General features: G+C 43.7%; 1 protein-coding gene across 3 annotated transcripts; it reads left to right on the forward strand.

Annotated features, from left to right (window-relative positions):
- Positions 1 to 99,507: 99,507 nt before the first annotated feature.
- RPRD1A (regulation of nuclear pre-mRNA domain containing 1A) lies at positions 99,508 to 413,346 on the forward strand. Of its 3 annotated transcripts, none has more exons than XM_029589844.1 (7): positions 99,508 to 99,966; positions 176,874 to 177,003; positions 184,073 to 184,179; positions 184,264 to 184,361; positions 253,132 to 253,258; positions 260,133 to 260,308; positions 371,510 to 372,014. In XM_029589844.1, exons 1-7 carry the CDS (start codon positions 99,816 to 99,818, stop codon positions 371,555 to 371,557), a joined length of 837 nt encoding a protein of 278 aa, XP_029445704.1. In that variant the 5' UTR covers positions 99,508 to 99,815; the 3' UTR covers positions 371,558 to 372,014. The 3 variants fall into 3 exon arrangements, with proteins under 3 accessions (XP_029445704.1, XP_029445703.1, XP_029445705.1); XM_029589843.1 differs by lacking the exon at positions 371,510 to 372,014 and adding an exon at positions 412,850 to 413,346 and having other exon boundaries at positions 99,509 to 99,966; XM_029589845.1 differs by lacking the exon at positions 371,510 to 372,014 and adding an exon at positions 261,961 to 262,085 and having other exon boundaries at positions 99,509 to 99,966.
- Positions 413,347 to 490,973: the final 77,627 nt, after the last annotated feature.

The raw sequence follows: 490,973 nt of genomic DNA on the forward strand, positions 1-490,973 counted from the left end.
ACTAGACACTCATAATGTCAATTGCGGGTGTTAAAGGAAGTCTGCCACTCGTTGCCTTCACAGATTTGGATCAAATAGTATGCTCCTCGAAGGACCAACTTCATAAATACATGTATACCCCAGAGATCAGATGAAATGGGTATCGATTTTTTTTTTTGTAATTGAGTTGAGACCACGATTGTCAATGCATGGATGTAATGACCTGTCCTTCTTCCCTACAAAAAAGAATCCAGCTCCTGCTGGTAATGACAATGGACAAATAAAGCTTTGGTCCAGATTCTCTTTTATGTATTTAGACATTGCTTCTGTTTCAGGAGCGGAGAGTGGATAAATGCACCCTCAATGGGGAACCTTGTCTTGGAAGAGATCTATGGCACAATCATAGAGGCAATGAGGTGGTAGGATCTCTGCCTACTTCTTACTGAAAACATCAGTGAATTCACTATACTGTAATGGTAGGCCTGAAAGTTTAGAGGTAACAGTAGTCAGTACTACATAAGAAACTCTGGTAATACATTGTTCATGACACATAGGGCCCCATCTAGCAATTTGCATTGTTGCCCAGTCAATGTGGGGCTGGTGACTCAGGAACCACGGTAAGCCCAGAATGATTGCATTGATTGCCTTGAATAACATGTACAGACTGATTTTTTCTTCATGTAAGATCTCAGTCTGTAAGATCAGTGGTACTGTAGTCTTAGTAATCTGTCCTGGCAAAGGATCTCAGTAAATAAAGGATATCGAAAGTAGGGAATTCAAGGGTACTGTTGGTATGCTATAGTGTTGGACCAGAGCCTCATGGATAAAGCTCCCTCCAGCGCCTGTGTCCAGGAAGGCAAGATCATTGAGAAGGACATCTCTGTGAGATAGGCGTACTGGAACCAGTAATGGTGGAGAGGGGCAAGGATGTTCTAGGGTGGCCTCTCCCTCCAGGCCTAGGTCCTTGGGTTTCCCAGTTTGTTAGGGCAACACTTTCAAGATGACAGGGTGTAGCGCAGTAGAAGCATAGATTGAGAGTCTGATGCCTCTGTCTCTCATTATCTGAAATTCAGAAATGATCCATTAGCATAGGCTCTGCTATTGGTAAACCAGAGTCAGGAGGGGAACGGTTAGTCACTAGGTACTGAAAAGTTGAAGCAAGGTGAGTGGAGCAACAGGTCAAACTTCTTTCTTTGGCCCATTCCTGGAACCTCAGGTCTATACGTATGGCTAGACTGATCAGCCCATCCAGGCTAGGTGGTAGGTCTCAGGCAGCCAGCTTATCCTTAATGCATTCCAAAGGTCCATGTTGGAAAATTGCCAACAAGCTGTTGCTACCCTACTGGGGTTCAGAAGCCAAGGTGCAAACGTTTACTGTGTACTCCCCCACCGAGCAGGAGCCTTGTCTGATCTGCAGGAGCTCAGAAGACTTAGATGTGGTGCAACCAGACTCATCAAATACTTGCCAGAACTCTTGCAAAAAGTGGGTCAGATCAACCTAGGAGTGGGGCATCCCATTCCCAGAGAGGGGATGCTCAAGCCAAGGTGGTGCCTCCTAACAGAGAAAGAATGTAGGCTACTTTGACTCAGTCGGTAGGAAACAATGGTGCCTGCAGGTAAAATTGCATCTGACACTAGTTAAGGAAGCCTCTACAGCTACTTGGATCACCATCATATTTCGGAGGCGGAAGCAAATAGAGCGTAGGTGTGGCAGATCTGATGACTGGTGCTGGAGCAGGCGTAGGAACAGACCGGGCCACAATGCCCTTGTTATTAAAGCTCTGCTGTTAAAGCTGGGAATTAGCAATCTGTTATTAGAGCTCTGTTGTTAAAGCTGAGAGATAGCAATCTGTTATTATCAGAGTTGCTGGATATAGTAATCTGTTATTATTTAGAATAGTTGTGGGTGGATCCTTGGACCAGTGTCAGGTGACCATGCCCTCGGGAGAGCTCCCGAGAGGGACCACTGGCCAGGCTTAGTGTAGGAGACAGACACACACTAGTTCTTTTATTAGACAATATATTAAACCACCAGAGGTGGCAGTAGTGAGCTGGAAGCACCCGGCTGGGCTGTACTCCCTCAGGTATTGGAACAGCGATCCCAAGGTGGCTGAGCTGTAGAGAAACTAAGAAAGTGAGTAGATAGGATATACAGAGTTCTGGAACAAGTCCTTGATGATAACACTCACACCATAGTCTCTTGAGGCAGCCCAGGAGTTGGAATGCAGTAGGCCCTCGAGGAGTGAGTAACTGTTCCCAGGGAAAGCTCTGAGAGATAGATGGAAACTCACTAATGTTGTAAGCAGCGATGACTTCTTAGCAGAAGTGGTATTCAGGAGCTGGTCCAGGACGTGGGCCCTCGAGAAGCGAGTACCAGTTCTGGACTGCGACCTGAAAAGAAAAAGAGAGAGTGAGGCCCCCGAGGAGCGGGTATCTCTAGTGAAGTCTGAGGAGGCAGAGTAGCTAGGATTGCGGAGAGCGAATCCCATTCGCAGCGACCTAGAGGAAGCTAGGTAAACCTGTCCCTTGCTAACTCGTCTTGTTAGCGAAAACTGAGACGTTAAATATCTGGAGCTGATGACGTCATCTCAGGGGGACGCCCCTGAGGTACGCGCCAACGCTGGTACATCAGTCGGGCCGCGCGCGCCCTTAGGCACCTGGTCAACATGGCGGCTTGCAGCGTCGAGCCGGTCCGGGGACGCCGGAGGAGGACAATGTGTAGATGCAGCAGCAGCTAGCCTTCCATCAATCCCGGAGGGAGTCGCCAACAAGGTAAGGTGGGCGGAGCAGAGACGTCGGGCAGCTATGGACACAACAGCCCTGAAGATAGCCAGACATGGTATTCAAATGATTGTGCTGCTATTGGCGCTGATGCGCTAGACCAGCAATGGCAGAGGTAGGAGGCGAGTCCACCAAGCTCAAGGATTTAGCAATCTGTAATGGATACATTGTGTGTGAGCCCTTAGTGCTGCAACGCAGTTGATACAGGCTTGAGGGGAAGCCCCTGAGGCCCACACTGGCAGCTGGCGAAAATGCCTTGTAATGGGACAGTCTAGAACTTCATCAGCTGCATCCTCCGCAGGTTGGGCCCTTGGATCCTGGCAGCCAGCAGAACTTAGGTGGGACTCTAGGGCAGCGGTGGTGGCTAGAGTCCAGAGACACACCAGAGACAAGGTAGACAGCAGGCGTATGGAAGTACGAGAAAAGCCAAGGCTGGGGCAGGCAGTGAGCAAGAGTAGTCGGGTCCAGGCTATTGATCAGGTCCAGGCAGCAAGTAAACGTGGTCAGGTCCAGGCAAGAGATCAGGTCCAGAGCAGCAAGCCAAGGGAGATGTGGATACACAGGAGACACTGAAAACGGGAACAAGGAAGACAGGCAGTATAAGGCTGGACCAGGTGACGAGGCTGGGCCAGAAGACAAGGAGAGGCTGGAATATGATGCAAGGCAATGCTAGACTAGGCAAGGCAAGGCTGAAAGAAGGAACAAAGAACAGGAAGGCTGGCAACATGCACTGCAGGGAATATAGGAGTCCCGCTGCTGAGGTGAGATCTGGATATCTGAAAGACCCCTTTTAAGAGCTGAAGCCTATGATGTCATCCAAGGGCTCAGTGGCCTGTTTTCCACTGCTGGCCCTTTAAGTCTGTGTTGCCGGTTCACACGTGAGCCTAAGGAGAGCAGGGCCAATGTAAGAATGGTGCCGTCTGTGCCACGCAAGTGAGGCCTGCTGTTGCGGCGTTCAGGGTGGGAGAGGAGGGAGGGGAGGGAGTTTTCTCCTTTGTTGCATCCCTGTCTTTCCTCCATCTCTCTTCTACATCTTCTTTTTCTTTTCTCCTTCCTCCTTTATCTTCCCTCTTTCATATTCTCCCCTCCCTCTCCTTTCTCCTACCATCCTCCATCCTCTGTTTATTCTCTTCCCCCTTCTTCTTCCTATCACCTTTCTCATTTCCTTTCCTTTCCTCCTTACCTCCAATTCCTTTCTTTTCTCCCTCTCAGGCTCCATATCTGCTTCCCACCTCCTCCTGTCAAATTTGAGGGCAGAAGAAAGCTGCAGCAGTAGTCTGTGGGAATAATAATGAGAGCATTCCACTCTGTGTCCCTGCTTTCATGTGCTTTCACTTGAAATAGGAAATGAAAGAGTAGAATAGAAGGGATGGCTACAGTGACAAGGAATGTAGAGTTCTCTTTCTGTCTCTCCCTCCAGCTCCCCCCCCCCTCCCCTGGACTGTGCTACCATTACAACATCTTGTTGCCAAGACGGCAGAAAGTGAATGAGGGCAGGCACCATGGAGCAAGGGCACCAGATTAGGAGCCTGTTGGAGAACAAAGGCAAGTCTAGCTCAATTGCTCTTTTTTTACATTTCCTTCATTATGAATGTTACCCCCACCAGGTAGTAGGGCCTAGGGGGTCAACTGGGAGTTCTGGGGCCATGTTCTGACCTATGCTCCCTGGTTCCCTGACTGGAGAAAAAGGTATGGTTTTTCAAGGTCCTTAGGCTGTCTGGAGGTTTTCTGCCAAAAAGACAAAAGACACAACAGTTGAGGTTGTTCCAAGAAATAACAGATACAGTCAGTCACTAGTAAATCTGCAATGCTTGGCAAGCAGTAGGTATGCTTTAAAAAGGACCCTCTCTGAGCATTTCCCTGTATGCAGATGCAGGATGTAAACTTCTTCTCAGTAGGAAACTAGAGATTTCTCCTTATAAACTTCAGAAGTCTCTGCCTATAGATTCTTACAAAAGCAACTCTGCAAATAGATTTCCCAGTCTATCAGTACTCAAGGTGACTCCCACCAGAAATCCACTCTTCAGAAGTTTTTGGTAAACTCCCATGGAGTATTAGGAATACTCCATTAGTAGATGAGTAAAAGTATTAGGGATGAATTTAATTAGCTCTCTTTCTATGTCAAAGCAGATCTCTGGATTAACTAAATTTGTTTTTTATTATATTCCTATTATCAGGAGATTAAAATCTTTAATGAGGAAATCAGATCGTACTATCCCTACTTGTGCTCCTGTGTCTTCACATATACATTATTGCAATGCCTTGTATACTGGGATTTCTGAGGTCTCTTTGAGAAGACTGCAATTATTGCAAAATACTGTGGCAGGGCAGTTTGTGAAGCTTTTAAATGTGACCATGTTACATCTTTATTTCAGGTACTGCACTGGTTGTTGGTAAAATGCAGAATTCAGTTTAAAATTCTCTGTCTCACTTATAGGGCACTTTATAGAGGGTTTGCCTTTATACCTGTCCAATCTATTGTTCCCATATAGACCAGTAAGAACCCTGAGATCCTCTCAACATGAATTGTTCAGTTTGAGAAGACTGCAATTATTTGTTTTATTTATTATACTAATGAAAAGTGCCCGGTGTCACTTGGATAGTCTGGTCTATAACAGCCTATGTGTGTGTGTGCCAGTGTGTGTGTCTACCTCTGCCTGTGTATGTCTGCCTCAGTGTATGTTTGTGCATGTGTTTTGGGGGAAGCCTGTGTGTGTGTGTGTGTGTCACCCTGCGCTTGTTGTGTCTATGTGTGTCTGCCTGTGCCTTTGTGTGTGTGTGCCTGTGTGCGTGCCTCTGTATGTGAGGGCCTGTGCCTGTGTGCGTGTAGGTGCCTCTGCCTGTATGTATGTGTTGGCCTATACCTGTGTGTATATGTCTACTTGTGTTTGAGAGTGTGTATGTGTTTGGCATGCCTGTATGTGTGGATGCCTATGTCTGCCTGTGCCCACCAGTGTGTGTGTGTGCATGTGTGTGTATGTGCATATGCATGTGTGAGCCAGTGTACATGTTTGTGTGAGCTTGTTTGTGCTCCTTGTGTGTGCCTATGCCAGCCTATCCCTGTGTGTGAGATTGTGAGAGACAGGGCTTCACAGTACTCAGCATTGCTCAAGTTGTCTGGTTAATAACAGCCCGTGTGTGTGGTGTATGTGTGAATGCTTGTGCCTGAAGGTGTGGGGACCTGTTCCTGCCTGCCTGTGTGTGTATGGGGGGGCCCACGTGTATGTGCGTGTGTTTGGAGAAGTTTGTGTGCGTGTGCCTGTGTCTGTGTGTGTCCGTGCCTGTATATGTGCCTGTGGATACTTCTTTGCAGACAGAGCGTATTCTCTTTGCTATTCCAGGCGCCATCTGGTGGCCACAATGGTGGCTTTACTCAGAGAGTAAAGCCACCATCCCCGGACTACCTCCCCAGACCACCCCCGCAAGGAAAGAGCGTGGCACGCCGCGTGCTTAAGGTATAAATAGTGCAGCAGTATCAGGAATAGCGTCACAGAGCACTGAATGAGAGCGGCGATTGGCTGCATTAGAAAAATGCTTAGCTCTGATAGGTTGCATTCTCATCTCCTTGCCAACCTGTCTGACCCAATCTATGAAAGGGCTGTGAGGTCACTTATGACTCACAGGAAAGGGCTGGTTTTTCTTATGGATACTCCCACATGGCCTTCTCCTATTTCAAATGGCCGCTAAGAAATCACTGCGAACCAAAAGAATGAAACTATTATGATATGTTTTATTCGTGGGGGATCACCATGCATTTTGCAAACCCACGAATACAATGAATAGGGACTTATTCATTGCAGATTGCACATTTGTTGAAAACAAATGCACATCCCTAATACTTCTGTTACTGTTCTTCTCCCAAAATCTCCAGTAGATTGGGCACTATAGGGGGTTTATCCCAACTCCTTTCTCCCTTCAATTCCTTCTTCTCCTCTGGATGGCTATAAGTAATCACTCCTCTGGATATTGATTCATCCTCAGGTCTCTTCTCAGTGAAGCAATCTCTCCAGTTGATGTTAAAGCAGCAAAGAAAATAACTTGACTGAATCCCTGGTTAATGGGTACTCAGAACTCACATAATCAATTGAAAAATAGCAAAAAAGAGGAAACAGAGGATGGAAAGAAACTCTAGGGAGGTATTAAAAATTAAGCAACAGAAAAATCAGGGGACAGTCATGGCATGCTGCCCCTGGGAGGGAAAAAAAAAATCCACACCTAGAAAATGGAGGTCTGATTTTTTATAGCAGAGAATCTTACCATTTCATATGTCCCACATGATGCAGCTAACCATTCACACTATTGTTTTTATGTTTCCTCCCAGAATAAAAAGTAGTTTAATCCTATGCTGGTAGAGAAGCAATGGGGTCTCTACATATAAAACAGTAACTCATCAGGAGTTCTGGAAGCTGGGTCAAAAGGGAAAGCCTGGCTGAAAAGCTATGCTTTAACTTCTTTCCTGAACTTAAGGTAGCATGACTCCAGGTGCGGGAGTCAGTGGTATTTTTTTTTTCCGAATTTTTGGTGCATAAAAGCTGAAAGCTTGGATTCTTGTGCAGGACAATCTGATTTATTTAGCATTTTTTTTATATACCGAGGTATAGCAGAGTTGCCTTCACTCCGGTTTACATACAGAAACAACATGTTACATTGAACGATGTATGAAGTTAACAATTTAAAATTAGCGATAAATAAAGACATAACAAGAGTGAATAACAAGATAGCATAGAATAGAACCCTGAATAGATGAACATAGAACTCGTAAAGCATTGAAGCATCTGATGGCAAGTAGTGGAGAAAAGGAGCTCTTTTAGTGGACTGGAGTTCCCTTGAGGGCATGTATTGGGAGAGAAGTTGAAAGAGGTATTCAGGCGCCTGTTTATTCAAGTATTTGAAGACAAAGCAGAGAGTTTTAAATTTTATTCTGCTTTCTACTGGGAGTCAGTAAAGTAGATGTAGAATAGGTTTAATATGATCACTTGCTTTAGCACCTACCAAAATTATTGAGGCAGTACTTTGTAGGCGCTAGAGGCACTTCACACTGTATTGTGAGAAGCCATTATATAGGGATTTACAGTAATTATTTGGCTAGTGATTAATGCATGGATTACAGTAACAAGATTATGTTTACCAAGGAAATTGCATAGTTGGGAGACCTGTCGCAAATACAACAAGGATTACCACTTTCGAGATGTGGGGTTCCATTGTGACATTTTGTTTGAGTTGAATCCCTAGGCTTCATACTGACTCCTTAAGATGTATGATGGTATCTGTTAATAAGGGAAGTGTTTGTAAAGGGTGACCTTGGCGGTTGAGCCAGAGCAGATCTGATTTAGATGGGTTTAGTTTATCAGGCCGATACACTACAGTGCGCTCCAGTGGAGCGCAGTGTTATCCCGCATTTGGACGCGCGTTTGACGCGCTAGCTTTACCCCTTATTCAGTAAGGGGTAATAGCGCGTCGAAAACGCGCGACCAACCCCCCCGAGACTAATGGCGCCCGCAGCATGCAAATGCATGTTGATGGCCCTATTAGTCATTCCTGTGCGATACATAAGTAAAATGTGCAGCCAAGCCGCACATTTTACTTTAAGAAATTAGCGCCTACCCAAAGGTAGGTGTTAATTTCTGCCGGTGCCGGGGAAGTGCACAGAAAAGCAGTAAAAACCCTCATATCATGGTGATATTAAGTCGGAGGCCCCAAAAGTTAAAAAAAGATAAAAATTAAAAAAAAATTTTTAATGGGCCCGTAGCTCACGGGTTGAAAACCGGATGCTCAATTATGCCAGCATCTGATTTCCGAACCCGTGGCTGTCAGCGGGTTTGAGAACCGACGCCGGCAAAATTGAGTGTCAGCTGTCAAACTCGCTGACAGCCACCGCTTCCATCTAAAAAGAGGCGCTAGGGACGCGCTAGTGTCCCTAGCGCCTCTTTTTACCACGGGCCCTAATTTAAATAGATTAAGTTACTGAATCGCACGCACAGGAGAGCGGGTGCTCGCCCGCTCTCCCGCGTGGTTTACTGTATCGGCCCGTGTGTTTGTTAAACTATTGGGCTACTGCTGTAAGACAGTTATTGAGATTGTGTTTGTGATTGTTTTCCTATAAGCGTTGAATATTCTAGACCCTTGCAGGCCTTTAAAGTCTGTTGCTGTTAACTTTTTAAACATAATGGGACCGATGCAAAACAGCCGAGCACGCTGTTTAACGCATGTCCACAGCCCCTTATGCAATAAGGGGATTATTTATTTATTTTATTTAACTCTTTTTTTTATACTGACATTCATGGAGCATATCATATCGGTTCACTTAGAACAGGGGTATTATAATGTTAGAAAGAAGGTTAAATTACATTGAACAGGGGTCATGAGAACTTGGTTAACTGAAAGAAAATGAAAGGCTTAGAAGGTCAAGGTGAGAAATCAGTAATTAACAATGTAGAATGATGTACTGCATTGCAGATCTAGAAATAATTGATATAGCCAATAATATAAACTTAAACTTAAACTTAAAATTATAACATAAAACATAACATAACTGGCTACTAGCTATAAGGGAGCTACTTAATTAATTAATAGGGGTAAGGGAGGGGAAAGGAGAGGAAAAGAGGGGAGGGGTGGGTGGAAGAGAGGAGGCTTAGGTGAGAATTATATGAATGGTAGAAGGCGACAGATAGGTAACAAAGGTAGCATATTAAGTGGTTTCAATAGTAACTAAATGTTAGCAATATATAGGTGACATGTTTATAACGTACAAATTTCAATGCACGTCCAACCCCCGGCAAAACTAATAGAGCTCATCATATGCTATTTGTTATTCACCCCTGATCTAAAAGAAAATGTGCACCTGACCTGCACATTTTTAAGCTCAGAAATTAATGCCTGTCCAGAGCAGGTGTTAATTTCTGAGCAGCCCAAAAGGTTGCACAGAAAAGCAGAAAATACTGCTTTTCTGTACATCCTCCAATTTAATATCATGGAGATATTAAGTTGGAGGAACCAAAAAGTTTAAAAGGTTTAAAAAAGAAATTAAAAAAAAAAGTGCTGGCGGTCAGGTTAGGGAAACAGATGCTCAATTAACGAGCGTCCATTTTCCTAACCCATGGCTGTGCACCAGTTAGGAAAACGGACAGTCACCTCTCCTGGGCGCCCGCTGTCATGAAGGTGCAAGGGGCACACATTTGTCCCTAGCACCTCCTTGGCAGTGCGACCCCTCATTTACATATTGCATCTCACACCCAGGAGAGGTACCTGGGCACGCGTTAGGAAAGCTGGCGCTCAACACTGAGCCACACCCATTTATTGCATTGGCCCCAATGGGCCTGATATTCATTGCGTCTTCAGCACTATTTAGCCAGTTAAGCAAGACTTATGTGGCTAAGTAGTGGCTCTTGTGTATGCGTCTATGTTCAGCAGTCAGTCACGGCTTAGCCGTATAAGTCCCTTATACAGTTAAAAGATACACGCACAAAAAGTAGGCGTGTACTGGCCGGATCAGAGGTGGAGTATGTTAGCCATATGACTTAAATGGCTTTCTATTCAGAGTTAGCTGGATAAGTATACATGTAAGTTTAGATGCCCCATAGAGCAAGTCTAATCCTAGCCAAGTAGACTTATATGCGTATATTCAAGAGCGTTGCTATGCTGAAGAATATACATTGTAACTTAGCCAGATAAGTTACTTACATGACCAGCTTTGACGATCTACCCCCTTATCGCACACTGTTTTGATCATTTGGAAAATTAGTATATTAAAAATAAATTTTACCTTTACCTTTCCACTTTCAAGATCCTCCTTAAATCCCAAGAAAATTGTCCTTGTTCTAGGTCTGGGCACCCCATCCTTGGGTCCCAGCCATATTCTCAGGACAGGAGACTGAAAGAACAGGAGGCTTGTGAATTTTGTTAGTCTCATACTCCCTGCAAGTCACCTCCAATTGGGGAATGTTAGGGAAACACAACCACTTCTATTCTCTATGACCTCATACCCTCAGAGTCCGTGCAGACTCTGATTCATATAGCAGGGGATACTTTGGTGACACCATTAAACAAATAAATATACTTAAATGTGTATTTGAAAAACTAAAAGAATCTTCATAGGTAATGTTGCAACCTTCATTACATTTTATCCTAGTCCACTGGACTCAATAACCAGCTCTTATGCATATTTTGCATTTGGCCATAGCATCAAGGTAAGGTACTAGAAGCACAGGAAATCTTAGTAGCTAAATTTTCATTGTCTAGTCTAAGAAGATACTTAAGTGAGAGGCACAGATCCTATACTGTAAGTTCTCCGACAAGGTAGGATAAATATGCTTAGCAGGAAAATACATAACAACCACACAAATAGAGATAAATAAAATAAAAGCAATATCAAACATGGCAGGGTTAATCCATAAATATTATTTAACCACCTATATATCATGGTGTATATTAAAAACAGAAAATTCTAACAATGCTGTACCTGACATAATGAGTGCTAGCACCCTTCCTCATCATGATCTTATTATATTGATTGACCTGTACTTTCTTTGAAAAATAATAAAATGTTGCCACTGGATGAGAGCATGCTAAAGTTGCAGCTCAAATCAGGTATCATTTTTTCCATGTGTAGAATCAGCCAAGTCCATGTCTGGAATTCAAACCCAAATATGTCTGAATCTCTGCTGAGGATTTTATCTGGAGAGACAGAAAAATAGAAAGAGAGAGAGAGAAAAAAAAACATGAAATCTGCAATATGCAAGTGGGAGGTGTGAAAAGTAAAAATGAATTCCTTTTGTTTCCAGGATCCATGTTGGCTCATTCACTACTCTCATGGATCCAATGCCATGAATAAAATATACCAGTTCTCGTATATAAGGAAAAAGGAGAGAAATTTTACTTAAAAACCAAATGCTCTAGGTTGATCTTGCTGCTTGGCAAGCAAGCTACAAGATGAGGACTGTATCAGAATTAAAAAAATACATGCGACAAGCACAGACAATCTCTGAGGGATAGGAAGCAGAATAGGAGATGTGGCTGGGCAGACTGCATGGCAGGGATGTGCAAAGATGAAAATGTTCATTTTGGCTCATTAATTTGCTTCATTTGCTTCAAATGGGGGAAAAAAATGTTTATTTATAGTTATTCATTCATTCATTTTTCATTAAGGTCAAAGAGGGGAAAAATGCATCCTAATTTCAGCTCCACAATTGAAGTTTTCTATTCAAGTTGTATTTATTTATTTATTTATTTGTTCATTTATTTATTTATTTAAAAGTATTTATATACCGTCTTTACAAACAATGTTTAATCAAAACGGTTTACATAACTAAATAAAATAAGCGTAAACACAAAGAAATTAAAAAACATAGAATTATAAAAAGCATAAAATTACAAAATATGATCAATAAAAATAAAATATTGAAACTAACAGGCAGACAGCAGGAGAGGGCAGGGTTATTCAAAGATACCAAGAGTGGGGTAAAATTGCACCAAGAATTGCATGATTAATCCAAAGCACCGTGACAGGGCAAAGTAGCCCAAACAGAGGCATCAACAGCCCCAAGGCACCATGAGAGGAGCAAAGCAGCACTAAGAATGGCAAGAACATCCGAAGGCTGCATAAGAAGGGCTAAGGGAACTAACAACAGTGGCATGAAGATCCAAAGAGATCATGGGAAGTGCAGCAAATATGTAAAGTAAAAAACTGGCATGGCAAGAGCAATAGTCAGTGAGGGAATTTGAAAAGAACTTTGAAGACAACAGCGGCACCCAAGGCACTAAGAAAGACTCAGAGCAGAAGGAGGGCTGGTATTTAAAACCACAAAGCATAGGTGCAGAGCAATGCAGCGAGAAGAGCAGCATCAGACCCAAGGATCTGTAAGGGAGCAACACCCCAAGGCATCAAATGAAGAGCAAATGGCACAAACAACAGTGACATGAAGGCACAGTAAGAGGGGTGAAGCATCAGCAATGGCATGAACACCAGAAAGTACCTACAGAGTAGCCAAGAGCACCAACAATAATGGCATGAACACTACAAGGTACCTAAAGAACAATGAAACAGCAGCAACAGTGAAAGGGCATCATCAAGGCACAGTGAGAGGGGTGAAGCAACAGTAATAGTAGTATGAACTGCCCAAGGCTTGGAGTGTGGGATATGACCAACAGTGAAGTGGCATCAAACTGAACTCCCCAAGAGATAGAGTGAAGGGTAAGGAAAACAGCACAGTGGTATCCAAACCGCCAAGAGGAAGGGTGTGGGATATGCTAACAGTATAGCGGCATCAAAATCCTCAAAGCATAGTGTGCAGGGTATGACAAACAGCACAGTGGCATCAAAATCCCAAAAGCATAGAGTGCAGGGTATGACAAACAGCACAGTGGCATCAAAATCCCCAAAGCATAGAGTGCAGGGTATGACAAACAGCATAGTGGCATCAAATTCCCAAGGTATACTGAGAGGGGCAAAAGGCATCTCAACAACAGTGGCATGAACAGCCCAAGGCACAAAAAGAACAGCAAAACAACAACAACAGTAGTATAAATACCCTAAGTCACTGTAAAGGGGGCAAAACAGTACCAGCAGTGGTAGGAGTTCTCCATAGCACCAGGAGAGAGCCAACTGGAAGACAAACACAGCAATGTGCAGAACTAGGAAAAAGATGGGGTGGGAGGAAAAATATGTATTTTTTTTCCTTTTCTAAAACCTTTTTTTGGGGGGGGGGGGGGGCGGGGGCAAAAGCACCCCAGTATAACCAACAGAGAAGCAGGGTGGTAAAACCAGGCCGAGATCCGAAAATGGTACAAGATGATAGCAAGATACATGTAAGGGAGCTTCAAATTCTGTCCTTTACTACATAGCAGTGACTGTTCCTTAAATGTATAGAATCAGTGGTCTCAAGAGGTTTGCTTGCCAGCAGTGTGATTCAGAGGTCTCAAAAGATTCTGCCCCTCTGTGTGAGGTTAGTGTAGTGAGGTGTGTTAGTGTAGTAGTGTTCTACTCCCCATTGGAAGGGGTTTGCGAGTTAACAAAACTCCTGTGCCCATGTGATACAGGGGGAATTGAGAATCAGCCTTAGCATAGGGTTGAATGGTGTATCTCTCCTTGCAGAAGACATTTGGAGGCCTTAGCTCTCCACAGGGAAGATCTAGAGAGAAGAAAAGAAAAAACTGCTCATGCTCACAGAAAGTGGCTGAGATCTGAAGGAGAGGTTTGCTGGGTCTTTTGAAAGGAAGGAGCCCAGGAAGAAGAAGTTCTGGGAGTCCAGCGAGTGTTGGAAGAAGGGTTCCTGAGGAAATTGATAATCTGAGGAGCCTGTTAAAGAAGAATTCCACAGAAACTGTAGGATGAGTGTACTGGGAGGTTTCAGAGAGAGTAAGCCTGCCTGGGAAAATTCACAGAGTTAAGACTGATCAAGTTCTTTAGCGAGAGGCTCTCAAGATACTGTACATAGAATTGAGTAAACAGAAAGGAGATGAAGATTCATCCACCCAACAGGTACTGGGAGGGCCCAGGGAGGAAGAGTGCTTGCCCCTATAAGCTTGCCTGTTTGGGGATGTATATGAGAATGTGAAAGAGAATGAGCTGTATTTTTGGTATTTTTGGACTAGATTACTATTGGTACATTACTCGCCAATGTACTGCATTGGATTTTATTTTTTCCTGACACCTGTTTGAGCAAAGACTTTTATTTTGAGCAATAGTTTGAAATGGGTTATTGGTATAATTGCACTGATATGCAGAAGAGCCCCAATTAAAGAAAAGCATTTAGGGCCTTAGAAAGTCATTCTTTTCCTCTGAGTGGGAACGCCGGGAGATCATGGGGCCTTGAATGGTCCATGACCCTCACGCCCAAGAGCTGACCGAATTAGGGGCTATGTGCAGAACCAGGAGAGAAGCATAGCACGAAGACTGGGAAAGCCTGCACAGCAGCAGTGACAAGAACAACATCTGGTAAAACCAAGCTGTTATGCCCATCAGTCGCAGATGGCTGCGACCACGTATACTTACTTCCTGCACTGCTCTCCTGCCCTCCCCGGGGCTGCTCGCAGCTTGGGCCAGCTTTCACCGCCGCGTTCGCCGGGACTTTTCATGACGGTCTGGATGCCGCCGCCATCTTCCTTGACTTCGGGCCTTCCTAGGGACACGCGCACGCTGCTGGGCCCTCCTTTGAAGCCTCATAAGCAGGAACCTCTGGGGCATCTCCAGTTGATGACATCATCAGACCAGTGTATTTAAACTCCACCGTCGCCCTCAGCTAGCGACTTGTCAAAATGTTCCGTACATCTTTGACTTCCTGAGACTATGCTTCATACCTTGGACTTGGACCCTGTCTGGTACCCACTCCTCAGGGGCTAGTGCACGCATTGGGGACTCGCTCTCCTCACCTACCCTGCTCCTCGGCCTGGCTCTGTGTCTCCTGGGTTCTAACTTGCAAGGCGTCTCATTCCTCGGGACTACCTCTGGGATATCTCAGCTATCCGTGAGTTCTACAGGGGGGCTTCCCCACTTCTTGGGGTTGCGTCTGCCACCTGAACAAGACTGTCCACACCTCCCGCTCCTCGGGACCGCGCTTACATTCTACAGTGACTACCACAGCTACCCCACTCCTCAGAATAGCACGCTCCGGCATCTCTGGGGCCTTGCACGTTACCCCGCTCCTCGGGGTTGCGCCTACGTACTGTATCGAGACTGCCAACATTTCACTGCTCCTCGGGAAGGTGCTACATCATCACCAGATGCTCAGCTCGGGCTTCCCTGTCCTGTGGGTTGGCTTACGGCGTTACATCATCATCCTACGCTGTGCAGCTCCTCCCCTCAGGGTTGCCCTCCGGAGTACCTCCTGATTGGCCAAGCCTCTCGCCCCCCACTCTGTGATCTGGCACTCCTCCCCTCGGGGTCCCTGCCCAGATATTGCTTCCAGTCTACTCTTCCCGGGGGTCCTTTCCTGGTACCACGGGACCTCCACATTACCTCATCCAGAGCTCTCTGCTTTCTCTGACCTTGCCTCTAGACGGTGCAGACCTGTGGGGGTCCTTCCCACAGATAGTAACAACTTGCATCTCGGGCCAAGGGCCCACATACTCACAAATCATAACAGATTGCGAAGTCCATGGACCCAGCAGAGGTCTCGGCCCTGCAGGCCATCCCTGGCCTGGCGCAAAGGCTCAGCAAACAGCAAAAGTTCTTAGAGTCTCTGGCCGCTGCCATAGACAACCTGAACTCTCGTCTAGATGCTACTGTGACTGCCACTACCACGTCTATCAAGCTCAATAACTCTACCTCTATGCTGGCTCCTTGGCTGACTGTGCCCTTGCCAGCACCACCGTGCTTTTCTGGGGACCCTCTCCTGTGCAGGGGTTTCCTGAACCAATGCAATATGCATTTCTGTCTGCAACCTGATTTCTTCCCAGATGTGATCACCAAGACCACATACATCCTGGCCCTTCTGGATGGTAAGGCCTTGGCATGGGAGTCACCTCTCTGGGATTGAGCAGACCTGGTCCTCCGGGACCTTCCAGGGTTCCTGGCCCTGTTTTGGTCCGTCTTTGAAGACCCTGGTCGATGAGCCATGTCTGGTTCATCCCTTTTGCATCTTCAGCAAGGCTCTCGCCCTTTAACGGACTACATAATTGAATTCTGCACCCTTGCATTGGAATTACATTGGGATGCCGACTGCTTGCTTTCCATATTCCTCGAAGGGCTGAGTCCTCGGATTAAGGATGAGCTGGTGGCTCGCGAATTGCACTCCTCCTTGGACTCTTTGATTGACCATACTGGGCACATCGACCGTTGATTACAAGCATGCTCTCTGGAGCCCAGAACATCCTGGAAGACTGCACCAGGACCACCCCGAGTCAGATGTTTGTCCTCTCCTAGACTGAACCCACCGCAGAATCCAGCAGAGGAGGAACCCATGCAGATGGGTAGGAGTAGACTTTGACCTAAAGAACGTCAACGTCGAAAGCAGTCTGGCCTCCACTAACCGTTCCAGTATCAATAAAGATAGACAATCAAGAGTTCCACACCTTGGCACTGATGGACTCTGGAGCCGGTGGGAACTTCATTCTAAAGCAGCTCACGGAACATCTACAGATCCCTACCATCCGGTCTCCTGTACCCCTACTTCTTTCCTCGATTCATTCGGAACCTCTTCCTGGTGAAGTTACCCGCACTACAGCTCCCATCCAACTACGCACCAGAACCTTGAATGTGGAGACCATTTCGTTCCACGTCTTAGACAAGGCCATCCATCCCGTAGTATTGGGACTACCCTGGCTTCAGCAGCACACTCCACACTTCGACTGGGCTATCCTAAAGCTCTCTCGTTGGGGCCCTGCTTATCAACAGAATTGTCTGAAACCCGTTTCGCCATTGCCTTGTATGGCAACCACAACTGTTCCTTCCAGCCTTCCGCCGCAATATGCATCCTTCTCCGATGTGTTCTCTAAGAAGGCCGTGGATACGTTACCTTCACATCGCTCATATGACTGTGCGATCAACATACTTCCTAATACAGAGCCCCCATGGGGCAGAATCTATCCTCTCTCACAAATGGAGATCCAAGCCATGTCAGAATACATTCGAAAAAACCTGGCCAAGGGATTCATTCAGCCCTCCAAGTCCCCTGCAGGTGCAGGGTTCTTCATAGGGGAAAAGAGATGGCTCCCAGTGCCCTTGCATCAACTACCGAGGCCTAAATGAAATAACCATCAAGGACCGCTACCCACTGCCTCTTATCTCTGAGCTCTTCAACAAACTTTAAGGAGCAAAGATCTTCTCAAAGTTAGACCTCCACAGGTCCTATAACTTGGTCTGGATCTGCGAGGGCGATGAGTGGAAAACTGCCTTTAACACCCGTGATGGACATTTCGAATACCTCGTAATGCTGTTTGGGTTGTGCAATGCACCCGCAGTATTTCAAAACGATGAACGAGGTTTTCAGAGATATGCTATACCAGTGGGTAGTCGTATATCTTGATGATATACTAGTTTTTTCACAAGACCTCGAAAGCCATCGCCGGGACGTTTCTCGAGTTCTACAGCGGCTGCAGTAGAATCAACTATTCGCCAAGCTTGAAAAGTGTTTATTCGAACAGGAGATTGTCCCTTTCCTGGGCTATGTGGTATCTACCCAGGGGTTTTGTATGGATTCTCAGAAATTGAAGAGCATCCATGATTGGCCTCAACCTACAGGCCTCAAAGCCCTCCAGAGATTCCTTGGCTTTACCAATTACTAGCGCTCTTTTATCCCATTATTCCACTCTGACTCCTCCATTCACAGCCATGACTCGTAAAGGGGCCAATCCCTCTCAATGGATACCCGAAGCTATGACGGCTTTTCAGGATCTCAAGGCCACCTTCCTTAAGGAACCTTGTCTCTGTCACCCAAGATGGTTGAGGTCGATGCCTCCGACGTCGGCGTTGGAGCCGTATTAAGTCAGTACTCCCCTACTCATACGCTGCACCCCTGTTCTTTCTTCTCTCGACAATTTTCGCCAGCGGAATGCAATTACGCCATCAGGGATAAAGAACTGCTGGCCATCAAGTTGGCGTTTGAGGAATGGCGACCCTGGCTTGAAGAGGCACAGCACCAGATTACCGAATATACAGACCATAAAAATTTGGAGTATCTACAACAGGCCCAGCATCTAAACCACCTCCAGGCCTGCTGGTCCCTCTCCTTCACATGATTCAATTTCTTTTACGTTATCGTCCTGGCAATAAAAATGGTCGTGCTGACGCCCTCTCGCGGTCATTCGTCACTGAGGATGTACCTGTTTCACCACAGCACATCATAGATCCTGCTAGGGTCATTCTGTCGGCCACTTATCCAGTGCCTCCAGGGCAGACTGTGGTTCCTTGCCAGCTATGGCAGAAGGTGCTGCAGTGGGCCCACGACTCTCTGACCTCCGGACACCTGGGTCAGTCCAGGATTCTTTCCACCCTTCTACGCTATTACTGGTGGCCTACTATTCAAAAGGACACCCAAGCCTACGTCAGATCCTGTCCTACATGCGCTCGTCATAAGCCTCCAGCTGAGAAGCCCTGGGGGTTCTTGCAGCCATTTCCTGTTCCAAGCAAACCTTGGACCCATATCGCCACTGATTTTATAATGGACCTGCCTGTCTCCAGTGGGAAGAACACTATGTGGGTCATTGTTGATCGCTTCTCTACGATGGTGCACTTTGTGGTTCTATCTGGCCTCCCAACAGCGCCCCAGTTGGCCAAACTGTTTTTTCAGCATGTGTTTTGTCTCCATGGTCTCCCCAAACATATTATCTCTGACTGTGGTGTCCAATTTACTGCACATTCCTGGAGATTTCTTTGGAAGAAGTTGGATATTTTCTTAGACTTCACGTCAGCCTACAACTCTCAAGCCAACGGCCAAACTGAGAGCACCAGTAGGACTCTAAAACAATTCCTGCAAGTCTATGTTAATCTGCGGCAGGACGACTGGGCCAACCTTCTGCCTTGGGTGGAGTTTGCTTTAAATTCTCATGTGTCCACATCCACCAGTTCGTCTCCATTCCAGCTGGTCTGGGGCGCCAACCTTTGCCACTGCTTCCTCTCCCGCTGTCCGTGGCATCTCTGGCAGCACAGGCAACTGCTCAAGAATTACACCAACTGTGGTACAGTACCCAACGGCTGCTCGAACAGGTGACCCAGAGATCAAAGAAGGCCTCTGATGCTCACCATCGTTCAGCACCCCAGTTTCAACCTGGAGATAAGGTGTGGCTTAGCACTAAGTTCATTCACCTCAAACTGCCTTCAACACGCTCTGCTCCTAGGTATATTGGCCCCTTTCCTGTAGTAAGCTGCCTGGATCCTGTTACCTACCAACTTCAGTTGCCCTCCTAACTCAAAATTCACAATGCATTTCATGTTTCCCTGCTGAAGCCTCTGATTCTCTCTGGATTTTCGAAGAAACTGCCGGATCCCATACCATTATCCTCTGAGGATGATGTCACCTACCAAGTCCGAGACGTCTTGGACATCAGGAAACATGGCAGGAGATGGGAGTACCTCCTGTCGTGGGATGGCTTTGGACCTGAAGAAAACAGCTGGGAGCCCATGGCCAATATCCTGGACAAGGATCTCATTCGACAGTTCCATGCCAAGCATCCTCACAAACCCAAACCTCTGGGGAGAAGCCTTAAGAAGGGGGGTACTGTTATGTCCATCGGTCACAGACAGCTGCGACCACGTGTACTTACTTCCTGCACTGCTCTCCTGCCCTCCCTGGGGCTGCTCGTGGCTCGGCCCAGCTTTCACCGCCACGTTCCCCGGGACTCCTCATAGCAGTCTGGACGCCATCACCACCCTCCTCGACTTCGGGCCTTCCTAGGCACATGTGCGCACCACCGGGCCCTCCTTTGAAGCATCATCGGCGAGAACCTCGGGGGCATCTCCGGTTGATAACATCATCAGATCGGTGTATTTAAACTCCAACTTCGCCCTCAGCTAGCGACTTGGCAACAAGTTCCATACATCTTCGACTTCTGCCTACGTGTTCCTGAGACTATGCTTCGGGCCTTGGACTTGGACCCTGTCTGGTATCCATTCCTCAGGGGTCATTGCACTACACGCATTGGGGACTTGCTCTCCTCACCTACCCCGCTCCTCGAGCTCACTCTGCATCTCCTGGATTCTAACCTGCAAGGCCTCCCGTTCCTCGAGACTACCTCTGGGACATCTCAGCTAAACCTGAGTTCTACAGGGGGGCTTCCCTACTTCTCGGGGTTGTGCCCGCAAGCTGAACAAGACTGTCCACGCCTCCCACTCCTCGGGACTGTGCTTACGTTCTACAGTGCCTACCAGAACTACCCCGCTCCTCGGAGTAGCGCCTTCCGGCTTCTCTGGGACCTTGCACGCTTCCCTGCTCCTCGGGGTTGCGCCTACATACTGTATCGAGATTGCCAACATTTTCCCGCTCCTCGGTGCAGTGCTACATTATCAACAGAGGCTCAGCTCGGGCTTCTCTGTCCTGTGGGTTGGCCTACGGCGTTACATCATCATCCTATGCTGTGCAGCTCTTTCCCTCAGGGTTGCCCTCTCGAATACCTCCTGATTGGCAAAGCCTCACGCCCCCCGCTCTGTGGTCTGTCTGGCACTCCTCCCCTCGGGGGTCCCTGCCCAGGTATTGCCTTCATGGGGATCTTCTCCTGGTACTGCGGGACCTCTCCATTACCTCACCCAGAGCTCTCCGCTGTCTCTGACCTCACCTCCTGATGGTGCAGACATGTGGGGGTCCTTCCCACAGGTAGTAACAGCTTGCATCTTGGGCCAAGGGCCCACATACCCACAAATCATAACACCAGCAAAATGCTGAGGGACAAAATTTGGTTCTCTGTGGCTGTACATTCAGTCCTTTTTCCACTCACATGGAAATTCTGGAAAACCCAACAGAGGGAAGTTTATGAAAGGCAATAAGAATATAAGATATGTCATACTGGGCCATCATGGATACATCAAGCCCAGTGTCCTGTTTCCAACAGTGGCCAATCCAAGTCATAAGTACCTGGTTAGTACCCAAAACATTAAAAAAATCCCAAGCTACTAATGGTGGTAACAAGCTGTGGATATTCCTTATTGATTATTAATAGCAGTTTATGGACTTCTCCAGGAATATATCCAAATCTTTTTTAAACCCAGCAACAATAACTGCCTTAGTCACATCCTCTGGCAATGAATTCCCGAGCTTGACTGTGCACTAAGTGAAAAAGAATTTTCTCCAATTTGTTTTAAATGTGCTACTTGCAAACTTCATGTAGTGCACCCTAGTCCTTCTGTTATCTGAAAGAGTAAATAAATGATTCACATTTATCCGTTCAAGTCCTTTCATGACTTTGTAGACCTCTATCATATCCCTCTCAGCTGTCTCTTCTCCAGGCTGAACAGCCCTAACCTCTTTAGCCTTTAATCATAGGAGAGCCATTATATGCCCGTTATCATTTTGGTCGCCCTTCTCTATAGTTTCTCCAGTGCAACTATATCTTTTTTGAGATGTGGTGACCAGAATTGAACACAGTATTCAAGGTGTGGACTCACCATGGAGTGATACAGAGGAATTATGACATCCACAGTTTTATTCGCCATTCCCTTCCTAATAATTCCTAACATTCTGTTTGCTTTTTTGACTGCCACAGCACACTCAGCTGATGATTTCAATGTATGATCCACTAGATCTATTTCCTGGGTGGTAGCTCCTAATATGTACACCCCGGAGTAAAGGAGGAGCAGAGGTGATATGATACAGACTTTCAGATACTTGAAAGGTTTTAATGATCCAAAGACAACAACAAACCTTTTCCATTGCAAAAAATTCAGCAAAACCAGGGGTCACAATTTAAAACTCCAGGGAGGAAGACTCAGAACCAATGTCAGGAAGTATTTCTTCATGGAGAGGGTGGTGGATGCCTGGAATGCCCTTCCGGAGGAAGTGGTGAAGACCAAAACTGTGAAGGATTTCAAAGAGGCGTAGGATAAACACTGTGGATCCATAAAGTATAGAGGATGTGAATAAAGTGAAGAGGCATGGGGGCGGCTTGCGGGAATGATGGCTACTACCTGGAGATTAATATACTAATTAAATAAACATACACACGGTTAATGTGACTCCAACATTGCTCTATGCTTCAACGGCAAGAGGAAATGGAAAAAAAAGGATTTGCATCCACAAAAAAACAGGGGAGTAGCTTGCTTGATACGGCGGTTACTACCCCAAACCAAATTAGCCTGATACTTCTCTTTCAATGATATCCAGCATAGTTTTCTGCTTCAACGGCAGGGGGAATGATGAAAAGATCTCTGCTTCAATAGCAGGGGGAATGATGAAAAGATGATTTATATTCAGACAACAACCAACAAGGACTGAGTTGCACAGGCTGGATAAACATGCATGGGAGTAGCTTGCTATGACGGTGGTTACTACCCCTAAACAATTAGCTAGATACTTCACTTAGATGCAGCTCCAGCACTGCTAACTACATCGATGGTGGGGGTGGAAAGGAAATAGATCGATGGCGGGGGTGGAAGGGATGGCGGGGTGGAAGGGAAATAGAACAAAAAGTCAAGGGTCAAGAGAAAAAGACAAGTATGGGAAAAAAATAAAAAAATAAAAATAAATAATAATAAAGTGAAAGCTTGCTGGGCAGACTGGATGGACCGTTTGGTCTTCTTCTGGATGTATCTATCATCGTGTAACTACAGCAAGGGTTATTTTTCCCTATATGCATCACCTTGCACTTGTCCACATTAAATGTATCTGCCATTTGGACATCCCAATATTCCAGTCTCACAAGGTCCTCCTGCAATTTATCACATTCCACTAGTGATTTAATTACTCTGAATAATTTTGTGTCATCTGCAAATTTGATCACCTCACTCAGCATACCCCTTTCCAGATCATTTAAAAGATATTGAAAAGCACAGGTCCAAGTACAGATCTCTGAGGCACTCCACTGTATACCCTTTTTCACTGAGAAAATTCACCATTTAATCCTACTCTGTTTCCTGTCTTTTAACCAGATTGTAATCCACAATAAGACATTGTCTCCTATTCCATGAATTTTAGTTTTCTTAGAAGCCTCTCATGAGGGACTTTGTCAAACGCCTTCTGAAAATCCAAATGCACTGCATCTACTGGTTCACCTTTAGCCACATGTTTATTAACCCCTTCAAAAAAATGAAGCAGATTTGTGAGGCAAGACTTCCCTTGGGTTAATCCATGCTGACTGTGTTTCATTAAACCATGCCTTTCTATATGTTTTGATCTTTAGAATGGTTCCCACTATTTTTCCAGGCACTGAAGTCAGGCTCCCTGCTCAATAGTTTCCCAGATTGCCCCTGGAGCCCTTTCTAAGTATTGGCAGGCCCCCAATTTGAAAAGAATTTGGCGCAGAGGCAAAAACTCATAATAAAATCTTTTCTTCCCAGTTATTTCTTTATTAAGTTTAAATCATATTTACAAGGGAGCATGAGATAAAACAGGAATAAGAAAACATACCAGTACACCTATTAGTACAAGTACATCAAAGAAAAGGAAAAAAGAAACTACATTTGTCTAGAATAGTCCACACTATATTGGAACTGCCATTAAGAAGGAAAAAAAACCAACAGTACTAATCTCTCTCCCTATAACCAGTATCTAACATTATCAAGTAGATTTATCTAACAAAAAAGTTTACAAGTGTATTGGATCCACAAAAAGAAACTTATTTCTCTGATAAGTAACTATGCACTTACATGGAAATTTTAAGTAGAATAAAGCACCTAAAAGACAAAACACGAGGTTTTAATTGAAGAAATTGCTTCCTCCTAATCTGTGTCTCCCTGGAAAAACTTGTACTTTTTGTCCACAAAATAAAGTCTAGTTATATTTAAAATATTGCTTAAAGAACATTTCTTTATCAACAGTCAATGCAAAGGAGACAACAAAAGTGGATCTAGTAGAGATATTATCATCATCCACGCACCAAGGATGTGTCTCCCAGGACTACTGCCCAGGAGGAAAGGGTTAGGTTGGCCATCATAGTTGGAGATTCAATTATTAGGAATATATATCTGGGTGGCTGGTGGGTGTGAGGATTGCCTGGTAATATGCCTACCTGGTGCAAAGGTGGCAGACCTCATGCTTCACCTAGATTGGATTTTAGACAATGCTGGGGAGGAGCCAGCTGTTGTGGTACATGCGGGCACCAACGACATAGGAAAATGTGGGAGGGAGGTTCTGGAAGCCAAATTTAGGCTCTTAGGTAGAAGGCTGAACTCCAGAACCCTCAGGGTAGCATTCTGTGAAATGTTCCCTGTTCCACGCGCAGGTCTCCAGAGGCAGGCAGAGCTCTGGAATCTCAATGTGTGGATGAGACAATGCTACAAAGAAGAGGGATTCAATTTTGTAAGGAACTGGGGAACCTTTTGGGGAATGGGGAGTATTTTCTGAAGGTATGGGCTCCACTTTAACCAGAGTGGAACCAAACTGCTGTTGCTAACCTTTAAAAAAGAGAGAGAGCAGCTTATAAACTAGAACAAAGGGGAAAGTTGACAGTTGTTCAGCAGCTCATGATTCGGAGGGAGGTATCTTCAAAGAATACTAATGACTCATTAGAATTAGAGCATCCCAACAGTGAGGTTCCATTAATAAGAAAAGTAATCCAAGTGCCTTTAATTAAAAACTCACCTGAGCTAAAAGATTCCAATTTATCCCTATCAATTAGAAAGCAGAATGAAAATACAAACAAAAAATACACTTTGGAATGTTTGTATGCTAATGCCAGAAGTCTAAGAAGTAAGATGGGAGAAATAGAATGTATAGCAGTGAATGATGACATAGACTTAATTGGCATCTCAGAGACATGGTGGAAGGAGGATAGCCAATGGGACAGTGCTATACCGGGGTACAAATTATATCGCAATGACAGAGGGGAGCATCTGGGAGGTGAGGTGGTGCTTTATGTCTGGGATGGCATAGAGTCCAACAGGATAAACATCCTGCATGAGACTAAATGCACAATCGAATCTTTATGGGTAGAAAAATCCCTTGTGTGTTGGGGAAATGTATAGTGATAAGAGTATACTACCGTCCATCTGGCCAAGATGGTAAGATGGGCAGTGAATTGCTAAGAGAAATTAGAGAAGCTAACCAAATTGGTAGTGCAGTAATAATGGGAAATTTCAATTACTCCAATAATGACTGAGTAAATATATCATCGGGACATGCTGGAGACATAAAGTTCCTGGATGGAATAAATGACAGCTTTATGGAGCAATTGGTTCTGGAACCAATGAGAGAGTGAGCAATCTTAGATCTAATTCTTAGTGGAGCACAGGATTTGGTGAGAGAGGTAATGGTGGTGGGGCCGCTTGGCAAAAAATGATCATAATATGATTAAATTTGAATTAATGACAGGAAGGGGGACAGTAAGTAAATCTATGGCTCTAGTGCTAAACTTTCAAAAGGGAAACTTTGATAAAATGAGAAAAATAGAAAAAACTGAAAGGAGAAGCTACAAAGGTAAAAAGTGTGCAAGAGGCATGGACATTGATAAAAATACCATCCTAGAAGCACAGTCCAGATATATTACACACATTAAGAAAGGTGGAAGGAAGGTAAAACGATTACCGGCATGGTAAAAAGGTGAGGTGAAAGAGGCTATTTTAGCCAAAAGAGCTTCATTCAAAAATTGGAAGAAGGATCCAACAGAAGAAAATAGGATAAAGCATAAATGCTGGCAAGTTAAATGTAAGACATCGATAAGACAGGCTAAGAGAAAATTTTGAAAAGAATTTAGCCATAGAGGCAAAAACTCACAGTAAAAACATTTTTAAATATATCCAAAGCAGAAAGCCTGCGAGGGAGTCATTTGGACCATTAGATGATCGAGGGGTGAAAGGGGCACTTAGAGAAGATAAGGCCATCGTGGAAAGATTAAATGATTTCTTTGCTGTTATGCATCATGAGTGAAACTTTATAATATTTTAACAATTATTTCAAATGCTTACCAACATTAAAAATGCTTTATTAATCTGTATTAATTTTATATTTATTGTAGTTTATAAATACACAAGAATATCATGTAAAAAGCAAGAACACAAACATCAGATCCAATCAGTCATGTAAAAAAATAAATATCAATGTATTCTTTCATAAATCCTCTTTCTGTTGCTCTCAGGGGTGGACCCTTGTCTTGGACCAACGGAGAACGGCTCCCTGGTAGGGACCAGGAAGCACCTGCCCCCAAGGGGTAGAGCACTGGAGGAGACAGAGGCTAGGATGAGTTTCACCACTGGAAGCCCGAGGTCCCCCTGGGAGGAGCCCATAGGGACCCAGGCTGCTTGGACTTAGGTGGGCCTCGCAGGGTCTCCTGGCGAGATGGTAGACAGGCGTGCCCACAGACAGGAGAGGAGCGCGGTCAGGTTTGAGACTGGAGGTCAGATGGAGCAAGGAGTACCAGAACAGCGTAGGTGATGACAAGGCTAGGAACAGAGTCAAGCAGGCAGAGGTCAGAATCCGGGGGTCAGTCTGAGGACTGGTCAACAAGGCAGGGGTCAGGTTCCAGAGGTCAGACAAGGTCACAGGCAGGCCGAGGTCAGAAGGGAGGCAGCAGGCAGACGGGTCTAGGAGCAGGCTGAGGACAGAAGGCAGGCAGGTCACGGAGCAGGCTGAAGTCAGAAGGCAGGCAGGTCAAGGAGCAAGCTGAGGTCAGTACCAGTGAAACAGTCCAGAGGTACTACCTGGGGAGACGGACAGACGAACACAGGAACAGAAGGACGCTGGAATACTAGGATGCAGGAACAAGGCTAGAACAAGACTGGAACAGAAGGATCCTGGAACGAGACTGGAACAAGACTGGAACAAGGTTCATATGCAGTGACAATCTAGCAAAGAACAAACCCAAGGTAAGGAAGTACAGGCAGGGACTTCCTTATATCAGGGAATCAATCAGGATGCGCCACGGAGCTAGGACCCGCCCCTGGCCCTACAAGAGGCTGGGCGGTCCACGTGCGCACGCGCGTAGGGGCATGGCCAATGCCACCGAGGACGCCGAGCTCCGGCATGAGGCCTGGTGCATAGTGGAAGGCCCGGCAACCGACGCCGCAGGACGCCAAGGCCTGGAATAGCTCGCAGCTACCACTAGGGAGACCAACCCGGGACCTGCCGAGAAACCAGAGAGGTGAGCAGGACGGGACCTGCCGAGAAACCAGAGAGGTGAGCAGGACGGGATGCGTAACAGTACCCTCCCTTCTAGGCCTCCCCCTACGCAGCCGTGGCTTGTCAGGGTGAGTCCTATGAAAGGTTTTTAGGAGTTCCTTATCAAGGATGTTGTGGGAAGGTTCCCACAAATTCTCCTTGGCCCCATAACCCTCCCAGGCTAGGAGGTACTCCCATTTCCCTCGACGCCAACGGACATTGAGGACCTCTCTTACCTGGAGGGATGAATCAGGTTCTGTAGAGACCCGTGGAGGAGAGGGAACTCTACATGAGGGCCAGAAGAGGACCAACGGCTTCAATAAGGACACATGGAACCTGTTATGGATACCCATGGCACGAGGTAGCTGGAGTTGATATGATACAGCTCCTACTCTTCGGATTACAGGGAATGGTCCAATGTATTTAGGAGACAAGCAATGAGAGGGAAGTCTCAGTTTTATGTGTCGAGTGCTTAGCCACACTTTCTGGCTAGGGCGGAAGAGTGGAGCAGGACGTCTATGGGCATCCGAAGTACGCTTGAAGCCTTCAGCGGCCTGGGAAAGGCGCTCTTTTACTTGGTTTCACACTTGATGAATGGTGTGACCCATGGATTGCGCCACCGGAGAAGGAACGGTCAGAGGAACTGGAAGAGGCAGCCAAAGTTGCTGTCCGAATACTAAGGAGAATGGAGATACATCAGTGGCTGCAGCAACATGGGTATGGGCAACAGCTCAGCCCAGGGAATAAGATTGGCTATTCTCTAAGTGAACTTAATAGCAGGTAATGGACTTCTCCTCCAAGAACTTATCCAATCCTTTTTTAAACACAGCTATACTAACTTCACTAACCACATCCTCTGGCAACAAATTCCAGAGTTTAATTGTGCGTTGAGTAAAAAAAACTTTCTCCGATTAGTTTTAAATGTGCCCCCATGCTAACTTCATGGAGTGACCCCTAGTCTTTCTACTATCCGAAAGAGTAAATAACCGATTCACATCTACCCATTCTAGACCTCTCATGATTTTAAACATCTCTATCATATCCCCCCTCAGTCGTCTCTTCTCCAAGCTGAAAAGTCCTAACCTCTTTAGTCTTTCCTCATAGGGGAGCTGTTCCATTCCCCTTATCATTTTGGTAGCCCTTCTCTGTACCTTCTCCATCGCAATTATATCTTTTTTGAGATGCATAAGAGCATATCTTTTTTGAGATACATAGGAGCGGAGGAATGTCTTCAAGGTCCGATTTGTCCTTTCAGCTTGACCATTGGCCTGTGGATGATAGGCTGATGTGAAACTAAGGGCAATATTAAACTTCTTACGTAGGGAACGCCAATACTTGGCAGCAAACTGTGGTCCCCGGTCGGATATAATCTCCTTGGGGAGTCCATGGAGGTGAAAAATGTTTTTCAAAAACAACTTAGCTAATTCTGAGGCTGAAGGAAGACCCGGCAAGGGAATAAAGTGACACATCTTCGAAAAATGGTCGATGATGACCCAAATTATGGTATTGTTCTGGGATGGAGGCAGGTCTGTAATAGTCTGTCGAGATGCTGGACCATGGCTCGGTAGGTGTTGGAAGTGGTTGAAGTAAGCCCCAAGGCTTCCCAGTAGGCAGTTTCTATTGGGCGCAGACGGGACACGAGTCCACATAGTTTCGAGAGTCTTGCACCATGTTGGGCCACCAATAGTGTCTTCGCAACATCTCTAAGGTCCTGGCACGACCCGGGTGTCCTGCCAACTTGGAATCATGATCCCATTTCAGAACTTGTTCACGTAATCTACGTGGAACGACGGTCTTTCCAGTAGGGACTGTAGTGGTCACAGCAAGGGATATGTAGGCGGGATCTATGATGAAGCTAGGGACTTCAGGGTCATCTTCACGTTCAAATGATCTTGATAGTGCGTCAGCACGGAGGTTCTTAGAACCTGGGCAGAAACAGAGAACGAAGTTGAATCGTTCAAAGAAGGGCACCCATCAGGCTTGTCGGGGATTCAGGAGTTGAGCCTCTTTAAGGTGCTCAAGGTTCTTATGGTCAATGAAGATGGTAAACTTGTGTTGTGCCCCTTCCAACCAGGGGTGCCACGCTTAGAGTGCCAACTTGACTGCAAGGAGTTCTCGGTCACCAACGGTATAATGTTGTTCCATAGGAGAGAATGTGAGTACAATGAACAGGGTATCAGTTTACCCTTGGGAGAAAACTGGCTCAAGACAGCTCCTGCGCCAATTGCAGAGGCATCAACTTCTACGACGAATGGACAATTCACATTAGAACCCAACATTCAAAAATAAAAATATTCAAATTCTGGTATCACCTCAGCAAAACAAAATCATTCCATTGCTAAACACTTTGTAATGTAATACACACCCCGCAAAAAATAAAAGATATCTAGAACCTTGCCATTTCATACAATCACAGCACTAACTCTCAATACTCAAGCAGCAGCAACCTAATCTATGAAAAGGCAGCAATACAAATATTAAACCAGGCCCTAGAACACTCTCACAGGTTCCCAAACACACACATAATCTCTCGCTCTCTCAAGACCAGTAACCTGTTTCCAACAGTAGCTAATTCAGGTCACAAGTACCTAGCAAGATTGCAAACAGTAAATAGATTCCATGCTACTATTGTGCCGTGATAAGTAGTGGCTATTTCTTAAATCTACTTGGTTAATTAACAGTGTATGGACTTCTCCAGAAATTTGTCCAAACCTTTTTTAAACCCAGCTATGCTAACTGCCTTAACCACGTCCTCTGGTAATCAATTCCACAGCTTAAATTATGCATTGAACGAAAAAGAATTTTCTCCAATTTGTTTTAAGTTGCTACTTACTAACTTCATGGAGTGCCCCCTCTTGCACCAGGAGGTGGACCCTTGGCCTAGTGCAGGATTGGTAGGATCCCTGGTAGGATCCAGAGAGCACCTGCCACCAGGAGGCGGAGCACAGGATGAGACAGAGGCTAGCTGGAGCTTCGCCACTAGCAACCCGGGGTTCCCTTGGGTTGAGCCTTTGGTTACCCAGGCCGCCTGGTCTTAGGTCGGCTTCATAGGATCTCCTTGAGAGAAGGTTCAGGGGTGTGCCTACCATGATCAAGGGTGCGCGGTCGATGTTCAGGCTTGGAGTCTGAGGTGCAAGGGCAGGCCAGAAAAGAGTATGGCAAGGATCAAGGCCAGAGTCAAGGTAACGTAGTCAGCCAAAGCAAGGGTCAATACCTGCGGTCAGTCCGTGGATAGTCAGCCAAAGCAGAGGTCAGGTTCCTGGTAGCAGTCAGACGTGGTCAGTGTTCAGGCAGAGGTCGGTTCCAGGTAACATGCAGATGTGGTCGAGGAAACAGGCAAAGGTCAAATCTAGGCGGCAATCAAACATAGTGAAGAACAGGCAGAGGTCAGTACCGAGAAGACAGTCCAAGAGGTACTAACTGGGGAGACGCAGGAACAGAAGGACGCAGAAACAGAAGGACGCTGGAACAGGAGGACGCTGGAACAGGACTGAATGAGACTGGAACAGGACTGGAACAAGGCTGGAACAAAGCTGGAATGAGACTGGAACAAAGACTAGAAACGCAGAGGCAAACTTGATATCACAACGTGATCAACCCGATTGCAAGGCAAGGAAGTGCAGGCACTTCCTTTTGTACAGCGTTCAATCAGGGAGCGCTGCAGAGCTGGGATCTGCCTCTGGCCCTTTAAGAGACCGAGTGGTCCACGCACGCGCGCCTAGGGGTGGGGCCAACGCCATGGAGGACGCTGAAACCCACCGTGAGGCCTGGCTGGAGGTGGAAGGCCCGGTGACCACCGCCGCGGGATGCTGAGGCCTGGCCTTACTCGTTGCTGCAGCTGGGGAGGACGACCCAGGACCCATGAAGGACTTAGTGAGGTGAGCAGGCCCGGACGCGGGCCGAGTGTGGACGGGATGCGCAACACCCCCTTGTCTTGGTATTTTTTGAAAGAGTAAATAACCATTTTATATTTACCTATGCTATTCCATTTATAATTATATAGACCTCTATCCTATCCCTCCTCAGATGTCTTTTCTCAAACTGAACAGACCCAACCTCTTTAGCCTTTCCTCACAGGGGAGCCATTTTATCATTTTGGTTGCCCTTCTCTGTACCTTTTGCAATACAACATTTTTGAGATGTGGTGGACCAGAAATGCACACAATACTTTAACAGGGTAATTTTCAAAAGTCTTTACACACTTAAAATTACGTTTTACACATATAAATGCACATGTAAATGGATTTTGAAAATTGCTATAGTAATGTTACATTTACTCATGTAACTTCTTTGAAAATTACCTCTTTAGTGCATCCTCACCATGGAGCGATAAAGAGGCATTATGACATTCACCATTTCATTCTCCTTTCCTAATAATTCCTAAAAATCTCTTTGCTTTTATGACCAGCACCACATACTGAACAGAGAAATTCAAAGTATTTCCTGGGTGGCAACTCATAATATGGAACCTAACATCTCCCTCTGTCTCTCACAAACACACACACACACACACACACACACATTCTCCACTCTCACATGCTTTTCCTCATACACACAGGTTCTTGCTTTAGGCTCCCACAGTCACACGCCCCACCCAAAGCTCTCTCTCACACATACACACACACAACTATGCTCTCTTACACATGCACACGAGAACTGAGTCTCACACTCACCCCTCACTGCCCCTGGTTCCCAGCATTTCACACTTACCCCTCATTGCTCCTCGTCCTTAGCAATCTCTCACTCATGTCCCCCCCATTCCCAGCAGTCTCACAGTAATTCTCTCACTGCTAACCTTGTTCCTGCTCCTTCCCTCTCACTCATGCCCCTTCCATTTCCTCCTTCCCCCTCACTCAATCCCCTTCTCTCTCACTCATCCCATTCCCTTTTACTCACTCCCCTTCCTCTCACTACTCCTCTTCCCTTTCCTCTCACCACTTTCCCTCTCATTCACTCCCCCTACCTTTCAATTCCTTCCCTCCCCTCTCACATCTTCTCTCTCACTTCTCTTCCATTTCCTTCCCTTCCCTTCCATCTCACTAATCCCCTTCCCTTCCTCCCTCTCACTCACCCCTTTCCCTTCCCCTAACTCATTCACCAACTTTTCTTCCCTCTCACTAGTCCTCCCTTTCCACTCTTATTGCTTTCCTTCCCACTCCTCCTTCCCTTCATTCTTCCCTCTCCTCTTAGTCACTCCTCTTCCATTCCCTTCCCTCTCACTCACACCTCCTCTCATTCACAACCCCATCCCTTTCCTTCCACTTATTTAGCTCAGTTCCCTCTTCCTCCCCTCCCTTCTCAGTAAGAAGGAAGAGGAGAGAAGGAAAGGGAAGCTGAACGAGTGAGGCAGATGGAAGGAAAATGATGGGGAGAGGAGGTGAGAGAGTGAGACATTCAATCCTCCTCCCTTCCCTTTCACAGCCTGCCTCTCTCACCTCCTGTGGACTGTCACATCACCATGGTCATCTTCAGTCTGCTGGAGGTGGTACTCTCGCTGGCCAGTCTTCGCCAGGTCATTGTGGTTCTCTTTAGGCTGCAGGGAGTGAAACCCTTGTGGGCAGATATTCAACAAGCCTCCATAGTACTGCTCATATGCCTGCGAGGGCTGGGATCCCCACAGGCACATCATCATCGCGCTGTTGCGTCGGAGGTGGACCCTTGGGCTGAGGCGGGATTGACACGACCCGTAGGTGAGAACCTACTTGTCCCCACCATAGGCAGGTGGAGTGGGCTGAAGGTAGAGGCCGCTGGAGCTTCACCTATACCAGCCCTCATTCTCTGCAGGTTGAGCCTTTGGGTGCCGGGACCGGCAGGACTTAGGTGGGCCTCGACGTTGGTTTGCAAGAGAAGTTGGTTCAGCCGAGAGACAGCAGTCAATAGATGGCGTAGTCCTACCCTGGACTGGGTATGGTACTGTAACTTGGGCGCCAATGGAACGGAGAGTAGCTGGAGGCGCTCGAGGAAAGATAGGCCGAAGTCTGATAAGTCCTCGTCCAGGGAATAGGCTAGGAGAAGCGTCAATGACAGGCTTGGATCAGGGCAGGCGGCAAGCGGAGGTCATGGCAAGCAAAGTAGAATTCTGAAAACGGAGAAGTCTATAGTGTAGTCAATCAAGGCGATGGTCTGATCACGGAGAAGTCAGGCGTAGTCAGGCGTAGCAGAGGTCTAGGTCTGGAGATAGGCAATAGAGTAGTCAGGCGTAGCGGAGGTCTGGGTCTGGAGATAGGCTGTAGTGTAGTCAGGCTGTTGCATCCGTCAGTCCTCGACGGCTTCGCCCCATTTGCCTCACCTTATTCACAGCTCCTCCCGCTTACCTTGGAAAGATGGCTACCGCAATATAGTCAAGCCGAACTCTCTGGCGTCCCCAGAACGGCTATGGTGCTGCCTCCTGCCATTGCTCCTCCCAGGTATCTACTAGGGTGTGTGCGCGCAACCCACATCTTTGTACCACCCTTGGCGTGAACCTCGAGGGCGTTCCCTCATGCTGACATCACGCCATCCGGGTATATTACCTTCATTCATTTGCTAGCTCCCTGAGTTAGCAAGGACTCTAATCCGTTCCTGTCTACTCTACTCTGCCGCTTCCGTGATGCCGCAGGAAGCTCTCTCTCTCTCTGCCCTTCGGGGTATATGCTAACCTGAGTACCCGCTCCTTGGGGGCCCTCTGCTTTATTTCAGGTGCCTTACAGGGAACAGGTACTCACTCCTTGAAGGTCTGCTCTCCCTGCCTCGGTGCCTGTACCTTCTACAACAGACCTGGTGGAATCGCATACCAACAGCTAACACCTAATGAGTACTCTAACTCTCAGTCTATCTCATCCACAGTATCTCCTCACTGGGAAACCTGCTGCGGAACCTCCTGACGTCATCAAGGAGAGAAGGGCTCCCTCTGCCGAGGTCCCTGAAACTACAACTACAGCTTCAATACTGCCACCTCTGTTGGAGATCTTCAAGCTATTTAAATAAAGATTCTCTGTGTTTTGAGTATACGAGTCTAGCCCAGTGCTATGGCTCCTCACGGGGCTCCTCCCCGTGGGCGTGGTCATCTCCACAGCACCCAAGGATCCACAAAACATACGTTATCATAACACAGGTGTAGCAAAGGTCTGGGTCTGGAGCTAGGCTGTAGCGTAGTTAGGCGTAGCGGAGGTCTGGGTCTGGAGAAAGGCTGTAGCGTAGTCAAACAAAGCAAAGTCGAAATCCGTAGAGTCAGTCCAAAACATAGACAGGGCAGGAACAATGAAGACAGGACCCGGGAACAAAGAAGGTCGGGAACAAGGAATAGAGAGGATTCTCTATCAGCAACGAGTACTCAGACTATGAGAAGACCTGTTGCAAAGGCAACGCTATGGAGCGAGGCGTGAGCTTAAATACACTGGAGAGTCTGACGTTATCATCCAGGGCCGCGGCCAGATTCCCGCCGTGGGCTCTTCAAAAGGATTAGCAATGTGCGCGCGCATGCCCAGGGAGGGGTGCGGTGTGGGTGGCGGCATCTCACCATGGACCACGCGGAGGGGCCCGACGAGCAATGGCATCTTGACTGGCAACACTAGGGACCAGGGCAGAGCCGGAGGCACCGGAGGCGGCCCGAGGTCAGAGCCGGCGGACCACCGCCGCTAGCAAGGAAGAACCAGGAGCTGAAGTCCGTAAGAAGGTGAGGGGGCTGCGCTGTGGGTCTGCCGAGGATGGCACGCATAACACGCGCCACCACTGTTCAACTCATGTGCCTGTGAGTGGTGGAACCCTTGCGGGCAGATCTTCAACGCACTGCCATAGTTCTGCTCATATGCCCGCAGTGATGGGGGGGGGGGGGAGAATCCCTGCGGGCACGTCATTATTGTACCCCCATTGTTGTACTCATGTGCCCGCAGGAGGGTAGAATCCCTGTGGACAGATAATCACCGCACTGCTGTGGTGTCTGGCAGCTCTGTTGGGTGGGCTTAAGTCCAAAGTGGATGGGCCACGGCCCACCCAGGTCCACCCATGGCTACACCACTGCTCTCACATACACACGCACACTCTCACATGCTCTACCACACACACAAGCTCACTCTCTCGCTCACACACCCAGGCTCCCATTGTCACACACACAAAACATTTAGGCTCCCATTGTCACACACACACACAGGCTCCCATTCTCACATACAAACACCCAGGCTCCCATTCTCACACACACACACACACAAAACACCCAGGCTCCCATTCTCACACACAAATATCCAGGTGCCCATTCTCACACACACACACAAAACACCTAGGCTCCCATTCTCATACACAGCCATGCACTCAGGCTCCCATTCTCACACACACATGTACCGAGTCTCAGCCATGCACTCAGGCTCCCATTCTCACACATATGTACGGAGCCTCACTGCCAAAACCCTTCTTCCGCCTCTGTGGGTATGGGCTCCCGTGGTGGCCTTGCTTCGGCAGGGCCTTCTTCACCACCATGGGGATGGGCTCCCATAGCAGCCTTGCTTTGGCAGGGCCTTCTTCGCTGCCACGGGGATGGGCTCCTGTTATGACCTTTCTTCAGCATACTTTCTTCTTCAGTCCACAGTGGCCATTCTTCAGGCCTCGTTTGCTAAGGGCAGCCCTGATTGGCTGGACCTGAGCCCAAAGTAGGTGGGCCACAGCTCACCCAGGCCCACCCGTTGCTACGCCACTGCAGTTGATGCAGACTTAGTCAGTACTGATGTGATCTTCTCAAAGAAATGATCAGGCACTATATAAACATTAGGACACAAATGATTTGTGAATCTCAGATTAAGTACTACAATCCTGTCATCAGGAGTCTGGCATGACATGTAATGTGATGTCAAGATGAAACTGATCCAAGGGTACAACTACAACCGAGTGGCATCATATTGAAGCTATATTCAGGAGAACTCATGATGCCCTTGCAATTTCGATAAATGCTGTGCAGCATAAGTGGATGTACTCATGAGCCTGAGTTTGAGATAGTGAAAGCCAATCAGAAATCATTGCTGTCTGTTTTGACATGTCAATGTTTAAAGCAGTGGTTCTCAACCGGTGTGTCGCGACACACCAGTGTGTCGCCAAGAACACGCAGGTGTGTCGCCTCACTTCCCGATCCCCCGCTGCTCCCCGGTCCTCCTCCACCCGGGCTTAAAATGTTGTCAGCCCAGGCGGAACGTGGCAGAACAGCTGGAGTCAGTGGCACCAGCATGGTCTCTTGTTCCTGCCCCCCGCGGCCAGAAAGAGGAAGTGGTGAGCGGCGGGTGCGTGCACGGGAAGAAGAGACCATGCTAGTGTGGTCAGCATTGGCCTGAAGAACAGAAGAGAGGCGCGGCCGGAGGAATGAGCAGCGCTGCTCAGAGAAAAATGAAGAAGAACGTCAACCCCCACAGCTGATGGGACTCCTTTCTCCGCGCGAGGGCTGAAAATGAAGGAGGTTAGGGTTGGGAGGAGGCTGCTGCTGAAGCTAGTTCCGGGGAGGGAGAGAAGGAGAGAGAGTGAATGAGCAAGCATGTGTGTTTGAGATCCTGTGTGTGTATGTGTGTGAGTGAGATAGCATGTTTGTGAATGGTTGAGAGCCTGTATATGTGAAAGAGAGTATGTCTGTGATTGAGAACCTGCCTGTGAGAGAGAGAGCATGAATGTAAGTTTACGACTGGGAACCTGTATGTGTAAATTTGTGATTGAAAACTTGTTTGTGTGAAAGAGTATGTGTGTATGATTGAGATCCTGTGTGTATAAGTAAGAGAGAGAGCATGTGTGTCTGTGTGTGATTGAGAGCTGGTTTAGGTGAGAGAGCATGTGAGTATGTGATTGAGAGCCTGTGTGTAAATGAGAGAAAGAGAGAGCATGTGTGTGATTGAGAGCTGGTTTAGGTGAGGGAGCATGTGAGTGATTGAGAGCCTGTGTGTAAATGAGAGAAAGAGAGAGCATGTGTGTCTGTGTGTGATTGAGAGCTGGTTTAGGTGAAAGAGCATGTTGGTATGTGATTGAGAGCCTGTGTGTAAATGAGAGAAAGAGAGAGCAAGTGTGTCTGTGTCTGATTAAAGCTGGTTTAGGTGAGGGAGCATGTGAGTATGTGATTGAGAGCCTGTGTGTAAATGAGATAAAAAGAGAGCATGTTTGTAAGCATGTGAATGAGAGTCTGTGTGTGAGAGAAAGAGAGAGCATGTATGTCTGTGATTGAAAGCCTGTGTGTGAAGCGTGAAAAGATAGCATGTGTGTAAATGTGTAATTAAGACCCTAAATAAGTGAGAGAAAAAGCATATGTATATGTAACTGAGAGCATGTGTGTATAGGTGTGTAATTGAGAGCCAGTGTGAGAGCGCTCATATGTAACTGAGAGAGAGGAGAAAGTTCCAAGCAAACCACCCCTCCTGTTGTTAATTCAAAACAATCTCAGGAGACCTGGATATCAAACATTCCCAGGTATGCAGAGCAAAAACATTTTTGTATCCTTATTTTTCATTACTTGGTCTTTGTGACTGCTATTTTGAAATATTTTATTGGTATCTAGAAATTTTTTATATGAGTTTTTAATTATTGGATATTCCACTCATCAGCTGTTTCGAAATAATCTGTTCTTTTTGTTAGTATGGTTTTACTGCTACTGATTTTATATTTCTTGATTTATTTTATAAGGATGGGTGATGTTTCTTTTTTCTTTTATTACACTGCATACAGAGACTCTGGCTTATTGCAGTTTCCAATTCAGTTTTGTCTGCATGCTTCTAGTTATGCATTTTGGTCTCTTTCTTCTTTGTTAGGTGAGGGTCAGCACATGTGATTTAGGTGAGGTTTTCTGCTGGCGTGTAGTTTCTGTGTAGGGCTCTATAGCAGCCTGACTTGGTCCATTTTCCTAATAGGAGGTGTATTGGTGTCTTAAGGCCTGGTGTAATATTTTCAGTGTTGCCTTTTCTTAGGTAAGTGCTGGAAATTGGTGCTGTTTTGGTGTGGGATGTTTACTATTTATGCAATTTCTGTTCAGACAGAATATGTATCTTTTCCTTGTGTCATTTTAAACAATAAAAATAATTACCGAACCTTTACTTTTTATTCCGCCGTGAATTGAAATGAGCAGTGTGTCACACATATGAGTGAGGCCTGTCAGGTTTGTCACGATGGGAAAAAGGTTGAGAACCACTGGTTTAAAGCTTATCCAGTTCATCACTCCTGCCAAGCTAAACCACATAGAACATCAGTGCATCAGACTGCATATGATGATGTGTTTCATGGACCAGTAGAGTCTGTTTCAGAAGAAGTCCATTTTGAACACTATCCCAGTATTTCACCAATCTAATGTGCTCCATGCAATATACCTGTAGCCATAAAACCAGAGGTAAAAGCATAGTTGGACAGACATAATGGCCATCTCACACTGGTGATTAAACCAACTGACTGGATATGCAAAATGGTTATAGGAAGGAAGTCAGAGAAGCTGAGAATTTGCATGATCCAAAGTTTCTAAACCTAGCAATAAGGAGATTTCAGTACATCTTGTCAAAGCTTGAAGATGACTTGTACAAGCTGCCTAAAGCTCTGGTATTTACACTTGTTGATACACAGGATGCATTTCTGTAAGTTAAGTTAGATGAGAAAAGCAGTCTCATGATAACATTCTGGATGCCCTGGGGCAAAAAAACAGATGGCTCAAACTACCAATGGAAAGTTAGTAGCATCAGAAATGTATCAGTGGGGCTCAATGTATCAATTCAATAGGGGATGACATCCTCGTTGTGGGCTGTGGTGACTCTGAGGATGCGAAGCACAATGATGACAAGCTCTTGGTCCTAATGAATTGATTCAGGCAGGTGAAGTTAAGGCTTAGTGTGAAGAAACTGCAATTAAAGGTGAAGAAAGTCCGCGTCCATGGTAACATCCTGTCCTCACAGAGACTGAAAGGGGAACAAGATAAGTTTAGAGTCATACAGGGTATGTACATTTTGAAGTGCCAAAAAGCGGAAAATAAAAATCTAGAATCTAAATAAATAAAATAAATATGGGATGTAAAATTAGTTGTAGTGCTTCATTGGATTTGAAACCTACTTAGCAAAATTCATGCCACATCTGTCAGTGGTATGTGAGCCCTTGAAAAGACTTTTTAATAAAGATTCCATTTGGTACTGGCTTTCAAACCATGACCAGACAATGCAGGAAATAAAGTGCTAGTTTGTAGATGTACCTGCGTTGAAGTACTACAATGTCACCAAGCTTGTAACAGTACAGAGCGATGCTAGTAAAATGGCCTTGGATGTTGTTTATGCAAGAAGATCAGTGGATGGTTTTTACGATATGCATTTATTGATTATATGCGTTTTACTTATTTTATTTTATTATATGCTTAATGTATTAGCTCATTGTTTCATGTTCTATGTAAGGCCTAGGGCACCCATGTAAAGCCTATAGAGTTTTTCTGTTAAATGTAAACTGAAGTGATTTGTATCTTATACAGGAACTCCGGTATATAAAAATAAATAAATAAATAAATGGTCTTTACTTCTAGGGCACTTACCCCCAACTGAGCAGAATTATGCACAAACTGAAAAGGAATATTTAACGTTGTGTTTGCCTGCCAACATTTTCATCCTCACTTATATGACCACAATATAATTGCAGCAGAAACTATCCATAACCCACTGACAGGCCTGGATTTGACAACAGGCACACTAGGCCTGGGCCCACTGCCTAGAAAGGCAAAAATCTGTTTGGTGGTGGAGGTGCAGATGGCAGGAGGGGAAGGTTGAGGTTGGAAGGGACAAAGAAAAAAACCTGTTCTATTCCCTATTCCAGTCCTTCCATTCCTATCCTGTGCAAGGGCCAGAGGCCAGAGCACACAGCAGGAAGCAGAGAAAAACCGCTCTGCTTCCTAAATCATTCTCTCTCTTTCTGTTATACAGGGACATGAGGAGAGGAGGTAAGCCTGGAGTAGACAGCAGAGCAAAGAAGACTGCCGTACTGCCGTAGACTTTCTCTGCTGTCCTTTGTTGGGGCTGGGGGAGGGGGGGGGGGGACGGGACAACACCAATAGTGTCAGAAGAGGCAAACTCTTAAATCTGTCACTGGCCACTAATAGCAATTTTCAAGAAGCCCCTATTGCAGGGCTTCCCAAATTGTGGGTTAGGACTCCAAACGGGGTCACAAGGGCCTCAAATGGCACTGCTCACCAGGCCCTTGCAGCAGCATTAGTATTGGAAGTCAGCATGGGGTCTTTGAGCCAGCACACACTCACAGCTCCCACTATGGTACCGCCCTCACATGAGTTTCTGTAGTAACAGAAAGCCCTGAAAAAATAAGAAAAATTTAGAAAAATGGTTGCATAACATTTTGAATGACTGATGATTAAACTACTAGCACAAAGAGGGCTATTGAGTAGTCCCTTAGCAGTACTCAATAGCCTAAGAGGGATTTCAAATCTGTCCCCTATGTGCTTACACTAGTGCTAAAAATATGATGGTCATTCATATTCTTTTTGATATGAGATCTGTATCACACATCTGCTATTGTTAAAGTGAGATCTTTTCTTTGTGGTAACAGGAAGCCCTGCATGAGGAGGAATTGGGTCTGCTGCAGGGCCTGGGAGCTTTCATTCGCTCACAGGCCCCGTGCTGACTTTCATTACTAAAGTTGCTGCTGCTGCTTGCAGATCACAATTGGGCTCAGGACCAGCCATGAAGGGAGGAGAAAGCTGAATGTACACAAGTCAGCTGAGATTGCCACCTCTTCTCTCTCATCATCTAGCACTGAAGCTAACCAAGCAAAAAATATTGCCCTTGTCATCAACCTGCCCTGTCGTCCCACTAGTAGTCATTTACCTTTGGCCAGGAACCCAAAAGAAAACGCTGCTGCTATTTGGAGGAGGAGCTGATTGAAAAGAGGGATCAGATAGAGAAGGAGTTTGAGGGTTGGATCAGGTGGAGGATTGGCTTTGGAGGGTAAAAGAGGGGAAATGACATAAAATCAAATGGGAGATGTATGAGAGGAGCTTGGGGTAGAGTGAGGATGGAATGGGGTATCGTTCGAGATAGAAGGGGCAACAAAGGATCAGTTAGGGATTAAGGAAGAGCATGGGAGTGAGGGAGGATTAGCTTGGGAATGCAAAAAGGGCTGGAGAGGGTGAAAGAGAGGGGCTAGGGAGGTGAGAGAAGCTGGGGAATGTATGAGGGGATACATTGGTAGGAGGTTAAGAGAGAAGGTCCTCAGGAAGGGGGTGGAGGATTCAAGAAAAGATCAATTAGAGAGGATGGAGGTTGAAAGAAGGGATCAGCTGGAGTACAGGGAGTGTGAGAGTAGAGTGATTGTTGGAGGGAAATCACACCTCTGCTATTAATTTTGGTTGTCCTCTGGGGCCTTTTGAATTTTAAAGTGCTAAAATTGAGTCATATTGGTTGGAAGTTTGGGGAGCTCTACTTTATTGTGTGTTCTGAGGCATCTTCAGAGCATGCTGCTTGCTTACATTGTAGCAATATAACCTCAATTTTGTTTATAAGCCAGGCACTGAGAGGAATATCAGTGAAACTTCATAGAGCTATACCAGGAACAGAACCAACAATTCATTATGGGTCCTGAACACATCAGGGTTTGCTGGGTGCAACAGGAATAAACACACATCACACAAATCAATATGACCAGAGACTGTATCAGATTATACAACACACTTCAAGAGATGAAACCTTGCAGACAGTTAAATCTGTGATCCTGAATGATTGGCCAGAGAAGGAGGCAGAAGAACCAGCTAGGAATACTGGTCATGCAGAGATAAAAGTAACATACAGAATGGCATTCTTTATAAAGATCAAGGGTCATTATATTGAAATTGCGGCATTCAGAGATAGAAACATAGACATGAGATGGCAGAAAAAGACTGTATTGCCTAACTGGTTTGCCATCCACACCAACTAATTCAGCTTACTATTCCTGTCACTCCCTCAGAGATCCCTTGTGTTTATTCCATGCTTTCTTGAAATCAGATGTTATCTCTGTCTCCACCACCTACATGAAGAAGCCATTACATTCAACCACAACCCTTTCTGCAAACAAATATTTCCTTAGATTTCTCCTGAGTCTAATCCCCTTCACTCTCATCCCATCATCCTCTTTCCAGAGCCTCATTTCCTTTGAAAGAAGCTCACCTCCTATACATGGAAACCTTGAAGGTATTTAAATGTCTCTGTTATATCTCCCTATCCTCCTTTTCCTCTAGGGTATACATATTTAGATCTTTAAGTCTGTCCCCATATGTTTTAGAATGAAGATTACTAATCATTTTAATAGCTACCCCTGAACAGACTCCAATGAGTTTATATCCTTTAGAACAGCGGTTCTCAACCTTTTTCCCATCATGACACACCTGAAAAACCACGCTCACATGTGTGACACACTGCTCATTACAATTCACGGTGGAAATAAAAAATAAAGGCCCATTATTAGTTTTATTCTTAAGAATGACACAAGGGCAGTCTGCTTTGAACTGGAAGGAGACAGCCAGAAGTACAAATTCTTGGGGAGAGCTAAGGAATAAGTTTAATTTATCCTTATTTTAGAGGGCTTGTTATATTTTTCTGTTTTTTGTGTAGTGCTTGTTGCGCTGGAGGTGGACCCTTAGCCCAGTGCAGGATTGGTACGGCCCTCTGATCGGACCCAGAGAGCTCCTGCCACCAGGAGGCAGAGCACAGGAGGAGACAGAGGCTAGCTGGAGCTTCCCCAATAGCAACCCGGGGTTCCCTTAGGTTGAGCCCTTGGTTACCCGGGCCGCCTGGTCTTAGGTGGGCCTCGCAGGATCTCCTAGAGAGGAAGTGTAGAGGAGTGTCCATCACAGGAGGCCAGAACATAGAGTCCAAATGAATAGCAAGGATCAAGGCCAAAGTAGAAGATCAGAATGGTCAGCCAAAGCAGGGGTCAGTACCTGAGGTCAATCTGGAAGTAGTCAGTGTCAAGGCAGAGGTAAGTTCCAGGCAGTGGTCAAGAATGGTCAGTGTTCAGGCAGAGGTCAGTTCCAGGCAGTGATCAAGAATAGTCAGGAGCAAACAATGGACAGTACCGTGAGATCAGTCTGAAGGGTACTACCAAGGATGGAGGGATGAAGAAACAGGAGATGCTGGAACAGGAGACACAAGAGACACTGGAACAGGAGACGCTGGAACAGGTGACACAGGAGACATTGGAACAGGACACACTGGAACAAGAGACACTGTTACAGGAAACGCTGGAAGGCAAACTAGACACACCGGAGTGTTCGACCCGATTGCCAAGGCAATGAGCTAGGGCTAGAGCCGCTGGTTATATACCCTGCTCATGTGACATGAGACTCAGGTGCTGCCCGAGGTTTTCCCGCGCTGGGCCCTTTAAGTGGAGGAGAGCTCCACGCGCACGCATGCTAGGGGGAGGGGCCAATGCCGAGGAGGACTCAGAGCCCTGGCACGAGGAGGGCAGCGAGGAAGAAGGCCTTGAGGGAGCCGGGGATGCCCGTGAATGCCGCGGCCGAACAGAGCAGGGACTCATGGCAGAGCTGGTAGACGGTCGGGCCAGGTGAGCAGGACTGGCTGTGGAACGGACGCGCCAGGGAAGCGCAACAGTGCTAGTCTTATCTGTATATTTTTTTAGATATTGATATTGCTGCATTAAATTGCTGTGTGTTTGTTTAAGCAAATATATATATATATACAAAAAGGGGTTGGCTAAAAAGCTTTGTGCAGCTGACACAGTGCATTGCAGGGGCAATCAAGTCCTCAGTCTGCTTTGAACTTGAAGGAGACAGCTAGAAGTACAAATTTTTGGGGAGAGCTAAGGAAAAAGCTTAAATTATCTAGCCAAATCTGGGGGAGGGTCTGTTCAAAATCAATAGCAGATACAGTGTCCAGTGAACAGCCCTGGCCAAGTGTTAACTGTTTAACTCCCTCCCACCCTCCCATCCTGCCCCTCTACCCACCTACCCCTAGGTTTGTTTTTCTGATTTAGTTGGCCTAAATACATAATTTACAACAAGATAAATTAGAAATTTGGTATTTCCTTAGGTGTTATCCATCACATAAATTTATCAAAATTAGGACTATCCAATGTAACTATTGTGGAGCCTTTATTCTGAGGGAAATCATCTGGAAACTTAGGGCTTGCCCCATTTGTTCAGAACTCTCTTCCTTAAAAAAGGAGCTGGCTGAAGTTAAAGCTGAATTAGCTGCAATAAAGAAAGTTTCATCCACTTTACATTATTCAGGAATTAATTCCCCATTACCACAGAAAAACCAAAAGTCAATGAAAAAGGGGTTTACATTGGGCTCAGGTAGGATAAGACCCAGAAACCCGTTCTTGACAGCTGTGCAGCCCACAAGTCTACCCCCCCCCCACCCCCCCCCCCACTCACACAGGGCATTAAGGAACTCAAAAAACAACAGGATTACAGTGGGCTCTGGTAGAATTAGACCTGTGATGCGAAGACACACACTGTATCAAGTGACACAAGTACAAAACGCCTTCTCTGTATTAGATAATGAAGAAGCTCTTGCGAAAGAGATTGACGTGTTATCTGAAAAGAAAGAAGAAACTCAATGCATACAGAAATTCCATAATACAATCAGTAACCAAAGGAAAAAGCTCATTGTGCTGGGTGACTGTCATCAGAGGCACTAATCTGGGAACTCTTAGCGAGGGAAACACTACAGTTAAAAGCCTCTCAGGATCATCGGCCAGCAGAAATGCTATTCAAATAGTCAAAGTGATCAAAGAAGAAAGCAAAGACTCTAAAGTTGCTATTATCATCCATCTGGGAACCAACGACCTTACTAGAAACAGCATCCAAGTGGTACAGAGAGATTTCCAGTCTTTAGCGAAGCAGATTAGTCACTCGGAAACAACCATTGCCTTTTCAGAAGTATTACCTGTTCATGGAAAGGGGAAGGAGAGGCTAAGCCATATGAATAACTTCAATGTATGTCTCAAATCCTGGTGTAAGGAACAAAGTTTTGGATTTATTGGGGGCTGGGGCCATGTATGGAACAGTAAAAAGCTCTTTGTCAAAGATGGCTTACATTTGGCTATGGCAGGAAAAAGGATCCTAAGAGATAAATTCAAATCCTATGTCATAAGGCATTTAAACTAGATGCCAGGGGTGGCAGAAAGAAATTAGAATGTCACCCCCCCCCCCCAAATACAAATTCAATGGAAAAGGGTGAAGTGGATAACAAAACTCAACTAAATAAGTCACAAAAGGAGTCCAAGAAAAGTAGTAACCTGAAAAAGAAAAGCTGGAAAGCTATGAGCACAAATGCTCGTAGTTTGGGCAATAAAATCCCAGAACTTGGACGTTGTTGCTGTCACAGAGACGTGGTTCACGGAATCTCATGATTGGGATACGGCAATACTGGGCTATAACTTGTTAAGGGGGAGGAGTGGCTCTTTATGTCAGAAACAATATCCAAGCATCTGAGCTGCAAGGAAGATGGGGCAAAGAAGAAGCACTATAGGCCGACCAAAAAAAAGATGATGGAGCATCCATTTTTATTGGAGTGGTTTACAGGCCTCTAAATCAAATGGAAGAGCTTGACAGAGACATCCAAAAGATGGGTTAGAAGGGAGAAGTGGTGATTGTTGGAGATATTAATCTGATAGATATAGACTGGAGAATCCCTTCTGCAGAATCTAACAGTAGTAGAGAGATAGTGGATGCCCTGCAAGGGGCTCTGTTCAAACAAATGGTAATGGAACCCACGAGGGAGGGAGCTATACTCGATTTAGTGCTCACTAATGGAGATAATGTCTCTAATGTCCAGGTGGGTGCCCACCTCAGCACCAGTGATCATCAAATGGTATGGTTTCATATCACAAATAGGATATGGAGAAGAAGCACGAAGACCCGAGTTTTGTAGTTCAAAAACACAGACTTTGATGAAATGGGGAAGTACCTGGAGGAAGAACTAGAAGGCTGGAAGAACAAGAGAGATGTGGAACAACAATGGACCAAACTAAAAGGAGCAATTAGCAAGGCAACTAATCTATGTTAGAAAAGTAAAGAAAAGCAAGAGAAAAATGAAACCTATCTGGTTCTCAAAGGAGGTGGCTGACAAAATAAAAGCTAAAAGAACAGTGTTCAAGAAATATAAAGGATCCCAAAGGGAGGAGCATACGGAAGAAAATCTGGTGGAACTGAGGGAGACAAAGAAAGTAATCAAGACAGCAAAAAGTCAAGCGGAAGAAAGGATTGCCAAAGAAGTAAAGTGAGGTGACAAAACATTTTTCAGAAAAATGAGAGAAAGGAGAAAAGTTCAAAGTGGTATAGTGAAATTGAAAGGTGAAAAGGATCAATGTGTGGAGAGAGACGAAGAAATGGCAGAAATATTAAACGAATACTTCAGTTCCGTGTTCACTAAAGAGGACCCTGGAGAAGGACCGTCTCTAGTTAACAAGAAACTGGAGGGGAGTGGAGTAGATGTAACTCCGTTTACAGAAGAGAATGTATGGGAAGAGCTAGGATGAATTTTATCCCAGGATACTGAGGGAGCTCAGAGACGTGCTGGCAGGTCCACTGCGTGACCTGTTCAAGAGATCCCTAGAAACAGGAGTGGTACCGAGTGATTGGAGAAGTGTGGTGGTGGTCCCGCTTCACAAGAGTGGGAGCAGAGAGGAGGCAGGAAACTTCAGGCCAGTTAGCCTCACCTCGGTGGTAGGAAAAGTAATGGGAGTCACTGCTGAAAGAAAGAATAGTGAACTATCTACAGTCAGAAGAATTGCTGGACCAGAGGCAGCATGGATTCACCAGCGGAAGGTCCTTTCAGACAAATCTGATTGATGTTTTTGATTGGGTGACTAGGGAATTAGAACGAGGAAGAGTGCTCGATGTCATCTACTTGGATTTCAGCAAAGCTTTTGATACGGTCCCGCACAGGAGGCTTGTGAATAAAATGAGACGCTTAGGAGTGAGTGCCAAGGTGGTGGCCTGGATTGCAAACTGGTTGACGGACAGAAGACAATGTGTGATGGTAAATGGAACTTACTCTGAAGAGAGAGTGGTATTAAGCAGAGAGCCGCAAGGATCGGTGTTGGGATCGGTTCTTTCAATATCTTTGTGAGCGACATTGCAGATGGGATAGAAGGTAAGGTTTGTCTTTTTGCAGATCTTCAACAGAGTGGACACACCGGAAGGAATGGAGAGAATGAAACAGGATTTAAGGAAGCTGGAAGAGTGGTCGAAGATATGGCAGCTGAGATTCAATACCAAGAAGTGCAGAGTCATGCATTTGAGGTGTGGAAATCCAAAAGAACTGTCTTTGATGGGAGGTGAAAGGCTGATGTGCACAGAGCAGGAGAGAGACCTTGGGGTGATAGTGTCTAATGATCTAAAGTCGACGAAACAATGTGACAAGGCGATAGCTAAAGCCAGAAGAATGCTGGGCTGCATAGAGAGAGGAATATCTAGTAAGAGAAAGGAAGTGATGATCCCCTTGTACAGGGCCTTTGTGAGGCCTCACCTGGAGTACTGTGTTCAGTTCTGGAGACCGTATCTTCAAAGGGATAGAGACAGGATGGAGGCGGTCCAAAGAAGCGTGACCAAAAAGATGGATGGTCTTCATAAAATGACTTATGAGGAGAGATTGAAGAACCTAAATATGTATACCCTGGAGGAGAGGAGAAGCAGGGATGATATGATACAGTCTTTCAGATACATGAAAGGTTTTAATGATCCATGGTCAACAACAAACCAAAAAATAAGTAGAATTAGGGTTCATGATTTGAAGCTCCAGGGAGGAAGACTCAGAACCAATGTCAGAAAGTATTTCTTCATGGAGAGGGTGGTGGATGCCTGGAATGCTCTTCCGGAGGAAGTGGTGAAGACTAAAACTGTGAAGGATTTCAAAGGGGCGTGGGATAAACACTGTGGATCCATAAAGGCTAGACGACGGGAATGAAGAGAAGAGCCATGGAGTCGATTACTGGAGTGGAGGCTACTAACTAGTGATTACTAACCTTACTCAATAAGCCTTCGCACGGTTAATGCAACTCCAACATTGCTCTCTGCTTCAACGGCAAGGGGAAATATGGAAAAGAGGATTTACATTCAGATAACAACCAACAAGGACTGAACTTCACAATCCGGGTAAACAAATAAGTGTGGGGGTAGCTTGCTTATTACGGCGGTACATCACTTTGAATGCATATACAGCGTTGCTCTCTGCTTCAACGGCAGGGGGAAATGTGGAAAAAAGGATTTGCATTCAGACAACAACCAAAAAGGACTGAACTTCACAATCTGGGTAAACAAATAAGTTTGGGGGTAGCTTGCTTATTACGGCGGTTACTACCCTAAACCAGTTTAAGCCTGATACATCACTTTGAATGCATAGACAGCGTTGATCTCTGCTTCAACGGCAGGGGGAAATGTGAAAAACAGGATTTACATTCAGACAACATCCAACAAGGCATTGATCTGTGCAGTCTGGGTAAACAAGCATCAGGGTAACTTGCTTGATGCGGCGATTACTACCCTTAACTATTAAGCCTTATGCTCAGCTTTGATGCATGTTATGGTTTAGCGGTGTTTGGGTGGATTCCTGAGTACTGTGGCAGATGACCATACCCATGGGGAGGAGCCCCATGCGAAGCTACAGTTCTGGGCTAGACTCAGGACGCACAAACACAGAGTTAGATCTTTTATTATACAGCTTGTAGTATACAACCAGAGGTGGCAGTTGTGAAGTGATCCAGAGGTAGCAGTCCAGGGACCCTCAGCAGAGGGAACCCGTCTCTCCAAGTTGGTATAGGGAGATTCCGGTGTAGGTTTCCCAGCACGGCAAAGCTGTGGGTTAGATTACTCACTAGATGTTAGCTGTAAGGTTGGTGATTCCACCAGGTTGAAGTAGATGATAACAGGCACCGATGCAGGGAGAGCAGGCCCTTGAGGAGCGAGTACCTGATCCCAGTAAGGCACTTGAAAAGAAAGTAGAGGAGCCGGTACTTAGGTTAGACAATACCCCGAAGGGTAAGGTAGAGCTTCCAGCGGCAGCAGGAAGCAGCAGAGTAGCGTAGACCGGATGAATCCAATCCTTTCTAACTCAACGAGCTAGCAAACAAGTGAAGGCTAAATACCCGGATGTTGTGACGTCACTCGAGGGGGACGCCCCTGAGGTTCGCGCCACAGCTGGAATAAAGACGTGGGTAGCGCACGTGCGCGCACCCTAGGAGGCCCTTGGGAGGAACATGGCGGGAGGCAATGCCATAGCCGTTCCGGGGACGCCGGAGAGAGTGGCTTGCAGACGAGGCGGTAGCCATATTCCCAAGGCTAGCGGGGAGAGCAGAGAAAAAGGTGAGGCACAAGGGTCGAAGCCATCTGAGACTGACGGACGCAACAATGCAACTCCAACATTACTCTCTGCATCAATGGCAGGGGATGACAGGAAATTTGAATCAAACAGTTATCAACAAGGGCCCTGAACTTGGTGGTTGATGAAACAGATAAGTAAGGGAAAATAAGTGTGGGAGCTTGCTGGACAGACTGGATGGCCGATTGGTCTTTTTCTGCTGTTATTTCTATGTATGTTTCTATGTAAGGGAAAGATACATATACTGTCTGAACAGAAATTGCATAAATAGTAAACATCCCACACCAAAACAGCACCAATTTCCAGTACTCAAACAGTAAACACCTTACTTAAGAAAAGGCAACACTGGAAATATTACACCAGGCCTTAAGACACCAATACATCTCCTATTAGGAAAACGGACCAAGTCAGGCTGTTATAGAGCCTTACACAGAAACTACACGCCAGCAGAATACCTCACGTGAATCACATGTGCAGACCCTCACCTAACAAAGAAGAGAGACCATAAAGCACAAATAGAAACATGCAGACAGAAACTGAACTGGAAACCACAAGCCAGAGAGACTGTATGCAGTGTAACAAAGGAAAAAGAGAAACTTCACCAGTCCTTCTAAAACAAATCAAGAAATATAAAATCAATAGCAGCAAAATCATACTAACAAAAAGAACAGATTATTTCACTTTGTAAGTTATTTGTAAGTTATTTATAAGTTATACAAGTTATATGTAATCCGATATGAAGTTATACGTAAACCAATGTGATATGCAAATCGAACACCGGTATATAAAAACAAACATAAATAAATTTCAAAACAGCTGATGAGTGGAATATCCAATAATTAAAAACTCGTATCAAAAATTTCTAGATACCAATAAAATATTTCAAAATAGCAGACACAAATGCCCAATAATAAAAAATAGTAAGGATACAAAAAATGTTTTGCTCTGCATACCTGGGAACATTTGATATCCAGGTGCCCTGAGATTGTTTTGAATTAGCAGGAGGAGGGATGGTTTGCTTGCAACTTTCTCCTCTCTCTCTCTCTCACACTGGCTCTCAATCACTCACATATACCCATGCTTTTTCTCTCTCACTTATATAGGCTCTTAATTACACATTTACACACATGCTGTCTGTCTTTTCACGCTTACACATACAGGCTTTCAATCACACACATACATGCTGTCTTTTTCTCTCGCACACAGATCTCATTCACATGCTTCACACATGCTCTCTCTCTTTCTCTCATTTACACACAGGATCTCAATCACATACTCACATGCTCCCTCACCTAAACCAGCTCTCAATCACACACAGACACACATGGTCTCTCTTTTACTTACAAAACCAAAAACAATTGTTACACTGGTAATTAATTCATATGAATTAATCTCGCCAAATATATGTAGGCCCCTCACTCTAAGGGTCTGTCACAGTCATACAGACTCCTAATTAGGTATAGGGCCACCTTGCTTTAATTGTAAACTATTTAAATTTTTGAACTTTTTTGCAGTTTTTTCTTTTTTTAAAATGTCAAGCAAAATGATCACTACTGGGCATTAAATCACCGCTGTTCATAGCACAAAAGTATCAAAAGATACGAGAGGAACCGCAATACTCATCTGTTGCCAAATTTTGGCTGGTCTCCCTCTCCCCGACACGCGCGTGTTTCGAACCCGAAGTTCTGCCTCAGGGGGATGTCCTTCTGTATCTGGTACTCAAAGAATTACCCGGCTTTCAAATCGCGATTTGCCTCCTTCACTCAATTTCTTGGCTTCTTTAGAGCTATCTTCATTTTCCAGCGGCCGCATCTCGCCGCTCTTGTATTTTAAATGGCGTCCCATTGAAGTGAAACTTTTATACCCTGGACCGGAACTAACGTCACCGTGCACGGTTTTCCTTCACGTCGGAAGTCCCTGGTACGTCCCTATCATATCCAGACAATGATGTCGTTTAAACCACGATTTCACAATACTCAGAGGTTTCACAGTGTTCAAAGAAGCATATGCTTATATATCCAAACGGGCATTTCTAGGCTTCACAGTCCGCGTCTGCCATAACTCAACAATAGGTCTACCCAGAACGGGGGAGTCCTCTATCACGTCCGCTTTTGACGTCACCGGAGGTGTGTGAGTCCAAGACAATCAATGTCAGTAACTGATCAGAGATTTCTGCAAACAATTGAATCTTATATTGTAGTATACTATTTTGATAGTCATCTCGCATTCGGGAGCTTGATACCAAGGCTCTCTTTATGCAAAATTCTTGAGGAAAAACGCAAGCATAAGATTCACTATATTTTATCGGTAACAAGCATACCAGTAGAAAAGAGAACAGCGGGAACTAGATCAAAGAGTACCAGTTTATCTTTTCATTCAGACCCGCCGGGTCTATTGTATTGAGCCAATAGATCCAGAACTGTTCCCGCATGTTTAGACGGGCTTGGATATCTCCACCCCGTGGGCCACAATACACCTGTTCCACAACTAGCCACTTCAAATCAACAAACTTGTGTTGGGCATTGATACAGTGTTGTACCAATGGTGCCGTAATCTTTCCCGTCTTGATACAGCTTCTATGCTCGATGAGCCTGGTTCTGATCTTCCGTTTTGTGCGGCCAATATATAGCAAATTGCATGGACACTGAATAGCATATATGACTTTCTCAGAATCACAATCTGTAAGTGTGTTCAATTTCAGAACCCTGTCTGAATTTGGTACTTTCCACTGACTACCTTTCCAAGCCAGACTGCACAGACTCTCTTTTACTTATACACACAGGCTCTTAATCATACATACACATGATCTCTCTCACACATGCAGACTTTCACACAAACAGGTTTTCAATCACAAACTTACACATACAGGTTCTGAGTCATATACTTCCATTCATGCTATCTCTCACACACAGGCTCTCAATCACACACATACTCTCTTTCACATATATAGGTCTCAATCATTCACACACATGCTGTCTCACTCACACACACACACACACACACAGAGCACCTCAAACACATATGCTTGCTCATTCACTCACCCCCCCCCCCCCCCGAACTAGTGACAGCATCACCCTTCTCCATTTCCAACCCTAAAGGCAGCAGCAACCTCCTTCACTTTCAGCAGTCGCGGAGAAGGAGTCCCATCGGCTGTGGGGGTTGACGTTGTTCTTCGTTTTTCTCCAAGCTGCGCTGCTCATTTCTCAGGCTGCACCTCTCTTCTTTTCTTCAGGCCGACGCTGCTCGCACTAGCATGGTCTCTTCCCACGCATGGACCTGCTGCTCACCACTTCCTCTTCTGGGCCGTAGGGGGGTGGGGGGTGGGAAGAAGAGAACATGCCGGTGCCGCTGACTCCAGCTGTCCTGCTGCATTCCACCCGGGCTATCAGCATTTTAAGCCAGGGCGGAGGACCTATTTTACTCAGGTAGGGAGAGCAGCTGGGTTAACGGGGGACCGGGAAGTGTGGTGACACACCTACATGTACTTGGCAACACACTGGTGTGTCGCAATACACCGGTTGAGAACCACTGCTTTAGAAGGTGCAGTCTCCAGAAATCGCACCAGGGACTTATACAGTGTAAATATCACCTCCCTTTGTCTGCTGATCATTCATTTCCCTATGCAGCAAAGCATCTTTCTGGCTTTTTCAGTTTCTTTATTCAACTGTTTGGCCACCTTAAGTTCATCAGACACAATCACCCCCAGATCCCACTCTTCTTTCATACTTAGAAGAATTTCACCCCATACTGTACTTCTCCCTTAGGTTTTTGCAGCCTAAATGCATAACTCTCCACTTTTTAGCATTAATTCTTAGCTGCCAGACACTAAATAATGTGTAAGTGCACTTTGCACGTGTAAATGCATTTTTTTAATTGTTAATATAGTATGTTACATTTATATGTATATCTCCTTTTAAAATTCACCTGATGGGAGTTATTTTCAAAAGAATTTACATGTGTAAATGTAACTACTATTGTAGCAATTTTCAAAAGCCATTTACTCACATAAAGTGCACCATACGGGTAAATCCTATGGACAATTCAATGACATATATTTTAGCAATTTTCAAAAACCCACTTACACAAGTAAGTGCAGTTACACATGTAAAACATATTTTTAAGCGTGCAAATGCTTTTGAAAATGAGGTCCATACTTTCCGTTTTCAAACGTGTGTGTGTACTCGCAAAAAAGCAGGTGTAACTTCCTGTATGTATGTTCACGAGCGTGCCAGCACAACTTGGGAATTGTCACAGCAGACTTACGCACACAAGACCGCATTGAATGTTCGCGGTACTTTAGACTGCAGACTTTAGCCCTACACAGGCTGCTAAAAATTATCTTCCCTAGCTATAAAAGACATTACAACAAAAGTTCGTATGTGGACCCCGGATATTAAGATTGATGACAATGAAGGGAAGAGTTATGTTTCAGATTTATGATCATATCACATGTGATGAACAGGCTGGTAAAATTAATTCAAATTATTTAAATTTGCCAGGCTAGATTAAAGTATCAAACTCATGATTGAAATACTGTCTGGTGATGTTCAATTGGTTCACATCAGCATGCATTTTAATTTTCTTTTAGTAGAGATACTGAGAATTTACTGCTCACAGCTGTATGCATCTGATTGCTGAAGGAATGATGACTCTGAAGTTTTAGAGAGGAACATCTGCGAGCAGTTTCCTCAACCCAGCTGCATGAGCTGCAGCTCATACTAGACCGTGTACTGGATTTGATATGCAAATCTATTTAAATCTTATTGATGAACAAATGTTAATTGATTTTTATGATATGTGGTTTTAATTGTGACTGTTATTGATGAATCACTTTATTCAGTATTGACCTATTAACTTTAGGTATTAATGCAGATGCTTTGATTTCTGTTTTATATGACTTTTGAGGTAAAATTTCAATAGGACACTGCATGGCACAATTGAATAGTTTTGTCTCTGGAGGTCCACTTGCACTCTCACTCTCTTGCTCCCTTCCCCCATTTTCCTGCCACACATCTTTCCTACAATATACCCCAAGAAGGGTAATGATTCTTGCTCAAATTGGCATTTTTCAAGTTTCACATAGAGCCAATTCTCTCGCAACTTCTGCAGTACTAGGCGGACATCTTGACGGTGCGTTCCTAAGTCCCTGGAATATATTAACACATCGTCCAGGCAGACAATAACAGAAGTATGTAACATCTCTCTCAGGACCTCATTCATGAGGTTCTGAAAGACTGCTGGGGCATTGCAAAGGCCGAAGGGCATGACCAGGTATTCGTAGTGGCTGTCCCTTGTGTTAAAAGTGGTCTTCCATTCATCTCCTGGACGAATGTGGACTAGGTTGTATGCCCCACGAAGATCCAGCTTGGTAAATACCTTGGCTCCCTGCAGGCGGCCGAGGAGTTCAGGAATCAAGGGTAATGGATACCGATCCCACCGCGTGATGTTGTTCAAGCCCCGGTAATCTATGCAGGGTCAGAGGGACCCATCTTTCTTCGCTCTGAAGAAGAACCTGGCTCCAGCCGGTACTTGGAGGGACGAATGAATCCTCGGTCCAAGTTCTCCCGGATATAGGCGGACATAGCTTGTGTCTCCGGAAGGGACAATGGGTATACCCAACCCCGGGGCGGTGTGGTACCCGGGAGCAGATTGATTGCACAGTCGAAGGGGCGATGCTCTGGAAGGATCTCGGCCTTCTCCTTAGAAAAGACATTGTGGAAATCCTGGTAGTGCGAAGGCAGGGCCAAGGGAGCCGTCAGGAGAGGTATCGGAGGCTGAGGAACCGTAGCCAGGCAGGAGTTAAAGCACGTGGGCCCCCAGGATGCCACCTGGAGGGAGTCCCACGAGATTACAGGCGAGTGCTTCCGAAGCCAAGGTAAACTCAGGATGACCAGATGCATGGACTTCTCTAGGATGAGGAAGGAGATCTCCTCCTGATGCAGAATACCTGTGCGTAGGATGAGAGGCTTGGTGCAGGTAGCGATGGTGCCAGGAAGGAGTTTCCCCTGAATGGAGGACACGCGGAGAGGGGGCCTTTGGGGCTGAACTCCAATCTGAAGTTGCTGAACTAAGTCCTTAAGTATAAAGTTCCCCCGGCTCCCGAGTCGATCAGGGCTTGCGTGTTGAACTCCTCCTCGGGGAGGAGTAAGGTCACCAGCACGATGCATGGGGAGTCGGAAGTGGTGTGACCTAGGGTTAGCTCCCCAACTGTCCCTAGGTCCAGAATTCCAGCCGGGCCAGAAAGTTTGGCTAAGTACCTGCTACATCCAGTTCAAGCTCCCTTCGCAACAGTTCGCTCCGAGATACATGCATCCTCAACTTCATCACCAGGTACCACATGGTTCCTTTATACTTAGGCAAACATACCCTCAAAGAAGCAACTGCAGAAAACTGGTACATATAAACAAAGAAAATAACGTGCCAGACATAAAATGACACGCTATGCATAAAATGATGTGTGACACGCTAATGTGTTGCACAACACGATACTGCATTGTGTGACATGATAAAGTATTGCAAGTTGCGCAACTGACCTACACAATGTGGTAGATAAGAAATTTCCCTAACCACACCCATTTTTTTTATCACGGATGCTATTGCGCCATAATTCTGCTTTATTTATAGCATTTTGATGAATCTAGGCATCAGTTAGGGGTGTTGCAGAGGCATACCTGGAAGGATTTTCTTGCATAGGAGGTGGATCCTTGGGCTGAGGTGGGGTTGATGCAACCCGTAGGCAAGGGCCTACGGGTCCCCACTGTCAGCAGGCAGAGTGGGCTGAAGCTAGAGGCCACTGGAGCTTCACCTATGCCAGCCCACATTCCCCTCGGGTTGAGCCTTCGGGTGCCAGGGCCAGCAGGACTTAGGCAGGCCTCAAGGATGAGTACAGGTAGGCAATGGTTCAGTCCAGAGACAGCAGCCAGCAGATGGCGTGGTCCTATCCTGGACAGGATGAAGAACAGGAACTCAAGCACCAAGGGACGAGAAGGAACTGCTTTTCTGTGCACCCTCCGACTTAATATCATGGCGATATTAAGTCGGAGGCCCCAAAAGTTAAAAAATGTTTAAAAAAAAAAATTTAAAATGGGCCCGTGGCTCGCGGGTTGAAAGCCGGACGCTCAATTTGCCGGTTTCCGAACCCGTGGCGGTCAGCAGGTTTGAGAACCGACGCCGGCAAAATTGAGTGTCGGCTGTCAAACTCACTGACAGCCGCCACTTCCGTCAAAAAAGAGGTGCTAGGGATGTAGACCCTAATTTAAATAAATTAAGTTACTGAATCACGCGCACTGAATCGCGTGGTTTACTGTATCAGCCCGTGTGTCAGCAATTATTCTACCTGCAACGAATACACATCTAAGCAGCAGAAGGAAATTTATGACTTTGTACAACATAACAACAAGGTCTTGACAAATTGTCAGCATGGACTTATTCAGTTTTGCAGGAAACAATTCCTATTAATAGTTGATCACTATTCAAATTTCTGAGAAACTGAACTGCTTCTACACAACTGCAGAAACCATGATCAAGTGTTGCAAGATGCACATTATGGTCGACTGGATCAAGAGATTTCAGATAATGGGCCTCAATGTTTATGTGTGCAATTTAAATGATTTGCTACTGACTGGGAGTTTGAGTATGTCACTGTAATATCACCATAGCACTCACAAGTCAATGGCAAAATTGAATCAGCTGTGAAGATAGTGAAAACCTATGCAAGAAAGCAGAAAGGGATGGCAAAGACCTGTGGAAAGCTGTACTCCATCGGAGAAACATACTAACAGAAAACATGGATGGCAATCCAACACAGAGCCTGATGTCAAAAAGACTGAAGACATCATTGTCAGTAGCCAGTAAACTATTTGAGCCCTATGTGATACAAAAAGCATTGGAAAGGCTGCGGCACAAGAATCAATTATTTAAATCAAGCTATCTTGTATCTACTAGGGATCTGCCTGAGCTGAATATTGGTGAGCCAATCCACCTAACAGTGAGCTTAGTAAGTATGTCTGAGGTAGTCCACAGACCAAGAGCAATATCGTTGGAAGAAGACATATACCGTAGTTGTGACCTATTCAGTTGCTCCAGCTTCAACATTTGTGGAGAAGCCCAGCAGGCCCTGAAAAGGCAGAGAATAGAGAACAGCCCCTCTCACAATTCCAGGGTTTTGCAGCAGGAGGAGGCAGCTGGCATCACAGAATACAATGGAGTGGATACTGTTAGTTCCTGCTGCAGGAGCAAGACTTAGCCAGGAGCAGGAGCCCAATCTGAGCCACTGCCACCCAGGGGCAGTATAACTGCTCACCTTCTCAGTTCTCTTAGCCCCCACCTCCACCACTCATATCCACTAACTTCTGTGGCTCATTCACTACTGGCTCCCAGAACTCAGTGCCACCAGCTCTCACTCTCCCTATAGCACATGTGGCATGTTCACCATTGCGGCTGCCAACCCGGGTGGTAGAATCAAGTCTACTAAAAGTCTTGTTATGCGTGCTATTCCGTGACAGACCCGTGGCACGGCCCCCTCACTTTTCTACAGTGACTGGCCCCTGGTTCCTCCTCACTGGCGGCAGTGGGCCGTCAGCTCCTTCCTCGGGCCTCCCCCGGTGCCTCCGGCTCAGCTGCGGTCCCTGGCATTATTTCCTGGTCCAGCCACCATGTCCATTGCTTCTCATCGGGCCTCTCCGCGTGGCCCGCAGAGAGACACTCCTTCTCGGCGCCGCGCGAGCATCATTGATGTTTAAGTAGGGACCGTGGCGGGAACCTAGCCGCGGCCCCGGATGATGATGTCAGCGGAGCTTCTGTATTTAAGTGCAGGCTCCGCTCCCTAGCTTTGCCTCTGCAATAGGTCTCCTCGTTGGTCGAGTACTTGTTGCCTCCTAGAGATTAATGTCACTCCTACGTTCCTGATCCTTGTTTGTTCCTGGTTCCTGTCTCCTTGTTCCTGTCTTGCTCCATACCTCAAATTGCCTACACGGACATCAACTCTGCTTCATCTGACCACACCATTGATTCTCTCCAAGCCCGGACCTCTGCTTCATCTGATCTCGCCATTGACTCTCTCCAAGCCCGGACCTTTGCTTTCCTGACTACACTATTGCCTATCTCCATACCCAGACTTCCACTTCACCTGACTACGCTATTGCCTATCTCCAGACCCAGAACTCCGCTTCGCCTGACTACGCTATTGCCTATCTCCAGACCCAGACCTCTGCTTCACCTGACTTCGCTACTGCCTATCTCCACACTCAGACCTCCGCATCATTTGACTACATTTGACTATCTCTGTGATCAGACCTCAGCCTTGCTTGCCACTGCCTCTGGATTGCCACCAGCCCTGACTCAAGCCTGTTCCTCAACGCTTCTCCAGCTCCTGGACTTGGTCTATTCAGGCTTAGGCCTGCTCTTGCTTGGGCGCTCCCTGTCTGCCTCCGTTCCTTTGGCACCCGAGTCTCCAGGACACTACCTTGACCAGTGTAAGACTGTACCATCTCTCACCTACTGTTTCTGGGCTGAACTGATCTCTACATTGACTACATAGAGAGGCCCACCTAAGTCCAGCCGGCCCCAGCACCCAAAGGCTCAACCCACGGGGAACGAGGGCTGGTATTGGTGAAGCTCCAGCTGGCCTCTGTCCATCAGCCCACTCCGCCTGCTGACGGTGGGGACCCATAGGTCCCTAACTACGGGTTGCGTCAACCCCACTTCGGCTCAAGGGTCCACCTCCGGTGCAACAAGTCTAAGTCGTTACAGGAAGAGAATCCTGAGGAAAACTGCAACTGAATAAAATGGCAACTTAAAAACAAATCTTTTAATTTCAGCATTGAATATTACCACTTACCAGGTGCCTTTCAGGAATATTGCATACTGCAACTGGGTACAGTTATGCTATTGTTTTTTTTTATTCGGCAGTGGTTTAAATTTTTGCCTTATGAATTCTATTTTATATTTTAAATGTTATGTAGGATGATTTTATGTATTAAGATGCCTTTTTAAATTATGAATGTATGATTTGTTTCTATGGAAAACCGCTTTGGTGTTTATGGAAAAAGCTGTATAGCAAATCAATGAACTAAACTAATTCTGTTAAAGCAATATAATACTATGCCAAAATATACTTAAAAAGGAAACAAACTATTTAATAGATTATGAAGATCAGCAAAAATTAGAAAGACAATTTGCCTTGGTCCGATTATTTCATCATCACTTTTCTGTTACTTTTTCTGAACTAGCTTCACTGACTTATTCATGATCTTCTACCAGCAGCCTGCACCAAACTATTCATCTAGTTATAGCACAGACACACTCTGCTCCACCAGGCACTGAGGAAATGTGAACGCCGGAGGCAAGCATCCCATTCCAGGAAGAACTCTATTCATGACTTGCACCCCTAGAAAGGTATCCATTTCAGAGCACTGGTTGCAGTCATTGACTGTACAACTTCTCTCAAATTCCTGTCATACATGGCACTGATGCATTACTGCCAAGAGTCAAGCTAAAGATTACTGAGTTTGCCTTGGATTTTATGCAGTTTGTCACAGTATCGTTTCTAAATATTGTAGATTAAATTTAGAGCTCTAGCACCACAGAGTGGCAGCACTGCAAAATTAACATTAACAAAAGTAGCATAGGACAATAATGCCATGCTTTTTGGAGGATAAAGGGTTGTGAGACAGCAACAGATAACATAAGAAAAGTTCCAGACTGGCAAACAATTGTGTATCCATTTCAGTAACATGATGTGCACCAGCTGTAGTTAGTGATTTTCTCCACAGTCTGGAGGTCTTTGTTCTAAAGACTTTTTCACTAGCCTTTTCACTGAACAGGAGACAAGAACATTTCTGCTCTCTTTAGAAATGTATTTACTGTGCATAACTCCTATGATTAAAGATTTTTTGGGACCAAATCACCTGGGGCAGTAGAATGCCATTTTGGTGGGAGAGGGGCAAACAATCCAAGTTCCTTCCCCAGCTCTGCTCCCCCTGACCCCTCCATGTCACTTCTCTCTTCTCAGATCCCTCTCTCCACCTAGTATCCCTCTGACTCTCTCTCTCTTGCGCCCTCCCTATCCAGCATCTTCCTGCTCCCCTTTCTCTTCCTTCCCTGCTCTGAATGCTCTTGATCCTCCTATCTTCCCCCTCCCTGCCCAGCATCCCCCTGCTCATCTCTCTCTCTCTTTTCCTTCAATCCCCCCTTCCTGTCTAGGATCCCCTGACTCTTTCTCTCCCCAACTACCTGTCTAGTAGCATCTCACTGCTCCCTCCTCCTATCCTGACTCCCAGTCAGCAGAAAAGCTTTGCTCCAGTCCAGCTGCTCCTTCCTCCTTATCAACTGCAGACTTTGAGCGCAGCATTGTGTCTGCGCATATGCGCACATAGATCATGCAGCAACATTGCCAGAGAGCCGGTGCCTGATCCAGTGACCTGCAGTACCAGCAGGGAAATACAGGCCCTGGGGCGAGAAGATCCAGCATGAATAAGCAAGGAGCCCGGGTCTAGATGGCCAAAGTTGACCTCGTGCATAAAGGACTGTAACATCAGACAAGGAAAAGCATCAGGTGACATGACAGAGGGAGGTGAAGGAGAAGTGAAGTGGGGCAGCAGAGTTAAACAGGGAGGAAGCAATGGAGGGCGAAAGTGGCATTTCTTCGGCCTCTCAGCGGATGCGATTGGGGTGGTGGGAGGAGGCAGCGTCATTTATGCACATATATAGCATGTGCCTCTCTCACACATTCTATGCTGTGACTGCGGCTGTCAGTGCAGAGATGATGTCTGAGCTATGGGGCCTCCAAAATGCTGCCAGCCAAAAGTTGATCAGAGCTTGGCCATGGTGGCCCATCACCTTCCACTGGCTAAGCAAATCACATCATGTCAGGGTGTAAAAACCTCTGTCTAGTATATATGATTGCTACTGACAAGTTATTGTATGTGAGTCAAATCTAGCTCTAATAAAATTAACTGTACAGATAGAGTCATAGGTTTTTTTATTCACCCTTGCTAGGACTTAAAAAAAATTGGGGCAGAAGGAGATTTAGCTATAAAGCCATATCATGGATGTAAATTGCATTATGTCCTTTCAGCAGTTATGGAATAAATTTGGATTGCTTTCTTCCCAGATGCTTAAGTGATTTCAATTAAAACATTATGTGCAGGCAGACCTTCTACAAGAACAGACCCAGTTCAAAGCCAGCTCTGGCTCTTTTGTTCCCCTTACAAGCCTAAAGCAAATGACTTCAGACTCAGAGCACCCTGTGTGCCCAGAGCTAACCATGCCCCTGCCTTCACACTGCTCACACTCTACCTCCTTTCCATTCTTCCTGGCTTATTCATCACTTCTCTCCCCTAAATCACCTTCTGATGCACTTTCTGTCCTCCAGCAGTTCTGTATAATCTTCCCTCCTCTCCACCAAGTCTAGTTGGCAGGACAGCAGTGCTGCTTGAATACACAAATTCTTCTCTAATGTGCAGTTTCCACCTTAACCTGGTCAATCCAAAGGGTTCCACTACATGCCTGAAATCTCATTTTGTTCCACTACCTGCATGAAAATATATTCCTACTCTTTAGAAAATCAGAAATGCAACTTTGCACATGCAGTTGGACAGAACCAGTACTGAATCAGCCTAGGCAAGATGGCAATCCTATTAGTGCAGGAGAATGTACTTGACAAAATGCCAGTACCTGGATAGTCCATCTAAAACATTATGTTCAGAAGGAACTTGCTTACTGTAGATACCATCAGTTTGAGACATTCGACTGGAACAATAGGGGTGCGCATTTATTTGCAACGTATTGGCAATCCGCAACATATATGTCCATATTCGTTATATTCGTGGGGTCGTGAAACATATCACGATTCCCCACGAATATAACATATCATCCGTTCCATATTTTTGGCGCCGTGCGCTCGCGGTGATTTCTTAGCAGCCATTTGAAATAGTAGAATGCCACTTGGGTGTATCCATAGCCAAAAACCAGCCCTTTCCTGTGAGTCGTCAGTGACCTCACAGCCCTGTCAGAGTGGGCCGGACAGGTTGGCAAGGAGACCAGAATGCAACGTATCAGCGATAAGAATTTTTGCAATGCAGCCATAAGAACATAAGAAAATGCCATACTGGGTCAGACCAAGGGTCCATCAAGCCCAGCATCCTGTTTCCAACAGTGGCCAATCCAGGCCATAAGAACCTGGCAAGTACCCAAAAACTAAGTCTATTCCATGTAACCATTGCTAATGGCAGTGGCTATCTCTAAGTGAACTTAATAGCAGGTAATGGACTTCTCCTCCAAGAACTTATCCAATCCTTTTTTAAACACAGCTATACTAACTGCACGAACCACATTCTCTGGCAACAAATTCCAGAGTTTAATTGTGCGTTGAGTAAAAAAGAACTTTCTCCGATTAGTTTTAAATGTGCCCCATGCTAACTTCATGGAGTGCCCCCTAGTCTTTCTACTATCCGAAAGAGTAAATAACCGATTCACATCTACCCATTCTAGACCTCTCATGATTTTAAACACCTCTATCATATCCCCCCTCAGTCGTCTCTTCTCCAAGTTGAAAAGTCCTAACCTCTTTAGTCTTTCCTCATAGGGGAGTTGTTCCATTCCCTTTATCATTTTGGTAGCCCTTTCACTCAGTGGTCAGTGACGCTTTTGCTGATGACCCAGCACTATATATACTTAAGCACACGGCGTGCCACGTACTTTCTTTGCAGGGGTGGTGTGGGGAGGTGATCTCTGCAGAAGGTGGCTGTACTCAGAGCTAATCTGAGTTCTCAAATCTGTATTCAATTGCTCGCTAGGCTAGCTACTTCGATAGAAAAAGATATTTGTTCTGCATTTGGCTGCAGTGCCAGCTAGCCCTGGTTTTTTTTAAGCACTTTTTTTAGTTGATCTGAGACGGAGAGAAGCTGCTAGCAGTGGCATTTTGCTGCTTAATTCACCCCTGGGGTAGGTTGCAAGCACCATTTGGGTGTTGTGGGTGGGAGAGATATATTCAATTTCTAGCTAGTTCGCTAGAATTTCCATTGAAAAATATATTTCATCGATTTTCCTGCTGTGCCAATTCCAGCTTTTTTGTTAACTGCATTTTTTTAATTGAACTCACTCAGTCTCTCTGTGCACTGGGCATCAGTGCCAGTGGGCACTGGGTAGTTTTGCAGACTCAAGTATATTGGGACAGTGGGTGTCTGTGAAGACAAATCCCCAGTGGGCCTCTTTTGGAAATAATTCTTTTAATTGAAATCCCTAGTAGGCAGTGGCATTAAATCCATAAAGTTAGATGTGGTCGAGTGATCGGGACTGCAGAGGAGGCACGTCAAAAGGCACTAGTGCCAGTCCCCCATTAAAGTTAAAAAGGGACGTGTTGCAATCTAAACTCTTTGGAGGGGCAGGCAGTTCCATCCAGGAAAAAATGAAATTTAAACATGATGCATCGCCACCACCTGTTTCTGACCCTGTAGTTTTGGAGGTGAGGGAAGGGGAGGCTGAGTCATGCAAGACAAAATGTCAATACCCAAAAGCAGCAGTGGGACAGCAGTCTTGACTTAGCATTGACAATGTAGCACAGCACTGTTTGCTTCTGATTCCGATGAAAAATCATCTTGTGTGGGATTCTCATCAGAAACGGAAGAAGTAACAGCTGACGAAGTTTTAGGAGGATTCGTTAGTCCTGTCTTAGCCTCCACTTCAGTGCAGCAGGGGAGAGATGAAACTGATGATGAGGAGGAGGAAGAGCAGCCAGTGCAGGCACAGAGTATGACTGATGCCCCTGGCATTGCTTCTCAGGGTGCACCCACTACTTCAGCTCCAGTGCCAGCATCCACCCCAAGGCTATACAGAAGGGAGAATCAAGAAAGACATCTGCAATCTGGAGCCACTTTAAAGTGATGGAGGACCCGCGTTTTGCTCGGTGTAATTACTATGGCAGGGCTATTAGCAGAGGCAAGCAAATGGGACATCTATCTAATTTTGGCATGATGCATCATATGAAGGGGCAACACCTAACAACAGTACTGCCGGGGGGAGTGGCCAAGATGGTGCCCGTGAGAGACGTGGGTGTGTGAGGCTCCTGAAGCATTGTTCTTTTTCATGGTATTTTTTCCTGTTTGAGGCCTCCGAGCAATGCCACATACGAAGCACAAAGGCCAGGTGAGAGAGGGTGCTCCGACCCCTTCAAGACCCACGCTAATTCAAACAGCATTGACGGGCTTCCAACCTCTGTTGGAGGTAATAGCCCCGGAGGATCCCACTGAACAGTCAGGCGGAGAGCAAGCACCTCTGCCCCAGGGAGATGTCACACTTAGTCCCGGGGCTCCAACAACCCCCACTCGACCAGGAGACGCTGATACCGCTGTGGACCCAGGCTCTAGACGAGGATGGATGGCATCTTTAGAAATGAGCCCAATCAGGGAGGGAGCAGCTGGAGGAACGGCGCCATTAGAGAGAACAGGAGGTTTTTTCATCTCCTCCCCACAAGTGGAGTATAATGTCGGTTTGGCCTGAGCTGGATCCAGCGAAAAGGAAGCTGGAACAGTTGTGAAGATTGCTCAGCTCCCAAGGAACTCAAAGACTCAAGGTATTTCACTATCTCAAGCTATAAATTTAACACCTTTTCTACCGGTTGAGAAACCTAAAGTTGTGACGATGGATCTGATATGGCAGGCGATAATGACAATGCAAAATGCCTTGCTAAATTTATCATCATATATAAAAGATATGCAAACAACGTTCCACAAATTAACCCCAGAAATAAATCAACATACTGTTAATTTGATAAAGGTGGAAGAAGAAATAAACCAGATAAAGAATGTACAGCTCTCAATAATAAAAGGAGAAACTATGCTTGAAAAGAAAGTGGAAAGCATAGACAATTCTATAAGATATAATAACTTAAGGATAATAAACTTTCCTAAATGTTAAAATGACTTCCCCCAAAAGAGCAGTTAAAGAATTACTTTCAAGAAACACTGTTACTACCATCTGATAAGCTACCAGTGATTTTGAAGGCTTATTTTTACTGAAAAAAAAAGAAGAACAGCAGGAGGAAATATACCAGCAGAGGGAATGTCATTGAATGTTACTGAATTAATTGAAACATCTTACAGCTCTCAAGTTGAAATGTGAGGAACTTTACTGGTAAATTTTAAGTATTCAGAGGACAGAGATAATGTAATAAAATTATTTCTAAGTAAAAGGTCTTTTTTATATCTGGGCCAAAAGCTGTGGATCTATCCTGATGTCTCCAAGGAGACGCAAATAAGACGCAAGAAATTCTTAATATTGGCAAACCAAGCTAGAACATTTGGGATTCAATTAAATATCAGGTTCCCTTGTAAATGTGTAATGAAAATTGATGGTACTAAATTTGTTTATCATGAACCTGAACAGTTAGCGAAATACCTGGAAAATCAAAGGAACCAGGAGGTAGAGCATGAAACAGCATCTTCTTTATAGTTGTAGGAAAGAAAGTATATACTCCACAGTCTCTCAATGTTTTGTTCTAAGAAATGCTAATTCTTCTCTTTTTTTGTGTACTTTCTTAAAGATTGGTACTCCTCCTTCTTGTTTGGTAACAGGAAGTTAAAGAAAATTATATTGCGATTTTGCTTTGATTAGATTATATTGTCTTTGGGATAATATATGTAATGATACTATCTGTACTCCTGAATTATGACTTTCAGAATTTGAATGTATCAAATCTGAAATTTGCAAAATAATAATTAAAAAAAAACAGTACTACCATCTGGGGATGTTGGCAGTTCCAGTCAGAGGACCCCTTCCAAGCAGCGTAAAGTGGTTGAAAAGGAGCAGAATCACCCTCATGCCCTCAACCCCTTCTAGCAATCAGGTGGCAGGCCAGAAACCCCTTGACATGTGGCAGAAGCGACAACCCACCATGGAGGAAATGGGATGGAGTGCAGTAACGCTATCCTGGGTAGGAGGCAGGCAGCCTCAAAAGTTGTAACCAGGAGCATTGGGGAAATGATTGCCCTTGATGACCAGCACTTGCAGATAATGGAGAATGTGGGTTTCAAGCATTTTCTGAAGGTCTTACATCCAAATTACAAAGTCCACTCCAGAACCACATTTAGCAAAAAGGTAATCCCCAGCCTGTACAACCAGTGTCGCAGTCGCATCTAAGCGCTGCTAGCTAAGGCAGAGGGGAGTGTGCATTTCACCTGCGATATCTGGACCACCATGAATGCTGCACACTCTTACCTCTCCCTGACAGCACACTGGTGGGACCTGGCTGAGGCAGGTGAAGGCAGCAGCTCTATTAGTGAACAAGTATCAGGGTGGAGTTGCGCTTTACTGCACACCCACCTGTCGGACCAGGCCCATACCGCAGCCAATATTCTAGCATGCATCAGAGAGATGCTGGAGGGCTGGCAACTACACCAGCGAGACTGTAATCCTCAACCAGAGTTCTTTGTCACAGACAATGGTGCAAACATGGTAAAGGCAATAACCGACGGGGGGCTTTCAGAACATCCGATGTTTTGCACACACTCTGCACCTGGTAGTGAAGTCAGCTCTGGGGTTGGTGTCCAAGCACCAAGAGAATGGATACCTGCAGGACTTATACACAAGTGCAGGGACATAGCAGGGCACTTCCATAGAAGTGTGAAGGCGGGGCAGGTTCTCCGAGAAAAGCAGACTGATTTGGAGATGCCTCAAAAGCATCTCATTCAAGACATTGCTACCCGGTGGAATTCCACCTATATGATGCTGCAGAGGTTAATGGAGCTGCAAACACCCCTTCATGAATTTCTGGTTCAATGGACATAGGTGTGCATAATCCCCCTAGGGCATTATGATTGGTTAGTCATGAGTCAGCTGGTAAAAATCCTGCATCCCTTCAAGGATGCCATGGAGGAGCTGAGTTCCAGAAGTGCCCACCTTGGCTGACATCATCCCTATTGTTAATTTCCTGGATGAAAATTTGGAGGCCTTTAAACAGAAGAGGGAATGAAGTTGAGGTGCTGCATTGTCTAGACGTTTTGCAGCAGCAGGTGCAAGAGAGAGTAAAGCCTTTAACAGAAGAGAACACATACATGCTCGCCACAGTCTGTGATCCCTGTGTGAAAGGGAAACTCGGCCCACAGTACGATTGTCTCCTATTGGTGAAGGACCTGCTGTTAGCAAAAGTCCGTGAACAGGAGCGCCATAGGCAGAGACGATTAGGCGTGAAGCAGAGGAGGAAACAGCGGGCACTTCAGAGAGTTGTGCTAGCCCAAGCAGGAGCAGCACTCTGTCAGCGACTGTTAGTACCTCCTCCTCCTACACTTCAGTACGTCAAAGGCATGTTGCCCATAAAGATTCATCTTTTGTGCTATGGGCTAGAGAGAAAGCAGCTGGCATTAGTTACTCTCAGCCCACCCAAGCAAAGGAGACACCAGCACAACTGTCAGTGACACGGTATCTCTCAGAGCCCACAGAGGACATGCAGACAGATCCACTGGCATATTGGGCACACAAGTCCACTGTCTGGCTACACCTAGCCAAAGTGGCTCAGCGATATCTTGCATGTCCACCAACCAGAGTGCCCAGTGAATGTGTATTTTCAATGACAGGGGATATCATGAGCCCTCACCGCTCAAGGCTGGAACCAGAGTTGATGGAAATGCTAGTGTTTTTGAAAGTAACCTGCCTTTGCTTGGGTTTCCAAATTTTCCCTGTGAATGGCAAGATGAATAAAAGCAATTGAAAGCCTTGCAGCAGCTCCAACTGCCTCCTATGCTCCAGATAATATCAGCACATGTACCTGACCTGAAACGCTGTGCCTGTCCATCCACTGCTAGGCCGTATGTCCCTACAAGGGCCTGACCTGAAACGTTGTGCCTGTCCGTCCACTGTCCAGGCCATACGTCCCTACAAGGGCCTGACCTGAAACGCCGTGCCTGTCCTTTCACTGTCCAGGCCGTACATCCCTACAAGGGCCTGACCTCTAATGCTGTGCCGGTCTGAGTTTTGTTCTGGTATTTCTAATTTCAATGCTGAAGTGCATAAGTACAGTTAATAGCTTCTGGGTATTCACAAATAATCTCTAGCTCAGTTCTTGCTTCACAAATGACAGTCTCTATTGCTCTAAAAGCATCCTCTGGTGAATTATCTTTCAGAAATGAAAAAGATACCATTTTCTTCTGGCAGTGAACCAGTTCAAGAAGAAGTGACAGATCAAACCACAACATACCTGCACAAAGGAAATTCTTATGTTCTTATGTTCTCTAATGCTGTGCCTGTTCGTCCAGGCCTTATGTCCCTATAAGGGCCTGACCTGTATCCTCTAATGCTGTGTCTGACCGTCCAGGATTACGTCCCTATGAGGGCCTGATCTCTATCCTCTAATGCTGTGTCTGCCCATCCAGGCTGTACGTCTCTACAAGGGTTTGACCTCGAATGCTGTGCCTGTCCGTCCAGGCCTTATGTCCCTACAAGGGCTTGACCTGTATCCTCTAATGCTATGCTTGGTCGTCCAGGCCTTACGTCCCTACAAGGGCCTGACCTCTATCCTCGAATGCTATGCCTGTCCATCCAGGATTTATGTCCCTATGAGGGCCTGACCTGTATCCTCTAATGCTATGCCTGTTCATCCAGGCTCTACGTCTCTACAAGGGTTTGACCTCGAATGCTGTGCCTGTCCATCCAGGCCTTATGTCCCTACAAGGGCTTGACCTCTATCCTCGAATACTGTGACTGGTTTTCCAGGATTTACACCCCTATGAGGGCCTGACCTCTATCCTCGAATGCTGTGCCTGCCTGTCCAGGCCTTATGTCCCTACAAGGACTTGACCTCTATCCTCGAATGCTGTGCCTGTTTGTCCAGGCCTTACGTTCCTACAAGGGCCTGACCTCTATCCTCAAATGCTGTGCCTGCCCCTCCAGGATGTACGTCTCTACAAAGGTTTGACCTCAAATGCTGTGCCTGTATGTCCAGGCCTTATGTCCCTAAAAGTGCTTGACCTTTATCCTCGATTGCTGTGCCTGTCCGTCCACATTTGGAATGTACAAACATAAAAAGCTGACTTAAGATGTTTGGAGCTTGTGAATGCGTATTTCATATGCTCAATAGTTTTCATGACCTTCATAATATGGGGGCCATGTTCCCTAAATCTTTCTTAGGTGCCAACATTAATGTTTCTTCTAGTACTAAAGAAAAGGTGGCAGTTGCACTCTAGTTCATCCTCTGTCCCATAGTTTACAGAGGCACTATAGGTTACAAAATCAACATAGGTCGATATTGTAGATTTGGGCGGGAGATGACATCAGCGCTTCTTTTGGTCCTAACGGCTGAACCCTCATTGCAAAGGGAAACCTCAGTCTCCAGCAATTCGACATACTAATCCTTCACAGCATGGATCCTTAAATAAAACAAACAATTTTCTTTTAGTTTCAGGGCAGAGCAGAGAACCTCCTCCATCTTGCTCATGAAGTCATGATCTGTTTGCACATGCTTAAATCCTAACAATTTGTACCATTATACACTCTAGGGGCCAACCCATTCCGGGGAGCCGTTCCCTGCTCAAAGGAAAGAGTGTAGCAGCCTATCTCTTAACACCGGTTGACCCATGTTGAACTGCTGTTCACATGGCACCCTGCTCCACGTCGCCATGCTTTGAAGGCTCGTGCTCCACTCTAGGGGCCAACCCATTCCAAGGGAGCCCTTTCCTGCTCAAAGGAAAGGAAACTATCCCCGGGTGTATCAGCCTATCTCTTAGCACCGGTTGACCCATGTTGAACCACTGTTCGCATGGCACCCTGCTCCACGTCGCCACGCTTTGAAGGCTCGTGCTCCACTCTAGGGGCCAACCCATTCCGGGGAGCCCTTCCCTGCTCAAAGGAAAGGGAACTCTCCCCGGGTGTATCAGCCTATCTCTTAGCACCGGTTGACCCATGTTGAACCACTGTTCGCATGGCACCCTGCTCCACGTCGCCACACTTTGAAGGCTCATGCTCCAATCTAGGGGCCAACCCATTCCGGGGAGCCCTTCCCTGCTCAAAGGGAACTCTCCCCGGGTGTAGCCAGCCTGTATCTACCCTCTGACCCAAGTTGAACTGCTGTTCACATGCACTCTCCTCCGCCTCGGCCTTGAAAATTCTCATTTGTATATCTGCTACATCCAGCAAATTTTAAAAGACCAGTGAGAGCTCACTAGATGCCAACGGAAACACCCAACTCTAGGGGCAAACCCATTCTAGGGAGCCCTTTCCTGTAGAAAGGAAAGGGAACGCTCCCAGGGTGTAGCCAGCCTGTATCTACCTACCCTTTGCCTCTGTGCTTTGCTGCCATACACCAAATGACTCACTCAACTCCTTGTGGTGTTCTGGCCACTATCATGGTTCCTCAGTGTGTTGGTGCTAGTCTTTCTGCTTGCTATGTTCCCCCTTCATTGTGCTGTAGGATGTTGATGCCACTTGTCTTGCTGCTTTGCCTGTCGTGCTGCCTTTGAGGGTTCATGCATCTGTTATCGGTGCTCTCTTTTGAAGCTGTGGTGTGTTTTTGACACTCTCGCTACTGCTTTGCACCTCTGTTAAAGCACTCTTGCCACTCCTGGTACCCCTTTGCCTCTTTAAAGTGTCTTAGGCTATTCATGCCACTTTGGTGCCACTTTGCCACAGTCTAAGTACCTTGGAGCTCTTTTCTCATTCTGATGATTGCTCCCCAGAAGTTTCATCAGAATTGATAAGAAAACCCCAATTCTGCAGCCAAAAAGGCTGCAAATACTTCCCCCATTGACTTTAATGGGAATCGGAAAACGAATAAAACGTATCAACGGATAGGGTCCCCCATTGAACGAATGCAACGTATTTGGGACCCGACAAATACGAATACCAAATCAGACGAATCCGTCCCTTCTGCACATCCCTATGGAACAAACCCAGAGTAGAGCTTTTACCTATGTGGCTGTCATGGCATGAAATAATTTGCCAGTTAAGACAAAGGAGGAGTGAGAAATAAAGCATTTCAGAAAACAGATAAAACCACTATTTTTTTCAAGATGCATATCGATGAGGAACTGTTTTATTGTCCACATAGTTTTATTATTATTTTAATGTAAAGAATAATGTTTTAAAGCATTTTGTTATTATGTTATATGCTAGGGTAGTGATCAAGTATAAAGTGTTCATGTAGTTATATACTTCACAAAACAGACTAACTTAAATTCAATTAAGCAAATTTTGAACTTAACATTCAAAAAACTTTTTATTACAAAAAACAGTTGTTATGCTACAGCACATTGCAAGAAATATTAAAAGCCTAATGTATCCTTTATTATTGATTGTTACAACATTTTTTAAACAAACAAATCTTTATATCTAAACCATCACCAGATCACAAAATCATAGTCCTTCAACCAATCAATGGCCCGCTGCAGGACTGAAAACTTCTTGATGTTGCTTATGTCCACACAAGTAGTGTTGTCCTATCAGAGCTGAAGATTATGAGTAGCAACTCTTCATAAATAATGAATGCTTGAGTTCTTGAATGCCATAACAGCACAGATTTAAATGATTCCTGTCAACAAAGGGCCCTTTATTTCACCCAAAGGGCTTCTTCAGGAGACAGAGTTTCAAAAAAGCACAAATTGGACCCTTTATACTGCTTTACAGCAAACTAAATAATTCAGATGTGAATCTGTGCTGCAGACTACAGCTATCATGAGTCTTTAACTTTTTCCCTGGTAGTAGCCTTCTTTCTGACGGTGTTTCTGCTGTGAAAATTGAAACCAAGGCTCAATTGTGATATGTCAGTTTAGATATAAATAAAGATTTGCTTGTTTAAAAAATATTTTAATAATCAATAAAGGCTTTTAATATTTTTTGCATTGTGCTATAGCACAACGACTGTTTTTTTTAATTAAATGTTTTTTATATGTTAAGTTCAAAATGTGCTTAATTTAATTTGTTTAAGTTAAAGTCTGTACATAAGTGTTCTTGTTTTTTATGAAATATATATATATAGATATATAAAATGTACAAAATGGAACCTTAATGATAAAGCAAGTAACAAAAAATTATTTTTTAATTAAATATCTCAGATAATAAAAAAAAATACAAAACTCATATACAAATACAGAAACTAAATAAAAAATAATACAATTTAAAGAGCAGCATAGTAAGAGAACATTAAAGCAACAAACTCAAAATGGGATATAATAAACCCTAACACAAGCCAGGAGAGAAAATATCAGAGGTACAAAAAGTTATTCTAATAATGTAGTCTATAAATTAATGATAAATGCATGAAATAGTATAACCACATTCTTGTCAAAATAATTCCTTAGTTATAGAGCTGTATGCAGAAATGAGTACACTTGCCTCAACAAAAGGCCATTATTTTCACCAAAAAAGCGGCTTCCTCAGGGGGAAGTTTGTTATATATCAAGGACCCGACAAAGGCATCAAGTGTTGCAGTCCTGGCCGCGAGCACCGCGGCCAGGCCCTTACCTCTTGATTCCCAGGTCTGCTCCCGCCTCCGGAGTCCTGGCTTGCGGCCTGTTTGGTGGCATTCCCACTGGGGCAGCGCCGCCATGAAGGTTCCAGTGGACGCCCTGTTCCTAGGCGCGTGTGCGCGCCACTTGGGCGCCTTTGTAGCCAGTTTCCCGCCAGTGCCGACTCCGCCCAATTCCTGACGTCAGACGCCGCGGCCTTGATAAGCCGGCTGCGGCCATCCAACTTTTGCCTTGCAACGGGGTTAGCATTCTGGTTTCCTGTTGCGTTGCGCCCCGGAGTGACCTGCTTGGCTACGTCACTCCGTTCCTGCTACCGTACCTGCTTGGTTCCTGCCTGCCTGCTACAGTACCAGCTTGGTTCCTGCCTGCTCGCTGCAGTACCTGCTTGGTTCCTGCCTGGTTCCAGTACCTGAGTCTTGCTATAGTTCCTGCCTGGTTCCAGTACTCGAGTCCTGCTACAGTTCCTGCCTGGTTCCAGAACCCGTACCCAGTTACAGTATCACTACTGTCCTAGTCTGGTTCCAATTACCTGTCCTGATCCACAACCCGCCTGAGTCCCAGCGGCCGGGCCCCTATGGGCCCGGCCGCTGGGAGCACCTGCTTCCAGGGTGAAGAGCATCTACGTCCCGCCTGAACATCTGCCTCCCAGCCCGCTGTTCATCAGAGACATTGTCCATCTTTTCCTAGTCTCCAGCAGGTCGGCCCAAGGGTCCACTAAACTGAGACTCCCACAACAGATTGCAAGGCCATGGACTCGGCGGATGCACCCGCTCCCTCGGATCTGTCCGGGATGGCCCGGCAGATGCCACAGCACCAGAGCTGCATTGATAATTTGGCAGCCACGGTGGAACGGCTATCCTCGCGCCTGGAGTCCTTGCCTTCCACTGGCAGGGCCCCCGAGGGTCACAGCTCTTCTGTGACTCAGTTACCAGCACCATCCCGCTACGCTGGCGATTTAAGGACATTCTGCGGCTTCCTGAACCAATGTTTTGTACGGTTCTGCTTGTTGCCTCGGCAGTTTCCCTCAGATGCGGTGAAAGTGGCATACATCCTGTCCTTGCTCGATGGGAAAGCCTTGATATGGGCTTCTCCCCTTTGGGAAAACAATGATTCTTCACTAACGGATTTACAATTGTTCATCATGAACTTTCGCCAGGCCTTTGATGAGCCCGCCCGAGTAGCTACGGCTACGTCTGATCTGCTGCAACTTTGTCAGGGGGCTCGCTCCTTGGCAGACTAAGCAATGGAGTTTCAGACTTTAGCCCAGGAAGTAGGTTGGCAGGATGGTAGTCTTAAGGCCATCTTCCTGGAAGGCCTTTCCGGACGCATTAAGGATGAGATTGCGGCTTGAGATTTGCCGGAAGACATCAACTTCTTGATCGAGATGGCTGCCCGCATAGACCGCCGCCTACAACAACGGGCCAAGGAACAGCGCTCTTCTCGCCATAGTCTGGCTCGTGGGCCGAGACCTGCACCCTCTCCTAAGAGCTCTGGTCCAGACGTCCCCACCAGCGAACCCATGCAGCTGGGACGGGCCCCACTTTCTTTTGAAGAAAGACAACATCGCCTTTCATTGAAGTTGTGTTTATATTGTGGCCAGAAGGGCCACTTCTTGGCACGCTGCCAGGAGCGTGCGGAAAACGCCAAAGCCTAGGAGGTCAGGAGGAGCTCCTCCTAGGCTGTGCTACAGCTCCTCAATGCACTGTTCCTGTTACTCTGGAATACCCCGGAGGTTCCTTTGAGACGATGGCGTTCCTGGACTCTGGAGCCGGAGGTAATTTCATCCTGCATGACTTTGTCTCCCAGTTGCAAATCCCTACGCATAGACGGGAGGTCCCGTTATGAATTACCTCGATCCAGGGGACGCTCCTTCCTGTTCCCATCCAGCTGTCCACGGCACCCATTACGGTCCGCACCGGGGCGATCCATTCGGAGGAGATAGCCTTCCTAGTACTAGATAAGGCTGTCCACCCTGTGGTGCTAGGGTTGCCGTGGTTACAGAAACACTCGCCCACGATTCAGTGGGATATGCTCCAGATTATTAAATGGAGTCCCTTCTGCCTAGCTAATTGTATAAAGGTGCCCTAGGACCCCCGCACTTCCGTTGATGCACTCTGCTGTGGGTCCCCCTGCACCTTATGAGGACTTCACCGATGTATTCTTCAAGATCAAGGCAGAGATCCTTCCGCAGCACCGTCCGTATAACTGTGCTATTGACTTGCTAGCTGGTACCATGCCCCCTCGAGGAAGGGTTTATCCCTTATCCATACCTGAGACCCGGGCCATGTCCGAGTACATTGCAGAGAATTTAGCCAAGGGGTTTATCCGCCCGTCCAAGTCGCCTGCAGGGGCGGGCAAGAAAGACGGCTCACCGAGGCCGTGTATAGACTATTGAGGCCTAAATTTGATTACCAAGCGAGACCGCTACCCGTTCCCATTAATCCTGGAGCTCCTTGATCGGCTTCAAGGAGCGAAGATTTTCACAAAGTTGGACTTACGAGGAGCCTATAATTTGGTCAGAATCCGTCACGGTGATGAGTGGAAAACCGCGTTTAATACCCGAGACGGGCATTACGAGTACCTCGTGATGCCTTTCGGCTTATGTAATGCCCGGCGGTGTTCCAGCACCTGATGAATGAGGTGTTGTGGGACCTTCTGAACACCTGTGTAATTGTTTACCTCGATGACGTGTTAGTCTACTCCCAGGACCTGCCGTCACATCGTCAACATGTCCGCCAAGTGCTCCAGATACTTAGGGAGCATGGTCTATACGCGAAACTGGAAAAGTGCAGTTTTGAGAAGACCTCTCTGCCGTTCCTAGGCTACATAGTCTCTGCAGCAGGCTTTCTAATGGATCCTGAGAAAGTGGCGGCTATTAAGAATTGGCCCTGGCCCAGGGGTCTTAAAGCATTGCAACGCTTCCTCGGCTTTTCTAATTACTACCGTCACTTTATCCCCAACTACTCCCGTATTGTGGCTCCATTAACTGCCCTCACCTGAAAGGGGGCCAACGCGGTGTATTGGCCTCCTTCTGCCTGCCAAGCTTTTAAGGCCCTCAAGGAAGCCTTCTTACTAGATACCTGCCTTCGACATCCGGATCACAGCCGGCCCTTCGTGGTGGAGGTTGATGCCTCCAATGTGGCCGTGGGGGCCGTACTGAGCCAGTACTTTGATTCTGGACAGCTGTTGCCCTGTTCATATTTCTCAAAGAAATTCTCCCCGGCTGAGAGCAACTACTGTGTAGGTGACAAAGAGTTGCTAGCCGTGAAACTTGCCCTGGAAGAATGGAGACAGTGGTTGGAGGGAGCCAAGCACCAGGTCACGATTTACACCGATCACAAAAACCTAGCATTCTTGAAGCAAGCCCAACGCCTGAATCCAAGACAAGCCCAATGGTCGCTGTTTTTTGATCGATTTGACTTTACATTACGCTACCGACCCGGCTCTAAGAATGTTTGAGCTGACGCGCTCTCACGCTCTTCTGAGGTTGAAGAGACCCCTGATACACATCAGTATATCTTGGACCCTGAAAAGGTCAGCCTTGCTGCAACCTTGGTGTCCTCCCAAGGGAAGACTGTCGTTCCGCGTCGCTCCAGGAAAGCAGTCCTCGCTTGGGCCCATGATTCCCTCACTGGGGGCCATGCTGGTTGGAAAGGGACGTTATATTTGTTAAACAGTTTCTACTGGTGGCCAACGGTGAGACAAGACGTCCAAGCTTTTGTGGGCTCATGCCCTACTTGTGCGGTTCAAAAACCGCTCCTCGGGAAACCCAGGGGCTTGGTGCAACCATTGCCCATCCCGGTGGAGCCTTGGACACATATCTCCACTGATTTCGTCGTGGATCTTGGTCTGACCCAGTATGGCATTTTCTTATGTTCTTTTCTTATCTTCCTGTCTCAGGAGGAAATTCGGTCATCTGGGTAACCGTGGACCGATTTTCCAAGATGGTGCACTTCGTTCCCTTTCCAGAACTTCCTTCTGCCCCTGACTTAGCTGGTCTATTTGCTCAGCACATCTTTAGACTTCACGGTCTTCCGCAGGATATCATCTCCGATCGAGGACCACAGTTTACAGCCTGCTATTGGAAAGCCCTATGTAAGAGCTTTAATGTGCAGCTTAGTCTTTCGTCTGCATTCCATCCTCAGAGCAATGGGCAAACGGAACGAACCAAACGAACCCTGAAGACGTTTCTCCGTGCCTTTGTGAATGAACAACAAGATAATTGGGCCAAGCTACTCTGTTGGGCGGAGTTCTCGTATAACAATCACACGCATGCTGCTACGGGAAGTTCCCCGTTCCTCATTGTTTATGGGAAGCAACTTCGTCTGCCTCTACCTTCGCCTGAACCTAGTGCACTTCCGGCAGTGCAACTCTCAGCTTGCCAGCTCCGTGCCTTATAGAACTCTACCCAAGAAAAGATCCGTAAAGCCGCCCTGTCCGCCAAGAAGTGGGCGGATAGGCATTGTCAACCAGCACCTATCTTCCTCCCAGGAGACCGTGTCTGGCTTAGCACCAGAAATCTACAGATATGTATTCCCTCTCAAAGACTAGTCCCGAAATTCTGTGGGCCTTTTCGAATCGCCGAACAAGTGGGAGCGGTCTCATACCGTCTACGCCCACCCCCCTCCATGCGCATACATGATGTGTTCCACATGTCATTGTTAAAGCCTCTTGTGTTGTCCAGATACCATTCCAGGGCTCCTGAACCCTCGGACCCTTCAGTACTGAACGAGGTTACGTATCAAGTACGTGAAGTTTTGGATGTCCGGTTCCATCAACGCCGATGGGAATACTTGCATGCATGGGAGGGTTGCGGACCCGAGGACAACTCTTGGGAGCCGGCCCGTAATATCCTCGACAAGGACTTATTACGGCAGTTTCATTTGGACCACCCCAGTAAACCCGGACCGGCTAAGAGGGGGCGTAAGAGGGGAGGTACTGTTGCGGTCCTGGCTGCGAGCACTGCGGCCAGGCCCTTACCTCTTGATTCCCGGGTCTGCTCCCGCCTCTAGAGTCCTGGCTTGCGGCCTGTTTGGTGGCGTTCCCTCTGGGGCAGCGCCGCCGTGAAAGTTCTGGTGGACGCCCTGTTCCTAGGCGCGCGCGCGTGCACCACTTGGGCGCCTTTGTAGCCAGTTTCCCACCAGCGCCGACTCCGTCCAATTCCTGATGTCAGACGCCGCGGCCTTGATAAGCCGGCTGCGGCCATCCAACTTTTGCCTTGCAACGGGTTAGCATTCTGGTTTCCTGTTGCATTGCGCCCCGGAGTGACCTGCTTGGCTACGTCGCTCCGTTCCTGCTACAGTACCTGCTTGGTTCCTGCCTGCTTGCTACAGTACCTGCTTGGTTCCTGCCTGCCTGCTACAGTATCTGCTTGGTTCCTGCCTGGTTCCAGTACCCGAGCCTGCTATAGTTCCTGCCTGGTTCCAGTACCCGAGCCTGCTACAGTTCTTGCCTGGTTCCAGTACCCGAGCCTGCTACAGTTCTTGCCTGGTTCCAGTACCCGAGTCTTGCTACAGTTCCTGCCTGGTTCCAGTACTTGAGTCCTGCTACAGTTCCTGCCTGGTTCCAGAACCCGTACCCAGTTACAGTATCACTACTGTCCTAGTTTGGTTCCAGTTACCTGTCCTGATCCACAACCCACCTAAGTTCCAGCGGCCGGGCCCCTACGGGCTCCTCCCGGGGGGGCTTCGGCTTCCAAGGGGTGAAGCCACCTAAGTCCCAGCAGTTGGGCTCCTACGGGCTCCTCCTGGGGGAGCACCAGCTTCCAGGGTGAAGAGCATCTACGTCCCGCCTGAACATCTGCCTCCCGGCCCGCTGTTCATCAGAGACATTGTCCATCTTTTCCTAGTCTCCAGCAGGTCGGCCCAAGGATCCACTAAACTGAGACTCCCACAACATCAAGATTGTCAAAGAGATGTGATATATTCACATGCTGCAAACATGAATGCTGATACACAATATCAAGTTTCTGTTTTTGAAGATCGGCAGAGAAGAGAGCTCAGACAATATTTAAAACATCCAGTGAAGATTTAACAGAAACTTGATATTGTGTATCAGCAAGTGGACTCATCTCTGCATACAGCTCTAAAACCAAGGAATTATTTTGACAAGAAAGTGTAGAGCTATTACTTAAAAAAACAACTCAATTCCCACCAGCTGAAGAGTAAACTACTCGATGATTAAGATGCACAGAATTGCTTGTCCAAAATTACTGTCTCCTTGGGACATGCTGTCCAGACAGTAGTGGGATGTGAAGATGTGCACAGATAATCATGTATCAGCTTTATATATGTCTTCAAAGGAAATGGCCGTGAGATGAGCAATACTGAAGTTGCCATGGCTCTCACTTCATGAGCCTTGACAGAGTCTGTAATCTATAAGCCAGCCAGCGCATAACAGTGCATGATACAGTCCACTAGCCAATTAGAAAAAGTTTATTTGACAAATGCCCTTTCCAATCTATTGGGATCAAAGGACACAAACAGATGAGAAGCTTGATGGTGAGGTTGAGTCCTCTCTAGGTAATATGCCATGGCTCTTTCAGTCCAAGGAGTGAAGAGCCTGCATTCCTTTGTATACATGTGGTCTTGGAAAAATGTTGGTAGCACAATAGCTTGGGTGATGTGGAATGCAGATACCACTTGTTGAAGGATCTTTAGGTCAGTTTCTAGAGCTGTTGTGAAAAAACTGTAAGTATAATGAATATGAAACCAGAGCCTGTAATTTGCTTAATTTTTGTACCAAAGTGATGGCAACAAGGAATAACACTTTCCAGGTGAGAAAACTTCAAGTCCACTAACTCAAGATATTTGAAGGGAGGTTTCATGAGTTGAGCCAGGACTACATTGAGGTCATATAGCTATAATTACGTTTCCTAATCAGAGGTTTAGAATGCCACATACATTTCAGGAACTTTTGATACTAAAGAGTGGAGAACATTGGAGCCCCTTCCACTCCCTGGGGATTTGCCATAGTGGAGCTGAGATTATCCTTAACTGAAGAGGTGCTGAGACCTGAGGACAAGAGAAAGAATAGAAATTGAAGCAAGACCCTTGAATCACAGTGTTGCGGACATGGACTCTTAGGCCGAGGCGGGAATGATGCAACTTGCAGGGAGGAGCCCTGCAGGTCCCCGCTGTCAGCAGGCAGACCTAGATGATGCAGAAGCCCAACTGGAGCTTTGCTTGTACCAGCCCACGCTCCCCTCGGGTTGAGTCTTTGGTTGCTGAGGCCGTCAGGTCTTAGGTGAGGGCCTCTGCTGGTGGAGAGATCTGTCGATGCAACTAGGTTGGTGCAGGAGAGATGAGGAGAATCCGATAGCAGGCTATGGTCATTGGCAGGCAAGAATGTCCAGGAGTCAGGCCAAAGTCAATACTGGGTTTCTGTCTGTAGAGCAAGAGGGGTGGATAGGCAGGGCAAGGAGCAGAACAAGCAGGTGAGGAACATGAAGAAAAACTGAAGGTGAATACTAGGACCACTGGAACTGAAGACTAAGATAAGGACCACTGGAACTGAAGACATGGAATGCAGGAACTGGAGGACAAGGAACGTTGAGTCAACTCACACTACAGAAACATAGGGAAATTTGTTACCGAGGCAAGGAAGTCAAGGTCTAGAGGCCTTTCATGGACCTAGCTGCATGATGTCATCAGCCTGTGCCACAGGCTTTTTCCTGCCATGGGCCCTTTAAATTGTCAGCATTGGGGGGAGTCAAAATGGCCGCGGCTTGAGGATGCCGAGTCGAGCTGCTCCGCCATCCGCTTGTTTTTTACCTCTAATTTTTGCTGCTAAATCAACGAATTTTCCTTGAAATGACTCACAAGTGGAAGGGTAAGGTAAGGGTCTACCCCCCGGACCCACCTAGCCCAGCAGGACAGAGGTATATCACCGACTTCGCGACTGTCTCTCCAATTGTGGGTACTCCGAGCGCTGCTACGGGTGAGCCGAGAGAAGCAGCAATCTCGCCTGGCGAAATCACCTTGAGCCCACCAGGACCCCGAGGTCCGCTGAGTAGCTCTCCCCTCTGCTTTATCAATGGAGTTGGACTCACCGATGCAAAGTTAGGCGGGGGAGATCAGCATGGAGGGTCTGCTGACCAGGCTGGAGTTGGGCCTTCCCTTTCTCCCCGGTTGGAGGCTCAAGAAATTCCTGCGAGAAGTCTGGAGAACGCGGGAAATGAACCTCTGGAAACAACAAGAGAGAGGCCACATGGGGAAGTAGGAGAAAATATACTAGATCCCCTGGAGTTTGAAAAACCAGCGGAAATAACATTAGAAGCCATATGAGATCTGTTATGACCGGCGGCGGCGGCAAGCCGCGACCGGGACCCGCTACCTACCGGCGCGGCAGACAGCGCCGCTAAGAATGGACTGCCTTCGGGGTTTCTTCGTTTCAGCTCCTGCTCTTCAGGCATGGCTGTGGCGTCGGCCATCCTCGATGCTCGTGGCTGACTCCGCCCCCGATCAGCTTCCTGGGTCGCGCGTGCGCGGCAATAGTCCTTTCTTAAGGGGCCATGACAGGAAGTGGTGGAACACTTCCTGTGAACTGCTTTAGGATGTGGACTATTTAAAGGCTGGCTGGGCAGACAGATCTTGCCTTGACTTCATCTGGGCTCCTGTTGGTGTATTCCTGTGCTTGTTCCTGTTCCTGTACTTGACTCCCGGACTGGTTGCTGTGTTCTCTGGCTTCTGACTCCTGGACTGGCTGCGGAACTTTCTCTGGCTTCTGACCCCTGGACCGACTGCGGATCTTTCTCTGGCTTCTGACCCCTGGACCGGCTGCGGATCCCTCTCTGGCCTCTGACCCCTGTACCGGCTGCGGATCCCTCTCTGGCCTCTGACCCCTGTACCGGCTGCGGATCCCTCTCTGGCTTCTGACCCCTGGACCAGCTGCGGATCCCTCTTTGGCTCCTGACCCCTGGACTGGCTGCGGAACATTCTCTGGCTTCTGACCCCTGGACCGACTGCGGATCTTCCGCTGGCTTCTGACCCTTGGACCGGCAGTGGGACTCACTTTGAACCGTATGACCTGCTGGAGGCGCCAGCCACCTGCACCTTACAACCTGCTAGAGACGCTAGCCACCGGTGCCATACGACCTGCTGGAGGCGACAGCTATCTGGATTACACGACCTGCAGGAGGCACCTGCATCCAGACTCTCTTCATCAAACAATACAAGTCCTACTGAGTGTGCCTCGCCTTCCGACGGTGTAACACTGGTTCACCTCGGGTTAAGGGTCCACGTTCCAGTGCATAACAGGATCTTATGGCTGTAACGGCCCGTACCCTGAAGATACAGTCTCAACAGTTGGGCAAATTTGAGAATAAATTGGACACCGTGGACAAAGAATATTGGCAGAAATTTCAAGACCATTCCAGCAGTATACAGGATTTGACTATGAAGTTAAATCAAACACAGTCTCTTAATTCATTTATTATGAAGGATTGTATTATATCTCAGAGAAGATTGGAGTCTGTAGAAAACTATCTTCGTTGTTTAAATGTTAGACTGGTCAATTTTCCTAAAGTATTGGGAGAGCCAGTTCTTGTGACTTTTAAACGTTTTTCAATTGAATCCCTAAAGATTGAACCTGAAAAGGTGCCGCCTGTGAAGAAACTATTCTTTCTAACAACAAGAAGGAATAGTTTACAGATTACCTCTGGAGGAGAGAGGGATGACCTCAATAACTTAACACAGTATTTGGAAAATTCTGATATGGAAGTCACAGAAAGGGCAACTCTTTTTGTCCAATTCTTCACGGAAGCAGAGAAAGGACAGCTGATGAAAGCGTACTTTCAAAATATTAATAATGTGTTTATGGGAGGTGCAGTGAGGGTCTATCCAGATCTCTCGCGTCCTACTCAACAGCGTAGGAAAATGTTTATAGCTATGTGTCCCGAGGTTTTGGCTAAGGGTGCTAGCTTTCTCCTCCGATTTCCTTGTAGATGTATTGTGAAATCAGCTGGTAACGTATATATTTTCTTCATGCCTGAACAGTTGAGACAGTTTCTAGATGGGAGGACATAAGTTTGAGTTAATTGGGGGCAATATGATAGAGAGTCACAAGCTTGTATTTAGCGAATTATTATTTCATTGAGTACTTCTCTGATTTTCCTTGTCTTCCTCCCCCCTAATTTCCAATGATAAAACAGTTGATTATATATTGTTTTCATTCTATTATATATATATATATATGGGAATGTATGTAAATTTCCTGATATTTCTTTTTCTGTAATTTCCATGCAAGGTTATCTTCCTTGTATATTTTTGAAAACTCATAAATAAGAATTAAAAAAAAAAAAATTTGTCAGCATTGGCCGCATGCACGCCTAAGGGAAGTGCGTTGGCAGGCAGATAGCGGCATCCAGTCACAAGAGAAGCCTGTGGTGTCTCACCGTGTGTTGCGTTCGTGGCTGCTCTACGTCCTCACTCCTCCCTCTCTACCTCTGTGGCGACTCCCTCAGGGTCTGATGGATGGCTTGCTGCTGCGGCGTCTCCATGCCGCTTCTCCCTGGCGTCCCCGGACTGGCTCGACGCTGCGGATCCACCATGTTCCTGATGATGTAGGGCACGCGCTCCGAAATATGTGCCAGCAAGGGCGCGAACCTCAGGGGTGTCCCCCTGTATTGACGTCATCCGCTTCCAACATAAAAGGTCTTCACTTTTGCTTACGATTTGAGTTAGCAAGGGATTCGTTCCAAGCTACTCTGCCTCCTCGGACTTACCAGTGGTACCCGCTCCTTGGGGGCCTCGCTCTCTTTTCTTTATTTCAGATTGTTGATAGGAACCGGTACTCACTCCTCGAGGGCCCATGTTCCTAAACACTCTGAAGATTCTCTACTGTCGGGAAGCTATCGCAGATACAGACATTGTGAGTTACTATTTCAGATTGCAGACAGGAACCGGTACTCGCTCCTCGAGGACCCATGTTCCTAAACACTCTGAAGATTCTCTACTGTCGGGAAGCTATCGCAGATACAGACATTGTGAGTTACTATTTCAGATTGCAGACAGGAACCGGTACTCGCTCTTCGAGGGCCCATCTTCCTAAACACTCTGAAGATTCTCTACTGCCTGGAAGCTATCGCAGATACAGACATTCGTGAGTTACCAGTACTCTCTCAGAGCTTTCCCTGGAACCAGTTAAGAATCTATGTGAGATTGTCATCTACTATTGGCTATGTATATAGCATACTCTGTCTACTCACTATCTATAGTCTCTTTACAGCTCAGCAACCCTGGGATCGCAGTTCCAGTATCTGAGGGACTTCAGCCCTGCCGGGCATATCAGCTCACTACTGCCACCTCTGGTGGTTCTACTAACCTGTCTAATAAAAAAAACTATCTGTGTCTGTCTCCATACCCAAGCCTAGCCGGTGGTCCCTCTCAGGATACCCTCCTGGGGGCGCTGTCATCTGCCATCGGCCCAAGGATTCACCTATTTATATTCCTTTCCAGCTGAGTAGCCTCTCTAGCCCTCTGCTGGTACAGATTGCCAGTTCAGCAGTCTATTTCATAACAAGATTGTTAGTTCCGCCTATGGAGCATGTCAGATTGCTAAACTCCTCCTTCCACAGGAGCCAGTCCCTAACTGATTGCTAACACTGCAAGGTGACTCATAATAGATTGTTGACTCCTTCTCCAACAGGTGTATCTAGCAGCAGATTTACATCAGATTGCTCACTCCTCCCATTTCAGGAACTGAGCACAACAGATTGTTAACTCCTCCCACTCCAGGAGCTAAATCCTAAGAGATCGCTAACTCCCATCTGACCCGCCAGACCGGACCCATGCCGACCGACTTGCGCCGCCATGCCGCTGCGCCAGCAAGGGAACCCATCGAGGGACGCCATCGTGAGACCCGAGGCCTGCTGACCCAAGGGACCCCACCGATGCCTCAGCCCCACGCAGAAGGACAGCGACCCAGGCCCTGAGTGACCCGAGGCCTGCCGGCGAGGGACCCCAACCGAGGCCTACCTCTTTCCTGCCATCGCGCCCTCTGAAGCCGCCGCCGCCCACGACCGCCGACGTCATCAAGGGCTCCATCAACGACAGACGGATCGACGATGAAGTACCACAAAAGGCCCTGCGGTGAACCGTAGGCGCCGCGCGTCGCAGAAGTGTGACTAAGGGGCCTGCCCCTTAGTGTGCCCCTTCGTGCTGCCCCTTCTTCTTACTTTACTTTTCCCGTACTCTAAGAACCCCTTATCCCTTCCCCCCCCACTCCGGCCACAGTAACCTCCTGCAGTGGCCCATTCCTCCCTACACCTCTCTACACCCTCCCCACACCCTCTCCCCCAACACTCTAACACATACATACAGGCCACCCCCAACTGCCCTTCGCTGACCAATTCGCCTGCCTCAGAACTTGCAATTTGCACCGGCGCTCATGTTTGACCTTTTTGCCCGCTCGGCTAAATGTGCTCTGAGCTGACATGTCTGGGTTCTTCCTGCCTGCTTCTTTGCCCACAACTGACACCTTCAACTTCATTAAAGCAAACAAGAGATTGCACACACGACTCACTGTGAGTGCCATCCTCGGCAACCACCTTCGCAGCTCAACTCCCGACGAAGAATCTTCACAAAGGGGGTTTCCCCTTTGGTGCTCCTCTTTCTAGCATCGCCCACCCAGCAGATATATCCCACCGCCCCCTTCCCCTCCTATTGCCCCTCATCAGCCTCCTCTCAACCAAAATGTTCCTCTTTCCTATTCCCTGTTTACACTGTCCCACAATGCGAAAGACTCTCCCAATACACACACACCCCTCCAACCCTCGCAAATCTCTAGTGCCCATTATGATTTCACCCCTCACATAATTTCTGGGCCTACTACACTAGCCATCTCCCTATTCAATGCACAATCCATCCTAAAAAAAAGCCCCAATCCTCCATGACCTACTCACTGACTCCAATCCCGACATTTGTGCCATCACTGAGACCTGGCTAAAGAACACAGACTAAGTATTCATTATCCAGCTCCCCCTACAGACCTACGATATATTCTCCATCCCGAGACCTAAAAAAAGAGGTGAAGGGCTACTCCTGGCTGCAAGAAAATACCTCAATTTAAAACTCCAAACAACTCACCCCCCATCCAGACTTGAAATACGGCTGTTTAAATCCAAAACCCTACAGATCTGCCTCATTTATGCCCCCCCCTGGCTTACTAGAACATGATCCTTCCCCCATCATCGAATACATTTCAGACAACATCAATTCAGACACCCTGGCAGTTATACTAGGAGATTTTAATCTCCATGTGGATGTCCTCTCTGCCACACCTGCTTGCGAGATCTTACTCGACACCCTCCAGGCCTTAGGCTATAGACAACTCATCTCTGCGCCTACACATAAAGCGTGTTAACTCCCACATAACATCGTCCAACACACCCGTAGCTACCCTAGTCCCATGGTCAGACCACTCCCTTATTAATGTCCTACTCACCACAAGCATTCCCTCTCCAACATCTCATACACATAAAAAGACAATCTCTTTCCGAAAACCATGTTAATCAGAGGACCTTACTTTAGCGTTTGACAAAGTAGCTAAGAACCTCAACCTCACCAACCCAGAATCTGCGCTACTCTCTTGGAACAATCTTACATCCATAGTAGCCAATGAAACCTGCCCCTTGGTCCACAAAGAAATACCCCCAACTCAAACAGAAAGAAAACCTTGGTACACTGATGAACTAAAAAGGGTAAAAAAGGATCTTAGATCCAAAGATCGTACATGGCGTAAACAACCAACCCTTACCCACAAAGCAGTTTATAAAAATACATTGCACACATACAGACAAATCACCCACCAAGCTAAATGAGATTTCTACTCCGCTAGAATTCACGACTATCAATTCAATGCAAATGCCCTATTCTTATACGTCACGGAGCTTACAAACTCCACCCCCCCACACTAATACTGAAGAAAATGCCAGTGGTGAATGTGAAGAACTAGCATTGTATTTTAAAAACAAAATTGCCAATATCCTACTACGTTTCCCCACCAAACCTTCCCCCATCACATCTCTCTCTAATGACAACAAGGTCATCCTTGGGTCCCTTGACCCCACGACAGCCAAGGAGATTGAATCCATTTTAAAAAGATTAAACCAGCTACACACATCTCTGACACTATCCCCACGAAAGCACGCCTGAATATCCCCTCTGCCATCACTAAACTTCTAGCCGATTTAATTAATTGCTCACTCACATTCAGCAAAGTCCCAGACCCCCTCAAACTTGCTGTCGTCAAATCCCTCCTTAAAAAACCTACCCTCGACCCCATCGACCCAGCAAACTACCGACCCATCTCCAACCTGCCCTTCATATCCAAAATACTGGAAAAGGTAGTTAATACACAACTTACGGACTTCCTAGAAGACCATAATATCCTACACCCATCACAATTCGGGTTCCGTAAAGCCCATAGTACCGAACATCTCCTACTAGCAATCACTGACACCATCCTCAAAGGCATGGACCATGGTAAATCATATCTACTCGCCCTCCTAGACATCTTGGCAGCCCTCGATACTGTCAACTACGAAATTCTAATTTCCTGCTTAGCAGAGATAGGTACCTCTGACACAGCCCTGTTATGGTTTTCATCATATCTCAACCACAGAGAATACATAGTAAAAATTGATAACTTTGAATCCTCTCATATTCCTCTTACTCAAGGTGTCCCCCAAGGATCCTCCCTTTCCTCCACTCTTTTTTCAATATTTATCTTTTGCCACTCTGCCGCCTCCTCTCTGACCTAGGCCTACAGTTTTCCTATACGCAGATGACGTGCAAATCCTTATCGCCATCCAAAAATCCCTCAACGAATCCCTGCAATTCTGGGAATCTTATCTTGACTCTATGAAATCCTTACTATCCAACCTCCATCTCGCCCTAAATACATCGAAAACAGAAATCCTCATAATCTCAAATCAACCCATTATATCCCAATCCACCTCTCATGACTCTACTCTTACCCATGCTCCCCTGCAGTCCCTAAGAGATTTAGGTGTCAACATTTAAATTTCAAACCCCACATCAACACTCTTCTAAAGGGGGGTTTCTTCAAACTCCACATCCTTAAAAAACTCAAACCCCTCCTACACGCTCAGGATTTCCGTCTAGTACTCCAGACGACCATCCTATCTAAACTGGACTACTGCAACTCCCTACTTCTGGGCCTTCCCTGTGCCACCATTAAACCCCTACCATTCCTACAGAACGCCATGGCCAGGATCATAACTAATACCCGTAAAAGGGACCACATCACCCCTATTTTAAAGGACCTGCACTGGCTGCCCATCCCCTACCGCATTCAATACAAAACCCTTACCATCTTACACAACACGCTGTAAAAACACAACCACTCCTGGCTCGAGGAAATACCACGTTTCCGTACTTCCAACCGACCCTCCAGAACCGCCCTTGCGGGTACCCTCCATACCCCATCCCTCAAAACTGCCCACCATGCCCTTACCAGACAAAGAGCCTTCATCACTGGCCCATCCCTCTGGAATTCCTTACCTTCCAATCTCTGTCTAGAGCCTTCCCTACATAATTTCAAAAAAGGCATCAAGACATGGTTTTTCAAACAGGCCTATCCCGATTCGAACCAAACCTAGCCAAATATGCAATTTTTACCCCTTATGCTTCCTGTTATTTCCCCCTGCCTTTCCCACTTCCCTTTAGTAAAGTACCCTCCCCCCCCACTAGTACAGTACCCGCCCCCCTCACTAGATCTCAGCAATCCTACTTTTGAGATTGAATAGGGTTAATTGTGTTTTATGTACATAACCTGTGTTGTTATTATAGTCACATATTAAGGTTATGCTCCGTCTTCTCCATATCTCTGTTCCTTTTAATTTCCATTGCTAGCTCTTCATTCCCTCCCTGCCTCTTCCATCTTCTCCTTCTAGCCTGCTCCCCCTTCCCCCCTCCCTGTTCATTGTAATTTTCCATCCTTTAATTGTAAACCGGCATGATGTTTCCTACGAATGTCGGTGTATATATAAATAAATAAATAAATAAATAAACTAATGTGTTTCTGTCTCCATACTCAAGCCTAGCCGGTGGTCCCTCTCAGGATATCCTCCCGGGGGCGTGGTCATCTGCCACCGTCTAGGGGGCATTCCATGAAGTTAGCAAGTAGCACATTTAAGACTAATCGGAGAAAATTCTTTTTCACTCAACGCACAATAAAGCTCTGGAATTTGTTGCCAGAAGATGTGGTTAGTGCAGTTAGTGTAGCTGGGTTCAAAAAAGGTTTGGATAAGTTCTTGGAGGAGAAGTCCATTAATGGCTATTAATCAATTTTACTTAGGGAATAGCCACTGCTATTAATTGCATCAGTAGCATGGGATCTTCTTAGTGTTTGGGTAATTGCCAGGTTCTTGTGGCCTGGTTTTGGCCTCTGTTGGAAACAAGATGCTGGGCTTGATGGACCCTTGGTATGACCCAGCATGGCAATTTCTTATGTTCTTATGTCCCAGGGATCCACCCACAACTATATCAGATTCATTATAGATTGCTACTCCTTAGCAAGACGATATCTGATACACTACAAGATTGCTGACTTCTCCTCCTTTAGGAGCCATTAATAACAGATTGCTACTTCACAGTCTAACAGCAAATTTACATCAGATTGCTAACTCCCTAGCAGACTGCTAACTCCGAATACAACAGTCAATACCCTGAAGGGCAGAGAGAGAGCTTCCAGCGGCAGCACGGAAGCTGCAGAGTAGCTAAGACCGGCCGAGACCAATCTTTTGCTAACTCAATTAGCTAGCAATAGAATACAGGCTATATACCCGGATGGCGTGACGCCACTTGAGGGGGATGCCCCCAAGGTACGTGCCAATGCTGGAATAAAGACGTGGGTAGCACGCGTGCGCACACCCTAGTAGGGCCTTGGGAGGAGCATGGCGGGAGGCAGCACCATAGCCGTTCCAGGGACGCCGGAGAGGGCAGCTTCTAGACGCGGCGGTAGCCATTTTCCCAAGGTAAGCGGGAGGAGCCGTGAACAAGGTGAGGCAAACGGGGTGAAGCCATCTAAGACCGAAGGACGCAACACTTCCCGGCAAGGGAGGTCAAGTCTTTTAGAGACGTGGGAATCTCACGGACAGAGAACTCATATTTCAGAGCACAGGAGAGTCCATCTAGGAAGATGGCTTGCAGACAATCTTCTTGCCACCCAAGTTCTATGGCCAAAGTCCGAAATTCCACTGTGTATTCGGAAAGGGTCCTTGACCCTTGACGGAGGTGGAGTAAGCTATGGCTGGTGATAGCCATACGACCTGGGTCTCCGAAGGTCTGCTTGAAGAGGGCAATGAAGTCAGATAGCTTGGAGAGGATGGGATCAGAACATTCCCATAAGGGAGAGACCCATGCCAGAGCCTTCCCTTCCAAACGAGACAGAATGAAGGTGACTTTAGTGATTTCCCTTTAAAAACAACAAGAGTTGCAGCACAAACTGCATAAGCACTGATTAAGGGAAGCCACGACAGGAGCGTGGATCCCCATTATACCTGGGGGGTGCAGGAAGTTGCTTTGGGAAGCATAGTGGCCCGAGAGGCCCACCGGGTTGGCCATTGCTGTTCCTTGTAGCTGAGAGTGCAGCTCTTCAACCGAAGAGGCCAGCGTCTCTAAAGCTTGATGATGTTGTTTCACTGTGGCGGCCAGTCCTGGTAGGGCCCTGGAGGCAGAAGACTCCGCCGAGTCCATGGACTTGGCAACCTGTAGCGCTCGGGGGTGGGACCCTTGTCCTGGGGCAGAGGTGGAAGGCCTCCTGAAAGGGAACAGGAGGTAACTGCCCCCAGGGGGCGGAGCACTGGAGGAGACAGAGGCTGGGAGGAGCTTCACCACTGGAAGCCCGAGGTCCCCCCGGGAGGAGCCCGTAGGGACCCGGGCCGCTTGGACGTAGGTGGGCCTCACAGAGTCTCCTAAGAGAGTGAATGTCTAAGCGTGCCCTCGGAGACAGGGGAGTGTGATCGGGTTCAAAGGTGGCTGCTGGTTGGAACAGGGGAGAACCAGAACAGAGTAGGTGATGACAAGGCGAGGAACAGAGCCAGAATCTGGAGACGAGGTCAGGCAGGCAAAGGTCATTGTTCAGATGGTCAGTCCGAGGAATGGTCAGTAATGCAGAGGTCAGGTACCAGAGGTCAGACGAGGTCAAAGGCAGGCTGAAGTCTAGAGGCAGGCGCAGGCAGGCAGGTCAGGAACAAGCTGTGGTCTTTGATGCAGGCGGCAGGCAGGCAGGCAAGTCAGGAACAAGCTGTGGTCTTTACGGCAGGCGGCAGGCAGGCACGTCAGGAACGAGCTGTGGTCTTTGTGGCAGGTGGCAGGCAGGTCAAGAGCAAGCTGAAGTCAGTACCAGTAAGACAGTCTGAGGGTACTACCTGGGTAGACAGACAGATGAACACAGGAACGAGCAGTACTCAGGAACTAGGATGCAGGAACGAGGCAGGAACAGAACTGGAACAGAAGGATCCTGGAACGAGACTAGGTACAAGCAGGAACAAGTACTAGCGCAGAGGCAATCTCAGAACAAACCGACCGATTGCCAAGGCCACGGACCCGGATGCTGACATCAGATCCTTCAGCATATAATGTTCAGGCCTCGCACCATAGCGTTGCCTTTGTACAGGTCTCCTCGGTTCCCTGTTTGGTTCTGAGTGCTCGTTGCCCTCCGTGCTTCCTTGTTCTGTATTGTCTCCAAGTTCCTGATTCCTCGTTCGTCTCGTCTATATTCTGATCGACCTCCTGGTGCCTTCTGCTATGTCTGACCTTGCCAGCCTTCTCCAAGCCTGACCTCTGCTACATCCAACCTTGCCTGCTTTCTCCAAGCCTGACCTCTGCTACGTCCAACCTTGCCTGCCTTCCCCAAGCCTGACCTCTGCTACGTCTGACCTTGCCTGCCTTCTCCAAGCCTGAACATTGCTATGGCCTGACCACGCCTGCCCTCTTCGTACCTTAACCATTGCTACAACCTGACCACGCCTGCCCTCTCCATGCCTTGACCATTGCTACGTCTAACCACGCCTGCCTTCTCCGTGCCTTGACCATTGCTACGGATGACCACGCTGACTCCTTTGTGTCGATTTCTACGTTGCTTGTTACATTCTCCAATTGCAGCCAGCTCTCATCTAAGTTCAACAATGATGCTTCCATCCCTATCCTATGGACGTGGACTCTTAAGGTTCCGGCCTTTCTTTGCTCAAGCACCTTCAGTCAATCCTCGTTCTCTAATGCTAGGTTCCTGTACTGGGACCAGTCCTGATAGAACTACGCCACCTGCTGGCTGCTGTCTCTGGGTTGATCTACCTGCCTTCGACATCTAACCTTGAGGCCCGCCTAAGTCCTGCCGGCTCCGGCACCCAAAGGCTCAATCCGAGGGGAAAGTGGGCTGGTATAGGTGAAGCTCCAGTGGCCTCTAGCTTCAGCCCACTCTGCCTACTGATGGTGGGGACCAGTAGGCCCTTGCCCGCGGGTTGCATCAACCCCACCTCAGCCCAAGAATCCACCTCCTTCGCAACACCATGGGGTGTATACCATCCGGTCCAGGTGATTTACTACTCTTCAGTTTGTCAATCAGGTCTACCACATCTTCTAGGTTCACTGTCATTTGGTTCAGTCCATCTGAATCATTACCCAAGAAAACCTTTTCTGGTACGGATATCTCCCCAACATCCACTTCAGTAAACACCGAAGCAAAGAAATCATTTAATCTTTCCTCGATGGCCTTATCTTCTCCAAGTGCCCCTTTAACCCCTCGATCATTCAACGGTCCAACGGACTCCCTCACAGGCTTTCTGCTTCGGATATATTTTAAAAGGTTTTTAATGTGAGTTTTTACCTCTATAGCCAACTTCTTTTCAAATTCTCTTTTAGCCTGTCTTATCAATGTCTTACATTTAACTTGCCAATGCTTATGCTTTATCTTATTTTCTTCTGTTGGATCCTTTTTCCAATTTTTGAATGAAGATCTTTTGGCTAAAATAGCTTCTTTCACTTCCCCTTTTAACCATGCTGGTAATCGTTTTGCCATCTTTCCACTTTTCTTAATGTGTGGAATACATCTGGACTGTGCTTCTAGGAAGGTATTTTTTAACAATGACCACGCCTCTTGCACACTTTTTACCTTTGTAACTGCTTCTTTCAGTTTTTTTCTAAGTATTTTACTCATTTTATCAAGGTTTCCCTTTTGAAAGTTTAGCACGAGAGCCGTGGATTTGCTTACTGTCCCCCTCCAGACATTAATTCAAATTTGATCATATTATGATGACTATTGCCAAGTGGCCCCACCACCGTTACCTCTCTCACCAAATCCTGTGCTCCACTGAGAATTAGATCTAAAATTGCTCCCTCTCTCATCATTTCCTGAACCAATTGCTCCATAAAACTGTCATTTATTCTATCCAGGAACTTTATCTCTAGCATGTCTCGAAGTTACATTTACCCAGTCAATATTGGGGTAATTGAAATCTCTGATTATTACTGCACTACCCATTTAGTTAGCTTCTTTAATTTCTCTTAGCATTTCACTGTCCGCCTCACCATCTTGGCCAGGTGGACGGTAGTATACTCCTACCACTATAGTCTTCCCCAACACACAAGGGATTTCTACCCATAAAGATTTGATTGTGCATTTAGTCTCATGCAGGATGTTTATCCTGTTGGACTCTATGCCATCCCCGACATAAAGCGCCACACCTCCTCCCGACTACTCCTCTCTGTCATTGCGATATAATTTGTACCCCGGTATAGCACTGTCCCATTGGTTATCCTCTTTCCACCATGTCTCTGAGATGCCAATTAAGTCTATGTCATCATTCACTGCTATACATTCTAATTCTCCCATCTTACTTCTTAGACTTCTGGCATTAGCATACAAACATTTCAAAGTTTGTTTTTTGTTTGTATTTTCATTCTGCTTTTTAATTGATAGGGATAAGTTAGAATTTTTTAGCTCAGGTGAGTTTTTACTTACAGGCACTTGGTCTATTTTTCTTAATATTGGAACTTCACTGTCGGGATGCCCTAATTGTAATGCATCATTAGTATCCTTTGAAGATACCTCCCTCCGAACCATGTGCTGCTGACCGACTGTCGGCTTTCCCCTTTGTTCTAGTTTAAAAGCTGCTCTATCTCCTTTTTAAAGGTTAGCACCAGCAGTCTGGTTCCACCCTGGTTAAGGTGGAGCCCATCCCTTTGGAAGAGACTCTCCCTTCCCCAAAAGGTTCCCCAGTTCCTTACAAAACCGAATCCCTCTTCCTTGTACCATTTTCTCATCCACGCATTGAGACTCCGGAGCTCTGCCTGCCTCTGGGGACCTGCGCATGGAACAGGGAGCATTTCAGAGAATGCTACCCTGGAGGTTCTGGATTTAAGCTTTCTACCTAAGAGCCTAAATTTGGCTTCCAGAATCTCCCTCCCACCAACTGACGGCCGACCTAACCTTTCCCTCCTGGGCAGTAGGCCTTGGAGACACATCCTTGGTGTGAGAGGACAATGCGTCACCTGGAGAGCAGGTCCTTGCTACAGGATCCTTTCCTGCTGCACCAGGTTGATGCTCTCCAATCATAAGACCTTCTTCCTCCAAGGCAGCACCAGGGCTGCCAGTCTGATGTTGGGACTTGGCTACTATGTCCCTGAAGGTCTCATCTATATACCTCTTTGTTTGCCTCAGCTCCTCCGGGTCTTCCACTCTAGCCTCCTGAGATCGGACTTGTTCTCTGAGAGACAGGAGCTCTTTGCATCGGATGCACACATACAACTTCTCACCGGCAGGTAAAAAATCATACATGTGACACTCGATGCAAAAGACTGGGAGGCAACCCACTTGCTGCTCGACTACTGTTTTCATCTCATATTTGTTCAGTTCCTAGTTAAGTTTTAGGTTGCTATGGGAGTAGGAATGTGTCTAATTAATGTCCTTTAAATGTATTAGTGTATTCACTATATATCTGGTAGTATACAAATAAACAAATCCTTCTTGGAAGGAAGGAGAGTGAACACAAGATTCAGTGAAACAATATAAATCTTTATTTCACAAACTTGCAAGTACGAGTGTCTTACAGAAGTAGGCACACCCCCACAGGGTTAAGCAATACGCTTTATACACTTTTTCGTCTATGCAAGCCCCCTTTCCCCTCCCCTATTCCCTTGTATCAATTCCCTTACCCAATAAAATATTGTTTAACGCCTTTATGCATTTTCTAAGTAGCGGTTTTCTTGTTATTTCTGCGGACATGCAAAAGTCTTTGCTAAAGCCAGGTGCAGGGAGGGATACAGTCTTATCTCTATTTGCCAACTGTTGAAGAAGCAATTTTTTCTCCTCGACTGTTTGTTGTTCACATACTTGCAGTTTCTGTCATTAACTCTCTATAAACAGTAAAATAAAATGCAAAATAAAAAGGGAAACGGTACAGTTCTATCCCAGTTTTAACCACTGACATAGCAACATTAGTAAGCCTTTGCTCACAGTAGTGCCCTACAAGGGAATGATCAAATTATCATTAATGTGTGGGGAATTCGTGAAGTTATAGGGCTGTTTTTATTTTTTTGTATATGTGTGTGTGAAAGTGGGAGGTTGGGAAAACAAACACACTAACTTGTTTATTAGCTGCTTTACTGACTAAAATAAAACCCCAAACACTATTTAAAAAACAAACACTAACTTCAGTTTATAAGCTATCTTACTATTTAAAAAAGAAACACACTAATTTATATACCCCAATAGTTTACTTCTCCCCGCTTCCCCAGGATAGCAGCTAATGGCTGCTATCCCGGCTGGCCTCCGTCCTGCCCTACCCAGACCCCACCCCCAGCCCGCCCCTTTGAAGAGACCTGTCACTTGTGCACGTTCCAGGGTTTACACGCGTGGCCGGGCCACTTTCAAAATTTACTTGGCATGCGTAAGGCCCGGCCATGTGCGTAACCCCGGGATTTACGCTTGCAGGCATTTTAAAATCCACCCCAAAATGTTTAGCAGAGTCTTTGTTTTTTTACAGAGGTGACTCCAGAATTTGATTATAGATTTTTATGTGAACGGTCATAGTTTTGCTGTGCATTTGGTGTTGCGCTTCCCGGCCGCGTTTGCTCCGCGGCCGGACTTGCTCATCTGGCCCATCTACCACCTCCGCCTTGAGTCCCTGCACAGCTCAGCCACGGCCTCAACGGGGTTCCCGGCTCCCTCGCGGCCTTCCTCATCGCAGCTGTCCTTGTGTCGGGAGTTGGTGCCCTACTCGGCGTCGGCCCCGCCCCCTAGCGCACGCGCAGGGAGCTCTCCCAGAGTTAAAGGGACAAGCGTGGGAAAACCTTGGGTGGCGCCCGAGTCTGATGTCACTTGAGCTGGGTATTTAAACCTCAATGCAGCCCTTAGCTCATTGCCTTGGCAATCGGGTCGTACAATCCAGTGTGTCTAGTTTGCCTTCCAGTGTTTCCTGCTCGTGTCTCTTGTTCCAGCGTCTCCTGTTCCTTCGTCTCTCCATCCCTAGTAGTACCCTCCAGACCGATCTCACAGTACTGACCATTGCTTGCTCCTATTCTTGACCACTGCCTAGAACAGACCTCTGCCTGAACATTGACCATTCTTGACTGCTGCCTGAAACCGACCTCTGCCTGGACACTGACTACTTCTGGATAGACTACAGGTACTGACCCCTGGTTCGACTGACCATTCTGATCTACTACTCTGGCCTTGATTCTCGCTATCCATTTGGACTCTCTGGTCTGGCCTTCTATGACCACTAGACATTCTGGTTTGGACCTCGACCGCGCACCCTTGTTCGTGGTGGGCACGCCTCTATACTTCCTCTCCAGGAGATCCTGCGAGGCCCACCTAATCAAGGGTTCAACTTGAGGGAACCCCAGGTTGCTATTGGTGAAGCTCCAGCTAGCCTCTGTCTCCTCCTGTGCTCCACCTCCTGGTGACAGGCGCTCTCTGAGTCCGACCGGAGGGCCATACCAATCCTGCACCGGGCCAAGGGTCCACTTCCAGCGCAACATTCAGTGCCAGGAAAAATAGTGGAAAGTGTTCTAAACATCAAAATCACAGAACATATAGAAAGACATGGTTTAATGGAACAAAGTCAGCATGGCTTTACCCAGGGCAAGTCTTGCCTCACAAATCTGCTTCACTTTTTTGAAGGAGTTAATAAACATGTGGATAAAGGTGAACCAGTAGATATAGTATACTTGGATTTTCAGAAGGCGTTTGACAAAGTTCCTCATGAGAGGCTTCTAGGAAAAGTAAAAAGTCATGGGATAGGTGGCAATGTCCTTTCGTGGATTGCAAACTGGCTAAAAGACAGGAAACAGAGAGTAGGATTAAATGGGCAATTTTCTCAGTGGAAGGGAGTGGACAGTGGAGTGCCTCAGGGATCTGTATTGGGACCCTTACTGTTCAATATATTTATAAATGATCTGGAAAGAAATACGACGAGTGAGATAATCAAATTTGCAGATGACACAAAATTGTGCAGAGTAGTTAAATCACAAGCAGATTGTGATAAATTGCAGGAAGACCTTGTGAGACTGGAAAATTGGGCATCCAAATGGCAGATGAAATTTAATGTGGATAAGTGCAAGGTGATGCACATAGGGAAAAATAACCCATGCTATAATTACACGATGTTGGGTTCCATATTAGGTGCTACAACCCAAGAAAGAGATCTAGGTGTCATAGTGGATAACACATTGAAATCGTCGGTTCAGTGTGCTGCGGCAGTCAAAAAAGCAAACAGAATGTTGGGAATTATTAGAAAAGGAATGATGAATAAAACGGAAAATGTCATAATGCCTCTGTATCGCTCCATGGTGAGACCGCACCTTGAATACTGTGTACAATTCTGGTCGCCGCATCTCAAAAAAGATATAATTGCGATGGAGAAGGTACAGAGAAGGGCTACCAAAATGATAAGGGGAATGGAACAACTCCCCTATGAGGAAAGACTAAAGAGGTTAGGACTTTTCAGCTTGGAGAAGAGACGACTGAGGGGGGATATGATAGAGGTGTTTAAAATCATGAGAGGTCTAGAACGGGTAGATGTGAATCGGTTATTTACTCTTTCGGATAGTAGAAGGACTAGGGGACACTCCATGAAGTTAGCATGGGGCACATTTAAAACTAATCGGAGAAAGTTCTTTTTACTCAACGCACAATTAAACTCTGGAATTTGTTGCCAGAGAATGTGGTTCGTGCAGTTAGTATAGCTGTGTTTAAAAAAGGATTGGATAAGTTCTTGGAGGAGAAGTCCATTACCTGCTATTAAGTTCACTTAGAGAATAGCCACTGCCATTAGCAATGGTTACATGGAATAGACTTAGTTTTTGGGTACTTGCCAGGTTCTTATGGCCTGGATTGGCCACTGTTGGAAACAGGATGCTGGGCTTGATGGACCCTTGGTCTGACCCAGTATGGCATTTTCTTATGTTCATAATTATTGCTATTTTATTGTATTTATGGTAATCTTTGCCTTTCTGGAAACAAGTTAGAAAAATAATACATTGATATTTGTTTTATGACATAATTGATTGGATCTGAAGTTTTTGTGTTCTTTGCTTTTTATCAGATATTGTTTAATTACAATGAATATAGAATAAATTAATACAGATTGATAAGGAATTTTTAATGTTGGTAAGTGCTCTAAATAATAGTTAAAATATTCTAAAAAATTTCATTCATAATGCATATGGGCTGCTCTAGACTACTTAGGAACCTATTTTAAGATGCATGCCAAAGCATTATCAGGGTTCAGACCTGTATGCTTCCTGCCCACACAAAAACTCAGCCTTAAAACAAACATGCATTAGAGACAGTCCATGTTCTAAAGACCAGCACTGTGCGATTTTAGATATACCTGGAACATTTGGAGAAGGCGATGGAGTTGAGGGATCGGTTAAAGTATATGTGGGGAGCAGCTAATGTTGACTTATATATGGAAATAGGTATGCTCATCTACCTGCATAAATGCTTTACCGCAAAGCTCATGTACATAAAATGCAAACGCGCCATGTATGGACTATGCACGTTTATAGGCGATTTTCAATTTTTTTTTTCTACTGTGTATGTTACTCTGTTCGGCAGGTCCAAGATTCCAAGCGCTTTACCTAGACTGATCTGCAAATGGGCGCCTTATGCGGGAACAACCAGAAAAGCGCCGTTTCTATAACTCCGCCCTGCAGCAAACAAAGCCACATGATTTCGGTTAAAAAGCGGAGACTCGTGGGTGACGACACAGGACGTGACATCCCCCCCCCTTTTTTTTTTTTTTTTATTCCGGCAGTGACGCGCGGAACAGGAAGCAAAGGTGGAGAGGAGAGATGTATTGCGTCTTGGTCGAGCTCTTTGGAATGCTGGGAATGGAGTGGGGAGGCATAGCAGCAACCAAGGCGTGACACTACACCGCCCCCCCTCCCCTCTCCCTCTCTGTTGTAGCGCACCCAGCCAGTATACGCGCAGAACGGCGCCGGGCTGAGCTGATTGGCCGTTGCTGCAGATGCTCGTGCGCATGCGCACTAGTGGAGGGCGGGTCGGGGGCGTGGCTGCGCCGGGCCGTGGGTGCCTGGGACCGTTGCCTGTGCATTGCGAGGAGGGAGATTAGCGGCCAGACCCTGCCTTCCTTCCACCCACTTACCCTCCAGGTGTCGGGGATGTCGGCCTTTTCCGAAGCGGCGCTGGAGAAGAAGCTGTCGGAGCTCAGTAACTCGCAGCAGAGCGTGCAGACACTCTCCCTGTGGCTTATCCACCACCGCAAGCACTCGCGGGTCATCGTCGCCGTCTGGGAGCGGGAGCTGCGGCGAGGTAAGAAGCCATCCGGGGTTGGGAGGTCAGCGGCCTCGGGTGAACCGGAAGAGTCTGAGCTGGTCGTGTTCCTGCTCGGGTGAATCCGACGTAACTGCTCACCTTGTGAGAGATCCTTCTTCAGGAATGGTGCGTGCAGAATGAGGCCTAGGGGCACGCGCCGGCTCCTATCCAGCCTGCGTTTATAGTTGGCTGTTGTCGCCCCTTTGGCTCCTCTCCCGGGTGATAGGGACCAGGCTATGCAGTAGCTTTTTATTTGCGGCTTTTCCCGTTTGCCTCAATTTATTTCATGAACAAAAACCACGTGAAGCAAGTGTTCGCCGTGCTCGAAGCCCCTTTCCAATAAACCAGGGGAGCTAGAGCATAATCAGATTGACCGTTTAACAAATTTCATTTTTATTTTCTCTCGTTCCTGGAAAATGTTTCTGAAAATTGCAGGTGAGTCTCAAATTAACACTACCTGGATCCGTAGATACAGCAAAAACGATTCAACAGCGCGTGTTTGTGTGCACAAAGAGTGGACACAACTTTCTCTTTTAAAAGGATGTGACCACGTACAAAGTTGGTGGTAAGGCAGAAGGTGAGGGTGTCGGTCATTACACCAGTATCTGAGTTTGGAGGGAAGCTACAGTGCGTGGTCTTCCGGTGAAGGGTTTTCCCTGTGATAGCTAGACTAGATGGGAAGAGGGTAAAAATGGGGCCCCTCCAGGTTGATACTGAGAGCTTATGGTAAGTTTCTAGTGCACCATACAAGTCGGCCCCCCACCCCATATGTAGTTTACCATACTGTCCAAATCAGGGCCCTTGTTTGCTGAGTCCAATTCTACATTACCTCCTGCCCTTAAAGCAGAGAGCAATGTTGTAGTTTCATCAACTCCTCTTTTGTAGTTGCACCCTCCTCTTTTAAAAGTTTGATCGATTGCATATCCTGTAACACCCTTAAGCTTGTAACACTCTTATGCCTTCCCAGTTACTCAATCATACTATGGACTGCTTATCCTGTAACACTCTTATGCCTGTAACACGCCTATGCCTTCCCAGTTACTCAATCATACTATGGACTGCTTCTCTAACCAAATTATGGTCTATATACCATTGAATATTGTAAATAGTTTCTCAGTTACTCAGTTTATCTTGTTATTGTAAGTTACTGTACACTTTGTTCCTGTTCTATGTAAGGGCATTCCCAACTAGTTATAAGTTACATGTGAACCGATACGATGTGCAAACGGCTGTCGGTATATAAAATTCTCTAAATAAATAAAGAGTTTCAGGCTTATTGGTTATGGGTAGCAATAGCTACATCAGCAATTTACCCCTATGCTTATTTGTTTCCCGGGACCGCAAAATTCAGGCAGCAACCAACAAGGCCAATGAATCTAATTCCCCTTTTCCTCTCTTCCCCCTTGCCGTCAAAGCGGAGAGCAATGATGGAGTTGCATCAACAACAGTATGAAGGCTTATTGGTTAAGAGTAGTAACCACCACACCAACAAGTTGCTGCCCCCATGCACTCATTTCATTTCCAGCCTCTAGCCTTTAGGGATCCACAGTGTTTATCCCATGCCCCTTTGAAATCTTTCACTGTTTTTGGCTTCACCATCTCCTCCTGAAGGGCATTCCAGGCACCCGCCACCCTCTTCTTGAAGAAATATTTCCTGACTTTGGTTCTGAGTCGTTCTCCCTGGAGTTTAATTTCGTGACTCCTCGTTCTACTGATTTCTTTCCAACGAAAAGGTTTGTTGATTGTGCATCATTTAAAACCTTTCAAGTATCTGAAGATCTGTATCATAACCCCTGCACCTCTTTTTCAGGGTATACATATTTAGCGCCTTCAACCTCTCCTCATGACATTTGATGGCGACCACCCACCATTTTGGTCACACTTCTCTGGACTCCCTCCATTCTGTCTCTTTCCCTTTCGTGATACGGTCTCCAGATGAGGCCTCACAAAGGACTTGTACAAGGGGAAGCCAAAAGCAGGAGAAAACTGCTAAAATACTAGACATGAATCCTTCCCCACCCACCCACCCCAAAAAAAAAAATAAAAGGAGACCTAGAAATAAAAATCAAGGGTAGCTAATAGAAGTCGAGTGTGAACTTGGAGACCAAAACTGGTCTCTCACAGTTGGTGGAGTTGGTGTTGGGTTGCTCTTGGAAATTTTTCATACACATCTACAAGATGACTCTTGGCATTTTGGTCTTTATCTGTCATCATTTTGATCTTTATCTGTCATCATTTACTATTTTACTGTGAGTAGTGTAGAGGTGGTCTCGTTTTATCTTAAAAAAAGATTAGATGGTAAATTGTGTGGCTTAATTTAATTGGTTCTATATTTTTCAGTTAATTGAATAATTGCCTAATGTTCCTCAAATTGTAGAATATTAGGTATGTTCTAGTACCTGATCTGAAATCTCAACAGTCAAAATTGTTAGGTTTTTCTTTAAAATAACTTTCAGGGTAAGTTATTTAGAAACATAAATCTATATAGCAGTACTACTTAACCTTTGTCACAATGGGAATCAGATCAGTGAGCTGAGTTGTGGTGTTGGTAGATGGAAAAACATTTTGAATTCTGGAAACAAACAGCACTCCGCAATCTCTATGGTTAAAGATTCCATGCGTGATGTGCATGAGCATAGCAGTAGGTGAAACAGAAATGTTAGTAGAAATTAAACAGGCTAGTAAAAATGGAAGCAATGATCATGTGAGATTTCATTTACTCACATATATATAATAATGTCTCGGGGTATGCCAGGAAGTTTACGTTTTTAGATGTAGTAAATGATTACTTCTGATGCTTGAACTGATGAGATGGGGAGCTACTTTGTATTTAGTTCATTGGTGTGAGAGGGAATGATGGTTGAGTTGCTTGACAATCATAGTGCAATCAAATTTGACTGCATTGGAGGTAATATAATAAAACTATAATTAGCATTTAACTTTAAAAGGGGAGACTATGATAAAATGAGGAAATCTGAGGATAAAAGATTGCTTGAGAAGTGGGGACTGTTCTTAAAAGTGCTATCTTGGAAGTCCAGATAAACCGTATTCCTTAAAATAAAGAATGAAAGAAGACCAAATGTCTGCTTCCATGGCTAAATGGTGCTTTGAAAGAGGCTATTAAATCCAAAAAGGCATTCTTTAAAAAAAAAAAAAAAAAAAAGGATAGCAAGACCTAATGAGGACAATTAGAAGAGAGCATTAATACTGGCTAATTAGATGTAAAACAAGTCAGACTGAGAATTTGAGATTGCAAAACTAAAAAAATAAAAAGTGCATCAAAAGCGAGAAACCTGGGAGGGAGTAGCTAGACTATTAGATGATTGGAGTCAAAGGGGTGCTCAGGAAGACTTTGCAGAAAAACTAAACAAATTTGCTTCTGTCTTTACTGCAGAGAATATGTGGGCGATATCCATGCCAAAACTATCCTTTTCTTGGTGGTGATTCAGAGGAAATGAAACAGATCGGTGTGAATTTGGAAGAGGTGTTAAATCACCAGGATCTGATTATACATTTGAGTTCTAAATGAACTCAAATATGAAATTGCAGGTCTGCTACTGGTAATCTGTACTTATCATTGGTATTTGCCACTGTGCCTGAGCACTGGAAAATAACCAATATGAGTTTGGCTCTGGGGTGACCCAAATAAAACTCGATTGTGCATACTTGTCAACACCAATTAATTTTTCCTTTTTTTTTTCCTGCTAGACCAGCCATCAGGTATGGGATTTCCCTCCTCCACAGCTGTCAGAGGACACACCTCTTTTATGATCTTGCTCTGGGCTATAAGAAAGGTGTAGTCCTGGTCCAGTTCCAGTAGTCTGTCTCCAGCATCTGCAGCCATATAAAGATAACTCTCAGAGCCTGGCTGGGCCCCCAGCCTGTTTGAGTCCTTGTTGCTCCTGGGACAACCACCTACTAGTCAAAGCAATTCTCCCAGGATCTTCCTTGGATGAGCTCTGGGTGGATATCCCTTACCCCCCCAGGGGTCTGTGGATCCTCTAGAGCAGTGTTTCCCAACCCTCTCCTGGAGGCACACCTAGCCGGTCAGGTTTTCAGGATTGCCGCAATAAATATGCATGAGATTGATTTGCATACCCTGGGTCTCCAATGTATGCAAATCTCTCATGCATATTCATTATGGATATTCTGAAAACCTGACTGGTTAGGTGTGCCTCCAGGAGAGGGTTGGGAAACACTGCTCTAGAGAACAGGTCCTGTATCCTTCAGAAAACTTGCAGCCCTTAAACTAAGAAAAAGAAAAAATGGGCCAGCAGGACTGCTCCCTTGCTCTCATTTTCTCTTCTCCCACGCCTCCTTTCTCTGCTTGCTGGAGGCTCTCAAAAAGGAAAAAAAAAAGACCCTAGCTAGCTCAATGCGCAGAAGTGAGAGGAAACTGGGACTGCATTATCAGCTGGCAGAGGCATCCCCAGAGGTGATGAGTAGTGACTGCAGTTTGTTGCTTGGGGGAAGGAAGCCTGTTGCTGGGGATATTGTTTCAGTGAAAAGGCTAAGAATTGAAAGCATACTCTGTTTGCTGCAGTACAGCTAAGAGAAGGCAGGAGCAAGGATTGCTTATTTACTGCAGGAGAGGGGAGGTTTACTCACCGCAATAGCATTTGCTTTCTTTCTGGTGGGCTCCCTGGGGGTGTACAGGGCCAAGCAAGTCATGAGTGTTGCAGGCTCCTGCCCGGTCTGTGAAGGAAAGCCAGGTAGAAAGATGCAGGAAGGCAATGCTGCCTGGGTATGTCACTATAGAAATTCTAAGTAGAAGACAAACAGGCCAATAAGGTACAGTGCGCCCCGCAGAGCACACTGTTAACCCGCGATTGGACGCGCGTTTTCGACGAGCTAGCTTTATTCCTTATTCAATAAGGGGTAATTGCGTGTCGAAAACGCGTGGCATAGCGCCCGCAACATGCACATTTTACTTTCAGAAATTAGCGCCTACCCAAAGGTAGGCGTTAATTTCTCCAGGCACCAGGAAAGTGCACAGAAAAGCAGTAGAAACTGCTTTTCTGTGCACCCTCCGACTTAATATCATGGTGAGGTCCCGAAAGTTTAAAAAAAAAAAAAGAGAGAAAATTTGAAATTGGCTGGCAGCTCGCAGGTTGAAAACCGGACGCTCAGTTTTGGGTTCAACATTTTCAAGAATGGCAAAAGTGCAAAACTGCTCTCTTCAAATGCTCGGGGAGAGCAAGAAAGTTGAAAGCAGAGCTGCTTGCAGTTGCAGGTGGCAACAGCACAATGACTTCTAGCTGGTTCCCCTGGAGGTAGTCCCAGTAGGAGATGAGTGGGTCCTGGACATTTTATGAAGGTGTTATGCCCCTGAGTGCCCAAAACCTGTCCCCCAGAGGCCTTTGAAATCTCCCTGGGCCTACCCTCCCAAAAAAGAGGTGGTCAAAGGGTCATTAATTAAATTACAGCACCTATAAGCACTCATACCAGTGCCTCTGCAGGAGAGGTATTGCAGCACTTGTGGTTGCAGAAAAAGATGGATCCTTCCCAGTGTTCTAATGTCAAGTCCATAGGCAAAGCACATCAAGCAGCACTCTGAATTTTAAAGAATGCTGTTCACCTAGTAAAAGAGAACATGGGTGTAACCTGCACAGCGCAGTAGATACTACTATAAGCTTGCTAGGTGGACTGGATGGACCATTTTGGTCCTTTTCTGCCAGAATTACTATCAGGTCGAGTGTACTGCTAGCCCCGTTTGGCCACGTGTTTTTGACTTGCTATTACCCCATATACAGTAAGAGGTAATAGCGCGTGGAAAACGTGCGGCCAACCCCCTCAAGCCACACATTTTACTTTCAGAAATTTAACACAAAAAAGCAGAAAAAACTGCTTTTCTGTACACCCTCTGACTTAATATCATAGCGATATTAAGTTGGAGGCCCCCAAAATAAAAAAAATCTTCAAAAAAAAAGAAATTCTGCCCGCGGGTTGGAAAATGGATGCTCAATTTTGCTGGCGTCCGTTTTCCGAACCCATGGCTGTCAGCTGGTTCGACAACAGACGCTGGTAAAATTAAGCGTTGGCTGTCAGACCTGCTGACAGCCGCCGCTTCCGTCAATAAGGAGGCACTAGGGACGTGCTAGTGTCCATAGCGCCTCCTTATTAGCGCGGGCCCTAATTTACATACTGAATCACGCGCCCAGGAGAGGGGCCTGGGCGTCCGGGAAAGCGGGCGCTTGCCTTGGCAAGCCGGCTCTCCCACGCAGTTTACTGTATTGACCTGTATGTTACTGTGTTGGACATCAGTGGCATCAGCAGATATTACTCCATTTTTGGATGGAAACTCTGCCATCAGTGATAACATCACTAAGGCCAGGAGAATATTTTGTATCACTGGAACTAGTGACAGCTTCCACATTGCCATCTGGCAGTCTCAGCAGAATCTAAGGTTCTGTGTATTGGGTGAACATATTCAGTTTCAAGCTTTGCCCTTCAGTCTGGCAACAGCTCCCAGGACTTTTACCATGGTCGTGGTGGTGGTGGCAGTTCTACGAGTGTAGGGCATTTTAGTGCACCTGTATTTGGATGATTGGCTTATTAAGCGCCAAGTCTGCTCATGAGGACAGATGCCTCTAAAGCAATGCACATCTTTCAGCTATTAGGCTGGGGATAAACTTCTCAAAGAGCAGTCTAGACTCCTCGCAAACACTAGAGTTTCTAGGGCATAGGAACGTCATAGGAGCGAGTGTTCTGGAATTCGTTGCCAATGCATGTGGTAAAAACTATTAGTGTAGCAGCTTTTAAAAAAATGTTTTGGACAAGTTCCTGGAGGAAAAGTCCATTAACCATTGTTAAGTTCGAGTTGCAGAAATCCACTTCTTATTCTCGGGATAAGCAGCTTGGAATCTATGTACCTCTTGGGATCCTGCCAGGTGCTTGTGACCTGGCTTGGCCACTGTTGGAAACAGCATACTGGGCTTGATGGACCTTTGATCTGACCCAGTATAGCAAGTCTTATGTTCTTATGACTTCCACCAGGATGCCCATACTAATAGACCAGGTGATAGTTTCAGGCGCAGTGGGCTCCCAGAGCATGGGATTACTGCCATCTTCTAGGTTTTATGGCATCAATGCTGGACCTAGTTCCATGGGCCAGAGCCCATTTGCAGCCTTTCCAAAAGGCCCTGCTTGTGTGTTGATCACCCCGCCTCCTAGCATAGACTACCGGTCCCCTCAAGGGTCAAGAGCAACCTGGATTGGTGGGTCCAAACAAAACTCCAGAAGAGACTAGCCCTGGAACGCTCTGAATGGTCACAATGGATGCTGGCCTGAGGGTGTGGGGTGCCTATTGCCAGGGACAGCTGGCTCAAGGGCACTGGACATGGTGGGAAGTGACTTACTAAACAGGTTGGAACCAGAACCGTCAGGCTGACTCTGCCTTCCATCTTACAAGGGGACAGAAGTGCTACAATCAGGGTTCAGTCAGACAGTGCTATGATAGCAGCTTATATCAACAGACAAGGGCAGCTGCAGCCCCTCATTAGCACAGGAGGCAACTGATCTACTCGATTGGGCAGAGAAGCATCTTCATCAGCTCTCAGCAGCCTACATAGCAGAAAAGAAGAACTTGCAAGCTACCTACCTCAGCAGGAACAGGTTGGAGCCGGGAGGATGGACACTGGGGCCAGAGACCTTTCAAAGAATGGATAAGGCCACTGGAATCCCAAATGGACAGACCTAATGGCAACATGTGCAAACAGAGGCAAATGTATTTTTCAGCTGCAGGGTGGTGCTGGGATCCAGGGGAAAAGATGCACTCATATGCCCATGGTCGACTCAGCTCGCTATGTGTCTTCCCACCATGGCCACTAATAGGCAGGATAATAAAGAAGGTGAAATACCAGTCATTCTTTGTCATCCTAATAACTTCAGATTGGCCAAGGAGACCTGGTATGCGGATTTGGTGAGGCTATTGGACAGAGCCCCACTGGCTCTACCCAAGGAGCAGGGTGTTCTCTGGTAAGGTCCTGTGCCAATGGAAGACCGGTCTCCATTCTCTCCTATGGCTTTCCCCTTGAGAGGGCATGCCTGTGCAAGACAGGGTAGTCTGCCTCTGCAATATCAACTTCGTTAAAAGGTGCAGAAAATTTTCACCTTCCTGGTCTATGTCAAGGTTGGGCAACTGTTTGAGAACTTTTGAATCAATGAGGACTCCGCCTTGGAGAGGAGATATCTTGCAAATATTACATTTCCTGCAACCGGGTCTGGACAGAAGTCTCACACTCGGGACATTGAAGGTTCGGATCACAGCCATTGCAGGTTAAAGGGACTAAATTAAAGGCTCCTCAGTAGCAGTGCAGCCAGACATAAGGTATTTTCTTAAAGGGGTAAAATGCTTCAGGCTATCATTCTGCCTAGTGTCCTCAAGCTGGTGCTAAGAGCCTTAGTTAAACTGCCCTTCAAACTGCCAGAGAAGGCATCTATTAAGGACTTGTCACTAAAGGCTTCCTTCTTTGTGGCTATCTGCTCAACCAGTTGTATTTCAGAGCTGCAGGACCTATCCTGCAGAGATCCTTACGTAGTATTTTTGCAGGATTTGGTCACTTTTTGGCTTGTTCTGTCATTCCTACCCAAGGTGATCTTGGTGTTTTTATATAAATCAGGTGGTATTCCTTCCAGCCTTCAATAGTGGGGACTGTTAAGGGAAGGATAGGAGTCTACGCCTATTAGGCGTATGTCGGATTTTGAAGGTGACACATTTCTTTAGGAAAATGAACATGCTTCTTGTCTTTTGTGACACCTGGAAGGGGGAGGCAGTCTCTAAGGCCACCATAGCCAGGTGGATTAGGGAAGCGATAGTGTCGACTTACTATCAGATAAAGATTCCAGTAGCCCTCCAGGCTCATTCTACAAGGGTGCAAACATCATCCTGGGCAGGGGCAGCCTCAGCCATTCCAGAGGAAATGGTCATCCTTGCATTGTTTCATTAAGCATTATGATTGGACATGCAGGCCGAGGCAAATGCCTTTGGAGCAGGAATTATCAAGGAAGCCATGTCTTTCTCCTGCCTCTGCAAGGAATAGCTTTTGTAACTCTCATGTGATGACTGGTCTAGCAAGAAGAAAAGGAAGGTTAAATTATTCTTACCTGATAATTTTGTTTCCTTGAGTCCTGCTAGACCAGTCCAGAACCTACACAGGGATGGGGGAACCAATCATGAGGCACAATTCCTATATTCAAAAAGGTGCTTGTTCTCTGTTTTGATACTTGCTCACTCAGAACAGTCGTGTAGGCCCTGTGATTTTATTGGCAATAAGAGGGGAATTGGTCACAGTGCTCTTGTAATAGGTTACTGGGATTGTACCAGGACCACACCTCCCTTATAGCCCAGTGTGAGGTCTTCTGTTAGTGTGTCCTCCGACTGTCAGTTGTGGGGGAGATTGGTCTAGCAGGACTTGAGGAAAAGAAATTCAGGTAAGAATTTCACCTTATGTCTCTTAAACTCAGTGTGATTGTTGGTAAACTGCTAAAAAAGCAAGCAGTTATACTACCAATTTACTTTTATTATAAGTAAAGTGCCCAATATTTTAGTTTTCTAATGCAAAAAATAGGAACTCATTTCATGTCACAGATTGAAAAAGCCAGGAATGCACACTTTATCTGTGACTGTCCAGAGTTTTTGATTTTCCCAGACAAATGGCTTGGTAGATGTCTCAAACTTGGCAGATAACTGGTTGATGAAACTGCAAGCTAATGGCTTTAACGAGACCTTTTTTAATTTTCTTGTGTGTTGGGACCCAAATAACTACATATTAGTGACCTTGACATTGGTGCTGGATTAATAGTGGAAGCTATTGTTAAAATCAACATTGTTAAACATATGAATGGAGAAGAACCAGCACTGATGTAGAAAAGGGATGTCATGCCTTTTTAATCTATTAAATTCTTTGAAGGTATAAATAAGCATGTGGATAAGGGTGAGCCAGTCAGTTATAGTGGATCTGGATTTTGTGAAGGCATTTTGACAGTCCCTCATTAGACTTGTGAGAAAATTAAAACTCAGAATGAGAGTTTTCTACTGTGGATTGGTGACTGGTTAAAATAAGAAACAGAATGGGACTGACTTATCAGTTTTTTCCAATGAAGAGAAGCTAGCTGTGGATTACGCCAGGAGTTGGTACTGGGACAGTATTAACATTCATCACCAATCTGAAAAAGGGAGCAATGTGATCGAATCTGCAGATGACACAAAATTATTCAAAGTAGTTAAAACAGGAGGACCTTGCCAGGATGAGAAACTAGGCATTTCAGTGTTAGCTGAAATTTAATATGGACAAGTACAAAGTATGCATATAAGGAAAAATTATCCAAACTGTCGGGCCGATTCAGTAAAGTCCGCGGGCGAACACCCGCTCTCCCGGCACGCGCACAGGCCACTCTCCTGTGCGCGCGATTCAGTATGCTAATTAGGCCCGGTTGTAAAACCAGGTAAAAGGAGCGGCGGCTGTCAGCGGGTTTGACAGCTGACGCTCAATTTTGCTGGCGTCGGTTCTCGAGCCTGCTGACAGCCACGGGCTCGGAAACCGGACGCCGGCAAAATTGAGCGTCCGGTTTTCGACGCAACAGCCGCGGGCCGAATTCAAATTTTTTTTAAACTTTTGGAAAGTTTCTGGACCTCCGACTTAATATCGCCATGATATTAAGTCGGAGGGTGCACAGAAAAGCAGTTTTTACTGCTTTTCTGTGCACTTTCCCTGTGCCCGAAGAAATTAGCGCCTACCTTTTGGGTAGGCGCTAATTTCTGAAAGCAAAATGTGCGGCTTGGCTGCACATTTTTTCTGAATCACGTGGGAATACCTAATAGGGCCATCAAATGCATTTGCATGTTGCGGGAGCTATTAGGTTCGGGGGATTAGATGCGCATTTTCGGCCCCTTACTGAATAAGGGGTAAGGGAAAACGCGCGTCCAATGGCGGGTTAACAGTGCGCTCCGTTGGAGCGCACTGTACTGTATCGGCCCATGTATGTTCACAGTACTAGATTTAATATTAAGAGTTACCATTCAGGAAAAAGTTGGGAGTCATTGTGAACAATTTGAAATTCTCAACTTGATATGCAGTGGTGGTCAATAAAGGCAATATAGTATGTTAGGAATTTAGAAAGGAAAGGAGAAAATTAGGAATATGCCTGGTACTGATCCAGGATGCAACTGTATCTGGAGCATTTTGTGCAGTTCTAAGTGTGCATCTCAGGAAAGATATCTCACAACTAGAAAAGATGCCGAGAAGGGCTGGAAATGCTTTCTGTTGAAGAAAAGCTATATCGGTTAGGGCTTTTTCAGCTTGGGGATGTGATAGTTTAACTTACTGAACCTATTCATGATTTTATAATGGAGCACATGACATGTAAAGTGCCCCACTTCTCCACCTTACTCTTCTTGCACACAAGAATATCATCAGGCTTGTCCCTAACATAATGGCAAGGTCTTGTGGCCCCCAGTCTCTTCCCCCCCCACCCCCTCCAGCAGGCTTTCCCCTATTTATCTGCTTGTTAACATTTTTAGGCACTTTACAGAAAACTGCCCAGAGCATCTTTTTACATTGATACTTAATTTAAAACTAAATATAGCAACAAATACATAACATAAACAATATCAAAGCAACTATCCTACCTCTCTTGATGGGGAACAAACTTTTCTCCTCTCAGCCAACTTAAAAAAAAAAAAAAAAAAAAAAAAGTGGCACTGGCTGACCTCTAATTTCATTCCGTTTGTGCTCTGTCCCCCACTTCTGCCAAGGATCCCTCCCCCTCCCTCTGCCCTGCATTCCTCCTGATCTGTGTAACCATATCTGTCACCTGTCTCCATGCTTGCCTGCTTTGTGTTTTCTCTTTCTTACCTCTGCCCAGCATTCCCCTTCTTTCCTCCTGCCCAGCTGATCCCAATCTCTTTACCTAATGCTTTCCTTTTTCTTTAACCGGAAAGTCACTGCATCTCCACTCCAGCACAGGCACACATTTCTTTCCGACACCTTCCTTGGGGGGGCCAATGCAATAAATGTTGCGGAAAGCAGGCGTTGACTTTTCAGAGTCTGCCTTCTCAGCACACGCTTGGCAGCCCTGCAAGGGGGGGTGCCATGCAATATGTAAATTAGGGGGTCGAGCTAGGAAGGAGGCGCTGGGGTCGCTTGCGCGACCTTAGCGCCTCCTCGCTAACGTGACCCGCCGCAGCTGCCGGTTACAAAGACAGACGCCGGTAAACTCGGCCTCTGTTTTCATAACTATTGCATTGTCCTCCCTGTGCTGCTGCCTATCTCTTAACAAAGGTTTTGGGGGAGGGGAAGACAAATTCTGCCAGCACATGCAGGCTGACATCTTATTTTGGTGTCTGCTCACTCAGGCTGTGAAAGAACTAGGAAGATATGTTGTAACACCAGCAGTTTGGCACTTACAGCCAACAGTTACTTTTCTTTTCAAATAGTACTAGGATTGGAGGACAGGCCATGAAATGAACTGGTAGCAGATTTAAAACCATTTTAAGAAAACATTTTTCAGTCAAGTTAAACTGTGAATTTGTTGCAGAGGACATGGTCAAGATTAATAGTATAGCTGGGTTTAAAAATGGTTTAGGTAAGTGTTTGGAAGACCAGTCAGTTAACACTAATTAATCAGGCAAACATGAGGATCCACTACCTAATGAGTAACAGGAAAGGAATGGTCCATGAAGATCTGGATATTTCCAAGTGACGTGGATTGGCTACAGTCTGAGACTCTGGGTTTCATTTGACCCAGCCAGGCACTTGTGTTCTTATTCATGCTTTTTACATAGCAGTGACTGCTACACAAGAAGAATTTTGTGTAGCTGTGGGTCAGTGTTATAGCAAAAATTGAATAACAAAAGAGATTTTCTTAACTTGTATATGGATTTTTTTTGTCCTTTTCAACTTAGCTCTATCCAAAGCCTCTAGTTTCCTGAGGCAGCTCATGGGTAAATTCTGGGGCAAAGTTTCTCAAATTGTGGGGTGGTTATGTGACATGTTTTGCATAAATTTGAACTGCTTTACATCTTTTTAAATTTGATTTTTATAAAAATAAAGTTTTCTAACTTCTGTCTGGTTTATTTGGTTCTATTTGGAGCGGCCATTGGAACATAATGACCAGTGCGGGGAAGAGGCAAAGGTCATAGAGAATAGGGGGCTAGAGTAGGGTAAAGGATCTGGGGAATGGGGAAGAAATGGGGACCTTGGGGAGGAAGGGAACAGAGGCACAGAATGATGAAGAGAAGGGGAATTGAAGAACAAAGGATTGAAAGGACTGGGAAGGAGATCAGGAGAGGGAAAGAGGGAAGATCACTTATTTTTGACGCAAGTCCTTCTCTCACACAGCCTGCGTCTCTGATCCTCAAACCCAACCCAGCCTCTGCTCTCCCTCACTATCTCCCTCACGTTCTCAATGGCACGCTATCACATCCCCTCACCCACACCCTAGCGTGCAGTTCTGATCTTGGAAGGGCATATGAAGACCTTAATGTTAAGGCTATGCCTGCGATGATAGCCCATCTAAGGCTGACCTCTAGAAGAGATTTGCAAAGGCTGTGACTTGGGCTTTAATCCACACATTCACGTTCTATTATTACATCAAGACTGTATCTACTGTATTTTTCGCTCCATAAGACGCACCTAGGGTTCAGAGGGGGGGAAATTAAAGAAAAAAAATGGTGTGCTAAACTGGCTCTGTTCTCGGGTGTCTGTGCGTCTTATGGAGCAAATTAGGGGAGTGCATAACATTTTTTTTTGTCCCCCCCCCATTTCGTTTTCGGGTCTGGGGAGGGCCATTTCGGACCACTCCCCAGATCAGAAAACTTTTATCTTCCTCTTTCTGTGGGGAAAAAAACCAAACACATCCCAACCCTTTAGAATTAACTACAAACCCCCGCCCCCCCCCAAGACCTGCCAAAAGTCCCTGCTGGTCCAGCGGGGGTCTGGGAGCGATCTGCATTTGGGCTGTCTGTTGCCAGTAATCAAAAAAAAAAGTAAAAACTGCTGTTCTGTGCACCCTCCGACTTAATATCATAGCGATATTAAGCCTGAGGTCCTGAAGAGTAAAAAAAAAAAAATTTGAATTCGGCCCGCAGCTGTCGGGCCGAAAACCGGATGCTCAATTTTGCTAGCGTCCGGTTTCCGAGCCCGTGGCTGTCAGCCGCCGCTCCGGGTCAAAAGGAGGTGCTAGGGACGCGCTAGTGTCCCTAGTGCCTCCTTTTCCCAGTTTCTATCGCGCCACCTAATTTGAATAATGCATCGCGAGCACCGGCGAGGGGCTGGTGCGCGCGCTGGGAGAGCGGGCGTTCGTCCGCTCTCCCGCGGACCTTACTGAATCGGCCTGAAAGTAAGGGCAAAGGGCCGTCGGCGCCATTTTGATTAATGGCAACCGACAGCCCAAGTGCAGGAGATCGCTCCCGGACCCCCACTGGACCACCAGGGAATTTTGGCAGGTTTTGGGGGGGGGGGGGTGTTTTTTTTTTTTTTTTTTAAATATTCGCTCCATAAGATGCACAGACATTTTCTCCCCACTTTTGGGGAGGGGGGGGAAGTGCATCTTATGGAGCGAAAAATAGTGTAATCTAAATGACAGTTTTTTGAGCTGACCATCTTTTTAGGGTTTTTTTTTGAGGTGACACTCTACCTCAGTCCCTCTTGGTCCATTTTCTTTATTAGGGTTTTACATAAAAAGGAAAATAAAAAATTAAGGATTCTAACATGCCAAAAAAAGTGACTTATCTGCAAAGTTAATTTTTTTTTTTTCATTTTCCCTTATTTTCCTGAGGATAGCTCTTATCTAAAGTCTTCTTATCTGTGTGATTGGTGATTCACTTTATCTTTGGAGAAAGCAAAATTGCTGACCTGTAACAGGACCAAGCTGGACTCCTTTTATAGGTCCTCCAGCTGTAATTTCCTGTGGCAGTGGCTAATGGCATCAGTATATAAGGAAGTCCTTTGAAACCAGTCAGCACCTCAGCTGCAGGTCATCCTGCAGTGCTTTTTGCTTCAGATTCTGTCATTGCTATGCCTTGGCTTGTTCCAGTCCATGCTTTTGCTTTATCTTCTTCCTGCCTTGTTCTTGTCCTTGCTCCAGTCCTTCCCTGCCTTCTGCTCTCGTTGCCTGATTGCTACCTTCTCCGACCTGTTCTCCTGGACTCCTCTGATTGTTGCATTCCCTGATCTGTGTTCCACTTCCGGGCTGTGGACACTTGCCTAAGTCCTGCTGGCCTCAGAACCCAAGAGTTCAACCTGCAGAAGAGACTGGTATATGTGACATCTTAATCTTTGTCCCAGCCCAGTTTACGTCTGCCTGAAGTTGGCATGGGCCCAGCTGCATCTGTGTATTGGGCAGTATCAACTATGCCATAGCCTAAAGGGCCACACACCATGACATTGCTGAAGCCATGGGTCCAGTCAACTTGCTCCATGACTGACTCATGGTGCTGATTCAGCAAGACCAGTTATTACTCCAAGGTATGACCATTCACCTGGAGGCTCTGCAGGACCAGGTGCCACTGAGAACACCTCCCACACCACTTCCTCCAGTACGCATGCCAGTCTCAGTTCCACACCTTGCACTGCCACCCAGGTACAGTGGTGACCCCAAGGCTTTCCAGTGCTTGATGCATTTTGAGCTACAAGTGGAGTGCTTCCCTAACGATCGGACCAAGGTGACCTTTATCCTGTCCCTGTTTTCTGGACCATTCCTGAACTGGGCTTTCCCTCTGTGGGAATGAAATGGACCTTATCATGGGGAATATTGTGACATTCCTAGATCACTTCCGTAAAGTCTTCAATGAGCTGGGATGCTTATCCTTTGCAGCTACATACCTTATTCGCATTTGCAAGGGCAGCAAGTCTGAGGGTGACCATGCCATCCGTTTCTGGATCCTGGCTTCGGAAGTTAAGTGGAATCAGGAAACTCTGGTGGCCATTTTTTGGCAAGGCCTTGCTGTCCAGATTAAGGACAAGTTAGCTGTTAGAGACATCCCCCACAGGACTGATGTTCTCATTACCGTATGTCTTAAAATCGATGCGGGGTTCCAGGAACATGCTCAAGAGAAGGGTTCCTATTGCACCTGAAACTCGCTCCTTGGTTTTAACTACCGCCCATACCTCCTTCCAGGGAGCATGTGTGGCTTGGTAGAGCTAAAATCTCAAAAGAGAAACAGACACCAACAGTATAACCTCTGCCTATACTATGCTGGCATGGGTCACTATGCCACGCAGTGCCCACAGAGGTTGGGAAACTCCCCATAACTAGGCCTGGTAGGGAAGGCAGCCTTATGTTGCTCTGGTCCACCCTGCTTTCCACAACTATTGCTTCCACTCCTCCTGCAGACTGAAACTGAGGAGATTTTCATGAAGGCATTTGTAGATTCCAGAGCCACCTAGAATTTAATTGAAGAAGACCTGGTGCAGAAATGTAATCTTCCCCCCCCCCCCCCCCCCCCCCCAGTTACCATCTCCTCCATCTACAGGGAGCCCCTACCCTGGAGGTTGGAGATGACTACTGCTCCTCTGCACAAATGAGAGCCTTGCATAAAGAACAGATCTCCTTCACCCTACCCAAGTCTGTGAGCTCTTATTTTGGACCATGGCTTTGGGAACATAACACAACAGTTGATTGGAGATCGCCTAGTGTGGTTCCATGTGCTTCTGGAGATGGCTACGACCTGTTTACCCGCAGATAAGCAGGCTGAATTAGCCATGCTGTCTGGGAGCGCCCCTTAGCAGCTTGAGGCGGGAACTTCTCATGGTACAAGCAGAGCTTTGCTCCAGTACACCTGTGTGGTGCCTTCCAGTGTGATTACCGACATTTCAGTTTTTCGCTTTCCCGTGCAGCAACGGGCATGGGTTCTTCTGTCCTGACTTTTTTGTAGTGTCATCTCTTTTCTTCACATTTGTGAACCCCCCAACAGCAGTTTTAAGTGCTACCATGACTCCAAAAGCCTCAGGATTTAAATTTTGTCAGTGCGGTAAAACTATGTCTGTCACTGGCGGACATAATTACTGCTATTTATGCCTGGGGCCCTACCACGATACGACAGCCTGCCGGGACTGCGGGAGGATGTCCCCTAGGGCCCTGTGGCAGAGGGCCACGAAGATCGCCAGGCTCCATGAGGGAGAAAATGCCGCTTCAAGCTCCTATGCCCCCCACTGTTCAGCCCAGTCTTCGCCAGGCTGAAAGCCCAAGTGCCCCAAAGGTGTAAAACGGGCCTCCTACCTGCATCCCTCCTCCAAACTGAAGCCTGTGGAAGACAAAGGTAAGGCTGGAAGAGACCTTCCTCGACCGGCCCGAAGTGAGTCTAGCTCCGACCTGGGAGGGGTCAGGGTGTCGAATGCGTGTTCTGTGCCCGAGACTAAGATCGAGCGACACAGGCACGGGCTCAATGCATACGGAAGAGAGTCATATGTCGGCCGACACACAACACTGCTCAATGCACTCAAAGTGAAACGCCACTGCTTTGGTGCTGTCAATGCACATGATAGAATTGCCAGTAGGAGCACTGAGAGGAGAGGATCACATTGCTGGTGGCTGGAAAGAATCAGTAAGTACTGCTTGAAGAAATTTTTAAAACATAAAATCTTGGAGAAGTAAATTATTGGGGTATATTAGTGAGTTTTGTTTTAAATAGGTAGTCAGAAAGTCAGGCAATAAATAGAAGTTTGTGTGTTTTGTATTTCCCAACCCTCCCACGTACCCCTATTTTATCCTTTAATCTATAGGCAGGTGTCACTTTCACACTTTAAAAAAAAAAAATCTGCCTTTTAACTTAAACCCAAAAATTCCCCACACATTATCAAGAGTTTGATCATTCCCTTGTAGGTTACTACCAGATATATAGGGAATGCACTAATACATTTTAAAGACCCTAATTGTACACAATCCTACACCTATAGCAACTTGAACTGAACAAATTTAAGATAGGGGCAGCAGTCCAGCAGCAAGAGGGGGGGCTTCCCAGTCTTTTGCATCGAGTGTCATATGTATGATTTTTTACCCGCTGGTAAGAAAATTCTGTGCATCTGATGCAAAGAGCACCTGTTTCTCAGAACAAGTCCAATCTGGAGGCTAGAGTGGCAGACCTGGAGGATCTGAGGCAGAGTGCTATGTAGATGAGACCTTCAGGGACTTTGTAGCCAAGTCCCAACTCCAGTCTGGCATCCGTGGTGCTGCCTTGGAGGAGGAATGTCTCATGATCGGAGAGCATGAACCTGGTGCAGCAAGAAATGATCCTGTAGCAAGGACCAGCTCTCCAGGTGGTGCATTGTCCTCTCGCACCGAGGATGTCTCCCAGGGCTACTGCCCAGGACGGAAGGATTAGGTAGGCTGTCATAGTAGGTGATTCAGTTATTAGGAATGTAGACAGCTGGGTGGCTGGTGAGCACAAGGATCGCCTGACAAGATGCCTACCTGGTGTTAAGGTGGCGACCTCACGAGTCACCTAGATAGGATTTTAGACAGTGCTGGGGAGGAGCTGGCTGTTGTGATACATGTGGGCACCAGTGACATAGGAAAATGTGGGAGGGAGGTTCTGGAAGCCAAATTTTGGCTCTTCGGTAGAATGCTGAAATCCAGAACCTCCAGGGTAGCATTCTCTGAAATGCTTCCTGTTCCTTGCGCAGGTCCCCAGAGGCAGGCAGAGCTCCGGAGTCGCAATGCATGAATGAAACTATGGTGCAAGGAAGAGGGATTCAGTTTTGTAAGGAACTGGGGAACATTTTGGCGAAGGGTGGAGTCTTTTCCGAAGGGAAGGACTCCACCTTAACTAGGGTAGAACCAGGCTACTGGCGCTAACCTTTAAAAAGGAGATAGAGCAGCTTTTAAATTAGAAAAAAGGAGAAAGCCGACAGTCGCTCAGCAGCGCATGGTTCCACTAATAATAAAAGTAGTCCAAGTGCCTATAATTAAAAACTCACCTGAGCTAAAAGATTCCAGTTTGACTAGAGAGAAAACAAGATGGCGCCCTGAGAGGGTGTACCTTCGTGTGCTCTGGTTCCAGTTTCCCGTTGAATTTTTTTTTTCATTGATTTTTTTCTCCATGCCTCATAAAAGGAAAGGTAAAGTTCGGGTCTTTCCACCTGACCCGAACTCTGCTGCCGGACAGCGATTGATATCAGACTTCACCCTCCAACCACCGCAATCGAGGGCGTCAGTCCCCATTGGAGAGCAGGCGAGAGGAGAGCCATACTCTCCTGGGGAACTTTCACTGAGCCCTCCTGAGCCCAGAACACCGGTGAGAACTTTGCCCCCAACAGTCGACTGAGGAGTTGAGTCGCAGCCTGATGACACCATCGGACGAAACACACTGGGTGGCCCAGACGCCGACCGAACGGGTGGAGAGGAGGGAGCCACTCTGGAACCTCGAGGGTTCGAAGCGCCGAGAGGAGGAGGAGGAGAAACTGCAGCGGTTACTCCCAGGACATCGGGAGAACTTGGCGAAATCGCCGGGCTCAGGGTAAGAAACCTCTCCCAGCAAGTGAACAAACCGGCAGTAATAACCCTAGATAACATCTGAGAACTCATGGCAGGAATGTCTTCTAAACTAGATAACCAAACCCAAAAACTGGATGAGATAGCTGCTAAGGTTGGAGTACTCGAAAGGGACACAAGACTTAAATTTAAGGAGCAAGGTAATTCTATAAAGAAAATTAATGAAGATATAAAAAGCCTCCAAAATGCAAATGCTGCAATGGTCTTAGAAAAAATTTCATCTTTAAGAAGGCTTGAGTCCATTGAAAATTGAGACATCTTAATCTAAGACTTTTAAATTTCCCTATTGTATCGAGGGAAATACCCTTGTTCTCCTTTAAAAAGTATGCAATGGATGTATTAAAGATTCCATGTGAAGAGATACCAGCTATAAAAAAACTTTTCTTTTTGCCTAAGAGAAGCAGCACACCATTACCATTTCCTTCACGGCCAGATCTTCAGAATCTGACAGATTACTTAGAAAACTCAAGTGATGAAATTATAGATCATGCGGTGCTTTTTGTTTCTTTTTTTGATGAAGCGGCTGTCTCATTGATTATGAAGTTATTTTAAAAATATTAATGTTTTATTTCATGGGGGTCTAATTAGAGTATATCCAGACCTAGCTAAGTCTACGCAGCAGCGTAGAAAAGAATTTCTACTCATGAGAGCTGAGACCATAGCATTAGGGGGCAGCTTTAAATTACGCTATCCCTGTAAATGCATTATTCAACTGGCCAGAAATACTTATGTTTTCTTTCTACCAGACAAGTTAAGGGGTTTTTTTTAGCTGGCAGGAGACCTCCCGAGGAGGATTAATGGGAAAATTAAAATAAAGGTGGTGGTCAGGGCACCTATATTTGAAAACGCTTTGTGTTATATACTCCTCGTAAGAGTTTCTTTTTCTTTCCTGATTTCCTATGTAATTAAGAGATTGAAATATAGATGTTTGGATTTTATGATTTATAGGGCTTAGTTGAGCCTTAGATTATGTGAGTATTATATCTCTGTATTTCCAATACAAATGTTTGTTTGTATATTTGTTAAAAGATGATAAATAAAAAATTAAAAAAAAAAAGATTCCAATTTATTCCTGACAACTGAAAAGCAGAATGTAAATACAACCGAAAAACACACTTTGAAATGTTTGTATGCTAATGCCAGACGTTTAAGAAATAAGATGGGAAAGTTAGAATGTATAGCAGTGAATGATGATGTAGACTTAATTGACATCTCAGAGACATGGTGAAAGGAGGATAACCAATGGAATAGTTCTATACCAGGGTACAGATTATATCGCAGCTATAGAGAGGAACAAATTGGTGGCGGGTTGGCGCTTTATATCCGGGATGACATAAGAGTTCAACAGGATAAAGATTCTGCAAGAGACTAAATGCATAATCGAATCTTTGAGTAGAAATGCCTTGTGTGTTGGGGAAGAGTATAGTGATTGGAGTACACTACCGTCCACCTGGCCAAAATAATGAAAGACAATGGTGCCAGGGAATCGTCCGTGAAGTGAATATCAATTCGAAGAGATGAGTAAGCCGGCGCCCAATCCCTAGATCAGGGCATCTCTATTCTTGCTGGGATTCAGCGTTTGGTTGAGTACAGTTAGGGTTATTCGCTTTTAATCAAGTTTTTTCAATAGTATGTCCACAATGGCTTTTGAAGAGAATACCGAAGGGCTGAGTTCACCCGCAGGAGTGTATCTAAGGTGATGTCAGCTTTGAAACCTGACTCAGTCTCCATCTGCAGAAGGGGAGCATGTAACCTATTCATCCTGAGTCTCTTCTGTTTGCACTAAGCTAAATGAAATTATCAGGTAAGTAATTTCTCCATTATGATCTATCAAATGTTTGGGTATTTATCAGGTACTTGTGACTTGGATTGGCCACTGTTAGAAACAGGATACTGGGCTTGATGGAACCTTGGTCTGACCCAGTATGGCATTTCTTATGATATGTTCTTATGTGCTAGCGTCTGCAACGATGCATCCAACACAGCATTCCCTGTACGTACCTGGATCCGTCCAGACAGTGGGTTATATCCCCCGACCAGCAGATGGAGTCAGAACAGAGTTTGAGAGCGTCAGCATATAGAGTGGTGCACCCTCTGCTGGAGCTCAGTATTCTTCTGACTCCAGCAGATGCGAGTGGGGGGATCCACTAGCTCCCCCAGATTGACAGGGTTTCTTCGTTTTTAGTTATTTCTTTCTTTTTCTCCACAGTATTTCCCTGTCTTATGTTTCTCTTCATTTTGGATCCTTAAAGTTAAAAAAAAAAAAAAAAATTTCAATTTTTGAGGAGGCGTGTGTCTGTGGCTTTGCCTTCTCTATTCTGTACTCCTTTCCTCTTCCGTTGGGGTAAGTGGAAGTTTTTTTGAGTTTTTTTTCTCCACAGGTTTGCTTCTTTTTGGTGGTGCCCCATGGATGCCGGTGGTTCCGGCCGCTCCACGCGTCGTTGGGGGTCCCGCTGTTCGCAAGCTCCGCCCGTGGGTGTGTGCTCAACTAAAACGGGGGTTTTCCCCCGCAGTTACTGGACCCCTTCGGCGGGTTGTTAGGGCCATTTCCAGGCCCCCCCCGAGGCTTTTCTTTTTCCCGGTGCTGACATGCCGCGGTCCTCGAGGTGTGAGGCCTGCGGCGAGCCGGGAAATCAATTTCTGAGGGAGGGACTTTGTGAGCGGTGCTTCCCCGACGGGGAAGGCACCCTGCAGTCCTCCGGTGCGATTTCGGACCTGCCTCCTCAGCCCGGGTGGCGCGGGCCGGCCACGACTACGCCTTTGGCGGGAACGGCGGCCATTTTAGGGGGTCAGCGTGAGACGGACTCGCTCTCAGATGCAGACAGGATTGGTTGCACTGGCTCTCAACAGGCTTTGTCCCCGGCGGGAGGTTTGCCTGACCGGGGCTCCCAGGACTGTCCCCCCCCAGGGATTCCAATCAGCTCTCCGTTTTTCTCACCTGACTTTATTCTGGCAATGCACATGGCTTATTTGCAGGGTATGGGAGCACAGGCGCCTAATCCCCTGGGGGCCCCTCCCCCCAAGGTTCCTAAACTTGCTGTTGGTCTCACCGCCTCGTCCGTTACGCCTGGATCCCTGCCGGGTCCCTCTCCCGTGCCACCCCGGCGTACCACGGGGGCGGCTTCGCCGGTGAGAGACGTCTCCCCGGAACCCCCGGAGGCGCATCCGGATGGACATACGGAGGGGGACGACCCTCGAGCCCTACGGATTTTTCAAAAAGAAGAGCTGGATGAACTCATCCACCACATTATTCAGGAGCTGGAACTCGACCCACCTCCAGATCCGCCGATCCCTGTTGCTCCTGCCGTCGCCACCTCGTCTCGCAAAGGAGATCCAGTACTTGCCGCCCTCCATCCTAGAGCAAGGGCTTTCCCTATTCATGAGTCCTTCCTACAGCTTCTCACCAGGGAGTGGGACACTGCCGAGGCATCCTTGAAAGTCACACGTGCCATGGAAAAGCTATACCCGCTCCCTGAGGAATTTTTGGATCTTATCAAGGTTCCCAAGGTGGACTCAGCGGTGTCGGCAGTGACCAAGAGGGCAACCATCCCGGTCATGGGGGGAACGGCCCTGCGGGATACGCAGGACCGTAAACTAGAGACCTTCCTCAAGAGGGTCTTCGAAGTCTCCACCCTGGGTATGCGGGCCGTGATGTGCAGTTCGCTCGCGCAAAGGGCCAGCTTACTCTGGGTACAGCAGCTTCTCACCCCAGGAATTGCCCCCCGAAGAGGCCGCCCAGGCGGACCGGCTGGAATCTGCCATAGCATATGGGGCGGACGCCCTGTATGATCTCTTTTGCGTAATGGCGAGGTCCATGGTTTCGGTTGTAGCAGCCCGACGGCTCTTGTGGCTTCGCAACTGGGCAGAGGATGCTTCCTCCAAGTCGAGCCTTGGCTCCCTCCCCTTTCGGGGGAAGTTCTTATTTGGAGAGGACCTGGATCAGATCATCAAGTCACTGGGGGAAAATTCGGTGCATCGGCTGCCGGAGGATAGACAGCGTTCCTTCAGATCATTTTCTTCCGGTAGAACCAGGGCCAGGGCACAGCGACGTTATAGGTCTTATCGACAGTCCGCTTCCTGGACACAGCAGACAAGACCCCAGCCTTGGTCTCGTTCCTTTCGTGGGCGGAGGCCCGCGAGAGAGGGTCCAGGGCAGGGAATTCCGCCCACAAAGTCATCCCAATGATGCCAAAGGAGCCCACTTCTCACCTCCCCGGATCGGAGGCCGCCTCATGGACTTCTACGAGGAGTGGGCAGTTATCTCCACGGACCAGTGGGTGCTGGACACCATAAGAGACGGTTACGCCTTGGAATTTGTCCGCCCCCTGAGGGACCGGTTCATCTTCTCCCCCTGCGGTTCGGATCTCAAGAGGATAGCGGTTCAACAAACACTAGACCGACTGCAGGAAATAGGGGCCATCATTCTCGTCCCCTTCGAGGTGGGCTTGGGCCACTATTCCATTTACTTCATCGTTCCCAAAAAGGACGGTTCCTTTCGCCCCATCCTGGACTTGAAGGAGGTAAACAAGGCCCTCAGGATCACCCGGTTCCGCATGGAGACTCTCAGATCAGTGATTGCCGCAGTGCACAAGGGAGAATTCTTCGCTTCACTGGACCTCTCGGAAGCGTACTTGCACATTCCCATCCTGCCGGCTCACCGGCGGTATCTTCGCTTCAAGATTCTCGCTCAACATTTTCAGTTCAAGGCGCTTCCCTTCGGTTTGGCGATCGCACCTCGGACCTTCACAAAGATCATGGTAGTGGTGGCGGCGGCCCTCCGCAAGGAGGGTATCCTAGTACATCCGTACCTAGACGACTGGCTGATTCGAGCGAAGTCCTTCTCACATGGTCAGACCTCAGTGGCCAGAGTAGTACAATTCCTACGCTCTCTGGGCTGGGTGGTGAACCTTCCAAAGAGTTCCCTTGTGCCCTCGCAACACCTGGATTTCTTAGGGGCGAGCTTCGATACCCGGCGGGGGATGGTGTTCCTGCGCCAGGACAAGGCGCAAGCCCTGAGAGAGCACGTGTCTCGGTTTTCGGCTCTGGAAGAACCAACCGCCTGGAATTATCTGCAGCTCCTGGGAGTAATGGCCTCCACCATCGACATGGTACCCTGGGCGTTTGCACATCTGCGTCCACTGCAGGCGTCCCTACTATCCCGCTGGAAACCAGTCTCCCAGGAGTATCAGGTGATCCTGCCGCTTTCACCATTAGCCAGGAAAAGCCTGGATTGGTGGCTTGTCCCCTCGCATCTGGCTCGGGGAGTCTCTCTTGAGGTTCCCAATTGGGTGGTGGTGACCACCGATGCCAGCCTCGCGGGATGGGGCTCCGTCTGCGAAAGAAGCGCCACTCAAGGGATTTGGACGCCAGAGGAGGCAAAGTGGCCGATCAATCGCCTAGAAACGAGAGCCGTGCGTTTCGCTCTCCAGCGTTTTCTTCCCCTGGTGCGACACAGGGAGGTGAGGATCCTCTCGGACAACGCCACCACAGTGGCCTACATCAATCGGCAAGGGGGGACAAGAAGCAAGCATGTCTCCCTCGAGTCTACTCCCCTGATGGAGTGGGCGGAGAGCAATCTCGTCCGGATAGCGGCCTCTCACATCGCCGGGGTGGACAACGTTCAGGCAGACTTCCTGAGTCGTCAACAGCTAGACCCCGGCGAGTGGGCTCTCTCCGAGGCAATGCATCTCGTTATCCGTCGTTGGGGGACTCCACGCCTCGATCTAATGGCGACCTTTCTCAACGCCAAGGCTCCACGCTGCTTCAGCCGCAGAAGAGAGTGCGGCGCGGAGGGGGTGGATGCCCTCGCCCTTCCGTGGCCGTTGGATCAACTGCTCTATGTGTTTCCTCCTTGGCCTCTGGTCGGCAAGGTTCTCCGCAGGTTAGAACATCATCGAGGGACTGTAATTCTGGTCGCCCCGGAATGGCCCCGTCGGCCATGGTTCGCAGATCTACTTCAGATGACGGTGGACGGCCCACTTCGCCTGTCCCATCTTCCTCATCTTCTGCGCCAGGGTCCGGTATTTTTCGAGCAGGCAGAACTCTTCTGTCTTGCGGCCTGGCTTTTGAACGGCGCCGTCTCCGCCACAGAGGCTACCCGGAGACAGTGATCTCAACGATGCTTCGTTCCCGCAAGCCTTCGACCTCCGTCGCTTACGTTCGAGTTTGGAAGGTCTTCGAAGCATGGTGTTCCGACCCCGGAGTCCAAACCATGGAGGCGACTGTCCCGCTGATCCTTCATTTCCTACAGGATGGTCTGGATAAGGGTCTCGCTCCGGGTTCAGGTGGCAGCCTTGAATGTCTTGGTACAGAAGGACTGCTCTCTACCCCTTCAGCCGGATATCGCACGTTTTCTGAAGGGTGCCAAACACCTGCGGCCACCGGTCAGGGATCCTTTCCCTTCTTGGAGCCTCAACTTGGTGCTGCGCACGCTGTCGGGCCCTCCTTTTGAACCCCTGAGGGGGTCCTCCCTCAAGGACCTGACCCTCAAGACGGTTTTCCTGGTAGCCATCTCTTCTGCTCGCCGGATTTCAGAACTTCAAGCCTTGTCCTGCCGAGACCCTTATCTGTGTTTCTCCGACTCCGGGGTTTCCCTTCGTACGGTGCCATCCTTCCTACCAAAGGTGGTCTCGGCCTTCCACGTCAATCAAACGGTGGAGCTTCCAGCGTTTGCTCCAGAGGAACCCCGGTCTCTCCGGCTCCCGGACGTCAAGCGTGTACTGCTCCGCTACCTGGAGGTTACTAATGACTTCCGGGTATCTGATCATTTGTTTGTCCTCTGGTCAGGACCGAGGAGAGGTTCTCAGGCATCCAAGACGACTATTGCTCGCTGGATAAAGGACGCCATCTCTTCCGCTTACATTGCGGCGGGGCGGGTGCCGCCTCGCAGCGTCTCGGCTCATTCCACGCGATCCCAAGCGGCGTCCTGGGCGGAATCTCGCTCTGTTTCCTCCCAGGAAATCTGCTGTGCGGCGACATGGAAGTCGTTGCACACTTTTTCCAGACATTACAGACTACACCTGGCGCCTCAGGGCACGGGTTCTTTTGGCGATCAGGTTCTCCGAGCAGGTCTCTCAGGACCCCACCCGGTTTAGGGAAGCTTGGATACATCCCACTGTCTGGACTGATCCAGGTACGTATAGGGAAAAGAAAATTATTCCTTACTTGCTAATTTTCGTTCCTGTAGTACCATGGATCAGTCCAGACGCCCGCCACTAGGGGTTTCATTAGGTCCTGCTCGGATTCTTCCAGGTATCTTTCATTCTGTTTGTGTCTGATTATTGTTACTGTTCACAGCTCCTCACAAGTTGACTGTTGCTGGTCCCGTTGACCGTTTGTTTACTTATATCTTTCTCTGTTCCTCTTTGGGAACGGTTCTGGATCCAAAATGTTGTGTTTTTTGCTTTTGGGCTTTGCTATGCGTAATACTGAGCTCCAGCAGAGGGTGCACTACTCTATATGCTGACGCTCTCAAACTCTGTTCTGACTCCATCTGCTGGTTGGGGGATATAACCCACTGTCTGGACTGATCCATGGTACTACAGGAACGAAAATTAGCAGGTAAGGAATAATTTTCTTTTGGACAAGCCATTGATGCACCTGATGCAAACAACTTCAAACATGGGAAATCCAAGGAAAAGACACCATATTGAGCATCGCTCGTTGATGCACAGGTGTATACTATCTTGGGGCTCTGCTGGAAAGAGTCCCCAGCGTTCAAAACCTCCGCAGCCACTCCTCCTGTTGGAAATCCAGTGCTCTGGGAAATCCGAGGAGGATGTTCCCTGTCCTTTGGGCAGTTCCTCTTCATCCACTTCTGACCGTAATGGTGAGCGAAGGATACTTACAGAAAGGAAGTAGTCTACATCCAGGCATTCCTCATAGGGAGAGCTCCCAAGTGCTTCCTCGCCTATTAAAAAGAGAAAAGATTCCAGGCCTGCCCCATGGGTACTGAAAGGAGCAGCTTCTCAGACAATGTCACAGATCAGAGGGCTTTTACAGGCCGCCTTTGACTTTATTGTGTCTATCCACCAGCCGCATTCCCCCTCAAGTCCCTCTAGGAAGGGTTCCGAACATTCCACCCCTTCTTCCCCCCCCCTTCCCACGGAGTCTCTTGGAAGATGAAATTTAGACATAATGGCTAGTTCGCAAGTGTCCGAGCGAGGGAAGGTGCTGGATTGCTCCACTCCTCCACTGGCATTCCTTCTGAACCATCATCACCCCCAGAGGATCTTTCCTACTCCAGATTTATTGAGAAAGGAGGGCTGGGTCTTAAATCTGGAGACCAAGAAACTACCTGATCCTAGGGCGGAGGTCCATGACCTTTTGAAGATCTTTGACGTCCTGGCTGAACTGACAGCTTTACCTTCCCACTCGGTCTTGGATGCTGTTATGGATAAAGTGTGGGAAGCACAGTTCTCCGTGCCCACCACATCCAGGAAGACTGAACTAAAATTCAGAATGTGATAGTCTGTACGTTGTGTCTCTGTGCAACTACCACATGCCTTGGTGGTAGTGGAAACTGTTATGAAGAAAGCCAGGAAAACCAGACTCTACTCCAATACCGCGCCCCCCCCCCCCCTCCCCCGGGCAAACACAACCACTACCTGGACGATTTCAGCAAAAAGGTGTTCCAAGGTTCTATGCTCAACGTCAAGGTACAACACCACCAATTTTATATCACTCAGTATCTATATGAGTGCCTCCAGAATTTGAAGTCCGATGAAGGACAATCTTTGAGGTCCACTCAACGTAGACAAAACATGGCTGACCTAGAAGAGGACTTGAGATGACATCTTCGCATTGTGAAGGGTTTGAGCTTTCAGCCCATACTTCAGTAGCCTCTATAGCTGCCTGGCTGAGAGCAAGTGCCATTCGCTAATATGTACATAACAAACTTGCAGACCTGCCATGCAAGGAAGATAATTTATTTGGTGACAAACTTCATAAGACAGTCTCCCAACTCAAGGAGCAAAGTGTGGCAGTGTCATTGCTCACGTTAACCACCAGATCAGACAGCTGCAAAGCGGTTCTATCCTGGCTACAGGAAGCCCTTTTATCCCTGGCGCTCATACAGATCCTATCCGCAGTATTGACCTCCCTTTTATCCAACACAGAGAGCCCAACCCCAACTGCCGCAGCCGTGGGGCCAGGGCTGATCCCAGTGCACCCACAAACCAACACCAAGTGCTGCCGCCAAACCCAATCATCTTTTTGATTCTACCTCTGCCACAGCTACAGGAAGCAGTAAGTGGATGCCTCGCTTTATTTGCACTGGCGTGGGACCGGATCTCATCCGATTGTTGGGTTCTCAGCATCGTCCAAAACATTTACCGCCTAAATTTCAGAAGACCCTCCTACCTTACCACATCTAGTCTCCCCCTCGTATAGAGGCGATGTTCTTCACCCTTCTGCAGGAAGTCATATCCCTCCTGCAACAAAGGGCAATACAGTTGGTGCCCCCTTCTCACCAATCTCAGGGATTTTACTCTTAATACTTCCTCATCCCCAAGAAAAGCAGAGAGCTTCAACCGATACTGGATTTCAGAGCACTCAACAAATTTATTGTGCGGGAGAAGTTCAAGAATATTTTTGCCTTACCTATAACCCAACAACTGACTGTGCTCCTTAGACCTCAAGGATGCTTATGCTCACATACCTATGCACCCCTTCTCCTGGTGCTACCTGTGCTTCCAGTTCACAATCAACATTATCAATGCAGGGTTCTATCCTTCGGCCTATGCAGCACCCAGGGTATTCACCAAATGTCTAATGGTAGCTGTGGCCCACCTTCGAAGAAAGGGCATAAGACTTTTTCCGTATCTCGACGATTGGTTGCTAGTAGCCCCAAGCCGGGAATTGATTCGCAGCTATCAAGTTAGTTCTAACTTGCTTGGAAAGCCTTGATTTCCTTGTGAACTATGAGAAATCTCACCTCGACCCTTCTCAGACACTGCAATTTATAGGTGCACTCATCATCCCATGTCTCTGTAAAGCTTTTCTTCCAGAAGACAGGATCTCTACTTTTCAAACCCTGGCCACCACACTTACATAGAACCATAGAACCATAGAAATGACGGCAGAAGAAGACCAAACGGCCCATCCAGTCTGCCCAGCAAGCTACGCACTTTATCCTTTTTTTTTTTTTTTTCCTTTTTCTCTCTCCCACCTGTTACTATTGGCTTCCAGTACCCTCCACCCCTAATTCCCCTCCACCCCACCACCAATGTAGAGAACAGCGCCGGATCTGCATCCAAGTGAACATCCAGCTCAATTAGGGGTAGCAACCGCTGCAACAAGCAGGCCACACCCCTGCCCCATACTCTTACCCACCCCTGTTTTTTATTTTTTTTATTTTTTGGTGATGGCAGCCCTCTCATCCTTCCGCTCCGTGAAGGTGGAATAACAACCACTGGCATCCGGCTCCGTGAATGCCTCTGTGGCTACTGCCGCTCCTTGCAGTGTTTTGCTGCCTCCTCTTTATTCACGTCCTCTAGACTTGATGGATCCACAGTGTTTATCCCACGCCCCTTTGAAGTCCTTCACAGTTTTAGACTTCACCACTTCCTCCGCAAGGGCATTCCAGGCATCCATCACCCTTTCCGTGAAGAAATACTTCCTGACATTGGTTCTTAGTCTTCCTCCCTGGAGCCTCAGCTCGTGACCTCTGGTTCTGCTGATTTTTTTCTGACGGAAAAGGTTTGTCGTCGTCTTTGGATCATTAAAGTTTTTCAAGAATCTGAAAGTCTGAATCATATTACCCCTGCTCCTCCTTTCCTCCAGGGAGTACATATTTAGATTCTTCAATCTCTCCTCGTATGTCATCCGATGAAGACCCTCCACCTTCCTGGTCGCCCTTCTCTGTACCGCTTCCATCTTGTCCTTGTCTCTTTGTAGATACGGTCTCCAGAACTGAACACAGTACTCCAGGTGAGGCCTCACCAAGGACCTGTACAAGGGGATAATCACTTCCCTTTTCTTACTCGATATTCCTCTCTCTATGCAGCCCAGCATTCTTCTGGCTTTTGCTATCGCCTTGTTGCATTGTTTCGCAGACTTCATGTCATTAGACACTATCACCCCAAGGTCTCTCTCCTGTTCCGTGCACATCAGCCTTTCCCCCCCATCGAATACAGTTCATTCGGATTTCCACTCCCCATATGCATGACTTTGCATTTCTTGGCATTGAATCTCAGCTGCCATATCTTCGACCACTCTTCCAGTTTCCCTAAATCCCGTCTCATTCTCTCCACTCCTTCCGGTATGTCCACTCTGTTGCAGATCTTAGTGTCATCCGCAAAAAGACAAACCTTACCTTCTATCCCGTCCGCAATGTCGCTCACAAAGATATTGAACACAGATCCTTGCGGTACACCACTTAAAACCACTCTCTCTTCAGAGAAAGTTCCATTTACCATCACACATTGTCTTCTGTCCGTCAACCAGTTTGCAATCCAGGTCACCACCTCTGCGCTCACTCCTAAGCTTCTCGTTTTATTCACCAGTCTCCTGTGCTGAACCGTATCACAAGCTTTGCTGAAATCCAAGTAGATGACATCGAGCGCTCTTCCTTGATCCAATTCCTTGGTTACCCAGTCAAAAAAGTCAATCAGATTTGTCTGACAGGATCTTCCCCTGGTGAATCCATGCTGCCTCTGGTCTATCAATTCTCCGGACTGTAGATAATTCACTATTCTCTCTTTCAACAGTGACTCCATTACTTTTCCCACCACCGAAGTGAGGCTAACCGGTCTGCAGTTGCTCAAGTACCTACACTTACTCTTCAGATCTGGATTGGTGATCTCATCTATAAGAGTTCACCTCAGTGCCATTGCGGTGTACCATTCATCTATCTAAGGCATGTCCATCTCCCTGCACCCACTAATATCTCTCTCTTCATTAGGGGCGCTCTGCGGATCTGGCCTCTAATCTTAAGGCCGGCTGTTTCTTGGGACTTGAATGTAGTCCTAGAAGCATTAATGCTTTCCTCCTTCGAGCCTATGCAAACAGCTTCGTTGAAGTTCCTCACATGGAAAGTGCTTTTTCTAATGGCCATCACGTCGGCATGACAAGTGGGCAAATTGCAAGCTCTGGTACACTACTCCACCTATCTGCAATTCTATTACGACAAAGTAACCTTATGGATTCATCTATCATTCCTCCCTAAGGTCATCTCGGCTTCCATCTAAGTCAGACACACTACCAACTTTTTTTTCTGAAAAGTCATGCCTCAGGACGGGAGGCATTGCTACATACACTGGATTGCAAGAGGGCACTGAACTACTACAAGCAGAGCACTCACTTGCTATAGAGTCCTTCATAGCTCTTCTCTCCTTTAATCCAAATGCTCCAGGACTACCGGTGTCTAAATGCACACTTGCTAATTGGTTAACCCAATGCATCCACTTCTGCTATTCAAATAGATTAGAATGTCTGACATCAAAAGTGAAAGCGCATCGAGCTATGGCTGCTTCAATCGCACACCTTAGTCAGGTGCCTGATCAAGACATATGCAAAGTAGCTACCTGGTCGCCATTACATACTTTCACCTCCCACTACTGCCTCCAGCAAAATGCCAGATTGGATGTGCTCATGGGGTGGGAAATATTGCAACATGTGACTAACTCTTAAGTCTGTCCACCAAACTAGTGGATTCTCTGCACTGCCGAGCCTGAACAGAATCTGAAAAGGCCATTTCTGTTCTGTATGATACACACTGAGCTGTGCTTCGAATCCTTGGGCCGGGGACTCCCAGACAGCATGGTTATTCAGCCTGCTTAGCTGCGGAAAAAAGCAAGTTTGCTTTACCTTAAACGGTTTTTCCGTAGATAGAATGACTTAGCCATGCATTCCCTCCTTCCTCCCTGGACAGTCTGTACCTTTTCCTACTGTACCTTATTTTCCTGCACTTAGTTTCTGTGCTTTAAGACCAACTGAAATGTCAAAAATCGTGCGGGAAGGTACTACACAGGCGTGCAGGAGCAAAGCTCTGCTTGTGCTAGAAGTTCCTGCCTCGAGCCACCAGGGGCGCTTCAGACAGCATGGCTAATTCATGTTTACGGTAAGCAAACTTGATTTCTACCACCATTGAGCATTGCCCTGGCTACACTTCCCATGCCACCTGGACTTCTCCAAGCCTATGCTGTGTATATTGATGTATTCAGTAAAAAGCAAGCCAAGATGCTCCCACCCCATAGATCTTATGGTTGTACCATTGATCTCCTTCTTAGCAGGGTCTCTTCTCGAGGCCGGGTCTATCCCTTGTTGGTCCCAGTAATGCAGGCCATGTCTGACTACATCAAGGAGAACCTGAGCATTTTGGCCAGGTGGATGGTAGTATACTCCCATAACTATACTTTTCCCCATCACACGTGTGATTTCTACCCATACAAATTCTACTATGCATTTAGTCTCCTGCAGTTTCTTTATCCTGTTGGACTCTCTGCATCTGTAACATAAAGCACTATCCTAATTTGATTTACCCTATCATGCAATATAATTTGTATCCTAATTTATCACTGTCCCATTGGTTACCCTCCTTCTACCTGCTCTCGGAGATGCCAATTATGTCTACCTCTTTATTCAGTACTATACAATCTAACTCTTCCATTTTACTTCTTAGATTTCTGGCATTGAGATACAGACATTTCATAGTATTAACAACTTGCTTATCAGTTGACAGGGATAGTTTGGAAGCTTTTAACTTAGCAAAAGTACTCCATGTACTTATAAGAGCCACCTTTTATTGGAACTTCTCTGTTGGGATGTTCTAATTCTCCTGTTTCATTAGTATCTTTCAGATACTAATGCGCTGCTGAGCGACTGTTAGTTTTCTTTTTTATTTTAGTTTAAAAACTGCTCGATCTTTTTAAAAGTTAGGGCCATTAGCCTGGTTCTACCCTTGTTAAGATGGAACCAGGCTTTCCCAAAAGCTTGCCCAGTTCCTTACGAAACTAAAATCCTCTTTCCTGCACCATCGTCTCATCCACTCATTGAGACTCTGGAGCTCTGCCTGCCTTCCTTTGGGGCCTGCATGTGGAACAGGGAGCATTTCAGAGAATGCTACCCTAAGGTTCTAGATTATAACTTTTATATCTAAAATCCTAAATTTGGCTTCCAGAACCTCCTCCCCACATTGTCTTATGTCGTTGGTGCTCGCATGTACCATGACAGCTGGCTCCTCCCTAGCACCATCCAAAATCCTATCTAGGTGACATATCAGTTGAAGTCTCCTGAAGATTCATAAATGTTTAGGACAGTAAAACAAACCAGATGTTCTGTCTCGCAGGACCTTGTAGAATTTTGACAGCATAAGATGGCTTTATGAGCACACAATAGACAATCATAACTAGAAATCAAAATCATTTAGAAAAATTATGAAGTCAAGATTTAGGAATATTTTACTTATTTAATGGGCCCTTTAACCATGACTGGGCATTTTTAAGGTGTACTGTCTTATACTAGCAATAACGTCATCACTATGACAGGGCTACATGAGCTGTCATCTTTCCAAAAACGGGATATATGATGTGATTCATTTTTTATTTTTAAATGTTTTGTTTGGCTGGGTCTTGGCAGGGTATAATACACTAGTTTGAAGGCACAACTGTTGGGTTTCTAGCCACATGATGTGAAGCACAGGGATTCTTTTCATTCAGTGCAAAGCTTATTCATAACATAAATGGTAACTGGTTCTATTTACCTTCATTAACTTGGACGTAGTATATAACAGTGAATTCCTGTACTTGCAGTCTAGTCCTGGTCAGAATAGTCCAGTTAGCTTTCACATATATACAGATTCAGACAGGACACTTCAGATATTCTGGTTCAAACAAGATTACTTCACAAGTTAAAAAAAGATAGATCTTCTTGGCCCAGGATTCACAGCACAGAGTATAACTCAAGCACTTGAAATTCTTTATGAACCCCTGAGGACCAGTTTGAGTCCTTGGGGATAATCTGGGCTGAAAGCAGGTATGTAAGCTGCTTCAGCTTGCTTGGCTGCAAATAGAGATCCATTCTTTGGCTCATGGGTGGAACACGAGCTCTCCAACATGGCAGTCCCTGACTCAAGACCAAGTTTTACTTTTTTTCTCCTCATTTCATGTTATTTCCTGCTGCTCAATGTTAGATGTCTCTCTCTTGGGCAGCAGTAAGGTGAAGTGTGTCTCTGGTATATGTATGAAGGCATTTTTTTCTGTTTTTTTTAATGTCTCATCCCCTTCCTCAGTCTGGCTGTCACAGCAAATGACTTCAGTTTCTAAGATCCTTTGGAGCATAAGTGTTTTGTGGATTGGCTACTAGGTGTTCCCAGTTTCATGTGGCCTAAGAATCGGGAGCTACTCAACTCTCAGTAGAGCTTGCAATTTGAAGATTCTCAGAGGGCAAGCAGAATAGTGAGTGACGTCAACAGAACCTGGGATGAAACTCTTTATAGAAGCTTCTGGCGTTTCTTCATGCTTTTGTTGACCTGTCACATTGTCTTAAGGTGTCCTCTCATTACATTATTTTTACACGATTTTTGATAGACTTGTTCTCTGTTCTTCAGTGATTTTCACTAGTGTTTTTTGACTTTTTACAGGTTTCTGTCACTTTTTAACCTTCCTTAGTTGTGTTTTTTCTTGACTGTTTTTGGCCCCATTAGTCTTAGGTTTTTTTTTTTTTTGTCTGTCTTGTACATTTTCTATCTTTTTTGCACACTGCAAGCCTGAGTTTAGGCTTTTGTGTTCTGTGGCATGCATCTGGGTTTTTTATCATGTCATTTAATTTTGCATTAATCATTTTTACAATGATGTCTGAAGTGTGCTAACATCTTCAAAAATTGACTGCTGTAGTTGTGTAGATCTTCATGATGACTGTGTGAATTTCCTTGGCATACATCATGATATCCCTGGTTGTGGCACCTGCCAGAAGAGGTCTCCCAGGTCCTTGAGGCTCTGAAGAGAATAGCATGATTATGTCTTTAACTTGGCCTTGAAATTTTCACCTGCCTCCTTTTGTTGATAATAGACCCAGGAGCTGCATTATCCACTGGTAATGCATCTGTAATGGGGGATTATTGTTCTTCCTCAGGATCCAGCATTAGTCGGAGGCATAGGAGTAGGGATTTTTCCAACATCTCCCACCTGATGCATGCAAAGAGTTCTGCATCATTGATTCTTGCATTGAGGGGGGGTCACTGATGTTAAGCCTTGAGTGAAGATCATTGATAACGCTACCCAATGCGTGATACTGGGAGCTGGCAGCTGCCATATATCCTCCCAAGCAGCCATTCTCTAGGGATAGTACTAGGCTCCACTAGTCTCCATGGGTAATGGAGCCTAGTACTGATACTAGGCGCCACTACCCACTGATACTTTCCTGATCTGCCTTCTTGTACTGGGGCCCATTCAGTTTCCTCATTAGTGGCCTTTGAGGAATTGATCAGAATAATTCACTGCATTGTCAGCAAGGTAGATGTTGGTAGAACTGGTTTTCAAAACTTTTAAAGCACTAGCACTGACTCTTCAGTAAGGGGATGATCCCTCCCTCCCTTGACTTGACCACCTCCCGAAGCCCATCCAACAGCAGCACCGACAAACAATTTAACAGCAGCAAAGTGCTGGAAAAGTAGGTAGGGAGGCCTGCATGGCTGCCACAATCAACGGCTCGGAGGTCTGTGTCTGGTGTGAGTTGGCACTAGCCCCCCCCCCCCCCCCCCGCATTAAACCAGGAGGAGAAGAGTGAGAGGGCCGGCACTAAGGGGAAGATCCCTCCCTCGATCTGCCCACCTCCCAAAGTCCACCCAACAGTAGCACCGACAAACAATTTAAACAGCAGTGAAGTGCCGGAGGTGCGTGTGCCAGTTGACGCTTCACTAAAGTGCAGCCTGAAGCCTGAACAAATCCTCAAAAAATCTATACAAATTCAACAACCTTAAACGCAATAAAATAAAAAACCTAAAAAATGGAGACATCTTCATCCATTGGAAAAAAAAATTGCAGAAACCTGAAGAAAAAACAAAAAAAATTTAAATGACAATCTGATTTATCCAACATGTAACAACAATCCTACTGAAAACTTTCCAATCCTTATACTAACATTCCTACTACTAAATGTACAATCCCTAGCAAAAAAAAAAAAATATACCACTTATAAATGACCTATTAGAAGATCTAAACTCCTCCATATTCTGCATAATTGAAATATAGCTAAAAGACTTTGACAATGTTCTTCTAAACCAAATCAAATCGAATGTCTGAACCATGAAATGTTTCATTTTCCAAGACCTAAAAGAAAAGGAGGGGAGACCTCTTAATAATTTGCAAAAAAGAACTCAAACCATACAAAATTGAAATAAATCCACCACATGAAGTGGCAATACTTAAATCACAAAAATAAATATTGGTCTAATATACAGCCCACCAAGAACACTCCTAAAAGATTGTTCACCTTTGTGAAGATTTCAATTAATCATTCCCTAACCCTGAAACGACCATAATTGCAGGAGACTTTAACTTACATATAGATAACACATGTAAAATATTCATAGACCAATGAAAGCAATGGGATGGACCCAATTTGTAACTAAATCAACACACAAAGCAAGCCATATCCTTGACCTTGTTTTTGCCAATCAAAATAACTGCCAGATCAATATATTCCAAAACATTATTCTATGGTCAGACCATCAACTAACTGAAGGGAATATTATACTTTAAACCTCACAAAAATAAAAACCAAATATAATCAAACTATGAAATATAGAAAAAAGTAGAACCTGAAATTTTAGAAGAACATATCAAACAAAAATTTTTGGACTCTGATATAAACAATACGCCATCTCACCTTTTGATGTCTGGCAAAAAAACCCATCAATGAAATAGCTGATGTATGTCCTGAACATAAAAAAAAAAATCTCTACAAAAAAGAAAATTATTCAAAACAAAACAAACCGTGGTACAACGAGGACTTACAACATACCAAACAAACCCTAAGAAAATATGAAAAGCAATGGAGAAAAAAAAAGATCAACAGAAAACTTTGAAAATACAAATTACAACTATCTAAATACAGAGAACTAATAAATTAAACAAAAAAACAATACTATGCTAATCAAATTCATGGAGTAATCTACAACTCTAAACTACTCTATGAAACAGTAAGAAACCTTATCAAAGATCCAATATCCCCTGCTTCAAACAATTATGACTTCACAAAAACCTCTTGTAATGATTATGCAAACTATCTCCTACATAAAATACCCTCAAGTCACAATTCTCCAACGACCACCAAGTAGATAACTCAGAAACTCACCCTACCAAACCAAAATTGACTTTGTTTATATCCATAACAAACATACTAAAAGGATTCGATCATAATGAATCATATTTCCTGGTTCTACTAGACTTAAAAAGAAGTATTTGACACTATGGACCATCATCTACTATGTCAACAACTAAAAAAAAATTGAAATTGACAGAAAAGTTCACAAATGGTTTTCCTCCTTCCTTAAGAATAGAACTTTTTCAAGTAAAATTAAACCAGTTCCACAAGATTCAGCACTCTCAGCAACTATATTCGACATCTACCTCCTTCCAATATGCACTCTTAGAAAATCTGAACATGAAATTTTTCATATATGCTGATGATATTCCATTTGATTAGACTTTTGAAAGAACTACAGCAACCTTAACAACATATATGAGATCTATTCAACAAGAATTTTCTCTTCTAAAACTTACACTTAACACAAATAAAACCGAAATATGGTTAAGAAGAGACAACAAAAATCTCAAACAATCCACCCTCAACCTTGGAATAGCCAACATTACACCCTCAGATGAAGTCTGTGACCTTGAAATACAGATAGATGAGCACTCAACATGAAAAAACATAAGCAAAATAGTCTGGGTATTGAAAATTCAGAATCTTACACAGTCTGAAACCTTTACTTACCTTCCAAGATTTCTGCACAGTCCTGCAAACCTTAATATTTTCAAACTTGGAATATTGCAACTCACTTCTGTTGGGCCTTCCCGCAAGCACAATTAAACAACTACAACTTCTCCAAAATGCTTCAGCAAGACTTCTTATAGGAAGTAGAAAATTTGATCACATTATCCCTTCTTTAATCGACCTTCACTGGCTTCCAATAAAATTTAGAATACATTACAAAGTATTATTCCTCATCTTTAATATCATAAACAGCTATGATCCACCTCCAGGAATAACAATAAAAAGCTACAGCCCGCAAAGAGATCTCAGATCTCAAAACAAAAATCTTCTTACAATTCCTTCAAATCTGAACACTCATCTAACCCAAATAAGAGAACAAATGTTCACAATAGCAGGACCCAAACTATGGAACTATCTACCCGGATCAATAAGACTGTTAACAGAAAAAAAGAAATTCAAACAAGAACTTAAAACCTGGCTCTTCAGAAAAGCCTATGAACTAATGTAAAGAGATATCATATAAGCCACTTAATGAACATTATTACATTACACCAGAAATATTACTTCTCAGCACATCAAATAATATTTGAATAAAATCTAATCCAAACTAAACAGTAATAATCAATATTAGATTGTTAACTTTGAATGTTTTGATTAATCAATAGTATTACAATAGATACCATTACTCTAAGAACCTGTTAATAAAATATTTTACAGTGTAATCAAATGCAATTTATGTAAACCATTGCCATTGATGGTATATAAAAAGCATAAAATAAATTTCCTTAAGCCAGACAAGTAGTCTCTGTCTATCAGTCCCTTTGAGATGTATAGTTGAGAATGTGGGAGAACCTTCCTTCTGTCCATCCAGTTAAGAAGAAGGTGAACGCAGCCTGGGCAGAAGATTTTGACCGGGTTCAGAATGAATAACGATTATCCCTGTTTCCATTCTGAAAAACTTCTCTTTCGTAAGGCTAAGATTTTTCTTTAGTGTTGGGCCAGTCCAGAACCTTAGACCTGGATTCTTGGACTTGTACAGAATGGCTATAAACTGTTTATTGGGAATCCCTCCAACTTGCCCACCGAAAGCATCCTGGAGCACACCTCTTCATCAGAGTATACTACTGGAGCTCTCCTCCCTTTTTCAGACCAGGGTGATCGAAACTGTACTATTGCAAGAGAGGGCAGGAATTTTACTGATCCCTAGAAAGACGGGGGAACATTTTCCCATCCTATACCTAAGGGCCTTGAACAAATTTCCTTTGAAAGAAAAGTTGAAGATTTCCCTAGGCACCTTGATCCTAATTCTTTCAAAGGGAGGTTGGCCATGCTCTTGATCTCAGGGATGCTTATACTCCGACATATTTCCTGGTCAGACATTTCAGATTTTATTATAGGGAAATACCACATCCAGTACTGGGTACTGCCATTCAATCTAGCATCAATATCATGTGTGTTTACCAGATGTCGAGCTGGGAGTGCAAATGCTTCCTTATTTGGACATTTGGCTGGTCAAGAGCATATCGGGGTGGGGGGGGGGAGGAATGTGCAGACAAATCCAGGTGCAAAACCATTCAGGTGCTGAAGTGCTAGGGTTTCTTTTTAAATTATCTAAAATCCCATTTTTGCCAAATACCTCAAGCAAAATGTTTGGGAACTCTGCTAGATATGCAAGAGATTTTCTTCTCTCAGAAAACGTCAACAACTTGATGTCCACAATGAAGGGAGTAATGAAGAGCAAGTAGACATTAGCTTGAGGTATGTTGAGTGTTCAGCCTTATGGTCTCAATATTTCATAACACGGACACATCTTCATATGAATAAACCAAAAATACAAAGAGGCCAAACCTAATCTTTCAAATCAAATAACAGAAATAAAAAATGGATCCAAATAAAGTATACATTTTATGATATATACAGTATGCTCAGATGCCTAAACATTCCTTTCTAGGGCAGCATATACTGTTATAATCATATACTATAAATCACTGAAAGTCATTTGGATTTTGCAATATTTGTTCTTTTATATTCAGTTTAAAATACTTGAGTCTCTGCAAGTTTTAACTTGCCACACTATGAAGATCATTCAACACACAAATCCCAGCCTTGATGCTCTTTCATTGCAGTCCATCAAAACACTGCTGATGAACCCAATATTGATGTAAACGTCTGACTCTGGTGTCTTATTAGCATTCTTATGAAATGAGGTCAAAAAAAGGCTTCAGAGACGATCACTGCATAGACAAAAGCTCTTTTAAAATTATCTTTAACAAAATGAACAACTTGATAATAGAACACAAACTTTGTTGCATCCTCAGATTGTGGTTGGATAGATCATCTCTAAGGGAGTGATGGGAATTGTAAAGGCTAAATAAATTAGACAGATGGGGCAGACTAGTTGGGCCATATGGTCTTTTTCTGCCATCGTATTTCTGTGTTTACAAGGTCATTCAAATCTGATCAGGGGTGTCACCTTCAAATTCCTTCTCATCAAATTACTGTAATGGTCACCTCCATCTGGAGTTGAGGAACCCACACAGAGAGGCTTCACACTTGAGGTCCCTGTTTCTGCGCAGGAAAATTACCATTCATTTCCTTGAGTTTTGGGCAGTACTGAAAATACTAAAGGATTTTGGAGATCAGTTACCTGACAGAATTTTCCTACTTCAGATAATCATTATAATCCATATTTTACCTGATCAAGCAGTTCCCTCAGTCAGAAAACTATCAGAATCTGAAAATGGGCCATCTCACATTGGATGGCCTTAAGAATTAGGTATTTGGCAGAAAGAGAGAATGGACAGACTCAATTCCTAGACCCCAACCTAGACCAAATGGTGGACAGGAAAGTGGCAGACTTATTTCACAAATGGGAGTCACCTGTGACATATCTGTTTGCAACTTCTCTGAACAGAAAGGTTCCATAAGTAGGCCAGAGTGCAATCTAGTTAGTATCCTATCCTTTTTCCTACATTGTATACTCTACATTTCCTCTAGTTGTGAAGGCATTTCTCAAACTCAGAAGGGATTGGTATTCTACAATTCTCATAGCTTCCTTTTGGCTGAGGCTGATTTGCTCCCCACTCTTTCAGGTGATGCACATCAGAAAATCATTTTGGTTGGGGAATTCTGCAACATAGAAACTGGTAATGTTGCTTCATCCCAACATCTGGTCCCCTGTACCTCATGGCTTGGAAGCTAAGAATAAAGTAATACATTCATTTGGTTTCTCTCAGTGAGTGTTTCAAATACTTCTCACATCTAGAAAAGACTTCACTAGGACATCTTATGATTTTAAAGGGGGGTGGTTTGGTATTTAGTTATGAGGGCAAGGCCTTGGACATTTCTCCTGCTGTGCTCCAATCTGGTCTAATGACAAACTCTGTTAAGGTTCATCTCAGTGCAAGTAGCACTTACCATAACCATGTAGAAGGTAAACTTGTTTTTGTATGCCCTTTTGTTAAGTTTGAGAGGCTTGCTTCAAATGAAGCCTTCTATCATGTCATGAGATCTCAACATGGTACTAACCGAGCTCATGATAGCTCTTTTTGAGCCTCTGCACTCTTGCATGATTATGTAACCTGGAAGTTTGTATTTTTGGTAATAGTCATGTGACCAGTAACATCAGTGAGCTCCAGGTCTTAGTGATTTATGCACCTTAAATAATATTTCATTATAATGTGTTTCTGTACACACATTCCAATTTCCTGCCTAAGAAGGTGATGGATTTCCACCTTACCCAATTGCCTTTCCAACAGTTTTCTATGGTTCATATGTCCACAAGGATGAAGAAGCGCACTGCTTGGTTTGAACTGGAAAAGAACCATAGCCTTCTATCTGAAGCCCAAAGAAAATCCAAACAACTTTTTGGTTCTTTTGACCCAAGCAGGCCTGAGATCACTGTAGCCAAATGCACACTATCTAATCGGATAGCAGATTGCTGCATCTCCGGTCATACCCAGGCAGGTTTATCTCTGGAAATTCATATCAAGACTGAGATCAGTTTCTATGGAGATTTGCAAGGCTGTGACATGGATGTCCATGCATTTACATAGAATTGTTTGGACACTGACTTCTGATGCAATAGTAGATTTGGTAAATCTGTCCTGCGAGATTCCTTTGAAAGGTAGAACTCAACTCCAACCCCCCCCCCCCCCCAAAACTCATTTTTATTAGTCCAGATTGCCTTAAAAACAATTCATAAAATACAGATTGGGATGCACTCAGTAAAATGTGGTGTTCATCTGTTGGCATGTTCTGTTTTTACCCATTTTTTGTTCAGACAACTTGTAGTTAGGGACTCCCATTTGTGAGAACTGCTATCCTGCTTGTCCTTGGAGAAAGCAGAGCTGCTTACCTGTAAGAGGTGTTCTCCAAAGAAAGCAGGATAGCAGTCTACACAATCCCACCCGTCTTTCCTGGTAGTTGGTTTCTACCAAATATCTTTAAATAAGACCGAGGGGAACCTTTCGTGACTACTGATGTTGGCTGTCCAATACATCCTCTGTAAGTGCATGGAAAAAGTTTGAGGTGTTGTCTAAGAAATAAGTTCTGTCCCTGGACTCTATCGATAACATCACTCACTTGTGTGCACTAGTATGCTGCTGTTTTCAGAGAACACCTATTAAAGGTAAGCAACCTTGCTTTCTGGTTGGCTGACTTGCTGGCATATTTCTTAAAAGTTATACATCTTTGTCAGGGTTGTTTTGCAAGTATTTTATGGTGATTTTTGTGAAAATTAAACATTGCAGTGACACACATTGTAGTTTTGTATATCCTATCACTTACATTTGTGCTGGAAACCAAACATAAAACCTTTTAATAAAAATTGCAGAAAGTTTCCTCTGTTTTTTCTTTGAAACTGATGAAAATTTTAAACTAGATGATGGAGGAAAGCTGATAGTCACTCAGAAGCGTATGGTGCAGAGCGTTGTATCTTTGAAGGATATTAAGAGAACAGGGAAAATAGGGCATCCAAGTAGACAGGTTGCAATAAATGCCAAAGGGGACCCAGCTGCCTTTAAGTAAAGTGCAGAAAGATTCCAAATTACCCCTTTCAACTGATGAGCAGGTTTTTAATAAAAACAAGCATACATTGAATATCCAGTCCCGTGGTCAGATCATCATCTGATTTCTTTCTCAGTTTCTATTCAACAGAAAACTTTAAATACGAATGCAAAACCAACTAAACAGCGGAAAAAGATAACGACAGAAACCTTTTTAGATATATTTGCTAATAACAGGCCTTTCGAACTAGCCGAAAATGTTGATAAATCTATGGAAGACTGGTATCTAGCCATTACGACCACTTTAGATGTGGTTGCTCCTTTTAGAGTAACAGTCGGAAAAAACCCCACTAACAAACCAAGCCTCCCCTGGTATAATAACAAATTACGGGAGCTGAAAACCTCTTTAACGAAAAAAGAACGAATCTGGTTAAAACAAAGGAGTGCTGAGGTAAAAACAGACTTCCAGGTTACTTTAAGAAGTTATAAAAAGGAAGTTAATCTAGCGAGGAAACATCATTATGCGGACCAATAGCTCTTGCCAATAATAACCCTTCAACTCTGTTTAATATAGTAAAATCTCTAACCGCTGATCATTCAATAGTACATCCTGACATAACAAACGATACATGCGATCAAATATCTAAATTTTCTCAACGTAAAATTGAAACTATATCCCAAGAATTTGTTTATTTACCTTATCCAAATTACAATCTACAAGCAGTAAACGCAGAATGGTTAGAGTTTGACTCTACTTCCTGCCTAGTGATCCAGAAAATCATCAGTAAACAAAAAATATCAAACTCTCCGTTAAACCCATGCTCTGGCTCTTTTTTACTAAAATCAATTGTTGAACAATATCCAGATCACTTATGCTCAATAATCAACCAATCTTTAAAGTCTGGGCAATGTCCCGATTTGTTAAAACAGACCTCAGTCTTACCCATCTTAAAGAATAAATCATCCTCATTCTTAGATTTCTTTACTCTAAGACCTATCGCCTCATTGTGCACCGTAGCAAAAGTCTTGGAATCTGTGGTTCTCTACCAACTCAAAGACTATCTTGCAGAACATGATATACTAAGCCCAAACCAACACGGATTTAGAAAAGGTCACTCGACGGAGACTCTCTTGCTATCATCATTTGACACTTTCCTTAGAGGATTCGATTCCTACACAGACTATATTATTATTTTTTTAGACATTTCCGCAGTGTTCGATACGCTAGATCATAAAATATTATTATCGGACCTTCAACTCATAGGTATAAAATCCATCGTTCTGAAGTGGTTTGAGAGCTTTCTCTCCAATCGCATATGCCAAATTAATATAGGTTCCTGTTCTTCCCAAAAATATATGCAGTCTACAGGTGTCCCACAAGGTTCATCATTGTCTCCCATATTATTTAACATTTATCTCCTTCCGTTGTGTAAAATTTTGGCTTCTTTGAATGTCCAATTCAAACTCTTCGCCAATGACATTCAATTGTTCATACCCTACAATTCTTCTTGGTCAGACACATTTTCATTAATTCAACTGTATATGACTACAATAGAGCAATGGATGGCCCATAATCGACTGAAGTTAAACAGGAAGAAAACAGAACTCCTCTATCTCAGCTTTATATCCGACTCTATAAATGCTCCTCCCACTAGTATCAAATTAGGCACTGACGAAATACCGATCACTAAATTAGCACGATATTTAGGTGTTTGGTTGGACACCAATTTATCTTTATCCCAACATATTTCAAAAACAGTGAAAAATTCATTTTTCAAACTTCATATTTTGAAACGTTTACGACCACTTTTGTTCTTTCATGATTATCGATCTGTCCTGCAAGCTTTGATACTTTCAGGTCTAGACTATTGTAATGGTTTATATATTGGTTTACCCGATAACACCATTAAACCTTTGCAATTAATCCTGAATTCAGCATCCAGGCTTCTCACAGGCACACCTTTAATACAACCTATCACTCCAGTTTTGTATAAGTTACACTGGCTGCCCATTAAATACCGAATTCAGTACAAAATTATGTCACTTATACATTCTTTACTACACAGTAAAGATTCCACCTGGTTGTGCTCTATGCTGAGAGTTTACAAACCCCAGAGAGAACTTAGGTCAGCAGGACAAAACCTGCTGGAAGTCCCATCAGTAAAAAATGCAGCATTAAACGTGACCAGAAATCGAGCTTTCTCAGTTGTTGGACCCACTTTGTGGAACGCATTGCCGAACCCTTTAAGGCAAATTTCGAGCGCGAAGGAGTTTAAAAGAGCACTGAAAACTCATCTGTTTCAAATAGCTTTTAAAGATATGGAAACTTATTAGTTTGGAGTAATTACACTAGATGGGCTGTTTTTCTTTAATTATGCTTTCATTAACGTTTAATACCTCTTATATGATTTTCTGACTTTTAAATTTATAATAAGGTAGCGGCCAATTCTTTCCTTATACCATCCTAATTTTATGTTGTTGATAATTATTATGCTGTATTTTTATTCTTACCTTTACTGGTTTTTTTCTGTTTTTATTTGTTTATTTTACTTTGGTTTATTTTTAACCATTTTATTTTACTCTTATTTTTATCATTGTAAACCGCTTTGAACAGTACTATTACTGGTAAAACGGTATAGAAATGTCCTAAATAAATAAATATAGAAATGGTAGAAGTCTAAAAAATAAGATGGGAGAGTTAGTGTATAGCACTGGATGAAGAGGTAGATATAATAACCAATGGACCACTGTGATACCAGCGTACAAATTATATCGATAGAATGGATCAAGTTGGTGGAAGGTGGCGCACTATATGTTCAAGAGAGCATGGAGTCAAACAGGATAAAAGTTCTATAGGAAACAAAATGCAATGTTGAATCTTTATGGATAGAAATTCCAGGTGAAAAAGGGAATAATATAATAATGGGGGTGTATTACCATCCATCTGGCTAGAATAAGCTAACAGACAATGAAATGCTAAAAGAAATTAGGGAAGCTAATAAAATCAGCAGTACAGTAGTAATGGGTGATTTCAGTTACCCCACTGTTGACTGGGTGAATGTTACATCAGGACATTCGAGAGAAGTAAAGTTCCTAGATGAAATGACTGCTTCATGGAGCAGCTGATACAAGAACCAATAAGAGGGGAAACTATTTTAGACCTAGTCCTTAGTGGAACATAGGATTTGGTGCAAGAGGTTACAGTTTTGGAGCCACTTGGCAATAGTGATCACAACGTTATCAAATTTGACTTAATAACTGGAAGGCGAGCAAAAAAGAAATATACTACGACAGCATTTAACTTTCATAAAGGCAACTGATGAAAATGGTTAGGAAAAAACAAAGGAGCAATTGCAAAGGTTGAGTTTAGCTCGGGCATGGATGTTTAAAAATGCCATCTGGGAAGCCCAGAATAGATGTATTCCACACAATACAAAAGGTGGCATGGTTGAAAGCTGAGGTGAGAGAGGCTGTAATATCTAAAAACATCTTTCAAAAAATGGAAAAGAGATCTGAATGAAAACAGGAAACAGCATAAGCACTGGTAAGTCAGATGCATAGCATTGATGAGGAAGGCAAAGAGAGTTTTTGAAAGAAGCTTGCTGTGGCAGCAAAAACTTTTTCAGGTACGTTTGAGGTAAAAAAGCTTGCAAGGGAGTCAGTTGGACCATTAGATGATCAAGGGGTAAAAGGAGCACTTAAGGATGATAAAGCCATAACGGAGAATAAATTAATTCTTTGCCTCAGTATTCACTGAGGAAGATGTAAGAGATATACCCATGCCAGAAATGATATTCCAAAGTGGTGATTCAGAGCAACTGAAACAAATCTGTGAACCTGGAAGATGTACTAGGGCAAATTGACAAACTAAAGAATAGCAAATCACCTGGACCATATGGTATACATTCCAGAGTGCTGAAAGAACTGAGAAATGAAATGCGGACCTGCTATTAGAAATCTGTAAACTATCAATAACATCTGTGGTACCTGAAGAGTGGAGAGTTGCCAATGTTAACGCCAACTTTTAAAAAGGGATCAAGGGGTGATCCAGGAAATTTCTGACCAGTGGGTCTGACATCTGTGCCAGGCAAAATGGTAGAAACTATCATAAAGAATTAAATTGCTGAACATATAAGCATAATTTAATGGGACAAAGCCAAAATGGATTTAGCCAAGGGAAGTCTTGCCTCACTAATTTGTTAGATTTTTTTTGAGAGCATAAATAAACATTTGGATAAAGGTGAGACCGTTGAAACAGTGTATCTAGATTTCCAGAAATCATTTGACAAAGTGCCTCATGAGACTTCTTAGGAAATTGGAAAGTCATGGTATAGGTGGCAGTGTCTTTGTGGATTGCCAACTGGTTAAAAGATAAAAAACAGAGAGTTAGGGCTAAATGGTAAATTTTCCCAATGGGAAAAGGTGCATAGTGGACTGCCTCAGGGACCGCTACTGGGACCCTGCCTTTTAATATATTTATAAGAGACGTGACACCATGGTCCAAATTTGACGAAGTATCCCAAATCCTCTTATGATTTGACAACTGATTTGACAAGTGGAATCCATGATAAAAAATTTGAACCCCACCCCTCAAAATTGACACCATTCCCACCATGGATATAAACAACTAGCTGACATAATCTCCCCTACTATAGCAAAAATAATTAACCTATCGCTTAATGAAGGACTTATGCCAGACTCTCTTAAAGGGGCTATAATTAAACCAATACTGAAGAAAAAAACAGCAACCCAAACATCTTGAGTAACTATAGACCTGTTTCAAACCTACCCATGCTCGCTAAATTAATAGATAAAACGATACAAAAACAACTAGCCGAACACTTAGACAACAACAGCATACTTTACCCCTCACAACACGGCTTTAGAAAACACTATAGTACTGAAACATTACTTATCTCTCTAACAGACAATGTATTACGTGGGTTTGACACTGATTGGTTAATCACTGCATTAAGACTACTTGTTCCCCAAAGAAATCTCAGATCAGCAAATAAAGCCTTACTAACCATACCCTCTGTAAAGACAGCTAAACTGACACAAGTAAGGGAGAGAGTACTGTCATTAGTCGGCCCTATATTATGGAACTCAATGCCACCCGAAATAAGACTAACGAGGGATCAAAAACTTTTCAAAAAAGCTTAAAAACATGGCTTTTCAAAAAGGCCTTTCAAAGTGAGAATGGGAAATAGGTAGTACTAAGAAACAAGAAAAGGACTTATATACACAAGCAAAAGTCACCTGAGAACATATGTGTGTGTTTATTTTTATTTTATCACACTTAAGTATTAAGTTAAAGAATTACAGTATACCGCATCTATGGTTAGTCCATAAAGGGAATTTTAATACACTTTACATATAGCTTATAATATTGAATCATGTATCTGAACAACTGTGGCACCCTCTGGTTAAAGTACAATCCATCTCGAATTTATTTATGTGCCTATTTGTAAACCATTGTGATGGTATATCACTAAACGACGGTATAGAAAATTTTTTAAATAAATAATCTGGAAATAGGAACAACAAGTGAGATGATCAAATTTGCAGATGACACACAATTATTTAAAGTTGTCAAATCATAAGAGGATTGTGAGAAATTGCAAGAGGACATTGTAAAACTGGGAGACTGATCATGCAAATGGAAAATGAAATTTAATGTAGACAAGTGCAAAGTGATGCACTTAGGGAAGAGTAACCCAAATTATAACTACAAAATGCAAGGTTCCACATTAGGAATTACCACTTAGGAAGAGGACCTAGGTGTCATCGTTGAAAATATGTTGAATTCTGCTTAGTGTGTAGCAGAAGCCAAGAAAGCAAATAGAATGCTAGGGATTATTAGGAAAGGAATGGAGAATAAAATAGAGAATACCATAATGCCTCTGTATTGTTCCATGGTGCGACCTCATCTTGAGTATTGTGGTCACCACATCTCAAGAAAGATATAGCAGAATTAGAAAAGGTATAGAGAAGGGCATCCAAGATGATAAAGGGAATGGAACAATTCCTCTATGCAGAAAGGTTAAAGAACTTGTAGAAGAGATGGTTGAGGTCTATAACATAATGAGTGGAATGGAATGGGTAAATGTTAATCAGTTGTTTATTCTTTCGAAAGGTAATACATTTAAAACTAATAAGGGAATTTTTTTTCTCAACACATAATTAAGCTCTGGAATTCGTTGCCACAGGATGTGTGAAAGCTATTAGTATAGCTGCATTTAAAAAGGGTTTGGGCAAGTTCCTGGAGGAAAAGTCCATTAACCATTATTAAGATAGAGTTGCAGAAATCCACTGCTTATTCTTGGGATAAGAAGCTTGGAATCTATCCCCTTGAGATCCAGCTTGACCGCTGTTGGAAACAGGATACTGGGTTTGCTGGACCTTTGGTCTGACCCAGTATGGCAAACTTTGTTCTTAAAATTTCACTCCTTTACAGTGTTTGGTTCTTTTCTTCATAATGTTACATGCCCCCATGAAAGGAAAAGATTTGCACAAAATGTGGTCTTCACTAAAACTGCACACATTACAGCAGTGTTGGTTTTTGATCAAATTTTATTAAACGTTAAATCCGCCTGAAACCTTTAGTATGAAACATTGTTGAACAGCTTTAGCGAGATGATAAACGAAGTTAGTGTTGACATTTATATTTCTTTTGAGTGCTGTTCTACAGTTTGTCATTCCTGATTTATGTAACATTTTTCCTCTCCTGTTCTATCTTTTTTCTCCTCATTTGTCTGCTCACAGCTGCTGCTGCTTACCTAAATCTCTCTATTTGTCAACTTCAGTGAACAGCAGCTTGAAACCTGATCAATTTTCCAAAGAAAATTGCCAACAATTTTAAAAGCAAGTAAATTGTGGAAAACTTCATAAATTGCAAAGAAACTTGAAAATTGTCTAATTTCTTTTATTTGGTACAGTTTTCTAATGACCCTGTTTATACCTATGTAAAGAATTTTATAATTATACACGTGTCCACGGATGTCTGGCTTAGTGGTGGTTTTAATAGGAAACTTTCACTTTTGTGCATATAGAATGCAGATCTTGATTTATGTGCACATTTTCCCCATATATTTATATATGTTATTATTTTTGTGGAAGAAAAAATTCCAGGTGCCTCTGGAGCTAGAAGAAAATTCATTAACTTTACATCCAGTGTTATAGTTATGCTTTGAGCAATTTTTGCCCCTGAATATTTTTTTCTTCAGTAGGCTGTATTTAATTGTGATATGCTGTTCTTAACATGGTTGGGAGACTGTGATGATAGTTTAATTAGCAGCTGGATCTGTTTACCTGGTTGCAAGTTCAGTAATAACTGGGGAGCCGATGCAGTATCGTGTGCTCAGGCTAACGTACAGGTTTTTTTGGACATGCTAGGCTAATGCCTAATGTAGAAATGGGATTAGCGCATCCAAAACGTGCATCCAAACTCGCTCGTAGCTAGTAGAACTCATCACATATAAATGCTATGTAGATGAGGCTATTAGCTACTACTTGTGATGCAAAAAATCCACGCTTTCCCAACGCACCTTGTTAACACCGCAAATTTAACACCAGCCTGGGAGCTGGAGTTAAGCCTTACATCGCATATCAGGCTGAATGAAAATACAAAAAAATCTAGCTTTCTGCGGTTCCTCCTACTTAGTATCAGGCAAGCATTTTAAATTTAGCATGATACTTGGCATTTTAAATTTAGCATGATACTTAGTATCATCACGATACTAAGTAGGAGGAACCGCAGAAAGCAGCACCATGCTAAATTTAAAATGCTTGCCTGAAAAAAAAATAATTTCTGGGCGCACAATATACATGTTCCCAGGCTGTATATATTGTGCATGAATCTTGTGCTGGTTGGCTGCCACGGGATAAAACGGATGCTTGTAAATTGAGCGTACATTTTGGTAACCTGCACACACGTCTCCTGGGTGCCAGAGGCCAAGGACGCACAATTTATCCCTAGCATGTCTGTTTTAATGCAGCGATTCATTTACACATTGCATCAGGTGCCCAAGAGAGGTAAATGCGGACACATTAAAATGGGCGCCCAGTTTGGACACGTTTTTTACGTGCACTTTATTGCATTGACCTTTGGAAGTCCTAGTAGAAACACAGGCACTGATAAATCTGGGTCTGTGTGGTAGATTGTGTACTCGTTTTGGCTGATTCAGTGTGATGGGGAGCCGTCTGGAAAGCCTATGGATCCTGCAAGTGTGGATGTTCCGATAACAACTATGCTAGTGTTAGTGGTTGTTTGGGTGATTTTGGTACTTTGTAGTTGGAAATGGGAGAGGAGGGATGCTAGATTTGACTTATAAAGGGGATCTTCTATTCTCAACTTCTCAGGATGGTAGCATACAATGAAGGAAGAGTAGAAAAAATTTCTGATTAACAAGTGATATGCTCTGTAAATAGCAGTTGATATATATCGCAGACAGTGTGGACAGGAACAATTGGGAAAATTTAGATAGGAAAAAAAAAAAAAAAAAGCATCCCATCAGTTTTAGCCCATGTTTCATGGTAGAGGGCCAGGATTGCTAGTAGAGTATGATTAATTACAGTAAAAGCTCCATTTTTGGCACTTTACCATCTGAAATGTTCTGTTAACTAGCAACTCTTCCAGGTAGCATCTTTGGTGGTGTGTGAGGGAGGAAATAAAAGGAGGGCATGCTCGTGTCCTAATCACCACACTGTTACAATCCCTCCAGTGGTGGGTGAACCCCTCAAATCTTGAGCGGGGAATCCCCTTTTGGAGCCCACAACCCCAGGCTACCCTCATCACAGACGCATCTTGGACGGGGTGCGAAGCACATGTTGCGGGCCTCCACACCCAGGGGCTTTGGTCTGCGTAGGAATCGCGGTCCCAGATCAACTTCTTGGAATTGCGTGCAATTCAATACACCCTACGGGTGTTCCCAGAGCAGGGAGGGGGGGGTAGAGAGGATGTAGGGTGGAATCGAAGTCAGTTGATGGGGGGGAGAGTAAGAAGCATAACAGGTCAACTATTCGGGTGCCTGTTAGGTATTTTTCGGGGGGGGGAGGGGAAAGGGGGTAGGCTTGATGGAACAACCAGGTTTTCAGTTTTCTTTTGAATTTAGGAGTAGAGGTCTCAGTGCGTAGATCAGGAGGCAGGGAATTCCATAGGGTGGGGCCAGCAAGGGAAAATGCTGTGCTCATAGTGGAGGAGAGTTTGATAGATTTGATTGATGGTGTGCGGAGGGTTCCTTGAAGGGCAGGGCGAGTAGGTCTAGTGGAAGTGCGAGGGAGGAGAGGGGGGTTGATCCAGTTGAGGTTTGCATTTAACAGACTTTTATGGATGAGGGAGAGTGCTTTGTAAAGTATTCGTGATGGTATTGGGAGCCAATGGAATTTGATAAGCGTAGGAGTAATGTGGGCCCTTTTTTTAGAGTTTGCAAGAATACGTGCAGCGGCGTTTTGTAATAGTTGTAACGGTTTGGTGTGCGTTGAAGGGACACCAAGGAGGAGGGCGTTACAGTAGTCTATTTTAGAAAAGATAATAGACTGAAGAACTCTCCGAAAATCAGAAAAGTGTAGCAATGGTCTGAGTTTTTTTTATCGTTTGTAGCTTAAAATAGCAGTCCCTTATGATAGTTAATAAAGGGTTTGAAAGTGAGATGGTTATCAATGTGGACACCTAGGTTGCGAGTGTGTGAGGAGAAAGATGTAGATGCATGTGAGAGGGGGATAGCTGGAAGAGGCTGTTTGTTAGAGATGATTAAGAGTTCAGTTTTGTTAGGATTGAGAGCCAGGTGCATGTCTGTGAGGAGTTGGTTAATGGAGGAAAGGCAAGATTCCCAGTTTTGTAGGGCAGTTTGGAGGGAGTCAGAAAAGGGGAAGAGATTAGAACATAAGAAATTGCCATGCTGGGTCAGACCAAGGGTCCATCAAGTTCGGCATCCTGCCTCCAACACAGGCCAAACGAGGCTACAAGAACCCGGCAAGCATCAAAACACCAAGAAGATCCCATGCTACTGATGCAATTAATAACAGTGGCTATTCCCTAAGTAAACTTGATTAATAGCAGTTAATGGACTTCTCCAAGAACTTCTCCAAACCTTATCTATTGTTAACATAAAGACTTGCTTGTGGTCTGTAATAGAGAGACATCCAGTTTCTTGTCCCCATTGAAGACAATATTGAAAAAACTTTTAAGATTGTGGTATACTTAAACGCTATAAAACAACTTCTTTTACACATGAAATTAATTTTAAACATGGACAAAACCGAAATAATACTTTTGGAAAGGAATGTAGAAACGAAGATATTCCCCCACTTGTTTTCGAGAATAACATCAAGTTAAAACTCAATTTTTCTGAAAGATCTTGGAATTATCTTAGATTCTGAACTTAGCTTGAAAAAATAAATATCTACTAAATTGAGACGGTTATTTTAAACCTCTTTTGCTGTGAAGGTTAAAACCATTACTTGAAATGAATGATTTTAGGACAGTTCTTCAAGCTCTGATTTTCTCTAACACCGATTACTGCAATTCCCTGTTTCTAGGACTCCCTCAATCTACAACCTGTCCCCTTCAGGACACATTAAGTGTCATCTGCCATTTGGATGCCCAATTTTCCAGTCTCACAACCTCTTTCTGCAATTTATCACAATCTGCTTGTGATTTTAACTGTTCTGAATAATTTTGTATCATCTGCAAATTTGATTACCTCACTCATCAAATTCCTGTCCAGATCATTTATAAATATATTGAGAAGCACGGGTCCCAGTACAGATCCCTGAGGCATTCCATTGCCCCCCCTCTCTACTGAGAAAATTATCTATTTAATCCTGCTCTCTGTTTCCTGTCTTTTAACCAGTTTGTAATCCACAAAAGAACATTTTCACTTATCTCATGACATTTTACTTTTCTTAGAAGCCTCTCATGAAGCTTCTAAGAAAATCCTTCTGAAAATCCAAATATACCACATCTACGGGTTCACCTTTATTTACATGTGTATTAACCCCTTCAAAAAAGTGAAGCAGATTTGAGAGGCAAGACTTGCCTTGGGTAAAGCCATGCTGACTTTGTTCCTTTAAACCATGTCTGTCTATACATTTTGTAATTTTGATCTTTAGAACACTTTCCATTATTTTTCCTGGCACTGAAGTCAGGCTAACTGGTCTGTAGTTTCCCAAATCGCCCCTGGAGCCCTTTTTAAATATTGGGGTTAATTAGCCACCTTCCAGTCGTCAGGTACAATGGATGATTTTAATGATAGGTTAAAAATTTTAACTAATAGGTCTGAAATTTCATTTTTTAGTTCCTTCAGAACCCTGGGGTGTATACCATACCATACTCTTCAGTTTGTCAGTCAAGCCTACCACATCTTCTAGGTTCACAATGATTTGGTTCAGTCCATCTGAATCATTACCCATGAAAACCTTCTCCAGAATTGGGATCTCCCCAATTCCAGAGAAGGATGTCTTATTTTCTTTGAACCTTCCCAGTTGGCCCTGTTCTTTAGTGATAATGTATTACAAGGTCAGGACGTGCTGTCAGTTTCAGTTCTGTAATTGGTTTGCATTCTTTGATTTTGTATTGTGCTGACTAGTTTTAAATTCCTTTTATATTTTTTACCCTTAGGGTTGTGCAATTGGATCCATTCATAATGTAGTGATCTTAAATGATATTCCTTATAGACATAATGGCTGTATAATTTTTTGATTTGAATAGGTATATTGTATGCAGTGAAATATCTGGTTTTCCTCAGGTTTGAACTGAAGCAATTAAAATGGTATAAATAAAATAAAGGCAGAACAGGAGAGAGACCTGAAGTCGATGAAGCAGTGTGACACCACTATAGCCAAAGCCAGAAGAATGCTGGGCTGCATAGAGAGAGGAATATCTAGTAAGAAAAGGGAAGTGATAATCCCCTTGTACAGGTCCGTGGTGAGGCCTCACCTAGAGTACTGTGTTCAGTTCTGGAGACCATATCTCAAAGGCGACAGAGACAGGATGGAGGCAGTTCAGAGAAGGGTGACTAAAATGGTGGGTGGTCTCCATCGAATGACTTATGAGGAGAGGATGAAGAACCTGAATATGTATACCCTGGAGGAGAGGAGGGGCAGGGGGGTTATGATACAGACCTTCAGATACTTGAAATGTTTTAATGATCCATGGCCATCAACAAACCTTTTCCATTGGAAACATTTAGTAGAACTAGGGGTCACGATTTGAAACTCCAGGGAGGAAGACTTAGAACAATGTCAGGAAATATTTCTTTCACTGAGAGGGTGGTGGATGCCTGGAATGCCCTTCCGGAGGAAGTAGTGAAGACTAAAACTGTGTAGGATTTCAAAGGGGCATGGGATAAACACTGTGGATCCCTAAAAGGCTAGAGGATGGGAATAATTAAAAAAGCTAAATCTGAGAAGCACAGGGGTTAACCTGCACGGAGCGGCAGTTACTACCTTTGGGAAGCTTGCTAGGCAGACTAGATGGACCATTTTGGTCTTTTTCTGCCGTCATTACTATGTTACTATGTAATTGTCAGTATTGTATAACCTGACTTGCCAGAGCATTCATGTCGACCAGAAGACCTCTCCTACTCCAGATTCCTGGACACGCTGTGTACGGCTATTGAAGTAAGTGTCCATAGGGACAAGGATTCCCACATCAAGGTCTTTGGACTACTTTTGATTCTCGAATTGAACCTCAAATACAGAGTTCAACAAGCTCCTGGTTTTGGCGTAGTCCAGCTACCGTACCACTTTGTGATGTGGGATTTTTTCCCAACACCACTCGTGAGCAGGGACCCCAAGTTATTGGCCGGTTTTGTGAAGGAAGTCTTCCAGAGTTTGATTCTCCAGAGTTTGATTCTCAATGCCATCATTCCAGCTCATCAATTTTATATGGTGCAATACTTACATGACTGAATTGACAAGCGAATGCCTTTGCTAAAGTCTTTGGGCAGGGAGCATATGGTTGTCTGTGGGCTCTTTTGGATGCGGAAGAGTATGAGCACCATCTCACCTGGTCAGTGTACGAATCATTTTTCACTGCAGCAAGATTCTCTGCAGCAGCCATTGGAGACATGTTGGATGGCCTGGTTGAAAGCAAGCAGCCTACATAAGGATATTCATGATAAGTTGGTCAGTGCCTCTTGTTGCAGGGTAAGTTTCTTCAGGGATAAGGTCAGGGAAACCATTGCCCAGATTAAGAAGCAACATGTGGTCATTAAGTCTTTGTCAGTGGGAGCCAAACAGCCTTCTTCCTCCAGACTTCCTTATGTCACTTTTAAGTGCTCCTTCTTTCAGAGTCATCCCTTCCACCAATTTCAGCGGTATTACATTCCACCTACAATGCTGCAGCAATAGCTTCTGGCATACAGCCTAAGATGTAAGTAGTACCGATTCTTAAATATATTCATGGGTCCATGAATATATTTAAGAATCGGTACTACTTAGGTTATTAAAATGTTTTCAATATATGTAAGTAGTACCGATTCTTAAATATATTCATGGGTCCATGAATATATTTAAGAATCGGTACTACTTACATATATTGAAAACATTTTAATAACCTAACGTATTTAGATATATTTCATATTGGACTCGTTGGTTATCGATTGAGTTAGTTGATATATATTATACAGCCTAAGATGCCACAACACTTGGGCCTAGTTTTTGGTGAGACTTGACCCTCATGCTTCGGCCCCTCTGGTAGTGGGGAGGATTCATCTGTTCCCTGAAGAGTGGTGGAAGATCACCATGGTCCTCAAAATTTTGAAATCTGGTTACTGTTTGCACTTCTCCTGCCCCCCAGCATAGCATCAGTGTTTTCGCTTCAATGCGGGTCCAGGGACCACTTGTGGGGATCAAAAATCAATTTGTTTATGACAAAAGGTAATAGGAAGTTTGACAAATTTTGCTCCATTCTTCACAGCAAGTTCAGATCCACTTCATATGCTTTTCTGCACAAGTGGGATACTTTTCTTCCACTTCCATTGGAGGTAGTATTGCAGTTGAAGAAATGTCTGCAGCCATCAGTATGGGCAGTTATTTGAGAAATTTGAGGAACATGGCCTCATCTGCACATGTCCAAGAAAGCACTGGAGCACAAGTGCACTCTGCACAGGCAATTGTAAACACCAAAAGCGCACACAAAACTTTACTTGGTCAAAGTTTTATCACTTTAGACATTTTTATTTCACCACGGTGACTCCTTTCAATGAAACACAGTATTCAACCGCAGTCCCCGACACGGACCTGTGTTTCGCCAGTCCGGCTGCTTCGGGGGGATATTTTAACAACAAAATCTGTAAACAGAAAAGATTTCATAACTGATCCATTTTTGCTCCCTTTTAATGAGGATTGTAGAAAAATCACCTCCTCTAACTGGAGGCGATATCACATCTATAACAAAAAATTGTAATTCAGCCATTGAGTGCGGTGTTTGTATCCAATGAGCCACCAACGGAGCTTTATCTCTTCCCATCTTGATGTTGGATTTATGCTCTATAATTCGTGTTTTCATTTTTCGTGATGTTTTCCCAACATATAATTTTTTGCATGGACAGATTATGACATATACAACTCCTTGAGAATCACAATCTGAATTACCATACAGAACAAAGGTTTTCCCAGTGATTGGATGTATAAACTCGGACAGTACAAAAGTGTGTTTACATACTGAACAATGATCACATGGTTTATGTAAACCTCTTGTGTATAGTGTCCTGCTGCATGAAACAAGTGTACTATCCTATCTCGCATATTAGTGCCTCGGCGGTATGTGAACCGAAGAGCACTCTATAGTTGTGTCTCAAGTGCCAAAGCTCCCCAATGTCTCCGAATAATTTTAGACATGTCATTGCTAATGGTAGAAAATGGAAAAATACAGTTAACCGTGGGAGTTGTGTCCCGGTTATGTGGTAGAAAAAGTAAATCCCTGTTAACGTATAGGGCACATTTATATGCCTTTTTCAATACTCTAAGGTAATACTCACTGAGGGTAAACTATACAATAGGTTCCATATATCTATACAATATTCACTACTTAAGCGAACCCACAGAGCTTATATCACATCAAACATAAATCTGTGTAAACATTTTTTATTATTAATGAGACCACACAATAAAAATTCTAACTAGACAGAAAATACAATCCTCATTAAAAGGGAGCAAAAATGGATCTACATTTTGGATACAGTAGTACCAAAAGGGCTTAATGCTGAGCTTGAATGGCATTATTTTATTTCAGTCCAAGTGTGACGTCAGGGGTAGTGATTGGGTAATGGGTTGTGTCTGTGACCGGTGCGGTTTCGCGCCAAAACATCCTGTTTGGGTTTAAATTCTGTTACTTGGGACCGCACTTAGTGCTCCTGAATACCATATAAGATTTCTCATGACACAGGTATGTGGCGGATTGTATTGTAGTCTGTCCTCGTTTGGCCTAGAGGTTCTGTATTGGTCAGATATGAAATATTTTCTGTTTACAGATTTTGTTGTTAAAATATCCCCCCGAAGCAGCCGGACTGGCGAAACACGCGTCCGTGTCGGGGACTGCTGTTGAATACTGTGTTTCGTTGAAAAGAGTCACCGTGGTGAAATAAAAAATTCTAAAGTGATATAACTTTGACCAAATAAAGTTTTGTGTGCACTTTTGGTGTTTACACTCATCTGCACATGTAACATCCTTGTTATTTCTCCACATGAGACAAGCCTAGTGGACCTTGTGATTACAGTGGATTTGTCACTCAGGATTTTCAAGACAGTATTCACGTGACTCACCAACTCAAGAACTCTGTCCTGGTGGCTGATTTAATCATTCTGGCCAAAGGAATCGCCTTCCAAATTTCTACTGTTCAAATTGTCCTAACCATGGATGTGTCCAACCTGGGCTGAGGGGTTCATGCAGATATGTTCCACACCCAGGGCATACGGCCTATCTAGTGTTCTCATCCACACCAACTTCCTAGCTTTGTAATCCCTACCACTCCTCCGTGATCCTCTATGGTCACCCCATGCTTTCTTGAATTCAGATACTGTCTTTGTTTCCACCACCTCCACAGGGAGATGCCTGCACCATCCTTTCTGTAGAAAAATATTTCTGTAGATTACAATTCCTAAGTCATTTCACTGTCACTTTCATCCCATGACCCCTTGTTCTAGAGCCTCCTTTGCATGGAAACCTTGAAGGAATTTAAATGTTTCTATCATATCTCCTATATCTTGTCTTTTCCTGTAGGGGATATATATGCTTAGATTTTTGTCCCTAAATTCTTTACAGCGAAGACCACTGACTATTTTAGTCAGTGGTCAGACGGAATCCATTTGGCTTATATTCTTTTGAAGATGTCTCCAGAATTGTATGCAGTATTCCAAATGCGAATTCACCTGGGGACCTATACAGGGTCAATATTACCTTCTTTCTTCTGTTGTCCACCCTATGCACCCAAGATCTTTCAGGCTTTTGCCATTGCTTTATTCATCTGTTTGGCCACTGTAAGATCATTAGATATGATCACCCCCTAGATCCTGTTCTTCTTTCATGCTTAGAAGAATTTCACCCTCTATACCGTGCCACTCCCCTGGGTTTTTATATCCCAAATGCATAACTTTTGCATTTTTTTAGCATTAAATCTTAGCTGCCAGACTCTAGATCATTCCTCGGGCTTTGCTAGCTCCCTCCTTGTTTTCCACATCTTCCTGGCTGTCTACCTTGTTGTAGGTTTTGGTGGAATCTGCTGAGGTTATATTTATGGCCGTTGAGCACTGAGGCTGAGTCCACTTTAACAAGGTTTGCTTTCATTGACGATTGCATACCTGCATGCAATATCGACATGAGCTATGTACATCTTTGATTGATATTTTGAATAATGAAACCACTTCTTGATTTTTGAATATTTTATTTGCAAGAAAAAGACTAAATATAATGGAATTAATGGACCTTTAAACACATGCTACTGCATGATTATAACTAGTGCTTGTAGCCACTTTTTGCTCTATGAAGTCTAGTAGCTGATTTTTGCTCCTTTATGATACTAGAAGGATAGTGATTACGGTAATATCGACATCTCTTGTACTTTTGTTACTATTGTTGTGTTTTGTGTCCTTGGCTTCTTGTTTTTTGTTCAGATCAACTGCAAAAAGACACATTTCCTGACAATCCTTCTACAATATTGTTTACAAAAATGTTGACAAGAACCAGTGTAAGGACTCATACTTGTGGCACAGCACTATTAATGCTCCTCTCCTCTAAGTGAACTCCATTTATATTTACCTCTACCCTTTGTTACCTTCAGTTCAACCAGTTTCTAAACTAGCTATTTTAGGGCCTATACCAAAGGTTTTCAATTTATTTATAAGTTGCCTATGCAGAAACATGTCAAAGGCCTTACTGAAATCAAAATACACTACATCTAGCGTTCTCCCCTGATCCAACTCCCTGCTGTTTCAGTCAAAGAAATTGATCAGATTTGTCTGCTGGTAAAACACAGTTGTCCTCATTCAGGCAGTCAGGTAGCAATGTTCAGCATGAACAAATAGGGAGGTATAGGATCATACCTCCTGTGTCAGGAAGCTGTCCACATGTGGGCCTGGTCCATCTTTCAATGGATGGTGACATATTTGGCAAGCAAGCAGAATGTCATAGCTGACCATTTGGAATTGTATCCTAGAATCTCGCAAATGGTCGCTGGACAGATGAGTAGCAAATCAGATATTTTGTGACTGGGGAACACCCATGGTGGATCTGTTTGCATCTTCTTTAAACAGAAAGGTCCCAAACTTTTTCTGTAGAAGAGGGACTCAAAGCAGATTACCTTGAATGCCTTCTCCTATATTGGGTAAAGGGTCTTCTTTATGCTTATCTAGTTCCTCCAGGGGCAAAAACGTTTACTAAAACAGAGGATTCAGGGGACCACGATTCTCATAGCTGAAGCAGGTTTGGTTTTCTCTCCAGGAATTAGCTATCAAGGAATCAATCAGGTTAAGGACTTCTCAGTCACTCCGAACGAGGGAATACTCCATCATCGGGTCCTTGTCCCTCCCAGCCTGGATGTTAAGACGATAGTATTGAATTCCATTAATTTGAGGATGCCTCAGATTTTTCTGGCCTTTAGAAAGTATTCCAAAAGGAATACTTGCCTTCTGTTATGAGTGATAGGCCCTAGGTGCTTCCTCCTATTCCATACAGAAACTGCTTGAATACATTCCTTGTTTTTCAGAGTCTGGTCTGAAGACTAAGTTTATGGTTCATTTTATTGCAGTTGGCACTTATTACCACTGTGTAGAAAGGAAACCCATCTCTATGCAGCCTTTAGTTGTCAGATTCATGTGTGGCTTGCTTCATTTGAAGTCTCCCACTAAACCTCTCGCTGTGCTTTGGGACTTCATCGTGGTATTTGCCTAGTTGATGGAAGCTCTCTTTGAGCAATTAGATTCCTGTTACCACCTGACCTGCAAGATCATGTTTTTGGTGCCAGTCACTTTGGCATGCGGAGTCTGCGAGCTTCATGATCTAGTGACTTATCAATTTTACACTGTATTTTTTTTTCATAATAGGGTGGTTCTGCACATGTATTCTATATTCCCGCCTTAAGATAGTGTTGCACTTCCACCTTAACGAGTCAGTCGTCATCCTCCCAATATTCTTTCTCAAGAGACATGTCCACAAAGGTGAGCAAGCAGAGGTTGGATTGTAAAAGAGCCTTAGTCTTATATCTGGAGTGGACTGAATACTTGAAAATGTCCACCCAGCTTTTTGTTTCTTTTGATCCCAACAAGTCTGGAACTGCTGCTGCCAAACATGCCCTATCTAATTGGAAATTGCATCTCTCTATTATGGTCTGCAGGTCTGACCTGAATGGATTTAGCATAGCTTATAATGTAAGACCCATGCTGGCATCAGTGGCTGATGTGAGGTCTGTGAAGAGATTTGCAGGGCTTCAGTGTGAAGCTTAATCTATACATTGACATCCCTTATTCTTTGGATCAGTGTTTTCTAACCAGTGTACCATGGCACACCAGTGTACATTCAGACTTAATCAGATTTGCCATGGAAAAGTCACTATTGCCTGATGCTTAGATCCAGACCTGCACCTAGTTCTGCTTTCAGCACCTCACAGCAACAGAAGACACTAGCAGTGGCTCTTGTAAGAATTCATTTTTTTGAGAAAATGTGTAATCATATATGTCTTTTCCTAGCCTACAGCATGAGTTCTGGAGTGTGGTACAAAGCAAAGCATGGATAACTGGGCCCTGCTTTGTTTGGCATATACAATTACACAGCACTTCCTCATCTTCTCCCTCCTGAGATTCTTCCTTTTTGAGTCCTTCCAGCCTTGGTCTTATCCCTTGGCTGGGTGGGATGGGGAGCATGCACTGAATACTAGATGCCACTCTTTCTGAATATCAGGAGCAGCAGCAGTCGAGCTTGGCAGCCAAATGCAACAGCCAAGCTAAGTAATCGAGCTGGCCATATGCATCATATTGACTTCTCTCTTCTCCTACACTTGAGAGAACTGGCCCATTGTAATGAGTTCATGTATGTTTGCCCCCTCTGTCCCTTTAAAATTTGGAAGAGACTGGTTGGGCTTACCTGTAACTGATATATTCTGAAGACAGCAGGATGCAAGTCCTCACAGAAGCCACCTACCTTCTCTTGGAGTTGATTCTTTTATATTACTTATTTTAAGAATTGAAGGGACCTCACTCATTGCCCATGACAAGGAGTGGCATGCACATGCTCAGTAGAGCATGTCAAAAACTTCTAGAAGCTTTGGAGTAATCTTGGTTGGCTGAACTCTGTTGTCGCCCACCTGTGAGCCTATGAGGACTTGTACCTTGCTGTCTTCTGAGAACCCCCTGTTACAGGTAAGCAACTTTAGCTTTCAGCTTAAATATCTTGGATAATTAGAGACTGTCTTCAGTATATTCAGCTTGTTTCCAACAGGAACTGCAGCATGTGATCCAGTCTTGTCTCCAGTTTCAGGACCGGGTGAAGAGCCAGCTCAGCTCCGGGGATGGATCACCATTGATCCATCCCCGGCCCTTAATCACAATTCACGAACTCTGGAACTAGGAACCTCTACGCAGCCAATATGTACAAACTACTAATTTGTAAGCTTATTTTGTTCTTGGTTATCTGCCTCCTTCTACTCTTTTTTTTTTCCAGCTACCTTTGCTTCCAAGTTTATCCACCTTGTTGATTGTAACTTTGCTCCTTCTGTTAAATGATTGTTTATTGTTAAAGTTCTTACCCCGTTCTATGTAAACCGATCTGATACAGTTATTACCATGAAGGTCGGTATAGAAAAGTGTTAAATAAATAAAATTGAAGGGACAAAATAAAGGAGTCGCCCCTTTTGGCATTCACTTTGGAAATGACTTGTATCTCTTGTGGGGATTAACTGGAATTTGTTTTTTGTTTCTGGTGAGAGAAGGGGGTTTGATTAGGGATTGTATCAGTGTTATTTATATTGAAATAGAAACATAAATGTGACAGAAAAAAAATATCAAATGGCCTATTCACTCAGATTCCTTGGAGCTCCCCTGTAATTATCCCATACTTTCTTGAATTCAGATACTGCTTTCATCTCTAACACTTCCACTGGGAGGCTGTTCCATGCATCTGCTTTCTCTCTGTAAAGAAATATTTCCTTAGATTACTCCTGAGTCTGAACCCTTTCACCCTTGTTTTAGAGCCTCTATTCCTTTAAAAAGACCCGCCTCTTGTGCAATGAAACCTTTGAGGTATTTGTCTACCATATCTACCCTACATAAGAACATAAGAACATGCCATACTGGGTCAGACCAAGGGTCCATCAAGCCCAGCATCCTGTTTCCAACAGTGGCCAAACCAGGCCATAACAACCTGGCAAGAACCCAAAACTAAACCTGTCCCATGCTACTGATACTAATAGTAGTAGTGGCTATTTTTTAAGTCAACTTAATTAATAGCAGGTAATGGACTTCTCCAGCAAGAACTTATCCAATCTTTTTTTTAAACCCAGCTACACTAACTGCAATATCCCATCCCCTGGCAACAAATTCCAGAGTTTAATTGTGCGTTGAGTGAAAAAGAACTTTCTCAGATTAGTTTTAAATGTGCTACATCCTAACTTCATGGAGTGCCCCCTAGTCCTTCTATTATTCAAAAGAGTAAATACCGATTCACATTTACCTGTTCTAGACAAGCACCTTTAGATACACACAATCCTATCTTATCTTTGCTCTTTATCTGTCCACCATATGCTTTAGAACAAAGATCACTGACCATTTTAGTAACCAGTTCCCTGTACGTACCTGGATCAGTCCAGACTCCTGGGTTTTGCCTCCCCTCCAGCAGATGGAGACAGAAGTTTTGACTGAGCTGCCCTATATCCTGAGGTGCGACTAGCAGTCCATCAGTATTTCTCTGTCTCCAGCAGATGGTGGAGGTGCAAAACCTGCAGCCTGGAAGATTGTTAGAATTTAGACAAAAAAAAAAGATTTTTCTTCAGAAGATCAGAAGAGGATTCTCCTCTACTACCTCCCAGGGGGTAGTCAGGTCCCGGGCGGACTATCCACCTGGTACCTGAGGCAGAAGGGCTCAAGGTCGGAGACCTTACTTAGCCCTCCCCTTTGGAGCTTAACAGGATTAATACCGGGGGTCCCGGCTCACTCATCCTGCGGAGGACGGACAGAGCCTGCTGCCTTATACAGGGAAGTGCTGAACTTTTTTGTTTTATTCTCTGATAGTTATTATCCAAAAAAAAGTAAAGTATAAAGAACTAAATAAACAGCACGGAACCAGCGGTGCTTCTGTGTGCAGCAGCGCGTGTTCAGGCGCACTCGCGCTTTGGCGCAGCTCAGCGACTCTTCAGCTCCCCGTCTCCCCTGCGGCTTCTTTTTGCTCTGCTCCGCCGGTTTTGTCTGCCATGCCGAGTGATGTGGCCTGCAAGTCCTGTGGAGATGTGTGGTGGTTTATGCTCCACTTGCCTCCTGGCGGGGAGGGATCCTCAGAGAGTGAAAAGGCACAAATTTTAAGTGGATGCCGGGACCCTGGAAGGGTTTCCCTGGCACGGCATCCTCCCAATGATCCCTTCCCACTCAGCGCGGGAACGGAGACCATTTTGGTGGCATTCAGGTCTCCCGCGGGTGCTGTGGGGAGGAGGGTGATTCCCCTCTACCGTTGTCACCGCAGGCTGATTCCTCCGGGGGGGGGGGGGGGGGCGCTGTTCTCGTCAGGGGGCCGCGTGTTCTGAACTTGGAGGAGTCTGAGGAGGGTTCAGACACCTCCTATTTTTCATTGGAATTCGTGCTTTTAATGCACAAGACCTTTAAGGCCAAAACGTCAGGAAAGCGCCATGTGGACAAGGAGGCTCCCCCCAGGGCTGCAAAGAGACTCAGCCCCGGGAAAGGTAGGGGGCCTGAAGGCCCAACGACTTCTGTGTGCCACCCTGCCTCCACCTGGCACAGACAGTTCCTCCGAGGACTTAGCTCAGGACACCCTGCCTGAGCAGGACTCCCCAGGGGCTGCCCTTGAGTTTGGGGACCCAGACATGGAGCGCTCGGCAGTTCAGGGGTCAATCGTTGAGGGTGATGATCCCAAGGTGGTGCAACTCTTCTGCAGGAAGGAGTTGGTCCCCCTTATTCCTGCTGTGTTGGACGAGCTCGGGATTTATACTCCCCAGGAGAACTCTGGGTTGGGGGCAGTGGATCCCATTATAGTGGGCCTCAGGGGTTCTACCAGCTCTTTTCCGTTTCACAAGTCTGTGACAGACTTGCTCTTCAGGGACTGGGACACTCCAGGTACTGGATTGAAGGTCAGTCGGACCATGGACAAGTTGTATCCACTGTCAGAAGAGGCTCTGGATCTTCTCAAGATGCCCAGGGTGGACGCTGTTTTGGCGGTTACTAAAAAGACTACCATCCCGGTCACTGGAGTAACCACCCTCAAGGATCTTCAGGATAGAAAATTGGAGCTGCATCTCAAGAAGATCTGAGGTTTTGGCCCTAGGGGCACAAACTGCTATGTGCAGCAATTTTATGTTGAGAGCTAGCTTTCACTGGGTTCAGCAACTTCAGTCGGATAAGTCTTTTTCCCCCTTCGAGTCAGCGCAGGCCGGCCGGTTGGAGGCAACAGTGGCCTACAGTGCGGATGCGCTTTATGACCTTCTCCGCACTTCTCCCAGGGCCATGGTGGCAGCAGTTTCCGCTCGCAGACTACTCTGGCTGAGGAATTGGTCGGTGGACATTTCCTCGCAGCTCAGCTCTCTCCCCTTTCAAGGAGGCTTGCTCTTTGGAAAGGAGCTGGAGGATATGATCGAATCCCTTGGAGAGAATAAGTTCCATAGGCTGCCTGAGCACAAGCTGAAGACCAGGCCCTCCTTTCCTGCTTGCTCTCGTTTCCGAGGGAATCGGAAATTCAGGGCATCTCGCGGGGTCCTCCGTGAGACAAGGCGCAGGGCGTCAGCGGTCATGGAATCAGTCTTTTTGCAGGTGCCAATCGAGCACAGAAGGCCCGTCTCAAGGATCGGGGGGAATTAAATCCTCCCAATGATGTGAAGCCAGTTCAATCCTTGGTTCCTGTGATATTTATTTATTTATTTAAAAGTTTTTATATACCGCACTAGGGGTAGTAGTCTATCCATCTTAGCGGTTTACATATTAAAAACATACATAATATCAAAAGACATACAGTAAGATACATACTTTACAGTTACTTTACAACTGGTTATCAGTAATGTCAAGCATTATAGAAAGCAGAGGTGAGATGTTCATTCAGATATGTTGTAAGCGCAAGTGAATAAGTACGTTTTTAATGCTTTTTTGAAGTCATTACGGTTTTCTGTTAATCGAATATACTCAGAAATTGAGTTCCATAAAGTAGGACCTGCAATAGAAAAGGCTCGTTTTCCGGTTAACATCAGACCTGCAGATTTTATAGTAGGAATTTCCAACATACATTTATTCATGGATCTAAGTTGTCTATTTGGTTTATATAATCTCAAAAGTGAACATAGCCAGATTGAATTGGGGTTGTATAATAAGTTATGAATCATAGTCAGAATTTTGTAGGAAATGCGGAATGGAATTGGAAGCCAATGTAAATGATATAGTAATGGTGTAATATGGTCCCTACGTGAAGCATTGCATAGCATTCTGGCTGTTGTATTCTGGACAAGTTGTAAAGGTTGTAATGACAATTGAGGCAGACCGAGGTATAATGCGTTACAGTAATCTAAGGTAGTTAATATCAAAGCTTGGGTTACAAGATGGAAGTCATGTGGTAGCAAGAGTGGTTTGATTTTTTTCAACATATGTATTTTGAAAAATGATTTTTTTACTACTTCAGAGATATTTTTGGATAATGATAGGCAAGAATCTATGATCATTCCCAGATTTTTTGCATGTGGTTTGATAGGAATATTTTGATTTTCAAATGTGAAAAACGGAGGCGGTTGATAAAGTGAATCGGGTATTGTTGATAAGTAAATCAATTCTGTTTTATTAGTATTTAGTTTTAATCTGTTATGTGATAGCCATATTTTTATTGTAGATAGATATAGTTGTAACATTGAAAAGGTTTTTGACCAAGATTAAGTGAATGGAATTATGAATTGAATGTCATCTGCGTAAATTTTGAAGTATAAGTTTAGGCCTGTTAAAAGGCGACATAACGGTAAAAGATAGATATTAAATAGTAAGGCAGAAAGGGACAAACCTTGCAGTACACCTGTTTTGGTTGTGTACCAATCGGATTTGTATTTACCCATAGAGATTCTTTGTGGGCGGTTTGAAATAAATGAGGAAAACCAATGTATACCTGAACCAGTTATGCCTATTTGAAGTAAGTTATCTATCAGAATATCGTGGTTGAGAGTATCGAATGCTGCTGATATATCAAGTAATACTAGTATGTAATTTGTATTTGAATCAAAACCTCTTAAGATCGTGTCGAATGATGAAATTAGTAAAGACTCTGTGTTATGTCCTTTCCTGAATCCGTGTTGATTATTGTGCAGTATATTATTTTCTTCAATGTACTCAGAAATTTGATGTAGTGCTACTGATTCTAATATTTTTGCAATAGAGGTTAGTGTAGCAATGGGGCAATAGTTAGATCTAAAGGATCGTGATGTTTCTTCTTTGGTATGGGTAGAACTGATGTCTTTTTAAGGTCTTCTGGAACAAAACCTTGAGCAAAGGAAGCATTTACTATATTTGATATAGAAGGAGCAATCTGATCTTTCATGTTTCTGAGAGTGTAGCCAGGACAGGCATTAAACGGACTGTTCAAAGGTTTTGATTTAGTTAGTATTTTAATAATCGTATCGTGATTAATTGAGTGAAATTCTGAAAATGAACAAGCTAATTGTGGTGATTTTGATTTTGGTAGTGGTAAGGATTCCAATTCTGATAGGGGGTTGGCTGGCTCTTTTCTACTAGGAGTGGGCCAAAATCACGTCAGACTAGCAGTTGGCGGTGCGAGACATGGATGCCGTCTCACCAACCTAGGGGCCATTGTTCCGGTGCCTTCCAGCGAGAGGGGAACAGGTCGATTTGAAGAAGATGAGCAAGGTATTGAAAGTTCCACGCTTCCGCATGGAGGCTCTTCGGTCTGTTATCGCTTCCGTATGCAAGGGGGAATTCCTAGCATCTCTGGACTTAATGGAAGCATACTTAAACATCGGGATCCGGCATGATCACCAACAGTATCTGTGGTTCATGATTCTGGGGCAGCATTTCCGGTTCCGTGCTCTGTCCTTTGGACTAGTGACTGCACCCAGAACCTTTACCAAGATCATGGTGGTGGTGGCGGCAGTTCTTCTGGACAACTGGCTCATTCAAGAGAAGTCAGCGCCTCTGTGCCAAGTGGCCATGGATTCCGTTCTTCATCGCCTGAGGTCTTTGGGATGGATAGTCAATCTTGCTAAGAGTCACCTGTTCCCTTACCAGAGGCTGGAGTTTCTGGGAGCCTTGTTCAACACTGCGGGGGGTGGGGGGGGAGTTGTTTCCTACTTAGCAGAGAATTTCCAAGTTGTAATCTCAGGTCTGAGCGCTTCTAGTCAAGTGGTTGCTGAAGGTATGGGATTTCTTGCAGGTGCTCAGCTCTATGGCTTCCACCCTGGAGTTGGTCCCCTGGGTGTTTGCGCATATGCAACCTCTTCAGTCAGCCTTGTTGGGATCTGAAGTTCGAACTTTTCCATCTCTCTGCCCTTTACAGAACCGGCTCTGGCCAGTCTCTCATGGTGACTCCTCCCCGGCAAATTACGTCGAGGAGTGGATTTGGAGATCCCATCTTGGATTATAGTGACCACGGATGCCAGCCTCTCCGGTTGGGGGTAGACTGTCAGGAGAGTTCAGCACAGGGCTGGTGGTCTGCGAAGGAGGCCTCCTGGTCAATCAACTATCTGGAAACCAGAGTGATGAGGTTAGCCCTACGGGCCTTCCTTCCACTAGTCCGAGGGAAGTCAGTGCTGTCAGACAATGCGACAACAGTGGCATATATAAATCACCAAGGTGGCACCTAGAGCGGAGCTGTGGCCCAGGAGGCATAGGAGCTCATCACCTGAGCGTAGCTGCACTTGGAGAGGATAGCGGCTTCTCACATAGCGGACACTAGCAATGTTCAGGCAGGTTATCCCAGCAGAAACCAACTGGATCCAGGAGAGTGGGAACTGTCCGACGAAGCCTTCCGGCTTCTTTGCCACATGTGAAGCAACGTCTCTTTTGGACCTCATGGTGACATTCCGCAACATCAAGACCCTGCCATTTTTTCAGCAGGCGATGGGAGACGGGTGCAGAAGGAGTGGATGCCCTAGTTCTCCCTTGGCCATTGGACATTCTCTGTGTTTCCATCCTAGCCTCTGAACGGCAAAGTTCTCCGTCGTATAGAACTTCATCCCTGTGACATCATCCTTGTGGCCCCGGAGTGGCCCAGGCGTCCATGGCTCACGGATCCGGTCAACCTAGCAGTGGAAGGTCCTTTGCGCCTGGCTCACCTTCCCCATCTGCGACAAGGCCCCGTGTTTTTAGATCGCTTTTGTCTAGCAGCTTGGCTTTTCAGAGGGAGTGTTTAAAGGATAAGGGTTATTCAGATGGTGTGATTGCTACCCTCTTGCAGTCCAGGAAAACTTCCACCTCTATCACGTATGTCAGGATGAGCAGAATTTTCTTTGAGGCTTGGTGCTTGGATCATGAGATACAACCTAGTCCTGGCTTCTGAGGGAAATGTGTTAACGTTTCTGCAGGAAGGTCTTGTTAAAGGTTTATCCGTTTAAACTGGACCGCAGACAGCCTCCTCCTCTATTCGGTAGTAGCTTGGGTACATCCCACTGGTTCTGGATTCATCTGTCTGAGCGCTAAGAAATGAAAATTACTACTTACCTGATAATTTCCTTTTCTTTAGACCAGACAGAGTGAATTCAGGCTTCCCACCCTTGGCTGCCGAATGATTATGCTATGTTCCACCTGCATGGCCATATGTTTCCAGGGGTTACTAGTAACTTTAATCCAGTCCCGAGATTAGTGTTAATACATTTTGTCTGTGCTCAGTGTTCCTGATGGCTGAGTACTGGCATGATTATCTATTATTAATCAAGTTTTTGTTAGTCTGTTCACAGTTGGCTTTGGAGAGAATACTGGCAGGCTGATTTCACTGCAGGGGTATATATACTGTGGTGTCAGCTTTGCTTCATTGCCATCTGCTGGTAGAGGTGCATAACCCACTAGTTCTGGATTTCTGTGTGGTCTAAAGAAAGGAAATTATCAGGTTAGTAGTAATTTCTAATTTTACAACATCCAATATTTAAAAATGCTATAAATTTCCCAAAACAGAAACATCAAATAACACCCAATAATTCAAACTAATAACTATTAAAAAATGTCTTGCTCTCCATACCTGGGATCTTTGATTTCCAGTCACCCTGAGATTGTTGAGGATTGTGGGAGGTGGAGCCACACAAACTCTTGCTTTCACACACACAGACTTGTTCATTCTGTCACACACTCCCTTTCTCATAACCATGCCCATGCTCTCTCATACACTCCCTCTCTCACATATACTGTTAGGGTGCTTTGAAAAGGTTTTCCTATGAAGCTATTAATACTTCATTGTGAAATTACATTGATCAGATTTGTAAAACTTTTCAAGATTGCTGACATGCCCAGAATAAGCTACAATGCTAGAAGGTAGGCTAGAAATTAAAAGTTGTCAGAGTTTATCGTTAAGTTTTGTTCCTGCCTTCTGGGCTCAATTTACAAATCACATGACTTACAAGAATCCCCAGCCCTATTAACATATGAGATAATATAATGCCAGCCAATTAGTAAAATGTTATGCATACCAAGTAGCTCATTGGTGTGTAAATTGGGGATGGTAATACAATTAATGTCAACAATTGCTCTGAGAGTGCTTCTGAATGCCTTGCATATGAATATTTGTATATCACATTTTCTGTAAACTGCCAAGACTGTTCACATACAAATAAATAAACTTCATACATTTTTTTTTTATTGCAGTTCAATATTCAAAAAACAGAAAATTGGATATTATGGTCCCAAATCATGTTCCAAGAAAATTTTCAAACTTAATACAATATTATTTATCATATTATCCATTATATTTCTACGTCTCAACTGTGTTGTACGTACAACATCTGGGAATATTCTTATGGGTTGCCCATAAAAGTCTTGTTTTTGCTGTTTAAAATGCAGTTTTAACACTGCATCTCTCTCTAAAAGAGATGAAAACTGGACTAATAGGGTAGCCCTTGTATTAATTTTTGTAGAAAATCTATTAAATTCAGGTTTTCTATAGCTTTCTGATTTTTTTCATCTTGTGGTTGTTTTAAGTAATAAATCTTAGATAATTTGGGTAAAGAGGATTCCGAATACTTTAAAATATTCTTCAAGTGACTATTAAATAGATCTGTTGGGTTACTAAATTAATTTTTGGAAATTCAACAATCTAAGATTTAATTTCCTATTTTGATTCTCTAATAATTCAATTTTCCCTTCATATTCTTCTGCTGATTTATCAAGTTAATTTGAATTTTTTGAATTTCTCCCAATTTCACATCAAATATATTAGTGTTTTTCTCCAAATTATCTATTTTTTCCTGTATACATGTATTCCTTTTTAATGCTTCCTGAACAGTCATAGTAAGATTATTTATTGATTTTTGCATGCTAACTATCATTGAACCTAATTCCTCAATAGAAAATTTTTTAGGAATAATAATAGGAATATCCTTAATACCAGGAATTTGTACAACATCTCTTGACTGTTGTAATGTCCCACTAATTCCTTCTGCTGACAGTAAAGACCAGTCCTTAAGTTCCCCGGGACTTTGTTCTTCAATGTCCTCTGAGACTTTCGTCAAATTCCCGACATCTCTTTGGGAACTAAAGGAATCTTTTGAAGATAAATTAATTTCTACAGACTTTGCAGATGGAGGGGCTGGTTTCTCTGGGGCCACCGGGGGTGAGAGATGTTCACTGGCCAAGTAGATTATCTCCTGCTCCTGAGTAGATCTACTAGCGGCCCCCTCCGGTGTGGATGTGGAAACAATATGAAAGCAGTCCGCAATGCTTGGTTGAAGCATTTTAGTTGGCGTAGAAATTGAGGAAAATTCTCTTAATTTTGCTTTCCTCTTGGTGTGAGGCATAGCAACTGGGTAATAATATTTTAAGCAACTTTTCAATCCAAAGAATTATCCAAGCGGGAATGCAATCAAATTAGACAAATCATATACTTAACTTGCTGCTGTTCTCTAAGGCTGCAGACATAGAATCTCCGTTCCAATCCGGGCAAAGCCGCGCGCGCCCCTTAGCCATTGCACCGGCATAGGCAAGGTTTGAATGCCTACCCGGCTCCTCCTTCCAATGTCACCGGCTCAGGAACCCGATGCAGGTAAGGTTTTCGGGCCTCACACCAGCTGGGACCCACAGAAGGCAAGAAATCTGGCGGCAACATCGTGCCAGCGAAGGCAAGGTTGAATGCCTACCCGGCTGCTCCTTCCAACGTCACCGGTTCAGGAACCCGGGTGCAGGTAAGGTTTTCGGGCCTCACACCATGCTAGGACCACAGAAGGCAAGAACTCTGGCGGCCAAACTTCATACATTAAAATAATACTTATAATACAAAATTAAAATAAACTTAACAATTAAAATTTTTTTTCCTGCTACCCTTTTTCTGTCTGCGGAAATAAATAAAGATCTTTCTTGAGCTGCTGGTGTTACATGTGTATTTTGGTTACCCATAAGAACATAAGCTCTCTGCCTCTCATAAACACATGTATACAGGCTCTCTCACATTCACATGCACCCTCTTTTACACACACACTGACACACATTCTCTCACACAGGCTTTGATTTCTCATGTATACACAAGCTCGCTCTCACACACACACACATTGTATGAGACCCTGTGATGTGAGGGAGAAAGAGTTCACTCTCACGCATACACACTTTTACCCATGTTCATTCTCATACACTTCTTCTCTTACTTACACCCATGCTCTCTCTCATATTTTTCCCCTCATGTTCAAAAACAAGCATGCAGGCTATTTCTCTCTCACATGCACTCAGTCTCTCGCTCAGACTCACGCGCACACATACGTACAGAGGCTATCACTCGCTGTCCTTAAACACACACACACACACACGTGCTCTCTCTCAAATATTCCCCCTTTCTTTGGCTGTGGCAGAATGGGGTTGGCTGTGGCCGTACTGGGCCCCTCTTCACGGTGGGATGGAGTCTTCAGGCTTTGGCAGCAAAGGCTGCGTCTGGGCCTCTCTTTGGGTCTCTGCAGCATGGGATTTGCTGTGGACCTGCTGAACCTCTCTTTGCCACCGCGGGATGGGTGATGCTGGTGGTGTCCAGGGTGCACCTCAGCTTATGTTGTACAGAGGGCTGAGGGCCTTCCCTAACGAGAAGCCAGCTCTGCTGCCATCCCTATGGGTGTGCCACTCTGTGCGGTTGCACAGTATGCACACCTGCTTGTGCTGGGCCTAGCTCCCTCTGAACTTTACTTTCATGTTCTGATTTCACAAGTGACTAAATTTATCTAAATTACTTCCCTGTGTTTCTCTGCCAACCATTGTCAAGTTATTCTGTGTAGTCCAACCTCCTAATTAGTGGGTTAGTCTATAAAGTTAGAATGGGTGGGTGGGAGTTGGGGTGGGGTGAAGGAATCCTCTTGTTTCTAAACCTAAGCAGTGAAAATACCCAATAAAAAAGCATTGCAGAATATCCCTTTTATCAAAAATAAAATGAAAGCAAAAGCAATGAAGAAAAAAAAAAATCCCCCTTCAAATAAGGTCTTTGCAGTTGAATTCAAGCAAGAAAAATGATCTCTGTTTGTAGTTCAGCTCCTCCAAGAATGTCCAGAAGAAAGGCATGTATGTGCCGGGTGAGGTCCTTTTCTTTAATTGTATGCTATAATTTTGTTTTAAACTTCGAGTTGTTTTTGACAAAAGTAGGGTATAATTGTGAAATGTAAATGTAAGGTTTTACCTGTAGCACAGAATAAATACTTGCTGAATTGATTCACATACAAATAGTGACATTTTTATGATCACCTGAACGTTGAATGCATGATGCATGCATGGAACAGTGGAAATGGTGGGGCAAAAATGGCATCGGAACTCAATGTGTTGGATAGGAGCAGCATATCCTTAAGTGTTGAAATGAGATTAAAGCTGGTGATCAGGTAGGTTCCATTGTAGTGGAGTAGGTAGGGAAATTGCAAAGGCTGTTTCTAAATAAAAGCTCGGATAGTGGAGATTTGTACAAGAAAAATAGACAGGGCTAGAGAAAATAATTCAATGCTACCTTATCTGCATTTTATAGTGAGTGGGTAGGGTGCTGCTTTTGCAAGTCGTTGTCCAGTGATATAAATTGTATGGGGAGAATCTCTAAATACATTTGTGGTGTTAAATTTGGGTGGAAAAGCTCAGAAACTAATAATGATGAAAAATAGGTTCTTTTCTGTAGTAGTTTCTGCCTCTGTGATTGCCCACATTGCTGAAGTAAGATGACTCAAGATCTAAGGGGGAGGGCAATTCATGGTTAGAACAACCAGACACAAGGATCTAAGGCTACCATCACAGAGTAATCTTTTGTCGGAGATGTGTGGACCACATTTCCCGTTTTACTCCAGCACAAATCCATAAATGCCTCTGAGCAATGGCTGGGACTCTTTTCCTCAAGGAACTGTGAGCACTGCCTTTTCTGTACCCCCAACATCTTTAGGCCTATGGAATAGAATCTGTGCCTACGACTTAAAAATGCCATTGGACCAGCTCATACCTTTTCCATTTTCTAAACGCAATTTACTGGTTTGGAAAGCTTGTTGTAAATTTTTTACATTCCCTGATGAAGTGGTAGTTAATTGCATGTCAGGATACTTAGCATGACCTTTTTACTGGCAGCCTCCTGTTTTTTTGTTCTGTTTACACATTTCTGCTGAATGTTAACTGAAACTAGTTTGCACCTTCAAGTATGTTAGTTTATCAGCAGAATTAATTTGGCACACATAAATTTATAGGAAGTTGCTGTTGTAAAGTACATTGTATATATTGTCATATACATTTCCAAATGGCTGGAGTCATTTCACAGGGTTTTCAGACAGACAAACCAAAGCATACTGTGTAAGACATATTTTAAAACTTTCTTCTACAGGTTCTCACGTCCCTGCTCATTTCTTTTTGCCAGGTTAAATGTTTTTTTTTCCCCTGCACTTCAAACTCAGAAGAAAGAATGTTTGTTTCAGACGATAAAGCAGTAAAGTGTTCCTGCTTACCTGGCTCCTAACAACCTAGGAAGAGGCTCAGACTCACATTATTCGAAGGGGTATAATTTCAAAATATACCTTTCAACTATCACCAGTCCTTCAGGGACACTTAGTTAGTCCTAGTTTTTCAGTTTGCATTCTGCTTCTTTAATCCACAATTCAAGAATTCTTTGTGCTTTTTTTTGATGCTTATTTTCAACAGTCCTGGTTTAGTATCCTTAGTGGATTGGAGTTAGTTGAATTTTCTTCCAATGGGCTGATGCATTCCAGTGCATAACTGTCATATTTTACAGTATAAAGAAGGATGCTCCCTGGAGAGAAATAAAGTAGCTTCTTTTCAACTCATGGGTGGGTGGCACCATCCACCAAGCAAATATTTATTGTGTAAAGCAGTATTTTATTATATTGCCTTTCTTCAGAAACTCCAAGCATAGTGAATCAACATACCAAAATGTGGCTTTTCATACTAAAAGGTGTCTGGATCAGTCACTGAATTGTGGGACTTATATCAGTTTGCATACAGTGCCTTTTTGGTGGCATTTGGTAGTCTGTGAACAGACGACGTATCCTTTCCTCATGCAGGCATAGATGAATGTGTACTTTTTGTTCAAAATTTTCTGCTTGCTGTTCAAATTTATGCTTGCTTTTATTTCAAGTGAACTTTCTAAATGTTTGTGTTTCGTTTTTTTTTCTTTTTTTTTAATAGCAAAACCAAATAGGAAGCTTACGTTCCTGTATTTAGCGAATGATGTCATTCAGAACAGCAAACGGAAAGGCCCTGAGTTCACCAATGATTTTGCACCAGTGATAGTGGATGCTTTTAAGCATGTTTCCAGGTATAGTAAGCTGTTTTGTGATCAGTATTTTCATTGATTGGCTTGAAAATGTATGCGTTATAAACCAAAGAAGAATTTATTACTAGATTTGATCTGAGTTGATGTTAAAAATATGAGAAATGCCATATTGGGTCAGACCAAGGTCCCTAGAGCACCTAAATCCTTGTTTAGTACGGTGGCCAGTTTAGATCATAAGTACCCAGCAGATCCCAAAAAGTAGATCTGTTTGCTGTTACTCAGCACTAGGGATAGCATTCACTTTCTCTAGTCTATCTGGCTATTATTATTTTATGGACTTTTTTCCTCCAGTACCTTGTCTAAACCTTTAAAACCACTATGCTAGTCACCTTGACCACAGCCCCTGGCAACAGATTCTACAGCTTGATTGTGCAATGACTGGAAAAAGTACCTTCTACAGTTTGTCTTAAATCTCAGTTCATTTCATGTAGTTTCCCCTTGTTCTAGTATTTGGAAAAGGAAAATAACTGTCCTTTATTTGCCTGTTCACCCCACTCATTTTATAAACTGTATCATATTCCTCTCTTTCTCCAAGCTGAAGAGCCCTAACCTGCATAACCTCTCATCATAGGGGAGCAGTCTTATCCCCTTTATCATTTTTGTTGCTCTCTTCTGCACCTTTTGTAATACTGCTGTGTTTTGTTTTTTTGTTTTTTTTTTTAGATGGGGCTGACCAGAACCGTATGCAATAATCAGGGTACCGCTACACCATGGATTGATAAGAGGCAATATAATTTACTTTTTGTGCTTCGCCTGGCATATTTGTTTTAGGCGGCTAATAAATATTTTATTAAAAATATGATCTGTTTATTCTCCATTCCTTTTCTAATCATTGCTAAAATTGTATTTGTTTTTTTGACTGCTGGCACACTAAGTGAGAATTTTAAATGTATGTTCACAAGGACTCCAAGGTTGTTTTCATGAGTGGTGACTCCCCAGTAAGAAACCCAACATTGTGTACTGTAATTGGGATTATTTTTCTTTGTGATCATTTGCACTTTTCCACATTAAATTCACTGCTATTCAGATGCCCCAGTCTCCTACTCACAAGATCCTTCATGCAGTTTCTTCCCATCTGCTCTTGGTTTTTAACAACTTTTGAATAATTTTCTGTTGTCATCTGCAAATTTGATCACTTAAATTAGTCTCCTGGAATGATCTGGAAATAGGACACATCCCAGTATTGATCCTTGTGGTACTCCCACTAATGACCTATCTCTATTTGGAAAAACTGACCCATTTAGTCCTACCTCTGGTTCCAGTCTTTTAACCAGTTACCCAATCCCACAGTAGGACATTAACCACCCATCCCATGACTTAATTTCTTGAGGCATCTCTCATAGGGACTTGGATTTTCAAAATACTTGACAAATACACTATATCAAATCGGCTCACCTTTATCCTACATGTTGGTTACACATTCAAAATGTCTCAAAGATTGGTAAGGTAAGACTTCCCGTTATGAAAAACCATGTAGACTATTCCCCATTAAGCCGTGTCTGTATGACCAGTGATTTTCTTAAAAACTAGATTCTACCATTTTCCCTGGCACTGATGTCAGACTCCCTGGTCTATAGTTTCCCAGAGCATCCTGGAGCCTTTTTAAAAATTGGTGTCATGTTGGCCACCTTTCCAGTCTTCAGGTATTGTGGCTGTTTTAATTGCTAGGTTACCGATTTGTAGTAACAGGTTTGCAACTTCATGTTTCATTTTTTTAGGATTCTTGGGTGCATACCATCCGATCCTGTTGATTTGTTACTCTTTAGTTTGTCATTTTAATCCATTATATCCTCCATTATTGCAGATTTGTTTTAGTTGCTCAGAAACCATCGCCAACAAAAGTTTCAGATTTGGGTATGTTCCCAGTATCCTCAATAAGGGTCAAGGCAAGGAATAGATTCAGTTTTTCTGCTGTTTCTGTGTCCTCCCTGAGTGCTCTGTATACCCTTGGTCATTTATCAGCCCAATTGATTCCTTCACAGGCTTATTGCTTTTAATGTACTTGAAAAAGGGTTATTAGTTTTTGACTTTTCTGGCAAGCTGCTTCTTAAATTCAGTCTAGTCTTGTCTTGCTACTGTTTTTTCATCTATACTTGAGCCTGGTTTCTTAATTTGGGTCTGCTTTCCTTTTATAAATGACGTCCTTTTGGTTTTAACTTTCTTTCACTTCACCATAAACCACACTGGTAGTCGTTTTGGTCTTTGACCTTATTATAATGCATGGAATACATTTTATCTGGCTTCCAAGATGGTATTTTTAATCACTGTCCATACCTCATGCAAATTGTTTAAATCTTTGCAGCTGTTCCTTTTTAGTTTTTTTACTATCTCCTCATTCTATCATAGTTCTCCCTTTCATGCTCCTGGAGTATTTTACTTAATGTCTTTTCTCCAGTTGATTGGCAAATCTTGATTGCATTATGATAGTTGGTATTCAGTGGCTTCATTACAGTATCGCTTACACCAGATTGTGTGTTCTATTGAAGACTGAAGTAGCTGTCCCTCTTGTCCTTTTAAGGCATCTAAAACTTAACCTCTCTAAAATTTTGAACAGCAAACTCTTGTTGCCTTGCCCATAGTGCATTTCTAGTAGTAAAATGATGGTGGTGTATTGGTGGGAGTTGGAGTGAAAGTGGGAGACATGCACAGTTGAGCTTTACAAGGGCTGTTTAGAAGACCAGTTTTAAACAATAGTAAGTATCTGTAGACAGGAAGATATTATCTACCAAAGTTTTAGAAGCCAGGGTCCCCTATGAAGAAAGGCTCTTCAGGTTAGGGCTCTTCGCCTGTAGAAGAGATAAGCAGGAAATATGTTAGAGGTCTACAAAATCATGAGTGGGTTTGTAGAGATAAATAGCCAGTTATTTACCCTTTCAAATAATACTAGGACATACTGATAGAAAGCAAATTTAAAACATTTTTTCATTCTGTAAACAACTGTGGAATTTGTTGCCAGAGGGATGTGGTGAAAGCAGCATAGCTGGATTTAAAAAGGTTTTAGACCAGTTTCCTGGAGGGAAAAGTCCAAAATCCATTATTAGCTATTTAGACGTGGGAAAGCTCTATCTATCCCTGGTTGTGAGCAAGATGGATTAGACTTATTGTTTGGGATCCTGCTTCACTTTTTTGAAGGAGTTAATAAACATGTGGATAAAGGTGAACCGGTATAGATGGTAATTATTACTTGGATTTTCAGAAGGCGTTTGACAAAGTTCTCATGAGAGGCTTCTAGGGAAAAGTAAAAAGTCATGGGATAGGTGGCGATGTCCTTTTGTGGATTGCAACTGGCTAAAAGACAGGAAACAGAGAGTAAGGTTAAATGGACAATTTTCTCAGTGGAGTGCCTCAGGGATCTGTATTAGGACCCTTACTTTTCAATATATTTTATAAATGATCTGGAAAGAAAATGACGAGTGAGATAATCAAATTGCAGATGATACAAAATTGTTCAGAGTAGTTAAATCACAAGCAGATTGTGATAAGATGCAGGAAGACCTTGTGAGACTGGAAAATTGGGCATCAAAATGGCAGATGAAATTTAATGTGGATAAGTGCAAGGTGTTGGCATATAGGGAAAAATAACCCATGCTATAGTTACACAATGTTAGGTTCCATATTAGGTGCTACAACGCAAGAAAGAGATCTAGGCGTCATCGTGGCTAACACATTGAAATTATCGGTTCAGTGTGCTGCGGCAGTCAAAAAAGCAAACAGAAATGTTGGGAATTATTAGAAAGGGAATGGTGAATAAAACGGAAAATGTCATAATGCCTCTGTATCGTTCCATGGTGAGACCGCAACCTTGAATACTGTGTACAATTCTGGTCGCCGCATCTCAAAAAAGATATAGTTGCGATGGAGAAGGTACAGAGAAGGGCTACCAAAATGATTAGGGGAATGGAACAGCTCCCTTATGAGGAGAGACTAAAGAGGTTAGGACTTTTCAGCTTGGAGAAGAGACGGCTTGAGGGGGGGTTTATGATAGAGGTGTTTTAAAATCATGAGAGGTCTAGAATGGGTAGATGTGAATCGGTTATTTACTCTTTCGGATAATAGAAGACTAGGGGTCACTCCATGAGTTAGCATGTGGCACATTTAAAACTAATCGGAGAAAGTTCTTTTTTACTCACGCGCACAATTAAACTCTGGAATTTGTTTGCCAGAGGATGTGGTTAGTGCAAGTAGTATAGCTGTGTTTAAAAAAAGGATTGGATAAGTTCTTGGAGGAGAAGTCCATTACCTGCTATTAATTGTTGACTTAGAAAATAGCCACCGCTATTACTAGCAACGGTAACATGGAATAGGCTTAGCTTTTGGGTACTTGCCAGGTTCTATATGGCTGGATTGGCCACTGTTGGAAACAGGATGCTGGGCTTGATGGACCCTTGGTCTGACCCAGTATGGCATGTTCTTATGTTCTTACTTGTGATCTGGATTGGCTACTTTCAGAGACAGGATACTGGCCTTGATGGACCTTTGGTCTGACCCAGCAGGCATTTATGTACAATTTGTTTAGCTTTTTTTTTAAAAAAAAACTTTCCTGTTTAAATTTTTACTTTATTTTTTGTTTCTTTGCTCTCCGTTAACTACAGCTTCTTTTCTATGCCCTCTTTCCTCCCTTCCCTTAAGCCTCTCTTATGTGGTATCCAGGAGCCATGTGGTTGCTCTAGAGCACTCAGCAGTGATGGCTCCTTTTGTGGTCCAGCAGGCTCCCAGGTGACAAAATGTTGATACTGGCATCCAAGATGTTTTCACCCTTAAAAGGGTGGGGTTTTTTATGTAACGAGGGTCAGATGCGGAGGAGGTTTTAAAGTAAAAATACAGGTCCTAGACTGCATATTTTTCTCTAAGGCAAGCATAGCAGGGTTTTAAAAGACATTTGGAAATGTTCCTACAGGAAAAGTCCATATCACATTATTAGCCTGGTAGGCTAAAGAAAGTGTCAGGGGTCTCAGGAAGTAAGAGGTAAATACTACATTCCTGGAAATGCTTGATGGTGGTGACTAAAATCGGGAGAGCTTTCTACAGCTCCCTTTTGTCTGTTTCTTGAAGCAAGGGGGATGACAGCTGAAAAGTTACCTTTGTCTCAGCTCCTGGGGTATGAGAACCCCATTTGAACTATCATTGAGATCTGGGAGATTGAGAGAATGAAGGATTTCTGCAGAAGCAGAGGGACAGTGGCTCATTAATAAGCAAGAGACATTGGAGCTGGGATGGAAGGCATTTGTGGGGCCAAAAGTGGTCTGTGGATTGTAGTTTGCCAATGCTCATTGTACTAGTTTCAAGAGGTCCAATATTGAGCATTTGGAAAATAAATCTGTTCACAATAGATCAGAACAGACAGGTGCCAGTCTTCTGCTTCAAAAGAATATCTAAAATTAGACTAGTTTCAGATGCCTTTTCCCTTCAGTGGGGAAGAAGACTATATGTTTGCTCTCTAATACTTCTAGTAGCAAAATCTTGATAAAATTCAGAAGAGACTGTGGGTACTGATTGTCATAGCTCTTCTTTCTGAGACAGTTTCCAATTCTCAAGGGTTATCCATCAGCAAACCCATCAAGTTGGAGATTTTTCCATCCTTAATATCACAGAACCAGGGTTCATTGCTTCATCTCACTATAGTCTTTCACTCTCATGGCCTGGATGTTGAAAGTGAAGCAAGATGTTCTTTGATCGCTCTGTTTCAGTGTATGTACTTGTGGCTTCTAGAAATAATCCACTAGAAGGTGGCGTGGATTACAGATGGAAACATTTTGCTGATTGGTGTATGACAAGGCCCTAGATACTTTCCTGGTTGAATACCTTCTACATATCTGAGTCGGGACTCAAAACAACTGAATGCAATTGGTGCATACTATCATTATGCAGAAAATTTATAAATTTCTGTATAGCTCTTAGTTCATTTTAAGATTCTTGTAGGTCTTGCTTCATTTTGTCTCCCATCAAACTGCCTGCATTGTTATGGGACCTTGGTGTGGTGTTCACACAACTGATAAAAACCCCTCTCAAGCCTGGTGGTAATTGAATTCAAAACATCATGGGATAAATTCGGAGGATCCTAGTGGCTAGAGGATGGAAATGAAGAAATGGGGTAACCTGTATTAACTTAAGGTTGTAACATTTTGTATAGGAGTAACCTGCACGAAGTGGCAATTACCACCATAAACAACCTTGCTAGGCAGACTGGATGGAACAGTTGGGTCTTTATCTCCTGTCATATGCTATGTTACTTCAAGCCCTAGTAACTTATCCACCTTATACTAGTTTTATCATAACAGGGAGCACTGTGCATGCTACCTAAGCTTTATCCTAAAGTTGTGTCAAATTTCCACCTTAATCAGTCAGTCATCCTGCCAAATTTCCCAAGGCCTTATGCTGGTAAAAGTGAACAAGCCCTATGCACCTTGGATTTTAAAACAACCATGGCCTTCTACTGAAGCGACTCAAAGCCCATGTAATGTTCACCAGCTTTTGTTTTTTCATCCCAACAAACCTGAGCTACTTGTTTCTAAGAAAACTTTCTTTCATTGGTTCGTGAACTGCATATCCTTCGTTTACACCCAAGCAGGTTTGGCCTTGGAAGGGCATGTCAAGCTTATGGTAATGTCTGTGGCCCATTTAAGGTTAGCCTCTGTTGAAAGAGATATGCAGTACAGCAATAATGGACTTCAGCAAACACGTGTAAATCAGACTATTAAAATGGTCGTAGGTTTGGACAGTCTTTTTGAGAGTCAGATGCTAACTTCTATCCCTTGAAGTCCCATTTTTATTATTTTGGAGTGTTTTTGAGTTTAAAAAAAAATAAATTTGCACCAGAACTGAGGCATGCTACATAGCCATAGGTTCACAGGACCTGCTTGCTGTGCATGCTCAGAGGGGTTTTCTAGTCTTCACTGGAAAACTCTAGAAAAAGTTCTGTCTTTCACTGTCAGGTGATGTTACCCATCTGTGTGACTTGTGACTTGTTGCCTTCAGAGAACATCTGATACAAGTAAGCAACTTTGAATGGTTTCATGTTGGGATTCTTGTATCCATCTTAATTTTCTTACAGTGAGACTGATGAGAATTGTAAGAAACACCTTGGCCGAGTACTTTCCATATGGGAAGAAAGGGCAGTCTATGAAAATGACGTGTTGGAACAGCTGAAGCAAGCTCTATGTAAGTATTTTGTGATTTTCTGTTAGTATTGACTTGTACATGATTCTTATTCTTGATTTCTTTACCTTTCCTTTATTACTGAAGTTGGTGATAAAAGAGCAAAAAAGCGCACATATGAACAAAGCAAGGTGGAGGAAGATGACAGCTCTTCAGCACGAAGCTCTCCAAGTGAACCTCCCCAGGTATTCAGTCTGGCTCTCTGGACAGAGCCCCATATATGTATTGATAGATTAGCTGGGGTGTATATGTTGGTAGAGCTGCAGTTATTCATAGATACATGCAGGCACATGTAGACTTTCGGATAAAGAGTTTTCTCCCCTATCCCCCACCTCTACACTTCCTGCCTTTTTTGTTCCGACTCCTGTCCTCAAGGCTGTTCATGCCATATTACTTTCATGTACAGGTCATGCGTTCTCCAACAACAAGTAGGGCCGAATTAGCCATGATATGTGGGTCACGTCATCAGACGGCCCCAAACAAACCTTTCTTTCCTAGTTCATAAATCTTTTGCATTACTGAGAATGTATAGGAGTTATCCTGTGCCCCCATAAGTCGTCTTTAATCTTCTGAGCTTCTGTACGGACATGTATCCTCTCTCTTAAGTTTTGGTATTTCCAGTATTTTATCTTAATTTATCTGACACAACTGTATGCTCCATCAACACATTCAGCATCTGATCCTTCACAGTCCCAATGCCATTGAAGCATTGATACCCAGCTCTGCCAATGAACTCAGTGCATTTAAAGTGAGAACGATCAGCAAGAGTCCCCAAAGGGGATTCATTACGTCTATCTCCCACCATTTCGACGGCTTATCTCCATCTAGGCTCCTTCAACAGGAACTTCCCCTGTAGTTGCCACATGCAGTATGCTTTGTGGTGCCTTTTGTTTCCATGTTCATCAATTCAGTTGACTCAGGAAGTAGGGCCCCCACTCCACCAAAATGAGTGGTAGCTTCTCAAGAAGATGAACCTGTACTGGTCTCAGAAGTAGTAGTCCTTTCCCCCAAATTCTGGTTACAGGACACAGCAGCCCATTGACTAGGTGGTGGAATTGGTGAAAGCTTTCTTTGCCTTTCTGGCAGCTAGTGACAAAGAGAGGCACTTTTGAACCTCTCCTTGTCTAGAGTATCAAAGGAGGAGTCCTTATCACCTCCACGCTATGGGAGCTTCAGTCAGGGCAGGATCTAGTCCATGACCATCCCTTGCTGTGAATTTAGCCAGTCTGAATGGGGGAGCTCAAGATACCAGTGTATGGAGCATGCCACAGAAATATTCCCCTCTGAGATGACCCCATTGCACTCATTATCATTGGGGGTCCTGGGTTAGTGTTTCTTTATCTCCACGTTCAGATGAAGGGTCTACAGTAATTCTCTCTGTCCCTGTACCTGATTTGCTGGAGCATTCTTTGCCACCAGAAGACCACTCTTACCCCAAATTATTGGACAAGTTGGGTAAGGCATTGAGAATCAACATCTACAAGGACAAAGACCCCTGCTCCGAAGTTCAGTTTTCTCTGGATCCTGGAAACTTTGAGCTTGCAGCAACCCAGGGTACTCAATCCTACAGGATTTGCAAACAAGAATGTGATAGAATCTGACATCCTCCCACCAGTAGCTAGAAAACTAGACCTTAAATATAGAGTTCAGCAAATCCCGAAATATGAGGTAGTCTAGTTACCATACCAGTCAGTGGTAGTGAAATCACTTCTGAATCAGGTAAAGGTTAGGAATTTCTCCAGCACTCCACTGGATGAGAACCCTAGACTATTGGGTAACTTTCAAAAAGGTTTTTCAGAACTTGATTCGCCATGCTGCATCGCAACCCATCCATTCTTCATGGTGCAATACTTAAATGATTGCATTAAGAAGCTGAAACCCTGGCTAGAGTCAATGGACAAAGAGCAGGTGGACTACTGGCAGGCTCTTCTGGATGCAGAGGAGTACAAGCATAGTCATCCCTGCTCCATATACAAATCATTTGATACTGCAGTCAGATCTTTGACATAGGACATTGGAGCATAATGCAATGGTGGAAAGAGCAATTTGCATGAGGCAATTCTTCATATGACATGATGCTTTTTTTTTAAGACACCTAAGCATTTTTCTTTCATTCTGTCCACCCACATTAATGCGATCAAATATCTTTCCTTTTCTGGAGCAACTAATTGCTTCAAAGGCCAATTTGAATAATTTAATTATTCTTTGTGATTTCAATTTACAAGTTGGTATCCTTCCACCATCAAAGCAAGTTTGCTTACTGTAAACAGTGTTTCCGTAGATAGGATGAATTAGCCATGCTGTCATGGGATCTGTCAATCAGGTCCGGGAGGCAGAGCTTGTCAAAGCAGAGATCAGAGCTTTGCTCTCTGCGGCTGCACGTGTGTTCCCGTGCAGGAAAGTAACGGAATCTCCTCATTCTGTGATTAAGCCTTCGTGTAGTCGAAGACTTGGTGACTGCCAGGGAGGAGGGTGGGTCAGCATGGCTAATTCATCCTGCTATCTACGGAAACACCGTTTATGGTAAGCAAACTTGCTTTTTCCCATCGATAGCAGGGCTGAATTAGCCATGCTGTCATGGGAGTCCCAAGCTCCCGATGACGTTGTTTTGATATATATGGCTGTACATGATCTTTGACAGTGTGGCAGTCACCGTGGACAGGAGGATAGAGATTGCAGGATTGCTTGCCCTATCTTTGCATCCGTGGCTACTTGTTGATCAAGGCAGTAGTGAGATGTGAAGGTATGGAGCGATGACCATGTTGCTACCTTACAAATGTCTATGGGTTGTACATTCTTAAGGTGTGCCAAGGAGGCCGCCACTGCTCTGACTTGGTGAGCTCTAGGATGAGAGTGCAGCTGTAAATTCTGTTTAACGTAACAGAATTTGATGCACTGTGCTGTCCAGCTAGTGCGTTTAGCTACTAGTAGTCCAGGTGCCTTTGGGTCAAAAGAGACAAAGAGTTGGGAAACACGGGAGTCCAAGTTTGTCCTTTCTTTGTAGTATGCTAAAGCTCTTTTGCAACCTAGGTTTTTCCCTAAACCTCATGCAACCTAGGTTGCATGAGGTTTAGGGAAAAAGGTGGGTAATTCCATAGTCTGATTGAGGTGGAATTGGGAAACCACTTTTGGTAGGAAGGATGGGTGAGTTCGGAGAACTACCTTTTGGTGATAAAATTGTAAATATGGAGAATAATGGACCAAGGCCTGTAATTCACTAACTCTTCGTGCTGATGTTACTGCAACCAGGAATACAAATTTCCATGTGAAGTATTTAATATGTGCCGAGTCCATGGGTTCAAATGGGGAAAGCATGAGCTGTTCCAGAACTATGTTGAGGTTCCATGGAACTGGAGGCTTAGAGATCGGAGGACGAATGTGAGTTAGACCTTTGATGAAACGAGATAGTAAGGGGTGATTGGATATAGGAATATTGTTAACTGGTCTATGATATGCCCCTATGGCACTGAGATGAACTCTGATGGATGATGTTGCTAGACCAGCTGCATATAGTGTATGAAGATAATTAATGAGCAATGCAGGTGAGCAGTCCAATGGTGGTACACCTTTGGAAGTGCACCAGGTAGAGTAACGTTTCCATTTATAGCTGTAATTTTTCCTTGTGGAGAGTTCCCTGGATTCTAACAAGCAGGCCGATACAGTACAGTGCGCTCCGATGGAGGTCACTGTTAGCCTGCTCTTGGACGCGCGTTTTCCCTTACCCCTTATTCAGTAAGGGGAGGAAAACGCCCGTCCAACCCGCGGCACCTAATAGCGCCCTCAACATGCAAATGCATGTTGAAGGCCCTATTAGGTATGTACGCGGGATACAGAAAGTAAAATGTGCAGCCAAGCCGCACATTTTACTTTCAGAAATTAGCGCCGACCTTTGGGTCGGCGCTAATTTCTTCTGGCACCGGGAAAGTGCACAGAAAAGCAGTAAAAACTGCTTTTCTGTGCACCCTCTGACTTAATATCATAGCGATATTAAGTTGGAGGTCCCAAAAAGTAAAAAAAAAAAAAAAAAAAAAAAAAAAATTTGGCCTGCGGCTGTCGGGCCGAAAACCGGATGCTCAATTTTGCCGGCGTCCGGTTTCCGAGCCCATGGCTGTCAGTGGGCTCCAGAACCGACGCCGGCAAAATTGAGCGTCGGCTGTCAAACCCACTGACAGCCGCCTCTCCTGTCAAAAAGGAGGCGCTAGGGACGCGCTAGTGTCCCTAGCGCCTCCTTTTCCCCGTTTTTACCGCGTCACCTAATTTAAATACAGAATCGCGCGCACCGGCGAAGGGCCGGTGTGCGTACCGGGAGAGCGGGTGTTCATCCGCTCTCCCGCGGACTTTACTGTATCGGCCCGAAGATGAATTGTGCCAAGGTGGAAACTCCCTGTTCTGTTAGGAGTCTCTCAATCTCCACGCTGTCAAGTGGAGAGATGAGTGTAGCGGGTGTAGAAGCATCCCTTGATCTTGGCAGAGAAGATCCTGGCGATTCGGTAATCGAATTGGATCCATGATGGATAGTCGGAGAAGGAAACTACCACGATTGCCTCGGCCAAGCCGGGGCTATGAGTATCAGTTGAGCTTTGTCTGCTATGCATTTCTGAATTGTCCTTGTTATGAGTAGTATGGGAGGAAAGGCGTATAGGAGGCCTGTCGTCCACGGGATGAGGAATGCATCTTGAGCAATCCTGAATTGGCTTGGTCTTATCGAGCAGAATTTGGGAACTTGAGCATTGATCTCTGTTGCAAAGAGATCTATTGAAGGTGTCTCCCACTGCATGAATATGTCTTGGGCTATTTCTGTATTGAGTGCCCATTCATGAGGATGAAAGATGCGGCTTAGCGTGTCCACTCTTGTGTTTGCAACTCCTGGTAGGTAAGTTGCCTGGAGATGTATGCAATTTCAGTGAGCATGTTCGAAGATTGTCAAGGTCTCCTTGCAAAGGAACCATGAACCGGACCCTCCTTATTTGTTGATGTAAAACATCGTGACTTGGTTGTCCGTGTAGATCATGACCCTGCGTCCTTTCAGATGGTCTTGGAACACTCGTAATGCATTGCGAATCGCTCTGAGTTCCAATAAATTTATTTGCAGGTTCTGTTCCGAGATTGTCCATAACCCTTGTGTTTCGTAAATCTCGAGGTGTGCACCCCAGCCCTTGCGAGACGCATCTGTGGTTAATACTGCGTTGTGAGGAGGGGAACTGAACAATGCTCCCTTGGATAGGGTGAGTTTAGGAGCCACCATGTTAAATATTTCCTCATTTTGGCGGTCAGCGATACCTTCTGTGTCAGTGGTTGCGAGTGTTGTTTCCATTGACGTTTCAAGCCCCATTGCAGGCGTCTCATGTGTAGCCTGGTGTTGGGAACCATGAAATTTGCCGCTGCCATGTGGCCGAGGACTACTAAAACCTGTCTCGCTGAAGGTCTCAGAGTATGGTTCAAGGTATGTAACAGAAGACGGAATTGTGATATTCTGTCATTTGGTAGGTATGCCCTGTTGCACGTAGTGTCCAGGCATGCTCCTATGAACTGTAACTGTTGTGCTGGTTGTAGGTGTGATTTCTGAAAATTGATCACCAATCCTAATTCTTGCAAGCATTGTATCACTCGATGGAGGTGTTTGATTAAGATGTTTGGAGTTGGGCCGATTATGAGCCAATCATCCAGATATGGAAAGATGGGTGTACCTTGTTTTCTGAGATGAGCCACCACCACTACCATGCATTTGGTGAACACCCTGGGTGTAGCCGATAATCCAAAGGGGAGAACTTTGTACTGGTAGTGTTGATGCCTGTAGCGAAAGCCTAGGTAACGCCACGAGGATGGATGGATTGGAATGTGTATGTAAGCATCCTTCAGGTCGATGGAACACATCCAGTCGTTGGTTTGGATCAGAGGAAGGATTGATTTCAACGATGCCATTTTGAATTTCTCTTTGGCGAGAAATTTGTTCATTTCCCTTAGGTCTAGGATGGGGCGAAGGCCACCCGACTTCTTGGGTATGAGGAAGTATGGGGAATAAAATCCTACTGATTGGGTCCCTGGGTAAATTTGTCGAATTTATTTATTTATTTATTTTGGGTTTTTAGATACCGACCTTCCTGTAAAAAAAATTACAAATCAGACCGGTTTACAATGATCAAAAACTATGCATAAGAGCGTTACATGGAACATTGCGAGAGAACAAATAATTAAATAGGAAACCGGGGCTACGAACTTGCCCATTGTAACAGAAACAATACTCTACAAAGTTAAAACATAAATAAATAAATAATTAGCTACATCCGAACAGACATTGATCAGTACTTAATAATCTGAAGTTAACAGGAATCTAAGTAAGATAAATACTTAATAAATCTGTTTAAAAGTTTTTAAAAAGTTTTTTTAAAGTTTTTTTTTTGTTTGTTTTTTTAATTCGGCTGGTCTAGGATATGGCTGGAGGGTAAGCTGGATGGTGAACAGAGTTATGATTCTGGGAATGCTAGTTTGAAGAACCATGTCTTAAGTTTTTTCTTGAATGACAGAGGACATGGATCTTGTCGGAGGTCTGGCGGAAAAGCATTCCATTGTGAGGGGCCTGCTATGGAGAGGGTTCATTTTCTAAAGGATGTTTTTGCTGGGGGAACATGAAGCCTGCCTTTATAGGCTCCTCTGATTGGTCTGATGGGGTTGTGAGGATGAAGCTGGATGGCAAGCTCGATGGGAGAGAGGTGGTTTAAGGATTTGTGGATTATAGTAAGGACTTTATAGAGAATTCTGTATTTGATGGGAAGCCAGTGTAGGTTGTAATGGATAGGAGAGATGTGATCTCTTTTTTTTGTGTTTGTCAAAATCCTGGCCGCTGAGTTCTGCAGCATCTGTAGAGGTTTGATGGTGTTTGCCGGAAGGCCGAGGAGCAGAGAGTTGCAGTAATCGATTTTTGAGAAGAGTATAGATTGAAATACCAGACGGAAATCGTGGAAATGTAAAAGGGGTTTCAGTTTTTTTAGAACTTGCAGTTTGAAAAAGCATTCCTTGGTGGTGGTGTTAACTTTTTTTGAGGTTAAGTCGGTTATCCAAGAGAACGCCTAGATCTCTTACGTGGGGTGAGTGATTAAGGTTAGGAGGAGGCGACAATACTGGAGCATTGAGTAGAGGGTTGTTGTCATCTTGGGAGATTATGAGGATTTCAGTTTTATTTGAGTTGAGGACAAGATTGAGGCTGGAGAGGAGAGTGTTAATTGATTGGAGGCAGCTATTCCAGAAGCTTAGGGTTTGCTGTAGAGAATCGGTAGGAGAATTTGTATATCGTCCGCATAGAGGATAGTGTGTAAGCTCTAGCTTAGAGAGAAGGTGGTAGAGAGGTAGGAGGTAAATGTTGGAAGAGGGTTGGCGAAAGGGAAGATCCTTGTGGGACTCCGTAGTTAGAGATAACCGGGTGAGATTCTTTATTGTTAATTCTGACCTTGAAGGCTCTGTTGCAAAGGAAGTATTTGAACCAGTTGAGAGCCGTGCCAGAGATGCCTAAATCTGCAAGACGGTCAAGGATAATTGTATGGTTGTCGGTGTCGAAAGCCGCGGACAGATCTAGAAGAGCCAGTAGATAGGGTTGTCTTTTATCCATGTTCATGATGATGGAGTCTGTGAGGGAAGTCAGAAGGGATTCTGTGTTAAGAGATTTATGGAATCCAAACTGGGAAGGAGCTAGAATCTTGTGTTCCTCCAAGTATTCCGAGAGTTGTTTATTGACAATTTTCTCCATAATTTTGGCAATGAGAGGTAAGTTGGCATAATTTTGGCAATGAGAGGTAAGTTGGCAGAATTGCTTGCTGTTTGCGAAGCAGCACACTTTCCTCCCCCAGTTGTGGTTGGAAGTTGTGAATCTTGAAAGTGGAAAGATGAGGTAATATGGGTTTCGTGACAAATTGGAGTTGGTAGCTGTGATGTACTATCTCCAAAACCCATTGATCAGATGTTATCCTCTCCCAGGCTGTCAGGCAGGAATGAATCCTGCCGGGTGGTGCTTGATGTGGTGGTGGCTGGGTAACTAAAAAGATGAAGTTGCTTTCACTGCAGTAGCCGGTTGTTGTGCCTGCTGTCTCTGATTACGTGGTTTACCTCTACGTTGGTTTGAGGTATTCTGTTGTGAAGCAGGACGCTGGTACGCAGGGTAAGTCTGTGTACGAAAGGACTGGTAAGATCTGTAGGGTCTCCTGGCATAGGATTGCCTACGAGTAGATCCAATATAACGACGTGTGGTCGAATAATTAGGATGTGATGTTAATGATTGTACTGCTAGAGCTTCTTCCTTTAGTTTACCCACTGTGTCCTGAAATCGTTCTCCGAACAGGTTATCTCCTGTACATGGGAGGTTCGTTAGTTTCTCGTGTAAATCTTCACGTATGGAATTGAGCGTAACCATGCTAGTCTGCAGGTTGCAATGGCTGTTGCCGATGCTCTAGATTGCTGTAGTTACACGATGTTAGGTTCCATATTAGGAGCTACCACCCAGGAAAAAGATCTAGGCATCATAGTGGATAATACTTTAAAATCGTCAGCTCAGTGTGCTGCAGCAGTCAAAAAAGCAAATAGAATGTTAGGAATTATTAGGAAGGGAATGGTTAATAGAACGGAAAACGTCATAATGCCTCTATATCGCTCCATGGTGAGACCACACCTTGAATACTGTGTTCAATTCTGGTCGCCGCATCTCAAAAAAGATATAGTTGCGATGGAGAAGGTATAGAGAAGGGCAACCAAAATGATAAAGGGGATGGAACAGCTTCCCTATGAGGAAAGGCTGAAGAGGTTAGGGCTGTTCAGCTTGGAGAAGAGACGGCTTAGGGGGGATATGATAGAGGTCTTTAAGATCATGAGAGGTCTTGAACGAGTAGATGTGACTCGGTTATTTTCACTTTCGAATAATAGAAGGATTAGGGGGCATTCCATGAAGTTAGCAAGTAGCACATTTAAGACCAATCGGAGAAAATTCTTTTTCACTCAACGCACAATAAAGCTCTGGAATTTGTTGTCAGAGGATGTGGTTAGTGCAGTTAGTGTAGCTGGGTTCAAAAAAGGTTTGGATAAGTTCTTGGAGGAGAAGTCCATTAATGGCTATTAATCAATTTTACTTAGGGAATAGCCACTGCTATTAATTGCATCAGTAGCATGGGATCTTCTTAGAGTTTGGGTACCGTATTTTTCGCTCCAGAAGACGCACTTTTTTTCCCCCAAAGGTGGGGGGAAAATGTATGTGCGTCTTATGGAGCGAATATAAAAAAAAACCAAACAAAAATCTAACAAACCCCCCCCCCCCCCCCCCGACTCCCCCAAGACCTGCCGACTTAATTTCCTACACCCCCCCACCCTCCTGACCCCCCCCCAAGACCTGACAAATTAATTTCCTGCAACCCCCCACCCTCCTGACCCCCACAAGACCTGCCAAACGTCCCTGGTGGTCCAGCGGGGGTCCGGGAATGATCTCCTGGGTGTGGGCCGTCGGCTGCCAGTGAACAAAATGGCGCCGAAGGCCCTATGCCCTCACTATGTCACTGAGACCGACCGCTGCTATTGGTCGGTCTCAGTGACATAGTGAGGGCATAGGGCCGTCGGCTGCCAGTAAACAAAATGGCGCCGACGGCCCTATGCCCTCACTATGTCACTGAGACCGACCAATAGCAGCGGTCGGTCTCAGTGACATAGTGAGGGCATAGGGCCGTCGGCGCCATTTTGTTTACTGGCAGCCGACGGCTCACGCCCAGGAGATCGTTCCCGGACCGCTCCTGGACCCCCGCTGGACCACCAGGGACGTTTGGCAGGTCTTGGGGGGGTCAGGAGGGTGGGGGGTTGCAGGAAATTAATTCGGCAGGTCTTGGGGGGTCAGGGGGGTGGAGGTTGTTAATTTAAAGGGTTGGGATTGGGGGGGGGGGGGTTTGGGGGTTCCCAGAGAAAGAAAAGTTTTCTGATCTGGGGAGTGGACCGAAATGGCCCTCCCCAGACCCGAAAACAAAATGGGGAGAAAAAAAAAAAGCTATGCACTCCCCTAATTTGCTCCATAAGACGCCCAGACGCAGAGCCGGTTTAGCACAATTTTTTTTTTTTTAAATTTTCCCCCTCTGAATCCTAGGTGCGTCTTATGGTCAGGTGCGTCTTATGGAGCGAAAAATACGGTAATTGCCAGGTTCTTGTGGCCTGGTTTTGGCCTCTGTTGGAAACAGGATGCTGGGCTTGATGGACCCTTGGTCTGACCCAGCATGGCAATTTCTTATGTTCTTATGCTTCGTAGATTGACCTCAAAAGGTGACGAGAACACTCTTCCATGTCATGAAGAGGTGGAGGTATCTGATCTGCAGTCGAGGAAAGCATACCTTTTATAGCTTGTATGCACTCATACAGGTATTGTACCATGTAGAATTGATGGTGCATAATCCGGGCATTCAACATTGAGTTATGGTATATTTTCCTTCCAAACTCATCCAAATATTTGTTGTCTTTGCCTGGTAAGTATGAGGAATGTGACTTTGTTTTCTTAAATCTTTGCATCGCCGACTCTACTACAATTGAAGCATGAGGTAATTGTGGTACAAAGTACGGTGATGTTTTCCTCATAAGGAATTTTATGTCCGTTTTTCTGGAAACTGCTGCGATTGCGTAAGGTGTTTCCCAGGATTTCTGTAAGACTGAATGCAGGAGCTCTTGTGGTGGAAGAGATGTTGGTTCCCTGGAATGTCAAAAATTTTTAGGAGACCAAGGGTTTCTGACCTAGGGTCTGTCTCTTTTTGGACCTCTAGATGCAGTATTGTACCCAATTTTTCCAGACATTTTGGGTATGTAAGGTCTTCTGGAGGGGAATACGGCTCCTGAGGTTGTTCCTGCGGATCCAATGGGAATCCCGTAGATGATGATGGGGATGTTTGCGGTGAAGGAGAATCAAATGATATATCCTGTTTATAATTTGGGGAAGCTGGTCGGTTTGCTATGGGAGATGTCTGAGGCTCCACCGACGGTTCCCTATTCGTCTGCGTCTTATGTTCTGGAGAACTGTCAGCAGCAATATTAGTCATTTTGAATGATGACTGAAGAGTTTCATAAAAACCTGCTAAGGATTGGGGACAATTGGTACAATGCCTCTTTTGTATGAGGGGGCATTATTGTACGATCATCTGGTTCTTGTGATCCACATGCTTTAGGGTGCATTGGTGTGTGCTGAGGTAAAGTAGTGTATACTTTATGGTCCTTCTGTTTTTCGTCGCATATGATATCCCTCAAATCCTCTGAAGCTGTAGAAGCGGTAGAGGAAGCAACCTGTATTATCTCTCTGTGAGAGAAGGTATTTGAAGTTGGTATATAAGATGATTTTGAAGTCGAAGGGCTTACTTCCCTTGTAGCACTCCTCTTTGCCGACTTTTTGTGGTGAGAGTGTTGTGAGTGCTTATGATAATAGTGTGACGACGAGTCTGTATGACTTTTCTGTGAAGACGGTGATAGTTTTCTACATTTTATTGTAAACTCTGTCGAATTATCTCTCGAAGAAAGGGAAGTACCCGAACGAGGTGAGGTTATTGATGGAGAGGCTGAAGAAGACCTGTGTGAGGTTCCACGTCTTCGTTTCAACTCATTTTGTAATTCATGAGATAGGTGCTCATGTGTCTTATGCGCGGATTTGGATTTATGCGCGGATCTAGACTTGTGCGCATATCTTTCTGTACGCGCAAGAGTGATCGGCACCAATGTCTCCGGCGCCGTGCGCATAGATATGGTTGGCGACGGACGCACAGGTGGTGTCGGCGCCGTGCACGCCATTGTAGACTGCGCCGTGTGCGTAGAGTTTCCTTTAGTTGTGCGTTTAGACGTCTTCGGCGCCTTGCGCGCTGATGTCTTCGGCACCCTGCACGCAGAAATTTTCTGCGCCGTGCACACAGGGTCCTTCAGCGTCGCTCGCACAAGTGTCTTCGGCGTCATGCGCATAGAAATGTTGTACGCCGATACTTCTTCAAGCGCCGAAGTGCTATGCGCCGATCCTTTTGTGTGCGCATAATGCGCCTTAGGTGCAGAAGTTTTAGGCGCCGAGATTTTTGGCGCCAATGTGTCCTGCGCCGGCAATTCTGGCTCTTTGGATTTTTGAAAATCTGATGGCCTTTGTCGGCTTGCCACCTCCTTACCTCCAAGATTGGAGGACTGAGGATCCCACGATGATGCCCTCTTTTTTGAGGGAGCCGATAAAATCGCAGGGCCAAGCGACGAATGAGCCTCCCATGGCTCCATTGAGGCAAAAAGTTCCTGAAGCCTGTAGGCCCTTTTGCTTCAGTGCTCTAGGTGACATCCTTGAGCAATATTCACAATCTTCCCAGTTGTGATCTGGTCCTAGGCATCGGTAACATCGGTCATGGCCATCCGTTACCGACATTACCTTGCCGCAATTACAGGGCTTAAACCCCGATTTTGACATGTTTTGTTCTATTAATGCTGAGGAGAAGAATAGCTCCGCGTGCGATCCCGCGCGCGGAAAGAACAGACTGAGGAGATTCCGTTACTTTCCTGCGCGGGAACACACGCGCAGCCGCAGAGAGCAAAGCTCTGATCTCTGCTTTGACAAGCTCCGCCTCCTGGACCTGATTGACAGATCCCATGACAGCATGGCTAATTCAGCCCTGCTATCGACGGGAAACCATTTTGTTCCATGTTTCTTGATATTTTATTTTCCATGGGCTGGTCTCAGATTGTGCAACAACCAACTCTCAGACTGGGCCATATGTCGCTACTAAAATCCTCTCCAATCATTCCTGTTATTGATGTTCCATGGTCAGATCATGCCTTAATTCAGTTTGCTTTATTAATAGCCAAAGATGACAACACAAAAAAAACCTTAAAATGTATTCTGAAAAGAAGATACATTGAATCAGAGCAATTTATTAATCTTATTCAAAGTAAGCTAGTTTCCTTTAAGCTTAGTAATGTTGAATCCGTTATAGATGAATGGGACCACATCTTTACTTCTACTGCTGACACTTTGGCCCCACTTAAATCTGACTCCCCATCATTAAGAGCTTTAGATGTCAGCTTTGTAACAGTGAGAGAAGATGGCGTAAATATAGAACCATTACGCTGCTTAAAGCATTCAAACAGTTGGCCCTTGAATACAAAACTAAGATTAATGAATCCAAAAAGATGTTTTTCCAAATGTATACATGCCATTGACTATAATTCATGTGAGTCATTTTGCATAGCCAAAAAACTGACTTCTCCTCCTGATATGTCTGCTGATCACATCCAGGGAAATCTCTGGTTCCTCCATGTGATGAGGTCTTGCAATACTTTTCCACTGAAACTTCAAATTTAACTCAATCTTTTATGGCTGTCCCAAAGTGGTATATTACCCCCTTCTTTTTGCTCTACTTCAAAATGGCATTATTCTCAAGAAGTAGGAGTTTCAACTTCAGTCAGGCCTTTACTCAAGAAGCCTGTCAATTATAGACTGATAATGAATCCTGTCAATTATAGACAGCTATCATCAATTTCTTTTCTGGCAAAACTTGTTGAAACTCTTGCACTACAGCAACTAACGGATTATGTAGAAAAGCACCAAATTACATAAGAACATAAGATATGCCATACTGGGTCAGACCAAAGGTCCATCAAGCCCAGTATCCTGTTTCCAATAGTGGCCAATCCAAGTCACAAGTACCTGGCAAGTACCCAAACATTAGATAGATCACAAGCTACTATTGCTTATTAATTACCATAATGGTTTATGGATTTAACCTCTAGGAACTTATCCAAACCCCTTTTTAAACCCAGTTACACTAACTGCTGTAACCACATCTTCTGACAATAAATTCCAGAGCTTAACTATGTGCTGAGTGAAAAAGAATTTTCTTTGATTTGTTTTAAATGAGCTACTTGCTAACTTCATGGAGTGCCCCCTGGTCCTTCTATTATCTGAGAGAGTAAATAACCAATTTACATTAACTTGTTCGTCCTTTCGTGATTTTATAGACTTCTATCATATCCCCCCTCAGTCGTCTCTTTTTCAAACTGAACAGCCCTAACTTCTTTAGCCTTTTCTCATAGGGCAGCCATTCCATGCTCCTTATCATTTTGGTCGGCCTTCTCTGCACTTTCACCAGTGCAGCTATATCCTTTTTGAGATGTGGTGACCAGAACTGCACACAGTATTCAAGGTTCAGTCTTACCATGGAATGATACAGAGGCATTATGACATCCTCCGTTTTATTTTCCATTCCCTTCTTAATAATTCCTAACATTCTGTTTGCTTTTTTGATCGCCACAGCATACTGGGCTGACTATTTCAATGTATTATCCACTGTGACATCTAGATCTTTCCTGGATGGTAACTCCTAAGATAGAACCTAACATTGTGAACTACAGCAAGGGTTATTTTTCCCTATATGCATCACTTTGCACTTGTCCACATTAAATTTCATTTGCCATTTGGAAGCCCAATCTTCCAGTTTGGCAAGGTCCTCCTGCAATTCATCACAATCCGCTTGAGATTTAATTACTCTGCATAATTTTGTGTCATTCACAAATTTGATCACCTCACTCATTGTACCCCTTTCCAGATCATTTATAAATATATTAAAAAGCACCGGTCCAAGTACCCTGAGGTACTCCACTGATTACCTTTTTCCACTGTGAAAACTGACCATTTAATCCTACTTTGTTTCCTGTCTTTTAACCAACTTGAAATACACAAAAGGACATCACCTCCTATCCCATGACTTTTTATGACTTTTTAGTTATGACATCAATTCAGTTTCACTCAGTCTTTAAACACTGAAACCCTCATGGTCTTTCTCATTGGTAAGCTTAGAAGAGAACTTGATAGTGGAATAAGGTATATACTTATATCACTTGACATTACTTCAGCCTTTGATACAGTTGACCATGATATTCTCTTGTACTGTCTCAGAGGAAATTGTATTAAAGATCAGGTATTACCTATCTGTTCATTTCAGATTAAAATATTCAACAAATCATCAAATTGGTCTGTTGTACCTCAAGGTTCTGCATTATGTAAATCAGTATCTTCCATGCTCTTTAATTTTTACTTGGCTCTGATTTGCAAAGTTGTAGGTCCCTTATCTGATGGTTATAAAATATACGTAGACAGCATCCAGCTCTTCATCTGCATCCAACCACTATGGCATGATACAAACAAAATGATTGGTATCTGTCTATTGTCTATTAAGTGTTGGTTATTTCACAATAAATTGGCTTTAAATACCATAAAATCAGAATTCATTTTGATTCAGCGGCCCAATACCAAACATGTTCTAACCCATGTAACTTTTGATAATTATTTCTTTTCATTACTATATGTAATGAAGAGTCTTGGAGTATGGATAGACTCCAATCTGTCTTTTAGACATCACATTAAAATGGTCACTAGTTCTGGGTTTTTTAAATGGAGTGCTTTGTGGACTGAAGAATTTGTTAGAGCATTCAGATTTTTGCCTAATTATGCAAGCTTCAAGTTTACCTTTACTGGATTATTGCAATGCTATATATATTGATCTCCCTAATATATCACTCAGACCCTTACAATTGTTGTGAAATTCCGCAGCATGACTGATTGTGGGTGTCAAGCATTTTTAACACATTACCCCAGTGCTTTTTGATCTACACTGGATAACTGTTTGCTATAGAATTCAGTATAAAATTTCCTTGATGTGCATAAACTGATTAATACCAATTCTGTACCTTGGGCCCACACTTTAAGTCTTTTATCAGCTTACATGCCTGCTGAGGTCATCTCAAAGGCATCTATTAGATGTTCCATCTATTCAACAGGCTTGGCTTTCAGTTACTAGAGATTGTGCATTTTCCATAGCTGCGCCAAACTTGTTGTGCCTGAGACTGTTCAGCAGTTAGTACAAAAACTTTTAAAACAGAGCTGAAAACCACACTTTTCCTAGTGTGTAGCCAGATGGACTCAGAACCAGTGGGTTATGTGCTCTTCTGCTAGCAGATGGGAGACTGAGTCAGATTTCAAAGCTGACGTCACCCTAGATATACCCCTGCAGTGACCTCAGCTCCTCAGTATCTCTCAGTCTCCTAGCAGATGCGGTCACTATCCCACACACTAGCACAGTGTTAGGAAAATTACTGCAAGAAGACAAAATTACCTTAAAGAAGATCGAGCCCCACTCTTCTGCGGTGATACCTAAGGGTCCCTCCCCCAGTTGAGAATTCCTGAGGTGATTTCTGATATCCCTCAGGTGTGCCTTGGTCTGGTAGCTGTTTTCTGGCGTGGACTTAGTCCCCAGAGTGGCTGAAAGGCAGCGGGTGCATAACCGAGCGCGTTGGTGAAGGTAAAACTCTCTCCCCCCATAGCTGGAGACCGTCCGGAACACGATCGGTAAGCACCGAGACCAGGTAAGCAGGAAACTTTAAATTCAGGTCTCCGGTCTCCAGAGGTCGGATTGCCGTACCGATTCCTCCTTTCTTCCGGCGAGGTAAAAAGGGAGTACCGATCGGGTTGAGCAGCCTTGGTTGGGCTAGGCCCCGATCCAGTGCAAGGGTCCACACACGTGGAGACCCTTGCGGGATGCCATCTTACGCTTGGGGGGCGTCGGCGCCATTTTCCCTTCTCGACCGACCGGTACACGCAGGGCAGGCCAGATGGCCGATGTGCCTAACTTGTGCGCATCCAATACAGACGCACACGTAACCGCGTGCACAACTGAGCCACGCACACATCTGCGCGCACACCGCACACACAACTGGGCGCACTCCGTGCGCATAACTACACACACAGCCGCACTTACAACTACACGCGCGCATTGAAGCTCATTACTTGTGCACCTAGACATAGAGGCAATGGCACTGGTGTCCAAGAAGGCCAGAAGGCACTCTTTGCACAGCCTGCCACATAAGAGCCGCGCAGCCTGGAGTCCTGCCTGTGTCAGCATTGCGAAGAAGCCCAGGGGGGACAAAAGCCTGGTCCCCCTCACTGTGTGAAGATGGGTCCAGAACTACTACATACGATAGCTCCCCGGATCTATGCAACTCCGAGATGGCTTCTCCACAAGAGGGCACCTCAGGGGCCCCTATTCCGACTCCTCCTGAGATTAATATGAACCCAGGGACCTTCTCCTGGTTAGAATTTTTCCAAGGGCTGCAAGCCTTCGTTCAGGCAAAATCAGCCCCGGTTGTGTCCTGGGCTCAACCCCTGCTGGAAGCACCAGATCCTTCCGGCCCTACTCGGATGCCTCGAGACATGCCTCGCCTAACCAAGAATTTCCCTGACAGGGACCCGGACACCTCAGATGTTGATGGCGGCTCCCTGGAAGAAGGAGAAATCCTCTAGGCCTGGAACCATAATGAACCATGCTTCACTTCTTTCACAGGGATGAATTACCAGCCCTTGTTTCCCAGACTCTGAAGACTCTGGGTATTCCAGGCACGGGTCTTTGGCGGAACCTAAGAAGAACTCCATCTGGGTGTCCCTTCGTAAAGCCTCATGCTACTTCCCAATGATGGAAGCCATCCAGGAACTGAATGACCTGGAGTGGGATGCCCCAGAGGCCAGCTTTAAAGGAGGTCGGGCCTTGGAAGCTTTATACCCTCTGGAACCAGCGACCAAGGAACGCCTCTGTTTTCCGAAAGTGGAAGCCATGGTCTGTGCCGTCTCAAAGCGAACAACCATTTCTATTGAGGGAGGGGCTGCAATGAAGGATACTCAAAATAGACGATTGGAATCCATTCTTAAGCAGGCCTTCTACACAACAGCAATGACACTGCAGATTACTTCCTGCTGCACACTGGTGGCACATTGCTACTTGCTCCTTGAGAGAGAGGCAAATAACTCCGGAACGTATACTGGTGAGATGATAGAACATGCAGCAGCCTTCCTGACGGATGCAAGCTTAGATCTGGTGCGTACCTCAGCCAGAGGAGTAGCCTCGGTAGTGGCAGCCAGAAGACAACTATGGCTACGGAATTGGTCTGCTGACGCGACCTCTAAAGCAAATCTCACAAGAATGCCCTTTAAAGGATCTCTCTTATTTGGAAGCGAATTATAGAAATTAGCCAGCAAGTGGGGCAAATCTCCAGTGCTTCAGCTACCGGAAGGGGCAAAAGATCCCAGAAGAACCAGGGGCAGAAGCTCACAACGCTTTAGACCCTACAGGAACTCGCAGTTCCAGGCACCTTGGCCCTCCGGAAGGTCCCAGCCCTTTCAGAATCGACAGACCAAGAGAGGAACAGGCCTGGGGGCAGGCTCCAGCTATGCTCCCCAATGAGAATAGGCCGACCCATCCACAGGAAGAGGAAATAAGGGATCGACTTTCCCTCTTCTAACAAAGATGGGTCGAGATCACGTCAGACAAATGGGTACTAAACATCATTTGAGAAGGTTACTCTCTGGAGTTCCGCAGCATCCCTCGGGACAAATTTATGATGTCACCCTGCCACTCCCACACCAAGAGACTGGCGGTGGAAGCCACTCAAGACTACTCAGTCTGAAGGCAATAACTCTGGTTCCTTAGCCCAAACAAAATACAGTGCACGATTCCATCTATTTTATCGTTCCCAAGAAAGAAGGATCATTCCGACCCATCTTGGATCTCAAGAATGTCAACCGTCATCTGCGGATACTACACTTTTGCATGGAGACTCTTCGCTTCATTATAATGGCAGTACAACCAGGAGAGTTCATAACCTCCCTGGACCTCTCCGAAGCCTACCTTCACATTCCAGTCCATCAACATCACCAGCATTTTCTACGCTTTGCAATACTGGGTCATCATTACCAGTTCAGAGCACTACCCTTCGGCCTAGCAACTGCGCCCAGAACATTCTTCAAAATTATGGTGGTCATGGCGGCAGTGCTGAGGAAGGAAGGGATCTTGGTACACCCTTACCTGGGCAACTGGCTGATCAGGGCAAAGTCTTCAAAAGTGAGCAGGCAGGTGACCAGCAGAGTCCAGAACCTACTGCAGGAGCTCAGTTGGGTCATGAATACGGGCAAGAGCAGTCTGCAGCCCTCTGTCCCTAGAGTACCTAGGGGGCCTGTTTCGACAACAAACAGAGCAGTCTTCCTCCCTCCCCTGAGGAGAAGGAAGCTGATGGAACAATTACGACGATTGTTGCCCAATATACGCCCCAAGGTATGGGACTATCTTCAAGTCCTAGGCCTCATGGCATCAACCGTGGAGGTCGACTTTGGGCAAGGGCCCACATGTGACCGCTCCAGTGCTCCTTACTGTCACACTGGAACCCACTGTCCCAGGACTACTCAATTCGCCTCCAACTACCAGCAGAAATACGTTCTCAGCTGCATTGGTGGCTACAGGAAGACCACCTAAGCAGAGGAGTAAGCCTATCCACACCGAACTGGATTTTGCTCACCACGGATGCGAGCCTGCGAGGGTGGGGAGCCCACTGTCAGGAACTAACAGCCCAGGGACAATGGAACAAGGAAGAGGCGGGATGGAATATATATCGCCTGGAAGCTTGAGCAGTCAGACTAGCGTGCTTGCGATTTAGCCACAGACTCTGAGGCAAAGCGATTCCAGTAATGTCAGACAATGCTACAACGGTTGCGTACATCAACCGCCAGGGAGGAACCAGGAGCCAGCAGGTGTCTCTGGAGATAGATCCTCTCATGGCATGGGCGGAGATAAACCTACAAGAGATCTCTGCCTCCTACATCGCAGGAAAAGAGAATGTCTCAGCAGACTTCCTCAGCAGAAAGAGCTTGGACCTGGGGGAATGGACGCTGTCAACCATAGCCTTCCAACTAATAGTAAATCGCTGGGGCCTCCCAGCCATGGACCTACTGGCCACCTATCTCAGTGCCCAAGTCCCCAGGTTCTTCAGCCGCAGACGAGAGCCACACCCCCAAGGGATCGACGCTCTCGTCCAGACCTGGCCAGAGGAGGACTTACTGTACGCCTTCCCCCCGATGGCTACTACTGAGCAAGGTCATCCACAAGATAGAACACCACAGGGGACTGGTTCTACTAGTGGCCCAGATTGGCCAAGATGCCCATGGTATGCAGACATGCAAAGACTCCTTGCAGGGAGCCCTCTGTGCCTATCTCCACACAGGGACCTTCTCCAGCAGGGCCCAATTCTTCACAAAGATCCATTTGGATTCTCTCTTACGATCTGGCCCTTGAGAGGACTCGCCTGAAGAAGCTCGGTTACTCGAAGGCCGTGATTGACACACTGCTCCGAGCGCACAAGTTCTCAACATCCCTGGCATACATACGGATCTGGAGAATATTCGAAGACTGGTGCGAAGACTGCTAGATACTTCCGCGGATGGCCAAGATCCCTATGATTCTGGAGTTTCTATAGGACAGTATGAAGAAGGGGTTGTCACTCAACTCCCTCAAGGTACAAGTAGCCGCCCTCTCCTGCTTCAGACCCGAAATGAACAGTATCCGTCTATCAGCTCATCCATCCGGATTTGACCCATTTCCTAAAAGGGGTTAAGCAACTTCGGCCACCCCTAAAGTGGCTGGTGCCCCTATGGAACATCAATCTGGTATGAGACTTTCTAGCGGGGGCTTCCTTCAGACCAACGCGCGGTCTATCACTATGCCTCTTAACATTGAAGACTGTATTCCTGGTGGCAATATGTTCAGCTCGTCGCATCTCTGAACTATAGGCACTATCCTGTCAGGAACCATTCATTAGGTTCACCCCTGGAACCATACAGCTGCGCACCGTCCCCTCCTTCCTACCGGAAGTGATTTCTGAGTTTCATTTGAACTAGGCCATCTCCCTACCATCTCCGGATGAACATAAGGACTCTGAAGACTCCTGCCTTCTTCGCCATCTAAACATCGGCAGACTCCTGGTGCGATACCTGTAAAGATCGGAACCGGTGCACAGAACGGATTGCCTGTTCATTCTTCACAGCGGGAAGAAATAAGGAGAAGCAGACTTGCGGGCAACCATAGCCCGCTGGATCAAGGAAGTAGTCAAGGCAGCCTACATAGAGGAGGTGGATTACTAGTAATAGTAAAATCCTCTCTCTCCCCCCATAAGAAAACTCTTACTTTTAACGATCCAAATATAGAAACTCTATTGATCAGCACAAAGATAACAAACCTTTGTTTAATATACAGCCCCCCTGGGAACCTTGCCAATAACCTTTCCAACCTCCTTGAAATAATCACTACCCTACCCTGCAACTTAGAACAGACGGTAATTGCAGGAGACTTTAATCTGCATTTTAACAATCAACAATATCAGTCTTCAACTACTAATCTTATAGAAGCTATGTCAGGCTTAAACTTCACCCCTCTTATAGACGTTCCAACACACAGACAAGGCAACACCTTAGATCAAATTTTCATTAATCCTTCTTTTCTTAATCCAAAACTTGATATCACCCCAATACCATGGTCAGATCATTACTTAATAAAAGTTACAGGGAAAATAAAACCTTTAAATACACACATAAATGATCAAAAGACCCACTCAGAATTACGACGAAAGAAACTAAATACAGAAGCTTTCATAAACACATTGATTCCAAAAATCAATCAAAATCCTCACACACAAATTAATAACATGATAAACTACTGGAATGACTGCATAACAGAAATTCTGGACATTATTGCTCCTCTAGAGATGGTTAACAATACCAACAAGAAAACATCATCATGGTATACCGAATCCCTCAAAACAATAAAACGCAAGCTACGGAACCTGGAACGAAGATGGAGAAAGAACCCTCGTCCGGAAAGAAAACAAGAATATTTTACATTGCTTCAAAAATACAAAAAAGAAATAATAAAAACCAAAAAAACCTACTACGCGACCCAACTGAAAAAAGCATACGGAAACCCAAAAATTCTATTCACCATAGTACGAGAATTAACAACTATATCAGAACCACCTGCTATGATAACAAATGATCTCTGTAATAAAATAGCACAATTCTTTACAAAGAAAATTGAGACAATCTCTTCAGAATTTAAACACCTCCCACTGCCAAAATCACTCATCCCAATCTGTGCCTGTAACTTCTCAGAATTCACAAACATAAATGATGCCACAATCATAAATATACTTACCAAATCTAAACCATCAAAAAGTCCTTTTAACCCATGTTCAGGATCCATACTCAAATCAAGTAAAGAACACATTGCCCCTTTCATATCTCAAATAGTAAATGCATCTTTATCCCAAGGAATCTTTCCCGACTCCCTGAAAAAAACATCAGTCACCCCTATACCAAAAAAGAAAAATCAAGATCCTTTAAACTTATCAAATTACCGTCCAATTGCCACATTAACATCCATCGCAAAAAATAATTGAATCCGTTGTACTTCACCAAATTTCATCGTACATTGAAGAAAATAACATTCTTCATCAAAACCAACACGGTTTCAGGAAAGGACATAGTACTGAATCCCTTCTCATATCTGTCTTTGACACCATCATCAGAGGATTCGATGCAAACGTAAATTACATACTGGTAATGATAGATATATCCGCTGCCTTCGATACTTTAAATCATACCATACTCCTGTCTAACCTACAGCAAATTGGGATCACAAATACAGCTTTACAATGGTTTACATCATTTCTACAAAACCGTCCACAGAGAATATCCTTAGGAAAATCAAAATCTGACTGGTACACAACTAATACGGGTGTCCCACAAGGCTCATCCTTATCTGCACTACTTTTAATATCTATCTCTTACCTCTTTGTCGACTTCTAGATGGTTTAAACTTAAATTTCAAACTATACGCAGACGATATCCAATTTATCCTACCTTTCACTGAAACATGGCCCAAAACACTTTCACTACTTCAAATTTATCTAGAAACAATAAAAACCTGGTTAGCTCACAATCGACTCAAACTGAACGCAGCGAAAACAGAACTAATTTACTTATCTACTATTCCTGATTCCACTCAACGCCCTCCAAAAACATTCACTTTTGATGGACAATCTATATCAATAACTAACCATGCTAGAAACCTTGGCATAACAGTAGATTCTAAGTTATCTCTATCAAAACACATATCAGAAACAGTCAAAAAATCATTTTTCAAGATACACATGTTAAAAAAACTAAAGCCACTTCTGCTGTCATCAGACTTCCGAACCGTAGCACAAGCTTTAATATTATCAAATCTGGATTATTGTAATGCACTATACATTGGACTCCCACTATCATCTTTACGCCCACTTCAGCTTATCCAGAATGCTACTGCTAGACTGATTTTCAACCTTCCTAAAAGAGAACATATCTCCCCAGTACTCCAACATTTACACTGGCTTCCCATTACTCACCGCATAAAATACAAAATCTTAACCACTATCCACAACCTACTTTATAACCCCAATTCTATATGGCTCTGCTCTATGCTACACATATATAAACCAACAAGACAGCTCCGTTCCACAGACAAATGTTTACTGGAAATTCCGTCAGTCAGATCTACTAGCTTAGCCCTAACAAGAAACAGAGCTTTCTCAGTTTTTGGTCCTTCCTTGTGGAACTCTATACCAGACAGTATCCGAATGACATCTAATCGAAATGAATTCAAAAAGATGGTTAAAACCTTTCTATTTAATGAAGCATACAATCTCAGTACCACTATTTAAATGTTTACTCTGAATTACCCATATCTGCTTGATACTTGTAAAGAAAGAACTATTTCTGTTTTTATTGTGTCTTATGTTCAAATTGTTTTTATTGTGCATGTAAATTGTAAACCGCCTAGACGGACACGTAAGTGACCCCATGTGCGGTATATAAAAAACTTTTAAATAAATAAATAAATACATAGAGGCAAGAAAGCCTTTACTACTGCAGGTTAAGGCTCATTCTACTAGGGCTCAGGCAGTATCTTGGGCAGAAACCAAGCTGCTGTCGCCTGCTGAGATGTGTTGGGTGGCGACGTGGTCCTCCCTACACACCTTCTCCAGGTTCTACCGCCTGGATGTTCGGGCCCGAGAAGACGCAGCCTTCGCAAGGGCAGTACTAAGTGGACAGCTTCCCGCCCTGTCCGGGAGTAGCTTTTATACATCCCACTGGTTCTGAGTCCATCTGGCTACACGCTAGGAAATGGAGAAATTACTTACCTGATAATTTCGTTTTCCTTAGTGTAGGTAGATGGACTCAGCATCTCGCCCACGGCTGCCCCAGAGATGGAGGACCCGGGATAGTGAACCTTGAGACTAAAAAAAATTCGGGTAAGCCGTTGCCTATCCCTAGTTCAAGACACCCGCAGTTAGTCTGGTGTCGGCGTTAACTTGGTTGAGTGCACTGGCGGTCTCCAGTTTTTGAAACCAGTTGAATCAGTTTAATCAAGTTTAAGAAGTTCAATCAAGTTGTTTATGCAAGATATATATCCACAATGGCTTTTTGAGGAGGATACTGAGGAGCTGAGGTCACTGCAGGGGTATATCTAGAGTGACGTCAGCTTTGAAATCTGACTCCGTCTTCCATCTGCTAGCAGAAGAGCACATAACCCACTGGTCCTGAGTCCATCTGTCTACATTATGGAAAACAAAATTATCAGGTAAGTAATTTCTCCAATTCAGGTTGGCATTCAGCTTACAACTGACAGGGTATTTTTCAGAACCTACCTCTTGTCTGTGAAAGGATGTGCTTGCTTTTATTTTAATGCATTATGTATGTTTTAATTATGTATATTGCCTAGTGAAACAACTTAGATGAATAAGAAATGTTTAATAAAGTAAACGTAAAGACATTTATGATAAGTTGACCTTGCCCTGGTGAGAACCTCTTCGGAGCCAAGCTCAGAGTAACAGTTGCCCGAACTTTAAGGAGCAGCATGCTTGCATCAAGTCCTTCTCAACAGGATCTGATCACCAATCTTCTAGGCATCCTTTCTTTGTTTTTAAGCGCTCCTGCCACCAGCGTGGCCCCTTCTGTTAATTTCAGCAATATTGTGCACCACCTGTGCTTCCACAAGAACAGCTTCCGGCTCATGGATGTCAATATAAGAGCCATCAGCAGAAGATGCAGCAACAAGCCTAACTCGAGCCTGAGCCTAGTTTTTGACAGGACTCAACTTTCAAGCCTCAACCCCTACAGTAATAGGGAGGCTTCACTTTTACGTGGAGGCATGATGGAAGATCACCAAGAACCATTTGGACCTCAGACTTATGGAGTCTGGTTACTCTTTGCACTTCCTCTTCTCTCCAGTACTGCACCTTTATTTGGCCTTCGACCCAGCTCCGTCTCAAGATGAATTTGCTTCTCAGCCAATGGGTGATGAACCTGTCTATCCCAGTCACCATGACGGGGCTTTCTATTTCTGCTATTTGTTTATCCCCAAGAAGACTGGTGGATTGAGACCCATCCTGGATTTGCAAAGTCTGAACAAGAGTCTGTTATGGGAGTTCAAAATGAAACCATTACAACTACTACAAAACGCCTCAGCATGATTCTTGTAGGAAATTTGATCACATCACACCCTTGCTGATTTCACTGCACTGGCTACCAATACAAGCTCCAATCTATTTTAAGGTATTAACACTAATATTCAAAATCATTCACTCCAATAACATCTGTATGATAGTGACTTTACAACCATACACACCTTAGCAACCACTAAGATCTCAAAATAAAGGACTTCTGACTGTACCCACAATATGGAGCACACATCTGTTGCAAATAAGAGATCTTGTGTTCTCCATAGTGGGCCCAAAACTCTGGAATTCACTACCTGAGATGTTACGTTTGATACTAGATAACTAAACATGGCTATTCAAAAATGCATATAACCTAAAAAACAAAAACAGAAAGTAAAGTAATAAGTAATGACAAAAGATACGAATGGAAAAATGAAGAATAAATCTAACAAATATGCAAGAACTCTATACAACATAACTGTGACATCTGTAATATTAATTGATGTATCTACTTCACACCTACGATCTAGATACTTAGTTAATATGGAATGAACATTTCATTTAATGCCTCCTTATGAATATGAACCAATAATCCATCTTTAATTGTTAACTTTGTAAACTATTAACGAACAAAAAACGATCGGCAGAACACTCTGGCACACTAGCCCAAACTACACGAGTACATACTCTACTTTTACTTTTAAATATGATTGGACACACCCTAAAATACGAGACAATAAAGAATGGATATGAGTGAACATAACAATCACAATTACAAATAATTATAAACAAGCTATGTTACCGTAAAATCCTGGCACTTGTTTAGTGATAGAATCTTCCTAATTACCTTTATTAATATTTGTGCCTTCCTGTAAACCGTTATGATGGTACTTAACTTAATGACGGTATAGAAAAGTTTTTAAATAAATAAATAAATATTATGATTTTTATATGGAACAATTGTATATAAAATGTTTAAATAAATAAACTCCCTCCCTATCATCCTACTCTTCATTCTGGCAGAAACTGGATTTGAAACATGTGTATGCTTACATACGCATACATCACTTCCATTGGCAATATCTTTGTTTCTTAGTATATTCATCTCACATATAAGGTCCTTCCTTTCAGGGTCTTGATGGTCCTGAAGGACTTCACAAATGCCTAATGATAGTAGCAGCACACCTTCATTAGAAGGTCTGTCTCTTCCCCTACAGAAAATGATCTAGCTTCTTCAGTCACAGGGGTTTATTGTAAATTTCACCAAAATTGAACCTTGTCCCTACCCAAAGAACCAAGTTCATTGGAGCATGAACAGACTTTTGAAGAGAGAGCATAGCTTCTCTCAAAGCAAGCATGCTGCCTTTAAATCCTGATTTGATTTATATTCCACTTTTCAGGTACTTCAAAGCAGATTACATTCAGATACTCTAGGTATTTCTCTGTCCCCAGAGGTCTCACAAGAAGTTTGCACCTGAGACAATGGAGAGTGTAGTGACTTGCCCAAGGTCAAACAGAGCAGCATTGGGATTTGAACCCTGGATTCCCTGATTTGCAGGCCATCGCTCTAATCACTAGGCTGCTACTACATTCCTTCAGTGATCTAGAGCCTTCTACAGAAGGGTCAAGCCCTGGCCAGGGGCGTGTTGATTGTCCTGGGTCACATGGTGGTAGCAGTACATGTGGTTCCTATGACCAGTCTCAACATGTAGATTTTCCAGTAGTACCTCCATGCTTAGTGGGCTCATAGTTTCAGCTCTCTTCGTCCCAGTGAGGGTCACAGTAGAAAGTCTCTCCATTGGTGGTTAGACCCAGATGTTCTGGAAGTGGGAGCTCACCTTCAACTTCTACCTTATCATATGACGCTGACAACAAATGCATCCACCAGGGAATGGGGTGCATACACAGGAACTGTCTAAACCCAAGGAACCTGGTCATCAACAAAACATTTTTCAAATCAATTTCTGGAGCTGCGAGCAATCAGACGTGCAATTAAGAGCCTTTTCACATCTCCTTCAGGAAAAGAGAATTCTGATCCAAACTGAAAACCAGGTAGAGACGTACTATATCATCAAGCAAGTGGGCACAGGGTAATGGACCCCCTGCCAGGATCTCTGTAAATTTGGGAGTGAATATAATCTGCTTTGAAGCGCTGCAAGCAATCTGTCTTTCCTGGATTTCCAGCATGTTGGCAGATCACCTCAGCAGAGTGTGTTGTCCTCACCAGTGGTCTCTAAATCAAACAGTGACAGGTTGTTCGATCTCTGGGATCACCTGTTGATTGACTTGTTTGCATCAGAGAACAGTAGGAAAGTGGAAAGATTCTACTCCATTCTTTTGAAGGAAGTGCATGTCTCTTCTGGATGCTTTTTTGCTCAAATGGGATACAGATCTGCTGTATACTTTGCTACCACTTTCGTTGCAGCAAGAACAATGCAGAAAACACTCAAGGATCAGACATGCTTGATTCTTATGACTCTGGTGTGCCCCAGACAAGTGTACCTTGTCCAATTGTCTGTAGGCCTACTAATCCCTCTAGGGATCCATTCAGATTTTAACTCAGGAGGAGGGTCGTCTGTGGTAGGGATGAGCAAACTGGGGGCATGATTGAACCTGAAGGGTGGGCACTGCCTGCCCAATCAGGGAAGTAAAATGGCTATGCTGTCAAATCTTGGAACCAGGGAATGAGCTGCAAGAGGGTAGTGATGACAAATCAACACACAAAGCCGGCTCACTCACTGGACCTCACCTTCATCAACCACAACTGTTTAGAACACCGTAAAACGGACTACACACAAATTCCCTGGTCAGACCACTTCCTTATTCACTCCAATGTAAAATTCCTTAAACCTCAAATCAAATAAATTCATAAATCCATAGAATTTAAATATCGACCACCTTTTAATCTTGAACAACTAAATGACAAACTAGAGGAAAAACTAACTAATATTGACTACAACAACTGCAGTTCTTCCACGGAAACATGGTTAGACACAACCAAAAAAATAGCTGACGAAATAAACCCTATCAAATCAATACGGAAAAGAGAAGCAATACAAAATAACGCTTGGCATAATGAAAAAGTAAAAGATGCAAAAAGGACTCTCAGATCAATGGAAAAAAGATGGAGAAAACACAAAACAACCAATTCCCTAACCAAATACAGAAAACATCTAGCTTATTACAAACAACTAATTCTCAATGTTAAGAAAGAATACTTCAGCAATAAAATTGGAAAATTTGCTAACAATCCAAGAACCCTATTCTTAATAGTATCAAACCTATCCAATGACAAACAAGAATCACCACAAAATCTACCGGAATCAAAATTCAACAAAATCGCCAAATTCTTTAGTGACAAAATTACTAACTTATGAAACAAACTTCCAAAATCTACCAACCAAGAAATTAAAATGCAAAAAATAGATGTCAACCAATGGTCATCATTTACTGAGATATCCGAGCTGGAGGTGGAACACATGATAAAAAACATAAACCCAGCCCCACACATAATCGACCCACTACCAACTTTCGAACTTAAGAAAGCAGCTAACACAGTCTCCCGTACATTAGCTAAGATCATAAACCTATCCCTAGAAGAAGGATCTATGCCAGATATACTGAAAGGAGCAATTATAAAACCAATAATAAAGAAAAAAAAGTGACCCCCTGATCCTGAACAACTACCGCCCAGTATCAAATCTTCCCTTAATAGTTAAACTAATAGAAAAAACAGTATAGAAACAACTGGCTGAACACCTGGATGACAATAACATACTATATCCATCTCAACATGGTTTTCGAAAGCAGTACAGCACTGAGACACTACTTCTCTTGCTAACAGATAACATTCTAAGAGGTTTTGATAGCAGTAAACACTACATTCTAATAATGCTAGACTTATCAGCAGCCTTCAACACAGTAAACTATAAAATACTACTAAATAGACTAAAAGAAATCGGATTACATGGCAAAACAATCAACTGGTTCAGTTCATACCTAAATAACAGGTTTTTCCAAGTTCAGATCAACACATTATCAGAAAAAGATCAATCTCAAAACAGGAGTACCGCAGGGATCAGCCCTGTCTGCAACCCTCTTTAACATATACATGCTGCCCTTATGCCATCTGCTTGCAGGACTAGGAATCACACATTACATTTATGCTGACGATATTCAACTAATTCTACCTATAGAAGACACATTAGAGAAAACACTAAACCTGGCTAACATGTACCTAGACATTATAAGACAACTACTAAACCAAATGGAACTTGTGATTAATATTGATAAAACAGAATTTCTACACTTAGAATGGAAAAATACCGAAATCAGCCAAACGCCTATAACTCTCAATAACAACCAGACAATTGAACTAGCTGAAAAAGTACGAAACCTTGGAATAATAATGGACCCTGAAATCAATCTAAAACAGCACATATCACTGAAAGTAAAGGAAGGCTATGCTAAACTCATGGTACTCAGAAAACTAAACTACTACTAACACTAACTAATTTCCGAACAGTTCTACAGGCACTACTTTTCTCCAGCACAGACTACTGTAATGCCCTTCTACTAGGACTCCCAAACACAACATGAAGACCACTTCAAATACTTCAAAACACAGCAGCTAGAATACTAACCAGAAAAAGGAGGAGGGACCAAATAACTGAAACCCTGGCAGAATTACATTGGTTACCTATCAAACACAGAATTAAATACAAAACCCTATGTACCATACATAAACTAATACATGATGAGAAATCGGATTGGCTAAACACAGCATTAAGAGTACACGTCTCACACAGAAACCTTCAATCTGCAAATAAAGCACTCCTAACCATTCCTTCAGTAAAAACGGCAAGACTAACCCAAGTGAGGGGAAGGGCCTTATCACTAGCAGGCCCCATACTTTGGAACACAATGCCTCTAGAGATCAGATTGCAAAGGGATCTCAAAACATTTAAGAAAAGTTTAAAAACATGGCTTTTCAAACAAGCATATTATAAAGAGATGGGAGAATAGAAAATATTTAGAAACAGGCAGAAGAACGCCGGCGCACAGCACTTAGGAGTGTACAGTAGAATGGTCCACGAACTCTACATCATTATAAACATAATTGTAACACTATGAATAGTGAATTTTACCCGTGAATAGTACCTTACTGGTACAATTGGTCATGACCTACTCCACTAAACAACTGATTATCTTTAATGATATATTGTAACCGAACCTTTAGCGGCACCTATTAGAATGTACTATTGTACGCCCTCACCTACATAAATTTATGTGCCTACATGTAAACCGTTGCGATGGTATATGACTTAGCGACGGTATAGAAAAGATTTTAAATAAATAAATAAATGTCATGCCTGGGAACTTTTGATTTCCAGTTATCCTGAGGTTGTCGCGGATGGGGGGGGGGGCAGGGATAGCGCCCGCATGCGTACAAACTCTCACATATACACATTAACACTCAAATGACGCAGATGATGTTCAGATCCTGATCCCCATAACGGAATCCATTACCAAATCACTCTCGATCTGGAACAACTGCCTACAATCTATCACTAGTCTCCTCAACAGTTTAAATTTGGTCCTCAATGCCAATAAGACTGAACTCCTCCTCATTTCCGCCAACCAAGACAACTTCCCGTCACAGACTCACCATAACCACGTCCTCACTCATACTCAGGTTAGAGATCTTGGGGTAATACTCGATAACCGCCTTAATATAATTGCGATGGAGAAGGTACAGAGAAGGGCTACCAAAATGATAAGGGGAATGGAACAACTCCCCTATGAGGAAAGACTAAAGAGGTTAGGACTTTTCAGCTTGGAGAAGAGACGACTGAGGGGGGATAGGATAGAGGTGTTTAAAATCATGAGAGGTCTAGAACGGGTAGATGTGAATTGGTTATTTACTCTTTCGGATAGTAGAAAGACTAGGGGGCACTCCATGAAGTTAGCATGGGGCACATTTAAAACTAATCGGAGAAAGTTCCTTTTTTACTCAACGCACAATTAAACTCTGGAATTTGTTGCCAGAGAATGTGGTTCGTGCAGTTGGTATAGCTGTGTTTAAAAAAGGATTGGATAAGTTCTTGGAGGAGAAGTCCATTACCTGCTATTAAGTTCACTTAGAGAATAGCCACTGCCATTAGCAATGGTAACATGGAATAGACTTAGTTTGTGGGTACTTGCCAGGTTCTTATGGCCTGGATTGGCCACTGTTGGAAACAGGATGCTGGGCTTGATGGACCCTTGGTCTGACCCAGTATGGCATTTTCTTATGTTCTTATGTTCTTATGTTAATCTAAAGAGTATGATTAACACCATAACCAAAGACTGCTTCTACAGACTACAGGTATTAAAAAGACTCAAACCTCTCTTATATTTCCATGACTTTAGGACAGTTCTTCAATCCTTGATATTTGCCAAAATAGACTACTGCAGCGCTCTTCTCACAGGACTTCCCAGCTCAACCACCAAGCCACTACAGATGATACAAAATGCCGCGGCCAGAATCTTGACCAGCACCAACCGGAGAGATCATATTACACCCATCCTCCGAAACCTACACTGGCTACCAGTCAACCACAGAATCCTACACAAATCTTTAACTTTAATACACAAATCCATCCACAATCTCCTTTATCTCGACCTTGAAATCCCTCTCAAACTCCATACCTCCAACAGACCAATGAGAGAAATATACAAAGGAGCGCTACAAGCCCCTCCAACCAAAGCCACGCGACTCATCTCATCCAGGGACCGATCATTTTCACAGCAGGCCCAGCCATCTGGAACAACCTTGCCTGCTAACATTTAAGAAAAAACTCAAAACTTGGCTGTTCCGCCAAGCCTTCCCAGATCCCTGGGACACACATTAGGTGTTTAATCTACTCACGAACAAGGGAACCTCCCTCCTCCCCTGATTACCTGATCTGCATGGATACTTCCTCTAATAGGTGGACTAACACTAGACTGGAATTTGTTATGTCTCTCTTTAACTTAATCTAAGTTGATGCCCTCTTCTGGCCTTTTTCTTCCAGCTACCTAAGCTTCCAAGTTCACGGTCCTCTTCAAATGTAACTTTTGTTTCCTTTATCTCAGTTATATACCCCTGTTCGATGTAAACCGATCTGATATGGTATTTAACCATGAAGGTCGGTATAGCAAAATGTTAAATAAATAAATGTTCACTTTCATACTCTTTCACATGCATATACATACTCATTCTCATACACTCACTCTCATACCTCTCATTCACCCACAGACTCACATACACACTCAATTCTCCCCCTCTTCAATACACAAACTCACTTCAGTAACAGCAAACCGAACAGCCTCCACTGCGAAATACTTTATGAATTAACAAACAGAAAAAAAGGAACCTAGAATCTTGCCATGTCGTACCAGCAGTAAATCTCAGGATTCAAACAGCAGCAACTTTGTCTATTAAAAGGCAGGAATGCAAATATTATAACAGGCTCTAGAACAGTAATACAATATCTATGGGGAAACAGACCAAGCCATACTGCTACAAATCCCTACAGAAAAGCTACATGCTAACAGAAATACTGCACTTCAGTCACATACGCAGACTACATATTGACCCTTTCCTAATACAGAATAAAGGACTACAAATTAGAAACAGAAACATGCAAGCAAAACTGAAACGGAAAGGCTGAGAAACCAGACTGAACAATGGAATTCTGAAGAAAGAGCAAAATATGCAAATCCCTAAAAAATAAAATCAAAATGGGTTAGTTTTTGTTTTTTTTTGTCAATTTATTTTTGGCTGATCTTATTTTTCTAACTGCCTGGTCCTTGCCTCTTTTTTCATATTCCTTTTCTCGTACTTTTCTCAATTCCTTTTTTTGGATCTGTTTTGCTTTTTCTTCTTCCATTTCTCCCTCAAACATACACAGGCTCTCACTCTCACGCAAACATTACACACAAACAGGCTGTCACGCTCATATGCTGTCTCCATCTCAAGACACACACACCGCTCTCATTCTCACATACTGTCTTTTTTTTTCTCATGTACGTACAGGCTGTCACCCTTACATTCTTGCTGGCTCACACACACAAGCATTCTCTTTCACACACACTACAATCAGGCCCCAGCCTTGTTTCTAGGCCACCTCCTTGGGCCACCACGGGATGAGGTCCGTGGTGAGCCCTGGAGTTGAGCCTTCTCTTCTGGGATGCCAAGGTATGGGATCCATGACAGCATTGCTACATGGCGATTTCTTTGGACACAGTAAAGGGCTGATTGAACCATAGCCCACCGCATGGCCTCACAGTCGCTGTCCAACCTTCTCAGTATGAGGACAAAGTGCCTCCTACTTCCTACCCATGAGGGGTCAATACGCCTTCTACTTCCTGCCCGTGCAGCTCCTGTACTCATTTTCCGGATCCTCTTCTACAGGAAGGAGCACCCGGAGTTTTCGGCATTTTCTTCAGAATTGGAGTCTCTGGGCCAAATCTGGAGAGAGAGATGATCATTGTAAGCATGCTACGACTTAACCATGCATCTCTCTTGGTGCGCTGGAAAGAAGCAGCTAGCTGTGGCGGGCCCAGGCAGGGAGCTGCTTTACTCTGTGGCAGAAGTGGACATGGGAGGAACCACTATGGTGTTCAACAATGCAGGAAGAGCTGCCACTCTCAGACCTCAACCCGGGAGAAATTCCTTCTGCTGCCGGGTTCGTATTCAGGGAGAAAGATCACAGCTGTTGCCCACCCAGGGGGAAAGTGGTAAGTTAGGGGAGGGGAATGGATAAGGAGGCCATAGAATAAGGAGATAAGAAAATAAAGGCAAAAAGTGTAAAGTTAAATAAATCAAATCATGAGAAAATAAATATGAGCTAACTAAAGAAAATACAAAAATAGAGAGAAAATAGGAAAAATGAATGAAAACAGAAAAGCCCCCCAAAAAAGTTGGGCACTGTGGGACAGTGTTTTTCAGCTCCTAAAAGGTTTGGCTGGCACCTAAGTATTTTGAAACATTTTCCAGCCCTTACCATGATGGTGTGGCCTGTCTGGGTATGGTCCATCTCTCTCTGGGTGTGGGTCTGTCTGGGAAGTGAAGAATGTGTCTCTGTGTTTTTGTCAGGTTTGCTGTGCTCTGTTTGTGTTTTGTCTGTGTGCCTGGGGGTGATTTGTCTGCTTCTCTTTGTGTCTAGTGGTGATGTCAATGTCCATCTGGGTCTCGTTACATTGTTTCTGTTGTTTTGGGTGTGAGGCGTCTGCCTCTCTGTGTCTGTGTATTCTTGTTCCTTTCAGAAACAAAAGGGAGGCAGTGAGCCATTGGGTGGCAGTGTAGATGCCTAGTAGATATATATATCATATATCTATATGTATATAAAACGTGTGTGTGTGTGTGTGTATATATATACACATAGTAACCCATCTTGGGTAGCCTGCAACCAGTTTGTATGAATGTAAGGGGGACTATGGCTGAAAAATGTTTGCTCACCCCTGGTCTGTCATCCAAACCTTTCCTCATGCAGTCTGATGGCATGGATGTTGAATGCTTGCTAATCTCATCACTGTCATTATCCAAGGAAGTTGAGGAAATTATAACCTCCACCAGGAAACCTTCAAAAGAAGAGCTTATAGTTTTAAAGGGAAAATATTTTCATCTTGGTGCCAAGCAAGTTCCTTGGACTCATTTGCTTGTGAGCCAGAGGAGTTGCTTCAGTACTTATTCTGCCTCTCCTACTCGGGTCTTAGTATGTCAAAGTGTGTATCTGTGCCATTATGGCTTACTTTGTTCAAATGGATGGCAAACCAATCTCTATATATCCTTTAGTGTTGAAGTTCATGAACTTCCCCTGTTATTTCCCCTGTTATTTGTAACTGCTTACTTCCTCACCAATAAGTTACTCAATTGTTCATTGTACACCCCTTGTTTTATGTAAACCGGCATGATGTGATTGTATCACGAATGCCGGTATATAAAAATCTTAAATAAATAAATAAATAAAATAAATGAAAGGCTTATGGCATATAGGACCTCCAGTCACCAAGCCACCAGTACCATGGGACCTTAAAGGTCATACTGTCACAATTAATGAAACCACCTTACAAACCATTAGATGCAGATTCCTTAAAGTTGCTCACTGAGAAAGTGGTATCCTTAGTCACCATCACTTCAGTTAGGAGAATCAGTGACCTTTATGCATTTGTTAGTCAACAACAGAGTGGTGGTCCGTACTTGCTCCAAGTTTCTTTCAAAAGTGGTTTTGGCTTTTCATCTGACTCAAGCCATTGTGTTGCCCCCCATTATTTCCCAGGCCTCATTCACATGAAGGAGAGAAGGCCTCCATTCTCTGGACTGCAAAAGGGCTTTAGCTTATTAACTCTTGTCTTTTATAGTCCTAACAGACTAGAAATAGCGGTTGCCAGCCGCACATTGTCCAGCTGGTTAGCGGACATAGCACAAGTTGCTAAGCTCTAGCCAGCTGCCTGATCAGACTGTCAAGGCTGATCATGTCTCGAGCTGTGCCTGTTGAAGACATTTGCAAAGCTGTAACTTGTTCATCAGTTTAAACTTCAAGTCCAACTACTGTCTGTATGGACAATCTTTCAAGAAGTGACTGTAATTTTGGACAAGCAGTTATGTGCAGCCTGTTCACCCAGTAATCCACCCTTCAATTGCTTTTCAGTAAGTGCACCACTGCAGCCCTCAGCTTGGGACTCCCCCAACATGTCATGGCTAATTCAATCCTGCTTGTCAGCAAAAAAAGCAACTTTGCATATTATAAATGAGGTACTCTGTAGACAACAGGATTAATTACCGGTAGCTGTGCTTTATACTGCCTGCCTTCCTGGAGAGTCATCTACTGAGCTAAGGCTAAGATCTGCATCAACTGAGGGGCTCACAAGGCAGTGCCTGTGTAGGAACTCTCATGTATATTCAGTAGAGCAAAAGTTCTATAAGCTAGGAAAGAAGTGTCCGGTGTCATTGGATGTCACCCACATGTTGTGGCTAATTCATCCTGCTATTTATGGAGAACACTGTTTATGGTAAGCAAACTTGCTCTACAGTAACCACCTATGGCTAGATGGGTAGGATACAATTGCTTTAAGAACTGCTTCCAGTGCTACTCTCATTATTCCTGTTAGTAAGCATTGGTAAACAATATTGTTTCCAAATCAAATTATAAGGAGACTGGTGATTTTGGTTTGATCAGGAGCCAGATTTATCAGTGTGCCACTTCCTTCAGGTCACCAGCTTTTGAGCTGAGTCAGTGAAAACTGAAGTTTTAGTGGTCAGATTAGTCATTAGGACTTTCAGGATAAGGCAGTAACACTGAGGCTAGGGAAAGGGGCAGAATACTGTTACGGGCAAGATATTGAGCAATCTCGGAGGTGGTAGTTATTATATTTAATGAAATCGTGGACAGGACTGCATCAATATAGAGGAGGTAGAAGAGGTATAGTTGAGAAATGTATTCGTGACCTTTTAGTATGGGTAAGAACTGAGGAAAAAAAACGCTTTGTTCTTGGTTAATTGAATATGCAATTGTACACATTTTAATTTTTTCTATGTTTTGAGCATTAATTTTCTTTGCTGTTTGGTGACATTTGTTTCTCTGACAAGCGGATGAAACAGAACCACATAAGTCATGTGACTCCATCTTGTGCTAGTGTAGATGGTCTTTCCAAAGCTTTCTAGGCATGCATGGTGGCTTGTCATGTGACATCAGATCTTCAACTGCTTGTTTTTAGACATGTCTGGCAAGGAAGCAAGCCTGCCTGTTGACGATGTGTATATCTGAGCATGTACAACTACATGTCAAACAGAGGAGTGGGAGAAATAGCCACCTCCTTTGCTTTTCTGCTATACCAGTCTTGAATGATTGGGGTTAGCCCCTTATCTAGTTAATGGAGGCAGAGAACATTTTTTTTTTCCATCCTGAGACATCGCCACTGCATACGTATGTTTCGATGACAGTTAAACAAAACAATTTAAGAAGTTACCATACTGGATGAGATCAAGGGTCCATGAAGCCCAACATCCTGTTTCTAAAAGGGGTTAATCCAGGAAATAAGTACCTGACAAGTACCTAAACATTAAGTAGATCCCATGCTACTAATGCCGGTAATGAGCAGTGACTATTCTCTAAGTCAACTTGACTAATAGCAATTTATGGACTTCTTCTCCAGGAACTTGTCCAAACCTTTTTTTTTAAACCCAGCTAAGTTAACTGCCTTAACCACATCTTCAGACAACAAATTCCAGGGCTTAATCGCGCATTGAGTGAGAATTTTCTCCAATTTGTTTTAAATGTGCTACTTGTTAACTTCATAGCATGCCTCCTAGTCCTATTATTTATTTATTTAGTGATTTTTGTGTACCGGCATTCATGTTGATACATATCACGTCGGTTTACAACATAAATCAAATGTTAGTTACTACATTTGCATATAAAAGAAGGGTAACTTTTAAAACGGTTCATCTAAAATATAAAATCTGTCTCAACATAAGCTAAAATACAATAACAATGGATCCAAGTACATCTTAAAAATACAAATAAAACTATAGATCAAAACACATCTTAAAATACAAAATGTAACATTAAAAGTATATCACTAAAAATTATAAATAAAAGAATTCAATCCTTGTTGTTAAAGTCTTTGTTAAAAAGCCAGGTTTTGATTCCTTTTTTAAAAAGTCTGTTTCCTCAGCTGTGGTGGTAAAGAGTTCCAAAGATTGGCAATAGATAAAGCTCTTTCTCGTACAGTGTTCATATGAGCAGATTTTATTGTCGGAATTGGTAATAGCCCAGTGTTCGCAGATCTGGTTATTTGTGCTGGTACATGAAAATGTAGTGCTGCATTTAACCAGACGACCTTCTCGTTGTACAGTGATTTGTGTATTAATGTAAGTGTTTTCTATTGTGACCTGTACCCATAGGGAGCCAATGAAGCTCTTTCAGAACAGGGGTGATGTGCTCAAATTTCTTAGTTTTAGTCAATACCCTTGCGGCAGAATTCTGCAAGAGCTGCAGTGGTCACATAGAGCTAGCAGGAAGGCCCAGTAAAAGGGTGTTGCAATAGTCTAATTTAGTAAAAATCAATGCTTGTAAGATTGTCCTAAAATCGTTGGGGTATTGTTACTCTCTTTAAAATATTCAACTTAAAAAATCCATCTTTAACTGTTTTACTTAACCATTTCTTCAGGTTAATTTCACAATCTAATATTATTCCCAGATCTCGAACATCCAGCGTAATAGGATAACCTTTTGCAGCTTCCAGTATTTCGAATTCCTTCAAAGGGCTTAATTTTGGGCAGATGTACAAGATTTCTGTTTTTTTGTCATTCAGTTAAATTCATTTCAGATAAAACTTTTTTAATGGTGACTAAATAAATATCCCATATTTTTAAAGTAGAACTAGTAGAATTTTCAGTGGGGATTAAAATCTGCACATCATCAGCATAAATAAAATAAGTGATATTAAGACCAGATAAAAGTTTACAGAGAGGGAATATATAAATATTAAAAAGTGTAGCAGAGAGTGAAGATCCTTGGGGGGGACACCGTAAGGAAGATTAAAACTATCGGATTCGGTGTTATTAATCTTAATTTTAAATGCTCTATTTTCCAAATAGGATTTAAACCAGGCTAATGTAATTTCTTGTAATCCAATTTCATTCAGTCTATCTAGCAGGGTAGAATGGTTTACAGTATCGAATGCTGAAGAAATGTCCAGCATCATCAAAAAATGTCTGGCCATTGTCCGTTCCTCTTAAAATGGTATCATGTAATGCCCCTAGTAAGGTTTCAGTACTATAAAATCTTCTGAAGCCGTGTTGCGATGGAAAAAGCAGGTTATTCATTTCTAGATGTTCTGAAAGTTGATTATTCACCACTTTTTCAAGAATTTTAGCTAAGCATAGTAAATTAGATATTGGCCTGAGGTTAGAAAAATCAGAAGGATCCAAATTAGGTTTCTTTAACACTGGTTTCACAATTGCGCACTTAAGTTGGTTTGGGACTAAGCCTTCTCTATCTCTTTCGGATAGTAGAAAGACTAGGGGGCACTCCATGAAGTTAGCATGGGGCACATTTAAAACTAATCGGAGAAAGTTCTTTTTTACTCAACGCACAATTAGACTCTGGAATTTGTTGCCGGAGGATGTGGTTAGTGCAGTTAGTATAGCTGTGTTTAAAAAAGGATTGGATAAGTTCTTGGAGGAGAGAAGTCCATTACCTGCTATTAAGTTCACTTAGAGAATAGCCACTGTCATTAGCAATGGTTACATGGAATAGACTTAGTTTTTGGGTACTTGCCAGGTTCTTATGGCCTGGATTGGCCACTGTTGGAAACAGGATGCTGGGCTTGATGGACCCTTGGTCTGACCCAGTATGGCATTTTCTTATGTTCTTATGTTCTGTTAAAGAAAGGTTAACAATATCAGCAATGGGTTTTGAAATAATACTAAATTATTAAAAACAATTCCTAGTAGGAACTGCATCAATGGGATGTATCAAAATTTATTTAAAGATATCACACAGATGAACCTATATAGACAATAAAACTAAGCTAGCACACTCACACATTCATACCCACAAGTTAAAAAATATGTTGTTTTGAGATACAGCATATAACTCTAGTTGTATTACCAATTAATTTTACAAATGCTCATAGAGTATCAATTGATAATTAATAAATTACTACAAACTTTTAATTAGAATTATGTGCTATTTGTGTCCGACAAAAGCAGATGCAAGATCTCTTCGTTTCACCCCTATCATTTGGGGCTTCCTCAGGGACTGATGTAAATGAACACTTACAAGTGTATTGCCACACTGAAAAGCACATATAAACAATTAATCACACGACTAAAAAAACATATATTGTCTTATTACTATTACACTTAGAAAATATGTATCAACCCTGTTTTCTTAAAGCCTATAACAGCTGATAAACCACAGTTCACTACTCCACTACTCCCTTCATGAGTCACAACATAACTATTTTACCCACCACACATAAAACCCAACACTTTTCTAAGTATAATGCCTCACTTTCTTTTTCCTTTATTTTAATCCTAAAATCTAATGAACTTATAATCACAACAAAAACTCTATCTTCTCTTCCTATACCAAACCCCGAATTTATTTTATAAAGGCCATATCTACCTGAATTGCAAAGATTTATCCAACCTATAACACTCCAAACATCTTACAAGGTTCCTCCAACACAGCGTTCCCTTTCGTTCATTAATCACGTCTTTCAACCAACTGTGTTACGCGGCGTTTCCTTTGGCCCTTATGAATTTTTATACATCCTTCCTTTTTACGTATTATTGATGAAATACGCCGACCTACGATCTCAAACCAAACATATTCTGCAACAATATAACCAAAAGATTACCATTGGAGATGAACAGCTTTACCGCAACCCGCCGAGCTCCTAGATTTACAAATGAAAAAACTTTCAACACTCACGTCTGATCGGAAGTGACGTAACGCGCCGTCACCCGCTGAAATGTGAAATGCTAGCCTCCCCAAAAACTTTATATAAGGGAAACAATAACCATTTGAATAATCAATTCAATTATGCTCTAACCAACATCAATACACCTACCACTTATCACCAGAATCATTCCAAAACCAATGTATTTCAGAGAATACTTCACTCAATTAATCCTTATAGTCTTACACGGACCTTAGTCAATCAGCCATGAATGAAGTGCTGTTCTAAAAGCAATTACACGAATATGCTAATAAAATGCGCTCCACTCTATCGGTCCATTCAACCCCGACGGGGCAATTGTGCGCCAACTATAGATAAATTGCTGTTCAATTTTTCTTAACATTAGAGACAAATCTCCCCCATGTTGAAGTGTCACTTGTTTAATCACGAAAAACCGAATTTCTGCAACAGTGTGATTACTCTCAACCCAATGTTTTACTAGAGGTGCGTTTTCACGTAACGCTTTAATCCGGCTCCTATGCTCAATAATCCTACACCGAATAGGACGCGTTGTTTGCCCTACATAAATTAAATTGCAAGGACAGATAATAGCGTATACAACGCCACTAGTGTTACAATCAAACAACCTGGGGATTAGATAAGGATATCTTAAGTTAGGATGACTAAACGATTGGCACTGAAGTGTCAGAGGGCAAACTGAACACGATCCGCAAGGTATTTGTCCCTGGAGAAGAACTGGATCCTCAGATTCTCTACCACCCTTAAGTTTGTTGTATAGAGATTGGCGTTTTTTGATGGCAAAAATAGGGTTTTCTACAAAACATGGCATAGCAGACAAAACATGCCAATGAGTCAAAATAATTTCCTTAATTTGAGTGGTTTTTGGAGAGAATGGAATTGTGCAAATCGTGCGATTTAAAGTTTCCTTTGGATTATGGATCAATAAATTCTCCCTATTGGAGTATAACGCCCGTTTGTAAGCTTTTTTGTACAACAGATTTGGAATACCCTCTAGCTATAATCCCCAGGTTGTTTGATTGTAACACTAGTGGCGTTGTATACGCTATTATCTGTCCTTGCAATTTAATTTATGTAGGGCAAACAACGCGTCCTATTCGGTGTAGGATTATTGAGCATAGGAGCCGGATTAAAGCGTTACGTGAAAACGCACCTCTAGTAAAACATTGGGTTGAGAGTAATCACACTGTTGCAGAAATTCGGTTTTTCGTGATTAAACAAGTGACACTTCAACATGGGGGAGATTTGTCTCTAATGTTAAGAAAAATTGAACAGCAATTTATCTATAGTTGGTGCACAATTGCCCCGTCGGGGTTGAATGGACCGATAGAGTGGAGCGCATTTTATTAGCATATTCGTGTAATTGCTTTTAGAACAGCACTTCATTCATGGCTGATTGACTAAGGTCCGTGTAAGACTATAAGGATTAATTGAGTGAAGTATTCTCTGAAATACATTGGTTTTGGAATGATTCTGGTGATAAGTGGTAGGTGTATTGATGTTGGTTAGAGCATAATTGAATTGATTATTCAAATGGTTATTGTTTCCCTTATATAAAGTTTTTGGGGAGGCTAGCATTTCACATTTCAGCGGGTGACGGCGCGTTACGTCACTTCCGATCAGACGTGAGTGTTGAAAGTTTTTTCATTTGTAAATCTAGGAGCTCGGCGGGTTGCGGTAAAGCTGTTCATCTCCAATGGTAATCTTTTGGTTATATTGTTGCAGAATATGTTTGGTTTGAGATCGTAGGTCGGCGTATTTCATCAATAATACGTAAAAAAGGAAGGATGTATAAAAATTCATAAGGGCCAAAGGAAACGCCGCGTAACACAGTTGGTTGAAAGACGTGATTAATGAACGAAAGGGAACGCTGTGTTGGAGGAACCTTGTAAGATGTTTGGAGTGTTATAGGTTGGATAAATCTTTGCAATTCAGGTAGATATGGCCTTTATAAAATAAATTCGGGGTTTGGTATAGGAAGAGAAGATAGAGTTTTTGTTGTGATTATAAGTTCATTAGATTTTAGGATTAAAATAAAGGAAAAAGAAAGTGAGGCATTATACTTAGAAAAGTGTTGGGTTTTTATGTGTGGTGGGTAAAATAGTTATGTTGTGACTCATGAAGGGAGTAGTGGAGTAGTGAACTGTGGTTTATCAGCTGTTATAGGCTTTAAGAAAACAGGGTTGATACATATTTTCTAAGTGTAATAGTAATAAGACAATATATGTTTTTTTAGTCGTGTGATTAATTGTTTATATGTGCTTTTCAGTGTGGCAATACACTTGTAAGTGTTCATTTACATCAGTCCCTGAGGAAGCCCCAAATGATAGGGGTGAAACGAAGAGATCTTGCATCTGCTTTTGTGGACACAAATAGCACATAATTCTAATTAAAAGTTTGTAGTAATTTAATAATTATCAATTGATACTCTATGAGCATTTGTAAAATTAATTGGTAATACAACTAGAGTTATATGCTGTATCTCAAAACAACATATTTTTTAACTTGTGGGTATGAATGTGTGAGTGTGCTAGCTTAGTTTTATTGTCTATATAGGTACATCTGTGTGATATCTTTAAATAAATTTTGTATGTCTCATATATTACTGTTTGGCTCTCTCTATTGTGTGTAATTTTATGACAAGTGGACAGAGAGTTGTAGTTATTTACCCTTTGTGTACATTTATCAATGGGATGTATGGCAGGATTTAGTGTTTTGAGGATTTTATCTGGAAGAGTAAACAACTGATTCACATTTTACCTCAGTCCATAGGTCCATCAAGCTCAGTAACCTGTTTCCAACAGTGGCTAAGCCAGGTCATAAGTACCTGACAGGATCCCAAGGGGTAGATAGATTCCAAGCTGCTTATCCCAATAATGAGGAGTGGATTTCTGCAACTCTACCTTTAATAATGGTTAATGGACTTTTCCTCTAGGAACTTGTCCAAACCTTTTTTAAATGAGCTACGCTAATAGCTTCCAGTACATCCTCTGGCAACGAATTCTGGAGCTTAATTATGTGTTGAGTTAAAAAAAATATTTTCTTATTAGTTTTAAATGTATTACCTAGTAACTTCATTGTGTATCTCTTGGTCTTTGTACTTTTCAAAAGAGTAAACAATTGATTAACGTTTACTCGTTCCATTCCACTCATTATTTTATAGATCTCTATCATATCTCCCCTCAGCCATCCTCTCATGATTTTCTGGACTTCCATCAAATCATCCCTCAGCTGTCTCTTCTCCAGGCTGAACAGTCCTAACCTCTTTAGCCTTTCCTCATTGGCAAGCCATTCCACTCCATTGTCATTTTGGTCACTCTTCTCTGTACCTTTTCCAGTGCATCTATATCTTTTTTGAGAAGATGTGATTAGAATTGAATGTAATACTCAAGATGCAGTCTCACCATGGAGCGATACAGAGACATTATGACATTCTGTTTTATCAATCATTCCCTTCTAATAATGCCTAACTTTGTTTGCTTTTTTTTTTTTTTTTACCTCTGCAGCACACGAAGCTGACTATTTGAATGTATTGTCCACTATGATTCTAAATTTTTTTTTCTCTGTGGTAACTCCTAACATGAAATCTAACATTGTGTAACTAAAGCATGGCTTATTTTTCCCTATATGGCATCAACTTGAACTTGTCCACATTAAATTTCATCTGCCGTTTGGATGCTCAATCTTCCAGTCTCACAAGGTCCTCCTGCAATTTCACTATCTGCTTGTGATTTAGCTACTCTGAATAATTTTGTATCATCTGCAATTTTGATTGCCTCCCTCATCGTTCCTTTTTTCAGATCATTTATAAATATATTTAAAAGCACCAGTTCAAGAACAGAACCCTGAGGCACTTCACTGTTTACCTCTCTCAACTGAGAAAACTTGACTATTTAATTCTATTCTTTTTCTGTCTTTTACCCAGTTTGCAATCCACAAAAGTAGATTGCCTCCTATTCCATGACTTTTTAATTTTCTTAGAAGGGCACTTTGTCAAATGCCTTCTGAAAATCCAAATAAACCTCACCTACTGGCTCACTTTTACCAACATGTTTATTAACCCCTTTAAAAAATATAGCAGATTTGTGAGGTAAGACTTCTCTTTGGTAAATCCATGCTGGCTGTGTCCCATTATATCATATCTATATATTCTGTGGTTTTGCTCTTTAGAATAGTTTCCATGATTTTTCCCAGCACTGAAGTCAGGCTCACCGGTCTATAGTTTCCCGGATCGCCCCTGGAGCCCTTTTTAAATATTGGGATTAGATTGGCCGTCTTCAGGTACAATGGATGATTTTAACGATAGGTTACAAATTACTAGTAATAAATTTCATTTTTGAGTCCTTTCAGAGCCCTGGGGTGTATACCTTCTGGTCCGGGTAATTTGTTACTCTTCAGTTTGTCTATCTGGCCTACTACATCTTCCAGGTTCACTGTGATTTGTTTCAGTTCATCTAAATCATCACCCTCGAAAACCATTTCTGCAATGGATATCTCCCCAACATCTCCATTTAAAAGCACTGAAGCAAAGAATTAATTTAGTCTTTCCACGATGGCTTTATCTTCCCTAAGTATCCTTTTCATCCCTTGATCATCTAAAGGTCCAACTGACACCCTCACAGGCTTCCTGCTTTGGTAAATGTAAATATATTTTGATTATGAATTTTTGCCTCTATGACCAATTTCTTTTCAAATTTAGCACAGCTTATCAATGTTTTACATGTAACTTGCCAATGCTTACACTTTTTCCTACTTTCTTCAGATGGATCCTTCTTTCAGTTTTTGAATGAAGATTTTTTGGCTACAATAACCTCTTTCACTTTTAACCAAGCTGGAAGTTGTTTGGTTCTCCTTCCTCCTTAATGTGTGGAATACATCTGGACTGTGCTTCTAAGATGGTATTTTTAAACGTCACCCTTTGTTGCTGTACTTTTCAGTTTTCTCTCTCATTTTATCAAAGGCTCACGGTAGTGTCTGCCGCTAGTTGATGGAAGAGTTACTGATTGAGCAGCAGTATTATATATCTTATTGGTCTGTCCGTTTTATCTAAAGACGTTCAATTTGATTGGGCCATGTGCCTGTAGTGTTTAGAGAGTGGTGAGCCAGAATTTGATTATGCTACCATTCCCATCAGAAGGTTCATGGTTGAGCAATTTAAGAGCATATATCTAAGGCATCAGTTTTGTTTTGGGCCATTCACCTGTAATTTTTACAGAGTAGCGAGCCAAAATATGGATATGCCCGCATTCCCATCAAAAGGTTTTATGGTTGAGTCAGTATATTGCACATGCATGTATTTTAAAGAAAGGAAGAGGATCCTCTAAGAAACTTTAAATCTTCTCTAATTTTCATTTCTTAGTGGTAAGAGGAACAAATAGCTCCTTGAATGCCGAAAGGTAAGGCTAAAGGGTTTTCAACTAGCGAGCTTCCAGTCGCTTTACATAAGAACATAAGAAATTGCCATACTAGGTCAGACCAAGGGTCCATCAAGCCAAGCATCCTGTTTCCAACAGTGGCCAATCCAGGCTTACAAGTACCTGGCAAGTACCAAAACATTAAGTAGATCCCATGCTACTGATGCCAGTAAAGCAGTAGCTATTCTCTAAGACAAGTTGATTAATAACAGTTAATGGACTTCTTCTCCAAGAACTTATCCAAACCTTTTTAAACCCAGCTACATTAATTGCACTAACCACATCCTCTGGCAACAAATTCCGGAGCTTAATTGTGTGTTGAGTGATAATTTTCTACAATTAGTTTTAAATGTGCTAATTGCTAACTTCATGGAGTGCTCCCTAGTTCTATTATCCGAAAGAGTAAATAACCGATTCACATTTACACTTTCTAGACCTCTCATGATTTTAAAGACTTCTATCATATCCCCCCTCAGCCGTCTCTTCTCCAAGCTGAACAGCCATAATCTCTTTAGCCTTTCCTCATAGGGAAGCTGTTCCATCCCCTTTATCATTTTGGTCACCGTTCTCGTACCTTTTTCATAGCAACTATATCTTTTATTTAGATGCAGCGACCAGATTTGTATACAGTACTCAAGATGCGGTCTCTGCATGGAGCGATCCAGAGGCATTATGACATTTTCTGTTTTATTCACCATTCCCTTCCTAATAATTCCTAACATTCTGTGTGCTTTTTTGACTGCCACAGCACACTGAGCCAACAATTTATTTCTTTAAATATTTTAGTCTTCATCTTAGAGTTCATGGGGTCATTTTAAGCTCTTCATAGGCCAGTACTTTGTTATCAATATGCTCCTTGTGGCAGCAATAGAACAACCATGGCAGACAGAACAGTATATACTACAACAGAAAAACCTGCACTGCATTAAATCACGACAAACCAGAGTATGTAAAAATAAGGTTTTTATGGCCTTGAACAAGTTCTGTAGTGATTAAAAGAACAGTTATATGTTTACCCTGAGTTATTAGAATCAGCAGTTTCATCCATTATATGTAGAATTGAAGCTATTTTGAAAACAGCTCACGTAGAGCACTGCACAGCCCCATATAAGCAAAACTCACAGCTTGTTTGTTTTTTAAACCAGACTTTGTCTTATAAGACAGCATCCTTTCCACTAATGTTTGCTTAAGTAAGTTTTCAGATTCCTTAATTAGCTGTGTTTTTTAAGTAGGATGAAGGATTAGATCCTTTATCTCCTACAATAAAAAAAAAAATCCTTAGGAGCATTTAGAATGGAGTTTTAAAGTCTCAAATGGGAAATTATTAAAAAAAAACAACCCCAAAAACCCCCTGCTATTTATACAATAGATCTTTCTATTACAGACATTGAGGAGAAATATGAGGACAACAGTTTTGTGTTCCTAGTAGAAATAGGACATTTTTATGCGCAGAAACGTTTTTTTCTGTAATGGATAAAGAAGTGCTTACAGCATTCTTCCTTAAGACTGGCAGAATATAAATTAGCAGAGAACTATGACCGTGAGTATAAATGATATACCAATGCTGCAACAGCCTTTTCCACTACATTGTGAATTAGCCATGGTTTTAATGCAATGGTCCCTACAGTGAACATTAAATCAGTTATCCCTATGGGAGTAAACATCTGTCATGAAGACTGGATAAGGGAGTAAATTATTAAAGTATGATTTCTCTCTATTTGTTTTAGTAGAGCAAGTGGCAATCTATTCGAACTGTCTTAAAATCTCTTCTGCTTCAAAAGTAAGCTTTTAACTGATCCAGCAGAAAATGGTAGCTGCATGCCTGTCGGACGGTCTAAATGAACTTTTAAGGGTTGCTTCAGTTTTAAAGCTTTTTGAGGAAGAGCTAAAAGTCTTTTATGGATGTGACACTTGCTGTTAGTCTTAATTGATACTTTTAAATTGCCTTTCAGAGGAAGGCAAATTTTTTAAATAACTAAAATAAAAGACCAAACAAAGCCAAAAGTTAGTCCTAGGGCCAGTTTTTTTTTCTCTTAGAGTATTCATGGTCAATTCTGTGATTCTAGAAGTTAGTCCAAGTATTCATTATACTTCTCAATCCTTAAGATGCAAAGGTCAAAAGATGATTCCAGGAACATCTGGGCCATTCACTATATCTTTCATATCTCCTTTTTGTAGAAGCCAGTAGGTGGCTGCCGTTAAGAATATGACAGAAAATGATTCCATTTAACCACATACCTACAGTGTTGAATGTAATCTGCTTTGAAGTGCCAAAAGGAAAATATAAATCAAATAAATCAACCTTGTATCAGTGGGTCTTGGGTTTCTTACAGTATATCTATGCCGTAGAGCTAGTCTCTCCATTATAAAATGTTACAAGGTATCACCATGTTTTAAAAAAAGCAGCAATGCCAACTACCATAAACAAATTGCTATGTTGAAAGCATTATGTTGAGTTCCATTCAAGAAATAAACATAGGTTAATTTTCAAAGAGTTACACATGTAAATGTAACATAACATCGTAGCAATTTTCAAAAGACATTTAACGCAAGTAAAACCTACTGACAATTCAATCACATATTTTAGCAATTTTCAAAAGCCCACTTACATGTGTAAAATGCATTTACACGTGTAAAATAGTTTTAAGCATGTAAATACTTTTGAAAATCAGGCCTTTGACTCCAACAAAAGACAAAACCTGCAGACTAAATTATGACGTTCACCAAAGTAATGGTGGTTTTAGCAGCACAAAAATGAATTGATAATGGTTTACTAAGATTCCTTCACTAAGGAATCTTAGTATCAACAAAGTGTGGCTTCCTAAAAAAAATAAATTATATATATATATAATTCAATTCATTATGAAGTAAAATGCTTATGTATCCTCAAACAATTGATAATTATTGCCAAGGATTAAAAACAAACAAACAAAAAAAAGGAATTACTGATCCTGTAGGTTTGGTACCTAAATTCAGAGCTCACATTATGTTTCCAGAGCTCTCTCCTGTCCACAGGAACCTTTGTTCTTAGAATCACAAGTATTATCTCACCTTTACTTTGTCTTTGAAGTCAAGGCTATTAATGGGTTAAAAAAAAGAGTAATCATGCTAATGGATTTCAGTAACCAACAGATGTAATCTTGCCAGGCTGCGAAGCTCTCTGTGAAGATCACTGTGTAAATTCAATGATCTGACATAAAAGCATCATATTAAATTATCAGAACTGAGAATATAGCAACGAGTTTATTATATCACTTTTTTCTGCATCTGAAGAGTAAAGTGAAGAGGTTCTGTGACTATGCTACTGCAGAGGCAAATAAAATCAAGCCGAGTAGAACTGCTGCAATAGTTTCATTACTGGTAGGCGGTATATACATTTATTATGTAGACAAATAAAACCTACAGTCAGGAGATATCCATTATTACAAAACAATTCCTGCCCTTCATAATGAGTGAGGATAGAATTTTCAACTTGCTTTCCAAAGCCAAAATCTTCTCTATACAGGTGAGTAGGAGTTCCTTTAGAAAATGTATTGGTCCTAATCCAAATTAACAAGATATAAAGGTGATACATTTTTTCCTGCAGAAGCAAGGCATGATGCATCCAGGGGATAGTTGCACTATTACAGACTTGGCCAAAAGGGAACTTGAAGTATGTGTTTCCCTCCATTGCCTCTTAATGGGATCTATTTTAACATTAAAATAAATAAATAAAACCAAGGGGTACTAGTAGCATCGATTTGGTTGAGGTAGTCTTATTGTGCACATCTAATGGAATTGAGGGTTGATCAACCTATAAAATGTCTAGAAGCCAGAGATCTTCTAATACAGGACACATTATCATCGAAGGACCAATTTCAAATTTTATCTTAAACATGATTCTAGATAGGTGAAGTTTAGTTAATAAAGGCTTTTTGTCCTTTCTTTCATCCCTATTATAAGCTAAATGTTAAAATATAAAAATAAAAGATCATTTCCCTGTACGTACCAGGATCAGTCCAGACGGGTTATGTCCCCCGTCCAGCAGATGGAGTCAGAACAGACATCGAGGGGCATTACCATATAGACCAGTACGCCCTCTGCAGGAGCTCAGTATCTTTCTGACTCCAGCAGATGAGAGTTGGGGAACCAGCGGCTTCCCCAGGGTGGCAGGGACTTAGTTCTTCTGCTCTTTTCTTCTTACCTGTCACTCCCTAACAATTTGGATCAAGTTTTAGACAAAAAAAAAAAAAGGTGTTCAATTTTTGGGGAGGCGTGGTTCAGTTCTGTTCTGCCTCCTTCTCTCTTGCTCTCTCCTCCTTCCCTGGCCGGGGTAAGTGACGGTGTCTCCTTCTTCTTTGAATTTTAGGTTTTTGAGCGCTGGTGCCTCGTGGAAGCCGGTGGTGCCGGCCTCTCTGCGCTGTCTTTCTCCGTCTCGCGGCCCCGAGACGAGTCTTCCCCGGGACCGCCGCTGCAGGGAGGGGGCGATTCTGCTGCACCTCGGGAGGTCCTTGGGCGGGTAGCGCAGGCCGTTCGGGCCCCCCCCCCCCCCCCCCCGCGGCACTTTCTCGCTCTCTGGCCCCCCCCCCCCCCCCCCGCGGCGTTTCCTTTTTCTCCCCCGGTGATCTCGATGCCGCGGCCGTCCCGGTGTGCGGCCTGCGGCACACCGGGACGGGAGGGGACGGGGCGGGAGGGGATCTGTGCTCGATGCCTCCCCGGTGGGGAAGGCACCTCGCAGCCCCCTCAGCACATTCTCTTTCCTCCCCTCCCCGCGGCCCGGGCGGCGCGGGCCGGCCACTTCGCTGCCTTTGGCAGGAACGGCGGCCATTTTGAATTTTCAGCGTGATGCTGCCACGAACTCAGCGCAGGACAACAGGAATTTGGGAGGTGTCCCCACCGAATTTATCCCCGGAGGAGGTTTTGCCCGACCAGGGGCCCGTGGAGGGCCCCTCCCCAGGGCCCCCCTCCGAGCATGCCGAGGTTTTCACCAAAGTTTATACTCTTAATGCATAGTGCTTATTTACAGTGCCTGGAGGCCCCCCGTGGGCTGCCCACGGGCCCCCCCTCCGGCCAAAACCCCTCGTCTTTCGACTGCTCCACAGGGCCCCCCCCTGACCTGGTGGGATCGGTGTCGGGGGCCCCCGGATTACCCCCCCGGATACGTACTGCCCCGGGAGGGGCGGGAGCGACTGCAGCCTTGGGGGGAGATCCCCCGGGCCCCCCGGATCCTGCGCAGCCGGACGCTCAGTCGGAGGGGGACGACCCGCGAGCGCTCCGTATCTTCCAGAGAGAAGAGTTGGATGACCTCATACCTCAGATACTCCTAGAGCTGGATCTTGATCCACCGCTGGACCCACCAGCTCCAGTTGCTCCCGCCGTTGCCACGTCTTCCAAGAAGGGGGACCCAGTCCTCGCCGCCCTCCGGCCGAGGGCTCGGGCCTTTCCCACCCACGATTCCTTTTTGCAGCTCCTCACCAGGGAGTGGGACACCCCTGAGGCATCTTTAAAGGTCACTCGTGCCATGGAAAAATTGTATCCACTTCCTGAGGATTTCTTGGAGCTCATTAAGGTTCCCAAGTGTACCCCTGGTCTCTTGACACTTAATGCAAAGCTCAGAGTCAAGACACCCTACTCTGTACAGCCATGAGGGTAGTAAGTAATCCCTACATAAGAATTTATATTGTAGCTCCCTAAGATTCGCATCCTCCAACAATTGTAAGGCTTGAGATAGCTGAAGAGTTTTCAATCTGCAATTCGGATTGTCATTTGCTCAGCAGAATGGGTAAATTAACCTTGGGCCCCAGCAACACCAGAGCTTTTCGAATATGGGATATCCCCATCTTTCTTCTTTCATCTATTTAAAAAAATTCTTCAAGTTTCTCCAGGAAAGCTTCCTTTAAGTTAACTCTCTGAAGAGTTTTGAGGTAATGCTGCAATTGGAGATAGGTAAAAAATATTTAGGGTGCAATGCAAAGTTAGTCTGTAATTCCAAGTAAGGTAACATTTTCCCCTGACCATCTACCACCTGAGATATCCAATGTAAACCCTTTTCTGCCCAATGAGCAAAGGCTTCAGAATGGACTCCTGGGGTAAAATCTAAATTACCTTGGATTGGTAGATATCCCAATTCTTTTGAATCATGCTCCAACTTACAACAAAGAGACATCCAAGCCCTACGTAAGAGAAGTATTAAAAGATTGTCACAAATCTCTTGGTAAATTCTTGGCATGAAGAATATACCTAGGCTGTTAGGGAGCCATCGTACTTTTTTTCAAAATCTAAAGGTGTAAAGTGAGAAGTATTAACACTCCATTCTCTTATATGATGTAACAAACATGCCAGGTTGTAATCCTCAATATTTGGGATACCCAAACCTCCGTCCTTCCAACCTCCCACTGTCTTGTCTATAGAAATTCAAGCTTTTTTTTCCCCCACCATAAGAACTTAGAAAGCGTAGCATAGATGAGATTAACATCACGTTTTTGCAACAACAAGGGAACAGTTTGAAAGAAGTAAAGCCATTGGGGCCAGATAATCATTTTAAAGAGATTCACTCTACCAGTGATGGAGAGCAGTAGTCCACGCCATGTTAAAAGCTTTGTTTTCAAGTTTTTAAACAGGGGTAGTATGTTTAAATCATAAAGCATATCTAGATCCATTGGAAGGCTCACTCCCAAATAAGTAAAATAGCCTTCTGCCCAAAGTAACGGAAATTCATCTCTCCAATGTGATTTAAGAGAAGCATGTGACACCATTGCTTCCGATTTATTCACATTTTTTAAGCCACTGAAAGACCCAAAAAGGGAGAATTCTTCCATTAATGCAGGTAATAACTTGTTAGGTTGACCCGGATGTACTGGAAGGTCATCTGCAAAGGCCACTACTTTTAAACACTTTGGGGCGGATTTTAAAAGCCCTGCTCGCGTAAATCCGCCCAGATTTACGCGAGCAGGGCCTTGCGTGCTGGCGCGCCTATTTTCGATAGGCCGCCGGCGCGCGCAGATCCCCGGGGGGATCTGCGCGGGCGGTGTCGGGGGCGGGGCCGATCGGCGCGGCGTTTCGGGGGCGGGCCCGGGGGCGTGGTTTCGGGTCGGGGCGGTTCGGGGGCATGGCCGCGCCCTCCGGAACCGCCCCGGATCGTGTCTCGGCGCGCCAGCAGCCCGCTGGCGCGCATGGATTTACGTCTCCCTCCGGGAGGCGTAAATCCACGGATAAAGGTAGGGGGGGTTTAGATAGGGCCGGGGGGGTGGGTTAGGTAGAGGAAGGGAGGGGAAGGTGAGGGGAGGGCAAAAGAAAGTTCCCTCCGAGGCTGCTCCGATTTCGGAGCGGCCTCGGAGGGAATGGAGGCAGGCTGCGCAGCTCGGCGCGCGCCAGCTGCCCAAAATCGGCAGCCTTGTGCGCGCGCCGATCCTGGATTTTAGAAGATACGTGCGGCTACGCGCGTATCTACTAAAATCCAGCGTACTTTTGTTTGCGCCTGGAGCGCGAACAAAAGTACGCAAACGCGCCGTTTTTAAAAATCTACCCCTTTATTACTCATCTTAATTCCTTCAATATTATCATTTAGGTATATAGTTCATAATAAAGGTTCCAAAGACAAAATGAAAAGGAGTGGGGAATGGGAACCAACATGGCATGTATCTCTGTATAGTCTGAACTCTTTTGTGGGACTGCCATTCACTAAGATCTGTGCCCTGGATTGCATGTATAGCAGCCATACTACTTTCAGCCACAAGCCTGTAAAGCCAAACATTCAAGCACATAAAAACGCCACCATGGATGGAATACCATGATACTCCAATATAAGGAAGACAAAACTTTCCTTATGTTGTGCCTTCCCTGAACAAACCCAACTTCCTGTACTGTTAGTAAATCTGGTTAAAAAAAAAAGGGCTAAGCGATCCGCAAAGATTTTAGCCAAAAGCTTAAGAACAAAATTTAACAATGACATAGGCCAATATGAGTCAGGCAAGAAAGGGTCTTTATCTGTCTTAGGCAAAATAGTAATCAAGGCTTTATTGGTTAAATAAGGAAAACTTTGGCTCTCCATCACATATTCAGACATGGCATGTAAGGGCAGTGTTATCAATCATTATTTTATAAAATTTCCTGCTGAACCCATCTGGACCCGGGGCTTTATAGTAGTGTGCCCCTTGGATTCCCAGTTGAACGTCTTGCACGCTAATTGGGGCATTCAGCCTAGTAAGCTGTGAATCTGTAAGCTGCGGAAGTGAATCTCTGAAAGAAATCTTCTCTTACTTCGACATCCTCTACCTGCCTCAAGTAGAGCTGTTGAAAATAATCTAAAAATAGGTCTTGCATCTCTTCAGTGAATTTGACAATTTTATTTCCTTTGTCTCACATGGCAGTGAGACAAAAGAAATAAGACCTTGTGAGACTGGAAAATTGGCCATCCAAATGGCAGATGAAATTTAATGTGGATAAGTGCAAGGTGATGCATATAGGGAAAAATAACCCATGCTATAATTACACAATGTTGGGTTCCATATTAGGTGCTACAACCCAAGAAAGAGATCTAGGTGTCATAGTGGATAACACATTGAAATCGTCGGTTCAGTGTGCTGCGCAGTCAAAAAAGCAAACAGAATGTTGGGAATTATTAGAAAGGGAATGGTGAATAAAGCGGAAAATGTCATAATGCCTCTGTATCGCTCCATGGTGAGACCGCACCTTGAATACTGTGTACAATTCTGGTCGCCGCATCTCAAAAAAGATATAATTGCGATGGAGAAGGTACAGAGAAGGGCTACCAAAATGATAAGGGGAATGGAACAACTCCCCTATGAGGGAAGACTAAAGAGGTTAGGACTTTTCAGCTTGGAGAAGAGACGACTGAGGGGGGATATGATAGAGGTGTTTAAAATCATGAGAGGTCTAGAATGGGTAGATGTGAATCGGTTATTTACTCTTTCGGATAGTAGAAAGACTAGGGGGCACTCCATGAAGTTAGCATGGGGCACATTTAAAACTAATCAGAGAAAGTTCTTTTTTACTCAACGCACAATTAAACTCTGGAATTTGTTGCCAGAGGATGTGGTTAGTGCAGTTAGTATAGCTGTGTTTAAAAAAAGGATTGGATAAGTTCTTGGAGGAGAAGTCCATTACCTGCTATTAAGTTCACTTAGAGAATAGCCACTGCCATTAGCAATGGTAACATGGAATAGACTTAGTTTTTGGGTACTTGCCAGGTTCTTTTGGCCTGGATTGGCCACTGTTGGAAACAGGATGCTGGGCTTGATGGACCCTTGGTCTGACCCAGATTGGCATTTTCTTATGTTCTTATGGCAGCAGCATATTTTGCTTCTATCTTACATTTGATCAGGGAAGCTAAGTTTCCCTGCTTTGTTACCATATTGATATAGTTGATACTTATAATAAATCATTGACTTCTTCACTCTTTGATGAAGTAACGAGTTGAGAGCTGTCAATGAGAAAATATTTGTTTTTGATTCCTTTGTGCGGCATTTGGCCAAATATAATCTATCCTTACGGACTTGCTGCTTCAGCCTTGAGATTTTGGTTTCCAGGGCTTTACGCCTATGTTTCAAATAAGAAATTATTTCCCCCCGTAAGACCACTTTCACAGTCTCCCAAAACAGTGCAGGTTCCTCAGTATGATTTTTATTATTTTCTTGAAATTCAAGCCACTTTTTGCCTAAAACCTTTTGGAAATTTGACCCGGTCTAGATAAGCAGGAAACTACCATTGCCGACGTCCCAAATAAGATCCCAAACAACTAAGCTCCACTAGAGACCGCGCATTCTCCATAGCTGGTATCAATATCTGGAACAATATGCCTTTGGACCTGCGTCTTGAATCCTGCCACAAAACTTTCAAACAAAACCTGAAAACATGGTTTTTTGAACAAGCCTTCTCACAATGATCAATAACTAATCTGAAATGCAGCTATTCCATATTTTTACTTACCTGCACCATGTTCTTATTCCATTCATATGTTTATCTCATACTGCCAATTACCAATGTTTATCTCATACTGCCAATACCACTGTTCCGCTATTACCCCCATCCATTATTTAATTTCTGTTTATTGACTTTAAAGGAACATTGGATTTTGCTTTTGACAGTCAATTATTCCTGCGTAACATTTGAAAATTAATATATTTTGGTTATCATAGTTAATGAAGTTAGCATATTACCCTTGAAACCCGTTATTTTTGTAAAGCCTGTAGCTGTTAAATGTTATTCTGTTTAACCTGTTATATGTAAAGCCTGTTGCTAATTTACTGTTTCACTGTAAACCGAGGTGATGTATAACTATATGTACCGCGGTATATAAGAATCTATAAATAAATAAATAAATAAGCTCTACTCAGATAAGAGCATGATCAGACATCTCTATTGTAATTTATCTAGTAAAGTTAAAAGAAACTGATGATCTTAGTTTTTTGGAGCATATACATTACACAAAGTGAGAGATTTTCCCATCAAATGACCTTGAATAATATATCTACTGCCTGAGTCTTTCATAATAGATGCAGGTTGAAATGAAATGAAAGTCCTTAATTTAAAATAGCTACTCCAGCGTTATGTGCCAGAAGAGGCCCAATGGGCTTCACCTACCCACCATTTACATAGCTTACTGTGCTCTATATTATGTCTCCTAGAGCATTGCTATATCCACCTTGTGCCTTTTTAAAAGCTGCAATATCTTTAGTCGTTTAATTGGAGACCCCATTCCATGAAATTATTCTCATAATTTGCTTATTTGATATAACAGTATGCTAAAGAAATTGAAATAACCAGCTTCAGTGTCTCTAGTAAAGGGACGCTCCCCCCAGCCCAGGGCGATCCTCCTGATTTTACAATATTTTCATCCTTGAGACAAGACCTAGAAAAGTAAAACACAGTAAATTATTATGAATATTTCCCCTTCACTAAGTTTAGCCACAATCCAGAGTCTCCCTGACCATTCATCTATTTGCCCAATTATCCTCCTTCCCCTATCCCACCCCCCTTTCCTCCCATTCCATCTTTGATAGAGATCACAGATTTGTTGCTAAGGGACTCCCAGAACAGTACTGAAAACTCAGTTTGGGGAAATCATTGAATCATTGTCAAGAAAACAAAAAAAAGTTAGCAAGTTACATCTGGGAGGCTATCAAATAGATTATAAATTCTCCACTGGGAGAAAGAAATCAGAACAGGTTTGTATCAACCGACATAGTCTGTTTCATATTCTTACTGGTTTTCTAAAAAAAAACCCAAACAAAACAAAAGTGGAACAGAGTAAACTGTGAAGCGCAATGATCACAATCAAATATTAGTCTTACATTCAGTCTGAAAATATACTGAATGCCACTATAAATGTTATAATAAAACTATTATTATTAAGGAACAACCCACACATGCCTGTTTCCTTTTCCAAGAACCACACAGAAGTAGCAAAACAAATCACATGGATACCCACTATGTGAGTAAGGAAGGTCATTCAAAATAGATATATTTAAACCAGGAATCATTCCTCTCCCAATGATTGTAAAAACCGAGGTGCCTCTTCAGATGTTGAGAACACAGTAATACTGCCTGTTGAGAACACAGTAATACTGCCAACATGTGTTACCCTCAGTTTCGCTGGATATGGAAGGGAAAAGCACACTTCTTTTGCAAAAAGAATGCTGCAGATCGGGGAGAAGACTCTGCACAACCCTAACAATTTGACAGAATAGTCCTGAAAAATCAAAATCTTCCTTTCACCCATGGCCAGCTGAAGTCCTCTACGTAAAGCCTGTAACACTGCAGCATTGTACATGAAGTTCAAAAAGCGTGCAATGACTACACGCAACTTGTCTCGATTTTCAGTTCTGGGGCCGATATCTGTGAGTGCGCTTAATGTGTATGGAGCATAGAGCCTAGAGACTCTGGAAGCTGAAGCGTTGCTGGCAGCCATTTTTCTAAGAATTTGCACAATTTGTCATCTAACAGATTCAGGGAGCCCTATAAAATGAAGTTTATTGCGGTGTGCACAATTTTCCATAACCTCGACTTTGGCTTCTTATTGCTCAAGTTTCTCCACGGATCTGTTTGCTGCTGTATCTGTGACACGGGTGCCATCTTCCAAATTGGACACCTGCTGCTTCACTGCATCCAGTCACTGAGAAGCCGTTTCGAGGTCTCTTGTCAGCTCGTCAAATTTAGCAAAAATTGCTTCAAACTTTCCATCAAGTTTGACATCTAGCGCTTTCTCCACTGCTCCTGTGACTGCTGCTGTTAATGCACCCATGTCCACAGCTGCTGGTGTGGCCCCATCTTTACTTGCATCAGCCATCTTAGGGTCTGCCAATTTTTACTTTTTCTTTTTCCTTCTTTGCAAGTCTACTGGACATGATTTGCCTGAAAAAAAACCTCAGGCACTCACTGACAGCGACTATCAACCACGTCAGGCTCAAATTAAAGTCCTGACAGGCAGGATGCATGCTGTTCAGGGAAGTCCCAGGAGCAGGACAGCATCAAGTGACCTAAGCTTTTTATATTTTTAACCTCTGTTTCAAGTCTAGAGATTTTGTTTTGTGCCGCTACAATTTGATCTTCATGCTTTTTCTACATGGACTCCAACTTGATAGCCAGAGAATCAACTTTGGCAGAGCAGTTTTGAATAGCTTTCCAAAACCTGGCTGTCAACTCCCACAGCGAGTCTAAAATAACCATCGACGGTTTAGATGGCTTTCAAGATAGATTCACCAGGTAAAACCAGCAGTTCCATGCCAATAGAGGAGGCAGAGAAAACTCCCGGAACTTCCATGGCTCCTTTAACGACCATCCCTGGTGAACAAGACTATAAGGCTGCACCAGGGCCTGCTCCCTCTTCCAGGGGTGAAGAAACGACCTGGAACTCTGGACCAGTCTTTCGAGGAACTCCCTTGCCAAAATTGTGGTGTTGGCATCATCAGTCTACAACTCTGTGAACTGACAAAAGGCACTGTCTCTCACAGCCAGCAGTGGACACTGATCCTGGAGGCTGAGGGAAGCCCTGTCCCCTGGCAACACCAGCACTCCTTCATCCTGAGTCACAATGGGGACCCTTACCCCCCCCCCTCCCCCCCGGTCAGAGCTGTTCCTCAGGACATGAAGTTTGTAATAGGCTGCTGTCTCGGCAAGTGTGAAGAATCTGGGGAAACATTTGAACCTTGACTTTCCTTTTAGACAGCATGTCCAGGAAATGGTAGGAAGAAAAAAACATCTTGGAAGCAGCTTAACATGCTAATGCTCATCCTGCCATCTTGCCTTTCCCCCCATGACATGTACTTTTTAACGTGTTTATTCTGTTGTTGGAGCAGAATGTTTGGACTGGTTTGCCGCTGGTATTTGCCTCGGGTCTTCTTTTACGGTTCACATGTGGGTTCCTCCACCCATCCTCCTCCAGTTAAGCTCCCATTTTTCCCAGTAGAATTCTGTAGTTTCAGCTTGCTTGTTTCATTTTTTTTCTTTACCTCTCACTATCGCTACCAAGTAGTGGTTCTTTCTCACGACTACACATTCAATATCAGCAAAGTTGAGAACACCTTTTCTACTCAGCATATCTTTCTACATCTAGTTTAATGTCTTGAACTGAGAATAGGCATGAGAGTTGAGACAAATCCTATTTTGTCAACTCAGATCCTTACAAGGGCTCAAAAGACTTAGCTTCTGGGTGAGTGCTTCAACAGGTGAGTGCAGGCATTCGGTGGAGGCTCTGACACACCTCATTGAAACACAACTCTTGAGGGCTTGGATGTGGTTATACTCTGAAGTGGCTACATTTGGAGGATACCCATCAAAGGTCTTCACCAAGCTCCACATGGTCTTTGAGAACATGCAGTCCATTACAAGGCCTATACCAATCCTGACTCTAATGATGTTTATTTAAAGTTAGAAAAGATGATCTCGGAGATTTTCAGTTGGTGCATTGAGAAATCCACCTTCAGTGATGATATTTCAAGGGCCAATGAGCCAGAGTTTACGCAGATTCGGGCATTGGCACAGACTACAAAGAAAGTGAAATTGGTCTCTTTGGTGCATGTGGTCATGCTCATGACCTTCGCTGACTCAATTCTAAGTAAGGTTTGTATCAAACTTGTGCTAATTGCTCCTGCTATACTCAGGGACTCAAATGACCACATATTTAGGCATCCTCTGAAAAAGAAGAGAAAAAGAGCCTTATGGTTACATTGCATCTGTCTGTGACCCCTTTTTTGTAATACTGCAGTGTATACCAGATGGGGGTGCCATACTGGATAGTAGAACAAACTGCAACCAGACAGATGAAATTTATGGCCACAGCTCATGGCAGCTTAGATGCTGGACCACTGAAACATAGTGAACAAGAGAACAATGAAGGGAGAGGAGTTAAAATGAAAACCAACTATAACTGTAGTGAGAAAAGGCCATCTACTTCTTGATGAGACCAGAGCACTGAGATATGCAAGACTTAACATTGAATAAAGCACTATTTGGACAGACATGCCCGAAAGTGGAATAAGAGAACAGAGATGAAAAATGAAAGAACAGTATTGAGCAGCAATGTGTAGGGGAGTGCAGGAGAGATGGCAAGTAAATTATACCATCCGCAGACAGAACTGTGCTCCCTGACCAGCAATGGAAAACTACAGATGTGCAAAGAGGGAAGATAAACGTGACTGCTGGCACGCAAAGAAACTTCCCCAAAACTTGGACAGATCAGATGGCCACAGATAGTAGAGGTTGTGGGTGGGAAGGGGAAGAGGTCTGGCTATATATAGATATGGGAAAAACGCAGCACTAGCAGAATTAAAACAGCTGCTGAAACGCAATTCCTGCAGACCCTATAATTTACGAAGAATACAAGTATCGAGAAGCTGAGCACAGAGCTGCTGCTCCAGTGTCCACACTATTACTACTGCTATTTATCATTTCTAAAGCGCTTCTCGAGATCATTGCACAGATAAATATGACAGTCCCTGCTCCATTGCGCTTACAGTCTCATCAAGACAAATAGAAATGACATAAACAAGAGTTTGCGGTAAATGTATATATTGTTGAAAATTGCTTAGGATTAAAATTTGTCCCCAAAAAGGTGATATTTTTGACCAGATTTGAATATGGCCAGAGAAGGAAAATGATGTATCGACTTAAGTCTATTCAAGGCTTTGCAGCACAGCAAAGTGAAAAGTGTGGAGTTGGGGGTTGGGGGTTGGAGGAGAAGGGCACAGATATGAGTGACTTACTCAATGAACAGAGTTCATGAGGAAGGATGAAGGGAATGAGGAACTATAGAGCGAATGCATTTGTAGGCGAGTAAGAGAAGCTTCAAATATATCAAAGCAGATAGGGGGAGCCAGTGTAGTGACTTGAGAAGAACATAAGAAATTGCATGCTGGGTCAGACCAAGGGTCCATCAAGCCCAGCATCCTGTTTCCAACAGAGGCCAAACCAGGTCACAAGAACCTGGCAAGTGCCCAACACCAAGAAGATCCCATGCTATTGATGCAATTAATAGCAGTGGCTATTAGCTAAGTAAACTTGATTAATAGCAGTTAATGGACTTCTCCTGAAAGAACTTATCCAAACCTTTTTTGAACCCAGCTACATTAACTGCACTAACCACGTCCTCTGGCAACAAATTCCAGAGCTTAATTGTGCGTTGAGTGAAAAAGAATTTTCTCCGATTAGTCTTAAATGTGCTACTTGCTAATTTCATGGAATGCCCCCTGGTCCTTCTATTATCTGAAAGTGTAAATAACTGATTCACATCTACTCGTTCAAGACCTCTCATGATCTTAAAGACCTCTATCATATCCCCCCTTTAGCCATCTACGATTTTGATCTTTAGAAGAGGATCTGCATGATCATAGTGATGTTGAAGGAAGTTGGCAGCTAAATTTTGAATAGATTGCAGTGGACACAGATGGTTCAGTGGGAGGCTTATGAAGAGCAAGTTGCAGGGGTCCAAAATGGGAGCTGGTAAGAATAGATGAGTGTTTTGGGTGCATGCTCAGAAAGAAATGGATTTTAGCATGTTTATAGACATGCTGTATCAGTGTTGGGATGTGTGTAGAGGAGGAGAGAGAGAGAGAGGCATCAAAAATGACTCCCAATGTTATGGGCCAAGGCAATCAGGAGGGCGAGAGTGCCATCCACAGAGAGAAAAACAAGGCAGATCTGAAGTGGGGGGAAAGATAAGGCATTCTGTCTTGGCCATATTAATTTTTTAAGGTGGCGGAAGGACATCTAGGCAGTGATTTTAGACAAAAGGGCTGAGATTGGGGATTGGATTATTAGTGAAATTTGTGGTATAGAAAAGTAGCTCCTCTCACAGCTTTCAGTACTGCTTTTATGCTCATGATTGCCAGATCTAAATCTCTATTCCAAAAGTGGTAATGAATGATGTGGGAGGAGATAAGAGCACTGAGGAATGAAGTGTAGAGAGAGAAAAGAGAAGAGGGCTCAGGACAGAGCCATGAGACACGTGGAATAGCAGTGGAGAAGAAATCACCAGAGGATACAGCAAAACTTAAATGGGAAAGATAAGAAAAACAGAATAGAACAGAGTCCTGAAATCCAGTGAAGTTCAGTATCAATAAGTTGATGGTGATCTTTGGTGTCAAAAGTAGTGGATAGATCAAAGAGGGTGAGGACTGAGTAAAGACCCTTCGCCATCAATAGGTCACTGAAGACTTTGGCAAGAGGATTTCTGTGGTATTTAGAGAGTAAAAGCTGGACTAAAGTTGATTTTGAATAGCTGAGCTGAAAAGGTCCAGACAGTAAAAGTGAATGGCATATGCAACCAGTTAGATTTGAAAGGGAGGAGGGAAATGGAACAGTAGCAGGACAAGTAAGGCTGGTGAAGGTTTTTGAGGAGCAGTGTTATCACAACAATTTTGAAGGAAGAGGGAACAATCATAGTGGTAAGTGATTCATTAAGGATTTGACAGATGGAGGGTATGATTGCAGGGAAATAAAACTGAAGGAATGGGGTTGGAATGGTGTCACAGGAGCAAGTAGCAAGTTTATTTTTATTTTAAAATATTTCCCTCTTACCTACCATTCTGGGCAGGATAAGAACTATATTCATAGAAATTAACATACAACAATCATTACTAATATGGTAGTTATTATAGATTATAACTACATTATAGATATATAATACTAATAACATAACCTTTACCAGTGTGGCAGGTTACAAATTTTATTATGAAATCAACATAAAACTGGTCACAGCAACATTACAGCAAAACAAAAATACTTAGCTTGACTGCCATTCAAGCCCAGTCTGGTCAAAGTTGACAGAGCCAGCCTACAAAAACGACACTAAGTCCCAAAGGCTTGAGAAAACAAAAACAAAAAAAAAAAAAGATTTTTTTTCTAAAGGACTTTACCAATGGCTCAGTCCTTAAGTTTGTTCTCCATCCCCACTGAAAAGGACATTTCTTTTCCCAATTTTGTACAGTGCATGGTGAAGACTGTACCTTTTTGATTTGGAGGTCTCAGGAGAATCCATGGACTCTTGACTTGGTTTTTGAAGTACCTGTATGTATCTATAGGGTTAATGGTAGTAACCAGCCACACTCCTTTTAAGACATTCAATATAGAATATGGACACGCCCACGCTCACTACTTTGTTAATAAGACGAACATGAACTGTGACCAGGCAACCTTGGGATTTTATATGATCCAGCCACCTCACTAGAATGTGAGTCTAATATGTTTTGAAAAGATCCAGGAAGCCTAAGATGCATGTCTGTCCCACCAGGCTGTGCGCCTAAGACTCTGGATCTTTTTGGGAAGCATTTTCAGCATACTATGCTCTTCCTACTTGCTCTTCCAGATCTGTATGATTGTTTTCTTTTATATATATTTATTGACTTTTAATCATTTTGCAAAATAAAAACAAAAGAAATTGTGAAATTATATACACAACATATGGAAAAAGAAAGCATCTTACACTTAAAATACTCCATAATTGCAGGGGGGGGGGTGAGAGGAAATATCTATAGGAAGAAAAATAAATCATAACTTACATTCCAGTGCCACCAATATCTTTCAAACCAAAGTCTGCCCCCATTTATTCAGTCTGATTTGTGTTATCTACAGGAAATGTTTCTAAATGAATGGAAGAATAGCTTAGTGGCTAGAGCAGTGGGCTGCAAACCAAGAAAGCCAGCATTCAAATTCCATTGCCATTCCTTACGATCTTGGGCAAGTCACTTCACCTTCCATTGCCTCAGGTGCAAACTTAGGCCTGGATTTATCAAAATGCGGTAAATATCGAATGCGATGGGAAAAGGGGCTTGTTTTATGGTAATAGGGAGTTTATCGCAATTTGCATAATACCTATGCGAAGAGCTAAGTTACCACAAATTGCGATAACTTTTTTGCACTTTGAAATAAGTGCCAGAATGTGATATTTCCTACATACAACCTCTGGGGGGATCATGTTTACTACCAGGGAGAGAGAGAGAGAGATAGTGAGCCTAGCCGTAATTTCATCACCCTAGATACGTATTTATATCTCTATGGGAGACCCACCTAGTAACTCGAGGTGAGGTTTAGGTATTAGTGTAGGGTGTTAGGGGCCACATGCTGCTTATGTGAACTAACTGCATCTCTAAAATTCTACTTAACCCCTGATCTAATGAACAACACATACCATCACATTAATCTGTTTCAACCATTTAATACAGGCTTATAAATTGTTGTATAGTGTTTCCTGGGTCTGATGTAAAATCCCGAACAAGGCTTTTGTTTCGCCGAAATGGCTTCATAAGAACATGCCATACTGGGTCAGACCAAGGGTCCATCAAGCCCAGCAACCTGTTTCCAACAGTGGCCAATCCAGGCCATAAGAACCTGGCAAGTACCAAAAAACTAAGTCTATTCCATGTTACTGTTGCTAGTAATAGCAGTGGCTATTTTGTAAGTCAACTTAATTAATAGCAGGGAGAAACCCCTAGCATGGAGAACAATTTATAATCTATAAATAAAACAAAAATGATTTAAATAAACTACTTAGGGATAAGAACAAGGCATGGAAACATTAACTAAAACAAGTCACACAAAAACAATGTAACTTACAGACTGCCTTCTCAAAGACTACTCCCGGCACGAGAGACCGGGTGAAGCCTCCCTAGCCTTTTAAACATGGAAAAAGTCCAATATGGGATCCAAAAAAGTGGAAGCTTGAAAAGAAAAGCATCGCTGTGTTAAAACTCAACCACTTAACAAACGCTATTTAATTTTAGAAATAACAAATTGCCGTTATACTGCAATGTAGCGTAACTTCAAGTCTAGACAAAAAATACCCTAAACACCACTCCCCCCCCCCTCCCCATCGAGGTATATAATTCCTCATAACTCGTAAAAAAAAATAAAAAAATGTAAGTTTCTCTGACGCGCACACCATCAGGTGTTATTGGTGCAACCTGAGAGAAAATATAGAACATAATGGTATATAATCTACTAAGAAACAAACTTCCCAGATCTTACTTGTCAATAATGCATATCACATGTGGCTGTCACCAAACACATTTATTTCCACAATGTGTCCGCAGTGCAAGTGTGAGTCACCTGGCTGACCCTGTGTATGTAAAAACATTGCAGAACAAAAAAAGGTTAATTGAAAAAGTATCAAGAAAGAAAAACAGATTGCATAGCACATAACTAGTGAACTGAGAATTTACCTGTATGTGCGTGTTATCTCAGCCACCAAGTCAAAAACTGACGTTATTAAATGAGAGCCGTTCAAACAAGCACAGCGTTGACACACTCGCATCTAAGGAAAACAGGTTAAAAGCCGAAAGATGCACTCTCTATTCCTTGTATATCTAAGCTTCAAATCTGTTGAAATAAAACGGTGGTACACATCGTTAAAAGAACTCAAGGGGCTCGCACTTACTGAAATGCCACGATGTCACAACCCAATGAATACGTTCAAAACTACTTAACCAAGTACACGACCTTCCTCCTGCTGTCACAGAGAGAAACCGCAGGAACCAGAGTGAGGTAAAATCCCACCTAATTCTGTTTATATCCGTATGAAAACGGAGCTGCATGTCAAGAGACGTGACCAATCAGAAGAAGGAAATCTATATCCTTCAATAAAATCAGTCAGGCTAGAATGCACCTCTCTGCATGTTTTAGAGATGGACTGGTGCTTCAGCAGAGGTCCAAGATGTAGAAAACGTGAGGGAGAAGGAGGAAGAAACACTCCTACGCGAAGACACTTACAAATGGTGCTGGCAACTAAACCAACCTGAGCTTCTATACAAATGCCTCCCACTCAATCATTGAATTTAATCCATCCAGGGCCATAGGATGCCATGAGTAGATGTACTTTTGTTCACAACGCAAGAGCTGCAGAGAAATGTGTCCACCTCTGACTACATAGCCGCTGAATAACAAAGAATGGGAATGACCTAAGTAAATCCAGTATTTCACTAGGGGAGTTTCCACCTTCTGAGTTCTAGCGCAATTCTTATGTTATATAATTTGTGTATGGACAGGGAACTTGGTGTGACCTATTTATAATTTATCACAAGGGCAAAGGATACAAACTGAACAGTGATTGCGCATGAATTGGCCCATCTTATCTGTAGTGGGACTAACATAGGAAAAGGGCTAACCAGTCTGTCGTGCAAGTTGCAACCTCTAGTTCGAGCAAACTGTGTAGAGGAGAAGTCAATAAGTGTATAGGCATATTTTAGTGAGTACTTGTACATATGCAATCTTGTCCTTGCAATTCACTTTCAAGATTGTGTTAAAATGTGTATATCTAACTAAAGACATTTGTTAGATGAGTTTTAGATTTAAAGGTGCTCACCTATTCAGTTTTGCTAATTAATAAAACTTTGGTTTTTAGATGTGAACATTCAACATTAATGCTCTTTTTTCCTTTTTGGAGTTTTTTCAAGTTTATCAAAGGAAAAGTATCAGCTAATTTAAGGTCACGGCATTGAAACCTTCAGCGAGTGTCAGCAGGGCTGTCAAAACTGTTTGTTTAATTAACCAAATGACACTGAGCTAGCACTGCTCAGGCTGTTACAATATAGCAATAAAACATGTCTGTACAGTGTTTGACAGCATTCCCTCCTGAGGAAGCCAGCATTGGCAAAACATTTGAAGGCCTGTTTGTTGGGGTATGTTCAGTGGTGAACTACCAGTGCATATATGAATACTTTACACTCTTTTTAATATAACCTATGCAGTGAACCGTTGATTTCACATGGGTTTATAATGGAACAGTTTCCTTAAGCAATATTTGAGCTACATGTATTTTCCATCTTCAGGTTCTCCTACAATTTGGAGTAGATCCCTGCCCCCTCAGGATTTATAAAGACTTTGTATTTGTATCACCAACATCTCTGCATAAAGATATTTTTGGGCTTTTACCCTTTTCATCATCTGGTGCTAGCCAATCCTTTTCTCTATTGTATTATTTTATATAATTGTGAAAAATTAAGGGTTTTTTGTGTGCCAATCCCTAAGGTGTTCCTATTCTATATTTACTGTATGTGTGTGTGTGTGTATGTGTGTCTTACTAGCTGTTAGGGCTCTTGGTCATTTTTAGTGCCATATCTGTTCCTTTTAGTTATCTCAGGCAAATATGCTTTTTCCTAATGGGCAATTTCTTTGTCCTCACAAAAAGCCTTTAGTTTTCTCTGAAGTAAATAATTTTTCTACTGATGTTGCCAAGGATTACTTTTATTGTATTTGTGCATGGACGAGCATGTCTCAGAAATGACTTCTGAACAATTGCTCAGGCCTGGGTCTATGTATGCTAACGGGACTTGCAACACTACTTTGTCAGATACTGACAACTATTACCTTTAATTGATTCACAGATTGTATTTCTCACTACTATACCCTGGCAGGAATAACTTTGGAAGAGCATGTCAAGACCCATGCTGTAAGCGCCATGGCATCAGTTGACACAGCCTGATGAGACATTAAGTTTGAAATGTTCATCCTTCAAAGTCTTTTTGCAGGGTAGAGGTCTGTTCCCTTGCTTCATGGCCTGTTTTTATGATTTCCACTTGGCTTCCTTATTATGCATTTGTTGTATTGTGAAAAAAAGAAGCAGGGAGAATAAGGAGTAAAAATAAAACTAGAGTTTTCTCTACAGGTTTTTTGCCTGTTGGCATGCATACATCTATTTTCTCTTTTTATTTGAAGGCAGCCCTTGGCTGTGGTGTTCCTTGTGTGACTACATTGCATCTTTCTCATGAGAGAAAGTAAAATAGCTTAACTAATACAGGCATTCTCTGGCTGCAGCGATGCAATGAGCTACACAATACACCTGTCACCCCTTGGAGTTCTGTACCTAGTTTTTTTTTTAACTGATATATCGAGTGGTTGTGCATCTGCAGAAAACCATCATGCATACTTGAGAAGCTTGCCTAGAAAGCAGTGGAAAGATCCTCCTTTTTGGCATGGGATGACATCATGTTTGAATGTCATTACACTACTGCTGTCAGAGAACACCTTATACAGATAAGCCATTTCACTTTTTCCGAGGAGCATTTAGTGCAGTTGAATGGCAAGAAAGATGACAAGGCGGAATATAACTCAAATAAAAATAAATTATTGGCACATGCTTTGTGTTTAATTAAATTTACTTAGGCAGAAAAAAGGTAAGATTTGCACTGAATGTGTGCTGTGTGTTTTGAAATGAGCCTTGGGTAAGTGAATCAGTTCTGAAGGTAAGTACATGTATGTGTGTGTGCTTTTTCAGACCACAGATGTCATCAGAGCCCTGCAGGAGCTAGAGAATGCTGCCTCAGGAGATGCAGCTGTTCATCAGAGGATAGCATCGTTACCTGTAGAGGTACAAGATGTCGCACTTCTAGATAAAATAACAGGTAAGATTAGGAAAGATCTTCAAGGCTTGATAGATTAAAAGGGAAAAAAAGTAAACACCTTTTAAATGCACTTCTATTTTTAACATTTAGGTGTCCTGGGCCTTTACTGCAGTTTTGCGGGGTTTTTTTTCTGGACACAGCTTTTTTCCTTCTCACACATCCATTTACCAGTTCCTTTTCTTCATACTGCTGCAGCATTTGTCATAATACAGACCACCAAATTGTACAGTGCTGTTGCTAAGGCTTGTTTGGATTTTCTTATACTCTGCTAAAGAATTAATGAGGAAAGAACTCTAGTTATCTTCAGTGCATGAATAGCACAAACTGCCAAAGAGATCTAAAGACAAGGTGAAAACATGTGCAATGATCAACATAGCTGATTTGAGAAAGCAAAGCGTAAAAGGGAAAAATAGAAAATATTTCCTCTCTCAATTTTTCAAAGCCTTTTACCTGGATATAGCACCTTACCCAGGCAAATCGGTAGGCTGGGTAAGGTAATCAGGGTTGTTGTGTTTCTCACAGGACAAGCAGGATGGTAGTCCTCACAAATGGGTGATATCACAGGATGGAGCCCTGTACGGAAAACTTTTCTGTCAAAGTTTCCACAAAGCTTTGACTGACACTGGCACACTGAGTGCACTGAGCACGCTCAGCCTGCAATTATCCCTGTGAGCCAAGGTGTCTCCCTCAGTCTTCTTTTTTCTGCTCTGCAGTAAGCATAGCAGTTGGAGCTCTGTGAGGAAATTTTAACTTTTTTCCTCATGGAAACACTTTACTTTTTACTTCAACAGACACTTTTCCCTGCACGGGTCGCCCTCCGCGTTTTTACGATGCTCGGTGAGTACTTTGACTTATTTTTTCGGTCGGTTCCTGTCACCTTCTGGCCTGCTAACCGACTGAGGCCTTCCCTCTCCCTATTTTTTCAGTTAGCTACACATAGCCTGCGAGTGTCTCTCTGTGACACTCTGCTTGGTTATTAGCGCCAGTGGGACAGGGACTTCAATGGTCTCCGTTGCCACCAGGGCCCCTTTAGTTTTGGGTCCTTTGTTCCCCGGTACCCTCGCGTAGTCGATGCCCCATCGCTACCGTAGGTACCCCTCCTCAGACCGCCCTGGATTTTTTCGGTGCCATCAGTACCCCTCTCCCGCAGTACTCTGATGCCATCCTCCCTGCATCGTTTTTATCAGTGCTGCCAGGTTTTTTTTACTCCTTTGCGCTGTTTTTTCCTTGGGCTCCTTCGGTGCCGCCTTACCCGGGTGAATGCCCTCGACACACACCTTGTCTCGTCGCTGCCATCCATACTCGGGTCGATGCCACCGTTGCCCGGGACACTCCATCGATGCCAGGGTCACTTTCCTCGATGCCGTCCCTTAAATTATGGATGCCGTCTATGTCCAGAGCCTTTCCATCGAGGTTCAGAACCTTTCCATCGATGGACATCGATGCCAGGGCCCATTCCATCGATGGTCATCGATGCCAGGTCGATCCCCAGGTCGATTCCATCGATGGGCATCCATGCCTATACCTTTTCCATGGATGCCATCCATGCCTATACCTTTTCCATGGATGACATCCATGCCAATGCCAATTTCATGGCTGGCATCGATGGATCCATTTTGGCATCGATGTCAATGTCTCTTCCATCCATGGGGTCCATGCCAACATCAATTCCATCGGTGCCCAGGTCAGTGCCATCGACACCCCTGTCCGTGGCGCCAATTCCACGCACACATTTGCTACCCCAGTCGGTCCAATCGATACCGTCAACGTCCGTGGCCATACTGTTGATGCCTGTGCCTATGCCACTGAGGACGTCGGCGCCCGCCCCCATACATCGATGCCCTCGACACCCACGTCGTTCCCATCGGTGTCTTCGTTCTTATCGATGCGGTCACCGACTCCGTCGATGCCGGTATCTCTTTTCGATAATGACTATGTTTTTCTTGACTATTCGATGCCACACCGTTTCCATAGATACCTGTGCCGATGCTGTCAGTGCTCCATCATTGGCATCATTACTCTGGCCGAGTCAACGTTTTTTCATATCCAATTTTGACGATGCCCTCGAGGCCGCTTCAGTTGCCATCGATACCGTCAATACCGACATAGCACCGCCACGTAATGCCCTTGCCTGCATACAATGCTCCACGCTTTGGGTTCTTTTTCAAGCCCCTTATTAGCAGAGCAGGCGTGCTGACAATCTGTCATCGATCGCCATCCAGGACAGCGAGGGCTTCCATCTCAGCGCTGGGGAAAGACCGGGCCTAGCACCATGGCACCCATCGTTGCCGACACAGTGATCGTCCGCCGCTGACGCCATCCAGCACATCGGTGCTATCCTTCTTGATGCTGGACAATGCTCGGGAGAGCAACATCACCACTGCCATCAGCACTGATCCGTACAGTTTTGGCAGCCCTGGGTGATCCAGAAACACCGGATCGAAGTCCGACGGATTCTGCATTGGCGTCACGACACATCGAGCCGCTGCGACGAGGGAGGGGATCATGAGCTCATTAATCTGCTCCCCTGTTCCCGGTGTGCCCCACCGTCAAGTGGTGCGGGATTCTGGCCCTCTGTTTTCAATAGCAGTCAAAATGCCAATCACGACCAGCCTGTCTCCTCTGTACCTGTGCCACCATACCAGGTTTCAGAGTGAGGCGGACGTTTACGTCCATGGCCTACCCCTCGAGGACTCCTGAGATCGGAGCCAGCAATCTTCACCGGCTCGTCCTGCAGCGATCCACGTCAGATGGTAAAGTACCCGCTTCTACGGCATTCCCTTTGAGATGTGTTCTCTAATTCGGACCACATGGTTCGAAAAGTTCTGGGTCATGTGCCTTTCAAGAAATGTATTAGTGTCACATATCACTATGCTAGCTATGTTAGCCACAATACCAAGAGAACCCCTCTATTATTTCTTTGGGATTGCGTCAGGGCTTCCTCCCCTTTCCAGCAATGAGGCTCTGTACTGATTAATGCTCTGTCCTCTGGTTCCTGCTTCAAAATCAAGGTTCAGGTGCATTCGCTGATCTGCTAAACACTAGCTTCAGCAAATATTGCCTCAAGTACAAGTCCACCTTGAAGCCTGACGTCAGGTCTTAGTGTCGTCTTGTACAGCACACAGAAATGTGGGTACGACTTTACCGCTCACACTCCTGTGGGAGCTTACATGATATCCAGATTACTTCAGCCTCTCCACTGGGACACCCCCCGGTCTCCCATCTGACCGGATATCAGAGCAGCCACCCCACCTTGTACCAAAGTCCCGGTACATTCCCCCAAGCGCTTCGTAGCGCATAGGGGGGAAGGGAGGGGGGTCGGGGAGTTTTAATTACACTATTCTTTCTTTCAACAGAAAGTAGTTACTCTCCGCACATCCTGGACCTCAGAAGTACCAACTTCCTTCAGAAGTCACAGGTAAAATGGTAACTCTCGTTTCCATGCTTCCAGATTGCAGTAAGTACATTACTCTAATCTTTCTAAGTGCTTTATGGTGAGTCAACAACTCTGCCGCTTGTCATCAGCTTCGGCAGCCAAAGTATTTCATTGAATCACTATTGGTGAATGCTGTTTCTCTACGGACTGCAACATTATTCACTCTTTTCCTTGCATGGACAACTGCACAACCACAGTCAGTCCATGCAAGGAGCTCTAACTTCTTCATGACTCACTATACATTTCCTAACTGGGATTACTGTCACTGCCATAAATCCCTTCTACAACACTTCTGGACACCACAGTCTTAAAACCCTTCCTGTCCAGCATACACGCAGACATTCTAATAAATTTTTACATGTCCCTGCGTGCATCTTCTATTACCTCAGGCCCTCAATTCTTCATTGTCGGGCCATGGGGTTTTTTCACTATGCACTTTCCTCATAGAAAACTGCTATGGGTTACATTCAGTGAAATTCCAATATTAGTGGGTCTAAGTTGTGCAACCGCTTTCATCCCTCATCCATATTCCAGATCTAGAACCAAGTCTGATCTAGAACCTAGTCTGATTCTGCTCAGGCTCTCATTTACTCAGGGTTGTAAAGTTTGGCCTAAAAGCTTCCCAACCCTATACGCGTCTATCCACTCCAGGCACAGTTTTCTCATAAACTTCCTGAAGCTTGTAGTCATGAGTTATACCCTTATGCCTTCCCATACTGCCTCTGCAACAAACCTTTGTGCATACAGACAGACAGCATAGGGACAATGTGCTTTCTAACACACAAGCACGTATTACCTTAGCTGCCCTGCTGAGAAGCTGCGCAGCTCTAACCTTGGCCCTTGCTCACTTCATGCATCCTCGGGCCACTCATCTAAGAGATTTTCTGAACGCACTAGCAGACCTTCTCCATGTAGGTTTCTATCCCCTCGAATGGTCTCCAACTACATGTGTAAAGAGAAAAATCTTCTAACGCTGAGGTCAACCGAACTTGCCCTCTGCGTCTGAATCGAACCATACGGTGCACAGATTCTACTCCCTACACATGTTTCCAATGCGTTCCCATAGATGCCTTTCTTCCATCAAGGGCCTCTTTAAATATATCTCTTCTGCTGCCTCTCATAGCCAGCACTCTTTTAATGTTGAACCGGGACGGGGTTCACTATTCCTCTAACCCTCGCCCTGACCGAGACCAGTATGCTTCCCATACTTCTCAATCTATCACACCAGTAACCAATCTACCTTCTCACCAGTCTGTCACAAATCGTAGACTCACTGATGTTCTCATTACTGGTAGCATCACAAAACCTTCCACACATAAATCCTACCATTCAAAATGGCAAGATTTACCACATGAAGCATACAAAAGGGTATTACCCTTTTTTCTTTTTCTACACCACTCTTTCTCTTGCTCCCTCGGATTCTGCTCCACAGACATCCTCCACATACGTACACCTCTGTTCCAATTGGTGTATCATTTGGGATTGGGGATACCCGATTTACGGTACATCCCTTCTGAGTCAGCTTACCATGGATTTTCCACTGATCAAGCCGCCTCTATTTTCACTAGTCACGGAATGGAACATATATTTCATGCTTATAAGTCTCATACGTTCTCCGAGCCTTTCCATTCCTCTCATTTCACAGTTTGGCATGGGAAATTCTTCCCTCATAAATGTCATTTCTGCCAGCAGTGTCAATGAGTTACACACTTCTAGTCACAGACTCATCTGACCCTGCGTTCCTCCGTCACTGAGTGGTTTTCACGTGTTCAACTTTCTATCTTTCTTAAGGTAGACGTTGCATCTCACCTTACTCAGGATATACTCTGCCCATTTTTTCCAACAACTCTCTCTCACAGAGCGAGAGGATTCTTTCCATTCTTGGACAGAAAGGCTGCGCTTGCATTCTACCTAGCTTGCCTACATTCTATAGGAATTCCACCTAACTCTTTCCTTCTGTGGCAAGAGCCAAGCTGTGAGTTCCAGTTGGCAAGCAGACCTATTCCTCCTAATAAACGGTCTGTATCTCTTTTCTTACCAACCAGCAGGCATCTCACTACAACACTGTGTGTAACCACACTCTGTTGCATCCGCCTCAGCCTTAATAGCTTCCCTTCGGCCGCTGCTGCTTGTACACATATTATCAGGCTGCAACTTGGAGTTCTCTCCATACCTTCGCAGCCCATTATTGCTTACATACGACTAGCCAGCATGCTCCATGTTTGGCCAGTCCGTCTACTCCTATTCCTTTCGGGTTAACTACCCAACATCCTTCCACCAACCCTTTAAGGATTTCAGGATGCCCTCCTTTCCAAACTCCACCCGCGTCATCGCACCCTTCGCGTGTCTTGGGTGCATTTGGTGCACTCTCGGGCATCCTCAGCTCGGTACTCACCCATTTGTGAGGACTACCATCCTGCTTGTCCTGTGAGAAAGCAAATGATGCTTACCTGTAACAGGTGTTCTCACAGGACAGCAGGATGTTAGTCCTCACGAAACCCACCCGCCACCCCGTGGAGTTGGGTCTCTATACGTTTTCACGTTTATTTTAGTTTCGCTTGCGCTTTTAGCTATAAGACGAGACTGAGGGAGACACCTGTGGCTCACAGGGATAATTGCAGGCTGAGCATGCTCAGTGCACTCAGTGTGCCAGTGTCAGTCAAAGCTTTGTGGAAACTTTGAAAGAAAAGTTTTCCGTACAGGGCTCCATCCTGTGATGTCACCCATTTGTGAGGACTAACATCCTGCTGTCCTGTGAAAACACCTGTTACAGGTAAGCAACATTTGCTATACCTCTGCACACACAAGTAATCAGGGTTGTCGTGCATACCTCTGCACACATGACATTTTCAAATGTACTTACACTATTTTCCCTCTTAGCTGTATGCACAAAAGAGCAGACACAAAATATGCATGGTATTGTAGGCAGAATTTCAAAGGGAAAGTACCTGCCTGGTTTCCTTTTGAAAATTTGGTTAAAATATGTGCGCTAAAACTGCCTGCATAGTTTGCAACTGCATAGGCTGCTTGAAGAATGCCTTCTATGAGGACAATTTTCAGATTAGCCCTAGTTGAAAATTGTCCCCGTCAAAGAGGTTCAAGGCACACGTGGGCTTTCACAACATGCTTACTTCCAGCAAATTTACAAAAGGTGTTCCTGGGGATATGTTTAGGTCAGGGGTATCAACCCACATATGCTTGGATTTTCAAATGTGCTCGTGGTGTGTTGCCCCTCTGCCTCTAACTTGCAAATAAAGTAGATGCAGTTTTCAAAGTAAAACTACCTGCTCTTTTCCTCTGAAAAAGTCAGCACGTACAAAAATATCTGTATAATTTTGCAGCAGTGTGGATCAATGAAGATTGCCCTTGACTTAGTTTGTTCTGCCTAAAACTGCTTAATAGGGACTATATGTTTTGTCCTTCCGGTTTCTTTTTCAGATAAAGAATCAGGCAACCAGCTTTCTAAGACAGTAGATGATGCCTGCATGTTGCTTGCGGATTACAACGGCAGGTTGGCAGCAGAAATAGATGATAGAAAACAACTAACGCGAATGCTGTCGGACTTTCTGCGGTGTCAAAATGAGGTTCTGACAGAGAAAGAGCATAAGCTGGAAGTGCGTAGCTTTTTTTTTTCGTACCCCCATATTCATGGCATATATAACACATTTTTCTATAAATCCAAATCTAAGAAAGGAAAGAGAGAGCTCAATTGTGGTCTATGGCATGCAAAAAGAACTAAACTGGGCAGACTAGATGGGCCTTACAGCTCTTACCTGCTGTCATATTCTATGTTTAAATCATTTGTTGATATTAAGTCCAACTTTAAGAGCAATAATAGTAAATTCTAAATGTCTTTGATAAGTTGAATGGCAGTTTTGTTGTGATGGACAGACATTTTAATAAGCTTTCTGCCAATTTACCTGTCCCTTTCTTGATTAGTTTCCCCTTTCGAGTTAGAGATCAGACGTTTTCTGTTAAAACATGGATTGTGGAATAGTTTCATTTTTTGACAGGTACAGTATATAAGTGAGATCAGTGTCTGGCACCTGGTACATTAGTTCCCTGGAAATACTCTTTTTGTCATGCTTGCTTAGAATATTCAACACTTTTTTATAAAAAATTCAAATAATCCAAATAACAGTCACATTGATTTTGGGGTTTAACTGCTATCTAATGACTTTTCTGGTTATAGTTTCTGTAGCATTGTTTAGAATGGATTATTAATTACAATCCATGCCTAACCTGCCCCTTCTTGGCAACCTGGTTTGAAATATTTGGCCCATGATTAAAAATAAAAATGGGGAGTACTCCTGATAGAGTAGCATGTAAAAGATACAAATCAGTACACATTAATACAAACATTTCTTTATCAGATTCTGCCAATTTGTCTATTAAGACTGAGGAACATCTTTGTACATTGTGATTTTGAAAAACCAAAACAAAGCTAATTATATATATACTGGGAAATGCATTCTCAAAGTTGCTTGCACAACAGGCCCCCTCTGGTCATAGTTTTTGCTAAATGAATGTTCAGACAATGATATGAATATTTTATTTTCTTCCATTGCTTACTTCCTAGATTAGAATGCTTTTCTGTCCAAGTGAAACATGTTAACTTTCAGTAGACTGTTTCATTTAGACTTTGATGATTTTTTTTCCCCATTTGGTAAGCCTGTAATTCATTTTCAACAGTATCTATTGTGTGCACCGTATAAATGGGATACAATATTTTTCTCAATATAAAAATATTTTTGTGCAAGTGGCATTTGCTCTTAGCAACATCTTACAAGCATACTGGCAAAGATGAAGCTAAAATTATGTTCAACTAATGTGCATTGCTGCATTAAATGAAGTATAGAGAAGAAAATAAATGCTCTAGGACAGAGGAGGACAACTCCAATCCTTGAATGCCAGAAATAGGTCTCTTTTCAGGATATCATAATTAATATTGAGAGATTTTCATGCATTGCCTATATTGTATGCAAATCTACCTCATACATATTTGTTGTAGCTATCCTGAAAACTAGACTTGTTTCTGGCACTTGAGAACCAGTGTTGTCCACCTCTGATCTAGGACCATCCTTAATGATGATAGCTTATATTAAATCATGTGGATAGTATTGAAGAGCGAACCAGGCATCTCTCAGCTCCAGATACTGCTGGTTTTTCATACTTTATTGAACACTATTGTGGTAAGTAAGATCACATTCTATAGCTTTGATCTATTGGTATGTTGTCTTTAATATCTGTTGAGCTTCTGTTGCAGGTTGTGAACATGGACATATCTTCCAATGATGTCTTCATCCATTAGTGCATCAGTCAGCCTACAAAACAAAATAAACATCCAAGACACAATTCTGTATTGTCGTCTGTTTTTGGACACTAAATATATATGTAATGTTCCCTTTATTGCTGTTGTTTTAAATGCCTGTATCAGCTTGTGGTGGTAACTTTGACAGCTATTTTCATCCTTCCAGAAATTTTCATTTCTAAAACTATTTATCAGACTTAACCTGCCCTGTGGGGGCTGTGCTGCTCTGGAGTACCAAACATTAGTTTTCTGATGTCAAATGCTGGCCACTGAACTATATGTCATGGAATCTTGCATTTTGCTATGGGATTGCAAAAACCCCTGTCACTGTCCTCTTATCTCCAGTCCATTCTTTCCTTCTGCTTCCCTTCCTGTCCATCCCCACAGCTGCCACTCTCTTCTATCTGCCTTACACCTGTTGTCCCCAGCTGATCTGCAATTATTTTTCTCCACACATTGTTGCAACTAGTTTGCCTTCTCCACTTCTGCTGCCAACTCAGTTCTGTTTAGTAATTTAGAGTCATGATGCTCTGCTAGTAAAGAGAGCCACACATCTGGCAACTTCAGCAGCACCTACAATGACAGTGATTGGAAGAGTTGGGCAACTATGGTTGGGGAGGAGGAGGAGATGATACATGGTGGGCGAGAGTGATGGGAGGAGATATCGGGAGGGAAAGGAGGACACAGGGTAAGTATATCATATAAAAAGGGGAGAAGAGAAGCTGGGGAGGTAAAAGTAGATAAGCACTGCTTTGAAGAATAGATTGGTGGGCGGTCATAAAAAATGAAAAGTAAAACAGGGAGAAAAATTAATGAAGAAAAGGAAAACATCTAAGTCAAACAAATGTTGGAATTACAAATGTTTAAAAATTACAGTTTTCTATAAATTGCACTTTTGTGCATATGAAGCACATACCAGTGTATGCAAATTTGCTGCTGGAGTTTCTGATCTTTGGTGCAGAAGCTATCCTGAGCTGCTGCTGGAAACGGGGGAGCTTTGCACATAGTGGGTGATGTTCTAGCTGTAAAGTTGGCATAGATATATTTTCAAAGTCGAATTGTTTTGGGGGTGGGGCTATTCTCTAAAATGTCCCAATACACAAAACTTAAAAAATAATGTATTTTACTTTAGAGCATTGCAGTAAAATCATAATTCTGTATACTGTGTGCTTGTAAGTAGATGTCAGTGCTAAAGTTTATTTATGCATTTTCCTATTTCATTTTTTGCTCGGGCATTTTTTCTTTCTTTCTAAATATGTGGACCTAATCAGATCCTTGCATGTTTTCTCATGGTGCCATAAGATCCAAGGAACAGGGTGTTGAGAGAGAGATTCCTATGGCAGCATCATAATCAGCCTTAGTATTTTTCGTCCCATAGGCAAAAAAACATTCTTAGCATAATGTTTTGCCCATTGATCTAATTGGTAAAAACTGATTCCCTACAAAAAGCTTCATTCAAGCACTGCACACATGAACCTAAGGCTTCATAGAAAATGTGGGTTAAATTGCTTATGCCGATGTCCAGTACGTAGTGATGTAGTAGAGTGACATAAGAGGCACCCTTATGTCGTTATTGCCAGGGCTGGCTTTTGTAGTCTGATCAGGTTCTCTGCTGCAGCAGTTTGAAATGATACCACCAGTGATGTATGGAAAGTTTTATAGAAAAGTTTCCATTTCTAAAAATCCATTATTTCATAAAGTGCATTTGTCACAATGAATTTGGGAAAGATGATGTATGTAAAATATAGCATACAATCAACTTCTTGGTTTGAGAAGACACCATTATTTTGTTCATTTGTGGTAGTCAACTCCAAAGAAATCTACAAAATCAAAATACTAATCATCATTTCTGCCACAAACTTTGGATCTTTTTCCAGGAAACTGTTTCAAAATATCATTTTATGGTGCAGTATGGCACTCTATTATGGAGAAGATTCATAAAATCTCAGACTTCCTCCCTACCAGGAGAATTTTCTCAGTCAGATTTCAAATTAGTAATAAACATCTTGTAAGATCTGGTTATGACAGTTTTGATATAGTGGCAAGAGAATCAGCACTATCTATAGGGACAGATAGAATGGCCATGCTCTGGATGTCAAACCTTAGAGAAGATGTTCATGACAGATTAGCGAATGCTATTTGTACAAGAGAAAACCAGTTTGAAAGTAAAGCAAACAATGGATCTTATTAAGGAACATTACACATAGCAGACATTACTTAGTGCAACGGCAGACCCTCCACCAGCTATGTGGAAGTTCCAAGTGTCCCTTGAAAAAGTTCAGTTTTTCTTTTACCTTAAAAGATAGTATGTTCTATAGTCATGATCTTGTCTACCTCAACAACAGAGACCATAAAACAACAAAACTATACTTCTCAGTGAAAGCCAACTTTTTGATTCCGCTTCAGTCTCCAAGCAGAAATAAATCCCTTTTTGGGAGAAGACTAACCCTTTTTGTAGTTCATTGGCCCTAAATAACACTCATGGGTCTGTTGCATTATCAGAGGGTTTCAAGTTACAAATTCTTGAAAATTCCTCCAAATCCCCACTCCTTCTCCAAGAAAATATTCTTTTCAAATCCAAGATTGTCGTTATGTTGGAGAGGGAAATCTCTTCCCTACTTGAAGCAAGAGCTTTTATTTATCTTTTTTATTTATCTTCTACCTTCTGGCCATTTCAAAGCAAATTATTTTCAGGTTCTATAGGTATCTAGTATGTTCCAGTTCAGGGAAAGGAAGGAAGTTCTTCCAAATTCTGAATAAAATAGGGGGGTCTTTGTCCCATCTTGGACCTCAGAACCCTTAACACATTTCTTCCCAAAGACAGAAATTCAGGATGGCCATATTGCCCATGTTCTTACCTCTGTTGGATGAGGAAGACTGACTCTACTTTTTAGACCTGGAAGATGTAGATACATCTGTACCACAGACTTCCTCAAATTCGTAGTGGAATTCCCATTGTTGTCCATACAGGGTATTGCCCTTCAGCCTGTCATCTCTTCACTGTGTTTTTATGACGTGCCTAGCGGTAGTTGCAGCACACCTCAGAAGATGTGGTATTCATCTGCTTAAGTTAAGAACCCTTAGGCTCACTGATATAGTGACCTAGATGTTCAAGTATTATCCATGTATCCCCACACCATTTATGTATTTTCATAAAGCGCCAGTAAAAAGAATTGAAAAATACTCAAGATAATTATTTTCAAAACTCTATTCTGGTTTACCAGAATAGCAAATTGAATTCAGTGCAGCAAAGAATTTGTAGAAAAAAAGAAAATATAGTTTAATAGATGGGTGCTGCGGTTTTGAAGCAACCAGAATATGAAAGAGGATTTCTCTTGATATTTGATATTGCAACACATTTAGGGGCAGATTTTTAAAAGTTGCGCGAGCGCGTACAAAAGTACGCCTGATTTTATAAGATACGCGCGTAGCCGCGCATATCTTAAAATCTGGGGTCGGTGTGCGCAAGGCTGCGCAAAATCGGCAGCCTGCGCGCGCCGAGCCGCGCAGGCTGCCTCCATTCCCTCCGAGGCCGCTCCGATTTCGGAGCGGCCTCGGAGGGAACTTTCCTTCGCCCTCCCCGCACCTTCCCCTCCCTTCCCCTACCTAACCCACCCCCCTGGCCCTATCTAACCCCCCCCCTTACCTTTGTCGGCAAAGTTACGCCTGCTGGCCGGCAGCCCTGCTCCATCCTCCGGTCCCGGGGGCTGGTCCGGAGGCCTCGACCACGCCCCCGGGCTGGCGCCACGCCCCCGGGCCCGTCCCCAAAACGCTGCGTCAGTAGGCCCCGCCCCCGACACGCCCCCTTACAAAAGCCCCGGGACTTACGCGTGTCCCGGGGCTTTACGCGCGCCGCGGCCTATGCAAAATAGGCCGCGGCGCACGCGGGCCTTTGAAAATTCGCCCCTTAATCTGCATGCAACCAATTTTGGGACTTAATTTTGATTGCCATCATTTTTGAAAACTCTGCTTCACACAGGTAAGTTGTGGTGAATGAGATGAGAAATATTGAACACCAGAATTCTGGAGCCTATTTTTCACTACTTCCTTGGCTCACAAGTCATTCAAATCATCCTTTGCCATATCAACACTGAAAGTCAATGAGGAATGGATTTCCAATATTTACATTAAACTTTAGATCTTCAGAGCCAAAATTAATTTTGGAATTAATATTTTAGGTTTGTCAAGCGAATCAAAATTTCATCTCTGTGTGGGACCCAAGCGGTGATTCCTTAGGCCTGGAGGCACAAACTTAGTCAGACTCCAGCCTGTTAAAAGCACTTCTGTCTTTATTTGGTAGTTACAGCAAACAAACATTAGTAGACTGTTTTCTTCAGAACAGTGTACTCTCATTACTCACAATTTTGAACCACTTTCCTCAGAACTCACAGGTTCATTACAGCTCAGTGTTTGGACAGCAATATTCTACAGGAGCTGTCTTTATCCTGGAGACCTGGGCCTGGTCTTACTATCCCCACCTGGGTCTAAATTCTTATTCCTCCCCTGCTGGGCCCTGCCCACAGAGCTCTCTCAAGCGGAATTAAGGTGGACCAGGCATCTAGCCTGGTCCTGCACAGGTTTAAGGGGGGAAACGGGCACTCTGTCACACCCTGGAATAATTTTGCAATATTTTTTCAGCCTCTTCGCTTTCCAGAAGCCCTTTTCGAAGGGGCAATTTGTCCAGAAATGTTTTCAACTTCTCCCCAGCATTTATTATCATCAAGCCCTTGAATCCAATGATTCCATTCATACAATGAGAAAAGATGTCCATCAAATAAGCCAGACCCAGGACATAATCTGCATTCTCAGGTTTTCCCACAGAAGTTGCTCTCTATTGGAGAAACATGGCAACCTTTGAATTTCCATAAGCAGAGTGAAAGATTTACCTTGTAAGAGCAAGCTAATTTCCATTTCATCCTGCTACACCAGTCCAGGCATCCATACAAGTGGACTTTGGCTCCCTACAAGGAGATAGAGGCAGAGCACACTGAATTATTCTGTGACATCATTGCTACTACTTAAGAAGTGGTGCAGGACAGAGAAATCCAGTATTCTCTTTCTCTTGTAGATAGTAGAACTCATTGGTGGTGCAGCAGGATTTTGGAAGACACTATCACAGACTGGGAGCCAGGCTCTGTAAGGAAAGATTTCCTTAATTTTTTTTGAAAGTCTGAAGAACACTTTACTACTCTCTGGAGTTCAACCTAGATCCCCAGTAGAGTGACCCCTAACCGGCTCACTCTACTGGGCGCCGCAGAAGGTATAAATGCTCTGGTTCTGCCTTGGCCAAGGGGGATAGATATTTTGTCTCTCTCCCCCCCCCCCCCCCCCCCCAAAGCCTTGGGCCATGCATCAGGATTTTATGCTGGATCAAAATGGAGAGCAATCTGTTGATTCTGATCACCCAGGATTGCTTATGCAGACTGATATACAGGTCTGATAAGACAATATCAATGGTCCCCTGCATCAGCCGGGGACAATCTCCATTCTCTCTTAGTTTGGTTCTCAGGGTGACATTCTTAAAAAAGTTATCCTGTTTGTTATTTTTACCTTAGACTTCTACTTTACTGGCATATATTTGAGTTTTTCTGCTCAGATTGGTGGGTTCTCCCTGATGTGCTGATATTCCTTGTATCTTGGCCTTTCTCCAGAAGGGTTTGAAAAAGGAATTGACCATAAATTCCCTTAAGGTTCAGGTGGCAGCGATTTTCTTGCTACCGGAGCAAGCTTCATGGTGTTTCAATAACAGCTTATCCAGATGTGTCCCATTTTCTTTGGGAGCTTGAGGTTATGATCTCCGTTTTGACTTTTGGTTGCACAATGAGATCTCAATCTGATTCTGTTGGCCTTGGTCTTACCTTCCATTTGAGCCTTTGAAGCAAGCCTTACTCAATGATCTGTCCTTGAAGAAGTGTTCCTGGTAGCCATCTGTTCAGCTCACTACATTACTGAGTTGCAGGCTCTTTCAGGAAGGGAACCCTTTCTGGTCATCGTGTCTGATTCAGTGTCTTTTTGCCCTGGCCTTTCCTTCTTACTGAAGGTCATGTCAGCTGTTCAATCAGCTGCCTGTTTTTTTCTGAGGAGGTGTGCCAAGGCGCTGTCAGGCCTTTGTGGTTCCTGGATGCTTGTTGGGGTAGTCATCAGGTATCTTATAGAAATGAAATGACGGCAGAAGAAGACCAAACGGCCCATCCAGTCTGCCCAGCAAGTTTCGCACTTTTTTTTTCTCTCATACTTATCTGTTACTCTTGGCTCTTAGTAACCTTTTGGTTCTATTTCCCTTCCACCCCCACCATTAATGTAGAGAGCAGTGTTGGAACTGCATTTAAGTGAAATATCTAGCTTAATTAGTTAGGGGTAGTAACCACCACAATAAGCAAGCTACACCCATGCTTATTTGTTTACCCAGACTATGTAATTCAATCCTTGTTGGTTGTTGTCTGTATATAGATCCACTTTTCTTCATTCCCCCTGCCGTTGAAGCAGAGAGTTATGTTGGATATGCATTGAAAGTGAAGTATCAGACTTTCTCCCCTGCCGTTGAAGCAGAGAGCTATGCTGGATATGCATGAAGTATCAGTCTTTCTCCCCTGCCGTTGAAGCAGAGAGCTATGCTGGATATGCATTGAAAGTGAAGTACCAGGATTATTTGGTTTGAGGTAGTAACCACCATAACAAGCAAGCTACTCCCCGCTTTTTTGTGAATGCAAATCCTTTTTTCCACATTTCCTCTTGCCGTTGAAGCTTAGAGGCAATGTTGGAGTCGCATTAACCGTGTGTATGTTTATTGAATAAGGGTATTATCTCCAGGTAGTAGCCGTCATTCCCACGAGCCACCCACTCTTCATTCACGTCCTCTAGACTTTATGGATCCGCAGTGTTTATCCCACGCCCCTTTGAAGTCCTTCACAGTTCTGGTCTTCACCACTTCCTCCGGAAGGGCATTCCAGGCATTTACCACCCTCTCCGTGAAGAAATACTTCCTCACATTGGTTCTCAGTCTTCCTCCCTGGAGCTTCAAATCGTGACCCCTGGTTCTGCTGATATTTTTCTGATGGAAAAGGTTTGTCATTGTCTTTGGAGGTTTGTCATTGTCTTGAAGTCACTAATTCTTTCTGCAAAACAGGGTATTTTTTTGTGTTTAGAGGGTCACATAAAGAGGAAGCAGCCTCAAAGGTGACTCTGGCTAGGTAGGCTGATACAATGTTGTCCTTAGTCTCTCTCCTCAAGGGCCAGTGAATCACAGAGCTTATTTGTGCTCATTATACTCTGGCGAAGTCGTCGTCGTCTTGGGCGGAAGCGGTTGCTGTTGTGCTTGTGGACATTTGCAAATTGGTGGTTTGGACGTCTTTGCATTCGTTTTCTAAACATTATGGTTTGGATGTTTTGGCTAAGGAGGACACAGCTTATGGAGCTGAGGTTCTCAGAGCAGTCATCACTTCTTTCCTCTCTAGGTAGTTTGGCTTTGATACTTCCCACTTGTATGGACTTCCTGGACCGGGGTAGCAGGATGAAACGGAAGGCAAAATGTTTACCTGTTAATTTCTTTTCCATGAGTCCTGTTTCAACAGTCCAGGATCTTCCCGGGAAGTAGGGTCTTCAATTTTGCAGACGTGCATCTCTGCCTTGCTATTATGTACATATTTTACAGAGGAAGTAGGCTTCTTTCAGCCTGTAGTGTTTCTTGTTCTTTGTTTCTTTCCTTTGTTAGTGTTTTATACAGATGTTTAGTAGGAGGATTTCTCCCTTACCATGTTGAAAGTTTTTATTTTCACTAGATTTCTTATAGTCTGTTTTATAGTGCTTTGTTCTGCATCACCTCTAAGTAGTTGTGATGATGTCACAGAATATTTCAGTGTGCTCTGCCTCCATTTGCTGATAGGAGGACAAAATCTACTTATATAGGCTGCCTGGACTAGTAGGGCAGGACTCATGGAAAGGAAATTAGGTAAAAATTTCTTCATGATACAGGAGGTCAACATGCTCTGAGCCAAATTCCTGGCAGAAAGTTGAGGCATCAATGGATTAGTGGCACGAGATTGTATGAAGTTCATGACCTGCACAACATTGGTTATGATGTACTTCAAAATTTGGGTCTTTTTTTTTTTGGTAAGGCAAACTCAAGTTGATGTAGTGAGTGACAGCAATATGAGGATATTCTGCTGTCACTAGACCTGCATGTTCTGATTTCTTTCAAAGCATCAATGTGACCCACTAGCAAAGTCGTGGTTTACAGAACATTCCTTGGCAAGGTTGAATATATCCACTCTTTGATTGCTCCAAGTGATTTGAGAAAAGGATTTCTTCCTTATTACACAACCCCCCCCCCCCCCCCCCCCCCCCAATATCTGACTGTACTGATCCACCAGTAATTTTATCCAATTTCATGCTGAATGGGAGAAGGCTGGCAGTTCCCCCATCTCTTATTGAAGAAAATCAAAAGATATACCTTGAATTGGAGAATGAATCTTTTTATTTGCAGCAGTATTTTGTTTTCTTTGATGCTGTTTGCCATGCATCAGCTCATCCATTTCTAGAGTACATGGCTTGATTGAGATTTCTCCACTCGTGTGATGTCTTGTTTTCGGCAGTCAGGTAGACCACTTTTTATGATGTTTCTAAAGCAGGTTTTTGGCTTGGATAATATTTTAAGTTTGGATAAATTGCCAGATGAATCAAATTGAACTGCCTTCTACAGTTAAATATCCAATCCATCTTCACCATTTTCAGAACCAATTTTTTTCCTGATGCTCTCATGGCTTTGCAAGCTTTATGTCCTGATCATAGAGAACATTTCTCAGATGATGTATTGAGATTTCTGAGTTCCATCACAATCTGGAATGAAGGTAAAACCAAATCTGATGTAGCAGTAAGCATATATGTTTTTTGCTGGACAAGTTCAACATGTTGAGCAATTAATTTAACAAAGGATATAATTTATTCTAATTTTACCTTCTTTACTGCTGAGATGCATTGGCACCAGGATCCCAGGCATCTTGTAGCTCTATAAATGAGAACTTGTTACAGTAGTATCAAATGGTGATAGAGAAGCTATGTGAATAGATAAGTGAGAGTGATGTTGGAGCAAATGTTGGAAATAGAATGGAAAGAGACAGCATTAGTTAGGACTAGCTGCACTTGTCTAAAGCAAAATATGGAAGAGTTGAGGTTGATTCCACTAGGTGGTGGTAACGGTGAAGATATTAAAATTCAAGAAAAATAAAGGATATAATATATTGGATTTTTAAATGTTTTTGGGAACCATTTTTAATTGTTTCATTTTCCATGGATTGCACGTTAAGAACCCCTTTTCTAATAGCTCATTTTATGAATGGATGCTTTCATCTAAAGCCTTCTGTTAAACCACCTGCACTGTCCCATTGAATTGTGTGAGATCGGAGGGGGGTGGTTGGCGATTGCCCATTTATAAAGGTGTGCACTGCTTGCAACATTTTTTCTTCCCCTGCTGATCCTCTTATCTCTTTCCCCCATCTGGCAGGAGAACAGGCTGTGCTATCCTCTGCTGCGCAGGACTGGGCTTGAGTTTGAACCACATGGTGCTATGATTTTCCTGAGTCTAGTTTGTGTTCACCTCCAGATTGCTAGAGAAAGAAGTGGCCCAACCACTGCTGCTCTTTTGCCAGCTGATAAGCATGGGGTGAAGTGGAAGAGTGGCGCAGGGAGGAGAAAAGGCTAGGGTATCAGCAGCATAAGAGAGGGCACCTGGGATGGAATGAAAGATAGGGGGAAGTGTGGCGGAGCAGAACTGGAATGGTGAGGGATGCAGATCTCTACCACAGAGCTCAGAGTATTATTTTGTTTTCATTCCCATCCCCTGTCACAGTCTCCACAATTTCATTGTCTATTAAACCCCTAAAACAAAATTATACTGGCACAGAAGCAAGATCTTAAGCTTATTATGTAAAATAAATTAATGGTATTTAATATACAAATATGCCACAATGCAAAATTTCTAAACCTTTGCCACAGAATTTTCTAACTTTTGCTACAGAACCTACTGAGCTGCTGCAGGAAGCTGGTGGCTGTGAATACAAGATTGAAACATTGCTGAGTAGCATCCATTTATGAAGAGAATTGAAGTTAATATACTAATTTAAAAAGCAAATAGAATGAGGTGGAATTTTACATTTTAGCTGTGATACACTTGTGTGGACATAAAGTGCCACTGAGTAGTGGTAAATATTAAAAGATTGGGTTGGGGAGATTAACAAAAAAATAGTATTCTGGCAGTTTAATTTTTGCCAGTTCAGATTCCTAGTGGCAAAACAGACCATATGACTAAAGTAGAAGGCAGCAATGGGCAAGGAGATGTTCGTTAGTAATTTGGCTGCCTGGACAGTTGATTTGTAGTGCAAAAACATTGCTTAGATTTTGTGACATTTGTTAGGGTTAGAATTTCTGTTTATGAACCATACTCAGAAGCCTTACTTCCTATTAGGAGGCAATGCTGAACATAGCAATACAGAATTAATAACATATTTAAGATGGAGAAATGCTTTAAAGTAAAGGAGAAATCCTCAATGTCAGATTTGTTTCCATATACCTGCTGGTAGCTAATACCAAGCAATTCCAATTAGATAACACATTATATATGCTATATAAATGACAGCATTTTGCCAGGTAAGAGAGAAATGTCTGAGCGAGAATACCAACTGTGTGTAGCATGTTGGTATTCATATCATTTTGAGAAAGCATACCCTAATGTTTGGACATTTAGAGCAGTGTTCTAAACGCAGTCCTCTGGGTATACCTAGCCAGTCAGGTTTTCAGGATATCTGTAATGAATATACATGAGATAATTTTGCATACACTGCCTCCACTGTATGAAAATTATTTCACGCATATTCATTTTGGATATCCTAAAAATCCGACTGGTTAGGAGTACCCCGAGGACTGGGTTGAAAACCACTGGTTTAGAGAGTGGTTGGATCCTCGACTTTTTATTTTATGCTATAGGCTAAAACTCCACTAAGTTTAGTAGTTGATAAAAAGATGCCTTCTGTGTTTTGGTAATACTCTTTAATAGTAAATCTGATTTTTGAAAACTAAAGGAGCTACAGTATTGGCCTTAGTGATCATTTTGTTATGGTAATACAGATAACTGTAAAATTAAGGGGTTTTTTTGTTTTCAGGATGGGGAGTAGTCTTTCTAAGACATTTGCAAAATGTATGTTTGTTTGAATAATTGTACCCCTTTACCAGAATAGGTGCCTCATAAGGATTCTGGAATGTTAAGGATGAAACAAAACTGAAACATTCTGTTAGACACTTCAGGAGACATTGACATTTGAGCTGTTCCTTCTGATGATGAAATATACTTATTGGTTAAAAGTTAACACACAGTAAAGCGAAACTGGAAAATATAGTTAAGGGAGTGTAGAGTTGCTTTGTGAGTAATTTGAGATGTTTAGAATGATGATGTAAAAAAAAAAACTGTTCTAAATAAAAATACTTAAATATTCATCCAGCTAACTATGTAAATATTTTGTAGTGGTAACAAATTTTAAGACATAAATAGGTTTTATAACCCATTGCTTGTAAAGGTGGCCCAATCCTTGTTGCTTGTTTTAAACTTGACATCTGATGATTATATTGGTTGCCCATAGTTTTTGTATGGTCAGATCCATTGAATAATAGTTACCTATTTATTCTTGCCACTCAGTTGTCATTTCCAAACTGATCAGTTTTAGTCTCTTGAATCCATATGGAAACTGTTTAGAATCCCTGATCGTCTTTGACCATTCCTGATGCTACAATGGCAGTTTTCAGATGGTATGACCATAACAAAACGTAGTATTCAAACTGAGAATATCATGGATTTATATAATGCTATGTGTTTGATTTCAGTTTTCTGTATAATTTCTACCAATAGCAGTGTTTTAATCTTTTATATTTTCCTGATAAGTCACTTGCAAATTCCTTTCCCTTTTCCCCACACTAGTAGTAAAAATCTAAATGGATGTATCAATATCCATTTCCCAACAAGCTTATAAAATGTTAGAAATGAGTTAAGCTTTCCCTTTTACATAGTGCAAGTTCTCAAGAGGCTTACATTATCATTTTAAGCATATGATATTTACACCATGAAACAAATAAGGAATTCTTCCCCACTTCCCCTAATTAGGATCAGATGGGTTTAAATAAAGAAGACATTCAAAAAAAATGCTTAAAGATACTAGATAAAGTAGATTTCTCACCTGTAAAAGGTGTTCTGTGATGATAGCAGAGTAACAAGCCACATAGATGAGTCATGCTACTTCAGTTTCATGTTGACATAGAAAATGTTCCAGACGTTTTAGGGAAATTTTGTGGGCATGTGTCAGAGCAGTAGTATCTTAGTTTATAGGTTAGCGAAGCTTTAGAAGAATGGTGTAGAGAACTGCTAATAAGGAAGCAGGCATGTTTGTGCAATTCATTGCTCTGTTGTCATCAGCGAACCCCTATTAAAGGTGGGGTTTTTGTTTTTTGTGATAAGTAGCTAGACAAATGGTACCTTCCTTACCTACCTAGCTTAAGGGTTGCTTTCCAATAAAAGGGAAACGTTGACAGTTGCCAATGACATAGAAACATAGAAATGACGGCAGAAGAAGACCAAACGGCCCATCCAGTCTGCCCAGCAAGCTTCACACTTCTTTTTTTTCTCATACTTATCTGTTTCTCTTGGCTCTTAGTAACCTTTGGTTCTGTTTCCCTTCCACCCCCACCATTAATGTAGAGAGCAGTGATGGAGCTGCATCCAAGTGAACTATCAAGCTTGATTAGTTAGGGGGTAGTAACCGCTGCAATAAGCAAGCTACACCCATACTTATATGTTTACCCAGACTATGTTATTCAGCCCTTATTGGGTTTTTTTCTTCTCCCTGCCGTTGAAGCAGAGAGCTATGCTGGATATGCGTGAAGTATCAGTTTTTCTTCTCCCCTGCTGTTGAAGCAGAGAGCTATGCTGGATATGCATGAAGTATCAGTTTTTCTTCTCCCCTGCCGTTGAAGCAGAGAGCTATGCTGGATATGCATGAAGTATTAGTTTTACTTCTCCCCTGCCATTGAAGCAGAGAGCTATGCTGGATAAGCGTGAAGTATTAGTTTTACTTCTCCCCTGCCGTTGAAGCAGAGAGCTATGCTGGATATGCATTGAAAGTGAAGTATGCATTGAAAGCCGCATTAACTATCAACAAATATTGAACAAGCCTAATAATTGGTAATACCTATAGCCTATGAACTCACCGTTAATTTTACATACTCTTACCCACCCCTGTTTTTTTGGGGTTTTTTTTTTTTTTTATAATTTGGAGATGGCAGCCCTCCATCCTTCCGCTCTGTGAAAGTGGAACACCAACCACTGGCCACCGGCATCCCGCTCCGTGAATGCCTCTGTGACGAAATTAGTGTGTATGTAGAGGAAAATTCAATTTTTCTTAAATATACTAGTTTTGTTTTCAAATACCACAAAGTAAGGAAAATAGCTGGAGTCCATTTTATGAGTTTGGGCTAAGAGGATGTTGGGTTTGGAGGAAGAACAGGCTGTGTCCACACAATACCTTGTAAATATGTGGAATGAACTCAATGGCGACCTTGCTATTCTCCTTTAGGGAAGTAGAACATAAATTGATAACTGTTAGCAGTGGCCTTGACATGCCTTTCTAATGTCAAACCTGTCACCCAATTTAAAATCATGATCTGTCATTGTGGAGCACAGCCTCTTGGGCTAGAAAGTCATCCAAGCATTTTTTTTTTTTATAGGGCTTTAATTTGCTTCAGATAGAAATTGACACATCTCTTGAAATCCAGTGGATAAAGTCCAGCCTCTAATTTATGAGCATGCAGTCAATAAAAAAGTTGGAAGAATGATGAACGGAGGTGGAAGCCCAACACCATCTTAGGCAGGAACTTGGCATGGGGAAGGATTCCACCCTGTTCTGGTAGAATTCACTGAGAGGTGGGTAAGTCACTAACATAGGGAGCTCACTATGTTGAAGTGACTGCTTCTAAAAATACAACCTTCCAGACCAAGTACTAAAGCTCATAAAATTGAGATGCTAGACGGGGTTCTGATCAGAAGGGTTAGAATTGCCTTAATAACACATACTATGGGAGGCTGGGGGGGGGGGGGGGGGGGCCTTCAGTTGAACCAAGCTGTGCATAAACCTGACAACCAAAAACAGACTGTATTTCAGCAGTTTTTGTGTGGATTAACAGGATATATATATTTGTCATCACACCAGATGGGAAAAAAATTATTTTAAAAAACATTTGATCTGGGTAAACTCCCTTTGTAGAAGGACTTTAGCCACCTTTTCAGAAAAGCCAAGGAGCCATATTACGTTCCTTTCAACATCCAATCCAAGAAGGTTAGAGCCTGAATGTTGGATGAATCAGTGAGCCTTCATTCTAAATGATGAGGTTTGGAAAAGATCACAGCTTGCTGGGTTTGTTGATGGATACCTCAAGGAGAAGAGGAAACTACATTTGTCTCAGCCAAAAAGAAACAAAGGACCATAGTTCTTCAGTGTAATCTTTTGCTAAGGTTTTGCCCACAAGAGCTATTACGTATTAGTATACAGGTAACAGTGAAGGAAGAAGGTGACTTCTGCTAGCCTGCCTTTAGATCTCCTAGAACAGAAGACTGGCAACTTCTTCTTCAGAGCTGTTGCAAACAGATCCATCTCAGGCAAAATCTAAATGAGAGAGATCCTGTCTGTCCTGATTCAAAAACCACTGGGGTTATAGAGTGGGGAGAAAGTCTAGAAGGTGATAACTGAATCTGTCAGGGCTGTCTTTTCCTGTCCGATTAATGGCTTTTAGAGTTACACCATGAGAAGGCACCTAGTTTCACTTGTCGACAGCTTCAAGGCGCAGGAGGTGAAATCCTGTTTCTCTCTGCTTATGTGGTTAGACATGATTACCTCATCCACTAGGATAGCTTTATTAGTCACCTGATTTCTGAGTACTTTTAGAATGCTAAAACCTGCCCTTATATCCAAGAAATTGATATGTAATAATTTTTTATGACTGGGCCAGAGGCCTTAGATATGCAACCCCTTTAGGTGAGCCTCCCATGTTGATGTGGAGGAATTTGTCTTTGCTCTCCCCTGCCAATTTGACCCAAGGCCCTTCTGCCCCAGTCTATAGCTTTGTTATAATACTGATGCAGTCTTATATATCTGTGTGGCTTGATTTCTACTGTATCTTCAAGATTCATTGGGCTTGTCTCCTAGAGAGATATGCCGTGGGAGTTACATGAACACTTTGTAACCATGAGGCTTAATATTATCAACATAGAGCAATCTGATATCTGCCTGTTTTGAATTATCTCCTTTTCTATTGCCACAATGTCATGTGCCCTGTTAGAGAAATAGGCCTTAACCTGATTGGCAGACCTGGAGGAGCTGAGGCAGACAGAGAGGTATATAGATGAGACCTTCAGGGACATAGTAGTCAAGTCCCAACTTCAGACTGGCAGCCCTGGTGCTGCCTTGGAGGAAGAAGGTCTCATGATGGGAGAGCACCAACCAGGTGCAGCAGGAAAGGATCCTGTAGCAAGGACCTGCTCTCCAGGTGATGCATTGTCCTTTCGCACTGAGGATATCTCCCCAAGGTCTACTGCCCAGGAGGGAAGGGTTAGGTCGGCCGTCATAGTTGGTGATTCGATTATTAGGAATGTAGATAACTGGGTGGCTGGTGGGCGTGAGGATCGCCTGGTAACATGCCTACCTGGTGCGAAGGTGGCGGACCTCACGCGTCACCTAGATAGGATTTTAGACAGTGCTGGGGAGGAGCCGGCTGTCATGGTACATGTGGGCACCAACGACATAGGAAAATGTGGGAGGGATGTTCTGGAAGTCAAATTTAGGCTCTTAGGTAGAAAGCTTAAATCCAGAACATCCAAGGTAGCATTCTCTGAAATGCTCCCTGTTCCACGCGCAGGTCACCAGAGGCAAGCAGAGCTCCGGAGTCTCAATGCGTGGATGAGACGATGGTGCAAGGAAGAGGGGATTCAGTTTTGTTAGGAACTGGGGAACCTTTTGGGGAAGGGGGAGTCTCTTCCGAAGGGATGGGCTCCACCTTAACCAGGATGGAACCAGACTGCTGGCGCTAACCTTTAAAAAGGAGATAGAGCAGCTTTTAAACTAGAACAAAGGGGAAAGCCGACAGTCGCTCAGCAGCGCATGGTTCGGAGAGAGGTATCTTTAAAGGATACTAATGATGCATTAGAATTAGGGCATCCCGACAGTGAGGTTCCAATAATTAGAAAAGCAGTCCAAGTGCCTGTAACTCACCTGAGCTAAAAAAAAATTCAAACTTATCCCTATCAATTAAAAAGAATGATAATACAAACAAAAACCAAACTTTGAAATGTTTGTATGCTAATGCCAGAAGTCTAAGAAGTAAGATGGGAGAATTAGAATGTATAGCAGTGAATGATGACATAGACTTAATTGGCATCTCAGAGACATGGTGGAAAGAGGATAACCAATGGGACAGTGCTATACTGGGGTACAAATTATATCGCAATGACAGAGAGGAGCACTGGGGAGGAGATGTGGCGCTTTATGTCCGGGATGGCATAGAGTCCAACAGGATAAACATCCTGCATGAGACTAAATACAAAATTGAATCTTTATGGGTAGAAATCCCTTGTGTGTCAGGGAAGACTATAGTGATAGGGGTATACTACCGTCCACCTGGTCAAGATGGTGAGACGGACAGTGAAATGCTAAGAGAAATTAGGGAAGCTAACCAAATTGTTAGTGCAGTAATAATGGGAGACTTCAATTACCCCAATATTGACTGGGTAAATGTATCATCGGGTCACGCTAGAGAAGAACGTTCCTGGATGGAATAAATGATAGCTTTATGGAGCAATTGGTTCAGGAACCGACGAGAGAGGGAGCAATTTTAGATCTAATTCTCAGTGGAGCACAGGACTTGGTGAGAGAGGTAACGGTGGTGGGGCCGCTTGGCAATAGTGATCATAATATGATCAAATTTGATTTAATGACTGGAAGAGGAACAGTGTGAAAATCCACAACTCTCGTGCTAAACTTTCAAAAGGGAAACTTTGATAAAATGAGAAAAATTGTTAGAAAAAAACTAAAAGGAGCAGCTACAAAAGTAAAAAATGTCCAAGAGGCGTGGTCATTGTTAAAAAATACCATCCTAGAAGCACAGTCCAGATGTATTCCACACATTAAGAAAGGTGGAAAGAAGGCAAAACGATTACCGGCACGGTTAAAAGGGGAGGTGAAAGTAGCTATTTTAGCCAAAAGATCTTCATTCAAAAATTGGAAGAAGGATCCAACAGAAGTAAATAGGATAAAGCATAAACATTGGCAAGTTAAATGTAAAACATTGATAAGACAGGCTAAGAGAGAATTTGAAAAGAAGTTGGCTGTAGAGGCAAAAACTCACAGTAAAAACTTTTTAAAATATATCCAAAGCAGAAAGCCTGTGAGGGAGTCAGTTGGACCGTTAGATGATCGAGGGGTTAAAGGGGCACTTAGAGAAGATAAGGCCATCGCGGAAAGATTAAATGATTTCTTTGCTTCGGTGTTTACTGAAGAGGATGTTGGGGAGGTACCCGTAATGGAGAAGGTTTTCATGGGTAAAGATTCAGATGGACTGAATCAAATCACGGTGAACCTAGAAGATGTGGTAGGTCTGATTGACAAACTGAAGAGTAGTAAATCACCCGGACCGGATGGTATACACCCCAGAGTTCTGAAGGAACTAAAAAATGAAATTTCAGACCTATTAGTAAAAATGTGTAACTTAGCATTAAAATCATCCATTGTACCTGAAGACTGGAGGATAGTGAATGTAACCCCAATATTTAAAAAGGGCTCCAGGGGTGATCCGGGAAACTACAGACCGGTTAGCCTGACTTCAGTGCCAGGAAAAATAGTGGAAAGTGTTCTAAACATCAAAATCATAGAACATATAGAAAGACATGGTCTAATGGAACAAAGTCAGCATGGCTTTACCCAGGGCAAGACTTGCCTCACAAATCTGCTTCACTTTTTTGAAGGAGTCAATAAACATGTGGATAAAGGTGAACCGGTAGATATAGTATACTTGGATTTTCAGAAGGTGTTTGACAAAGTTCCTCATGAGAGGCTTCTAGGAAAAGTAAAAAGTCATGGGATAGGTGGCGATGTCCTTTGCAAACTGGCTAAAAGACAGGAAACAGAGTAGGATTAAATGGACAATTTTCTCAGTGGAAGGGAGTGGACAGTGGAGTGCCTCAGGGATCTGTATTGGGACCCTTACTTTTCAATATATTTATAAATGATCTGGAAAGAAATACGATGAGTGAGATAATCAGATTTGCAGATGACACAAAATTGTTCAGAGTAGTTAAATCACAAGCAGATTGTGATAAATTGCAGGAAGACCTTGTGAGACTGGAAAATTGGGCATCCAAATGGCAGATGAAATTTAATGTGGATAAGTGCAAGGTGATGCATATAGGGAAAAATAACCCATGCTATAATTACACAATGTTGGGTTCCATATTAGGTGCTACAACCCAAGAAAGAGATCTAGGTGTCATAGTAGATAACACATTGAAATCGTCGGTTCAGTGTGCTGCGGCAGTCAAAAAAGCAAACAGAATGTTGGGAATTATTAGAAAGGGAATGGTGAATAAAACTGAAAATGTCATAATGCCTCTGTATCGCTCCATGGTGAGACCGCACCTTGAATACTGTGTACAATTCTGGTCGCCGCATCTCAAAAAAGATATAATTGCGATGGAGAAGGTACAGAGAAGGGCTACCAAAATGATAAGGGGAATGGAACAACTTCCCTACGAGGAAAGACTAAAGAGGTTAGGACTTTTCAGCTTGGAGAAGAGACGACTGAGGGGGGATATGATAGAGGTGTTTAAAATCATGAGAGGTCTAGAACGGGTAGATGTGAATCGGTTATTTACTCTTTCGGATAGTAGAAAGACTAGGGGGCACTCCATGAAGTTAGTATGGGGCACATTTAAAACTAATCGGAGAAAGTTCTTTTTTACTCAACGCACAATTAAAGTCTGGAATTTGTTACCAGAGGATGTGGTCAGTGCAGTTAGTATAGCTTTATTTAAAAAAGGATTGGATAAGTTCTTGGAGGAGAAGTCCATTACCTGCTATTAAGTTCACTTAGAGAATAGCCATTGACATTAGCAATGGTAACATGGAATAGACTTAGTGTTTGGGTACTTGCCAGGTTCTTATGGCCTGGATTGGTCACTGTTGGAAACAGGATGCTGGGCTTGATGGACCCTTGGTCTGACCCAGTATGGCATTTTCTTATGTTCTTATGTTATGAGTCAGGTCTAGCCCCTATGAATTTGAATTGAGGTAAGAGACTTTGATAGGATTTGAGAAAGTTGATCACAAACCCTAGTGTTTGCAACATCTGCAGTGTTCTCTTGATCAGCCAGTTGTCCAGGTAGAGAAACTTGCACACTCAACTTGTGTAAAACTGCATTGCTTTCCAGACGTTTGGGGGTAGATTTTCAAAGGCTGTGCGCATAACCCGAGAAAATCGGCCCCTGTGCGCACTGAGCCTATTTTGCATAGGCTTGGCGGCGCGCATGTCTCGGGGCTTCGAAAAGGGGGTGGGAAGGGGGCGGGTCTGGGGGCATTGCAGCGGTCTGGGGGTGGTCCCAAGTCCGGCACAGTGGCCTGTGCCGGTGGATGGCGAGCAAGTTACGCCTCGGGCAGGCTTAACTTCTGAAACAAAGGAGGGAACAGAGGCAGCTTGTGCGCTCAGCGCGTGCAGGTTGCACAATTGTGTACCCCCTTGCGCACGCCGACCCTGGATTTAATAACATGCACGTGGCAACGCGCGCATGTTATAAAATTGGGCGTAGATTTGTTCGCGCCTGGTTGCTCAAACAAATCTATGCCCGCGCACATCTTTTAAAATGTGGCCCTTGGTGAAAATCTATGGAGCAAAAGCTAGGCCAGTGGGCAAATCATGGTACTGCCAGTACTATATTACCACGTATCTGAGAGAAATGGGAGTTTGGTTTTTATATGTAGGTGTAAGCCTCCTTGACACAGAAGAGGAAGATCAGTGCCTAGGATATCATTCTAGATGTTTTTTTTCATTCAGAGTGTTTGTCTAGGATGAGTCTAAATTCCCTGAATTTCTTGGGATCAAGGGAGTATCTGAATAAAATATCTGGCCCCTCTCTTTTGATGGGACAGATTTAACCACATAGACCTGCAGAAGGGAGGAGATTTCCTGCCTGAGCAGGTCTTGATGAAAAAGAGCCTGAATGTCATTTTGGTTTGGCAGTGTGGAGGCTTCCCACAAGATGCAATTTTTGACTTCTCTTGACAATCTGGAGGACCCTAACTGCCTGATATTACAGGGGGTCAATGATTTCAGAAATATCTCAGCTTCCTCAGATGTTACAGCATACTGCCTGCAATCAAAACGCTGATCCTGATTTTAAAAGATTAGCAGTATAAATGTATGCCGTTTGTGTGGGCATATCCCATCCTCTGTGACATGAAGGTCCTTGGAAACTCCTGCTTTTTATAAACCCTTTCTCTCAAACCTCTGCGATATCTCATGCTTCATAGTGAGTTGTTCAAAACAAAAAAGCCAAAAATTCACAAAACCCATATAAGAAACAAGTGGTATAAAAAATGACTAGAGAAATACACATTTCGGTTATTTTCCATAACATTTTAAAGAGATACATAAATATATAGACAAATCATGTTGATCATTACCCAAAATATATATTCACTGGTCCCATTTTTAAAGTACATTTTAAAATGAAACCCAAACCATTTATTTCAAAATTCAAACGTACAGATAATGGATTTGAAAATATTTCTGGCATGTTCCATAAAAACATAAAAAGTGCCATTCTGGACCAGACCAGTGGACTATGGAGCCCAGCATCCTGTCTTTGACAATGGCCAATCAGGGTCGCTTGGAACTACCTAGCAAATTCCCAGTGGGGAGATCCATACCATGGTGAGCCTCAAGTCTGCCTGGGTAATAATTGTTAATGGACTGTCCTCCAGAAACTTGCTGTATCCAAATATTTTTAAACCCTGTTACAAAAAAACTGTAAACCTGATTTATACAAATTTCCCATCAACACAGAATAGCAGTTATACCACTTGCCTTGACTACATCTTCAGGCAAATTCTACAGCTTAATTGTGTGTTAACATGTCTTATATTGCTTTATGTTCTCTTGTCCTAGTCCTGTTTAAGAACATAACATAAAAAGTTGCCATACTGGGTCAGGCTGAAGGTCCAACAAGCACAGTATCCTATTTCCAACAGTGGCCAATCCAGGTCGCAAGTACCTGGCAAGATTCCAAACAGTAAATAGATCCCATGTTGCTGTTGCACAGTGATAAGTAGTGGCTATTTCTTAAGTCTACTTGATTAATAATTTATTAACTTCTCTTCCAGGAGCTTTTTAAAATTCAGCTACACTAACTGTCTTAACCACATCCTCTGGCAAGGAATTCCAGGGCTTAATTGTGCATTGAGTGAAAGAATTTTCTCTGATTTGGTTTGAATGTGTTACTTAACTAAATTCATGGAGTGTCCCCTAGTCTTTGTATTTTTTTTAAAGAGTAAGTAACTGATTTACATTTACCTGTTCTATTCCACTCATGATTTTATAGACCCCTATTATATCCCTCCTCAGCCATCTGTTCTCCAAGCTGAATAGTTCTAACCTCTTTAGCCTTTCCCCAGAGGGGAGGCATTACATCCCCTTTATTATTTTAGTTTATGTATTTATTTATTTAAACATTTTTATATACTGACATACATGTTGAGTATCACATCGGTTTACATAAAACATGAACTTGGCTTAACAGTTTACAGAGAACTATTCATATATATGAGTAACTTGAAAAATTATAACGTGAATACAGGAACTTAGCTTAAAGCGAATTACTTGAGCTTGGTTTACAGAATTTAACAGAAGATTCTTTATAAGAGCGACTTATTAGAGGTTAGGAGGTGGGGAGGGGAACACAGAGTTTGAGTTTTACAGAGAGTAAGGAGGTCTGGGAAAGTGCAACTATATCTTTTTTGAGATGTGGCAACCAGAATTGCACACAGTACTCTAGGTGTGGTCTCACCATGGAGCAATACATAGGCATTATGACATTCACTGCTTTATTCTACATTCTTTTTCTAATAATTTCTAACATTGTTTGCTTTTTTGACACTGCCACACTTTGAACTAAGATTTTCAAAGTATTGTCCGCATTGACGCCCATGTCTTTTTCCTGGGTGGTAACTCCCAATATGGAACTTAACATTGTATAATTATAGAAGGGTTACTTTTCCCCATTAGCATCACTTCACATTAAATTTAGTCTGTCATTTAAATGCCCAGTCTTCCAGTCTCGCAAGGTCCTCCTGTAATTTTTCAAAATCCACTTGTGGTTTAACATCTCAGAATAATTTTGTGCTATCTGCAAATTTGATCACTTTACTCATTGCTTCCTTTTCCATATCATTTTTAAATATATTTTAAAGCACTAATCCCACTAAGATCCCTGAGGCACTCTAGTGTTTGCCCTTCTGCACTGGAAAAAATGACTTTTCTACTGTTTCCTATCTTTTATCCAGTTTGCAATCCACAATAGGACATTGTCTCTTATCCCATGACTTTTTGATTTTCTCAGGAATCTGTCATGGGCCACTTTATCAAACACCTTGTGAAACTACAAATACTACATTCACCAGTTCCCATTATTCACATGCTTATTAACCCCAAGGTAAAATGTAGCAGATTAGTGAAGCATGAGTTCCCTTATGCACATCCATGCTGGCTGTGTCTCATTAACCATGTCTTTCTATATGTTCTGTGATTTTGTTCTTTAGAATAGTTTCCACGATTTTTCCTGGCACTGAAGACAGGTTCACCAGTCTTTCCTGGATCACCTTTGGAGCCCTTTTTAAAAATCGGTTTTACATTGGCTACCTTCCAGTCTTCAGTCATAAGAACATAAGAAATTGCCATGTTGGGTCAGACCAAGGGTCCATCAAGCCCAGCATCCTGTTTCCAACAGAGGCCAAAACCAGGCCACAAGAACCTGGCAATTACCCAAACACTAAGAAAATCCCATGCTACTGATGCAATTAATAGCAGTGGCTATTCCCTAAGTAAAATTGATTAATAGCCATTAATGGACTTCTCCTCCAAGAACTTATCCAAACCTTTTTTGAACCCAGCTACACTAACTGCACTAACCACATCCTCTGGCAACAAATTCCAGAGCTTTATTGTGCGTTGAGTGAAAAAGAATTTTCTCCGATTAGTCTTAACGGTAGGGGGACGCACTAGCTCCCGTTCCATATCCAACCAAACAGGATATGGTAGCTCTTGCCTACCATTTAGCCATGTCAAACCTTGTTGCAGAATGTATGCAGTAAGATATTGAAGGAAGTCTGGGAAATTAACACCACCCTTAACCCTGGGGAGTTTAAATGTACATAATGTTATTTGAGGAGGCTTACTGTTCCATAGAAACCAAGATAGTAGGCTGTCAAATGCACATAGAAATGATGTCCCAACAAGAGGAAGCATGCTTAGTTGAAAATTAATTTTTGGAGCCAAGACCATTTTGACTATCTAGTCCTCTCCACCAAGACAGGTGAAGGGGAGACCAATGTATGATTGTGTCAAATAACATTATCCGTATTCTCTTTTTGTTTGATTAATGTCATAGCAATGGAACCATAAAAATAAATCCCTAAATATTTTAAGCCTTCTACAACCCAATGAAAATTTGGAAAAAGGGAAGAAAGGGTGCTGGCTCAGAAATTTAAAGGCATCATTTCTAATTTAAACCAATTAATGTGATATTAAAGAAAATTATGCAATATGATGCATACCATGAGGCATAACTGTTCAGGGTAGGAAACAATTTCATCTGCATTGGCAGATAACTTGTGCTCCACATTATCAGCTTTTATACCTTGAATTAATGGTTCTTGATGGATAGTCTGTAGTAATGGTTACAAGGACAGGTTGAAAAGGTAAGGAGAATGTGAACAACCCTGTCTTGTGGTCCATTGTAAAGGAATCCGGTCCGATAATGTGCTATTTATATATAAATAGAAAATGGGAGAGTGGTAGAGTACTCGGACAAACAAGATAAATTGTTTATATCCAAACCTATGTGGAACCTCAAAAAGATTCCATTCCATGTGGTCAAAAGCCTTTTTGGCATCTAAAGAAACTGCAGCTGAAGGATGAGATTGAGAATTAGCAGTATGCAGTATATTAAGGAACTGCCTAGCAATATCGGTAATATAGCGACCCTTTATAAATCCAGATTGTGATGTGTGAATGAGGGTAGTCATATATTTTTCAAACAGAATGTTGGTACTTTTGCAAGTATTTTGTAATCAACATTTAACGACGAGATTGGTCTATCCGTTACCAATTGGGGATCTCGGTTTGGTTTAGGAAATATTACAATTTTTGTCTCATTGAACTGGCTAATAGATATACCAGATTCCATCATTGCCATATAAATGGCATGTAATTTTGGTATCAAAGGTACAGAAAAGGCTTTAAAGAATTCAACTGTATTGACATCCAGGCCAGGAGCTTTATCAATCTGTAGAGAGGATATAGCATATTTGATTTCTAAGAGATCAATATCAGAACTTAACATATCCTGTGAAAGTTTGGGCAATTTTAAAGAGGAAAGAAAATTGGTAAAGAGGGATCCTTGTTAGTTTCAGAAGAATAATATTCTTTAAAAGAATTAAGAATATCCAGCCTCTTGATGATCAGTTGCCCGGTATTAGATTTTACTGTAACAATTTGCTTATGCTCTTTCTGACTTTGTAGATAAGTTGCTAAAAGGCGGCCTGATTTATACGGGCGGATTTTAAAAGCCCTGCTTGCGTAAATCCGCCCGGATTTACGCGAGCAGGGCCTTGTGCGCCGGCACGCCTATTTTCCATAGGCCGCCGGCGCGCACAGAGTAAGTCCCGGGGTTTTTTGGGGGGGGGCGTGTCGGGGGCGGGGCCGATCAACTCGGCGTTTCGGGGGCGTGGTTTCGGCCTGGGGCGTTCCGGGGGCATGGCCGCGCCCTCCGGAACCGCCCCCGGGTCGAGTCTCGGCGCGCCAGCAGCCCGCTGGCGCGCATGGATTTACGTCTCCCTCGGGAGGCGTAAATCCACGGATAAAGGTGGGGGGGTTTTAGATAGGGCCGGGGGGGGGGGTTAGGTAGGGGAAGGGAGGGGAAGGTGAGGGGAGGGAACGGAGGCAGGCTGCGCGGCTCGGCGTGCGCCGGCTGCCCAAAATCGGCAGCCTTGCGCGCGCCAATCCAGGATTTTATAACATACGCGCGGCTACGCACGTATCTTATAAAATCCAGCGTACTTTTGTTTGCGCCTGGTGCGCGAACAAAAGTACGCGATTGCGCATTTTTTAAAAATCTACCCCATTATGTTCAGCAGAATATCTGGACTTTTGTAAGAAAATCAATTTCCCTGCACAGGCACTTAAGAGCTTATTGTAGTGATATTTAACTTATATAAGGAAAGAAGTATAGTTTAAGAAGGAGACTGGATGTGCTTCTTTTCCAGTTAAGAGATTTGTTTTTCCAAATGTAATGTTTCTTTCCATAAAGCCTTCTGTACCTTAGCAAAGTAACTAATGATAGACCCCTTAAGGTAACCTTGAAAACTTTCCAGATGAGTTGCGTAGTAAGCTCAGGAGTTTCATTACGTAAAAAGTAATCTGTAATTGCAGCAGTGAGCTGAATCATGAATTCAGAATCACCTAATCTCCAGGAAGGAGTATCAATGGGCAGGGGATCCCATTGCACTGAAATAGAGGCAGCAGCATGAACAGAAATCAGGATAGGAGAGATGATTGTCACAAATATAGGGGCTAAAGGCTCCTTGAGATTAAGAAATAATCAATGCATGTGTAGGATTGGTGTGGGAAAGAATAAAATGTGAAATCTTTCAGTCGGATGAAGGACTCTCCAGGGGTTTACCATGCCATGAATTTTAATTATATTGTGAATTTCAGGCTGAGAGAGAGAAGATCGGTCGCAGATCCCGAATGATAATCCAACAAAAGTTCTAGTGGTTGATTGAAATCCCCCCCCCCCCCCACTCACCCATAATGACCAGGGAATTGGCATTCTTACGTAACAACTCAGAAATGCTCTGAATGAAAAAAGAAACAGTATTAGGTGCATATACATTTAACAATAATACTGAAGTGGTATATATTTGGACCACTGCTGCCACCCAGCTGCCTTCAGATCTGCTTCATGGCTCAGGATATTAATGGGTTTCAGTTTGTGAAACAAAATTGCCACTCTCTGTTTTTTCTGAGGTGCAGCAGCAAATATAACTTGTCCGACCTAATCACGCTTAAGCTTTGTAACTCAACAGGAGAAAGATGTTTCCTATAAAAAGAGTATATCCAGTTGAATAGTTCTAAAATATGAGCACTTTCTTAGCTTGATACAGTAGTTTAGCCCCTTAACATTAAGAGTGAAAATTCTCAAATCAGGGGACATGATTACAAGAGGAACACCCATATACATTCTACCCAATGAAAAAATTCACAAAGAAGGCAGGCTGCGGCGAGCTCTTTTGCCAAAATGAGATAAAAAGAGAGAAACATGGCGCAATTGTTGAAAAGAATTGGAAAGAAAAAGAAATTAGAAGGCACAGATTAAAAAAACTCCATGCCAACATCCCTGAACTGGAATCAAAAAGGTTTTAGTAAGGAGAGAGAGCACTTAAACTCCTGCATGCAGAATGAAACTTTCAAATTGGAATTACATCAAGAAGAGTTATTAAAGTTGGCACGGTGCAGACTAGTGGAGGTAATAAAAGCCACAAGAATGGAGCAGTCGCCAGTATTCACTGCCACCACTGGTCAGAATCCATTGAGGCCTCCATCCCTTTGCTGCTTCAGCATCACCCAAGGCTGCATAAACATATGTCATCATACTCTGGGGAACATCCGGGTCTTTTCCCAGTCCAGTGTACAGAGGAAAAAGGATGCCAAACTGTGAACTGTGGCCTAGGTAGAGGTACTGTGAACCGCTGAAACCCCCGCAAAACTAGGAATATGTTAGTTTGTAGCAGGAACTCACCCCCTCAATTCTCTTACCCCCTTCGTAAAATCCAAATATATAGTAAAAAAAAAAACAAAAAAAAACCTTATAAACTGAAGACATATCACAGGCTTTAGTAGGGCTCCGAACACTTTAAGCGTTTGAGTAGCAGCTCTCTCTGTGTGCTCCTTGTTCACCGTCAGGAAAGCACAGTCAAACAACCCGCTCGATACACCTCATGTCATAGTCTGTTTACCATCTGGTTTCTGTTTCTGAGCACCTAGAGCTTCCCCTGATTGGTTAAGGAAGCATTCTGCTGGTATTTCAAAATTCTTGTGCTTGTTTTTGTCTAGAAGTTTTAAGCTGGCTTGATATAGTAAAGCATAAGACAAGCCCCACTGCTGCAGAATTTTCTTGACTGGCCATAGCCTGCTCCTTTTTTTTTTTTTTCCAGGGCCACAGAGAAATCTTTAAAAAACATATCCCACTCCTTTTTGCAGAGAATCTTCCCTATGGGAGTGCACGTTATCAAGAATTCTCACTTTGCATAATTATGAAGTTGCATGATGACAGTTCGTGGGTGCCCATTGGAGCCTGGAGCACCCGATGTACTTTCTATTTTTAGATTACCACCCTTTAGAGTCGGGCCCAAAGCCTCCGATATCCATCTCACAAAAAGAGCAACTTCCTCTTCTCCCTCTTTGAAACCTACAGTGCAAATATTCTTTCTGCGCCCATGGTTCTCAATGTCATCTAACTTTATGCTGACATCTGACAGCCTCTGTTCTAAGAAATCCACCTGGATATGCTCCTGTCATTGAATCCTTCAACTCTTTAATCCATGTCACAGTGGCCTTGATTCGGGAGGAGTTCTCTTGTACCAAAGCTATTAATTTGGCAACTTTCTCTATTACCATTCCCAGTTTTCTGTTAATACTAGAGGTACATTTATCTGAAAAAGCTTCAAATATGTTCTGTAGTGTTTTTGAGGTGTCCAGCAGGGTGGTGGATCCAGGCCACCCTTCATCCATGGCCTGTTCCATAGCCACGTCTGCTTTGTCCCCTGTAGATTTTTTACCTGGCCATTGAACATTTCCAGACCGATCAGCCCAGATGGCAAATAGGGATATTTTAGGAGCTTCTTAAACATAATTTCTCCAATTAGAAGTGGTTCTAGCACGAATTAAAAAGGAGCTCTCCCAATACACATTCAGCACATCATGTCAAACCCCACCCCCACCCCCCTTATTGTGTTACATTGGCTATCCTCCAATTCTCTGGTACAGTGGAAAATAGCTCGTACCTTTTCATTGGTAGCTCAAGGTGAATAAAATTCAGGTTCTCGATTTAAAATTTAATGGCCAAATTGACTAAAGCTTCTCTCATTCTGTGTCTATTGGGAATATGCTTAGTAATTCAGGCCCTAAGTTTATAGCTAAGGCAATAGAGGGTGAAGGGTCTTGCCCAAGGTCACAAGGATTGGCAGTGGGATTAGAACTCTGGTTTCCCTGGGTTCTCAGCCTGTTGCTCAAACCGCATGACATCATATAAAGAACATACAGCCCATCCAGTTTGCTCATCCACACAACCTGCTCAGCTTTATAATCCCTTCCTCTCTGGCAGAGATCCTCTGTGCTTGTCCCATTCTTTTTTGAATTCTGAAACTGTCCTTATATCTTTTGTCATCTATTCCATGTCTCCACATCTTTTCTGTAAAGAAATATTTCCTTAGATTACTCCTGTGTATACCCCTTTTCATCCTCATCCCATGAACCCTCATTTTTATTCCTGGATTCATCTTTGTGGCTCTTGTCTTTCCAGGGGCTGGAAAAGGGGTCCTCTCAGAGAGAAGTGCAGGGGAGGAGAGCTGATCTTTATTTTTAATTTAGATAACTTTGTGGTTGTCTTATGATTTATTCATTTTTTTTTCTTTCTGGATCCTTCCCCCCTGTTTTTCCCCATTTGTTGGCTGTACTACTGAAGGTCAAATAAAATAATTTTGAAAAGGAGAGATCATACTATGTATCCATAGAAACAGGGCCCAAAGTGACTTGTGGTAGGGGTCATGAATGATATAGATACCACAGCTCCAATCATCAGGCCCATCAGCATGTCCGGCCCCACAGCTTTGGCATAATATGCTGCCACCATGTCTGCATGAAATTTCAGGGTTCTGGAATCAACCATTTGTGCTTTGATTTGATGCACTGTGCAAATCTAGATGCTCTCCTTGGGAACCTCCCTGCTGACATCTGCCAAGTCCGAAGTATCTTGGTCTTATGATGCATAGAGCCATGTGCAACATTTGGCTTTCAAAGAAGTTGGAGGGGGCAGGAACTTCATTGTTGTTTGAGTGGGTAACAGTGCTGTACCTCACATAACAAGAGGGATAGATGAAAGGGTTTGTGGGCTGTAGTTTGCCAGCCTCTTTTCTAGAGATTCTTTTCTATTGAGGGAGGCCTGCCTTCTGTGCATTTATTCCTTGGAGATCTGTAAATGTCTCTCTCATATCTCCCCTTTCATCCAGGGAATACATCTTTGGATTTATTTATTTTATTTTTTTGCCCTCATAGGCTTTAGGATGAAGGCCATTGACCATTTTAGTAACTGCCCTTCATACCAATGCCACCTGGTTTATATCCCTTTGAAGGTGCTGTCTGCAGAATTGTACACAGTATTCCAAATGAGGTCTCACCAGAGACTTATACAGAGGCAATCTTATCTCCTTTTTCCTGTTGGCTATTTTCTCCCTTTGCACCCAAGCATCTTTCTGGCTTTTGTCATTATCTTACCTTACTTTTTGGCTACCTTATGATCATCCTAGATCCTGTTCTTATTTTGTGCCCAGAAGAATCTCACTTCTATATGGTACTATGCCCTAGGGTTTTTTTCATAACCCTGCATTTTTAAGCATTGAGTCTTAGCTGATATATTCAAGACCGTTCCCCAAGCTTCATGTTTTTCACACTTTCCAGATTTTGGTATCACCTGCAAAAATGTAAACTTTTCCCAACAGCCCTTCTGCAATAATGTTTACGAAAATATTTAGAACAAGTCTAAGGGCTGATCCACTCTTAAACTCATTTTCTCTGTGAATTCTGTTTACTACTACCATTTACTGCCTCCTACTCCACCAGCTTCTAACCCAGTTAGTCACCCATACCTAGAGTGTTCAGTTTATAAGAGGTCTGTGCTATCCCTTGATCTTAAATGTCTGGTCCCCCAGTCAAATAAATTGACTAGGTTCATCTGACAAGACCTGTTGTGAAAAACATGCTGCCTCAGATCCTGCAATCCACTGAATTCCAGAAACTTTTAATAGTTCCTTTAATTTATTTACCACCAAGATCAGACTAACTGGCCAAGAGTTCCCAGCTTCTTCCTTCCACTTTAATGAAGAGGAGCCACATCTGCCTTACTGGAGTTCTTTGAAATCACTCCTGACTCTTAAAAAAATTTTTAAGTGTTGAAAAGGTCAGACACTGGAGCTGTCAGAGCCTTATTGCTTTATCTATTTGTAGTTTTTCAAGAACACAGTTTGAAAATTGCTTGAAGTCTACCATTCCTTCTTATGGCAGTTTTCTGTGGTCCTATTTCAAGGCCTATCTTAGTGAACACTGAACAGAAATATTTGTTTAGCAATTCATCCTCTACAAATTCTTTTCCTTCACGTCTAAATCTTACAATCCCATTTTTATACTTCCTGTCATTTTCTTTAAAAAAAAAAAAAAAAAAGTCTTGCCCTTCTGTTTTTTGTATTCGAGATTTTTTCTTGTATTTGTGACTTTGTTCTCCTAACTACTTTCCCAGATTCTCTTAGGCAGCAATATCTAGAAAGACTGTCTCTCTGTGATCTCTTGTAGTTTAAATGCTAACCTTTTTCCCTTATCTTTTGAGCTGCTACTTTAGAAAGCCACAGTGGCTTTTTTTTCCCATTTACGTTTCTTTACTTTGCTAACAAACTGTTTTTGCCCAATATCTTTTAGTTTTGCCCACTGCTCTTCTACTTCCTCTAGCTTTTTCTACCCAGTTAAGAAGGGGGAAGTATCTCAAGGAGTCATTAAAGTTAGTTTTCCTGAAGTCCAAGACCCTTGCTTTTAAATGGACTTACCGCTGCCTGTTTCCTATAATACTGAGTGACATCAACTGGTTATCGCCTATTATAAAAAAAAAAATAATTCTCATTTGTAAACACCAGGTCCAGCATTTCCCTCTCATGAGTTCTGTTGCCAAGTGCTGAAACATTTCTTCATACAGAGAATCCAGAATCATCCCTGCTTCTAAATGATAATGCAGTTCAGATATCCAAATCAACATACAGCAAATTGAAATCACCTAACAATAGCACTTCTTCTTTCATAGCAATTTTGTGAATGTCTTCAAAGGTATGTCACACCAGTATAAATGGGTGTTTCATTCCTTCTTTTCATAGTAAGGAGGCGGCACTGTGGGTTGCCTCTTAAGTCTTGCAGTTCTGTTGCAGTAATACTGTTTATATATAATGGCACTCCTCCACGCTTTCTTCTTACTCAGTTCTTCCTAGATAAACAGTAGCCTTTTATAACTATAATCCCAGTCATGGTTCTCAGTCTACCATGTCTCTCTGACTGCCACTCTATCCAAGTCAGCCTCTTTCATGACTGCCTCTAGATCAGGGACTTTATTTTCCATAGTATGCACATTAATGTACATTGCTTTCCAGATGTCTCCCTTTTTCCTCATTACTCTACAAGTGTTTAATGTTACCTGAGTGCTTTGTCCATCTTGCACTGATGATTCTTGTTTAAATCTCTCAAAGTAGGTTTGCCAGTTTGTTTTGGAAGACACTTCTTCCCTTCTTTGACAGGTGGAGACCCATCTCTGCTGAGCAATCCTTGTAAGGTCATCCCATGGTTTAGAAAGCTGAAACACTCTTTAATACCATCTATGCAGCCATGCATTCATCTCTGGAATGTGACCTCCTTTGCCTTGATCTTTTTCTTTGACTGGGAGGATTTAGGAGAATACCACCTCTGCACCTGTTTCACCCTCTCTGCCAGCACTATGAAGTCATTTTGTGCCAACATCAAAGAATAATTGACGATGATTTTCAGCAACTTCTCTATAATGTCTTTGATCTTGGTGCCTGGCAGAAAGCATACCTTGCGGGATTTCATGTCTGGTAATTGGATGCCTTCACGCCTCGCAGAAGGGAGTCACCATCCACTAGTGCTCCTCAGTTCCTAGTTTCAGTAGTTGCTGATTCTGCAGCTTTGGAGTTTACAAATTCTGATTTCTCTTCCTCTGATCCTCTTATGGGCCTAATTTACTAAGGCTTTTCTCCCATTCTGTGTTTCTAGGAAAAATGCTTAGTAAATGAGGGCCTAAGTATAGTACAGTAGTTAAAACATTGTTGTCATTGGTCATACAAATACAACTTAAAACATAAAACTAATTACATAAGGCTGAAACCACTTAAAACAGCTATGAATTATTTAACACAATAGAAAAAGCATAAAAATATTAAATATTCACAGATTATTCCCAAAATATTAAATCACCCATAAACCAGCAATTCTTGGATAAAACACTAGACTCCCTAATGAAGACCTCTTCAAAGAGCCAGATCTTGATAATTATTTTTTTAAACAAGAAAATATCAGTATGTCTAGCCTCTACAGGAAGGTAATCCAAACTGTTGGTACAGGAAGGAAGAAGGCACTATCCAGAGTGCGACGTGAAGACTGAAGCTGTGTAGGAGGGGAGTTTGGTGAAGGGTGAGACCAAAGGTATTGTGGACCATATAGGTGCTAACAAAAGGGTTTAGCTAAATCTGCCAAAAAATTGGTAGCTGGTGTAAATCAAACTAGATGGGAATCATATGTTCTCTATTACGGGTGTATACTTATTTTTTTATTTTTTGCTTCATTTTCTTGTTTGTTTTGTTTGAGATTTAATTTCTGTGTTCTTAACATTGTGCTTGATTTTATTATATCTTTTTTTTTTGTTTTACTGTAAACTGCTTTGAATCCCCTAAGTGGTATAAAAATCTTTTTAAATAAATGCAATGGAAAAAAATGAAAGGCATAACAAAAAAGTCTGCTTCCCCTCTTTGACCCTGCCAAGTACCCCTGCCCCAGCACCACCAACATTTAAAAATCGATGGGCCCTTCCTCCCCAAATACATCTTACCCCATCCATGGGGTCTCCAGCAGTCCAAATGGGACAGGAATGATCCTCTGATACTTCTGACCCTGCTGATTCCCTATTTCAAAATAACTCGAGGACAGCCAGTGTCATTTTAAAATAGAGACTTGGTAGGTCAGAGCGCCTGGAGATTACTCCTGTCCCATCTGGATTGCTGGAAAACCCATGGATGGGGTAAGATGCATCCAGGGTGGAGATGGGGGGCTTCGATTTTAATATTATGGCACTGCTGATATAATTTTGGTGGCAATGGCAGGAAGCAGCTGGATCTTGTGGCTGATATTTTTTAAAATAAAATTGTGTTTTTCCATTGTTTTTGTTTCAGACAAAAACACATTCCTACTCTCTATGGTTGGACTTGGAGAGTATCTGTGCTGCAATATATAGAACTAATTGGATGCTGTAAATATACTTTGCTGAGAAGCCCTGCCAATAAACTATTAAATAATCCAGATGAGATAAAATCAATCTCTGGATTATTTAAATTAAATTAGATTTAGAAAGATAAATGTGTATATACCTGATAGACCGTAGGAGTATTCCTAGATGGACTAAAGTATTCCTAGATAAAATAGAGAGATATTTCTCCATAGGGAGATCTGCATCAAACAACTTTTCCAAACTGCAAATGGATTCCATAGATAGAAGAATAGTGTTGCCCATCATCAATAAAGATTGTAGACCTTCAACCAATTGCTTTCGTACCTATAATACCTCTGTTTTAGTTGGGTTCAGCTAAAGTTTATTTTTAAATAAGCAAGCCCAAATAGCTTCCAAGCCTTGATTAATCAAAGTAAATTAATCAAGGTAATGGTGCCTGCGTGTATAGCAGAAAGAATGAGCTGAAATCCATGCTGTTTAATAAGATCAGTTAAAGGTTTTAAATAGAAATTTAAAAGAAGTGGTGAGGACAATGTACCTTGGGAAAAACAATACCTAAGAATCTGAGGGGAAGAGTGAAATTGTCCAAACATCACAGATGGATAATGACCTTTCAGGAGCGAATGAAATCATTTGAGTATTTTTCCACCAAAATCTAAACCAGATGGATGATTAAGGAGCCTGGTATGGCTTACAGTAGTGAAGACAGTCTTAAGCCTAACAGAATTTGAATTGTTGGGTAGGCCTCCTTGCCATAGCGTATCAAAGAGTTATGTAGTGTAGCCATGCCTAAAATATCTAGCTTGTCTGTGGTCTAAGATATGAATTTACTCTATATACTTGTCAAGTTGGGAGACTACTACCTGCTCAAGGTTTTGACAGAAGAGGAAGATTGAACATGGGTTCCAAATTTGTAAAGTTATCCGGATCCAAGGATGGGACATATGAAGGCATCTTTTAAAGCTGTAGGAAAGACACCATCCTCAAATGAAGTGTTATCTGAAGCAACCAATTTGATCATATATACTGGCTTTTTTTGATCAGCCACATTAGATCTGGGTCTAGGTTAGAGTTTCCAAACCTCTTCAAGCTCAAAGCATACCTATATTAAGAGTGGCACACCAGCCTCCGTGAGACTGGTAGAATAGACATGGACAGGATGCATATGGGCAAGAGAAGAGTTAGGAAACATTGAATGCCCCTCCAGTGTGTCTGACAATTTTTAAAAGAAAAGGAGAGAGGGGATAGAAACACACATGAACCCATCACATGGAACCAGTTTTCTCTACCTGCAAGTGCAGGAGAAGAGAGGTCTGTGGTGTAGACAACTGGCTCAGTTAATTACCTTGGTTGCCACATGTGGCTGCAGAGCTCTTCCACTGCTGTTGCTCCCAACACTTAGTCATATCCGGTGCTCAGTGTGTACACTCCCTTTCTCACTAAGGCCTGGATTTATCAAAATGCGATAAGTATCGCATGTGATAGCAAAAGGGGTGTGTTTTATGCTAATATACAGTTTATTGCAATTTGTGCTAATTACCTATGTGAAGAGCTAAGTTAGCGCAAATTGTGATAACATGTTCAGACTTTACAATAAGTGCCAGACCTGTTGTATTTCCTGCATTCAACCATTGGGGGACCATTGTTAATGGTCTGAGAGAGAGAGAGCGAGCCAGAGCCTAGCCATAATGTCTTCTCCCTAGATAGGTATTTGTATCCCTATGGGAGGCCCACCTAGTAACTCGAGGTGAGGTTTAGGTATTAGTATAGGGGTCAGGGGCCACTTTGACATTCTACGTGACACGTACGAACAGAACAGTGGTCTCTTGTGAAGATTTGATGGCCTTTGGAGTGAGGAAACTCACCCAAAGATGAGATTTGGGCAGTGTTCTCTAAACCTAGCTTGATGGACGCTCTACCTGAGTAACATCAAGCTAGGTTGAGAGAACATTGCCCAAATATCTTTGGGAGAGTTTCCTCACCCTGAAGGCCACCAAATCTTCACAAGAGACCACTGTTCTGTTCGTACGTGTCATGTAGAATGTCAAAGTGGCCCCTGACCCCTACACTAATACCTAAACCTCACCTCCAGTTACTAGGTGGGCCAAATACCTATCTAGGGAGAAGACATTATGGCTAGTCTCTCTCTCTCTCTCTCTCTCTCTCTCGTTTCATTTCAATTATACTTTTTTTTTATTTGCATTTCAAAAACTTTACTTCTACAAAGAAGGACTGTATAAATTTGAGCAAGCAGAAAAAGAGAGTAAATATATATAGAGATATATATAACAAAAAGAAACAATCTTATACATAAATGAGGACTACCAAAAAGGAAAATGCATTACAAAATAAATATATAAACCTCCATTGCAATATAAAAGATGACCAAAAAAGAGATCCAGTATTCCCAACAAATAGTCGCCAAGCAAGGATCCCCCAGTCAGAACCCTAAACAGAAAAATAAGAAGTAAACCATATGAGCCACCCAAGGAGAAAGCCAAGAGAGATCACTAATATAGATCAACCATATAGATCAACCACATCTTTGCTTGCTCTATCCAGGAAGGGTCTCCAAATCTGTGGCACATCAGGATACCAGTTTCTAACTTGATATGAGAGCTTTTCTAAGGCATGAATGTGCCATAGTTTCCGGAACCAAGAATATAGAGGAGATATAGAAGACGAGTTCTAATGCAAGGCAATAAGGCTTCTTGTAGCAACCAACATATGAGATACCACAATAGAGCTGTTTCACCCCATGAGAGGATCTATATTCAATACATTGATTACAGGGCATGATCACTGCACAATAATGAACAAACGCCATTCACTACTATTTTTTCAACAAAGGCAATGAAACTTAATTCCCATTTTATGAAGCCTTACTGGCATGAAATACCACTGGTAAAGAACCTTATATCCATTGTACTGAATACAGGCACTAAACTGAGAAAAAGGCTGTTCTTGCTTAAACAGGGTGTCCCATATCCCTTTCCCATCCTTTTGTAATTATTCCAAAGTGCCCCCCCCCCCCAACATCCATTAATAATTTGTAAATTTTCTAAATTACTTTTATTGCCAAGTGCATTAACTATCAGTCTTTCAAAAGATATTAATCCCATGCCATACCCAGATTCAGTAGGTTCCTTAAAAAAAAAAACCATTCAACTGAAAATATTGGAAAGCTGAGATACTATTAAGCTGACATTTCTCCATGATATCCTGTTGACCTTAAAAAGATGACCAATCCTAAGTTGTTTCATTATGAAAAATTTGCTTTAAAAAATGACCCAGAAAATCAGAATTGTTCCAGAGAGGTAGAAGGGAATAAGGAAACTATGTCAGGATCTTGTTGAAATATTGTACCACACAGGAAATACAATAGGATGAGACATATGAGTTTGCTTTCTACTTTTTTTTTTTTAGACCCATAGTGCGATAGCAGTGATCCAGTGTTTATCCGGATACTTATTGATCCAAAAAGTTATACTTTTCAAGAGCATGGCCCAGTAATATATTCTAAAATCAGGTAGTGTGAGCCACCCTCCTCCCAGCCTTTTACTTTTCTGAACTGCTAGACCAGTAAACCTCATACTAGATTTCTTGTCCTGCCAAATAAAGTTATAATTTTCCTAGTAAAAGCATTAGATATAGAAACTGGGAACATTTCAAACAAACAGATAATCTTTGGAGAATATTCATTTATATAGAAGCAATTCTACGAAACCATGAAATTTGGAAAGGTCTCCATACCATTAAAACTCCACTTCAGGAGTGGACTGGAAGGGAACTTCCCAACCCTCTACCCTAACCTCCCTTCCCCTTCCCCTCTCCTATCCTTCCTCTATCCTAGCTAACCCTAATTTTTTAAATTTACCTTTTGCTCCTGCAAAGGAGTAGGAGCAAGTTGCGCGCGCTGGCACCCTGGCAAATGGCTGCTGTACCAGGTGCCTCTAGCCCCTCCCTGCCCCCCGGACCGCCCTACCCTGCCCAGAAAAGGCACCCCAGCCTGCCCCTTTTAGGAAGGCCCATGCTTATGCGCGTACTGGCCTTCTTGAAAATAGCTAGGTGTGCACTAGGCCCAGCCACACGCGTAAAGGCTGGATTTTACGCGCGTGGCCTTTTTAAAATCCATCCTTTTATGCAGAAATAAAGGTTAGTAAAGTAGAAAGTGGAAGAGAGCTACCCAACAATATACTATTATTCCCTAGCTAACCTTGGGGGTCAGTGATTCAGAGAATGTGAAAGCCATCCTCTCCAGAGCTCTTTGCTACTCAAAAGATGTGATTGCCATTGTAGTCTCTTGGGAAGAAATCAGAGATCCAAGCCTTCATTTCTCTCAGCATCACAAACAAATCAAGTTCTTGCAAAATCTCAGAGATTTTATCCTCACTAGCCACTAATTCAGAGTTTACAAAGAAGTATATTTTCTGAAGGTTTAACCAATTGCACCATTGTCATAAGAATGTTCTCCAGTTGGAGACCTAATTTCTTTTACAAAGTTCAAATGCATTGTTGCTTTCAATTTATAAGCTAACAATTTATCAGCCTTTATAGTAAAATAAGTGCTTTACCCTTTACATACTTTTATTGGTAACTATAGCCTTAAATTCAGCTCTTTTATGCATGATCACCTTTAAATGTGCGGAACAATACTTTTTATTCAACAATTCAGTCCATTTCAGCTTGGCCCTTACATAAGAAATTGCCATGCTGGGTCAGACCAAGGGTCCATCAAGCCCAGCATCCTGGTTCCAACAGAGGCCAAACCAGGCCACAAGAACCTGGCAATTACCCAAACACTGTTGTGTTCGGCTTCGCCCCGCCTACCTCTCTCTACTTGCAGTTCCTCCCGCTCACCTTGGACTGATGGACGCCGCGGCTTCTGCTTGCCGTTCTCTCCGGCATCCCCGGACCAGCTTTGGTGCTGCCTCCCGCCATTCTCCTTCAAGGTACCTCTAGGGCGCATGAACCTCTGGGGCATCCCCCTGTTCTGACATCACGACTCCAAGGTATATCTGCCTACAGTATTTGCCAGCTCGTTGAGTTAGCAACAGGATTCGTATGGATGGGATTCGCTCTCCGTTCCTAAGCTACTCTGCCTCTACAGCTCTACCTGGAACTCTTATTACCCTTCGGGGTCGCTAACGGGGTACCCGCTTCTCGGGGGCCTCTCTGCTTCTTTCAGGAAACCAGTAATCGCTCCTTGAGGGCCCATGTTCCCTGAGTCGCTACCTGTTACCTCTACCCTTCTACTTGGAAGAACTAACTTACAGTCACCATCAGTGAGTACAGAAAACATCTCTCTCTACAGTACTGCTTTGCCGGAATCAGGTACTCGCTCCTCGAGGGCCTGCTCTCTGCTCCGGTGCCAAACCTCTCGTCTAGTGGAATCTCTGCTACTGCTAGTGAGTACAATACCACTGAGTCTCTCTGCTCTAAGGGATCAGGTACTCGTTCCTCGAGGGCCTGCTCTCCCTGTCTCAGAGCTCTCCTATTTCTACTTGGGATTCTGACTGCTAATCTTATTGTGTGCTCATAACTCTCAGTCTCTTCCACTACAGCACTGCTCTATAGAGGATCCACTGTTCCAGTGTTCTGTGAGAGACGCGCCCAGCCGGGCTCTACAACCACTACTCACTACTGCCACCTCTGGAGGTTCCATAAACTGTTTAATAAAAGATTCAAATCTGTGTTTGTCTGTCCGGAGTTTAGCCTGACACTGTGGTCCCTCACGGGACTGCCCCCGTTGGGCGTGGTCAGCTGCCACAGTGTCCAAGGATCCACCCAAACACCATTAACCATAACAGATTGCTAACTCCATGGATCCAGCTCAGCTCAATGCCTTGCAGGCCGTTCCAGGCCTGGCCCGGCGCGTTGCTGAACAACAAGACGCATTGGAAAAATTGACTACTGCGTTTCATCAGATGCAAGCACAGAAGAATCAAGGTTCTATATCCAATAATGAAGGTCAGTTACCTGAAGTAACTATAAAGGCTATTGTGACTCTTGCTGCTCCAGTACGTTTTTCTGGAGAGATTCAGAGAACTAGAGGCTTCTTAAACCAGTGTTGTATGCATTTTGCATTGCAACCTACTCATTTCCCCACAGCGTACGCCAAGACTACTTATGTTCTATCCTACCTGGATGGAAGAGCTTTGACTTTGGCTTCCGCGCTGTGGGAACACAAAGACCCTATACTTCAAGATATTGACGGATTTATGGACTTGGTTAAATCCATTTTTGATGATCCTGCCCGGTATACTGTTGCTGGTTCTACATTGGTGGACCTGAAGCAAGGCAACCGACTCCTGGCTGATTTCGCTATAGAGTTCAAGGCTCTTAAGTCTGAATTACATTGGAACCCTAGATGCCTGAAAACTCTCTCTTCTTCAAAGGTTTGGATTCCCGCTTGAAGTATGAGCTGGCTGCTCGTGAAACACCTGACTTGTTGGATGAGCTAGTGGCCTTAGCTACTAGAATTGATCAGCGGCCTCGTGATAAGGTGCAAGAGCTCAAGCCTTGAAAAGGACCTGTTCAGAAGGAGGTTCGTGCTAAGCCTGCACTCAGGATGGTTCCTTTGACTCCCGTTGCCAGAGGAGAAGAACCGATGCAACTTGGTCACAGTCACCTGACATCCAAAGAGAAGACTTAGGAAGAGGAATGGATTGTGCATGTACTGTGGACAAGCTGGTCATGCAGTCCAAACATGCCCGATATGTCCGGGAAATGACTAGCCAAAGTCCTGCAGGAGGACTCTTCTTAGGTCTCACTATGCCCTCTCCTCCGCTTTCTCTCCCTGTCTCTCTGATCTGCGGACCTTTGGAGTTTCAGACTCTTGCCCTGGTGGACTCAGGGGCAGGAGGTAATTTTATTCTTCAACGTCTAGTGGAACACTTGAGGATTCCCCTCACCACTATGAAGACTCCACTACTTTTATCATCTATACACAGGGAGCCTTTACCGGGTGCTGTTACCTGTTGTACCGAACTGGTATCCCTCCGCACCCGAGCTCTCCACACCGAACTAATTTCCTTCTTTGTGTTGGAGAAGGCCATGCACCCTATCGTTCTGGAGTTACCCTGGTTGCAGCTGCATATGCCGCAATTCAATTGGGCCACGTTGGAACTCTCCCATTGTGGCCCAGAATGCCATGGCAAATGCCTAAAGGAGGTTACTCCTATTCTTTGTATGCCTACAACTTCAGTGATGCCAGGACTGCCACCTCAGTATGCATCATTTCATGATGTTTTCTCCAAAGAAGCTGCTGACATCCTTCCGCCACATAGAACTTATGACTGCGCCATAAGACTGAAACCCAATACTGAACCTCCTAAAGGACATGTCTACCCCTTGTCGGTGGTGGAGAACAAAGCCATGTCGGAGTACATTGAGGAAAATTTGCAAAAGGGTTTCATTAGACCAACTAAGTCTCCTGTGAGCGCAGGCTTCTTCTTCTTCGTGGGGAAGAAGGACGGCACACTGCGTCTTGTATCGATTATCGAGGTCTGAACGAGATCACGATTAAAGACTGATACCCCTTACCTCTGATCTCGGAGCTTTTCGATTGACTTCAAGGAGACAAGATATTCTCAAAACTTGACCTGAAGGGAGCCTATAACTTGGTTCGCATTCGCGAAGGCGACGAGTGGAAAACAGCTTTCAACACTCAAGATGGCCATTTCGAATATTTGGTGATGCCTTTCGGCCTGTGCAACTCCCCCGCCGTGTTTCAGAACATGATGAACGACATTCTGCGGGACCTTCTGTACAAATGTGTCGTCTACCTAGATGACATCTTGATCTTTTTCACAAGATATGTCTACTCATCTAGCAGATGTCAAACAAGTATTACTGAGACTTCGAGAACACCGTCTCTACGCAAAATTGTCGAAATGCGAGTTTCACAAAGAATCTGTGCCTTTTCTTGGCTACATCGTATCAAAACAAGGCTTCCAAATGGATCCCCAAAAATTGGAGAGTATCAAGAATTGGTCTCAACTTACCAGTCTAAGGCCTTGAGATGATTTTTGGGGTTTACAAACTACTATAGAAGCTTCACAAAGAACTATTTTTCTTTGACAGTGCCCTTAACTGCTATGACATGGAAAGGGGCTAATGCTTCAAAGTTGTCTGCGGAGGCCAATTCCGCGTTCGAGAAAAGATATTGGAGTAGGGGCCGTGTTGAGCCAAACTGGAGATTCTAAAGCCTTACATCCCTGCTCCTTTTTCTCGCGGCGCTTTTCTCCTGCAGAGAAGAACTATGGGATGGGAGATAAAGAGCTCCTGGCTATTAAGATGGCATTTGAGGAATGGCGGCTCGAAGGCGCCCAACATCAAATTACCGTATTCTCGGACCATAAGAATCTAGAGTATCTCCGTCAAGCGCAACGTCTTAACCACAGACAAGCCAGATGGTCCTTGTTTTTTAACCGCTTTGACTTCGTGCTCAAATACCGTCCTGGAGACAAGAATACCAGAGCAGATGCCCTGTCTCGCTCTTTCCCCTCTGAGGATGTTCCTGAAGAAACTCAGCATATCATTGACTTGAAGAAAGTCATCTTGGCGGCTACTCGTTCCGTGCCTGCCGGTAAAACGATTGAACTGAAGAACCTCAGAAAGGAAACTTTTGCACTGGGCTCATGATTCCAAGCTGACTGGCCATCCTGGTCAACGCCGTACCCTGCTGAAATTACAGAATTTATTTATTTATTTATTTAAGAGTTTTTTATATACCGTCATTGAGTTATTTACCATCATAACTGTTTACAATAAGGCACCTATATCAAAGAAAGTGTAGATCCTAATTTACATAGATGGTGCCATTGTGATTCGGTAACAAACAGTAATTAAGAATAATGTGGGTTATGTACTATTGTGTACTATTGGTGGCCTACAATTAAGGAAGACACGTACTCCTATGTAGCGTCATGCTCCAACTGTGCCAAACATAAGCCTACTTCTGGTCAGCCTTGGGGATTGCTGGAATCGCTGCCAGTTCCGGAGGAGCCATGGACTCATATCGCTACAGACCTTGTAGTTGATCTGCCTCTTTCTGGAGGAATGAATACTATCTGGGTGACGGTTGACCGTTTCAGTAAGATGACCCATTTCGTGGCGCTGCCTGGCTTACCCTCAGCCTTGGAGCTCGCCGAGCTCTTCATCATCCACATTTTTCGCCTAAATGGCCTACCGAAGCACATTGTCTCTGATAGAGGGTTGCAATTCACGGCAAAATTCTGGAAGACTTTGTGCAAGCTATTTGACATCTCTCTGGATTATACATCTGCCTATCATCCCCAATCTAATGGCCAAACTGAGAGGATGAATAGGACCTTAAAACAGTTCATTCGTGCCTATGTGAGTTGCCATCAGAATAACTGGGCCGAACTGTTGCCATGGGCAGAATTCGCCATTAACTCACATCCAGTGTCATCCACAGGATCAACACCATTCGAAGTGGTTTATGGATGACTACCTTCACCGCCAATTCTGCTGACTCTCTCAGTGTTGTTCCCAGCAGCTCAATCCACTGCTGATGATATCCATCAATTATGGATTCAGACTAAAGACATGCTAATCAAAGCGGGTGAACGAGCAAAGAAATCATACGATGCTCATCATTCTAAAGCGCTGTATTTCTACCTGGTGACAAAGTCTGGCTCTCAACTAAGCACTTGAGACTAAGGTTACCTTCTACTCGATTTACTCCACGCTACGTTGGACCGTTTCCAGCCCTCCGACGTCTTGGCAACATTACATATGGTCTGAAGCTACTGCCTGGATTGAAAATCCACAACGCATTCCACGTTTCTCTTTTGAAACCATTCATTCTCAGTAAGTTCTCATCCAGGTCGCCAGAACCAACTTCTGTTACCACAAAAGAAGACTTTGAATATAAGGTTGAAGCTATTCCGGATGTAAGAAGACGTGGCAAAACTTGGGACTACCTTCTGTCTTGGGAAGGTTACGGCCCCGAAGAAAATTCTTGGGACCCGATGGAAAATAACCTGGACAAAGAGATGCTTCTTCAGTTTCATCAGATGCATCCACATAAACCAAACCCTGGTAAAAGGGCCGGAGGCCATCCCTTGAAGGGGGGGGGGGGGGTACTGCTGCGTCCATCGGTCTTCGACGGCTTCGCCCCGCCTACCTCACTCTACTTGTGGCTCCTCCCACTCACCTTGGACTGATAGCCGCCGTGGCGTCCGCTTGTCGTTCTCTCCGGTGTCCCTGGACCGGGTTTGGTGCTGCCTCCCTACATTCTCCTTCAAGGTACCTCTAGGGTGCGCTCACCGCCCTCATCTTTAACTTCACGTTGGCGCGAATCTCTGGGGTGTCCCCCTGTTCTGACATCACGACTCCAGGGTATATCTGCCTACAGTATTTGCCAGCTTGTTGAGTTAGCAACAGGATTCGTACGGTTGGGATTTGTGCTCCGTTCCTAAGCTACTCTGCCTCTCCAGCTCTACCTGGAACTCTTATTACCCTTCGGGGTCGCTAACGGGGTACCCGCTTCTCGGGGGCCTCTCTGCTTCTTTCAGGTAGTATCAGGAAACCAAAACTTGCTCCTCGAGGGCCCATGTTCCCTGTGTCGCTGCCTGCTACCTCTACCCTTCTACTTGGAAGAACTAACTTAAAGTTACCATCAGTGAGTAAAGAAGACATCTCTCTCTACAGTACTGCTTTGCCGGAATCAGGTACTCGCTCCTCGAGGGCCTGCTCTCTGCTCCGGTGCCAGACCTCTCGTCTAGTGGAATTTCTGCTTCTGCTAGTGAGTACAACACCACTGAGTCTCTCTGTACTAAGGGATCAGGTTCTCGCTCCTCGAGGGCCTGCTCTCCCTGTCTCGGAGATCTCCTATTTCTACTTGGGACTCTAAATGCTAATCTTATTGTCTGCTTATAACTCTCAGTCTCTTCCACTACAGCACTGCTTTACAGAGGATCCACTGTTCCAGAGCTCTGTGAGAGATGCGCCCAGCCGGGCTGTACAACCACTACTCAATACTGCCACATCTGGTAGTTCCATAAACTGTTTAATAAAAGATTCAAATCTGTGTTTGTCTGTCCGGAGTTTAGCCTGACACTATGGTCCCTCACGGGACTGCCCCCCGTGGGCGTGGTCAGCTGCCACAGTGTCCAAGGATCCACCGAAACACCATTAGCCATAACAAACACTAAGAAGATCCCATGCTACTGATGCAATTAATAGCAGTGGTTATTCCCTAAGTAAACATAATTAATAGCAGTTCTCCTCCAAGAACTTATCCAAACCTTTTTTGAACCTAACTACACTAACTGCACTAACCACATCCTCTGGCAACAAATTCCAGAGCTTAATTGTGCGTTGAGTGAAAAAGAATTTTCTCCAATTCGTCTTCAATATGCTATTTGCTAACTTCATGGAATGTCCCCTAGTCCTTCTATTATTCGAAAGTGTAAATAACCAATTCACATCTACTCGTTCAAGACCTCTCATAATCTTAAAGACATCTATCATATCCCCCCTCAGCCGTCTCTTCTTCAAGCTGAAAAGTCGTAACCTCTTTAGTCTTTCCTCATAGGGGAGCTGTTCCATTCCCCTTATCATTTTGGTAGCCCTTCTCTGTACCTTCTCCATCGCAATTATATCTTTTTTGAGATGCGGCGACCAGAATTGTACACAGTATTCAAGGTGCGGTCACACCATGGAGCGATACAGAGGCATTATGATATTTTCCGTTATATTCACCATTCCCTTTCTAGTAATTCCCAACATTCTGTTTGCTTTTTTGACTGCCGCAGCACACTGAACCGACAATTTCAATGTGTTATCCACTATGACGCCTAGATCTCTTTCTTGGGTTGTAGCACCTAATATGGAACCTAACATTGTGTAACTATGGCATGGGTTATTTTTTCCTATATGCATCACCTTGCACTTATCCACATTAAATTTCATCTGCCATTTTGATGCCCAATTTTCCAGTCTCACAAGATCTTTCTGCAATTTATCACAATCTGCTTGTGATTTAACTACTCTGAACAATTTTGTATCATCTGCAAATTTGATTATCTCACTCGTCGCATTTCTTTCCAGATCATTTATAAATATATTGAAAAGTAAGGGTCCCAAAACAGATCCCTGAGGCACTCCACTGCCCACTCTCTTCCACTGTGAAAATTGTCCATTTAATCCTACTCTGTTTTCTGACTTTTAGCCAGTTTGTAATCTACGAAAGAACATCGCCACCTATCCCATGACTTTTTACTTTTCCTAGAAGCCTCTCATGAGGAACTTTGTCAAACGCCTTCTGAAAATCCAAGTATACTACGTCTACCGGTTTACCTTTATCCACATGTTTATTAACTCCTTCAAAAAAGTGAAGCAGATTTGTGAGGCAAGACTTGCCTTGGGTAAAGCCATGCTGACTTTGTTCCATTAAACCATGTCTTTCTATATGTTCTGTGATTTTGATGTTTAGAACACTTTCCACTATTTTTCCTGGCACTGAAGTCAGGCTAACCGGTCTGTAGTTTCCCGGATCGCCCCTGGAACCCTTTTTAAATATTGGGGTTCCATTAGCCACCCTCCAGTCTTCTTGTACAATGGATGATTTTAATGATAGGTTACAAATTTTTACTAATAGGTCGGAAATTTCAATTTTTCGTTCCTTCAGAACTCTGGGGTGTATACCATCCGGTCCAGGTGATTTACTACTCTTCAGTTTGTCAATCAGGTCTACCTCATCTTCTAGGTTCACCGTGATTTGATTCAGTCCATTTGAATCATTACCCATGAAAACCTTCTCCAGTACAGGTACCTCACCAGCATCCTCTTCAGTAAACACTGAAGCAAAGAAATCATTTAATCTTTCCATGATGCCTTATCTTCTCTAATTGCCCCTTTAACCCCTCGATCATCTAACGGTCCAACTGACTCCATCACAGGCTTTCTGCTTCGGATATATTTTAAAAAGTTTTTACTGTGAGTTTTTGCCTCTACAGCCAACTTCTTTTCAAATTCTCTCTTAGCCTGTCTTATCAATGTCTTACATTTAACTTGCCAACGTTTATGCATTATCCTATTTGCTTCTGTTGGATCCTTCTTCCAATTTTTGAATGAAGATCTTTTGGCTAAAATAGCTTCTTTCACCTCCCCTTTTAACCATGGCGGTAATCATTTTGCCTTCTTTCCACCTTTCTTAATGTGTGGAATACATCTGGACTGTGCTTCTAGAATGGTATTTTTTAACAATAACCATGCCTCTTGCATATTTTTTACTTTTGTAGCTGCTCCTTTCGGTTTTTTTCTAACAATTTTTCTCATTTTATCAAAATTTCCTTTTTGAAAGTTTAGCACGAGAGCCGTGGATTTGCATTATGTTCCTCTTCCAGTCATTAATTCAAATTTGACCATATTATGATCACTATTGCCAAGCGGCCCCACCACCATTACCTCTCTCACAAAGTCCTGTGCTCCATTGAGAATTAGATCTAAAATTGCTACCTCTCTTGTCGGTTCCTGAACCAATTGCTCCATAAAGCTATCATTTATTCCATCCAGGAACGTTATCTCTCTAGCGTGTCCTGATGATACATTTACCCAGTCAATATTGGGGTAATTGAAGTCTCCCATTATTACCGCACTACCAATTTGGTTAGCTTCCCTAATTTCTCTTAGCATTTCACTGTCCGTCTCACCATCTTGACCAGGTGGACGGCACACAAGGAATTTCTACCCATAAAGATTCAATTTTGCATTTAGTCTCATGCAGGATGTTTATCCTGTTGGACTCTGCCATCCCGGACATAAAGCGCCACACCACCTCCCGGGTGCTCCTCTCTGTCATTGTGATATAATTTGCACCCCGGTATAGCACTGTCCCATTGGTTATCCTCCTTCCACCATGTCTCTGAGATGCCAATTTAAGTCTGTCATCATTCACTGCTATACATTCTAATTCTCCCATCTTACTTCTTAGACTTCTGGCATTAGCATACAAACATTTCAAAGTTTGTTTTTTGTTTGTATTTTCATTCTGCTTTTTAATTTATAGGTATAAGTTAGAATTTTTTAGCTCAGGTGAGTTTTTAGTTACAGGCATTTGGATTACTTTTCTTATTATTGGAACCTCACTGTCAGGATGTCCTAATTCTAATGCATCATTAGTATCCTTTGAAGATACCTCTCTCCGAACCATGCGCTGCTGAGCGACTGTCGGCTTTCCCCTTTGTTCTAGTTTAAAAGCTGCTCTATCTCCTTTTTAAAGGTTAGCACCAGCAGTCTGGTTCCACCCTGGTTAAGGTGGAGCCCATCCCTTCGGAAGAGACTCCCCCTTCCCCAAAAGGTTCCCCAGTTCCTAACAAAACTGAATCCCTCTTTCTTGCACCATCATCTCATCCACGCATTGAGACTCCGGAGCTCTGCCTGCCTTTGGTGACCTGCGCGTGGAACAGGGAGCATTTCAGAGAATGCTACCCTGGAGGGTTCTGGATTTAAGATTTCTACCTAAGAGCCAAATTTTGGCTTCCAGAACCTCCCTTCCACATTTTCCTATGTCGTTGTTGCCCACTTGTACCATGACAGCCGGGTTCTCCAGCACTGTCTAAAATCCTATCTAGGTGACGCGGGAGGTCCGTCACCTTCGCACCAGGTAGGCATGTTGCCAGGCAATCCTCACGCCCACCAGCCACCCAGCTATCTACATTCCTAATAATCGAATCACCAACTATGACGGCCGACTTAACCCTTCCCTCCTGGGCAGTAGGCCTTGGGGAGATATCCTCAGTGTGAAAGGACAATGCATCACCTGGAGAGCAGGTCCTTGCTGTAGGATCCTTTCTTGCTGCACCTGGTTGATGCTCTCCAATCATGAGACCTTCTTCCTCCAAGGCAGCACCAGGGCTGCCAGTCTGAAGTTGGGACTTGGCTACTCTGTCCCTGAAGGTCTCATCTATTTACCTCTCTGTCTGCCTCAGCTCCTCCAGGTCTGCCACTCTAGCCTCCAGAGATCGGACTCGTTCTCTGAGAGCCAGGAGCTCTTTTCATCGCATGCACATGTACAACTTCTCACCGGTGGGTAAAAAATCATACATGTGACACTCAATGCAAAAGACTGGGAAGCCCCCCTCTTGCTGCTGGAGTGCTGCCTTCATCTCAATTTTGATCTGTTCCTAGTTAAGTTTTAGGTTGCTATGGGAGTAGGAATGTGTCTAACGTCCTTTAAATGTATTAGTGAATTCACTATATGTCTGGTAGTGGCCTACCGGGGTCTGATCAAACTCTCAATAAAGTTTTTGTTGTTGGTTTTGTTTTGTTTTTTTGTGAAAGTGGCACCTGCCTATAAATTAAAGGATAAGCTAGGGGTGGGTGGGCAAGGGGTGGGAGGATTGGGAAATACAAACAGTCTAACTTCAGTTAGTCAGCCAGAGTGACTCACTGCTCTCTTGATTAACAAATGTTGGTACCTTTTTAAACCAAATCACACTATCTCAACACCTTTCCAAGGTGAGTAACTGAGCTGAACTTTTCAACCTTTTTACTTAGGTATACACTGCTCCTAGCTTATTTCTAGCTTCTGGCTACTTTTTGGGGTTGTTTTTTTGTGTGTGTGTGTTTTTTGGGTTTTTTTAAATACAAACACTCAATTCTGCTTACTAGCTGCCTTGCAAACTTTTAAAAATAAACACACTACCTACTGCTTACTAGCTGCCTTATTGCCTATTTAAAAATACAAACAGTCTAACTTGTTTATTCACTGCCTTACTGACTATTAAAAGCACAAACACACTAAATAATATTCCCAAATAGTGAACTTTGCCCCAATACTTTAAAAAAAAAAAAGACAATGTCCCAAGCAAAAACTTACTGATTCCTTTCAGCCACACCAGCAAGGTGATCCTCTCCTCTCAGTGCTCATCTCAGCCCAGGGGTTCATATTCTTCACTAAATATAACAGATTGCTAACTCCATGGACCCGGCTCATCTCTCAGCACTTCAGGCCACCCCTGGCCTGGCCCAGCGACTGGCTGAACAGCCAAGGACTTTGGAGACATTGGCTAATGCCTTCAATCAGCTCAGTTCCCGACTGAACGCTGCATCTTCGCCTGACAAAGCTTTCGCCTCGCCACCTACTGGATCCGTAAGACTTTCAGTGCCATTACCTGCACCCATTCGTTTTACAGGGGATCCCTTACTGTGCAGAGGTTTCCTGAACCAGTGCTGTATGCACTTCTCCTTACAGCCTACCTGCTTTCCAGACGTAGTGTCCAAAACTACATACATCCTGTCTCTTTTAGACGGGAAAGCCCTGGCCTGGGCTTCACCTCTCTGGAAGTGTAATGATCCTATAGTCAGCGATTTGACTGGATTCCTCACCCTATTTCGTTCAGTGTTTGGTGACCCTGCTTGTTAGACCATCGCCTGATTTGCACTCCTACACCTTCAGCAAGGTACCAAGCCCTTGACTGATTACATTATTGGATTCAAAACTTTATCATCCAAGTTGCTTTGGGACCTGGGTTGTCTGAATATTTTCCTAGAAGGTCTTAATTACCGCATTAAGGACGAACTAACCGCCCGTGAGCTCCCCGATATCTTGGACTCCCTCATTGATCTTGCAGGATGAATTGATCGTCGTCTGCATGAGCGTTCGCAAGAGATAAAGGGCCCCAAGAACATGACCTTGGAAGCTCCACGTCCTCATCCTGAACTCGTTACACCGACCACTGCTATGCCCAGTATCGAGGAGGAAGAATCCATGCAATTAGGCCGCAGCCAACTGAGAGCTAAAGAGAGGCGTTATCGTAAACGATTTGGTCTCTGTACTGCGGACAGCCTGGCCATGCAGTACCCTCCTGCCCTATCTGTCCGGGAAACTCGCAGACCTAGGATCCGCCGGAGGACTCCTCCTAGGTCTCACTTCTCCTCTCAGCCTGAAGTGCTGAGAGATGAGCCGGGTCCATGACTATTCCAGTCTCTATCATTTCGTCTACCTCTAAAGCAACACATAGAGCACCTACGAATTCCCACCGTCTGGACACCTATGCCACTGCTACTATCTTTCATTCATGGCGAGCCGCTTTCTGGTGAGGTCATGTATTCAACGCAACCCATTCATCTCTGCTCGGGCTCGCTCCATTCGGAGACCACCTCTTTCCTGGTCTTGGATAAAGCTATTCACCTGGTTGTACTTGGTATACCATGGTTACAGACGCATTCACCCCGGTTTGACTGGAACACCTTGGAACTGTCTCAATGGGGAAAAGACTGTTACGGAAGATGCCTTCAAGAAGTCACCCCCATGCCATGCCTAACCACCATCCCATCACTTCTGGGCCTACCTCACTAATATTCATCCTACCAGGACGTATTTTCTAAAACGGCAGCAGATACTCTGCCTCCTCATCGATCCTTTGACTGCGCTATCAATTTGATTTCTAATTCAGAACCTCCAAGAGGAAGGGTGTACCCACTTTCTCTGTTTGAGAATCAGGCAATGTCATCTTACATTTAAGATAACTTGGCTAAGGGCTTCATTAGGCCTTCTAAATCCCCAGCCTGGGCCGATTTCTTTTTCGTGGCGAAGAAAGATGGATCCCTTCGCCCTTCGGATTAAATGAGATCACCTTGAAGGTAAGATACCCACTGCCACTGATCTCTGAATTGTTTGATCAGCTCCAAAGGGCCAGAATATTCACAAAGCTGGACGTCAGAGGGGTATACAATTTGGTCTGCATAAGCCAGGGCGATGAGTGGAAAACTGCTTTTAATACCCACGATGGCCATTTTGAATATTTAGTCATGCCTTTCGGCCTTTTTAATGCCCCAGCTGTATTTCAAAATATGATGAATGTCATTTTCAGGGACATGTTGTACACTTGTGTGGTCGTTTATCTCGACGACATACTAGTCTTCTCCCAAAACCTACAGAGTCATCAAGTAGATGTTGCCAATGTTTTTCAAAGGCTCCGGGATAATCACCAATATGCCAAATTGGAGAAATGCTCCTTCCATCAGGAATCCGTTCCGCTTCTTGGCTATGTGGTATCCAGCTGAGGGTTCCAAATGGACCCGCAAAAGACCAAAAGTATCCGGGACTGCCCTCAACCTACTGGTCTTAAAGCTTTGCGGAGATTTCTCGGATTCTCGAACTATTACAGGTCCTTCATTCATCACTACTCCACTTTGACCGCACCTCTTACCGCCATGATGCGGAAGGGAGCCAATCCGGAGCGCACTGTACTGTATCGGCCTATTAAAGCGTGGAATACATATGGATTGCACCTCTAGGATTGTATTTTTAAACAATGTCCATACCTGTTGAACACTTTTTACCTTTGCAGCTGCACCTTTCAGGTTTTTGTTTGTTTTTTTTAAACTATTTTCCTCATTTTATCAAAGTTTCCCTTTTGAAAGTTTAGTGTTAGAGCTGTAGAGTTACCTTTTTGTCCTCCTTCCAGTTATTAGTTTAAATTTGATCATGTTATGATCACTGTTGTCTCTCCCTAAGAGAGCATTTTGTAGCAGCAGCCAGTAATTTAAGCTTCCCTTTAATAGTTGCCTTAGCTGTTTAGCTGCTCCCCTCCCCCCCATCATTTTCATTTATCTGAAAAAAATCTTCAATAGCTTCAGCCACAGATGCATAGATATCCTCATCTAATACTCATCCAACTTCTACCTTCTTAAAATTTACATTGAAATATCCAATCTGCATTTTAAAGCCATCTGAGCATGGTCAGACCATTCAATTAAGCCCACATGGGCAGAGCAAGCCATCAACAATGTTCAATTATCTATAGAAATAAAATCAATTCTAGAATAAGAATTATGAGGTAGATCTTCAAAAGTACGCTGGATTTTATAAGATATGCGCGTATCTTATAAAATCCGGGGTCGGCGTGCGCAAGGCTGCGCAAAATCGGCAGCCTGCGCGCGCTGAGCCGCACAGCCTGCCTCCGTTCCCTCCAAGGCTGCTCCGATTTCTGAGCGGCCTCGGAGGGAACTTTCCTTCGCCCTTCCCCCACCTTCCCCTACCTAACCCCCCCCCCCCCGGCCTTATCTAAACCCCCCCCTTAACTTTGCGCGCACCAGCCGGCAGCCCCGCTCCGTCCTCCGGTCCCGGGGCTGGTCCGGAGGCCTCGACCACGCCCCCAGGCCAGCGCCACGCCCCTGGGCCCGCCCCCGAAATGCAGTGTCGTTTTGGGAACGGCCCCGGACACGCCCCCTCCCGCCCCTTTTCGAAAGCCCCAGGACTTACACGTGTCCCGGGGCTTTACGCACGCCGGCGGCCTATGCAAAATATGGCCCTGCGCGCGTAAATCCTTCCGGATTTACGCGCGCAGGCCTTTTAAAATCCGCCCCTATGAGTTTGAGAAAAAAGAGAAATCTTTTTTAGTTTGGATGCACATGCTCTGAACTCTTTTGTAATCAGACCTGTTTTTTTTCCAAATCAGGGAAAAGAACCAAAGTAAAATCGTTCACACTGAACAATCTGCTTTTCGAAAATGAAGCAAAGTGGACATAGAAATAAATTCATTCTGGTTAACATTCAGAGCATAAATGGAAGCTAAATTTAGGGAACATCTTACCATTTTACCTTTCACAAAAGTCAATTTCTCCAAAGGTTCATTCCTTATTTGACTCAAATGGGAAATTTCTAGCTAACAATATACCCATACACCAAGTCGAGCAGAAGCAAAATATTTACTTTTAAGGGCAAAGTCCCTGTCACATTTGAATGGGGTTTCTAGAATGCAATGTATCAAAATGTTCTTTCTAAGAACATTTCTAGCAAGTAGGCTATTCTTAACACCTAGGTTGAAAACCAAACATTCCATACCAACAGAGCAAAACATGGCCCCAGTCTTGGTTCAGAAAAATCCTGAAACTCTATTAAACTAAACCTATTCTAGCAAAATAGCAGACAATATAACTCCTATATTACCACAAAGACTAGAGTAAGAAAAAAAGAACAGAGAGACTTGAAAGAAAAAATTTATGGGAGAAAAAACATACAAGTACCCCTCTACCCCCAGATCAAACCCTCTGAAAAGAAATATATTCAAAAAAACATGGCAACTTAGTCAAATACCATCTAATATCTAATTGATTAAAGAACAAACCCTAAGCTCCAACTGAGTCACTCCAATTATAGGTATAAGCCTGAATGTTTACTAATGATTGGATTTGTGGATTTAAAGGCTCAGAGCCAGCAACAATTGGTGTCATTTCCACAACATTGAGGAAAAATATCAATGAAGAATTTTTAGTTTACTAAAAGGACAAAGGCTGAAACTCTTAAGTCAGAGCCAAATACAACAAATCAGCTATGAGCAGAATGTTCCATTTTTTTCTTCAGCGTGATCAGGTGAGGAAAGTCTGAATTTTTCTTCTACTAGGATGCTGTCTCCTCTGACGGGACTTCTTTTTCCATTCTGATTCAGGGTGGGGAGAAAACACTATGCAATTTAGACTCCCCAGTAAGATGAACAGCAAGTTTCCGGCATTCTTCAAGCTACCATTGTACTTAAAAATTAGAGCAAATGAAAGGCCCTACCTATCTTTAGCTTAGTGAGACCAATCTTGAAATATTTTAATCTTTTCTCCCTTATATTCAATATGGGGTAGATTTTCAAAGGGGTACGCGCGTACTCCCCCGAAAACCTAACCCAAACCCCCCCCGCGCACGCCGAGCATAAGTCCCAGGGCTTGCATGGAGGGGCGTGTTGGGGGTGTGCCGGGAGTGACGCGGCGTTTCGGGGGCGGCGGCGCGGGCGTGGTTTTGGCCCGGGGGCGTTCCGTGGGCGTGGCCGTGGCCTCCGGACCGGAACATGGAGCGCAACAGCCGGCCCGGCGCGCGCAAAGTTACGCCTGCTTCCAGCAGGCGTAACTTTGCCGACAAAGGTGGGGGGGTTTAGATAGGGCCGGGGGGGGTGGGTTAGGTAGGGGAAGGGAAGGTGCGGGGGGGGGGGGGGGTGGAAGGAAAGTTCCTTCCGAGGCCGCTCTGATTTCGGAGCGGGAATGGAGGCAGGCTGCGCGGCTCGCGTGCGCAGGCTGCCAATTTTGGGCAGCCTTGCGCTCGCCGACCCCGGATTTTAATGGATACGCGCGGCTACGCGCATATCTATTAAAATCCCGCGTACTCTTGTTCGCGCCTGGTGTGCGAACAAAAGTACGCGTGTGTGCATATTTATAAAATCTGCCCCTATATTCTTTAAGGTTAGGTTGGTTTGTCTTTTGAAGTAATGCAAAAGACTTCCATAACGCTTGGTACCTGCATTTGTCAGTAGGCAGCTTGTCCTGTCCACTCTATGTGCTGGATTTTAAGATTTATGCGCGGGCATACGTTTGTGCACGCAACCCTGCGTGCACAAATGTACGCCTGATTTTATAACATGAGCGCGCAGCCGCACGCATGTTATAAAATCCGGGGTCGGGGTGTGGAAGGGGGTGCACACTTGTGCACCTTGCGCACGCCGAGCCCTAGGGAAGCCCCAATGGCTTTCCCTGTTCCCTCCACCACTTCCCCTCCCTTCCCCTACCTAACCCGCCCCCCAGCCCTATCTAAACCCCCCCCAACCTTTGTTAAGTAAGTTGCGCCTGCCTCCAGGTAGGCGTAGGTTGCGCGATCCCCCAGCATGGCCGCTGTGCCGGAGGCCTCGGTCCCCGCCTTGCCCCCGGACCGCCCCACTCCATCCATTTTTTCAAGCCCCGGGACATACGAGCATCCCGGGGCTTGCGCGCATCACCGGGCCTATGCAAAATAGGCTCGGCGCGCACACAGGAGCGGGTATTCGCGGTTACACGTGTAATATACGAGCGTAACCCTTTTAAAATCTGCCCCTATGAGCTTGTCAATTTTAATAGGCTTTTCACAACACTTTCTAATTATGTCGCAAATAATCTTAACAGTGTCTTTATTCCTATCAGATTATGGAACTCCCAAGACTAATATTGTTCTTATGATGATTTTCAAGGTCGTCCTTACGTTCTTTGATGTCCCTAGTCACTTTCTCAAGCCTTTTTTTTTTTTTTAATGAAAAACCACAGTAAAGTCAATGGGCTTCCCAATGTGAACTTCATTCTGGGAGACTTTCAATAATTCAGTATCTTCTTTGAAATTATTAACGATATTACCAACATCAACTCTGAGCACTTTATTTCTTTCAGAAATAACTTAATTTGACCACTGTAATTTCAGGGCCCTGCCTAGGTTCCATACACGACTTCGTAAAAGAAACATCAGACAAATATTTCTGCTGCTTTGAATGATCTTTCAAAGATCTGCTAAACTTTGCCAGTGCGGGCACATAAGAAGTTTTCTGCTCCTTTGAATGATCTTTCATAGATCTGCTAAACTTTGCCAGTGCGGGCACATAAGAAGTTTTCTGCTCCATCATGTTTGCAAAAATAAACTGTAATCCAACTAGACGAATGCCTTAAAACACCATACTTAAAGATCCAAAGCGGAGAAGACTCCCACTAGCCCACATCAAAAGACTTACTGTTTGTGCACTTCAAATAATGGCTACAGCATACATAAAACAGTCAATAAGACAATGAACAGAAAAGGCTTTTCCATATCAAAAATATGAATATATGATCATGAGACAAATATCCATGTTCAGGAGTACCATAAAAAATCAATTCCAAACAACTTGAAGTGGTCCACATTAAATTTTACCATTTTATTCCTACTGTCAGTTTTCACAGCAGAACTTATATGGCAATCCTATATCTCTGTTCAACAGTTCTAAGAAGCTGCAGTCAAAAATGTGTCCTCTGCTTGTAACCTCTTCAACCCACAAACAGAGCTAGCTTAAATTGTTTTGGCATGCCAAATTCCAATGACATTGATCTATAATTTAAATAATTGTAACTTGCTTTGAACTCTCTTGGTAGAAAAGAATGTCATAAATAAATGATGATTTCTTGGACCTACACCCTGAGGTGTCTGCCCCCTCACTCTCCTGGTAGACGCAGGGTTGGGCCCGGATAAGTGCTCTCAGTCCATCAAAAATATAATTTTGTGCTGAGCATCCAGCTTCAGCACTGCCAGTGCTCAGATTCCTACTGCAAAGGCTTTTTAATGCATGTCCAACACAATGATGCAGGATAACTAGGTATCCCACAGTCATCCGGGGGAGGAAAACTCACAGACCTTCAGGCATCTGATTCTACACCCTCCTCCAGCTGGCACAGAAAGGGGCCTGGATGAGTGTCCACAATGTGACAACAGCCAAATGCCATACCAGGAATCTGACTTGGCCTTTAGTATCTCTGGCACTCAGCTTTCCACTGTAACTGCCCTTCATCACATGGCCCACCAACTTAGTACAGAGCGAACAGGTAGCTCACATCCTTACAAGGTGGGAGAATATCCAAAAGAGCAAATCAGATGCAAAATTAACGAAAACTCAGACTGGCTGAACACAGCCCTTCGTATACACATCCCCAACAGAAACCTAAGATCAGCCAACAAAGCACTCCTAACTATTCCATCAGTCAAAACAGCAGGACTAACCCAAGTAAGAGAAAGGGCACTATCCTTGGCAGGACCCTTACTATGGAACTCCATGCCCTTGGAGTTAAGACTACAAAGAGAAAACAAAACATTTAGGAAAAATCTAAAAACCTGGCTCTTTAAACAAGCCTTTCAAAAAGAGAAGGGAGAATAGAATCCAGGAAAGTGCAAGGTACAAACAACGAGCACCCACACACTCAACAGTAAGCACTAAGTGTGTAGTTTTTAACAGAAAGTTCATCACCAAAGGATAAGTTACAATTATGAAATGAGTATTGTACTCAAAACTACCATAGAATGACCTGGACATAATATGTCACATTTAACAAATAACATTTATTACTAACTATGGGCCTCATTTTCCATTGTATCGCATGCGATACCAAAAAGGGGTGTACCTTATGCTAATAAGCATGTGTATCGCGAATTGCTATGCGAAAGGCTGTTATCGCAAGTTGCGCTATTAGCCCAATTTGGTCTACATTGCCAGTATATTGTGGTTCATGATGTCTCCTGACAGGCCTGTTTCAGTATGATGCAGGCTGAGAGAGAGACTGACTTTCCGTAGTGCTTCCTCTTTAGACAGGTATTTGTATCCCTATGGGAGGCCCACCTAGTAACTCGAGGTGAGGTTTAAGTATTAGTGTAGGGGGTTAGGGGCCACTTTCACATTCAACGTGAGACGTACGAACAGAACAGTGGTCTCTTGTGAAGATTTGATGACCTACAGAGTGAGGAAAATCACTCCAAGATGAGATTTGTGCAATGTTCTCTCCACCTAGCTTGTTGTTACCCAGGTGGAGAGTCCATCAAGCTAGGTGGAGAGAACATTGCACAAATCTCATCTTGGAGTGAGTTTCCTCACTCTGTAGGTCATCAACTCTTCACAAACAAAAAACAAACTTTGAAATGTTTGTATGCTAATGCCAGAAGTCTAAGAAGTAAGATGGGAGAATTAGAATGTATAGCAGTAAATGATGACATAGACTTAATTGGCATCTCAGAGACATGGTGGAAAGAGGATAACCAATGAGACAGTGCTATACCTGGGTACAAATTATAACGCAATGACAGAGAGGAGCACTCGGGAGGAGGTGTGGCGCTTTATGTCCGGGATGGCATAGAGTCCAACAGGATAAACATCCTGCATGAGACTAAATAGTAGAAATCCCTTGTGTGTCAGGGAAGACTACAGTGATAGGGTTATACTACCGTCTACCTGGTCAAGATGGTGAGATGGACAGTGAAATGCTAAGAGAAATTAGGGAAGCTAACCAAATTGGTAGTGCAGTAATAATGGGAGACTTCAATTACCCCAATATAGACTGGGTAAATGTATCATCGGGTCACACTAGAGAGATAACGTTCCTGGATGGAATGAATGATAGCTTTATGGAGCAATTGGTTCAGGAACCAACGAGAGAGGGAGCAATTTTAGATCTAATTCTCAGTGGAGCACAGGACTTGGTTACTTGATTACTGATTTGTTTATGCTACCTATTTTATTTTAAACAATTTATTATTTTATATTAATGAAAATTTTTGTAATTTTATATTCTCTATAAGTCAATTTACTTTTAATTAATCTTTGGTCTTTTTATTTTATTATTTTATTTCTATTTTATTTAATACATGTAAACCGTTTTGACTAAACATTGTTTGTAAAGACGGTATAGAAATACTTTTAAATAAATAAATAAAAATAAATAAACGGTGGTGGGGCCGCTTGGCAATAGTGATCATAAAGGGGCGGATTTTCAGAGCCCTGCTCGCTGGTAAGCCTATTTTACATAGGCCTATCGGCGCGCGCGTCCCGGGGTTTTCGGAGGGGGCATGTCGGGGGGCGGGCCCGAACCGCGCGGCGTTTTTGGGGCGTGTCGGGAGCGTTCCGGGGGCGGGCCCGGGGGCGTGGCTACGGCCCGGGGGCATGGCCGCGCCCTCCGGACCCGCCCCCAGATCGCATCCCGGCGCGCTAGCGGCCCGCTGGCGCGCGGGGATTTACTTCTCCCACCGGCTATACGAAATCGATAGCCTTGCGCGCGCCGATCCCGGATTTCAGCGGATACGCGCGGCTACGCGCGTATCTACTGAAATCCAGCGTACTTTTGTTGGCGCCTGGAGCGCCAACAAAAGTACGCCTATTCGCGGTTTTTGAAAATCTACCCCAATATGATCAAATTTGATTTAATGACTGGAAAAGGAACTGTGTGCAAATCCAAGGCTCTCGTGCTAAACTTTCAAAAGGGAAACTTTGATAAAATGAGAAAAATTGTTAGAAAAAAACTGAAAGGAGCAGCTACAAAAGTAAAAAATGTCCAAGAGGTGTGGTCATTGTTAAAAAATACCATTCTAGAAGCACAGTCCAGATGTATTCCACACATTAAGAAAGGTGGAAAGAAGGCAAAACGATTACCGGCATGGTTAAAAGGGGAGGTGAAAGAAGCTATTTTAGCCAAAAGATCTTCATTCAAAAATTGGAAGAAGGATCCAACAGAAGAAAATAGGATAAAGCATAAACATTGGCAAGTTAAATGTAAGACATTGATAAGACAGGCTAAGAGAGAATTTGAAAAGAAGTTGGCTGTAGAGGCAAAAACTCACAGTAAAAACTTTTTAAAATATATCCGAAGCAGAGAGCCTATGAGGGAGTCAGTTGGACCGTTAGATGATCGAGGGGTTAAAGGGGCACTTAGAGAAGATAAGGCCATCGCGGAAAGATTAAATGATTTCTTTGCTTCGGTGTTTACTGAAGAGGATGTTGGGGAGGTACCCGTAATGGAGAAGGTTTTCATGGGTAATGATTCAGATGGACTGAATCAAATCACGGTGAACCTAGAAGATGTGGTAGGCCGAATTGACAAACTGAAGAGTAGTAAATCACCTGGACCGGATGGTATACACCCCAGAGTTCTGAAGGAACTAAAAAATGAAATTTCAGACCTATTAGAACAAATTTGTAACTTATCATTAAAATCATCCATTGTACCTGAAGACTGGAGGATAGCAAATGTAACCCCAATATTTAAAAAGGGTTCCAGGGGCGATCTGAGAAACTACAGACCGGTTAGCCTGACTTCAGTGCCAGGTAAAATAGTGGAAAGTGTTCTAAACATCAAAATCACAGAACATATAGAAAGACATGGTTTAATGGAACAAAGTCAGCATGGCTTTACCCAGGGCAAGTCTTGCCTCACAAATCTGCTTCACTTTTTTGAAGGAGTTAATAAACATGTGGATAAAGGTGAACCGGTAGATATAGTATACTTGGATTTTCAGAAGGCGTTTGACAAAGTTCCTCATGAGAGGCTTCTAGGAAAAGTAAAAATTCATGGGATAGGTGGCGATGTCCTTTCGTGGATTGCAAACTGGCTAAAAGACAGGAAACAGAGAGTAGGATTAAATGGGCAATTTTCTCAGTGGAAGGGAGTGGACAGTGGAGTGCCTCAGGGATCTGTATTGGGACCCTTACTGTTCAATATATTTATAAATGATCTGGAAAGAAATACGACGAGTGAGATAATCAAATTTGCAGATGACACAAAATTGTTCAGAGTAGTTAAATCACAAGCAGATTGTGATAAATTGCAGGAAGACCTTGTGAGACTGGAAAATTGGGCATCCAAATGGCAGATGAAATTTAATGTGGATAAGTGCAAGGTGATGCATATAGGGAAAAATAACCCATGCTATAATTACACAATGTTGGGTTCCATATTAGGTGCTACAACCCAAGAAAGAGATCTAGGTGTCATAGTGGATAACACATTGAAATCGTCGGTGCAGTGTGCTGCGGCAGTCAAAAAAGCAAACAGAATGTTGGGAATTATTAGAAAAGGAATGGTGAATAAAACGGAAAATGTCATAATGCCTCTGTATCGCTCCATGGTGAGACCGCACCTTGAATACTGTGTACAATTCTGGTCGCCGCATCTCAAAAAAGATATAATTGCGATGGAGAAGGTACAGAGAAGGGCTACCAAATGATAAGGGGAATGGAACAACTCCCCTATGAGGAAAGACTAAAGAGGTTAGGACTTTTCAGCTTGGAGAAGAGACGACTGAGGGGGGATATGATAGAGGTGTTTAAAATCATGAGAGGTCTAGAACGGGTAGATGTGAATCGGTTATTTACTCTTTCGGATAGTAGAAAGACTAGGGGGCACTCCATGAAGTTAACATGGAGTGTTAACTCCATGTTAACAGCACAGCCAGCCAATTGGAGGAGCCACAGTCAGCCAATCGGGCTGCCCCAAGCAGGCATTTAAAAGGCTCTTCACGCCGGCGCTGCGATCTCTCTGCCGAACGACCGACCCGACCGAGTGCAGGCCTGCGCTTTCGGCGCCGGAGACCCGCCGTGGTAAGGCCTAACATTATTCTCACTCACCCCAAACGGGTCCCCGGGCCGACCACGAGGCTCCCACGCCGCCGATTCGCGCCCGAGCCGCCTCCCTGCAGCGCTCCACTTCCGGCTTCCAGCAGCGCAGCAGCAGCACAGCCAGCTAATCGGAGGAGCCACAGTCAGCCAATCGGGCTGCCCCAAGCAGGCATTTAAAAGGCTCTTCACGCCGGCGCTGCGATCTCTCTGCCGAACGACCGACCCGACCGAGTGCAGGCCTGCGCTTTCGGCGCCGGAGACCCGCCGGGGTAAGGCCTAACATTATTCTCACTCACCCCAAACGGGTCCCCGGGCCGACCACGAGGCTCCCACGCCGCCGATTCGCGCCCGAGCCGCCTCCCTGCAGCGCTCCACTTCCGGCTTCCAGCAGCGCAGCAGCAGCACAGCCAGCCAATCGGAGGAGCCACAGTCAGCCAATCGGGCTGCCCCAAGCAGGCATTTAAAAGGCTCTTCACGCCGGCGCTGCGATCTCTCTGCCGAACGACCGACCCGACCGAGTGCAGGCCTGCGCTATCGGCGCCGGAGACCCGCCGGGGTAAGGCCTAACATTATTCTCACTCACCCCAAACGGGTCCCCGGGCCAACCACGAGGCTCCCACGCCGCCGATTCGCGCCCGAGCCGCCTCCCTGCAGCGCTCCACTTCCGGCTTCCAGCAGCGCAGCAGCAGCACAGCCAGCCAATCGGAGGAGCCACAGTCAGCCAATCGGGCTGCCCCAAGCAGGCATTTAAAAGGCTCTTCACGCAGGCGCCTCGCACCAAGCATCGCGCGCCGAAGGGGCGCACAAATTTGTGCGCCCCTTAGTGCAGCCCCGCAGGGCAGCCCCTTACCTTGAAAGCGGATCTTGAGCAGCCCTTAGAGGTAGGACCAACACCGCATCTTACCGCCTTCAAAAAAAAAAAAAAAAACCCTACCTGCTACCATGCACTCCCTCACAATTCCTATTATCCACAACTAGATTTGGAGAGCACCCAAGCCCCCTTCCCTCCTTCACAGCCGTCAACAGAGGCTCAGGCCCATCATGCTAACACCTGTCACCCAACTACTCGGCCTGGCTCTATTCTCACTCACACTGGTCAACGCACAGTCCATCAACAAGAAATCTCATATACTCAACGATCTCCTCTCCAACACCAAACCTGACATCTGTGCCATCACAGAAACCTGGTTAAAACCCACCGACACCGTCTTAATAAATCAGCTCCCCATTGTAACCTACGACTGTCTCTCTATTCCCAGGCTCAAAAAAAGAGGAGGAGGGCTCCTCCTTGTAGCCAAAAAAGGGCTAGGTCTCACATTGCAAGCATCCAATAACCTATCAAATATCGAATTTGCTCTATTCAATTCAAAACATCTAACAATCGGCTTAGTATACGCTCCTCCTGGTCTACTGGAATCAGACCCTTCCCCAATTATTGAACTAACAGCAAAACACCTCAATACCGGGAAACCAACCATTCTGATGGGAGACTTCAACCTTCACGTGGATGTCCAACCCCACTCTTCCAATTGCAAAATTCTTCTCTCCTCCCTCAGCCACATGGGCTTTAGACAAATTGTGAAAGAGCCCACCCACAAAGCAGGACATACGTTAGACCTTATATTCATAAACGAAGGAATATCACCCCACACCATACCTACCTGCATACCGGTACCTTGGTCAGACCACCAAATCATTTCCACTTTGCTAGAGATCAAGGAGCATCCTCCACAAACAACACAATCAATCACAATATCCGTCAGGAAACAGTGCTCAGGAGATCTCCTCAGCGAACATCTGACCAAGGAACTAGAACATCTGGACCTCTCGAATCCCAACTCAGCCACGTCGTCATGGATCAACATCACCAACAAGGTTGCAGACCAAACGTGCCCCATGACGACAAAATCCCTTAAGCCAGACAAAGACAACAGGAAACCATGGTTCTCCCCGGAGCTGAAGGCACGTAAACAGGAGCTCAGATGTAAGGAACACAAATGGAGAAAAAACCCATCTACAACAACACTCCTTACCTACAAATCATGTCTGAACTCATATAGAAATGAAATCAACAAAACCAAGAAAGAATTTTTCTCCAAAAAGATACACCACTTCATATTCGACTCAAGAGCCCTTTTCTCTTATGTATCAGCCCTCACCAAACCAGCCACACCAACCATACCAGATGAACAAGCTCTCAACAAAGCCAACGAACTGGCAGACTTCTTCGAAAAAAAAATCACCTCACTAGTCGCTCCCATCACAAGACCATCTCCGCTCCCAAATGACTCAATCAATCGCAGCACTCAATCATCGCACCCGACCGTCCAACAACCCAAGTCAACCCCAGCAGTGCTCGACTCCTTTGAACCCACGTCCACCTTAGAAATAGAGAACATCCTTAAGAAGATAAAACCATCATCTCATCCTTTGGATCACATTCCCTCCAATCTGCTGAGTTCGATTCCTAACATCATTGCCAAACCCCTTGCAGACATCATCAACTGCTCTCTCGCACAAGGCCAAGTCCCTAACCAACTCAAGTTGGCAATGCTCAAGCCTCTCCTTAAAAAACCCAACCTTCCCACCACAGACCCAGCTAACTTCAGACCCATAGCAAACCTTCCAATGATTGCCAAAGTTATGGAGAAAGTTGTAAACAGACAACTTTCAGAATTCCTTGATGAAAATAACCTCCTCACCACAAACCAATTTGGCTTCCGTAAGACAAGAAACACCGAATCGCTATTAGCCACACTAGCAGACACCATTATCTTTAACCTGGAAAAAGGTCAACCTTGCCTCCTTGCACTTCTGGATCTCTCCTCAGCTTTCGACATTGTGAACCACACGTGCCTCCTTCAGTGTCTCACCAACATTGGCATCACAGGAGCAGCATTCAACTGGTTCAAATCATTTCTCGAGAACAGATATTATAAGGTCAAGATAAACAGTAAAGAATCCCACCCCATTGAATCCAAGATGGGGGTACCCCAAGGATCATCCCTTTCACCCACTCTTTTCAATATTTATCTTCTCCCGCTCTGTCATTTACTAACCAACCTCAAGCTTATTCACTTCCTATACGCGGATGACATACAAATTCTCATCCCTATAGCGGAATCTCTACACAAAACCATGTCATTCTGGAATAATTGCCTCTCAGCAATTAACAACCTACTCGCAAGCTTCAACTTGGTTTTAAACACAAACAAAACTGAAATCCTCCTTATCGCTCCTGAAAATTATGTCTGGCCCACCTCTCCTTCTACCAGCCAAAGGCATGACACCACCATGAACCCAACTACACTTCAAGTAAGAGACCTGGGTGTACTCCTGGACGACAGACTCAGCCTCAACAAGTTCGTAAATAACACCACAAAAGAATGTTTCTTTAAACTTCAAGTATTGAAGAAACTAAAGCCTCTTCTACACTACAAAGACTTCCGCATGGTTCTACAATCAATCATACTCCCGAAACTGGACTATTGCAATTCTCTCCTTCTGGGCCTTCCCGCTTGCACTACCAAACCACTTCAGATGGTCCTGAATGCCACGGCCAGAATACTTACAAACGCCAAAAAAAGGGATCACATCACCCCAATCCTCCAACATCTCCATTGGCTCCCGATTAAATTCAGGATTCACTTTAAAACTATTATGATGATACACAAGGCCCTACACAACATCGCTCCTCTCAACTTAACTTTTCCACAGGAAATACACACTTCCAAGAAACCAACTAGAAGTGCATACAAGAACATGCTCATCTCCCAGCCGGCAAAAACCTCGCTGAGAAAACGTGCACTATCGACAGCGGGCCCTACACTCTGGAACGCGATACCGCCAGACCTGAGACTTGAACCTTGCCATAGTACTTTCAAAAAAAAACTTAAGACTTGGTTCTTCACCCAAGCATTCCCGGAGAGCTAAGAACAGGACGAATGACATTATCAGCATAGTCGTTGTCCCCCAGCCTTTCTGTACATATGCCCCTTAAGATTTTGTCAGTATTAGTACTATAATTCATGTATGTACACTCTAAGCTCCACTAAGATCCTCGTCATGCCGCTGTAAATTGTTAACTGTTAAAGGTTACGGTTTAATTGTTAATTTGTAAATTGTTAAATGTTCAATGTAAAACGCCATCGAGGCGACAGTTTCTTTCTTGTAAACCGGTGTGATATGTATACTTTACAGGAACATCGGTATATAAAAATTAAAAATAAATAAATAAATAAACTTGGGGCACATTTAAAACTAATCGGAGAAAGTTCTTTTTTACTCAACGCACAATTAAAATCTGGAATTTGTTGCCAGAGAATGTGGTTAGTGCAGTTAGTATAGCTGTGTTTAAAAAAGGATTGGATAAGTTCTTGGAGGAGAAGTCCATTACCTGCTATTAAGTTCACTTAGAGAATAGCCACTGCCATTAGCAATGGTTACATGGAATAGACTTAGTTTTTGGGTATTTGCCAGGTTCTTATGGCCTGGATTGGCCACTGTTGGAAACAGGATGCTGGGCTTGATGGACCCTTGGTCTGACCCAGTATGGCATTTTCTTATGTTCTTATGTTCTTATCAGTATATAAAAATTAAAAATAAATAAATAAGTATCATAATTGCAAACTTTAAAATTTGGATGCAAGTCCTGAATGGCCACATAGGATCATTGTTCATGTAATAAAATAAACGGTAGAGAAAACATAGGCCCCAAGGCAAAGACAAGTTGCATGAATCACAATGTCCAGGCTAGAAGAAGCCAAAAAGAAATAGTACAAACAATCCACATAGGGGTAGATTTTAAAAAAGTGCGCCTTCGCGTACTTTTGTTGGCGCATCAGGCGCCAACAAAAGTACGCTGGATTTTAGTAGATACGCGCGTAGCCGCTAAAATCCTGGATCGGCGCGCGCAAGGCTGCCGATTTCGTGTAGCCGGTGTGCGCCGAGCCGCGCAGCCTACCTCCGTTCCCTCCGAGGCCGCTCCGAAATCGGAGCGGCCTCGGAGGGAATTCTCTTTCGCCCCTCCCCTCACCTTCCCCTCCCTTCCTCTACCTAACCCACCCCCCCGGCCCTGTCTAAACCCCCCCCCCCCCCACCTTTGTCGGGGGATTTACGCCTCCCGGAGGGAGAAGTAAATCCCCGCGCGCCCCCGGGTCGCCAAGACGCAACCCGGGGGCGGTTCCGGAGGGCGCGGCCACGCCCCCGGACCGCCCCGGGACGAAACCACACCCCCGGGCCCGCCCCCGAAACGCTGCGTCCCGCCCCAAAAATGCCACGCAGATCTGCCCCCGCCTCTGACACGCCTCCCTCGAAAAACCCCGGGACTTACGCGAGTCCCAGGGTTCTGCGCGCGCCGGCAGGCCTATGGAACATAGGTGCACCGGCGCATAAGGCCCTGCTCGCGTAAATCCGGGCGGATTTACGCGAGCAGGGCTTTTAAAATCCGCCCCACACAGTATAAGTTGCCAATGTCAAAATGAGAGCAAACTAGAGATGTTCAGTTCAAAATAAAAAACCTTATGAATTGATCAGCCAAAGGTGTATGCCATGATGAGAGATTTTTAATGTGCACCATCATTGTATTATTATTACCACCATCAATTCTTTGGAAACCTACATCAGGATTCACCACTGAGTTCAATACACGCAAGTACTAAACTGTAATGTCAAAATAAGAGCACTGTGCTGCTGCTGTATTCATAACCAAAGACATCTTTTGATTTAGTATTAAAAAAATATTATGATTTCCTTTCAATGTACACAGTCACAAAGAACCAGGTAGTATTTTTAATATGCACTAGTTTCTTAGAACCTTTTACAAGATTTCATCTCTGATTTCTATACACATATGCATTAAATTGTTTCATTCTACCTACTGTATTGGGGACTGTCCTTCAAGCTTGGACCTAGATTTATCATTTTGCTATAAATTTCGCATGAATAGTGCCTGTGGTTAAAAAAAAAAAAAAAGTGGGGGTGTGTGGTTAGGGTCATTTTTGAGATACTGCAATGTGAATGCAAGCTGAGACGTGCCCAGACAGTCTTTTCTATGTTTTGAGCTGCTCCTGGTGTGTGTGAGAGAGAGAAAGAGAGAGAACCTCTTTATAAGGCTCTCATGTAAGTAAACTATTTATACCACTATAGGAGGGGCAACTAGTAACTCTCGGTGAGGTTTGGGGGGGGGGGGGGGGGGGGTCAGTTTTACATGCACAATCAGAAGTTTGAACAGTACAGTATACATCAATGACCCCATCTCTGGCTACTGAAGAATGTTTGTGCCATATGGTACCAGAAGCATTTTCAAAATTTGAGGGCTTGGCTGTGCAAATCTCATAATGCACAAAATCACCACAGCTAGGACTTGTTAGCCCACAAGTTTTGGAAATGCTTGTGTGGCAGCTGACACACATGCTTTTCAGCATCCAGCATGATGTTGAAAAGCACTTTCAAATCCTTGCATCTGCTTGGTTTTCACTACCTTGCTTGTTTAAAAATAGTACAAGCTGGCCTGGTAATTATATGGCAGTGCTGTGCTCTACAGTTTGGAAGATTCCCTGTTTAATCTCCAAGTTGGTTCTTCTGCTCCTTGAGTTAACTGGGGCTGGGGATGTTACAAAGGCAATGTTAATGGGTCCCAATAGGATAGGAATTTGTGGGCATTTCTTAAAGGGTGACACCTAGTGGCCAAATAAAAAAGGCTTAAATGCAAGGTTCCTGAAGGAGCCCTGGTGCATGGCCTCTGTCCCAGGACCAGACTAGGTATGTTGGGGGGGGGGGGGGGGGAAGGGAATGTAGAGGAGATATAAAATAGGAGAAAAAAATCATCTGGTAGTTGTGAAAGGAAAATTGGTTCTTACCTGCTAATTTTCACTCCTGTAGTACCACAGATCAGTCCAGACCGCTGGGTTGTGCCTCCCTTCCAGCAGGTGGAGTCAGAGAAAAAAGCAGAAAGGCACATCCTCTTAACCTGGTGTGCCACCTGCGATCCTTCAGTATAACTCATACCATAGCGTATTAAATATATGATAAAACCTCAAACTTAAGAACCAATGGCTATATCAAACTATGTAATGAAAACTGCATAACTTATGTACATGTAGGGAGTACTCCCATATGCAACTTGAATGCTGTCCACCTCAAAGTATTCTGCAAAATGAAAAAATGAAACCGAACATACTCTCCAGGCTCCATGGGTGGGCATCTGGGCTGATCCGTGGTACTACAGGAACGAAAATTAGCAGGTAAGAACCAATTTTCCTTTCCCTGTACGTACCAGTATCAGTTCAGATCACTGGGATGTACCCAAGCTACCCTAAATGGGGTGGGACCTGGAGAGTCCCGCTCGAAGAACACTGCTGCCGAAGCAGTCAACATCGGGATCACGGACGTCCAAATGGTAAAGCTTAGAACAAAGTCAGCAGGGCTTTACCCAAGGCAAGTCTTGCCTCACAAATCTGCTTCACTTTTTTGAAGGAGTTAATAAACGTGGATAAAGGTGAACCGGTAGATGTAGTGTACTTGGATTTTCAGAAAGCGTTTGACAAAGTTTCTCATCAGAAGCTTCTAGGAAAAGTAAAAAGTCATGGGATAGGTGGCAATGTGCTTTTGTGGATTACAAACTGGCTAAAAGACAGGAAACAGAGAGTAGGATTAAATGGACAATTTTCTCAGTGGAAGGGAGTGGGCAGTGGAGTGACTCAGGGATCTGTATTGGGACCCTTACTTTTCAATATATTTATAAATGATCTGCAAAGAAATACGACGAGTGAGGTAATCAAATTTGCAGATGATACAAAATTGTTCAGAGTAGTTAAATCACAAGCAGATTGTGATAAATTGCAGGAAGACATAGAAACATAGAAATGACGGCAGAAGAAGACCAAATGGCCCATCAAGTCTGCCCAGCAAGCTACGCACTTTATCCATTTTTTTCCCCTTTTTCTCTCTCCCACCTGTTACTATTGGCTTCCAGTACCCTCCAGCCCTAATTCCCCTCCACCCAATTTAGAGAGCAGCTTTGAATCTGCATCCAAGTGACATCCAGCTCAATTGGGGGTAGCAACTGCTGTAACAAGCAGGCCACCCCCTTGCCCCATACTCTTACCCACCCCTGTTTTTATTTATTTATTTTTTTTGGAAATAGCAGCCCTCCATCCTTTCGCTCCGTGAAGGTGGAACACCAACTACTGGCCACTGGCATCCCGCTCCGTGAATGCCTCTGTGGCTACTGCCGCTCCGTGCAGTGTTTGAATGCCTCTGTGGCTACTGCCGCTCCGTGCAGTGTTTGAATGCCGCTGTGGCTACTGCCGCTCCGTGCAGTGTTTGAATGCCTCCATTTTATTCACGCCCTCTAGACTTGATGGATCCACAGTGTTTATCCCACGCCCCTTTGAAGTCGTTCACAGTTTTAGACTTCACCGCCTCCTCCGGAAGGGCATTCCAGGCATCCACCACCCTTTCCGTGAAGAAATACTTCCTGACATTGGTTCTTAGTCTTCCTCCCTGGAGCCTCAGCTCGTGACCTCTGGTTCTGCTGATTTTTTTTCTGACGGAAAAGGTTTGTCGTTGTCTTTGGATCATTAAAGTTTTTCAAGTATCTGAAAGTCTGAATCATATCACCCCTGCTCCTCCTTTCCTCCAGGGAGTACATATTTAGATTCTTCAATCTCTCCTCGTATGTCATCCTATGAAGACCCTCCACCTTCCTGGTCGCCCTTCTCTGTACCGCTTCCATCTTGTCCTTGTCTCTTTGTAGATTTGGTCTCCAGAACTGAACACAGTACTCCAGGTGTGGCCGCACCAAGGATCTGTACAAGGGGATAATCACTTCCCTTTTCTTACTTGATATTCCTCTCTCTATGCATCCCAGCATTCTTCTGGCTTTTGCTATCGCCTTGTCGCATTGTTTCGCAGACTTCATATCATTAGACACTATCACCCCAAGGTCCCTCTCCTGCTCCGTGCACATCAGCCTTTCCCCCCCCCATCGAATACAGTTCATTCGGATTTCCACTCCCCATATGCATGACTTTGCACTTCTTGGCATTGAATCTCAGCTGCCATATCTTCGACCACTCTTCCAGTTTCCTTAAATCCCGACTCATTCTCTCCACTCCTTCCGGCGTGTCCACTCTGTTGCAGATCTTAGTGTCATCTGCAAAAAGACAAACCTTACCTTCTATCCCGTCCGCAATGTCGCTCACAAAGATATTGAACAGGACCGGTCCCAACACCGATCCTTGCGGTACACCACTTAAAACGTCTCTCTCTTCAGAGAAAGTTCCATTTACCATCATGCATTGTTTTCTGTCCGTCAACCAGTTTTCAATCCAGGTCACCACCTCAGCATTCACTCCTAAGCTTCTCGTTTTATTCACCAGTCTCCTGTGCGGAACCGTATCAAAAGCTTTGCTGAAATCCAAGTAGATGACATCGAGCGCTCTTCCTCGATCCAATTCCTTGGTTACCCAGTCAAAAAAGTCAATCAGATTTGTCTGACAGGATCTTCCTCTGGTGAATCCATGCTGCCTCTGGTCCATCAATTCTCCGGACTGTAGATAGTTCACTATTCTCTCTTTCAACAGTGACTCCATTACTTTTCCCACCACTGAAGTGAGGCTAACTGGTCTGTAGTTATCAGCCTCCTCTCTGTTCCCACTCTTGTGAAGTGGGACCACCACCGCTCTTCTCCAATCACTCGGCACCACTCCCGTTTCTAGGGATCTATTGAACAGGTCGCACAGCGGTCCCGCCAGCACATCTCTGAGCTCCCTCAGTATCCTTGGATGAATCCCATCAGGCCCCATGGCTTTGTCCACTTTCAGATTCTTTAGCTCTTCCCATACATTATCTACTGTAAATGGTTTTTCATCTGTTCCACTTCCCTCCAGTTTCTTGTTGTGTAGAGATGGTCCTTCTCCAGGGTCTTCTTTAGTGAACACAGAGCTGAAGTATTCGTTTAATATTTCTGCCATTTCTTCGTCTTTCTCCACACATTGATCATTTCCACCTTTCAATTTCACTATACCACTTTGGACTTTTCTCTTTTCGCTGATGTATCTGAAAAATGTTTTGTCACCATATTTTATCTCCTTGGCAATCCTCTCTTCCGCTTGACTTTTTGCCAACTTGATTAATTTCTTCGTCTCCCTCAGTTGAATCAGATATTCTTCTTTGTGCTCCTCCCTTTGGGATCTTTTATATTTCTTGTATGCTGTTCTTTTAGCTTTAATTTTGTCAGCCACCTCCTTTGAGAACCAGATAGGTTTCATTTTTCTTTTGCTTTTCTTTACATTTCTAACATATAGAGCAGTTGCCTTGGTGATTGCTCCTTTTAGATTGGTCCACTGCTGATCCACATCTCTCTCATTTTCCCATCCATTTAGTTCTTCCTCCAGGTACTTCCCCATTTCCTTGTGACCTTATGAGACTGAAAAATTGGGCATCCAATTGGCAGATGAAATTTAATGTGGATAAGTGCAAGGTGATGCATATAGGGAAAAATAACCCATGCTATAGTTACACAATGTTAGGTTCCATATTAGGTGCTACAACCCAAGAAAGAGAGCTAGGCGTCATAGTGGATAACACATTGAAATTGTCGGTTCAGTGTGCTGCGGCAGTCAAAAAAGCAAACAGAATGTTGGGAATTATTAGAAAGGGAATGGTGAATAAAACGGAAAATGTCATAATGCCTCTGTATCGCTCCATGGTGAGACCACACCTTGAATACTGTGTACAATTCTGGTCGCCGCATCTCAAAAAAGATATAATTACAATGGAGAAGGTACAGAGATGGCTACCAAAATGATAAGGGGAATGGAACAGCTCCCCTATGAGGAAAGACTAAAGAGGTTACGACTTTTCAGCTCGGAGAAGAGACGGCTGAGGGGGGATATGATAGAGGTGTTTAAAATCATGAGAGGTCTAGAACGGGTAGATGTGAATCGGTTATTTACTCTTTCGGATAATAGAAAGACTAGGAGGCACTTCATGAAGTTAGAATATGGCACATTTAAAACTAATCGGAGAAAGTTCTTTTTTATTCAATGCACAATTAAATTCTGGAATTTGTTGCCAGAGGATGTGGTTAGTGCAATTAGTATAGCTGTGTTTAAAAAAGGATTGGATACGTTCTCGGAGGAGAAGTCCATTACCTGCTATTAATTAAGTTGACTTAGAAAATAGCCACTGCTATTACTAGCAACGGTAACATGGAATAGACTTAGTTTTTTGGTACTTGCCAGGTTCTTATGGCCTGGATTGGCCACTGTTGGAAACAGGATGCTGGCTTGATGGACCCTTGGTCTGACCCAGTATGGCATGTTCTTATGTAAAGATTTCCAAGTAGCCACTCTGCAAATCTCCTGCTGCGAAACAAACTGACTCTCCTCCCAAGACGCCGCCTGAGATCTGATTGAATGCGCCTTCAAACTGTCCGGTATTGTGCGCCCAAGACAGATATATGTCGAAGATATGGCTTCCTTTAACCATCTAGCAATAGTGGCCTTGGATGCCTTCTGGCCTTTCTTAGGACCACTCCATAAAACAAACAGATGGTCAGACAACCGAAAAGCATTGGTCACCTCCAAATAGTGAAGCAGAATCTGCTTCACATCTAATCTTCACAAGTCACGAGCCTGAGGAGAATCACGATCCAAATTCGTGAAAGCAGGCAACTCCACAGTCTAATTCAAATGAAACCCCGATACCACCTTTGGTAGGAAAGAGGGCACCGTTCTAAGGGACACTCCTGAGTCCAAAATCCGGAGAAAAGTTTCCCAACAGGACAATGCTCGAAGCTCTGATATTCGCCTTGCCAAAGTGATAGCCACCAGGAAAATCGCCTTGAATGTCAGGTCTTTCAAAGTGACCCGTTGGAGAGGCTCAAAGGGAAGACCGCACAAGCCACGGGGAACCAGATTGAAATTCCAAGAAGGACACACCTGTCTAACTGGAGGATTCAAATGTTTAGCGCCCTTCAGAAAACGCGACACATCCGGATGAGCTGCGAGAGAAATTCCATCAATCTTTCCCCGCAAACATCCCAGTGCCGCAACCTGCACCCTGAGAGAACTGCAAGCCAAGCCTTTCTTCAGCCCCTCCTGTAAGAATGCCAGAATATGAACAATAGAGGCACGACTCGACACATTCAACTCGCTACACCAGGTATCGAAAACCTTCCAGACGCAAATATAGGCAAGTGAAGTAGACTTCTTGCGCCTGCAGGAGGGTGGAAATAACTGAATCAGGATAACCTTTCTTCCTCAACTACCTCCTCTCATAAGCCAGGCCACTAGACAAAATCGATCCACTCGATCGAAAAATACTGGACCTTGTCGAAGAAGATTCGGTATATGATTGAGCCGGAGCGACCATCTACTGCTAAGTTGATCAGATCTGAGAACCACGGCCTTTGTGGCCACTCTGGGGCCACGAGGATGACTGAACCTGTGTGAGCCTCTATCTGTCGTAAGACCTTGCCTACCAACGGCCAGAGAGAAAAGACGTAAAGCAGAATGTTGTGAGGCTGGAGGACTAGAGCATCCATGCCTTTCGCCCCGTGCTCCCTCCGGCAACTGAAAAACCAAGCCACCTTCACATTCCTCTGAGTCGCCATCAAGTCCAGGTGAGGCACGCCTCACTGATGAGTCAGTAGATGCATCGCCTCCTCGGACAGTTCCCACTCTCCAGGATCTAGGTGCTGGCGACTGAGAAAATCCGCCTGAACTTTGTTGACCTTGCTAATTGTGAGGCTGCCAGGCGGACGAGATGGTGCTCCACCTAGACCATGAGCTGGTCGGCCTCTGAGGCCACTAGACAACTTTTGGTTCCTCCCTGACGATTGATGAAAGCCACCGTTGTCGCATTGTCGGACAAAACCCGTACCGAGCGATGACTCACCAGGGGAAGAAAACTGTTCAACGCCAGCCGTACTGCCCTGGTTTCCAAGCGATTTATGGACCATTTTGCCTGATGACATGGCCATCATCCCTGTGCTGCCCGCGATTGGCAAACTGCTCCCCAGCCAGAGAAGCTGGCATCCATCATCACAATCACCCACTGAGGTTCCTCCAGGTCTATACCTCACTGCAAGTGGGCCGAAATCAACCACCAATTGAGACTGGACCTGGCAGGTTCCAAAAGTGGCAACCGGATCTGGAATTCTTCCTACTTCAGATCCCAACGAGAAAGTAACGCCCTCTGCCAAAGTCTCATATGAGCAAACGCCCAAGGGACTAACTCCAGAGTAGACGCCATAGAACCAAGCACCTGCAAGTAATCCCAAACCCGGGGTAGCAGTAGCAACAGCAGCCGTCGGATCTGCACTTTTAACTTGTTGATTCACTCCTGTGTGAGAGAGACTTTGTCAACCGAAGTGTTGAACCGAGCGCCTAAGAAGTTCAGAACCTGGGACAGGACCAATTGGTTCTTGGCGAAATTGGCCACCCAACCGAGAGATTGAAGACTGTGCAATACTGATCGCACCGCCACCTGGCAAATCTCCTCTGACTTTGCCCAGATGAGCCAATCGTCCAAGTAGGGATGAACCAAAATTCCCTCCCGCCTGTGAGCCGCTGCTACAACCACCATCACTTTGGTGAAGACTCGGGAAGCCGATGCCAATCCGAACAGGAGCGCTTGGAACTGATAATGCTCTCCCAAGATCATGAACCTAAGAAACCTCCAATGATGCTCGCGGATCCCTATGTGAAGATACGCCTACGTCAGGTCTAAAGAAGCCAAATATTCGCCGGAGTGGACAGCCGCAATGACCAAGCGGAGAGTTTCCATGCGAAAACAAGGTACCCGAAGTGCCCTGTTTACCTTCTTGAGGTCCAAGATTGGGCGGAAGGAGCCCTCCTTCTTTGGAACCATGAAATAGATGGAGTACCTGCCGGTCCAGTACTCCTCCGGAGGGACCGGGGCAATCGCTCCCAGGGATTTCAACCAACCCAGGGTTTGATTTACTGCTGTCTGTTTTGCGTGGAACCCGCAGGGCGACATCAAAAACAGATCCCGCAATGGATGAGCAAAATCCAAAGTGTAACCGTGTTTGATGATACTGGTCCGATGAAATCTTGACCCATTCCTCGAAGAACAGTGAAAGGCGGCCGCCTATCACTGGAACAAAGGAGAGGGCCAGCACACCTTCTTTGGGTCGCCTTGCCCCCGGCAGATCCCTGAGGACCCCCGTCGCAGAGGGGCCTGCGGCCACGAAAGGAATGAGGCCAAGGCTGAGACCTCTGAGACGGCTACCGGGGAGTAAAGGCAGGTGATGTGGCCTGGCCGGAACCTGCTCTAGCCCCAGAACCGAGGGCGAGCTGAACCAAAAGCCCTGGAGGTTCTAGGCTTATCCTCCGGTAACTTTTTCACCTTGTTATCACCTAGGGATTTGATAAGGACTTCCAGATCATCCCCGAACAAGAATTTCCCTTTAAAGGGAAGATTGCCCAACTGGGCTTTGGAGGAAACATCAGCCGACCATTTACAGAACCACAGAAGCCTTCTAGCTGAAACTGCTGAAGCCATGGTGCGCGAGGAGGCACGAAGAAGATCATATAAGGTATCCGTGGTGTAAGCAACAGCTGCCTCCACTTGATCCGCCTGCTCCTCTTCCGTCAGATGCAACTCTCGCATGGTGAGCAACTGCTGTACCCATCTAAGGGTCACCCGTTGCATGAGGCTACTGTACACTGTCACTCAAACGCACAGCGCCAAGACTTCAAAGATCCGTTTAAGAAGGACCTCAAGCCTCCTATCCTGCAAATCTTTAAGAGCGGCAGCCCCTGCCACCGGAATGGTAGTTCGCTTAGTGATGGCAGAGACAGCCGCGTCAACCTTAAGGACGTCCAAGGACTCGTCTGGCAGCGGGTAGAGCTTTTCCATAGCCCGCCCTACCCGAAGCCTTGCCTCGGGAGTCTCCCACTCTCAGGTCATGAGCTGCAGTAGCATGGGATGAAAAGGAAAGGTTTTAGGGGGAGCCCGAAGCCCTGTGAGGACAGGGTCCACTGTGGTAGGCTCCACGTTTTGTTGCGGAGCCTCAATACCTAGCTCCGCCAGTATGTGAGGAATAAAAGGATCCAGCTCTTCCCGCCAAAATAACCGGAGCACCCATGGATCGTCTCCCTCCACCGGGGTGGACCCATCAACATCCCCGTCCAAATTCCCGAGGAGCGGGTCCTGTGAGGGAGGATCTGAAGGAATGGAAGTCAGGGCCCCTAATGGGTCCAAAGGCGCACGGCCCGTCCTCCCTCTAGGGGCATCCGACCCCTCCGAGAGCCTAGCAACCTTTGCTGGCGGAGGCTCTTTAGCCTGCAACTCCGCCTCAGCCTCCAAAAAAGCCTTGTGCATTAAAAGCACAAATTTTGAAGAAAAGGGAGGCTTCCTTTAAGGCCCCCCCTCCCCAGGGGAGTCAGACCCCGGGGGGAGGCGGGCATCGAGATCCGAGGCCTAACAGGACTCAAGTTTGGCGGGAAAAGCGGAGGAGGGATCTCCCCTCCCCCTAAATCCAGCCCTACAGTAGAGCGTGGTGCAGGAAAAATGGCCGCTGTTCCCGCGCTAGACAGGAACGGGGCAGCCCAAGACCTGCAGGAGCGGGATTTTCAGCCTGCACTCAAGAGCATGCTGAAATCGCTCCGTTGCTACTCCCCGACGGTCCTTCACCACTGAGGAGGCAACGTGCACAAAGACTGTCACGGGAGAACCTCACCACCGGCTCCCTGCATGCCGAACCTGAAGATCCCCGCGGCATCCCGGTTAGATAGTGAGTTAGCACGGTTGTGAAAAAAGGAAAAAAAATGGCGTAATTCGCCCCTCCGGAGCCCCGGGAAGCTGTGCATAGTAAGACTTTAAATATTATTAATAAAAACGTCAATTGCGGCATAGGCAGCGGCACTCGAGGAATTTTAACGTCTCAGCGTGCAAGGGGGAGGGACCAGCCCACCAGTTATTCCCCCTACCAGAACAAGAAGCACCTCCAGGAAGACTGCTATCAGGGCGTCCAACCCCAGCCGTGCCTCAAGCAAGGCTAGAGCCTCGGGAGGACTAACACCCTCACTTCCAAAAATAAAACTAACACTTTATTTTTTTTCAACTAACTTGATTTAGCTAAAGATTCACTAGTTGAGGCTCAACACCTCTGGAGAAATAAACTCCTTGTCTAAGAGGTAATAACCAAAACTTCTGGGGTTTTTTTTAAAGGATCAGGACCGCAGGTTCTGTCACCCTCATCTACTGGAGTCAGAGAAAATACCGAAGGATCGCAGGTGGCACACCAGGTTAAGAGGGGGTGCCTTTCAGCTTTTTTCTCTGACTCCATCTGCTGGAAGGGAGACACAACCCAGCGGTCTGGACTGATCCTGGTATGTACACGGAATGAAGGCTCATGATTCCAGATTCTAGCCCTGGTTCCAGTTTGAGTTAAAAGTACAAAGTAACAGGAAGAAACTGCTGGATCAAAAAAGAAAAGTATCACTTTTAATAAAGTGACCTTTGAAATTCTACTTTATTACAAACTTTGTCCAGTTCACAGGAAATTTTAATTTTGCAATGGTAAGAGAGACACTTTTGCACCTCTTGTTCACAAATCATCACTGTACCCTAAAAAGATGGACTACTACTTTGTAACTTATCCTGCACACACTGTTTTCCTGTATTCCTTTTATCTTTGAAAGAATACCATCTGTCTCCCAATTTGCTATGGATGAAAGCTCCCCTTTTCAGCCTCACATGTCCCATACCAATTTCCCTTCTTGTGTGCCACATAAATGTTGTTAAGCTTGAAACCTAGAAGAGGATATGGTAGTTTCTGTCTGCACTGGGTTTCTTTCTGCCTTGCCCTTCAGGGTAGCAATCTAGAACTGGTAAGGGACATGGCTATTTTTTTCTTCTCTACTCAAGAACAAATTGTCACATGCATTTATGCCTGTGATGCATATATACTTATGCTTCCAATAAAGCACACACATGCAGCTTAAAATGCTCTCAGTCTGAAAGTTCCATGTTGAACCAAAAACATTGGTATATGAGTAAAATTGCTTATTTTATGTTCATGGTACAGCCTTATCCTTTGTTTCTGGAACTGGGAATGCCATGCTGATGATTAAAGAGTTGCCGTTCCCTTGCTCTGTTCAGGACTCTGTGGTTCAGCTGCCTTGTTCATGTTTAGTCCTTTTCCCTTGAGTACATCCCCTCTGAAAATTATTATTTGCAATAGGAAATTTGTGAATGTTATTAGATGATGCATTGTAGCTACTCAGGTGGCTCTAATAGTTGCCTTGACTTGGCTTCTCTCACTATAGGCCAATAAAAGTAGATGCTGTTGTATAATGGGAAGTTAAGCTGAGAAAATCAATGTAGTCTTTAGATCTCTATCACCCATTATACATGCCAGATGTTCTCTTTCGGACATGCAAATTCCTGATTTCATTTTGTAGCCTCTTTAATCTCAAATTAAAATATTATTATAATTATCAAAACAAAAAAATCTTGAGGTTTCAAATCAAAATATATTCCATTTGTGAAAATGGTATATCAATATTGTAAACACTACGTCAACAATTGATTGTTCAAATATTTCAAAATTTCAAATTTTTCGAAAACCAGATCCCATTAAACAAGATCCCATTATTTATACATTGGGTGCAAATGGTTTATAGACCTTCATACCATCCCGTGGTCTTTTGAGCATTTCTGCTCTTTGTTTAAGCCGCTTGTGGGATCATCTTTAATCATAGGTCTTTTTTTACCCGTATCCAAATTTTTCTTTTTGTTTTTTTGTTTTTTTCAAGCAATTTTCGTTTATATAAATTATGCTGTAAGCTATTTCAAAGCAAGCTATTGAGATCCTCTTAATATTTCACTTTTAAAGTGGTAAGTTCAAGGTACTTTCCTTTCGGTGGCAACAGAGTTCTCCATGGACCCAGCCAAATTAAAAGGCATCTGGGATTGGCCATAGCCTGTGGGTCTCAAAGTGCTCCAGTGCTTCCTGGGATTCCTCAACTACTATCGTCACTTCATTCCGCATTATTCTACTCTGGCTGCGCCATTGACGGCCTTGATTTGTCTCTACACTTTGTTCCTGACCCTCGTTCCCGGTTCCTGTTCTCCTCATTCTGTCCTGTCTATGTTTTGGATTGACTGCACGGATATCGACTTTGCTATGCCTGACCACGCTACTGCCCATCTCCAGACGTCTGCTACGCCTGACTACGCTGCTGCCTACCTCCAGACCCAGACCTCTGCTACGTCTGACTATGCTACTGCCCATCTCCAGACCTCTGCTACGCTGGACTACGCTGCTGCCTATCTCCAGACCCAGACCTCTGCTACGCCTGACTACGCTACTGCCCATCTCCAGACCCAGACCTCTGCTACGCCTGACTATGCTACTGCCCATCTCCAGACCCAGACCTCTGCTACGCCTGACTACGCTACTGCCCATCTCCAGACCTCTGCTACGCCTGATTACGCTACTGCCTATCTCCAGACCCTGACCTCTGCTACGTCTGACTACGCTACTGCCTATCTCCAGACCCTGACCTTTGTTACGCCTGACTACACTACTGCCTATCTACAAACCTTGATCATTGCTTGATTGATTATCTCTATTCTCTTCTCTGTGATCTGATCTCAGCATTGCTTGCCATGACCTCTGCTTTGCCGCCGGCCCTGATCCAAGCCTATCATTGACGCCTCTCCTAGCTTACTCCCTGATGTGAACTTATTAGGCTCCGGCCTACCTTCGCTCGAGCGCCCTCAGCCAACCTCCTTTCCATTGGAGTCCGAGTTACAGTACCTTACCCAGTTCAGAGTAGGACTACGCCACCTATCGACTGCTGTCTCTGGGCTGAACCAACTACTCTTGCCAACCAACCTCGAGGCCCTCCTAAGTCCTGCTGGCCCCGGCACCCAAAGGCTCAACCCGTGGGGAACGAGAGCTGGTATAATTGAAACTCCAGTGGTCTCTGCTTATCAGCCCACTCCACCTGCTGATGGTGGGGACCCGTAGGTTCCTACCTACGGGTTGCGTCAACCCCACCTTGGCCCAAGTGTCTACCTCTGCCGCAACAGAGTTGCTGCTGTGCTGCTGAATATACAGTGTGCTATAAGACAGTAGAAGCTAACCTCTAGCTTAGCATGAGCCTTAAAAGCCTATTTCCCTACTCTAAGTCCATACGACCTTTTTCTGTGACACTATATGAACAGTACAGCACTAGCTGAAACTAGGTCAGATCTTCCAGACTAGGAAACTGCATCTGCGGATTCCATCAAATGTGTAACAGTCTCACACAACCAAGCTAAGGCTACTTGTTTGTAGCAGTCAATTAAACCCTGAAGCAGTACATCAGAGCTGCCACACCTGTCCTAGCACAAAAACCTCTACCTTGTGCTCTGAATGTGCAAGTTCCTGGCTACTCTGCAGTATGTTCTCCAGAGGTAGCAATTTGTGAGCCCTGTCACAGGGAATATGCTAGGCCCAAAAATGCACAGGCCGCTGCTTCTGGTTTACCTGTGTTATGGGCAAGACAAACTGTGTCTGAAATCCTGGCTGACCCATCACTAACAGGGCACATGGGATCTACAATACCAGCAGTGTGGACAAACTTTGTCCAGTTCACAGTGAGATTTCAACTGCTCCAAATGGGAGGAAAAGGCCAATGTTTAAAGTGAAGAAAGTGTGAAGTGGCTGCTTACACACAAAACTTTATGGCAAGTGCATTGTTTGGCCTCACAAGATTAGCAGACCTCTTGAGCATGAGGATTAGAAAGCCAGGCCCTGGCACAATGGCGTGCAGATCTAATTGTAGAATCCACTTGTCACGTCAGCGATGCTGTTACAATCCCCCTCAGCCCCCCCCCCCCCCCCCCCCCCCCCCCCCCCCCCCCCCATGCTCGTGGCATTTGCTGCAAACACATAGCCACAGAGGGAATAGAGAAAGAAGCATGTATCTTACCTACGAGCCAACCGTCACTGAAAAGGCTGTCCTCGAAATTTTCAAAGAGGCTCGACTGCCTAAGTATAAAGGAATCACGCGCGACTCCCGGGTTCTTGGCCACCTCCTCAAGGATGCACAGTCGAGCGTCACAAACCACTTGCCAGTTGAGGGAGTGGAAGAGCTTTCTGTTGCAGAAGATCTCCTCCCTGTCATGGGGTGGGGTGATGGCTATGTGAGTGCAGTTGATAGCACTCAGAACAGTGGAAAAGTGAGCTATGGCATAAAAGCCTCTCTTCAATTCCATCAAGCCCTGCATGACCTGAGGAAATGCTATGCAGCGATTAATGTGGTCAGAAACAGCTGTTAAGAAACTGGCCCAGACAGCAGGAAAAAGTGGTTTGTGACACTGCCCCGATGACTCCTACTGTCGTCTGGAAGGAGCCATATGCCAATTAATGCAGGGTGGCCAATAGTTTGGTGAGTCCCGAAAGAGTGTGGGACCTTTCCGTGACCAGATCCAGATCCCATCGGATTTCTTCATATAATTCCAGGATAGCCTGAGAGCTGAGGCGATACCTACTTACCACATAATCACGCATGCCCAGCAATGAGGCTCGTGGAGGAAAGATGCACTCTGTATTTCCTCCACCTTGGCCACCTGCGTGCCAAATGGACCACAGGCTCGGGCTTCGGTGCAGGGATTTCCCCCTAGGAGGGGTTGGAATGTCATTTGCCTGTTCTTATGGTTGTTGTTGTTATTCTTGATGTTGTCTGCGACAAGCATTCTGAAGCAGCCAATATCCCCCAACAAGTAAACCTGCCAGAAACATAATCTGTTTAGGAAGATAGCCCATGTAAGTAAAGGTGTTTTTATTGGCCCAGGAAGGCCTGGTAGGTGTGTTTGATAGAAGGCCTCATTTTATCATGCACAATAATAGCCATGATGTGCAATAACAGCTGCGGACGCATGATAAAAACTTTTTTTCCTTTGTACCAAAAAAAAAAAAATAAGAGAAGGTGCAGTTATTTCTGACGTTAAATCCCTTGTTAGTGTGCGTTAATCTATCGCAGAATGCGGTAGGACATCTTAATTTGTATTAACTCTGCCCACTTGCATACTAAAATTCAAATTTGCATGCTAGCTTGCTTTGCGCTATTTATTGTGCGCACAATGCTCGTCAAACGCTATTTAATGTGTGTTAGGGCCCTAACGCATTTTGATGAATGACCCTGTAAATTATCCAGATAAGTAGCTCCACCCCAGAATGCCACGTCCCTCCCTTCACTTACCAGATAACCTTTTAGCTGAATAAAATGATACCTGGATAAGTGGTGGCTGCCTAATATGGCTGAATATTGAAATGGTGCCACTTGAGGCCATGGACTCAGCAGACTTGACTTCGCTGCAGGCCATCCCCGGTATAGCCCGCAGGCTGCAAGACCATCAAGAGGCCTTGGAACACTTGGCCGCTCTCATGGACTAACTTTCCACTCATTTGGATGCACTGACCACTTCTGTGGTGCCACTGTAGCATCCAGTGGGCCAGTTCTCAGCTGCCAGCTCCGCCCTGGTATGCTGGAGACCCCAAGCAGAGCTGTGGGTTCTTGAATCAGTGCCATACGAACTTTCAGTTGCAGGTTCCACAATTTCCAGATGATCAGGCGAAAACCACATATGTTCTACCCCTGCTTGATGGAACAGAGCTGGCGTGGGCATCTGGAAGCGAGGGGACTCCTGCTGCTAGACCTACTACAGTTCATGGAGTAGTTTTTATTTATTATTTATTTATAAGTTTTTATATACCGCAGAATGGGCAGAAAGCTGACCGTCTAAGCGGTTTACATATATAACATACATAATAAAATAAGGATAACATTACAAACAAATTAAATACGTTAAAATACATTAATTTACAATATCAATAAAACATGCTGATAAAAATATCTTCAGAACTATGTGTGTAAGTCTGTTATCTAAATTTGTATGCTAAAGTTAAAAGGTGTGTTTTAAGAAGCTTTTTGAATTCTTTTGTATTAGATGTTAAGCAGATTTCTTCAGGGATGGAGTTCCAAAGAGTTGGGCCTGCTACTGAGAATGCTTGACTACAAGTTAGATCTAGTTGTGCAGATTTTATTGAGGGTACCTCAAGGATAAATTTATCCATTGATGAAGTTGTCGAGTTGGTTTATAAATCCGTAGTATGGTGCAGAGCCATATTGTGGTTGGGTTGTAAAGTAGGTTATGAATCATTGTAAGAATCTTATACGTAACTCGGTAGGATATTGGCAACCAGTGAAGATGTTGTAGTATTGGAGTGATATGATCTCGACGGGATACGTTGTATAATAAGCAGGCTGTGGAATTTTGAATGAGTTGAAGTGGATGAATAGTGGAGGCTGGTAATCCTATGTATAGAGAGTTACAGTAGTCTAAACATGTCAGGATGAGTGAACATAAGAATATGCCATTCTGGGTCAGACCAAGGGTCTATCAAGCCCAGCATCCTGTTTCCAACAGTGGCCAATCCAGGCCATAAGAACCTGGCAAGTACCCAAAAACTAAGTCTATTCCATGTTATTGTTGCTAGTAATAGCAGTGGCTATTTTCTAAGTCAACTTAATTAGTAATTCAAGGTAAGGTTTAGGTATTAGCGTAGGGGGTTAGGGGCCACTTTGCCATTCAAAGTGAGACGTACGAACAGAACAGTGGTCTCTTGTGAAGATTTGATGACCTTCAGAGTGAAGAAACTCACTCAAAGATGAGATTTGTGCAATGTTCTCTCCACCTAGCTTGATGATAAGCCCTTAATGCATGAAAAAACGCCTTAGCACATTTTGATAAATGAGAGGGTTAGCCAGCTAAGTCTGCTCGGGTCAAAGAGCTATCCTAAAGTTAGCCGGCTATATTCAATAGTGTGGCTGTACTATTGAATATGCCTCCAAAGTTAGCCAGGTAAGTTTATCCAGCTAACTTTGCTATCTAGACTATGTCTGAATATAGACCTCCTTGGCCTAACCCAAAGGAGTCCATTTTAGAGGAATTTGCATGGGAATCATAACTGGGGGATTGTCGGAACCCAGCATGGAATATGAAAGTGGCTGCAGAGAAGAGCTGCCCCTGGAAGACTGAGTTAACACAGCTGCATTCCCATCTGAACTGGTGCACCTGAGGTCTTCTCCGACGTGGGAATCGCCTGACCAATGGCCCCTGAGGCTTTCCCCGTCAAGCCAGTACCTGCAGCCACTGAACTGGCGGCTTTTGAACACCTTCCATGGGACCTCCCCCTCACGAATGCAGGAAGAACAAAGAGGCCTTGCAGCTGTAGCTGTGTGTCAGTAGCCACAAGTTCTGCAGTGGTAGCCATGTTCAACTCTCCCTATAATAAGGCAGCTTCAGCGGCATTAAGAAAAGGATTGTCACAATCAACCATCTTCCTCCCTTCCACAGGCACTTACTGAAATTAAACAAAAGCAGATCAATCATTCATCCAGTGTCTCCGCTCTGCCCCAGATACAGGCCTGAAGCATTGGATAGTTTTTATTTTTGGACTGAAATACCTTGGGGTAGCAGTGGTGGGGAGGGGAAAGAACAGAAGAATTCTTTCCTCAGAGCTTGAGGAATACTCAAAAAAAACACAACCTTTTTTTTTTTTTTTTTTTTTTAAAGAAGAACTCCCTCCCTTGGGCTCTACCTAGTCTTCTCTGGGATTGGGATCCCCTTAAGGGGGCTAGCATTCCTGGACCTACCAGTTGCCTAGCCCTAAGCCTGCATCAATGCCTTTCCAAATCCTGCTGCATCACCAGTAAGTCCTACCATCTGCTGGAGGCAGAGAATACTGGATCTTTCTGTGCTACACCATCTATAAATAGTGATAATGATGTCACAAGAAAAGATAAAATGCTTTGCCTTCATCTGCTAGTAGGGGGAAATAACCTACCTGTAAGGACTGGACTCGAATGGTGAGGCAGAATGAAATGGAATGAATCATTTGTGACAAGAACTGTAATTTTTCTTTGCTGGGTCATCCAAACTTTAGGATGAATCTTTTTAATATATTTACAATTTTTATGGGTATGAAATTTCATGTTATGGTTTGCTTCTGGCACAGAATCTCTCCATGTCCACTTACCCAGATTGAGAAAAGACTCCATTGTCTGCTGGTCTAAGAATTATTTCCCCAGTGCCTCTCTACCCTAGATCCAATATAGGGAAAGCCCCATGACTGCCTACAATTCCATCCATCTGACACCCAATAAGGGCAAAAATCCACTGCTGCCTCTCCACTTCTCCATCCCCTGGATTTGGCATATGGATAGACTCTGCCACTTCCTCCGTACACCCACCCTGGAAAGATACAGAGAGGGGTCAATATCAGGGTCAGTCCGAGCGTATTCAAGGCAAGCGAGAGTCAGTTCCAGGCAGCAGACGAAGAGAGTAGTCAGGCAGGCAGAGGTCAGTTCCAGGCAGCAGACGAAGAGAGTAGTCAGGCAGGCAGAGGTCAGTACCAGAAATCAGTCCGAGATGGTACTACCTGAGTAAGGACACAGGAAGGAACACACAGAGAGGCTGGAACAAGGAGACGCTGGAACAAGGAAACACTGAAACACGGAGTAGGCAAACTAACACACTGAGGTGTCGACCCGATTGCCAAGGCGAGGTCCTGGGGACAGGGCCTCGCTATTTATGGGAGGTTCAAGTGACGTTACCGGGTGGCAGCCGAGCTTCCCGTGCTGGTCCCTTAAAGAGAATGACGTCGGCTGCATGCGTGCTTAGGGGCGGGGCTGAGGCAGCCGAAGATGCGGAGCCCCGACGAGAGCTCCGCTATGAGGCCTGCGGCGTGGAGGAAGTCGGAGAGGGCTGTGGTGAGCGTTGGGGACATTGGCAGCCGCGGCAAGGCCGGAGCTAGTGGAGGGCTGAGTGAGGTGAGCAGGCCCGGTCGTGGCACCCACGTGGCAGGGACGCACAACAGTACCCCCCCCCCCCCTTCTAGGCTTCCCCCTTACCGGCTTGGGTTTTTATGGGGTTCGCTGATGGAAGTCTTGAAGGAGATTTTTATCGAGAATGTGGTGAGAGGGCTCCCATGAACTCTCTTCTGGGCCGAAGCCCTCCCATGACAGGAGGTATTCCCAGTGGCCCCGAAGGCGCCGAACGTCTAAGACCTCTCTTACTTGTAAAGTGTTCTCAGGTTCCGTTGAGTGTTGTGTTGGAGGAGGAGGCCTTCGGGAATGCCAGGACAGAACCAGAGGCTTGAGTAGAACGGGTTGTGAATCCCCATGGAGGCTGGGAGTTTTAGTTGGTAGGTGACTGCTCCTATGCGTCGAAGGACGGGGAATGGACCGAAGAACTTAGGGGCTAGCCGTTGGGAAGGTAGCCGTAGTCAGATGTGTTTTGTACTCAGCCATATCTTTTGCCCTGGCAGAAACAGAGGTGCGGTTCGATGATGGGCGTCTGTAATGCGCTTGGCCCGGTCAGCTGCTTGGCAGAGCTGATCCTTCACTTACTTCCAGAGCCGGCGTATGGTTTGTGCTATAGATTGGGCTGCAGCCGAGGGTACACTCAGTGGAACCAGTAGAGGTATACGAGGTTGATGACCAAAGGCTACAGCGAAGGGGGACAGTTCCGTGGCAGAGGTGATATGGGTGTTATGGGATAATTCTGTCCATGGCAGGAGGTCAGCCCAGTCAGTTTGTTGGTCTTTGACATAGGATCTTAGAAAGGTCTTCAAAGACTGATTAGTCCTCTCGGCCTGGCTATTTGCTTGCGGATGATATGTTGATAAGTTTAATGAGATATTGAACTTTTTACAAAGAGACTTCCAAAATTTAGCAGCAAATTGAGGGCCACGATCAGAGATGATTTCTTGTGGTAGTCCATGTACACAAAAATATGAGTCAGGAAGAGTCGAGCTAACTCTGGAGCTGATGGGAGTCCAGGTAAGGGTACAAAGTGGGCCATTTTTGAGAAACGGTCTATTATGACCCAGATCACAGTATTTCCTTTTAAAGGAGGCAGATCTACGATGAAGTCTGTGAACAGACTAGACCAGGGCTCAGTGGGCGCAGGAAGTGCTTGAAGAAGGCCCCATGGGCGGCCAGTCGGGGTTTTTTGCTGTGAGCAAACTGGACAGGAGTCCACGTATTCTCGAGAGTCCTTCGTCATACCAGGCCACCAATAATGTCTTTGGAGCATCTCAAGAGTTCGGGCTCGGCCGGACTAACTGACCAGCTTGGAGTCGTGAGCCCAATGAAGCACATGTTCGTATAGACGGCGAGAAACCACCGTCATCCCAGCTGGTACCGTGGTAGTGGCGGCAATGGATATGCGGACTGGGTCAATAATGTGCCTGGGAGTCTCGGGTGTGTCTTCTGGCTTGACAGAGCGGGAGAGTGCATAAGCGCGGAGATTTTTCGCCGCTGGGCGATAGCGGAGATCGAGGTTGAAGCGTGCAAAGAATAAGGTGCAGCGGGCTTGTTGTGGGTTAAGGAACTGGGCCTCCTTCAGATGCTCCAGATTTTTATGGTTGGTGAATATCATGAATCTGTGTTGTGCCCCTTCAAGCCAGGGATGCCATTCTTGGAGAGCAGTTTTGATGCTAGGATTTCGCGGTCTCCTATGGTATAGTTTTGTTCTGTGGAGGAGAATTTATGTGAGTAAAAGGAACATGGAACTAGGGTTCCCTTGATGGAGTATTGGCTTAAGACCGCTCCTGCTCCAATAGCGGATGCATCGACTTCCACTATGAAAGGGCGGTTAGATCCGGGTACGTAAACACGGGCCGGTACAGAAGGCCTCTTTCAAGGCATGGACCACTGACTGAGCCTTGGGGCTCCACGCTCGAGGATCACATCCTTTCCTGGTCATAGCAGTGAGTGGAGCGGCCAGCGTAGAGTAATTGGCGATAAAGATTCAATAGTAATTTGCAAAACCAAGGAACCTTTGTAGGGCTCGGAGGCCCACTGGTTGAGGCCAAATCTCGAATACCCTGGAGTTTGTCGGGGTTCATGGTGAAACCTCAGTTGGAGATGATGTAGCCCAGAAATGGGAGACTGGGTTGCTCAGAAATACACTTCTCCAAATTGCATAGAGATGGTGGTCTCTGAGACGCTGGAGGACTGTTTGAACATGGGAGCGATGAGACTTCAGATCTTTGGAGAAGATTAATATATTGTCTAGATACACTACGACGAATAGTACAAAAGGTTCGTTCATTAGCCGCTGGAAAACTGCAGGGGCGTTGCAAAGCCCGAAGGGCATTACTATGTACTCATAGTGTCCGTCTCTTGTATTGAAGGTGGTTTTTCCAGATATCTTCTGGTTGAATCTGTACTAGATTATATGCCCCACGTAGATCTAGTTTAGTAAAGACTTGAGCGCCTTTTAGGTGGTCGAACAGTTCACTAATAAGTGGCAGTGGATACCGGTCCTTACGGGTTACTTTGTTCAAACTTCTGTAGTCTATACATGGTCTGAGACTGCCATCCTTTTTCTTTATAAAGAACCCTGTGCCTGCTGGGGAACTAGAGGGTCTTATGAACCCTTTAGCCAAATTTTCCTTGACGTATGCTGACATGGCTTAAGTTTCTGGGAGTGAAAGAGGATAGGTTCTGCCCTTGGGAGGCGTGGTTCCAGGTAGGAGTTCTATGGGGCATTTGAACTTTCAGAGTGGAAGCAGGATGTCAGCGTTTTGTTTTCCAAGTATGGAGCAGGTAACCCCGGGAGGGGCATTTGAACTTTCAGAGTGGAGGCATTTGCCCAATTTCGCACACAGATGGTTCTCAGGGAGGCGTTGAATGGCTTGTATATCAGTGCGATGAGTCTCGAGGTCTTTGGAAAAGACAAGGATATCATCCAGGTAAGCCACGACTTTGGTGTACAATAGATCTCTAAAACGTTTGTTCATCATTCGTTGGAATATTGCGGGCGCATTACAGAGGCCAAAAGACATCAGCAAGTATTCGTAGTGTCCGTCCCGGGTATTAAAGGTGGTTTTCCAAATGTCATCAGGATGTGAAGATGGATGCACCTTGGAGGCGATCAAACAGTTCGGAAATTAACGGTAAGGGATATTTATCCATAAGGGTAATGGCGTTTAGGCCATGGTAGTCAATACACGGTCTAAGTGACCCGTCTTTCTTGGTCACAAAAAATAATCCTGCCCCAGCAAGCAAAGTAGAGGGGCGGATAAATCCTTTTGCAAGATTTTCTTGGATATATTCCATCATAGCATTTGTCTCAGGAAGAGACGGGGTTGGTGCGTCCTCGAGGAGGCGTGGTCCCTGGATGGAGATCGATTGGAAGAGGCGGAAGAAGATCGGCTTTTTGCTTGGAGAACACGTCCTCAAAGGCTGCATAGGGTGCAGGAATGCAAGAGGACGTAGTAGCCAGAGGAACCACGGATGGAGATATCACTTTCTGGAGACAGGACTGGTGGTAGGCAGGACCCCACTCCACCAGTTGCAGCAAACCCCAGTTGAATTGGGGAGAGTGCTTCTGTAGCCAAGGGAGCCCAAGAACTACTGGATGGATTTCTCCAACACTAAGAATTCGATTTCCTCAGTATGTAAAGCACCAGTGTGTAGCTGGACAGGTTCCGTAGTCAAGGAAATTCGGCCGGGTAATGGCTCTCCGTAGATAGAAGAAATGCATAGGGAGGTTTCAATCGAGCAGGTTTTTATACCAAAGAACTGAACTAGGTCTTTGAGAATAAAATTACCTCCTGCTCCGGAATCCACCACAGTAAGAAATGAAAAGGACTGAGAATCCCAGATCAGGGTAATAGATACAGATAACTGAGAGGCCGGGGAAGTTGCGTCCAACTTCAGGACCCCTACTGAACTTGGGCCGGGAAGTTTCTCGGAATGATGGGGCAAGTCTGTAGATGGTGGTCAGGTGCTCCACAATACAGACACAGACCAGTTTGTCTCCGCTGGAGGCGCTCTTCTGGTGTCAGCTGCCCACAACCCAACTGTATAGGCTCTCCGTCTTAGTAACCATAGTGTCTCTGCTAGAAGCAGGGTTGGTAATAGGAGGTGAATGGGAGTGAGCCCTCGAAGGCTTCTTGGGCATCCGACCCTCCCAGTGACGCTCTTGGAGACTGTGATCGATCAGGTCTATAAGGTCCTCAAGAGAGGAAGGGAGCTCCCATGCAGCCAACTCATCCTTCAGCTCCGGGGAGAGTCCGTCCAAGTAGATAGCTCAGAGGTAGTCTTTCTGCCAGGCGAGCTCAGTAGCCAAAGTCCGAAACTCGATGGTATAGTCGAAGAGACTTCTTTAACCAGGATCATCAAAAGTCCGTCTGAACACAGCCACAAACTGAGTCAGTTCTTTTAACAAGGAATCAGAGCACTCCCACATGGGGGAAGCCCAAACCAGTGCCTTATCCTCAAGGCAGGATAAGATGAAGGTGCCCCAAGAATTAAGGCTGGAAACAAATCTCAAAGATTTTAGAAAATTGTTGAAGACATGGCTTTGTAACCAAACTTTTAAAGAGAGCATAGACCAGCAATATTGATGTCTTGTAGGTACTAAATGGTTCCATCCCCGTCTTTTAAACAATTTCAATCATGCTAATTATTACTGTTACTATTGCGATTTTTAGTTAATTTTAGACAACTTGTTTTACCCTATTTTAAATATAGAATGAGGTCAATACTACTACTGATTTTTATTTTAACTATAGATTGATTTGTATTGTATTGAATGTTTTCGATATTTATTTTCTTGTTTGTGATGCAAAAGATGTAAACCAATGTGATGGTCTTGGTTCCAAACACCAGAATAGAAAATTTTATAAATAAACAAATAAATAAATTCATCCTGGAAGACAGAAGGCTGCAGAGCAAATTGCATGTAATACTGGTTAATACACTCTCTGCAAAGCCTGGAGTCACCATTGAAGCGCTGGGGCGCTGGAAGGGCCAACAAGGCTCGAGGCATCGATGGAGATGGCTATGGATGAGGAGGAGCCGGATTCGAAACTGGATTATTAATGAGGGCATCAAGCTGGGCGTGAAGATGATCTATGGAGGAGGCCAGTGCCTCGAGAAATTGCTGCTGTTCTTATACCTTGGATGTCAGGCCTGGAGGGCACGCAGCTCCACCGAGTTCATGGCCTTTGCAACCTGTTGCGTCAGAGGTGGACACTTGGGCCAAGGTGGGGGTTGATGCAACCCATAGGTAGGAACCTACAGGTCCCCACCATCGGCAGGTGGAGTGGGCTGATAGGCAGAGGCCACTGGAGCTTCACCTATACCAGCCCTCATTCCCTGTGGGTTGAGCCCTTGGATGCCGGGGCTGGCAGGACTTAGGTGGGCCTCGAGGTTGGTTAGCAAGAGTAGTTGGTTCAGCCCAGAGACAGCAGACGATAGGTGGCGTAATCCTACTCTGGACTGGGTAAGGTACTGGAATTCGGGCTCCAATGGAACTGAGGTTGGCTGAGGGCGCTCGAGCAAAGGTAGGCTGGAGCCTAATAAACCCACGTCCAGGGAGTAGGCTAGGAACGGCGTCAATGATAGGCTTGGATCAGGGATGGCGGCAAAGCGGCGGTCGTGGCAAGCAATGCTGAGATCAGATCATGGAGAAGTCAATAGCGAGAGTCAATCAAGCACTGATCAAGGTTTGGAGATAGGCAGCATAGTCAGATGTAGCAAAGGTCTGGGTCTGGAGATAGGCAGTAACATAGTCAGGCGTAGCAGAGGTCTGGGTCTGGAGATAGGCAGAAGCATGGTCAGGCATAGCAAAGTCGATATCCGTGCAGTCAATCCAAAACATAGACAAGACAGGAACGAGGAGAACAGGAACCAGGAACAATGAGGGTCAGGAACAAAGCGTAAAGACGATTCTCTATCAGCGAGTACTCCAGTAGCGAGGTGACCTGTTGCAAAGGCAATGCTATGGGGCGAGGCCTGAGCTTAAATACACTGAAGAGTTTGACATCATCTGGGGCCATGGCCAGGTTCCCGCTGCGGGACCTTCAAAAGGATCAGTGAAGCACGCTAACTTGCTCAGTCAGATAGCAGATGAATATAGACCCCCAAAGTGCAGATGTACTATCTTCTGGATTTATTGATTATTTATTTATTTATTTATTTTTATATATCAACATTCGAACTAGTATATCACATCGGTTTACAAAGAATAAATCAAGATTGTTTACAGCAAATAAACATGATTGATAACAAAGGCATCATACCAGAGAATCTTAGGAAAGTACATTGAAATAACATAGGTGGTGATGTGTGTAGGGAAGGAATCATTTGGTGTGATAAACTTTTTGATTTGAGTATACTTGGGTGGAAGAGAGGATAACATATTAACCAACATAATAAACAGGAGATATTTAAGTTAGAACTGGCCACGTGGTATCTAATTCGTCAGTATGGGCAAAGGCGAGTGTAACATATCTTTACAGGATGCACTAGCGGGTAAGGTTGTTTCAGAGTGAAGGGAATGGTGGTTGTATTAGGCTTTTCGGAAAAGCCATGTTTTTAGTTTTTTCTTGAAAGTTTGAGACAAGGGTTCCATTCTTAGCTCGGCTGGTAGATTGTTCCATAGGATGGGTCCCGCTAAGGATAGGGCACGTTCCCGGGTTGTGTTCAAGGGTGCTGCTTTTGGGGAGAGGGTTGGGAGACAACCGATATTTGATGACCGAAGGCTTCTTTGAGGCATCTGAAAATGCAGGGTGGGACTGAACCAGTCTATGTTCTAGTTGTACAGCGCTTTGTGAATGGGAGTCAAGGCTTTAATAACATAAGAACATAAGAAAATGCCATACTGGGTCAGGCCAAGGGTCCATCAAGCCCAGCATCCTGTTTCCAACAGTGGCCAATCCAGGCCATAAGAACCTGGCAAGTACCCAAAAAAAGTCTATTCCATGTTACCATTGCTAATGGCAGTGGCTATTCTCTAAGTAAAGCTTTGTATTGGATTTGGTGTAGGATTGATAGCCAATGTAATTTTTTGAGTATTGGGGTTATAAGATCTGACCTTTTACTGTTAGTGATCATTCTTGCAGCTGTATTTTGTAGTAGTTGCATTGGCCGCCAGGTGGATGCTGGGAGGCCTAGGAGGATGGCATTGCAGTAGTCTAGTTTTGAGCAGAGAATTGCCTGGTATACGATGCGGAAATCAGTTTGGATCTGTGTGGGAACAGTTTTGCAATCAGGGTTGAGTGGTGTAGATTTGTTGCTTATGTATAGTATTTCCGTTTTATTATGGTTTAGCGAGAGGGACATTTGTTTTAATTGTTTTATTTCTGTTAAGTGGGTATTCCAGAGTATTAACGTATTTTCAAGAGTGTCTTTTATTGGGAGCAGAATTTGTACGTCATCAGCATAGACATAGTGAGAGAGGCCTAGTATGGTCAGAAGATTACAGAGGGGTAGCATATATATATGTTGAAGAGCATAGATGATAACGATGAGCCTTGTGGGACGCTGGATTGCAGGGGTATTTGTTTAGATTCTGATTGGTCAATTTAGACTTTATAAGATCTGTTTGACAGATAAGATTTGAACCAGCTAAGAGTGATGTCACTTAGTCCTATTTCATTTAGTCTGTTAAGTAAACTTTTATGATTGATGGTGTCGAACACTGCAGAGATGTTTAGTAGTATTAGTAGGTAGGAATGACCCATGTCAAGGCCTCTGAGAATGGTATCGGAGAGGGAGACTAATAGTGTTTCGGTGTTGAAGAATTTCCTAAATCCACATTGTGCTGGGAGTAGTATATTATGGTTTTCCAGGTGTTCGGATAGTTGTCTATTGACCACGTTTTCTATGATTTTGGCTAAGAATGGGAGGTTAGAAAATATTGAAACTGGACTCATCTAGTTGAGGTTTTTTGAGGCTTGGTTTGACTGTAGCGCACTTCAGCTTTTCTGGGAAGATACCTTGGTCTAAGGAAAGATTCACTATGTTGGCTATGGGTCTGGCAATGATGGAGGTTTGTTTCAATATTTTGATTGGAATGGAGTCAAGGGGATGTGAGGCGGGATTCATTTTTCGAATGATTACTTCAATCTCAGTAGAGGCCACATTTTCAAAGTGGGACCATTTGAGATTCAGATTGCTTGGTAGTTGTGTGGTTTCGTTGATTGAAGATATATTCATTGTGTTTAGGTATGATATTTTGTCACTAAAATATTTTGCGAATTCTTTGCATCTATTTGCTTGGTTGTTGTGAGGTGGTGAATTGAGAGTGAGCTGTGTGAGGTCCTTGACGTAGGCAAAAAGGACTTTTGGATTGAATTTGTAATTGTGTATTTTTTTTGCATAAAATTCTCGTTTTGCCTTGTCTATGTCAGTTCTGTAGGTATAAAGGATGATTCTGTGAAGTTGGAGGAGATCCAAGATGGCTGCACGTTGAATGCAGGAGCGGGGTGGATTTCTAAGTACTGCGGCTAAAAATCTATTTTTTACTTAATATTGATTTATGCCTTCGAAGCGGAAGGGGAAGATAAGGGTTTATCCCTCTACCCCCCCACCAGCGTTAGCTATGCAGCAAGAAATCACCCGATACCTTAATTCACCAGGAATCCCTCCAGGAGTCGAGGATACCTTGGTGCAGGGGCTAGAGAGAGAAGCCTCTGCGCCGGAGGAGATATCGCTGAGTCCGGATCTTAGACCAGCCCCGATGCGATCCTCAGTGCCTGTGTTGCAACACGAATTGCTCTGCGAGGGAACACCTTCCGGGTCAGTGGCAGTGAGTAATGCGATCCCCGCTACCATACAGGATTCGACATCTATGGCGGAGGACCCGGCTGTGCAGACCAGCGTGGAGCCAGCGGTCGCTGGCGTGGGAGAAGGGGCGACTGGGGTAAGTGACTTTGGAGGCGACCTGCAGCTAACACTGGGAACTACCCCAGAAATTAATCCCCTAATGATCCCCGACAGGCCTGAGGTCGTCTCAAACGCTGCGATATGGGACTTGCTGGTGGGGGTGGCAACTTCATTGAATACTCTGAGTAAGAAAGTTGAACTTTTAGCCTTACAAAATAATCAAAGTTCTACGGAGACACATAGGAAAGTTGAAAGTATTTCCAATAAAGTTTCATCATTGGAAGTAAAAGAACGTGAAAATGATAAATTTAAAGCTGCTGTAGCAAAGAACAATGAATTTCTGACCAGAAGAGTGGAAACTCTCGAAAATGCCTCCCGCTCCTTAAATATCAGGATCCTAAATTTTCCCAGAATATTGGGTGAAACTCCCCATCTTTCCTTCAAAAGATTTCTTCGAGAGATCCTATGTTTCTCAGAAGAAAATTTACCCTCAATTAATAAATGTTATTTCTTGCCAAGGACGGTAACATAGAAACATATAGAAACATAGAAACATAGAAATGACGGCAGAAGAAGACCAAATGGCCCATCTAGTCTGCCCAGCAAGCTTCACACATATTTTCTCTCATACTTATCTGTTTCTCTTAGCTCTTGGTTCTATTTCCCTTCCACCCCCACCTTTAATGTAGAGAGCAGTGATGGAGCTGCATCCAAGTGAAATATCTAGCTTGATTCGTTAGGGGTAGTAGCCGCCGCAATAAGCAAGCTGCACCCATGCTTATTTGTTTTACCCAGACTATGTTATTAGCCCTTATTGGTTGTTTTTCTTCTCCCCTGCCGTTGAAGCAGGGAGCTATGCTGGATATGTGTGACGTATAAGTCTTCTCCCATGCCGTTGAAGCAGAGAGCCATGCTGGATGTGCATCGAAAGTGAAGTATCAGGCACATTTGGTTTGGGGTAGTAACCGCCGTAACAAGCCAGCTACTCCCCGCTTTGTGAGTGCGAACCCTCTTTTCTTCTCCCCTGCCGTTGAAGCAGAGAGCTCTGCTGGATGTGTGAAGTATCAGTTTTTCTTCTCCCCTGCTGTTGAATCAGAGAACTTTGCTGTATATGCATTGAAAGTGAAGTATCAGGCTTATTTGATTTGGGGTAGTAACCGCCGTAACAAGCCAGCTACTCCCCTCTTTGTGAGTGTGAATCCTTTTTTCCACATTTCCTCTTGCTGTTGAAGCTTAGAGCGATGTTGGAGTCACCGTAAGCCTGTGTATGTTTATTTAATAAGGGTATTGACTCCAGGCAGTAGCCATCATTCTGGCGAGTCACCCACTCTTCATTGGCAGCCTCTTGACTTTATGGATCCACAGTGTTTATCCCACGCCCCTTTGAAGTCCTTCACAGTTCTGGTCTTCACCACATCCTCCGGAAGGGCATTCCAGGCATCCACCACCCTCTCCGTGAAGAAATACTTCCTGACATTGGTTCTGAATCTTCCTCCCTGGAGCTTCAAATCGTGACCCCTGGTTCTGCTGATTTTTTTCCTTCGGAAAAGGTTTGTCGTTGTCTTTTGATCATTAACACCTTTCAAGTATCTGAAAGTCTGTATCATATCACCTCTGCTCCTCCTTTCCTCCAGGGTGTACATATTTAGATTCTTCAATCTCTCCTCGTACGTCATCCGATGAAGATCCTCCACCTTCCTGGTCGCCCTTCTCTGTACCGCCTCCATCTTGTCTTTGTCTTTTTGAAGGTACGGTCTCCAGAACTGAACACAGTACTCCAGGTGAGGCCTCACCAAGGACCTGTACAAGGGAATAATCACTTCCCTTTTCTTACTCGATATTCCTCTCTCTATGCAGCCCAGCATTCTACTGGCTTTAGCTATCGCCTTGTCGCATTGTTTCGCCGACTTCAGATCATTAGACACCATCACCCCAAGGTCCCTCTCCTGCTCCGTGCACATCAGCCTTTCCCCCCCCATCGAATACAGTTCATTTGGATTTCCACTCCCCATATGCATGACTTTGCACTTCTTGGCATTGAATCTCAGCTGCCATATCTTCGACCACTCTTCCAGTTTCCTTAGATCCCGTCTCATTCTCTCCACTCCTTCCGGCGTGTCCACTCTGTTGCAGATCTTAGTGTCATCCGCAAAAAGACAAACCTTACCTTCTATCCCGTCCGCAATGTCGCTCACAAAGATATTGAACAGGACCGGTCCCAACACCGATCCTTGCGGTACACCACTTAAAACCGCTCTCTCTTCAGAGAAGGTTCCATTTACCATCACACGTTGTCTTCTGCCCGTCAACCAATTTGCAATCCAGGTCACCACCTCGGCACTCACTCCCAAGCTTCTCGTTTTATTCACCAGTCTCCTGTGCGGAACCGTATCAAAAGCTTTGCTGAAATCCAAGTATATGATATCGAGTGCTCTTCCTCTATCCAATTCCTTGGTTACCCAGTCAAAAAAGTCAATCAGATTTGTCTGACAGGATCTTCCTCTGGTGAATCCATGCTGCCTCTGGTCCATCAATTCTCTGGACTGTAGATAGTTCACTATTCTCTCTTTCAACAGTGACTCCATTACTTTTCCCACCACTGAAGTGAGGCTAACTGGTCTGTAGTTACCAGCCTCCTCTCTGTTCCCACTCTTGTGAAGAGGGACCACCACTGCTCTTCTCCAATCACTCAGCACCACTCCCGTTTCTAGGGATCTATTGAACAGGTCGCACAGCGGTCCCGCCAGCACATCTCTGAGCTCCCTCAGTATCCTTGGATGAATCCCATCAGGCCCCATGGCTTTGTCCACTTTCAGATTCTTTAGCTCTTCCCATACATTATCTACTGTAAATGGATTTTCCTCTGTTCCGCTTCCCTCCAGTTTCTTGTTGTGTAGAGATGGTCCTTCTCCAGGGTCTTCTTTAGTGAACACAGAGCTGAAGTATTAATAGTATTAATAGTATTAATAGAATAAATCTTCAAGAAAACTTAACAGAAATTTTGGAAAACTCATCTTTTGAGGTTTTACAGAGCAACTCTACTGGTTTCCCTAATTTCAATGGCAGATGTACAAGCCATTATGAAAAATTATTTTAGGAAATTTCCAACTTCCTTTCTAAATGAAAATATAAAAATTTTCCCAGATCTTTCCTCTTATACCCAAGAACGCCGTAGAGCTTTTTTAGCCCTACGACAAGAAGTAATTTCCTTAGGTTATACTTTCATGTTAAAATTCCCTTGTAAATGTCGGGTAAAAAGGGGGTCTGAAATATACATCTTTTTTACTGTGGATCAACTGAAATCCTTTATTCAATCAAAAACTCCCACCACTTCATCTCCCATAAATATAGAATAAAATGTTCCTGGTTTTGTGTACCTTTGTTGGTAAATTAATTTCCATAAAGTGAATACCTCTCTCAGTATATTTCTGGATCGTCTGAATTAAACTATATTGATTTATGGATGTAAAGTGAAGTCTAAATAATATATATATATATATATATATATATATATATATATATATATATATACAAATGTGGTTAGATATTAATTTCAATGCAAGTTTTATTTTCATGACTTCTCTTTTGGATTTCTGTAATTGCAAATATTACTTTTGTAATTTGAAAAAAATTGACAAATAAAGATTTAAAAAAAAAAAAAAAAAGGATGATTCTGTATCTGTCTTTGAGGTAGGGAGTAGGGTTTCATCTCCATTTTTTTTCTGCTGTTCTTAGTATATGTTTAATCTTTTTTAACTCTGGGGTGTACCAGGGGGCTTTATGTTTTGTGGAGGTTAGATATTTTTTTTTGCTGAGTGGGCATATATTTCTTGCTGTCTCTGAGGTGATGGTGATCCAGGTATTTATAGCTGCATTTATGTCAACTTTGTTTAGGGATTGTAGTGCGTCAGGTAAGGCTTCAGTTATTTCGTCAATGGAGCATGGTTTGTTGAATTCAATCTGTTTGTTGGGATAGTTTGCGTTCATGTAGCTGTTGTCCAGATATAGTTTGATTTTTATTAGTTTGTGGTCTGACCATGGTATTGAGGTGGCTGTGGGTGGTTTATTATCGGAGATTTTCTCATTAATAAACATTAAGTCGAGGGTATGGCCTGATCTTTGGGTGGGAGTCTTTATTATTTAATAAAGCCGTGAGAGCAACAGTACACAATAAGCAACCAAATGTCCGATCTTGTAAATATTTATTATGTAGAAACCAATATATGCAAATGAGCCTGACTCCAGCCGAGTTTCGCCGTCTTTCAATAGGGCTGCATCAGGGGTATTTGCATGTATAAGTACTATGTCTTCATCAAAGTGTTGTATATATGGGCTATGGGCAATGCAAGATTTCTCCAATCTATGCAGTGCAAAGCACATCAATTTCACCAGAAATAAACTCCGGATCTCAACAGTGTAAAAATCGCTGCTTTGAAAGTGATCACAGCGATTTTTACACTGTTGAGATCGGACATTTGGTTGCTTATTGTGTACTGTTGCTCTCAAGTCTTTATTATTTGTCTGAATCCAATCGCGGTCATGGTGTCCAGTAGGAGTTCACTGGTGGGTGAGAGGGGAGTTTTATCAAGGTGCAGGTTGAAGTCACCAGGATGATGGTAGGGGAGCTCATGTTTACATTGTTGGTGATGGTTTCAATTAGAGGAGACATGTTGTGTTCCAGGTGTCCTGGAGGGGCGTATATTAGTAGTAGCTGTAATTTCTTTGACTTGAAAAATTCTATTTCAAGGGGCGGTGGAACATTGATGGTGTGCATTTTAAATTTAAAATTTTTTAGGGCTAGGAATAGAAGGCCACCACCTTTTTTGTTAGGCCTTGGAATGGAGTAAATGTCATAGAGTGTTTTAGGTAGTTGATTTGTTAAAGCGACGTCCGAGCTTTTGAGCCAGGATTCTGTTATGCAGCATTTTTTGGGTCTGGTGTCTAACAGGAGGTTGCGCAGTATGGGGTAGATTTTTTAAAAAAGCGCGATCGCGTACTTTTGTTGGCGCACCAGGCGCCAACAAAAGTACACACTGGATTTTATAAGATACGCGCGTAGCTGCGCGTATCTTATAAAATCCTGGATCGGCCCGCACAAGGCTGCCGATTTTGGGCAGCCGGCGCGTGCCAAGCCGCACAGCCTGCCTCTGTTCCCTCCGAGGCCGCTCCGAAATCGGAGCGGCCTCTGAGGGAACTTTCTTTCGCCTTCCCCTCCCTTCCCCTACCTAACCCACCCCCCCAGCCCTATCTAAACCCCCCCCCTACCTTTATCCATGGATTTACGCCTCCCGGAGGGAGATGTAAATCCACGCGCGCCAGCGGGCTGCTGGCACGCCGAGACCCGACCCGGGAGCGGTTCCGGAGGGCGCGGCCATGCCCCCGGAACGCCCCGGGCCGAAACCACGCCCCCGGGCCTGCCCCCGGGCCCGCCGCGTCCCGCCCCCAAAACGCTGCGTGGTTCGTCCCCGCCCCCGACACGCCCCCTAAAAAAAAACCCCGGGACTTACGCGCATCCCGGGGCTCTGTGTGCGCCGGCGGCCTATGCAAAATAGGCGCGCTGCGCACAAGGGCCCTGCTCGCGTAAATCCAGGCGGATTTACGCGAGCAGGGCTTTTAAAATCCGCCCGTATGGGAATTTTGTTTGCTACAGGTTGGGCATTAAGTAAGATTAATGTCAACACAGTGAGAGCTGTCATGTGGGCATTGGGATTATTAGGTATTGAGGTGAGAGTCCGTGGTCTGCTTTGGCTTTTGGATACCCTTTTGTTTTTATTATTTCTGCTACGAGTTAGGATAGGGATTTCATAATATGGATCCATTCTGAGGGGTTATGAGGCTTTGTGAGAGCAGGAGTTCTTAAAAATCTTCTATGTTCAGATTGGGGCAGGCTGGACGATGGACAGTGGAGATGATGAATTTGGGGGATTGGAAGGATGTTCAGCTGGAGATGAAGGAGGGGGAAAAACTAAGGGACAAAACCAAGGGGCAGGCCCCTTGGTCATGCCCCTTTGGCGAGCGACACCCAGCACGCAGTGCCCATGGCTAGGTGCGAGTGCTTAGGCCTCCTCGGGGTCGATGACGCGGTCACACTGGCGTCAGCATCATCAGCCGAGGGGGAAGGGCACCGCAAGATCCGTCCGCTGTTGCTGTGAGGTGGGGAATCAGCGTTCCGGTGGCGAGGCATCTGGGTGGCTCACCGGTCGCTGGTCCTTCGCTGGGTAGCTCCGTCCAGGTGCTTTAGGCCTCCTCGGGGTCGATGATGCGGTCACGCTGGCATCAGCGTCATCGGCCGAGGGGGGAAGGGCACCGCGAGATCCAGTGTCATCTGGATGTCATCTGTAAACATAACAACAAGTATCAAAACTCTGAATAAAATTGACTAATGGGGCTAAATTGAGAGGGAATAGTAGAGGGGAGAAGACTGACCCCTGTGGTGCTCCACATATCTTCTGTCTCACTGATGAAATTGAAGAACCCCACATAACGTGTTGGATATGATCATTCAAGATTTATAATGGGTTCAAGCTGTTCCAATGAAAATAAACAATCGAAAGGTAACTCATGTCCAATATCAACATCAGTGGATAAGTCTAACATAACTTTTAAAGAATCATTACCCTTATCTGCCTGCATTGGAGACTTTATTGGATAGTATTCAAACAAGGTTTCTGTACAGTGGCCGTTCCAAAAACCAGATTGCACAGGATTCAACCTCTATATCATTGCTACAAACCCTAAACATTGATAGAATATAACCATCTCTACTACCTTACTTTCAAAAGACAGGTTGGATACTGAGCAGTAATTAGATGAGGTTCCACAATGGACAAATGAATGGACATTTCACACCTAATGGAACATGACCCTGGGTGAGACTAGAATTCAAAACGCATACCAAGAAAGGTCATAATGCAAGACCCTCATTCATAAGAAATTTAGCTGAAAATATATCCAACAAACAGAAACTTTCATACCTTGAAATAACAAGCCAAACACGAACACAAAAATCATTGAAATTTCCCCAAGTTCTTCTCCCCCCAGATGATCCAGAGACTCTATATATAACCCCGTATCTTTATCCCCAATTAAAGATTTCTTCATCCAATACATGCCTATCAGCCATTACCAAATCCATTTTAATAGACAATTTTCTCCTCAAAGAAATCTGCAAAATCATCACTAGATAAGGTTTCCGCAAGTAAGGACATTGAGGAAGCTGGACATTGAACACAACCATTCAGTAACTTGAATAACCATCTCAGTTTATTTTCTACCACTGCTACCTCTTAGAAAACTAGCACTTCTTTGCTTCCCTAATTGCTACTTTATTGAACTGTCTCAGTTTTGCAGTGGGCAAAAGCCACGGGTGAGGGATCATTATGCCAATGTCATTCTAATTGACAGTGTTGTTTTGCCAGTAGAAGACCTTTTAGAAGCAAGGGCTTTTCCTAGCAAAAGACCTACAGAAAGTCTTCAAGAGGACCACATTTTCCAAGATATTACTATGAGAACCCTCCCACTTTTCCAGTATCTGATTAGGAGAAGTATTTTCTCAATCAAGGTGCAAAAATATCTGAGATGACTTCAGCCAGGCTAGGAAGATTTTTAAAAATTCCTAGAAAAAGAAATTCTCAAGAGCATTAAGGACCTTTTTAACATGTCCACTAAGTGTAAATAAAATCAAAGAGTGATCTGACCAATACACTGGAACCAGATATAAGGAATTTGGCACTACCAAATCTATCTGTGATCTAAAACTAAATTCAAATTATGGCCACCCTTATGAGTTAGACACTGAACAACTAGAGAAAACCCAGATCATGCAGATAATTAAGGAAATAATTTGCTGCCCCATTTCCAAAGTTCATCCTTTTTTAGTTTTCATTGTTCAGCTTAACCTCACAGGTCAGGCAGTTGGAGATACAGAGATGCAGCCTCCCACAGAGCTTCTTGTTGGAGACAGGGGCCATAAGTGAATGGCAGTTGACTTTCCTCCCTCCCTGGGCCTGAGTGTACTAGCCCCGGTGAATGGGGGCTCTGAATCCAGATCTACCAGAGGGCACAACAGCCCGGACCAACCCAACAGCCATCTTTAAGCCATCAATGAGAAAACTAGAAAAAGCTGGAAGCTTTGTATGTCATATGGGATTTATTTTTCAAAATGTTTATTTACACAGATTTTAACTGCACAGCTTTTAGTTTCAATTTTTATGTTAAAAATATATGTGTTGGAATTTCTGTTAGTGTAGTTTAACAAAAATGGTTTTGAATTAGTTACTTTGAACTGAAATTCACCTATGAAGTTTGTTTTTGTTCTGGGAGAAGGTTCTTTCTTTTTTAAGATTTTATTTTAAAATTAACTATTGGTGCATTTTGAGTACTTGAAACGTTTTGTGTTGATGATTCAGTTGATTATTTTTCTGGGGAGTAATTGATCATTTGTAAAGCAGATATTTATCTTTGTAAGCAAAATATACATTAGAAATCTGACCCTATCAGTATGTTCTTCGTAGAGATTTCTTCCTATTAGGGCAGTTTATATTTTACTGTGTTTTATTTAATATTAATTTAAGAAATGCATAATTATTTTAAAATGATTAGCAAGTTGCACTTTATTTATTGATCTAGCTTAGAAAAATTAATCATGCAAGACCAGAATTGCTGTGATGGATCAGCTCTTCCAGTGAGGCTCAATTTCTCTTGAACTCTAGACATTAAAAGATTGCATAAGCAGTCTCTGCCTTGAACAATTGTGATGGTAATGGCAGCTTTTCCAGTAGGGCCAGTACTGACTTCTTGTTCTATTCCTGAAGAATTACAGCTGTGGGTTGGTTATTTCAGGAGGCCTGTACTCTGGCTCCCAGACATGGAGGATTGCTGTGGCAGAATCCACTCTTTCACAGGGATCAACTGTGTAGGATGAGAATCACCATTTCCCTAAGTAATCTTTCTTTAGCCCAAGGGTGGGCAGCTCTGGTCCTCAAGGTTCCCCTAACCAGTCAATTTTTCAGGAGATCCATAATAAATGAGCAGAAGAGAGATTTGCATACACACTGCCTCAATGCAAATCTATTTCATGCATATTCATTAGGGTTATCAAAAAAATCCAGTAAGGTAGGAGCCCTCAAGGATCAGAGTTGTTCACCCCTAATTTATTTGAAAAGGAGTAGGGAACCGCAACACTCTTCCACATTTCTGTCGTTTGTTGGTAAGAGGTGACGAGACTTAGCATTTCTGTTACCGTTCTCTTTTTAGCCCCACCTGCTCAACAGTATGAGTGAGGAGCCTGAGTGTAGCATGGTGCATAATAGTAGACCTAGTTCAGAAAGCTGTATTTCTTTTAGCATGCTGGTCAAAGTCCTTTCTTTATCTTTGAAGTAAAATAGTTCTTGAGACTAATATATGACCTGATATTTTCCCTGATAGATTACTGTTGATCATTAATATGGTGACCCAAAAGAAACCAATTCTTGTGCTAGCTATAATATATATGATACTATAATGGTGCCATCATATGTAGAGGAAGCACATGTGAAAAATCTTTGTTCATAACTCCACACTCTAATCATAGGCTTAGAAATTGCTATTGTGTAACAATTTATTTTACTTGCAATAAATTTTGGCATGAAAATATAAAAACCTGAAGATTTATCTTAAACTGGCTGGAGTACTTATTCAAGTCTTGTATTGTATTTTGCATCTTATTCATATCCCATCCCAACATGGATCATGTTTCGAAGAAAAACTTTCTGCTTCAGGGAGACACTACATCAGCTATCAGACTGATTGAGTTTGAAACTGGCTGAGTGGGAGGCGATAAAGGATATAGGGTAAATGGAGTTTACTCTGAGGAGAGAGCTGTTACTACTGGTGCGCATTAAGGATCAGTCCTGGGACTGGTTCTTTTCAACGTTTTCATGAATGCTATAGCGAAAGGATTGTCAGGAAAGGTTAGTCTTTTTGCCGATGATACCAAAATCTGCAACAGTGAAGACAGCCAGGAAGGTGTGGAAAACATGTGGCAGGATCTTGCAAAACTCGAGGCTGGCAGCTAAAATGTACTGTTAAAAAATGCAGAGTAATGTATTTAGGTTACAAAATCACCCAAGGAAGAGGTACAGTATTGAAGGTGAAATTCTTCTAAGCACAAAAGAGGAGTAGGATCTGGATGTGATTACATCTGATGATCTTAAGGTGGCCAAACAGGTGGATAAAGCAACAACAAAAACCAGAAAGATGCTTGGCTGCAGAGGGAGAGGAATGATCAGCAGAAAAAGGGAGGTGATATTGCCCCTGTATAGGTCCCTGGTAAAAACTCATAAGAAGTTGCCATACTGGGTCAGATCAAGGGTCCATCAAGCCCAGCATCCTGTTTCCAACAGTGGCCATTCTAGGTTACAAGTACTTGGCAAGTACCCAAAACATTAAGTAGATCCTATGCTACTAATGCCAAAGGCTGTTTCCTAAGTCAACTTGATTAATAGCAGTTAATGGACTTAAGAACATATCCAATCTTTTTTTTAAACCCAGCTACACTATCTGCCCTAACCACATCCTCTGGCAACAAATTCCATAGCTTAATTGTATTTAAAATATTGTTTATTACGTTACTCTCTGCCCTACACACATTGTTAACTGTAAACCGGGTTGATGTGATGCTAGTCATGAAACTCGGTATAACAAAACAAACAAACAAATAAATAAATAAATAAATAAATAAATAAATAAAATACTATAGGAAGATCTAGTGTGGATAACCTTACAATAAAATATCAGATTTAACACTATGTTACGAATTCATTAGCTTTAGGAAGAAGACACAGACACTTTTGTGACGTAGTCAATTAATTTATTAGCAGCATAAGAAAAAACAAGGTTTAATACAGAACAATTATTTCTTTGTTTTTTTACAGTTTTACTTTTGATATAGTTTTACAGCGCAAGCACTGTCATTTAAAAGATAATCAGAACATATAAGCGTTATCTAAACTCAGCTGTACACTTAGAAATTAGGCAATTGCCAAACTAACCAATTTGAAAGGTAATTTAAGCCAATGTTTTCATCCTCCGTAGTACTGCACAAGTCTATGGTCATTCCTGTAACAGGATGCTGTCTCGACAACAAGGTTTAATCCAGTGAAGCCCCTTGTGGTAAATGACAGATAAAACCCAAAAATTCTCACAGACGACACTATGAGGTATGATGGCAGAAAAGGGATACAGCATACTAATTGGCCAAGAGTCTTTCAAGAGGTGGTGGAAGGAACAGCTGCTTCTCAAATTACAGAGCAGACTATACTGAGTACCTGAAACTCAGTTTAGCTTGCAGATTTACTGCAGCAGTTAAAATTCTGTTAACAAAGCTTTCTTGGCAGAGCTTGGGAAATCCATGGAAAAGCCACGGGGAAAGCCTCTAGCAAAGGCTCTTTCAGATAATGTCCCCAGTTTAGATAATATCAGATGTCAAAGTCCATCTGGGTAATTTAGAGTCTCTCTTGAATATTCAGTTCCATAAGGGTCAAATGTTGATTCGGATTGGATATTACCACCTCCTATAGACACAGGATTGGTGTGATACAAATGATTTTATCTAGGTCCCGATGCTTAAGAATATTCTCATACGCTTATTAGAGTCCATTAGCAAAACATGTGTTAGAATAGTACCCATTTCATAGCTGGTTTCAGGCTGGATACAAAGTTTTATCATGGATATGTTCTCAGTTCTTGTCCAAGGTTCTCCTCTCATTTGGGAGGTGATGACAAGATGACAGCTCTCTGATATGAAGAAACAAACAGTCTTTTCTCCTCTGTGTGAAAAGCATTCTCACATATAGTTGCCAAAAACATCATATGGCTGCAAATTCCATGTCTGTATTGCTTTAGGCCTGCACCTTTTACTCAGTCTGTGTGCTGAGCAGTAGGCCTCAAAAGTTCATGATGCACATCCTGTTTAGGGTCACTGGCGTTTACCCTACAATACTGTATGCAGTTCTGGAGACTGCACCTTCAAAAGGATTTAAACCAAGCTGGAGTTGGTCCAGAGGTTGGCTATTAAAATGATTAGTGATCTTTGTTCTAAAGCATATGGGGATAGACTTAAAGATCTAAACATGTACACCCTGGAGAAAAGACAAGATAGGGGAGATATGATAGAGATATTCAAATATCTCAAAGAACTCCATTCACAGGAGGTGAGCCTCTTTCATCAGAAAGGAAGCTCTAGAAAGAGGTGACATGCAATGAGTTTGAAAAAGGGGTAGAATCAGAAGTAATCTTAGGAAATAGTTCCTTACAGAGAGAGTAGTGGATGCATGGAACAGCCTCCTAGTGGAGGTGATGGAGACAGAAAGAGTATTTGACTTCAAGAAAGCATGGGATAAATACAGGGCATTTCTAAAGAAGAAATAGGAATAATAATGTTAAATTAATTGGAAAGATGGACAGACTAGATGGGTCCTATGGTCTTTTTCTGCCATCATGTCTCTATGTTTCTCTAAAGTGTGTTATGACACAGTGCAGTATTGGACTAGAGGTGTTCTTAAACAACTGCACTGCTCTCTTAACCTAATCCTTTTAGATTATTTCTTCCTACCCATGCTGATCAAACTATATGGGCATTGTATCACATATATGACATGGATTGAATTACAGTCAGTATTGTATTGCCAAGTAAAAGTAACATTAGTCCTTGGGTGGCACCTTTGTAAATCACAGATGGAAGAATCACAAAACTCACTGTCCATGTTGTTGATGCCCCAGTTGTCACTGGATAGGCTATATCTGCCCTAACGATTAGATCCTGAATATTACGCCCTATGTATATGCTATTAGGGCTCTCTCAAATAAAATGTCGTAATATAATATATGCCAATATTTGAGAATCACTGCAGCTATAGCTGCTGACTTATGAGAACATCGAAGTACACAGGTCAAATTAATACCACTTTTGGTTGAACATACTGAAGTAATAATTTGTGATTAGCAAATAAGGTCTGCCAAAAAGCTTTCTTTAATACCCTGGTCGAATATCCACATGCTCAAAAGTACTGAGTCAGTAATTAAGCTTGAGTTTTAAAATTGTCAGTTGTAGAACACTAGTCACCTGATTCTTAAGTATTGACCAACAGGAAAATCTTGAATTCAGTTTTTACAGATGGTAATCGTCCTAGTATAACAAGTTATTACAGTCCATACTTTTCTGATATATAGTATTGATTATAGATGGCCCTTCCTTAAGAATCCATATGTCCAAATAGGCGATCAGATGCCGATGGTAAGTCATGGTAAATTTAAGATTTGAATCCAGGAGGTTAAACCAAATCAAAAATGTATTTAATAATTGCTCTGAAGTCCTTCAAACAAAAAATACATCATCTATATATCTGTGCCAATGTGTGACATTTTTAAACCAATTCACTGGATATAATAAAGTTTCCTCAAACCTCGACACATAAGTTAATGATGCTAGGTGCCACAGCAGCCACCATGGCTGTACCATGGACCTGCATATAAAACCGAGTAGAAAAATGAAAACAATTTTTATATAAAGCTATATGTGCTAAATCCTATACCGGGATCTTGCAAGATTGTGATCTCTTCTGTAAAATGCCGTATATTATGCTTAATGCTGTGTCTTGAGGAATGTTTGTATATATCGCCTCAATATCAAGTGTCACCAATAACATGTCCTCCGTGAGATTCAGAATAAAACTGAGGATCCTGAGCATGTGAGATGAATCTTGTATGTATAAATTAATCTTCTTAACAGCTGACTGGAGAAAGACATTAACAAATTTTGATAATGGTTCAAAATTGTACCAAACAATGATACGATTGGTCTATCCAGGGAAGTAATATGGGATTTGTGAATTTTGGGAACTGTGTAAAAAATTGGGGTCTCTACATGTTCAGGAGGCAAAGAACAAATTTCTCTTTGTGTTAAACATGCTTTGAATTGCTTGATAATGCCATCTATTTCTTACCGTATATCTGCTGTGGGATTGCAAGGTAATGCATAATACGAAACGTTTTAAATTGCCAAGAGCTCCTAAACAATATTGTTGGTGGTTTTGTATAACCACTGCCCCTTCTTTGTCTACATAACCACAGGGATCCTGGGAGAAAACCAGTTAGATGTACTGCTTACAACCGAGATGTCTGGAACCGCCAGATTTCTGAGAAATCTGGGAGGCAATAACACACTGTTTACTCTGATGTTTCAGCGAAGGCAGCATGTCCGTGAGCCGATAGTTGGTGTGGTGTCTCCCTGATGCAGAAAGTTTTCCTTCGAAACTGATCCATGTCGGGACAGGATATGAATAAGATGCAAGAAACAGTATAAGACTTGAATAAGTTCTCCAACCAGTTTAAGATAAGTCTTAAGGTTTTTATACTTTGGTGCCAAATTTTATTGCAAGTAAAAATCAGTATAAAAAAATATTCATACACAGTAACGATTTATGGTGCCTATGATTAGAATGTGGAGTTAGGGACAAAGATTTTTCACGTGCACCTCCAAGTATGACAGCATCATTGTATATCTTATAGCCAGCACAAGGATTGGTTTCTTTCGGGTTAATGTAATTCAGTTTCAACCTTTCTGATTATTTGGACTCTATTTTTGGTAATGACAGTATAGACCAGTGGCCAATTCTGCTCTTCAAGAACCACAAACAGGCCTGGTTTTCAGGATTTCCATAACGAATATGCATGAGATAGATTTGCATACAACGGAGGCAGTGTATGCAAATCTATCTCATACATAATCATTGCGAATATACTGAAAACTAGGCCTGTTTGTGGCTCTTGAGCCAGAGTTGGCCACCCCAGATATAAACTGTTGGTTTAAAATTACTACAGCACAACTCAGACATGTCATCATGTAATGTAAAGAGTGCCAATAAACAAATATACTCTTACTGCCTTTTTAAGGATGAGTATCCTAACCATGTGATGTATTAAAAAAAATGTTTTTTTTCATTTTCATGTTTAGTCAGCACTAGTCAGTGATTAATAGAGTAACTTCACAATGAATGATAAACATTGCAAAACCTGAGCTGCACTTAAAACAATAATTAAAATTGGCTAAACTAAGAAGTAAATTTTAACAGCTGCGTGTGGGTGCACATGTGCACGTGTTTGCTGGCACGTGCACGTGTTTGCTGGCGTGTGCACATGGATGTAGCGTTTTTAAAACATACATGCATATATGCGCATTTTAAAATCAGCTATTCATGCGTGCATGTGTGTACAATTTCATATTGTGTAAATACCGCCTTGTGTAACTGGGGGGAGATTTTACTAGACATGCGCCAACACAATTATTTTTCCCAGTTTGCCCCAGTAAAGGAGAGGTCTTCCTCACTCCCCTAGCTAACTCACCTCCCTTTTACCCTATTAACCCCGAACCTTAAAACCCTGTTGACTACCATATTTTTCTTTATTTTACAACTTACAAGCTGTCTATAATGGAAGTAAAGTTATGCGCTTGTGCACATAATGACTTATGCGCAGACTTCATGGTGCAGTTCCGGCCCGCCCAGGCTATGTCCACGCTTTGCCCCTTTTTGCAGAAAAAAATTTTTTGCGCGTAATGGGAGATGTGCGCATTGTCACAGCCTTTTAAAATTTGCATCTCCTGATTTTGGTACATATAACGTTTTTAAAATCGACAAATAAGGTAGCAAATATATCCTATTAGCAGTTAATATTTCCTCAGTGGTTTCAAAATTAGGTTTTGTTAATAACATAGGAAATTAGATAAATTGAACTAATAATGTGATATTTTTAGATTTTGTATTGTTTTAAAGCAGGAAAAGTAGTGCTTTACCCACTGAAATTGCCCTTAAGAAAACTGTGCAATCAATACACACATACTTTTACATGCATTGGGGAGAGACATTCCAGGAACAGGAATCTGGGCAGGAGTGGGACCTACACACATACTTTTACATGCATTGGGGAGAGACATTCCAGGAACAGGGGTCTGGGCAGGAGTGGGACCTATACACATACTTTTGAAAACATATGTATATAAATTCCACCAGGGAAACTACCCACACACATTAGCAGTTGTAAATGTCTGTGGGTATTTTTTCTGGGATAATTTTCAAAGTGAAAGTATGCGTATAGGGCCGGATTTTAAAAGGCTTACGTGCGCCAGGCCTATAGCCCTGGGACGCGTCTAAGTCCGGGGGGCTTGCAAAAAGGGGCAGAGCAGAGGCAGGGCGGGGCGGGACCAGAGGCCTCCAGCACAGCGGCCATTGGCGCTGTGTCGAAGCATTGCATGCCGGCAGGCTGCCGGCGTGCACAACTTGCGCCTGCCCAGAGGCAGGTACAAAAGGTAAAATAAAAATTTTTGGGGGGGGTTTAGAGTAGGGCTAGGGGGGAAAGGTTAGGGGAAAGGGTGTGAAGGTCAGGTTAGGGGGAAGGGAACGGGGGAAGGCAGCGCAGCTCGGCGCGCGCAAGGTGCACAATTGTGCACTTCTTGCACGCACCGACCCCTGATTTTATAACTTGCACGCGCCTGCGCGCGCAAGTTATAAAATCGGATTGCCAAGTAGCACGCGCACATGTACGCTGCGCATGCTCCTTTTTAAATCTACCCCATATTTTTTGCTTTGAAAATGTAAAAAGTCTTGGGGTGAAAAGCATTCACAAACTTTACACTGACTGAAAATTATTCTCTTAATATCAAGGCTTTGTCAAACTGATCTGTTAGATCTTTAAATTGGTAATGACATGTTTCTTTTAGAAGTGCAGCTTATTCATGAAACTGGGAATGTAGTATAGTGGTTAGAGTACAGAAGTTTTACACATGAAGACAACAGTTTCATCCGTCTCTTACAGCAGGGCTTCTTAGCCAGTTCTGGTGATCCCACAGCCAGTCCTGGTGTTCAGGATATTCACAATGAATATGGATGAGATAAATTTGTGTACACTGGGTCTCCAATTATATATGTTTATTTTGTGTATATTCATTAAGAATATCCTGAAAACTCAATTGACTTTGCGTCGCTAGGACAGGTGTGAGAAGCCCTCTTTTGTGGTGTGACCTTTAGTAATTCATTCAGCCATCATATACTGAGACAGGGAAGATAACTTTCAAACAAATGTGCACAGCAGCATATACACACATATATGGCCATGAACAAATATACGCAAGTATTTTATAACCCTTGCATATGATTTACACATTTTTAATAAAATTTTCATATCGCTATCCTGCAACATACGAGTATATGTAGGCTTATGTGCAAATACATGCAATGCATTGAACCCATGTACTTTTCTACCCATTTTAAAATATATGTGCATATATTTTATGCATGAAAATAAAGTAGGACATACTCACTTAAGACAGCCAATTTTAAAACATAAGCATGTAAACGAAATTTACCAATTAGACAATCAGTTCACTCAATCCTTCTCCAGGTCATCGAGACCTTTCTGGTTTTTCAGCCTGAAACTCCTCCAGCCCCTGCAGTTCACCCAGACTTCCCACCCAGTCAGTACTGCACAACAAACATTTTTAGTATTACTTATACTAGACAATTAGCAGGTGTAAAAATATGCGAGTAAGTTGGCATATGTACATGTGTGTTTTTTAAAATATCAACTTATCCACATGTTGGCCCCTCCCCAGAACACTCCTAGACCGCCCCCTTTTTTACATGCATATATGAGTTCACAAAAATGAAAATACATGCATATTTTCAACTTTATGAAATATGAGAGTAGATGCTTCTTAAATTTGTATATGCTAATTTTTATGCGCACAAAGTTTTGAAAATTCACCCCTAAGGTTATAAGTTATTTGGATCAAGGAGTTTGTAACCAAGTAACTTATTGTTTGCAATAATGATGCTAAATAAATATATATTGCTATGTAGCAAAGTGACCCCATTTTCTCCCTTGTTTATATGTGCAGGACCAGGCTAGAGACCTGGTCTACCTTAAATCCTACAGAGGGAGGAGAGCTTTGTGGGTGGGACCCTGTGGGACAGAAGAGAGGCCTGAAAGCAGGACCAGCTGGGGAGCATAAGAGTGTAAGCCCAGCTAGGTTCAGGAGGCCCCCGTGACTTCAGGAGAGGCAGCTCCTGTAAATCTGTCCTAAGCAAACCAGAGGAAAGGAGTGTGCACTGTCCAGAGGGGGAAGGCAGTCTACAGCCCTGTATGTGTAATTGAATATTGCTAAGGTAGGCAGTTGTAGTGGGTTGTGAGAATGGTAGTTTTTGCCTTGTAGTCTGGATCATAAAAACATACTAACACTGATTACAGCTTATGTGAAAATATTTATTTATTTATTTTTCTATACCGATGTTCGATTTTACATATCACATCCGTTTACATTCAACCAAAAACTGCAGGAAATCGGGCATTTTCTTTTATTTTTATTCTTCTATTTTACAGTGGTCATGCCCAGAAATAATATCTTACATTGAAAATATGAAAAACTACATTACATCATACAACATACAACACAGATTTATAAAAGCAAATACTTGGTTTACTAAATACTGTAAAATATGGTAAAAATCAGCAAAGACAAATAGTATTACAACAAATATCAGTAAACACAAACAGCATTACAATTATAAAAGAAGATAAAGATTTATATAAATATACTTACCTCAGTCTACCTATTGTGAGTCAACATATCTGAAAACGAGAGATGTACAGGCCTGGAGAAACCATGGGATGGCTAATGACACTCTTCCTCTGGCAATCTGAACAACACTGTTAATAACAATTAACTTTAAACTTTCCTTTCTGGTTCTAGTTTAGGTTTCCTAAGACAAAAAATAAACACCGCCAGACCTGTTCTAGAGATCAAATATCCAAGACACCTAAAAACAGAACCGTGCTCAAAATCAACCAAAAGCACTTTTATTTCTAAATGGACGCCACCATGAAAATATAGCATAGAAAAAAATGTATTTATATTGTTCAGCCAACCTATAACATCACCCTTCTGCAACTTCCTATTTATAATAAACCCCAATCTAAAAGGTACCAGACCCACACAATTATCCACACAAAGAGAAAAAGAAAAAACACATAAACAAGAAAAAGACAAAGGAATGAAACTAATTAGAGAAAAAAATTACAAAAATAACATCCTAAATCACTGTTGTTAGCTGTAAATTGCCCTTTGAAAATGACTCACAACACAAGTATATAAAAGGTGTATAATCTCATCAGCCCAATCATATGTACAGTCTTTTTGTAGATATTGTAGATATTTCAAACAAAGTGAAAAGGATTAATGCATCAATAAAATTTCTCAAGATGCTCCACCGTCATCAGTCCAGATTGAGAAATAAATCCATATGTAGCAGGAAAAATCTGGCTTGTAGTCTGTCCAAAGTCTTTTTTAATCATTCATTGCCACTAGCATTATACTGCCTTGAATCACAAAAGGAACATTTCTCATAGATTCAGAAAAACCGGGAATAGTCCAAAAGGAGAAACCCGATGCTACATCAGTTATGTCTTCCAAGCTAGGTTATGCATCTGATTGATAAGGTGGGTGGGTAGGGTTTTAAATATAAATAGTGCAAGGATGCCGACACCAACTCAGTTACGTAATAATATTCAAACAGCTATTTATGAGAAGAGTGAAGTACCTGGCAAGGTAAAGAACAATGAGTCTTAGGTGTCTTGTTTGTTGAGAGTGTTTGTCTTATTGTTGTAATCACTTTTCTCAGATTGAAGCCATGAGCTGTCTGTATGTTAAGAAGGAGGAACACTATTTAAACTGTGAGTCCCCTGATGCAGGCAGCGTGGACTGCCAAAACGCTGCAGCATTGGGTTTCTCCTTTTGGGCTACTCCCGGTTTCTCTGAATCTATGAGAAATGTTCCTTTTGCAAATCAAGGCAGTATAATGCCAGCATTGCTAAAGCTGCAATGAGGCTATCGTTTTCAACTAAAGTTAAAGGGTCCCACGTGATAGCTTCTTCCAGCATGGCATGCTTGCTGCGTTATTGGTGTTTAGGGGTAAACATATGACAAACAAACGGGCCAATTCAGTAAAAACATGGGAGAGCGGACGAACGCCCACTCTCCCTGCGCGCGCACCGGCCACTCGCCGGTGCGTGCAATTCAGTATGTAAATGAGGTGGTGCGGTAGAAACGAGCAAAAGGAGGCGCTAGGGACACTAGCGCGTCCCTAGCGCCTCCTTTTGACCCGGAGCGGCGGCTGTCAAAGGGTTTGACAGCTGAAGCTCAATTTTGCCGGCGTCTGTTCTTGAGCCCGCTGACAGCCACGGGCTCAGAAACCGGACACCGGCAAAATTGAGCATCCGGTTTTCGGCCCGACAGCTGCTGGCCCAAGTTAAATTTTTTTTTTCTTTTTTTTTTTTTTTACTTTTTACACCCTTCAGGACCTCCGACTTAATATCGCTATGATATTAAATCGGAGGGTGCACAGAAAAGCAGTTTTTACTGCTTTTCTGTGCACTTTCCCGGTGCCAGCAGAAACTAGCGCCTACCTTTGGGTAGGCGCTAATTTCTTAGAGTAAAATGTGCGGCTTGGCTGCACATTTTACTTACTGTATCCCGCGCGCATACCTAATAGGGCCATCAACATGCATTTGCATGTTGATGGCCCTATTAGGTGCCGCGTGTTGGACGCGCATTTTCCGCCCCTTACTGAATAAGGGGTAAGGGAAAACGCGCATCCAAGAGCAAGCTAACAGCGCGCTCCGTCGGAGCACACTGTACTGTATCGGCCTGAAACAAAGGTACTATTGGAACCCAAAGAGAAGAACCAGAATCGAGTACAATTTCTCAATAACTTACATGCTAATAACTGTAACTCATTGTAGATAAATCATAACTGTAAAATGGTATTTCTCTCGTAATTTACTAATGTACCCTTTGAGTAATCCATCTGAAAAACTGTCTCTTTCACACTAATACATTTAGTCCTCCAAAACGTAAGTGAGAAATACTAAAAAAAAAAAGAGAAGTATCATAGCAATAATAATATCATTGAGCCAATATCAAAGCAAATGAAAAACTTAAGAAATTAATCCTAAAAATGTACTAGAAAATAAATAATAATTGGAATCATATAGGACTACAAAACACATAATGAATCTCTCACTAAAAGTCTGGAAATTGGCATAAAAGAAAGAACAGTGTTCTGTAGAAAGTTCCATAGCAACAGTCCCAAAAGTAGTAAGACAAAGACAAAGTATCCAGCATAGACAGTCTCTTGGATCTCTGTGCTTGCATCAGGACTTGTGGAGAAACAGATTCATTCTGAAGACAAACAGGCAAGGCAACCCACAGTGTCACACTGTGTTTCAGCAGTGACTCCTGCCTAGAGCAATGAGGAATAAAAGCACAAGGTGAGAAATCTAAACCTTAGCACCATCAGTACTATTCTCTCTTTTTTTCACATGCTCTAAACTCTTTCTCAACATAACTATTAACAGATTAATTTACATTCCTGTACCATAAAGAAAAAAAATCTCTCTCTCGCTATCTCCGTGACTTTCTAGGCAAACATCCTGCATCTCATTCTGCTGTCTACAAGATCCTTCACTAAATAAAACAGTATCTATAATATTTCATTGCATATATATCAGGGATAGAATATAAAAAGAAACTTATGAACATAATTGGTCATGCATGCCAGTTGTTCCAATGTGAAGGGAGAAAGAAGCACTTTCAATCTTGTCTCCCGTTTCTTGTAGCGGGATCTCAGCAGTAGATTCATTTGTTATCAGACATACAGATTAATAGGCACATCTGCCTGATGCAAAAATTAAAAAGAAGAATGTAAGCAAAAAATACATTATGGGGCAGATTTTAAAACCTGCACGCGGGCGCAGATTTGTTCGCACAACCCGGCACGAACAAATCTATGCCCGATTTTATAATGTGCGTGCGCAGCCATGCGCATATTATAAAATCCAGGGTCGGCGCGCGCAAGGGGGTGCACAATAGTGCAACTTGTGCGCGTCGAGCCGCGCAGCCTTTCCTTCCGTCCCCCCACACCTTCCCCTCCCTTCCCCTACCTAACCTGCCCCCCAGCCCTACCTAGAACTCCCCCTTTCCTTTGAAGAAGTTACGCCTGCTTCCCGGTAGAGGAGGAGGAATGAGGAGGCCTGAAAGAAATGTTAGCACAGCTGATACTTCCTTACCTGACTCTGCCACTGATTGGATCCAACATCATCTTCGGGCGACTGACATGCCTCATAAGTCAGCGGAGCTGTGGTTCGCAGCCATCGGCATGCTGCCAAAACCACGCGTCAAAGGGACACACTCATACAGAAAAGTTTCTTCCGGATAGTCTGAATGGGTCATAAATGGAAGGATAAATCCTCTATGCCATCTTTTGCCCCATTAAAAGCCCTATGGATTTATACATTCAGCAGCAGCTTGAGAGCACAATAGTGGACAGAAAGGCCCATTAGTGTGCACTAACGCACTTCGTCAAAAATTGACAAAAAAAAAACTACATGGGAAAACGAAATTTTCTGCAGAGCACCCGCACTAATTATGTAGTAGTGCGCTGTAACTAATGTTAGTGCGCGCTAAAAAAATGCAACTTAACAATTAAAAAGTATCAATTCAGAGGAGTTCGTTAGCTAGAAAAACAGGGGTCAATTTTATAAATCTACTCGCATGCGTACTTTTGTTCGGGCACCAGGCACAAAAAAAATTACGCTGGATTTTATAAGATACGCGTGTATCTTATAAAATCTGGGGTCGGCGCACGCAAGGGGGTGCACATTTGTGCACCTTGCGCGCGCCGAGCCCTGCGCGCGCTGCCCGTTCCCCCCCGAAGTCGCTCCGAAATCGGAGCAGCCTCGGAGGTAACTTTCCTTTCATCCCCCCCCCCCCCCCGCACCTTCCCCTCCCTTCCCCTACCTAACCCACTCCCCGGCCCTATCTAAACCCCCCCCCCACCTTTATTCAAAAAGTTATGCCTGCCTCCAGGCAGTAGTAACGTACGCGCGCCAGCAGACAGCCGGCGCGGCAGGCCCCGAAACAGGCCACTGTGTTGGGGCACTCGGCCACGCCCCCGGACCGCCACATGCCCCTGAACACGCCCCAGAGCCGACATCACGCCCCCTGGCCACGCCCCTGACCGCCCCTTTTTGCAAGCCCCGGGACTTACGCTCGTCCCGGGGACTTATGCTCGTCCCGGGGCTTGTGCGCGCCGCCGAGCCTATGCAAAATAGGCTCGGCGCATGCAGGGGCGTTTTAAAAGGGTTACGTGCGTACCTTATGCGCTTAACCCTTTTAAAATACGGCCCACAGTGCGCACTAATTGGTATTACTGTGCACTAAGGGGCAGATTTTATAGATCTGCGCACACGCGTACTTTTGTTCGTGCACCGGGCGTGAACAAGAGTACGCGGGATTTCAATAGATACGCGCGTAGCCATTAAAATCCGGGGTCGGCGCGTGCAAGGCTGCCCAAAATCGGCAGCCTGCGCTCGCCGAGCCACGCAGCCTGCCTCCGTTCCCTCCGAGGCCGCTCCGAAATCGGAGCAGCCTTGGAGGGAACTTTCCTTCGCCCTCCCTTCACCTCCCCCCCCCTCCCCACCCCCCCCCCCCCCGGCCCTATCTAAACCTCCCCCCTACCTCTATCCCAAAAGTTACGCCTGTTGGAAGCAGGCGTAACTTTACGCGCGCCGGGCCGGCTGCCTCACTCCATGTTCCGGTCCAGGGGCTGGTCCAGGGGCCACTGTCACGCCCCCGGGCCGGAACCACGCCCCCGGACACGACCCCGAAACGCCGCGTCACTCCCGACACGCCCCCGAAATGCCACGTCACTCCTGGCACACCCCCGACACGCCCCTCCACGCAAGCCCCGGGACTTACGCGCGTCCTGGGGCTTGCGCGCGCACGCAGGGGGAGGTTTGGGGCAGGTTTTCGGGGGGGGTATGTGCGTATCCCTTTGAAAATCTATCCCTAAGAGATATGCAGTGCGCAGTAACTCCATTAGTGCGCACTAACACGAAATACGAATTTTTCCGAAATTTCGGCAAAAATTGCTTCGTATATCGGCGCTACCAAATCATGACGAATTAGACAATGTCGTTTACATTGTCTAATTCGTGAAAAACGAATGCACATCCCTACCATCTAATATATCCCTAGTGGACATACGGCTTGTAGTTAAACTGGACAAAACCTTATCTAATTCTCTTGGACAATTAAATAAGATTACAGAAGATACAAGTTCTAAATTGTGTGAGCAAGATATCTGTCTGGTTATTATAAAAAAAAACTCACTACAATCAGTAAATAATCAGTTGGTATCTCTTAAATCTTTGGGGGCGACTTATTAAAGATAACTTAAGTTTTGCTTAATTATTTGGAAAACATGGAGAATATGTTCAGGGGGAAAAATCTGTGATTCCTTAATTTTCCTTTATCTAAGTTACTTTCTGCTTATGAGGTATTTAAGAAATATATTGTCAATATAGTATCAATTCCAGAAGCTAAACTGCCTTTAATGTTTAAGATTTTTTTACCTCCCTAAGGGGGTCATTTTCAAAGGCCCTTTTCGCGTGCAATAGCATGCTGGGGTGGAGTCGGAGCGACGAGGGGAGGAGTCGGGGCGGTGAGGAGGCAGACTCGGTGTCTTCGCTGGCATCGATAAGGTTAGTAACGTTATCGTCGCCAGTAGCACGCCCAATAGCACCACCTTTCACAGTGGCACTGTTGGGTGTGAAAGCCAGCAGCGAAAACACCGTGGTGGTGCGAAGTCTGCCGGCTTTCGCAGACCCGCCCCACCACCCCCCGTTTTCATTGGATTCACCATTCTGCGATAGAATGGTGAATCCAGGCCTAAATCTAGGAAGATCCTTTCCTCTGAGGGAGCCATGGACTACCTGATGATAGATAATCCTGGACTCTGATTTCCTTCAGTCATCTATTGATTTCATTCTGGTAAGAGCAACTTTGATAGTTTCATTTTATTTAGATCGAGAAGGATTTAGTCTTTTCCAGAAAATATTAGTATTTCCTGATGTTAGTGTTAAAATCATAAAAAAATATTTCTTTCATTAAAATCTCAGGTTCTGGCTATGGGAGCTACCTTCTTTTTCAAATATCCCTGAAAATGCTTCATTTTATACTATCAGAATCAATATAAGTTTATGGATCCATGTTATCTTGAGACATTTATTAGGGATAGGACTGGAGGGTTGAATGAAGGGTAATCATTAATAGTGTTATTTCTTCTCCTGATGCAATTTAAAAGAAGTTCTTTTCTTTTTCCTTGTTTAATATTGCTTTTTCCCCCCAGAATTTGCGGGCTAATGGCATAATTATTGGTTTAATTTTCCTTTTGAGTGATTCCTTTTAGAATTTCTATAAAATTATGCTTCACTATCTACTCCAGGTTTTGAAAATGCAAAGAAAATGAAAATGCAAAGAAAATTAAATAAACTGTAAATAAAAGAAGAGTTACCATGTACTTCTGTATAGTGAGAGTTCCCCTGTCGCAACACCTGCTGAGAGGGAGAACCTAAAACTGGAGGTCTGGCAAATGGAAGGGCAGCTAGGCTAATGAGGCCAGCGAAGACATTCCCACATCACTTTCAGATCCTATGTCATTTCACATAGTCAAAAGTCCTGATTTAGGACATGCCTTTTATGGCTGACATTGTCAACCCCAGTTTTAACACTTGCAATCTTCCAGCTTCTCTCAAATCTGCACTCATCTGTCCTGTTTTAAAGAAAAATCAGATTGTCCCTGAGAACTATCGTCCTGTATCTAACCTTCCTACTCTTGCTAAAGTCATTGAAAAAGTAATGGAATCTCCAGTATCAGCATTTCTTTTAAAAACTATAACCCTTCATCCCAATCAGGCTGGCTTTAGGAAGGGACATAGCACCGAAACAGCTAACTCATTACGTAATGAGATTAGTCTCTGTCTTGAGAGAGTTGATGCAGCTCTTCTAGTTTATCTTGATCTCAGTGCTGCCTTTGATAAAGTTGATCATCAGCTTCTACTCAGTTGACTGTATTAGAGAAAACTCTACAATGTTTCAAATCTTTCTTGGAACAATGCACATACCATTAGTTGAAATTCAGAGCTTTCTGTCTCTCTCCCACTTTTTAGTGGAGTGCCCCAAGGTCCATTCTTTCTCCTGTACTTTTCAATCTAAATCTTTCCTCTTTTGCCACTTTAATTCAGAGTTTAGGCCTCTGGATATTTCTACACTGATGATATTCAGATTCTTGCTAGTTTTAAACCAACATCTACTAACACTCTGATTTTAATAACTGTCTTTCAAAAATTTCTGACTGGTTACATTCTTCTAAGCTTAAGGTCAATCCTTTAAAATCTGAAGCCATTTGGTTTACTTGTACTTCTGTTTCTACTACTCTTCCATTTCCTATCATGGCATTCCAGTCAAGAATACAGTCACTACTTTAGGTATTACTTTTGATAGCCTGCTCAGTTTCTTCTGTACATATTTCCAATGTTATTAAGACTGTTTATTTTTTCCTCAGATCAATACATCATCTCTGACCTTTTTTGGACAGTTCTGATCTTAAAATTTTAACTCAATCCTTTGTTCTGTCCAGACTAGATCACTGTAATGCTTTATTACCTGGTCTATCAACAACCCAACTTAAACAACTTCAACTGAAACAGAACACTGCTGCAAAGGTCATTTTTTATAAATCTACATATGATCATGTTACTCCCCTTTTGGTTGATTTTTACTGGCTTCCAGTGTCCATTCCTATACAATTTAAAATTGGATGCCTTACATTTAAGGCCCTGCGTTGGGGCACTTCATCTTATCTTTGTTGTAAGTTTGACTTGTTTGTGGACCCCTGGTTGATGTATTGATGACTCCTCCCACCGGGAGGGTCCCCGTGGGGAAAACCCAGCAATAGGCTGACTCTTCAATAATGACCACAGAGAGAATAGAAGCTTTATTATACAGCAGTTGGCATGGCCCGAGAAGCGGGCTGCGTTCCTCAGCCAGTGGAGTAGGTCTCTGATGATATTTCAGTCCAGGCACTGAGTTGTATCAAATGCAGAGAAGGTCTCACCAGAAGCTGGAAGTGAAGGGTCCGGTAGTGGTCCGTGAAGCAGCTTACACTGAGAATCTATTCTGTGGTGAGACAAGGCAGAGAGACTGAGAGAGAAGCTACTCACGAAGGCTGGTAGCTGTTGAAGAGATGGCCTTCGTAGAACGGAGGTAGAGATGATGCAAGGCCTGGAGCTAAGATATCCTCTGTAGATGCAGGTTAACCCAAGAGGAAGGCAGGCGAGTGCAAGGCCCCAGGGAGCAGGTACCTAGGATCCTGATGAGCTGGGAAACCTGGAGTAGATAGTGAAGCAAGACCCCCGAGGAGCGGGTGCCTTGAGCGTCCTTGCTTGAACAGCGAAACCCCGGAGGGTAGGTAGGAGTGAATAAGGCCCCCTAGGAGTGGGTACCTAAAATGCCCTAGTGTAGCCAGCATAACCCCGGAGGGTTTGTGGGAGCGAATATTCAGAGTGGGAGTCTCTGAAGGAGTCGAAATTAGCTGGAGCGGAATCCTTGTTAACTCGTAGCTGGATTGGAGATCGGAGGCTAAGTACCCAGAGGTAGTGATGTCATGCGGTGGGGACACCCCCGAGGTTTCCGCCATAACGTATTCAAAAGAGAGGGCAGCGCATGCACGCGTGCCCTAAGTGACCTCGGTGTAAGAATGGCGAACGCAATCACACATGCCGGTCCGGGGATACCGGAGAGGTCGGCAGAGAGAGAGGCGGAGGCAGCCATTTTTCCCAGAGGAGAGGAAAGAGAAAGAAAAGAGGTGAGACAGAGAGGGCACAGCCGTTTGTGACCGATGGGCGCAACAATATTGCCTCTGTTATTTCTCCGAGTCTTCTTTTTCGTCTGCTATGGTCTTCACAACAAGAATGCTAGTGCTGCCTTTCATTCAAAACATTTGTTTTGAAAGTTCTAGAGCTATTTGCTTTTCTTATTTATCCCCTTGTCTTTGGAACTCTTTACCTCTCAACATTTGTCTGGAGAAAGAGTTCTTAAAATTTAGGAAAGCACTTAAATCTTACTTGTTTGTTCAAGCTTTTCCACATCTGAGTAATACTTGAACTTGTTTGTACGTGCCTTCCACATTTTGTTTACACCTGGTCTGATTTCCTGCTTTTCTGTTTATGTAATATTCTTTTGTATTGTTTTACTCATTTTATTTTTTATCTTATTTATGTATATTGATCTGACTTTTTGTTTTATTTTATCATTTTGTTAAATTGTTTTGCCTTTTTAATTTCTTTTTTTTATATTTTCTATGCTATGTTTTTGCTAGTTTTAAATTGTTAATTTCGCTAATTTTATTTGTACATTGCTTTGCTTTACATTTGTAATTATTTGCGATTAATCAAGTAAGAATAAGAAATAATAAGAAGAATGCAGTAGATGCCCAGAGAGAGGAAGACAGAATTAAATGGCTACAGCTATTCGCTGAAGTTCAGGAGGTTGCAGCAGAGGTAACCCAAAAGGAGAGGGAGCTAAGGCAATTCATCAGAGAGAAGTCCATCGAGCTGACCGAGTTGTGGCAGCGGCCTGAAGAGATCCCTGAGAGATGTCTCACAGAGAGCCAGGAATATAGCAGGAAGACGTCTGAGAGGGGTGCTGCATGAAAGCCTGAGGTTGGCACTACAGGAGGTCCCAAGGTTGGCCTGGTAGGGTGCCCAAGCATTGAAAAGAGCCCTTAAGAGGACAATACAGATTGTCAAGAATAGGGCAGTACCAAGTAGCCTGTGAAAGGCAGTATCGAGGAGCTTGAAAGAGGTGCTGCCTCTTAGAGACCCATAGGGTTTAACCCAGTTCCCCAGAGATAGGAGGATGGGATTCTGTTCCCCAACTGTATGGGGTCGTAGTTCCACCCCGCCCTGGGGGCATTAAAGAAGTACCTGGACGATTGGTTGGTGAAGAGCATATTTCAAGGAGTGTCACAGAATTGAGTAAGACCATCTGGGTGTTTGAATTGCTAGAGTTTGTTGTTTATCCCACCTGACCCCATTGTCTCATCTGCATTTATAGGAGCTCTGCTTTTCGTGACTTGGGTGAAAGCACTTCTCCTTTAAAAGAGGATTAACACATTGATATCCACTGCGGAAAAGATAGGAAGAATTAAGCAGCATGGGAGATGTCCTATGGTGGTCTTCACAGTTGAAGAATCCACTGGACCCTAAGATTTCAGTGGATTCCAGTCCACTGAATGGTATCTGCATCACCCAGCCTTGAGGAACTCTCTCTTCTGGTGACTGATTCATTCCAAATTCATCTGGTACAAATGGTACAAATAGCATATGCTCGAGTATATACTATTTTATAAACCTCAACATACATGCATAAATCAGTGTCCGTGAGTAAAATTAGCATGTATTAAAGGGGTGGGCTGAGGCATTTAGAGGAGAGGTCAACATTAATGCAAATAAGTTGCTATTTTATAAGCAATTTATGCATGTAAATATGGCACATTACTCATGTATATTTACTCCTACTGTATATCTGGAGTAAATGTTTGTAAACATCTTAAAAGTGAAAAAATGACTGGGTGGACATCTGTGTGAAAAGGGGGGACTTCAGGCTGAAGAACCAGGAGGGTCGTCAGGAGCTGCAGATGGACTGGGCAAACTGGTAGACTAATTGGCAAAACTAGTTATCTCAGTACTGCATGAATGTTAAAAAATCCCCCAATATATGCATGCAAAAGCCGACTTATGGGGGTAAATACATCTAACTTATGCATGTAAAATCTACTTGCGTATCTCTTTAAAATAGGGAATAAAGATACATGTATATATCATTTGCGAACATTTATCCAGCTAAATTTGACTTATCCAGTTAAGTAGCATTTTTGCCACTACTTAGACGACAAGTTCGGACTTATCTGGCTAAGTAGCGGCAATTATCCAGACAACTTCTGACTTATATGACTATATAGCAACACGACGCTTAGCCAGATAAGTCTGAAAAGTACTATTTGTCCATCTTAAATAGTGCTTTTCAGTCTTACCCAGCTAAGAAAGATAGCCAGATAAGTCTGAAAAAAGCACAACTTAAATGGATAAGTCTTAAAACACTACTAATCCAGCTAAGTCAAATTGCCGGACAAGTTGTGTTTTTCAAACATATCCGGCTAAGTAGCTTTGCTGCTACTTAGCCAAATAAACTGGAACTTATCTGGATAAGTCCAAACATAAGAGGTGTACGGTTTTTACATATTCTCACATGGTTGTGTGCATATGTACACGTATTTTATAACCTGTGCATATCATATGTGCACAGGTTGTAAAATACTTTAGCAACTTTGCATGCATCCAGCTTTGAAAGTTATCCTGCACCAAACAGCTCTGGTTTGCTCAGGAGGAATCTCATCAGATAAATTTCTCAAGCTAAGGGCAGTATGGTTTGCTTTAAAAGCTTTCAGGCTTCGATTGCTAACTTCATGGAGTGTCCCCTGGTCCTTCTGTTATCTGAGAGAGTAAAAACAGATTTACATTAACTTGTTCAAGTCCTTTCATGAATTTGTAGACTTCTATCATATTCCCCCTCAGTCGTCTTTTCTCCAAACTGAACAGCCCTAACTTCTTTAGCCTTTACTCACAGGGCAGCCGTTCCATGCCCCTAATCATTTTGGTCGTCCTTCTCTGCACTTCCTCCAGTGCAGCTATATCCTTTTTAAATGCGGTGACTAGAATTGCAGTCAGAATTCAAGGTGCGGTCTCATCATGGAATGATACAGAGGCATTCTGACATTTTCTGTTTTATTTACCATTTCATTCCTAACATTCTGTTTGCTTTTTTGATTGCCACAACACACTGAGCCGACAAATTTAGTGTATTATCCACAGTGATGCCTAGATCTCTTTCCTGAGTGGTAACTCCTAAGATAGAACCTAACATTGTGTAACTACAGAAAGGGTTCTTTTTCCCAATATGCATCACTTTGTACTTGTCCATGTTAAATTTCAACTGCCATTTGGAAGCCCAATCTTCCAGTCTCGCAAGGTCCTCCTGCAATTAATCACAATCTGCTTGAGATTTAACTACTCTGCATAATTTTGTGTCATCTGCAGATTTGATCACCTCACTCGTCGTACCCCTTTCCAGATCATTTATAAATATATTAAAAAGTGCCGGTCCAAGTACAGATCCCTGAGGCACTCCACTGTTTACCTATTTCCACTGTGAAAACAGACCATTTAGTCCTACTCTCTGTTTCCTGTCCTTTAACCAGCTTGCAATCCACAAAAGGACATCACCTCCTATGCCAAGACTTTTTAGTTTTCTTTGAAGCCTCTCAATGCGGAACTTTGTCAAATGCCTTCTGAAAATCCAAATACACCACATCTACCAATTAACCTTTGTCCACATGTTTATTTACCCCTTCAAAAAAATGTAGGAGATTTGTGAGGCAAGACTTCCCTTGGGTAAATCCATGATGGCTGTGTTCCATCAAACTATGTCTATTTAAATGTTTTGTGATTTTATTCTTTATAACAGTTTCCATGATTTTTCCTGGCACGGAAGTCAGGCTCACCGGTCTATAGTTTCCTGGATCACCCCTGGATCCCTTTTTAAATATTGGGGTTACATTGGCCATCTTCCAATCTTTAGGTACATCGGATGTTTTTAATGATAGGTTACAAATTAATTGAAATAGGTCTGAAATGTTATTTATTAGTTCTTTCCAAACCCTGGGGTATATACCATCCGGTCCAAGTGATTTAGTACTCTTCACTTAGTCAATCAGGCCTACCACATCTGCCAGGTTCACCATGATTTAGTTCAGTTGATCTGAATCATCACCCATTTATTTTATTTTATTTATTTATTTTTATATACCGGTGTTCGATTTTACATATCACATCGGTTTACATTCAAACAAAAATGCAGGAAATCAGGCGTTTCCTTTGTCTAATACATTGAACATTTATAATATGGAAATTGTTAACAAGGGATATAAAAAGAACATGGAGATGGTTAACACTACGGGTCGCTCAAAGGGGTACACAAACCTTCTCCAGAATGGGTCTCTCTCCAACATCCTCTTCAGTAAACACAGAAGCAGAATAATCATTTAATCTTTCCATGATGGCCTTATCTTCTCTAAGTGCCCCTTTAACCCCTTGATCATCCAACGATCCAACCATTTCCCTCTCAAGCTTTCTGCTTCCCATATATTTTAAAAAGTTTTTATTGTACGTTTTTGCCTCTGTGACCAACTTCTTTTCAAATTCTGCCTTAGCCTGTCTTATATCTTACATTTAACTTGCCAATGCTTATGCTTTATCCTATTTTCTTCTGATGACTCCTTCTTCCAGTTTTTGAATGAAGATCTTTTGGCTAAAATAGCCACTTTCATCTCAAAAGGTTATTCACTTGCCAGAGGGAAAGGCAATTTGAGTAGGAATTGAACCCTGGTTTCCCTGGTTCAGGGCCCATTGCTTTGACCACTAGGCTACTGCTCCATTTCAAAAATTTGACTAGTACCTGCTTTCTACCTCCCTTCCTATTTCCCTAAGCTGGATTCAAACTCATGGCTCTTGGCAGTAAGAGAACCGACACCTCACTGCCCAAGTCAACAGTAGCTTTTTTGGCTCTGCTGCCATCAGTAAAGGTGATATACAGTGCAGTCACCATTTCTGCGCTGCTCTAGTCTTACCTGACTTCCACTCACCACCATGGGCCATGCTACTGCATTTGCTGGCAGTGGTTCCATCTTCATGCAGAAACACAGCCAGTCAGGAAACTGGCCTTCAGATGTTTGTTTTTCTAAAACTGTCCTAGAGCCTGTCTTTGGCAGCCCAGGACAGTGTTGATATTGAGGTCATCAGGCTTAAAGGGGCAGCACTCCTTAACATTAATAGCAGAGAAGACTGAGGTGGAGAAGGGAAGTTTGAGTCTGAGATGGGGAATTGCTCTTGAGCCTAGGGGCTTGGGGGAAAGAGACTCAGGAGAAGGTAGATGTTGGGGTGGTGGGGAGAACAGGGCAAGTGGTGTGAGAGTGAGAGAAATGTGAGGTGGAAACAGGGGCAGATTACATGAAATTATTGGCCCAGGGGATGTTTTTCTAAATCAGCCCATGGGATAACTGACGCACTCATGCACTTTCCCTGCAGCACATGTGTCAACAGCTCCCAAAAGCATGCCAAGTTAACTCTGGAACCCGACAGAATTGAGCCAAAATATCTCCAAAATAAACTTCTTTCCTAAATAATTAAAAAGTTGAGCACATTCTAGACCAAGGGTGAGTAGAACTGCAGCCCTCATTTCATCCATGCAAATTGATTGGGCCCCCTACACATCTGCTTATGTATCTTCTAGTGATATGTCCTGGATTCCCATTCTGGCTCTTGAACCAGTTGCAAGAAATGACACTGCAAACCAGTGTCGGACACATATACGCTCAGTCACAACCAGATTTTAAGATTGCAGAAACTTTATTGGCACCTACACACTGACACAAAGAGACACACTTTCTCAGACACAAAGACACACACACACACACTCTCTCTCTCTCTCACACAAAGTGTGCATGGGTGTGGATCTCAATCTCTATGACACAGACACACAAACATGCTGTCTGACTTGCTACTGTTGTGCTGCTGCTTATGTACTCACACAGTGATTGCCCTCATTCCAGCACTGCTGCATCATGGTGTAAAGCTCTTGCTTGCTGCCAGCCCTTCCCCATTTGGCAGCAGCCCTCCCCCACTCCTTTTCCCAATCCCATTGTCTAGGAGACTCGCTAGTTCCACAGCCCACTGCTTCTCTCAGAGCTCAGTACAGTCACCTCAGACAGAAACCTCCCCAACACTTCATAGGCACTTCCTCCTGGCTTGCTCCCTTCCTTCCTGTGTCTGTAGCTTGCCTTCACTTCTCCACAACCCTCCCACTACTCTAGTGCATCCCCATTGATTGCAGGCTACACAATCTGCTTTATGGTTCCCTAGGCTCCGCTCTGCCTACCGACTCCAGGGGAGCGGGGGGGACCAGAAGTGACCCATACTGTTCCCTGGCCTTATAAAAAGAGAAAATTAAGCCTGGCCAAGACTGGTGTGATCCACTAACCCAAAGTAGCACAGTTCTAGATGGAATCCTGCTTTTCCTTGTGGAGCTAGGGCTGGTGCAAGGGTATTAGGTGTCATAAATGAGCCTTACATCCTGGCCCCACTCTTACCACAAATAATTAAATGCATTTATAGTAACAGATTTTACAGGAAAGAACATTCAGTGTTCTAAGGGAATAATATCACTTACAATATGTATATTATTTACATGCACTGCTATGATACTAATCAGAAAACTTTGCAAAAAAGGCAACTGCATTCATATGGTATTAGGATTATTGTAAAGCATGTTTGCCTTCAGAAAGCTTTAAGTAAACTGAATTACAATATAGTAAATTTCCCATACAAAAACAGTACTAACTGCTAGCACTCAAACTGTAACAATCCTACCTATGAAAAGGCAACACTGGAAATATTATATCAGGCCCAGAACACCAATATACTTGATATTAGGAAAACAGAACAGGCCAAGCCAAGCTGTTATAGATCCCTGAACAGAAAATACGTGCACCTGAGTCAAACATGCAGACCACAGACACTAAATACAGAATAAAGGGACAATACATTATAACTAGAAACATGCAGAATGGAAAAAACAGAACATCAAACAATAAAATTAAGACATATAAACCATCAATCATAATAACAAAACCATACTTATAAAAAGAATAAATATTTTAAAGCAGCTGATGAATAGAACATCCAATGATTAAAAACATACAATATTGTTTTTTTACATTTTCCAAACATCAATAAACTATTTCAAAACAGCAGACACATCAAATAACACCAAATAATTAAAACTAAGGCTAAAAAATTATCTCCTGCTCTTCGTACCTGGGAACTTTAGACTACAGTCACCCTGAGATTGTCAAGGATTAAGAACATAAGAAAATGCCATACTGGGTCAGACCAAGGGTCCATCAAGCCCAGCATCCTGTTTCCAACAGTGGCCAATCCAGGCCATAAGAACCTGGCAAGTACCCAAAAACTAAGTCTATTCCATGTTACCGTTGCTAATGGCAGTTGCTATTCTCTAAGTGAACTTAATAGCAGGTAATGGACTTCTCCTCCAAGAACTTGTCCAATCCTTTTTTAAACAAAGCTATACCAACTGCACTAACCACATCCTCTGGCAACAAATTCCAGAGTTTAATTGTGCGTTGAGTAAAAAAGAACTTTCTCCGATTAGTTTTAAATGTGCCCCATGCTAACTTCATGGAGTGCCCCCTAGTCTTTCTACTATCCGAAAGAGTAAATAACCGATTCACATCTACCCGTTCTAGACCTCTCATGATTTTAAACATCTCTATCATATCCCCTCTCAGCTGTCTCTTCCCCCACCTGAAAAGTCCTAACCTCTTTAGTCTTTCCTCATAGTCAGGAACCTCTTTAGTCTTTCCTCATAATCAGGAATAGGAGATACGCACAAACTTTCTCCTCTTTCATATAATTTATACACACTCTATCATACATAGTCATTCTTACACAAACTCACTTATATTCTCTCTCACACGCATGCTTACAAACTCTGGCTCACACAAGTTCACTGACTCGCAGTTTCTCACACACATGCTCACTGGTTTAAATAGCAGGATGGTAGTCCTCACATATGGGTGACGTCACTGGACAGAGCCCTATCACGGAAAACTTTTCTGTCAAAGTTTCTAAAAAGCTTTGACTGACACTGGCACACTGAGTGCACTGAGCATGCCCAGCATCGATGCCCTGTGTCCACAGGGGTCTCCCTTCAGTCTTCTTTATTCCGCGATGCAGTTTACCTCGCATTCAGGAGCTCTGTGACAGATTTCTCACAACTTTTCCTCATGGAAACACTTGAAGTTTTACTTTACAAATAATGTTTCCCTACACGGGTCTCCCTTCATGTACATTTCATCGATGTATGCCCTGTTTTTCGATCAGTTCCTGTCATTTCACTAACGGTTCCCCCGTGTTACCAACTGAATTGCAGCCTTCTCTCTCCCTATGATTATCACCCTCGGTCAGCCCCACGATACCTGTGAGTGTCCTTCCCGCGATCCTCCACCGGGTTCATTGGGGCTAGAGGAATAAGGATGTCCAAGGTTACCGTTGCCGCCAGGGCCACTGTCAATTCCATTGGTGCCTCCCTCGATGCCCTCATCCATGCCGTCGATGCCGCCATCCATGCCCTCATCCATGCCGTCAGTGCCTCCGTCGATGACCCCTTCGGTTCTATCGATGCTATCGATGTCCACATCGGTTCCATCGATGTCCGCATCTATGCCATCGATGTCCGCATCGGTTCCATCGATGCCATCGATGTCCGCATCGGTTCCATCGATGCCCGTATCGGTTCCATCGATGCCATCGATGTCCGCATTGGTTCCATCGATGCCCGCATTGGTTCCATCGATGCCCGCATCGGTGCCATCGATCCCTCCATGGATTCCTCTGTCAGTGCCATTGATCCCTCCATTGATGCCATCGGTGCTCTGCCCATGCCATCGCCGATGCCGCCATCGATACTACCGAAGCACAAAAATCAATGCCCTCGACTAAACAAAATGTTCCATACTTCCTTGGCCAATAAACAGTGCCAGGAGCAGTGAAGGCACGGTCACAGTCCGTCACCAATTGCCTTCAGAGACAGCGAAGGCATCTTCCTCGGCGCTGGAGATTGACCGGGCCGAGCACCGTGTGAATTATCGTCACTGACATGGTGACCGACCACCATCCAGGACATCGGTGGCATCTTACTTGGTCCTGGAGAATGACCGGGCCGAGCTCCGAGGGATACAGCCAGCACTGACGTGGTTCCATGTTCGTTGCCAGCATCAATATCCATTGAACCAGTTGCGAAGCAGGCCCGGGTACACGAGTCCTGTGCTCCTCTGCACCCGAGGCGCCACGGCATTCCCCACCGACACTGGTGCCGGGTACTGAGCCACCACAAAATAATGTGGAAGCGCCAGTAACACCTAGCCTGTCTCCTCTGTAGCTGCACTACCATACCAGCTTACAGGGTGGAGCCTCAGGCTGTCCTCGATGCCTCCTGAAATCTACTAACAACGGAGCCATCGATATTCGCACCACTGTGGCACTGCCTCATTGCGACACCTATCAACGACAGCCTAAGTCATCACCGCCGACTCATCCTTCTGAGCCTCTACCACGAAGGGCGATGATCACTCTAATCCTGCTTCAGCACCGATCCCATCGAGACCTGGTCACTAAAACGGACCAGATGTTTTCGGAAGGTTCTAGGTCATGTCATCTTCCAAGAACCATATTAGTTTCACATATTGCTCTTATCAGCTGTGTTTGACACAACACCAAGAGAACCTCTTTGCCAGCAACTTGGGATTGCTTCAAGACATCCTCCCGTTGCCAGCAACAGGACTCCATACTCGATAATAGTCTGGCTTCAGGACCCGGATTATGGCCCGAAGTCCCAGATACACTAGCTGATCTGCCATGCACAAGATCTAGCAGACAGTGCCTCAATTGCAAACCCACCTCAAGACCCGGCGACAGCTCTCTACGTTTCCTAGCACAGCAGAGAGAGATGTGGAAAGGAGTTTTACCGCTCATGCTCCTGCGTGAGACCATCTGATATCCAGATCACACCAGCTCTGCCAGTCAGGCAGGCTCCTGGACTTTCAACCATCAGAGCGGCCATCCCACTGAGAACCAGGGCTCGGAATACCGTTCCCCGGACGCATCAAGGCGGAGAATTTTAATCCCACTATTCCTTCTTTCAACAGAAAGCAGGCGATCTCCGCCCATCCTGGACCTCAGAAATCTCAACAAATTTCTTCAGAAGGGAAAATTCAGAATGGTATCTCTCGCCACCGTGCTTCCCTTACTACAATAAGTGGGTTTATTTATTTATTTATTTATTTATTTGTGGTTTTTTATATACCGAAGTATAGCGTTTTGCCTTCACTCCGGTTTACAGGATAACAACGTAATACATACAAATAACTTATAACTGTATTTAACATTCATAGAGTATAACCTTATTTAACATATTAAATGAGAAATTTATATGAAAGAGGTAATCGCATATAAAAAGACCAGAGGAAAGAGGCAAAAGGGTTGCCTCTTTCCTCTGGTCTTTTTATATGCGCTTCATAGTGAGTCAACAACATTTTCAATACCAAGTTCTGCCATTCGCACTAGCCTCGCCAGCTTGTGTATTTCACCAAATGCCTACAGTGACTGCTACTTCTCTACGGAGAAAAACAGCATTCACGCCTTTCCTTGCATGGACGACTGCCTAATGGAAATCTATTTTTATTTATTTATTTATTTATTTATTTGTGTGTTTGTTTGTTTTTATATACTGATATTCAATTTTACATATCACATCGGTTTACAGAGAACTGAGTGGTGCTGGAAACCTTACTGTTTCCTTTTGTCTTTTACAGTTAAACAAAGAATCATAGATAAAGGAATAACAAATAACATGGGATATAATGTTAACTAAGGTGGTGTTGGAGGTTTCAGAGTTTCCCCTTTTTTTTTTTTATACAGAAGGACAATTGTGCATGTTCTTAAATAAAAATAGGTAATGCTGAAAGACAAAGTACCTCTATTTCCCAATGTCATTAAGTCAAAAAAATAATTTTTTGTTGTTTAAATGACCTCATACTAGGCTGTTAATAGTGCAATATTTGCACAATCACATCGCCATTGTGTGTGGGACTTTGTATAATCATTGGTCATTCAAAAGTTTTTTATGCTGCCATTCGTGTCAATGCACCATTTTTTGAGAATACAATCCAGTATGAAAAATATTATATTTCTCTTCTTTTAACATACTTCAATTGCCATTCATGACTATGCTTCAATTGTCATTCTCAAATTATCATTCTCATGTATATCATATATATATAATATATTTCAGCTACTTAGCTTCATCGTGAAGAAACACTTTGTTTTAGTGCCTTGAGGTATTATTGACAAGCTGCCTGACATGGTCCGTGTTTCGGTAAAACACCTTCCCCATGGGACCATAGTAATATAAGTTCAGCGTCTTTTCTCCCCGTCCTCCGGTAATGTGTTTTGAACAATTGTACATAGTCATAAATAATTGTACATAGTCTAAAAATGAACATAGGATATAGAGTTATCTAAAGTGGAGTTGGAATTCTCAAAGTTTCTCTTTTTTTTTTTTTATAGCTAAATAATTGTGCATATATATAAATGTAGGGAATGGGGTAACTAATTAATTAATGTGAACTGAAGGAGTTAGCAGGAAAATGATCAGGGGAACAGGGACAAGCTGGAGTTGGTAAGGAGAAAAGTCATGTGTCGTTATGCTTATAATAGATGGTCCGATGGATGTAGTTGATGAGTTTGTGATGAAGGATCATGTGTTCTTTTTCTCAGTGTCTGTGGTTGGAGGATGGTTTAGGATGTGGTCACGTTATTGCTGCAAATGTTTTGTGGAAGAGCCAGGTTTTAAGGTTTTTCTTGAATGTTTGGATTTTCAGATCTGTTCTTAGTTTTATGGGAAGTTTGTTCCATAGGGTGGGTCCTGCCATGGATAGTGCACATTCTCTTACTGATACCCTGTGTGTCACTTTCGGGGTTGGGATTGGTAGAAGTCCGGAGTTAGTGGAGTGAAGGTTCCTTTGGGGAATGTGGAAGTGCAAGGGTGTAGTCAGCCAGTTGGATTTGTCGTTGTGAAGCATTTTGTATATGAGGGTTAAGGTTTTGTACTGGATTCTTTGTGAAATGGGCAGCCAGTGTAGTTCTTTGAGGATGGGTGTGATGTGGTTGGATTTTTTGCTGTTTGTGAGAGCTCTGGCTGCTGCGTTTTGAAGTAGCTGGATCGGTTTAAGGGTGGTTGTCGGGAGACCCATTAGTTGTAGTAGTCGAGTTTGGAGAATAGAAGGGCTTATAGGACGTTTGAAAGTCTTGGGGGTATAGAAGAGGTTTGAGTTTTCTTAGGATCTGGAGTTTGTGGAATCCGTCTCTTATCATGTTGTTGATGTGTTTTTTGAGGTTTAGTTGGCTATCAAGGATGATGCCTAGATCTCTTACTGTGGAAAGTAATTGGTTTTTTGGTTGGGGTGAGTTAAGGTCCATGCAGGGTATAGGAGTGGGTTGTTTGGATATATATAGAATTTCCATCTTGTTATGATTTAGGGAAAGGAATAACTGGGCAAGTAGTTATTGTAGTTAAATAGGAGTCCCATTGTTTTTGTGTATTTTCCAGGGAGTCTTTAATTGGGAGTAGAATTTGAATGTCATCAGCGTATACATAGTAAGAAAGTCCTAATTTGTTCAGGAGTTTATATAGGGGGATCATGTAAATGTTGAATAGGGTGGATGATAGAGAAGAGCCTTGTGGAACTATGTGGAAGGGGAAACTGCTTGGATTCAGTGGCATTGAATTTAACATTGTAAGATCTGTTGGATAGGTATGAGTTGAACCAGTTGAGTGTGGTACCATTTAGGCCAATTTCTCTTAGTCTGAGTAGAAGGATTTTGTGATTGACGGTGTCGAATGCTGTGGAGATGTCAAGTAGAATAAGTAGGTAAGAGTGGTCGCAGTCTAGGCCTCTGAAGATTGTGTCTGAGAGGGAAAGTAGAAGCATTTCTGTGCTAAGGTGTTTTCTGAAGCCGTGTTGGGCTGGGAATAGTATATTGTGGGTGTCCAGATGTTCGGAGAGTTGACGGTTCACAATTTTTTCAAGGATCTTAGCTATGAAAGGAAGATTCGATATTGGCTTGAAGTTTGCTGGATCGGATTCATCAAGTTGAAGTTTTTTGAGGATCGGTTTGATGGTGGTACTTTTTAGGTTATCTGGAAAAATACCTTGATTGAGTGATAGGTTGACTATGTTAGCTATTGGAATAGCAATGTGATTAGGTATTTGTTTAAGGAATTATATTGGGATGGGATCGATGGGATGTGCTGCAAGATTTATGTTTTGTGTGATTGCCTCAATTTCGGTTGATGCAACATTCTCGCAGTGTGTCCATTTAGCATTGGGTGTGCTTGAGAATATTGTAGTTTCTTCATTCAGGTTGGGGTTCTTTGTGATTAGTTTTGAGATTTTGTTGTTAGAAAATTGGGCAAGTTCATCGCTGGTGTTTGATTGGCTTTGTTGGGTGAGCTTTGAATTGGTTGTGTGAGATTATTTACATATGCAAATAGTGTTCTGGGGTTAAATTGGTAGTTGTGAATTTTCTTTGCGTAAAATTCACGTTTGGCTTTTTCAATGTCAGTTTTGTATATATATAGTATGGTCCTGAATCTCTTTCTGCTGGGGAGGTTGGATTTCTTCTCCATTTCTTTTCAGCCTGTCTTAATAAGCATTTGATATTTTTTAGTTTAGGGGTGTACCATGGGGTCTTATGTTTGGAGGATGGTTTAATATCTTTCTTGATAAGTGGGCATTTGATCTTGGCGACTTCTGTGTTGATGTTGATCCAGGAGTTTACGGCGGAGTTTGTGTCGTTTATATTTAGGTCTTTCAGGAAGTCCGGAAAAATTTCGATTAAGTCTTCGCTGGTACATGTTTTATTGAACTCAGTGAACTTATTTATTTTTATTTATTTATTTGTTGAGTTTTATATACCATCATTCGGTGCAGCCATCACAATGTTTTACAAGATTCAAACAGAAAAAATAACAATGGGAGGGATGTCGGGAGGGGGGGAGAGGGAGGGGGGAAAACAAGGGAAGAATTGTAAAGAAAGGGAAGGAGGACAGTAACGGTATTGAGATTTATTAATCTTAGAGGCAGTCTTTTTGTGTTGTTTCTTATAAGTTCATAGTGGTATGACAATGGTTGATGCTGGTTGCTGTTTCATTCTTGCGTGGGTTTGGTTGGTGGTACTGATTGTTGTTAGTTCGTTGATTTAACTTATTGTCAATGTAGAAAAGCAATATTTTTAGATCTTTCTTGAATGTTTTAATGTTGGTTTGTGTTCTCAAATCATGTGGTAGGGAGTTCCATATTTTTGGGCAGGCAATGGAGAATGCTCTATCTCTTGTGGTTGATAGGTGAGCATCTCTGATGGGAGGAATAGTTAGACAAAATGTGTTGTTTGATCGCAGGTTCCTATGGGCATTTTGTGGGGTAATTTTTAAACCTGTTTGTCTTTGATGATCGGTGTGTACTAATTTATGTATGATGGTCATGGTCTTGTGTTCAATTCAGGATTTTATAGGAAGCCAGTGTAGTGAAATTAGTATGAGGGTGATGTGATCGTTCTTTTTTTTTCCAGTTAGGATTCTGGCTGCTGAGTTCTGTAGAATCTGAAGAGGTTTGATGTTGTTGTATGGAAGTCCAATCAGTAGGAAATTGCAGTAGTCTGTGATTGAGAAAATTAGTAGTTGCAGTACAGTTCTGAAGTCGTATGAGTTTAGGAAAGGTTTTATACATCTTAGGGTTAGAAGTTTGTGATATCCTTCTTTGATTTTGGTTGTTATGTGGTTTTTGTCGGATAGGTTTTGTCAATGATTACTCCAAGGTTTCTGGTGTGAGTGACAGGGGATATTGGGTTCATTTGATTGTTAGCTGTGAGTTGGGGTGGTGGTGTTGGATTGGATTTTCTGTCCATAATGATTGTTTCAGTTTTGTCAATGTTGATTATGAGTTTTAATTTTGTTAGAAGTTGTTTGCTTGAGTCAAGTAGAACAGATGTTTCTTTGTATGTTTTGTCAATGAAGTTTTTGATGGGAATTAGAAGTTGTATGTCATCTGCATAGAGGAAGTGGGTGATTTGATGATCACTTAGTAGCTGGCAAATGGATAGAAGGTATATGTTGAGCAGAGTGGCAGATAACGCTGAGCCTTGTGGAACTCCAGTGTTGAGGTTAATTTTCTCAGAGATGTTGTTGTTGATTGATACTCGGTAGCTTCTGTTGGAAAGATAGGATGAGAACCATTGTAGGGTAGTGTCAGATATACCAATTTCTGTCAGTCGTTCTAGGAGTATTTGATGGTTTACTGTATCGAATGCTGCTGAGAGGTTGAGGAGTATGAGTAGGTATTGTTTTCCATTGTCGAATCCTCTTAGTATAGTGTCATTTAATGATAGAAGGAGAGTCTCACTGCTTATTGGGCTTAACTGGTTCCAGGAGAGGGTTTTCTAGGTGCAGCTTGGTTTGTATTAGCTTGTGGTCTGACCATGATATTGTGACTGCTGCAGGTGGAGTGTTGTTTGGGATTTTTTTATTTGTGAAGATAAGGTCGAGGGTGTGTCCTGCTTTGTGGGTGGAGGTATTTATTATTTGTTTGAAGCCTATCACAGTCATGGTGTCTAGGAGGAGTTCACAGTTGGCTGTGGGTGGGGTTTTGTCTATGTGTAGGTTGAAGTCGCCCAGGTCAATTGCAGGGATATCCATGTTGATATTGTTCGTGATGGTTTCAATTAGTGGGGGATAGGTTGCGCTCAAGGAGAACTGGTGGTGCGTAAATGAGGAGGATTTTTAGTTTCTTTGATTTGAAGAGACCTATTTCGAATGGGGGCAGAAGACTGATGGGGTGGATTTTGAATTTGAGTTTTTTTGAAGCCAGGAATAGTAAACCACCTCCTTTTTTCTTAGATCTGGGAAGGAGAATATGTTGTACATTTTTTGGGGTAGTTGGTTAATTAGGAATGTGTCTGAGCTTTTGAGCCATGATTCGGTGATACAGAGAATATCAGGGCGGTTGTCTAGTAAAAGGTCGTGAATTAATGGTATCTTTTTTGTGACAGATTGTGTGTTGAGTAAGGTTAAGGTTAGGATGGTAAAAGCTGTGATATGCGTGTTGGGATGAGCTGGAGTTGTGGATAAGGAGCACGGCTTATTTGGGTTGTTTTCAATCCAAGCAAGGAGCTCTAAATTCTCCAAGACTCACTATAAATCTTCTCAATTTGACTGGGATTTCTGATCAACTACCATAAATCCCATATGGAGTAGTTCGGGGCTCTACAGTTGCAACGGACTTCCTACCCAACAACCGCGCAGACATCCTGTGAAATTCTCCACATCTCTACGTGCATGCAACATAGCCTCAGCCCATCAATTCTTTCATTGCTGGGCCATGGGGTTTTTCACTATCCACGTCACTCATATGGCCAGACTAGCCATCAGTAAGATTCAGTGGATTTTCAAATTTCAGTGGCTCTAAGCTATTCAACCGCTTTCGTCCCAGTACCAAATCCTCAGATGATCTTGGCCATGGTCGCATTCAACTAGGGTTGGAGAGCCGAATCTACATCCTCCCAACCCAAAATGTGTCTACTCTGCTCCATGAAAAATCTCAGATCAACTTCCTGGAGCTTTGAGCCATGCGATATGCCCTGTATGCCTTAAAACACTGCCTCTTACACAAACCGGTGTGCATACAGACAAACAGCATAGTGGCAAGGAAGTATTCCAACACACAAGCATGCACAGGCTTTTATCTGCTCTGCCAGGAGGCCACACAGCTCGAGGCCTGGGCCCTTGCACACTCCATACAACTACAGGCCACTTATCTAATAGGCATACCGAACGTACTAGCAGACCATTTCAATCGATGTCTCCATCCTCACGAATGTTCTCTGAATCCATGTGCAGCGAGCAAAATCTTCTAGCGCTGAGGTCAACCAATCTTTGACCTCATATCATGCATCAAAAGGCGTTCCCATGGATGCCTTTGCTCGCCTCTGCAACAAAGGCCTCCTATATGCGTCTCTTCCGATACCGCTCATAGCCAAAACTCTTGTGATGCTACAGCAGGACAGATTTCCAATGATTCTCATAACCACGTCCTGCCCTCGATAAGTATGCTCCCCATACTTCTCAACCTATCACCAGTAACCAATTCGCCAGCCCACAGGTCAGTCTCATAACACAGACTCACTGATATACTCAGGTACTTGTAGCTTCACGACAGCCTTCCACACATAAATCTTACCATTCGTAATGGGCAAGATTTACCACATGGTGTGCATAAAAAGGTATTAGCCCCTTTTTTCTGCACCACTCCATCTCTCTTAGGCTATCTAGGATACCCCTCGGATTCTAGTCCCCAGACATCCTCTGCATGGGTACACCTCAGTTCCATTTCACCGTACCACCTGGGAGTAGGGGATGCCCAATTAATGACTCAACCCCTTATGAGTCGGCTTATCATGGATTCTCTACAGATTAAGCTTCCTCTACGATCACTGGTTACGGAATGGGGCCTACATATAGTGCTTACAAGACTCATACGTTCCCCATTCAAGCCTTTGCATTCCAATAACTTTAAAATTCTAACATGGGAAATTCTTTCCCTCTTAGCCATCACTTCTGCTAAAAGGGTCAGTGAGTTGCAAGCCCTTGTTGCATACTCACCCGACACTAGGTTTCTCCGTGACTGAGTGGTCCTCCATACTCACCCTAATATTCTTCTTAAGGTAGACGCAGCCTCTCACCTTACTCAGATAATACTCTGTCCACTTTTTCCCAAGGCCTCTCTCTCACCAGGGCGAGAGGGTTTTCCACACCTTGGACTGTATGCGTGCACTTGCATTCTATTTAAACCGCACTGCACGCCATAGAAAATACACCCAGCTCTTTCCTTCATTGACACAAGCTGTGAGTTCCAGTGGGCACACAAACTCTCTCCAACTGACTAGCAGACTATCGAATTCTGCTATGAAAAAGCAGGCCTTCCTCTCCACGGGTGAATGAAGGTACATTCTGTAACGGACGTGACAATATCGGTACCACACTATCGTTCAGTACCAATTGCCGACATTTTCTAGGCTGTGACATGGAGCTCTCTTCACACATTCACAGCCCCCTACTGCTTAGATAAGAAAATCTATCAAGACTCTGCCTTTGGCCAACCTATCTTGAAATGCTTTCTTCCAGTATAATCCCCAACTCTTTCCACAATCTTCAATCTCTCTCCCCCCTCACACACACACATGCTGTCACGCACACAGGCTTTCTCTCGCAATTATGCTGTCACATACACAGGCTCTTGCACATGCAGGCTTGCTTGCTGTCTCATAAATATGCAGTCTCTCACACATATGCATGCTCTTTCACTGTCAATCACAACCAGGTTCTCACACACATACAGGTTCTGTTGTTCACATACACATGCAGACTCTCTCACCTACACATGCAGTCTCTCTCTCATACACCTTTCAGGCCTCCCTCTTTTTTCTGGACCTTTTCTTTGCCAGTTTTGAATCACAGCACTGCTCTTCACTCCCTGAAGGAAGGTGAAAGGAAACCACGCTGCTTCTGCAATGTTGAGGGGAAGGAGGCCGTGTAGCCTTGCAGGCCTCTCTTCAGGCTGCAGCAGGATAGTATATTAGGCACCCTAGGCGAAACTTACAGCTTGCTGACCTCCTCCCCCAGTTACACCCTCTCTACACACAATTAAAAATGATGTAATTATAAGAATAGATGTACATGAACAAGAACATTTAACTACAGTCTTGTGCTGCCTGATTGCCGCTGGACCTGGAATCGAGGAGGAGGAGCCAGAATACTGAGGTTGCCCAACACTGACGTCATCTGAGCATTAGGGGCCTCAGGAGGAGGCACCCTGCGGCTCGCTGAAGCCACATGCTCCTTATGAAGATTTTTTCTTTTAAGATTCTTTACCTGAGAAATGGGAAGGAAGAAGAAGGGGAAGCCTCCTTATTTCCATCAAGCCTCTAACTCAGCTCCTGTAAGTGGACCCATGAAGCGTCATATGGTTTCCAGCTCAACACTGCATGGGTAATGGGAGTACAGAACTGGAAAGAATCTCCTTAAGTCATGAAGAGAGATCTCACCCTCTAATTCCATCATGTTTAACTTTTCAACAAGAGGTTCATACAATTCAACCTTCTGGGGTTTTTTTCTCAGCCATTGGACACTGGGGAGCTATTTAGTTTACATATGGGTCAGACAGATAAGGAGAAGCCAACTATTCCAATTCCAGTTCAATCTTTATCAGGAGTTGGAATGGAGGAGTCAAATTCCATACCTGTGCCAGAGGAAATATCTCTTAAAGATATTTGGAATGTGATGGTGGGAATAGACTCCAAACTTCTAAGTACTGTTACTCAGTTGTGTCAATTTTCTAAACAGACTTAAAGGAAGTTAATACTAGACTTTCAACTACTGAATCAGCATTGTCTGCCCAATCTTCTTCTATTTCTAAATTGCAGTCAATATCCATGGTAGGCATTGAAGATAGAATAGCCTAGTGGTTAGAGCAGTGGGCTATGAACCAGGAGACCAGGGTTCGAGTCCTGCTGTCACTCCTTGTGACCTTGGGCAAGTCACTTTACCCTCCATTGCCTCAGGTACAAAACTTAGATTATAAGCCCTCTGGGGATAGAGAAATTCCTACAGTACCTGAATGTAAACCAATGTGATATCTCAGATCAAATGTCAGTATATAAAATAATAAATAAAATAAAAATTCTAAATGTGAATTATTGGAAAACAAACTTAGGTCTAATAACCTTCATTTGTTGAATTTTCCTACATCCCGCCTGCTCTCAGGTGAGGAATATTTTAAGAAATATGTGGCTGAAGTATTGCAATTCCTTCCTGAGAAAAAATTGATTAATAATTCTTATTATGTATCTGTTAAAAAGAGGGCTTTGGGCAGTGGGGTAAAGGAGATAGATGTTCAGCTCCCTTTACCCAGCCCGAATCTCTCTACGTTTCTGCAGACTTCTGATGATAGTGTCCCTACTAGAGCTACCTTGGTAGCTTCTTTTGCATTAACTACCAATAGAGAAATATTCTTTAAGCAATATTTCAAATACAAGGCGTCTCTATTTTGTGGTTATAAGGTATTGGTTTTTCCAGATGTCTCTAGAGAGGCAGATCAGAAGGAAGCAATCTCTTCAATTAAAACCTCGTGTCCTCTATTGGTGCCTTGTTTTACTTACAATTTCCATGTAAATGTAATATTATGTATTAAAGGAATAAATTTGTATTTATAGATCCATTACATTTGCAAACTTTCTTATTGGATAAATCTGTTGGATAAATAATGGTTGTTAGATATTGGTAGAGAGATTGTAAATACAGACAGCTCCAATTATGAGGACTACATGAGTATAATGTGATTTAAGTTGTTTCTTTAAGTTTATACCAATGGATATATATGTACTGGTATTTATTTTCATTTCTTATTATTTCATATTTCTTGAAAATATGAATTAAATTAAAGGGTGAATTATAAAAAAATAACTATGGTCTTGTGAGGTAAAAAGATCACTTACAACATGTATATTATACATGTATGGAGTGCTGTAAACCCTACAAAAAAGTAAAAAGACCCTTGGAATTGGTATTAGGTCTATTGTAATGTGTGTTGGGTATGAGCTTGGCCCTCAGAAAGCCACATGTAAACTGGATTACAATTTCAATATAGTAAATCTCCATATCAAAACTGCCAGCACTCAAACATTAACAACCCTACTTATGAAAAGGCAACACTGCGATTATTAACCAGATCCTAAAAAGCCAATACACCTACTATTAGGAAAACAAAAAAAGCCAAGCTGCACTCACTAGAAGAATATGTAAACTCAGTCACACATGCAAAATACAAATAAACTCTCACAAAAATGCAGAATAAAGTAACCATAACGTATTAATTCAAACGTGCAGAGAAAAACTGAACTGTTAACCACAACAGGCCAGACTATTATGCAGTGCAACAATGGAAAAACAGAAATATTACAATTCCTCAGAAAACATCAAAGTCAGAAAATATAAATCATTAATAGAAGTACAACCATACTAATAAAAAGAATATTTCAAAACAGCTGACCTTCACGACCTCCATCGACTTCGGTGCTCCGCGCAGCTGGCGCAGACCCATTGGGGTCCAGAGCCCCCCCTCGGCCCACCACAAACAATCGACCGCCCAAGGCAAGCATCAGGCAAGGTCGGCCATGAGAGGACCGCCCCACCGCTGATGCCACCACCGACACTGCTTCCGGCCTACCTCGGCCTTAAAGCAAGGCCCCGACCGCAGGTGTCCCTTTTCGCCGGACCTTCATGACCGCCGTTGACTTCGGTGCTCCGCACGGCCGGCACAGACCTATCGGGGTCCGGAGCCCCCCTTCGGCCCACCAAGAACAATCGACCGCCCGAGGCAAGCATCAGGCAAGGCCAGCCCTCTCTCCATGAGAGGACCGCCCCCCCGCTGATGCCACCACCAATGCTGCTTCCGGCCTACCTCGGCCTTAAAGCAAGGCCCCGACCGCAGGCGTCGCGCGCCTAAGTAGCGCGACCAAGGAGCTTGCCCCTTGGTGCGCCCCTTAGTGTCCCCGCGTTCTTAACCCTCTTATCTGTTACCCTCCATCTGTACTTAAGTAATTGCCGCTCACTATGTACTCCATACCCCGATTATATTGCCCCTCCCACAAGCACACCATTCCCCTCTCCCTCCGCCCTCTTGCTCAGCGTAAATCCCTGCTACCAATCATGATTTCTCCTCTCACATAGCTTCTGGGCCTCACCACCCTAGCTATTTCTCTCTTCATTGCCCAATTCCTCCAAAAAAAAGCCCCCATTCTCCAGGATATTCTCACTGACTCCTGCCCTGATATTTGCGCTATCACTGAGTCGTGGCTAAAAAGCTCGGACCATGTCTTTATCAACCAGCTACCCACGCATGCCTACGACCTTTTCTCCATCCCAAGACCCAAAAAAAGAGGTGGTGGCAGCCTCCTCGCTACCAAAAAACACCTCAAACTTAAACTACAAAATATCAATCCCCCCCACAAATTTGAAATTGGCCTTCTTAAATCCAAAGAGTTGCAAATCTGCCTCATATATGCGCCCCCTAGCCTACTCGAACACGACCCATCCCCACTCATTGAAACGTCGACGACCTGCTCCACAATTCAATACGAGAGACCAGGTTTGGCTCTGCACGCGTCATTTGCGCCTCCGGGTTCCTTCTATGCGGCTCGCTCCCAGATATATTGGACCTTTTCTCATCAGTAGACGTCTGGGGCCAGTGACCTATCAGTTACGACTTCCTATCAGTCTTCGCATTCATAACTCTTTCCATGTCTCCTTGCTAAAGCTTTTGATTTCCTCTTCGTTCCATGATATTCCACTCCAGCCTCCTGCCGTCGAGTCTGAGGATGATCCCATCTATCAAGTACGAGAGATTCTGGACGTCCGTCATAATAGACGGTGGGAATATTTGATTACCTGGGAAGGTTTTGGTCCGGAGGAGAATTCCTGGGAGCCATCATCAAATATTTTGGATAAATCCTTACTTCAACATTTTCATCAGATGTATCCTAACACGCTGGGTCCTTCCAGGAGGGGGCGTTATGGTTCCCGGCCGCGCTTACCCACGGCCAGGCCCCCCTACCTTCTTCATGCTGCCGGCACAGGGTCCCGATCAGGGCAGCCAGCAGCGCACGGGCCGCAGCACGACGGCCTCCAGATGTCGGGGAGCAGCGCCTCTTAAAGGAGCAGCAGCGCGAAAACCAGGCTGGCCCCGGAAGATGACATCATCAGCCAGGGAGATTTAAACCTCTCCCTGAAGACAGGAAGATGCCTTTGCAACAAGGTTCCAGTGGTTACCTGCTTTTTTTCTTCTGGATTCCCTGTCTTCTGGCTTGACTCGGATTGGATTTGGATTTGGATTTTGCTGCTCGCCGCCTGCCTAGGACCTATGCCTGGATATTGGACTTTGCTGTTTCGCTGCCTGCCCCGACCTGTGGCTTGGATTCTCTGTCATCTGGCTTGACTTGGATTGGAACTTGGACTTTGTTGTTTGCTGCCTGCCTCAGACCCCTCGCCTGGAACTCGGACTTTGTTGCTTGCTGCCTGCCTCAGACCCCTTGCCTGGAACTCGGACTTTGTTGCTTGCCGCCTTGCCTCGGACACCTTGCCTGGAATTTTTCATCGCTGTGCTGCAGTACATTTCCACCTTCCGGAGACAAGCACACCTTGGCACTGCTGGTGGGTATCAACCCTCGTCCCGGACCAAGGATCCACTATCCTAACATCTTCTACCCCTCTGCCACCTACTCTCCGACCTAGGTCTTAAATTTTTCTTATATGCGGACGATGTCCAAATCCTCATTCCCTTCCAAGAATCCCTTACCTAATCCCTCAAGTTCTGGGAAACATGTCTCGCATCTATCAACGCCCTCCTCTCCGACCTTCACCTTGCATTGAACTCCTCCAAAACCGAACTCCTTATCATCTCAAATCACCCCGACCGCACACCACCCACCCCCAGTGAACCTACCTCCCCAGCAAATGCGCCCCCTGACTTCGTGCGAGACCTAGGAGTATCCTTAGACAATCAGCTAAACTTCAAAAACCGCATTAATACAATCATTAAGGGTGGTTTTTACAAACTCCACATCCTCAAAAAACTTAAACCCATGCTTCACTCACAAGACTTCCGCACAGTCCTAGAAGCGACAATGCTATCAAAAATGGACTACTGTAACTCCTTACTTCTAGGCCTCCCCTACGCTACTGTTAGACCCCTGCAAATGCTACAAAATGCTATGGCAAGAATCCTTACAAACACACGTAAATCCGACCACATCACCCCTATACTTAAGGAACTCCACTGGCTTCCCATTTCGTCCCGCATCAAATGCAAAACCCTAACCATCATTCACAACTCCCTGCACAATCACAATCACTCCTGGCTTGAGGATCTCCTTCGCTTTCATTCCTCCAATCATCCCAAGAGAAACACTCTCTCAGGCACCCTCCACACCCCCTCCCTCAAAAGTGCTCACCACACCTCCACCAGAGAGAGAGCACTATCTATTGCAGGCCCCTCCCTCTGGAACTCGATGCCAGCTGAACTTTGCCAAGAACCATGCTTTCGGAAATTCAAAACTGGGGTCAAAACATGGCTCTTCAAAATGGCCTACCCTGACTCGGATCTTACATAGCCCCCTACCCCCCTCCCTCTCCCTCATTTCCCTCCCTAAGACAAGGCTTTTCAGTGTATATAGTGCCTTTTTTCTTGTTTTTTGGTGCATATATTTTACATAGTTGTATATATTTTATATAATGTATAAGAGTTCTTCAATTTGTATAAAGTTGAGTGCAGTGCCTTTCCCTGAAAGCACAGTTTACCACGTTATATTGTAACTCTCTGGGTGGCTCCCTTTCAGGCACTGGTCCTTTTCCTTCCCTGCCTGCGTTTCCTCCTTTTCCTCATCTCTCCTTTTCCAACTGCTCCCTCTTCCCTCCCCCTGGTTTTATGTATTTTCCTCCTTCCTGTTACATTGTAAACCGACATGATGTATCCACGAATGTCGGTATATTAAAAGCCAATAAATAAATATATATATAAATAGAATATCTAATAATTGAAAACTCATATAGATTTTCCAAAGACCAATAAAATATTTCAAACACCATCCAATACATAAAACTAAGGATAGAGGAGGGAGAGAACTGGGGATGGGTGTTGAGCCTGGGGTAGGGAAAAAAGGGAGAGTGAGCTGGGTTGGGTTTGGATGTTGGATGAGGGAAAGAACGGGGGGGTCTAGGGGCGGATTTTAAAAGGGTTACGCGCATAACCCTTTTAAACCCCTCCTGCACGCACTGAGCCTATTTTGCATAGGCTCGGCGACGTGCACAAGCCTCGGGACGCGCATATGTGCTGGGGCTCGAAAAAAGGAGCAGGGTGTGGGCGGGGCGTGGCCAGAGGCCTCCGAAGGCCCGCTAGGCCGGAGGATCGTGCACCGGCACTCAGCCGGCGCGCGCAATGTACGCCTGCCCAAAGGCAGGCGCAACTTAAATAATAAAGGTAGGGGGGGATTTAGGTAGGGCTGGGGGGCGGGTTAGATAGGGGAAGGGAGGGAAAGGTGGGGGGGGCGAAAGGAAAGTTCCCTCCGAGGCCGCTCTGAAATCGGAGGGAACGGGGAAAGCCAGTAGGGCTCCCCTAGGGCTTGGCGCACGCAAGGTGCACAAGTGTGCGCCCCCTAGCGCGCACCGACCCTGGATTTTATAACATGCCCGCGGCTGCGCACGCATGTTATAAAATCAAGCGTAGATTCGAAAATCTGGCCCTTAATATGGTGGGTAAGAGGGAAAGATGGGGGTGAGCCTGGGCTGTGAAGAGATAGAACTGTGGGGATTAAAGCTTAGCAGAAGAGTCTGGATCTTATGGAGTACTTTTATAATATTCCTGTGGAAATTCTACATAAAAATTTTAAAATTGTGCATCTTTGAATGCAGACAGTGATGTGATAAATAATATATGCAGAGTTTTTAAATATTGTGTGCAGAATTTTTACAATTTTTGTGCAGAATTCCCCAAGGAGTAAGTATTGCTGCTGGTGACATCTAATGTCAAGCCCAATGTAATTGTCCAATTTTTGAGACACCATAATGTTGACAGTTAATGTACTATGACATTGAGTTTTGACTGTCTGATGTTTTCTACTACCATCAGCTGTCCTTCCCATGCTGACCACAAACTTGGGACTGCCTCCAAAACTTCGGGTCTAAGGTATTCTCAATTCAACTAGCAAATGCTTAGAACTCAAATCTAATAGTCTTCTAAAAATATTGATACAAGCATGGTGATAAGTACATATTTAAATACATAAGATTTGCCATACTGGGTCAGGCCAAAGGTCCATCAGACCCAGTATCCTGTTTCCTACCGTGGCCAATCTACATTAAAAGTACCTGGCAGGATCCCAAGGGGAAGATAGATTCCTTGCTGCTTATCCCAGGGATAAGAATTGGATTTCTACAACTCCATCTTAATAATGGTTTATGGACTTTTCCTCCAGGAACTTGTCTAAATCTTTTTTAAACACAGCTACACTAACAGCTTTCACCACATCCTCTGACAATGAATTCCAGAGCTTAATTATGCATTGAGTAAAGGAAATATTGGTTTTCTTATTTGTTTTAAATGTATCACCTGGTCGCTTCATTGTGTGTCCCCTAATCTTTGCATTCTTTTAAAGAGGAAAAAATGATTAATGTTTACTCATTCCACTCGACTCATTATTTTATAGACCTCTATCATATCTCCCCTCAGCCATCTCTTCTCCAAGCCAGGGTTTTTTTTTACATTAGATATAAGTACCTATTTACATAAGTAATCATGTGAATGATATGTTAAAGAAAATATACAGGTAGATTTTAAAACTCCTGACCGTGTAAAATCCAGCCTTTACGCGCGTGGCCGGGCCTTGCTCGCAATGGGTGAATTTTCCAAGAGGCCCGGCCACGCGCGTAAAGGCTGGTACGTGCACAAGTGCGGGGCTTTCTGGAAGGGGCGGGCCAGAGGGCGAGATCTGGGCGGGGGGGGTGGGCCGGGACTGCGCCATAGTTCGCTATCCTGGAGATTCCCTGTGCACGCAAATTACTTCAGCTTCCAAGCTGAAGTAAGTTGCGCGCAAAACAAAAAAGAAAAAAAGCAAAAGGTAGGGTTTAGGGGTCAGGAGGAGAGGGAGAGAGTATAGGTAGAGAGTTAGGGAACTGGGGAAGCGCAGCTTGTGTCACCGCACAGACTTTGCAAAGGTACACCCCACTCTTGCGTACACGGATTATATAATCCGGCACGCACGTGCACACGGCCACCCAATTTTATAACATGCCCGCACATGTGCACGGGCCGGGAAATGCCCGCACATATTAAAATCTACCCCATATTGTTTTATCTTGGTTTAAAAAAATTTGCCTAAGCAATATTCCCTTTGGGACATCTATGGTGATGATTGCAAATCCTGGGAGATACACGTGTGGCAGGGTCGCTCTGAAAATGTGCTTGGCGCGCGCGCAACCCAGCCACACGTGTATCTCCCAGTACGCACAGAAGTGCTGGTTTGTTTAAAAGGGGCAGGACAGGGGACAAGGCGGGGGCCAGCCGAGACCGTGCCATTTTGTGCTGTCCCAGTGAATCACACACCGACTGGCTCCCGGCCGCACCACTTACTTCACCTCCAAAGAGCAAATAAGTTTAAAAACAAAAAAAATTAGAATAATTAGGTGGGGATTAGGGGTCGGGCGGAGAGGGGAAAAGGGAGGAAGGGTAGTTAGGGGGTTAGGGAAGTTCCCTCTCAATCCGCTCAATCCTCTCAATCCGCTCCTTCATTAGAGCAGACTGGGAGGGAACTGGGCAAAGGCCCAATCGCGTCGCTACGCGGTTTTTATAAAATAACCCCCCCCCCCCCATGCGCGGAAGTTGGAACCTGCCCGCACATGCAAGTGTCGATATAAATTGCACGCAGGTATTGGATTTTATAACATGCATGCTTCGCCCATACACATATTGTAAAATCGGCGTGCTTTGAAATTTTACCCATTTATATATTCATGCGCTTTGCTATAAAATCAATGCTATTGACTTCTATTATGTTTCCTTTGCACAAAATATTTTAGTCAGGTTGTATATTATTGAAAAGTCATTTTTTGATTTTTCTTTCAATGGTGTCTTTAATATTTAACATTTCCAAGCTCCCCCAACTATACATAGAATCAAATACCTAGCTCAAAATTTTTTAATATATTTTATATTTTGCAGGAGTACAAGCGCAAGTTGGCTAGAGTATCCCAAGTACGGAAAGAACTAAGATTGCGTATCCAGAACCTACCTGATCTGTCTCGCCTTCCTAATGTCACAGGCAGTCAAGTGCATCTACCATTTGCAGGGGACATCTATGGTGATGATTGATAAAAGCCTGGAGAACATCTCATTTAAAGGCTTCGACTTATATCTCAAACTAGAATAGGTCAGATTTATGTTCCTGTAGTATTATTTTTGTATATTGGTGAGAGTGTGGAACTAACCGAAGAAAAGTACAGACTCCAAATAAATGATTTAAAAGAATTGTTTAAACATTTAGTTTGTTTACCATAGTATCCGTAAATGATGACAATGATGACTCTGTATGTATTAATATGTTAATGGGATGTTTTATTATTTAAAAAAAAATCACAAGCACATATATCTGCGATGTTCTGTATGTCTTTTGATCAAGTGGCAAGAAGAAAATGAAGTGCTTCTGTTTTCTGAATGTGGTTATGAAGGTTTCTTATTTTGCCTCCTCTACCCATCTTCTCCTATGCTAGTGAAAATATTCTCCACATACTGTACCTGATAACTTCACAGAATATTAAGGCTGTGAATCCAGTTGACCACAGAGTCGACTAACTGTTCCTGCAACTGAAAACAAATGTTGGGAAATATTTCCTGCTTGTATTATCAGTACACTAGAAGCTGGCTTACTCATCATATTTAAATCAAAGTAGCTATATTTGTATATATATATTTTTTTTTATTTTTTTTTTAATTTTAATTTAAAAACCATATAGGAGGTTTATAATGCTAATAATGACCTCTGTGGATGTGCTTTTTCAACATAATCCATTAAATTGGTTCTCATTGCTTTACACTGCATTTTCAGTTTGACACACATCATTGAATACTTAGAGAATAGTAATATTATAGGAATGACAGTATTTAAAGTCCCTTTTACAAAATAGTCTACTTTTTCATTTTTAGATTAGAAGAGAAATTTTGGGCTTTATATGAAGGTTTTGCTGTATTATTCCTCGAGTAAGTTTTATTATGAAAACTATAATGAAGCTTCTGTCATGAAATAATTTTTACAGAAATGGATTTTAATTATGAAGTATATTTCACAGACAATATACATAAGCAGTAACACCTAGTTATATGATGTATAAGGTTGTATAATTTTAGCTAGATACACTGAAGACTGGTTGCACTTATATTTTAAAAAGGATGCTTATGTACAACGTATACAAGTGGATGATTGATAAAAACTTGAAAACCACACACTTTTTAGGTGGGCGTGCATGGAACTTTGATCTTTAAAAATTCTGTATTTCTTGCTTTTAAAAGTGTATTTTTGGCAGTATTTTGCCAATCAAATCATTTTTTGCATGAAACATTTTTAATCTATTTGTCATGGAGATATTTTAAACTTTTTACATAGTGCTGATATTATATGAAGTGTTGAACACAATAAACAGGTACATATAATTAATGACATGAAGTCATACAGATATTATAGGTAAAGGTGAAAGAGCTTACTATCTGAATTCAGGTTTAATGGTTTAAGGCATAAATTATTTATAAAACTAGTAAAAAAAAATTCTCCTAGGAAGCAAGGGCTGTAATTGACCAGCAAGCTTTCCTTTGCCTATCCATATGTAATATAGAGATGCTATGGCTTATCTTGAATATCTTACTAGTATAAGCTCATAAATGTATCAGATTTTTCTATTTATTACTTTCAAAATGTTTTTATTTTCTATTGATCCAAATATTCCCTTTGGGGCGGATTTTCATACTCCGCGAATAGGCCTACTTTTGTTTGCGCTCCAGGCGCAAACAAAAGTACGCTGGATTTTAGTAGATACGCGCGGAGCCGCGCGTATCTGCTAAAAACCTGGATCGGCGCGCGCAAGGCTATCGATTTTGTATAGCCGGCGCGCGCCGAGCCGCGCAGCCTACCCCCGTTCCCTCCGAGGCCGCTCCGAAATCGGAGCGGCCTCGGAGGGAACTTCCTTTTGCCCTCCCCTCACCTTCCCCTCCCTTCCCCTACCTAACCCACCCACCCGGCCCTGTCTAAGCCCCCACCTTACCTTTGTCGGGGGATTTACGCCTCCCGGAGGGAGGCGTAAATCCCCGCACGCCAGCGGGCCTCTTGCGCGCCGGGCCGCGACCTGGGGGCGGGTACGGACGGCGCGGCCATGCCCCCGGACCGCCCCGGGCTGTAGCCACGCCCCGTACCCGCCCCCAAAACGCTGCCGACACACCCCGAAAACGCCATGACGACCGGGACCGCCCCCGACACGCCCCCCTCGGAGAACCCCGGTACTTACGCGAGTCCCGGGGCTCTGCGCGCGCCGGTAGGCCTATGTAAAATAGGCGCACCGGCGCGCAGGGCCCTGCTCGCATAAATCCGGGCGGATTTACGCGAGCAGGGCTCTTAAAATCCGCCCCTTTTTGTATAAGCATAATAGAATCATTCAGTGTGTCTAGTTATGTATATATATATATATATATATATATATATATGTATACACACTGTATAGAAGTAATTTTCATAGATTCATATGAGGTTTCATATGTAAAAACAGCATATACGTGCATAAGTAGATCAAGAATATGTGTGTACTTGTAACATTGCACATAAATGCTAAAGGAAAAAAAGAGCGGCCTAGGAGCATTCTCAGGTAGGATTCAGAAGTACACACAAAAGTTGTTGGTTTTGTAAGCGGTACACAAGCATACATTATCAAGCTTGTCCAAGTCAATTGCACAAGTCAATGTGCTAATTGACTTGTGCAATTGAAATTGGACTTGTCTTTTCTCTGCATATTTGGTTGAGAGTTCTGGGTGAACTGATGGGAGTTCAGGGTGAAATGCTGGAGGGTCTATGTGAACCAGTAGAGGTATCTGCAAACTGCTGATTCTAAGCAGGCTTGTAAGAAGTGGAGCACATGCATACTTTATAAAATACCAGCCTCCTTGTTTAATTCTGACTTATTACATACTTAAAATATAGGCATGTTCAATATTTTTATAAAATTGGTAAAGCATGCATTTTCCTGCATATGTGCATACTTCTGAGGCAAAAATATGCAACTTCTGCTTCATCCGGGCAAGCTAATCCAAACCAGTGGGTTGTGCAATCCTACCAGCAGATGGAGGCGGAGAACAACAACTTGCTGATGACACCCTCATATAGCTCAGCACAGATACCATCCAGCCAGTATTTCTCAGTCTTCAGCAGATGGTGGACATGCATCCTTGCTTGTGGACTTTGGTCTGCCAGGATTGAAAAGGCCATTTCTGACCTCCTGTGGCAATAGCTTTAGCTCCCTCCCTTAGTTGAGAGTCTGGATGAATAGGACAGGAGTGAGGTGAAGGCTGATGCCCTAGTCCTCTTCCTGACAGGGGAAGAGTTCCTGTAGGGTAAGGAGACTTTGGGCCTTTCTCTCCCCGGTTTTGTCCTTCTCTCCTCTTCCTGCTCTCTGCCCCCTACTTCTATTGTTCCTACTGCTATAGGTCATTTCGTTCCTTAGTGTGGCTGGCTGAGCTACTTCAACAAAAAAAAAGCCAAACCATATCAGCAGCGCTGAGAACTAGGTACCAACATGCTGCTTGGGGGGCCGACCAGGAATGTTAGCGGCAGCGGCAATCGCGTGTGTGAGCTGCATAAGGCCACGCTGAGAGCAGGTGCCAGTGTGCTATTTTTGGAGTCAGCCTGGTTTAACGTGGCAGTGGAAGAAGGGGAAGATTCCCCTGGATGCGGAGCCACAAAGGACAATGCTTCAAATTGTTCAAAAGGACAAAATGTGTGGTTTACTTTTGCAGACCCTTAAGGCCATTGATTGTGAGGAGGCTTTGCCAGCAGTGGCTAAGGATCCAAAGAAGAATTCTGTGATGTTTAGCTTGCGCAAGGCATCCTCATTTTTTCCTCTATACAAGGCTAACCAGGAGTTGATAGATTTGGAATGGAGTGCACCTGTGGCTAATTTTAAAGGAGGACACTCATTGGTGGGATTGTAGGGAGCAGTTCCGGCTTCCCAAAGTGGATTCCCTAATCTGTGCAGTGACGAAACAGATTTACCATTCCGATGGAAGGAGGTGCAGCTTTGAATCATGTCCAAGATCGGAAGATTTAGTCAATTCTGAAGCAGAACTTTGAAGCGATGGCCACGAATCTACAAATCTCCGCTTGAAGTTGTATGGTGGCAGGGGCTGGGTTACAATTAGCCCAGGAGGCTCAGGAAACTTTGGGCAAGAATGGCCCATACCTGGAGTCAGGAGCCGCATTCGTAACACATGCAGGTTATGATTTGGCGTGTACTGCTGCTTGGGGTGGCTTTGGTGATTGCAGCCAGAAGATTCCTTTGGATAAGGAACTGGTCCACTGACACTATTTCAAAGTCTATTTTAAAGTTGCCTTTAAGGGGTACTTATTATTTGGGGATGAATTAGAGAAAATGACAGATCGATGGGGAGAGTCAAAATTTCTTCAGTTACCCGAAGACAGGAGGTCAACTCCTAGTTTTCTTCGGTTTCGGAGTTCTCGGTGCTTTTGCCCTTCTAGAGGTTCGGGTAATCAGAGATCCCACATGTTCGGGAGGTCTTTCAAGCAAAAAGCTAGGTAAGGCCAGCATCTGTGATTCTACAGCTCCTCAATCCTCCCAGTGAAGTTTTGGGGTCTGTCTCACTTTTATCAGAGATGGGACCCTCATTACTTCCAACCAGTGGGTCTTGGAGGTGGTGTGCGATGGAATGCTTTGGAACTTATCCGTCCTCTTTCAGATGCTTATATGGTTTCCCCTTGCAACTCAGTAGAAGAATGGGCAGCAGTCCATTCCACATTGCAGCGACTGCTAGCTCTGAAGGCCATTGTTCCAGTTCCAAAGGATCAGGAAGGCACAGGACGTTATTCTATTTCCTTTGTGGTACCCAAGAAATAAGGCTCCTTTTGACCTATTCTAGATCTAAAGTGGGTCAATCAAGCCCTTCAGGTTACTCATTTTTGGATGGAAAAATTAAGATCAGTGATCATAGCAGTGCAGAAGGGAGAGTTTCTCACTTTTCTAGAATTTTCGGAGGCTTACCTGCATATTCTGATTCGCAAACAGCATCAGCATTATTTGAATTTTGTGGTATTAGGCCAGCATTACCAGTTTCAAGCGTTGCCCTTCGGCTTGGCCATGGCACCCAGGACCTTTTCCAAGATGATGGTAGTAGTGGCTGAGGCGCTTCGCAAAGAGGGAATTCTTATTCATCCGTATTTGGATGACTGGCTAATCCAAGCCAAGTTGGAGGCGGAAAGCCGTGTGGTGTCAAGCAGGGTGGTTCAGTTGCTGCAGCACCTAGGATGGGTAGTGAATTTAGCCAAGATCAGTCTGCAGCCATCTCAGGTTTTGGGGTATCTGGGTGTCTGGTTTGATACGGCAAAGGGCAAGGTGTTTCTTCCGAAATCACACATTCAAAAAATCTGGAGTCAGGTCCGGGTCCTGGAGTCGGCGACCTACCCATCGTTATGGTCATACCTGCAGACACTGGGATCAATGACTACGATGAGAGGTTGTACTTTTGAGCATGAGTGCAAATGCGTCCTCCGCAGAAGTCTCTCCTGGCCCAATGGAATCCTCAGTTTCAGGAGTACAACGTACCCTTGTCCTTACCGCCGGAGGTGAAACAGAAGTTACTCTGGTGGCTACAAAGGAAGCATCTAGAAAGAGGAATGGAGTTGGAGACTCCCGAATGGTTGGTGTTCACGACAGATGTGGATCTCCAGGGCTGGGGGGATCCTGAAGAGGCATCTTGGTCCATCAGCTGGCTAGAACCCTGAGCAATTTGCCTAACCTTCCTGCAGTTTGCGGCCCAGTTGGAAGGAAAACCTGTGAAAGTAATGTCAGACAACATGACAGCGGTGGCCTACATAAATCATCAAGAGGGAACTCAAAGTCAGCAAGTCTTTCAGAAAATGGATGTCTTTCTGTGGGCAGAGCAGCATTTGCAGGCATTGTCGACCTCTCATATAGCAGGGATTGACAATGTATGGGCAGATTATCTCAATTACAAGTTAGATCTAGGAGAATGGGAATTGGTTCCCGAAGCTTTTCACCTCATCGTGGACCAGTGGGATTGTCCTTTTCTGTATCTGATGGTAAGTTGCAGGAATGCGAAAGTGGAGCGATTTTACAGGGATGTTAAAGCATTCCAAGTGGATGTGCTAATTCAGTCTTGGCCGCTGGAAAAGTTACTCTATACATTTCCACCTTGGCCCATGATAGGCCTATTGCTGCAGAAGATAGCGTGACATCCAGGCTTTGTGCTCCTGGTGGCTGCACAGGCTACAATATGCAGATTCTGTTGGAAGATCTGTGGCAGCTACCTCTTTTCAGGGGGCTTCTGTGGTAAGGTCAAATATTTTACGACAATCCAGATCAGTTTTGTCTTACAGTTTGGCCCTTGAGAGGTTACTTAGGGGCAGGGGTGGTAACTCTTCTGAGACCAAGCAGGTTTTCCACCTCCATGATCTATATCTGGGTTTAGCGAGTCTTTGAACATTAGTGTCAGGAGTACTCTTGTTTACCCATCTCGGTGCCTATTCCCTTAATCTTGGGTTTTTTTTACAGGAAGGTCTGAGTAAGGGGTTGGCCATGAACATGCTCAAGGTGCAGGTGCCGTATCGTGTTAATGTGGATGCACACAGGGGGAGGCCTCTATCTTCATATCTAGATGAGAGGTGTAAAACACCTTAGGCCTCCTTTGCATTTCCCTTTTCCTTTATGGGATTGGAATCTGTTTCTCTCTTTTCTGGTGGATCCTACCTTTTGTCCTCTTTGCGGTATTTCCTTTCATTTTTTTGACCCTGAAGATGGTGTTTCTGGTCGCTGTTTGTTCGATGAGGCGTATTTTGGAATTGCAAGGCTTGTGTGTAGAAAGCCCTTTTTGGTCATCACGCCGGATAGGATACAGAAACAGACGGCACCTGCTTTTCTTCCAAAGGTGGTTTCGGACTTCCATTTGAATCAGTCGGTTTTATTGGAAAGCTTAAACAGGGATTTGGATGGGCTGGAATTCAGGAAATTGCGGCCGTTGGATGTGCGGCGGCATTTATTGCGTTATCTGCAAGTTACGAATGACTTTCATAAGACAGATTGACTTTTTCTCCTTCACCGTGGAGTGAAGAAGGGGAACATAAGAACATAAGAAAATGCCATACTGGGTCAGACCAAGGGTCCATGAAGCCCAGCATCCTGTTTCCAACAGTGGCCAATCCAGGCCATAAGAACCTGGCAAGTACCCAAAAACTAAGTCTATTCCATGTAACCATTGCTAATGGCAGTGGCTATTCTCTAAGTGAACTTAATAGCAGGTAATGGACTTCTCCTCCAAGAACTTATCCAGTCCTTTTTTAAACACCGCTATACTAACTGCACTAACAACATCCTCTGGCAACAAATTCCAGTGTTTAATTGTGCGTTGAGTAAAAAAGAACTTTCTCCGATTAGTTTTAAATGTGCCCCATGCTAACTTCATGGAGTGCCCCCTAGTCTTTCTACTATCCGAAAGAGTAACCGATTCACATCTACCCGTTCTAGACCTCTCATGATTTTAAACATCTCTATCATATCCCTCCTCAGCCGTCTCTTCTCCAAGCTGAAAAGTCCTAACCTCTTTAGTCTTTCCTCATAGGGGAGCTGTTCCATTCCCCTTATCATTTTGGTAGCCCTTCTCTGTACCTTCTCCATCGCAATTATATCTTTTATGAGATGCGGCGACCAGAATTGTACACAGTATTCAAGGTGCGGTCTCACCAAGGAGCGATACAGAGGCATTATGACATTTTCCGTTTTATTTACCATTCCCTTTCTAATAGTTCCCAACATTCTGTTTTCTTTTTTGACTGCCACAGCACACTGAACCGACGATTTCAATGTGTTATCCACTATGACGCCTAGATCTCTTTCTTGGGTTGTTGCACCTAATATGGAACCCAACATTGTGTAATTATAGCATGGGTTATTTTTCCCTATATGCATCACCTTGCACTTATCCACATTAAATTTCATCTGCCATTTGGATGCCCAATTTTCCAGTCTCACAAGGTCTTCCTGCAATTTATCACAATCTGCTTGTGATTTAACTACTCTGAACAATTTTGTGTCATCTGCAAATTTGATTATCTCACTCGTCGTATTTCTTTCCAGATCATTTATAAGTATATTGAAAAGTAAGGGTCCCAATACAGATCCCTGAGGCACTCCACTGTCCACTCTCTTCCACTGAGAAAACTGTCCATTTAATCCTACTCTCTGTTTCCTGTCTTTTAGCCAGTTTCCAATCCACGAAAGGACATTGCCACCTATCCCATGACTTTTTACTTTTCCTAGAAGCCTCTCATGAGGAACTTTGTCAAATGCCTTCTGAAAATCCAAGTATACTACATCTACCGGTTCATCTTTATCCACGTGTTTATTAACTCCTTCAAAAAAGTGAAGCAGATTTGTGAGGCAAGACTTGCCCTTGGTAAAGCCATGCTGACTTTGTTCCATTAAACCAGGTCTTTCTATATGTTCTGTGATTCTGATGTTTAGAACACTTTCCACTATTTTTCCTGGCACTGAAGTCAGACTAACCAGTCTGTAGTTTCCCGGATCGCCCCTGGAGCCCTTTTTAAATATTGGGGTTACATTTGCTATCCTCTAGTCTTCAGGTACAATGGATGATTTTAATGATAGGTTACAAATTTTTATTAATAGGTCTGAAATTTCATTTTTTAGTTCCTTCAGAACTCTGGGGTGTATACCATCCGGTCCAGGTGATTTACTACTCTTCAGTTTGTCAATCAGGCCTACCACATCTTCTAGGTTCACCGTGATTTGATTCAGTCTATCTGAATCATTACCCATGAAAACCTTCTCCATTACGGGTACCTCCCCAACATCCTCTTCAGTAAACACCGAAGCAAAGAAATCATTTAATCTTTCCGCAATGGCCTTATCTTCTCTAAGTGCCCCTTTAACCCCTCGATCATCTAACGGTCCAACTGACTCCCTCACAGGCTTTCTGCTTCGGATATATTTAAAAAAGTTTTTACTGTGAGTTTTTGCCTCTACAGCCAACTTCTTTTCAAATTCTCTCTTAGCCTGTCTTATCAATGTCTTACATTTAACTTGCCAATGTTTATGCTTTATCCTATTTTCTTCTGTTGGATCCTTCTTCCAATTTTTGAATGAAGATCTTTTGGCTAAAATAGCTTCTTTCACCTCCCCTTTTAACCATCCCATCCTTCTGGGGAGTAGCTTTGTGATTTGATTCAGTCCATCTGAATCATTATCCATGAAAACCTTCTCCATTACGAGTACCTCCCCAACATCCTCTTCAGTAAACACTGAAAGAAGGTGGCTGCTTGGGCCAGAGTGGCTCGTTGGATTAAGGAAGTGGTGACAGCAGCCTCTGTGGATGCCAGGAAACCTCTCCCAAGGCAGGTAAGAGCACGGTGTCCTTGGAGGAGTTACGTTTGCTTTCTCCGGTGGAGATCTGTAGAGTGGCGATGTGGTCTTCTTTGCATTCATTTGCCAGGTTCTACTGGTTGGATTTGGTGGCATGAGAGGATTCGTATTTTGCTAGGGCAATGCTGCTTGAGCTTCAGGCAGCCTCCCGTCCTTCTGGGGAGTAGCTTTGGTACATCCACTGATGTGGACTGGCTTGCCCAGATAAAGAGGAAGGTGAAATTACTTCTTACCTAATAATTTCCATTCCTCTAGGAAGGGCAAGCCTGTCCACCATCTTGTGCTGGACTGCCTTGGGGGCGATCAAATTTCTTCTGTCATGTAGGATCCTTGTCAAGGAAAGTATTGTGATTCAAGGACCTGGACTAGTGTAGAATCTGGTAAGTGGCTTCTGTCACTGTTTTCCTATGGGGGCTATTCTTAGTGGAGCTGAATTCAATGTTTCAATTATTTAAAAAAAAAAAATGAGAATGTTCAATTTCAAATAGTGATTAGTTTTAGGATGCAGTATTTCTTGGTTTAGTGTCCATAGCTGGCTTTTGAAGAAAATACTGGCTGGCTGGTTTCTGTGCTGAGCTATATGAGGGTGAAATCAGTGAGTCATTGTTCTCCATCTTTAGCTGCTGGTAGGAGTGCACAACCCACTGGTGTGGACTGGCTTGCCCTCTTTAGAGGAAAGGAAATTATAAGGTAAGAAGTAATTTCACCAAACAATGGCTCCCATCACACAGTTCATAACATACTAGCATAAATCTCCACAGGCCCATTTGTGTGTGCAAATGGTTAACTGAAGACATTTGAAAGTTTGGTTGTACATGTATGTATATACACAGTTATATGCACACACACTGGGTTCACTTCATTCCTCATGATGCCTCTTGGTATCCATATTTCTCTGTCAACAAGTAGGATCAAGTAGCCACACAAGTGAGTGATATCATCCGACGATGCTGACACAAAGTATTTCTTGCAAAGCTTTTCTGGGTAGTTGCAGGACTTACTGCACAGCCACCACCTTACCGACTCCCCTCACCCATTGATTACATTTCCTCTAGTTCTCCTTCGGTTACAAAATGTCACTGTTTTTCTACAGATTATTTTATTTTATGACCCAATAGTTCTTTCTTTCTTCTTTTTCTTCCAGTTCAATCAGAACCAGAGCTGGAATCTGGAGTCATGAGCCTTCATTCACAATTAGCCCTGGATATCCCCCCCCCCCCTACATCCGCAGACAGTTTTGGGGGGTGATTTTCAAAGGCATGCATTTTTATGTGCGTATGTGGCTCATTGAAAATAACCCTGGCAGATATCCATATGTTCATGTAAAAGCCTCCGGTGGGATTTTTCCCCACTGGAATATTCCCAATGGAATTTTGCATATACTTTTATGTGCATACTAAATAGGCATTCAGGGGGCTAGAGTTTGGGCAGGGTTGGCATTTACATATATACTTTTTCTTTTTGAAAGTATGCATATAAATCCACACTCAGAAAGTTACACCTGCTCTCAAGCAGGTGTCATTTTGTGCATATATGATGGGGGTTCCTTGCACATCTATGAATTTTCAAAATGTATTTATGCACATAAAGTTATTTCAAAACGGTATACTTACTTCCCACATGGCATCTTATGAGATTTTCATAGCCTAGTTCAATCATATTATTCTGGAAAGGGCAACGTTCTCCCAGTATCTCCTTCCATACAAATGCAAGGAACTGAATCAACTATTGAATACTGGTGAGAACTGTGGAAAGTATTTGGTCCATTCAACCTACAATACTTTCAAGATGACATTGAGAGCTTCTGCCATAGCTATTGAAGCTTCAGGCCTCAGAAAAGATGTAAAGAATAGATTTGCTGACATGCCCTGCCATGGAGAAAATCTTTTTCGAGTTAAGTGAAAGATCTGGGAAAATTACAAATTTTATGGTGAAATGATCCCTTCTATAAAATTAAAATAAGGAGGAAAAGAATGTAGACACTGCAAGGTGAAAAATAAAATCAGTTAGAAAAACCTCCTTATATTCATTTTGTTCAAATCTGTTTTATTGATTTCCAACAATCAAAGACATGTCCCTACAGTAAATTCCAACAAAACAGTATAATACATATCCATAATAAAGTCAATCCTGTCACTTTCCCCCTTCCTCCCACTTCCCATCCCCCTATCCCTTAATATCCAGTTAGAAATCATTCAAAATGTGGCTACAAGTTTAATGGGGAAGAGTGATGATATAAGGCAACCAAATGTCCAAGGTGACTTTTTTCCTTCTAGAATGGAACAGTTTACAAGGCAACTGTTCCATTACCAACAAGGAGTGTATTTATTTCTCTTCAGTGTCAAAGAAGGAGGATCTGTCTGTTTCCAATAATGTAAAATTGCCTGCCTCACTAACAGCAAAACCTTCTTCATAATTTCTGAAGAGAAGGGCAATATGAGGCAGATCTAACATCTCCCAATAATGCTGATAGGGCATCAAAAGTCAGTTTTAATGAAGTAATCTTCCATTTATGAAAACACCCTCTTTCAGAATATCTGTATTTTTGGGCATAACCAAAAGAAGTGGCCAAGAGTCCCACTTGTTGCTGAACACTGTCAGGTAAATTTTAAAAAGAGTGTGCGTGCACCCATAAATGCACATTATTGGCATGTGAGCAAAGATATGCTTAATTAATAATTTGTATCATGTGAAGTACATTCGTATCATTTAAAATATCCCTGCCATGCGTATGTGTGCAGCCTTTATGTGCATATTTTAATAACATGCTCACACAAATGACCATAGGGGGAAAAGGAGAGAGAAAGAAAGAGAGAGCCTCTGTTAAAGAGACAATATGACACTGTATGTATCTCCTACTGTAAAAGGGGCATTTTCAACTCAGGGTGGGTTTTGGGAGGAGGGCAGTATTACAAGGGACCCTTGCGTACTAGGCAAACCAATGTAACCCCCCCAAAAAAAATAAAAACCCACCCCGAGTTGAAAATGCCCCTCTTACAGTGGGAGATATATATAGAGAGAATCATGTTGTCTTTGTAACAGAGGCTCCCTCCCCTTCAGTGTTCAGGACCTGACTGGCTCAAAATCTCCAGATTTGCTCCTCATCAGGACTAGCAGTCAAGTTACACAGGTAGCATGGCAACACCATGATCAGTCTTTGCAAAATTAGAGGTTATACATGTAAGTCTTGTCCCTGCCCTGGAGCACCCATGCCCTGCCCCTTTTCAGCCTCCTTATTCTTGGCACACACACAGGTATGTACATGCGTACTTCCCGGCTTCTTAAAATTTGCGTTGTTCGCACATGGTCCATATAAGCATGTATGAGGCTGTTTTTGCGCAAACAATGTTTTTAAAATCTACCTGTCAATACATAACTCTGAATCTAATGCGTGCCAGATATGCTTGGGGCTGGGAGATGAATGTTCTGTTTAAAAGCTTAAATCTTAGAATTATTATTGAAACTTGCAGTAAATACTTTTATAGGAGCCTGTAAATTTAATTCCACTGTCAATCTGGACCAACTGAGACACATCCCATGGGACTTCAATTCTAATTAACACTTTATAAAAAGAAGAGAGTGCCTCTGCCCTGATCCTTGTCATCAAACCATTCCTGCAACTTTTCCCAATTTTCCTTATTCAGTTCAGCTCGAACTGACGATCCTATATGATGGCATACCTGTAAATACGTAAAATAATCTTTCCTTTGAAGATCAAACACTTCTTGTAACTCCTTAAATTTTATGAAGTCCCCAGTTTCAATCAAAAACTGTCCTACAATTTGTAGTCTCTGTTGCCTCCACCTTACCAAAATGCCCAACTGTAGTCTTGGTGTGAACTCTGTATTACCTACCAAAGGAAAAACAGGGACAATTTAAATTGTAAGCCTAACTTCTGGGTCATCCACCCCCAGAATTTCTGCAGGGTTAAGATCAAACAATGATTAGAGAAATGAGCTGATAATTGTTCCTCAGTACTATGTAATGTAAATGATAAACATAGTGGATACCTGACTCAAACTGAATGTCAGTATAGTAATTAGTCCTTAGTAGCCAGTCCCCTATGTGATGTAAATTCACCGCTATATTATATAGTCTCATATTATGTAATCTCAACCCTGCTTTGTCCCACGGTGCCATAAGTTGTTAAAAGGATATGTGGGCCTTCTTCTCTCGCCATAAATAAGACCAGACTTCTTTGTTATAATAATTAAATGAGGCTCTGTCCAGATGTAAAGGAAGAATACCCAAGACATACAGCCATATGGGTAACACTACCATTTTAAATAAACATACTCTATCCTTTAAGGAAAATTTATTGGCACCCATGCCCTCAGTATTTTTTAGTAGAATCTAATAGATGGTGTACCTTGACTCTATACAACACTGTCAAGTCTTGGGGTAATATAATTTTATTACCCTGTCTTCCCATTTTAAAGGAAAGTCCCCGACCCAGTTCCTTAATTGCCAATCACCTATTCTTAGAGCTTCAGACTTATCCAAGTTCAGTTTAAAACCTATTAGTTTCCCATATCTTTGAAACTCCCCAAGTAATGCTTCCACAGAGATCTCTGGGTTGGTCACATAATAAAAGACAATCTGTGAATGCAAATAACTTCAAAAACTGTTGTCCCACCCATACCCCCTTGTATCCGCCTATTAGCCACAATATCTTGTAATAAAGGGTCAAGGGCAAGCACAAAATGCAATGGAGAATGAGTGCACCCCTGTCTTGTTCCCAATGCAAAGTAAATTATTGGGATAAGTCAGATATTCTGGCACATTGGTTCTTATATAAAACTAATAACAATTGCAGAAACATCCCATTAAATCTTCTCGGCATCAAAGCTAATAAGTAAAGATCTTAATTTTTGTCTCACCACTTGATCACTTGGCGTTAGTATTTTTTAATATTCATTATTTGTACCCTTCCCTTCACAAACCCCACCTGCTCTACCAAGACTAATCTATTGAGGAAGGGTGCCAAACAATCTGCCATAATTTTGGCAAATAATTTTATGTCATAGTTTAACAAAAATATTGGATGATATGTCTCTGGGACAGTTGAATCTCTTACCTGGTTTAGGAATAACATTGCTCGTCGCTGCATTTGACTTATAAAGCATCTCATCAACCTCTGAGAGGGTCCTAAAAACCTCTGGTGAGCTGTATACTTCTTCAATCAATATTTTATACCACTCTCCCAGCAGTCCATCTAGTCCCGGAGATTTAAAAAGTTTAACTTCATAAATAGCTGTCCAAATCTCTTGCTTACATGAAGGACCATTCAAAACCTGCAACTGATACTCCTGGGGGAATTCTGTGCTACTGCGGAATGCAGAATTTGCACAGAATTCCCCCTTCGCGCAGATTTCCTCCCTCACCTCACAGATTTCCTCCCTCGTTGCCCTTCCCGCAGATTTCCACCATCGCCGCCGCACAGATTTCCTCCCTTGCTGCCCTTCCTCGCACTGTTGCCTCACGACGTTGCCTCGCAATTTCCTCCTGCACCAGAAAAGGATTAAAAAAAACAGAAGCATGCTGCGCATGGACAGCAGCCAATCTGGAACAGCAAAGTCAGATGGGGTACGGAGAGTGGGGGCATCGCAGCACGGCACAGGCGGCTCGAGGTTAGCAAACTGTACCATGCTAAAACCCAGGACCCAACAATCGAAAATAGAGAGAAAGGGGGAGGGGAAGGGGAAAGAGAGAAAGGAAAGGAGAAGGGGGAAAAAGAAGAGAGAGAAGGGAGGGGGAAGAGAGAAGGGGAAAAAGGAGAAGAGGGAGAGAATGTTCTTATGAAGGGAGAGAGAATGTATGTTCTTATGAAGGGAGGGGTAAAGAGAAAGAAGGGGGAAGGGAAGAGAAAGATGGGGGAAAGGGGAGGGGCAAGGGGGAAAGGAGAAGAGGGAGAGAGAAGGGAGGGGTACAGGGAAGGGGAAGGGGAAAAGGAGAAGAGGGAGAGAGAAAGGAGGGGGAAGGGGGAAAGAGAAGAAAGAAGGGGAAAGGGGCTAAAGAACAGGCCCTGGCCCTGAGAGTGTATGTTTGAGCCCTTGTGTTTGTTGTGAGCCAGTGTGGGTGGGTAGGTGTCTACCTGGAAGTCTGTATGTGGGGGGGGGAGTGTATGTATGTGAGAGAGAGCTGTATGTGGGGAGACAGAACAAGTGTGTGACAGATGGCATGTGAGAGAAAGCATATGTCTGATATCATGTAAAAGAGACAGTGAGCATGTTGGGGATTCATCCCAAGTCTCCCATACGGCAGTGCATGATGCAACCATTAGAGAAGCCACTTCCTCACCACAAGAGGTGGAGGTGCAGTTGCATCAGAGCCCATGCAGTGAAGGGGCCCTGGTATGGATACTCAGGTGGAGGTTAGCAACAACTGCAGCAGTCCCTGCCAGCTTGGCTCATCTGCCAGCAGCAGCAATTGACACTACTGGCAGATGAGCCAAGTTGCCAGGGACACTCATGGAGGGGTGACAGCAGCTGCTGCCATTGATGACAAACGAGCCTAGTGTCACTGAGAGTGATTGGTGCTGGGCTGAGATCTTTCCTTCAGTTGCCAGGGCCAGTGAGATAGGGTGGAAGGCTGGGAGTGTCTTTATCCACTTATTTATCACCCTTTCTGGAAAGAAATATTTCTTTCATTTTTAACCTGGCTATTCCTTTCACCCTCATCCTATGATCCCTTGTTCCAGAGTCTTCTTTCCTGTGAAAGAGACTTTCCTCCTGACAGGACCTATGCTTGATAGAACCATATTATGAAAAATTTTCAAGGTCACTTCACCCTCTGCTTCAGGTATAATCTTAGGGCCTCATTTATTAAGCATTTTTCCTATGGACATAGAATAGGAGAAAAGTCTTAGTATATCAGGCCAAAACTGTCCTTTGCTCTGTTGTCTCCTTCCAGAATTACAGAGGATGGGAGTTGAATGGAGAAAATAAGTATTTTTCGTCATCGGGTTTCAAGAAAAACACTGTCTTATGAACAGTGAACTAGTACTATCTTCATCATAACAGGTCTTAGTTAACTTAGTTGGTGAATCATTCAGAAAGCCTTTTCAGTTAGTTGATACATTTATAAGGAACTTCAAAAACATGTCCTATAGGGGGGCGCTCTTGCGCAACAACCAAGATGGCTGCCTAACCACAGAGCTCCGCCAGACCTTACCGAATTAACGTGCTGTACCTGTTTGTCTTCCAGAATATTAGATCGTAAAAAGTGGCAGATTGTCGCTGGAGATGTCTACCTCCAAGTCGGGGAAAATTGTTCGCCGCATCTTCGGGCTGAAAACGTCCTAAACAGGACCCGCCTAAGCCAGAGAAATCTGCAACACCAAAAACAATGGCGTCGGCCGATTTAGTTCTTGTGGAATTAAAACAGCTGAAAGACATGCTGCAAATAAATATAGACGCCACGGCAGCTATAAAATCTGAACTACAATTGGTCACACAGCAAATGTCTCAATTCCAAGCCCGACTAGAAGATGTAGAAGCTCAAACTTCCTCCCTTCTGATTACCACTGCGACAGTGCCATGCTTTACTTGGGAGTTGGAACAACTACAGGTTGAGATCGAGAATTTGTCCAACAGAAATCGCCGGAACAACTTGCGAATATTGGGCATCCCTGAGGACGCTGAAGGATCTGACCCCGTGGCTTTTTTCTTAATCTCATTCCCTCCTGTTTAAAAATAAAATTTGACCAACCATTTGGGATTGAACGAGCGCACCGGGTCCTGACCAGGCCATTTTGGGATTCCCCACACTCGCTGCCTATCATCTTCAAGGTATTGTGATACCCTCAAGTTATGCGCATTCTAAGAGTGGCAAAAAGTCAATCGCCCCTACAGTTTCAAGGTAAAAATATTTTATTTGTGCCAGATTTTGCAAAAGCTACAGCTGCAAGTAGAAAGTGTTTTTTGGCTTTACACCCATGTCTTAGATCCCTGGGGGCTCAATATGGCCTCCTTTATCCGGCGCAAATGAAAGTTACATTTCAGAATAAAACCTCAATTTCTCAACAACCTACTGCTCTTGAAGATTTTCTACGAGCTCAAGAATCAGCTTCTGATGGCTGTGTCTCCTTACTACTAAAGCCACTGGCTTTTATGGAAATGGCTCCAGCACTCTTTCGTTGGGAATCTTAGACATTCAAACTTTTTTCTTTTCTTTTTTTTTCCCAATAGTACATCCCTTCCAAGTGGTGTACACTTTTATTGGAGCCTTATGACTCAGATGCTTACATGCTAAATATGGTTGATCACCTTTATTGAACCAGGGGTCAGTTTTTATCTTTTTTTTATCACCCATTCTTGTTATTGGTCTGGTGGGTGCACTTGGTTTATGACAGCCTCTGGTATGACAAGAGGCTCTAGTTTATTAAGCAGCAATTATGGCTTCTTGGTTCTTTCTCTCCTGGTCCATGACTGTTTTTTCTTTTTGTTTTTCTTTTTTATTCCCCTTTTTGCTTATTCTTCCTTCTACAACCTCACAATTACCTGGTGATTTTTTTCTCCATCTTGCCTTCTTTTCTGGAATACAACAGCAATGTTAATTTCTGATACCTCCCAGTTTCAAGCCACCTGTGGATTTCATGGCGTCCTCCATAACATCTATTACGATTCTCTCCTTGAACGTCAATGGCTTCTCTCATTCCATAAAGCGGAAGAAAATTTTGTCTTACCTACACTCCCTCCATGCTGATATTGCATTTCTTCAAGAGACCCATCTTTCCCCCTCAGAGTCGCAAAAACTACAGCAACAATGGGTGGGTACTGTCCTTTTCAGCCCAGCGGTACATAAGAAGAGAGGGACTGCTATATTACTACATAAGCGATTGGATGCACAAATCCTTCATCAGGCTTCTGATGTGGACGGCAGATGGAATCTCGCTCAAATAAAAAATCTCTCAACATTCTTATACATTGCTAAACCTATACGCCCCCAATGCAGACACTCCAGAGTTTTTTCATGGAATTTTTTCTCAGTTGTTAGCTCTGGACTCCACCCCAGTTATTATCAGGGGAGACTTCAATCAGCCACTCGACCCTTTTTTAGATAAGACTACTACATTACACCCTCAAATCTCCAAGTCTTGCAAAGCCCTGAGATACCTGCTTCATTCCTATGGCCTCATGGATCCATGGCGTCTTCTCCATCCTACATCTAAAGACTACACATTTTTCTCATTCCCACACACATCCTATTCCAGGATCAACTATTTTCTTATTTCCTCCAATCTGGTTTCATCCATCAAGTCAGCGGACATCTGCCCCATACTAGTCTCTGATCATGCTGCAGTATCACTCACACTGAACTTACTCTCCCCTGTACAGTCTGATTATCGATGGCATTTCAACTCATCTCTTTTGGCCGACTCTACTTTTATTGATGACTTACAGGTCAAGATAGTGGAATACTTCCAGTTCAACTCCACCTCATATGTATCCCCGGAAACCATCTGGAATGCTTTCAAAGCTACTATCAGAGGCCAAATCATCAGTCATGTGATTAAGCTTAAGAAATCTCAGAAAGCCGAATTACTCCAGCTGCAGGAGGAAGTGGATACATTGGAGCAAGCTCATATTTCTTCACCTAATGGGGTCTCACGTCCCTCCTGAAGGCATGCTATCGATATAATCAGCACTTGAGTGCCCAAGTTCAGTTATGTCTCACACGCACTAAGGCCCAATACTATGCGGAAAATAATAAATGTGGCCACATGCTAGCAGGCTATCTTAAAAAATGCCAGGGAAAAAAGCGTATAGTGAAAGTAATGTCACCCTCTCAATCTCCGCTAAATTCGGATGAAGACATCCTCCTTGCATTCAGAGATTTCTATGAAACACTTTACCAGTCTGAATCAACTCACTCTATTCCAGAGATTCAACAATTTTTTTTTATTTTTTTTTATTTATGCATTTTTAATCCAAATACAAACAAGCATCCACTTGTGATAGAAATTCTAAAGTACAGAAAAGAAACCTAAATAATATGCAAACAATTTTCAATTCAAATTGATATTTAACTGTACTTTAACAAATAAAGAAAATACAGGAGAGGCCTTAATATAGGAGCATTTACAAGGAAATATTATTAAAAAATAAGAAAACAAGGCCAATCATGAGAAGTTCCGTCACCTTTCTTTTAAACCTATCAAAGCTATGGGTTTTATGAAGAAGAATGAGAATCTAGAAAAACCCTCAATTGCGGATCGAAAAAAATAAAGTTCTGGTCTTGGAAAATTATACTACATTTACAGGGAAATTGTAATTTAAACCTAGCGCCTCTTTGAATCGCTTCCCCCCTCATATTAAGAAACAACTTCTTCCTTGATTGTGTTGCCTTAATCAAATCAGGATAACACCATATTTTCTGTCCAAAAAAGTTAGCCTGAGAATTTCTGAAGAAATGTTTAAATATGTTGTTTCTGTCCATAAGGAACGCAAAAGAAACTAATAATGGTCTTCTTTGTGTCACCACCATTTCTTGTGAGGATTCAAGTAATGTAGTTAAATCCAAGGGAATTTGTCTCTCCAGATTACCCCAATCAGCTTCAGCATAAGGAAGATAAAAAGCTTTAGTGATCACAGGTTTTATCTCTTCTGGGATTTTCAAGATCTGTGACACATATAACTTAAACAGGTCTACTGGGGAAATATTCAACAATTTTTATCAAAGTTCACACATCCCTCTCTCACAGAGCTCCAGGCCTCCACCTTGGATTCGCCCATCACGCAGACAGAAATCTCCTCGGCCATCTCTGCTCTGTCCAGTGAAAAAGTGCCTGGTCCTGATGGATTCACCTCGGACTTTTATCATACGTTTCAATCTGTTCTGGTACCACATCTACATGAGTATTTTACTTCCCTTCTTTCACATCCCTCAGGTCCTTCTCATTTTGCTGAAGCTTGTATAGTAGTCCTTCCGAAGCCAGGTCGAGACCTACGCAAATTTCCAATCATAGGCCGATTTCTCTATTGAACACTGATTATAAAATATTCGCCAAAATTTTAGCCACTCTGCTTTCCCAAGTGATGTGTTCTCTTATCCATTCTGACCAATCTGGATTTATTAATGGTCGATTGATTACCAATAATGCCCGTACCTTCCTTCACATCTTAGAACATGCTTCCGCCTTACCTATTCTAGCAGTTGCCATTTCACTAGACGCTGAAAAGGCCTTTGATCGTGTGGAGTGGACATATTTGCTGCCTACACTAAAATGGTTTGGGATTGGCCCTACATTCATTTCTTGGATGCAACGTATTTACTCCTCTCCTTCTGCTTTCCTATATATTAACAATCGGGTCTCTCCCTCTTTTCACCTACACAGAGGCACTGGGCAAGGCTGCCCTTTGTTTCCCCTGCTCTTTAACCTGGCTTTGGAACCACTGCTACTTGCTATTAGACAAACTGACTCGATTGAAGGTCTGCACATTGGGGATGAATCTTATAAATTATTGGTGTATGCAGATGATGTCCTGCTCTTTCTTCTTAATCCTGATTTGTCGCTTTTTGATCTAATATCCCAATACTCTCTGGTTTCTGGTTATAAGATAGCATAAAACTGAGATGTTACTGTTGAATTCTCTGGGTTCTCTAGTTGATTTAACTCGTTTTCCCATCCAAGAAGTAAATGGGGGTCTCAAATATTTAGGTATCTGTTTTCATATGGATACCTCCACTACTCTTACGAAGTGTGAACTGTCCATCCTTCAGCAGTTACTTGATGCTGTCACCCACTGGTTTCCTTTACATCTTACTTGGTGGGGTCACCTAGATACCATAAAAATGGTTTTAACCCCGAGAATTACTACCTGGCCATGCTTCCTATATTTTTTTCTAATGATTTTTATAAGCATATTGACCAATTACTAGATTTTTATGGAGACACAAAACCTCCCGTATAGCTTTGTCCAAATTGAAGAAGATAATTCAACAAGGTGGATAAGTGCAAGGTGATGCATATAGGGAAAAATAACCCATGCTATAATTACACAATGTTGGGTTCCATATTAGGTGCTACAACCCAAGAAAGAGATCTAGGTGTCATAGTGGATAACACATTGAAATCGTCGGTTCAGTGTGCTGCGGCAGTCAAAAAAGCAAACAGAATGTTGGGAATTATTAGAAAGGGAATGGTGAATAAAACGGAAAATGTCATAATGCCTCTGTATCACTCCATGGTGAGACCGCACCTTGAATACTGTGTACAATTCTGGTCGCCGCATCTCAAAAAATATATAATTGTGATGGAGAAGGTACAGAGAAGGGCTACCAAAATGATAAGGGGAATGGAACAGCTCCCCTATGAGGAAAGACTAAAGAGGTTAGGACTTTTCAGCTTGGAGAAGAGACGACTGAGGGGTCTTTATGATATGATAGAGATGTTTAAAATCATGAGAGGTCTAGAACGGGTAGATGTGAATCGGTTATTTACTCTTTCGGATAGTAGAAAGACTAGGGGGCACTACATGAAGTTAGCATGGGGCACATTTAAAACTAATCGGAGAAAGTTCTTTTTTACTCAGCGCACAATTAAACTCTGGAATTTGTTGCCAGAGGATGTGGTTAGTGCAGTTAGTATAGCTATGTTTAAAAAAGGATTGGATAAGTTCTTGGAGGAGAAGTCCATTACCTGCTATTAAGTTCACTTAGAGAATAGCCACTGCCATTAGCAATGGTAACATGGAATAGACTTAGTTTTTGGGTACTTGGCAGGTTCTTATGTCCTGGATTGGCCACTGTTGGAAACAGGATGCTGGGCTTGATGGACTTGGTCTGACCCAGTATGGCATTTTCTCATGTTCTTAAGGCGAGGTTAACTTCCCTGATTTTTACGCTTATCACCAAGCTTTTATCTTACAGCAAGGATATCATTACTTCGCTCCTGCCACATTACATATAGATTCCCCCAGATGGCTCGCTATAGAGCGCTCTGTATTACCTTCAGCTCCAATAGAATATTTTCCTACAGGACCTTTACATACATCTGCAGCCTCCAATCCCATAGTACGATCTTTACACCGTGCCATCGCGGAACTGGATCGCACTAGACCTATTAATTTCCCTTCATGGTGGCAGTCACGATTCGCTCCCATCTGGCATATAAAGGTCGATGGCCAACCACTTCAATGGTCTCTTTGGCAATGTCACGGTATTTGGTTCCTGTCTTCCTTGTGGGATGGTAGTGCTTTATTTTCTTTCAAACAACTTCAGGAACAATACGGTCTCCCTGCATCGCAGTTTTATGCCTGGCTTCAGATCCGTCATGCTTTACACGATCAGGTTTTGTCTGATTTATTCACCTTGGAATCACTGTACGCCCTATCATTGTATTCTAAGTATGGTCCTCTAGGTCATCTAGCTTCTCGCTTGTACAAAATCATTAAGCGATCAAAGTTTACAAGCCATGGTTCTGGCCTGCAGTCTCTGTGAGCTGCAGAACTGGATATTTCCGCAGACTCAGTTAATTGGCAACATCTCTGGCGGGTGTCAGTTTGCATATCACTTTCCTCTAGCCTTACCCAGACATCTTTTTTTATCATGCATAGGGCAATATGGATGCCCTAGAAATTATACTGTGCAGGGTTGGTCCCATCGCATGCATGCTGGACTTGTCACACAAATAAGGGTACCTTATCTCATATGCTGTACTATTACCCTTATGTACTCCAATTTTGGTCCCAAATATGGTCTACCATTTCTACGATCCTAAATATATCCCAACCTATTTCCTTTTCCCTGGTTATCCTTCAGAGTGCCGATCCTACAATACACCTCTCTCCTGCCTCAGGTAGACTTCTGGATTTCCTTGTATTAGTAGCTCTGCATAATATCCTAGCCAATTGGAAAAATAGTGATATGCTTTCTGAACATCTATGGTGGAATACGGTATGCTTATTTAGCAAATATGAAAAAGCCATGGCTCTTAAATTCCACAGGGTTTCCACATGGTGACAGGTGTGGAAGCCGTTAGATGATTATGTGTCACGATCCTCTTCATGATCTGAGTGGTATGTACTAGATAACAGATGCTGATTCTTCTTTCTCTTCTGTCTCATTCTGTATTAAAGGCCTTTATTAGTTCTTCCCCTGCCTTTGTTTCCCTCTCTCCCTTTTAATATCTATTCTAATTTATATATTTTATTTTTCGATTTTCTTTGTTTACACTAAAATGAGGGGGACAGGATGCATGGATCTCCTCTATATATGTAGTTGTATCTGTTACACATGCTATGTAAGGTTTTATTTTCTTTTCATTTGTAACATTGGGTAACAATTTCTATTTTCCTATTGTTAATTGTATTCTTGTTACCTCTCAATAAACATGTTTAAACACAAAAAAAAACCCCCATGTTCTATAACTCTGGTAGTAGGAAAGCGAAGTACCTCCGTTTCTTGAACAAAAAAACTACAAGAGAAATCTCCAGCTGCTAAAGCATCCATGCCTCCAAGTCCCTGTCGGAACATGTTGGAACAGCTGGTTCCATGCTATTCAGTATCATGTTAAGAATTTTCAGTTTTACAAAGAATTCTTCAATGAAGAGTGTAACAGTAACTCCCCAGTTTCTATGCACACTATTCAGAAAATGTTGAATGACCTAACTATATTCACACTCTTAAGAGTACAGATCAATTTTCTAGCAAAAAAATGTGAACGAATTCTCAGTTTAAATCTGGCCTTTGAGAGTAGGAAACCTTGCACTGTTAAAGCATTTGATCTTCTGGAAGAACTGCAGATATATTTCAATTCACATCTAGAACTCCCTTCAGAAAGCACTTCTGAGTTCTTTGAATTTAAGGAGACTGAAAACTTATGTCCTGTCGAAAGATTTGCCTGTCTAGATCTCTTCAAAGAGGCTTCTGTAAAGCCTGACAAATATTTGTCATTTGGCCAACCAGGTCTTAATTATCTGAAGGCTTGTAGGTTATTTGATCCTCATAGAGTTTATATCCTGCCAGAACAATATGAGCATTTTCAGGCAATACCTGGTTTCTCCGAGGTACCTGAATGTGAATTAAAATTGTACAGGGAAAAGATTGTGCCTGAAGCTATTTATTTTATTTATTTATTTATTTATTTAAGGTTTTTTTATACCGGCATTCATGAACTCGTTCACATCATGTCGGTTTACAGAAAACAGGGGTGCGATGAATACAACCAAAAAACATAATAAAACGTGATGAAAAGAAGCAGTTACAATTAACAAGGGCTAATGAACTGGGATTGTAAGAAATAAAGAGAGATAGAGGGGGTTAATTATATACAAATGTACAATATAAATATGGAGTCCAATATATACAGCTTCTGAGCAGAGAAATTATTGATGGTGCATGTTAGGTGGAGTTCGGGAAGGCTTGCCTGAAAAGCCATGTCTTTAGCCTTTTCCTAAAGGTTAGGAGGCATGGTTCGTTTCTGAGATCTGGAGGGATGGAGTTCCATAACGGTGGTCCTGCTGTGGAAAGGGCTCGGTCTCTTAAGGTGCTGTGCTTAGTGGTTTTCGTGGGTGGAACAATGAGGCATCCTCTGTAGGCTTCCCTGGTCGGTCTTGTGGATTTGTGTAAACGGGGCGGAGAGCTATTCAGAATCATGCTATGATAGACCTCCAAGTGTTTTGGTTTTCAATCAGAGAGAATTCCAAATATTGCCAAATTGGCCTTCAGTTGCATAAACTCTCTCTCCAACTCTGCAGATGTAGAGAGAAGTTTTTCACTGTAAAATCTGATACTTTCTGCCAGAAGGAAATCACGAAGGGGGTCATTTATCAATGTGCTATATGGCGTTTTTGCATGCAAAAAAACACCTTTAACCCATGTGAAAACACCATAACGTTTGGTGCAATGCAAATGAGAAAAAGGGGTGGGAATTTTGGCCAAATGGGATGGGCTCACAGTTTTGCAAAGCTGTATCACATGGCTTTAACTACACCTTTTTCATTTGTGTAAATGCCATGTGATTTTTTTTGCACATGCTGTTTTAAGGAGAGTTGGGGGGAGGGAGAGAGCCTAGCTATAATACCTTCCCACTAGATAGGTATTTATATCTCTATAGGAGGCCCACCTAGTAACTCGAGGTGAGGTTTAGGTATTAGTGTAGGGGTTAGGGGCCACTTTGACATTCAAAGTGAGACGTACGAACAGAACAGTGCTCTCTTGTGAAGATTTGATGACCTTCGGAGTGAGGAAACTCACCCAAAGATGAGATTTGTGCAATGTTCTCTCAACCTAGCTTGATGTTATCCAGGTAGAGAGTCCATCAAGCTTGGTTGAGAGAACACTGCACAAATCTCATCTTTGGGTGAGTTTCCTCACTCTGAAGGTCATCAAATCTTCACAAGAGAGCACTGTTCTGTTCATATGTCTCACTTTGAATGACAAAATGGCCCCTAACCGCTACACTAATACCTAAACCTCACCTCGAGTTACTAGGTGGGCCTCCCATAGAGATATAAATACCTATCTAGTGTGCAGGCATTATGGCTTCTCTCTCTCTCTCTCTCTTTTTTCATGGAAAAGTTATCACAATTTGCAATAACATAGTGTTTTGCATAGTTATTAAGCGCAAATTGTGATAAACTGCCTATTACCATAAAACACACCCCTTTTCCTATCGCATGTGATATTTAGTTCATTTTGATAATTAAAAATTCTGCAACAAAAAATTGAAAATTCTGCACACACATTTTCTAAATTCTGCACATTTATTTTTCAAAATAACACAATCTTTTTTTGCAAACTATTCTGCATTTCAGTGCATTTTGATAAATCCAGGCCTAAGTGAGAAAAATGTGAAGGCTCTTTGTTTTCTGTACTTCAGTGCGGGAAAAATAGAAACTATTCTAAAGATCAAAATCACAGAACATATAGAAAGTCATGATTTAATGGACCTCAGGCAAAAGCTGTTTGACAAAATCCCTCAAGAGAGGCTTCTAGGAAAACTAAAAAGTCATGGGATAGGAGGCAATATCTTTTCATGGAGTGCAAACTTGTTAAAATATAGGAAATAGTATGATTAAATGGTCAGTTTTCTCAATGGAAAAAGGTAAACAGTGGAGTGCCTCAGGGATCTGCACTTGGACTGGTGCTTTTCAATATATTTATAAATGATCTGGGATATGACAAGTGAGGTGATCAAATCTGAAGATGATGCAAAATTATTCAAGGTAGTTAAATCACATGTGGATTGTGATAAATTGCAGGATGATCTTGCAAGACTGGAAGATTGAGCATCCAAATGGCAAATTAAATTTAAGGTGGACAAATACAAGGTGAGGCATATAGGGAAAAATAGCCCATGCTGTAGTTACACGATATCAGGTTCTATATTAGAAGCTACCACCCAGGAAAATGATCTAGGCATAATGGATAATGCATTGAAATGGTTGGCTCAGTGTGCTGTGGAGATTAAAAAAGCAAACAATTTTAAGAATTATTAGGAATGGAATGATGAATAAAACAGAAAATGTCATAATGACTCTGTAATGCTCCATGGTGAAACCACACCTTGAGTACTGTGTGCAACTGTGGTCACCATATCTCTGTATAGGTGATACATAAATTTTAAATAAAGATAAATATCTCAAAAAAAGATATAGTTGCACTGGAGAAGGTATAGAGGAGGGCAACCAAAATGATAAAGGGGATGGAATGGCTTCCCTATGAGGAAAGGCTAAAGAGGTTAGGGCTGTTCAGCTTGGAGAAGAGACGGCTTAGGGGGGATATGATACAGGTCTATAAAATTATGAGAGGACTAGAATGGGTAAATGTGAATTAGTTATTTAATCTTTCGGATAATAGAAGGACTAGGGGGCACTGCATTGTTAGGAAGTAACACATTAAAAACAAATCAGAGTAAATTCTTTATCACTCAACACATAATTAAGCTCTGGAATTTTTTACCAGAGGACGTGGTTAGGGCAGTTAGTATAGCTGGGTTTAAAAAAGGTTTGGAGAAGTTCTTGAAGTTCATTAACTGCTATTAATCAAGTTGATTTACGGAATAGGCCACTGCTATTGTTGGCATTATTAGCATGGGATCTACTTAATGTTTGGGTACTTGTCAGGTACTAGTAACCTGGATTGGCCACTGTTGGAAACAGGAAGCTGGGCTTGATGGACCCTTGGTCTGACCCCGTATGGCAACTTCTTGGTTTGTTTTTTTTAATCTTTATTTATTGGTTTTACCGTGAACAGAAAATATAACGTCACACAGTTGGCCAATCTTACTTACAAACTTACGGTACTTATATACATACAAAAAATATCTTTTTCATTATCCCTCCTCTCCTCCTACCCCCTCCTCCAATTCTGATCAAGTAGCAATCATCAAAGAGTGTGGATCTGGCAGAGAAAGGAGCTTCGCTTTTGCCTGGGGAAGTATCTTTGAGCCCTCCGGACCCGAGACCACTGCTGCTGGCTTCTCCCCAGAGCATTGCCGACTTCGCTGAGGCACCGGATGATGACCTCACTGTGCAACCTCAGCTGAATGGAGCTGTCGGCGTTCTGTCAGGGCGGGTGTCGAGATTCTCCAATTCTCTGCAATTAGATTTGCCTGTGGAGAAGGGAGTTGTTGGTGGAGTCTTATACCTAGAGCCATCAGGGGGAATATGTGTGGAGCTGGAGCTGAAGCTGTTTGTTCAGTTCTACAATGCCCTTTGAAGACTGTAAAACCGGCTGTAGTCACTCTTGAATCTCTATGGGATTTAATTGCAGGTATGTCTCTCAAGTTTAACGATCAATCCCAGTGCTTAGAGACTGTTTCTCAGAAGTTGGAATCTATTGCAAAGGATCATCAACAGATTCTCCAGGAACATTCTTCCTCTATCCAGGCTTTGGGGAATGATATTAAAAGCTTGCAGGCCTCTAAGGCCACAATTATTCGTGAGTGTATGTCCTCCTTAAGAAGGCTAAAATCTATGGAAAACTTTTTGAGGCATTTAAACTTGCGATTGTTGAACTTCCCTAACGTTCTTGATGAATTACCATTAAATTACATTTAAGAGATATTTGGTTGAAGCTCTTAAAATTTCCTCTGATAGAATTCCAGCTCTCAGGAAGATATTGTTTCTTCCTCAAAGACAGAGCTGTACCCAGTCTTGCTCTCCGTATAATGTGGTGGATTTTTCTAATCTATCTGAATACTTGGAAACTTCAACAGCTGAAGTGACTGAAAGATCTACTTTGTTTGTTTCTTTCTTCTCTGAGCAGGATCTAAGTCTGGTTATGAAATTTTATTTCAAGAGTTTAAATGTTCCTTTTCATGGTGGCTTAGTTCGGGTTTATCTTGACTTAGCTAGAGCTACACAATTATGCCATAAAGGGTTTTTGGATATGCGTCCTGAAGTAATCACTTTAGGCACAAGCTTTCTGCTACAATATCCTTGTAAATGTGTAATAAAGTTAAATGTTAACACATATAGGGCCAAATTTTAAAAAGGTAAAACGCATATCCGGTCTTACGAACGCTGGGCCTATTTTAAAAAGGACCGGCGACCGTGTAAAGCCCCGGGATGCATGTAAGTCCCGGGGCTTGCAAAAAGGGGTGGGGAGGGGCGGGGCCATAGGCTCCAGGCACAGCAGCCATTTGCTGCTGTGCTTGGGATCACGAACCAGCAGTTGGCCAGCGCGCGCAACTTACTTCAGCCCCAGGGCTGAAGTAAGTTGTAAAACAACCGAAAAAGAAAAGGTAGGGGAAGGGAAGGTGGGGTGGGGGGTAAGGGAATGGGGGAAGGCAGCGCGGCTTGGTGCACACAAGGTGTACAATTGTGCACTCCCTTGCGCATGCCGACCCAGGAGTTTATAATATGCGCGCGCCTTCACGCGCATGTTATAAAATCGGGCATACATGTGTGCGTGCCGGGTAGCACGCACACATGTATGCCCACTTGCAACCTTTTAAAATCTACCCCATATTTTTTTTTTGTCCAGAACAGTTGCAGGAATTTTTGGATGCTAGAGTGACAATTCCTGCAATTAATCCATATATTCTGTAAAGGGTTATAGTATTATGTGTACAGGGTAATTCACGCAGTCTTTCTATGATATGTTTCATTTCTATTGTTCTCTTCTTTTTTCCTCCCCCTCCCTTTCCTTTTTTCTTTACTATAAGTGAGAGAGAATGTTTTCTGTTTTATTGTAATTTCCTTTTTGTATTATGTATATTTTATAAATTTTCTTTTATTTCTCTCTTATTTTCCATTACAAAGTTTTATCTTTGTTATATTTGAAAAACCTAATAAATATAAAGTTAACAAAAAAAGAGTGTGGATCTATAGCATTTCAAGTACCTCAAGAAATCCTAACAGCCTAAACATTTCGCCTATCAGACCAAATCAGAGGTCTTACTGAATATATCCCATGAAAAGGGCCCTTTTCATGGGATGCAACGCGCGTAAAGCCCCGGGACTTACACGTGTCCCGGGGCTTTACGCGCGTCGCCGGGCCTTTTTAAAATAGGCCCGGCGCGCGTAACCCTTTTAAAATCCGGCCCATATTGAATATATGAAATATGTAAAATATATAAAACATGAAACAAATGTGGAATAAATGAATGGAAATGAAATATAAGATATAGAGATACAGAGGGCCAGAGACGCGCGTACCCCCCGAAAACCTGCCCGAAGTTCCCCCTGCGCGCACCGAGCCTATGTTGAGTAGGCTCGGCGGCGCGCGCAAGCCCCGAGACGCGCATTTCAGCCTGGGATATATCTAGTGTAATTTCCAAAAAGCCACCTCTAGGACAAATGGGCACAGATATCCTGTCCAGGCTAATCCATAGAATATATTTTCTTCCAAAAATGTTTGTATTACCTCACAACCCCAAAACCAAGCTCAAAACTCCCTTTATCCATCTTACATTTAACACAAATATCCCTGCTTTAAAGGCTCTAATTTGAGAAAAATACTTTTGATGGATAAATTTGAACTGAGTTTCTCTTAATAACACTTTTTCTGTACTAGCATTCTTGCAAAGCATTTCTGCACTACTGATACAATAAGGACAGAAAGTAAGAATTTATTCCATTTCTCGGCACATTTACTAAAAACAGCTTCTTGTTTAATGCTCTGTAATGCTCTATTAAAGATTGTACATGAACTACCTTTCTTTCCTCCCCCTAACAAAATCTTCACCAAGGGTTCAATCTCCCCAAACTTGGGGCATTTCCTCATTATTTCTAATGCATAATGTCATAGGTGGAGGTAGGCATAAAAATTACTATGTGGAAGAGAAAATTGCTACTGTAACTCTCGAATACTCTGAATATGTCTTCTATCCATAAAGATCTGCATTAAACTCCTGAGCCCTTTCTCTTTCCAGATTTTAAATGTAGAATCTTCTACCCCAGGTGAAAATTGCAGATTGCCTTGTATTGAGAGGAAAGGGGTTAGTCTGGTTGATCTCTTAAGGCTGGCATATGAAATACCAGGTTCTCAGTGCTGATTCCAGTAATAAGTGTGTTCTAAAAGATATTGGTATGTCCTTCTCATCTACCTGAAGCAAGGAATTCCAAGAAATAGGAGACATCCAAGTTGATAAAACTTTTAATGGAGTAAACTTGGTAGTGTCCAATAGGAAGTTGTGATATAATGAAGCATACAAGCCAAGTTGTATAACTTTATGTTAGGGCATTTTAAGCCCCCCCCCCCCCCCCCTGGTGAGCACGACATACCAAAGAATCCAGAGATAACCTTGCCTTTTTGCCATTCCATATGAAATTCTGTACATTCTTGTTAAACCTTTGAACATCATTTTTAGTTAGCCATATTGGGAGCATTTGTAGCACAACTAACCACTTAGGTACTTCTGTCATTTTTTTTCAAATGAATCTGCCCTATCAAAGAAAGAGGAAGGTGTTCCCAGGATTTAAAATCATCTTCCCTTTTCCTCAGCAATGGTCTTACATTTACCTCATAAATATCTCCCCCTTTAACTGTGATTCTAATACCCAAGTATTTGAGTTCTGTTGTGACCCATTTTAAAGGAAAACTAGTCCCCCATTCATTGCATAGTTCCCCTGTTATGACTAAAACTTCGGACTTCTCATGATTAATCTTTAGGCTGGCAAACTCCCCAAAGCATTACTGTATATTGTGATGCAGTACGACCTGGCCCGGGGCAGAAACAGCTGAGACACAGCCGAGCAGAAGCTAGTGGTACCAAACTTAGCCACCGGAGGGCGCTGAGGAAGGTAGCAAAGACTACACTTCCCAGGTTCCCCGAACCAACACCTGACCCCTGGCTGGAGCCTGAGCAGGAACAGGTGGAGGAAATTGGGACTGATCCCTATGACTCAGCATGCTCTATGGAGGCTGAAGAAGAGGGCGTGCCCCCGTGGTGGACCTGGCCACAAAAGCCCGGCTCCTCGGAGTCTCTAGAGGAGGAGATGGAGGTAAGCTGGGGAGAGGAAAGCTCCAGCTGTTCCTCTATGGAGGTGGAATAACCAGGAGGTTGGGGGATGGTAAATCCTGTATTGCTGTATGGATGTATGAGACAGGCGGGAAGGGAATTGTGTTTTAAATGCTGTGTACCCTGGGGCTTGTAAGGACAACCCCGCATTAATATAAGGCTGCAGCCGCTGAGCTACAGCACCACATTAAACTCCTTATTGATTAAGATCCTTTTTCTGTGTACTGCTTGGGAGTGCCAGGACTGGGCCTGGCACTCTGACTAGAGGCTGTGAGGAGTCCATAGCAGCGCTATGCTTGAGCTGTGCAAGGGGACAAGACGTGTCATAGGAGCGAAGCCAGAGGCCTGAAGCCCAGCAAAGCCCCACAGCACGCTGAGCGGAGGGACCTGATCGTGACAATATATAATACCTTATTCAGTGATGTTCTAGGTTGGTCTAAAACACAAGAATATCATCTGCGAAGGCTGCAACTTTAAACTGTTGATCTTTCAATTGAAAACCCACTATAGAGGCATCCTTATTTATTTTCCTTTTTAACAGGTCTATAAACAATATATATGATATAGGGATAGAGGGCAATCCTGCCCAACTCCTCTATCAATATGCACATCAGAAGATTTGCAACCATTCGCCACTATATTAGATGTTGGCAAATTATATAAAAATGAGATGTATTAATATGCTACCTTCTAGTCCATATCTCCTTAAGACTGAGAACATATAAGACCAAGATACCCTGTCAAATGCTTTTTCAGAATCAAATCCAATAGCTAGGTGGGAATCTTCTTATCTCTACAAGCCTTCATGGTTGTGTTTAATTTTACTGCAAGTGAACCTGCCACTCTATTTTAACAAAACCTACCATGCTATCTGATATAATTGTTGCGCCGGGAGGTGGACCCTTGGCCTAGTGCAGGATTGGTAGGCTCCCTGGTTGGACCCAGAGAGCGCCTGCCACCAGGAGGCGGAGTACAAGAGGAGACATAGGCTAGCTGGAACTTCACCACTAGCAACCCGGGGTTCCCTCAGGTTGAGCCCTTGGTTACCCGGGCTGCCTGGTCTTAGGTGGGCCTTGCAGGATCTCTTTGAGAGAAAGCTCAGAGGTATGCCCACCATGATCAAGGGTGCGCGGTCAATGTTCAGGCTAGAAGTCCGGGGTGCCTCGGAAGGCCAAAAGAGAGTGAGTGTATGGCAAGGATCAAGGCCAGAATCAAGGAAATGTGGTCAGCCAATGCAGGGGTCAGAGCCAGTGGATAGTCAGCCAAAGCAGGGGTCAAATACCAGTAGTCAGTCTGAGGGTAGTCAGCCAAAGCAGAGGTCAGGTTCCAGAGAGCAGTCAGACGTGGTCGAGTTCAGGCAGAGGTCAGTTCCGGGCAGCGAGCAGACATCATCAGTTTGAAAGCGCTGAAAAAAGTATGAAAAGCGGAATATAAATAATTGTAACTCACTCAACTCAGGCAGAGGTTGGTTCCAGCAGCGTGCAGACGTGGTTGAGAAAACAGGCAAAAGGTCAAATCCAGGTGGCGATCAACGTAGTCAAGAACAGGCTGAGGTCAGTACCGAGAAGACAGTCCATGAGGTACTACCTGGGGAGACGAAGGAACAGAAGGACATTGGAACAGGAGGACGCTGGAACAGGACTGGAACAAGGCTGGAATGAGACTGGAACAAAGACTGGAAATGCAGAGGCAAAATAGAAATCACAATGTGATCGACCCGATTGCCAAGGCAAGGAGGTGTAGGCAGGGACTTCCTCTTATACGCTGATCAATTAGGGCGTGCCACGGAGCTGGGATCCACCCCTGGCCCTTTAAGGGACTGGGCGATCCGTGCGCATGCGCCTAGGGGCAGGGCCGATGCTATGTAGGATGCCGAGCCCTGCTGTGAGGCCTGGCTGGAGGTGGAAGGCCTGGCAAGGCTTAGCTGTGCTCGCTGTGGTGAAGTCTGTGGTGCAGCTGTGCTTCTGTGGTAGAGTCTGTGAGGTGAGCAGGCCCAGGCATGGGCTGGGCGCGGACGGGACACGCAACAGTACCCCCCCCCCCCTTCTAGGCCTCCCCCTCCTCGGGAGAGACTTGTCTGGATGGGCCCTATGGAAGGCCCTACGGAGGTCCTTGTCCAGGATATTCTGTGAGGGCTCCCAGGAGTTCTCTTTGGCCCCATACCCTTCCCAGGAGAGTAGATATTCCCAGCATCCTCAACGCCGATGGATGTCAAGGACCTCTCTTACCTGGAGGGTGCTGTCTGGCTCGGTGGTGACTTGAGGAGGAGGAGGATCTTTGCGGGAAGCCCAGCGGAGTATGAGTGGCTGTAACAGGGAGACGTGGAAGGTATTGTGAATGCCCATGGAATGCGGTAGCTGCAGTTGGTAAGTCACCGCTCTCACTCGACGGAGTACTGGAAACGGCCCAATGTACTTTGGTGCTAGACGATGTGAAGGGAGTTGTAGCCTGATGTGTTTTGTACTTAACCACACCTTTTATCCAGGTCGGAAGAGTGGGGCCGACCACCGATGAGTGTCAGCAGTTTTCTTTGAACGTTCCGCAGCTTGGGAGAGACGTTCTCTTACTTGGTTCCAAATGTTGTGGATGGTCTGTGCAGTTAATTGCACTGCTGGCAAAGGCACAGAGAGAGGTACAGGAAAGGGTAGTTATGGTTGACGTCCAAACACCACCAAGAATGGGGAGACGACTGTGGCGGCAGCAATATGTGTGTTGTGTGACAACTCGGCCCATGGTAGTAACTCGGCCCAATTGTCCTGTTGGTCATTTACAAAGGACCTTAGAAAGGCTTTCAGGGTCCAGTTGGTTCTTTCGGCTTGGCCATTCACCTGAGGGTGGTAGGCTGAGGTGAAACTTAGATTGATGTTAAATTTTTGACATGTTAAATTTTTTACATCATCAACAGCTTCTCCAAGATGGGACACTTCATCCCACTACTGAGCCTTCCATCGGCTCCTGAATTCGCCAAACTGTTCCTAAGCCATATCTTCCACCTGCATGGCTTGCCTAAAGAAATTGTATCAGACAGAGGGCCACAGTTTGCCGCGAAGTACCTTCGCGGCAAACTGTGGCCCTCTGTCTGTGAGAAGCTGTTGATGATGACCCAGATGACGGTGTTATCTTGAGACGGAGGCAGGTCGGTGATAAAATTGGTTGATATGCTGGACCAGGGTTCAGTGGGTGCCAGAAGTGGTTGGAGAAGTCCCCATGGCCGACCCATAGGTGGTTTTTGTTGGGCACATATGGGACATGAGTCCACATAGTTGCAGGAATCCGTCACCATCCTGGGCCACCAGTAGAAGCGTCTTAACATTTCCAGGGTTCTGGCTCGACCAGGATGTCCAGCTAGCTTTGAGTCATGGGCCCAGCGGAGTACACATCCACGTAGTCGGTGTGGAACGACAGTCTTTCCGGCAGGTACTGTGGTGGTAACCGCAAAGGACACACAGGTCGGGTCTATGTGTGTCTTGGAGTGTCTGGGGTGTCTTCAGGCTCAAGAGAGTGTGAAAGTACTTCTGCACAGAGGTTCTTTGAGGCTGGCCGATAGCGCAGCTCGAAATTGAATTGCTCGAAGAATAGTGCCCATCGGGCTTGTCTAGGATTTAATAATTGTGCCTCTTTTAAGTGCTCCAGATTCTTGTGATCTGTGAATATTGTAAATTGATGTTGGGCACCTTCCAGCCAAGGACGCCACTCCTAGAGTGCTAGTTTGACAGCTAGGAGTTCACGATCTCCAATGGTGTAGTTTTGCTCCGCAGGTGAAAATTTATGAGAATAAAAAGAGCACGGTACCAGTATACCTTTGGAGGAGTACTGGCTCAACATCACCCCAGCTCCGATGGCAGATATGTCGACTTCTACGACAAATTGGCAGTTTGGATTGGGGTGTCGTAAACAGGGACCAGAACAGAACGCTTCTTTTAATGCATGGAATGCAGCTTGAACCTGGGGACTCCAAACCCGGAGATTAGTTCCTTTCTTGGTCAATGTGGTGAGTGGAGCAGCTAATATGGAATAATTGGCAATAAAGCTCCTATAGTAATTCGTGAATCCAAGGAATCTTGGCCTACAGGCCTACAGGCTGGGGCCAATCACGAATTCCTTGACTTTTTCAGGATCCATTGTAAATCCTTGATTAGAAATAATGTACCCCAGGAATGGTAGACGGTTCTGCTCAAAGATGCATTTCTCTAGTTTTGCGTAAAGGTGATTCTTTCGAAGGCGTTGAAAAACAGTTCTGACATGGGAGCAATGGGACTTCAGGTCTTTTGAGAATATCAAGATGTCATCTAAGTACACCACTATGAATGAATAAAGTAGATCTCGGAGAATTTCATTCATCAGGAGTTGGAACACCACAGGGGCATTGCAAAGGCTGAAAGGCATCACTATATACTCGTAGTGGCCATCCCTGGTATTGAATGCGGTTTTCCATATGTCCTTGGGCTGGATGTGTACGAGGTTGTGTATGCTCCTCGTAGATCGAATTTAGTAAAGATCTGGGCCCCTTGCAGACAGTCAAACAATTCGCTGATGAGGGGTAATGGGTAGTGATCCTTGCGGGTAATGGCGTATAGCCCTCGGTAGTCGATACAAGGATGAAGTCCTCCATCCTTCTTCTTGACAAAGAAGAAGCCCGCTCCTGCTGGAAAATCAGAGAGTCTAATGAACCCTTTCTCGAAATTCTCTTTGATATATTCAGACATCGCCTGGGTCTCTGGAAGTAAGAGTGGATTGGGCCTACTCTTGGGAGGTGTAGTACCAGGTAGAAGTTCGATAGGACAATTATATTTTCGGAGTGGAGGTACTGTGCCTGCTTTTTGTTTCAAGAAGATGTCCTCGAAGTCAGAGTTTTGAGCTGGTAGGCCGGCGAGGGTTGTAGTCTTCAGGACGGTCACTGCTGGGGATACTTGCTTCAAGCACTGTTTCTGACATTGTGAGCTCCACTGAACCAGCTGGAGGAATTGCCAGTCAAATTGGGGTCCATGTATTTGAAGCCAAGGGAGGCCCAGTATGACTGGGTGTATGGAATGTTTTAAGACGTATAAGGATATTTCTTCCTCATGGAGGGTTCCCACGGTGAGGCGGAAGGCCACCGTGCGAGGTGTGATGCGTCCGGGGAGATGTTCCCCTTGGATAGATGCAATGTGGAGAGGCACCTCTAGGAGCTGTACAAGATTTTCAAGAGGTTGACGATGTCGTCCATGATGAAGCTGCCACTTACTCCGGTATCAATAAGAACAGTGGTGGTGAAGGCACGGGACTCAATGGACAGGGTAACAGCAATAGTTGGGAGCTGGTGACAGTAGCGCCCAAGCTCGGACCCCCGCCAGGCTTAGGCCTTGAAGTTTTCCGGACGGACCGGACAGGATTGCCTCAGGTGTCCGGAGACACCACAGTAAAGGCAGAGGCTCTTCTTCTTGCACCGAAGATACTCTTCGGGAGACAACCACCCACGGTTGACTTGCATCAGTTCCTTGGTGGAAGGAGGTGGTGCCAGTAGAGCCTTCAACTGAGGACTAGGGGCACTTGTTGGGTGTTGAGCAGAAGGCCGGGATGCTTTCCTTTCATGGTGCCGTTGCTGGAGGCGATGGTCAATTTTCCCAGCAAGGGAAATTAGGTGAGATGTAGGAATCTCACGGACAGCGAGTTTGTCTTTGAGAGCGGGAGATAGACCCTCAAGGAAAAGTGCCCGGAAGCAATCCTCTTGCCATCCCAGTTCCGTGGCCAATGTCCGGAACTCCACCGTGAACTCGGAGAGGGATCTTGAGCCTTGACAAAGGTGGAGTAGGTGGTGACCCGCAACTGCCTGACGACCAGGATCTTCAAAGGTCTGCTTGAAGGTGGCGATGAACTGGGACAGTTGCGTGAGGATGGGGTCAGAACACTCCCAAAGTGGAGAAGCCCATGCCAGGGCCTTCCCTTCTAGGCATGAGAGAATGAAGGTGATTTTTGTTGCTTCCTTTAGAAACAAGGACGGCTGAAGGGCAAATTGAATGAAGCACTGGTTGAGGAAGCCTCGGCAGAGGCGTGGGACCCCATTGAAGCGAGGAGGAGCTGGCAGCCCCAGTGATGCTTTCGGTAACAGGGTAGAAGTTAGGCTTACTGGATTAGCCATTTCTGCATCCTGCATTTGAGAGCGGAGTTCCTTTATGGAGGAGGCTAGAGTCTCTATGGAATGTCGTTGTTCTTGGATAGTTGCGACCAGACCCAGGATGGCCCGCATGGCGGGAGACTCCGCCGAGTCCATGGCCTTGGCAACCTGTTGCGCCGGGAGGTGGACCCTTGGCCTAGTGCAGGATTGGTAGGCTCCCTGGTCGGACCCAGAGAGCACCTGCCACCAGGAGGCGGAGCACAAGAGGAGACAGAGGTTAGCTGGAGCTTCACCACTAGCAATCCTGGGTTCCCTCATGTTGAGCCCTTGGTTACCCGGGCCGCCTGGTCTTAGGTGGGCCTCACAGGATCTCCCTGAGAGAAAGTTCAGAGGTGTGCCCACCACAATCAAGGGTGCGTGGTCGATGTTCAGGCTAGAAGTCCGGGGTGCCACGGAAGGCCAAAAGAGAGTCTCTGAGTGTATGGCAAGGATCAAGGCCAAAATCAAGGAAATGAGGTCATCCAATGCAGGGGTCAGAGCCAGTGGTCAGTCCGTGGATAGTCTGCCAAAGCAGGGGTCAAATACCAGTAGTCAGTCCAAGGGTAGTCAGCCAAAGCAGAGGTCAGGTTCCAGAGAGCAGTCAGACGTGGTCGAGTTCAGGCAGAGGTCAGTTCCAGGCAGTGTGCAGACATGGTCAGTATTCAGGCAGAGGTCTGTTCCAGGCAGCATGCAGACATGGTCAAGGAAACAGGCAAAATGTCAAATCCAGGCGGTGATCAACGTAGTCAAGAACAGGCCGAGGTCAGTACCGAGAAGACAGCCCGTGAGGTACTACCTGGAGAGACGAAGGAACAGAAGGACACTGGAACAGGAGGACGCTGGAACAGAAGAACACTGGAACAGAAGGAAGCTGGATCAGGACTGGAACAGGTCTGGAACAAGACTGGAACAAGGCTGGAATGAGACTGGAACAATGACTGGAAATGCAGAGGCAAACTAGAAATCACGATGTGACGAACCTGATTGCCAAGGCAAGGAAGTGAAAGCAGGGACTTCCTCTTATACGCTGATCAATCAGGGTATGCCGCGGTGCTGGGATCCGCCCCTGGCCCTTTAAGAGATTGGGCGGTCTACGCGGGGCCTAGGGACAGGGCCGACACCACGGAGGATGCCAAGCCCCACCGTGAGGACTGGCTGGAGGTGGAAGGCCCGGCGACCGCTGCCGAGGGACACCAAGGCCTATCTGTGCTCGCTGCTGCTGCAGAGGATGACGACCCGGGACTTGTAGTGGAGTCTGTGAGGTGAGCAGGCCCAGGCGCGGGCCGACCGCGGACGGGACTCGCAACAATAATGTCTGGGATCAGCCTGCTCAATCTATCCGCAAGAATTTTGCCAAGTATTTTCAAGTTGCAGTTTAGATGGGAATTTCATCTATAAGATACTGGTTTCAAAGGATCTTTCCTGTCTTTGCAGAACAGTGATATAGGCTTTGTTAAACCCCCATCAGAAATTTTCCCACTTGAAACCCCCCCCCTCAAAAAAATTTTTAATACCCTAGTCACTTTAGGACCTAAGATCTTATAATATTTAAGAATAAAACCATCTGGACCTGGAGTCTTGTTTGATTTCCCCTCCTGAATCACTTTAAGGATCTCCTGCTCTTCAGTAGGTCCATTCAGGTATTCCAACTGGCTCAGACTCAATTTAGGTAGAGTAAGATTTTTAAAGAACAATTCTTCTATCTCTCCCCCTTATCTATCCTCTGAATAGAGCGATTCATAAAAATCTTTAAAAATGTCATACATTTCTTCACTTTTCCCTGTAATATTACCCTCACTAGTTTGCATTTTCTCAGTGTAAGACTTCTCTTTCCTACTTTTAACTATCCTAACTTACAACTTACCAGACTTCATGCCAAAATGGAAAAAAATTATGTTCTGCATGCTGCAATCTATTTTGGGCCCTCACATGCAGGAGGGAATTTAGACTTTCAGGTGCTGTTTTATATTCTGTCAAAGTTTTATTGCAGTCCTGTCGGATACATTTTTTTTTTAAGCATCTCAATTTTCCCTCTAACTGCAGAATATTCTTATTCAAAAATTTATTTTCCAATATATGTACAAGATTATATTTCCTTGAAGCACTGATTTGCTAGCGTCCCAATATAGTATGAGAGAATCTATATGCTGGCTATTATTGCTCTTGTAATTTTCCCACTTTCTCTTCAGATATTCCACCCATCCCCCCCTCCCCCCCCCGGCCCACATGGCTGGGCCCTTTTTAAAATGCGCGCAATGCATGTAGGGCCCGAACCCGAGCATAAGTGACGATTTCTTCGTGCGTGGCCGATTTAAAATCCGGCCATTAGGGAATAACCACTGCTATTACTAGCATCAGTAGCATGGGATCTTCTTAGTGTTTGGGTACTTGCCAGGTTCTTATGGTCTGGTTTAGCCTCTGTTGGAAACGGGATGCTGGGCTTGATGGACTCTTGGTCTGACCCAGTATGGGAATTTCATATGTTCTTTCCTTTCACAGCTGAAAAGAAACGTTCTTTTATCCATTCTCTTTTAAGTTTTGCACTTTCCCCTGCTGATAAATGTGACTCTTGAATACTGCTATAGCCACCCTATGTCCATGCAGAACTTGCAATATTTTTCTGCTCTTTATATGGGACCCCAGGCCATCTACAATCCAAGATACTATCCTATGTGTATCCCCCATCTCGTTGCATTTTATAAAACTGGGCGGTACCTGCTTTTCCAAAATGAGAGACTCCCAGCCTTGTCTCTCATTGTCTCCAATCCATCTCTTCATACTCCATTTATATCTCTTTAGTAGTTGCCTACCTTGTTTTCTCCTCCTTCTGGAATGCAATAAGAGAACCACACTTTTAGACTGCTGAATATTGCTGTAATTCTCCTCCTTCCCCTCTCCCCACCCCCCCCCCCCCCCCCCCCATTTTCCCTGTACCTCCCTCCATTTCCCAATCTTTCCTTACATCTGTTCTCTATTCAAGAACATAAGGTACGTGAATCATGTGCTTAGGTACCCCCTTTCTTCTCCAGACCTCATTTATGTTTATTTAGACCTCCTTCTATATTTAGCCCTTTTATGAATCATAGCCCCTTATTAAAATAAAATGATCAGTGTAGGTTCAGCTTTCACATATCCTCAAAAATAACATGCCAAACAGCAAAACAAATTTTTAACTAAACGTTTCTTGGCTGCACCCAGAATCATACTGCATCCCAATAAAAACTAGGAAAAACAATAAGCATTACTCTGTCTTGCATCTCAGTCTATAGAATGCTTTCCAGACTAACAAACATCAGAGATTTGCACATCGGACAATCTGTCACTGCAGCTTTGGATACAGTCTCAGCAGTTTTCTGTTGCACCCTTCGGTCGCAGATGGCTGCAACCTTTGCTGCTCACCTCATTTTGCCCTGTAGCTCCGATTCTGGCTAAGACGGCCACCACTGCATCTGCATGCCAACCTGCCTGACGTTCCCAGGACAGCGTGGGCGATCCCATTCGCCATCTTGAATCTTGTATAGCTTAGGGCATGCGTGCGCCTGCCTCCGTCTTATCCACATCATGGTGGGAACCTCGGGGGCGACCCCTTCGCATGATGTCACTGCCTACGTGTACTTAAGCCTACCGGACCTTCCTACCAACGATTTAGCAAGAATTCCATCTTGCTCAATTCCTTTCCCAGAGATGCTTTGCCTCGCTGTTCCTGCATTCCAGACTGAGTGACTCAGTTACCCACTCCTCGGGGGTCTTGCTGCACTCAGGGCTATCCGCTCCTCGGAGAGCCTTCTCTGTAATTCTCACCTTCACCAGCTTAGTGAGTACCTCTCGCTAATTCTGCGGATGACCCTTCAGTGTTTCCTGCTCTGGGTCTCGCTGCTGCTACGATATCTCTACTGCAACATTACGGAGTGAGTACTAGATCTGATCTACAACTCTGCTTCTCTCTTGCTGTGTGGATCCTCAGGTTACCCTGCTCTGTGGACTACTACCGGATCCACGCTGTCTTGTGCCTGCTGCCAACATCTATCTCCGGCCTACTCTGCGCTGCGGACCACTATCAGAGCTACCATGCACAAGAACTACCAAGAAGGAAGTATTACCCGGGTTAACCCGCTCTGCGGACCACTACCGGAGAATCCACCTCAGGTCTTCCTACTCAAGGACTGAGTTTACAAACCCGCTCCTCGGGTTTCTCTTTGCTGTATAATAAATATATCTCTGACTCCTGTGTCCATCACTCCTGAGACCCCGCCTGTCGTGGAGAGTCCCCACAGAGCTCCTCCCTGTGGGTGAAGTCAGCTCTCTCCACGACCCAAGGGCACACAAACAAAGTTCAAGTATAACATTTTCTTTCGAACTTTTTCCAATGAGACTAAACACAGCACGCTGCACAGTCAAGAATATCTGGAAACAGCACAAGTCCAGAGGGAACTTATAGCAGCTGATACCTCGTTGATTTTATCAAAGAAATAACTACAGACAATTCATCATTAGCATATAACCGGTTTTATTGAAAAATATATCACCTCATGTTGCACAGGTCATTCAATACTGTAAAACTGACAGTAAGAGCAAAAAGTGACCTCCTACTTCATAAAGCTGCACATTACGATCCATGCTGATTAATGTTCTTTTTCTAATTCAGTTGTTCCTAGACATTGCACCCAATGACTCTGCAAATCTGATTGAGGAAAAAGTGCTATCCTATTCCCTCAAGCTGAACAGTATAACTCATATAAAGCACATTAAGCCCCTGAAGCAGCTCCAAGACAGGAGCGAAGCTTGGCCTGAGTCGGGCTTTTTAAAGTGTTTTTTTGTCTTCTTTGAAATAAATTTTAATTGACGGATGTCAGGCATCTATTTCTTTTTTACTTCCTCAGCAGTTTTAAAGACCATCTCTGACATGACCTAGTTTCTTTTCATTTTCTTCTTATCATAATATCTGCCCAGCTGTAACGCTGAAATTAAAATTTCAGAGTCTTTCCCCAAATTCAAGTCTGGATTTTCCACTCAAGAGATCATCCTCAGCATGATCTGCATGCAGTTCAAATTGTTATTTTTTCCTTTTTTCTCTTTTTTTTTTTTTTTTATAAATTGCGAGAACAACTTCTAATCTTCCCCTCCTTTCCTGCTATAGACCAGTATCTCTCACAGACCTGTCCAGCTAAAAATTGTTACCAGCAATCATCTAGACACCAGTCGCCCTCCATTATTGCGCATGAGACAAGGTCGTCTATCAATCAATCTACAAGAAGTTCTCCCCATAGCTTGGGGATATTCAGAGCCTCCGGCAGTCATTTCTCCAGAACATCTGTTAGCCTGGTTTCAACTACCTCCTCCGGTAGGCCAATTATTCCTATGTTATTCCTGCATGACAGATTTTCTAGATCATCGATATTCCCTTCTTGCAAATTTAATAGTTTCTCAAGTTTACAGATTCTATTTCATGCGATGTTGACTCATCCTCTACCACCGCAATCCTGCCCTCCATGTTATCCATCCTAGAGCTAAACTCCGTGATTTGGTCAGTTAGAGAAGGCAAGCTTCTCATTTAGAGCCGATACCACCGCTTTTGACAGCTCAATAATCATTTCTTTAGAGAGGCCCGCATCTGCTGAGCTTCCTGTTGCAGCGGCCATTTTCCCTTCTCCCCTGCCAATTTTTTCTTTATCTTTTTTTTCCTCCTTAAATGGGCATAATGTTAGGCGATTTGTGCATAAATTAGACATGTGCACGCTAGACATGCACATGTCTAGCGTGCACATGTGGATTAGTTTTCCTTCCGCTTTCAGACTTTTTAAGAGCAATGATGCCACCGAAATGAAGGAAGGGTCCTGGAGCCATGCGAAGCTCGTCTTCCCCAGCTTACCACATCACATGACCTCTCTTATATTCTTAAGAAAATACTCCACGTTGGCACAATCAGATGATGTCACCCACAAGTTTGCTGATTATCCTGTTCTTCATGGAGAACACCAGTTACATGTAAGCAGCTTTGTTTTATATCTTAAAGAAGGATACTATGCTTCCTTGTGTCTTTCATTCTAATGATTGTTTTTCAAGCTGAAAATAAACAAGTCATTTATTGTTCATACATCTAATATATAGTATGTTTTCCCTCTGTTACCTATAAACAAATACTTGCAAACAGGTGAAACTGCCAGAATTTGTCATATTCTTTTCTGATATAAAATGCTTCTATTGCTTCACAAAAGAATATCAGAGTTGGATAAGAGGATTGTAAAAGTGAACAGCAGGAACCTTGTTCAATGTGTATTGAGGAGGAAAACTGGAAAGATTGGTTTAGGCCTGGGAATATAAACAATAAAACAATGAGAGGGAGTAAGTTTATCTCCCTGCTGTTTGCCTGTTAATGGATGACTTCACTTAGATTTCTGCTTTATATAAGCTATAGCCACTATACACTAGACAGTGAGAAATAGGTATAAAACTTATAGGTATCCCACTGCTTGCCACTGAGCAGATGACAAATCACTAATCATTACTCACTTCTTGAAGGTCAATCAACAGTAACTGAGCCCTCATTTTGAAGTCATACTACAAATTTAATCAGGGGCAAAGGTAATACTAATTGAAGGATTATCATATGGCTGCATGTTTTCTAGGCAGGTTGAGCCAGTCCTGGTTTTACAATATTACATACTTGGAGCTATAAGACTGCATTTTCATTTATACTGTGAGATAAAGCCAGGTTGGTAGCCTATGTACTAGCTTGCTTTAAAATAGCATGAACATAAACTAGGACTGTCACTTCACTCAGATCAACCTGAAGAAGCTGATCCAGGCCTGGTTTGGGCCCAATGTATGCATTATAATAATAATGATAAATGTTTATTGCATACTTCACTACCAATTGGCCCTCAAAGCATGTTATAACTGTTATATTACATATCACAATTTAAGATAAACTCAAAAGAAGACCCTACTCAAACCTCCCCTTTAAAACCTCCCATCTTCCCAAAAACAACATCCCTAAAGAAAATATCTTCTCAGCCAACTCCAAAGAGTTGTATTTCTGATTTCCCCAAAAAAAAACAGGGCTACATGCATTCAGTAGGGCAAAAGCAGGACTGGATAAGCCTCTTCATATTGGCATGGGAAAGGTAGCAGCCCAAGCCAAAAATCAGTTATTTCAGTTGATTAAGTTTGATGTACACTTTAGCTTTCTGTGTGTCTTGAGATGTGTTTCTAAATTAGGTCATAAGAATTTTATATTTGGCATAAAATACAAGAAATATCTTACCAACTAGGACTCTTGCTGTATTTCCATCTTTAAATCCAATGGTAACATTACACTAGATTAACTACACTATTGTGCGTATAGCTATAAAAGTAACTAAACTTGTGAATGTTTGATTTTATGTTAGCTTCATTTGACACTAGATTTAAATGTACTTTATATGCCTGTTGAAGGACTTTTTTATCCATAGAAAATAGTAGTATGGCTCAGCAGCAGGTATCTAAAGCACAGATAAAAAGGCAGTCCATAGATACATATTGTAGAATAATTTGAGCCGCATTTTTACCAACCAGTGGGCTACCCACATTGACAACTTGTGTGATCAGTAACTTGTTTAAAGCATTACTAGCAAACAAAATTTGTTTACATATTTCTGTAGAATGATGGAAATTGACCATTTATTATGAGTGGTATACAAGTATAAGAAATAAAAATGCATCCTAAAATTGCATCTGTTTCTGGTCTCCAAAATTTGGACAACTGTAAGACATTCTTAGTCTTCAATAATGTGAAACCTGCTCCTCTCATCGCCACATCTAACTCTGACTTTGAACTGACTGCAGAAGATCAGTGTTTTAAATGGTCAGGGGAGCTTAAAATCATGATTAAAGTGCTATAATTTGGCAACCCAGACATTCCCTGGATGCCCTTAAAAAAGGATATGTCCAGGAAAACTCAAGACTCTGGTAACCCTAGTTGCATCAGATTCTCTTTATGAAGTCTGGCAATTATAATTGAGTAATAACATTTCATTGCTTTATGTTCATTATTTTTGCATATAAAATAATGGAAGACAACAAATCATATATGGATCTGTTAAGCCCTCAGCGACTTCATAATTTGAATTTATATAGCATCTTTCATCCAAGCAGAATCCCAATTGTTTAAAATTTAGGACCCAAGAATAATGCTGCCACATAAGGGATAGATGGCTTGTCTTCATATTTCAAGTATATGGACTGCATGAAAGAATCCAAAGGGCCAATTAAAGCAATTTTGACCATACTTTAATCTTTAAAGCCTATGTACGGTCTGTGTGTGCTAGGTCGGTCAGTCATTTGTAATGAACTTTTATTTGGTCATGTGCTCAAGGCTATCAGGTTTCATTAGGAAATCAGTCTTTCAGCTATGTTCTAACTATACTGCTTGATATGCGACCTTTCTCCTAACATAATGGAGCTTGGTGAAAGTAAAGTATTGAGGAAGGATCTATTGCTATAGGCCTTTTCTCTTTCCATAAGAACATAAGAACATTCCATACTGGGTCAGACCAAGGGTCAATCAAGCCCAGCATCCTGTTTCCAACAGTGGCCAATCCAGGCCATAAGAACCTGGCAAGTACCCAAAAACTAAGTCTATTCCATGTTACCGTTGCTAATAATAGCAGTGGCTAATTTCTAAGTCAACTTAATTAATAGCAGGTAATAGACTTCTCCTCCAAGAACTTATCCATTCCTTTTTTTAAACACAGCTATACTAACTGCACTAAACACATCCTCTGGCAACAAATTCCAGAGTTTAGTTGTGCGTTGAGTGAAAAAGAACTTTCTCCGATTAGTGTTAAATGTGCCACACACTAACTTCATGGACTGCCCCCTAGTCTTTCTATTATCCAAAAGGTAAATAACCGATTCACATCTACCCGTGCTAGACCTCTCATGATTTTAAACACCTCTATCATATCCCCCCTCAGTTGTCTCTTCTCCAAGCTGAAAAGTCCTAACCTCTTTAGTCTTTCCTCATAGGGGAGCAGTTCCATTCCCCTTATCATTTTGGTAGCCCTTCTCTGTACCTTCTCCATCGCAATTATATCTTTTTTGAGATGCGGCGACCAGAATTGTCTCATCATGGAGCGATATAGAGGCATTATGACATTTTCCGTTTTATTCACCATTCCCTTTCTAATAATTCCCAACATTCTGTTTGCTTTTTTGACTGCCACAGCACAATGAACCGATGATTTCAATGTGTTATCTAGGGATGTGAATCGTGTCCTCGATCGTCTTAACGATCGATTTCGGCTGGGAGGGGGAGGGAATCGTATTGTTGCCGTTTGGGGGGGTAAAATATCGTGAAAAATCGTTAAAAATCGTGAAAAATCGAAAAATCGAAAAATCGAAAAACCGGCACATTAAAACCCCCTAAAACCCACCCCCGACCCTTTAAATTAAATCCCCCACCCTCCCGAACCCCCCCCCAAATAACTTAAATAACCTGCGGGTCCAGCGAGGTTCAGCGAGGGTTCCGGCGCCTCGCTGAACGACCTCCTGCAGTCGATCTCCTGCCGGCGCCATTTTCCGTACGAAAACGATTCGCGGCGGGAAATCGCTCCCTGACCCCCGCTGGACCTCCAGGAACTTTTGGCCAGCTTGTGGGGGGCCTCCTGACCCCCACGAGACTTGCCAAAAGTCCAGCGGGGGTCCGGAAGGACCTCCTGCCGTCCAATCTTTTTCGTCTATGGCCGCCGCCATTTTTCGGCGCCATTTTGGAAAATGGCGCCGGCTGAAGACGACAAGATTCAGAGCAGGAGCCCGTTCCGGACCGCTGCCGTTCCGGACCGCCGCTGGACCCGCAGGTTATTTAAGTTATTTGGGGGGGGGTTCGGGAGGGTGGGGGATTTAATTTAAAGGGTCGGGGGTGGGTTTTAGGGGGTTTTAGTGTGCCGGCTCACGATTCTAACGATTTATAACGATAAATCGTTAGAATCTGTATTGTATTGTGTTCCATAACGGTTTAAGACGATATTAAAATTATCGGACGATAATTTTAATCGTCCTAAAACGATTCACATCCCTAGTGTTATCAACTGTGACACCTAGATCTCTTTCTTGGGTAGTAGCACCTAATATGGAACCTAACATTGTGTAACTATGGCATGGGTTATTTTTTCCTATATGCATCACCTTGCACTTATCCACATTAAATTTCATCTGCCATTTTGATGCCCAATTTTCCAGTCTCACAAGATCTTTCTGCAATTTATCACAATCTGCTTGTGATTTAACTACTCTGAACAATTTTGTATCATCTGCAAATTTGATTACCTCACTCATCGTATTTCTTTCCAGATCATTTATAAATATATTGAAAAGTAAGGGTCCCAATACAGATCCTGAGGCACTCCACTGCCCACTCCCTTCCACTGAGAAAATTGTCCATTTAATCCTACTTTCCTGTCTTTTAGCCAGTTTGCAATCCACGAAAGGACATCGCCACCTATCCCATGACTTTTTACTTTTCCTAGAAGCCTCTCATGAGGAACTTTGTCAAACGCCTTCTGAAAATCTAAGTATACTATATCTACCGGTTCACCTTTATCCACATGTTTATTTACTCCTTCAAAAATGTGAAGCAGATTTGTGAGGTAAGACTTGCCCTGGGTAAAGCCATGCTGACTTTGTTCCATTAAACCATGTCTTTCTATATGTTCTGTGATTTTGATGTTTAGAACACTTTCCACTATTTTTCCTGGCACTGAAGTCAGGCTAACCGGTCTGTAGTTTCCCGGATCGCCCCTGGAGCCCTTTTTAAATATTGGGGTTACATTTCCTATCCTCCAGTCTTTAGGTACAATGGATGATTTTAATGATAGGTTACAAATTTGTACTAATAGGTCTGAAATTTCATTTTTTAGTTCCTTCAGAACTCTGGGATGTATACTATCCGGTCCAGGTGATTTACTACTCTTCAGTTTGTCAATCAGGTCTACCACATCTTCTAGGTTCACCGTGATTTGATTCAGTCCATCTGAATCATTACCCATGAAAACCTTCTCCATTACGGGTACCTCCCCAACATCCTCTTCAGTAAACACCGAAGCAAAGAAATCATTTAATCTTTCCGCGATGGCCTTATCTTCTCTAAGTGCCCCTTTAACCCCTCGATCATCTAACGGTCCAACTGACTCCCTCACACGCTTACAGCTTCGGATATATTTTAAAAAGTTTTTACTGTGAGTTTTTGCCTCTACAGCCAACTTCTTTTCAAATTCTCTCTTAGCCTGTCTTATCAATGTCTTACATTTAACTTGCCAAAGTTTATGCTTTATCTTATTTTCTTCTGTTGGATCCTTCTTCCAATTTTTGAATGAAGATCTTTTGGCTAAAATAGCTTCTTTAACCTCCCTTTTTAACCATGCCGGTAATCGTTTTGCCTTCTTTTCAACTTTCTTAATGTGTGGAATACATCTGGACTGTGCTTCTAGAATGGTATTTTTTAACAATGACCACGCCTCTTGGACATTTTTTACTTTTGTAGTTGCTCCTTTCAGTTTTTTTCTAACAATTTTTCTCATTTTCTCAAAGTTTCCCTTTTGAAAGTTTAGCACGAGAGCCTTGAATTTGCACACTGTTCCTCTTCCAGTCATTAAATCAAATTTGATCATATTATGATCACTATTGCCAAGCGGCCCCACCACTGTTACTCCCTCACCAAGTCCTGTGCTCCACTGAGAATTAGATCTAAAATTGCTCCCTCTTCGTCGGTTCCTGAACCAATTGCTCCATAAAGCTATCATTTATTCCATCCAGGAACGTTATCTCTCTAGCGTGTCCCGATGATACAGTTATCCAGTCAATATTGGGGTAATTGAAGTCTCCCATTATTACTGCACTACCAATTTGGTTAGCTTCCCTAATTTCTCTTAGCATTTCACTGTCCGTCTCACCATCTTGACCAGGTGGACGGTAGTATACCCCTATCACTATAGTCTTCCCCGACACACAAGGGATTTCTACCCATAAAGATTCATAAGAACATAAGAACATAAGAAAATGCCATACTGGGTCAGACCAAGGGTCCATCAAGCCCAGCATCCTGTTTCCAACAGTGGCCAATCCAGGCCATAAGAACCTGGCAAGTACCCAAAAACTAAGTCTATTCCATGTAACCATTGCTAATGGCAGTGGCTATTCTCTAAGTGAAATTAATAGCAGGTAATGGACTTCTCCTCCAAGAACTTATCCAATCCTTTTTTAAACACAGCTATACTAACTGCACGAACCACATTCTCTGGCAACAAATTCCAGAGTTTAATTGTGCGTTGAGTAAAAAAGAACTTTCTCCGATTAGTTTTAAATGTGCCCCATGCTAACTTCATGGAGTGTCCCCTAGTCTTTCTACTATTCGAAAGAGTAAATAACCGATTCACATCTACCCGTTCTCGACCTCTCATGATTTTAAACACCTCTATCATATCCCCCCTCAGTCGTCTCTTCTCCAAGCTGAAAAGTCCTAACCTCTTTAGTCTTTCCTCATAGGGGAGTTGTTCCATTCCCCTTATCATTTTGGTAGCCCTTCTCTGTACCTTCTCCATCGCAATTATATCTTTTTTGAGATGCGGCGACCAGAATTGTACACAGTATTCAAGGTGCGGTCTCACCATGGAGCGATACAGAGGCATTATGACATTTTCTGTTTTATTCATCATTCCTTTTCTAATAATTCCCAACATTCTGTTTGCTTTTTTGACTGCCGCAGCACACTGAACCGACGATTTCAATGTGTTATCCACTATGACACCTAGATCTCTTTCTTGGGTTGTAGCACCTAATATGGAACCCAACATCGTGTAATTATAGCATGGGTTATTTTTCCCTATATGCATCAGCTTGCACTTATCCACATTAAATTTCATCTGCCATTTGGATGCCCAATTTTCCAGTCTCACAAGGTATTCCTGCAATTTATCACAATCTGCTTGTGATTTAACTACTCTGAACAATTTCGTGTCATCTGCAAATTTGATTATCTCACTCGTCGTATTTCTTTCCAGATCATTTATAAATATATTGAACAGTAAGAGTCCCAATACAGATCCCTGAGGCACTCCACTGTCCACTCCCTTCCACTGAGAAAATTGCCCATTTAATCCTACTCTCTGTTTCCTGTCTTTTAGCCAGTTTGCAATCCACGAAAGGACATCGCCACCTATCCCATGACTTTTTACTTTTCCTAGAAGCCTCTCATGAGGAACTTTGTCAAGCGCCTTCTGAAAATCCAAGTATACTATATCTACCGGTTCACCTTTATCCAATTTTGTATTTAGTCTCATGCAGGATGTTTATCCTGTTGGACTCTATGCCATCCCGGACATAAGGCGCCACACCTCCTCCCGAGTGCTCCTCTCTGTCATTGCGATATAATTTGTACCCCGGTATAGCACTGTCCTATTAGTTATCCTCTTTCCACCATGTCTCTGAGATGCCAATTAAGTCTATGTCATCATTCACTGCTATACATTCTAATTCTCCCATCTTACTTCTTAGACTTCTGGCATTAGCATACAAACATCTCAAAGTTTGTTTTTTGTTTGTATTTTCATTCTGCTTTTTAATTTTATAGCTTAGAAAAGACTAGTACCCCTCAGAGAGAAGGGGGGCAGGAATTGGCCAATTGTTTGTCCAGTATATATGTAGAGATTATTGTAAATGTTTGTGGGACATGGATAGACTTCTAAAATTAAACTTTTTTTCTGAGGTCCACTATAGGTCAGAGCAAATGTGAGGCAGTAATAATATTTTATCACATATAGCATACCACACTATCCAATAAGTCCATATATATCAGACAGACACCTAAAAGTTTTTTTTCAGTCTATGGTTTGCTATTTATAACCACCCTAGCAAGTAGGGAAACTTGTTGAGTCTTCACCAGTCTTTTGCTACTCTCACCGATCATCTGCTCTATTTATGAAGGAGAGATTCTTAGTCTTGGGACTTTGATATTAGGAATTAAGTAATACATAAATTTGTGCAAACTGAAGGGATCTGATAGTAATCACAGATGGGTGAATACCAAGCTGCAGGGTTATCCTGGCAACAACCATAACCAACAGGCACTGAACCAGATGCCAACAGACACAACAATATCTGTGATGCTGTTGGTTAGGTAGGGAGAACTCAATCAAAGGGCCTTGGGTTTAAGCCTGAAAGACATTGCAAAGGATGGATTGGCCGAATCTGCTGTCACATCGGCCATCTCTGTCCAGGCACTAGTGAGCAGTGAACGTGTGTAAGGAACTCCCTGTCACTGCCCTGTAGATTTCAGTGACGGGAACCACCCATAAGTGGGCTACCGACTCCACCACAGCCCTCAGAGTGAGCCTTGACTCGACCTCCCAGCTGAAGGCCTGATCACGTGTAGCAGTCTGCTAGCCAATTTAATAGAGTCTGTTTTCTCACTGCAACTCCCAGTCTATTTTTATCAAAAAAGATGAAGAGCTGAGTAGATTGCCTGTGGCCTGCTGTACATTCTAAACAGAAAGATAGGGCCCTCTTGCAATCCAACGTATGTAGAGCTCGTTCCCCCTGATGGGAATGCGGCCTCGGAAAAGTGGGCAAAACAATGGACTGATTGATATGAAAGTCAGTCGTTACCTTTGGCAGGAACTTGGGATGTGTACCAGGACCACACGATCATGAAAGAATTCCGTGTAAGGCAGGTATGTAACAAAGTCCTGAAGCTCACTAACTCTACGAGCTGAAGTAATCGCCACCAGGAATATGACTTCCAGGTGAGGAACTTAGATGATAGGAGTGCAAAAGCTCAAATGGAGGAGGCATGAGCCACTCTAGCAGAATGTTGAGGTCCCAGGACACAACAGGAGGCCAAAGGGGGGGGGGGGGGCTTCAGTTGAAGCAGACCCCCACATAAAGTGATCTACTATGGGCTGAACCGAGATAGGGCATGCCAGCAACACCCTGATGGTAAGCACTGACCACGCTCAAATGGATCTTGACTGAAGTGATTTTAAGCCCGGCCTCAGAGAGGTGCCAGAAGTAGTCCAAGAACCTCGGAATAAGGCAAGTGAATGGATCCAAGCCATGCCCCTCACACCAGATGGAGAACCTCCTCTATTTTAATGGTAAGCCTTCCAGGACAAGCAGGATGGTAGTCCTGGATGGTAAGCCTTCCAGGACAAGCAGGATGGTAGTCCTCACAGATAGGTGACATCATCAGATGGAGCCTGTCACGGAACACTTTTGTCAAAGTTTCTAGAACTTTGACTGGCACACTGAGCATGCCCAGCATGCCACCAACCTCGTGGCCACATGGGGTCCCCCTTCAGTCTCTTTTTTTTCCACTCAGCGGTTGCCTTGCATTTAGTGGAGCTCTGTGAGTATTGTTTCCTCACAATTTCCTCACAGAACAATTTGAAGTTTTTCTTCAAGTTTTTCCCACTCCGGGGTCCCCTATTGCGCACCGATTCCTTCAGTGTTCCGTCCATTTTGTGCATTTGCAGTCAGTTTCCGGCTGTCTACCTCCCAAAGTACATAGAACAGGGTAATGGGACGGGAGGCTATTCGAGAACAACTGAGTGCCAGTAACAGTTAACATAAAAGGATAACATGTGTGAAACAGAACTTTGTACAGAGGGTTCAGGGAGTGGTAGCCAGGGGGGAGGGGGGAATATTATTGATTGTCTGTCAACATGGTTGACAGACAATCAAAAGCGTGTGGTGGTAAATGGAACCTACTCAAAGAAGGTTCATAAATGGAGTACCTCAAGATTGAAAAGAACCATCCTTGGAACCAATGTCTTTGTGAGTAACATTGTGGAAAGATCAGAAGGAAAAGGTTTTTTTTGCAGGTGACACTAAGATCTGCAACAAAGTAGACACACCTAAAGGAGTAGAGAGAATGAGAATCAATCTAAGGAGTAGTCAAAGGTTGCTAAGGATACTGGGAACCTGGAGGGCTGCATGCTCTGGCGCCATGTCTAGAATTTGAAGTTGATCAATTAATCCCAAATGGAGATCTCTGTCTTTGTAGACATGGATGCCAAACATCATTCCCATCTTTTTTACAATATAGATTAGGTGAGGTCCTCCGGGAATAAGGTATGACACAGAGGATTAGAAGGGGGCCAGAAAGTAAATCTGTAGTCTTCTTCTGAACCTACCAGCAGGGGTCACTTATCCATGTCTCCTAAGATGAAGAGGGTGAACTAGGAGGTTCTTCTGGTTGCCTTTGAGGGAATACACCATGTTAACAAGGAATGATGAAGAACCTTGAATTATGGATTTTGATTATGTATTTGGGCCGATAGTCAAAGAGGCTAAGAAAGTTCTCACCAAACCTGCAATCTAGTCAGGTGACTGATGTGTCCATTGACCTGTCATGGGAGGTAGAACATCTTCCGAAACTAGGATTGATTCTTGCATCTAATAGGCAGACTATTAGAGGCAAGTGGAATTATGGAACATAACAGATTCGGTGTTTCCAAAGATACTCTGTTAGCATCCTTGTCAGAGTGAAGGTTCTTGTTCTTGGAGAGGGTGGAGGCACTATGACCCTCTCCACTGCTGATCTAGGATGAGGCTGCATAGAGTTGCTTTGCTAAAGCAGCTTGATGTGCTGGATGCTGGGCCAGATGAGTCAATAGCTTTGATGGAGAGGAATGTTTGGACTTCTTGGAAGAATGTGGCTTTGATTGCTTAGACAGTTCCTTAGTGAATCACGTTGAGAAATTCAGTTCAGATCGAGGATGTTGCCTCGATATGAGCGTAAATTGCATTGAAATTGAGCCATGTGTTCTTGCACTGTGCATTGTGGGGTCAAACATTAGAGGAACAGATGTGCTGTGTAATCAATGCATGGAGGCTTCAAGATGCATCAATAAAACGCAGGCCTCAGGTAATGCGGGCTTCACTGCATAATGCTTTGAATGCTTCAATGCTTTATGCGTCAGGGGTCGATTCAATGGTACCATTGCTGATGCACCGCCCTTGGAGTGCTTGTGCTTCAATACAGGCTCCAACAGCTCCAATGACTGATGCCGCATCTTATTCAATGCAGGGTGGCTGACACTAATCAACCTGAGTCCTCAAAGATCTTCCCTTTTGGATTTGGCCTTAGCTGATGGAGGGAGTCTTTGAGGAGCAGATGACATTGCACTACGGACTGAATTTTAAAAGTGTTGCTTACACTAAAAGGCCCATTTACTTGAGCATGTGGACTGCATGTAAGCAACGCCGATTTTAAAAACTTCTAATTATGTGTGTATACACGTGTGTGTGAGCTAAAAAAAAGGGGGCGGAAAAGGGGCAGGGCATGGGCATTCCAAGGCAGGGTCAACAGCTACAGTCATAAATCCATATTTTTAAACTGGAGACCACAGCACGATGCAGCTTGTTAACACACTTCTTTACTGCTGCTCCTGATGAGGTATAAGTCTGCAGAAATCACATTTTAGGTCTAAGATGACAGGGTGAGGGGGTCCATAACAACTGGGGGAAGTGTAGAATGAAGAACCAGCAGGAACTAGATGACCTAGAGATTGACTGGGCAAACTGGTGGACTAATTGGAAAAATTGGGAATATCCTTTGCGTGAGCATGTTTTAAAATCTGCTTACCTACTTGCTGAAGCCAACAAAGTCCTAAGGAAGCTACACGAAGTACGTTTGCTCGAGTAACAGCTTAAAATTAAGAGCATACCTATGCATATTTTAGGTGTATTTTATGCATACCTATGCATATTTTAGGTGTATTTAAAATCATACGTGCACAAGCACACCCATGATTTAAAATTCCAGCGTATGTCTGCTCATTTATTTATTTATTTATTTATTTAACTTCTTTTACTATACCGACACTCAAGACCAGGTCTTATCGTACCGGTTTACATTAGAACAAGGGGAAAAATCAATTAACGTATAAGTGGAAAAGAGAAGTTACATTAAACAGGGAGAGTAAAAACATGGATGTCGGAAGATAGGACAGAATTAAGTAATTGAACAATAAGTTAACAAAATTACAAACTATAAATTAACATAAAACAATAAATTAATAATACAGAAAACATGGATTATAATCAGCGGAAATATACATGGAAATATATATATATGGAATATATACAGCTGGAATATACATGTTATGTCAGATGGGAGGAGTGGCGGGGGTGAGGGAAAAGGGTGGGTTGAGTTTGCGAGTGGAAAAGGGAAAAAAGTGAAAAAGTTTGGGAGTGCGGGGAGGGAGAAGGGTGGGTTGGAGGGTGAGAGAGAGTTGGTTAATATGGAATCCTTCAACGATAGGCTTGTGTGAACAGCCAGGTTTTAAGTTTTTTTCTGAAGGTTAAATGGCATTGTTCCTGGCGTAAGTCTTGAGGAAGCGAATTCCAATGTAGAGGACCTGCTGTTGAAAAAGCTCGCTTGTGGATGGAGTTGTGAACTGATGATTTGTTGGGAGGGGCCTTGAGCTTACTTTTGTAGGCAGTTCTTATTGGTCTTGAAGATGTAAGTAGTTCCAGAGGGAAGGTGAGTTGGAGAGAGGATTGTTGGTAGACCGATTTGTGGATGATAGTGAGAGCTTTGAACAGTATTCTATGTTGAATAGGAAGCCAATGTAAGATTTTTAGGATAGGTGTGATGTGGTCCTTGCGCCGTGTGTTTGTAAGGATCCTGGCTGCTGCGTTTTGCAGCATCTGTAGAGGTTTGGTCGAAGAGGCGGGGAGACCGAGTAGAAGAGCGTTGCAATAGTCAATCTTTGAAAACAGTATTGCTTGAAGCACAGAACGGAAATCCTGGAAGTGTAAGAGCGGTCTTAGATGCTTCAGGACCTGTAGCTTGAAGAAACATTCTTTAGTTGTAGCGTTAATGAATTTTTTGAAATTCATTCTGGAGTCAAGGGTGGCCCCAAGGTCTCTGACATGGCTTGCTAGTGGGGTTATTGTGTTATTAGTGAAGGGGTGGTTATCGCTAGGGGAGATAACCAGGAGTTCCGTTTTGGACGTATTTAGGACCAGGTTGAGATTCGTGAGAAGCTGGTTGATGGCATGTAGGCAGTCGTTCCAGAAATTTAGAGTTGAGGAGATGGGGTCCGAGATGGGGATTATGATTTGCACATCGTCTGCGTATATAAAATGGGTGAGGTTGAGGCTATTGAGCAGCTGGCATAAAGGAAGTAGGTATATGTTAAACAGGGTAGGGGACAGAGAAGAGCCCTGTGGTACTCCTTGTTTTGATGGGACGGGGTGGGATTCTTTGTCGTTTATTTTAACTTTGTAGTGCCTGTTGTTCAGAAAGGATTTAAACCAGAGCAGTGCAGAGCCAGAGATGCCTATTTCCATTAGACGGCTGATGAGGATGTCGTGATTTACCGTGTCAAACGCCGCAGAAATATCGAGTAGGGCTAGGAGGTAAGATTGTCCCTTGTCAAGGCCCATCAGGATGGTGTCCGTTAAAGAAAGAAGGAGGGATTCTGTGTTTAGGCGTTTCCTGAAACCGAATTGAGAAGGGTATAAGATATTGTGGGAGTCCAAGTAGTCGGTGAGACGGAAGTTGACAAGTTTTTCCATTATTTTAGCTATAAAAGGTAGGTTTGCGATAGGGGCGGAAATTTGCTGGGTTGGCTGGGTCCAGATTGGGTTTTTTTAGTAAGGGTTTCAGCGAAGCAATTTTTAAGGAGTCAGGGACAGATCCTTGATTGAGGGAACAATTTATGATGTCTGCCAGAGATCTGGCAATGGTGTTAGGAATGGTGAGGAGAAGTTTGGTTGGTATTTGGTCTAGAGGGTGAGATGAGGGTTTCATTTTCTTGATAATCGATTCTATTTCCAGGGATGATGTAGGTTCAAGAGATACTAGCGTCTGTTTAAGAATAGTAGAGGATGGATTTTGGCTAGGAGTTTGGCTGGGGGGTTGTAAGGCTATTGATGATTTGTTGGATGTTGCCAGTGGGCCAAGTAGGTTTTTGACTTTGTTGTCAAAGAAAATCGCCAACTCTGTAGATTTGTTTTGGGCTTCTTCTTCTGAGAAGGTAGGGGAAGTGGGAGTGGTGAGGGCTGCCACATATGAGAAGAGCGTTTTCGGGTCGTATAGGAAACCGTGTATTTTTTTGGCATAAAAATCTCGTTTGGTGCGGGTGATCGATGTTCTGTAGAAGCTCATTGCTGTTTTGTAAGTAGCCAATGATGTGGGGGAGGGGTCTTTCCGCCAGCGTAGTTCCTTGTGTTGTAGGTCTTGTTTGAGTTTTCTTAATTCCGTAGAGAACCAGGGTTTTTTGTTCGAGCGTGCTGGGTTGATAATTTTTGAGGATAATGGGCAAATTGAGTTTGCTACTGCGTGTGTGATTGTTTGCCAGGAATTAATTGCGGTATCAGCATCTGTGAAGTCCAGTTTGGATAGGTCTTTGGCAAGGCTGTTGTTGAGTGCGTCCATTGAACAAGGTTTCCTGAATTGGATGGAGGATTTGGAAGCAACAGGGGTCTGTTTTTGATTAATGGCTAGTTTTGTAACTATCAACGAGTGGTCTGACCAGGGGATGGGGGAGCAGGAAGGTGGGGAGATGGGCGAGATGGTTTCATTAGTGAATATCAGGTCAAGCGTGTGGCCTGCCTTGTGGGTGGGATTATTTATGATTTGATTGAATCCCATAGCCTGGAAGGAGGAAAGTAGGGCTTCGCAATTGGAAGATGGGGAGGGAGAATCAACATGGATGTTGAAATCTCCTAAAATGATAGCGGGTAAGATGGAGTCGATATGTTTGGCTATAATTTCGATGAGTGGAGAGGGGTCGGCTTCTAGGAGCCCTGGGGGGGCGTAAATAAGGCAGATTTGGAGTTGGGAGGATTTGAATAATCCGATTTCTAATTTAGTCGTAGATTTGAAGGCTTGTTGAGTTAGTCTTAATTCTTTTTTTGTGATTAACATTATTCCACCCCCTCTTTTTTTAGGTCTGGGGATAGAGAAGACGTCATATTGTTGTATTGGTAGTTGGTTGATTATGGCTGTATCAGTGTTTTTCAGCCATGTTTCGGTAATGGCACAAATGTCCGGTTGAGAGTCTAGGAGATGGTCGTTGAGCAAGTGAGATTTTTTTGAGAGTGACTGTGAGTTTAGAAGGCTTAAGGTTATTAAGGATAGACCTAGGAATTGAGTTATTGGGGAGATCATGATTGGAATCAGAGATCTCTTTGAGCGTAGATTGAGTAATGGTGCGTTAGCTCTGGTGGGGATTGAGCGAGGGATAATCGGAATGGAGAAGGTTTGTAGCATGTTAATGTCTTTTTTGGATGTAGGTTGATGCTGGATGCTGGAGTGGCTGGATGAATGCTGGATGCTGGAGAGGCTGGATGCTGGGGTGACTGAATGAATGCTGGATGCTGGAGAGGCTGGATGCTGGGGTGACTGGATGAATGCTGGATGCTGGAGAGGCTGGATGCTGGGGTGACTGAATGAATGCTGGATGCTGGAGAGGCTGGATGAATGCTGGAGAGGCTGGATGCTGGGGTGACTGGATGAATGCTGGATGCTGGAGAGGCTGGATGCTGGGGTGACTGAATGAATGCTGGATGCTGGAGAGGCTGGATGCTGGGGTGACTGAATGAATGCTGGATGCTGGAGAGGCTGGATGAATGCTGGATGCTGGAGAGGCTGGATGCTGGGGTGACTGGATGAATGCTGGATGCTGGAGAGGCTGGATGCTGGGGTGACTGAATGCCCATATGCATGTGTATGAGTGCACACACGCTCATTTTAAAATTACCCTGGAAGGGAGGAGGATCTGCTGCAACTTTGAAGAGATTTACGCACCTCCTTATTTCAAATCGCCCTGGAACATTGGGAGCATGGGGCTATCTGGACATTTGTTCAATTTGTATTATCATGTTCCATTCCAAAGCATTGATAGCACAGCTCATGGCCATCAGTGAGGGATATTACCTTGCCACAGATGCAATTTTTAAAATCTCTCACTGTAGGTTTTGTCTTCTGGCCTGATATATCGAGGAGGCAAGGCTTCTGGAAAATAAAGGAAAACTGGTTCTTACCTGCTAATTTTCATTCCTGTAGTACCACAGATCAGTCCAGACTGCTGGGTTTTGCCTCCCTTGTAGCAGATGGAGACAGAGAAAAACTTTGTGAGCGCCCTCTCTTAACCTGGTGAGACACCTGCTGCTACTCAGTATTTATTCATACCCAAGCAGAAAAGAACTTCTTATACCAAAACATTCATGAATTAACCCAAATTTTAGCCCCTTAACGAGCAGAGGGTGAAAACACAGAACTTTAAAAACAGATCAAAAATCAGCCTTAAACAAATAGGTCAAACCTATACCATTCTTCAGGAAAGACTATAAAACATACACGAGTTCGAGTGGACTCCTCCTCTACCCCACTTCAACCCTCAGCGGGCGGGCGTTTGGACTGATCCGTGATACTACAGGAACTAAAATTAGCAGGTAAGAACCAATTTTCCTTTCCCTGTACTTACCCGGATCAGTCCAGACTGCTGGGATGTACTTAAGCTCCTTCTAAATGGGGTGGGACTGCGAAAGTCCCACTCGAACTACACTGGTTCCAAAATTGCCAGCGTCCGCCTGTTGGACATCTAAACGATAGTGTCGAGTGAACGTGTGCAAGGACTTCCAGGTGGCTGCCCTACAGATTTCTTGCAGAGAGACCATCTGGCATTCTGCCCAAGAGGCCACCTATGCCCGAATAGAATGAGCTTTCAGCTCTTCTGAGCAACCTTGGCAGATATATGCTGATGCTATCGCTTCCTTCAACCAACGAGAAATAGTGGCTTTAGATGCTTTTTGTCCCTTCTTCGGGCCATGCCACAGGACAAAAAGATGATAAACAGAATTCGTTAGTGGTCTCCAAATAATGCAACAAAGCCCGTCTGACAACCAGATGCTTCAACTCTCTAGAATGAAGATGTCAACTCCACATCCGGAAAAGTCGGAAGCTCCACCGACTGATTCAGGTGAAAGGCGGAAACCACTTTTGGCAAAAAGAATGGAACTGCTCGAAGCGAAATTCCAGAGTCCGAAATGCACAGGAAAGACTCACTACAGGATAAGGCCTGAAGCTCAGAGACTCTCCTGGCAGAACAAATGGCCACCAGAAACACAACTTTCAATGTGAGGTCCTTCAAGGTAGCTCTCTTAATGGGCTCGAAGAGTGCTTTGCCCAGAGAACCAAGTTCAAATTCCAGGAGGGACACAGCTGTCGAGTCAGTGGACGAAGATGCTTTACTCCGCAAAGAAACCGTGTAACATCAGGGTGAGCTACTAGAGAAGAACCCTGTATCCGGCCACGCAGGCATCCCAAACCAGAAATCTGGGCTTTGAGAGAATTAAAGGACAAACCTTTCTAAAGCCCATCTTGAAGAAAAGAAAGGATCAGGGGAACAGAGGCCTTCCGAGGGTGACTCAAAAATCTTCCAAACCCACACATAGGCCATGGAGGTAGAAGTCTTACGAGCCCTCAGTAGAGATTACCTCCTCCTGATATCTTTTTTCGCAACCTATGCCTTTCAAAAGCCAGGCCACAAGACAGAAGTGAGCTGCCTGATCGAAAAATATGGGACCGTGTCGTAGGAGATTCGGTAAATGCGTCAACCGTAGAGGTCCTTACACACACAGGTTCACGAGATCCGCGAACCATGGACGGCGCGGCCACTCTGGAGCTATGAGAATGACATGTCCCTGATGAATTTCGATCTTCCCGATTACTTTTCCCACCAGTGGCCATGGGGGGGGGGGGGGGGGGGGGGGGACACGACGACACACGACACACATCAGGAGCATGTCGCAAGGGCAGGGAACTACCAGAGCATCGACTCCTTCTGCTCTGTGATCTCTCCTGTGACTGAAGAAGTGGGCTGCCTTGGCATTTCTGTGGGTTGCAATGAGATCCACGTGAGGTTTGCCCTACCGGCGAGATATCAGATGCATGGTGTCAGAGAGCTCCCATTCTCCCGGGTCTAGCTGACGACAACTGAGGAAATCTGTCTATACGTTCACCATCCCCGCAATGTGCGACGCCGCCAATCTTTCTAGATGTTGTTCCGCCCAGGCCATCAATAGATTCGCCTCGAGAGCTACATGACGACTCTTTGTTCCCCCTTGCCGGTTGATATAAGCTACCGTCGTCGCATTGTCAGACAGAACTCGAACTGCCTGATAACACAGCAGGGAAAGGAAAAACTCGAGAGCCAAACAAAAGGCTCGCATCTCGAGGCGATTGATCGACCATGATAACTCCTCCAGAGAACACTGGCCCTGTGCCACCCAATCCTGACACACTGCTCCCCATTCAGCGGGGGATTTCCAGGTCCACACCATGCTCCCAAGTGCTGCTGCACTAGCTACCATGAGAGGCTGGCCCTGGCAACATCTGGAAGTGATAACGGAAGATAAAACTCCTCCGACAGCGGGTTCCAACGGGACAACAAGGCTGCTTGCAAAGGCCTCATATGCGCGAAAGCCCTCGGAACCAACTCCAAGGTTGAAGCAATGGAACCAAGAACCTGTAAGTAGTCCCAATCTCTGGGCACAGAAGCTCACATCAGGGATTGCACTTGACCATGCAACTTGAAGCATCTGTATCCGGATAGGAAGACTTTGCCCACCTGCGTGTCGAAATGGCCCCCAAAACCTCCAGCACCTCAGAAGGGACCAGGTGGCTCTTGGAGAAGTTGACCACACGAGAGATTGCAGTCTGCTGAAGACCCTGTCTACCGCACGCGAGCACAGGTCCGCAGATTTTGCCCGAATGAGGTAGTTGTCCAGGCAGGGATGCACAAGCACTCCCTCCTTCCTCAGGGAAGCCGCCACCATTACCATCATCTTGGTAAATGTCTGCGGCACCGTGGCTAGGCCAAATGGTAGGGCACAAGATTGAAAATGCTCTGGGAACACCTATATTTTTTTACAATCCTGAACAGCTAAGGGAGTTCTTGAGCACAAGAGTGCATGTCCCCAATTGTTAAAGTATAACAGATAATCGCGCAAATAGAGAATGATATGGATATCAAGACAGTTTAATATATATTATCTTATAAAATATATATTATCTTATAAGACTCCTTTATTGTTTTCCTTTTTTCTCTCCAGCAAATTCTTGGGAATAGAATAAGAGAATATTTTTCATGATTAGTTCATTTTGTTAAGGATAATATATTTCTTATATGTAATCTCTTGTATTTCAAAGCAAAGTAGTCTTTGTTTGTTATTGTAAAAGATGATAGATAAAAAAAAAATAAAAAAAATAAAATGCTGGCCCAGGATCATAAATCTGAGAAACTTCTGGAGGTTCCACCAAATGCCTATGTGCAGATAGGCCTCCATCAGGTCCAGGGACGCTAGGTACTCGCCCTTTCGCACTGCCGCAATGACCGACCAGAGCGTCTCCATGTGGAATTGGGGCACCTTGAGGGCTACATTGACCTTCTTTAAATCCAGGATTGGATGAAATGTTCCTTCCTTCCTGGGGACGACAAAATAAATGGAATAACACCCCATCCTTTGCTCTTCCGGAGGAACCGGTACTATAGCCCCTAGGCTTTGGAGGTGTTCTAGGGTCTGGCGTACGGCCAACTCTTTTGCCAGGGAACCACAAGGAGACACTAGATACAGGTTTTGGATCGGCAGAGGAAACTCTAACATGTAACCGTGCTCTATCACAGTGAGAACCCACCAGTCCGACGTGATACGGGCCCACTCCTGAAGTAAGACAGACAGCCATCCCCCTATCCTGAGATTCACGGAGTGAGCCGGCCTAGCCTCATTGAAAGGACTTGTCACCAGTGGTAACCCGTCCGCATCCGTCCCAGGGAGCACGCCGGCCACGGTAAGTTGGGGACCAGGACCAGGACTGAAACCTTGCCAAGGCTTGCCTGTAGCCCGAGTTCTGAGCTCTACTCTGGCGAAAATGCCTCTGCTCCTGAAAGCGCGGGTGGGCGAAGGAGAACCCCCTCTGACCCCTCAGTCTGTCATCTGGCAGCTTGTGGACTTTATTTTCGCCCAAGTTCTTAAAGAATGTCCCTGGGTGAAGGCCGCGTCCCCGGGGCCTGCACCCGACAAATCTGCACCTCCACCAGTGCCTTGTTCCTCCTAGGGACCTTGCACGGTAGGGCGGTAGGCTCCTGAAAAAGAGATGCACCTTGCTTATCCCTTATACTAGCCAAAAAGGCTTGATGCATCAATAAAATGAATTGAGGTGAAAACATTGGGGGGCCCGCAGAAGTACCCTCTAAAGGGACAGGATCTGAATCAGGAGGGCTCCCTACAGCCCCCCGGGCTCCCACAGGGCTCAAAACAGCCAGGGAGAGGGCCAGAGGAAGATCCCCTCCCCCCAGCGCTCTGGGCTCTGTGGCGCAAAAAGCATCTAAACTGGCCGCCGTTCCTGCGCTGATCGGGAACGGGTCCTCTGGAGCCTCAGAGACAGCGAGCAGCCTCCCGGTGTTGCGCTGTGAAGAAATCGCTGCTGCGGTTGCGCCAGAACTCTCCTCCACTCCGAAAAGGCACCGACTGCAAGTTCCCACAATACTGCGGCTAAGCCGGTCACCGCAGTGATTACACTGGCCAGTTTGCGGCATGGCTGAGAGGAAACTGAAAACATCGTGAGGCAGCTGCCGGCCGGCCCGATTCCAAAAATAACCCGAGCTGCTGCAGTGAATCCCGTCTTACCTGCCACTGTGGATAAGAGCAAAAATAGGAAACTCCCCTTGCTTCTCTACTTTTTTTTTTTGTACAACTTTAAGTAGCAAAACAAACAAAGGGAGAAAGTACTTCCCTGAAGATGGTGGCAAGGCAGCTGATCAGGATAGAAGAACAAGGGGGGAGGAAACCAGACCACCAGCTATTCCCCGCCAGCCGACTATAAGAGAAAGATCAGGGTTCCCAACCCCTGCTCATTCACAAGTGCCTGCAACCAGGGGGGATGGACCCACCAGGACCTCACAAACCCCCTGGGAGAAACTCCACAGATTTCTTTCCCTAATTTTTTTTTTTTTTTGCTTGGATCAGAACCACAGGTTTTGCACCACCTCCATCTGCTGGAGACAGAAAAATACTGGGGAGCAGCAGGTGTCTCACCAGGTTAAGAGAGGGCACTCTCAAAGTTTTTCTCTGTCTCCATCTGCTGAAAGGGAGGCAAAACCCAGCAGTCTGGACTGATCCGGGTACATACAGGGAAAGTTCTTTTTTTTTTTTTTATAGTAGCACTGAAAAATGTTGTTGTGAGGTGCTGCAGAGGCAGCAAGACAACAAGAAAAGAATATACTGAAGCAGAAATATCAAAGTTTGAAGATTAGAGAAAAAAGTATGAGGAGAAACGGAGTTCATGTCCGTGCTTGTGCTTGGACAAAAAGTGACTGATCAGCTCAAGAAGCAACTCCCAGACATGCTCAGTAGAGCTCAAAGCTCTACTAGCTCGAAAAAACAAGTCAGTTCAGTGCCAGTGGATAACGTCACCTACATGTAGTGGCTAATTCAGCCTGCTTATCAATGGAAAATGTGTTAGAAAAATGAGGCAGCTCCTTGAGGCAAAATCTATACAGGACTTCCCACACATGCTCAAGAAAGCTTTTTCAAGCTTTCTAGAAAATGCTCTATGTCGGCAACATCAGATGACATCAATCTTACATCATGCTTGTCCCTGGTTGTGTCACCTCCTGCATGCTCAACATCAATTTTTTTCTGGCTCACCCAAATTATATTTTTCCTCCTCCAGATTACCCCAAATAATGGCTGAATATCCTTCTTTATAAAAAAAAAATAAAAATGTGGCAAAAACATATTTTGCTATTTGCCAATGAAGTCTCAAAGTCAACGTAACTTACATAATTGGACAAGCTTAACTACTTTCTTTTTTTTACCTCTTCAGACCAAAACACAACATTACACACTTGAAGTCATGATGTTCTTTTATTGATTGGAGGATGCTATGGAAAAAATCATGATGGTACTTGGGATGTACAGAACTACCGTATATAACCAAACATCATAAAGTAATACTAGAAACAATATAATTCAGAGGCATTCTTGTTAATTTTATATATATATATATATATATATATATATATATACACAGAGATTCTGTAAAGGCACATTTGTATTTGTGAGTGGAATGAATTGATGTTTCAGTATGGTGAGTAGGGGAATTGCTGATTTGGGTTGGATCCTTATTGGCATCATGTGGGAAGTTATGGTCTGGTTGGTGAGATCTTGTTTGGGCATGTGTTTCAGTGCTTTGTTTGGATAGAAGCAGGGGTAGTGGGGTTCTGTTCTGTTAAATTATATATATATATGTTTATAAGATATATATATATATATATATATATATATATATATATCTTATAAACAAGACTTTTTTTTATATATATAGAAAATATATTTGATTATGTTGAGGCTACTGAAAGAGACCCATTTTTTCAAAGACATCTGAAACATACCACTTGATAACTCCAATAAAATCTTAGCAGGTTATATAAACCACATTTCTTATTGTTTGTCTGAGAAGTTATGAGTGGGCACTTTCTAGACCTCATTAAAATGATCAAATGCTGAAAATACCACTGTTTATGATAGGTTTGAACTGGTTTTGAAAAAATTCCAAGCTTTTAAAGGAAAACTGTACTTATTTATTTAAGGCTTTTTAATACCAATAACCGTTTACCCATCACATTGGTGTACATGGAATGGAGAGTAGAAGAGTATAAGATATCTAACAAATGGATAACATGGGGGAATGACAATGGGAGGTAGTAATAAAATATTAAGTATAACAAGAGAGGTATATAAATTCACAGGGGTATACAAAACATTTACTGAAAAGCAAGTAAGGGGAGAGACTAAAATGGAAAGAAAGTAGGGGGTGGGAAGGAGGAGAGGAAAGGTAGGGAGGAAAGGTAGATACGGGACATTAAGTGAATGCCTGTTTGAAGAGCCATGTTTTTAATTTTTGTTTGAATTTCTGAGTACATGGTTCCATGCGGAGGTCAGGCGGCATTGAATTCCAGTTTATGGGGCCTGCAATTCATAGGGCTCGATCTCTTGTGGAGGATAGGTGTGTGAGTTTGGGGGATGGTGTGTAGAGGGTTCCTTTATAGGCGGAACTGGTGGGTCTATTGGATGTGTGGAAGTAGAGTGAGTCATTGAGCCATTGGAAGTTTTGGTTGTGTAAGGTCTTGTGTATGAGGGAGAGGGTTTTGTAAAGAATTCTGCTGGATATGGGGAGCCAGAATGGTCTGTCAGAATGGGTGTGATGTGGTCGTTCTTACGTGTATTCATGAGGATTCTGGCTGCAGCATTCTGTAGCATTTGGAGTGGTTTGATGAGGGAGGCAGGGAGGCCTAGGAGGGAGTTGAATTAGTCAATTTTTGAAAAAATTAAGGCTATGTACAAAAATCATTAGGGTGTAGGAGGGGGTCTTAGTTTCTTCAGATCGTGAAGTTTGTAATAACATTCTTTAATGGAGGATTTAATGAAGTTTTTGAAGTTTAGTTGGTTATCAAAGGTAACGCCAAGATTACATAAATGTTATGTGATAGGTGTGGGAGGGGGCAAAGTGCTGGGGGGAGTATGGGTAATGGTGAGGGGATTGTGAGAGATGAGAAGTTCTGTTTTGGTAGTGAGTGAGAGGTTAAGTTTCATGAATAGTTGATTGATTGCATTAATGCATGCGTCCCATATTTTTAGGGAGGTGTGTAGGGTATCAGTGCTAGGGATGAGGATTTGGACATTGTCTGCATAGATGAAATGGGGGTGGCCTAGGTCTGTTAGGAGGTGGCAGAGGGGTAACATGTAGATGTTGAAGAGGGTAGAAGACAGGGCAGAGCATTGTGGTACCCCTCGGATTAGGTCAATGGGGTCAGATTCAAAGTTACCCAATTTGACTTTGTAGTGTCTGTTTTTGAGATAGGATTCAAACCAGTGGAAGGCGGTTCCTGTTATGCCGATGTCTGTGAGTTGGTTTAATAGAATTTTATGGCTGATCATATCGAAAGCGGATGATATGTCGAGCATTGCTAGGATGTAGGAATGCCCATTGTCTATATCTTTGAGTATGGTGTCTGTGAGTGATAACAGGAGTGTTTCTGTGTTGTAGAATTTACGGAATCCAAATTGAGAGGGGGCTAGGATATTGTGTTTGTCAAGGTGTTCAGAGAGCCGGATGTTGACTACTTTTTCAGTGATTTTGGCTAAGAAGGGAAGGTTTGAGATGGGACGAAAGTTAGAGAGTTCTGTTGGATCGAGATTGGATTTCTTGAGGATGGGTTTGATAATTGCTTGTTTTAGCATGGTGGGGACGTTACCAAAGGAGAGGGAGCAATTAATGATCTCAGATATGGGTTTGGCTATCATGTTTGGAATGGTTAGTAGTAGTTTGGTGGGGATTGTGTCAGTTGGGTGTGAGGAGGATTTAATTTTCTTTATTAGGGATTCTATTTCAAAAGCTGATGTTTCGAAACGGTCAAGGCTGGCCATGGGGTTCATGGGAAAGACATGAGTAGGAAGTGTCAGATGGAAAACTTGATGTGAGTTTGGATATTTTGTTGAAGAAAAGGCTTTAGCGTTATATTGAAAGTCATGAATTTTGAGGGCGTAGAAATCTCGCTTTGTTTTCAGTATGGTGGTCCTATATGTATGCATGGATGATCTGTAAGAGGCAAGCAGTGCAGGTGAGGGATGTTTACGCCATTTTCTCTCTTTGTTTCTTAATTCACATTTAAGTTTTTTTTTAATTCAGGGGAGTACCATGCTTTTTTGTTGTTGAGTGATGGGTTGATTATTTTTGTCGTAATTGGGCAGATTTTGTCTAAGTCATTTGTGACGTTGTTCCAGGATGAGAGTGCTGATGAGGGGTTGGTTAGATCAATTTTATTGGTGATGTCAGAGCTGGCTGAGATTAGGTCCTCTCTGGTGCATGGTTTACAGAATTGGAAAGTGTGGTTATGGTGTGGTGGGGTGGAAGATGTTTTCTTTATAGAGAGCATGGTATTTATGAGTATGTATTCAGACCAGGGGACAGGGGAGCAGGAGGGGTTTCGGCTGAAAGGATGTTCGAGTTCATGAAGATTAGGTCAAGTGTGTGACCTGCTTTGTGGGTTGGTTGGTTTATGATCTGCATGAAACCCATGATGTCAAGGGAAGAGAGGAGGGCATCGCAGGAGGGGGAGAGTGGGTGCACATCTACGTGTAAGTTGAAATCCCCGAGTATGATTGTTGGTAAGTCAAGGTCTATGTTATCTATGATAAATTCAATAAGGGGGGAGGCGTTACTTTCAAGGAGACTGGGGGTGGGGGGGGGGGGGGGTGTAGATAAGGTATACTTGAAGTTGTGAGGATTTGAAAAGGCTGATGTCAAAGTTAGGGGGTGAATTAACGGTTTATAGAGTTAAACCTAGGGTATTTTGGCAGCGAGGAGCAGGCCACCACCTCTTTTTTTTTGCCTGGGTAGGGAGAAAATATCGTAAATATGTAAGGGTAATTGGTTAATCAGCATTTAAATCTGTGTGTTTGAGCCAGGTTTCCGTAACTGCACATGTCGGGCTTAGCGTCAAGCAGAATATCATTAAGGATGGGCATTTTTTCCACAATGGATTGGGCATTGAAGAGGATCAGGGAGAATAGTGAGAGTCCGAGGAGTTGCGTGAGTGGCATTGCCATGATTGGAAGGAGATATTTGGAGTGTGGAGTAGGAATGGTGAGACGTGGTGTTCTGTCTCTGCGGATATTGTGTTTAATAGTGGGGATGGAGAGGGCTAGCATGATTTGCTGGTTGAAGGGGGGTGTTTGCTGTTGATTGGGAGGAGGAAGTGAAGAGGGCGGGATGAGTGGAAGTGTTGGGGGTAGTGGTGTGTGTACAGCAGAGTGTGGTGGGGTGGTCAGTGGAGGCGGAGTGAAAGAGCAGAAAAACTGGGAGGGTGATGGGGTGCGGTCAGTAGAGGGTAAGAGGGGGGAGACAGATGTGCTGAAGTCTCAAGGAGCTGTGCAAAGGGGCGCGCTAAGAGGCAAGCTCCTTAGTTGCGCTCATTTGGCGCACGGGACTGCAGGAGGCTTTAAGGCCTATTCCTGCACTCTGCCTCCGTTGACTTGAGGGCCGCTTCAGGGGGTGGAGCGTCGCTAGGGATCAGCGCGGCAGGGCCTGGCATGGTCGGGGATGGCTCTTACCCCGGCAGGTGCGCGCCGATCGTGTGAGCCTCGTGCGTGGAATGCACTGGTCAGGATGCCATTCGGAGGAGGGCTGCAGGTCAGTTCCGGCATTGGCGAACAAGGCCGCAGGTCAGTTCGTGTCTCCGGGGGGGGGGGTCCGCTGGTCAGGAGGGCATCCATAGGTGGGCAGCTGGTCAGGTCTCGAAGGTCTCGGTGGTCGCAGCAGATAACAAGTAGTAATATGCTTTTGGTATCAATTAAAACCTTCAAGTTGTTTGTTTTAATCCTGACTTCCTAAAAGCTACCATGATTGAACAGGCTCAGACTACTTCATCCAAACTGGATCTGATTGGTTCACACAATTTTAGAAATTACATAACACTTACTGAATGAATACGATTACCATTCTGAGGGTGTAATTAGATGGCGCAACTTACACAGCTTTTAAAAAAATTACAAAGTATGCCTGGCAAGTTTAAACTCTGTCCCCACAGAAGGCCTCTCTACAGTTCATGTAAAAGTATGAGCATAATTTTTTTTTTTTTTTGCAAAATCATCTTTATTGTGAAGATGTGCATTTCAAAATCTCACAGAAGTATACAAATACTAGAGCAACAACTTGACAAACGAAACACTTACTATGCTGATCATTTTAACACCATCTTCCACCCCTGTACTTCTTACTCAGCAGTCCTAGCTGCCCGTGTTCACATCCAAAAAACATTCGTATCATTCATACTACTTACTTTCCCACCCATACAACCATCTGCAGAAGCAATCTAACTCTTCCCCTCCCAACCCCCAACTATACCCAGAAGCCCCAGGGCCCTCACTAAAAAAAACTAGCAAAAGGGTGCATCATAATCCCCCTCAGGGTTTAGTCACAGGTGGAGCATTTGAAACCCAACTAACATGATAGCCTGCCACAAGCAAGTTGCTTTGGAGTTCTGTAGAGAGGAGAATAATAGGTAGCCCAGCAATCGACGTATTTCTGATCTGTTGACATTTGTTCCAATAACACCATGCCCATCATACGATGATGCCAAGCTGCGCTTTGTGGCATGGCTAGAGAATCAGTCCATATCGCAAGTATTGTGCGACATGCTAACAGCAAAACAATCCATCCAAATCGATCCTGGGCCCCAGTACACATTTCAGACAGCGCTGGGAAACCAGCCAGTAAGAGTTTTACTGACAATTTGATTGGCATCTTAATACATTTAGCGATACAATCCAGTATTGGAGTCCAGAAAAACTCCAAGGTCCGGCAAAGAATTAGTCAGTGAATCATTGTGCCCTTTTCCTTGGAACATCGAATGCATAGTGGAGAGGTGAGGCGACCCATTTGGAACCGTCGTACATCATCACATATTGTGTGATGCAGGATCCGAAGTGTAGCTCTCGTATACCGCTATCAGCAATTCGTTTATGTAGGGATTTATTTATTTATTTAAAGCTTTTCTATACCGACTTTCATGATACAGATCAAATCAAATCGGTTTACAGGGAACAGAAGCATTATAATGTTAACCATAACCAGAAGGAGCAAAAAGTTACAATAAAACAGGGAAGATGAAAATGCAGAGGGAGAAAGTAAACTCAATAACTAATTACAACTATAGAGATGGTGGGTACTAGAGAGGCCTACATCTGATCTGTGGCATGGCTAATGCTAGCCATGATTAGGGGAAGGCTTGTCTGAACAACCATGTCTTAAGATTTTTATTGAAAGTCAAAAGACAAGATTCCTGTCCAAGGTCCGGGGGTATGGCATTCCAGATGGAAGGTTCCGCTGTCGAGAAGGCCCGTTCTCTGGTAGTTGACAGGTGAGCCGCTTTGTTAGGAGGGGCGTGTAGAGACCCTTTATAAGCTTCCCTGATGGGTCTGGCAGAGGTGTGAAGTTTGAGCGGGAATTGCAGATCAAGGGGGACCTGGTGGTGAATGGTTTTGTGAATAATAGTGAGGGATTTGTGAAGGATTCTGAAGCTAACTGGGAGCCAATGCAGATCTCTGAGGATGGGCATAATGTGATCTCTCCCCTTAGTGTTTGTCAGAATTCTCGCGGCTGCGTTTTGGAGCATCTGAAGGGGTTTCGTGGTTGATGAGGGGAGGCCTAGCAGAATAGCGTTGCAGTAATCTACCTTAGAGAACAGAATGGCCTGGAAGTCATGGTGGTGTAGTAGAGGCTTGAGTCTTTTCAGCACCTGTAGTTTATAGAAGCAATCCTTGGTAGTGTGGTTTATGAACTTTTTAAAACTCAGATGGCTATCGATTATAACTCCCAGATCTCTTGCTTGTGTGATTAGAGTGTTAGGAGTGTGACTGCTGGTGGTGGTCATCATTTTCTGGAGAAATAAGGAGTTCGGTCTTGGCTGAATTAAGCACTAGGTTAAGGCCGGTGAGGAGGAGGTTAATCGTTTGCAGACAGTTGTCCCATTGCTTGAGCGATTTTGCAAGGGATTCGGTTATGGGGATCAGAATTTGTACGTCGTCTGCGTATATGTAGTATTTCAGTTTTAAAGTCATGAGCAATTGGCAGAGGGGAAGGAGGTAGATATTGAACAGGGTGGGAGATAAAGAGGATCCCTGAGGAACTCCAAGTGGAGAATTGATGCATGGAGATTCCTTATTATTGACTTTGACTTTATAGCCTCTATCGCTGAGAAATGAGTCAAACCATCTGAGGGCTGATCCTGTTATCCCTATGTCTGATAGACGATTTAATAAGATGGAGTGGTTTACTGTGTCGAACGCTGCGGAGATATCGAGAAGCACTAATAAGAAAGAATGCCCTTTGTCTAGGCCCATGCTGAGGTGGTCTGTGAGGGAGATGAGGAGGGTTTCAGTGCTACGTGATTTACGGAAACCGTATTGTGTAGCGTGGAGAATTTTATGTTCTTCAAGATACTCCGATAGTTGACTGTTAACCACTTTTTCCATGATCTTGGCTACAAACAGCAGGTTGGAGATAGGGCGGAAATTGTTAGGGTCACCAGGGTCCAGGTTCGGTTTCTTGAGTATGGGTTTGAGAGTGGCCAGTTTTACAGCGTCTGGGTAAATTCCTTGTGAAAGTGAACAATTAATAATATCGACTAGATATCTGGAGATGAAGTCTGGCACCAGTAGTAGTAGTTTGGCCAGGATTTGGTTGAATGGATGTGTGGAAGGTTTCATTCTCTTTAGGATGGCTTCGATCTCCATAGCAGAGGTGGGTTTGAAAGATTCCAACAAAACTTTAGAGTTTGAAAAGGATGAGGAGCTGGGCGGCGTGTTAGGGCTGGATGGCAGCTGTGTTAGAAGGTTGGAAATTTTATTCTGGAAGAAGAGTATGAGTTTGTTGGCTTTCATATAGAAACATAGAAGTGACGGCAGAAGAAGACCAAACGGCCCATCCAGTTTGCCCAGCAAGCTTTCACACCTATTTGTTTTCATACTTATCTGCTACTCTGTCCGCTGAGGTCAGGGCCCTTATTGGTAACTTTTTGGTTCCAATTCCCTTCCACCCCCACCATTGATACAGACAGCAGTGCTGGAGCTGCATCTAAGTGAAGTATCTAGATAATTGGTTTGGGGTAGTAACCGCCGTAATAACCAAGCTACTCCCATTTGTTTACCCTGCCTGTGCAATTCAGTCCTTGTTGGTTGTCTGAATATAAATCCTCTTTACTTCATTCGCCCCTGTTGTTGAAGCAGTGAGCTGCGCTGGATATGTATTCCAAGTGAAGTATCAGGCTTAATTGGTTCGGGGTAGTAACCACCATAACAAGCATGCTACACCCATGCTTATTTGTTTACCCAGACTATGTAATTCATTCCTTGTTGGTTGATGCTGAATATAAATCATCTTTTCTTCATTTTCCCTGCCGTTGAAGCAGAGAGCTATGCTGGATGTGCATTGAAAGTGAAGTATCAGGCTTATTTAGTTTGGGGTAGCAACCGCCGTAACAAGCAAGCTACTCCCCTGCTTTTTTGTGGATGCAAATCCTTTTTTCCACATTTCCTCTTGCCGTTGAAGCATAGAACAATGTTGGAGTCGCATTAACTGTGTGTATGTTTATTGAATAAGGATATTAATCTCCAGGTACTAGCTGTCATTCCCGCAAGCAAGCCACCCCCTTACCTCTTCTCTTCATTCACATCCTCTAGACTTTATGGATCCACAGTGTTTATCCCATGCCCCTTTGAAATCCTTCACAGTTTTGGTCTTCACCACTTCCTCCGGGAGGGCATTCCAGGCATCCACCACCCTTTGCGTTTGGTCATCCGGAATGGATGGGGTGGTGGTTTTAGTAAGTTCCGATACATAAGAGAAGAGTGCCTTCGCATCGAATACCAGATCGTGCATTCTGAGGGCTTAAAAATCAATTTTTGTTCGTAATGTTGCGTTTCTGTAATAGTGGAGAGCAGCTTTATATGTAGCTAGAGTACAAGGGTTAGGGGTCTTCCGCCATTTATTTTCTTTCTGTCTGAGGTCTTGTTTTAATGATCAGAGCTCATTTGAGAACCACGGTTGTTTATTTTTTTGAGCTAGGTTAATTTTCTTTGTCAAGAGGGGGCATAAGCTGTTAGCTACTGCTTTCGTGATGTTGTGCCAAGAGAGTAAGGCTGAGTTAGGGTTTGATAAGTCAAGGTTGGGAAGTTCTTTGGCCAAGGAATTGCTGAGGATCTCTGAAGTGCAGGATTTCCTGTAGTGCAATGTGGTATGGGGGGGACGAGATAAGGATCTTCCTTTCATCTTGAGGGTGGAGGCGATAAGAGAATGGTCAGACCATGGAACTGGGAGGCATGTGGGGGTGTGGGCTGTGTGAAGCTGGAGTTGATGAAAATGAGGTTGAGCATATGTCCGGCTTTATGCGTAGGCTTGTTAACAATTTGCTTGAAGCCCATGGCCGTGAGAGAGGTTAGGAATGCTTTGCAATTGGTTGAATGAGATTTAAAACAGGCCTTCATAAAGGTAGCAGGTATGTCCTGAGCGCAAAACCTTGTCCAGTAGGAGGCCAGAGAATCGAGGTGAATTGCTGGCAATAGGCTTTTAATCAGCCCACTTCAGCCTTTTATTGAGTTTTGTGAGTATGCAATTTCAAACAAGTTCTTGGCAAAAACAGCTTCCTGTGAAAACTCCTCTGGTTGCCATTGTAAGTAATGCTGCGTTTGAAGATAGGCAAAGAAAAACTTAGGTTGTAGCTGATAGTTTTTGACCATAGTCACGAACTCAAGCACTTGAGGGGCGTCTTCTTCAAAATAGTGAAAGGGATACATTAGCCCGCGACGGGTCCAAGTCTTGAAAACCCCACTAGCACTCTCACCAGGCTGGAAATCAGTTGCCCACTAACGGGGTTAAGAGCGAGAAAAAACTTTGCAGACGGTAATGATTTCGCAGCCATCCCCAAGCCTTTTGGCATGGATAAAATAAACCTTTGGGGATGTCTAGCAATTGCTGCTGGCGCCTGCACTAGGTATAAGGGGGACCAAGGGGAATTCATACACGATAACCCCTCTTCGCAGTAAGTATAGGAATCAATTATCCATTCCCTAATAAAGCGAAGCTGACAGGCAACATTGTACACTTGGAAATCCGGCGGTCCCAGTCCCTCCTGCTCCTTAGGGTACACCAAAGTGTGATATTTAATCCTAGCCCGCTTTCCTGCCCATAGAAATTTAATCAGCCCAGCCTGCAATTTGAAGCCAAATAGGGAGCATATGTAGTTTATATAAGAGTTTAGGGACAATCATCATTTTTATCAAGGTGCATCGCCCAAAAAATGAGAGGGGAAGAGACTGCCAGGCCTGCAACTGCTGCCCAATATTAACCAGGGTTTCTTTCATATTTAGCTCATAAAGCATGTCTATCACTCTGGGTACCCAAACCCCTAGATATTTCAGCCTCCCAGGTGCCCAAGAAAATGGAAAGGGTCCATTCCAGGACGCAGGGAGTTGTGAGTTCAAGGCCAATGCCTCTGACTTTGAAAGATTTATTTGGAGGCCTGCTAGGTTCTGAAACTGCACGAATGTCGAAATTATTATCGACATACTCTGCCTGGGACAGCCTACAAATAAGAGAATATCGCCCACAAACTTTGATATTTTTATCGGATGTCCTCCCAGACTGAGACCCCAAAACTCTTTGTCTTGTCTGAGTTTTTCAGCTAGGGGTTCTAGTGCCAGAATAAATGACAGGGGAGAAAGCGGGCAACCTTGGAGCACCCCGCCTTGTAGAGGAAATGGGACTGACATGCCCCCATTAATAAGAAATCGTGCACTAGGGTTTTGGTAGAGGACTTGTAACCAAGAGACAAAATCCCCTTCTATCCCATATTGTTGGAAGACCCAAAACAAATAATCCCAGGACAGGGAATCAAAAGCCTTTTCAGCATCTAAACTAAGAATTAGTGCTTCTGCCTGAGAATGATAGCTTAGGGCTGCAATTAGACGCCTCACATTTTGAACTCCCTGTCTTCTTTTAACAAATCCGGTCTGATCTGAATGTATTAGGGTAGGGAGGATATTATTTAGCCGGGCTACCATCACTGCCGCAAGTATTTTTATGTTAACATGAATGAGTAAGATGGGTCTATAAGATCCCACATCTTGTGGATCCTTCCCCTTCTTTGGCAAAAGGATGATAGTCAGCAATTTTCTTCCTGTGGTATATGCTTATTCGTGAGTAGAGAATTATAATATGACGCCAGGCTCGGCAAGAGTGTGAATTTTAGGGCTTTATAGAATTCATTGTTAAGGCCATCAGGACCAGCCACCTTACCCTTTTTAAATTTCTGTATGATAGCATAGATTTCAGAGTCAGTGATGTGGGCATTTAATGCCAGAAGCCTGTCTCCAATCGACTGGGGCAATTTGAAATTTTGAAAAAAAGCCTCCGATATTGTCTGTGAGGTTTTGAAGCGTACAATGTCTTATAATAAGCTACAAAACTGGCTTCAATATCTTTCTGAGTGGTATGATAAGTGCCATCGCTTCCCTTAACACCAGCTATGATGGATTTTGCATTTCTAGTTCTTATTAAATTTGCAAGGAGTATGCCCGGTACATTCCCTTGTTTGAATAATTTGTATTTAAAATATATTAGAGATTTCGATGCTCTTTGTTGTAAAGCAGTATTAAGGGCTTGGCATATGCGGTCTGCCTCCAGCTTGGTTGCCGCAGTGGAATCCCTTATCAGTTTGGCCTGTGCAATTTTCAACTCTGCAGTTAGACGCAAAATTTCTGCATTCCGTTTTTTATTCTGTGTGGCTATATAAGCTATAATTTTACCCCTCATTACTGCTTTCTGAGCTAACCATAGCGTATTCGGAGCAATGTCTAGGGTGCTATTAAATTTGATATACTTCTCCCATCCCTCTTTGATATAAGCCTGGAAAGTCACATCTGAACCCAAATCTGGGGCATTATCCAGGAAAAAGCCTGAGGTTGGGACTTTTCTATTTGTAAGGTAACGGATATGAGAGTGTGATCCGAAATGGAGATAGTCCCTATTGTAGTTTCTATGACTCGGGGGAAGAATTTATCAGGTACCAGAATATAGTCCAGCCTAGAATGGGAGAGTTGGGGGTGAGAAAAAAATATAGTCTTGTTCCCCTGGGTGTAATATCCTCCAAATATCCAGCAAATTTAACTCATTACAAAGGAAATTAACTCCCAGGTGTTGTTCATTACTCCCTTTGGGCCTCTGGTGCTTACAGTCGAATTGCTTATCCATAACGGTGTTGAGATCTCCTCCCACTATTAGGGCACAATCTGGCAATTTGGCTAAAATACCCACCAAGTTAGCAAAGTATTCATGAGAATATGTGGTCGGGGCATATACGCTACAAAAAGCTATTCGCTTTTGGTAAAGCGTCCCAACCACCACAACGTAACGGCCCTCCACATCCTGGAAAATTCTATCCAACTGAAATGGCAACTGCTTGTGTAACA

This window comes from Rhinatrema bivittatum, chromosome 2 (genome assembly GCF_901001135.1).
Source record: "Rhinatrema bivittatum chromosome 2, aRhiBiv1.1, whole genome shotgun sequence".
Taxonomy (NCBI): Eukaryota; Metazoa; Chordata; class Amphibia; order Gymnophiona; family Rhinatrematidae; genus Rhinatrema; species Rhinatrema bivittatum.

Bases quoted from the DNA above. Each gene is read 5' to 3' on its own strand.
- RPRD1A (XM_029589843.1), top strand. From the start codon at position 99,816: ATGTCGGCCTTTTCCGAAGCGGCGCTGGAGAAGAAGCTGTCGGAGCTC. The intron at 184,180-184,263 runs GTAAGTATTTTG...TTATTACTGAAG, and splicing joins ACAGCTGAAGCAAGCTCTAT to TTGGTGATAAAAGAGCAAAA. The intron at 184,362-253,131 runs GTATTCAGTCTG...GTGCTTTTTCAG, and splicing joins CTCCAAGTGAACCTCCCCAG to ACCACAGATGTCATCAGAGC.